We start from the raw sequence: 574,993 nt of genomic DNA on the forward strand, positions 1-574,993 counted from the left end.
CCTGCTCCGTGAGACGCCGGCGGCCGCGCCCAGCGGCCCCCCCGGCCAGAGCGACCCCCCCCCGGCGGCCCCCCCGGCCAGAGCGACCCCCCCCGGCGGCCCCCCCCCGGCGACCCCCCCGGCCAGAGCGACCCCCCCCGGCGGCCCCCCCGGCCAGAGCGACCCCCCCCCGGCGGCCCGCGCCCGCTTCGCCCCCCCCGGCCCGCTTCGCCCGGCGCCCCAGAGGAGTCCGCGCCCGCGGCCCCGCCCCGCGCAGGCTCTGGCTGGCCCGCCCGGCAGCGGCGCCGCCCTTGGGCTCCGGGGGGGCGGCCCCCCCCTCACGCCGCGTCCCCGTAACCATGGGGCCCAAGCACCCGGCCGCGGAGACGGGGCCGCGAGCGCGCATGCGCCACGTGGGGGAGGGCGGTGCCCTGTGCCGGGCGCTAGGGCGCACGCGCGGTGGGCGAGGCCCTGCTCTGCCCAGCTGCGCTCCCGGCTGCCCGGCCCCGGACCGCTTGGCCCCAGCCCCGGACCGCTTGGCCCCAGCCCGGCTTCGCCATGTCCTACGGCCCGTTGGACGCGCGCCGGCCCGGCGGCCCCCAGGGGCAGCCTCCGCCCCGGGACTTCAGCGGCATCATCCAGACCTGCAGCGCCAACGTGCAGCGCATCGCTCAGTGCAGTGAGTGCGGCCCGGCCCCCCCCCCCCGCCGCCGGCCTGAGCCCCTGGGGCCCGGCCCCCCCCCCACTGCCGCCCCCCCCCGACTGAGCCCCTCGGGCCCGGCCCCCCCTCGCCGTCGGCCACCCCCCCCTCGGGCCCGGCCCCCCCCCCGGACTGAGCCCCTGGGGCCTGGCCTCCCCCCACTGCCACCCCCCCCCCCGGACTGAGCCCCTCGGGCCCGGCCCCCCCCCCGGACTGAGCCCCCCCTCGGGCCCGGCCCCCCCCCCCTCCCCCCCGGACTGAGCCCCCCCTCGGGCCCGGCCCCCCCTCCCCCCCGGACTGAGCCCCCCCTCGGGCCCGGCCCCCCCTCCCCCCCGGATTGAGCCCCCCGACTGAGCCCCTCGGGCCCGGTCCCCCGCCGGCCCCTCTCCTGCCGCCCCAGGGCCCCGGGCTTTGGCCAGCCTTGGTTCTCTCCATCCCAGCCGTGGGAAGTGCTGCTGCTGACGCCCCTTCCCCGCCTCCCCCATGGCCCTGCATCCCCTTCCCGCCCTGCTCCCCTTGTCAGTAACTCTTCCTGCAGCTTCCCCCCTTGCTGCTGCTTCATACTGCACCCAGACGTTGCCCTCGCTGTTTCCCTTGATTTTCTTCTCCATCCTTGTCTTTAGTCTCTCTTTGCATTGCAGTGTCTCTTCACCTCTTTCCCAGTGTAGGAAAATACTGAATGTTGGCATTAAAATTCAAATGTAGATAACTAATTGGAATCATGTATTTCTTACTAGGCAGTTGGTTGTCTGCAGGAGAGTTTCTACTGCTCTCTTGGAAGCAGTTATATGGAATTTCTAAAATCTAAAAATGGCAGCAGGTATCTAAGTGACCTGAAGTAACTGAACACAGCCCAGGAAGGAGGTCAATCAACCACAGCAGCTCCCTTGTAATTTGGCCATGTTCATCAGTGTGCTTTGTCAGACTAACCCATCCATGTTGCTGCAACAGCTGGTCATCCCTTGACACTATGGTGACCCTCTGGCTTAACACCAGCTAGGCCATTCCTGACTTTCCAAGGGACTTGTTTTCCTGGAAGTTCTCTTCATCAGCCCCTGACTTCCCTCCATTACGATGTCTGCTTCTCTTCTTCCCATGAGACAGTGAAGGCTTCCCCTGACCAGCAGCACTTGCTAGTTAGCACAGAATTTATGTACTTCTTATCTAAAGTGAAACAAACATGCTTACAACTCTTTTCATCAAGTACCAGTAGAAATTGCAGAACCCTCAGCTCAATATTTTAGTAATCAGTTTCATTTATAAACGTGAAACAAAACCGCTTCCACTGCAGGCCAGCAAGGGGAGAACCTGATGCCTCAAATCTTACCCTCCTTCTGTAGCCCTTTCACTCCTTATGAAAAATCAAGGGTCCCTTGTCAACTTGCTGTTTATCCCGCTAGCTAACTCCATGAGAGCAGAACATCAGACAAACTAGGTGGCCAACTTGTGGCCTGATCTTGCACTTAAGGGATTGCAGGATTATTATCCTCTTGCCCAGATACCCAGATCAGGATTCATCCCTGAAGTGCTATAAATTTTTTGTTTGTACAACACAATTTCTGCACAGAAGCACTCTTAAGCTCAAGTTTATCTTGAGTAAGGGTTTGGAGGACTGGGCCCTTAGCAATCATAGAACTGGAAGGGACCTTAAGAGGTCATCTAGTCCAGTCCCCTGCATTCAAGGCAGGACTAAGTATTATCTAGACCATCCCTGACAGGTGCTTGTCCAACCTGCTCTTAAAAATCCCCAATGACGGAGATTCCACCACCTCCCTAGGCAATTTATTCCAGTGCTTAACCGCTCTGAGAGTTAGGAAGTTTTTCCTAATATCCAACCTAAACCGCCCTTGCTGCAATTTAAGCCCATTGCTTCTTGTCCTATCCTCCGAGGTTAAGAAGAATAATTTTTGTCCCTCCTCCTTGTAACAACCTTTTATGTACTTGAAAACTGTTATCATGTCCCCTTTCAGTCTTCTCTTCTCCAGATTAAACAAACCCAATCTTTTCAATCTTCCTTCATAGATCACCTTCTCTAGACCTTTAAACATTTTTGTTGTACAATCAGTACAATAAACAATATGTACTGATGGCACAATTCAGGTGGCATGCTGCCTAACTTCGCTTCATATCTATAAGACAAAAATAGTGTGTTTTTTCTTGTTTTCTTGCCCACCCATTCACCTGTCTGTCTCTTCTCTTGTGTTGCCTTGCTTTAATTCTTTTCATGACCAGCTGGATGAAACAGAATAGAATCCTCCTCCTGCTATGCCCCTTATTAGATCATTACTCCTGACTAGTGCCAACACAGAGCAGCACATGGGGTGTGGGACTAGCACAAGAGTTTCTCAAAATAGTCAAGGCATACATGTTTTATCAAAGGCCTTAAATAAAATAAAGGGGCACCATCAACTTAGAAGTCACACTTGAGTTTACCTGTTGATACAAATGCCTAATATTATTGTAACAGACAGAGAAGTTACTTTTCCATTTTGTTTACTTTAGACCAAAAGTGCTTTCAGTAGTAAATTTCATTGTAGTCAATTTCCCCCATTGGCCATTATCTTTGAAAATTCGTGGCGATCAGGGGAGGTCCCGGACGATGGAAAAAGGCAAATATAGTGCCCATATTTAAAAAAGGGAAGAAAGAGAATCTGGGGAACTACAGACCAGTCAGCCTCACTTCAGTCCCCGGCAAAATCATGGATCAGGTTCTCAAGGAATCCATTTTGAAGCACTTGGAGGAGAGGAAGGGGATCAGGAACAGTCAACGTGTTAATGTGCCAGCAAGTTAAAGAAGTATGGGCTGGATGAATGGACTATAAGGTGAATAGAAAGTTGGCTAGATCGTTGGGCTCAACGGGCAGTGATCAATGGCTCCATGTCTAGTTGGCAGCCGGTATCAAGTGGAGTGCCCCAAGGGTCGGTCCTGGGGCCGGTTTTGTTCAATATCTTCATAAATGATCTGGAGGATGGTGTGGGTTGCACCCTCAGCAAGTTTGCAGATGACACTAAACTGGGAGGAGAGGTAGATACGCTGCAGGGTAGGGATAGGATACAGAGGGCCCTAGACAAATTAGAGGATTGGGCCAAAAGAAATCTGATGAGGTTCAACAAGGACAAGTGCAGAGTCCCGCACTTAGGAAGGAAGAATCCTATGCACCGCTACAGGCTAGGGACCAACTGGCTAAGCAGCAGTTCTGCAAAAAAGGACCTGGGGATTACAGTGGACGAGAAGCTGGATATGAGTCAGCAGGGTGCCCTTGTTGCCAAGAAGGTCAATGGCGTATTGGGCTGTATTAGTAGGAGCATTGCCAGCAGATTGTGGGAAGTGATTATTCCCCTCTATTCGGCACTGGTGAGGCCACACCTGGAGTATTGCGTTTAGTTTTGGTCCCCCCCACTACAGAAGGGATGTCGACAAATTGGAGAGAGTCCAGCAGAGGGCAACAAAAACGATGAGGGGGCTGGGGCACATGACTTATGAGGAGAGGCTGAGGGAACTGGGGTTATTTAGTCTGCAGAAGAGAAGAGTGAGGGGGGATTTAATAGCAGCCTTCAGTTACCTGAAAGGGGGTTCCAAAGGGGATGGAGCTCGGCTGTTCTCAGTGGTGGCAGATGTCAGAACAAGAAGCAATGGTCTCAAGTTGCAGTAGGGGAGGTCTAGGTTCGATATTAGGAAACACTATTTCACTAGGAGGGTGGTGAAGCACTGGAATGGATTATCTGGGGAGGTGGTGGAAGGCCCGGCTTGACAAAGCCCTGGCTGGGATGGTTTAATTGGTGTTGGTCCTGCTTTGAGCAGGGGGTTGGACTAGATGACCTCCTGAGGTCTCTTCCAACCCTATTATTCTATGATTCTACGAAATTGCGGCAAGTGCGGTTTAGGTTGGACATTAGGAAAAACTTCCTAACTCTGAGAGGTTAAGCACTGGAATAAACTACCTAGGGAGACTGTGGAATCTCAATCATTGAGGAATTTTAAGAGCAGGTTGAACAAACACCTGTCAGGGATGGTCTAGATGATACTTAGTCCTGCCTTGAGTGCAGGGGACTGGACTAGATGATCTCTTGAGGTCCCTTTAAGTTCTATGATTCTCTAGAAGATGTTGGACTTGTGACCGATCACAAGAGTTGTTCTGGCATGAAATCTGTGATGCTTGGCTCCTTCGGGTAGGTATTCAGCCTAGTGCATGGGGAGTTCACTACACAACTGTGTACTGTGAGAATTAATCGAACTCCAGGAAATCAGCATGCTACCCAGGCAAGGCTCTGAGTTCCAGTATTTAATTATTCCATAAAGCCACACTGTACTATATGTGCCGCTAGGCATTACATTAAAAGACATTGTTAAATGCAAATCAGTGTAGTTTAAATACACTCCAGTATGGCTCATGACCAAACCCAACATAAGTGACTTGATCCAAGACACAATCCAAATGAAGAAGTCACACCAATTAAACTAAATTGATTTACAAACAGTTTTAGTTAAATAGTGCAACTTCTTTGTGTAGACTAGGCCTAACATTCTTCTGGTATGATGGAATTGATTCACTTGTCACTCTCCATTCTGACTCTCAGTTGTTCTCAAAAGATAATAGTGGCAGGGTTCATATACATTCTGATCCCATTGTAACAAGATTGTAACTGAAATAGTCAACAAGAAGAAGTAGACTGGAAGAATCGTGTTCAGCCCACTTAAATGCAAGTTGTTTTCATACATCTTCTAAAATTCTTCCTCCTTCCCAATGCGACACTCATTTTCAAAGATGACCTGCAACTACACAGTATTCTAATAGCTCAAGTAGAACAGCCCTCTAGAGTACCAGAAATGCTCATACTCCTCCAAAGTCGGTGGCTGCTGTCTCCTGCTTCCACTGATGACAAGCATGTTTTGTTGGTAACATCACAGGCGAAAAACCGTGCTGGGGAACTCTGCATGGAAGAGATCATTTTACTGGCTGAATGTCCAATTCAAACTCTTCATTAGGCCAGTGCTATGAAGGCAATATCTGTCCTGTAAGTTTATTCAGATTTTTACACTGCTTGCTAAGAAGTCGTGAACGACTCCTGTTGTTCATATCCAAAACTGTCATACTGGGGGCTGGAGCTGGGTGTAATAGGTAAGGGTAGCTACTTGAGGTTTTCCACAGTGCTTAGAGGTATACCATGAACTTAAACTACTCCATTTAAAAAAAAAAGGGTCTAAAGTAGTCTTGTGCACCTGCCTCTGAGTCCCTTATAACTTCAGCAACTTCACAACCATGTTTTTGTGTTTGTAACTGTTTCTCTCCCCTCTTGCTGTCTTTCACGAACACACACAGGAAAAATTAATTGTAATGAAACTGACTATTGAAAGCACTTTTTGTCTAAAGCTGTGGTTCTCAAACTGTGGGGCAGAATTCCCAAGGATGCGTGGGAATGTGTCAAGGGAGGCGCAGGCTGTATGCTTTTTGTTTGTTTTTGTTTTTTTTATAGTTCTGGCTGTCAGCCCTGGGTGGCTGGGCCTTGTGCAGAAGAGTTGTGCATACCCGGGAGGCAGGGATCCCTGCCACCTGGGCTCAGGCTCTCCTTCCCTCCCCACAATCCCTCACCTGGACGTGGTGGGCTGTCGGCAGAAGCGCAGAAGTAAGGGTAGCAATGGGCACCAAGTCTGGTGTGAAAAGTGATATTGACAAATACCACTTTGCCAGCCTAACTTCTGTGCTTCTGCTGGTGCAGTACTGTGTTCCGAGCTGGGTGCCTGGCCAGCAGCTGCTGCTCTCCGCTCTGCCTTTAGAGCCGGGTGGCAGTATGTGTCCTTGGTGGGGAGGGGCACATAAACTGCAACACAAAGAAGGAGGGCCGGTCAAATACCTTTGAAAACCACTGGTCTAAAGTAAACAAAATGGAGAAATAACTTTCCTCTCTCTTATAGCAATACTAGATGTACACAGGTAAACTCAGAAATGTGACTTTCTAAATTTATTTTATTAAACCCTTTGGTAAAGCTCTAGTCACTTGTAAGCATTCTACAAATCAATGACTAGACTACTTCAAACACCCCCACTTGGTCTAACAAAAAGCATTTAGGGTAAGGTCTGTTGTGACAATTGGTCTATAACTTTTGCCTGCTTAGAAATTTAGCATGGAAAGTAGGTCAAGTTATTTTCAATAAAGAATGTAATAAATGTGCAAGAGAACCAGAGAGACTAAATCAACCCAAACAAAAAAGGCCACATTGATATAATTCAAGGAGTGTGTTGATACCATGCTTGGTAAAAACAGGAGATGTAGAACCGGAAATTTATTAGCCAAAATTGGTGTGTCACTAGTAGGCCTAATCGGTGTACAAAATAAGGGGATTGGCTATTTTACCCATCACTTCCCTTTTGAGTCCTTAAATAAAGAGATTTTGAGGAAAACAACAGACGGGGGTTACCGAAGCAAGCTTCCCCTCCTGGCTGCATTTGGTGGGACACGTGGCCCTTGTTGTTCTGATCCAGAGAGATACCCAGACCAGGCCCGAGAGAGCGACCCTGATGACATCCCCACCCCTACCAGCTCCTGCTGAATCCCAGCACCACCTGAGATTAAATGGGATTGAACTTTAACAGCAGCAATAACAACTCCAGCCCCTCTCAACTACCTTCTCTCTTCCCCAAAAGGACAGTTATTGCCATCTGACACCTCACAGAGACTGTCAAACTGGGGGCGGGGCTGGGTTTCCTTCTACAACCCTCTCCAGTTAAAGGGAAAGGGAACATGGGATGTTAAAATGGAAGACTTATTTAATATTTTACTTTTCTAATGCGTTCACTCTTTTTCCTTCTTTTCTTTATCTTTAATAAAAGGTTACAATGTTTTTAACCACCGGACTCCTTAATGTTTTTAATGCTATTTGCCATGGTACTAAGCAGACCTTGTTTAATACTATTTAATGTTGGACAATGACTGGGTTATGTTAACATCTTTGGCCCATTTATTCCATCTAGATTGAGACAACAGGTACAGGTCCATTTTAAAGAGGTGGGCAAGCCTTACTTCAACAAAACTTTGATAGCAACATTTCTATGGGAGAGATGGTAATGCAGCTAGAAGGGGAACTTCAAGAAAAATAACCAGAAGGAGTCTAATGTGTTGTTTTAAAATGGTCTTGCCTTGCCTTACAAATCACCAAGCCATTGTAAACTCTTTTCCTCAGCTTCTCAGATAAAGAATTTGATGAGCCAGCTTGGAACCAAACAGGACTCCAGCAAATTGCAGGAAAACCTGTAAGTATTAGCTGAACAAACATGTAAGTGTGCATGTGGATGATGGAAATGGACTGGGTCTGTTTTGGTTAGTGAGCAGTATCCTGAGCAAAACTCTGCATGGTGGGAGGGTGGCAGTAGAGGCGGGGTGTGGTGTGGCAGGGCGTAAACTGACTCTAGTTCTCCCAAAAAGGCTAACTTGGTGGATGAAGGGAATTTGGTAGTTGTACTGGGGTCAAAAGCCATTCATATCTGCTTGCTATGGACCAAAAACTGGTTGAAGGGTCATAAACAAGGGGAATTAACAGCCATGTATCAAGCTGTGTTCAGGCTTCTGCAGATTAGAGCAGGATCTGTGATGGAGCTGAAACTATTTTAAGCTTCATTTATGATTTAGAAGAGAGAGTAAATATCACGCTAACAAAATTCTTGGATCCTAAATTAGGAGAAGTAATGAGAATATAATATTCTGAAGGGGGAGAGACACCTGTAATATCAAAAGACTAGGCAAGAGAATGATCAGCAGCAATAAGATATGGCAATCAAAATGCCTAATATAACTTTAAACACTGTAGAGAAGAATACGCCACTGGATGACAAACCACAGGGAGTTCAGATAGAACAACCAACGTTCTCAGAGGGGATGGAGGGTCTGACCTAAGGCAATTACACATAGATTGTCTGAGGCCTTGTCTACACCACACAAAACAGTGGAGGTGTAGGCATTGCAAAGCTAGTTTTGTCAGCAAAACTCTCCTATTTTGCAACAAAATAAAACCACCTCAACGAGAGGCATAAAGCTTTTTTCAGCAATTTTAAAATGACAAAGCACCAGTGTAGACGCAGCTGTTCGTTCTGTTGCCATAACTGGCTTCCCCCAGTATCCCACAATACCCACTGTGACCGCTCTGCTCATTGTTATGAACTTGGCTGCCCTGGATTCCAGCTACAAAGGCATACACCCCTCCCCTTTCAGAGCTCCAGGAAGTTCTGACAGCTGAGTGTGCTGCTCCATTCTGGCAGCAAAGAGCAAATCGTTAATGTGGAATCCTGCTCTCCCCTGCACTGGGAACACCGCAGCAAGCAGGCTGCTGCTGTAGGAGGCGGGAGGGAGACTGCTGTGCTGAGCTGGGGATGGAGGTGGGGGCTGATGTTGGTGGCATCTCCCTCTCCCTGCCTCAGGACTGACTGCTTCTGGTTGCTGTCTGAATTTAGAGACAGCATGCTGACAGACTCACTCTTCCCCCAGCACGCACACTTCCCCAACACACACTGTCTCTTTCACATACACACTCCTCCCCCACTTTCTCTTACACTCTCCCAATATACAGTTTGTCTCTGTCTCTACACACACACACGCCCAACCTCTCCCCCACACACACTTCAGATGAAAAGCAGTTGGCAATCTAGTAGGATGCCCATGGAATGATGGGATTAAGAAACCTGCATCATGTGACTCTGTGCCTGCCCCATGAGGCATTGCAAAACCTTCCCAAAGCACCAATTGCACTGTGGGATTGCACGATGGGATAGCCAATTGCACAGTGGGATAGCTACCCACAGTGCACTGCTCTGTGTCGATGCAAGAGCTGCTAGTGTGCATGTGCTCTGCCGACACAAGGAGCACAGTGTGGACATGCAACAATGGTTTAATTAAAGCAGCATAACTTTAGTTGACAAAACTCTGTAGTGTAGACATGTCCTAAGCAATGACTACAGGTGTACAGAAGCATACAAATAATTGAAGGGTGTAAGCAGCAGAGTGGTAGAAAAATAACTTAGGAGTAATAAGAGGAAATTATTAAAAGGAAAAATCAAATGAAAACCTGGAAAACCTTCTCAACTGTGAGGTCGCCTGATAATGGAATGATCTCCCAAAAGAAATGGAAGAAGCTCAGTTGCTCTGGACATTAAAGTTAGAATTGATCAAATACTAGAAAATGTGCAGTGAAGAATCCTGCATTGACACCCAGAGGTGAACTAAATGGCCATAGAATGTCATATTAGAGATTCTATGAAAGAAATAACCAATTTTATTTGCATTGGGTTTACTCCAGTGCGAAGAAATCTCTTGGATAAGGCTTGTTGGCATCCTTTCATCTATGAGAGACTGTCGGAATTGCAGGCTATGATGTAGATGGTTTACAATGTCTCATGTGACTGAATAGGCCAATCCAAGATTTGCATGATCTTTGGCAATTATTGCAAATGTATGTATCTTGGTTGGGAGCTGCTTGCTTCCTCTGGGTTCTTTATTCTTCAAGCTGTAGGAGCCAGCTTCTATTCCCTGATGGACACAATGACACTTGTTACAATCACTTGCCAAGATTTCACAATGGTCAGGATCAATTCCAAATTCCTTCATATCTTGCTTGCATGTGTCTTTATAGCAGAGCTTGGGACATCCTATTGTTCTTGTTCCCTCTGATAGCTCCCTGTATAGCATGTCCTTGGGTATGCATCCGTCTTTCAACCTACTCAGAGGGTCCAGCCAGTGCAGTCATCTTTGCTTGAGCAGGGCTGTCACACTTGGTCAATTTGTCCTTTGAAGAATTTCTGCATTGGTGACTTTATCCTGCCATTTGGTGTTGAGTATACGGTGTAAACAACGTAGATGGAAACTGTTTAACCTTTTCTCCTGATGAGCATAAGTTGTCCATGTTTCCCCATTATACATGAGAGCGCTGAGGACACAAGCTTGGTACACTAGAATTTTGGTCTTGATGGCAAGCTCTGAGTTGTTCCATGCTATTTTAGTTAGTCTGCTAAAGGTGTTGGCAGCCTTTGCAATGCGAGCATTTAGTTCTTCCTCAAGTGAGAGGTTGGTGGTCACTGTAGAACCTAAACAGCTGAACTTTTGGACGACTACTAGCTGGTTTGCGTTTAAGGTAATCGAAGGATCTTGTGGAACCCCCTTTCCTAATACAACCATTTTCTTGATGCTGATGGTGAGAGCAAATGCCTGACAGGCACTTGAAAGGTGGTCCATGAGTTCTTGTAGTAGATCCTCATTGTGGGCTATGAGGGCAGCATCATCAGCAAATACAAGTTCTCTGATTAGCACCTTTTTGACTTAGGAAACTCTTCAAACTATTCCAGCCAATCTGATCTTTTATACGCTCCATCTTTCATGTCCTTAAACATGTCCACACACAGTTGAAGAGTACCAAAAAGATTCAAAAGAGCGTAGGGGCAAGAACACATTCTTGCTTTATTCCACTTTTCATCTCAAAGCTGTCTGAAGTGGACCGTCAAACTGGATGGGTGCTCTCATGTTGTTGTGGAATGAATGTATAAGACTTAACAAGGTTGGTGGGCATCTTATCTTTTCTAGTATTGCAAATAGACCTGCTCTGCTTACTGTGTGGTTAGGTCCACAAAGGCAATGTACAATGGTCGGTTTTGCTCTCTGCACTTTTCCTGGAGTTGATGCAGAGAAAATATCATCATGTCTATAGTTGATCTTCCAACCCTGAATCTGCACTGTGATTAAGGGTAGACACGATTCGCCAGCTGTTGTAAGCGCACTAAGATGACTTTTGCAACAGCTTTTCCTGCTGCGCTTAGTAGCAAGATACCCATGTAGTTGTTGCAATCACCTTTTCGCCTTTATTTTTATACAACGTGATGATGTTTGCGTTATGCATCTCTTGTGGTACCTCACCTTTTTTCCAGCATTTAAGTAGCAGCTGAAGAAGATATGGTAATAGGCTGTCTTTCCCGCACTTGAGGATTTCTGCTGGGATGCCATCTTGTCCAGGAGACTTGCCACTTGCCCACTTCTAGCTCTGGCATGACCTGTAGAGTTGGCATTTGGTCTAGTGATTTGCTGGTGGTGTTCCTTTCTTGTGCGTATAGCTCTAAATAGTGTTCAACCCAACGGGACAACTGCTTGCTTTAATCTATAATGATTTCACTGCTGTGCAATTTGAGAGTGGCAACCTTGTTGACAGTGTGGGATCTAGAGCTTTCTCCAGGCCATCATACATGACTTTGAGGTTTCCTGTGTCTGAGGCTGTCTGTATCTCTTCACAGACCTTGATCAGTAATGATTTGCAAAACATCTGCTTGCTTGCTGTACCTCAATTTTTGCATGTTGAAGTCTCACTTTGGTACTTTGTTGGTTTCTTGTGTTCCAGATAGGCTGTGTTCCCAATGTAGCTAAAGCTGTTCCATAGACTCATAGAACTTGAAGGGACCTCGAGAGGTCATCTAGTCCAATCCCCTGCACTCAAGGCAGGACTAAGTATTCTCTAGACCATCCCTGACTGGTGTGTGTCCAACCTGTTCATAAAAATTTCCCAATGATGGAGATTTTACAACATCCCCAGGCAAGTTAGTCCAGTGTTTAACCACTTGACAGTTAGGAAGTTTTTTCTAATGTCCAACCTAAACCAGCCTTTAAGCCCATTGCTTCTTGTCCTATCCTCAGGGGTTAAGAAGAACAATTTTTCTCCCTTCTCCTTGTAACCACCCTTTATGTACTTCATGGATTGTTCTTAAATCTTCCCCAGATTCCTCTACCTCCTCGGGTAATGATTTCGCATGCATGCTAAGTTCAAAAGTCTTCACAGACTTCTGACATTTTCTCTGGTTTGCAGTGTTAACAGCATTGATTTGGGGCTTGGGCCTAGGTTTTGCTCTGTCTAGCTTCTTGGCTGTAATCTTCACCTTGCTAATACTCAAGGAGTGGTCAATGTCACAGTCAATACTGTGGAATGCATGAGTGTTCTGCACGAAGGGTAGATCTTTCCTCCTGATGATAACGAGGGCTAACTGGTGCCAGTGGCTTGATCGTGGATGTCGCCATGACACTTTGTGCACTCTTTTCCTGTAAAATACGAATTGGTAATGCACATTTGGTTTGGGGGCAGCATTCAAGACGTCTTTGCCCATTCTCATTCATTTTGCCAATGCCAAAATGTCTAGGCAATCTGGCCATGAGTTGTTGTCTGTACCGACTCTTACATTAAAGTCACCAAGGAGGAAAAATTGCTCATTTGATGGTATTCTTTTGATGACTTGATGCAAAGAGTCATATAATATATCCTCCTCAGGTTAGATTTGAGTGTTGGTGCATAGGCATTAATAATGTTCACAGAGCTGATGGTCGTCTGAAGTTTAAGTGAGATGATACGCTCCGACTTCCCAATGGGTGTTTCTAGGAGCTTTACCCACTTGTTTCTCACAGCGAAACCGACACCGTGCAAACAATTTTCTTCACTGGTTTTACCTTGCCAAAAGAAGGTGTAATTGGTCTGTTGGACAGAACCAGCATCTGCAAGTCTGGTTTCCTGAAGTGCTGCAATGTCAACACTGAGTTTGTACAGATTATGGTCTATCAAAGCTGACTTCTGTATGCTGCTTGTGTATTGTAGGTCATCATTTGTAAATCCCGGACACATGGTCCGAACATTCCAGCTTCCAAGCTGGAAAATTCTTGTATTTGGCAAAAATAAGAAACCAAGGTTTCAGTCTGCCTTTCAACTTTTGGTCTAGCCCTATGCACCCCATGAGGCAGACAGACCATGGCGGGTCAGCACCTGACTGTCCAGGGGCTGCCTGGCTTTGTGGCGGGCGGTGGTTGACCAATGGAACACAGTGATTCCTCCCACCATCGAAGGTGACCTGTGGCACCCTCCTCTACGCCAATCAAGTGAGAGCATATAACCCCACCTTCCATGTTGTGACCATGTTGCCAGCAAGGATGGAGTGTCCTTTCCATGTGATGTGGCTGCAATGGTCTAGGCAGTTGATGTGGAGGCCCTGCTTTGCCCATGTGTCAGCATCCCCCCTCTTGACTTCACTGGTTTGGACCAAAGGAAGGACGGGAGTTGATACGTTTGGAACCAGCTGTGCTGCAGGAGTTGCCAGTGCAGAGGAGATCTTCCATCTGCCTGCCCTTCAGGGCGCCACTCCTAGATAGGGAGGTGGTAGAATCTTACCTAGGGAGGTGGTGGAATCTCCTTCCTTAGAAGTTTTTAAGGTCAGGCTTGACAAAGCCCTGGCTGGGATGATTTAATTGGGGATTGGTCCTACTTTGAGCAGGGGGTTGGACTAAATGACCTCCTGAGGTCCCTTCCAACCCTGATATTCTATGATTCTATAGGTTATCCGCTACAGCTGAAGGGCCCAATCTGTCCTGTGAGGATGTCATTGGCAAAAACATTGAGTTAATTTGCTCATCTGCCTTTTGATGGCATTTTCTCCATCAAGGGTTCCACTACCCTCCCCAGGCGCTCATCTGCCCGAAGCTGTTGGCGCTTCCTGAGGTTTCTGGGGTAATTAACCAGTGCCCAGCACTCAGCGTTGACCAGTACAGGTTGTACCACTTATAGTCATAGAAGTAGCAGGTTTTCAATTCTGACCTGGGTAAGGAATGTCAGAAGTAATCCCCTCACGGGCATGTTTATCTTGGGCTAATAATTTCAAAACTGCCTAGTAACTAGAGTTGATCAGGAGTCTTACATTAGAACGATTTTCCAATGGAATATGTTCCCTCTTTTTCTCCCAAATTACCCAGGGGGAAACTTCAGTTTTCTTGGGTAATTTCAGCTCTGCATCAGGAAAATCTAAATGAAGGCTCCCTGGCTGGCTGACTGCCTGCCTGCCTGGAAGGCTTTAGTCAGTTTCAGTTTCTGCCTGTAGGCAAAGAGCCTTCCAGGTGGCCAGACAGAAAGGCAAAAGCTTCTGGTTTGGCTGTTCCCAAACAGAGTTTTCTGGAAATCCCTTCCCATGAAAAATCTGATAGTTTTGACTTTTCTCTTTTGGGGATGAAAAATTTGTCAGATGAAATCTGTCACAGGATGGGATTTCCATTTTCCAGCCAACTCTGCTAGTAACAAGGTTACTATTTATAAAAGGGAGTCCCCTCTCTTCCTGCCCTCTCTGCGTTGTCATTCCGAGCTGCGCAGTACAAATCTGAAGGCTGCCATGTATAAGAGAGGCCTGGTTAGATATGGAACATGTTTGTAATATTCCATATGAAGTGCAGAACATTCTAAACTTTTTCAGAATATAAACAGGACACAGCTGCTAATGCTTGAGTGCTTCAACTAGATCATAGTTGATTTGATCTGGATTTAATGGCTGGATTAAAGAACTAATCATTGGTGGCAGTCTAATTAATCTAGTTTCCAGTTAATGTTGTTCTGTTATAGAAAAACCCTCAGCTTTCACTTGAAGGGATTATTGGTGCTTAACAAATAGTGCTTCCTAGGGTGACACTTCAAGTGTATTGGTACAAAAATGCAGGGAAATCATAGTCAACGCAACCATCAAGTTAACTTCTCAAGCACCACTATAGTTTACCTACTGTGGGCTAGAATATGCAATGAGGCAACACAAACTCTGCTAAACCTGACTGCTTTGTCATGTACATCAATTGGACTATATGGTTGATAGCTTTCCTCTTGGTGTCTTATAGGCATGCAATGAACTTATTGCCTTGTGCTTTTTTTTGTATCCCTTTCCTTCCTTTTCCCATCTTATGCTCTGACCCACCACTATGTTCTATGTATATGTGGCTGGTGGTTAATGAATGAATTCCTTCCAGATCCTCCTTCCTAGGACAGAAGACACAACAAATTACAGCAATGTGTCTGGAAACTTTGTAACATGAGTTTAATGTAGATCTTACGGTAGGCATACTAATGATGTGTAGCGTTTCCAGTGGTGAACTGTCTGTGTATGCTAAAGCAGAACAGTGTTTGTGCAACTGAGGACTTTCCATAGGTTATGGTTGGCTGTCTATTATAGAGGATCATGACTTCTTATAGCAAAGCATTCTGGGACCATCCTAACTTACTGGGACAATAGTATTCATAGGTTCCAGAAACCTGTCTTGTAAATCTATGGTACACCCAATGTAACCACTAACTGAAGAGCCAATTTTCTTTTCTCCCCCACCCTGCAACTGCCAGGGCTTGTGTGTCACGTTACCATGGGCAGAGTAATCATTGTTCATGGTCACCAAAATGAAAGCGAAACCAAAGCAAATGGGACCCAGTCAGCATTTAAAGAATTACACTTCTGTCTAAAAATGTTTTCCCTGGCTGGTTAGTGGAAAGATTTGAATAAGCAGCTGTTCTATGCACTTGATATTCTCATTCTTGCTGTTTCATGATGTATGCCATTTTCCCAGGTTTTTTGTGCCCCTTACAGCAGGGTTCATAGAATCATAGAATATCAGGATTGGAAGGGACCTCAGGAGGTCATCCAGTCCAACCCCCTGCTCAAAGCAGGACCAATCCCCAATTTTTGCCCCAGATCCGTAAATGGCCCCCTCAAGGATTGAACTCTCAACCCTGGGTTGAGCAGGCCAATGCTCAAACCACTGAGCTATCCCTCCCCCCGAAAAGCTTTTTCTTTCTGAGGGCCTCCCCCCAACATGCTATAAAAACTCCACGGCCCACTTGTGCCTCAATAATGGGGTTTCTGCATATAAAACCCAGGGCCAGCATTATGGGGTAGCAAGCAGGCCACTTGCCTGGGGGTCCTCATGTCACAGGAGCCCCCACAAAGCTACATTGCTCAGGCTTCGGCTTCAGCCTCAGGTGGAAGGGCACAGGGCCCGGGCTTCAACCCCATGCAGCAGGGCTCTTTGGCTTTCTGTCCTGGGCCCCAGTGAGGCTAATGCTGGCCCTGCTTGGCGGCCCCCCTGAAATCTGCTCGCAGCTCCCAGGGGGTCTCAGACCCCTGGTTGAGAACCACTGCCTTACAGCAATAAGGAGGAAAGAAACATCTTAAAGTGACTGCTGAACCACAAGGTTTGGTAGGGGTCTAGAGCAGATGGAGACCTGAAATGACCTTAAATACTATTTTTAATATAGCTAGACTGTGTCCCCTTTAAGTAACATGTCAACAAAATATGTGCAAACTGAAGCTACAAATGCACCCTAATACAAAAGCTAGAAGTCCATTCCTCCTGTCCCCTTGAACACAGGAAGGTGCTGTCTGCTATGCAGTGTTTATAATGCCTGCAACTCCTTACCCAGGCAATGGTCCTTGGGACTTGTCAGGTAAAGACTATTCTAGTTATTTGATTCTGATACTAATAAGCTTCTGCAGACTCTTAAGAATTCTCTTCCCTCTTGGCATGGAACTCCTAATATTATTTAGGGTCATAAGTGCAGGTGGAACTTCATGGGATAACCCGACAGTTGTAAACATAGAGCTGCGATCATTTGAATTGTCGTAGTGTGCCGCTTACATGTGCAGGGTTTTGGAACCCTTATGTGGTACGGTGACAACTGTTAATTGTTTGGTGACTATACTAGCAACTTAATTCAGAGGAAACTACATAAGCTTGTATTTTTATTTTAGACAACAGTTACAGCATTCTGCAAACCGGCTCGCCAAGGAGACAAATGAGTACCTAAAGGAGCTGGGATCTCTGCCACTTCCCTTATCTGCTTCTGAACAGGTTTGTGGGGGTGAAGCTTTAGTGGAAAGGAAGAAAAAAAAATCCTAATACTTTCTTAAGAAAGAAACACACTAACTTGTGTCATTACAGGATAAGTATGAACTAGCAAATCTAGGTTACCTGATAGGGTGGCTTCTGTCTAAAGAGAGCAGAACTTGTAGGGATGCTTTAAAACGGGGCACTGAGCACTCCCTGTCTCCACTCACCATCTACAGACACAAACGAGAACACAAAGTTTGACTTTCAACATGCATGGATTTCTGTGCTGAGACTTTATCCCAAAAGAGATTGGAACACAGCCTGGATCTGTGACCATTCTGTCACAGTGATGGTGACAGGCTTCTTGGTGTAGTGTAAACTAAGAAGTCTTTGTGTAAAGAAGAGGGTTTTTAATCCATTGGCATCCTGATCAGCAGCTGTCTCATGTGTTTACCATGGGTGAATGATCCTGGAACCTCTGAGTTCTAATTCTGGCTCTGCCATTGAATTAGACCTTGCCCACAATGGACGTTAATGCACAGCAAGCCAGGGTGTGACTCTACAGTGCACCAGCTTGCTGCACACTTATATCCTGTGTGGACACTGCTGCAGGGCAGTAGGAGTTCCACAGTGCAGAACTCATAGTGAACCACCACTTGAAAGAGCAGTATGTCAGAGGGCATCCATAGCTGCGGGCTGTAACACTCTGTGTGTAATGATTCCGAAGTGTAAATGACCCAGTTAGAGAAATGAGCAGGCAGCCCTTGGCTATGTGTTTAAAATACAAAAATGAATTTCCAGATTGTGCCTCTCCCTAGGGAATGTCTGCTGACCCCACATTTCTCCCTCTCCCATACAGGAGGTATTATTAGAACTGGGATTTTTCAAAGTCTGTCATGTGGAACATATCTTAAGAGACTCCCTTCCCTTGCATACCACAGTACAGACCACTTCTCCCTCCCATTGAGCAAGCTAACATCCCAGTGGTAAATACAGCAATTGTGTACATGGTTTTCCTCACACTTTCCATGTAATGCATCTTTTGCTGTCCCGCTGTAGTTTAGTAGATGGAAAAATGGAAGAGAAACCAGTACTGTGTGACCAGCCAACTCTCTGCAGGCCATCAGGAAGTGCTCTGCAGACTGCTGGTTTGGTAAACCCTGCATGGAAACTTTCCCTAGCTATCTGGATCCTGCAAGCCGTAGAAAGCCATGGGTGCTGGTTTTGTAGCAGGCTGACATACCCAGAGGAAACAGAAGGCCTGTTCCAGCTCCAGATTTCTCCAGCTTCTTACCAGAAACTTGCAAATTAAATGCCAAATTAAATGTAAAAATGTAATAAGAAAAGCCAAAAAGGAGTTTGAAGAACAGCTAGTGAAAAACTCAAAAGGTAATAACAAAATGTTTAAGTACATCAGAAGCAGGAAGCCTGCTAAACAACCAGGGAGGCCCCTGTACGATCAAGATACAAAAGGAGCACTTAAAGACGATAAAGTCATCACAGAGAAACTAAATGAATTCTTTGCTTCAGTCTTCAGGGCTGAGGATGTTAGGGAGATTCCCAAACCTGAGCCGGCTTTTGTAGGTAACAAATCTGAGGAATTGTCACAGATTGAAGTGTCACTAGAGGAGGTTTTGGAATTAATTAAGAAACTTAACAGTAACAAGTCACTGGGACCAGATGGCATTCACCCAAGAGTTCTGAAAGAACTCAAATGTGAAATTGTGGAACTATTATCTATGGTTTGTAACCTGTCCTTTAAATCAGCTAATGTACCCAGTGACTGGAAGATAGCTAATGTAACGCCAATATTTAAGAAGGACTTTAGAGGTGATCCTGGCAATTACAGACCGGTGAGTCTAACGTCAGTACCAGGCAAATTACTTGGAACAATAGTAAAGAATAAAATTGTCAGACACATAGAAGAACATAAATTGTTGCCCAAAAGTCAGCATGGTTTCTGTAAAGGGAGATCATGTCTTACTAATGTATTAGAGTTCTTTGATAGGGGTCAACAAACATGTGCACAAGGGGGATCCAGTGGACATAGTGTACTTAGATTTCCAGAAAGCCTTTGACAAGGTCCCTCACCAAAGGCTCTTATGTAAATTAAGTTGTCATGGGATAAGAGGGAAGAGCCTTTCATGGATTGAGAACTAGTTAAGACAGGGAACAAAGGTAGGAATAAATGGTAAATTTTCAGAATGGAGAGGGGTAACTAATGGTGTTCCCCAAGGATCAGTCCTAGGACCAATCCTATTCAACTTATTCATAAATGATCTGGAGAAAGGGGTAAACAGTGAGGTGGCAAAGTTTGCAGATGATACTAAACTGCTCAAGATAGTTAAGACCAAAGCAGACTGTGAAGAACTTCAAAAAGATCACACAAAACTAAGTGATTGGGCAACAAAATGGCAAATGAAATTTAATGTGGATAAATGTAAAGTAATGCACATTGGAAAAAATAACCCCAACTATACATACAATATGATGGGGGCTCATTTAGCTACAATTGATCAGGAGAAAAATCTTGAAGTCATCCTGGATAGTTCTCTGAATACGTCCATGCAGTGTGCAGCGGCAGTTTAAAAAGCAAATAGGATATTAGGAATCATTAAAAAAGGGATAGAGAATAAGATGGAGAAGATCTTATTGCCCTTATATAAATCCATAGTACACCCACATCTTGAATACTGCGTACAGATGTGGTCCCCTCATCTTAAAAAAGATATACTGGCATTAGAAAACATTCAGAAAGGGTCAACTAAAATGGTTAGGGGTTTGGAACAGGACCCATATGAGGAGAGATTAAAGAGGCTAGGACTTTTCAGCTTGGAAAAGAGGAGACTAAGGGGGAATATGATAGAGGTATATAAAATTATGAGTGGTGTGGAGAAAGTGAATAAGGGAAAGTTATTTACTTGTTCCCATAATATAAGAACTAGGGGCCACCAAATGAAATTAATGGGCAGCAGGTTTAAAACAAAGAAAAGGAAGTGTTTCTTCACACAACACACAGCCAACCTGTGGAACTCCTTGCCTGAGGAGGTTGTGAAGGCTAGGACTATAACAGGGTTTAAAAAAAGAACTGGATAAATTCATGAAGGTTAAGTCCATTAATGGCCATTAGCCAGGATGCGTAAGGAATGGTGTCCCTAGGCTCTGTTTGTCAGAGGGTGGAGATGGATGGCAGGAGAGAGATCACTTGATCATTACCTGTTAGGTTCACTTCCTTTGGGGCACCTGGCATTGGCCACTGTCGGTAGACAGGATACTGGGCTGGATGGACCTTTGGTCTGACCCAATATAGCCATTCTTACACTCATGTTGCAGAGCTGCTTGGAGAAGGGGCTCAGTATTGCTATATGGTGGCTCTGCCCTTCGCCCACTCTCCCCTGGCCTTATGGCAGTGCTATAGCATCAAAATACAATTGGGCTGTGTATTCAGAACTGTTACTTAGCTTCTAAATGGCTTTTCAGATACTGTTTGCTGTAAGGGATAGCTGACTGTGGTGAAGAAGCTAAATTATAGGCAATGCAAAATTGTACCAAAATGCTGCATAGTAGACCATTTGTTGGCCAACATCAAGTCTCTTTATAATTCTAATGTGCATTTGAATCCCCTTGCCTTTCCGGGGAAAGGTAGTGGGAAGCTGTCATCTTATGAGATTCCCTGCCCAAAGGTTTCGCGTCTCTAACACACAACAAAAGGTGACACATCTCCTTAGAAACTAAGAAGACAGGCCTGGAATAAACAAAATATAAACCTTAAATAGGTAAGCCCCAAGCTCTCTCCTGCTAAATTCAGTGATAAAGGATGCTGTTTTGAGCCTTGACTGCAGGGGTGATGCTCATGTGCTGAGGCATATCCATGGGAAGAGTGCTCAGTGAAGGAAAATCTTGTCTTCAAAATGCCGTTACAGGATAATCTGCTGTGGATATGGGGCAGCAGATGTTGCCTCAACCTGATCCTTTATTTAAAGGCTTAAATACCATTGTAAGTAAGACTGAAAATCCATGCTTTGTATAGTCATTCAACATGTGCAATTCAGTTTCCGTCTAGTGGACAAGAAGTCCTTGACAAGTTATGCTGCCATATGAATAGGGCCCTACCAAATTCACGGCCATGAAAAACGCGTAACTGCCTGTGAAATCTGGTCTCTTGTGTGCTTTTACCCTATACTATACGGACTTCACGGAGGATACCAGCGTTTCTCAAATTGGGGGTCCAAATCTAAAAGGGATTTGCGAGGGGATTGCGAGTTATTTTAGAGGGATTCAGCATTGCCTCCCTTATTTCTGCGCCTTGGGAGCTGGGTGGCTGGAGAGCGGCAGATGCTGGCCGGGCACCCAGCTCTGAAGGCAGCACCCTGCCAGCAACGGCACAGAAGTAAGGGTAGCAGTACTGCAACCCCCGCCCCCCATAACCTTGTGACCCCCTCCCCACAACTTTTTATGGGTCAGGATCCTTAAAATTACAACACTGTGAAATTTCAGATTTAAATAGCTGAAATCATGAAATTTACGATTCTTAAAATCCTGTGGCCATGAAATTGACCAAAATGGACTGTGAATTTGGTAGGGCCCTACATATGGAGTAATAGTTGCAATGTATGAATGTCTCTTGCTGGAAGTGCCAATAATTACTTTGCAGCAACCCAGCCAAGAGTTCATGAAAGCCTGAATGAGTATGGCAAGATTCTTCCCAGAAGAAAGGGCTGCAATTTTTAACTGTCTGAACAGGCATTATTGGATTATGCTACTGAATCAAATGCCTTCTCATGAACCTGTTTGAAAAATTATTCGTATTTGCTTAATGGGAATGTTGAAATGTGGATAAGAGCTGACTGAAGGATCATAAATTGGGTGATAAACAGTACTGTTTCAAGTTATAGGAAACCTGTTCAGTGGGTACCACACACATCTGCCCTGATCTTAGTTAACATCCTTAATGAGCTGGAAGAGGGGCATGCGTGGCACGTTCAATGAAACTAGTGCATGATACCAAAAAGGGAAGAGCTCAACCCTAATGAGGACAGAAATCAACCAAACTAAACAAATACGAGAAATATGGAAAAAGTAAAATGAGACTGGCCTTGGAGGGAAATGTAGCTAATAAATCTGGAGAAAAACAAGCTGAAACACAGACAAGGAAAGCAGTGATCCCACGAGATGAAGGGATAACAGGCTGCAAACTAGATGCAATCTTGTATTGTGGATGATGCAGCACGCTAGGGGCTTGTCGACATTATGGATGCAACAGCAGCACAGCTACGGTGCTGAAGTGTGGACGCTTCCTACAGCGACGGAGGGGGTTTTCCATCACTGTATTAAATCCACCTCCCCGAACAGTGATAGCTAAATCAACGGAAGCATTCTTCCATCAGCCTAGCCACGTCTACAGCAAGGGTTAAGTCGGTGTAGCTATGGCTCTTAATGATGTGACATTTTCACACTTCTGAGTGATGTATGAAGTAGCTATGTTGACCTAAATTTTAAGTAAACCAGGCCCAGGGCTGCATAGAGGCAGTTTATGGAACAGGAAGGTCAGTCCCCATGTACAGCTCTGTTGTAACCACATAGGGAACACACTATTCCATATTAAAAGAAATATTGACAAAGTAGAGGGAACGTGAAGAAAGTTGCTGATCATCCCCCAGCTTTTGTAGGATTCCCTTACCAGGAAAAGATGGGGTTAAATTCTTCTAATTTGACTAAATGAGTTACTGAGGGATCTGCAGGGGACTTAAGCCTTCAGGTGTCTGAAGCTTGTTAACCTAAGGAGACTGGCTGATTTAGTGAAGTATATGTGGTATGACTAGGAATAATGGGTTGCAATGTACTAGATTCTGGAATTGTCTGCAGAAAAGTCTCCTCGCTCTCTAAATTTAAAACTAGACTAGAGCAAACTAGAGAACTCCACGGTAGGGAATGATCTGTCATTGGCAAGGGCTGGACTGGGTAATCTGTCTGAACACTGGAGATAGGGGCCTCCTGAAGTTCCGTGCTTTGTGGATTGTCTCGTCAGTAGATATTTGAATAACTAGTTATCTTATTTCAATTCTTTAGCGCCAACAGAAATTGCAGAAGGAGCGTTTAATGAATGACTTCTCTGCAGCCTTAAATAACTTCCAGGCAGTGCAGAGAAGAGTGTCTGAGAAGGAGAAGGAGACTGTAGCCAGGGCACGGGCTGGCTCTCGTCTCTCGGTAAGTATTTTAAGAGGAGTTGTATAGTGAGCTCAGCGAGCTCTGAAGTCTTTATTACAAAGGCACCTTTCACTCAAATTTTTGGACTTCTGTGACAAACGAAAATGTGTATGTTTGTATTTTGAGGGAGGTGGGCACCAAACTACTGAGATCTATCAGCTTGTATGTATGCGTGGCTGCAGACTTCATAACTGTCAGTCTGCACTGTCACTGAGCAGTGTCTGTGTACTAGCTCTTTGTATTCTGTAGCACAGAAGGCCAAAAGTCTCTCAGTGCCTTGCCTGCTCACAATAGTGGAGGAGGAGGAAAGTCAGGTATGTGCAGATATGTGGAGAGGGGAACCAAAGCACAGCTGGTAGGCCTGCAATAAGACTGTCAGCACTGGCCTATAGCTCTCCAAAAAGACCTCTTAAATTTTGTCCGTCCTTGAGCTGCCTCTTGGCAGACACACTCTCCATATCTCTTTTCCCCTTCCCTTGAGCCCCCTTTGTCCAACTGCTTCCTCAGTGCAGTTTCCAATTTTCTTCCTCTCCATGGTTGGTTAAATCCTGTTCTGGTGATATTGTCTCTGTCTCTTGTAAGTCCCTGTGATTACTAAAAAGCATTCCTAATAAAATGGACAACCAAATCATTTTTTTCAATCCCTCTTGCCCACTTCCTCCCCTGCTTTGTCTAATCCTCTTGGAATATTGATTCGTAATTCTGGCCCCTTGCTGAAGTTTGTCATAATCCCTTATTTATGGGCTGATGGCTCTAGAAGTAAATGCACCAATACGCTTCTTGTATGTGGATAAAGGAATTGACAAACAATTACAAAGGACTTAAGCAGACTTTTTAGGGGGGCTCTTTCAGTTGCATCTGACTTGCAGTGCCCCTGTAGCTTATGTCTAAAAACCAAAGTAATGCAAGTATCTTAAAGGTACTCACACTAGTATGTTACAACTCTTCAGCTCCACATAGTAAGAGTCCTACCTTGCTGTGGTTGCCTGTGTCCATGATGCCTGCAGTTTGTGACAGTAATGAGCCATTCCTCTCTTCCAGACTGATGAGAGATTCAAAGAGGAGCAGCTGGTCTCATTTGATAGGTAACAACTACCCTTTGCACGCCTGGGGTGCATTTTATCACTTCTGTCTATGTGTAATTAACAATACAAGAAACTGCATTAATGCAGCATTATCACTGAACTCAGTGCATAGAGTCCAGGAAACCCAATTCCTACACCATATAAAACATTTCCGTATGTAGTTTTATTGTGGTGGTACACAGCTTCCAAACATTTAACTATTTCAAAACTAGGCTACTTCACATGTTGGCTGTTGGCCCTCCCATAGATAATTAGCATCTCTTAATGTATTTTGGCACTCTGAAGTCTTGAAACTTATTAGCTAGTGAAAACTGCCGGAGGGTTGTGCACTAACTCGGACATGGAATCTTGGTACAGCTTTCCAAAGTATTTACCCTTGAGTGGAGAAGCAGGAGGACACCTTCTCATCCTAAATGTGTGAAAATAGGGTGTTGTGTTGTTGCACTTGCTGGTTTGTCCATAGTAGTGCCTAGCCTGCACAATGATATTACTAATGCTGTCTCTCCAGGATGCAGGTAATTTTGGGGGTGGGGACAACTGACTTGCTTTAATATCTCTGTTGGTGTTTGTTTTTTGTTTGCAGTTGTTCTTGATAGGGTAGTGGACTAAAATACCAAGGGCTTTATTTTAACCTCCAATGCCATGCATCCAGTAGGTATCCTTCAGCTCAGACCCAGGCACAGCATTCTCTGCCTAGTACTCAAAACAACATGCTTGCAGGTTGCCTTCCATAAAGACTTCCATCTGTGCCTTTTGTTCTTTGGGTGCCTTATAAACAATACACAGCCCCAAGCACAATAGGAAATTCAAAGTTTCCCAGTATATAGCTGTAAGGAATACTTACATTTTAGAACAAAGCTTCCTACACAGACCAACTTTTAGTTTCTTTACTGAGATTTTGAAGTATCCTCATGCAAAACCCAATCTTCATCCTTTCCGTAACCTGTCATCACTAGTCCAGTTTGTCTCTAAGTACAACTATAATACCAGAATCTATCTACCTGTACTAAAGGTTTAAATCCACTCCTGATTTGGTTTTTGTCCCTGGAGGAAGCTTTCTATAACTCATTGGCATTGTGACCTGAATGGGGAGTGGAAGTATCTGCTGCTCGGGAGGAACAGGCTCTTAGTCTGTGTTGTTTCTGCAGTAATGAAGACTGGAATCAAATGCAGTCTCAAGAAGAAGATGTAGCAATAACTGAACAGGACCTTGAACTCATTAAAGAGAGGGAAACGGCAATCAGGCAGTTGGAGGTGAGCTCTAGAGCCTATCATTTGCAGCCCTGTTAGCAAAGGAACCTAAATAAAAGGGCCAGGTAATGTGCTCTAGGCTCATCTGTTTGTGGGGAGGGATCAAGAGAGCTGGGAGTTCAGTGGGCTCAGAGCTCCTTCTAGAGATGCTGATGCTTAGGTGAGTGACCTGGGCGGGGGGATAGCTCAGTGGTTTGAGTATTGGCCTGCTAAACCGAGGATTGTGAGTTCAATCCTTGAGGGGGCTATTTAGGGATCTGGACCAAAAATTGGGGATTGGTCCTGCTTTGAGCAGGGGGTTGGACTAGGTGACCTCCTGAGGTCCCTTCCCACCCTGATATTCTATGACCCTCCTTCTAGCTGAAGAGGGCTGTATGGAGGTCCCTCCAGCACCCATCATGCTCCAAAGATGAGAATTTTTTTATAGAGGGTGTTTAGTCTGTTAAGCCTTGGGCAGTATTCCTGAGATGGACCTTTAAGCAAAGAAGAAACTAGCTTTGGAAAAATATAATCTATACCTGTTGTAACTTGTCAAACTGTTATTGACTGAACTGTTGTCTTCAGGCAGACATTTTGGATGTCAATCAGATATTTAAGGATTTAGCTATGATGATTCACGATCAAGGAGACATGATTGGTAAGTACACTTGGCCAACAGATGCCCTGAAATAGAACTCCTCTCTTTTATCTGGCTTTATTCTACACTTATTCCACATTTTAAATTCAATGTATATGGAAAAACTGAGAGTGGCTGATTTAAACCATTGCAGCTATTCTATATAAATGCCATATGGTAGCATAATCTGTTAATCTTTAATTCTGCAGTTCTGAATTGTTTTTTAATATAACTTGAGTTCTCTCCCTTTACACTTGTGTAGATAGCATAGAAGCAAATGTGGAAAGTTCAGAAGTGCACGTGGAAAGAGCCAGTGAACAGTTACAGAGAGCTGCTTATTATCAGGTAAACTCTTGTGTGCTTGGCACTAGCATACATATTGACCGGTGCTATCACCATATTGCACGGAACAAGGCAAACATACCCACTCCTGCAACCAGTAAGGCAAGTTCTCACACAGCTAGCAGGGGCTGAGGTGGGACTGACTCTTCTAATGAACTCCATCTCCAGGAACAGATGCAGCCACATGTACTATTTGGCTTGTTTAATAAGATACTAGAAATTAACTGTTGGGTTCTCTTTGGGACCCTTCTACTCAGCCTGCTCCATCATGCAGGGGATGTAAGGTGGGGTGCATAGACCTGGAGAATAGCTGAAGGTAGCTGCTGGGTTTTGTCTTCAATACTGCATTTTTAAACAAAAACACATATTAAAAGATAATGGAGACCATTCCTTAGCAAAGGCAGGTTATTGTGTTACAGTGGAAACATCACAAGTCTGATCTTCAGACTGATACAGTAAATCTGAGAGTTTACCAGCCTGGGCAAAAATTTACTACCCAATACTTAACATATATATGAACACACACAACCCCATTCACAAAAAACTTAACAGATGATCTCTCTCCCACCTACCCCTTGACATAGTGTCCCGCCACATGCCTTGACTTGCATCATCTTGCCATTTTCTCCTCAGTTCCCCCCCAGCCTACTTGGTCACCACCCACTCGTCCATTCTTCCTCTTGCACCCGAATAGTCATCAGTTCTTTTTCCTGACCCACCAGATCTCTCTCAGCAGCTTTTTGGCCACTTTGATTAGATCTCTAGGGTTGGCTTGATGCCATGCACCTCTCCTCCAGCCTGCCGCGCTTGCAGTTCAAGAGCCTGTGGCAGGACTCCGGTTTTGCTTCAGCTGCTCCCTTGTGTAGAGAAGACTATGGCTAAGGAACTGGGCATGCTTGGGCCAGGGGAGGAGACGTATGGAGATGGGTAAGAGGAGGCTACGGTGCAGTGGAGCAGCAATGGTCTGGTCCTGGCTTCAGCTGTGAGGAAGGAAAAGGGCCAGTACTAGTGGTGGTAGCTGTTCCTCTGTTCGTTCTCGGCCTGAACTAAGGCATTGGAGCTTCCACTCCAACAGAACAGCAGCTGCTCTCACCATCCAGCAGCTTGCGATATCATTGTGCCTTGGGACTTCTTCACAATTTCACCAACACCAGGGCTGGACTCTCCAACGTAAGAGTTTAGAGTCTGCATGCGTTGTAGGCGTTGGTCATGCTTACCTAGACACAGTAGGGAGTTTCCCAAGGCAAATGAGACTCTACAACGCTGCTGTGGGTAAACTGTAAAACAGCTGCATGTCTGTGGTCATGACTGGGTATATTACAAGCCTCCTGGTCAGGATGGGGATAGAGTATAACGCAGAGAGCAGAGGCCATTACTTCAAAGAGCAGAAATTGTGGGTGATGAATTCACCCACAATTCATTTGCATAGTTCCAAGAAGCTTCTTGTAACAGCCATTTCAGGCACACAAGGGGAGGCGCAATACACAGGTAAATTGGTTAGTCTTTGATCATGCCTTATTGATGCCCTCAAAGAATCCTAACAGCTGGGAAGGGTATGACTTCTGTAGAAATCGTGCTGGTGTGTTCTATCATTTTAAAACACAAGCTCGCTCACTCTCCGCTATTGTTTCAGCCAGCTTCAAGTACGGCTCACTCTTGTTTGCCAGCAGCAGGAGTTGAGTCCAACCATGCTCTGACTGCATTACCTCCTAGTTCTTTATGCTGTTAGTACTGAGCATTTTTGGTTTGAGCACATTATCCTACTCTGATTTAAACAAAGTGTAATCTGTTCTCTGGGAATTTTTTTCCCTTCTCCTCCTGAGTCAGGTTACACGTGCTGTGCTTCAACTTTCCGTGCTGTCTCCTGTCCAGAACTCTGTAATTAGCCAAACTCATTGAGTCTTCTGTCATCTGCTGTTTTAGTGTCAATATTTTTTGTTCTATTTCTTTCATTAGAAGAAATCTCGTAAGAAGATCTGCATCCTGATTCTTGGCCTTGCTGTGGCTTCTGTAATCTTAGGACTCATTACCTGGCAGGCAACAAAATGAAGTCCTCATAAGGAGTCTAATTTCATTGCAGAGTTTTCCCCTGGGAAAACAGGCTGACTAGTCTTGGAAATGAATTGACCACCTTGAGAGAGCACAAACCAGAATGTCCTCTAGTAATAGATTTAGAAACTAACATGCAGATAACTAGTACTTGGAATTAGTGCACAATGGAGACAGTATTTATCAGTTTATGTACAAATCTATTGCTTTATGTAACTAAACTATTTTGTATTTTTTTGCTTTCTGTATTGTGATTACTCCGTCCCAACTGTACCTCGAAGAATGTGATCAGTAATTGGAGATGTCTTGTTTTGGACAAGTGGCACTACAATTCTTCTAACATGTTTATCTGTATAGTTAGACTTCATAGGAGTGATGCAAATAGGAATTACTTCCAAAGAGTGCACAATGCTGATTCTCACTTTACCTTGACTCACCAATTCCTAAAATCTCTAATATTTGCCCCATGGTTTGATTAGTCTCCAGGTGGCCATAGCTCTTAATTCTTCTAAAGAAACTTTACCATTACATCTTTGAATGGTAAGGATTAAAATGCATGAGTGCTGAAGTTGGAACCGCTAGTGGGCTCAGTGACCGATCAGTTTAGTCTATAGAGAATTGTAACTGTTTTTATTAATGTTTGGTGGTGGGTTTTTTCACATCCGTGTTTGTGGTGACAATGCAGCATTTAACATAACATTCTCTAACAATATATTCTTCCCCAGTGAGACTATAGCTGGTGGCTCACTGTTTTCAAACACTTAAATCTTCCCACTCGGCACCCCCACCACTCGTGTAGAATTAAAAAATTGCTATTGAAATGCCCTGTGGCATAGGCAACCCTAAAATCTGTAACTACCCATTTAGTTTTTAACTAGTCAGTGTGACAACTTCACATTTTTAATGGTGGTGGAGAGAGCCGTTCAAGGTTGGAAACTGAGCCCAAGGGTTTATTGAACTTTCTTTCTAGTTTGCATTAGGCCGAACTGAATTGTTTAGAAATGACCCTTGAAAAGCTGTTGCTAGTTAGCAGTGTGGAACTGGTACTAGAGCAGGTGGTATGCGTTTTGTGAACAACTCCCAGTCCTGTACATCTAACACTCGACCTTCTGTTCATAAGGGATAAAAAATTTGGTTTAGTAGCTCAGCAGTAGTTTTAGGTTGGCAAAGGGTATTGCTTGACTAAGTCTTTCTGTGGAAGAGATCTCTGGTTCTACTTAGTGTTCTGTAACAGGGCTGGATAGCGCTTACCTGCTACCCCCATTCCTCAGTGTGGCTCTGAACTGAAATGCACTGATGGAAAAATAAGATTGTAGCTAAAGCTCATCATTGTGTGGTTAACTGCAACATACTGGCCCATTTTGTATTTAATCTTTATTCCATGTCTGTCTTAGTTAAAATACTAAACTAAATGTGAAAACTGCAGAGGGAATGTGTTGTCATAATTGCACAATTTTTTGCACTATTGCACCATCCTTCCATCCAATAACTGTCAATAAACATTTTAAAAAGTCTTTGATCAATCGTCTTTCTCATACAGTTTGAAGTAGACAAACTCCTTATGCTGGAGAAAATGATACTTATTCACTAAAGCTTCAAAACATGTTTCTTGAAGCTGACCTTTCTAGGTAGGGTAGAAGGTTGTCTTCATTCCAACCACTGGTTTCAGAGTAACAGCCGTGTTAGTCTGTCTTCGCAAAAAGAAAAGGAGGACTTGTGGCACCTTAGAGACTAACCCATTTATTTGAGCATGAGCTTTTGTGAGCTACAGGTCACTTCATCGGATGCATCCGATGTGCATCCGATGAAGTGAGCTGTAGCTCACAAAAGCTCATGCTCAAATAAATGGGTTAGTCTCTAAGGTGCCACAAGTCCTCCTTTTCTTATTCCAACCACTCTTACTCATGGCACTTCCACTGTTCATTTCTGTAGTGCTAGATCTTTAATGTAGTTAAAGGTAATCTAAAGTGAGCAATAACTCACATTTACGTGGTGTACAAGATTTCCATGCTGAAACTGTTAGTTACACTTCAGTTAAAAGTAAACTGAACTTGGCCTGTCACTGAACAGTTTAGATAATAGTCCTGCCATGAGTGCAGGGGTCTGGACTAGATGACCTCTCGAGGTCCCTTCCAGTTCTGTGATTGTATCATGTACATTGAAAGATCCGCAGAGCATCACTGTCTTCTAAATACTCTTGGGAGAGCTCATCCCACCCTTTCTGACTTAAGAGGCAAGAGACATCAGTGCATGCTGCTCCTTACATCATCAGGTATTGCTACTAAACAATCCAAGACTTTGCCTCCTCCATGGACAGTGTGTTATCTATGCAGTATTGATGATTGGGAAGTGACTCTTCAGTGTGGTGGGCCCATGTATGAAAACAAACTGCTGCTTTTCAAAGTGGCCTCTGTATGTTTCCACACTGGGGGATATGCCATGGTTGCTGCAGTTTCAGAACAGTCTAGAAAGCTGTAGCCTTTGCTACTACTTAAGTGTTTAGTATCCAAGCTTCCTTTTTCTGTGGTTGGTTGCAGATGATGTAACCAGAGTCTGGTGCTTGGCAGCCTTCTGCCTATTGGTACTAACTCACTGTTTTTGTTCTTTGGGAGAGCAATTATCAACCCATCTTCCCGGAGACTGCTGCTTGCTAAGCTCTCTCCCGTGGGACTGTGGCAGAGGGTTACTTCCCATGCACCTTTGACTCCAGACTGGCTTTTTAACCAAGGGGGCAGTTGGAATACAGGCCTCTCTTTCTGAAGTGAAGGGATAGCACTCAAAGCAGGAGCTCAGCTGCCCCCCCCCCCCAATAACTGTTTCCTAGAACAGGCGCTCTCACCCTTCTCTGTACCATTCCACCCTATTCACTTTCCTGTATGACCTCTTCCTTCCACTAGTAGGGGGGAGGTTCTGAAGTTCAGCTCCCACCAGAGCAAATAGGCAACTCCTGCTCATGCTGCAGGTGAGCGTAGCAGTCCCAGCGGCCGTGCTGTGCCTCTTCCTGTCCCTGGCGTGGTTTCCATTCTGAGCTGGGCCCAGGGATGGCTCCAGGTTCCTTTTTAAAAACTGCTTTCTAACAGGGCAGAGCCACCAGCTTCTACCCCGGCGGTGGGGTGTAGCCCAACCTCTACCCCCTCTGGCTGTCCTTCGCGGGAGTGGAAAACCCTCCTGCCCCGGCCGGAGCTACTAGCCTCCCCGTACATGCTACAGCCCAGGTACATTCAACGGGGAGGATAAAAACCTGAGAATCCCTTCTCCACTCCTCCCCCTTTCTAACCCTCCGGAGCGTTACCGCGACCTGCAGCCCCGCTGCCTTCTCAAGGCTCGCCCGAACCGCCGCCCCCGGCTTCCTGCAGCGCGCTTGTCACGGACGTTGTGTTCAAATAACCTTAGTTAAAACACAGCGGGCCCCACCCCGAAGGAAAAGGAAACAAGTGCGCCAGCCATTTATTTTTGTCTCGAAGTTATTTCCATTTTGGCTTTAATGAGGTGGGTGGTTCAGTTACGGCCCAACCCCCTCCCCCAGCCCCCGCCCCCGACACTCCGCCCCCCCCAGCCCCCCCCCCGACACTCCGCCCCCCCCAGCCCCCTCCCCCGACACTCCGCCCCCTCCCAGCCTCCGCCCAGCCCGGGCCCGGACACTCTGCCCCCCAGCCCTCGCCCCCGCCACTCCGCCCCCCCCAGCCCCCGCCCCCGACACTCCGCCCCCCCCAGCCCCCTCCCCCGACACTCCGCCCCCTCCCAGCCTCCGCCCAGCCCGGGCCCGGACACTCTGCCCCCCCAGCCCCCTCCCCCGACACTCCGCCCCCTCCCAGCCTCCGCCGCCCCCTCCCCCGACACTCCGCCCCCCCCAGCCCCCTCCCCCGACACTCCGCCCCCTCCCAGCCTCCGCCGCCCCCTCCCCCGACACTCCGCCCCCCCAGCCCCCTCCCCCGACACTCCGCCCCCTCCCAGCCACCTCCCCCGACACTCCGCCCCCCCCAGCCTCCGCCCCCCCCCCGACACTCCGCCCCCTCCCGCCCCTAGTCCGGGCCCAGACACTCCGCCCCCCTCCCGCCCCGGACACTCCGCCCCCCCCCGGGACACTCACTCTCACTGTGACGGGAGCGGCGCGCGGTGTATGCCGGGATAGCCTCCAGGCCGGTCCTCCTGATTCCCAGCCTGCCCCGGGCCCGCTTGAATGGGGTATATCCAAGATGGCGGCGAACGCGAACTCTTGCGGCGGTCTTTCGCTGTTCGACTGCCCGAGCTGGTGAGCGCGGCGGGGCCCGGGGCGGGACGCGGGCGGCGGAGCGGGCCCGGCCCGGCCCGGCCGCCGTGCTCCGGGGCTGGGGGCTTGGCCGCGGCGTGGCGGAGCCTCCCGTTCAGCAGGTTGCCGGCCAAGGCGCCAGCCTTGGTGTGCGGGGTCTGTGCTCGGTGCGTGCCGCCGTCCGGTCGCTCCGAGCTGCGGCAGGGCTGCCGGGCTCTGCCCGGGCTCTGCCCCCGCCTCCCGCTGCGGCTTGGGACAAAGCGCTTTCCTTCGCCCTGCCTCAGTTTCCTCACCCGCAACATGAATAAACGCCCCCCTCCCCCCACGGGCGCGCAGGGCGCTGCGGGAGCGGCCCCCGCTGCTCACCTGCCCGCACGTGCGCAGAGCGCGGGCGGCCCCTGCCCCTCACCGCGACTTCAGACGCGAGTTCTGCTTCCCGCCGGACGTAGCGGCTGAAATCACCGGCGTGTTTCCGAAGCGGCGTTGGGTGCGTGCTCGATACGCGCTTCCCCACGATCTTAGAAAAATAGGGAGTTGGGACAGAGTAAGCAAAGGCCTTGGCATGCGCAGTGTGAGAAGCCTGTTAACTTGAAAGTGGCCGTGGTTTTTTTCATTATGCTGAGGGGGAGACTGTCGGGGGAATCACAGGTAGGATGTGAACGCGTTATGGACTTGGTTGGTCTTGTTCTTTTTGAAGCTAAAGATAGCAAAGGCCTGTTTGGTCATCCACACCACCATCCTTGCACAGTGCAGGATTGTTCTCTTCAATACATTCGAGTTCTGTGCTTAGTAAAACTTTAAATTGCCTAGGAGAAAACTATGGTAAAAACATTGAAGTGGCAAAGTCAAGCACTCAAAAATCAGGAAATGCCAGTTGTAGCCTAATGCCGACCCTTGTTCGTATGCATGTGATCAAGTTTTTGCTGGCAGGACCACCTATTATTTCTTCCACAAGACGCCAGCAGTATTCAGTGGATAGTGCTCACCGAATGTGTCTCTGTTCAATATTGCTTTTTATCCTTCTCATCGCTTTGTATCGTCCCATGCTTTATTTACTGCACACCACATAAACCTTGCACTTAATACAAAACTACTAATTTACTTATGGGCTCTTCTAGCGTTCTCATTGTCATAGTATCTGAGAGATTCATAATCATTAAGGAGCACTCCTGTGAGGCAAGATGGTGTTAGTTTTCCACCTATAAAATAGGGGTGTAGTACAGGGAGATTAAGGCCAAAATTGTTAACTATCAGCTAATCATGGATGCCTAAATTCAGATGGTTTGGGCCTGATGTTTCAGTGTACTTAGCATATTTATAGCACATCATACGCTCAAAGCAGAGAGCGATCATTGACTTCACTTGCAGCTGTGAACGCTCAGCGCTTCTGCAGATCTGGGCCCAAATGTCTCAAGTCAGCACCCAGAAAATGAAAAACCCAATTAGTGATCACTTGTGAAAAGTTTTGTTTAAGTGACTTGCTAAGCGCCACATAGGGACTCTGTGGCACAGGCAAGTGTAGAATCCAGTTCTCCAGGGTGTCATTCAACTGTCTTAACCAGGAGACCATCCTTTCTCTTCTTTCAATCCCGTGCCTCTTTTGCGACACACCTTCCCATTTGCAATAAACAAGGTAGGGGTCCTACAGGCCACGCACATTCACTGCAGAACCCTGACTCATTTCCTGAGCACCATCTATCATGTGTAGGGCCCTACCAAATTCATGGTCATGAAAAACGCATTACGGACTGAAATCTGGTCTTAGAAGCCTGCAGTGGGTGGGAGAAGCAATTGTAGGAAACGCCTTCCTTAGTTCTGGTATTGAGCATGCTCAGTCCAGTTACCACACCACACAGAAACTGTGTGGGGATGGAGCATACTTGGTGCAGACAGAATCTTTAGAGAAGAATGCTGCTGGCTTTTAACAAACCTCTCCAGAAGCATGTGCGAACTGCAATTTTTCAGAGGCTTTTAACTCATCCAAATTTGCTAGATTTACACTAGAACAGCAAAAGCTGCATCTCTGACACACGAGCAATGTCCCTGCCACATTTCAGGTTCCTCCTCCAAAGCATGCAGGTAATAAAACTTCAGTTAAATCACTGAAAGAATATTTTAGCACCAGGAAAATGTTGGTTTGCCTAACTTTTCTCTTGAAAACAGCTTTTTACTAACACTTTCAAAAAAAAATTCAGCATGTGGCAGGCACCCAGAATGTAAAATTTCAGCCCCCATGTTTAAAGTTCGGCCATGTTCTAAGTAACTCAGAATGGGGTCTTTGTAATACAGAGTGTCAGGCACACGCCACCATTGGTGTTTGTGCTTTAACCCGTTGTGGGGAGGAGCCCTGTTTGCAGGTGGACTTTTTTATTTCTTCTGATCTTGAAGTACCAGTCTGCAGTAAAGATGGAGAATTTCATGCTTTGTTTAAAAGCTTTGTTATAAACTATGCTGGCACCTGTTTGTTTATAAATTCTTGGTCATAAACTTAGTTTTAATTTCTTCTGGACTGAAACATGGACCACAAGGTCTTGACATAAGCACAGTGGTGGGTTTATAAAAGCTGGGTATGTAAATCATATGTATACAGAGGAAACATGGCAAACTGTCCTCCAATTATGCCTCCCTTGGCTTGAGAGGATTTGCAGGAACAGCCTTCAGCTGTACAGTGTTCCTGAACTCCTGGTTATTTGAATCCTTCACTATCCAAAAGTTTCAGGTGACCCCTGAGTTGTGTTTATCCTGCAGGGTGAACCTCAGTTATCTGTGTATGAAATATAATGTGTGTGTGTGTGAGATACAAAACTTGAAACTTCGGTTCATCAGAAGGCAGTTGGCAAGGGAATAGTTGGTTTCAGCAAGCAAGTCTGGAGAAGCAAGTAGTTGGGGCCTCAAGGCACTGCTAGGAAATTTGGTGTAAACTGGAACATTTAAAGATACAAATTGCACTTCACAAGTATCTTTGAGCCAAGGTCAAGCTTTCACTGGTGGAGATGTCACAGTGTTATCTGGAGAGGATGAATGCCTTCAGAGTTCAGGAAATTCCACCATGCCCTACAAGCCAGGCACTGGGATCTATATAGTAATGTAGGCCAAAATTTTATGAAAGGGGTGGCTAAATTTAGACTCCTAAATCTACATTTAGAGACCCAAATAAGTGGCCTGATTTGAAGTTAACACATTAAAGATGTGGGCTGGACAAGTTTTATTTTAACAGCTAACACATTTTAAAAATGCCTTTTTTAAATATGACAGGTTTCAGAGTAACAGCCGTGTTAGTCTGTATTCGCAAAAAGAAAAGGAGTACTTGTGGCACCTTAGAGACTAACCAATTTATTTGAGCATAAGCTTTCGTGAGCTACAGCTCACTTCATCAGATGCATACTGTGGAAAGTACAGAAGATCTTTTTATACACCCAAACCATGAAAAAATGGGTGTTTACCACTACAAAAGGTTTTCTCTCCCCCCACCCCACTCTCCTGCTGGTAATAGCTTATCTAAAGTGACCACTCTCCTTACAATGTGTATGATAATCAAGGTGGGCCATTTCCAGCACAAATCCAGGGTTTAACAAGAACGTCTGGGGGGAGGGGGGTGTAGGAAAAAACAAGGGGAAATAGGTTACCTTGCATAGTGACTTAGCCACTCCCAGTCTCTATTCAAGCCTAAGTTAATTGTATCCAATTTGCAAATGAATTCTAATTCAACAGTTTCTCTCTGGAGTCTGGATTTGAAGTTTTTTTGTTTTAAGATAGCGACCTTCATGTCTGTAATTGCGTGACCAGAGAGATTGAAGTGTTCTCCGACTGGTTTATGAATGTTATAATTCTTGACATCTGATTTGTGTCCATTTATTCTTTTACATAGAGACTGTCCAGTTTGACCAATGTACACGGCAGAGGGGCATTGCTGGCACATGATGGCATATATCACATTGGTGGATGTGCAGGTGAACGAGCCTCTGATAGTGTAGCTGATGTTATTAGGCCTTGTGATGGTGTCCCCTGAATAGATATGTGGGCACAGTTGGCAACGGGCTTTGTTGCAAGGATAGGTTCCTGGGTTAGTGGTTCTGTTGTGTGGTATGTGGTTGCTGGTGAGTATTTGCTTCAGGTTGGGGGGCTGTCTGTAGGCAAGGACTGGCCTGTCTCCCAAGATCTGTGAGAGTGTTGGGTCATCCTTCAGGATAGGTTGTAGATCCTTAATAATGCGTTGGAGAGGTTTTAGTTGGGGGCTGAAGGTGATGGCTAATGGCGTTCTGTTATTTTCTTTGTTAGGCCTGTCCTGTAGTAGGTGACTTCTGGGAACTCTTCTGGCTCTATCAATCTGTTTCTTCACTTCTGCAGGTGGGTATTGTAGTTGTTAGAATGCTTGATAGAGATCTTGTAGGTGTTTGTCTCTGTCTGAGGGGTTGGAGCAAATGCAGTTGTATCGCAGAGCATGGCTGTAGACAATGGATCATGTGGTGTGGTCTGGGTGAAAGCTGGAGGCATGTAGGTAGGAATAGCGGTCAGTAGGTTTCCGGTATAAGGTGGTGGTTATGTGACCGTCGTTTATTAGCATTGTAGTGTCCAGGAAGTGGATCTCTTGTGTGGACTGGACCAGGCTGAGGTTGATGGTGGGATGGAAATTGTTGAAATCATGGTGGTACTCATCAAGGGCTTCTTTTCCATGGGTCCAGATGATGAAGATGTCATCAATATAGCGCAAGTAGAGTAGGGGCGTTAGGGGACGAGAGCTGAGGAAGCGTTGTTCTAAGTCAGCCATAAAAATGTTGGCATACTGTGGGGCCATGCGGGTACCCATAGCAGTGCTGCTGATTTGAAGGTATACATTGTCCCCAAATGTAAAATAGTTATGGGTAAGGACAAAGTCACAAAGTTCAGCCACCAGGTTAGCCGTGACATTATCGGGGATAGTGTTCTTGATGGCTTGTAGTCCATCTTTGTGTGGAATGTGGGTGTAGAGGGCTTCTACATCCATAGTAGCCAGGATGGTGTTATCAGGAAGATCACCGATGGATTGTAGTTTCCTCAGGAAGTCAGTGGTGTCTCGAAGGTAGCTGGGAATGCTGGTAGCGTAGGGCCTGAGGAGGGAGAATACATAGCCAGACAGTCCTGCTCTCAGGGTGCCAATGCCTGAGATGATGGGGTGCCCAGGATTTCCAGGTTTATGGATCTTGGGTAGTAGATAGAATATCCCAGGTCGGGGTTCCAGGGGTGTGTCTGTGCGGATTTGATCTTGTGCTTTTTCAGGGAGTTTCTTGAGCAAATGCTGCAGTTTCTTTTGGTAAATCTCAGTGGAACAGAGGGTAATGGCTTGTAGAAAGTGGTGTTGGAGAGCTGCCTAGCAGCCTCTTGTTCATATTCCGACCTATTCATGATGACAAGAGCACCTCCTTTTTCAGCCTTTTTGTTTATGATGTCAGAGTTGTTTCTGAGGCTGTGGATGGCATTGTGTTCTGCACGGCTGAGGTTGTGGGGCAAGTGATGGTGCTTTTCCACAATTTCAGCCCGTGAACGTCGGCGGAAGCACTCTATGTAGAAGTCCAGTTTGCTGTCTCGACCTTCAGGAGGAGTCCACCTAGAATCCTTCTTTTTGTAGTGTTGGTAGGGAGGTCTCTGTGGATTAGTATGTTGTTCAGAGGTGTGTTGGAAATATTCCTTGAGTCGGAGACGTTGAAAATAGGATTCTAGGTCACCACAGAACTGTATCATGTACCTGGATTTGTGCTGGAAATGGCCCACCTTGATTATCATACACATTGATAGCTTCAGATAAGCTATTACCAGCAGGAGAGTGGGGTGGGGGGAGAGAAAACCTTTTGTAGTGGTAAACACCCATTTTTTCATGGTTTGTGTGTATAAAAAGATCTTCTGTACTTTCCACAGTATGCATCCGATGAAGTGAGCTGTAGCTCACGAAAGCTTATGCTCAAATAAATTGGTTAGTCTCTAAGGTGCCACAAGTACTCCTTTTCTTTTTTTAAATATCTAATCTAGACAAGACCTTATTGTTGCAAGGAGTTCTTCGAAGGTGAACTGCAGGTTACTGATGTACTGTTGTTAACCTCAAATAATAGCACTGAGAAGTGTGAACTGTCCCATTTATCTTAATGTTGTGTTAACACTCAACCTAAAGATGAGTCTGAATATTGTGAAAGGGATACTGTCAACTTGAATTTTTTAACTGATTTTTAAAAAAATTAAGCTATATAATAAAGCATGCTATAATTAGCATCCCTTCAATTTTTGAGAATTTCTGTGTTCTGTTTATAAACATCTCTTGATTGGGCCTGAAAGCACCAACCTTAAACATGTAAGGGCTCAGACCTTTTTCCCTCACCTTTCTCTGTGCGCACACTCCTGTCTACTGCTGTTTCAGTTTCAGCTTTGCTGCTTCTATTGCTGATCAACACCTTGTTGCTGAACCTGAGAGAGAATCCACATGAGCTCTCCATGTTTTCTGAGTAATGCAGCAAACGGTGAAACAGACAAATCAGTAATCTTTGTTAGTGATACTGGGGATTGCTTCTAACGATTCTAGATACAAAATTTTCAGATAGAAGTCTGATTTTAAAATTGATGGTGTCCTTTTAACCATTCCATTGCTGATCTCTTTCCAGCCAGTGTATTTAGCCAACAATCCCAAACCGCCTCCCTAGATGCTGAAAACTTGCACTGTGCCTTGCCCTGTTGCCAGGCCTGGCACCTTTCCCCCAGCTGCTACAGTGCAGTAATGTATTTTCAGTACAGAAACCTGAAGCGTATTGAAAATGCAGTGGTAGCATAAAATAAATGCAACCAATCAAGTTAACAAGGAATATTGTACTGACTGAATTATAGGAAAATAATACAATACAAACTTCAATTTCATTTTTGATGCTGTTGTAAAATCTTCACTCTGTTGGCCTGGAATATCACAGAATATCATAGAAGCCTCATGATTTAAATTAAGTTTACTGTGGAGCACACTGGGCTTTGGCAATAGGAGTTTTCTTCATGGAGAATGCCAAAATGCTTTACAGGTTGAACCAACCAAGCCAGGCTACACACAGGTATCTCTTCACCCACCAGGAGTGTAAAATGAGGCAACTACTTAACAGAGCAAATGAGTCATAATGGGAGACAAACCCTATCCAATTGAAATTGGTACCTCGTCCTTCTTCAGGAATCCTCTTCTAGAACAGTTCTAAAGGACAACATCATTTTCCGTCTTCAACTGGGAGCTGTACATTAGTAAATCTAGTCTGGCATGCATAACGCAGGCCATGAAATTTCATCCAGTGTTTCCTACAGAAAGAATTTTATTCCTATGACTTTTATTCCTATGACTTTCGTTCTCAAAAACGAAGGAAATCTGTCCCTTTCCAGATCTCAGCGTTCTGAACAAATGCATCTGAAAATTCGATTTCATCTGGTGACCCTGAGCCGCCAGTATTCCTCCAGACTCTGTAGGATTGATTCAGGGTTCTCAGCAAGACTCTTACTTCCAGATGCCCATTCAGCCTCCCCTCAGGAAGAATCTAAGAGTGTGTAAGCTACAGTCATTACTAGAATAGCATCATTCTCTGCAGTCTTGCTGCAGCTCCGAGAGAGTTTCCAAAAGCCCCTGCTGCAGCGTTTGTTCATCTGAGGGCAGGGCGACACTTGCAGGTGTAGAGCGCTGTGAGGTAAACCCGCCGTCAGAGAGCGCAGTAGGGCAAGCGCTGCAGTCTGTCCACACTGACTGCTGCAAGCGCACCGGCATGGCCACATTTGCAGCACTTGCAGCGGCATTGGGAGTGGTGCATTATGGGCAGCTATCCCAGCATGCCAGTGGCTGCAACATGCTTTTTCAAATGGGGGAGTGGAGTGTGTTGTGTGTATGTGGGGGGAGAGAGCATCCGATGAAGTGAGCTGTAGCTCACGAAAGCTTATGCTCAAATAAATTGGTTAGTCTCTAAGGTGCCACAAGTCCTCCTTTTCTTTTTGCGAATACAGACTAACATGGCTGTTACTCTGAAACATTTCAGCATGCTGTCTTGTAAGTTCAGAGAGCAGCAGACCCCCTTGCCCCCCCACACACACACACACAGAGGCTGTCAGAAACGGAACTTTGAAAGGGCATTTCCTCATTCCTACAGCTGATTCCAAACAACGATATGGGGAATTATGGGATGTTTCCGGAGGCTGATCAGAGCACAGTAAAGCAACACCTCGTTCACACTGGTGCTACAGCTCTCCCACCTTAGTTAATTGGTCTCATTACAGTTGGTATGGCAACACCTTTTTTATTGTTCTCTATGTATATGTATATATCTACCTACTATATTTTCCACTGCATGCATCCGATGAAGTGGGTTTTAGCCCACGAAAGCTTATGCCCAAATAAATTTGTTAGTCTCTAAGGTGCCAAAACTACTTCTGTTTTTTTGCTAGTTTGAAGAGAAATTCATTTGACCCTCAAGTCACTTCGTCCCTATGTTCAGAACAGTAATAATCCTGGTGGAGAACACCACACTGATGTAGTATATCAGTCATCAAGGGAAGCTTTCCCATGCCTCTTTTGCAAAGAGAGAGTTCTGCTTTGAGAATGGTGTATTTGTATCAGGAAGGCTTGCTGGCCATCTTCCTGGAAAACACACTGTTCTAGCAAACAGTCTTAGTAGTTTTCAGAGTAGCAGCCGTGTTAGTCTGTATTCGCAAAAAGAAAAGGAGGACTTGTGGCACCTTAGAGACTAACCAATTTATTTGAGCATAAGCTTTCGTGAGCCACAGCTCACTTCATAAATGGTCTCTGAAAGATCTTGATCATTCAAAGAGGTGGCATGCTCCAGCTAGACTTCTTCGCTAAAGGCAAAAATGAGAAATGGCCTGACAGGCTTGGCCTACGCTACAGAGTTACATCGATGTAAGCTGCTTTATGTCAATCTAACTCTAAGTGTCTACACTACAACGTTGCTCCTGCTGATGTAAGTCACCCGCTACACCGACTCAATGACCCCACCTGCACGAGAGGTGTAGTGCTTAGGTCGATGTAGTGTGTAGACCCGGCGTTGCTTACATCAGACTGTTCTGGCTGTGAGCCCCAGGTGGTTGACGGCGAGAGCCCCACCACCCTGGGGCTTGGGCTGGCAGTTTCCCACACTCACAGTTAAATCAGTGCAAGCACTCCTGATGGTGACACACCCCGCCAACAGAAGGAGCTTTGTGCGGACATGCAAACCGGTTTAATCACTGCAGTGGGTGTACATTAACTAACTTAAGTCGACTTAATTTTGTAACGTAGACTTGCCCACAGATGCACCTTAGTAGATTGCAGCCAGGAATTTCCTTGTTTTTTCTTTTTTGTACCTCTAATCTCAAGTGTCGTCAGGAAGGTGTAACAGCAAAGAGCACATGGTCTTGGTAGTTTTAACTAGGGCACATGCGTTGCGGGTACTCAGATTCTGAGCTTAACTGAAGTCTCTGGTTCTATTCCACCTCTTCCAGATCTTGTGTCTTACCAGAAACAGGCTGAATTCCCTATCGAGATTGACAGAACCTGAATGTGCAGTGTTAATTGGACCAGCTTCTGTTTGTGAGACAGACAAGCTTTTGAGCCACACTGAGCTCTTCTTTAAGACTGGGAAAGGTACAGCTAAATGCAAGGTGGAACAGATTGTGCTACTTATACTAAACATATTGCAAGGGACCATTCAAGATAGAGTGGCCCATTAACACCTCTGCAATCTTTAAAACAAAAAGGGGGTGGTGGGTTAGATTGTTGAAAGAAACCATAAATCCAGTGTCTCTGTTCAGACCATGATTTTTAGTGTCTACCAGTTATTAATTTAGTTTAATTTCATAACCCACTAACCCCCTCTTTCCACCTGTTCCACCTAGCATTTAGCTGTGACACTGGGGCTTTCCCAGACCTCAAGAAGAGCTTTTGGAGCCGCTTGTCTCTCTCACCAGCAGAAGTTGGTCCAATAAAAGATATTACATCACCCACCTTGTCTCCTTAGGAACCTGAACTTGGCAGCCTCGATTGAGATTCTGAGTTCTGATCTAGTCTTTTCCAGTGAGTGTCAGATTCTACTAGAATTGTAAGGTTTCCACATGTTCTTGTTAACGATAAATGCCTTTATTCTGGTGGTGCCAGAAGGCCCCAGCCAGGACTAGGGTCTCATTGTGCTGGGCGTTATACAAATATCGGTAGGAAAAGGTTCCTATACGGAAGGGCTTAGAATCTAAGGCTAAGTCTACACTGCACACCTTACAACGGCATGGCTGTGCCATTGTAAGGTAAGCCGTGTAGCCGCTCTTTGTTGCCGGGAGAGAGCTCTCCTGGTGACCAAATGAAACCACCCCCACAAGGGGCAGTAACTTCGTCGACGGGAGAGCAGTTCCTGCCAACAAAGTGCTGTCCACGCCAGTGCTTTTTGTCATTAAAACTTCCGTGTTTTTTTTTTTTTTCACATCCCTGAGCGATGTCACTTTTAATGAAGAAAGTGGAGTGTGGACAAAGCCTCAGGTACAAAGGGCAGAGGAACGTGCAATGAATTGGCACCATTCTGTTAGCTGTGTGTTTTCGTGTGTAAGTGGGGGGTTGTGTTTTTTTTTTGTTTGTTTTTTTCCCCCTTACGGGTAGAAAGAGGATGGGGAATGGCAGGAAGCGTAACATTAGTAAGAGCAAAGAGTAGGAGAAGGAAGGAATAGAAAAAGACAATCAAAGCTTCTCATTTGCCTAGCTATGAGCAGCAGCCAGTGTTTTGTAGGCATAACAGCAGAAGTGAGTCTTTAGGAGGCTATGGTAGTGGCTGATCAGACTGTATACAAAGAGAGGTCTTTGATACAAAGATTTTCTGCTAAATTTTGGAGGAAAGGAAATGAGGGTTAAGGGCTGTGATTTCTTGTGTACTTCTTTCAAATGTTTTGGATCTGGAAAGGCACATACACAGCCCCCAACACACTGTTTTCCAGAGGGTTCTGAAGCACATCCCCAAAACATTGACCTCTGCAGGTAATCCATGAGGAGAACTCCTCCAATTACAAATTTCTTTCCCAAGTCTGCAGGCAATGCTCCAGCATCACTGCTCTTGTACAGAGCTTCCCCACAGTAGCAGAGACACTGGTCTCTTACACTCCAGCTATTCAGAAATTGGTGGGCAGCATGTAGCTGAGAATCATGGAGGTATGTAGAACGTCTGAACAGCACCAGAGGCAAGCAATGGAGATATTCCTAGTGGAGGAGGAGTAGAGTACCCGAGATGTGCCCTCACTGTTTCCCCAACAATCAGGAGGTTTTAAAATGCAGGGATGGGGAAACCACTGTCTTGCTTCTAGCAGCTGAAGGGATAGGCAGGGGGCTTCAGATTTCAGATATCTACTACCTAGAAGTTAATACAAAAGATGGAAGTCTCCAAGCAGGGTGCAGGGACAGCCTTTGTTAGGAACCGCAGCCCCTCTCCAGTTCCAGAAGCTGGGAGCTGGCTGCGTTTCTCACCTGGCATTATCCAAGGAAGACGTTAATGGCAACACTACCCCGCTCGTCCTTGTATCTATCTGGTTGGTTGGTTTCCTTTGATGGCTAGCAGGTTTCTGGTGAGTGTTTCAAGCCCATCGAACCTTAGTGTGCTGTGGCAACTGAATAACTCGGTAAGTAGGGAGACCTATTTTTATCTGTAAGCAAAACAAATCTAGGACCTCACATACAGGACACTTGTGGGACTATTATTTTTCACAGTAAACCTGCTTCAGTTTGGATTTGTTTGGGATTTATAGAACGATGGTACAATGTTAACAATACTGCACATCAATATTTATTTCTCTCCTTATTTTCCAGGGCAGGAAAACCTCCCCCTGGCTTGCATCTGGATGTAGTCAAAGGAGACAAACTAATTGAGGTATGAAAATAGATGTAGTAAGCGTTTTAGATGCATGCAGAAGGAGATTGGATTTAACCCATCTGTTGATGGGGAATTGAATTCCATTGCTTCGTTTCCCAGTCTTCCCCCTCCATTTGTACCTCGAAGTGACCCTTCCCTCTCTTTGGGCGCCCCAAAGTGACCCTTTCTTCCCCGACACGCACTTTTCTTTTTTTATTAACAGTGATCCAGCCCCCAGCCTTTAACCACAACCCTTAATGTTTGTGACTGATTTTGATGAAATGCGAAGTCCCCTTTGTATACATGCACTGGATCCCAGTCAGGAAGCTGTGCTGTGCATCTGTCAGCAACATGGTGGCATGGTGATTGGGTTTAGGAACATAGGACTGGAAGGGACCTTCCAGGTCAGCAAGTCTAGTCTCTTGCTCTCAGAGGTAGCCATTTATATAGTCCATGTAAATAAACGTTGCCCGCTCCATCTTAAAACTGGTTAGGTGTTTTGCCCCCACTACTCCTATTGAAAGGCTGTTCCAGAACCTGACTCCTTTGATGATTAGAAACCGTCTTCTAATTTCCAGCCTAAATTTATTCATGGCCAGTTTATCCCCATTTGTGCCAGAATTGTCCTTTAGCTTTGAGAGCTCTTCTCCATCCCTTGTGTTTACCCCTTCCCTCCAATGTATTTAGAGGCAACCTTATTCCCTCTAAGCCTTCATTTTGCTAGACTTAAAGGAACTTGGCTTGTTTGTCTCCCCTCATAAGAGAGGTTCTCCCTTCCTCTCATCCTAACAGCACTTCTCTGCATCTGGTGAGTCTGAATTCATCTTTCTAGAATGTGGGTAAATCCCAGACAAAACACTATGTTCATCTACAATTTAAAAAAATAAATGCAAATATTTCCAAAACTGTTACTTTGTGCAAAGCCTTATTTTACTAAACTTAAATGTTGTCTGCTTATCCCCTAAAAGTACATATGCTATTGAAGGTTTTAGTATAGCTGGTCTCAGATTCTGACCAGCAGTCCTTGTCAGAAGTGCTCCAGGAGCCTGGTTTTGTAAGCAGAAGCTCATTTAACTAATGCCTGGGGAGCCCAAATGTTTAATGCAAAGTAAGTAGTATTAGACTGATTCTGAGCTGCTTATTGCAGGGGTTTGTTACTATAGTTTACGTTGTAATATTTTTACAATAAAAGTAATGCTTCTCTCTTGTCTAGAGTTCAGCAGTGGGAACAAAACCATTCAGGGAGCCAAAGGTTACAAAGTAGGGGGAGCCAAAATAATGCTGCTAAGCAAGAAATTGGAGCATTAAGAATCTGAGGTCTGGTGAAGAGAACCAGAGGAACTGGGGGTCATTGTTCACTGGTTTACAGTATACGATGTTGCAGGATCTTTGGCCAGCAAGGGAAAATTGCCCCTGACTCACAGGAGATTGTATTTGATCTGCTGGTCCATATTTTTGTTATCAAAAATACCCTCTCTTCCCTTTTAACAATGCATGTTCTGGAACTTATTTAATTGTATTCTTCCCAAGCCACAGTCCAGTTATGGGTTCACAATTTTTTTCTACTGTACAACATAACCAACCCAATTTGGGGGTGGCATGGTGAAAGAACCTAGTAAGTCTTCAGACTTATTTTAAGCTCTTTGTTGATGTATCTCTCATCACCTAGTATTGTCTGCAGTATATTGTTTGTCTGTATAGAATGTAAGATCCTTGGGACAGGGATTATGTCTTGTATGTGTTGTATAGTGCAGAGCGCGACCATAGTCAAATAGCAGATTTTTAACACCTTAAGTGATTCCTTCATTGGGATTCTTCTGAAGTGCTACTCGGATGCCTTGGCATCCCTGCTCCGATTCTTTCTGGTCTTGTAATCGCTTATCCTGCCCTTCTGCCATAAGCCATATATTACAGCCAGCAACTTCAAGGTGAAAAATCTTCATCTTTCAATCGTTCTGCAGGGCCTATATTCCAACACTCACGGGTATGTAAAACATCTGGCTGTACCATGAGTAAAGGCTGGATGTGTTGTGACATCAAGAACCTGAAAATGCAATTGACTTCACTGATTTTCATTGGTCAACTTCATAGGGCTGTAAAAAGAGCAAAGATAGTGACAGGCAAAGTGGATTTCAAAAATGTTCACTTTTTCTAATCTAGTATTGTTGGTAAAGGTGAAGAAATGTTTGTTCCCAACACATGACCTTAAGTTAACTGTCCTTTTTAAGGTTCAGTTGTTTAGACTAGTCGGAAAGCTCTGCATGTTTTTCTGTAGTTAGTGGCTAGGTTATAGAACACTTCAATCTTTACAGATTTACTGAGCACTTGATACTAACCGAGCTATCTGGATCCCAGCTCTCCTGTAGAGATCTGAGATACAGCTTGTGATTGCTGGGTCTGAGAAGTGCAATATTAAAACAAGCCATGAAGTATTAAGCTCAGCGGGTAGAGGATCACGCTGGGTTATAGCTCAGAGGCACAGATGAGTTTTAAGCTTGTCCACACTTAAAATACCACAGTGGCACCACTGTAGTGCTTCAGTGAAGATTCTGCCTACGCCAGCAGGAGGGCGTGACCATCTATGCTGTTATGGTCACCACTCTTACAAGATTATGATCTGCTTTGTACAAAATTTGCCTTGAGGTATCATTTGAAAACTCTTAATCCGCTGAACATTATTATCCCATTGAAATATGAGTAGAAAACTCTGAAGTTGATATTCTACTGTATGGTTGTTAGAGAAATGTTTTAAGTCTGGGTAATACTTACAAACCATTTTTCAGAGATAAAGACAAACTGGCACCCCCAGACAGCACCCTTGACTTTACTGATACTTATCACTTGCTTAAGCAACCATTCTCCTGCAGGGGGAAGGTGTGAATATGAAACTTACATTGCATCTCAGGAACATTTCAGCCCTCACATAGTCCCTTGTAGATGTGTCACTACACCCCAATGGGGGGAGGGGGATCCTCACAGAGGGGAGGCAGGTATGAGAGAGAGAGAAACCTCCAACTCACCTCTCCTCCTATCTTTCTGCTCATCACGTCAACGGACACCTGACTCTGAACTGACAGAGTGGTCCCTGGCTGAAAGAGAATCCAGACTGTGAACTATGACAACTTGTGGTGAAAGAGTCTCTTGCTTTAGACGCCATTCGATAGTTAAAGGTTAGGAAGTAGCTTCTGTGTTTATTTTCTTTTGTAACCAGTACTGACCTTTTTATGCATTATCACTTAAAATCTTTCTATAGTTTGTTTGTTTCATTTTAACCAGTGTGTGTGTGTTAAAGTGTGTGGAGAAACTCCATTTGGGATAACATGTTTGGTGCATTATCATTTTCCTTTGCTGAAATGACGAACTTTCTATGAGCTTGCATTGTTCAGCAGTGTACTGGACAGTACAAGACACATTTCTCGGGGAACAAGATTGAGACTAAGAAGTGGCGGGTGTTGCCCTATATGTAATTTGAGTGACTGGTCAGAGTGCTTGTGTATTTAGCTGGGAGTGAATTTACATACTGAAGGCTTCACAAGGAGACCAGGCGTAGCTGCTCTGGCAGTGAAGCAGTGTAAAAGGCACTCCAGGCTAGAGAGTTCAGGGGACACTGCTGTTCAACAGTCCAGATTGTACCCTGGGGAATGTCACAGTGGTGCAGCGAGGAGCAGGGTATATGCACAGCTTGTCGTTCTGAGTGAAGTTTGCACTTTAAGCACTGGTGTAGCAATTTTAAGTGAAATTCAAGTGTGGTGGCTGAAAACAATCGAAGGGTTACAGCTTTGTTTTCTGTTTGCTTATTTCGGGAAAGGGAAATAGGAACAGAAACGCATAAAAAATGAGCAAAGGTACAGCAGCTACAAAGATGGATATGACCAAATTGAAGTTGAAGGAGAGCAAATGAACGCAAGCATTGGTTAAAAGAAGCAGAGATTAAACTGAAAATGAAGGCATTAGAGCTGAGAGAGAAGCAGCAGTAGCTGCTGCTGCTTTAGGAGAAGCCCATAAAGGAGCCCTGAGGCAACTGGAAGCTGAGGCTCACAGGCGAGCCATGGAGCTGAAAGCCAAAGAGGCTGAGGAGGAGGAGAAGGAAAAGGAGCAGAGTTACAACCTGGAGATGAGAGCAGAGCACTATAAAAGGCACCCTAGGCTATAGAGTTAAGGGGACACCACTGTTCAACAGTCCAGAGTATACGCTGGGGTCTGTCACAAGGGGTTTTCCTGTCGGTGTAGGTAATCCACTTCCCCAAGAGGCAGTAGCTAGGTTGACTGGTGAATTGTCCCCTTGACCTAGTGCAGTCTACACCAGGGGGTAGGGGACTTAAGTTAGTTTAACTGCATTGCTCAGGGGGGTGGATTTTCTTACCCATGAGCAACGTAGTTATACCGACCTAACTTCCTAGTGTAGACCAAGCCTTCATCGTGGTCAGATAAAGGCTGTAAAATTAGTGTTCGTTGTTATTGATTTGCCACTGCCTTGTGAAGTCATTACACCTATGCAAAGTGAGTGTCAAACACTGCCAAGTCTGAATGGCAACGTTTTACACTTAGTACTGGTGTACATGAGAAATTGCATCGACACTTCTCCACCCCCTTGGGACTAGAAGTAAGAATAAGAACTGACCTAGGAATTTTTCCACAGTACTTGAAGCCACAGGATACGGTGCTAATAGGGCTTTAAATACCCATGTCTGGTTCTGCTCTCCCAGTAAGAGGGAGTTTGTTGAGAATGTGAGAATAAAAGGGAAACTTAGTACAAGGAAGCACCAGCTCCTTGACTCTCCATATTAAGAAATGGGATCACAGAATGCAGCTCCACAAAGGTATTGAATTCAGGAAAACCACCTGGGGAACTGAATCTAGTGAGTAAGACACTTTTGGAAGAAGCAATAAATCCATTGGGGTGGAAAAATTTGGGGAATCCTAAAACCTGCCATGATTAAAGTGCAGCTGACCTCAGAATTAAAAGAACAAGAAGCAGACAATATGGCTTTGCAAAGAAATGCTCAAATAAAATGAGGTCTTGAGAAAAACCTCTATGAAACACTGATGTAACCAAACAAACCAGAATCCATTAAGACTTGCAGGAAAAAGAGAAGGGCAGCAAAAAGATACTATCCAGAGAGGCTAATATGAATGGGAAGAGCTCTTCTTAGAAGTGTATGTGGTGGAGGAAAAAAGCACCAAATAATGCTTCAGAGGTGGCTAAGAGAGCCATTTTCTTCTAAAACTGTCTTGTCCAAACTTTTATGTTTTGGTTAACTTGGAAATAAGGGAAGACCTTGTAAAAATTGCTGTTTACAAAGAGCAGGTAAGGGAATATATGAACAATGTGAACATATACCAATCAACAGGTCCAGATGGCACAATTGGTGGGTGAATAGAATGCAGAAGTTGTGATATGTTCTGGGTTTTGGCAAAGCATTTGATGATGTCTCGTGAAATTATGCTCAGAAATTTGTTCAAATTGACTCTGATATGAACACTATTGTGTAGATTGAAAACTGGCTGCAGGCCTGATGGTAAGGGATGATGATAAATGGTAACATGTAGAGTTGACAGAGGACATATCATAGAATATTAGGGTTGGAAGAGACCTCAGAAGGTCATCTAGTCCAATCCCTTGCTCAAAGCAGGACCAGCACCAACTAAATCATCCCAACCGAGGCTTTGTCAAGCTGGACCTTAAAAACCTCTAAAGATGGAGATTCCACTACCTCCTTAGGCATCCCATTCCAGTGCTTCACCACCCTCCTAGTGAAATAGTGTTTCCTAATATCCAACCTAGACCTCCCCCTCTGCAACTTGAGACCATTGCTTCTTGTTCTGTCATCTGCCACCACTGAGAACAGCCGAGCTCCATCCTCTTTGGAACCCACTTTCAGGTAGTTGAAGGTTGCTATTGTGCCTTGTCTTTGGGTAATGATCTAGAAAAGAGAATAAACACATGAAATTTGCTAAACATTCATTAGTGAATACTAAATTGTGAGAAGCCGCAAATGCCATGCGAGCAGAGAAATATGTAATACAAATGGGATAGAGCGCTTAAAAACAAAAGCAGAAAACAAAACGAGGTTCAGTTTGGAAAAGGTGAGTTAATCCATAAGGGGGAAATTTAATCTGAAACAGAATAAAAACCGGAATATCAGTAATGCTGAAAGAGACTAAAGGTGATAATGGACAGCTAATTAGGCAGGTTTGCAAAGAAAATGAGCCCAGTGCAATTTTGTATCTGATGAGGCACAGGAATAGATGTCAAGATGCCTGTTCCTGGCTCTGTCCCTCACCATGTGTCTTGGTGCTTAGTCACAGACGTTGTCTGCCTTCCCCAGGCCCTCCAACTATAGGCCTGAGAAGATTGCCTATGGAATATTGAGATCTGTTCTAGGCATCCACATTACAAGAAAGATTAACAAACAAAAGAGCAGGAAGAGCAACTTAAATGATGAGGAGCTGGAGGAATTAAGTTGAGTGATTTGAAGAGCTGCATTCATTTACAAGAAACTTTGAGGATTCTGCTGCTGCACAGGGCCTTTAGGTCTCTGTGCTCTTCAGCCACATGGGACTTCAGAACCCCAGCCGTAAGCACTTGGAAACGAGGAACTGCTCAGTGACGGTCTCCCAAGTTGAGCTGCTGCTTCACACACAATACAACCTTAATGCAGCCCCTCTTTGGGACATTACTCCTTGTAACATTCTTTGGGAGGTGGGGAATATTTGGCTAAATTGCAGAACAACAATCAAAATGTATTAAGATCTTTAATGTATTGTTAGCATCTCTAATTGTGGTTGTGCAGGTGGCAGTAAGGAGAAAAGGCAAGTCAGTGTGAGCACCACCAATCAGCAGCACATCTCCCCACATCAGTGCTGCTCAGGGTAGGTTAAGTCAAAGCGACTTTAAATCAACAAGCCAGAAACCTTGACTTGAATCGTGTTTTACCTTTATACTTTTTAATTTTTGCTAATGAAGGGATGATTCTCATTGGTTGGTAACCACTAAAATGTGTTGATTTGCTACTAAATATAGCCTTTACATTAAATTTGGTGGTTCTTTTTGCTGACCAGGAGAATAAATTATATCTGTGCATGCTCATTTAAGAAATTATGTAACTTAATTTAAATTTATTCAGATTCTTAATTTTCACATTTTATATTAGAAAATGGTGAATGATACTTTTTTAACAGATTAATTATTAACTTGCAATTTGCATTAAGCTGTATTTGGATGAAAATTCAATTAAAATACACACAAACAGCATTTTAAAGTATTTTTATTAGTTCAGTAAAACTACCTTAAATGTGCTGGTTACATAAATTTTTTTCTTATCAGAACATTTATCAAAACATGCTTTGCAAATAAAACTGATTTATTAAACAAAGGAAGTATTATCTGTAGTTATTGAATGGAACTAATTGTTTCTGGTCACCATAGAATCCTAGAAGTGGAAGGGACTGCGAGATGTCATCTAGTCCTGTCCCCTGCACTCAAGGCAGGACTAAATATTATTTAGACCATCCCTGACAGGTTTTTCTCCAAGCTGTCCTTAAAAATTCCCAATGATGGAGTTCCACAAAGTCCGTAGGCAATTTATTCCAGTGCTTAACCACCCTGACAGTTAGGATGTTTTTCCTAATGTCCAACCTAAACCGCCCTTGCTGCAATTTAAGCCCATTGCTTCTTGTCCTATCTTCAGAGGTTAAGAACAATTTTTCTCCCTCCTTGTAACAAACTTTTATGTACTTGAAAACTGTTGTGTCCCCTCTCAGTCTTCTCTTCTCCGGACTAAAACCAATTTTTTCTATCTTCCCTTATAGGTCATGTTTTCTAGACCTTTAATCATTTTTGTTGCTCTTCTCTGGACTTTCTCCAATTTGTCCACATCTTTCCTGAAATATGGCACTCGGAACTGGACACAATACTCCAGTTGAGGCTAATCAGTGCAGAGCAGAGCAGAAGAATTACTTCTCTTGTCTTGCTTACAATACTCCATGTCCTTCATTACTTTAGAATTAGTAGATCTCATCCTCTTAAACCTAGTTTTTAGTCATAGATTGGAAGGGGAAACCAAGCTTTCCTGCTTTTTCAACTCCCAATTGGTTTCTTAACTTTGAATGAACTTATCATTGAACTGAACTAATTGAATAAACTCAACTGAAGAAAATATCTTTGAACCTACAGAAGAGACTACTGCCATCAAAAACTTGTTCAACACTTCAGCAAATTCTGGTTCCAGGTGCTTGGACAGTGACTTCCACCAATTTAGTTTGACCAGGTTATTTTAGACTTTGCAACAAAAGTACTGCTTAATTTTATTTAATTTAACTTAAAAACATTTTTTAAAATAATTATGAATTCGTATTAACTGTGATGTTGCCATGCAGCCCACTGCCCATTACATCAGACTGTATGAATAGGAACCCTAGCTTGGTGCTATGGGCACACGGAAAATGTCAGCTTTTGTTGGCCAGGGTGCTGTGATGTTCCTATATGCGTCCACACAGAGGCGGAGTTGTGTGGTGTGCAGCAGCACCTTAAGTGAGCATTTCCTGATCTTCCAGTGTTTGAGTTGGAGGTTTCTAAGTTCCATGACTTAAAAGGGCATGGGGACTTTTTGAGTCACTGTAGTTTAAATCTTAATCCATCCAGACCCTTAATCATCTAAATTACTTCCCCCATAAGGCACAGCACACACCTAACCTATGCATGCGTCAACCCTGAATATCAGCTGATGTTGCTGCAGTTCTAATTAAGTTCTAATTTGTTATGCCATGAGGAAGGTTAATGTGGTGGCGGCTAGTGTTTCCTTACTATCTGCAGGCCGAAGGAAGTTCCTTTCGGGGATATGTCACTTGTCAATGGAAATACACTCTGTTGCAGGCGCAGGCAAACGTTTAGGCCTGAGGGCTACATCAGGTTTTGGAAATTGTATAGAGGACTGGTTAGGGGAGGCTGTGCCAGGCTGCCCCTGCCCCCTATCCACCCCCCACCCTCCTGGGACCCCTGCCCCCTCCCCTCCCCCTGTTCCCTGATGGAGGGGGGGGAGGGGAGGGGGCAGGACCCCGGAATCTCTGCCCCTGACTGCCCCCAACCACCGCCCCAAACTCCCCCGCCCCCTTACCGTGCAGCACAGAGCACCGGTGGCTGGCAGCGCTACAGCCGCACCACCCAGAGCGTTGTGCCGGTGTCGTGTAGTAAATTGCTCTCCGTAACTGCTACCGTAGCACATTCCTACGCAGAGCAGTTTAATACACTACACCAGCAGCATGGCACGCTGAGGCTGTGGGGGAGGGGGAGCAGCGGGGCAGGGGCTGGGGGCGAGCCTCCCAGGCCAGGAGCTCAGGGGCTGGGCAGGAGGGTCCCGCGGGCTGTAGTTTGCCCACCTCTGCTCTATTGGCATTAGACCATAGTGTCTCATAACTTGGTACCTTGCTTTTTTAGGGTTTACATAGAGGGGATGCCATGCATGCCCAACCTTAATCCAGTTTAAACAAAATACTTTGTTTATACAATAAGTATGGAGAACCGGAGTAAGAAGGAAAAGCTAAGATGTCTAACAGAAGAAATGGGCTGATAGGTGGATTTGGTTGTGGATGAAAACACACTGGAGAAACCAACTAGGCCAAACAAAGCTCTGGAGAACACAATGTAGGTACAATCCTGCATAGGAACAGAGGACCTGCCATTCTGCACTGGTCCCTAGGTCCGTCTCTGACAGTGCCCAGTACCATGTACGTCACAGGAAGGTGTGAGAAACCCTACAGGAGGCACATGTGGCATAATCTCTTCCCCCGGCCTCATCCTAGTACCTAGTAGTTAGATTGGTTTAAGCCCTGAGCTATAAAAAGTGTTTTATCCCTTCCAAAACTGTGTTTTGCACTGGCCTCGGAGGTGGACTGGATAGGACCCAGTTGGTCTCTTCCATCTCCAGTTGCTCTGTTTCTATAAGGCAGAGCTTCCTTTGAATTTCCTTTGAGTGGGTCAAGACAACATTGAAATGTTATCCAACAAGTTTTAATATGCTGAGACCGTGTGTCGCTTCCTATGTCGTGCATAGTCTTTCCTTTCTCTACTAGTTTGCTAAAGATTTGTGTGATTGTGTTGGGTTTTGATCTGTTTGCTTCATGTTCTAGAGCAGAGGTGGGCAAACTTTTTGGCCTGAGGGCCACATTGGCATTGCAAAACTGTATGGAGAGCTGGGTAGGGAAGGCTGTGCCTCCCCAAACAGCCTGGCCCCCGCCACCTCTCACTTCCTGCCCCCCTCAGAACTCCTGACCCATCCAACTCCCCCTGCTCCTTGTCCCCTGACTGCCCCCTCCCGGGACTCCGTCCCCTATCCAACCCCCCCCCCCCCGTCCCCTGAATGCCCTGACCCCTATCCAACTCCTCCCCCCCGCCCCCGCTCTCTGTTCCCTGACTGCTCCCACTCCCTGACAGCCCCCATGGGACTCCCACGCCTATCCAACCATCCCCTGACTGCTCCTGGGACCCCCTGCCCCTTATCCAACCCTCCCTGCCCCCTTACCATGCTGCTCAGAGCAGCAAGAGCTCGCCACCTGGCTGGAGCCAGCCACACCGTCCACGCTGCCTGGCAGGAGCATCGGGCCAGAGCGCTGGCAGCGTGGCACACTGCAGGGGAGGGGGACAGCAGAGGAGGGGCTGGGGGTGAGCCTCCCTGGCCGGGAGCTCAGGGGCTGGGCAGGACGGTCCCGCAGGCTGTAGTTTGCCCACTTCTGTTGTAGAGTCCATGTTTTTTAGGAAGATCTGGGAGTTTGTATAAATCTGATAAGGTAACGCTGCTATTTATTTCATATTCTACCTCAGAAACTGATCATTGATGAGAAGAAATATTATCTTTTTGGGAGAAACCCTGATCTGTGTGATTTTACCATTGATCACCAGTCCTGCTCTCGGGTCCATGCTGCCTTGGTGTATCACAAACATCTTAAGAGGGTTTTTCTCATAGACCTTAACAGCAGTAAGTAACTTGGCATTTAACCAGGGAGCGGGTGTAGGCTGATTTGATAGTTTGACTGGTTGGATTTTGAAGATGTTTGATGCATGAGGATTGAGTTTGTGTTAGCTTCTTATTGACTGAGACCTTGTAACACTTCCAGTGCACTACATCCCAATGCTCAAACCCTCTTGAACATCCCCAGAGCTATATTCCTTTCCAGTCACATTTTGCCATGTGGGGAAACGATGGCCATCTGGGATATGAATTAACGCTCATTCTGAAGTTGACACAAGCTGGGGCTAGAGGGATTCCTTGTGTCACTCAGTGCCCCTTCCTCATTCAGCGATTGGTGACGGCATTTCCAGGCTCTGGAGCGGATCAGATTGGTGGCATGGCAGTGAGGTTCCAGAGGGACTTCAAAACTATAATCTTTTTTTTAACTACTTCTGGTTAGAAAGCTACATCTCCACTGTGTAGGGCACTTTCTCTGGATCTGGAACTCAAGGGAGCTCCAGCCTGTTCCATGCAGATGGATACAAGCAGGGGGTGACTAGAAATATTAGAGGAAGCCTGAAACCAAAGTGTGCTTGTCATTTCTGTTAGTTATATGGGGAGTGCTGACCCCTGCATGGGATGTTAGGGTGATAGCATTACTGCAGTGACATGTATCTATCCAGCTATCCACGCGTGGGTTTTGACCTTTTGGCAGTGTTCCAGTTCCCTAGTGACCGTCTGGTTTTTTTTTCATTCTGATATTCTCCTCAGCACATGGCACGTTCTTGGGTCATATTCGTTTGGAACCTCACAAACCCCAACAGATTCCCATTGACTCCACGGTTTCATTTGGTGCCTCTACGCGGGCATACACTCTGCGAGAGAAGCCGCAGACGCTGCCGTCCGCAGTTAAAGGAGATGAGAAAATGGGTGGTGATGATGAGGAGCTCAAGGGCTTGCTGGGCCTGCCAGAGGAGGAGACCGAGCTTGATGTGAGCACCATGAAGCATTGTGCCTCTTACTGGATAGCACTCCCCACCGTCGGCTTGGGGTGCTCATTTCCCTGGTGCTGTAGATGGTTTTAGGGGTGTCTGCTGCTGGCAGGCACTCACAGGCCATCTCATGCCATTAGGATAGGATGCTTTCATGCTTCTTTCCAGCACCTCTTGTATAACAGCCCATGTTCTACCACCCCAGCCAAACCCACACCAGGTCGCTGGCAGTTCCCCAGCCCTGCTGCTCATTCACAAGCCATGCCTGCTGTAGCCCCATCACCTGCTAGTGGAGGGCAGGCCAGGAGGGACACAGACCAGTGCAGCTGGCACTTCTGCCCCATTCTTTCCTTGAGGTTTAAGGCTGGGGCTAAGCCATGTGCTGTGCTCTGCTGTTAACTCTCAGCCCTCAGATGGCAGCTTTGTGCGTTATAGCTGCACTGACCATTTCCTCCCTGATTGTGTCCTTAGAACCTGACAGAGTTTAACACAGCCCACAACAAGAGAATCTCCACGCTCACCATAGAGGAAGGGAACTTGGATATTCAGAGACCAAAGAGAAAACGGAAGAACTCCAGAGTGACGTTCAGCGACGATGACGAGATCATTAATCCAGGTGATCATGTGTATCTTGCCCCTCCATCTCCTCGCCCCCACACCCCTCTGAGAGCCTGCGTGCTAATATCCTATATTTGGAGATCCCGCCCATGGCCAGCCGGCCAGTCAGTTGAAAAACACAGAAATCTGAGTTGGAGACTCCAAGGGGACTGGCCCTTCAGAGAAGCGCCCACATTTCTCCACATCGGTGTTGTGCCCTCCGAGGCACCTTCCAGCTAAACAGTACTGTTGCTGTCTTCCGGGAGGCACATGAGGTCCCTCAACCCCTACAGCTCCTGTGCCGCTTGCTGCGCACCCAGGCAAAGCCCCTGAGGCGGTAGCGGCCAGACTTCCAAGGGCTCCAAACTCACAGTTGCACCAGTTTTTCAACAGCTCAACACCATACGTGCTGAGCTCTCCTACTTCGGTGTCTAAGTGGGAGCTGAGTGTTTCTGAAAATCTAGCCCTAGATGCTTTGAGCACTGCATGGGTGGCTGGGGGGGGGGGGGGGGGGATTAACGGTAAGCCTAATGCTTAAACCATTTAACCTTTTACATCCCACTTCACTCATCAGCTAACATGAGTTGTTCAGGTTCCTTATTTCCAATTTGAATTTGTTTGTCTGGAAGTTTGACAAAGTCGTCTGGAAGGAAGGTGGGTAAGGTAAATTAACCATTGGAACAACTGTAACCTACAGAATATCAACACCCCCATCCCCAAGCGTCAACAGTTCTTCCAGCTCTTCCCAGCCTAAATAGATTGGGAGCCCACTGCCACTAGATGGCCCCAGCAGTTTGAAGGATCTTAATTTCTCTCCCGTGTGCACACAGCTTCTGAACTGCAGCTTTCTGAAGGGAAGGTGGATACGACACTTCCATACAGAGATGCGCTTGCATGCCGTGGGCACACTGCAGTGTACACCCTCTCTTGTAGCCATTGTACTAAAAGCATAATTCTTCTCACGCTTACAGAGGACGTGGACCCTTCGGTTGGGCGTTTCAGAAACATGGTACAGACAGCAGTGGTCCCAGTTAAGGTACAAACTAACTTCCAAATCTAACCAAAACTCTTCATCTGTAATTTGTAATCTATAGCGTGAATTATTGTCTTAAATACTATGCATTAGGGTGCGGGAATTGTCAGTGTTTTCTTTTTGTGTTCAGATGGATTAAAGGGAAACTGGCAGGTCTGTTCAGGTTCATAATTTAGGCAGCATTTTCAAAATTGAAGATCAATAGAAATGTCCCCAAATGCTTTTCTAAAAATCAATTGGCTGTTTTTTGGTGTTAAGAAGTTATGGGGTGAGAGACAAAGTACTGTATGGATTAGAGCAGTGGTGGGCAACCTGTGGCCCATCAGGGTAACTAGCTGGCAAGCTGCAAGACAGTGTTTACACTGACCATTCGCAGGCACGGCCGCCCATAGCTCCCAGTGGCCACAGTTCTCCATTCCCAACCAATGGGAGCTGCGGGAAGTGGCACAGACCACAGGGACGTGTTGGCCGCTGCTTCCCATAGCTCCCATTGGTTGGAAACAGGAAGCTGCACGCGGCTGTGCCTGCGGATGGTCAATGTAAACACTGTCTCGCGGCCTGCCAGCGGATTAGAAGCTGGCTAAGGGGCAGAAAATACCAAGTAGGAATCAATGGTCTGTTTTCTACACGAGAAAAGGTTAACGTGGGTATCAGAGAAGGTCCCATATTAGGACTGGTGAGGTTTGGTACGTTCACTTTTTCTGTGGGAAGGCAGGGAACAAAGAAGTGGGCAAGTCTGCAGATGGCATCATTGTGTAGGATACTCAGGACTAAAGAAAACTGAGGAATTTCAGAATAGCCTAACAATGTGATTGCAGATGAAATCTCCTATTGACAAGTACAAAGTAATGCGCATGGGAATACTTTGAGTTACTCTAAGATCACTTACGTTCTAAATTAATTATAACTGTTCTGGAAAAAGATCTGGGTGATCGAAAGCAAGACATAAAATCTGCCAGTCATAATCCAGAGATGGCCCTGTTTGTCGTTTTGAAACCACACCCACTCAGCCATGCCTTTTGGACGCAGGCAGGTTGGGCAAGCAAGCTCAGGAGGCAAAGATGGGAAGTTTAGTCTATTCCATAAACTAAACCCTACCTGATGCTTTCAACACCCAGGACTGGTCAATGCTACAGAGTTAGGTTGACGTAAGGCAGTTTATGTCAACCTAACTATGTCAGCGTGGACACTACAGCCTTGCTCCCGGTGATGTAGGTGCCTTACTACACCAACATATTAACTCCACCTCCACAAGAGGCATCAGTGTAGTGAGGGCAATAGTGTCCACGTAGACCGGGGTGGGCAAACTTTTTGGCCCAAGGGCCACGTCGGGGTTATGAAACGGTATAGAGGGCCAGGTAAGGAAGGCTGTGCCTCCCCAAACAGCCTGGCCTTTGCCCCCATCCACCCCTTCCTGCCCCGACTGACCCGCTCAGAACCCCCGACCTATCCAACCCCCGACCTATCCAACCCCCCTGCTCCTTGTCCCCTGCTTGCCCCCTCCTGGGACCCCCATCCCTAACTGCTCCCCCTATCCAACGCCCTGGCCCCCACCGCTCCCTGTCTCCTGACTGCCCCCTCCCTGAGCCTCCGCCTCCTGACTACCCCATGGGACCTCCTGCCCTTTATCCAATCTTCCCCCCGCCCCCTTACCAGGCCGCTCAGAGCGGCAGGACAGGCTTATTGGAAAGCCTGGGAGGTGGGCGGGCACAAGCCATGCTGCCTGTGCGGTGGCGGGGGAAGAGTGGGGGAGGGGCCGGGGTCTAGCCTCCCTGGCCGGGAGCTCAGGGGCCAGGCAGGAGGGTCCCATGAGCCAGAAGTGGCCCTTGGACCAGAGTTTGCCCACCTCTGATGTAGACACAGCATTACTTACATCCGCTGTTGGCTGTCATTCTTGTCGATTTCTTGCTGATGCTGGAGCTGTGAAATTGACAGAGAGGCTGGAAGGTTCCCTGCTGCGAACCCCACACCAGGGCAGGTGAAGCCCTCTGCTCTGAGGCCAGGCTGCCCTCTAGGCTCCCAGGGGGGAGCTTCACCAAGAACTGAGCCTGTGCTCTCAGCCCCCCCCGCTGCCCCTGTTTAGTCAGTGCCAGCACTCCTGGGGAGGACGTGCTCCAGCGACAGGAGGAGGGTAGTGGTGGACATGGAAAACCACAGTAATTAGTGCAGTGACTGTCTCCACTTAACTTAAGTCGACCTGAGTTTGTCATGTAGACATGCCCTCAGTCTGTCCTGCACTCTGCATCAGTGAGAGCATTGGGAGTGACTTCAATGGCAGCCCCAAAGGAAAGCCAGCTGGGGTGATGGGAAAGAGGATCACCTGTCCGTGTCTGTGTAACTCCTTCATATAGGACCGTGGTATGCATGGTGACTGTTTGTGGTGTGTGAGAAGGTGAAAGAATTAGATGGGATCCAGTTAAAGTGGCTTCTTGTTCTGGCCCTCCATGCTGTGAACCGTTCACTAAACAGTTCCGTCTTCCCTCCAATTGCAGAAGAAACGGATGGAAAACCCAGGCTCGCTGAGCATGGACGAGTCTGTAACCCGGCGCATGCAGAACTTCCCCTACGGCGGAGGATTGTATGGTGGCCTGCCTCCCACTCACAGTGAGGCAGGTTCCCAATCGCATGGTGTTCATGGGACAGCACTCATTGGAGGCCTGCCAATGCCCTACCCCAATCTTGCCCCAGAGGTGGACTTGACTCCCATTGTGCCATCGACAGTTAGCATGAACCCTGCTCCCAACCCAGCCGTCTTTAATCCTGAAGCTGTGAATGAACCGAAGAAGAAGAAATATGCAAAGGAGGCCTGGCCAGGCAAGAAGCCCACCCCTTCTCTACTGATCTGAGATGGGCTTTGTTTGGGGGTGGGAGCGATGAACTTGAGAAACTGTTCCCGTGCAGTATCGTCTTTTAAAGTTTGTGTCCTAACCACATGTAATATCAAGATTGGAAGAGTGAAATGTCCCTCAAAGATCTGTCTTCAAAACATTTTTATATGTCTGTAAAAAACACATCTCCCACCTCCTTTTGAATCCAAAGGCCAGCATCCTTTTCCCTTAGCCATTACTCTCCATAAGTTAAAGGGACACTGTCAAGTAATTCAACCCCCAAATTTATGGCCTGATCCTGCAAACACATCAACTAGGTGTAGTGCTTACTACTATGAGTAACCTTGCTCCAGCTAGACTGCTCAGGGCAGTATGCCCTACCTTAAGAGTAAGTGTGCCGGAGCAGGCCTAAATTCAGTACTAAATCAGGCTTTTGTGTGTAACTTTAAAACATTACAAAATGTAATATACATGGAATGGCTTTTATTGTTTTACTGTTACAAAATCACATAAAGGCTTTTAGTTTGGCTGTAAACATTCCCTTGTACTTGCAACCTAAAACACTGCAGCATCTGGGTAGCTCTTGAGAAGCTGGAGGTGAAATGGACAAGAAATAAAAGTGAAACTGACTAGTCGATTTCTACTCATCACCCTCTGTTAAACACAAAAGGCAAACAGCAAAGAAATGGTTAGTGTGAACTCTTCTCTTCTTAAAAAACCCTCTGCTCTGATATTTGAGGTGTTACAAAGGACACAGATAAGGATACTTGGGTTTTTTTAAAATATGGTTTTTAATCTTTCAGCTGAAATGAAATATCTTTTATTGAAGAAAAAACAAACACACACACAGCGCCTTAAGATTTGTGATCATACAAGGTGTCAGGTCTGTGATTAGGAGCAGCTAGCCAGCCAGCAGCCATGGGTTGGTCACATGCAAACTACATGGGTTTTAATGATTAAAGAATAAAACCGTGTGCAGTCTTCTGTATGTTGTCCTTTTCCCCTGCTAACAGCTGAGGGCAGGGGTTAAAGACAAGCAGCAGATTCCTGAAATGATGGTAGTTTCTCAGTGGAATGTAAAATCCTGCCTCATCTAAACAGAAGCACTTTTCCAAGCTTGGGTACACAGCATTCTGGTTTGACCTCTGTTTTCTTTCAGTTGAACAAAATGAGAAATTTGACGAGGATTTGCAGGCGTATTCCCAATCTGTAGTTTCTAAAACAGAAATTTTAAGTTCATTCAATATTTTGCTTCAGAGAAAGCAGCGATACTTTGCCCTAGGCTTATTCAGGAGCCTTTAAATTGTGTGATAAAACAGTTCATCTAATTAGTCACCGTATTATTTTTGGGAATTCCTCCAGAATACGTGCACTGACATTTGACGTAACATCCCTGGCAGGTCATTAGTAGTGCATTGTGAGGAATTACCTGGCAAACTAGTGTGGCCATTAGACATATGGTGCCCTTTAATGTATCCGATCTGGCCATACACCCTTGAACTGCTCTGGACAGATGTTCCAAAATCAGTGTAATTTTTGCTTCTGTAGAATGACACATTCTATCATGTTTGTGGCATAAAAATGAGATAGTAACTACCCTAACCAGGATTGGTTGAAGTCCCTTATGGCCTGGCTGGTTCCCTCCCCCTCTCCACCATATCTGGCTCTAACTACTAGATGCTGGAGCTTTTTCTGGTGTCATTTCTCCATGGTATGATGGTGTGTTACATTGTTTTAGGTTGTCATGCTAAATGGCTTGTGTTCCTTCTTAGTTCCTATTCCAAATCCTCCAAAGTCCACTTACAGACTTCCTCCCTAGATTTTTAGTTCTACTTCTTCCTAGGCTGTAGGATTTTTCTCTTTCCTGCCAGTCTGTGTTATGAAGGCAACTCTTTAGGATGTGACCAGTTGGGGCAAGTAAAAGTTGAACAGACTTTATTTTACAAGTGACTCTTTGCAAGATCTCCCTGGGGAAAGGGAACTTTCCTGCTTGTTGTCTTGAAGCTCTTCTCCTCGTTGGGTTTGTACAAGCTCTCGTTATTTCAGAGCTCTGTGGCTATTACAGGCCAGGAAGGAGGGGATGGCATGAAACCCATGGGCTTTGTACAGAAGTTTGTACATTTGTGTAATAGGCCTTTTCACACTTTCTGTTTAGCTTTTTACCTGTAACCTTTACTACATTGTAAATTAAATGCAAATTTTGCCATTTTGGAGTTTAGTGTGTTCGTTCCCAACCTAGAGCCCTGCTGCAGTTGGGCATTTGCATTGAAGGTCTTTGTCACTGCAAAATGCCCTTGTCGTTGGAGGCCCTAAGCTTAGCAGGGCTGGCTAGTGCTCCACCCTGAGAGAAGAGTAAGTCTGATTGCTGTTCCCATCCTGCCTCCTATGCCTTGGGCTCATGGCCTGTACCCAGTTGCACAGAATGGTGTCAATCATGGAGTGTTCTCAAACAGTAATTGCCCTTCTCCATTTTCTGACCCTCTGTCCAAATGAATCTTTGTTTTCCTGAAAGGGGCTCAGCTCCCAAAAGCCTGGGCAATGCTGCCTTTGAGAGGCAGTCTTTGGGCCAGCCTGTGAGTGTTCATTGCCATAGGAGCAATAGTTTATGGACTACGTATCCAAAGCAGGGGACAGCACTCACAACTGAGGCCAGACTGCTCTGCTCCCATTGTGCGACTGGGCCTCTGAATGTCAACGTGCGCCCAGTGCACTGAGCCCTTTGGTGACTGCTGCTCTAAGTGGCTCTGCCAAGTATTAATCTGATACGTGCTTTTTAGACCCTGTCTTTCCAGGAACTGCTCCAAAGAATCTTCCTCCTTGGGCAGGAATGTGGAAGCTCTGTCTAGTGGCAGCAATGCAGGCAGGAATAGCTCTACACCTAAAGCAACAGATGTGCTCAGTACCACCAAGGTGCAGGCCACGATTGCAAGGGCTGAGCACCCAGAAACCTGTCCTGAAATCCTTTGGAAATGTGGCCCTTTGCTATTGCATCTCTGGCTAGAAATCCAAAGGCTGAGCAACTCGCACTCCTGCAGCGGCAGGGCAGGGAAGGAGAAAGCACTCCAGGGCTGAGGCACTGGGGTGGCTGGAGGAAGCCTGTGTGAGGCTTTGCAGGTCAGCCAGATCAAAGGGGGACACAGTGGGGAAGTGAGGATTCAGGCTGGAGTGGGGAAGTTGGAGATGGTTGTATGAGGGGTGCCTGCCAAAGGAAGGGGAGCTTGGGGTGTCAGGCAGGCGCTGTAAGAGACAAGCTCATATTTCAAAAGCATTCAGAGGGAGCCAGGGACTTCCTTGCCAGGAGGGTTCCCAAGGCAGCCTGCACAGACCCACGTGTTCAGCAGGGGGCAGTGTTGAGCCAAGGCCTTTGGCTGCGTGCTCTCTGCTCACTGAGCTGGCAGGTTGCGGTGTCGGGAGCGAAGCAGCTGGTGTTACTTTTATCTGTCTGCCCTTGGCAAGCGTGGGGCCGATTGGGAGGGAGAGGGGCAGGATCCTAGCCAGCTCATAGAGTGGAGACAGCCCTGTGCTTAGGGCCACCCTGAAGCCAGCCTCTCCCTTGCTCCTGGAAGCCCTGGAGAAGCCCTCAGGTATACGCTGTTGGCTGGCTGATGGGCTGAGCATGTGTGCACCTCAAGCCCAGCACTGTCCATGATGCTGCCCTGTCCCCCTCAGCAGGCTGAAAACCAGCAACCTCCCAAGGTTTCAGGCTCCAGCATCTCGCTCTGCTTTCTGCAAACCTCCTTCAGAGTTGCTTGCCATGCTGGGCAGCTACAAGATGGGCAGGCGGGCACCTGCCCTCTCCCTTCAGGCTCCTGCCCCACCCTGACTTCCCCATGTCCCCATCTGTCACCCACGTGACATGCGGGGGTGTCCCTGCCACGCCAGCCCCCTCTACGGCAGAGTTGGACTGTCTAGTCTGGCAGCTCTGTCGCGGGGGGGCAGGGGGAGGAGACCTGTCCTTTCTCCCTCCCCCAGCCCGGGAAGGTGTGCGCTGGGTCTACTCTGACTCCTCCCGTAGCCCTGCCCAGTCTAGGCAGCCCCGCAGGGGACACTGACTTGAGGAACAGGCAAATGTGGCAGTTCTGGTTGTTGGTGGCCACAGATGGCTCTTCGCTTTCTGCTCTGCATCACGAGGGGCCAGTTCCTTTTCCAGGCCCTGCTGGGAATCCTTCCCTTGCCCCTGTTCCTCCCTCAAGCAGACTCCGGGTACACCCTAGAGCCTCTTTCTCCTGTCTCATTAAGTGAGGGTGGAGGGGAAGGAGACAATGGTGGAAATAGTGGGGGGTGTCCCTTCCCATGCCACCCCGACTGGAGCGAGGGGGCTCCCCATGCTCCTTGGCACCCCAGGCTGCTTGGCACCATCTTGGCCACCCTGCAGCCTTGTTCTGGTTGCCAGCTCAGCTAAGCCTGGCGTCGTCCTTTCCCCCGGTCCCAGCTAGATGGTCGCTCTCTCAGCAGTAGCTACAATATTTGAAGTTCGCCTGTGAGCAGAAAAGAACCAGCGCACCCCACAGCAGCACTTCCTGTATGGCGCCAGGCTGCCAGCGTCTGGTGACAGGTCTCCCCCGCCCGGTGCTGGCTGCAGAAAGCTCTTCCCTGCAGAGCAGGCAGGCCGTTACCAGGCCATCTTGGCCATCTGCGTGGACGCTGGCATGAAGCTGGCAAATCCATGGGCACAGCTGAAGGGCCAGGCACGAGCAGTAACCAACAGGCAAAGCTCTGAAGTCCTGAGGGCTGGAGCTGCGTTTTGCAACCAGGAAAAGGGAAAGCTGCTGTCCTTCCAGGGGGAGGGGAGGACAAAGCACCAAACTACCAACCTGACCCTGCCCTCCACGGGGCAAAAAGAGCTGAGTGCATGGCTGCCGCTGACTCCGTAGGACACTCCTGCAGGTTCCACACATGAGCCCACCCTGGTATGTGGCAGTTAGGAGGAACAGCAGGGCATGGGGCTGCCCTCATGGGGAGCAGGGGATGTGCAGCACTCCCAGAGTAATGGAAAACACTCAGCTGCAAGGGCAAGGGAACCCATTTAGCAGGGTCCCGGACAAACCATCTCTCAACCAGCGCTCCATGGGCCGCACAGCCTGAGGAATTTGCAACGAGATCTCCGGGCCACAGGAAGAGCCCAGGGTCTAAACCCACTCCCGATAAAGCCAAGGGGAGTCCTCCCATCAGTTCAAATGAGCGCTGGCTCGGCCCAAGGTCAGCAATGGAGAAAGTTCATTTAATAGGTTCCTGGGCATATTTATCTTTATTTCAGTCATGACCTACTTGCTCTAATCAAAGGAGCTAGACCTCCGGGGCAGAGTGACCACTGGGACATTTTAAAATTTACCTCTCCACCACCAAGAAGTTTAACAAGTAAAAATGCTGTTTTTAATCAACCCTAAAATTCCCTTGCTGGCGCATTGCACCGTGGCCTGCCAGAGTGTTGGGTGAATGCTGCAAAACTGGGCTTGTGAGCATTCATTCGATTTCACGCTGGGCAGGTTGGTGCCAGTCCATCGTCATGAATGTTTGCGTTAAACACGCGTTTGCATGAATGTGTGGGAATGGGTATCCTTCCTCCAAGGTCCTCTAGCTACATGCAAAGTTGTTTATTTTTTGCTGTTCTCTTGATTACAAAGTTTGCCGGCCAGTCAAGGTGCATAAAAACATTTGACTTGGGTGATGGGTTTGCAGCCCTCTGGCCACAGGATTTCCTCACCAGTTACAAAGAAATAACAAACACGCTGTAAAAATCACAGTCTGGATGTGGATAATTTGCAAATAAAGGATTACATTTGTCAGGCTGGTTATTCATAAAGTAATTCCCACAGCTCCAGGCTGGAGATTCAAACTGCCCAAACCCTTTGTGGCAAACAGCTAATTTAGCCCTGGTTCCAGATGGTGTGTCCATGAATGAAATTCTTCATTATTCCAAATCTTTGAATGAGTTTTGTGACCAGCTTTATGCCTCTGGATTATTCCTTGGCTGTTTGTATGAGTCAAAACTATGGTCAGCTATGTTGCATGGTTCCCCAGTTGGATAAGCTCATCTTTATAAAACAGCTCACGCTGCCAACAAAAACAAAATTCTTTGTGCCGCAAAATGAATTTAGTGTCTTGATCAAACAAACCTCAGCCATGGGCCTGAAATCTCCTTTCCGCCAATATTCAGGTGAACAAACGCTCTGCTGTCAGGACTGTTCCCCTGAACAGTAACTCAGTGCCTCGTTCATTAATCAGTCACCGCGGCTGGAAGCCACACTTCCTGCCCTGACTGGCCAGCTCCAAACCCAGCCAGGAAAAGAGGGTGTTTCAAGTTCCTTAGTATGTCTACACTACAAAATGAGGTCGAATTTATAGAAGTCGATCTTTTAGAAAGCGATTTTATACAGTCAATTGTGTGTGTTCCCACTAAGCACATTAAGTCGGCAGAGTGCGTCCACAGTACCGAGGCTAGCGTCAACTTTCGGAGCCTTGCACTGTGGGTAGCCATCCCACAATTCTCGCAGTCTCCGCTGCCCATTGGAATTCTGGGTTGAGCTCCCAATGCCTGATGGGGCAAAAACTTTGTCACGAGTGGTTTTGGGTCCATGTCGTCAGTCGCCCCTCCCTTCGGGAAAGTAACAGCAGACAATCGTTTCGCGCCTTCTTTCCGTGCAGGCACCATACTGCTGTCAGCAGACAGTGCAGTTGGGCTGCAAACCCTCATCTCAAACAACCGCTTCCGCGGCCATTCTGCTCTCCTGCTCTCCTGGTGCTATGAATCCACCTCACAGGTCCTCTATATGACCATCGTCATTGGCCACTTCCGCGGCCACTCTGCTCGGCTGCTCGTGTCTCACCACACCACGGCAAGCGTGCAGCTCGCTCAGCCGTTGTGTCCTGGCAGCAGATGCTGCAGTAGGCCTGCAAAACTGGTCATCCAACCACCACTTCCCCTGCAACTCTGCTCTCCTTCCTTTGAAGTTTTTAAGGTCGGGCTTGACAAAGCCCTGGCTAGGATGATTTAGTTGGGGATTGGTCCTGCTTTGAGCAGGGGGTTGGACTAGATGACCTCCTGAGGTCCCTTCCAACCCTGATATTCTATGATTCTCTGCTCTCCTGCAGACACCATACCACAGCAAGCATGGAGCCCGCTCAGATCACCGCAGCAGCTATGAGCATTGTAAACACCTTGCGCATTATCCTGCAGTATGTGTAGAACCAGAACCTGCAAAAGCAGGCAAGGAAGTGATGGCAGTGCAGTGACAAGAGTGATGAGGACATGGACACAGACTTCTCTCAAAGCACGGGCCCCGGCAATTTGGCCATCCTGGTGGCAATGGGGCAGGCTCATGCCGTGGAATGCCAATTCTGGGCCCAGGAAACAAGCACAGACTGGTGGGACTGCATAGTGTTGCGGGTCTGGGATGATTCCCAGTGGCTGCAAAACTTTTGCATGCATAAGGGCACTTTCATGGAACTTTGTGACTTGCTTTCCCCTGCCCTGAAGCGCATGAATACCAAGATGAGAGCAGCCCTCACAGTTCACAAGCGAGTGGCGATAGCCCTGTGGAAGCTTGCAACGCCAGACAGCTACCAGTAAGTTGGGAATCAATTTGGAGTGGGCAAATCTACTGTGGGGGCTGCTGTGATCCAAGTAGCTAATGCAATCACTGAGCTGCTGCTATTGAGGGTAGTGACTCTGGGAAATGTGCAGGTCATAGTGGATGGCTTTGCTGCAATGGGATTCCCTAACTGTGGTGGGGCAATAGACGGAACGCATATCCCCATCTTGGGACCGGACCACCAGGGCAGCCAGTACATAAACCGCAAGGGGTACTTTTCAATGGTGCTGCAAGCACTGGTGGATCACAAGGGACGTTTCACCAACATCAATGTGGGATGGCTGGGAAAGGTACATGACGCTCACATCTTTAGGAACTCTGGTCTATATGAACAGCTGCAGCAAGGGACTTACTTTCCAGACCATAAAATAACCATTGGGGATGTTGAAATGCCTATAGTTATCCTTGGGACCCAGCCTACCCCTTAATGCCCTGGCTCATGAAGCCATACACAGGCAGCCTGGACAGTAGTCAGGAGCTGTTCAACTATAGGCTGAGCAAGTGCAGAATGGTGGTAGAAGGTGCATTTGGACGTTTAAAAGCGCGCTGGTGCAGTTTACTGACTAGGTTAGACTGCGGGGAAACCAAAACTTCCATTGTTATTACTGCTTGCTGTGCGCTCCACAATATCTGTGAGAGTAAGGGGGAGACGTTTATGGCAGGGTGGGAAGTTGAGGCAAATCACCTGGCTGCTGATTACGCACAGCCAAACACCAGGGTGGTTAGAAGAGCACAGCAGGGCACGCTGCACATCAGAGAAGCTTTGAAAAGCAGTTTCATGGCTGACCAGGCTATGGTGTAACAGTTCTGTTTGTTTCTACTTGATGAAAACCCGCCCCCTTGGTTCACTCTACTTCCCTGTAAGCTAACCGCCCTCCCCTCCCCCCTTCGATCACCACTTGCAGAGGCAATAAAGTCATTGTTGTTTCAAATTCATGCATTCTTTATTAATTCGTCACACAAATAGAGGGATAACTGCCAAGGTAGCCCAGGAGGGGTGGGGGAGGAGGGAAGGATAAGGCCACACTGCATTTCAAAACTTATTGAATGCCAGCCTTCTGCTGCTTGTGCAGTCCTCTGGATTGGAGTGGTTGGGTGCCCGGAGCCCGCCCCCACGTTCTTGGGCATCTGGTTGAGGAGGCTACGGGGCTTGGGGAGGAGGGCAGTTGGTTACACAGGGGCTGCAGTGGTGGCTGTGCCTTTCCTGCACCTCAGCCATATGCCGGAGCATCTCAGTTTGATCCTCCAGTAGCCTCAGCATTGCATCCTGCCTCCTCCCGTCATGCTGCTGCCACCTTTCCCCTTGAGCCCGCCACCTCTCCTGTTGCTCCCGCCACCTGTCCTCTCACGCGTCCCTCCTGTCCTCGTGTTCATTTTGTGCCTTTCTGGACTCTGCCATTGTCTGCCTCCACGCATTCTGCTGGGCTCTGTCAGTTTGGATGGACTGCATGAGCTCAGAGAACATTTCATTGCGAGTGCATTTTTTTCGACTTTGTATCTGCACTACCCTCTGGGACAGAGATGCTAGTGGCAGCGTTGAAACTTTTGCAGCTGTGGGAGGGAAAAAGGGAGAGTAAAACTGAAAGAGACACACTGGCCATTTAAAAGGAGGGGCTGATGTTTTCAGGTTAACGTGCAGCACAGACCCAACTAACCCCCCCCACACACACACCCAATTCTCTGGGATGATCGCTTCACCCCTCCCCTCACCGCGTGGCTAACAGCGGGGATGATTTCTTTCAGACACAGGCAAACATCTCAGCAGAAACTGCCACCTCTGAATGTCTCCTTAATAAAATTCCCCTATTTCAACCAGATGACCATGAATGATGTCACTCTCCTGAGGATAACACAAGAGATAAAGCACGGATGTTGCCTGAATGCCAGCAAACACTGGGACCACACACTGCCATGCTTTCTTATGCAATGATTCCAGACTACGTGCTACTGGCCTGGCATTGTAAAGTGTCCTACCATGGCGGATGCAATAAGGCTGTGCTCCCCAGAAATCTTTTGCAAAGGCTTTGGGAGTACCTCCAGGAGAGCTTCACTGAGATGTCCCTGGAGGATTTCCGCTCCATCCCCAGACACGTTTTTCCAGTAGCTGTACTGGCCGCGAATGCATCCTAAGTCTTCAGGGCAAATTAATCATTAAACACGCTTGCTTTTAAACCATGTATTATATTTACAAAGGTACACTCACCAGAGGTGCCTTCTCTGCCTTCAAGGTCCAGGAGCCCGGGTTGGGAGGGTATTGGCTCCAGGGTGATAAATAGTTCCTGGCTGTTGGGGAGAACGGTTTCTCCACTTGCCTGGTGTGTGCTATCTTCAACCTCCCCCTCCTCATCATCTTCCTCGTCCCCAAAATCCTTATCGCTGTTGCATGAGACTCCCTTGCAGGAGTCCACGTACAGGTGTCGGGTAGTTGTAGGGGCACCCCCTAGAATTACATGCAGCTCATCATAGAAACAGCATGTCTGGGGCTCTGACCCCGAGCGGGCATTTGCCTCTGTGGTTTGTTGGTAGGCTTGCCTGAGCTCCTTAAGTTTCACGTGGCATTGCTGTGGGTCCCTGTGATAGCCTCTGTCCTTCATGCCCTTGGAGATTTTTTCAAATATTTTGGCATTTTGTCTTTTGGAACGGAGTTTTGATAGCACGGATTCATCTCCCCATACAGTGATCAGATCCAGTACCTCCCGTTCAGTCCATGCTGGAGCTCTTTTGCGATTCTGGGACTCCATGGTCACCTCTGCTGATCAGCTTGCCACATTGGCCAAACAGGAAACGAAATTCAACAGTTTGCGGGGCTTTTCCTGTCTACCTGGCCAGTGCATCCAAGTTGAGAGTGCTGTCCAGAGCGGTCACAATGGAGCACTCTGGGATAGCTCCCGGAGGCCAATACCATCGAATTGCATCCACACTACTCCAAATTCACACTGCCTCCCTGGAGGGTCTGGGCCACTGAGCCCCAGGGCATGACAGGTTTTCAGCTGCCCCTCTTGCTCGTGGGCTTGAGCTGGTAGGTGTAGTCGGGGCCACTGACAGGCCTGGGTCCTGTTCCAAGTGTGGCCTCTTCCAAGTGTGGCTGCTGCTGCCCACCTTCCAGGTTTAGTCCCGTGACTTGGGCACTCGCCCGGCATGGGGGCCTGCATCCAATCCACCCTCTGCCAGAGGGGGAGAAACGCTTTGAAGAGGCATCTCACACCTCATAGGAACCTGGCTATGGGATGTCCTACCTCTCTGCCCTGTTCCCTGCTGGCTACACACTGAGCAAGAGCTGGGAGCAAGAGGATGGATCTGGGCCCCCTTCTCCCAGGTGCGTGCCCTACCACCCAGCTCCAGAGCTGTTCCCTCACTCGCTCTCCTGCTCTGGCCCAGTGACTCTTCCATTCAGGATCCACAGTGGAACTGCGTCACCAGCATGGGCTGAGGGTGGCCCACCCCAGCCGAGCCCTGCACTCTAGTTGGTGGGGGAGACCCCTGTTCAACCCTTTCTGTCTCACAAGTGGAGGGAGGAATTGCCCTGGGTCACCCATAGTCCAGGTGAGGGAACTAGCCATGGCCTATGGGTATCAGGCTGTGGCCACCCTGTGTGGTTTTCTGTGGTGTGGGGCAGGCTCCTCCATCGTCCTCACAAGAAATGGCTAAGCAGCCAAGTCCAGGAGCAGGGCCCATTGGTGGATGGCCAGCGGGGCCAGGCACCTTGGAGGCTGAGCTCCCTGTGCAGAGTGGGGTTAGGTCCCAGTCCTCTGCTTGGCTTTGGCCCCCTACCTGGAACATGGGCTTTGTGCATCGCAGACCAAGGCGACGCTCTGCCTCTCGCCAGACAGGAGCCTGGTGCCAAATGCAGTCTGGGGAGCACAGTGATTCCTGGGGCTCGCCAGACCCTGTGCCCTCATAGAAGCATAGAAGATTAGGGTTGGAAGAGACCTCAGGAGGTCATCAAGTCCAACCCCCTGCTCAAAGCAGGACCAACACCAACTAAATCATCCCAGTCAGGGCTGTGTCAAGCCGTGCCTTAGAAACCTCTAAGGATGGAGATTCCACCACCTCCCTAGGTAACACATTCCAGTGCTTCACCACCCTCCTAGTGAAATAGTGTTTCCTAATATCCAACCTAGACCTCCCCCACTGCAACTTGAGACCATTGCTCCTTGTTCTGTCATCTGCCACCACTGAGAACAGCCTAGCTTCATTCTCTTTGGAACCCCCCTTCAGGTAGTTGAAGGCTGCTATCAAATCCCCCCTCATTCTTCTTTTCTGCAGACTAAATAAGCCCAGTTCCCTCAGCTTCTCCTCGTAAGTCATGTGCCCCAGCCCCCTCATCATTTTCGTTGCCCTCTGCTGGACTCTCTCCAATTTGTCGACATCTTTTCTGCAGTGCAGTGACCAAAACTGGACACAATACTCCAGATGTGGCCTCACCAGTGCCCAATAGAGGGGAATAATCACGTCCCTCGATCTGCTGGCAATGCTCCTACTAATACAGCCCAATATGCAGTTGGCCTTCTTGGCTACAAGGGCACACTGCTGATTCATATCCAGCTTCTCGTCCACTGTAATCCCCAGGTCCTTTTCTGCAGAACTGCTGCTTAGCCAGTCAGTCCCCAGCCTGTAGCGGTGCATGGGATTCTTCCGTTCTAAGTGCGGGACTCTGCACTTGTCCTTGTTGAACCTCATCAATTTGTCTAGGTCACTCTGGACCCTATCCCTACCCTCCATTGTATCTACCTCTCCCCACAGTTTAGTGTCATCTGCGAACTTGTTGAGGGTGCAATTAATCCCATCATCCAGATCATTAATAAAGATGTTGAACAAAACCAGCCCCAGAACCCAGCCCCACTCCCACAGGGAAAAATTAGTGGGTGCTCTGCACCCACTGGCAGCCAAGCTCCCCCAACCTGAGTGCGCTGCGTCCCTGCTCCTCCGCCTACCTCCCAGCGCTTCCTGCCTGGTCGCCGCCAAACAGCTGTTTGGCAGCATGCTGGGTGGGAGGGGGAGGAGCAGGAATGTGGCGCACTCAGGGGAGGAGGAAGAGCCAGGGCCAGGTCAGGGATTTGTGGAAGGAGTTGGAATAGGGGCAGGGAGGGGGCGGAGTTGGGGCAGGGCAGAGGTGGGAAGGGGCGGGGCCTCATGGAAGGGGTGGAGTGGGGGCGGGGCTGGGGGCAGAGGGGGGTCGAGCACCCATTGGCAGGAGCTGAAGTCGGCGCCTATGCCAGGATTGACCCCGGGGGCACTCCGCTTGGTACCAGCTGCCAACTAGACATCGAGGTGTTGATCACTACCCGTTGAGCCGACAATCTAGCCAGCTTTCTATCCACCTTATAGTCCATTCATCCAGCCCATACTCCTTTAACTTGCTGGCAAGAATACTGTGGGAGACCGTATCAAAAGCTTTGCTAAAGTCAAGATATATCACATCTACCGCTTCCCCCATATCCACAGAGCCAGTTATCTCGTCATAGAAAGCAATCAGGTTGCTCAGGTCTGACTTGCCCTTGGTGAATCCATGTTGACTGTTCCTGATCCCCTTCCTCTCCTCCAAGTGCTTCAAAATGGATTCCTTGAGTCCCTGCTCCATGATTTTGCCGGGGACTGAAGTGAGGCTGACCGGTCTGTAGTTCCCCAGGTTCTCTTTCTTCCCTTTTTAAATGTGGGCACTATATTTGCCTTTTTCCAATCGTCCGGGACCTCCCCCGATCGCCACCAGTTTTCAAAGACAATGGCCAATGGCTCTGCAATCACATCAGCCAACTCCCTCAGCACCCTTGGATGCATTAGATCCGGACCCATGGACTTGTGCATGTCCAGCTTTTCTAAATAGTCATCAACCTGTTCTTTCACCACTGAGGGCTGCTCACCTCCTCCCCATGCTGTGCTCCCAGTGCAGTAGTCTGGGGGCTGACCATGTTCGTGAAGACAGAGGCAAAAAAAGCATTGAGTACATTAGCTTCCTCTGTCACTAGGTTGCCTCCCTCATTCAGTAAGGGGCCCACACTTTCCTTGACTTTCTTCCTGTTGCTAACATACCTGATGAAACCCTTCTTGTTACTCTTCACATCTCTTGCTAGCTGCAACTCCAAGTGTGATTTGGCCTTCCTGATTTCACTCCTGCATGCCTGAGCAATATTTTTATACTCCTCCCTAGTCATCTGTCCAAATTTCCACTTCTTGTTAGCTTCCTTTTTGAGTTGAAGCTCACTGAAGATTTCACTGTTAAGCCAAGCTGGTCACCTGCCATATTTGCTATGCTTTCTGCACATTGGGATGGTTTGTTCCTGTGCCCTCGATAAGGCTTCTTTAAAATACAGACAGCTTTCCTGGACTCCTTTCCCCTTCATTTTAGCCTCCCAGGGGATCCTGCCCATCAGTTCCCTGAGAGAGTCAAAGTCTGCTTTTCTGAAGTCCAGGGTCCATATTTTGCTACTCTCCTTTCTTCCTTTTGTTAAGATCCTAAACTCAACCATCTCATGGTCACTGCTGCCCAGTTTGCCACCCACTTCATAGAATATCAGGGTTGGAAGGGACCTCAGGAGATCATCTAGTCCAACCCCCTGCTCAAAGCAGGACCAATCCCCAATTTTTGCCCCAGATCCCTAAATGGCCCCCTCAAGCATTGAGCTCACAACCCTGGGTTCAGCAGGCCAATGCTCAAATCACTGAGCTCTCCCTCCCCCAGCACTTCTACTTCCCCTATCAATTCTTCCCTGTTTGTAAAGAGCAGGTCAAGGGGCGCACGGCCCCTGGGTGGTTCCTCCAGCACTTGCACCAGGAAATTGTCCCCTGCACTCTCCAAAAACTTCCTGGATTGTCTGTGCACCGCTGCATTGCTCTCCCAGCAGATGTCAGGGGGATTGAAGTCCCCAGTTAGAACCAGGGCCTGCGATCTGGAAACTTCAGCAGCCCAACACCTCAGGCTGGGCTGTTTATCCCCCCACCCACTGCCCCTCCCCAAACCTCCCTGTCTGGCTACCAGCAGTGTCCCCCCCCCCCAGCAGCTCTGCCACCAAGGGGCACCATCCTGAGATCTTTCCTGGGGCAAGGCTGGGAGTGCCCAGTTCTCGGGGGCAGGGGATGGGAGGGCTCAGTTCCCTGCCGGTAGGGCTGCCAACTTTCTACTCAACAAAACCGAACACCCCTGCCCTGCCCCTTCTCTGAGGCCCCGCCCCCGCTCACTCCATCCCTCCCCTCTGTCACTTGCTCTCCCCACCCTCACTCATTTGCTCATTTTCACCGGGCTGGCTCAGGGGTTGGGATGTGGGAGGGGGTGAGGGCTCTGGCTTGGTGTGCAGGCTCTGGGGTGGGGCCAGGGATGAGGGGTTTGGGGTGCAGGAGGAGGCTCTGGGCTGGGGGCTGGGAGTTGAAGGGGTTCAGAGTATGGGAGGGGGCTCCGGTCTGAGGCAGGGGTGTAGGAGTGGGTATGGGCTCTGGGCTGGGGGGGGTGGGTTCCAGAGTGGGGCCAAAAATGAGGGGTTCAGGGTGTGGGAGGGGCTCTGGGCTGGGGAAGGGAGTTGACGTGTGGGGAGGTTGAGGGCTCCGGCGCGGGGTGCGGACTCTGGGGTGGGGCTGGGGATGAGGAGTTTGGGGTGCCGGAGGGTGCTCTGAGCTGGGACCGGCTCCTATGCAAAGGCTCTGCCAGGCAGTTCTGTGCACTGCCCCATCCACAGGCACCGCCCCCACAGATTTCATTGGCCAGGAGCTGGTGCTTGGGGCGGGGGCGGCATGTGGAGGCATGAAAAGGTAGAAGCCAGCGGGGGGACATGCTGCTGCTTCCAGGAGCCACGCAGAAACTGGACACCTGGCAACCCTACCTGCAGGATGGGTGGGGGTGGTGGAGGGGGGGTGGCAGGGAGTGCTCAGTCCCCAGGGTGGGTGGGTCGGGGGCTGGGAGTGCTCAGTTCCCAGAGGCAGGGGAAGAAGGCTGGAGCGGGGAGGGGGGCTGGCCGTGTTCAGTTCTCTGGGTGCAGGTGAGGGAGCTGGCCTGGTTGAAGGGGAGGGAGCCAGCCATGGCCGTGTGACCACAGGCTGCCCTGGGCCTCAGTATGCTCCTAAAGGTGAGGGGGCAGGGGACACGGGTCCCTGCTGCCTTCGCCAAGGAGCTGTGTGGGCAAGGGGGGATTGGGCCAGTTCTGCTTCTTCCTGCAGGACAGGGCAGAGGCCGGAGAGGGGCTGGGTTCTGCTGTGCTTTACCCTAGATGTTAGTGCTGTCGAGGCTGGAAGGCTCTATGGGGCCAGCCCAAGCCAAGAGGGCAGATCAAAGGGAGAAGGGGCTTTGCCTCAGGCTGGTTGAACCCATTGGGTTGGTTTTTATTAACACCTGTCGCTCCAGCAGCTAATTCACATCCTGGCTCAAGGACCCATCCCCTGCTTCTCCAATAAGGGGTGTTGTGACAGCCACCATCGGGGCCAGCCCCCAGGACCTCCATGGGGCACCTCCAGGCCTGGCAGCAGATGCTGCTACAACCTGAGCTGACGGACCAGTAGCTGGAGGCTGAGCAACGCCTGCCCGCTGTGCCTCAGCCGTGCGGCTTAGGGCTCCTCGCAAACCCAGGGTCCTCCAGCAACCAGTGGCAGGTGCTGAGCCGCGGGGATTTAGGTGCCAAACTTTCACTGGTTTCCTTTGGGGAGCTGGGCCCACGGTACTGATACTGCCAAGGTAAAACATGCCCAAAAAATCGTTTTACCCCTGCCAGGCCCAAATCTGTTGACGAGAAGTGAAACAGCCCCGCGCGCTGGGGGTTGATCTCTCCTGCCGGCGGCTCAGCAGCGGCCGCGTGCGCTGGACGCTGCTGGCTGCAGGGGCTGCTGGGAAAGTTAAGCCAGGGCGCTTGTGGTGGCCTGTGCACTCAGCCTGCTCCCCCGTGTACCCGCCCCCCCCACTACGCAACATCCCTGAAGGACGTCCTCACCCTCACTTCCTTCCTCATCTGCTATGAGTCACTGCAGCCCAGCTGAGCAGCCAGAGAAAGGCCGGGCTGTGAAACCCCAGGACAGAGGGTTTCACACTTGGCCTTGGACTCTACAGTATTTCATTAGGTCGTGCACTGCCATACACCCTGGCAGCCCTTGACAACAGCCCCTGCCCCACTGGCGGCGCCCCGGGGCACCCGGCGAGGTGGACCCTGTGGCAGAAGGGTGCCTGGACACACACGGTGCGCACCAGCACTGGACCTTATGCAGCCGGCAACTGAGCCACGACCCTTTGGGAATGGCTTCCCCGGCGCCCTGCAGCCAGCTCCCCAGAGCAGTGTGTCTCGCACTTTGGGCTGGATACGTATTATTTATTGGTAGCATTACCATAGCACCTAAGAGCCCCAGGCGTCGGCCAGGGCCCCACTGTGCTCGGCGCTGTACAGAGAACAAAGGGAAGGTGGGAAGGCAAAGCCGATGGGTGGGGCAGGGTCGTGCAGCACCCTCTCGGCGTGTCCCTCGTGCAGTGACACTCATTGGCCAGGAGAGACAAGATGATTGGACAAACGCTCTGGCTCCTGCCATGAGCGGAGAGGCTGGGAGTGGGAGGGTTTGCTGCTGGGCCCCACCAGGTTTGGAGTCAGCTGCTGATATCACCTGTGTGTTCCCAACAGCCCCAGCAAGCAGCTGTCCCCAGGGCACTCGCAGGACCAGCCTGTCCCAGGCAGCCCCCTCGGCCAGAATTTAACAACCAAAATCGCTGCATAAACCTTCCCAGCCCCAGGGGCCGAATGCGAGTTAGCGCCACCCAGCCCCTTGGGCAAGCAGCTTTCAGCAGGGCCGGATTAACCTTCTGTGGGCCCCCACGTGGTGGCGCTGGGCCCCTTCCGAGTAACAGTGTCATTGATGCCATAGGAAAGGTGGTGTGGCCAGGGTGGGATGAAAACATTTAGTCACAAACGAAATAAGATCTTTGAAGCCACACTTGCTGGAGACCCCACTCAGCCCACAGCGAGCAAACTGGGCTAACATCCGTGTACCCAGAATACCGCTGCCTTTGGTTTGTGGGGAAGGGGGGTGGTTGTTAGTTTTATCTTTGCTGTTTAAACACTCAGGGCTGCGTGGGGCCGCGAGGTCGCACACTGATGAGCCATAGTAAGGCCGGCTGTGGCAGTCAGCGGAGTCGCACCTGCATCTCCCCACCACCCAAAGTTATGTTTCGTAAACACATTTTTTTGAAAGCTGCATTTTCTACTTTGGTACCATAATGCCCCCAGAACACTGGCGAGGAAGATGGCTGGTGCCCGTCCTTTGCAGAGCGAAAGGGCCGCTGAGACACACGCACAGACTTTACCACAAAGGCTATTACACTCCAGCCTCAAGCTCCAACCCCAGCCTTCACACTTGGGCTCTCTGCCCCCGCCCCAGCCCCATCCCTCCTACTGTCCCCACCCCACACAATTATCCCCCAAAGAAAGGCTCTCAATCTCCCTGCTACTGCCCACCCCACGCCCCAACTTTCACCCCAGTGCTGTCACCTCCCTCCCTTCTACTACCCCCCACACACTGAGCCAACCCCCACCTTCAACCCAAACTCTCCCCTCCTTCCCTCTGCCCCCTGCCACACCACCCCTCACCTTAACACCCTGCTTCTCCTGCACCCCCCACAGGGCATCACCGCCGGCTCCCACCTCGCACCCGGACTTGCCCCACAACTGCCCCTTTCCCCCCAAACCACGCCATGTCCCCTCCCCTCCCCGGATTGCAGGGGGGCAGTTTCTGGGCAGTTTCACTGGCAGGGGACACAGCAGCCAGCACTGACAAGCCCCTCTGTCACCGCCCCCCTGCTCCCATGGACCACAGACAACCACTCCCCACCCTGAAGTTGCAGGATCGAGACAGTGCCCAGGAGCCTCCAGGCAGCACTGTCACTGAGGGGGCATCAGTAGAAAGGGGTGCTTCGCCATGGTGTTGCAGGTGCTTATGGATCACTGTGGGCATTTCACTGACATCAATGGGGGTGGTCTGGGAAGGTGCACGACACACGCATCTTCAGGCCTCTACAGAAAGCTGCAAGAGGGGACTTCATTTCCTAACCAGATGATTACAGTGGGGGATTTCGAAATGCTCACGGTGATCCTGAGGAACCCTGTGTACCCCTTACAGCCGTGCTCATGAAATCTTATATGGGACACCTGGGCAGCAGTAGGGAGTGGTTCAACAACAGGCTTAGTAGTTGCCGGATGACGGTTGAATGTGACTTTGTCAGATTAAAGACAAGCTGGCAATGCAGGTGGGACCTCACTGAGGATAATATTCCTAGGGTCCTAGCTACATGCTGTATGTTGCATAATCTCTGTGAAGCTAAGGGCGAACGGTTTGCTCAGGGGTGGAGTGCTGAGGCAGACGGCTTGGCCCCTGATTTTGAGCAGCCAGATCCCAGGGCTGCCAGAGGAGCCCAGAGGGGAGCTATTATCTCTGCTTGAGTTGCTTCAATGTTACATGACATGCCGTTTTCCTAGGGGCCAATGGTGACATTTGGGGCCTATATTCCAGTGATAAAGTGATTACAATGCCCAGGCACGTATTGGCAGTGCCCGCAAGCTCACCTTGTAGAAAAAAAATGAAGAAGATTTACCCTTATAAAACTTCCTTTTTATTGCGGAAGAAACAGCGCGCACAAGCACACAGACGCTCTCTGGGAGAGGAGGCACCCGGGAAGGGCAGATTCCAGCACCGCGTGCAGGCCCGGCTCTCATTGTGAAAGTTGTCCGAGGGGGTGGAGTGAAGGGGAAGCCAGGCGTGCCGGAAAGGACGGGGTGAGCGGAGTTGGGGGGCCCGGGACCGAGCGCAGAATGAGCTGCGGGGGAGGGCACGCATGGATCTGCTCAGTCTGCAGCACCATTAATGACTTCGGCATCTGCGTTTGCCCCTCCAGGACCATCATCATCTGCTCAGTTGCGTCCTTAACAAACGCGTGATTCTCTTTTCTATCCTGCCGTTCGGCTTCCCAGCACTCCTTGCATTCCCTTTTTTCTGCATTGGAGCACTGCAGGACCTCCCGGAACATGTCTTCTTTGCTGCATCTTGGGCGCTTTCTTATCTGGTGGAGACGCTCGGCCGGGGCGCGTGGGGTGTCCCTCAAGGCTGCATTGGGTGAAGCACAGGGGACGATGCACAGAAGCAGGATTAAGTTCACACAGAGCATGAAACATTTCAGTTAAATACACCTTTTGCAACATTGACATCACTTTCTCCCTGACCCTAGCCAGGCACACATCTCTGCGAACAGCCAAAGCATGGGGAGTGTTGGCATGGGGAGCGGGGGGGTGCTCCACATGGGGAAAAGAGCACACACTCTTTGCAAAAGGTCATGGTGCAGCATTCTAGGGAACAAATTCTAAAATTATCCCACATTTTTCCACAGGCGGGGTAATGCTAGCAGACATCTCACTGCAAAGGGTAAGCAGGGAAACGAGGGTACATCTACTCCATGCTTGTGGCTTCCACCCTGCTCCCTATGCTGCTCGCCTATGTGCTGCTTTGGTCCCTGCACAAGTGAATGGCGTGGGAAAGTTTCCTACAATAGGGGAAGGAACAAAGCTGCTTTGCCATGGAACCTTTAGCAGAGGATGGTCGAGTACCTCCGGAAACCTTTCCTGGAGATCTCTCTGGAGGATTCCCACGAGGGCTCAGTGTGGATTAACACCCTGTTCTGCCGTACTGCTTAGCTACACAGGGAAATGTCCACCTCACTGGAGCACAGCCAGCCTCCCACATTTCTATGCCCTGAACCCACCTCTGGACTACACAAGCCACAGCCACTTACCAGGTGTCTCATCTCCTTCTTCTTGTTCACTGAAGAACGACTGCTGAGACTGGCTAGACACCTCTAGAGTGGAGAACAGTTCCTGGCTGCCTGCCCCACCGGGAGCTGCACATCCTCATCTAACTCCACCTCTTCACCAATAACTTCATCCTCCGGGTTATGTCCTCGTTCCGCCGCCTCCGTGCCCTCTGAAGTATCCACGGGGCTCTTGGCGATGGAGATGGGGTCACCATTCAGGATAGCGTCCAGCTCCTTATAGAATTGGCAGGACTTAGGTGAAGCACTTGAGCGACGGTTTGCCTCCCTTGCCTTATGGCACGTCTGCCTTGGCTCCTTTATCTTTGCTCTGCACTGCAGTGTGTCACGATCATAGCCCTTTTCGCACAAGCCTCGAGAAACGTGTCCATAGATGTCCCGATTCCTATGGCTCAAGTACAGCTGGGAAGTAGAGCCTCCTCTCCCCATACACTGAGCAGATCCAGCAGCTCTGCAGTAGCCCAAGCGGGAGCGCATTTGCTGCAATAACCCGCCATGGTCACCTAGGAAGATGCAATGAGAGCTCTCCACGCCGAGCCAGGGGAAATGGAATTTCAAAAATTCTTGTGGCTTCTAAGAGGGAGGGGTAGACAGTTGTTTCCCTGGCTGCAGGGCAGGGGAGTTCAAACTGCTGACCAGAGCAGTCAGGATGGGCACTGTGGGACACCTCCTGGAGGCTAATTAAAGTGATGAAATCAAGCGTTGTGTCTACACTTGCACTTTGTTGACAAAAATGTAGAGGAAAAAGACGTAAATCTCTTGTGAGGGTGGATGTATTTTGCCGCCAAAACGGGGCATTTTTTCCGACAAAAGTCGCCTCGCAGTGTGTACGCACTCACTGTCTGGGTCGACAAACAGCAGTTTTGGCAACAAAACCTGATAGTGTGGACAAGGCCTCAGTGCTGGTGCTACGTCCACAGCTCTCAGCTCTGCCCCGAGAAGTCCACAGGAGCCGCCCTGCATGCGCGGTGCCGGCCGGACCCTCAGGGCATGGTGCCGGCCGGAGTGCAGCGAGGGACGGTTGGAGCATGGCCACAGGAGCCCAGCGCTGGAGTTGTGAGTGGAGATTAAAAGCGACTGCACTCTCCGTGCCTTCCAGGACGGAGGGAGCTGGGGGGGATCGCTCCCGCCCCAGCCTTGGAGAGGAGGGGAGCTGGGGCTAAGCTCGCTGCGGCAGGAACCATGTCTTTGGATATGTTTCTGCAGTGCTCAGTGCAGAGGGGCCCTGGCCACTCCCAGCGTATAAATACTGACAGGAATGGAGGCGAATTTCCTGCATCCTCTGCTCTGGCTTCCTCCTCCCCACAGGTGAGATGCCTAGCCAGGGACTTTTCCCCAACCATTCTGCTGTCCCTGCCACACCTCAGCTCCCGCAGACGTGGCCAGGGGACAGGGCAGGCTCCCCAGTGGAGGGCTTGGCAGAGATGCATTTCCTAGGCTCTGGGCTGGCTATGGCTGTCTTTGAAACCTTCCACTGTCACCTGGAGGCTACAACCACAGCAGAGAAGGAAATTGAGGTGAGCAGGCTGAGAGCTGTGGGGAAACCTCCCGCTACAGACAGCTCTAGTCACGCAGTGCCTAGTCATGCCGAGCACCAAGTATGGCGAGGCTGCTGGGTGATCTGCGGGGCAGGCTCGGCAGTGAGTTCAGGGGCTTGAATGTTCTGCAAAATTAGGACAAAAGTGTCTGAGCTGGGCTCATAGAGATCCCCAGAGCAATGACTGCTGCAGAGGGGATTCCAGGCAGTCCAGACAGCTTTCCCTTCCCTGCTCTGGGCTGCTCCTGGCAGCAGGTGAGCATGGGGAACTCAGTGAGGAATCTCTGTGACATGACACAGCATCACACCACGAACCTGGCTGGAGGTGATGAGCATTTACAGCACAATACGTGTCTGAGCACTGGCTCACGCTCGGCTCTAAGGACCTTCCCATGGGAAGAATGCTGCTACTCGCTGTGCCAGGCTCCCATGCAGCCCTGTTGCCAGCACATCCAGCAAGGAGGTGGGGGATGTTATGCTCTGAGTGCGGCTGGAGGGGAATGGTACGGGAGGCCTGTCCCCCTCCCTCACCAGAGGCACCCCAGTTCCCGGGCCCCTACAGCCTCGTCAGCCCTTCTGGGGTGAGGGGACCCCACACAACGGCCTCTGCTGCTCCCAAACGGAGGGTGTGACGGGCTGGGTCACAGGAAACCCCTTGGAAGCTGCCTACTGATGTGCTGAGACTACCTCTGAGCCCGTTTTCCCTGCCAGCCTCGGACTTCACGGCCTTGCCTGGTTTGAGCCAGACACGCCAGCCTGCTACAAACACAGACCCAGGTCTGAACCACATCCCCCAAAAGCTGCAGGCTAAACTGAAAACAGCTTAAGAAGTGTTCCTGTCTCCAACACCCAGATGCCCAGTTCCCAGTGGGGTCCAAACCCCAAATAAATCCGTTTTACCCTGTATATAGCTTTAGATACTCATAAATTGTTCGCCCTCTATAACACTGATAGAGAGATATGCACAGAGAGAAAGAGCTGTTTGCCTCCCCTCCCCCCAGGTATTAATACATACTCTGGGTTAATTAATAAATAAAATGTGATTTTATTAAATACAAAAAGTAGGATTTAAGTGGTTCCAAGTAATAACAGACAGAACAAAGTGAATTACCAAGCAAAATAAAATAAAACACAGAAGTCTAAGCTTAGTACAGTAAGAAAACTGAATACAGATAAAATCTCACCCTCAGAGATGTTGCAATAAGCTTCTATCACAGACTGGTTGCCTTCCTAGTCTGGGCACAATCCTTTCCCCTGGTACAGCCCTTGTTCCAGCTCAGGTGGTAGCTAGGGGATTTCTCATGACTGCAGCCCCCTTTGTTCTGTTACACTCCCTTATATATCTTTTGCAGAAGGCAGGAATCCTTTGTCCCTCTCTGGGTTCCCACCCCTCCTTCTAAATGGAAAAGCACCAGGTTGAAGATGGATTCCAGGTCAGCTGACATGATCACATGTCACTGTAAGACGTCATTACCCACTTGCCAGCACACACGTATACAGGAAGACTTACAAGTAAACAGAGCCATCTACAGTCAATTGTCCTAGTTGATGGGAGCCATCAAGATTCCAAACCACCATTAATGGCCCACACTTTGCATAATTACAATAGGCCCTCAGAGTTATATTTCATATTTCTAGTTTCAGATACAAGAGTGATACATACATACAAATAGGATGACCACACTCCGTAGATTATAAGCTTTGTAATGATACCTTACAAGAGACCTTTTGCATGAAGCATATTCCAGTTACATTATACTCACACTCATTAGCATATTGTCATAAAATCATACAGAGTGCAATGTCACAGCAGGGCCCAGGGCAGGAAAAGTGGGCCCCACACCACAGCGCCTGACTCTCTGGACAGCCTGGGGACGTGACTCACGCGAGCTCCTATAGGAAGGCTGGGGCAGAGTGAGGGGCACAGGCTGGACGTGCTGACTTGCATCCCCCTGCTCTAAGCCCTACCCCACATGCCCCCTTCCATGCCATGCACAGCGCAGACCCAGTGGGCCCCCCAGCTGGGAGGAGAGCCTTGGGTATCCTTCCAGGGGAAGATGGGGGGGCTGGCAAGTGGAGCTAGGGGGCCCAGAGGCAGATGGAGGGCTGGGGTGTGTGCAGTGGGTTGCAGGTTGTATTAGGCAACACCAAACACACATCCCTCCCCTGCTTCCAATCCCTCCCTTTGCAAGGGCCCCAGGCTTTTCTCCAGAGTGGTCGCAGCTGGCCCTGGCAGGGGCAGGTTGGCATCTATTCCAGGGCACTCTGAGCTCGGCCTTGGCTAGACAGCCAGGCGCAGCGCGAGCCAGGGAGACACACTGCGGAGACTGTCTGGTCTGGACAGGCCGAGATACCAGGACCTCTGCTAAGCCAATGCACCCAGTTCCTCATCTCAGGGCTCACAGACCAAAACCCCTCCAAGCAGAGCAGCAGCGTCAGCACAGAAAGGCCCAAGCACCCAGAGCGCTGGAATGGTTTTTATAGCAGGAGAGGCAAAAGCCATTGAACAAGCCTGTAAATGCTGGCTAGGATGGACGCTGTGCATTCAGGGGCTCGGTCTAGCGGCCCTGCTGGGGGCTATGAATTTTGGCATGTGAGGCCGTGGCAGGGGGTGAAAATACTGTTTGGTGGGGATGATGCACGGGAGCCTAAAGGGAGGGGGTAGAAGTCCCGGTACTGAGGCAGCCAGGGCTTTGTAAGAGGCTTGGAGCACTGCCAGCAGTATCCGCCTCTGCTTGGGGAAGGAAATTATTTCAGTCAAAAACAGAAGTGAAAGACACAGCGAAGCCTAGAGTGCCCGGTCTCCCCTTACACTCGGATCCCAGCAGAGCCACAGCGAGGGTGCGGAGCCATGGAGCCCCTCTCTTTCCAGCAGTACATCTTGTCCCTGGACATTGCATCCCTGCCCAGGGTGCTGAAGGTTTGTTCCGGGGTGTACTTCCAAGGTGAGTACCTGCCTTCTCCCCGGCCACAGCCAGGATGTCTCTGCTGCTGGTGCCAGTGGAGTGGGGCCTGGAGACCCAGATTTGCAAAGCCTTGAACTCCTTCAGGAGCCGGGGAAGCAGGGTGCGGCCTGTAGTCACTGCAGAACAGGGCTCGTCCAGCCCAGCCCAGCCTCACCTCGTTCTGTGCTCGCAGCGTGGAGTGCTTTGATAGCGACCGCTCTGCGTCACCTCCCGCACCAGCAGGAGGTACTGTGGTGACAACACCCAGCAATGGGGAAGGGTCCTTCTGCCAATGCATCGGCAGGGAGCCCTCACTTGTACCCAAGCAGCTTGTGGAGTGGGCTGTGATCTGACCATTGCAATGCACTGAAACCCCATGCACCCCCCCCCAAAAGCCTGGCTCTGCTGAAGTTATACTGGCCCTCTTCTGCCCATGTAACCCCCCATCCAGCCAACAGAGGGAAATTAATACAATCTGAACAGTGACAAACACAACCCCTCCCCAAGCAGTTTTGACCCCGTAACGGAAGAAGGACAGAGACTGCATGAAGGAACTGAGCTGTTGCTATTGATTTGATGGGGAAGGTTTTCAGCTACTGCACAATGGGCAGCAGCATGAGACAATTCATTGGCCTCTGGCTCCAGAGTCCCTATAAACCAGCGGCACTGTGCCAGAAGGGCACAGACCTGCCTGCTGAGCTGGGGCTGCCAATTCCCAGGTGGAACACTTCCCGGGGGCAGAGGTCGAGTTGGAGAGAGAGACCAGCTAGTGCTGAGGCAAGCAATGTTAAGAAGGAGTTAAGAATACGTAACAGCATGAAAATATGCAGTGAGCTCTGCCCTGTAGTGACAGCATATGGGTTTTATGGTGTTGGTTAAGCTTAAGAGGTATTATATTTAAGTCACTGTAGGGTTGTGGCCCTATATTAGATCAAACTGATCTTTAAAGGCATATCTAATTTTTTCTGTCTGTGTGTGCATCCATGAGTGTTTGTGTGTGCCTGTGTGTATGTGCACGCGTGCGTGCCAACCCGCACATCTCCCTACAGGGCAGAATTAAGGTTGTTTGCATACCCTAGCTGTGTATTTCCATATTTCAGCATGTTTAGATTTTGTTTCAGTTTAACACTAACTTTGAATTGTCTGGGTTTATAATGGTTGGTTGGGATAATTACACCCTCCCTGGAATGTGTTTTACCCTAAATTACTGACATGTCCTCTCAGCCTTAACTTCATTGGAAGAATTTCCTTGTTTTTTAAATTAAAAATGTCATCCGTGGCCACTGCAGCATTGTTGTAGCGGTGCTGGTCCCAGGCTATCAGAGAGACAAGGTGCGGGAGGTCATATCTTTTACTGGACCAGCTTCATTCGGAATTAGAGGTTGGTTCAAAAGAAGATATTATCTCACCTTCCTTGTCCATCCATGACCATTAACAACAAACCCAGCGAGGATGTTCATGGGCGATGATTTGAAGAGCTGTAGAGTCAACACAGAAATGGCTGGTCTAGTTCAGTCTCCTGTCCCCAGCAGTGGCCAGCACCTTCAGAAGAATCATAGAATATCAGGGTTGGAAGGGACCTCAGGAGGCCATCTAGTCAAACCCCCTGCTCAAAGCAGAACCAACGTCAACTAAATCATCCCAGCCAGGGCTTTGTCAAGCCGGGTCTTAAAAACCTCTAAGGAAGGAGATTCCACCACCTCCCTAGGTAACCCATTCCAGTGTTTCATCACCCTCCTAGTGAAAAAGTTTTTCCTAATATCCAACCTAAACCTCCCACACTGCACCTTGAGACCATTACTCCTCGTTTTGTCATCAGCTACCACTGAGAACAGCTGAGCTCCATCCTCTTTGGAACCCCCCTTCAGGTAGCTGAAAGCAGCTATCAAATCCACCCTCACTCTTCTCTTCTGCAGACTAAACAAGCCCAGTTCCCTCAGCCTCTCCTCGTAAGCCATATGCCCCAGCCCCCTAACCATTTTCGTTGCCCTCCATTGGACTCTCTCCCATTTATCCACATCTCTTCTGTAGTGGGGGGCCCAAAACTGGATGTAGTACTCCAGAGGTGGCCTCACCAGTGCCAAATAGAGGGGAATAATCATGTCCCTCAATCTGCTGGCAATGCTCTACTAATGCAGGCCAATATGCCGTTAGCCTTCTTGGCAACAAAGGCACACTGCTGACTTAGAATCATAGAATATCAGGGTTGGAAGGGACCTCAGGAGGTCATCTAGTCCAACCCCCTGCCCAGAGCAGGACCAATCCCAACTAAATCATCCCAGCCAGGGCTTTGTCAAGCCTGACTTATATCCAGCTTCTCATCCACTGTAATCCCTGATGTCAGACATCACTGGTGTGGTGCTCTGCTCTGGTCAATGTTGATAACAGTCGGCTGTGTGCGTGCGTTCCCCCTGTGTGCTGCCCCGGCTCTGCGCAGATAGCTGACACAGCAGACCCCAAGGGAACCCACAATGACCACAGTCTCTGATAAGGTACGAAGGCACCCAGCCAGGTTTATTGTCAAACGAAGCACAGTAATAGTTCCTTGCCGACGCTACAAGACATACTACGAATGTGTGCCCCCTGACAACGGACCGGCTCAGTCAGTGGTGAGACTCTCCACTGCCCCCTAGGCCAGACAAAGGCATCCCCTCAGGGGTGCATTCTTATACACAGGTACAAACAAGTTACACATCACTCCTGAGGCATCGAGGTACAACCCCTCTGCGTGTTGGGGTGCTGCTTCTCTCCTGGTACATGTTGGTTCGAACAAATGAGTCTATCCATCATATTATCCTTTTGACCCTGTCTTTTAGGATGGGTCGGCCTGTTCCTCATTATCTCTGTGGAATGTGTTCGTACTGGACTGTTCTAGTGCCATCCTGGCACCTGTTTATCCTATTAGTGCTTGATCCTCTTTAGATATGTGTATACGTCCAATTAGCAGCCTTCTTCTTGCCAACTTCTGTGAGCAGGGCCTGCCTCTGGCTCGCAGTTTAACTTTGTTTTATGTTAGCAAAGTCTTGACCATTCCTTTAACTCAGGCCTCAGGTCTCATACCGGGCCTCTGATACAAGGGTTTATATTTCAGGGCCTCATTTTTCTACAATCCGCAGGTCCTTTTCTGCAGAACTGCTGCCTAGCCACTCGGTCCCTAATCTGTAGCAGTGCATGGGATTCTTCCGTCCTAAATGCAGGACTCTGCACTTGTCTTTGCTGAACCTCATCAGATTTCTTTTGGCCCAATCCTCCAATTTGTCTAGGTCACTCTGGACCCTATCCATACCCTCCAGCATATCTACCTCTCCCTCCAGCTTAGTGTCACCCGCAAACTTGAAGGTGTGAGAAACACCACAGGAGGCAGATGTGGGATAATCTGCCCCATTAAGGCTTCATCCTAATCCCTGCTAGTCAGAGATTGATGGGTAGAGATTTCCCTTCTATGCTATATAGGTATTTATACCACACTCACCACCATAGTATCTGAGCACTTTCCAGGAGTAGATTAAGCTACATGACTGAACATGGGTCACGTGTTCTTGTTCTCTCAGCCGTTCCCGACAGGGTGACCTATGCAGAAAAGTGTCTTGGTTTGGTAGGGTGTGTTTTTGTTTAAATAAATATATACCTGTTACGAGATGTTTATATTAGAGATGGCAAGGTCAGAGAAATGCCCCTTGCACTTGGGGCAGACAATTGTGAGCTTTGTGATGTTCCCTTCTGAAGAGGGTTGTTAGCATTAACTCTTAAAATTAAAGGAACCTCCACACTTGTTTTTCTGATTAGCTTTTCAGGCCAGATTCCCAGGGCATTTTGGCTGCTTTACCCCACTCTGGAGCAGCACAAAGTCTCCAGGATGGACTGGCCAGGTCCAGGGCTTCCAACCCTGGCATTGCCAGAACAAAAAACTGGAATGTACACACCAGCTTCCCTCTCCTTCCTGCACCCCTCCCCACCCCATTCCCCTGCTCTCTCTCTCGCACACACACACACACACAGAACCCCCTTCCTGTCCCCCACATTTCCCTGCTCCATCCTCCTCGCTTCCCCCTGGCCAGTGCTGAGTAGATCTGGCACAATGGGTACTTTTTGAAAGCAGTATTTAGGCTGAATGGCCATTTTCACTGTTATTTTTAATAACTGAAGCTGTCTCCTTCAGCGGAAGCTTATGAATAAAATCTCCTTCACAGTGACTCCCAAGGAATTGCCATCTTTGCAAGTGTCTGCCAGACCCCATTTCTCCCAATGGGAGAGGAGCCAAACTGCCCTCAGAGGCAGGTACTCTGGAGGGGCAGGGAAGGAACACTGTGAGGAGCCAGTGAAAAAGTCAATGACCATCTTTGCTAAAGGCAGCCTGTGACCTCAGTCCCACTGAGACAACAGGAGATGGAAGCTGTTCTGAAAGAGGGCAGTTCTTTGGGGAAGCTGCTGTAGAACAGTGGTTCTTCACCAGGGGTCCGGAGGTCCAGGGGGAGCGTGAGCAGCTTACATGGGGTCCACCAAAATAAACTGGAGAGCAGGGCCAGCGTTAGACTTGCTGGGGCCTGGGTCTGAAGCTGAAGCCTGAGCCCTGCCACCCGGGGCTGAAACCAAAGCTTGAGCAATTTAGCAATGGGGCCCTGGGCACTTGCCCTGCTTGCTACCCCCTAACGCCGGCCCTGACTTTCAATCTACTGAAGATGCAGAAACCCAGTTGTTGTGGCACGGGTGGGCCATGGAGTTGTTATAGCATGGGAGGAGACTCAGAAAGGAAAAGGTTGAAAACCCCTGGGGTAGAACATTATTCATCTGCCCTGCTAAAGACAAAGTTTCAATTATGAAGAATCACAAGATGGAAATATCGATTCATATAGTTAATGCATGAGATTTGAGAAGTTTTTAACTGTCAGGGAAGTTTGAAGGTTCCATGTTATTCTGTTTTTAAGATCATTAGGGGAAAGGAAAAGATCTGACACCAGATGCCAATTTCTTAAAGGGCCCGTTTCTAAATTCATTTTGACTCCTAAACTAATGAACAGGTTCACTTGTAAAGTTTCAGCAGATCCATTCCGTACTCTTATAATTTGTAAGCTCCTGGGGGCAGACACTGTGAGCTCAACTGAGTCTGTGCAGGGGCCAGCAACCTGGGCCCAACCAGCTTATCATAGAATCATAGAAGGTTAGGGTTGGAAGGGACCTCAGGAGGTCATCTAGTCCAACCCCCTGCTTGAAGCAGGACCAATCCCCAATTTTTGCCCCAGATCCCTAAATGGCCCCCTCAAGGATTGAACTCACAACCCTGGGTTTAGCAGGCCAATGCTCAAACCACTGAGCTATCCCTCCCCCCCTCATCGCTTCCCCGTTAGTGTGACCACAATAGAAAACGCTACATGATAGTAAAAGAATAGAGTTATGGCATCTTCAGCTCTCCATTGGCCTTGTAGTTTATAAACTCTGCATGCTTGCTGTGCTCTTCACACTTACTGCTCGCTCACAATGTTTGTGAAAGATTATAATTTCCAGAACCTTCCTCACAAGGGACAGTATTCTGAATATAGGAATTCTGAGCCAAGCCCTGGAAGCGGAGGGTGGAGAACTAAGGGGAGTTACGCATAGTAGTTTACCACTGATGCACTCTAGTTTTTTCATAAAAGTTTATTCTTTTCTCGTTCACTGAGTTGAGGAACCCCAATATTAGGACAGGGTGACAGGAAAGCTGGATGAGAGGGTGATTGCAGTACATTTTGATGTTAACTCCTCTGCTTGAAACTGAAGACAGAGGAAAGGGGAGAATGTGGAGGAGCAAATAAAGAACAAGGCTTGTGTACATAGTTTATTAGCCCAATAGTGGTCTGCTAGGCTTAAGAAGAGAAGAAAGCCAAACATGGATGTGTTACAACCTCCATCCAGTCTGCAACTGCCAGGAAATGTTGCAGAGAAAAAATCTGGACAGAGTTTTGAGACTAATATTTAGCAGCTATAGGGGCAGAGGAGAAAAATAATAAACAGAAGCCATCAATCTTTTTGCATATTGTTGGGGAGGAAGCATTGGATATTTATAGCAACTTTAAGTTTGAAGAAAATGAAATCATGAAGTTTAGTAAACTACAGACCAAATGTAAGGAATGCCACATTTTTGCATGCCAAAAAGGAATGAGACCCCATGAGAGACTCAAATTTTTAACATGCATGAAAAAAGTGATGACACTTTATGATGACAATATATCTCAGAATTAAGAAGACTCATTAAAACCTGTGACTTTGGTGAGCTGACAGAGTCTCTCGTCAGAGATAAGAATCATTTGTGACATTAAAGACAATGTGTTAAGAGAGAGACTGTTCTGTGAAAAGAAAAGGAGGACTTGTGGCACCTTAGAGACTAACCAATTTATTTGAGCATAAGTTTTCGTGAGCTACAGCTCACTTCATCGGCTGCAACCTCTCTAGGGTACAGATGTGGGGACCTGCATGAAAGACCCCCTAAGCTTATTCTTACCAGCTTAGGTTAAAAACTTTCCCAAGGCACAAACTTTGCCTTGGCCTTGAACCCTATGCTGCCACCACCACGCGTATTAAACAAAGAACAGGGAAAGAGACCACTTGGAGATATCTTCCCACAAAATATCCCCCCAAGCCCTACACCCCCTTTCCTGGGGAAGGCTTGATAATAATCCTCACCAATTGGTACAGGTGAACACAGACCCAAACCCTTGGATCTTAAGAACAATGAAAAAACAATCAGGTTCTTAAAAGAAGAATTTTAATTAAAGAAATGGTAAAAGAATCACCTCTGTAAAATCAGGATGTAATACCTTACAGGGTAATCAGATTCAAAACATAGAGAATCCCTCTAGGCAAAATCTTAAGTCACAAAAAGACACAAAAAAAGGAATATACATTCCCTCCAGCACAGCTTATTTTACCAGGCATTAAACCAAAGAAAATCTAATGCATTTTCTAGCTAGATTACTTACGAACTTAACAGGAGTTAGAAGGCTGCATTTCTGATCTGTTCCCAGCAAAACCATCACACAGACAGACAGAACCCTTTCCCGCCCTCTTCCAGCTTTGAAAGAAACTTCTCTCCTCATTGGTCATTTTGGTCAGGTGCCAGCAAGGTTACCTTAGCTTCTTAACCCTTTACAGGTGAAAGGGTTTTGCCTCTGGCCAGGAGGGATTTTATAGCACTGTACACAGAAAAGTGGTTACCCTTCCCTTTATTTTTATGACAGGGTCCATGGAGTGAGGGGACAGAAGCAGGTACCCAGGGTCCATGGAAGTATCCCAAGGGAAGTAGGTTGGGGGCATTTCACAAGGTCTGTGAAGGAAGAGAGCTGCGGGGTGCGGTGTCACAAAGACCTTGGAGGAAGCAAGTTGAGGGGGTTACAGAGTCCGTGGAGGAAGGGAGTTGAGGGGAGTCACAGGGTCCATGGAGGAAGGAAACAAATAGCACTTAAATAAGGAACTATGTTCTGATTGACAGTAAATTACAAAATAGTTCTCAGGTCAACTCAAGTCACATGTGACCATTATCCTGTCATGGAGAGATAAGGATCTGTTACTCCCACAGCTGGAGTTTAATAGTGAGCAAAACTCCACCAAATATCATACCCCCATTTCTATTTTGCATTTTCATTCTAAGTAATCATACACTAAACAAATAACTCAAACCCAGTATTCCAACAATTTGTCCCAAACTGTTGCACAGAAATTATACAGACAGTTACAAATTAACACATCAATAGGAACCCTGTTTTCTTCTTAGACAAATTCAGAACGGGGGGGGGGGGGGGAATGACCCTGTTTTTGATTCTGTAACAACTTTTAAAATACGCATCCTGCTGAGTGTTGTGTCTGTGACCCTGGCCTCACAAAGAGTGGCCGGCCCCGCGCACTGCACCTGCATCCCGCCAACAGCCTTGCACACCCACCCCATTTTCAGCCACTGGCCCCCCCGCCCACTCACCACTGGTGGGCAGGAGACTGGTGAGCAGGGATCCAGCCAGAAGCAGGACCTGCCAATACTGATTGGGAGGAGACGGAAAATATGGGACAATTTGTCCGTTTTTAAGAAAAAGTCGGGACTGCTGCAGGAGGGCTTAAATACGGGACAGTCCCTTTAAAACCAGGATGTCTGGTCACCCTACCTTGAATTATTTTTGTGATTCTTGTCTGCACCCTCTCAAATTTTTCTGCATCCTTTTAGAAATGTGGACCCCAGAACTGTGGGCACCATTCCAGTATTGGGCTCACAAATGCAGTGTACAGAGGTAAAATCACTCTGCTCCTACTCATGTCTCCAAGGATCACATTAGTGCTTTTTGTCACAGCATCACACTGGGAGATGAATGTCTCCGTTTTCAGGGGTTAGATATCTGGACAAGAAGTTGATTTTTTTTCCAGAAAACAGACACTTCTTGCGAAAAAAATCTGGTTAGTGGCAAACCCAATTATATGATGAAAAGGAGTTTTAACGGGGAACTTTTGCCCAGCTCTATTTGTCCACTGTAACACATGTGAGGTTCTCCTCCCGTCTCAAGCCCACTCTTGCCCCACGCTGCAAACACTCAGCAGCAGACTCCACAGTCGGGGTGCGCTCAGAACACGCAGATGGGGCAAAGGACATGTCATTTTGAGGTGGCCCAAGAAGTACTTTGTCACTTATGGGAGTTGAGCCCCCAGGTCCTTGTTAAAGGATAATTTGCGAACTATAACTGTGTGCGTATGTCGGCCTGGGCAGTGGGTCAACGCGCCCTTGGGGGAGGCTAGCTCCCAGCCCCTCCCCCTCTGCCCGAGGCCCAGTCTCCTCTGCCCATCCTCCCCGACTGGAGCCCGGAGCGCCCGGCCGCCCCCACCCCATGTGTCCCCAGCCCCAGTGCCGGGAGGATGGGCTGCATGGTATGGCCTCAGCCCTGGGGTCTTGTGCACACTGAGGCCCCAGCCTGCCTGCTCCAGCCTCTCAGCCACAGAAGAGAAGAGCAGGCAGGAGGGGAGCTGGGGGTGCAGCGTGGGCAGGGCCAGGCCAGGCTGTTTGGGGACGCACAGCCTTCCCCGGCCCACGATACCCACCGCCCATGCAGGTAGGTATGTTTTCGGAGGTGAGGCGCTTGTGACACAGGCCAAAGAAAATGCTTTGGGACAATGAATGGCATGTCCAGCTCCTTCTGATGGTCACAGGGCCATGGCACCTGGGGTGACCCAGAGTTATTTGGTCACTCAGCCAATCAAGGGCCAATTCCTTATTTGGACAGTAAGTAATTAATAACGCATTAATTACTAACGTAGCCAGTTATACAATCCAATCACACGTTTGGTGACATTTATGTAATCTTACACTGATGAACTTTTACAACATTTTGGCCTCTGAATAAGGCACTAGGAATGAGGAACCAGTTCCAGCCTCAGATGGAAGCAGCCCCACAAGCTGCTCAGGACCAGGAGGCACTGATCTCCTGTCCCCGTGCCATTGGGACGAACTCGGGGCCTGGCTCGAGCCAACGCAGGGAGAATGATCCAGAGAACATCATCCCAGGGGTGCCCTGACAGTCTGTTACCAGCTGTGATGCTGAGAGCCTTTCTGCTGGATCACTCCCACGCAGGGCGCAGAAAAAGCAGAACTCTTGGCTCTGCGTGGGGGTGGCTAGTCTCAGTGGCACTGAATGAGAACTGGAAATGATTCAGTGTGAGAAAAATTAGTCAGCAGCTTCCCATAAGTATTAAAATAGCCATTAGGCCGTGTGCTTCACTGCACATATGAGGGAACGCCTGGCCGGCAGCCTGCAGCTCTGGGGGAGGGCAGGGTGTGACAATTCTTGAGGTACCCAGGACTGTGAGTCACCTTTTTACCCCCGGTCTCTAGCAACAGGGAGCCTTGTCATGGTGGCTGGGTGCTAGCCCCTTCACACCACCAGCCTGCTGGCCGCTCCAGCACTCTCCTCCAGGCTGCGACAGCCCTGCCTTCACCTTGCGGGGTAACAAGAGGTGCCCCCCAGGAGCCTCCACAATTCAGCTACTTTCGCCACTTCCTCTCCCCCACTTCCAGCAGGTACAATGGCTCCCCCCCACCCCCACCTCGAGCCGGCTCGACTGGCCCCACCACCCCCGCCTCCAGCCAGCTCGACTGGCCCCCCCACCCCCGCCTCCAGCCGGCTCGACTGGCCCCCCACCCCCGCCTCCAGCCGGCTCGACTGGCTCCCCACCCCCACCTCCAGCCGGCTCGACTGGCCCCCCCCACCCCCGCCTCCAGCTGGCTCGACTGGCCCCCCACCCCCGCCTCCAGCCGGCTCAACTGGCCCCCCACCCCTGCCTCCAGCCGGCTCGACTGGCTCCCCACCCCCGCCTCCAGCCAGCTCGACTGACCCCCCCCACCCCCGCCTCCAGCCAGCTCGACTGACCCCCCCCACCCCCGCCTCCAGCCGGCTCGACTGGCCCCCCACCCCCGCCTCCAGCCGGCTCGACTGGCTCCCCACCCCGGCCTCCAGCCGGCTCGACTGGCCCCCCACCCCCGCCTCCAGCTGGCTCGTCTGTCCCCCCCCACCCCCACCTTGAGCCAGCATGACTCGCTCCCCACCCCCACCTCCAGCCGGTGCGACTGGCCCCCCACCCCCGCCTCCAGCCGGCTCAACTGGCCCCCCACCCCCGCCTCCAGCCGGCTCGACTGGCTCCCCACCCCCGCCTCCAGCCAGCTCAACTGGCCCCCCCCACCCCCACCTCCAGCCGGCTCGACTGGCTCCCCACCCCCACCTCCAGCCAGCTCGACTGGCCCCCCACCCCGGCCTCCAGCCGGCTCGACTGGCCCCCCACCCCCGCCTCCAGCTGGCTCGTCTGTCCCCCCCCACCCCCACCTTGAGCCAGCATGACTCGCTCCCCACCCCCACCTCCAGCCGGTGCGACTGGCCCCCCACCCCCGCCTCCAGCTGGCTCGTCTGTCCCCCCCCCCCACCTTGAGCCAGCATGACTCGCTCCCCACCCCCACCTCCAGCCGGCTCGACTGGCCCCCCACCCCCGCCTCCAGCCGGCTCGACTGGCCCCCCACCCCCGCCTCCAGCCGGTGCGACCGGTCCCCCACAGGTGGCTCCATCCTGGAAGCCTGGGGGTTCTCTGTCAGCTGTCTCCCGGCTCAGGTCGAGACTTTTGTTACAGTTGCTGGTGTCCAGGCCAGGTCGGGCTGGTACCCAGGTCCTGGGAGCCGGCATCATTTGCAGTGGGGCCCCTCAACCCCTGAGCCGCAGAAGGCCTGGGCCTAGTGCTCCCATGGCCTTGCTGTCTGCAGTGACCGCACCCTTGGGTGGGGCAGTCTCTGCAGGGTGCTCTCCCAGCTCGCCGTTTCTCCGGCTCAGGAAGTGCCGCCTCTCCCCCCAGCTGCCGTGTTGCAGCCACGGCCCCAGTGTTGCCCGTTAATGTGAACGTCCCTCTTTCCGGAGGGGAAAGGCTCACGGGATCACAGTCACTGCCCACAGGGAGACCTTCTTGCCCTTGCTCCACACCCACCCCCTTCTCAGCCCTCCTCAGTCCTACTGCTGGCTGGAGGGGTCCCCTGCCCCACCCAGGAGCATGCTCCCTGGCCTGGATTGCAGGCCTGTGCAGCCGCCCCCCTCCTGCCGGGCCTGGTGGCCGTCCTCCGCCGGCTATCGCTGGTTAGCCAACAGGTTCTGGCTGCCGAGGGTGGGAACTGATGCGGGCCCAGCACTGGCATATCTGGGAACCTCACAGTCTTTCTTGTGTTTGCCCCCGTGTGGTGCAACAAAGCTCTAGCCCCACTCTACTGATGGGGAGCTGAGGCCCAGAGAGACTAAGGTCCAGAACCCCAGAGGTAACTAGGCACCCGATTCCCACTGAAATCAATGGGAGTTAGGCACCTGAGCAGTTCGGAGGCGCTGGGTCTCGCAGGATGTCTGTGGCAGAGCAGGGCTGGGCTGTCCTTCCTCTCCGGCGGGGCCTTCTCCAGGGTGTGGTACCTCCTGGGGGGCGAGGGCCTTGCTGGGTGACAGTGCGGGTCCAGTGCAGTCTGACCGCAACCACAGACACACCTGTGAACGCCTCCCCGTTCCCCTGCAGGGTCTGTGTACGAGATGGGCGGCAGAGAGTGCTGCTTATCAACCGGGGACCTGATAAAGATTACTGGCCTTCGCCTGCAGAAGATCACCTGTGAGGATCCAGAGACTGGGCAAGCAACGGAGCTGCCTCTGAACTTCACAGGTAAACTGGGACACCCCATGCCCACTTAGCCTACTGCAGGTAGGCACCCAGCCACCCACCCAGCCACACCCCATCCTCCCCCTCACACACACACACCACTGCCTCCCGGCCATCCGCACCCCAATCATACACACACACCCCACTGCCTCCCGGCCATCCACACCCCAATCATACACACACCCCACTGCCTCCCGGCCATCCGCACCCCAATCATACACACACCCCACTGCCTCCCGGCCATCCACACCCCAATCATACACACACCCCACTGCCTCCCGGCCATCCGCACCCCAATCATACACACACCCAATTACACACACACACCCCACTGCCTCCCGGCCATCCACACCCCATCCTCCCCCTCACACACACACACCACTGCCTCCCGGCCATCCGCACCCCAATCATACACACACCCAATCACACACACACACCCCACTGCCTCCCAGCCATCCGCACCCCAATCATACACACACACCCCACTGCCTCCCGGCCATCCGCACCCCAATCATACACACACCCAATCATACACACACACCCCACTGCCTCCCGGCCATCCACACCCCAATCATACACACACCCAATCACACACACACACCCCACTGCCTCCCGGCCATCCGCACCCCAATCATACACACACACCACTGCCTCCCGGCCATCCGCACCCCAATCATACACACACCCAATCACACACACACACCCCACTGCCTCCCGGCCATCCACACCCCATCCTCCCCCTCACACACACACACCACTGCCTCCCGGCCATCCGCACCCCAATCATACACACACACCCCACTGCCTCCCGGCCATCCGCACCCCAATCATATACACACACACCACCGCCTCCCGGCCATCCGCACCCCAATCATACACACACCCAATCACACACACACACCCCACTGCCTCCCAGCCATCCGCACCCCAATCATACACACACACCCCACTGCCTCCCGGCCATCCGCACCCCAATCACACACACACACCCCACTGCCTCCCGGCCATCCGCACCCCAATCATACACACACACCCCACTGCCTCCCGGCCATCCACACCCCAATCACACACACACACCCCACTGCCTCCCGGCCATCCGCACCCCAATCATACACACACACCCCACTGCCTCCCGGCCATCCGCACCCCAATCATACACACACACCCCACTGCCTCCCGGCCATCCACACCCCAATCACACACACACACCCCACTGCCTCCCGGCCATCCACACCCCAATCATACACACACCCAATCACACACACACACACCACTGCCTCCTGGCCATCCGCACCCCAATCATATACACACACCCCACTGCCTCCCGGCCATCCACACCCCAATCATACACACACCCAATCACACACACACACACCACTGCCTCCCGGCCATCCGCACCCCAATCATACACACACCCAATCACACACACACACCCCACTGCCTCCCGGCCATCCACACCCCAATCATACACACACACCCCACTGCCTCCCGGCCATCCGCACCCCAATCACACACACACACACCCCACTGCCTCCCGGCCATCCGCACCCCAATCATACACACACACCCCACTGCCTCCCGGCCATCCGCACCCCAGCCATATGTAAGCGGGAGATTGGTCCCACTATTGTGGGGAACTTTCGTGGCTTTTGCGCTCTCCCAGTGAAGTGGGCTAGCAAAAGGATCCTCGCTCCCACTTCCTTTACCCAGAGGCCTCCCTGCCCTTGAGGACTCCCCTTCCACTCTCCTGCCTGGCAGAGTCCTCGCAACCCCAACAAGGATGGGCCCAGGATTCCTGGGGGGCTCGACCCCCAACTCTGCTGTGGTCACCTAGGACAGGGGCTAGGGTGTCCCCACCCCGGGGTACTCTCTCTGCACTGGGCACTTCCCTGCCTCACTGATCATTACATCAATTTAAAACAAACACAAGTTGTTTAATCAACAATTAATTTTAAAAAGAATAAGGAAAAATGGGAACGGTTAAAGGAAACACATCACCTGTTATACCAATAAAATAAAAACCAGCAGGATCTTATTAAAGGGAAAAAGGCAAAATACCACATTTATTGTGAATACAGAAAGAATCATAGTAAGCAGTTAGTTATAGCTATAACATTCCATTCAATCTCATATTTATTCACACATTCATTCATACAAACACACCCACACACACATACACACCCACACACACAGGTTCTGCAAGGTTGTTATCATAGTTACCAGCCTTAGAGTTGCTCATGCCAAGCCACTGGCCAGGTGGCCTGGACATGAGGAGGGAGCAGGGCCTTGTCAGATGCTCATCTGATGCTCCTGGAAGTTGGTTTGCAGAATCAGACCCCAAAGTTCTCACTTTTTAGAGTCTATTTTTATAGGAATTTCTTCCTATGCCAGTCTATGGGAATTGCTTCATCATGCTGTTGCTGAATCAATCAGCAGATAGCACATTCCTGACGGCTCCAAGATGTTATCTTGTTCTTTGGTTCTCCCATTCTTGAGGCTGTTGGGTGGATTCCAGTCTGCCCTCCGGGTGGGGTCCTCTGGTTATTTCCACTTGACGCCTTCTTCAGCCGATGGACACTGGATTCTTAGGCTGGCACCTCCCTGATCATTCAGTTATTATCCACACCAAGCATCCACCACATACATCCTCTATCTCTATTTTAATCACAATGGTTAATACAACAAAAGGGCGGGGAGTCTCTGGGTGCTGTTTCTGTTGTTAGAGTATTGCTTTGAGTCTCTCTCTCTGTGAATTGCTTTGAGAACAGACTCTGTCTTAGAATGTACTAACGCAATTAGCAGCTTGCAAGTTTCACGCATGGAGGGAGAGAAACAGCACCAAAAACCAAGAGACCTCTTAATTAGTAATACCCTGGAATTGAAACTCTGGGGAATCAAACTCATTTGTGAGTTTAATACAGAACTTCTTTAATATGATCCAACATAATCCCCCTTTTGACACTAAGATTTATAATCGTCAGTGTCACTTTCTATGTAGCCTATTAAAGAGAAAGTACTGCGAGGCAATTTGAGTTTGTGATTCCAATTCATGCCACATACATGATCCTAGTGATGTATCTTTACTACAAGGTTCTGGGGCAACAGGCAAGGTGAGGCACACCCACTTTTGAGGAGTCCATTCAATACAACATCTAGTGTCCAATAGCTTCCCTCCCTCCCCAGCCCACTGGCTCAAGGTCCAGGGTAGCCAGAAGGATCCCATGTGTAATATGGGGAGTGGGTTAACCTTCAATACCTTTGCCTCCAGGGACTGTTGGTGTGCAATTTTGACAACAATTTCTCCCATTAACACAAGTCTGGTTTACAATACTGGAAACATATTGCATCCATTCATATTGATAAGTGTCAAACAATGATCTCTTTCTTTGTTTTAACAAATGCACCAAACCCTTAATATTTCCCAATAGGACCCAGAACATTTTGTGTTCCAAAGTAGCTAGTGCAAGTATCTGCATTTCAGTGCATCCCATAGCTATGGCTGTGTAGTTTCCTATTTCTAATATATTTTTTTTCTTATGGATAAGCCATGTGGTAGTATTAAGCCATTACTAAAGATTCCATCGGCCTTCTAGGTTACCCAGACCAATTTGGACCAAGTCTACATTGGCATGTACTTGTTTTTGTATCAGGCTGTCCTGTAGCTGGGACAGAAAGCTTAATTTATTTTTAAGTTCCTGCAGGTCTTCAGTATTTTTTTTTTTAAACACACAACAGTGCTAGCAACAACACAAAACACAAGACAAAACATAGAACACAGAACACAATTTCTATTGTGACAGTAGATTCATGGTATTGGGTTGCTTTTCAGCTGGCAGCTTTTCCTGATTTTCTGACAGACAAAAAGAACATGTTTCTACCCCTTTTGGGGTGGCAGATTATTGCTTAAAATATTTCTTTTACAAATACCCTTGCTGATTGCAGGCAAAACAGAGAAATTGCCCCCATATTTTCCTGTTTTTGTTCTATAGGCAGGCCAGGTTTCAAAGGCTTTTATCTTTTAAGGGTTATGGGGAAATTATCCCACTGTTTAGTCATTAAATCCCTGAGTTTTCCTTCTTATACAGCAGACCAAGTTTATAATGTTTTTCCTGCTGTGTTAAGCTTTAAGTTGTATTTACAGGTAATAACTGAGAAGCATCATTACCATACGACCTTAAAGGATTTTTCCAAAAATCATACACACTATACATTGTTACAGGGATACTTATTATCATTAAATTTATTAAAATTATCTTGTTATCCCATGCCTTTTATTTAGACAATTTGTTTGCTGACCAGGTATGTCCTTTATCTGCAGCTCCTTTGTGCTGCTAGTTCTTTCCTTCCTTTATCATTTAGGTAATTTGCATTTTCACAGAAACTTCCTGCTTTTGGATTTAAAGCCATCAGCAGCTCAGAGACTCTATCTTAAAAGGGACACAATCAACTTTCACCAGAGTTTTGATTACTTTTAACTTCTGCTTCCAAAACACACAGCAATCTGAAAAAGAAAACCCAACCTATTGTGGCTCCCTTTGGAGCCCTAATAGCATTTCAATTAAGTAGCATGGTATGTTTGCATTTCTTTTGCCCCTTCTACAATATACCCTGCACATGTTCTGGGGCAAATGCACATTCCTTCCATAGTTTAACTTCTATAACATTATCCAGATCCATTTTTACATAAGGTGTCACTATTTCTTTTTTTGCTTACAGAGTTTTCATGTACCTTTATCAAAGTGACAGTCTGATTACTCAGAGCCATTTTAAGACTCAGTGTTTCTAACATTGCTTCTTTTTGTTTTGTGCACCTCACCCCTGCTGTTGCTTCAGAGAGGCACTGTCTTTTTTTAATTTTTTTTTTACTACAACTCTCATCTGCTATTTTGTTACAAAAACAAACAAACAAAAAGAATCCAAATTTTTTTTTTTATATTCTCCTGATTTTGACTGCCCTGCTGCAGCCACAACTTAAAAACATTTTAAATTTTGTAAAGCATTTGAGTTACCTTTTAAGGGTTAAATGCCAAATCCCAAAGCCAAACAACACTAATTACCTGTGTCTAGCAAAAAGGTCTGTCAGTTTTGCAACTTTGAATTAAAGAGTCAAATGGATTTTTAGTGGCATTATTTAAAACAAAAACAAAACTAACTGGTCCTTAGAACTTTACATATTTACACACACTCAGACAGATACATACACATTTTCTTTTCCTTAACATCCCTTCCACACTGCTCTGTTTTTTACATCTTACATTCCCTTTATACATTTGAGGCAGTTAAGTTCCAATAGAACCCTCTTATGTTCTTTTAGCAAATTTGACTAAATTGTCCAGTCAAATGATTTTAATCAGATAGTTTATTTTTGCCTGGCTAATTTACAGACATTCCTTTGGAAAAGGGCCCATTTTTCTTTCAGAATGGCTGCAAAGAAACCAAGAATGCTCTAACACTTTTCCTTTTTAACATTTTTGGTTAAAAGTTGTTTGGGTGAAATACAAAGTTTAACTGCTTAATTCCCTCCAGCCTCTGCAGAGTTAACTTTTTTTTTTTTTTACTCTCTTTTCTCTTTGTAATTATGCCTGGGGGTGCCGTACATAGGACCTTCTCCCCCTTTACCTGCCTCCCTCCAGCCTCTGCAGAGTTAACTTTTTCACTCTTTTTGTATTCCTGAAGTGCCTCTTTCACTATTTTCAGCTGGCTTTGGATATTTGTAGCCAGCACCTTCCAATTGTCTGCTCCCTTTTCCATTTGTGCCTTTTCCTCTTTACATGAAGACAAGCGGAGGGAAGAATCCTTACATGCCTCCCACAACAACCAAATTGCTGCTGCATCTCTTTTGGCAGCACTAGAAGGTTTGTATATGAGGATATACTGAGCCAATCTATCCTCTAGGTCCGAAATAGTGCAGACATCAGCTAGGGCTTGTTTAGTCCAAGGACTGTGCCCAAATTTTTGAAGGATTTGTTTAAAAGGTGTAATTTCTTTAACAAAAGGTGAGGTTGGAGTTCCTTCTGACTCCATTCCTCCCTCTAGTACTGGCTTACCCTGTTTTCTTTTAAACATCTTAACATGGATATTTCAATCTCTTTCTCACTGCTGGTATTACTTAGCAAGTGACACAGCCTAGATTCTGAAATCATAGCTTAATCTATGCGTTTTTCCCCTGCTACCTTCCCGGAGGCCAGCAGGTCCCCTGCTACCTTCCCAGAGGCCAGCAGGTCCAGTTAACCTATTTCTCCCTGCTACCTTCTCGGAGGCCAGCAGGTCTGGTTAACCTGTTTCTCCCTGCTACCTTCTCGGAGGCCAGCAGGTCCAGTTAACCTGTTCTTCCCTGCTACCTTCTCGGAGGCCAGCAGGTCCCCTGCTACCTTCCCAGAGGCCAGCAGGTCTAGTTTAATCTGTTTTTCCTGCTACCTTCTCGGAGGCCAGCAGGTCCCCTGCTACCTTCTCAGAGGCCAGCAGGTCCGGTTAACCTGTTCTTCCCTGCTACCTTCTCGGAGGCCAGCAGGTCCCCTGCTACCTTCCCAGAGGCCAGCAGGTCTAGTTTAATCTGTTTTTCCTGCTACCTTCTCGGAGGCCAGCAGGTCCCCTGCTACCTTCTCAGAGGCCAGCAGGTCTGGTTTAATCTGTTTTTCCTGCTACCTTCTCGGAGGCCAGCAGGTCCCCTGCTACCTTCTCGGAGGCCAGCAGGTCTGGTTAACCTAATAGAAATGCCTAGCTCACTAGAGCTGGCGGTGTGCACACCAATATTTACAATAACTGAGGTTTTTTACCAATATTCCCCCTTTCGCAATTCTCCACCAAAATGTTGTACCAATAAAATAAAAACCAGCAGGATCTTATTAAAGGGAAAAAGGCAAAACACCACATTTATTGTGAATACAGAAAGAATCATAGTAAGCAGTTAGTTATAGCTATAACATTCCATTCAATCTCATATTTATTCTCACATTCATTCATACAAACACACACACACACACACCCACACACACAGGTTCTGCAAGGTTGTTATCATAGTTACCAGCCTTAGAGTTGCTCATGCCAAGTCACTGGCCAGGTGGCCTGGACATGAGGAGGGAGCAGGGCCTTGTCAGATGCTCATCTGATGCTCCTGGAAGTTGGTTTGCAGAATCAGACCCCAAAGTTCTCACTTTTTAGAGTCTATTTTTATAGGAATTTCTTCCTATGCCAGTCTATGGGAATTGCTTCATCATGCTGTTGCTGAATCAATCAGCAGATAGCACATTCCTGACGGCTCCAAGATGTTATCTTGTTCTTTGGTTCTCCCATCCTTGAGGCTGTTGGGTGGATTCCAGTCTGCCCTCCGGGGGGGGTCCTCTGGTTATTTCCACTTGACGCCTTCTTCAGCCGATGGACACTGGATTCTTAGGCTGGCACCTCCCTGATCATTCAGTTATTATCCACACCAAGCATCCACCACATACATCCTCTATCTCTATTTTAATCACAATTGTTAATACAACAAAAGGGCGGGGAGTCTCTGGGTGCTGTTTCTGTTGTTGGAGTATTGCTTTGAGTCTCTCTCTCTGTGAATTGCTTTGAGAACAGACTCAGTCTTAGAATGCACTAACACAATTAGCAGCTTGCAAGTTTCACACATAGAGGGAGAGAAACAGTACCAAAAACCAAGAGACCTCTTAATTAGTAATACCCTGGAATTGAAACTCTGGGGAATCAAACTCATTTGTGATTTTAATACAGAACTTCTTTAATATGATCCAACACACCCCGCTCTGTGGCAGGGAACATCACAAACAGTGTCTCTGGAATGTCAGGGCAGTTCAGAGTCTGTTCCTTGTAAGTCCCAGGCCCCGGCCGTGCTGCAGGGATGCTGCGGGTTGGACGCTTGCAATGGTGTTGGCCACACACCTCCAGGCTTTGGGTGGTGGGACCCTTCTTCCCAGGGTCAGCCCCCCGTCGGGTTCAGATACCCCTCCCAGTCTGGCCTGCAAGGACCCTTGGCTGGGGGTGTCTCTCTGCGCTGGGCCCTTTGCCCAAGGCCCCCCTTGCTTGGCCCCAGTTGCTCACCACACCCTGCTCTGTGGCTGCAGCTCTGCTCCCAGCACAGGATCTGCTCCCTGGGCTGCTTCTCCGGCTCTCTGGCTGGCCCGGCTCTGCTCCCCTGCTCAGCTCGGGCCGCTGCTCTCCCCTTAGCTCGGCCCCACTCTGTTCCAGGCAATTCCAGCTCACAGGAGACTGGGACCCCCCGGCCTCCTGACTCCCTTATGTGCCTGCCCACCCTGTTAATCAGGCTGACCTGGAGCACTGGCCTCTCCTCATTGTTCCTGGGGACTGTCAGTCTCAGGGTCCTGATTTCCCATCCGCCCTTCCCCTTTCTTTTAGTGCTGGGAGCGATCAACCAAAACCCCCCAGTGAGTGTTAGTGAGGTGCCAACAGTCCCCTTACACACACACACACACACACACACCACTACCTACAGGCCATTCGCACCCCAGCATACACACACACACCAGCCTCGTCACATACCCCCACCCCTGCCATTATCTACTGGCCATCCTCACCCCAGCCATAAGCACACACACACTCTTCCCACCCCACCCCACCCGGATATATAGACCACACACGCATCCTGCCATGACGTATAGGCGTCACTCCCCCACACACACCAGCCACATGTAACCGAACAGTGCCTCCCCACCACAAACAGGCCCTGCAAGGGTTGCCAGCTTTCTGATTGCAGAAAACCGAACACGCTTGTCTAGGATTGCCAGGTGTCCAGTCGAAAGGGACCCTGGCAGCTCCGGTCAGCACTGCTGACTGGCCCTTTGAAAGTCCAGTCGGTGGCTCAGTGGAGCCAAGGCAAGCTCCCTGCCTGCCCTGGCTCCGCGCAGCTCCCGGAAGCAGCAGAATTCCCCCCTTTGCCCACACCCCAACCCCTGCCCCAGCCCAGAACCCACACCAGGCCAAGGGGTTTGGAGTGTGGAAGGGGGTGCAGGCTCTGGAAGGGAGTTTGGGTTCAGGAGAGGGCTCAGGGCTGGGGGAGGGAGTGTGGAGTGGATCCGGGAGGGAGCTGGGGTGTGGGATGGGGCTCAGCGCTGGGGGAGGGGGTTCAGGGTACAGTGTGGGCTCCAGGCACTGTTTCCCTGAGGCGGCTCCTGGAAGCGGCAACATGTCCTCTGGCTCCTACGCGCCGGGGTAGCCAGGGAGGCTCTGCGCACTGTCCTCGCCCGCAGGCACAGACCCGCAGCTCTGACTGGCCACGGTCCCGGCCAATGGGAGCTGCGGAGCCGGTGCTCAGGGTGGGGGCAGTGCGCGGAGCCTCCATGCAGCTAAGGGCCACAGGGACATGCCAGCTGCTTCCTGGAGCCACACGGAGCCAGGTAGGGAGCCTGCCTTAGCTCTGCTGCGCCGCCGAGCGGACTTTCAATGGCCCAGTCAGCAGCCACCAGGTTCCCTTTTTGACCGGATGTTCCTGTCGAAAAACGGAAGCTTGGCAACCCTAGGTCCCACACACATGCCCCAGCCACACACACATCCTGGCCACCACACGCAGGCCACACCCCCCACCTCACCCAGGGGCGCCCACCCACGCCCCTGCACCGGCCCCCCACCCACATGCCCATCGCCTCCAGGCCACACCCCACTCTGGCCGCACTTGCGGAGGCGGGTGTGGCTAATCCCCAGCCCCGCTGCCCTGGTGGGGTGGGTGGTGGGGTGGGGCAGGCCTTCACGCAGGCGCTGCTGGGATCTGAGCCTGGCTCAGGCTTGCGTACAGACGAGGCTCCATTGAGGCTCCTCATTCCCAGGGTCCCTGGCATAGGTGCCACCTCCGTGGGTGCTCTGAGGCTGGAGCACCACGGGGAAAATTTGGTGGGTGCAGAGCCCTCACCGGCAGCTCCCCCCCCCCGTCCGTCCGCCCCAGCTCACCTCTGCCTCCGCTCCGCCTCCGCCCCTGAGCGCGCCCTGGGTCCTGCTTCTCCCACCTCCCTCCCAGCTGTGTCGCGCGGCAAGCCTGGGGAGGAAGGGGAACGTGGCGAGCTTGGGGGCGGAGGCGGGGCTGGGGTGGGGATTTTGGGAGGGATCTAATGGGGTGGGGGTGCGGGGAGGGCGCAAACATCCTCTGGCGCCGACAAAAGTTGGCACCTGTGGTCCCTGGTTCAGGGTTGCCTGGCCAGGGTTTCCCAGCACCATCCCTTTGTTGAGGCAGCCGTCCTGGGGAGCCTGCCTGGGTTCCAGTGCTCACAGCCAACTGTCCAGTGTTATGGGCTCAGGATCATCCCAGACGCGGCAACCCTACCTCCCCACTAACAGTGAGCTCCCTCTGGCCCTCCTGCAGGGCATTTCCAGCCCAGCCGAGACAAGCTGTCATACATGAGCTTGAAGAAGCTCGCCAGGAGCAGGCCAGCAGGGCTCCAGGACATGCCCTTCACCTTCGCCTCAGCAGTTGACTTGACCGTGGATGGGCAGTTCATTCCCAAGGGCCAGCCCATTTCCTTGCTTTCAGTGGCCAGGCATGAGGGCCAGGAGTTTGCCAACTGCACAACCACGGGGCAGAACGGACAGCGTTCGTTCTGCCTCCCCTTCTCCTTCCAGGGCCAGTTCTGTGAGTGCAGCGGGCAGCCGAGCTACACGCTGAGCCAGGTACTGGAGTCGGGAGCCCTGAGGGGCCAGCGCCTGAAATGCTCTGCCCTCGGCAGGCACTCACTGCTCCTCTGCCCCGTGTACGAGGTGCAGGCGATAATGCACAGTGAGTACAGATGCAGCCGGGGGGCGGGTATGTGAGAGAGAGAGAGCTGGATGGAGTGATGTGTGTATGGCTCCGTGCCTCTGGGTCAGTTTGTGGGGGAGGTGTGTCCTGGAGTCTCAATGTGTGCTAGGGTGACCAGCCATCCTTTATTTTAAGGGGCAGCCCCTTATTTCATTGATTTGTCCTTTAAGGCAATCACCCAGCCCTTATTGTAAGATGTACTGAAATGCACTAAAACGGATCATTAGTACGTTTTAAACTTTAAGTTGAAGCTTATGATAATTGTATTGTACACTTGAGAGAACAATCCATGCTGTGCAAAGGGAAATGGGGTTTCCCTAAAATGTCCCTTAGTGTCCCCTAAAGTTGTCGTTTTTCCTTATTTCCATTCAGCAAAGGTGGTCCCCCTTGTGTGTGCCCATCTCAATGTGTGTGTTGCTGTCTCTGGGTGACTTTGTTGGGGGAAGAACTTTCCTTTCAGTGAACTGAGGCATTTATTTAAATCATTAACTGAAGCTATTAAGAACCCAAATAGTCCATATCAGCCAATCTAAGCCAGTGGGCCAGACTGGATAGCCAGATGGAAGTACTTTCCCAAGCCCCATCTGTGTGTGTAACCAATATGTGATGCTGCTGCCCACAGTAAATTGCGCAGGTCTTCAAAATATGACGGTGTTGCCCCTGGGTTCCTCTGGGCTCCTTGGCCCTGGCTCACCTTGATGGGGCTCCTTGGGCTCAGCTTCTTCTTGATTGGGGGGTGGGATAAGTCATGGCATCTCCCAAGCACCACCCATGTAAGGCATCAAACTGAGCAGTCACAGTAAATTGTACCCCGCACTCTCCTTTTTCACATGAGCAATGGAATGGTAATGATGCTGATATTTACATGGGAACCTAGGAACTGCCAGCCTGGATTCATAGATTCCCACATTCCAAGACCAGGAGGGACTATGTAATCGTCTAGTCCATTAAAATCAGGTCACAACCCACAGTTTGAGAACCGCTGACCTAACACATTTATCTCTGTCCATATTGGCTAGGTAGTTAGACACACACGCACTCTGTCCCCAGGGGGGCAAGCAACTAGACACTGTGTTTCTGTACCCACTGATCAATGTGTTACAGGACCTCTCTGTGCCGATCCAGAGAGGACAGGCTTCTGATCTAGCCCAGGTAGAAACTTTAGCTCATGCTACAGCAGCTCATGCTTTCAGCTCTGGATGTCCCCTATTCATTCCCCAGGGTATCAAGATGGCAGCTGCCATGCTGAGTTTAAACCAGTATTGGAGCCAGGGTCAGTGCATCCTGCCAGCATCTCAGCCTGGACAAGAGCAGCAGTGGAGACCCAGGGTCTCCCTGGCAGGGAGATAACCCCTGGTTATTGTAGGCTGCAAAAGCGTCTGGGGCCTGATTCCCAGGTCCATCACCAGGGTCAATGGGGTGACACTGGCTGGGGTTGGGACTGCTGGCTCTCACTGATGCGCGTCTCCCCCCTGCAGTGCGGAAGGAGGTGGTGAAAATCCCTTCCACCCTGGAAGTGGATGTGGAGGATGTCACTGAGGAGTCTCAACACATCCACTTCATCAAGCCGCTGATGCTGAGTGAGGTCCTGGGGCTGGAGGGGGCCTTCCCCATGCAGGCTGAGATCCTGGAGGGTCCTGAGAACCTGCCTATCTTCGAGAATGACTGGATTCCCCGCCTGCAGAAGGGGCAGAAGATCCAAATCCATGGCAAGTGCTGTGCCTGGAGGATTCTCGCCTCGTCCAGCAAGGGCAGGAGGGGCTCCCGGCACTTCCTGCTCTCCAGCACCTACCAGGGCAAATTTCGAAGACGCCCCCGGGAGTTCCCCACAGTCTTTGACCTGACAACGAGTCTGGGGATGGGTAAGTGCCTGCGGGTGGTGGTGACTAAAGACTGTGAGAGCACCGAGGAGGATCTGCCATCTCTCAGCATGGGGGACCGGCTGGAGGTGCTGCACCTGGCCAAGACCCAGGTCCGCAGGCAGGCAGAACACAAGTCCATCAACGTCCTCCTGTGCAGCAGGAACAGCGGCGAGGACGAGGAGAGCGAGGAGCTCATGCTGCCACTGCACCTGGAAGGCGGCTTTGTGGAAGAGGTCAGCGACAGCAGGAGATACAGCCTCCCTGAGATAGTGGAGCAGCTTCAGCTGCCCTGCGAGGTCAAGGTGACAACCAAGGATTCTTCCCTTGCCAATGATGTTCTGGGCTCTTTCTCCGCTCTGCGGCTGGAAGCGCGAATCACTGAGCCCTTCTTAGTGACCAGCTTGTGCGAGGCGCCGTCAGTGAGCTTCCAGATCCCCCCTCAGTGGCTGGACATGGCCCTGTTCTTCACAGAGGAGCCTGCCCCACCACAGACACCCCTGACAGACAGGTCAAAAGTCGAAGAGCTGACAGAATCCTTTTATTATCATTTGCTAAAGCTGATGCCTAGCAATGAGGCTCCCCCACCACGGCCCCCCAAAAGAAAGGAGTTCAGGGACAAAGCAGGGACCCAGCTACCTGGAGCCAAAGAGGTCACTGAGAAACCAAAGGTACCGATCTGATTCTTCTTATACAAGGGAGGGGGTGGGCGGTGTGTGTGTGTGTGTGATATATGCTTTTGTTGCCTATCCTCCTTTTGGGCAGAGCAGCTCTTTTACTCCACCACAGTGGTACTCAGCCAGGCAGCAGAGCACAGGAAGAGCTGGGAAAGAAGGGGACCCATGTCTAGTTGGCAGCCGGTACCAAGTGGAGTGCCCCAAAGGTCGGTCCTGGGGCCGGTTTTGTTCAATATCTTCATAAATGATCTGGAGGATGGTGTGGATTGCACTCTCAGCAAATTTGCGGATGATACTAAACTGGGAGGAGTGGTAGATACGCTGGAGGGGAGGGATAGGATACAGAAGGACCTAGACAAATTGGAGGATTGGGCCAAAAGAAATCTGATGAGGTTCAATAAGGATAAGTGCAGGGTCCTGCACTTAGGACGGAAGAACCCAATGCACAGCTACAGACTAGGGACCGAATGGCTAGGCAGCAGTTCTGCGGAAAAGGACCTAGGGGTGACAGTGGACGAGAAGCTGGATATGAGTCAGCAGTGTGCCCTTGTTGCCAAGAAGGCCAATGGCATTTTGGGATGTATAAGTAGGGGCATAGCGAGCAGATCAAGGGACGTGATCGTTCCCCTCTATTCGACATTGGTGAGGCCTCATCTGGAGTACTGTGTCCAGTTTTGGGCCCCACACTACAAGAAGGATGTGGATAAATTGGAGAGAGTCCAGCAAAGGGCAACAAAAATGATTAGGGGACTGGAACACATGAGTTATGAGGAGAGGCTGAGGGAGCTGGGATTGTTTAGCCTGCAGAAGAGAAGAATGAGGGGGGATTTGATAGCTGCTTTCAACTACCTGAAAGGGGGTTCCAAAGAGGATGGCTCTAGACTGTTCTCAATGGTAGCAGATGACAGAACGAGGAGTAATGGTCTCAAGTTGCAGCGGGGGAGGTTTAGGTTGGATATTAGGAAAAACTTTTTCACTAAGAGGGTGGTGAAACACTGGAATGCGTTACCTAGGGAGGTGGTAGAATCTCCTTCCTTAGAGGTTTTTAAGGTCAGGCTTGACAAAGCCGTGGCTGGGATGATTTAACTGGGAATTGGTCCTGCTTCGAGCAGGGGGTTGGACTAGATGACCTTCTGGGGTCCCTTCCAACCCTGAGATTCTATGATTCTATGATTCTATGACCCCTGCAGAGGTTGGAGTCCTTGCTGATCACCCCACTTCCCTGCAGAAATTCTAGCAGAAATCCTGCACCCCGGCTCTCTGGTGTCCATTTGGGACTGGATTTTCTTGGCAACTATCCCATTGCTTGCAGTCCACACACCCCGCTACCAGCATCTTCAACAGACGGGACTACAGCCTTTCATTTTTAAAATCCATCTTATTCCTCTTCCCATTAGCCACTGCCCCCTTTGTCCAAGTCAAAGTGCATACCCGAGGAGTCTGTGCCGCCATCCTCCAAGCCTAGGAATGCGAGGAGTCGGCCGATTGTCCGGAGCTCCCCGAATGAGTACTCGCTACATCACACTGGCTCGCAGATGGCCCCTAAGCCTACTAAACCCTTCAAAGAGGCCAGAGGTAAGACTGTCCAATAGACATGCTGCTGTAGCACAAAGGATGAAAAGGAAGTGCACAGAGTGATGCACTGTGGCAAAATTATTAGGACTAATCTGATTAAGCTAAGGGAAAACTTAGGCTGGAAACTTTTCTGATGGTGCGAGCTACTGGGCTGTGACATGATGCCCCCATTGCTTGGGACACAATGTTGGATACAATTCTAAAAAGGCGAGTGGGAAACAATTACTTGCTTCCTGCAGTGGGAACCAGAAGCCAGGAGCTGGAGAGGGGGTCTGGGAGTGTTTGACCATTGCAGGGGCCCGGAAGTTCGTTATTAGGGGGTTTCCCCTGCCTCTGCAGCATCAACATTCCAGCCCCTATCAGCCTGCATAGAGATTAGATTTGACCAAGAAATGGAAAAACCACTTTGCAACACATTGGGCCGTTTGGAATTTCTTCCTGTTTCAAAGGGTTGAAATGGACCCATTTTGCACTTTTTGTAAAAACTTTATTTAAATTGTTTTACTAAAAAATTTGAATATTCAAAATTTAGTTCTCCCCCTTTTTGCCAGAGTGCAATAAAATGAATGTGGTCCAGGGTTTTCCTCACACAGTCCTTTTTTTCTTTCTTTTTCCAGTCTGTCGTGTTTCAAATCATAGAATCATAGAATCATAGAATATCAGGGTTGGAAGGGACCCCAGAAGGTCATCTAGTCCAACCCCCTGCTCAAAGCAGGACCAATTCCCAGTTAAATCATCCCAGCCAGGGCTTTGTCAAGCCTGACCTTAAAAACCTCTAAGGAAGGAGATTCTACCACCTCCCTAGGTAACGCATTCCAGTGTTTCACCACCCTCTTAGTGAAAAAGTTTTTCCTAATATCCAATCTAAACCTCCCCCACTGCAACTTGAGACCATTACTCCTCGTTCTGTCATCTGCTACCATTGAGAACAGCCTAGAGCCATCCTCTTTGGAACCCCCTTTCAGGTAGTTGAAAGCGGCTATCAAATCCCCCCTCATTCTTCTCTTCTGCAGGCTAAACAATCCCAGCTCCCTCAGCCTCTCCTCATAACTCATGTGTTCCAGTCCCCTAATCATTTTTGTTGCCCTTTGCTGGACTCTCTCCAATTTATCCACATCCTTCTTGAAGTGTGGGGCCCAAAACTGGACACAGTACTCCAGATGAGGCCTCACCAATGTCGAATAGAGGGGAACGATCACGTCCCTCGATCTGCTCGCTATGCCCCTACTTATACATCCCAAAATGCCATTGGCCTTCTTGGCAACAAGGGCACACTGCTGACTCATATCCAGCTTCTCGTCCACTGTCACCCCTAGGTCCTTTTCCGCAGAACTGCTGCCTAGCCATTCGGTCCCTAGTCTGTAGCTGTGCATTGGGTTCTTCCGTCCTAAGTGCAGGACCCTGCACTTATCCTTATTGAACCTCATCAGATTCCTTTTGGCCCAATCTTCCAATTGGTCTAGGTCCTTCTGTATCCTATCCCTCCCCTCCAGCGTATCTACCACTCCTCCCAGTTTAGTATCATCCGCAAATTTGCTGAGAGTGCAATCCACACCATCCTCCAGATCATTTATGAAGATATTGAATAAAACCGGCCCCAGGACCGACCCTTGGGGCACTCTTCAACTTTGAAAAAGCTGCCAAGTAATAGAATGACAGTTTCATTTCTCCTTTTGTCCCTTGGTAACTTTTCTAAAGTTGGCAAATATTTGACAACTTACAGAGGAGAAAAGGGAGGGAAAAAAATTCTAGACCTTATTCATTCTACTGCATTCAGTAACAAACAAACAAAAGAGTGAGAAAGGGGGAAAAAACCTGAAGGCTCAAAAAAAATTATTTCAAAAATTAAAATTAAAATTTAATTTGAAAAGAAATTAGATTACAATTTTTGTTTAGAAAATTTTTGCTGACAAAAATTAAATTTTTCATGGGAATATATAGTCATTTTTCAGAAAACACCATTTTCAGCAGGAAATTTTTGATCTGATCTAGGGTCAGTGGGATCTGTGCTTGAACATATACGGTACTATAAAATGCATATCAGTACTCTAGGAAAGCAGGGTCTAGGCATCTCAAATTGGGCACCCAAAATTAGTGGACCAGATAACAATTTTGGCCTTAACCTCTCTGTGTCTCTGGTCCCTATGTGTAAAACAGGAACAACACCCACCCACCCCTCACCTCACTGAGGCTGTCCAGGCACACAACCTTAATTTTGATGCTTCCTAACTTTTGAGTGCTCAATTTTGCAACTTTCATATTCTTTAAAGTTTTGTTAATATAATGTAGGAAGAAATCAGGCTGTCTTGTTCACTCAGGGAGCGCACGCAGCAAGGGGTAACCCTCATGCCAGTGCAGATACAGAGAAGTAGGCTACGGTCATAAAAACAAATCTCATGCTTGAGGGTGTGAACCGATCTCCGCAGGGGCTGGAAAGTATGTGCCCTCCCACTAACCCTAAAACTGGCTCTAGGTTCATGGAATGGTTTTGTTTGTCATCCCCCGCAAAGCATTAGATACTGGCCACTGACAGAAGCCAGACACCAGTCTGGATAGGTTATTGGTCTAATTGAGCACAACACATGCTGCGTTCTTAGCAACATGCAAACTCACTATATTGCTCATGGCTTTTTATGCTCTTGCTCCTGGGATATTTGCTGTTAGTCACCTTTGCTAGTGTTGTACTCAGATAAAAGTATTACTCTTGCATCGCAAGGCCTCTCAACACTGGCAGGGAAGAAGGAGAGATCAAGAATCTGCCTCTCTAAAGGGTTTCTATAGTCCGTACCTCCCTAGTATCTTAGCACATGGAGTCATCCAGGACATCCCAAACGCTGTCACAGCACCTGCATGGTATTCTCTTTCCTCTTCCTTTTAGATGCAAATGTCAGCGAGGATTCTGACCATGACTATGAAGTAATTGATGAAGACCTTATAAAAACAATTGATAAAATGCAGAAGGCTGTTCTTCACTACTAGGACTCCAGCCCACAGGACATGAAAAGATGCTGGCCTACGCCAAAGCCACTTCCAGCTCTTCAACTCAGAGATGAGCACTCACAAAAGCTAAATGCAGCACTGAGTCCTATGAAGTGGCTTCCAACTGCCCTTTCCGGTGCAGCCTGAAGAGACAGCTGGGTTCCAGCAGTCACTGCTCCATTGTGCTGCAAGCAAGCGAGCCTGCACATTCAGAGACCTGCCCTGTCCTCTATGTACTAAAGCAGAGGGCTGGTGTTGTTGGTCCTATGGTAAGGGGAGTGCTGTCCTTAGCTGTGTAGTTTGGAACCAGGGTTGCTGGAACAATTTGTATAGTGGGGGTGCTGAGAGCCATTGAATCAAACTGTAAATCCTGTTTATGATGGAAAACACTTGTTCTTACCCCTGTATACCCCACTGTAAACTTCTGGGATGGGGTGCTGGTGCTAGAGCTCTCTTTCTGCATTTATACTTGATCTGAATCACCTTGATTCAGATCTGTAAGGGGCTGGAAACGCGTCACCCCTGGAGCCTCACCTGAGTGCACTCACACCCTGAGCAGGCCCATAGGCAGCCATCTACCAGGAGGTGGGGTAGCGCTTGAGTGATCTTTCACCCTCACTGCATGGATAACAAAGACGACTTTTCTGCAGCTGCTGCATGCTGTTCTGGGTGGGGTTTAATATTGTAGGTCATCAAGGCCGGCCAAAACTTTCAACCCTGTGTGCCTAAAGTTAGACTCAATAGAAGCAGCTTCATTATGGAAGGTGCTGAGCAGCTCTCACTGCTGTCAGTGGGATATGTGGGGATATGACCCTGCTGAAAATTGGGCTACTTTGTTTCGGTGCCTCACTATTGATTTAGAAACCTAACTTTAGGCATCCAGGTTTGGCAATGTAAGCCTCAGAATATCTCCTGGATGAGAATCAGTGCAGCTGCCAGCATGCAGTGAACTGGGTTAGTTAGGGTTTGTTTAGCATATTTTGTACAGTGCAGTGCTGGCTACAGCTGGGACCCACACAAATTACTCACACATTTACGTAATTGGAGAGGTTGCCCTGGCTCTCTGAGGACACAACTCAAACACCAAGGCACTATGGAGAAACACTTCCAGGGGCTGGAATTAACAGACACTCTACAGCTCCCGCTGAACTCATTTCTCCTTTTGCGAACACTGTAAAAAGCTGCAGTTGTGAACCCCCTCCCCCATTATTTTCAGTGATTTGGTTTGTCTCAGCCATTTTTAGACAGCCAGAGGCTACATCTTTGATCACAGCTGGAGACAACTGGTGCTAATGTTCCACCTGTCCTTCAGCTCACAGGGTACCGTGTGCTTGTGAGCAAGCCTGTTGCCCTGTCTTCCTTTGGCATGCCCAGTGTGATGCTTGTGAATGACCCTGCTGCGCCCTTGGTCTTTGGCTCTCATTTATAAGGTGGCAAAAAACACAATAAAAAGTGTCACAATACAAGCCCAGCAGTTTTATTTAAAGTTTGGTAAAATATCTTGAAGCCTCAGGATCAATATTCTCTATGCAACAAAATGCATCTGTCACAAGGCAGAGGGAAGAGAAATAATTGGATGGCTTGTTTGATTTTAATGGTGTAAAACTTTAGGTTATTCAACGGTAGCATCATGCAGTGCAAGAGAACACTTCCCCACCTTCCACATCCCCCTGGTATCTGGGCACAATGCAGGCATGACAGGCTTAGTGGAAGAAAGGCTGGAAGACACCTGCTGACTGCTTTGAGGAACAGGTAGAAATAGAAATCTAAAGAGATCTGAAACCTAACCCCTCCACCTGACTGAAAGCAAGGCCCTTTTGCTATTCATCCAGCCAAAGGGAGGATTATACTCTGTAGTGTGACTTTAACAATGTCATCATCATCGTAGAGCTCCACATTTATTCTTGTCTACTCTCCAGCAAGTCTATGAACGCATACTGGGATCTGGGGCTAGGTGATGGGGCAGAGGATCTTGGAGCCCAGGCTCCAGCCGAAGCTCAAATTTTTAGCTCAACAGTCCAAGCTGTGAGCCCGAGTTGGCTGAGTCAGGCTGAGACTCAGCACTGTGGGTTTTTTATTGCAGTACAGACATACGAAAGTCAAGTTAGTGCTTCTGGTTTGTGCATCACTAGATTCCATACCCCAAAAGCTGCCAGTTACACCTGTACATCACTTGTCCTCAAAATTATACCCTTGGCTACACCTCTGCTGCTACAATAACCTGAACAGAATATTGCATTCAGTGGGCTTGCACAGGTGTAACTGAGAGCAGTATCTGAAGACACTAGAGGGCAAAGCCAGTTCTGTTGACGTGTGAACAAGGAAGAATCCAGCTCCCGAAGCTGGACAGCTTCTGAGGTGCCAAAAGAACAGTAAAATCTTGCTCTCGTTTACATACAAAAGGCCTACATCGAAAACATTAACATTGCAAACTGAAGCAACTGAAATGTAGAACTGCCAGATTTAAGGTTGCCAATTACAACCCAGGTTCAATCATGATAGTCTGTAATACATGAACACATGCCCCCACCCCTTTTTTTTTTTTTTTTTTGGTCACAGGACCCTTGCCTCATTCAGTGCACAGGACAGATGTTGCTCAGAGACTCAATCAGGGTTGTGTAGTGAAGGACGCTATTATCTATAGCATCCCAGCCTTGTTTGTTGCAGAAGTTGGAAGGTGGGTAGTAGCAAATGAGGCAGGGGACTCATAGTTACAGCAGCTGAATGCTACCCTGGAAAATGATTCCATTCTAGCCTCCACCAGATAGCTCTTCCTGATGCTGGGCAAGTCATTTAAACCAAACTTCTCCCAGAGGGTCACTATGTGTTCCTCACGTTCTGGGTGCCCAACATGAGATACATGGGCCCTGACAAGCACTCATTTTTGCTACTGAAGTCAGGGGGAAGCTGTGAATACACAAAGTGCTGAAAAACAAGAAAAATCAGGCCCTGTGGAAAAAAAAAAAAATGAAATGGTCACAGAAATAGTTCTGATGATGCATAAGCACCAGGGGGCTCAAGCAGAGTTTATATAGGCAACCTTAATTCTGGCATTTCCTAAATATTAGTGCTTTATTTTTGTTTTTAAAGTAGGAATTTTTTTTTTTTAAGAGAGAAAAAAGTTCAACATGATGAACTGTGTAGTGAGCACCACATGGGTCATCAGCAGAATTGGAACTTTTTAAGTTGTCTTTGTTTTTAATAAAGACAAAAATCCTGGAGTGTTACATTTAGTTTCTGAACTTTCTACTGTGTTCACAGTTTTTGTGAAAGTTTAACCCTTTAAAAAAAGTTTACTCCAAAGGCCTCATGCATTTTCCATTGCAGTGGGAGAAAGTACAGAACCTGTTTATTCAGTTCAGGGAATATGCCAGGGGTAAGTTCCATCAAGGTGGAAGCTTTTCTACCTTTGAGAATGCCCCCCCACAAGCAGCGGCGTATTAACGCCTAGGCCGGCAAATTTATAATAGCAGCCAGACGCTGCTCCCCCCAGCACCTGTTTGCACCCTCCACCCCCAGCCCTGCCCCAACTCCACCCCTTCCCTGCCCCCTCCCTGCCCCTATTGGTCCCCTTCCCCAAACCCCCACCCCGGCCCCACCTCCCCTCCTTCGCATGCCACGTTCCCCCCGCTTCTCCCCTCCTTCGCGAAGCTGTTTCGTGCACAAGCACAGGCAGGGAGGAGCAGGACCCAGCAGCGTGCTCAGGGGACAAGGCGGACTGGAGGTGAGCTGTGGCGGGGGGGGCCGGGAGCTGCAGGGGGTGGGGGGAAGGGGGCAATTATTTCAGGGCCTGGGGCAGCAAAATCATTAATCCGCCACTGCCCACAAGCACATCCATCACAAACTAAAAAGCTTTATTGGAATATCAAAAGTTTCATTAACAGGATCATCCTGTAATACAAATATAGATGTAAGAAGTGCAGAAAGTAGACTATTCGGGCAGGCTAAGAATATCCCACCTTTATCAACTAAACAGGCTGAAGGCTGGCCAAGCTGAGAAGCCATTTCAGAACAATCTGCCAGTGACAAGGCTGCGCAGACCCACTCTCTCCCCTTCTTACCAGTGGTGCTGTATGAGACGGATACTAGATGAACAAAGGCTCTGAAGCTTCCAGTTCTTCACACGGAGGTCATTTCTCCCCCGAACACCTGGTTAAGCTTTAGTCACTCTGTCTCATTATATTATTTGAGTCTGGTTAGGGGAATACTGTACATTTACTTTGCTGCTCTTGTTTTGAGAATTCTGGCTGCTCACAGAGTAACTGCAACTTTCAAGAGATGTAAGTAGCAGAGATCACCTTCTGCAGAGAAAAGCTTGGTAGAGCTACTTTAAGATATGTACACATAGTACTGTAATTACAGCATAGATTGGTGCTTGCATGGAACCAAACCCAGCAAGATAGGGCAACTCTCAGAAGCACCTTTATTCGGCATCTGTAGATTTATAGTGATCGTCATCCACAGTGGAATAGATGTGTCCCTCACTGCTAAGAAATTCAACCGCTTGCCTGAGGAAGAAAAAACAACCATTTCATTATCAACAGCTTCTTTTTGGGGTGCATGTCCTCAGATCATTGCCACTGCTCTCCTCCAGCATCCCATGCAAATGCCTCAGCAGCCCTTCCTCCACAGCAAGCCCAGTTGCTCCGTGTGTCAAAGGGAAACAAAGTTGTTCAGGATGAGCACACACCTTCCCAAGGGCAAGCCTACGTGGCCCACCCAATAGCTTCCAGCCCCTGCCATCTATGGGAGGAAAACACCACCACTTTTAACATTGTTCAGCTAGAGGAAGTAGCTATGGCTACCTGTTGCAAACTGAGATGGGATATGGAAAATGGCAAGATTTAAAATGACATGCTGAGCCCCACCACCTTCCCAACACTCAGGGAGGCTGGGTCAGGCGAGGAGAGGGTAAGAGACAGTAAGGAAGAAAGAAGCCACTAAATTCTCACTAAATTCTGCCTGATATCCAGGATATGCAAGATGGGCTTCAAATTCAAATACGTAACAGAAACAGACATACTGTCCATACTACTTTCAGTCACAAGTAACTTACACAAATGTAAAAACAGTATTACAAGGTGATACAGCTCATCGGTGTCCCACTCAACCCCAGCTACTCAGCTCATCTTGCTGAAGTTTTAAGAAATGTTTAGATCTGGGCTGACACCAAGCATGAGAAACTGGTCAGTGTGAAAGGAAAGTGTGGGAAGATAATGGATCTTGCTCTATGTTAACGTGGAGGGAGGGAAGGGCAGGGGGTACAATATTGCTGTGGCAGAGAAGCCAGGGAGTGCATAGTAAACAAACATTTCAGGATATCAAACTGTTTAAAGACAGTGCTGTTCTGTCTGGGATAGACTCATCCCTTTCCGAGAATCTTCTCAGATAAGTTGAGTTTTTAGCAAGATCTCTGGAATTCACCTTTAAGCCTATTAAGTCCTCAGATGAAGTCATTCTGTGACAGCTACCTGCTAAAAGGGCACCTTTGTTTTAGAGAAGTCTTTTCAAATTAACCTCTATTGTAAATAATGGATGAGAGTGAGTATCCCACCAATACAGAATCCCAGCCCATTCAGCAGCCCTTCCTCCACAGCAAGCCCAGTTGCAAGGGAAACAAAGTTGTTCAGGATGAGCACACACCTTCCCATGGATTCACCAAGGGAAGGTCATGCCTGACTAATCTAATTGCCTTTTATGATGAGATTACTGGTTCTGTGGATGAAGGGAAAGCAGTGGATGTATTGTTTCTTGACTTTAGCAAAGCTTTTGACATGGTCTCCCACAGTATTCTTGTCAGCAAGTTAAGGAAGTATGGGCTGGATGAATGCACTATAAGGTGGGTAGAAAGCTGGCTAGATTGTCGGGCTCAACGGGGAGTGATCAATGGCTCCATGTCTAGTTGGCAGCCAGTATCAAGTGGAGTGCCCCAAGGGTCGGTCCTGGGGCCGGTTTTGTTCAATATCTTCATAAATGATCTGGAGGATGGTGTGGATTGCACTCTCAGCAAATTTGCAGATGATACTAAACTGGGAGGAGTGGTAGATACGCTGGAGGGGAGGGATAGGATACAGAAGGACCTAGACAAATTGGAGGATTGGGCCAAAAGAAATCTGATGAGGTTCAATAAGGATAAGTGCAGGGTCCTGCACTTAGGACGGAAGAACCCAATGCACAGCTACAGACTAGGGACCGAATGGCTAGGCAGCAGTTCTGCGGAAAAGGACCTAGGGGTGACAGTGGACGAGAAGCTGGATATGAGTCAGCAGTGTGCCCTTGTTGCCAAGAAGGCCAATGGCATTTTGGGATGTATAAGTAGGGGCATAGCGAGCAGATCGAGGGACGTGATCGTTCCCCTCTATTCGACATTGGTGAGGCCTCATCTGGAGTACTGTGTCCAATTTTGGGCCCCACACTACAAGAAGGATGTGGATAAATTGGAGAGAGTCCAGCGAAGGGCAACCAAAAATGATTAGGGGTCTAGAACACATGACTTATGAGGAGAGGCTGAGGGAGCTGGGATTGTTTAGCCTGCAGAAGAGAAGAATGAGGGGGGATTTGATAGCTGCTTTCAACTACCTGAAAGGGGGTTCCAAAGAGGATGGCTCTAGACTGTTCTCAATGGTAGCAGATGACAGAACGAGGAGTAATGGTCTCAAGTTGCAGTGGGGGAGGTTTAGATTGGATATTAGGAAAAACTTTTTCACTAAGAGGGTGGTGAAACACTGGAATGCGTTACCTAGGGAGGTGGTGGAATCTCCTTCCTTAGAGGTTTTTAAGGTCAGGCTTGACAAAGCCGTGGCTGGGATGATTTAACTGGGAATTGGTCCTGCTTCGAGCAGGGGGTTGGACTAGATGACCTTCAGGGGTCCCTTCCAACCCTGATATTCTATGATTCTATGATTTAATACCTTGGTGATAGCAATGCACCATTAATTCTACACAGATATGCTGAGGAAAAAGATTCTTGACCTGAAAGAATTAATGGGATGTATGCCCCAACACTCACTGCTGTTCCATCCATCAAGTTAAGTGAGGCTACATCTGGAGTCCCAGCACTAGTGCATGTTACAGTGAGCCAGTGCATTTCTTTATCACACTCTCTGTTTGTCAGGTACTACTAAGTAGGTTCAGCGAAGACAGCTTTGGTTTCCAGAACATCCTTTGTCTCTATATACTTACTTGATTGTTATTATATTGATGTTATGTAGTTGGGATTTCAGCTCCTTCAGGCTCAAGCCTTCTGGATCAGAGCAGCTTTTAATCAAATTTAACACCTGACAAAGTAAGAAGTTATAGACATGGTTAGCAGTAGACTCAAGAGCACATCAGACTCTTCCATTTCATGTTCCCACAGACTTAGGTAAAAAACTCTAGACAGCATTGCCTCCACTCCATGCATGTTGCTATTACTGAGCACAAATTTATTGCCTCCATTTGCAGAATGCTTGCAACTTTTCCTATTACTGGACAGTCTGAAGAGACATTCCTTCCACAGGGAGAGGCGAATTCCATTTCTAGTTGCAGCTCATGAGTCTGCCATAAGTTTAGCACAACTTACTACCTTCAGGCTATGGCTGAACTCCCACCAGTCAATGGAAGGGTTACAAAAAAGATGAAGGCTAGAATATGACCTTTATGTAATAACCAATCTTTGATTTGTCCTATATCACATTGCATTCATCATCACTCAGCGATTGCTGTATTGCTGTAATGGCAAATTACTGTTCACACATACCTGACTCTGATGTGCTGTAAGTCCATTCACTGGCACACTACTACCACATCCATAGCTTGCCATATCACCCATTCCAAAGGAGCCCAGAGACTGAGGCATTTTTGATGTTGTCTAAAATTACAGAATAAAACAGTTGTGGTCACAAGCTACTTCAAGGCCACAGTAATAAGACAGAGTGATCCCAAATAGAGACTAGTGGAGGTTGGCTATACCACAGTGGCAAAAATCTCTCTGGGAAAGCCAGGGTGACTGCATCATGATCACAGCAACCTCCTACTTCCTGAAGTTATCTATGCTGCCACATTAAACCCCACTTCCTCCAAGAACCTCTTATGGAGGCAGCCTGGAACATTTTTCTGCATAAGGGCTGGAGCAGAGAAGAGACACAAGGACATACCATGATGCTTTTTCTGAGGACCATATGTGCGTTGACGATTTCCAATAAGTGTGTGGTGAACTCATTCATATCTTCAAGAGGCATGATCTTAAATGCTACCAGGCTCTTCTTATTCTTTTGGAGAGGAAAAAAAGCAATTGGGGAGATTACAACACTAGGAACGTGTTTAATGTATCTGCAAAAACACATTGCAACCACAGCCCTAAAGAGCAGAGGGACAGTGATGAGAATGGTGTTTGTTTCCATAAAATCAGTGACAAAGTTATGGAAGTTAGCCCTAATCTGAAACTTCCCCAGGAACAGATTCACATTATATGAATGTGACAGACCTTCATGGGAGTAATTTATCTCAAAGATATACCACCACCCCATCCCAATAGCACTGTATAGTCAAGGTGGCAGCGGCTGTCCACAGCAGAGAAAGAATCCTGGAAAGTCCAGTATACCAGTGCCCATTTAAAAGCAGTGTTAATACTATATAGAGAATTAGAACTCATCCCCTTTTTAAAGTTGTATTAACAGAGGGGCAAAATAATGCCTTTTCTTTTAAGTCAGAAGTTTGAGGGGGAAAAAAACCGCAGAGGCTTGCTTTCAAGCAAACTAGTATCTGTACTGTGTTTTACATGTACAGTGCCATATAAAGAAAAGGAGTACTTGTGGCACCTTAGAGACTAACCAATTTATTTGAGCATGAGCTTTCGTGAGCTACAGCTCACTTCATCAGATGTTTACCGTGGAAACTGCAGCAGACTTTATATACACACAGAAATCATGAAACAATACCTCCTCCCACCCCACTGTCCTGCTGGTAATAGCTTATCTAAAGTGATCAACAGGTGGGCCATTTCCAGCACAAATCCAGGTTTTCTCACCCTCCACCCCCCCACACAAATTCACTCTCCTGCTGGTGCTAGCCCATCCAAAGTGACAACTCTTTACATAATCAAGTCGGGCTATTTCCTGCATAGATCAAGGTTTTCTCACATCCCCCCCACCCCCATACACACACAAACTCACTCTCCTGCTGGTAATAGCTCATCTAAACTGACCATTCTCCAGGTTTAAATCCAAGTTAAACCAGAACATCTGGGGGGGGGGGGGGGTGTAGGAAAAAACAAGAGGAAACAGGCTACCTTGCATAATGACTTAGCCACTCCCAGTCTCTATTTAAGCCTAAATTAATTTAGGCTTAAATAAATTAAAGGCTTAAATAATAAATAGTAAATAATAGTAAATAATAATAAATAATAGTAAAAAAATAATAGTAAATAATAGTAAATAAATATTTTATTAAATAATAAAATAAAGGCTTAAATAAATTAGACAGTGGGGTGGGAGGAGGTATTGTTTCATGATTTCTGTGTGTATATAAAGTCTGCTGCAGTTTCCACGGTAAACATCTGATGAAGTGAGCTGTAGCTCACGAAAGCTCATGCTCAAATAAATTGGTTAGTCTCTAAGGTGCCACAAGTACTCCTTTTCTTTTTGCGAATACAGACTAACACGGCTGTTCCTCTGAAAAGTGCCATATAAGTGCTTATTATGTTACTGAAATGACGACTGCTCAGCTCCTTTCTTCGGCTGCAGTCTTGCTGAGGCAGGAACCATACATTTGTGTGGTGCCTACAACAATGGGTTCCCCAGTAACCTGAGTGGAGCCTCTGGAAACTACTACCATACAAACAAAGGCATCATATGAGCGACATTATGAGAGGTCAAAGTGATGCTGAGAGATTAGATATTGGCGCCAATTACTTTAGTCAGTAGCAAACAACTTGTTGAGCCATGCAGCATGACTTGAAGGTTCTCCTCTCTCTTGCATTTGAAAAGGGGACAGTTTGAGGGGAGAGATTTTCCCCTTACGTTTACTATTGCAGATACAGTGGCAGGGGTGGGTGTAACTAGTTACTAATCTATGATAAAAATGAATCGTGTGCATGTCATGTTGGATGGCAATATGTTTGTTGATATGAATTGTTATCAGGGTGTCTGGAATGGGCACCTATTAATGCAACATTTGTAAGAAGGCAGAATAGTTAGTAGCCAAGCTGGGAACAGATTCCTGAAGGCAGGCATTGGCTGTGCTGGTAGGTGACAAGGTTTGTCTAAAATTAAATGTTGCCTCTGAACTGTGTTTCACCAGGGACCTGATCAAGCCTCACTGAAGCCAATGGAGCTGCTAGAGACTTGGGTGGAACACAATCAGGCTCCCAGACAGGATGCAATAGAATCCCTAAGCAGGCCCTGTTAGAAGCAGCAGATAGGGAGCACCAAGCCTTCAGCAATCACTTCAGCCTCACTATTTAGAAGAAGTCATACAAGTAAAGAACAGGATTCTACCTGGAATGATCGAAGATGACCAGCCACTTTCACGTAAGTTCCTGGGGGCACCACAACATTCTCACTCCCTGCCTCCTTACAAAGGGGGGGGGGGGGAGAGAAAAGGAGAAAAGATTTGCTTGGTCCTTGCAGTTCCTTTCTCAGTTCTTAGCATTAAGTTACATAAAGAGAGACACCCATCTTTTTTAAAAAAGCTACACATTCCTGTTTGGAAGTTTTCTTACCTACTCATAGAATCATAGAATATCAAGGATGGAAGGGACCTCAGGAGGTCATCTAGTCCAACCCCCTGCTCAAAGCAGGACCAATCCCCAACTAAATCAACTACTGTTGTTACAAATAACCCTAATGATCACTGTAGCTGAAACAGTAGGAGAAAACATGTCTCTATTTGTTTACATTGTGCATTTCACAGCACTTTGTTTAGTCAGTTACACTATGTCCTTCATACAGTCAGTTTGCCCCATTTCGACGGTCTTTCATATAGCAACAGGAGAGAAAAAATGTTTTGTACAAGAAGATTCAATTGTACAGCCATATACATTGACTGCAGGTCTTGGGGAAGACATAAAACCGCCTTTCATTCTGCTGACTGCACTTCAAGTTTACAGCGTCTAATTGTCTCAAACTTGCTCACCTTGGCTAGGTATTGCCTGTAGTTATATGTTGTAACGTCTCTTTTAAGCGTCAGTCAATGCCAGCCTACATTACTATATTGGTATGGGAGAGTCTAAGGAAACTAGAGACATGCCTTAGTTTAAGATAAAGTGGTTTCAGGATAGAGAGGGATTCCATCTCTTCAAATGATAAGCATAGTACAGTGACTCTCAACCTTTCCAGACTACTGTACCCCTTTCAGGAGTCTGATTTGTCTTGCATACCCCAAGTTTCACCTGACTTAAAAACTACTTGCTTACAAAATCAGACATAAAAATATAAGCGTCACAGCACACTATTACTGAAAAATTGCTTCCTTTATCATTTTTACCATATAATTATAATTCAATTGGAATAAAAATATTGTACTTACATTTCAGCTCTCTCATGAAAAGCCAAAGAGACAACACCCTCCCAGTTATACCCAATCAGGCAAAGTGTGGATTCAAATTTGTATCTCCCACATCCCGTATAAGTGTCCTAACTACTGGGTATTCTGGGACAGATGGACATCCCCCCCCCCAAGCCTGGAACATTCAGTGTATAGCATACTGAGCAGTATAAACAAATCATTATCTGTATCAAATTTTAGTTTGTACTGACTTCACTAGTGTTTTTTATGTAGCCTGTTGTAAAACTAGGCAAATATTTAGATGAGCTGATATACCGCCTGGTACTGCTAAGGATACCCCTGGTTGAGAACCAACCGGCTTAGTGTATGTGAGAATAAGACAAGCAACTCATCAGTGTACATGTTTTAGGCTTGCCTAAGCACAGCCATGTATGACACCAGTAGGTAATCAAACTAAGTCCCCAGAGGCACCAGGAGTGTTTTTATTTTTTAAAAAAGGGAAGGGGAAGAGGAAGACGTGCTCATGTTCTTCTTCAGTTTGGTTAAGGAACAACATTCTTTAAGAACCTTGCCCCATCATCAACATCCTGAAGCATATATACTACAATGTTGGGTGTGCAAGAGAATAATTCCCCAGGAACACTAAATGTCCCTGTGAGAGGGATGCTCTTTTAGGTTTACATAGGTCAGATAAAGCACTGATAACAAGTCTCTTTTGATACAGCCAAATTATCCACTGGGGGATCTCTTCTGTTCTCAGAACACAAAAACTCCCATGCAATAAGTACATGTAGAATAGGTAAAGGAGAATTTTCCAGTGCTCAATAATAGACCTATTCAAAGGAAGTATTACTAAGAAGTACCTCAACATATCTGGGATCAGATCAGGCATTCGTGGCTAGATTCACAAAGGAATTGCCCAGGCATTGCAATGATGGACTCCTAGATCCCTGCTACTTAGTGATATTCTCAGCCCTGAGTTAGACACCCAGGCTTCTCACATCTTATATGGAGAGTTACACATCTAAGACAGGGATTCTCAGAAGCCAGTAAGCTGAGCAGGGAGATGTCTAAGCCAGCCAAGAGTGAAATACAAAGGAAAGAGGCAGGGCTTATGGCCCAGAGGGAAGCACCTGTCTCCGCTCAGGATCTTCAGCCATGAGCCCTCTCCTGGAGTTAGGCCCCCCAAGTCAGATAAGCCCTTTCACGAAAAGCCAGAGATATAACTGGGAGGGTGTTGTAACCAATAGTGGGCAAGTCAGGGTCAATTTCCTGCTTCACACCAGGCAAAGTGGGGATTCAAACTTGTATCTCCCACATCCTAACCTAACTACTGGGTATTCTGGGACAGACAGACACACACACCTGAGCCTGGAACATTCTTCACTTGCTTCCTTCCCCACCCCCAGTCTTTTGTGAGGGTTAGACATACTCTGAGCACACCTGCCAGACTGGGCTCGTCTGGCAAGATAGGTGGGGGAAAGCCTAATTTGAGAATTGCTCTGCAGTTTTGGCTTGAACGAGGGCTCCAAGCTGCTCATTAGCCATGGGGTAGTGTCAGGACTGGGTGGCTTTGTACATGCTCACCATAGAATCATAGAATATCAGGGTTGGAAGGGACCCCAGAAGGTCATCTAGTCCAACCCCCTGCTCAAAGCAGGACCAATTCCCAGTTAAATCATCCCAGCCAGGGCTTTGTCAAGCCTGACCTTAAAAACCTCTAAGGAAGGAGATTCTACCACCTCCCTAGGTAACGCATTCCAGTGTTTCACCACCCTCTTAGTGAAAAAGTTTTTCCTAATATCCAATCTAAACCTCCCCCACTGCAACTTGAGACCATTACTCCTCGTTCTGTCATCTGCTACCATTGAGAACAGTCTAGAGCCATCCTCTTTGGAACCCCCTTTCAGGTAGTTGAAAGCAGCTATCAAATCCCCCCTCATTCTTCTCTTCTGCAGGCTAAACAATCCCAGCTCCCTCAGCCTCTCCTCATAACTCATGTGTTCCAGTCCCCTAATCATTTTTGTTGCCCTTCGCTGGACTCTCTCCAATTTATCCACATCCTTCTTGAAGTGTGGGGCCCAAAACTGGACACAGTACTCCAGATGAGGCCTCACCAATGTCGAATAGAGGGGAACGATCACGTCCCTCGATCTGCTCGCTATGCCCCTACTTATACATCCCAAAATGCCATTGGCCTTCTTGGCAACAAGGGCACACTGCTGACTCATATCCAGCTTCTCGTCCACTGTCACCCCTAGGTCCTTTTCCGCAGAACTGCTGCCTAGCCATTCGGTCCCTAGTCTGTAGCTGTGCATTGGGTTCTTCCGTCCTAAGTGCAGGACCCTGCACTTATCCTTATTGAACCTCATCAGATTCCTTTTGGCCCAATCTTCCAATTTGTCTAGGTCCTTCTGTATCCTATCCCTCCCCTCCAGCGTATCTACCACTCCTCCCAGTTTAGTGTCATCCGCAAATTTGCTGACAGTGCAATCCACACCATCCTCCAGATCATTTATGAAGATATTGAATAAAACCGGCCCCAGGACCGACCCCTGGGGCACTCCACTTGATACCGGCTGCCAACTAGACATGGAGCCATTGATCACTACCCGTTGAGCCCGACAATCTAGCCAGCTTTCTACCCACCTTATAGTGCATTCATCCAGCCCATACTTCCTTAACTTGGTGACAAGAATACTATGGGAGACCGTGTCAAAAGCTTTGCTAAAGTCAAGAAACAATACATCCACTGCTTTCCCTTCATCCACAGAACCAGTAATCTCATCATAAAAGGTGATTAGATTAGTCAGGCATGACCTTCCCTTGGTGAATCCATGCTGGCTGTTCCTGATCACTTTCCTCTCATGCAAGTGCTTCAGGATTGATTCTTTGAGGACCTGCTCCATGATTTTTCCAGGAACTGAGGTGAGGCTGACTGGCCTGTAGTTCCCAGGATCTTCCTTCTTCCCTTTTTTAAAGATTGGCACTACATTAGCCTTTTTCCAGTCATCCGGGACTTCCCCGGTTCGCCACGAGTTTTCAAAGATAATGGCCAGTGGCTCTGCAATCACAGCCGCCAATTCCTTCAGCACTCTCGGATGCAACTCGTCCGGCCCCATGGACTTGTGCATGTCCAGCTTTTCTAAATAGTCCCTAACCGCCTCTATCTCCACAGAGGGCTGGCCATCTCTTCCGCATTTTGTGATGCCCAGCGCAGCAGTCTGAGAGCTGACCTTGTTAGTGAAAACAGAGGCAAAAAAAGCATTGAGTACATTAGCTTTTTCCACATCCTCTGTCACTAGGTTGCCTCCCTCATTCAGTAAGGGGCCCACACATTCCTTGGCTTTCTTCTTGTTGCCAACATACCTGAAGAAACCCTTCTTGTTACTCTTGACATCTCTGGCTAGCTGCAGCTCCAGGTGCTATTTGGCCCTCCTGATTTCATTCCTACATGCCCGAGCAATATTTTTATACTCTTCCCTGGTCATATGTCCAACCTTCCACTTCTTGTAAGCTTTTTTATGTTTAAGATCCGCTAGGATTTCACCCTTAAGCCAAGTTGGTCGCCTGCCATATTTACTATTCTTTCGACTCATCGGGATGGTTTGTCCCTGTAACCTCAACAGGGATTCCTTGAAATACAGCCAGCTCTCCTGGACTCCTTTCCCCTTCAAGTTAGTCCCCCAGGGGATCCTGGCCATCCGTTCCCTGAGGGAGTCGAAGTCTGCTTTCCTGAAGTCCAGGGTCCGTATCCTGCTGCTTACCTTTGTTCCCTGCGTCAGGATCCTGAACTCAACCAACTCATGGTCACTGCCTCCCAGATTCCCATCCACTTTTGCTTCCCCCACTAATTCTACCCGGTTTGTGAGCAGCAGGTCAAGAAAAGCACCCCCCCTAGTTGGCTCCTCTAGCACTTGCGCCAGGAAATTGTCCCCTACGCTTTCCAAAAACTTCCTGGATTGTCTATGCACCGCTGTATTGCTCTCCCAGCAGATATCAGGAAAATTAAAGTCACCCATGAGAATCAGGGCATGCGATCTAGTAGCTTCCGTGAGCTGCCGGAAGAAAGCCTCATCCACCTCATCCCCCTGGTCCGGTGGTCTATAGCAGACTCCCACCACTACATCACTCTTGTTGCACACACTTCTAAACTTAATCCAGAGACACTCAGGTTTTTCTGCAGTTTCGTACCGGAGCTCTGAGCAGTCATACTGCTCCCTTACATACAGTGCTACTCCCCCACCTTTTCTGCCCTGCCTGTCCTTCCTGAACAGTTTATAACCATCCATGACAGTACTCCAGTCATACGAGTTATCCCACCAAGTCTCTGTTATTCCGATCACGTCATAGTTCCTTGACATCACCAGGACCTCCAGTTCTCCCTGCTTGTTTCCAAGGCTTTGTGCATTTGTATATAAGCACTTGAGATAACCTGTTGATCGCCCCTCATTGCCAGTATGAGGCAGGAGCCCTCCCCTCACAGACATTCCTGCCTGTGCTTCCTCCCGGTATCCCGCTTTCCCACTTACCTCAGGGCTTTGGTCTCCTTCCCCCGGTGAACCTAGTTTAAAGCCCTCCTCACTAGGTTAGCCAGCCTGCTGGCAAAGATGCTCTTCCCTCTCTTCGTAAGATGGAGCCCGTCTCTACCCAGCACTCCTCCTTCATGGAACACCATCCCATGGTCAAAGAAACCAAAGCCTTCTCTCCGACACCATCTGCGTAGCCATTCGTTGACTTCCACGATTCGACGCTCCCTACCTAGGCCTTTTCCTTCCACGGGGAGGATGGACGAGAACACCACTTGCGCCTCCAACTCCTTTATTCTTCTTCCTAGAGCCACATAGTCCGCAGTGATCCGCTCAAGGGTCAGTGGAAACATAAGCACCTACAGGGTTAGGCAGCAGCTGGACAATAGTTTTAAGAATGTCAGTGGCACCTAAATGGATGGTTATAAACTGTTCAGGAAGGACAGGCAGGGCAGAAAAGGTGGGGGAGTAGCACTGTATGTAAGGGAGCAGTATGACTGCTCAGAGCTCCGGTACGAAACTGCAGAAAAACCTGAGTGTCTCTGGATTAAGTTTAGAAGTGTGAGCAACAAGAGTGATGTAGTGTGGTAGTCTGCTATAGACCACCGGACCAGGGGGATGAGGCTTTCTTCCGGCAACCCGCAGAAGCTACTAGATCGCATGCCCTGGTTCTCATGGGTGACTTTAATTTTCCTGATATCTGCTGGGAGAGCAATACAGCGGTGCATAGACAATCCAGGAAGTTTTTGGAAAGCATAGGGGACAATTTCCTGGTGCAAGTGCTAGAGGAGCCAACTAGGGGGGGAGCTTTTCTTGACCTGCTGCTCACAAACCGGGAAGAATTAGTGGGGGAAGCAAAAGTGGACGGGAATCTGGGAGGCAGTGACCATGAGTTGGTTGAGTTCAGGATCCTGACACAGGGAAGAAAGGTAAGCAGCAGGATACAGACCCTGGACTTCAGGAAAGAAGACTTCGACTCCCTCAGGGAACGGATGGGTAGGATCCCCTGGGGGACTAACATGAAGGGGAAAGGAGTCCAGGAGAGCTGGCTGTATTTCAAGGAATCCCTGTTGAGGTTACAGGGACAAACCATCCTGATGAGTCGAAAGAATAGTAAATATGGCAGGCGACCAGCTTGGCTTAACGGTGAAATCCTAGGGGATCTTAAACATAAAAAAGAAGCTCACAAGAAGTGGAAGGTTGGACATATGACCAGGGAAGAGTATAAAAATATTGCTCGGGCATGTAGGAATGAAATCAGGAGGGCCAAATCACACCTGGAGCTGCAGCTAGCAAGAGATGTCAAGAGTAACAAGAAGGGTTTCTTCAGGTATGTTGGCAACAAGAAGAAAGCCAAGGAAAGTGTGGGCCCCTTACTGAACGAGGGAGGCAATCTAGTGACAGAGGATGTGGAAAAAGCTAATGTGCTCAATGCTTTTTTTTGCCTCTGTCTTCACTAACAAGGACAGCTCCCAGACTGCTGCGCTGGGCATCACAACATAGGGAGTAGATGGCCAGCCCTCTGTGGAGAAAGAGGTGGTTAGGGACTATTTAGAAAAGCTGGACATGCACAAGTCCATGGGGCCGGACGCGTTGCATCCGAGAGTGCTAAAGGAATTGGCGGCTGTGATTGCAGAGCCATTGGCCATTATCTTTGAAAACTCGTGACGAACGGGGGGAAGTCCCAGATGACTGGAAAAGGGCTAATGTAGTGCCAATCTTTAAAAAAGGGAAGAAGGAGGATCCTGGGAACTACAGGCCAGTCAGCCTCACCTCAGTCCCTGGAAAAATCATAGAGCAGGTCCTCAAGGAATCAATCCTGGAGCACTTACATGAGAGGAAAGTGATCAGGAACAGTCAGCATGGATTCACCAAGGGAAGGTCATGCCTGACTAATCTAATTGCCTTCTATGATGAGATTACTGGTTCTGTGGATGAAGGGAAAGCAGTGGATGTATTGTTTCTTGACTTTAGCAAAGCTTTTGACACGGTCTCCCACAGTATTCTTGTCAGCAAGTTAAAGAAGTACGGGCTGGATGAATGCACTATAAGGTGGGTAGAAAGTTGGCTAGATTGTCGGGCTCAACGGGTAGTGATCAATGGCTCCACGTCTAGTTGGCAGCCGGTATCAAGTGGAGTGCCCCAGGGGTTGGTCCTGGGGCTGATTTTGTTCAATATCTTCATAAATGATCTGGAGGATGGTGTGGATTGCACTCTCAGCAAATTTGCGGATGATACTAAACTGGGAGGAGTGGTAGATATGCTGGAGGGCAGGGATAGGATACAGAGGGACCTAGACAAATTGGAGGATTGGGCCAAAAGAAATCTGATGAGGTTCAATAAGGATAAGTGCAGGGTCCTGCACTTAGGATGGAAGAACCCAATGCACAGCTACAGACTAGGGACCGAATGGCTAGGCAGCAGTTCTGGGAAAAGGACCTAGGGGTGACAGTGGACGAGAAGCTGGATATGAGTCAGCAGTGTGCCCTTGTTACCAAGAAGGCCAATGGCATTTTGGGATGTATAAGTTGGGGCATAGCGAGCAGATCGAGGGACGTGATCGTTCCCCTCTATTCGACATTGGTGAGGCCTCATCTGGAGTACTGTGTCCAGTTTTGGGCCCCACACTACAAGAAGGATGTGGATAAATTGGAGAGAGAGTCCAGCGAAGGGCAACAAAAATGATTAGGGGTCTGGAACACATGAGTTATGAGGAGAGGCTGAGGGAACTGGGATTGTTTAGTCTGCAGAAGAGAAGAATGAGGGGGGATTTGATAGCTGCTTTCAACTACCTGAGAGGTGGTTCCAGAGAGGGTGGTTCTAGACTATTCTCAGTGGTAGAAGAGGACAGGACAAGGAGTAATGGTCTCAAGTTGCAGTGGGGGAGGTTTAGGTTGGATATTAGGAAAAACTTCTTCACTAGGAGGGTGGTGAAACACTGGAATGCGTTACCTAGGGAGGTGGTAGAATCTCCTTCCTTAGAGGTTTTTAAGGTAAGCCTTGACAAAGCCCTGGCTGGGGATTGGTCCTGCTTTGAGCAGGGGGTTGGACTAGATGACCTCCTGAGGTCCCTTCCAACCCTGATATTCTAAGACATGAGTTCCTAAGTATCTATGTGAATCTGGGCCTTTGTGTCTTTTCAGTTTAAAAAAAGCAGTCAGTGAGATATTTAATTGAGTTTAAACTTGTGACATCAGTCTGTAGTCCTGCTGATCAGCTATACTATGGGCTTAGTTTACATTTACAAGGTAAATACTATTTCCTCCATCATTCCTGGAAAGAAAGTATCAGAATTCACACTTAGTGTCTCAACGCTAAACCTCAGTTGGTGCTTACATCAGTATCAACCCACTGTCTGACATCCATTGGGGCTGCAGTCATATCATCTATTTTGTAGAGGATGTTGGTTGGTGCTTTCTCTGCCTGTCTGATTATCCCCATGATAACAACCTGCATTGAAAAACAAACTGAGATCAGTTTACTTGGGAAAAACTTAGGACCAAAGAAGTTTAAGATTTAACACTTACACACCACCACCTTCTCTCCCACCCATTTGCACAACAAAAACCTACTCAGCAGCATTTTTCACTTACCTGCGAGATCTCTACTTCTCGGATCTTGAATGTCTCATCAATCTGCTCAGCAGCAAGTAACTGAGACACTGTACATGGCACAATATTCTGGGATCGGGATCTCTGCAAAAGAGAATTTAAAGAAGACTGAAAATTTCACCTTTTGATCTTTGAAAAGAAAAAACAAAACTAGAAATTTTATTTTTCCACAAATTGTAAATACTGAAATACACTTTTTAAAGTCTTAAGTTAGGTACTAAAAGCACTTTTACCCAAAGAGTAAGACTGTGTCTCCATAACTTCTGTATGTTTCTTATGAAGTCAGCATAAACCAGTAACACTGTTGTGGTTAATTCTCAGCAAAGCACTTTAGATCATAAGAATATAAGACTAGCCCCACTGGGTCAGACCAAAGGTCCTGCTAGAATCATAGTGTTAGAAGGGACCACAAAGGTCATCTAGTGAGTCTAACTCCCTGCAGGATTTGTTGTCTAAACCATCCAAGACAGATGGCTATCCAGCCTCCTTTTGAAAACCTCCAGTGAAGGAGCTTCTACAACCTCCCTAGGCATCTATTCCATTGTCCTCCTGTTCTTACAGTTCAGAAATTTTTCCTGAGATTTAATCTAAATCTGCTATGCTGTAGATTGAACCCATTGCTTCTTGTCCTGCTCTCTGTGGCAAGAGAGAACAACTGTTCTTCATCGTTTTTATGGCAGTCTTTCAAGAATTTGAAGACTGCTATCATGTTCCCCCTCAATTTACTCTTTCCCTAACTAAACATACCCACTTTCTTCAGCCTTTGCTTATACGGCTTGCACTCCACCCCTCTGATCATCTTTGCTGCTCGCCTCTGGATCCTTTCCAGTTTCTCTACATGCTTTCTATACACTGGTGACCAAAACTGGACACAGCACTCCAGCTGAGGCCTAACTAGCCCTGAGTAGAGCAGTACCATCACCTCCTGTGATCTGCATGCTATGCCTCAGTTAATGCAGCCTAAAATTGCATTTGCTTTTTTTGCAACAGCATTGCATTGCTGACTCATGTTGAGACTGAGATGTTCAAAGTGATTTACAAATATTGAGGCCATGTCAGCATAATGATTTTTTAACTGAGTCTGTGACCAGTTAGTGCCACAGACAGCTCTAACCATGGTTTGAGTTCACTCACAAATTGATACCTTTAGGAATCACAACAGTTAAGTATGGGCTGCCCTTCCTAGTGGCCTAGGCTGGCACACGGTCGTCTTCCTCCTCCAAGTAATAACACTGGGTTTGTTTTTTACTACGTAGAAGGGACAGCCTAACTAAGTTTGCGTAACAGGGTTGTAACAGGCTGTCCTCCTCCTTCCTTACAGCTTTTCCTATGCACTCTTGGTATTGGTCCAGGTGCATGTCCTTCGTGCTCCATTATCCTCTGCTGAGAACATATGGGATAGCTCTCCTAGTTTTCCCTGATACAAACACAGTAGGCAACATGGTAGGTGTTAAGACAAAGGAGTATTTTATACATTCTTTTGTTGGGGGAGGAGGATGCAGAGTGGACACAGCTCAGCCAGGTTTAGTGTAACCAGGTCAGTAGTCATAAAATGATGGTTGCAGCTATAGCACAACTGTGAAGTTTAATTAAGCCACAATACCCTGTGAGTGAGGTAAATAGCTATTCTGCATGGGGAAATCAAAGTAGAGTATAAATTACTTGCCCAAACTCACAAAACAAATCAGTGGTAGCTCCTAGGCTGCTGTACTCCTCCCATCACTGCTTCCCAATTAAATGTTATATTGGGAAGTTTGTTCCTAACGCTGCACAATTTGTTCTGTGCTAGGGGAGGTGTAGATAACCCTTCTCATTCTCATGACAGGAATGTAGAGACTAAAACTCCCAAGGGGACCTCCCCAGTATGACCAGGCACCTGTGGGCTAAACCCTACTCTCCCATTCTCAAATCCTTATCTGGATTAGGAAGCACCACATACCTGTTTCTTTTCTCCCTGGGTGGCTGTGGGAGATCCAAACCCCCCTGGGGACTGTGTGTATCCCCCACTAATTGCAGACCCTCCATAGCCACTCTCAAAGCCACCTGGGGAAGAGGGGAAAGAATCAGGGTTAATAACACAGTGCTGCCAACCCCAAATGTTCAAAAGCCATAAATTACACCCAAAAAAGTCAAGCAATTGGCTTAAAATTAGACAAAATATAGTAAGTTTGGGGGGGTTTATTTACATTATAATTTTTGAGCTTTTGGAGTCATAATTTCAGGTTTTTTCCAGCAACCATGTCCACTAGAGAGAAAGCTGAGATTCTCACATGTTCACATAACTCCAGGAACCGGAGCTTTAAAAAAGCTCCAAATGTTTTTCGACTTGTGATAAAACAGTGAGTGCTGGCACCACCGACAAATAATATGAGGCTCCACACTGGAGTTGAGGTGGTTCCATCAGGAGAGACAGGAGGATAACACTCCCCCCACCCCAAGCCTTGCTCCCCAGCCTCCTGTATTTTTAACCTGCACCCAAGTCCAAACCCCATCAAAGCTCAGAGGAGGGACCAGAAAGCTGAGCTCATGGGGATGCCGGGCAGCAGGCCATGGAGAGGAGCAGCAGCCTGGGCTCAGCCATCTACAGGAACCTCACAAGGGAGAGACACATGCCTGCCAGCCCCACAACCAGGAGAGAGAGGAACCCACTACCTGCGCCACACATCACCCCTCCTGCAGCCCACCACCCAACCTCATCACCCCCTGCCAGCTACTCCCCCACTTCATCACCCCATTCCCTCCCCATCTCACCTGCCAGCTCCTCGCACACTTCATCGCCCCCTCCCCTCCCCCACGACACCCCCCCACCGCCCTGATACCCCCACCGCCCCCTCCCCTCCCCCACGACACCCCCTCACCGCCCTGATACCCCCCACCGCCCCCTCCCCTCCCCCACGACACCCCCTCACCGCCCTGATACCCCCCACCGCCCCCTCCCCTCCCCCACGACACCCCCCCACCGCCCTGATACCCCCCACCGCCCCCTCCCCTCCCCCACCGCCCTGATACCCCCCACCGCCCCCTCCCCTCCCCCACGACACCCCCTCACCGCCCTGATACCCCCCACCGCCCCCTCCCCTCCCCCACGACACCCCCTCACCGCCCTGATACCCCCCACCGCCCCCTCCCCTCCCCCACGACACCACCTCACTGCCCTTATACCCCCCACCACCCCCTCCCCCATGACACCCCCCCACCGCCTCATCACCCCAGCCCCCGCCCCTCCCCTACGACACCACCGATACCTCCCGCCTCATCACCCCAGCCCCCGCCCCTCCCCCACACCACCTCACCGCCCCCTCCCCTCCCCCACAACACCCCCTCACCGCCCTGATACCCCCCACCGCCCCCTCCCCTCCCCCACAACACCACCTCACTGCCCTTATACCCCCCACCACCCCCTCCCCTCCCCCACGACACCACCTCACTGCCCTTATACCCCCCACCACCCCCTCCCCCACGACACCCCCCCACCGCCTCATCACCCCAGCCCCCGCCCCTCCCCTCCCCTCCCCCACGACACCACCGATACCTCCCGCCTCATCACCCCAGCCCCCGCCCCTCCCCCCCACCGCCTCACCGCCCCCTCCCCTCCCCCACACCACCTCACCGCCCCCTCCCCTCCCCCACAACACCCCCCACCGCCTCCCCTCCCCCACAACACCCCCCACCGCCTCATCACCCCAGCCCCCGCCCCTCCCCCACGACACCACCGATACCTCCCGCCTCATCACCCCAGCCCCCGCCCCTCCCCCCCACCACCTCACCGCCCTGATACCCCCCACCGCCCCCTCCCCTCCCCTCCCCCACGACACCACCTCACCACCTTGATACCCCCTACCACCTCATCGCCCCATTCCCGCCCCTCCCCCACGACACCACCTCACCGCGCTGCCAGCCCCTCCCCCGCCGCCTCCTCTCATCCCCCTGCCCGCCCGCCCCGCCTCACCGTGGCTGCTCCACATGGCGGGTGCCGCGGACTCCCCGCCAGACACGCTCGGCTCCTGCCCCACACCGCGGCTCCGCGCGCCACAAGCAGCCACCCAGGCCGCGCGCCCGACACGCAGCGCGCGCAGCGCTCCGGCCAATCGGCTCCCACCGTGGCGGGGGTGGCGCAGGCGCAGTCCGCTCCTTCCGGTCGCTGCGGCCCCGGCGAGCGGCTGAGCCGCCGCCGCCATCTTTGCTGCGGGCGCTGCCCGCTCCGGCCCGCCAGACAAGCTCCGCCCCCGCCCTGGCCACGTGCCGGGCGCGCCCGCGGGGTCCCCGGCGGCCGAGACGTCGCCTTGCCCTGCTGTCGTTAGGCTTCGGGGTTAACGTCGTCTCTCGCCCTACCCGCCACACGGCTCGGGCGCGAAACGGGGCCGGGCGCCGAGTCCCCGCCCACGCCCTGCGGACCAGAGAGCCTGGACTCCCCCCCCCGGGAGCCCCACCCTCTGAGCTGTGTCCTGGGGGCGCCCCTCTGAGCACCCCCCATTCCCTGAGGGCCCCCACCCCCCTGCTGTGTCCTGGGGGTGCCCCTCTGAGCACCCCCCATTCCCTGAGGGCCCCCACCCCCCTGCTGTGTCCTGGGGGCGCCCCTCTGAGCACCCCCCATTCCCTGAGGGCCCCCACCCCCCCGCTGTGTCCTGGGGGTGCCCCTCTGAGCACCCCCCATTCCCTGAGGGCCCCCACCCCCCCGCTGTGTCCTGGGGGTGCCCCTCTGAGCACCCCCCATTCCCTGAGGGCCCCCACACCCCTGCTGTGTCCTGGGGGTGCCCCTCTGAGCACCCCCCATTCCCCAGGAGCCCCCATCCCCCCGCCGCGTCCTGGGGATGCCCCTCTGAGCACCCCCCCCATTCCCCGGGAGCCAACACCTCTTGCCGCTTCCTGGGGGCTCCCCTCTGAGTGCACCCCATTCCCCAGGAGCCCCCACCCACCCACCTGCTTTATCCTGGGGGCGCCCCTCTGAGCACCCCCCATTCCTCGAGAGCCAACAACCCCCCGCCGGCACCCCTCTGAGCACCCCCCAATTCCCCGGGGGCCCCACCCCCCGCCGCGTCCTGGGGGCGCCCCTCTGAGCACCCCCCCATTCCCCAGGGGCCCCACCCCCCGCCGCGTCCTGGGGACGCCCTTCTGAGCACCCCCCCCATTCCCCGGGAGCCAACACCTCTTGCCGCTTCCTGGGGGCTCCCCTCTGAGTGCACCCCATTCCCCAGGAGCCCCCACCCATCCACCCGCTTCATCCTGGGGGCGCCCCTCTGAGCACCCCCATTCCTGGGAGCTCCCACCCACCTGCTGCATCCCCTGGGAGCACCCACTTTTCCCTGGGAAGCAGCAGCACTGCACTGCATCCTGGGGGCTCACCTGGGAGCAATGCCCTGCCTAACTGTTGAGAGTTTGGAACCACAGCTCAGCAATATGGGGGCAGTTACTCTGCTCCCTGGGGCTTCCCTCCATGCCATCCCCTTGTGAATTTGGAGGGCCTCAGGCCCAACAATTCCTTCTGGGATCCAGCCCCAGAAGCCATTTGGATCAGGGTACAGAGGAAGGGGACATCCCCCAGACCCCACCATGGTGCCCAGTCAGTTCCTGCCGTTCCCCCACTCCTAGTGGGCTGTTGGGGGCAATTCTGGCAATGAGCGGGTGCTGGAGCTGTATGGAGAGCTCAATGTAGCTATTTGGGAGCAGGGTTCAGGGCAGGGGGCGCGTAGCCTGGCTGTGTAACCAGTAACGGGCCTTCTCTCTACAGTGTTCTCGGGAGATGGGGGATGGTGCTCGGGCAGCAGGTGGACTGACCCTCCAGTGCGACTGTCGAGGCTGATTCCCCACTCTGGCACTTCGAGTGCAGAAGAGGGCAGCAGGAGAGTGAGTTTGTGTGTGTATGGGGGTGGAAAACCTGGATTTGTGCAGGAAATGGCCCAACTTTATTATCATGCACGTTGTGTAAAGAGTTGTCACTTTGGATGGGCTATCACCAGCAGGAGAGTGAATTTGTGTGGGGGGGGTGGAGGGTGAGAAAACCTGGATTTGTGCTGGAAATGGCCCACCTGATGATCACTTTAGATAAGCTATTACCAGCAGGACAGTGGGGTGGGAGGAGGTATTGTTTCATATTCTCTGTGTATATATAAAGTCTGCTGCAGTTTCCACGGTATGCATCTGAGGAAGTGAGCTGTAGCTCACGAAAGCTTATGCTCAAATAAATTGGTTAGTCTCTAAGGTGCCACAAGTACTCCTTTTCTTTTTTTAAAAATTAATACTGGCCACTCCAGGCTTGTACTAAACCCCCAAGGTCACAGCTTTTCTCTGACCTTGGATTGGTAGATGCTGCCACCGCCCAAGTGCAGAAACCCCCTTTTGAGAACCCAGAAAGGCGCACTTGGGAATTCCTCCCCGTGGGGTACCCTCAAGCCCTTTCACACAGCCCCCACTGGGGAAGAGCTGAGAAAGAAATCAGCTGTTGCCACGAGCTAATTAAACAACGTGCACAAACCTCTTAAGACACAAAAATCCAATTGTGTTCTTAAAAAAGGTAAATTTTATTAATTAAGAAAAGAGAAAAAATACATCTGGGAACTCGCTCTTGCTAGATTTTAAAAGAGCAACTACAAGGATTAAGCACCAAGAATAGCTTTCTTGAGGCCCAGCTTAAAGGTTACAAGCAAAACAAAAGTACCTGGGGTTAGCACAGAGGAATCCACAAGCCAAAACAAAATAAAAGGAATAAACATAATCGTGTCTTCCTAGACATTTCCTGATCTACTCACATATCTGGGGTTTTAAATGAGTAGTTTCTAGGCATGATACTGATGATTTTTCATACCTGACCACACCTGATGATCACTTTAGATAAGCTATTACCAGCAGGACAGTGGGGTGGGAGGAGGTATTGTTTCATATTCTCTGTGTATATATAAAGCCTGCTGCGGTTTCCACGGTATGCATCTGAGGAAGTGAGCTGTAGCTCACGAAAGCTTATGCTCAAATAAATTGGTTAGTCTCTAAGGTGCCACAAGTATTCCTTTTCTTCTTACAGCATAGCTACCCTGTCTGCCTCTCCCCAGGAGAACAACCCCAGACAGACAAAAGGGGAGTCTTGTTTCAATTTTAAAAAGTTCTGGCCTTCCCATTGGCTCTTTTGGCCAGGTGCCCACTCCCTTCCTTTTTCCTATGCATTGCAGTGAGACTTTTTAACCCTTTACAGGTGAGCAATGAGAGAACAGCTACTAAGAGGGACTTTCAGAGTAGCAGCCCGAGTTAGTCTGTATCTGCAGACATATTGAATCTATTTCCCTGTGCTCAGTATCCTCACACCTTGTCAACTGTCTAAATGGGCCATCCTGATTATCACTATGAAAGTTTTTTTCTCGTGCTGATAATAGCTCATCTTAATTAATTAGTCTCTTACAGTTTGTATGACAACTTCCACCTTCTCTGTATGTGTGTGTGTGTATATATATATATAATCTTACTATATGTTCCATTCTATGTATCCAATGAAGTCGATTTTAGCCCACAAAAGCTTATGTCTAATAAATGTGTTCGTCGCTAAGGTGCCACAAGTACTCCTGTTCTTTTTAAGAGGGACTTTATAGCTATTGGCTGGCTGGCTGTCCATAAAAGTGAAACCCCCCCCACCATTTATCAGAACAGTCTATGAGGTGGTGGGTTTGGTAGGGCTGCTGGCTGATTTATTTCTCTCCACTTGGAATAATACAGCTCATACGTATGGGGAAAAATATTTCAGGCAAATGATGGGAGAAAACTGGGAAGCAGGACCAGCTGCGAGAGCCCTGGACTAGGAGTGCACGGTGAACTAGGCAAGACTTTGCAATGTGGTGTGGTAGCTCCTGTGATTTTGGGTGTCACCTGCACAGAAGGGTCATGTAATGGAGCAAGGAGGTGATATGTCCTTTCTGTGAAGGACTGGAGCAACAACATCCTGAACTCTGCATGCCGTTCCAGGCACCTGCCCCCAGAAGGGTTCCAAGAAAGTAGAACAAATTCTGAGAAAAGCAACAAAAGTGATGAGGTGGGAAGGGAGTGGTGTGTGAGGGAAGAGAAGAGCTAAGCGTCCTGAGCCTGGCTACCAGGTGAGCAAACAGGCCACCTGAAATCTGCACTGCAGGTAGGTCTTTGAGATAGCTAAATATTCAGACCCCAAGAGGGGAATTCACCCCTGCACTGTGCCTCCTTTTTGCTGACTTAAGCAGCCAAAAGAGGCCAGGAGGCCTCCCTGGAGAATGCCACCAGCTCAGAGGTTCACCTGTAGAATCATAGAATATCAGGGTTGGAAGGGACCTCGGGAGGTCATCTAGTCCAACCCCCTGCTCAAAGCAGGACCAATCCCCAGCCAGGGCTTTGTCAAGCCTGACCTTAAAAACTTCTAAGGAAGGAGATTCCACCACCTCCCTAGGTAACGCATTCCAGTGTTTCACCACCCTTGTCGTGAAAAAGTTTTTCCTAATATCCAACCTAAATCTCCCCCACTGCAACTTGAGACCATTACTCCTTGTTCTATCATCTGCTACCACTGAGAACAGTCTAGAGCCATCCTCTTTGGAACCCCCTTTCAGGTAGTTGAAAGCAGCTATCAAATCCCCCCTCATTCTTCTCTTCTGAAGACTAAACATCCCCAGTTCCCTCAGCCTCTCCTCATAAGTCATGTGTTCCAGACCCCTAATCATTTTTGTTGCCCTCCGCTGGACTCTTTCCAATTTTTCCACATCCTTCTTGCAGTGTGGGGCCCAAAACTGGACACAGTACTCCAGATGAGGCCTCACCAATGTCAAATAGAGGGGAACGATCACATCCCTTGATCTGCTGGCAATGCCCCTACTTATACATCCCAAAATGCCATTGGCCTTCTTGTCAACAAGGGCATGCTGTTGACTCATATCCAGCTTCTCGTCCACTGTCACCCCTAGGTCCTTTTCTGCAGAACTGCTGCCGAGCCATTCAGTCCGTAGTCTGTAGCGGTGCATTGGATTCTTCCGTCCTAAGTGCAGGACTCTGCACTTGTCCTTGTTGAACCTCATCAGATTTCTTTTGGCCCAATCCTCCAATTTGTCTAGGTCCCTCTGTATCCTATCCCTGCCCTCCAGCGTATCTACCTCTCCTCCCAGTTTAGTGTCATCTGCAAACTTGCTGAGGGTGCAATCCACACCACCCTCCAGATCATTTATGAAGATATTGAACAAAACTGGCCCCAGGACCGACCCCTGGGGCACTCCACTTGATACCGGAAGCCAACTAGACATGGAGCCATTGATCACTACCCATTGAGCTTGACAATCTAGCCAGCTTTCTATCCACCTTATAGTCCATTCATCCAGCCCATACTTCTTCAACTTGCTGGGAAGAGTACTGTGGGAGAATACTGTAGTTCACCCTTGCCTATGCCAGGGATTGAATTGGCCCCCTATAAGCTGCTGAGTGGGGCAATGCAAGCCACCACTCCTCTGTCCCTGTGTGGGTGCTACAGCCTCTCTGGTGAATGTCCGCAAGGGGGTAGCTAACATACTAGGAGGAAATAGAGCAAAGTGAGCGTTCAGTTAAACATGATCAAACAGCTCCCCTCTCCCTGCATGGACTCCCAGCAGCAGCAGTGCCCAGACTTGATTGCAAGTGACCCGCCATTGGCTGAGAACGTCTTTCTTGAGGCAAGCTGAAGTTGCTCCCACTTCACACATTGCCACAGAGTCAGGTGAGGTAACAACGTCCTGGGATTGGTTCTCTTCTCTGCAGCGAAGTGGGTAATTAGTCAGAAGCAGAAGCAGCTGGCAGAGCTCTTTGTCCCAGATGGATTCCTGGAGATTCTTGCTGCTTCTAATGTGCTGTAGGATTGTGACTGCTGCCACCGTCCAAGGTAACAGCCTCCTTGAGCTTCCTGTGGCCGCCTGGTTGCTCTAGACTGGGGGAAAGCCTGCTTCTTCCAAGGGGAGCTTTGCCATAACATGATTTCTAAACTAAACTTGGCTTGCTCACATCTCTTTAAATAGGCTGCAAGATATGAACATACCCACGGCTTCTGGGGCAGTGCATGGCTGGCTCTCTTTGCATTCATGAGGTTTATTTCCATCTGGCCACTGACATAAGATTGTGTTGAGACGTCCCCTGCTTCGAGGCACAGGCAGAAAGCATTGGGCTAGGCAGGATGGCAGAGAGCTGGGCCCTGCCCCTGTTACTGGAAAAACATGTCAAACTTAAGAAAAGGCACACTTCTGTACTTGTTCCCTGTGTATCTACTATCCGAGCAACCCCCAAGTTACCCCCAAAGTGACAGAGATTAGGGGGCAAAGGCCTTCTCTGTCCAGTTTGTTCATGTGGTCTATTTGGTAGCATAGTGGGGCTGGTGGCTAAGGCAGCTGGTTTTGTGTGTGTGTATGTGTGTGTGTGTTTTTCACTGGGCAATAAGGGAGAGAATATTTAAAAAAACAGGAAAATGAGATTGAAAAAAGATTGTTTTAAAAACAAACAAGCTATTGGCAGGGTCCTTGGGGCTGGGGGAGAGGCCTGGAACAACCTAACTCAGTAATTAGACTGCAAGCTAACAGTGTTCCTTTAATTGGGTTGGGTTTAGGCACCATATGTCGACTCCAGCCGATAACAGACACGCACTCTGCCCTGAGGAATGTGAAATCCAAGTGTCGTCGTAACTCAAGAGACGGGGTTAGGGTGGGGGAAGGGATGGCGAGGTGTATAGCTGTGTGTGGTTATGGGACTGCTCTGAATTGCTATGGCCAGTGATGAGCTGCCAAAATCTTAACAACCGGCTCCCTTCTCACCCCACGAGGGGGTCGTGGCCCGCCCCCGCCCCCCGGGACTCCTGCCCCATCTAACCCCCTACATTCCTTGACGGCTCCCCCCTCCCAGAACCCCTGCCCCATCCACCCCTGTCCCCTGACTGCCCCCAGAACCGGGCAGGAGGGTCTTGTGGGCCACCGTAGTGGGTGCCCACCCCGCCCTGCCCCTAAGAGCCCGAGGGACCTGCCGGGGGGCGAGGTGGGGAGTCCCGGCGGTGCTTACCTGGGGCGGCTCCCAGGAAGCGTCCGGCAGGTTCCTCTGGTTCCTAGAGGTGGGATAGCGTAGCTGGGGGGGAGCAGGGGGAGCGGCCGCTCCCCCCACTGATCACATCAAAAGTGGCGCCTTAGGCGCCAGCTCTCTGGGACCTCCAGGGCTGGAGCACCCACGGGGAAAATTTGGTGGGTGCAGAGCCCCCACCGGCAGCTCCCCGCGCCCAGCCCCAGCTCACCTCCGCTCCGCCTCCTGCCCTGAACCCACCGCCCTGCTCTGCTTCTCCGCCTTCCCGCGAATCAGCTGTTCGGCAGGAAGCCTGGGAGGGCTGAGAAGCAGGCGGCGGCTTCGCGCTCAGGCCCAGGGTGGCGGAGGTGAGCTGGGGCGGGGAGCGGTTCCCCTGCACCCCCCGCCCAAGGTTAGCTGCTGCGGCGCAGGTGACCCTCCTCGCCCCCTTCTCCCCAGCTCCCCTCCGCCTCCCTGGGCCTGAGCGCGAAGCCGCCCCCTGCTTCTCAGCCCCCCGGCTTCCCGCGCCAACAGCTGATTCGCGGGAAGCGGTGGGGGGGGGGGCGGAGAAGCAGAGCGGGGTGGAGCGTAACTCAGGGGTGCAAGCGGAGCAGAGGTGAGCTGGGGCCGGGGGTGGGGCGGGGACCTGCCGGTGGGTGCTCTGCACCCACCAAATTCTCCCCATGGGTGCTCCAGCCCCGGAGCACCCACGGGGTCGGCGCCCAAGGCGCCACTTTTGGCTGGTTGTTACATTTAGAAGCCCTTTTAGAACTGGTTGTCCCCCGCGGTTCTAAAAGGGCTTCTAAATTTAACAACTGGTTCCAGCGCACCGGCTCCAGCTCACCACTGGCTATGGCCTCCCTGAGAGTGCTTGTTTGTAATCTATAGCTGTATTAAATGCACCTCACAGTTGGAGCTTTAAAGGAGGCAATGCTCCTTGTGCTAAAATTCTGCCCTTCCAAGTGTGAGGCCCCCTGCGTGGTTGCAGTGAAGTCAAGGATCCCTGACCCATTCCAGCTGCACATTCAGCACTGCAGCTCCAGTGGGGAGCAGAGAGCACTTCCCCACAACTTGCATCATGCACAGATCCCGGACACAAGTCCATGGCGCATGGCCAGGTTTCTCAGCCAGGGCCGGCTCCTAGTGCTTGAGAAACACTCTGCTTGTATCCTGCCCTGTTGCTGAACAAGTTCACTGAATTGGGGGTCATCTCCCCCCCCCCCAGCAAATCTGAGTGAGACAGGCCAGAAATTTGCCCTGAGCAGCCTCTTTCTAGATGATGTCCTGCTGTTCTCTCACACTGAGGATACCCCTCTGGGGGAGGGGACCCCACTTATTAGGAAGAGACAAGTAATAGTAGTGGGGAATCCAGTTATTAGAAATACAGATAGTTGTGTTTGGATGACCAGGAGAACCGCATGGTGAATTCCCTGCTAGATGCAAAGCTTGAAGATTCTTGAGACATCTAGATAGACTTATGTGCAGTGCTGGGGAGGAGCCAGTGGTCATGACATGTAGGTACCATAGGAGAAAGGTCCTGGAGGCCAAATTTAGGCTGCTAGGAAGGAGATTGAAGTCCAGGACTTCCCTAGTGGTATTCTCTGAAATGACAGGTTTCAGAGTAACAGCCGTGTTAGTCTGTATTCGCAAAAAGAAAAGGAGTACTTGTGGCACCTTAGAGACTAACCAATTTATTTGAGCATGAGCTTTCGTGAGTTACAACTCACTTGGTTAGTCTCTAAGGTGCCACAAGTACTCCTTTTCTTTTCTCTGAAATGCTTCCACTTCCACTCATAGGGCCGGTTAGACAGGCAGCACTGCAAGTTCTCAATGTGTGGGTGAGATGATGGTGTTTAGAGGAGGGGTTTATGTTTATTTGGAACTGGGGAACCTTTAGGGAAAGGAGGAGCACCGAACTACAGGCCTTAACCTGCTGGGTGATGGATGTGCTACCAACAGAGAAACATGTCACAGTCAGCCCTGCTCCAGCCTGTCAGCCACCCTGGAAATACTGTACACCAGAACTCTGGGGACTCTGCTGCTGCTGGGACATTGGAATCTCATAAGAACGGCCATACTGGGTCCAACCACTGGTCCACATAGCTCAGTAGCCTATCTTCCGACGGTGGCCAGAGCCATGCTTCAGGGAGAGTGAACAGAACAGGGCAATTTATCGAGTGATCCGTCCCGTGGTGTCCACTCCCAGCATCTGGCAGTCAGAGGCTTAGGGACACCCACAGCATGGGGCTATGTCCCTGACCATCTTGGATAATAGATATCGATGGACTTATCCTTCATGAACTTCTCTCATTCTTTTTAGAAGCCGGTTATACTTTTGGCCTTCACAACATCCCCTTGGCAACAAGTTTCCCAGGTTGACAGTGCACTCTGTGAAGTACTTGCTTTTGTTTGTTTTAAACCTGCTGCCTGTTAATTTCACTGGGTGATCACTGGGTCATATCCTATGTTATTTAATGTGAAGGGATAAATAACGCTTCCTTATTCACTTTCTCCGCCCCAGTCATGATTGTATAGACCCCTGTCTTTTCTCCCCTCTGTCGTCTCTTTCCCAAGCTGGACAGTCCCCGTCTTTTTAATCTCTTTTCATGTGGAAGCTGTTACACAGCCCTTATGATGTTTTGTTGCCTTTCTCTGTATCTTTTCCAGTTCTAATCTATCCTTTTTTTTTTTTTTTTTTTTTTTTTGAGATGGGGCTGACCAGAACTGCATGCAGTATTCAAGATGTGGGCATACCACTGATTTATATATTGGCATTATGATATTTTCTGTCTTATTTTCTATCCCTTTCCTAATGGTTCCTCACTTTCTGTTAGCTTTTTTTGACTGCCACAGCCTATTGAGCAGATGTTTTCAGAGAACTATTCATGATGACGTTAAGATCTCTTTCTTGAGTGGTAACAGCTAATTTAGACCCCATTGTTTTGTATGTATAGCTGGGATTACATTTTCCATTGTGCATTCTTACTTTTCATTTATCAACACTGAATTAAATCTGCCATTTCCTTCCCTGGTTACCCACTTTTGTGAGATTTCTTCGTAAATCTTCACAGTCTACTTTGGATTTAACAATTTTGAGTAATTTGGTATCAGCTGCAACCTTGCCACCTCACTGTTTACCCCTTTTCCAGATCATTTATGAACATGTTGAACAGCACAGGTCCCAGGACAGATCACTGGGGGACCCTGGTATTTACCTCTCTCTGCTATGAAAACTGACCATTTATTCCCACTGTTTGGTTCAGCTTTGTTTGTAACCAGTTATGATCCATGAGATTGCCTTCCCTCTTGTCCCCTGCCAAAGGCTCTTGGGCAAAGTAAGGAGTCATGGGATATCATCAAAGGCTTTTTGAAAGTCCAAATACACAGTATCCACTGGATCACCCTTATCCCTGTTTTCTGGTCAGTTCAAAGAATTCAAATAGACTGAGGCATGATTTCCATTTACAAAAGTCATGTTGACTCTTTACCAACAAATCGTGTTCATCTATATGTCTGATCATTCTGTTCTTTACAATAATTTCAACCAATCTACCTGGTACTGAAGCTAGGCTTCCTGGCCTGTAATTGCCAGGTTGCCTCTGGAGCCCTTTTAAAAATCAGCCTTAATTAGCTATTCTCCAGTCTCCAGAGGCCAATTTAAGTGTCGGTTACATACCACAGTTAGCAGTTCTCAGGACCGGCTCTAGGCACCAGCAAAGCAAGCACGTGCTTGGGGAGGCACAATTCCAGGGGCGGCGTCCGGCCACCCTTGGGCAGTTGTGCTCTCGGAGCTTGGGGCGGCAAAAAACCTAGAGCTGGCCCTGATAGCTCTGCAATTTCATATCTGAGTTCCTTCAGAACCCTTGGGTGAATACATCTGGTCCTGGTGACTTATTACTGTTTATCAATTTGTACCCAAACCTCCTCTATTGACACCGCAATCAAGGACAGTTCCTCAGATTTGTCACCTAAAAAGAACGGCTCAGGTGTGAGACTCTCTGCAGTGAAGATCGATGCAAAGAATTCATTTAGCTTCATCCGCAATGGCCTAGTCTTCCCTGAGTGCTTCTTTGTCTAGTGGCCCCACTGATACATCTAAGATTTTGACTATATTGACTGTACGCTTTCTTTCACATATAGTGCCACTCCCTCACCAGCATGACTTACTCTGTCATTCCGATATGTTTTGTACCCTGGTGTTACTGTGTCCCATTGATTATCAGCATTCCACCAAAGTTTCTGTAATACCTATTATATCCATATCCTCATTTAATGCCAGGCACTCAAGTGCACTCATCATAGTATTTAAACTTCTTGTATCTGTAGACAAGCACTTACAAGATTTGTCAGTCTTACGTTGTCTGCCTTTATGTGATGTAGCGATGGGACTTTTTTCAGTTCCTACCTGTACTTTATCAACTTCTATCCTCTCTTTGCGAGGATGTAGAGAATCCCCTTTAATAAAACCTCCCCTAAGGGATGTCTCTGTCTGAACCATGTGCTTCTCCACACTCGCTAGCTTTCCCCCAGCCCTTAGTTTAAACACACGTCTATGACCTTTTCCATTTTATATGCCACCAGTCTGGTCCTGTTTTGGTTTAGATGGAGCCCATCCTTTCTGAATAGAGGCAGGGTCAGTCAAAAGCTCACCTGTAGCTGATGGAGCCCAGAACTCACTTGCCATCTGCAGTATGACTTAAACCAGAGCTCAGTCCTTTCCAGATACTAGTCTGGGAATGGGGTTCTTGTGCGTGCGTAGAGTAAACAAGTGCTCAGCTGCTGCAAGAGCTCAGGGAGTCAGGGAAATGGCTCCCCTCAGAGAGAAGATCAAGTCAGAACTAAACTCTTCCCCTGAAATGCTACTCAGCAGACAGCCAGGCCAGGCTAATGTTTTGTAAATGGAGGGCAGGGGCTCCGCTTCACTGCTACAACCAAGAGGAGCAAAAACCAGAAGGGGGCCCATAGAAAGGGGATTGCTGGCTCTATGGCCTGCTCCTCCATTCTCCCACTCCACTAAACTGCAGCTGCTCCTTTGTGGATTCCACTGGGGGATGGGGTCCTGGCAGCAGAAGGTGGATGCGGCCACGGGGTCAAAAAGCATTGTGGAGCAAAGAGCTTCAGCTTGGAAAGTGCTGGCTTCCCCAGAACCCCTATGTGCAGAGAACACAATAAAGAATCGCAGGAGGAGTCACTTTCCTCCAGCACTAAACAAGGAACTTGATTAGCGTAAGGACAACCATCATCTCCCTGCAGTTGCCTGGCATCTGTCTGTTCCTGCTTCAGCAGGCAGCTCCTGCCTGAAAACTTCCTTGCCCTTGTCTTGCTGCAGATTTTAAAGAAACCGTTCACTCACCCTTGCAGAACCCAGGGCAGCCCTTCCAGGGGAAGGGCCCAGCCGAAACGCTGCCAGCTTGACAGCGTCTGTGACAGCACCTTTAGAGATCTCCCGCTGCTGCGCTGCCAGGATGGCTGTGCCATCTGCCCAGAGCAGTGGTGACTAACAGCCCCCGAGCTCCGTCTGCAGGAGGCTCCCCCGCAGCGCCGGTGCAGAGGGTTTGCCAGGTCTGCACTGCCCCCGAAGAAGGGGCGAAGGCACTGCACAGGAGGCTGCAGTTAAGAAAACCCCAAATCCTCTCTGGGTCTCCCACTGACCGAGGGCTTGTTCCACCAACACAGCACCACTCAGCAAAGCCTCTCCTGCAGACACCAAGCAACAACAGGGAGATGTCCACAGGGCAGCTTTTCTGTCCTGGGGAGCAACCCCCATCTCTCCCTCTTCCAGATTGCTCAGTTCAGGCAGGCTCCTTGCTTTGATTCTGACCCTAGCCGTGCTTTAACCCCAGCTGAGATTTAGCTGCCCAAAATCCAAGTTCTGCACTCTGGCTTGGCCAGGGGTTCTACTAGGGTAGTGTGGCCACATGCTGGGGTCTGCTTTTGGAAACCATCACACTGATAATAATTCTATTAATCATTTGCTTGACTGTAGTATGGGGTCTTATGGTGGAAGTAGAAGCCCCCAACCCTCTCATGATGCAGCACTGCTGAGTTTATTGAAGACACAAGGCATGTTTAACTTTCAGGTAGGGATTACCTAGGTCAGGGATTGTCCACCCACTGCAGGTACATTGTCTTGTTAGCTCTAACAGACCCTCAGTCTCTGCAGCTGTGTGCACTGAGTGGTTAGTTTGAATTGCACTGCCCAGCAGTGTGTGTTTGGACCGTGCTGTATAGTATTATCTTGTCTGTCTATGGTACTTACTGCACTGATGGGGGCCAGGTATCTGAATACCTAACACTCTGTACTGTATTTACCCCCGGGACACAGGTCACTGCTATTATCCCCTTGTTACAGATGGGAACTGAGGCTTGGAGAGACTACGTGACTTACCCCAGGTCGCACAGGAAGTCTGTGGCAGAGGAGGGAATTGCAGACAGGTCTCCCAACTCCCAGGCCAGAGCCCTCCCCACTGAGCCTCTACTGCGGGCTTGGAAGTTATGTCAGTAAACTTCCCACATGGACGCTGGTTTGGGAATACCAGTATCTGCAAAGGGAATGATTCCAATCGAAATCTAGCTGTATAACGCTCTCTGACCTCATGGCTTCCCAGCTGGCACAGCTACTTCCGGTGTTTGATTGCACTGCATGGTGGTGTTTGTTCTGTCTTTGGCAGGTCACTTTTGGCATATCACAGACCTCCATTTGGACCCAGAATACAGCGTGGCAACAGACCCTCTCCAGGTGTGTCCGTCTGCTGGCTCCCAGCCAGTGTCCGATGCAGGCACATGGGGAAATTACATGTGTGATTCTCCTTGGATTCTCATAAACTCCTCCATTTATGCCATGAAGGAGATCCTGCCTGATCCAGACTTCATCCTTTGGACTGGGTAAGGAGTCCATCCATGCATAGCAGTGAAAGATAGGACTTATCATGTGATCATGCCCTATGAATGTTGTGATTAGGTGTCATGTGCAGAAACACGTTGAATTCTACTCACAGTGCACATGAGCACCTTCGGGTAATAGCTGCTACTCTGCAATTAGCAAATGTGTGGCTGCAGAGAGAGCCCCCACTCAGTTACAGAGGAATCTGATCCACTATTGCCAGTCTCAAGTGCTCCCAAATTATAGGAACACAGGCCAGGAAGGGACCTCCAGCTCATCAGATCTAGTCTCCTTCTATCATCATATCATCCCGTTCATAAACTTATCAAGCTCCCTCTTCAAACTAGTAAGGTTTCTCGCTCTCTCTGCTCCTATTGGGAGGCTGTTCCAGACCCTCATTCCTGTAATGTTTAGAAACCGTCTTCCAATTTCCAGCCTAAATTTATTCATGACCAATTTATACCCATTTGTTGTTCCAACATTGTCTTCTAGCTCAAATAGCTCTTGGACCAGATCCTCAAAGGCATTTAAACACCTAACTTGCAGTGGGTGTTAGCCACCTAAATACCTTTTGGGCCCTTCTCCCTCCCTGGCATTTACCCCCTAATGTATTTCTAGAGAGCAGTACGGATCCCTTTCAGCCTTCATTTTGCTAGGTTAAACAAGCCAAGCTCTTCTAGTCTCTTGTTGTAACACAGGCTCTCCATTTGCCTGATCATCCTAGTAGCCCTTCTCTGCTCCTGTTCCGGGTTCTTAAACCCATATTTCTTTCTTGAGTGTGGCTGACCAGAGCTGCACACAGAATCCCAGATGTCTTGCACAGTGGCATAATGAGTCAACCCCATTTAAATCATGAAACTGGCTTTAAAATAATGAGATTTAAAAGATGATAAAGTTGGGGGGAGAGGGAGAGTTAGATGCAATCGGTCGTTGAGGGGTCCATAGCCATGAGAACTAGAAACTTCTGTGTTAAAGAACTGAAAATGGAGATTCCCACATAATCACAAGACTCCAGAAGCTGGGGCTTTAAGAAAAAGACACTGCTTATCCATTTATTTCTCCTAATTATTTGTAGAATGGCCATTCCTGCAGCATGCCTCAGGAGTCCAGAGCTCCCAGCAGTGTTGGTAGAAGGTACAGGCTGGGCTGGGACAATGGTTAGGGAAGAGTGAACCTCAAAACTGTATTTGGAGGCTATTCTGGGGTCCTGCTACAGTATCCACTTGGGATTTGGACATGCTTGCAATGTGAGACCTGGGCTGAGCTGGGGAGCAAGGGCAGCAGCATCCCAAGACAGAGGAGATATGTGGCCTTGCTCCCAAGCTGCTGCAGCAGCTGCATGCGCAATATAGGGGAGACAAGGATAAAGAAGCAGAAGTTGCTGTCCTCACTAATGAAGAAGCTGCTAAATATGGCCAGCCTTTCCCAAGTTCTCCCTTGTGTATCATTGGGGACATTTCAACTACCTAGGAGTAAGGCATGTGTTGCTGTCAGACACTTCTTCTCAGGCAGGAAGGAGTGCTCCTTTGCAGGTTCCTCTGGTTCGAGATAACTAATTCTGGAGCCTTCGGTGGGTATTTAAACAATAGCCTTTATTCTAGAAGTGAACCCATCCACACTGGAGCTGTGTGGGTCAGGCAGAGTCACAGTGGGGCAGCCTGGCTAGCAGATATCTCCTGGCCAGATAGCACCAGAGAACTGGTAACATATACAGTGTACGTATTAACAATTGACCAATCGTTACAGAGCACGAAGGAGTTAATCTAGTTACCTAACAACTCAGGAACCTGCTGCTGGCGGAGTCCGACTAGTACCCCGCCACAAATCATAACCAGACCCCTGCACCTCAGGCCAGGAGTCCCTTCTGCACACAGGCAGTCCCACAGCGGTCACGCAGTGGGCACCATGACTGACAGCCCCTAGGCTGCACTCGCTCTCCTGGCCCGATGCCGTTAGCAGAGTCATTGGACGCAGAGCTGTGCACTGTTCAAGGCACCAGAAGAAGGGTTTGCAAACAGCTTTGTGCCCCTTGGTATGACACTAAAGAAGAGTCTGGGAGACTTGGTTTGAAAAGGGGCTGTTTGACATGGATTCACCAAGGGAAGGTCATGCCTGACTAATCTAATCGCCTTCTATGATGAGATTACTGGTTCTGTGGATGAAGGGAAAGCAGTGGATGTATTGTTTCTTGACTTTAGCAAAGCTTTTGACACGGTTTCCCACAGTATTCTTGTCAGCAAGTTAAAGAAGTATGGGCTGGATGAATGCACCATAAGGTGGGTAGAAAGTTGGCTAGATTGTCGGGCTCAACGGGTAGTGATCAATGGCTCCATGTCTAGTTGGCAGCCGGTATCAAGTGGACTACCCCAGGGGTCAGTCCTGGGGCCGGTTTTGTTCAATATCTTCATAAATGATCTGGAGGATGGTGTGGATTGCACTCTCAGCAAATTTGCGGATGATACTAAACTGGGAGGAGTGGTAGATATGCTGGAGGGCAGGGATAGGATACAGAGGGACCTAGACAAATTGGAGGATTGGGCCAAAAGAAATCTGATGAGGTTCAATAAGGATAAGTGCAGGGTCCTGCACTTAGGACGGAAGAACCCAATGCACCGCTACAGACTAGGGACCGAATGGCTAGGCAGCAGTTCTGTGGAAAAGGACCTAGGGGTGACAGTGGACGAGAAGCTGGATATGAGCCAGCAGTGTGCCCTTGTTGCCAAGAAGGCCAATGGCATTTTGGGATGTATAAGTAGGGGCATAGCGAGCCTATCGAGGGACGTGATCGTCCCCCTCTATTCGACATTGGAGAGGCCTCATCTGGAGTACTGTGTCCAGTTTTGGGCTCCACACTACAAGAAGGATGTGGAAAAATTGGAGAGAGTCCAGCGAAGGGCAACAAAAATGATTAGGGGTCTGGAACACATGAGTTATGAGGAGAGGCTGAGGGAACTGGGATTGTTTAGTCTGCAGAAGAGAAGAATGAGGGGGGATTTGATAGCTGCTTTCAACTACCTGAGAGGTGGTTCCAGAGAGGATAGTTCTAGACTATTCTCAGTGGTGGAAGAGGACAGGACAAGGAGTAATGGTCTCAAGTTGCAGTGGGGGAGGTTCAGGTTGGATATTAGGAAAAACTTTTTCACTAGGAGGGTGGTGAAACACTTGCCTAGGGAGGTGGTGGAATCTCCTTCCTTAGACGTTTTTAAGGTCAGGCTTGACAAAGCCCTGGCTGGGAGATTTAATTGGGTATGGGTCCTGCTTTTGAGCAGGGGGTTGGACTAGATGACCTCCTGAGGTCCCTTCCAACCCTGATATTCTATGATTCTATGACATATGGGGAATGTCATGTCTGCTCTCCGGTTCTGCTGGAGGTCCTTCTTGGAGCACCCAGAGAGCAGAGTTGGGAGCCCTTGATTAAAGAGGTGGGAGTTTGCATCTCTAACAAATGGGCTTTTCTCCAGCTGTGCAGGCAGGCAGGTGCGTTACAAACAAAGAGCTTTATTTCCCCTCAGTTAATCAGGATTTATTCTCTTGGTATGTGTAACTCATAACCTCATGGCATCTTCCAGAAACAACAGAGTATAGCCAGACCCAGATTTCTAATGTAAAAAGAAAAAGCTGAACAAAATGGAACAGACTCTTGCCCTGAACAGTTCCCCAAATGTTCACGTGAAATCACATCCCCATGCTAGGCGTAAGTTACCTACAGGCTGCCTTTACTATTGTGTGTGCAGGTGCTTCCCTGAGACAAGGTGAGTGAGGAAGTAGCTTTTACACCTATTCACCTTGACTCTCTAGTATCCTGGGACTGACATGGTTATCACAACTCTGCATACAGACTCTTCCCTTTCAGACTGCTAGCTGCATGTGATGTTTGTGCTGTTTTCCAGTGACGATACCCCTCATGTCCCCAATGAGAAACTTGGAGAAGAAGCAGTGCTGGAAATAATTGCCAATTTGACTGCTCTGATAAAACGGGCGTTTCCAGGTACGATTCACCTGAGCTGACAAACCAAGAAGGTGGCAGTGCAGAGAATATCTGACCCAGCATCCCACTGGCAGGAAAGACCAGCTCAGCCAGATAGAGATGGCAGATCTAGAGAAGGGGCAGCCATCTAAGGGGTCAAGAAATCTAGCACACTTGGGATATGAGGGAATATTTGTCCCCCTTCCTATGATTTATAAACTCTACGCCTGGGAGGGGTGGAGGGGGTCCAGAACACCCTTATGGTCTCTGATTAGCTTCACTCTTGAAGGGGCAACACACTGCAAGGGGGAAGTTTGGAATAGCAGCAGCCTTTGAATAATTCATGGTGAAAAAAACCATTGGAAACCTCCTCTCCTGCTTGAACATCTCAGCAATGGGGAGAAGAAATTATCCCAACACTGGGGCTGGACCCACCAGATCAGTGGAGAGATGCTGGCCTAGCACTGGAATGCCCCAGCAAAGTACATCAAGCCCATAATTGAACTGTGTCTCTGGAAAACCAAACGTGGATCATTCCTCGGAGGGGCCACGGCTGCCCACTTGAGAAACCTAGTGCAAAAGGAAAGGAGGACTTGTGGCACCTTAGAGACTAACAAATTTATTTGAGCATAAGCTTTTGTGGGCTACAGCTCACTTCATCAGATGCATGCAGTGGAAAATACAGTGGGGAGATTTTATATAAACGGAGAACATGAAACAATGGGTGTTGCCATACACACTGTAACAAGAGTGATCAGGTAAGGTGAGCTATTACCAGCAGGAGAGGAAAAAAACAAAAGCCTTTTGTAGTGATCAAGATGGGCCATTTCCAGCAGTTGACAAGAACGTGTGAGGAACGGGGGGGGGGGGGAGAGGGGGGTGGGAAGAATAAACATGGAGAAATAGTTTTACTTCCAGTCTTTATTCAAGCCTAAGTTAATGGTGTCCAGTTTGCAAATTAATTCCAATTCAGCAGTCTCTCGTTGGAGTCTGTTTTTTGAAGTTTTTTTTGTTGAAGAATTGCCACTTTTAGGTCTGTAATCGAGAGACCACAGAGATTGAAGTGTTCTCCGACTGGTTTTTGAATGTTATAATTCTTGACGTCTGCTTTGTGTCCATTTATTCTTTTACGGAGAGACTGTCCAGTTTGGCCAATGTCCATGGCAGAGGGGCATTGCTGGCACATGATGGCATCTATCACATTGGTGGATGTGCAGGTGAACGAGCCTCTGATAGTGTGGCTGATGTGATTAGGCCCTATGATGGTGTCCCCTGAATAGATATGTGGACACAGTTGGCAACGGGCTTTGTTGCAAGGATACGGTCCTGGGTTAGTGGTTCTGTTGTGTGGTGTGTGGTTGCTGGTGAGTATTTGCTTCAGGTTGGTTGCTGTCTAATCACATCAGCCACACTATTAGAGGCTCATTCACCTGCACATTTACCAATGTGATATATGCCATCATGTGCCAGCAATGCCCCTCTGCCATGTACATTGGCCAAACTGGACAGTCTCTACGTAAAAGAATAAATGGACACAAATCAGACGTCAAGAATTATAACATTCATTTCCCCATGTTTATTTCTCCCCCCCTCCCCCTCCCCCATCCACTGTTCCTCAGACATTCTTGTCAACTGCTGGAAATGGCCCACCTTGATTATCACTCTAAAAGTCTCCCCCCTCCCCCGCACCGGCTCTCCCTGCTGGTCATAGCTCACCTTACCTGATCACTCTCCTTACAGTGTGTATGGTAACACCCATTGTTTCATGTTCTCTGTGTATATAAATCTCCCCACTGTATTTTGCACTGAATGCATCCGATGAAGTGAGCTGTAGCTCACAAAAGCTCATGCTCAAATAAATTTGTTCGTCTCTAAGGTGCCACAAGTACTCCTTTTCTTTTTGGGGATACAGACTGACATGGCTGTTACTCTGAAAGCGGTCTAGTGCAAAAGGCCCCCTCCTGAGTGAGTGTCTCTCCAGTGCTCCTGCAGGGGTGAAATGTGCACAGCATGGAGTCAGTCAGCATTTCCCACAGCTGACTGCACTGCTGGCAAAAGGTGCCAGGCTGCGGCTCTGGAAACTGGCAGCTTCCATGTCCCTGCAAATGCCCACCCTGAACAGCTCCTCACCGGGGGCTCACCCGACAGTCTCCCCCCCCGCCCCCCGAGTGCTCGCCCTGAACAGCTCCTCGCCGGGGGCTCACCCAACAGTCCTATCCTCTTCCCCCCCTCCCCCCCGAGTGCTCACCCTAAGCACTCCCTATCCCCTTTGTGCTCACTCTAAGTCACTCACTATAAATGGCTCCCCAGGTGCTGACTTTAAGCAGTTCCTCAAGTGCTCCCCTAAACAGCTCCTCCCCAAGGACTGACCTGCACAATTCCTCCCTAGACTCTACTTAAAGCCCTCAAAATAGCCCCTCACTGGGACGTGTTGGCCCTCTGTCCGGGGGTGAGGGGCAGGGTTTCTCTCCCTAGGTTTGCTACAGGTATTTTGGTGGAGCTGCAGCAGTTCAGAACACCACAGGTGTCCCCAGTGCAGATGTCTCCATGCACGAGAGGGGAATTCACTCCAAACCCTGTCCAGGCCTCAGGCTGCTCACAAGGGGCCTATTAGCGTTTTTGTTCCCCAGCCCCTCGGCTGAGACCACCATGTTGGATGGGAATGTCATTCAGCCATTCCTGCCCTGCGAAGGGGTGACCTAGCATTGACTGGCCCCATATCCTCTTGCCCTACCCTGAGCCATTCTGTCCTCTCCCTTAACTCTCTTGCACTCCAGCACCAAAACAGGCCACAAGTTCCTTCATGTTTTCTCTTGATTTTCTCCAGGCACTAAAGTCTATCCTGCGATGGGCAATCATGACTTCCATCCCAAGAACCAGTTCCCAGCTGAGACGCACAGGATCTACAACGCCACAGCAGAACTGTGGCGCTCATGGCTCGGCAGCGCCTCCATCCCGGCATTCAAAGCAGGCATGCCCGTCATCCGGCACGGCTAGCTCCCGCTGTCTGCACTGCTGGGGGAAGAAGGCGGAGGAATCCCCAGTGACATGCTGCCCATGCAATGCTGCCCTCTACAGATAGGGCAGTTTTGGGCATATCTGCAGCTAGAGGAAGGGCCCTAGCAATAGGCTGCCAACCTGGTGCCACTCACCAGCTCTGAATTCACTTACACATGAGAAAAGGAAAGATGGTTCCTTGTACCTCAATCTCTCCTGCTTTCTCACAGTTGCACGAGAAGGGTGGCCTAGGAGTGTCCCTTATAGTACAGAAGATGTAGGACTGGGCTGTAATGAATATGAGGGTCTGAGGCTGTGGGACTCAGACAGAGCCCGTGGTTCTTGCTGTCTCTCCAGCTCCTGGACTGACTTGCGCAGGTCACCACTCAGAGCCTCCCTTAATCCTGGTCTGACATAGGCAGCCATGGGTGGAAGTGCTGGTTACACTAGAGCCATAGACTGCCCTGAAATAATTTTACTCCAGATGAACGTGTCCTCCTTGAACAGGAACAAAGGATGCATTTACAAACTCCCAGACATGCAGGAGAGTGGTGTGCTGGGCCACTTTGAGCTTCTTCATAAAACCTTTCCCATCATTGCATGACCAGCACTTCAGCTGCATGGCTGGAAGCAGCTCTGGGAGCACTGATGCAGGCAGGGCTCTAGGAAGCTTCTGGTCTGCTAACCATCATCCACTAACCCTGCTCAGATCAGATCCACAGCACATGGTGTTCAATGTGCTGGCAGCCGTGCCCAGACTAGGGCTCCCATCATAGCTATCACCATGGAGCTGAACCTGAGGTAGAAACAGGAGGGGAATTTGGGGCACAAAAGCCAGCAAATGTTGTACCATCAGGTCCGTCTCCTGCTGGTTGTGTTTTGCAGGTGCTTTCTACAGCAAGAAGCTGCTTGGTCCCAATACCAAAGGACGAATGATTGTCCTCAACACCAATCTGTACTATGATAGCAATAATCAGACAGCTGGCTTGGAGGACCCTAGTGGGCAGTTCCAGTGGCTGGAAGATGTGCTGACCAATGCGTCAAAAGCAGAAGAAATGGTAAAACTGTTTTCTTCTTGACTTCTCCCACCCTGGAATGTCCCTCCTGGAAGCCCCTTCTGCTGCTGAGCTCCTCCTTAGTCTAGAAACCCTGGAGAGCCTCTACTCTGCTTGGGCGCACGCACTCAGTCTGTACTCAGCCCGGCTCTTTCCTGTTGTAGGTCTATATTGCAGGGCACATCCCGCCTGGCTTCTTTGAGAAGAAGCAGAGCAAATCCTGGTTCCGGAAGCACTTTAACAAACGCTATACAGAGATCGTGCAGCAGCACCATGCAGTGATAGCGGCCCAGTTCTTTGGGCACCATCACACTGACAGCTTTCGGATGTTTTACAGCAATGGAGGTACCGTTCCTTGGCTTGGTCTGAGCCATTCACCCACAGCCCCGTCCACTCTAGGAGAACATCCCATTACTGACCATGGTTCTCTGTAACCGTTCCCCAAATGCTAGGAAAGACTTGTTCTGCATCACACTCTCTGAAATTGAATGGACGGTGGTTTGGTCCAGTCTATTCTAGCACATAGACTTGTCAGTACCAAATCAGGGGACCCTTTGCTGAAAACCGCTGTCACCATGGTGTGGCAAGACCTGTAAGCCTGCCGGTGTTACTGTTCGGCGAGTCTTCCTGCCTCCCAGCACTGTGCAGGGCCAGAGTGCACTGCCCCACCTGAGCCTGGTGACTGTCCTCCAGGCACTCCGTCCCCACCTGCTGAGGCCCTATGGGGTAGTGGCACAGATCTTTCCAGCCCGCGTAACTCACTGGTCAGTGTCTGCCATGGAGCTCTCTGAGTGGGAGCCACAGACAGAGCCAGATTAACTCCCCTGTGGGCCTGGGGCTAATAGATTTTGTGGGACCCTTGTATACAAGTTTTTTTCCTAATTTAAAACAAAATGATCACAATTATGGCATTGAGGCTATTAACACTATACTAAACTTGTCTTTTAATTAACATAATGTCATTCAGTGGTTAGATTGCAGTCTTAAAACATGTAGAATATAGTTAAGTTAATTCAAAATAGGCGGCTACTTATCTTAGAACAGCTGTTATATTAGTTCCTTTCTGGGAGGGAGTTGGGTGCAGGAGGGGGCTCCGGGCTGAGGGGCGCAGGCTCTGGGAGGGAGCTGGGTGCAGGAGGGGGCTCCGGGCTGAGGGGTGCAGGCTCTGGGAGGGAGTTCGGTGCAGGAGGGGGCCCCGGGCTGAGGGGCGCGGGCTCTGGGAGGGAGCTGGGTGCAGGAGGGGGCTCCGGGCTGAGGGGTGCGGGCTCTGGGAGGGAGCTGGGTGCAGGAGGGGGCTCCGGGCTGAGGGGCGCGGGCTCTGGGAGGGAGTTGGGTGCAGGAGGGGGCTCCGGGCTGAGGGGTGCGGGCTCTGGGAGGAAGCTGGGTGCAGGAGGGGGCTCCGGGCTGAGGGGCGCGGGCTCTGGGAGGAAGCTGGGTGCAGGAGGGGGCTCCGGGCTGAGGGGCGCGGGCTCTGGGAGGGAGTTGGGTGCAGGAGGGGGCTCCGGGCTGAGGGGTGCGGGCTCTGGGAGGAAGCTGGGTGCAGGAGGGGGCTCCGGGCTGAGGGGCGCGGGCTCTGGGAGGGAGTTGGGTGCAGGAGGGGGCTCCGGGCTGACGGCTGCGGGCTCTGGGAGGGAGCTGGGTGCAGGAGGGGGCTCCGGGCTGAGGGGTGCGGGCTCTGGGAGGGAGCTGGGTGCAGGAGGGGGCTCCGGGCTGAGGGGTGCGGGCTCTGGGAGGGAGCTGGGTGCAGGAGGGGGCTCCGGGCTGAGGGGTGCGGGCTCTGGGAGGGAGCTGGGTGCAGGAGGGGGCTCCGGGCTGAGGGGCGCGGGCTCTGGGAGGGAGTTGGGTGTAGGAGGGGGCTCCGGGCTGAGGGGTGCGGGCTCTGGGAGGGAGCTGGGTGCAGGAGGGGGCTCCGGGCTGAGGGGTGCGGGCTCTGGGAGGGAGCTGGGTGCAGGAGGGGGCTCCGGGCTGAGGGGTGCGGGCTCTGGGAGGGAGCTGGGTGCAGGAGGGGGCTCCGGGCTGAGGGCTCTAGGAGGGAGTTGGGTGCAGGAGGGGGCTCCGGGCTGAGGGGTGCGGGCTCTGGGAGGGAGCTGGGTGCAGGAGGGGGCTCCGGGCTGAGGGGCGCGGGCTCTGGGAGGGAGTTGGGTGCAGGAGGGAGCTCCGGGCTGAGGGGTGCGGGCTCTAGGAGGGAGCTGGGTGCAGGAGGGGGCTCCGGGCTGAGGGGTGCGGGCTCTGGGAGGGAGCTGGGTGCAGGAGGGGGCTCCAGGCTGAGGGGTGCGGGCTCTGGGAGGGAGCTGGGTGCAGGAGGGGGCTCCGGGCTGAGGGCTCTAGGAGGGAGTTGGGTGCAGGAGGGGGCTCCGGGCTGAGGGGTGCGGGCTCTGGGAGGGAGCTGGGTGCAGGAGGGGGCTCCGGGCTGAGGGGCGCGGGCTCTGGGAGGGAGTTAGGTGCAGGAGGAGGCTCCGGGCTGAGGGGTGCGGGCTCTAGGAGGGAGCTGGGTACAGGAGGGGGCTCCGGGCTGAGGGGTGCGGGCTCTGGGAGGGAGCTGGGTGCAGGAGAGGGCTCCAGGCTGAGGGGTGCGGGCTCTGGGAGGGAGCTGGGTGCAGGAGGGGGCTCCGGGCTGAGGGCTCTGGGATGGAGCTGGGTGCAGGAGGGGGCTCCGGGCTGAGGGCTCTAGGAGGGAGTTGGGTGCAGGAGGGGGCTCCGGGCTGAGGGGTGCGGGCTCTGGGAGGGAGCTGGGTGCAGGAGGGGGCTCCGGGCTGAGGGGTGCGGGCTCTGGGAGGGAGCTGGGTGCAGGAGGGGGCTCCGGGGTCAGGGGCGCGGGCTCTGGGAGGGAGTTGCATGCAGGAGAGGGTGAGGGGTGCGGGCTCTGGGAGGAAGCTGGGTGCAGGAGGGGGCTCTGGGCTGAGGGGTGCGGGCTCTGGGAGGGAGCTGGGTGCAGGAGGGGGCTCCAGGCTCAGGGGTGCGGGCTCTGGGAGGGAGCTGGGTGCAGGAGGGGGCTCCGGGCTGAGGGGTGCGGGCTCTGGGAGGGAGCTGGGTGCAGGAGGGGGCTCCAGGCTCAGGGGTGCGGGCTCTGGGAGGGAGCTGGGTGCAGGAGGGGGCTCCGGGCTGAGGGGTGCGGGCTCTGGGAGGGAGCTGGGTGCAGGAGGGGGCTCCAGGCTGAGGGCTCTGGGAGGGAGCTGGGTGCAGGAGGGGGCTCTGGGCTGAGGGGTGCGGGCTCTGGGAGGGAGCTGGGTGCAGGAGGGGGCTCCGGGCTGAGGGCTTTGGGAGGGAGCTGGGTGCAGGAGGGGGCTCCGGGCTGAGGGGTGCGGGCTCTGGGAGGGAGTTGGGTGCAGGAGGGGGCTCCGGGCTGAGGGCTCTGGGAGGGAGTTGGGTGCAGGAGGGGGCTCCGGGCTGAGGGGCGCGGGCTCTGGGAGGGAGCTGGGTGCAGGAGGGGGCTCCGGGCTGAGGGGTGCGGGCTCTGGGAGGGAGCTGGGTGCAGGAGGGGGCTCCGGGCTGAGGGGTGCGGGCTCTAGGAGGGAGTTGGGTGCAGGAGGGGGCTCCGGGCTGAGGGGCGCGGGCTCTGGGAGGGAGTTGGGTGCAGGAGGGAGCTCCGGGCTGAGGGGTGCGGGCTCTAGGAGGGAGCTGGGTGCAGGAGGGGGCTCCGGGCTGAGGGGTGCGGGCTCTGGGAGGGAGTTGGGTGCAGGAGGGGGCTCCGGGCTGAGGGGTGCGGGCTCTGGGAGGGAGCTGGGTGCAGGAGGGGGCTCCGGGCTGAGGGGTGCGGGCTCTGGGAGGGAGCTGGGTGCAGGAGGGGGCTCCGGGCTGAGGGCTCTAGGAGGGAGTTGGGTGCAGGAGGGGGCTCCGGGCTGAGGGGTGCGGGCTCTGGGAGGGAGCTGGGTGCAGGAGGGGGCTCCGGGCTGAGGGGCGCGGGCTCTGGGAGGGAGTTAGGTGCAGGAGGAGGCTCCGGGCTGAGGGGTGCGGGCTCTAGGAGGGAGCTGGGTGCAGGAGGGGGCTCCGGGCTGAGGGGTGCGGGCTCTGGGAGGGAGCTGGGTGCAGGAGAGGGCTCCAGGCTGAGGGGTGCGGGCTCTGGGAGGGAGCTGGGTGCAGGAGGGGGCTCCGGGCTGAGGGCTCTGGGAGGGAGCTGGGTGCAGGAGGGGGCTCCGGGCTGAGGGCTCTAGGAGGGAGTTGGGTGCAGGAGGGGGCTCCGGGCTGAGGGGTGCGGGCTCTGGGAGGGAGCTGGGTGCAGGAGGGGGCTCCGGGCTGAGGGGTGCGGGCTCTGGGAGGGAGCTGGGTGCAGGAGGGGGCTCCGGGGTCAGGGGCGCGGGCTCTGGGAGGGAGTTGCATGCAGGAGAGGGTGAGGGGTGCGGGCTCTGGGAGGAAGCTGGGTGCAGGAGGGGGCTCTGGGCTGAGGGGTGCGGGCTCTGGGAGGGAGCTGGGTGCAGGAGGGGGCTCCAGGCTCAGGGGTGCGGGCTCTGGGAGGGAGCTGGGTGCAGGAGGGGGCTCCGGGCTGAGGGGTGCGGGCTCTGGGAGGGAGCTGGGTGCAGGAGGGGGCTCCAGGCTGAGGGGTGCGGGCTCTGGGAGGGAGCTGGGTGCAGGAGGGGGCTCCGGGCTGAGGGGTGCGGGCTCTGGGAGGGAGCTGGGTGCAGGAGGGGGCTCCGGGCTGAGGGGTGCGGGCTCTGGGAGGGAGCTGGGTGCAGGAGGGGGCTCCAGGCTGAGGGCTCTGGGAGGGAGCTGGGTGCAGGAGGGGGCTCTGGGCTGAGGGGTGCGGGCTCTGGGAGGGAGCTGCGTGCAGGAGGGGGCTCCGGGCTGAGGGCTTTGGGAGGGAGCTGGGTGCAGGAGGGGGCTCCGGGCTGAGGGGTGCGGGCTCTGGGAGGGAGTTGGGTGCAGGAGGGGGCTCCGGGCTGAGGGCTCTGGGAGGGAGTTGGGTGCAGGAGGGGGCTCCGGGCTGAGGGGTGCGGGCTCTGGGAGGGAGCTGGGTGCAGGAGGGGGCTCCGGGCTGAGGGGTGCGGGCTCTGGGAGGGAGCTGGGTGCAGGAGGGGGCTCCGGGCTGAGGGGTGCGGGCTCTAGGAGGGAGTTGGGTGCAGGAGGGGGCTCCGGGCTGAGGGGTGCGGGCTCTAGGAGGGAGTTGGGTGCAGGAGGGGGCTCCGGGCTGAGGGGTGCGGGCTCTGGGAGGGAGTTGGGTGCAGGAGAGGGTGAAGGGTGCGGGCTCTGGGAGGAAGCTGGGTGCAGGAGGGGGCTCTGGGCTGAGGGGTGCGGGCTCTGGGAGGGAGCTGGGTGCAGGAGGGGGCTCCGGGCTGAGGGCTCTGGGAGGGAGTTGGGTGCAGGAGGGGGCTCCGGGCTGAGGGGTGCGAGCTCTGGGAGGGAGTTGGGTGCAGGAGAGGGTGAGGGGTGCGGGCTCTGGGAGGGAGTTGGGTGCAGGAGGGGGCTCCGGGCTGAGGGGTGCGGGCTCTGGGAGGGAGCTGGGTGCAGGAGGGGGCTCCGGGCTGAGGGCTCTGGGAGGGAGTTGGGTGCAGGAGGGGGCTCCGGGCTGAGGGGTGCGGGCTCTGGGAGGGAGTTGGGTGCAGGAGAGGGTGAGGGGTGCGGGCTCTGGGAGGAAGCTGGGTGCAGGAGGGGGCTCTGGGCTGAGGGGTGCGGGCTCTGGGAGGGAGTTGGGTGCAGGAGAGGGTGAGGGGTGCGGGCTGTGGGAGGGAGCTGGGTGCAGGAGGGGGCTCCAGGCTGAGGGTTGCGGGCTCTGGGAGGGAGCTGGGTGCAGGAGGGGGCTCCGGGCTGAGGGGTGCGGGCTCTGGGAGGGAGCTGGGTGCAGGAGGGGGCTCCGGGCTGAGGGGTGCGGGCTCTAGGAGGGAGTTGGGTGCAGGAGGGGGCTCCGGGCTGAGGAGTACGGGCTCTGGGAGGGAGCTGGGTGCAGGAGGGGGCTCCGGGCTGAGGGGCGCGGGCTCTAGGAGGAAGTTGGGTGCAGGATGGGGCTCCAGGCTGAGGGGTGCGGGCTCTGGGAGGGAGTTGGGTGCAGGAGGGGGCTCCGGGCTGAGGGGTGTGGGCTCTGGGAGGGAGTTGGGTGCAGGAGGGGGCTCCGGGCTGAGGGCTCTGGGAGGGAGTTGGGTGCAGGAGGGGGCTCCGGGCTGAGGGGTGCGGGCTCTGGGAGGGAGCTGGGTGCAGGAGGGGGCTCCAGGCTGAGGGGTGCGGGCTCTGGGAGGGAGCTGTGTGCAGGAGGGGGCTCCGGGCTGAGGGATGCGGGCTCTGGGAGGGAGCTGGGTGCAGGAGGGGGCTCCGGGCTGAGGGGTGCGGGCTCTGGGAGGGAGTTGGGTGCAGGAGGGGGCTCCGGGCTGAGGAGTACGGGCTCTGGGAGGGAGCTGGGTGCAGGAGGGGGCTCCGGGCTGAGGGGCGCGGGCTCTAGGAGGGAGTTGGGTGCAGGAGGGGGCTCCGGGCTGAGGGGCGCGGGCTCTAGGAGGGAGTTGGGTGCAGGAGGGGGCTCCGGGCTGAGGAGTACGGGCTCTGGGAGGGAGCTGGGTGCAGGAGGGGGCTCCGGGCTGAGGGGCGCGGGCTCTAGGAGGGAGTTGGGTGCAGAGGGGGCTCCGGGCTGAGGGCTCTGGGAGGGAGTTGGGTGCAGGAGGGGGCTCCGGGCTGAGGGCTCTGGGAGGGAGTTGGGTGCAGGAGGGGGCTTCGGGCTGAGGGGTGCGGGCTCTGGGAGGGAGCTGGGTGCAGGAGGGGGCTCCGGGCTGAGGGGTGCGGGGTCTAGGAAGGAGTTGGGTGCAGGAGGGGGCTCCGGGCTGAGGGGTGCGGGCTCTAGGAGGGAGTTGGGTGCAGGGGGGGGCTCCGGGCTGAGGGGCGCGGGCTCTGGGAGGGAGTTGGGTGCAGGAGGGGACTCCGGGCTGAGGGGCGCGGGCTCTGGGAGGGAGTTGGGTGCAGGAGGGGGCTCCGGGCTGAGGGGCGCGGGCTCTGGGAGGGAGCTGGGTGCAGGAGGGGGCTCCGGGCTGAGGGGCGCGGGCTCTGGGAGGGAGCTGGGTGCAGGAGGGGGCTCCGGGCTGAGGGGCGCGGGCTCTGGGAGGGAGCTGGGTGCAGGAGGGGGCTCCGGGCTGAGGGGTGCGGGCTCTGGGAGGGAGTTGGGTGCAGGAGGCGGCTCCGGGCTGAGGGGTGCGGGCTCTGGGAGGGAGTTGGTTGCAGGAGGGGGCTCCGGGCTGAGGGGTGCGGGCTCTGGGAGGGAGCTGGGTGCAGGAGGGGGCTGAGGGGTGCGGGCTCTAGGAGGGAGTTGGGTGCAGGAGGGGGCTCCGGGCTGAGGGGTGCGGGCTCTGGGAGGGAGTTGGGTGCAGGAGGGGGCTCCGGGCTGAGGGGCACGGGCTCTGGGAGGGAGCTGGGTGCAGGAGGGGGCTCCGGGCTGAGGGGCGCGGGCTCTGCGAGGGAGCTGGGTGCAGGAGGGGGCTCCAGGCTGAGGGCTCTCGGAGGGAGTTGGGTGCAGGAGGGGGCTCCGGGCTGAGGGGCGCGGGCTCTGGGAGGGAGCTGGGTGCAGGAGGGGGCTCCGGGCTGAGGGGCGCGGGCTCTGGGAGGGAGTTGGGTGGAGGAGGGGGCTGAGGGCTCTGGGAGGGAGCTGGGTGCAGGAGGGGGCTCCGGGCTGAGGGGTGTGGGCTCTGGGAGGGAGCTGGGTGCAGGAGGGGGCTCCGGGCTGAGGGCTCTGGGAGGGAGCTGGGTGCAGGAGGGGGCTCCGGGCTGAGGGGCGCGGGCTCTGGGAGGGAGCTGGGTGCAGGAGGGGGCTCCGGGCTGAGGGGCGCGGGCTCTGGGAGGGAGCTGGGTGCAGGAGGGGGCTCCGGGCTGAGGGGCGCGGGCTCTGGGAGGGAGTTGGGTGCAGGAGGGGGCTCCGGGCTGAGGGGTGTGGGCTCTGGGAGGGAGTTGGGTGCAGGAGGGGGCTCCGGGCTGAGGGCTCTGGGAGGGAGTTGGGTGCAGGAGGGGGCTCCGGGCTGAGGGGTGCGGGCTCTGGGAGGGAGCTGGGTAAAGGAGGGGGCTCCGGGCTGAGGGGTGCGGGCTCTGGGAGGGAGCTGGGTGCAGGAGGGGGCTCCGGGCTGAGGGGTGCGGGCTCTGGGAGGGAGTTGGGTGCAGGAGAGGGCTCCGGGCTGAGGAGTACGGGCTCTGAGAGGGAGCTGGGTGCAGGAGGGGGCTTCGGGCTGAGGGGCGCGGGCTCTAGGAGGGAGTTGGGTGCAGGAGGGGGCTCCGGGCTGAGGGCTCTGGGAGGGAGTTGGGTGCAGGAGGGGGCTCCGGGCTGAGGGCTCTGGGAGGGAGTTGGGTGCAGGAGGGGGCTCCGGGCTGAGGGGTGCGGGCTCTGGGAGGGAGCTGGGTGCAGGAGGGGGCTCCGGGCTGAGGGGTGCGGGGTCTAGGAAGGAGTTGGGTGCAGGAGGGGGCTCCGGGCTGAGGGGTGCGGGCTCTAGGAGGGAGTTGGGTGCAGGGAGGGGCTCCGGGCTGAGGGGCGCGGGCTCTGGGAGGGAGTTGGGTGCAGGAGGGGACTCCGGGCTGAGGGGCGCGGGCTCTGGGAGGGAGTTGGGTGCAGGAGGGGGCTCCGGGCTGAGGGGCGCGGGCTCTGGGAGGGAGCTGGGTGCAGGAGGGGGCTCCAGGCTGAGGGCTCTGGGAGGGAGTTGGGTGCAGGAGGGGGCTCCGGGCTGAGGGGTGCGGGCTCTGGGAGGGAGCTGGGTGCAGGAGGGGGCTCCGGGCTGAGGGGTGCGGGCTCTAGGAGGGAGTTGGGTGCAGGGGGGGGCTCCGGGCTGAGGGGCGCGGGCTCTGGGAGGGAGTTGGGTGCAGGAGGGGACTCCGGGCTGAGGGGCGCGGGCTCTGGGAGGGAGTTGGGTGCAGGAGGGGGCTCCGGGCTGAGGGGCGCGGGCTCTGGGAGGGAGCTGGGTGCAGGAGGGGGCTCCGGGCTGAGGGGCGCGGGCTCTGGGAGGGAGCTGGGTGCAGGAGGGGGCTCCGGGCTGAGGGGCGCGGGCTCTGGGAGGGAGCTGGGTGCAGGAGGGGGCTCCGGGCTGAGGGGTGCGGGCTCTGGGAGGGAGTTGGGTGCAGGAGGCGGCTCCGAGCTGAGGGGTGCGGGCTCTGGGAGGGAGTTGGGTGCAGGAGGGGGCTCCGGGCTGAGGGGCGCGGGCTCTGGGAGGGAGTTGGGTGCAGGAGGGGGCTCCGGGCTGAGGGGCGCGGGCTCTGGGAGGGAGTTGGGTGCAGGAGGGGGCTCCGGGCTGAGGGGCGCGGGCTCTGGGAGGGAGCTGGGTGCAGGAGGGGGCTCCAGGCTGAGGGCTCTGGGAGGGAGTTGGGTGTAGGAGGGGGCTCCGGGCTGAGGGGTGCGGGCTCTGGGAGGGAGCTGGGTGCAGGAGGGGGCTCCGGGCTGAGGGGTGCGGGCTCTAGGAGGGAGTTGGGTGCAGGGGGGGCTCCGGGCTGAGGGGCGCGGGCTCTGGGAGGGAGTTGGGTGCAGGAGGGGACTCCGGGCTGAGGGGCGCGGGCTCTGGGAGGGAGTTGGGTGCAGGAGGGGGCTCCGGGCTGAGGGGCGCGGGCTCTGGGAGGGAGCTGGGTGCAGGAGGGGGCTCCGGGCTGAGGGGCGCGGGCTCTGGGAGGGAGCTGGGTGCAGGAGGGGGCTCCGGGCTGAGGGGCGCGGGCTCTGGGAGGGAGCTGGGTGCAGGAGGGGGCTCCGGGCTGAGGGGTGCGGGCTCTGGGAGGGAGTTGGGTGCAGGAGGCGGCTCCGGGCTGAGGGGTGCGGGCTCTGGGAGGGAGTTGGGTGCAGGAGGGGGCTCCGGGCTGAGGGGTGCGGGCTCTGGGAGGGAGCTGGGTGCAGGAGGGGGCTGAGGGGTGCGGGCTCTAGGAGGGAGTTGGGTGCAGGAGGGGGCTCCGGGCTGAGGGGTGCCGGCTCTGGGAGGGAGTTGGGTGCAGGAGGGGGCTCCGGGCTGAGGGGCGCGGGCTCTGCGAGGGAGCTGGGTGCAGGAGGGGGCTCCAGGCTGAGGGCTCTCGGAGGGAGTTGGGTGCAGGAGGGGGCTCCGGGCTGAGGGGTGCGGGCTCTGGGAGGGAGCTGGGTGCAGGAGGGGGCTCCGGGCTGAGGGGTGCGGGCTCTGGGAGGGAGCTGGGTGCAGGAGGGGGCTCTGGGCTGAGGGCTCTGGGAGGGAGCTGGGTGCAGGAGGGGGCTCCGGGCTGTGGGGTACGGGCTCTGGGAGGGAGCTGGGTGCAGGAGTGGGCTCCGGTCTGAGGCAGAGTGTTGGGGTGCAGGAGAGGGTGAGGGGTGCGGGCTCTGGGAGGGAGTTGGGTGCAGGAGGGGACTCCGGGCTGAGGGGCGCGGGCTCTGGGAGGGAGCTGGGTGCAGGAGGGGGCTCCGGGCTGAGGGGCGCGGGCTCTGGGAGGGAGCTGGGTGCAGGAGGGGGCTCCGGGCTGAGGGGCGCGGGCTCTGGGAGGGAGCTGGGTGCAGGAGGGGGCTCCGGGCTGAGGGGTGCGGGCTCTGGGAGGGAGTTGGGTGCAGGAGGGGGCTCCGGGCTGAGGGGTGTGGGCACTGGGAGGGAGTTGGGTGCAGGAGGGGGCTCCGGGCTGAGGGCTCTGGGAGGGAGTTGGGTGCAGGAGGGGGCTCCGGGCTGAGGGGTGCGGGCTCTGGGAGGGAGCTGGGTGCAGGAGGGGGCTCCGGGCTGAGGGGTGCGGGCTCTGGGAGGGAGTTGGGTGCAGGAGGGGGCTCCGGGCTGAGGAGTACGGGCTCTGGGAGGGAGCTGGGTGCAGGAGGGTGCTCCGGGCTGAGGGGCGCGGGCTCTAGGAGGGAGTTGGGTGCAGGAGGGGGCTCCGGGCTGAGGGCTCTGGGAGGGAGTTGGGTGCAGGAGGGGGCTCCGGGCTGAGGGCTCTGGGAGGGAGTTGGGTGCAGGAGGGGGCTCCGGGCTGAGGGGTGCGGGCTCTGGGAGGGAGCTGGGTGCAGGAGGGGGCTCCGGGCTGAGGGGTGCGGGGTCTAGGAAGGAGTTGGGTGCAGGAGGGGGCTCCGGGCTGAGGGGTGCGGGCTCTAGGAGGGAGTTGGGTGCAGGGAGGGGCTCCGGGCTGAGGGGCGCGGGCTCTGGGAGGGAGTTGGGTGCAGGAGGGGACTCCGGGCTGAGGGGCGCGGGCTCTGGGAGGGAGTTGGGTGCAGGAGGGGGCTCCGGGCTGAGGGGCGCGGGCTCTGGGAGGGAGCTGGGTGCAGGAGGGGGCTCCGGGCTGAGGGGCGCGGGCTCTGGGAGGGAGCTGGGTGCAGGAGGGGGCTCCGGGCTGAGGGGCGCGGGCTCTGGGAGGGAGCTGGTTGCAGGAGGGGGCTCCGGGCTGAGGGGTGCGGGCTCTGGGAGGGAGTTGGGTGCAGGAGGCGGCTCCGGGCTGAGGGGTGCGGGCTCTGGGAGGGAGTTGGGTGCAGGAGGGGGCTCCGGGCTGAGGGTGCGGGCTCTGGGAGGGAGCTGGGTGCAGGAGGGGGCTGAGGGGTGCGGGCTCTAGGAGGGAGTTGGGTGCAGGAGGGGGCTCCGGGCTGAGGGGTGCGGGCTCTGGGAGGGAGTTGGGTGCAGGAGGGGGCTCTGGGCTGAGGGCTCTGGGAGGGAGTTGGGTGCAGGAGGGGGCTCCGGGCTGAGGGGCGCGGGCTCTGGGAGGGAGCTGGGTGCAGGAGGGGGCTCCGGGCTGAGGGGCGCGGGCTCTGGGAGGGAGCTGGGTGCAGGAGGGGGCTCCGGGCTGAGGGGTGCGGGCTCTGGGAGGGAGTTGGGTGCAGGAGGCGGCTCCGGGCTGAGGGGTGCGGGCTCTGGGAGGGAGTTGGGTGCAGGAGGGGGCTCCGGGCTGAGGGGTGCGGGCTCTGGGAGGGAGCTGGGTGCAGGAGGGGGCTGAGGGGTGCGGGCTCTAGGAGGGAGTTGGGTGCAGGAGGGGGCTCCGGGCTGAGGGGTGCGGGCTCTGGGAGGGAGTTGGGTGCAGGAGGGGGCTCTGGGCTGAGGGCTCTGGGAGGGAGTTGGGTGCAGGAGGGGGCTCCGGGCTGAGGGCTCTGGGAGGGAGTTGGGTGCAGGAGGGGGCTCCGGGCTGAGGGGTGCGGGCTCTGGGAGGGAGCTGGGTGCAGGAGGGGGCTCCGGGCTGAGGGGTGCGGGGTCTAGGAAGGAGTTGGGTGCAGGAGGGGGCTCCGGGCTGAGGGGTGCGGGCTCTAGGAGGGAGTTGGGTGCAGGGGGGGGCTCCGGGCTGAGGGGCGCGGGCTCTGGGAGGGAGTTGGGTGCAGGAGGGGACTCCGGGCTGAGGGGCGCGGGCTCTGGGAGGGAGTTGGGTGCAGGAGGGGGCTCCGGGCTGAGGGGCGCGGGCTCTGGGAGGGAGCTGGGTGCAGGAGGGGGCTCCGGGCTGAGGGGCGCGGGCTCTGGGAGGGAGCTGGGTGCAGGAGGGGGCTCCGGGCTGAGGGGTGCGGGTTCTGGGAGGGAGTTGGGTGCAGGAGGCGGCTCCGGGCTGAGGGGTGCGGGCTCTGGGAGGGAGTTGGGTGCAGGAGGGGGCTCCGGGCTGAGGGGTGCGGGCTCTGGGAGGGAGCTGGGTGCAGGAGGGGGCTGAGGGGTGCGGGCTCTAGGAGGGAGTTGGTTGCAGGAGGGGGCTCCGGGCTGAGGGGTGCGGGCTCTGGGAGGGAGTTGGGTGCAGGAGGGGGCTCCGGGCTGAGGGGCGCGGGCTCTGGGACGGAGCTGGGTGTAGGAGGGGGCTCCAGGCTGAGGGCTCTCGGAGGGAGTTGGGTGCAGGAGGGGGCTCCGGGCTGAGGGGCGCGGGCTCTGGGAGGGAGTTGGGTGGAGGAGGGGGCTGAGGGCTCTGGGAGGGAGCTGGGTGCAGGAGGGGGCTCCGGGCTGAGGGGTGCGGGCTCTGGGAGGGAGCTGGGTGCAGGAGGGGGCTCCGGGCTGAGGGCTCTGGGAGGGAGCTGGGTGCAGGAGGGGGCTCCGGGCTGAGGGGCGCGGGCTCTGGGAGGGAGCTGGGTGCAGGAGGGGGCTCCGGGCTGAGGGGTGCGGGCTCTGGGAGGGAGCTGGGTGCAGGAGGGGAGTCTGACCGGGATTAGGGGGTTGGGGTGTGGGGTGCAGGCGCTTACCACAGGCAGCTCCCAGCCAGCGGTGCAGCAGGGCTCAGGCAGGCAGCCTGCCATAGCCCCACGCCACTCCCAGAAGTGGCGGGCTGCTGGCACGTCTCTGCACATCCCTGGGGGGAGGGGGACAGCATGTCTCCATGCGCGGCCCGCGCCTGCAAGTTCAGCCCCCGCAGCTCCCATTGGCCGGGAACTGGCCAATGGGAGCTGCGGGGACGGTGCTGCGGGTGGAGGCAGTGCGCGGAGCCTCCTCCCGCCCCCGTGCCAGGGGCCACAGGGATGTGCCAGCAGCCGGCTCCTTCCGGGAGCAGCGTGGGGCTATGGCAGGCTGCCTTCCTGAGCCCTGCTGTGCTGCTGGACTTTTAGTGGCCTGGAGATTGCAATTGACTGGCAGAAGCTCCAGGATGGACCAGTCGATCACGATCGACGGGTTGGTGACCACTGCATTGTGTATAGTTATGGATTTTTGTGGGGGGCCCTTAGCCCGAGGCCCTGGGCTACAGCCCCTAAAGCCCCTGCGTTAGTCTGGCCCTGGCCACGGAGGATGTGAAGCTGTTGCAACCCGTAGCTGCAGAGCCTGATTCTTTAGCTCAGGCTGTAGAGAGTTGTGCTTTTAACTGGGGAGGGCCCCAGTTCAACCCTGGTGTCAGCCCAGATGTTGGCGGCCGCTCATGCGCCGTGATGCCATTAGGAGCGGATTCACGAGCCCCACTGACACATGGTCGAGGGAAGTGGGGCAGGCAGCAGCATCACAGATAGTTACCGATGCCACGCACCGGGGTTGTAGCTGGACTGGGCCTGACGCAGGCAGGGCGTTCACTCACACATGCTTTGTTTTGCCTTTCCATTCAGGTTCCCCAATCGCCACCATGTTCTTAGCCCCAGGAGTGACTCCCTGGAAAACAACGCTACCCGGAGTGCACAACGGTGCCAACAACCCTGGGATCCGAGTCTTTGACTATGACCGAGGCACCCTGCAAGTGAAGGTGGGAGGTGCCCCCACACTGCATGGTCTGTCCCCTTGGGGTGTGACTGCAACAGCCCAGGGGCTACTCACCCAATACCTCCACTTTGCTCTAATAAATCAGACCCAGAGGTAATCTAAGGCCAAAGGGAGAGAGGCAGGGGCAAAATATTCCAGTGTCACAATGCACGTGAAGGTTTGATTCAGTAGGACAATGGCAGTAAGTTCCAGGGAGCTTGGGAGGGTGATGTGGGTGTAGCGAGCTGCTGGGATCAGAGCCCTCCAGGGCAGTGCAGGATTGCTCCTCCCAGTTTATTCTGCAGGCCTTTACCCAGTCTGGTTTTAAATATCCCTAGCAATGGGGCTTCCAGCACTTCCATTTGGGGAATAAAATCACAGCTGACTGGAGCTCACATGCAAGACTCTAGCTCCCATACAGAATATGGTTTAGGTCTGGTCTACACTGTGAATGGGACCCGTACTGTAACCGGATCAGGGAATAGCTGTGTTGTAGGGGGGGCCCCTGACTCAGTTATCTGTGCTACCTAGAAAGGTGAAAATGTGCTTGTGCCCTTCTTTGCTTCTTTACAGTGAATAAGGAAGGCCCGACAGTATCAAACTCTTCTGTTTGGTCCATTAGAAATGCAACGTTTATTTGTCCTGGAAGATTCTCTGGAAGCCTGGAGAACTAGTCAAGGAGAGATCTCGGGAGCCCAGAGAGTGAATGCTGGGAGACAGAGCAGCAGGGGTTTTAACCAGACTATTTAAAGCTCTGCTTTTGCCTTGATTTTGTTAACACCCGGTAACTTTGCTGAGCAAGGAACAGTTTGGCGAAAGGCAGCCTTTAGTAAAGATTCAGTCCCCCATCTCCTCCAGGAAGGGCTCATGCTTACAGTAACCCTGCACCCTCCCCCACGCCCCCCTGCAAAGCGCCACAAGCCTGATATTTCTGTGGTAAAAACAAACACCCCAAGCGCCCTGCCAGCCCTTCTCCATCCAGCATAAAGACGCAAAGTGGGGCACAAATCCAGTTGGTCAAACTCTTTTAAAGCTGACCCTTGCAGGATACTCAGGTTTGAGATACCTTTAACCTGGGCCCCATTAACAGCCCTTTGCACATGGCCTGTTACTTGATGGGATAAAGCCCCCAGCATGATGGCCGGGCCCCCAAGCAGAGCTAACATCCAGCCAGAACTGTCCTGCTGGAATTGGCCAGAGCTTGCCAGACGCCTGCTCACCGCTCCCCAGGCGGCTGGTGTCTCTTCCACGCTGGGTTTGGCGTGGGCGGAAGCGCCCCACACCAGCAGCAGTGACGGGGAGGCTGCTGAAGCCCAGCCCCATCGCAGCCCTGGCCGAATTGGTCGCTCCCAGTGTTGTTTCTGTGCTCGGTTGCCCCAACACTCCTCTTGGTCTCCTCTTTCTCGCTGCAGGAGGTAGTGACTTATTATTTAAACCTAACTCATGCTAACCTGGTGGCCCCAAGATGGGAGAGAGAGTACCGGCTGACTGAAGCCTTCCAGGTCCCTGACGGGTCAGCACGTTCCATGCACATGGTCCTGGAGAAGATATCGAAGGACAAGAACTACTTACAACAGTACTACCAGTTTAACTCAGTCAAGTATGACCTCACAGAGTGTGACGAAAGCTGCCAGACTGATCATGTCTGTGCTATCAGGGAAGTTGATTTTCTAAAATACGATGAATGCATTAAAGCCAGGAGCTTCACAGCTGTATCCTCTCTGCCAGCAAAACCCCTTTTATTCCTCTGCTCACTGCTGGGCCTCCTCCGCTTCCAGGGGCACCTCTGGTGACTCTGCCTAGGTGGAGCCCCAGCTCTGTGCAAACAGAGAATGCAGCACATACATCAACATCAGCAAATGCCTCAGGGGTTGGAATTTACTCCAGAAGAGGATGAAATCTGTTTTTATTCCAGGGGTTTTATGACATGACTTTGACCCCTTCTAATAAAGATTGTTGGGTTTGGAAGGGATGGTGTCCTGCCTGGTGCTTTCTAAGCAGGAATGTGGGCGAGGAAATTGCTGTTCACCCCACGAGTCCCATAATCTTTAACTCGACCTGCTAACAGGTGTGGAACTACACCCTGCCTCGTCACTAGGATTGTAGCCCAAGTGCAGAAATTTGAATTAGGAACATAATTCAACTTTTTCCACTAAGAGGGTGGTGAAACACTGGAATGCGTTACCTAGGGAGGTGGTAGAATCTCCTTCCTTAGAGGTTTTTAAGGTCAGGCTTGACAAAGCCCTGGCTGGGATGATTTAACTGGGAATTGGTCCTGCTTCAAGCAGGGGGTTGGACTAGATGACCTCCTGGGGTCCCTTCCAACCCTGATATTCTATGATTCTAGGGGAGGAGCCGTGACTATGGTGTGGTGGGTTACCCCCCCTTCAGGGTGTAACCTGATGTACTGGGGTACCACTGAGCCCCCCCGCTCCACCAGCCTGGGCTCCCTCATTCTGTCCTGATGAGCCAGGCCCTCAAGCCTCCTCCAGCGCACACACACAGGTAGGGACACACCCAGCGGCAGGAAGACACAGACACTGAGATCAGCTCTGATGGGAAGACTCAGCTCAGGAATTGCCCAGCAATCAAGTGCACACCCCCCTCCGGAGTCTAAACCCAAAACTGTATTGTCTTGTGCTGCACAGAGAACTGTACAGCGTAAGATCATGAAATCTGCTCCCTCTGGCAATGTGGCGGAAGATATGCACAGCTTTTTGCCCCCCAGTTATGAATTCCACAAATTCAGTGACTTTCTTACGGAGTTCTGGGCTAGAAGCCCCGGACTCCCCTCTTCCAGTCCCCCCCAAGCAGATGGTCACGCTTCCAAAGCCCCATCCTCGGATACCCCCATTGCCCCTCCTCCTTGTCTTTGTCTCGCTTCCCAGGCAAAGAGTCATCTGGTCATCACCTGGTTGCAGCCCCCTCCTGGGTCTCAGGTTACAAAGGGCAGGGGGGGGGGGGGGGACTCCAGAGGGTCTCAGCCGAAGTCACACACCTCTGTTCCCACCACCGAGGCCCGATGCGTCACACAGGAAAACTGGGGCATGCACAGTACTCATCCAAACCAGTAAGACTCACATAGACGCAGGTACACCAGAACAAGGGAAATTCCCAACTTCCTCACACCTTATTTCCAGTCTCTCTAGCTTCAACGTCCAGCCCTTGGACTGGGTTAAGCTTCCTCTGCTAGACCGAAGAGCCTCGGGAGACAGTCCGGTGGGGTTCAGGGGAGCACCCAGCCCGGGGAGGGGTTGTCACCACTTGGGCTCGAGGACCCAGCCGGGGCCACTCGCCCCGGCCGACGAGCGGGGCCGACTGCCTGTGCGGTTCGGCCGCGCTGCTCCGGCGGCTCTGAGCCCAGCTGTGCGGCTAGGGCCCCGCGCCGGCCTCCGTCAGCCTGGGTTACGCTCAGCACGGCGACCCCAACGCCCCCCAGGCCCCACCTTCCCCCAGAGCCGCGGCCCGCACGGGCCAGGCCTCAGCGGGACCCTGGAGCCAAATAATGTGGGGGGCGGGGCCTGTCGGGGGGCGGAGCCCTGGGGGCGGGGCTCGGGGGCCTGGGGGGGTGTTGGAGGTCCGGGGGGCGGGGCCTGTCGGGGGGCTGGGCTGGGGGGGGGTCCCGGGGGGGCCCCGGGGCCAGGCTGCGGGGTGGGGGGGGCAGAGCCTTCCCGACCCGGCCTCCGGCCTCCGGCCTCCCAGCGAGGCCGCTTCCCGCGCGCTGGGGGCCGCGGGCCGAGCCGCCGCCTCTGCCCCGCCCCCGGCCGGGAGCGTCTCTCGGGCGGCGCCGCGGGGCCGGGAGCGGTCGGAGCGAGGGGGCAGCCGGAGCCGGGGGAGCCGGGGGAGGGGTCCTCAGGGGCCGGGGGGGAGCCTGGCGTGGGGGAAGGTTTCAAGGGGCGGGGGTGAGCCCGGGGGGGGAGAGTTTCAAGGGGCAGTCCCGGGGGGGAGGAGGGGTCCCCAGGGGCCGGGGGGGAGCCCGGGGGGGGAGGGTTTCAAGGGGCAGGGGGGAGCCCGGGGGGAGGAGGGGGTCCCCAGGGGCCGGGGGGCAGCCCGGGGGGAGGAGGGGTCCCCAGGGGCCGGGGGGCAGCCCGGGGGGAGGAGGGGTCCCCAGGGGCCGGGGGGGAGGGGTCCCCAGGGGCCGGGGGGGAGCCCGGGGGGAGGAGGGGTCCCCAGGGGCCGGGGAGGAGGGGTCCCCAGGGGCCGGGGGGGAGCCCGGGGGGAGGAGGGGTCCCCAGGGGCAGGGGGGAGCCCGGGGGGGGAGGGGTCCCCAGGGGCAGGGGGGAGCCCGGGGGGGGAGGGGTCCTCAGGGGCAGGGGGGAGCCCGGGGGGGGAGGGGTCCCCAGGGGCAGGGGGGAGCCCGGGGGGGGAGGGGTCCTCAGGGGCAGGGGGGGAGCCCGGGGGGGGAGGGGTCCCCAGGGGCAGGGGGGAGCCCGGGGGGGGGGATTAGCCAGGGCAGGGAGGGTCCCGGGAGGGTTTGGTGGGAGCCGGCCCCTCCGGCACGGGGCACAGCGGGCAGAGAGCAGGGCTGTGCAGGGCGAGCAGGGCGGCGACATCTGTGGCCCCTTTGTGCCATGGCAGGGTCAGGCCATGGCTCTGGTGGCCCCCCGCCCCATCCCCTCGGTACCGGTACCTGGACCTGCTCTTCGCCCTGCTGGGCACTGCTGCCTTCTTGGTAGACCTGGTCGCTGATCTGTGGGTGGCCGCCAGCTACATGCAGGCTGGGCACTGTCTCTGGGGGGGGGCTGGTGCTGGCGCTGCTGGGCCTCTCCTCCCTGGCCATGCAGTGCTTCAGCTGGGCCTGGTACCGGACGGACAACGTCGAACTGGAACTTCCCAGTGGCCGCTGCCTGGCTGCGCTGCACCTCCTCCAGCTGGGCTATCTCTACAGGTAAGGAGGCTGCCCAGTAACTCCCCCTCTGCTGAGATCTTGCAGCCCAGGGCCACCTGTCCTCACCCTGACCTCAGCTGGAGAGGGGTCCAGGAGGTCCCTGCAGGCCCTGCGGCCTGAGCGTTATAATTTACAAATAAAAACTACACTACACTGCAGTCAGTAACCGAAGGGTTAAAATATCACAGAGTGGCTGTAATTATCCCCCTACCAGCTGTTACAAACCCAGGAAATTCAGGGTTAAGGTTCAACTGGAATCCAAAGAGCAGGGGTCTGGAAGTGCGCAGTCAAGGCCCCTGTATTCGTGCCGGGAACAGTGAGGCCCCTCAGTCATTCTTAGTGCACGGTCGGGTTGTGCTCCCGGGTCCCAGATGAAGCTGATTTTGAAAGACAATGTAATTTTTTTCATTTCCCCTCCTTGGTGCCCCTCCATTATACAAACAGTAACTTGCTGGCCAGGGACTCATTTGGTGGGCGGCAGGGCTTGGCTGGGGTGGGGCAGCTGCAGTAGGTGACCGCATGAGGAAACGTCAGAACTGTGCAACTCCCTGGTGCTAACGCATACGAAACAGTGCGTGGTTTTGTCTTTGTTCCAGCGTGCACAAGGAGGCCAGGTCTGCAGTAAGGCTTGGTCTACGCTGCCAACTTATACTGGTATAACGACGTCCCTCAGGGTATGGCTCTCCCGCGCCCGAGAGCGACCTCGCCCTCAGTGTGGCTAGTGCTTTCGAGGGAAGAGCCTCTCCTCTTGCCATAGTCACCGGCTCTGGGACAGGGGGCATTCCTGTGCCAGTGGGGAAAGCTCGCCTCGGTGTCTTCACCCTGCGCTGTTGCAGCACTTAGGTGTAGACAGGCCCATATGCTTCTGCTGGCGTAGCAGCGTCCGTCAGAGGTGGATTTGTTTGCAGCGTTGCTGTCCCGGCAAATCCCCGAGTAGAGACATGGCTGGAAGCGCGTCAGCCAGCATGGGTGACTTCGCTTGTGCAACGGGTCTCAGCAGAAGCTCTACCTCCAGGAGGGGGGTTTGCCCGTCCAGCAGCACCGGTGCAGTTGTATTAGCAAACCTTTTCTGCTGTTACGAGTGTGAGACACGCTCAGCTGCCTCAGGCCTCGCCCGCGCGGCCTCCGGTCTGGGGGCTGGCTGCACGGCACAGTCCAGCGGCAAGCACGGAGAGCCATGGGTCAGCTAACCTGGTTGTTGACGCTCTGCTGTTTTCTGGTGCAGAGGAGACCTAAGCTACTGCAGCTGCCTTGTCAGTTCCAGCCATTTCCCCTAAAACGTCCCACCTTTTCCACCTGGGTTTTCCCTGCTGGGAGTAGTAGCACCAGGAAGGCTAGTGTAGACAGGACTCAGAGGCCACCATCCCGTTGCCTAGACCTGCTTAGGTGTTCTGCTGGCAGCCCCCACGCACGCGTTGAGAAAAGGCTGATGCAGACAGCCTCAGTGCTGCGCCGGGCTCACGGGGGCCTGTCCCTCTCCAGCACCGCCTCTGGAAGTGCCCCATGTTCTTCTCGGGGTGGAGGGTTTCATTCATCTCTGCCCAGGGCACAGAAACAAACTGCTGAAGCTCCCAGGGTTTCCTGCACACTGGGGCTGTGTTTCAGGCTGCCACTGGAAGGTTCAGTATCTTGTGTGTAAAAAGCAATGTCATTTCCTGCATTTGAACCTATGGTTGTTAAAACTGGGCAGACTGTTTGCTGTTCACCACTTGAGCTGATTGCCCGGGGTTGTGCTTTGTTCAGCTCGGACAAGGAAAGTAAGTCACTTTCTCTCTTTGGTTCTGGTCTGCTTCTAGTGGATTTCAGGTCAGTCTGTGGAGTGCTCCGTGCTGCAGTGTTTGGGTTGCAAATACTGCAGGGGAATGTTAAACTCAAACCAAAAGTCATTTTTACTGGAACTGGGGAAAAATGACCCCCTGGATTTCTTTTTTTTTGATGGTGGATTATTAATACAGCCTAAACTTTGGGCGTAAAGTGACTTGACAGGTGAGTGGGAGATCTCAGCCTGTCAAACACAGCCCAAAGCGCCCAAATGAGTGACACTCTGAAGTTATTCATGCAGGAAATGTAACCTGATTTGGGACCCTGGTGTCAGCATACGCTCTGCATCATCCATATGATGAATGCTGACTGGTGACATAGATAGGTGTCCGTGAGAGAAGTCAGGGCAAGGCAGGTACTAGGGATTCACATGAGATCTCCCTTGATGTGAAGGGCATGAATGAGTGTCCCATTCACTTTGACCCGCACGGATTTAGAGCTGTCTTGAGGGCAGGCTGGCTCTGGAATCCCACGGACAGCCAGAGCTGTATTTGTGGCATAGAGGTGCTGCCCTGGTGTAGAGCAGCCTCTCATGGCAGGGCCGTGATGTCTGCGCAGATGTCTCCGTGTGCTGAGAGCGGGCTGGCGAGCATGCAGGGTGGAGACTGCACAGGAGCGAGACTACGCTGTCTTCCTGTCCCACGACATCAGCATGCTGCGCCTCTTTGAGACCTTCCTGGAGGGCACCCCCCAGCTCACGCTTGTGCTCTCCATCGTTCTGCATACAAACAAGTTGGAGCCTTTCCAGGGTGAGTGGCACAGCTCCTGGGCGTGGTGGGGGCAGGGCACGGCACGGCACGGGGTATTCCTTATCACAGAGCCACCTGGTGAGGAGTGGGTGAGTGAGATAAGGGAACGATCCCCTGAGCTGCTTCAGCTCCAGCCTCTAAGGGATATGAGAGCTGGGCCTCGTTCTGGAGCCCGTCGGTCAGACTGGGGAGGTGCTGGTTCTCCCTGGTTGACCCCTCCTGCCCACAGTGTCTTGTGGTCCCAGCCCTGGGGGATTTCTCGCTAGCACATTAGCTCAGAGCTGGGGTTGGGCGTTGTGCAGTGCAGGGCTCCAGTTAGAGCTGCCCAGTGTAGCGGGGAGATGAATCCCTAGAGGCTCGGTGCCGTCTGAGTGCACTGGCTCTGCGCCCAGGACACCCTCTGGCCAGACTCTGCAGGGTTGGGATGCGGTATGCTGCAAGGAAGGGGGTTCCGGCTGCTGGGAGACCGGACCGTTGCCTAGTCGCAAGTGTTTCCCCTTTGTGCTGATGTGCCCATCTCAGACGCTGCAAAGCAGCTTGCTGAGAAGAGGGGAGGGGTTGGGATTTTGGTGCCCATGGGGAGGGATCCTCTCTGGGAGGTGGCAGAACACTCTGAACAAGGGGGGGCAAAAGCAAGGCCCTGCATTGAGCCCAGAGCTTGCTTCAGCCGGGAAAGGGATGTGTTGGGACCACAGAGCTGTGTGCTTAGCCAGGTGCAGGCATGGCACTCCCTGCATCTGGGCACGGGTGGGCACCGGGGCAGTGCCCTCGGAGATCGATTGGCTCTCAGAGCTTCCCAGTGGGACACAAAACTGGGCCAACCCTGAGCCCCCCGCTCAGCTGAGGGCCAGATGCTATTCCATTGACTCCAGCGGGTCAGGATTACACACCCCCCCCCTTTAGTGCTTAGCTGCAGGGGGCGGCACAGACCAGGTTAATGGGAGGAGCTTGGTCCAGTCCCCCCCTCCAGGCTGGGCTGCCTCAGTCAGGAAGTAGCAGGGTGCCTCCGGCCTTAACCTCAGGCCCGGTCCTGTGGCTACACCCCACTCAGTCCTAAATGGCAATGGCTGAGTCACCTCCCAGCCCCACGGTGTCCCGCCTCCCCTGGCTGTTGGCATCCAGGCCAAGGAGGGCTTCCCCTGAGCCCTGCAGTTCTCCTCTGGTGCTGCCCCGTGGGGGTGGGGCACTCCCGTTCCAGGCATCTCACAGGGAGCAGGGCATGGAATAAGGGCTGGCCTGTGGCCAGGCACTTCCTAAGCATTTCTGGGGCTCCCTGAAGCAGGAAGTGGCATGTTTCAGCGCAGGCCTATGGGGTGAGTGAGCGAGGGAGGTGTGCAAGGGAACGTGAGAGCAGCTGTGACACAGAGCCCTCTGGCTGGGGGGCCCTTGAGAGCCGTGGGCTTTGTTCGTTGATCCAGGGTCTGGTTGCAGTGATGCCTCGTTGGGGTGAAGCCGGCACCTCTTCATGCCGGTCACTGGTGCCCAGGGCCTGAGCTGTTGCCTGATGCACCATGCAGCTGCCCCCACTGCCTGTGGTCCCCGGTGATCCTTTCTCCCGCTGTTGTCATAGGGCTCGGGATTTTCACTGCCTCCCTATGCGTGGCGTGGTCGCTGCTGGATTATCACCAGTCCCTCCGCTGCTTCCTCTTGGACAAGCATGAGCTGGGCCCGCTCTCCTCCACCATCTACTTCCTGTGGAACTTCCTCCTCATCTGCCCCCGCGTCCTGGCAGTCGCGCTCTTCGCCACGCTCTTCCCGTGCTACGTCGGCCTGCACTTCCTGGGCATCTGGGCTGCAATGCTCCTCTGGGTCTGGCTGCAGGGCACTGACTTCATGGAGTGCCCCAGGTGGGAGTGGTTCTACAGGGCCACGGTGGCCGTGATTCTATATTTCTGCTGGTTCAACGTGTCCAAGGGGCAGACGCGGCAGCGCAGCACGATCTATCATGGCTTCATCCTGGTGGACAGCGTGCTCCTCGCTGGCTCCTGGCTCTGGCACAATGCCCCTCTGCATGAGCGCTCTTTTCTGCTCCCTGTGCTTCTCGCTGCCCTGGTCTGCTTCGTGCTCGGGCTGCTGCTGAGAATCGCCTACTACAAATGGTTCCACCCCACGCTGCAGGTCCAGTGCCAGGCAAGCTATGATGAAGTAGACACTGCAGAAGGACTAGCCGGTTTCCGAGCTGGCCCAGTGCCGGCCCCTGTGAACAGACGGATGTACCAGCTGTCCCAGAACCACTTCTTGGTCTCTTTGCAGGCCGGGTGAAACTGGGGGAATGGGGACCTGGACAACGTGCCTCTCTGAGCGCAGCTGTCCCTGCTCCAGGCAGAGGGATTTACACCTCAGGGATCTGTGCTGCGGGATCCCAGGCCGGACCTGGCTCCAGCCATCTCGGTGCCTGCAGTGTGTTCCCAGGGACTGGGCACCACACCTCTGGAATGGGCAGCTGTCGCAGGGAGAGGAGATTGGAGCGAGCTAGGCGGGCTGAGGGCACTGGCATGTAGGGCCCAACAGCTGGCATCCAGCACGGGCAGCTGTGAAGCCTGTTCTGGTCTGGCACTCTTCTAATGGGATAGGCACTGCAGCGAGTGTCATGGGAGAACCCACTGTAAGAGTGCTGGACGCATTAACCCTTTATCGTTGGGCCCCTGGCCCAGGATCCGCTCTATTACAGGAACTTCCCACTTGTTCCTGCTGGTTGCTGTGGCCTCCCGGCTTCTGCTCTGCACATTGCCCTGTTCAGCCCCATCCCCATTTCCCTGCCAGGCTCTCCACTGCTCTGTTTCAACAGAGTTCAATGGGAAACCGTGTGCTCTGTTCTTGGCAGGACCTGCCAGGTTTTCCATTTGTCTGGAATTTCTCTGCACCTGTGTTTTGTTGCTAATTTCAAAGCTTCCCTGTAGTAGTGGGTGACCGACGGCACCACACTGGGCGAGGCTTGGAGCCTCTAGGGATGACTTGGCCACTGCAGGGGGTGTTAGTTTGTTGACGTTTATAAAGGGAAGGGTATAAATATATGGTGTTATAATAATGTGCCTTCGACAGAGACCTAGTCTCTAGCTCCGCACTTTCAGGAGGGAACAGCAGCATGTTCCTGTTGGAGAGATGGGGGTAAGCATGTGAAGAATTCAGGGCGGTGGAGGGGAGGTGAATGGTGTGGAGGATTCAGGAGGGTGGGGGGGCAATGGTGTGGAGCGTTCGGGGGTGGGAGGGAACGGCGTGGAGCAGTGGTTTTCAAACGGCAGGTCGCGGCATGGAAGGCGCTGGGTCGCAGCGGCTCCAGTCAGCACCGCAGCCTGGGCCGTTAGAAGTCTGGTTGGCGGCGCTGCCCGGCTAAGGCAGGCTAGTCCCTGTCTGCTCTGACCCCGCGCTGCGCCCTGGAAGGGGCCAGCAGCAGGTCCTGCTCCGGGTGGGGTCGTCGGGCTCCGCACGCTGCCCCTGCCCTGAGCACCAGCTCCGCACTCCCACTGCCCCAGCCCAGAGCCCCCTCCTACACCCCGAGCCCCGCAGCCCTCTGCCCCGGCCCAGAGCCCCCTCCTACACCCCGAGCCCCGCAGCCCTCTGCCCTGGCCCAGAGCCCCCTCGCACACCCCGAGCCCCGCAGCCCTCTGCCCCGGCCCAGAGCCCCCTCCTACACCCCGAGCCCCACAGCCCTCTGCCCCAGCCCAGAGCCCCCTCCTACACCCCGCAGCCCTCTGCCCCGGCCCAGAGCCCCCTCGCACACCCCGAGCCCCGCAGCCCTCTGCCCCGGCCCGGAGCCCCCTCGCACACCCTGAGCCCCGCAGCCCTCTGCCCTGGCCCGGAGCCCCCTCGCACACCCCGAGCCCCGCAGCCCTCTGCCCCGGCCCGGAGCCCCCTCGCACACCCCGAGCCCCGCAGCCCTCTGCCCCGGCCCGGAGCCCCCTCGCACACCCCGAGCCCCGCAGCCCTCTGCCCCGGCCCGGAGCCCCCTCGCACACCCCGAGCCCCGCAGCCCTCTGCCCCGGCCCGGAGCCCCCTCGCACACCCCGAGCCCCGCAGCCCTCTGCCCCGGCCCGGAGCCCCCTCGCACACCCCGAGCTCCGCAGCCCTCTGCCCCGGCCCGGAGCCCCCTCGCACACCCCGAGCTCCGCAGCCCTCTGCCCCGGCCCGGAGCCCCCTCGCACACCCCGAGCCCCGCAGCCCTCTGCCCCGGCCCGGAGCCCCCTCGCACACCCCGAGCCCCGCAGCCCTCTGCCCCGGCCCGGAGCCCCCTCGCACACCCCGAGCCCCGCAGCCCTCTGCCCCGGCCCGGAGCCCCCTCGCACACCCCGAGCCCCGCAGCCCTCTGCCCCGGCCCGGAGCCCCCTCGCACACCCCGAGCCCCGCAGCCCTCTGCCCCGGCCCGGAGCCCCCTCGCACACCCCGAGCCCCGCAGCCCTCTGCCCCGGCCCGGAGCCCCCTCGCACACCCCGAGCCCCGCAGCCCTCTGCCCCGGCCCGGAGCCCCCTCGCACACCCCGAGCCCCGCAGCCCTCTGCCCCGGCCCGGAGCCCCCTCGCACACCCCGAGCCCCGCAGCCCTCTGCCCCGGCCCGGAGCCCCCTCGCACACCCCGAGCCCCGCAGCCCTCTGCCCCGGCCCGGAGCCCCCTCGCACACCCCGAGCCCCGCAGCCCTCTGCCCCGGCCCGGAGCCCCCTCGCACACCCCGAGCCCCGCAGCCCTCTGCCCCGGCCCGGAGCCCCCTCGCACACCCCGAGCTCCGCAGTCCTCTGCCCCGGCCCGGAGCCCCCTCGCACACCCCGAGCCCCGCAGTCCTCTGCCCCGGCCCGGAGCCCCCTCGCACACCCCGAGCCCCGCAGCCCTCTGCCCCGGCCCGGAGCCCCCTCGCACACCCCGAGCTCCGCAGTCCTCTGCCCCGGCCCGGAGCCCCCTCGCACACCCCGAGCTCCGCAGTCCTCTGCCCCGGCCCGGAGCCCCCTCCTACACCCTGAGCCCCGCAGCCCTCTCAGAGCCCTCTCCCACACCCTGAACTCCGCAGCCCTCTGCCGCAGCCCTCTGCCCCAGCTCTGCTGGGTCATGGGCAACAACAATTTCCTTCAGCTGGGTCTCCAGAAAAAAAGTTTGAGAACCACTGGTGTGGAGAATGGTGGGGTGGGGGGAGGGGAATGGCTTGGAGAATTCGGGGGATGGGGGGTGAATGCTCTGAGCTGAGTAAACCTTTTGCTCTTTTTCAAAACAAAGTTAAAATGTTGAAGTTTTTCCAGTGTTGGTTCTTTGTTGCAAAGATAATTGGTGTGTTCCTGCATGAATCCCAGCCCCGATCGTGGCCCCTTTCCCCCCCCAGCCCTCTGCCCTGGCCCTTTGCTCACCCTCTGCTCATCTTGGTGGGGTAGTGAGGAGTTGCTTTCCCAGCATTAGGAAATAGCTGCTGGAAGTCAAGAGCTTGGTGTGGGAGTTGTCACGCTTGTTTCCTGCAGGGACCCACACACTGGCTGTGGTTGGCCCTGGTGGGAGCGGGGCTGCTGATTGATTGCAGTTTCCAGTGTGGTGTAGCTAAGTTGCTTAGTTTCCAGTTTGTGGGAAGCATCTGAGCCTGGCCTCCTGCCATTTCTTGGCCTGGCTCTTGGGGCTTTAGGCACTTTCCAAGGTGCCCAGCTGGAGAGGTGTGTTTCCGTGTAACAGTCCTAAAGCTGCCCCAGCTGGGCAGGAGAGGGGCTGAGGTTTGTGGCGGGCGAGTATCAGCCCTGGCACTGGGTTTGGCTGGATGGCCAGCTCTGCAGGACCCTGGGCCTCAGTCCACCCCCTCCCTTCCCTCCAGCACCAGGGCAGGAGTCTGGGAGCATGCAGGCCTTGCCTAAGGTCAGGAGCTGCACTGGTTGATTCAGCTTCCAAGATGCTCCAAAATCCCATCACAACTGGCTGCTCTTGGCTTAGCATCAGTCACTCCCTTCCCACTGATGCTGGACTGCTGAGAGCCAGTTAGGTATTGCAGGGGTTAAAGGTGGCAGCTTCAGGAGGCCCAGGCCTGCCTGTGAGAGACAAGAACCCTCCAGCTGCACAGGAAGGGTGTATCCAAGCCTGGCAGGGCCAAGGGGCCCAGCTCTCGCTGACGGGCCCTTCCCATCTCTGTTTCCATGAGCGCCCAGTGTCCTTTAAGAGGGGATTGGGGATGGGCCATGTTCCAGTATTGGCCAGGGTTAGCAAGGCCCTGCAGACACCTCCTCCTGACCTCTCTGAATTTATTGTTAGAAGTTCTCAGCAGAAAGTGTCGGCACTGGGTGGAGTACCCAGCAGCTTGGTAAAGCCCAACTGCACAGGCCCTTGTGTAATTTTCAGAACAAAATAATGACCCCCCCCTCCCCCCCAGGCACCAATAAATCTGCTGCACGGCACCTTCCCATCGGGGCCACGCTGCTGTGTGACTGGAGCTGCTCTTAGTGTGCTCAGAGCCGAGCTGACAGCCGCCCTACGTGCTCTTCAAGCACAGTCTGTTAGACGAATGGCCACTAGGCCAGGCCTAGCGCAGGCCAACACAGGACTGGGCTGGGCCAGGCCACCACTGGGCTTCTTCTGTTTGTACAGCACCAATCGTGATAAAAAGGATTGGGCCCATAATGCTTTGTGCTCCCCAAGCACCCTGGAACACCAGCCAGAATCCAGTAGTGCAGACCCAGGGCTGGCCTGTAAATGCAGACTGGGATCAGGCCCTATGGAAACCTGGCTTCCACAGTGAGGCCATTCACAAGGGAAACGAGTTGCAGTTTCAGGGTGAGGGGACAGTTGTCCTTATCACATCTCACGGGCTGCCGGCTTTGTGTCAGGGCTGTTCTGCACTGAACTTCAGCTTGAAACATCCTTCCCATTGCGGATTTAACAGGCTGCGTAGAGCAGCTCCCAGCAGGATTTGATGCCTTAGAGACTTGGGCTCCTGAACAAGACAGGTGAGCAGGTCCCTGGGGCATGCATCAGCAAGCTGGGAGGGACCCCACATGTGGAGATGGCAGGGTCCCCCAGGGCCATTCCCACACAGCCCGCAGGGAAGGAGAATGCAGTCCCAGCAATTTAGGTGATGGGCCAGGAGCATCAGCGTGTGGGGCTCTGCCTGGCCTCAGCCCATTGGGGAGAGCCGACTGCTGGTGAGTCGGGAAGAGGAATGACAGCTCTGGACTCTGGGGAGGATGTAGGAGGTGGCTGAGTGAGGGAGGGAGTGGTAGGGGAGACCAGGACCTGTCCAGATGTAGTTTAAGGTAACTCCAGCAGAAGGCAGCAGGTGATTTCTCTGCGCCAGCTCTAAGAAAGATACAGCCAACAAACCACTGTTTAGTACCATCTCCCTTGGGCACCAGCCATTCAGTGGCCAGGGCCTCTGCCCTAAACAAGATGCTCCAGTCCTAGCCAGAGCCAAACTCTTTCTGCCCTCTAGCCCTTTCCTCCCAGCCAGGCCTGTGCTGGGGCCAGGGTGGCTCTAGTTCCTGACCCCCCCAGGAGCAGAGAGGATACGTTCTAGGATCTGACTGGGGCCCTGGCTCCTACACCCCTCATGCTCTGCCTAATGTCTCTGCTGTGGTCCCTGCATGTTCATCAAGGCCTTCCACATCCCTGGGATGGAACCTGGGGCAAGGCCCAGAGCTCAGGAACAGCAGCAGAGATGGGACCCTCTCGCTGCTGGAGGGCTTTCCAGCCAGCTGCGAAAGGTCAGCACCAGCTGAAACAATGGGGTGGGAGGGAGCTGGGGGCCAGGATGGTCGACTTATCAGTGCCACCTGCCCCTTATGCCCAAGCACTACAGGATAACCCTGAGCGCCCACCCCTAGTAGCCACCCATCTGGTGACACGGGGGACTGTTGGAAATCAGATCAAAAGCTTTCCCAACAGCCTCAACCCTATCCCCACCCCTGCCAATCTCACACCACCCCAAGAGGTGGGGCATAGAGCTGCGGGCCTACACATGAGATGTGCCTTGTGAGGCAAAGGGAGGGAACCCTTTCCCCCACATGGCCCATACGGGTGAAACATCCCCTCCACCTGGGGGGACTTTCCCCACCCACCCTGCATGGCCCATGGTATTTCCACACCATCCTTCAGGCCCACGTGTGGGAGAGGAGTGGAGGCGTTGCCCTGTTATTCACAGGAGAGATGGGGTGCTGCCTTTGGCTGTGGAGTAATTTGTTTCCTCACCTCCTGTGAGAATGGCTGAGAGTTGCTAAAGCCCTAGAAGGTGGGCAAGAGTCAGGCAGACACACAGAAGGGGTTTTTCCCCAGGCAGCGCTCAAGAGGGCTGGAGCATCTTGTGTCACTGCCAGGTAGCTGCAGCCCAAAGCACATGACTGGGAAAACATCATGAACTGACAGACTAGGCCCCCCCAGCTGGGGATGTGGCACCCTTTTCAGGGGGGTAACTGCACACTAGACTGGGACGAGTACTGCTCCCAGCTGGCCTGTGCAAAGCAGGGTGGATTGATTTAAGTTATTGATTTTAGTCAACTTCTCCATTTGTACTTCTGCACCTTCCTTTAGAAAATGACTGTCTCATTAAGTGAGATGAACATGTTGATTTACAACCACATAGAGCCTTGACACAAGATTTTGAACACTTTTGCTACCTCGGAGAGTTCACTACAACAATATACATTTATGTAAGCAATATACAGCTTAATATTTTCAGATTCTTAACTGTACATTTTTAGTAGATTAGAAAATGGTGAATGATATATTGCTATTTACTAGATAACTTTTTGCTCATTAGGATGGTAACTGGAATTTAAACAAACAAAACAATAAAATTTATTTTTATTAAACAAAGCTACCTTAAAAGTTATGTTTTGATAAGACATGTATGTAAAACACGTTTCACATTTATAACAATGATTTATCAGAGAGAGGGGATTAACTGTGGTCAGTGAATTAAACTGATTATTTCAGATGTTCTGATAATTAGTCTAAAACTTTGCCGCCTTTGGAATTTACATGGAAAGCAGGTCAAGTTATTTTCAATAAAGAAAGCATGTTATAAACAGGTGCAAGAGAACCAGACAGAGTAAAGCAAAAAGGCCATTCTGATATAATCCAGAACCTGTTGAAATTATGCTAGTTAAAAACAGATTATGGGGCCAGAAGTTAATGTACCAAAATTGGTGTGCCTTGCATCTTTTCGGTGCATTGTTTACATTCAGCACTTGTTCCTTTTTTATCCAGAGGTACAGGAATCTCTCAAAAATATTCCAATAGGGTCTTTTTTATGACCTGCAGCCATGGTGGATATTTCCCTGCCGTTTCCAGGTGTTGAAATTAGCACTAAGGCTGCACTCTGAAGAACGCTGTCCCTTCTTCCCAGTGCCGTTTTGATACTGGTGTTGCTCCTTTCCGGTTGCACAATCTGCTCCTTCTCCCCCTTACATAACTTCCCTGCCTCCCCCCCCCCCCAGAAAAAGAAGAACTAACAGCAATCCAAGACTTCTGCTTGTGTAACTCACAGGCCTGTTGCACTGCAGTATTGTACTTGTTTAGAGACAGAGAGGGAGGCAGTTCAAAAGTTAGTGGATGTCTGTGCACACATGCAAGGGGACAGAGCAAGGCCATTTACTGGAACTGCCCAGCCCCAGCCAGAAGCAAGGGCTGGGAGTTACTGGGCAGATCACTTTTTTCATGAGCTCGAGAATAAGTTTCCATGGCAGGTGGAGTCATAAATATTCATAATTTGAGAACTGAGGCCATCAGGGCTCATGTAGGGACAAGCTATAAAATAGGAGTATGAGACCCCCACCCCGAGGTGGGCTCAATGGATGATCCTGACGAGATACATGATGGTGTCTCCTAGCGTCAGAGGCCGGGTCCCAGTGCCTGTGATGACAGTCTTTTGCACCCAATAGCACATCCCCAGGTCCCCCACAGGATGAAACCATTAACGTGGCTCCCGATCGTGCCATTTTTATAAAGCTTAGCCTCAGAAGTTAGAAAGAATCAGAGGGAAACATCTTTCTATAGAAAAACAGCTTTTAACCCAAAGGTTTTGCTAGAGGCTCATGGATTCAGCAGTTATTTTTTATTTAAATGTTTAAGAGATTATAATAAGTTTTGGCCATAACAGATCTTGTATTAAATTCAGATTTAGTTTTAAACAGGTTTATTTTTAAAAATAAAAACTTATAATTTAAACAACACAATCAAAAAACTTCCATGCAAGTCACAGAACTGATCAATGTTTCTCCCCACGGTGCAGCATGAGCTTGTGGTTCTCCGTCCAGCCCACGCAGCAAGCACAAACTACCCCATGTTGGCAGCCACAGCACAGAGGCAAAAGTCTGGCATGAGCCATGAAGAGCATGCTCCTCATTCGCCCTGAGAGATGGCCCTTCCAGGAGAGGGTTCAGAATTTTCCCCTGCCCATAATCAGCTGCAGGGCTGTCGCACTGAATTTTAAAGCCAGCAAGTGGCTTTAGTGCCATTTACACTAAACGTAAGAACGGCCAGGCTGGGTCAGACCAAAGGTCCATCTACCCAGTGTCCTGTCGTCCGACAGTGGCCAATGCCAGGTGCCCCAGAGGGAATGAACAGAACAGATAATGATCAAGTGATCCATTCCCAGCTTCTGGCAAATAGAGGCTAGGGACACCATCCGTGCCAGGGCACAATTGCTGCTGGGCGGAGATGTGACAGGTTTTCAGAGAACAGACCATAGCAATTATTACAGAAAATAGACTTTATTTTTCCAGTTTATAGGACAGTTCCCATCACACAGAACATGACTGGTCACGGAATCCACAGCCATTAATGCCCTCAGTCATATACATACACTGCAACCAACACCTAGTTCTGTGTAAGGCATCTGGCGGGTCCAGGGGGAACCACCTGCTTGCTAATATACTCGAGTACAAAGGGGTAATGCAGCCCTGCCAGGGCACTGGGAACCAGTAAGCGTCAACAGGCTGGTTTTTAAAGTAACAGGGCTACAGCAAAGCTGAGGACACAGACTTTACCGACTCCGCCAGGAGGGCATAGGAATGCTCAGAGGGAGCATTTTAGGGCTGTGCAGCTTTTCCAGCTTTAGAATTTGACAAGTTGCTGGTTAAATTACAATCAAATTGAAAATAATCAAAAAGCAACAAAGCAGCAGGCAGCAGAAATGGTTTTCAAACAATCCTCTTCTGAAGAGAATCCCACGCCTGCCAACTCATTAGAGAAGGGACAAGTCTCACAAATGCAGCCAGCCGAGGAAAGAATAAAACAGCCAGGTTAACCTTTATTAATGTAACACAGAAATGTACCGACAACCTCCTGGTAGAAAAGTATTTTACATACGTTGGAGGGGACATCGTATAAATATCGCTAGGAAAGGTCAATGGCTGCAATAGTTTCACACTCAGCCTAAATTTTGCTGAGGTCTTAAAGGTTCCTTAAAATAATCTGAAGTAAACAAACACAAAGCAAAGCCTGCCAGCTATCTGACTGCTCAGCACCTTGGCTTTTACACTCACTGCAAGCACCGGAGCGTCCCCCCAAGGCAGAGCTCCCCTGCAGTTCTACATTGTACAGTGACTGAAGGGGGGGAGGGGGGGTCCCGAGGTTAAGGCACAGATTTCAATACCCAAATTAAGCTCACTGAAGCATGAGAGACGTGTTCCAAACAGGCTCAGTTTCACAGGACAAAGTGCCTCAAGCATGTTTACAAAAGAGCTTCTGGCTAGTGACCCTCACCAGCAAGAGATGCTTCTGGAAACCAGAACGGATTCTCCTTTGATCATCCAAAGTAGACTTTCTCATCTTCAGACGCACGCAGCATCTGTGTCTTTGGAAACTGCATTTTCACGTGGTTAATTTCCTGCTGGCTGCTCCCCACTCTCAGTGGTTAATGTAGTAGCTAACCCTTCTATGGGCTTTATTTTACAAATAGGTGCTTTAAGGAGCTGAGAACAAGGCAACTCCAGTACTTCCTGTCACATATAGGACATCCCTCGCTGCACTCCTCTAGCGTCTCCAAACACACGGGCACCTCCATATACAGTGCATGCCTTCCCTGCCCCACGTCCTCCTCCCCCAGCACACAACATGTTAGGGAGAGCAGAGACAATGGGGTCTCCTCCCAATGCCAGTGTGTAAACCTCACTGGGGTAATGGCAGCAACATGAGCGAGACACACTGCTGTGTCTGAACACTACATGACCAGGCAGCCTCCCTCCAGCCACCAATGCAGGGAACAGAGCAGCAGTTACAAATACAGATGTAGTTCCAGACATTAGGACAATTCCCATATAATGAGCCATTAAGTAACTACTCACTGTTGAAACTGGCATCACAGATTCTCTACCAGGGAAGTTGCTTCCCAGACTGAATGGTTTCTATGTACATGCCACTAAACACATGGAAGAAGTTTCTTGGGGAGTCAGCTACAAATGCACCCAGCTCTGGAGTATATCAGTTTAAGGTCAGAGTGCAAAACTAGTGCCTAGTGAGTGGATAGAACAAGAAAGGCAGGCTCCTAGTGCCAGGGCTCCCTTTGGCCGTCGGGAGGAGACGACATTCCTTATTTGTTGTTTTATCAAGGAGGTCAAAGATATAAATACACCTGAAATCCAGAGACCCCTATGATTCCCCAGTTCTCACCACTCCGGCTCTGCCTAGATTAGCAAACCCATCCAGCTGTCCCAAGGTTCAGAGCTGACAGTGCTTAGAACAGTGGCAGCAGCCAGCAGGCTCCAGCACTGCCTACACCCATGCAGCTGAGCTGGTGCTAGCCATAACGCCAAATTCTCAGACTGTCTCTGGCACAGACAGGGCTCACTGCCAGTGGATTTCCTTAGAAATGCATGAGCTTGCTGCGATGGGGGAGTAGGTCAGGCACTTTGGTAGCTGTGGCCAAAATATGCAGCAGCTCAATGTCCCTCTCAGTGTGTAGCTCTTTGGAGTGAAGTGCTGAGCTTCCCAGACCATCCCCTCTACAGGTTCCAGATCACAGATCAAGGGCTGTCTCGGGAGCTCAGGATGTCTAAAGATGGGATCCTTCGGGTACATCAAACCTTTCGTAACCCAGCTGAGCACGAACAGCAGAGAGGACGTGCTGCTGCTGGACATGAGAGGCTCCTACACTGTACACAGGAACCTCCCAGTCGACATGTTCAGGTGCTACCATGGCACATGCTTAGGAAAGAGGCAGAAGCGTTTCACATGGGATGGGGAGAGCTATGCACAACAAAGCCCTGCAGCTAACACTGGAACTGCCCTCTGGCAATCTCCAAGGTCTAACACATGGCCAGTACCGAGCAGGGTGGTGCTAAGATACAGGTCTTCTCACTGGGAGCTGCTGTCACTTACGCCCTAGCAGAAAGGCCAATGTAGCTACAATCCATGTCTGGGTGCAGTGGGGGAGGGGGTTGGTGTCTCCACTCATTGCTAGTGGCTCTGGGTCTCAGTTGTCCTAGAAAACAGAATTCCACTGACAAAGGGATTTTTGTTGGGTGTAACGGGGTCTGTAGTGTAGTGGGAAGAGGAATCCAAGCAACTGAACCTGATTCTGCCAACAGGAACTTACTGGACCCAGACAGAACTGGGAGAAACAGCCCAGAAAGCTCATTGACATTTCCTTTCCTAATATAATTTATGAGGATAATTGTGCCTCAAATCACTGGTGGCCAAGTGAAGAACCTCCCATCACATCAGCAGTGCTGAATGAAATACAGCACATGTTCCTATAGTGCCCATCACTCTGTAGTCCAGATCACTGGCCATTGGCGAGGCTAGAATTTGGTAATTCTTAGCTGGGAGATAGGGCCCAGAGGAAGGGGTCTGTGGTGACTGAATAGAGATGCAAGCGTTCACTAGGAAAGCAGACCTTTTCCTATAGGGGGAACTACAAGTCCTGGATACATGCCCTTCTTCCTCGTTACTATGCAGTGAAGCTGTCTTGGAACAAAATCTAAAGAAATGGCACTAAATTAACTTCTCTGAACAGATGGGGCGGGGCTCATTTTCACAGTGACAGAGGTATTTTTAAAAAGAAAAGGAGTACTTGTGGCACCTTTTTGACATTTTCATTAATATTTCAAAATTAACAGACTTTTTGGCCTTGCAAGACGGGGAAAATTCAACCCTGCCCCAGATGCTGGACTCTTTTCTATAAAAATAATGTCTATACATTCACTGTGGGTTCTATAACTAAGTTGGTTAGAATAGGAGAGGGATCTTACAAAATCTGTTGCTATTATATTACCACAAGGATAAGCACAGTGAATCTCTGGCGATTACCAGCTAGAGCTCCTTAGCCCCAGTCATTCCCTTCTTTAGAAAACAGAGAACAATTAAAGACTGCAGCTATACTGTGTCTGCTGCTTTGGGTAAACCCCTTTGTACCTGGCAGTACCCGTGCTCCTGAGGAAGTGACCGGATGTCACCTCCTACTGTACAGTTTGCATTAGCTACATTTCTTCATCAAGGTGAAAAGAAAGCTCCCAGACAGACAAGATTTCTGCCCCTCCTGGAGAGGGGCTTGAAAGGAGCTACATTTGCTCCTCTCAGCTTCTTACAGGAAGTCTAACTCGAGGGCCTGGTGAAGGGACACAAGGTCTGCATGGTTCGTGATCCTCCAGAAGGGCATGTTGTGCTGCAACAGAGAGTTACAAAAACACGGTTACAGAACGGCTATCCATCTCCACATAGTCACATCAAAGTGCATAGGTCGAGTTTGACAATGCAGTCCCAAAGCTGACAGGCCCTAGCATACACTGGGCCACCAGGATTCCGCTGGCCTGTTCATGCCTGTGCTACCCACACCTCTATGTTCAGGATGAACAAGGCTGCAGTCAGCTGAATTACAGAAGGTGCTGACCTCAGGCTGCTGCTCTCAGAGGACAGTTCGCTGCCTAGTTTACAGGAGGAGCATGCTTAGATGAGAAAGCAGCCGCATGGCACATGCATGAGAGTCAAGTCTGCATAAAGACTGTACAGACAGTGACTTAGTGCACTTGGCAGTTAGCAGGATTGGATTGAACCACCCTGAACAGCTTGCTTAACCAAACTGTCAATACCCACTGTTAGTCTAATTTATAAAACTGAGAGGGGATAACCAGGAGCAATCTAGTGATCTAACGACTGTTAGGAATGGAGTCCTCACTCATTTCAGAGACCTTGCACCTCACCAATCAATGTAATACGGTAACATTCTCTGCGATTATCTAATGAGGATGGTATTGTACTAACAGGCTATGAATGCAAGTTAAATGCAACCAAAAAAGGAAGCACCCAAGGGAGACATTAAGGCTGAGAAATCAAGCCCTCAAGAGTCAAGTAATTCTCCAAATTAAAGGATCTCCCACCATGTTAACTCTGTCAGGCTCCACATCATCCTGTACGTACACCCACTGTTAAACAGCATGCCTTGGGGGAGAGGAAAGTAGGGTTACAGTCCCCCCAGCAACTGTGGTTCTTTGAGATGATGTGGTCAGCGTGGATCCCACGGTAGGTTTGCATGCACCGCTGGTGTCAGATTGGGGTCTTTTGAGAAGCATCCATCGAGGCTGTGCATGTGCCCCATGCCTCCTCATGCTCCCATACGAGGGCATAAAAGGAAGGACAGCCATGACCCTCCTTCAGTTCCCTCGTAATTCTCCCTGGATAGCGGGATGAGGAGTCTTGGCTGTATCAGTCAAACAGGAATTGAATTGAAGCACTGCTGTCCCGAACCTGTGAAATGTTTCACAGAGGTCAGTGGGTTGCTCCACGTGGCTGCCCTACAACGGTCAGTGCAGTTCTGCAGCAGGCCAGAGATGTTGCCAGTTCCTGCTGGAGCGAGCCTTGATGTTTGGAGGGGCAGACGCAGCAGCCAACCGATAGCAAGTGGAAACGCACTGTGTGCTCTCCGTCGAGATTTGCAGGAAGGAGATGGCTTGGCCTTTCAACACATCACATGTGGCCACGAAGAGGCAGGGAGGAGGTCTGAGAGGCTTAGCCTTGTTGATGTAACAAAGCAGGCTCTTGGAACAGTCAGAGTATGAAGCTTCGGGAAGAGGACTGGTAATGATAGAGACTGGTTCAGGTGGAGTTCTGAACTCAGGGTGATTTCATCACCACTGCTCCCTGTCGAAGAAGGTACATGGCAGTCCAGCCATGAGAGCTTGTGCTTCAGCGACTCTGTGCTGATGTGATGGCCATGAGAAAGGCAGTCTCAATGGTGAGATGGCACAGTGAGCATTCTGCTAATTATTCTCAGGGGGGCTCCATGAAATATAGGAGAACCACATGAACCTTCCATGTGAGAGTAGAGTCTCTTACTGGAGGCAGGTCTGGAGAAGGCCCTTGAGAAATCTTGACTCTGTCTGGTGTGAAAAAACAGAGTGTAACTGCGTTGGAGTGTGGCACACTGATACTACTGCCAGATGGCCTTTAAGGGAGCTAAGGCCTAGTCCTTCCTGCTTCAAGGACCAGTATGTAGTCCAGAATTTTTGGTATCAGGGCCTTAGCTGGGTTTACATCATTTTGAGTTGTCTACATGGAAAATCTTTTCCACTTCGAGGAGCAAGTCTTCCCACAGGAGGGTTTCTGACTCTGCAGAAGGGTCTCCTGGACCTGCAGGGAGCAGTCTCCATCAGTCCTGTTGAACCTTCCAACATCCAGGCCATCAGATGCAGCAACTACAGGTCCAGGTGCAATACCAGCCCCTGGTTCTGCAACTGCATGTCCAGGTAGGTGGAAAGGTGTATTAATGGAGATGTCTGCAGGAGACCTGACAGCCAAACTTGCCTCAGCCAGGAAGAGGCTATCATTATGACCATAGCTTGGTCCCATCTGATCTTGGATATGATCCTGGGGATCGACAGAAAGGGAAGTAGTCCTTGAGACCACTGAAGAAGAAAGGTGTCTGTAAGCGAGCGGGACTAAAACCTCCCATGGAGCAGAAGTCCTTGCATGTGGCATTGTTCACCATGCAAACCGGCCTATGGTGGGAATAGCCCACCAGCAAAACACTGGATCTAGGGATGGATTTCCACAGTGACCACTTGTGGTTGGTTGCCACGTTCCTGCTCAGGAAGGTGCTAGGTTGTTGCTAACGCCTGTTCAGTGCAGAGCTAGTGGAGTCACTGTGCGTCAGTGGCACCATTTCCAGAACACAATCGCCTCCAGGCAGGAAGGAGATGATTGAGTACCTCCCTGCCTGTTCATGTAGTGCATCACCAGAGTGTTGTCCATAAGGATCTGCACTGTGGCATTCCAGAGGGCAGATAAGAATGCTATGGAAGCCAGCCTGATGGCTCTTAGTTCCAAGACATTCACATGGAGTTTTAGATCATCCTGAAGCCAGAAAGCTTGCATCTGCAGGTGGTTCAGGTGGACACTCCAGCCTGTGACCAGCATCATCATCAGGGAGGGGATTAAAAAAGGTACCCCTTTTCTTATGTACAGTGGGTCTAGCCACCATTCGAGGTACCACAGGACATGGGGTAGGTCTGAGACTTATTTGGTCATAAGGTGCCTAGATGGGGAATAGACTGTCCTCAGCCAGTGCTGCAGGAGGCTCAGGTGAAGTCTGGTAAGTGGTGTCACATATGTGAGCCCAGACTTAAGGCCAAGGGTCTCAGACATGGACACACTGTGGTTGTTGGCCTTGTCTGTGGGTCACACACTACAACTGCAGGGACTGGAACTTGTCCTCAGTTTGGCAAAAGCTTTCCTCAAAGGAGTTGAGCAGAGCTCCTTTGAACTCTAACATCTGTGCTGGTACAAAAGACAACATCTCATGGTTTACCAGGAGTCCCAAGTGGGAGAACGGAGCGAGGATATGAGCGGCTTTGATCTCCCCTTCGGATCTGCCTCTGACCTGCCAGTTGTCTAGATACGGGGCGACATAGATTCCTTGTTTCCTTAGATGCTCGGCCACCATGGACAGACACTTGGTGAACACTCTTCGCTCCGTAGAGTGTCCAGAGAACAGAACCCTGTACAGATGACAGTCGGGCCCCACTGCAAATGCTTAATACTTCCTGTGGGCCAAGTGGATGGCGATTTGGAAGTATGTATCCTGAAAATCAAGAGCCACAAACCAGTGGAGCTTGGAGTTCATGGAGGCAAATATTACCATCCTGAATCTGAGATGGCATATGTATTTGCTGAGTCTCTTCAGGTCTAGGATAGGTGAAGACCTCTTTTCTTCTTTGGGACAGGGAAATATCAGGTTTAGAAGCCTCTTCTCCTGCACTCCTGAGGTACCTCTTCTATGGTTCCTAGGCAAAGCAATGGGGTCCACTTCTGTTCGTTATAGGCTCTTGTTAAAAAGGTCCCTGAAAAGGGATGGGGTGGGGGTGGGTGGATATCAGGTAGGGAATGGAACTGGATAGAGTCTGCTTTTCTGAAGTCCAGGGTCCGTATTCTGCTGCTCTCCTTTATTCCTTGTCTCAGGATCCTGAATTTGACCATCTCATGGTCACTGCCTCCCACGTTCCCATCCACTTTTGCTTCCCCTACTAATTCTTCCTGCTTTGTGAGCAGCAGGTCAAGAAGAGCTCTGCCCCTAGTTGGTTCCTCCAGCACATATCCATCCATGACAGTACTCCAGTCATGTGAGTTATCCCACCAAGCCTCTGTTATTCCAATCACATCATAATTCCTTGACTGTGCCAGGACTTCCAGTTCTCCCTGCTTGTTTCCCAGCCTTCTTGCATTTGTAGAAGGCATAGAAGGCAGCATGTTTGGAGTCCGCCATTCTAAGTTCCTGTACAGGTGGGCTGTCTCTATGGGCAGGTTGTACAGGGGATCTGCAAGCAGCTGTTGGTTTGACAAGTGCTAAGAACAGAATAGGCCAATAAAAATAAAGAATGAAGGTGGTTCTGAAGAATCTCAGAAGGAGTTTTTTGATAAGTTTAGCTGGAGTGAAAGACTAGATGGTCAGACACCATCTAGGCTCAGTCTCGCTGCCATGGCTGGTAAGAGGGAACTGAGGGAGGGTTGTTGCTGCCTGTCCTTTCTGCCCTGGCAGGGGCCAAAAGGAGACACAGGGCACATGCTCGGTCCTGCCAGGTACTGCAATTCAAAATAATCCAATCTCATGCATGTGAGACACATGCATACCTACAGTGGATCCTCACTGACGTACACAAGGGAGAACACTAGAGGAGCACAATGTGACAGAGTTTATGCTGGCAACGGCACCAGGAGATGAAGAGGCCAAGATGAACAGCTACACAGAGGCAAGAGGGGAAGAGCTGGGATGGAGTGCACGTCACAGGAGGATCGGGGAGGAGCTCCACACCACTGGGGAGCAGCCAGGGAAGAAGAGCCAAGCCCCAGGAGCAGAGTCTGTGGAAAAGAAGAGCAGTGCAAGCTCAGCCCCCCAGTTCGCACCAGCCCCACAACCTGAGCTGCAGTCCCAGACACTCACCTGTTTAGCTGCTATCTCTTCATCGCGCCCATCTCCGATCACCACATAAGTTACTTTCTTTCCAAATCGTGACACAATCCTCTCAAAACAGCTCTCTTTACCTGCCAAAACACACCCCAATGGTGAATGCTTGTGGGAGCAGCACTACTCACCCCAGCACAGGCCCACCCTGCCAGGCCAAGGACAGACTCTCGTTTGGTTCCTTTCACAAGGCTACCATCTCCTCGGCAAGGACAGAACACCTGCTTTGGACTCTACTGGTACAAGCTGTTCCCTTTCACACGAGCAGCTGGAGAGAGCCAGGCAGCAGAGATTTCTCATTTACACAGTGCTCTTATTTCCATCCCAGGATAGAGAGAGGGTCATTTTCAAAGCACACAATACAAATGCTGGCTCCTTCTCTGATGCGGGAGCCCAAGTCCATGTCTTTTTCAAATCCAGTACTGAGCTGTCTAGAAGGATGAGCTCACAGCCACTGCATACTACGGGAGTTGGGCACCAGGGAGAGATTTGTCTGTGCCTGCCACTCCCTTCCCAAGGACTGGCTGGAAACGCTTTGCAACTACAGATCTAGCTCCAGTGACTAGATGGGCCAATGTGCCATATCCAGGCCATTTGAGGGGTGCAAGCCAAGGAGTTCCCCAGCAGGACTGTTAGTCAATTCAGACATCACACAGCAGCTACACCATTCCCGAGAGGGTGCAGTACAGCCCTGCCCCCCTCCACCCAACTGGCTCTGCTGTCCGGTGCTGAGGAGGGTAAAGTCATGGCCCTGCCCTCTCGCTCTGTCAGGCATCTAGCTCCCAGAGGCTTGCCAGCAGGGCCTGTGCTCTCCCTGGAATTCTGGCCAGCACCAGGGCCCTCCCTTCTCCTGCACATCCCAACACAGGGCCTGACCAAAACTGGGCCTTGAGAGGGACAGTGAGACTCTGCCAATTGAGCAACGCCTCTGTCAAGTCCCTTTAGCAATGGCTGTGTCTGCTGCAGGAGGCTGGGTCCCTGCACTGTATGCCAGGTGGCTGCGGACTCTCTATTTCCTGAAGAGATTTTACTGAAGAGGCTTAAATCTCAAATATCTACTGATAAGAATGTGTTAAAACAATTTGAATACTTCAGGAGCTGTACTGAAGCCATATTCAGTATACTCTCTGTGAAGTGCCCGATGACAAGGATGAGGGCAGAAGCCCACAATTGGCAGTCTTGGGCAGTGCTGTTCAAACTTAGCTGTGTTACTGGGGCCTCGTCTACATTAGGGTTTTTTGCACCAGGACAGCTACCCGAGTGCCAAACTGGCATGAATGTTCTGCACCTGTGTTAAGTGGGGTTTATCCCAGGATAAACTGTGAAGGTACAAACCATGCATTATGCCAGTGCAGTCCATCCACACTGGTGATGTAGCAACAGTGCTAAAATCCCTGACATAGTTGAGCTCTGGCTCTCCCTCTAGAGGTCCCAGCCAGTACTCCGAAACAGGCACCCCTGGCAACAACAAAGAGCTATTTGGAGCAATAACCGTACCTATTTTTGTAGCACTATAAATATTTTCAATGGGGAACACTTCTCCCAAGCCGTACAAGAGAACTTTGGCAAGAGCTGGCACCAGCTGCGTCGTCGTGATCAGGACATTCACACAATTTTTTCTAAAGGGTAAAAGAATTAACAATGAAAAACACAGCCATGGCAGAGGGTGCAGGGGCTGGCTCTGGACAGCTGGCTTAGGCAACCATAGCAGGGGCCACATGCTTTGCTGGACACTGCTGTACTTTTCAAAGCAGATTGTAATTTAGCCTCTCTCTTTTTGCCTACTGAAAAAGTCTCCTCCTTGCTCTCCCCCTCATCCTTCTCTTACATTTAGTGCTTTTTGTACATCCCTCCTCTTCTTTAAACTGCATTCAGTGCCTTTAACAGTAGCTGGGCTCTGTCCATCTCTATTGCTTTCTGTTCCAAGTCACTGACATGAGCACGCAAGTCAGTTTGAGTCGGAGCTAAGAACACAGCAATGTGCTGTCATGCAGAAGTCTGTCCCTCACTCCCCTGGGGTGAGGGAAGCAGCACCTTTGGCCACTGGGAAAGGAGCACTCAGTTTCAGTTCTGAGCACTTCCTTTGACTGATGCTTATGTAGACAGTAACAAACACCTGCCGAAGCCAGGCCCAGCCTACTTTAGCCAAACAGAGGGCTGCTGTATCTCAGGTCTCTGGGGGGGAAGAAACACAAAGTGGGAGGGAACAGAGAGAGCCCAAGGGATCCCCTCCAAAAATTATATCAAATGTTCTAAGGAATAGGCAGCTAGAGAAAGTTGTGCACGGGTACTACAAGCATTAGCTGCTTCGAGGGGCTGCTGATCACACAGCCTTTTGCTCTGCTTTTCGGCACAGGTGTGTCATTGTAACGCTGGGCAAGCAGCAGGGTGAGAGGGTCACTCTGCCCCTCCACAAGTTCTGCTGAGTTACTTCCTGTTCTGACAGAGGAATGGGCGCTGCAGCGGGGCCTGGGCAGCTGGTCACGGACAGTTACTGTTGGAGTGACATGTACTTGGCCCCAGTTCCATACCTGGATTGTATGAGAAGTAGGGATTTTAATGCAGTTCCCAGCCAGGAATCCGTTAACACTTCTATATCAGCCCGTAGTCTCTGCAAAGCTTCTCTCTTCTGTGGGCTGAGGAGGCCTACAGGAGGTGCAGACAAACAAAAAGCTCCTTAGAAAACCATATTTCCCCAAGTAGAGGTATTGTCCAGTGCAGAGAACTGCCCCATTCGGGCCTCAAGGTAGCAGCAGTGCTTTCTGGTCTGACTGGCTGGAAAAGGCATGTGAGGAGGGTTGTTTTCAAACCTGGCTATGAGATTAGGAAAACAACAGCTGGTAAATCAGTTTCCAGGCACACAGGTGACATGGTTGGGAAGTCAGGATTGTAACTGGTGTTTGAATTCTAAGGAGTGTGGGGAGAGGGAACAGGGCAGGGCATTTCACGATACTTTGACATGATTGCGTAAGACTAGCCCTTAGAGTACTGACAGTATCATCTGTTCCGTTTTGTTCCATTCCAAAGTGCACTGAGTGAAGGGCAAGGAGCTAGGTAGGAACTCCTGGGTTCTATTCCCAGTCTTGACACAGACTTACTGTGTGGCCTTGGGCAAGTCTATAACCTCTCTGTATCTGAACTTCTCCACCTGTAAGAAAGGAAAAATGCTGACCAAACACCCTTGACACTGGGGTGGAGCACACTGAAGCAGTAAAGCACTATATTTATAGATTCATAGGGCCTGAAGGGACAATTCTGATCATCCCGTCTGACCTCCTCCATAGCACAGGCCAGAGAATTCCACCCAGTAAATCCTGAACCAAGCCCAGAATGTAGGTTTGAGAGCTAGAGTACAGATCTTTTAGAAAGAGACTTCCAATTTTAGTTAAAAGACTTAAATACAAGGGGTAGCAGGGCTGTCACCAGTACATTTGCACATCCCACTACTGCTCCTGGGTTAGTGTGGGCAATGCAGAGTTTTGGGGTTGTTAGGAGAACACTTTGTGGGAGGAGGGGAAGAGAAGAAACTGGATAAGGAATTCAAAGAACTTTGCCGACAGATTTTAAAAAAGGCGCATCAGACTGTGGGCCCAGCAGTCTGAAGAGTGCACACAGTGCACATTTCAGGAAAACTCACGGCGGTTAAGGATGAATCCAGTGAACCTAGGGAGATGTAGGTAGCGTGAAAACGTGCAACATTTCACACCCCTCAGCAGCTAACATTGTGCCAATTCACCTCAGTCCTGACCTCCAGCAACTCTAGTCCAGCCCCACACCAACACAAGCTAAACCTGGCCAATGCAAACAAGGCCTAACGCGCTACACTTCCAGTTGTGGGATTCTCCATCTCACATCACAAACCAGTCTCATTCTGCACTCTGTACTGCTGAACAACCTTTTGAATGTCTCTCTTTTTCACACGGGAAACAAATCAAGGTTTGTGAAAATAAATGTTGTGAAGTGCAGAATGGTTTATTTCAAGCGATTTAAGGTGAGCAATATGCAGCTATTTGTACAAAAGCAGCAGCAATGGGACATTTTACATTTAATGGAAAGATTATAACCTGCTAAAGGCACTGGAAACTGATCAATGCAACCTACATAGCTAGCAAATTGCATCAGATTGCCTTTCAGTTCTGGCTAATGCATTTTCAACACATGAAAATGATGCAACATGTCACGGGGGAGTGGCCATGCCCCTGAAGCTAGGAAATGGAAAGAATGGATGGTCTGGGTTCTCCCAAAGGGTGGATCCCATATGCTGCCTTAGGGGGTGGCGGCTTTGCTAATGCCCAAGCACCAGGATGAGTAAAAATTACTGTATGTGGAACAGCTTCCAGCAAGAACCCCGCTTTGTGCATGGTGCTCAAACTTCACCTGTGGTCAAGGTTCCAGCACCTGTGCACACGTGCGTGGCCTGCACTCACCTCCAACATTGCTTTTGTGCTTGTCATAGATCTCTCGCACTTTGCGGTAGCGGAAAGCCAGTTTTCTCATCCAGTCCACTCCTCCCTGTGTCCCCACTGCGGAGCTGTGATTGGCATTGTTTCCTGAGCCACTGAAGCCATCCGTGGAGAAACTGTAGTTACTAGAGCAGAAAAACAAACCTGTTACACAAGCTGCAGCAGCAGGCTGGCTGACATCCTCCTAACTGGTGGTTTTCTAGTTTCACACTCTGCCCATGGCTGATCAAGCCTCTGGGACCACCAGTCCTTCCCCCCATTGCAGACCGGTCCTCTCTACATAATGGGCCTGTTCCTCAGCACCAGTGAAGATGGGAACTGTGTGTGCTCACTGGGCAATTTACCTCAATGCTCAACAGGTCTCACCACTGCACCTGAACCACTGCATTCAAAGTGTGAGACTATTCCTCTTGCACTCCCTCAACTACAGAAACCATCTTCTTCTCCCTTGGCTAACACCTCCCAGTTATATAGCATTATATATAACAGAGCAGAGGGATAGCTCAGTGGTTTGAGCACTGGCCTGCTAAACCCAGGGTTGTGAGTTCAATCCTTGAGGGGGCCATTTCGGGATCTGGGGCAAAAATTGGGGATTGGTCCTGCTTTGAGCAGGGGGTTGGGCTAGATGATCTTCCAACCCTGATATTCTATGATTCCCCTTTAATCACCAGGCCTCAGTAATCAAATGTAATCACTCTCTTTTCATAGGTCTCACCCTTCTCAACCCTCCACTGGGGAGACAGGCAGCACTCCACGCAGCGTCCCCAGTACAGTCTCAACCGGTCAAGAGGGGGCAGTACTATTACCCTCTTTGCTTTACTGGAAATGCCTCTCCACACACACACACTGGCACTTGTGTTTGCACCAAGGCTTTCTAAATAAGTCACTTTCCCTTTTTTCACTGCTGAGCTTGCCACATTTCTTTGAGACATTGGGGTTGTTGTTTTTTAAAGTGAAAAGTTCTAATAAAGTTGTTTAAATTCACAGACATGTATCTAGAACCTAAACTACATAAAAGCTATGTCTGAGAATCCCTCCTGGGTTTAGGGCATCTCACTAACCTCACTTTGCACTTCAGATCATATTGTATTGAGATGCACAAGCCAGAGACTGCCTATAGTAGCCCATTAGCTACCTCCCTCATTTGGTGACTCCCCATTAAGACCTTGCTACCTCTCAGCCAATGTGTTCCAGTTTTCTTTGCAGCTGCTTTCTGACTTCCTTGCTTTCATTGGCTTCAATACAAAAAGGTTTCACTGAAATCTAGTTAAGTTTCATTTACTGTGTTACCGGTCTCCCTCCGGCCAGCAGATTTGTCAACTGCAGTCTAGGTTTACTGAGTCCATGCTGCTTACTACACATAATTCTTTCTTCTAGGTATTTAGACAATTTTTTTCATTATTCAGTCCAAGATTGTCTGGTACTGTTTTACACCCAGACTAACGTGTCAGTAGGGTTCCAAGTCTCCCATTAAATAGACTGTCATTTCTACTGTCAGGTGATAGGGTACAATTTCCAAGGTAAGGACATGCCATTATAAATACCGTCAGTGGTATTCTCTAGCCTGTTTCATGACACTTCACACCTTGTTTGTTTTTTTTGCACCGAGTCGATGCACTCACAGACATGACCACAACCATAGCCTGGTCTCTTTTTCTGAAGGCTTAATTTGGAAGCCAAAGTAGTTCAAATTATTCCTTTCAATGTGCTTTTCCCTGAACTTGTCAATACCGAAGTTCATCTGCCAGCATGTTCCTCAGTCACCTAGTTGTGTTAGGTTGCTCTGAAGTTCCTTGCAGTCTTCTGTGACTGTTTTAACTTAATTATATTGGTGTCACTTATTTAATGGTCCAACTGTAGTTACAGCTCAGACCGACTCCTGTGTGTTACATGAGCCCAGATCACAAAAAGCCTCTCCTCTTGTGTGCTCTACAGCTAGCTACACCCAGAAGCCTTTGTGTAAGGAGTCAAGAGGCTGCTTTGCTAAACTCTATCCCAGCTGACCAGTTTCCATGTGAGTAGCTGAAATTTTAGCAATTTGTCTTTGGTTTCTCTCAGCATTGTGCACTTGCTCTCATTACCCTAAATTTGGGTAAACTGGGAGAGAGGGGGAAAACACTTTCTGAACCCTCTATGGCTGCTTCATCTCTTTGTGGACAGTTTCTTTGGCGTAAATTCAATCAAGACAATTTGCAAAGACCATCATGTATGGAGGGGCAGCAGCCAGCCCAAAACCGGACTGCAGAGTGGCCTGGCGAGAGGAGAGCTGCCTGTATGGGGGGAGATTCAGGCCTAGCAAGTGTGAAGGACACTCCCGCCAGGTAGAAGAAATGAGATGCCAGGCCCCCCCGCCTCCATCCCCCAAGGAGAAGCACAGATATCACCCAGACTGCTGCACCCATCTTGTCTCCTCAATACTGTCCTAATATTGCTTTACTGTGAATCAAGGTGTAGAGTTGGCCCAGGGAAAGCAGGAAGCTTAGATTAGGAGATGGCCCCTCTATGATAAAATGTAAGAACCACCAACAACGGAGTAAGCCTGTGCTGGCCAAAATGATCTAGAAGGTCTTTCTAGCTTGTATCAACCATTCACCCTAGGTCACAGCTGCACGGCATCATGTCAAAGACTCTGGCAGGACTTTCAGAGGGCAAGATCTCAGACTTGGAGCCTGCTCCTCAAGTTTACCCAGTTTCAACCACCAGATAGTACAACAGAGTACACAAGTGGTTATGTTGGATTGTTTGGCTAAGTAGCTTCCCCTTCCCTCACAGCTTTTCTTGTAGTAAATCTCTCATACAGAGAAGCACTAAACCAGTTGCTCACTCCACACACTTCTTGAATATACCACCTTAAGTCTTGTCCATTGTCATCTGATGCAACATCTTCTACATGCACCTGGTCACACTCCTGTTCAAGACAAAAGACCCACAGATTGCTGAAGCTGAGGAATGCACTGATAGAACAGAAATTGGCTGGTTGTATGTGTACAAATCTTAGATTACCCAACAGGATTAGCAAACTGGTTTAGATGAAAGATGAAATCTTCCATCCTGTCTCCCAAAACAAACCTTTTTGAGGTTCAAAGAACTTCAGTTATCTTTGCCTCTCACATTTAAGATTTCATTCCTCAGCATCTCTGCACTTGCAAGTTCTGCCCAAGACTGGAACTTGAAGTACCAGAAATGTCTGGGCAGAGTTTGCTTCCATGACATTTCAGCTCAGGTTTGCGACTCAAAGGTTCAGAACATTTGAACAAATAACTGGAAATTGTTGGAGTTTACCCTAACTGAACTTCTGATGCTCATTTAGAGTGACAAAGTGGGTGAGGTGGAACAAATGTGAGTCCCACGCAGCATGTCCACGCTGCTGTTAGAAACCCACGACTGGCCCATGCCAGCTGACTCAGGCTCATGGGATTCAGGCTGTGGTGCTGTTTAACTGCAGTGTAGACTTCTGGGCTTGGGCCAGAGCACAGGCTCTAGGATCCTGTGAGGTAGGAGGGTCCCAGAGCTTGGGCTGCAGCCTGAGCCTGGAAGTCTACACTGCAATTAAACTCCCCCACAGCACCAGCCCAAGCCAGCTGGCACAGGCCAGCTGCAGGTGTCTGGCTGCAGTGTGGACATACCCACAGAGCTCTTCTTCAGGGTCTGGGAGAGGTACTCCAGCATCATAGCTAAATGCAAGGTGGAACAGATTGTACATATTGTAAGGGATAATTCAAGGTAGAGTGGCCCGTCACACCTCTGCAGTCACAGGACACAAAGAGGGGGTTAGTGGGTTACAGATTGTTATAAACAGCCATAAATCCAGCATCTTTGTTCCGTCCATGATTTTTACTGCCTAGCAGAGTTATGAATTTAAGCTCCAGAGGTGTTAATGTGCCACTCTTCCTTGAATGGTCCCTTAGAGTATGTACTACCTACTTATGCTAAAAAATCTGTTCAACCTTGAATTTAGCTGTGACAGTGGGAGTATCTTTCCCAGACCTGAAGAAGAGCTCTGTGTAAGCTTGAAAGCATGTCTCTCTCACCAACAGAAGTTGGTCCAATAAAAGACATTACCTCTCCCACCTTGTCTCTCTGATATCCTGGGCTGTATCAACATCTGCAGCTATACTGCATGAAGCTCATCTGTGACTTTCACCTTGGCTACCAAATCCACACTGTATTTTACAGTATCTTTGTGCAATGTTGAAACATCATCTGATCAATGATTATCCAAATCCAAATTAATTCCATCCCAATAAACCAGCCATGGAGACATGCCATCAACCTGTAATGTAGTGGCGATATTGCAAACAGCGCAGTGCTCAGTAGAGCAAAGAGCCCGTGCAGAATCATATCCCTAAATGCCCTTTTTCTTGAAAATTTTTCCCTTGCTGCTACCACTGGAGGTGATGGTAAGACCACGAGTATCAAAAAGTTCACTGGCCACTGTTGGCATTTTAACTACCTTGTGTAGACCTGAGCAGGCGAGGTCATGGGGCAGTTAAAACTACAGCTCAGTGCAATTTTTGGGGCAAATAGTAAATTGGCCAATAAATGCATTTTTCGGGGCACCAAACCCATTCGCAAATTTGGGTTGAATTTGGCAAAACAGTTTCAGCCAAAAAAAAAGCAACCCCAAACCTGAAAACAAATTTTGAAAATGTCAAAATACATTGATTTGACAAAAAGAAAAGGAGTACTTGTGGCACCTTAGAGACTAACCAATTTATTTGAGCATGAGCTTTCGTGAGCTACAGCTCACTTCATTTGACATTATTTCAAATGAAATGTTGGTTCGAATTGACGTTCAAAACCTTTGATTGAGCCAAATGAAATTTTTTCATTTTTTTTGTTTCGTCAAGTAAAACAGAGAAAATTCAGTTTTGGTTTGAAACTAACCTTTTTATTTTGTGTTTATAATGTTTCTCTTTGGACACCAAAAAAACTAGTCAGTCATTGGCTCGGTCTAATTAAAACACTGGTGGCTGCTTGCAGCCCAGTCTAAACTACTGATCCCAACATCGCTCCCCCATTTGAGCTGAACCAGTCGTAGCAAACATGAGGAATTGGAGGAAAGAGCCTAGTAGAGTCACCACCAGGAACCAGGGGAAATGCTGAATGTAGTGCAGGATACAAACCTAAGTGCAGAGTTCTCGTTGTTGTTGATGGGAATTGGGACCCACGGACCCCTTGGTGCCAACTGGCAGAGCGCACAGGGAGTGCAGGGTTTTACAGGGATCCCCTGGATCAGAGATCTGTACAATAGTTCACCAGAGGGTGGGATGTGAGATCTCTGCCAAGAGCCAGTAGTCCACTATGATTCCTAATAATCATAGTGAAATGTGTGTACAGATAATATTTAAGGCATTATGTATCTATGCTAAAAATTATGTTCTCAAAGTCTTGAAGTTAAGGAAGGTCACCAGGATGTGAGAGAGCTGGGACATGCTACTTTCAGGCAGGAGGTAACAGATATCTATCTCCCTGTCTGGCCATTTGAGTATTGTAGGTGAGTTGCTGATTGTTTTTAAGATATGTTTTTTCTGTAATACTTTTGTTCTGAATAAATAATACTTTATTTATTGCTGCTGCTGGGACAACCACAGTGAACTACAGGAGAAATTGCAGCTGAAATCCCCAGTCTAGAGGGAAAGACTCACAGGACTCTGCCCTGAGAAATGTCTCAGACCTTTAGCCATCAGCTAAGTGGGATGCCAGCAAAGAGGCTACAAAAGGGTCAGAAGTGCAGTAACGTCAGAAACTGTGACAGGTGGCAATAGGGAGATTATAGTCAATTCAAAATCCTCACTTCAATGTCTTTAATTAGCCCAAAGTGCATTTCCTACAGTAGTAACATCACAGAACATGTTTACACTTGTATCAAATTCATGTTAATGCAGCCAAGGTTACGCAATCTCTTATAAATGTCAAGGCAAAATCATTTATGTAGCTCTTTCTACCTTGGAACACTGAGTTGTTCCAAGAGAGGCTGTATTTTGGGCTTTACCATCTCAGACCATCCAGACTGAACTGTGCGGAGACCTGACAAGCATTATGAGCTGGAATGGTGACATAACTTGATTGCTTTCTTTGTAAAGCTCAAAGCCAAACAGGGCCAGTAGGAAATTAACAAAAAAATTACATTTTTGAAAACACTAATGAAAATTTTTGGCAGTTTTTCTAATATTTGCATTTTTTAAAGCAATTGTGGAGTACACCGAGATGCTCACACATGTAATAGCTCCTGGTTCCTGATCTAAACCCAGCAGCTATAGTGTTACCTTTTAAAAACAGAACTGTGTACTCAGGGGCAATGTAGACTAGTGTTTACAGTAAGAGACTAAATGTCAGTAAGATCAGATTTCTATTCCCAACCATTTATTTGCATAATCTGAAGTACTTCCATACCTCCTTGGGTAAGCCATATTTATTATATATAATATTCTAATTTATAATGAATTATTATGATTGGCTGGGCGAAGCGAGGCCTTACACACCTCAACAGCATTTCTGTATTTGTCAATTAGAGCAGGCTGATTGACTGAGTGCATTCCATTTTGTATGATCTTGGCTCACACACCAGCTTTGTTCCTGTACAACTTTAGTTCTGGTAGATGCTATTAGATTTTCATATTAAGTTCTGCTTCACACTTGTGTTTGTCATTAGAAATAGTACTCTCATCCAGAAGTTTCTGATGTTTAGGTTCCTGAACAAACAACTGGCACATACCTCTAAGTCATTGAAAAATAAGTGTGTGTCGGCCACTTCGAAAATCATCTCCTCCATTGTCAGACCTGAGCCAATCACTAGAGTTGGGTCCTGGAAAACAGGACAGAGAAAGAAAATTTTGCCCTGGTTCTGTACTAAGTAGAAATAAACCTCTTGCCAAAGAAGTTTCACAGGATTCCCACTGGATCCTAAGGCTAGAATGTGCTAGCATGGGTTTTTTTTCATACCATTCAATTGTATGGATTGTAATATCCAAATATTGTGGGCACTTGAAGAAAAGCCAGATTCTAGTAAAGTATCAAAGCAAAACAAATCAAACTCCAGTGCTGTGCAGTTTGGACAGATACACTTCCAGCAGCACAACAGAAAAATTATTTGTGATTGTTTAGTATGTTTCAGAGAGGCTCTATTTACCTTCACTCTATATTGGAAACACACTGATTCATACTAATGACAGGGACATGTTTTGTTAGTTACAATGAAGTGACCACACAATAAAAAAAGCAAGCTTAATGTGCTTTATATTTTGAAAATTATATAGCAGCTGTAATACTGACGTATTTTTAAAATGTAAAACAAAACAGTTATTTTTAGTTTACATTTAAGCACTTAAAATATTCGACAAATGAAACCTCCAAATGATGAAAGTTATTAAATGATCTCAGTGGAAAGGGGCTGAAATTACAGAGTGCATGATCCTTAACTTCTGCCAACATCTGCACTTCAAAAATACATCAATTCATAGCCTTGTACTTAATTAAAATGAATGTGTTTGCAGTCTTTACCTCCTAGCTCTGTAGGTACTTGATCCAGTATTCTCTTCTTTGAAGTGGTTACCCCTTTGTTCAAATAAAAGGGGAGGTCACTTACCTGTAACTGGAGGTTCTTCAAGATGCGAGGTCCCTATTGTGTATTCCCCTGAGGGTTACGTGCATGTGCCCAGAGCCAGAGCTTTTCAAAATAGTGTTCGTCAGTCTGTGCTCGTGCCTTTGCATTGCCTCGTGGTTTTGCCTGAGGCGACAAAGGGTAGGGTGGACCAACTGCATCTCAAGTTCCTTCTCTACCGCAGAGGGGAAAGAGGGTGGGATTGGAATACAGACAGGAACCATGCATCTCAAAGAACATCCACTTACAGGTACGTAACCTCCACTACTATTACTTCTTCTTGTGACGGTCGTTACTGCATTCCACTGAGGGTGATGAACAAGCAGTTCCTATATAGGAGGAGGGTGCGAGGAAGATGACAGAGAACCGGGGAATGGAGGACTACTGCATTGAATGAGGTGTCCATTGCAGAATCGTGCAGTAAAGCATAATGAGAAGAAAAGGTGTGTTCCAAACTCCATGTGGCCGCCTTACGTATGTCTGCAAGGGGCACATTGTGGAGTATGGAGGTAGTTGATGCTTGCACACTATGGTATGGGCCCATATCCCAGCTGGTGGGGACCGTTCCGATAACTGATAGCAGAGCGTAACACATCCTGAGACCCACTTTGAGATTCTCTGGGTGGAGATGGTCTGGCCTTTAATTGTCTCCACTATGGCAACTAATAGTCTAGGAGACTTCCAGAAGGGCTTCGTTCTCTGTAGGTAAGAGGCCAGGGTCCTATGGACATTGAGGGAGTGAAGCTGCCATTCCTCATTTGAAGTGTGTGGTTTGGGAAGGAAGGTTGGCAAATGTATAGGTTGACTGAAGTGGACGCAGGAAACCACTTTTGGTAGAAATTTAGGATGCAAGCGCAGCAAAACTATATCCTTATGAAAAGTGGTGAAAGAGGGGTTACCATCATGGCTCCCAGTTTGCCAACTCTTCTTGCAGAGGTGATCGCCACCAGGCAAGTGACCTTCATAGAAAGAAGAGAAAGTGGCGGACCATAGGTAGCATACGAATCCTCAGACTCAGAGGAACGGGGATGGGAGGGGGGGATGGAATGGGGAATGTTGTAGGAACATGACCAGAAGGAGGCAGATCTGATGTAGGAGAGGGGGTCCTCTTAGCAGGCGAATGGACCCAGGGGTGAAAGTAAGTTAGAGGACTTACCGGTACGCCAGAGTCCTAAGCAGGGGGCGTGGCCTCAACTGGAAGAGGTGTGGACTTAAATCCCCGGGCCCTTTAAATCTTGATTTAAAGGGCCAGGGCTCCAGCTGCAGTAGTGGCGGCTGGGAGCCCGTGGCCCTTTAAATCACCCCCGAGCTACCAGCTGCAGAGGCAGCTGGGAGCCCCGGGGCTCAGGGGTGATTTAAAGGGCCCAGAGCTCCAGCTGCTGCTACCGCAGCGGAGCCCTGGGCCCTTTAAATCACTGAGGAGCCCTAGGGACTCCCGGCTGCCACTGCTACCCCAGGGCTCTGGGCTCTGGCAGAGCTTTAAAGGGCCTGGGGTTCCGCTGTGGTAGCAGCTGCCGGAGCCCCGAGTCCTTTAAATCCCCGCCTGAGCCCTGCTGCCCGAGCCCCGGGGTAGGGGTGGGGGGGCTCTGGCAGGGATTTAAAGGGCCCCAGGGCTCCAGCCGCCACTACCGCCCTGGCCCTTTAAATCCCCTCTGGAGCCCCACCACCACTACCCCAGGGCTTCGGCAGCAGGGCTCCAGCGGGGATTTAAAGGGCCGGGGCAGTAGCGGTGGCTGGAGCTCCGGGGCTCTTTAAATCCCTGCCAGAGCCCCCCCACCCCTACCTCAGGACTCGGGCAGCAGGGCTCAGGCGGGGATTTAAAGGACTTTGGGTCTCCAGCCGGCGCTACCGCCCCGGCCCTTTAAATCCCCTCCGGAGCCCCACCGCCGCTACCCCAGGGCTCTGGCAGCAGGGCTCAGGCAGGGATTTAAAGGGCCCCGGGAGGGTATCGGTGGCTGGAGCTCCAGGGCCCTTTAAATCCCCGCCTGAGCCCTGCTGCCCGAGCCCCGGGGTAGCGGCGGCGGGGCTCTGGTGGGGATTTAAAGGGCCCTGGGGGGGCAGGGGGTAGCAGCGGCTCGAGCTCCAGGGCCCTTTAAATCCCCGCCACAGCCCTACCGCTGCTACCCCAGGGCTTTAAATTGCCCTCTCAGAAAGTCGGTCCTGGTACGGCGCACTGGCTCTTACCGGTACACCGTACCGGGGCGTACCGGCTTACTTTCACCGCTGAATGGACCAGAACATGCAGAGACCTTATCCATTCTAGGGCACACAGTTTGCGAGGCCCAAGAGCACATCCATTTCTCCCTGGCTTCAACGGCACCTGGTCCATGGACGGAAGCAGGGCCATAAGGTGAAAGGGGGGTTACCATCATGGCTCCCAGTTTGCCAGCTCTTCTTGCAGAGGTGATTGCCACCAGGCAAGTGACCTTCATAGAAAGAAGAGAAAGTGGCGGACCATAGGTAGCATATGAATCCTCAGACTCAGAGGAACATGGGGGTGGTTGGGGGGGAGGTGGTGGTGGTGGATGGAATGGGGAATGTTGTAGGAACATGACCAGAAGGAGGCAGATCTGATGTAGTAGAGGGGGTCCTCTTAGCAGGCGAATGGACCAGAACATGCGGAAACCTTATCCATTCTAGGGCACACAGTTTGTGAAGCCCAAGAGCACATCCAATTCTCCCTGGCTTCAACGGCACCTGGTCCACGGACGGAAGCAGGGCCGTAAGGGGGCCTGCCTCAGTATGGACAATTCACGCTGTACCAGCAAAGCCATTGCAGGAGGAAATGCCTGGTTCAGGAACCGGGACTGGTGGATCTGGCGAACGATGCAACTTCTTGTCACTCTTGTGGGCTCCACCATGGCTGGAACTCATGGCAGTGTAGTCTTTTTCTTGGATCTGGAGGAAGACTTACTGCCATGCTTGTGTGTTTCATGGCCAGGCCCCAGCATGGGGTTCATAGTGCTGGTACAGGTGAAACCGGACTGGGACTCTGCAGCAGGGGGTGCACTCCTGGATTGCTCAGGCCGATGTACGGGGGCAAGGGAGGGTCCGACTGCGGTCCCATGGCAACCTCCATGAGGTGCTTCTTAGGGCACAGAGAAGTCTGGCCTTCCTGGGTGCGGGCAGGGAAGGAGAAGCATGCACATAACCCTCAGTGGAATAACAACAGGACCATCACTCCGAGAAGAAGCAGTATGCATTTTCTATTTCTTTCACCTACAATTAATGTATACTTATTGATAACATTTATGATCTTACCTCTGAGAAAGAGGTAAGACAATATTACCTTTCCATATTTCTGGGCGTACGACCCTGTGAGAAGGGAATGGAAAATGATGATGGTCTCATCCAAGTCCCATAGAAAGACTCGCTGGGAAAGGAATTACAAAAGGAGGTTAATCTTGGAATATTCCAAGTGCCATGCTGCAGCAAACAGCAAAATCATAGAAATGTAGGGCTGGAAAGGACCTCAAGAAGTCATCAAGTCCAACCCCCTGCACTGAGGCAGGACCAAGTAAACCAAGACCATCCCTGACAGGTGTTTGTCTGATTTGTTCTTAAAAACCTCCAATGACAGGGATTCCACAACCTCCCTTGGAAGCCTATTCCAGAGCTTAACTACCCTTATAGTTAAAAAGTTTTCCCTAATATCTAACCTAAATCCCCCTTGCTGCAGATTAAGCCCATTACTTCTTGTTCTACCTCCACTGGACATAGAGAATAATTGGTCCTCATCCTTATTACACCAGCTCTTAACATATTTGAAGACTTATCAGTTCTCCCTCAGTCTTCTTCTCTCAAGACTAAACATGTCCAGATTTTCCTCACGGTCAGCTTTTTCATAATTTTTATTGCTCTCCTCTTGGACTCTCTTCAATTTATCCACATCTTCCTTAAAGTGTGGCACCCAGAACTGGACACAGCACTCCAGCTGAGGCCTCACCTGTACCAAGTAGAGCGGGACAATTACTTCCTGTGTCCGATGATATGTCTACACGTAAAAAGCCACATGGCGCAGCTGAGCTGCTGTAGCGCTTCTGTGCGGACACACACTACAGCGAAGTAGTTAATCTACCTCCCTGACAGGCAGTAGCAAGGTTGATGAAAGAATTCTTCTGTTGACCTAGCAGTGTTTACGCCAGGGATTAGGTTGACATAGCTTCATCTCTCAGGGGTGTGGATTTTTCACACCCTTGAAAGTAGCAGCTATGCAGAGGTATGTTTGTAGCGTAGACCAGCCCTGACATATAACACTTTTTTTTAACAGTCCCTAGCATAATACCAACTGCCCCACATTGTTGACTCATATTCAATTTATGATCCACTAAAACTCCTAGATCCTTTTTAGCAGTTATTCCCCATTTTGAGCTGTGCATTTGATTTTTGCTTTCTTACTTTGCACTAGTCTTTACTGAATTTCACCTTGTTGATTTCAGACCAGTTCTGAAATATTGTATTGAATTCTAACCCTGTCCTTTAAAGTGCTTGGAACCCCTCCCAACTTGGCATTGTCAGCAAATTTTATACGCATACTCTCCATTATCCAAGTCATTAATGAAATATTGAACAGTACCACACCCAGGACTGATCCCCGCGGGACCTCACTTGAAACACCCTACCAGTTTTACAGTGAACCACTGATACATACTCTGACTAGTCTTTCAATCATTTGGGCACCCACCTTATAGGAATTTCATCGTGACTACATTTTCTGAGTTTGCTTATGAGAATGTCATGTGGGACTGTGTCAAAAGCTTTACTAAAGATCAAGATATATCTATTGCTTCCTCCTTAATCACGAGACCAGTAACCCTAACAAAGAGAGAAATTAGGTTGGACTGGCATAATTGTTCTTGAAAAATCCATGCTGGCCATTCCTCATAACCTTATTATCCTCTAGGTGCTTACAAAAGGATTGCTTAATAATTTGTTCCAATATTTTCCCGGGTACCAAAGTTAGTCTGACTGGTCTATAATTCACCACATCCTCTTTGCTTCCCTTTTTAAAGTTAGGTACTAAGGTTTGCCCTTCTCCAGTCCTCTGGGACCTCACCTGTCCTCCAGGAGTTCTCAAAGATAATTGAAACAGTTCCAAGATTCACAAAAAGAAAAGGAGTACTTGTGGCACCTTACAGACTAACCAATTTATTCCAAGATTGCTTCAGCTAGTTCCTTAGGTACCTTAGGATGAAGTTCATCAGGCCATGCCTGCTGTGTCACCCACTTTGTGGTTAGGTGGAGTGTCCCCTATAGGAATGGCCCACTGCTCTTTTATCAAGCTCCATCAACAGTGTGTCTTAGTTTTGTGCCTCTGGTTAGAGAGACGCATTTCTGGACTTCCAGTGTTCCTCCCGTTTTTTACCCAATTATCCCAGCCCCTTTCCCCCGCCAGAAAGGGGAAGCGAGACACGCTGGCCTGACTGCTCTTCCAAAGTGACTATTCAGGAAACCAGACTGTTCACTTACTTCCAGTTCACTGTCCTGAGGGGAGGAGGTATCTGCTTTCCTCTTGCCCCTGTTTTTCCCAGCCATGTTTTTCCTAGTCTGCTCATCTAACTCTTTACTGGCTGTTGCTCTTGGCAAAGATGGACTTGTGGATGGATCTCCTAGAAGAAACACACAACACTGTTCCCATCTCATGATCATACAAAACGAGCACCCAGTCCCAACACATCTCTCCTCCTGACAGCTCTTGGCCATATACTAGAGTCAGAAAACAGGAGATGTTATTGCACCTCATTGAGGCACCAGGAGTTGAACACTACATAGAGCAAATGCAAAGTTTCTCTGTCCAGTCATGTCAATACACACCCATCTCCCCAGTCAATTCAGTAGTAAGCCATGATGGGGGTGAAGTCAGACGGTACGTCTACACTGCGGGCCCAGGTCAGGTGTCTCAGGCTTGTGGGGCTTGAGCTATGGGGCTAAAAACTGAATGTAGACACTTGGGCTGGAGCCCAGGCTCTGAGACCTCACAAGGAGAGGGCCTCAGAGCCTGGGCTCCAGTCTGAAAGTCAACACTGCAATTTTTACCCCCACAGCCCAAGCCCTGCAAGCCTGAGCCAATTGCCCTGGACTCTGAGACTCTGTGCTGTAAGTTTTTTATCACAGTGTAGACATACCCAGGAATGAATGCTGCAGGGTGGGTACCAGGTACAAGATCAATGACAGAGTTCCTCCAGCCACTTAAGAATTGTACAAAGAACACAACCCCTCCTCTGCCTTGCTGCTATTAGAGCTACTTCAATTTAAGTTTCATTTTAAAAATTGTAACTCAATATTTTTAGAAGGTTCCTGCAAGAAAGAGTTCTCTCGGAAAGATTCGGACCCATTTTAGAGTACACTTATTATTAAGTTAGTTCATTTAACATCTCGTTTCCCCCAGGTTCCCGGGCTAGTTGGGTGCCTTTCCTAACTGCCCGTCCCCCAGAACCCAGCTGCCACTCAGCAGCGGTTAGTACTTTGTACTACTTTCGATGCAGTGTGAAATAGGAGAGACTCAACAGGGAGTATTAAACCACCACTGTTTAATTAACTGTTGCTGGAGGGCCAACAGACCTTGCTGAAAAGGCAGCAGGTCTAACAGGTGAGGAGCAATGGCAAGCATTAATTTCCCTCTTTAAGGTATTTTAAGCTACTGAACTCGGAGCCCTAAATCTAAAATCAGATTTTTTTAAGCAGCAGCTAGTTAAACTCAGCCCCACAATTGCTCAGCCTTTGCCAAGCAGCCTAGCCAGGCTCTGGCCTAACGCTCCTCCCACAGTGGCACTTCCAAAGGGAAGCCACCACTGCCCTCTCAATCCTTCTGTGAGCGGCTCAGGAAGCAACAGAACCATCTCTACCCCTGTAGGAGAGGGACGTGGGCTTTTTGGTGATGAGGTCCCAGTCATGCACTATTGTGAGTTGAATCATGACATGACATCAGCAGAAAAGGTCATCCAGCCAACAGGAAAACAGCTTTGGACCAACAGTTAAACCCTTCTTGGTTACATTTTCTGCTTCTTTTAACTGACAAAAGCCTGCGGATAATTAACAGGACGCACAAAGACATTTATATATGAAATGCTTTCTGGAAATTCCCTTTTCCTGGTTTCTACCTTAGATCAGTGAGGAAATTTCACCCAATAATTCCAGCATGAAGGCCAATGAGTTGTAGTTAAATTAAGGCATTTCTTTTAGAAGGACATCTGATCTTGATTTAAAGATTCCAAATGATGGAGAATTTACTACATTGCTTGGCAATCTGTTTCAATGGTTAATTACACTCACTGTTAAAAAGAAATGTACATCTTAGTTCCAGTTTGAACTTTGCTGACCAACCCCCCTGCCACTGGATCTTGTTATGCCTTTCAATGTTAGATTAAAGAGCCTGCTACAATCAGAAATCTTGTCCCTGTAAATATTTATAGACAAGTGACAAGATGAACAGGTTGAGCTCCTTCACTCACTAACTGCAAGGCAGGTTTTCTAGGCCTTGAATCATTCTTACAGCTTTTCTCTGTTTTTAAAACATCCTTCCCCTCTTGGTGCCTCATTTTCCCAGCTCTACAATGTGAGTTTTGAAAAGTGCTTTCACATCCTCTGACAAGGCTGCCAATTTCGGTTGGACATATTCCTGAAGGTTTCATCAAATGACAATCTTTAATTAAAGATTGATCTTTAATTCCTGGAGATTCCAGGACAATCTTATCCCTCTGATGAGAGGATTTCTACATATGAAATCTCTGTGTGTGACTATGACACATACTAGGGGATAGGACACTTCATAGCTCATGAAGGCTGAGTCCATTACACCCACCAGGGGCTCACTGTATCCCTCCATCAGCTCCCTGTGGGCCACCCTCCCACCCCCCTCTACTTTAAGGACTCCCAGCAACTCTCCCACACACCCCTCATGCCAGGGGCTCTGTGTGCCCCCATTTCCTCCTCCCTCTATACCAGGGTCCCCCATTAACCCCCAAGTCAGGGGCTGTGTGCACACCCTCCCCCTTCTACCCCACGTCAGGGGCTGTGTGCGCCACCATTTCTTCCTCCCTCCATTCCAGGATCCCCCATTCTGTCTCTTATGTCAGTAGTTTTGCCCTGTGTGTACCCCCATTTTCCTTCATACCAAGGTCCCCCTCCCAGCTGGGGTCCCCCAATCCCAAGGTGTTCACACCCCCCTTACTCCCATACCAATGTCCCCTATTCTTTTCCCCACTGGGATTTTCTGCTATCCCCTTCTTCCCCTCATATCAGGGGCGCTGTGTGTGCCCCCATTCTTCTCATCCCCAACCATGGCTCTGTATAACCCCCCACCTTTCCTCATCATTATTGTTTCTCTTCTTTATGTCTGGGAGCAAAGTCATTCAGGGTGTTAACACATTACACTCTATTGGGAGGGTGGGCAGAGATTAGATGTGGGGTACTGTTATGCTGGAAGATGCTCATCGGTATAATCTGCCAGTTCTTTGATCTACAGACAACTGCACAGGTGCATGAAGCTGTGGCTGTGCTAAACACACGGTAGGGGCTCCATGTATCCCCCATTTTCCCCTTCCCCCCAGCACAACAGGGCACACACTAATACCTAGAACATTTGCTGAAATTTGGAATTAATTGGACAGGGCATTCAGAAGTTATCCCGTGACAGACAGACAGACAAATGCCATCAAATTGAGCATAAGGCCTCAAGCTCAGCCAATAAAAATAAGTGCAAAGTGAGTGTTTCTTTTTTCCTCAGGATCCCTCCTCACAACCTTCCCAGACCCTAGCTTTCACCAGCTCATCCTACCATAGCCAAGGGAAGTGGTCATCATGGGGAAGCTGGGTCTATCAGAGTTAGAGAGAGGCAAAACATCTGCTAATTTAGAAATGAAAATGTCAGCTCCCCTTCCCCTGCAGAGCCTGGTTTAACTTTCATTTCCCTTCACTGAAGGGCCTTAGAAACAACTGATGGGAACACTCTGGGTATCGCTAAGAGCTAGAGGAACTGTCTGACACTTGGTCCACTGGGAAAGGAGTCTCTACTTAGCGCATGTTGGTTTCCCCTCACTAGAAGAAGAAAGTTGCTTCAGAAGCACTGGGAAACAAACGGACGTCACCATGGGGGGAAAAAGGCAACAAGCAGAGCTGCCTTCATCAGTGCCAGTTAATATGACAAAGGGGATTGGAGGAAGGAAAGGGAAGAATTTCATGTGGAATGCTGGGAAATAACTTGTTCTCATGCAGGTGACTTTCAGAGCTAAGGAATCCCAAAGTGCTTTGCACAACAGTGAGTTAGATGCCCGCAGTGCAGTGACACAGCTGCACTAGCCCATACATGAGAGCGGGAATGTTGGCCATCACCCCAAAGTTATCTTTAACTTTTATTTGAAGTGTTCCAAGGGATCTTTAATACCCACCTGACAGCAGCCACCAGAGACAGGCAGAAAGTTCTTTAGTTTAACGCAGATGGCACCTATAACCATATGACCTCCACAGTCTTCCGCATCATACTGAAGGGTGTGTAGTGGGAGAATAGGTTGCAGAATGGGTCAGAAAACCAGATATTTTAGGCCCAAAGGAGAAACAAAATGGCAAACATCCTTCTTTGAAAATGGATGGAGTGTGCTCTGCACACATCAACACACGATGCCCCTCGTTATACTTCTGAATTTCACTCCCCCAGGCCTGCCAGCATGCTGTATAACCGAGGGGGTCTGAAATCCACCCTACTAAAGCTGCAGCACTTACCAGAGAAAAGTCTCTGCTCCGTCCGCGTAGGCACCATGGCATTTGCTTTTTCAATTGGATATGTGGTGGTTGCTAACGTGGGACTCTCCATGCTGCTGTCTGCTGGTGCTATAACCCCGAAGCCAGAACTCGGATAGCATGGCTGGTACTGGCTTTGGCCGAGAATTGTGTAGGTAGGGTATTCCTATTCAAAGAAAGGATCAAATAAGGTAGGAAAAGGCTGTTCCTCAGAAAACACTGAAAACCAAATGGGCTGCTGGCCTAGAATGCCTTTGGGACGGAGACGCGCAAGCAAAAGCTCAGGCTCTCCCCCTTTTTGGCCCCCAGCACCATGAGAGCTCTATGGCAGAAAGAACTGGTCCCCAAAGGGGAAGGAGCAAGTAGGCAGACAGGATCACCCACTCCAGACTTATGGAGGGAGAAGAAACGGTGCTGCCTGCTAATGAATGGCTTTTAAATTCCAGCTATATCAGAAGGGTTCTCTCTCTCTGCTCACCATCTTGTCAGACTCTTTGGATGCATCACCTTCCCCTTTCCTTGCTGAGGGAGACTGAGAAGGGTTTAAAAAGCTGTGTGACTATATTCTTCACTGTAGAAGCTACACTTGAAAATTAGGTTGTCAATTAACTACATTGATCAGGGCTATAAAAAATCCACACCCCTGAGCAAAGTCGTTCAGCTGACCTAAGTCACTGTGTAGACAGAAGAATTCTTCCATCGACCTAGCTACTCCCACTTGGGGAGGTGGATTCCCTACATTACCAGAAGACCTCCTCTCAGTGGTGCAGGTAGCATCTACGCTGAAGCGCTCAAGTGGCATAGCTGTGCTGTTGTAGCGTTATAAGTGTAGACAAGCCATAAGCTAATCATAGTTATGCTACTTACACTTCTGTAATGCCTGCCACACAGGGATTTCAAATTAGAGGATTGGGCCAAAAGAAATCTGATGAGGTTCAACAAGGACAAGTGCAGAGTCCTGAACTTAGAATGGAAGAATCCCATGCACTGCTACAGACCAGGGACCGAATGGCTAGGCAGCAGTTCTGCAGAAAAGGACCTAGGGGTTAGAGTGGACAAGAAGCTGAATATGAGTCATCAATGTGCCCTTGTTGCCAAGAAGGCTAAAGGCATTTTGGGCAGTATAAGTAGGAGCATTGCCAGCAGATCGAGGGACGTGATCATTCCCCTCTACTCGGCACTGGTGAGGCCTCATCTGGAGTACTGCGTCCAATTTTGGGCCCCACACTACAAGAAGGATGTGGAAAAATTGGAAAGAGTCCAGCAGAGGGCAAGAAAAATGATTAGGGGGCTGGAACACATGACTTATGAGGAGAGGCTGAGGGAACTGGGATTGTTTAATCTGCGGAAGAGAAGAATGAGGGGGGATCTGATAGCTGCTTTCAACTACCTGAAAGGGGGTTCCAAAGAGGATGGCTCTAGACTGTTCTCAGTGGTAACAGATGACAGAACAGGGAATAATGGTCACAAGTTGCAGTGGGGGAGGCTTAAGTTGGATAGTAGGAAAAACGTTTTCACAAGGAGGGTGGTGAAGCTCTGGAATGGGTTATCTAGGGAGGTGGTGGAATCTCCTTCCTTTGAGGTTTTTAAGGTCAGGTTTCACAAAGCCCTGGCTGGGATGATTTAGTTGGGGATGATTTAGCTTTGAGCAGGGGGTTGGACTAGAGGACCTCCTGAGGTTCCTCCCAACCCTGATATTCTATGATTTGATCTCCAAGTGCTTTATGGTTACTGACCCTCACTTCTCTTTAAATTGACAGGGTGGGAAACTGAGGTACAGAGAAGTGAAGTGACTTGCTCAAGGTCCCAAAGGAAATCTGTGGTGGTCAGGAGAAGAATAGCTCTACTGACTCCCAGTCCTGTACTTTAACCACAAAACTAATTCTCCACACACAGTGAACTTGCTCTCTGTAAATCCAGTGCCCAAACAACAGAATTTTGAATTTACTTCATGCCCCAACTAGTCCCCATTGGCAAGAAAATGCTGTAGTGAACAAGGTCTGGGGACCATTTAAGGTGGGTTACAAATATTTAGCCTTAAAATACTCAGGAACTCTCAAGAAAATGAATAAATAGTTACACTCCAACTACTATGATGTCAGAATATTTGAAAACAAAAGCTACACCAGATGTGCCCAAGAGAAGAAAAGCTAGCAAGATGTTTTACCTGGTGTGAGATGCTGGCTACAGCTGGTGTTGAAATATTGACAACAGTCGAGGACGTGGAGACTGGGCTAGCACTGGTAGTTGATGCTGTAAAAAGGTAAATAAATCGTATTGTTAATACATTTTAATAATGTAAAAGGGAGAAGACCTATTGTAACCGTGAAGCTGTCACATTTCTAGCCCCAACTACACTCTAACTAACAGCTTCAACAGGGTTTGCCAGGACAATAGGGACGGAGCGTAATGTTTTAAAACTATGTTTTTATAATTCGCTATAGAACACTTTTCAAAAGGCCTTGCCTCCTCCATTCCTGTCACATAAAATAGTTCAAATTAGGTTAACTTGACATGTTTTTCTATTAATTTTTATTTCAAATTTTGGGACAACAAAGACCAGAACACAAGATGTATTTGTCTGTATTTGTTACAACAGATAAAAACAAATATATCTATACTAACAGTAAGAGATCTGAATAGCATTTAAATTAGCTCTGCTAACATTTTTATCCAACATTGTGGATGAGACCTTAAAATATTTGATCCTACTGAATTCAACAACTTCAGGAAATATTAAAACCCATTTAAGTCATTACATATAAAGCTACTTCATACTGAGAAACTGTTGGTATTTAACGTTTGAAATCCGTGTTAAATTATAAGTATTTTCTGGAAGAGGTCCCTTGAGATCACTGTTGACTGCAGCTCTGTGAGACAGACCATGCACTCACAGACACAGATTTACTAGTACGAATATTTTGAGGTGCTTAAGATTCTTAAGTTTTTCCCACAGCAACCAGTGTCCATAGAAGGGTTGCATTTTCAGACAATTTTAGTTCACCTGAATCCCTGGAGTCCCTCTGTGCCTCCCTTTGGGGACAGATGTAAATTAGCAGCACTTATGGTTTTCAAGTAGTAGAATAGTCAGATTAGACTGCGGCCTGCTTTGGGTCTCAGGAGGCCGAAACACAAAATGACAAGCCCAGTGAAATCCAAGTGTACACATTAGGTGCAATCAGAGAATGCTATTATGCCTCCGTCATGCTTGCCCAAACTCCATAAAAAACAAAGGTTCATGGCAGCACAGATTGTAAAGAGATCTTTGTGGAAACTGCACAGTATCACCCATCTTATCTCCTGCCATAAAAAAAATAAGAATTTTCTACAGATACCACCTGTGATGGAATCTCAGCACGAGACCAAAAAACAACCCAGGCTCTTCAATGGTTTGGTGTTTTCCCATCCTTGAGGGAGGCAGCAGAAGGGAAGAGCTCACACCAGGCCCTTCCTGGTCATCGCTTGCTGCCTGGTGAGTCTAGATGCTGCCCTTTGAGGATTCCAGTCAGTTCCTTCAATTTAGTAGGAGGTGAATCTCCCAGAAAGAAAAACTGATCCAAGATGTGCCTCAGAGAAAAAGGAAAACCCCGGTGCAAGAAAAAAATACCCAAGAAAGGAGACTTTCCCTCAGAGAGGTGAGTGAGAACCCTCCAAGATGACATCTCAAGAAACACAGAATGACAGTGAGGTAATTCTCTCTTCTCTAAAGACACCATTGGTGCAGGAATGCCACTCTGAAGAGGAAGCCCCAAGGAAAGAGGTGTTTAGCACATTTAGAAGACACCCTTTCTCAGAACAACGCACACAGCGCAGCTGTCTGGAAATGCTCCTCACCAACCCAGAAGCAGAACTCTGCAATGGATCCTGTGGATGCCTCAGAGGAATTTCATCACCTTGGGATTCCTGTGCCCAGACAGAAACCTTAGCAAGGAAAGGGGAAGATGGGGAACAACTGCACAAGGCGATGTGTTCTTGGAGAAAGAGAACCAACTATTTATAGTGAGCTCCACTCAGGTGGAATCTCTCAATGGAAAACACCTAGTGCCCTACCCTACCTCTGCTACACCCACACTGGCAGAGCCATTGGCCCCTTGCAGAATCCATTAAGACCTACAGAAACTCCTTCAAAAAGTCGGTGGGGAGGAAAATCTGATTCCTGCTCCCAGTATGGAACTAGAAGAAGCCTGAGAGCCTGCGAAGTGGGGGCAGATGGTTGGGGAAGCTGGTCAGGAAACCAGGCAACCAGGACATCTGTAGGATCCTCTGGGGAAACCTGCAAAGCTTAAGAGCTCTGGAGGGCTACAGGAGTCACTAGGGCCAAGGTAAGGCGGAGTCCTTGGGCTGCTGCTGCGCCCCTGCTGTTCACGGGTCCCCATGGGGCACACTGCAAATCCCTCACCTTGGTGAACAGTACAGAACAGGTCTGTAACACTAGGCATACCAGGATGTTCTATCTTTATCTCGAGTCCCAGGACTTGCCCTTGCCTACCTCATGGGATCAAAGAAGCATCTCGGATTTGAGCAAGAAATTGTCTAATGGCCACAGGCCACACACACACTTTCCGAAGTTGAAATAAAGATTTTTGAGGAGTTACAGGGGAGGCCAAGATCAGGCTTACAACGGAAAGCAAGTCTCAGCCTTAACCAGGGACAGGAGGCTGCTGCTCCATTAAAATGGATCAAAGAAACTATAGAAAGGAAAAAAACATATTTGGATTCTGGTAGCAACACAGACAATCTCCCCTTCATGCGTTCTCTTGTTACCCAACACCCTGAGGATATCGCCTGGTCACGGCCCACCTGTTTACACGTTGTAATGTACCAGGTCTCTAAACAGGGTTATACTCAATTGCATCAGCAATACTCTTTCAGCAACCGCCGGACACAGGTTACCCTGAGGGTCAACAACTCTTCTGTGTGTGCCACAAATACAGCAACATCGTTCTGCCATGCTGACGTGCCAAAAGGAACTATCCCCAGGTCCCATGTTTAAATGGAGTCACAGAGGTTTGTGTCTTCCTTTTGTTACCCTTCCCCTCCACCCCCGGTTTTCTTTACTTCTCCCTCCTGTTTCCAGATTGCTTCTCCAGACCCTGAATCTTCACCGTCCCCCTCACTGCTCCATTCACCCCAGAATGCTCTGCTTCAACCATCCTAAAATGCCCTATCCTGCTCTGCTTCACATGCTAGTAACAGAGAGCAGAGCAGGGAAGTGGAATTGACAAATTTTGTAAGTTTGACTTGGCTGCTTTGCTCCTACATGGAGTGAAGCAGTGGGGGAGGCAAGGAGCAGTAATTCCTTCTACATCTGACCACAGTGGTTCGTGCCCACTCTGGCATGCAGGGTAGGAGTTGTGGGTTCCCGGGTTAGATCTAAAGGATACACATTAGCAAAATTAGCTCAAAGAAAATCATCTGCTTTTCAGCTCCAGGGGGAGCTTTTATGTTCACCTGAGTACACTACCCAAGTCTGCGAAGTCAGTAAGTGCACCCGGGCATTCACCAGAGTCCTGAGCCATGGCATTACTTAGGCAGAAGTCTGAAGACCAAAACATACAGAATTTGGACTACAATACATATCAACTGGGCCAATAATACAGCATAACCACATACCACTGAATACATATTCTCCTGTGAGTTCAGTCAGGTTTTTAGGGTTTGTTTTAAAGAACATTTATTCTAAATAAATTATGCTTAAGTAACATTAAGACTCTAGCTGCCACCTTATCTTCCTCAGACCCTTTGACTCTGAAGTCATCAAACAGTCTGTTCTACTAATGTGTTTTCCCATTCCTCCAGCTCTGCCCTTGATCCTTTCCAGTTTGGATTCTGCTCTTTCCACTATATTAACGGCCTCCCCAGGATCACCACTACTGGCTTTCTAATAGCTACATCTACAGGGATCTGCCCTCATCTTTCTTGCTTTCTCTTACTTTTGACACAGCTGATCATGTTCTCTTCCAATCTCATCTATTGTGTCTGTCTGAGATCTCTGGCATCTCCTCTTCCCTGGCTGACTGCATCTTATTCTGCAGCATGTCCTTTAATAGGGTAGGAGCAGCTGTCTCTTAGTGTCCCAAATAGACCTGTTCTCAGCATCTGCCTCTTCTCCTCTCCCAGTGACCGTAACTTCTTGATACTTTCGACAATCATCTCTATGGTGAGGTTACCAAATCTACCGCATTCACTCCAAAAACTGACCTGATCTTTCCTCCTAACCCCACCATTCAGTCTCCCTTCCTTTTCTGTCTACACTGACAACTTCTCCCTCCCTCTCTTCCAGGCTCATATCTCAGTGCTCCCTCCAACTCCCAGCATCCAGTGCCTTGTTAAATTCTAAAGTTTTTCTTCCTAATATCTCCCAAATTCACCCTTCCATCACTGTCCCCAAGGCAAAGACTTTTCTCATCTTTCACTTTAACCATCTCCCGACTAGCCAAATGCTGCTGCTAAAATTGTACCTCCCCTGCTAAGACCACACCAGCCTTTTCATCTCATTCAGACTTCCTGTCCTCATCAACAAGCCCTATCTAAGCTTGCCCTTGGCTAAATCCAGTGTGGCCACTCACACAGTCACAGAACACCAGACATTCCAGTACTTCCGGGAATGATGTGGGCCCACCCGCACTTGTGTGATTCCGCCCCTGCCAGCATGATCTCACAAGCACCATGCCACATGATGGACACCATTTTGAAAAGCATGTTGCCACACCCCCACACAGCATGACCTCACATGCACTATTGTGCAAGATCATGCCAGCGGGCAGGGGACTCTTCAAAATGTCATTCCCCATCCAATATCTGGTGAAACCACATCCAGTTTGGTCTCAGTTCCCGATGGGGGACAAACCTTAGAAAAGCAAGGCTGTCTGGCTTAAAACTAGATGGAGAGCCCGCCTAGCTACATCCCAACTCACTCCTCTCTCCCTTCCCTGTCCTCTTGCCAGCCTATCTCCTTTTGCCCCCTCTAGCTTTGCCCTGTTTATCATGCTGCCCTAAATCCAGAACATTCTCCCTCTCCTCAAGTGCCTTCTCTCTCTTTCAGCCTCTCCTCTTAACCTCCTCCTCCCGCAACTCCAGTCACCATGGATGAACTTACCATCCTTCGTGTCACTCAAGCCCATCCCTGGGGGTTATCTTCAACCCAGCCTTCTTCCTAGATACTCACAACGAGGCAGTGCCTAAACCCTGCCAATTTTTCCTGAGTACATCCTTTCCTCTCCATCCACAACTCCCATCTAGATTCCCATCACCTCATGTCTTGACTGCTGCACCCTCCTCCTTTCCAGCCTTGACAAATCCCATCCTGCCCCATTTGTATCCATTCCAAGTGCTGCTGCAGAGATCGTTTTCCTAGCTCATGGCTTCGAGTACGTCACTCCTCTCTGCATCCCTCCACTGGGTCCCCTTCTCCACTGCACCAAACACAAACTACTGTCTTCACTTCCAAGGCCCTCCAAGCCCTACCCCCACCCATCTATTCTCTGTCACGCGATGGCGGTGCTGCTCTGCCCACGATACTGCCCTTCAGTGCCCACTGGGTAACCTTTCAAACACACTTTTGGGCTGTCCCCCCGGCTGCCCCTTACACTTGGGAGGAGCTGCCAGAACCATCCGCAAAGCACCTCAGTATCTTCCTTTCGATCCCTCCTGAAAACTCCCCTTTGCCCTGGTGCTTACAACGGTTAGGCAGGTGGTGACCACTGCCCATCATGGTGAGCTGTGCTGTACGATTGTTTCTTGCTTCTCTCCCATCTGCCTGTTCTATCCACCTGTTCTCTCATCTGAGACTTCAATTAGAAGATCTTTGGGACAGAGACTGTCTTTTTGTTATACATGTACCGTGCCTACCACAATGGGGTCACAATCACTGGCTGAGGCTCCTAGGTGCTACTGCAATACAAATAAATAAATAATCCCTCCTTCCTTCTCCTCACTACTAATCTCCACTTCTCCTTCTCCTGAATTGCCGTCTCATGTCTCATCTTTCTGTCTCATTCTGATGGTGGTGATGTGGGGTGTGACAGAAGAAAGGAATAGCTCTTATTGGAGGTTGCGAAACTCTCTAGAAAACGTCACTATCTCTATATGACGAAATGATCACAGTGACCATGAAAAAAGCTGGACAATTCAAAGGGAAGGCTGACACGTTTTAGAAAGCACAACTATGCTCCGAACGGCGGTTCCATTCACACGATAGCATGGGGCTCCAGATTTATACTCTCTCTGCGTATCAAACGCGTGCAGTTTGTAAGTGAAGAGCCTCCAACTCCAAGGATCTGATGGTCAAGCTGGGTCTCTTCTACCTCTCACATCACCCCGGTGCATCTGTATTCTGCACTTGGAACTTAGCTGGCAATTCAAGTGATGGTGCACGATGCAGGACAGCATCCAGCAACCTCTTCCCTATCTTCTTATTTTTGTGGCAATTTCCAAAGAAGTGAAAATTTATTTTTTTGTCAGCAAAGGTACACACAGAGCAGCTTCACTGAAAGGTGCCATTTCTAGACAGACAGTCACTTTTCCAATTTTAATTCACAACAAATCCTGCATCTTGGCAGGGGGTTAGACTAGATGTTTCCTGCAGTCCCTTCTAACCCTATGATAGGAAATGAGTTCAGGATAAATGTATCCTTGGGCCTTTCCTGCTCACAATGCAGTGAGCTGAGAAAGCATCAGTCGTAATGATGCACTTCATCAGCTGTACAATTTAAGTCATGTTAAAACCCACACAAATGAGAAACTAGCACGTCTTGAAATTCCTTTCTGAAAAGACAGTTCTGGGAGGTTCTCAAAACTCTGAAAAAAGAAAAGGAGTACTTGTGGCACCTTAGAGACTAACCAATTTATTTGAGCATAAGCTTTCGTGAGCTACAGCTCACTTCATCAGATGCATATCGTGGAAACTGCAGCAGACTTTATATATACACAGAGAATATGAAACAATACCTCCTCCCACCCCACTGTCCTGCTGGTAATAGCTTATCTAAAGTGATCATCAGGTGGGCCATTTCTCAGAATCAGGGCCCACCTGATGATCACTTTAGATAAGCTATTACCAGCAGGACAGTGGGGTGGGAGGAGGTATTGTTTCATATTCTCTGTGTGTATATAAAGTCTGCTGCAGTTTCCACGATATGCATCTGATGAAGTGAGCTGTAGCTCACGAAAGCTTATGCTCAAATAAATTGGTTAGTCTCTAAGGTGCCACAAGTACTCCTTTTCTTTTTGCAAATACAGACTAACACGGCTGTTACTCTGAAACCTGTCAAAACTCTGAGAAATTTGTCAAAGGATGAATTTTCATCAGAAAACATTTTCACTAATAAAATGGCAAAAATCCAACCTGAAACAAGTAACTTTGTAGCACTTTTACTTCCCAATATTAAAATGTGAGTCGCTGGAGGGGGTGGGTGGATATTTGTATCCAGCTCCAGTGTCTACAGCTTCACTTTCTAGCTCACCTTGTATAGTGAAGCAAGCACACACACTGGTACCCAGTGCAGACCATCTCTGCCACCCTAGCTGGCACACAGAAAAGAACACCCTTTGCCTCAAGAAGCAACACTTGAATCTTAGTGCAACTCACGCCCAGGACTGCTAAGAAACAGCTTGAGCTACAAGAGCATTCTGAGGAGCGGCATGCAAGTGAATAACATTCAGTCTCCCCTTTCCCACCGTGCCTTTGCTCTTCACCATGTTAGGATTCATCAGCATGGCATAAGCCAGCTGGGTGCAGGCAGAGCTCTATATAGAGTACAAACCACACACACACACAACACATAGGGTCTGGAGCATACAAGAAGAGAAAAATATGGCTTGCAAGGCACAGAGAAGCATGCACAAACCAAGAGCAAACATGCTGGCCTCTTCATTTGTGGTATCTGGACACGAATAGGTGGAGAGAGATGTATATAAAAACCATGCCAAGTTACCTTGAATAGGATAAGAATAATGTGCTGGGCAGGGCTGGCTTGTGGTTAACCCTGTAGTGCAGGTAAGAACATTGTGCTGACTTGGAGATGGAGTCTGAATTAAACCACTTTCAGGTTTCATACCTGGCCACAGTGCACCTGAATCGGATAAATTGGACCAGTTACAAACAAATACGCTGGGACCAAACAGCATGTTTACTACCCGAGAACAGTTTGTCTGTTTGTCTGTGAGAAAGTCACATATAAAAAACAATATTGCTTTTATTTTGCAATAGCAAATTCCTGATTCTCGGGTTGGATTTGAGCTGCTGAGATAAAGCTAGCTGTAAAAAAACAGCTTAGAGACCAGCAAGGCTAGTTTCTAAACCTTTCAATGGAAAATTCTTTGATCCAACAATAGGAGCTATTGCAATGCTGACACCAAGGAGCCACTCATCACTCTCTGGGACTTGGACTGCTACAAAGTGTTCTCAGTAGCCCAGACTGCTACTCAGTAAGATAATGATCCAGCACTCATTTAGTCAATGGCAGTCCTTCCATTGGCTTCAGTGGACACTTGGTGGCTCCTACAGCATTAAAGGGACATTCAACTTCCTATCTAGTACTTAATTTTTATATTTTTTTTTAAGTAGCATCAGATTCTGCATCTGCCCCTGAATCTCCTGCTGATTCATGTGGTTTTACAATTACACTTGACTATTTGTTTTTAAAAAAATCTTTCCCTTGCTTCTGTGCAAAAACTGACACAAATGGGAAAATGACTGACTGCCTTCAGGGGAAAACAGTGAATTGACTGTATAGGCAGGGCTCACAAATGCCCAAAGTAAACAAACTGCAAACAGAGGAGAATAAGCTTTTCCTCAAATCTCTTACAATTCCAGTGATCTTAAGCAATATCCGTAACAACAGTGGCACACATATAGTATGACTTCTCAATCCATGTGCCCCTTTAAGGCTCTGCCTACTGCACTCAGGCTGGAACTGAATCAGCAAGAGCAACATCTCAACAAGGCAGCCTAGTCTGGAGCAGGGTTCTGCAGACTCGTCAAGCTCCTGATTTCAGCTGCTTTCTGAACTAATTCCAACATCAGCAAAAACAAAAAAATGTGGAAATGGCAGAAGTGCTAAATGACTTTTTTGTTTCACTTTTCACCAAAAAGGTTAGTAGCGACTGGATATCTAACGTAGTGAATGCCAGTGAAAATGAGGTAAGATCAGAAGCTAAAATAGGGAAAGAACAAGTGTAACAATGCTGCCTCTGGCAGGACACTACTGAGAGTATCAATTCAGGACAAATTGCTTAGAGCAGGGCAGTTACAGCCCAAGGCTGGGTTTCCTTTACCATTAAGGCACACCAAACCAGCCAAACAGAGAGGACTTCAGTCTCACCCCCTGGCTAATCATAAGTCATATAAACAATTCCCTTAGACACCCCAGTTTCCCAGTACCACCACCAGTGCCACTCATTATGGGGACAAATGGTTATGAAAACCAATACCCCAGTAAAAGAAAAAAGGTTCTCTCAATCCCAAAGGACCAAGCCCCAGACCCAGGTCAATATACAAGTCAGATCTTACCCACAAATCATGCTGTTGCCAATCCTTTAGAATCTAAAATCTAAAGGTTTATTCATAAAAAGAAAAATATAGATGAGAGCTAAAATTGGTTAAATGGAATCAATTACATACAGGTAATGGCAAAGTTCTTGGTTCAGGCTTCAAGCAGTGATGGAATAAACTTCAGGCTCAAATCAAGTCTCTGGAGTACCTCCACAGCTTGGATGGGTCATTCAGTCCTTTGTTCATAGCTTCAGTTTGTAGCAAGGTTCCTCCAGAGGTAAGAAGCAGGATTGAAGACTAGATGGAGGGGCTCCCAGGGCCTTCTATATTCTCTGCCATATGGAAGGACACCCCTTTGTTCTTACTGTGGAAAATCACAGCAGCAAGCTGGAGTCTGGAATCACATGGGCAAGTCACATGTCCATGCATGACTCAGTTTTCTTACGGGGGGGAACAGCCATTGCTCACATGCTACCTTGAACGTTCCCAGTAAGACTTCTCATGTGGTTTGGAGTCTCCCAAGGTCCATTGTCAGTTAAGTGTTTCTTGATTGGGCACTTAATCTGCAAATTCTGTTCTCAAGAAGCTGACCAAATGCTTCACTAATGCTACTCAAACACATTGAGATACAAATACATAGCCAATATTCATAACTTCAACTACAAAATGATACACATATACAGATAGCATAATCATAACCTTTTTATAGACATCTCACACGACAACCTTTGTACAGTATTTGCTGCAAATATATAACAGTGGTTGCAACAATGATCTATACGGTCACAGTTTATGTCAATAACATCACAAGTAGTTAAAAATTACTTAGACAAGTTAGATGTATTCAGGTCACCAGGGCCTGATGAAATACATCCTAGAATACTCAAGATACCGACTGAGGAGATATCTAAGCCACTAGCAATTATTTTTGAAAAGTTATGGAAAACGGAAGAGATTCCAGAAGACTGGAAAAGGGCAAGCATAATGCCCATCTATAAAAAAGGGAATAAAAACAATCCAGGAAATTACAGACCAGTCAGTTTAACTTCTGTACCCAGAAAGATAATGGAGTAAATAATTAAGCAATCAATTTGCAAACATCTAGAAGATAATAAGGTGATAAGTAACAGGATGGATTTGCACAAGGGCCAAGTGGCTGAGATAGAACTGCTAAAGAGACTCTTCATTTTCTGAAAAAAGAAAAGGAGGACTTGTGGCACCTTAGAGACTAACCAATTTATTAGAGCATAAGCTTTCGTGAGCTACAGCTCACTTCCTCAGAGGAAGTGAGCTGTAGCTCACGAAAGCTTATGCTCTAATAAATTGGTTAGTCTCTAAGGTGCCACAAGTCCTCCTTTTCTTTTTGCGAATACAGACTAACACGGCTGCTACTCTGAAACCTTTCATTTTCTGAGAGCCTCTTCCACATTTTAACTGAGAAATTTTACAAGTAGGATTACTTTTATTTCTTTGTATTTAATTTCCAAGTTCTACTTGAAGGAAGAGGACAGAGGAAAGCAAAATAGTCTCATTTGTCTGGCTCAAGTGCAGATGTCAGCTTCTAGAAGTTTCCTTTACTTTTTTTTTTTTATTAAATAGCCTTCTTGTGCCAATGTTGGTGCATAGGGCAGAAGCCAGCTTTTTCCATTCCTCTATCATTTGCTGCTGCTTCCATTTGTTCTGTGGTGTTCAGATCAACTCTTTGGCCCTCCCTGCTAAGGGTTCTTCTTAAGGTTTCTTTTAGGCACCCTCATTTTCTCACAGCAGTTGGTTTCCACTTGACAGCTTCATGTGGGAGTCTGTGTGTTGGAGTACTGCAGAAAGGGATCGGGAGGTCTTAGTGGATCACAAGCTAAATACGAGTGAACAGTGAAACACTGGTGTAAAAAAAGCTAACGTCATTCTGGGATGTATTAGCAGGAGTGTTATAAGCAAGAAACAAGAAGCAATTCTTCCACTCTACTCCATGCTGATTGGGTGTCAACTGGAGTATTGTGTCCAGTTCTAGGCACCACATTTCAGGAAAGATGTGGACAAATCGGAAAAAGTCCAGAGAAGAGCAACAAAAATGATTAAAGGTCTAAAAATATGACCTATGAGGGAAGACTGAAACAAATGAAAAGGAGTACTTGTATTCAAGAATATAAAAGGATGTTACAAAAAGGAAGGAGAAAAATTGTTCTCTTTAACCTCTAAGGATAGGACAAGAAGTAATAGGTTTAAATTGCAGCAAAGGCGGTTTAGGTTGGACATTAGGAAAAACTTCCTGTCAGGGTGGTTAAGCACTGGAATAAATTGCCTAGGGAGGATGTGAAATCTCCGTCATTGGAGATCTTTAAGAACAGATTAGACAAACACCTGTCCTACAATTCTAGGATTATACATGCCCCAGATATGTCCAGCATTTCCTTCTGATTCTGATGGAAACAAGCTGCTGGCTGATTATTTCTCAGATCTTTTAACTGCTGAAGAAGTCTTTCCAATCAATGTCCAGAATCTTTCATAGGCACTTATTTTTTAAGGTGTCTAATTTTCTGTCTAATGTTTTAATAGACCTCCAGCTTTCGCAGCTGTATGTTCACACCAAAATTATGTTTGAACTGAAAATTCAGAGTTTTGTTCTGGTGACATATATATTTGATTTCCATACATTGTTGAGTTTAGTAAATGTTGTGGATGCCTTTCCTACCCTTGATGTCATTTCCTTCTTGAGGTCTCCATTGGCTAACATGGTGCTGCCCAGGTAGATGAACCGTTCTACTTTCTTGATATTTCTGCCTTTTAATGTGATGTTAATGATTGACGTTTGGGTTTCAAGGATGTTTGTTTTAGCATAACTAACTTTAAGCCCAGCATGGTCTGCTTTTTTTGCCAGGTTGTCTGTCTTTGTAACTTTTCAGGGATGTTGTTCAGTAGCACAATATTATTAAACTTCAGTACTTCTAGGCATTTGCCACCTATTCATGCTGTGCTGGTATTTGTGTTGCTAATACACTTCATTATCCAGTATATGGTAATGCCAATCAAGAGTGCAGATAAAATGCAGCCCTGTTTCATGCCACTGTCCACACCGAACCACTCTGTTGCTCGGTTGTTCATCCTTACAGACCACTTCACATCTTTGTATGTGGCCTTGATGAATTTACGTAATACTGATGGAAACTGCACAGTAATGTGTGCATCCGTGAGAAGTCCATGACAGAACCTTCACAGCTCAGCTGGGTTTGAGTCATCACAGTGAAAGAAACTAGTTTTTAAAAGTAGGAAGTAGTGTATTGTGCCAATTTGATATAATTCAAAGATGGCTGAACAGAACTGGCTCAAATTTGCCAAAGAAAACCCTTCATTTTTGGGCTGAGACCATACATGAAAAGAGGGGTTCAGAAGGAAACTCCTTTTTCAACCCTAACTACAGTACTCACTAAGCACAACTGCTATAAAAATACCTACATATGTTAATGTGATGTAACATATCATCTTACAAAGCCATTCTCATTATTGTTATAGACAGCAGGATAATGCCAAACTCAAAATCATAGACTCATAAAATATCAGTGTTGGAAGGGACCTCAGAAGGTCATCTAGTCCAACCCCCTGCTCAAAGCAGGACCAATCCCCAACTAAATTATCCCAGCCAGGGCTTTGTCAAGCCTGACCTTAAAAACCTCAAAGGAAGGAGATTCCACCACCGCCCCAGGTAAAGCATTCCAGTGCTTCACCACCCTCCTAGTGAAATAGTTTTTCCTAATATCCAACCTAAACCTCCCCCACTGCAATTGGAGACCATTAGTCCTTGTTCTGTCATCTGCCACCACTGAGAACAGTCTAGATCCATCCTCTTTGGAACCCCTGTCATAAATATAAAGAGAAGGATAAACACTTTTAAAATCCCTCCTGGCCAGAGGAAAAATCCTCTCACCTGTAAAGGGTTAAGAAGCTAGGATAACCTCGCTGGCACCTGACCACAATGACCAATGAGACAAGATACTTTAAAAAGCTGGGAGGAGGGAGAAAAACAAAGGGTCTGTGTCTGTCTGTGTGATGCTTTTGCGGGGACAGAACAGGAATGGAGTCTTAGAACTTAGTAAGTAATCTAGCTAGATATGCGTTAGATTATGATTTCTTTAAATGGCTGAGAAATTACGCTGTGCTGAATAGAATGGATATTCCTGTCTGTGTGTCTTTTTGTAACTTAAGGTTTTGCCGAGAGGGATTCTCTATGTTTTGAATCTAATTACCCTGTAAGGTATTTACCATCCTGATTTTACAGAGGTGATTTTTTTTTTTTTACTTTTTACTTCTATTAAAATCCTTCTTTTCAGAAACTGAATGCTTTTTCATTGTTCTTAAGATCCAAGGGTTTGGGTCTGTGGTCACCTATGCAAATTGGTGAGGATTTTTACCAAACCTTCCCCAGGAAGTGGGGTGCAAGGGTTGGGAGGATTTTTGGGGGGAAAGATGTTTCCAAACGCTTTCCTAATAAATAAACCCAGATAAACGTTTGGTGGTGGCAGTGGAAGTCCAAGGGCAAAGGGTAAAATAGTTTGTACCTTGGGGAAGTTTTAACCTAAGCTGGTAAAAGTAAGCTTAGGAGGTTTTCATGCAGGTCCCCACATCTGTACCCTAGAGTTCAGAGTGGGGAAGGAACCTTGACATGGTGGCAGAGCGGTGGAATTAACTTGAAATCATTTTGAGATCAATCTGAGATTTTTTGAACCAGAAAAACAGATTTTAAAAGGAAATTTTTAAAATCCTTTGGGCTGCTAGAAAGCAGGTCTCCAACTGGAAATAGTTGCAAGTTTTTTTTGCTTTGCTTTGGGGCCAGAGCAGAGACAAAAGGGAATTATCTTTTGTGAATTGCAATTTTCTCTACCTAAAGGCAGAGTAGTTAACCTCCTGCAGGGAAATTCACAAGTCTTCACAGACCTGAAGGTTTTTGTTTTTTTTTTACACCTAAAAGTAACTAGAGGGGTTTTCTGCCTATTTGCCTGGAGACAAAGGTGTTAGGGTTTTGGGGGTTTTTTTTTAATTTTTTTTATTGTTGTTTGTTGTTGGGTTTTTTTCTTTTTTTGGATTTTTCTGTTGGCTGACAATCACTATCAGAGAATATAGGTATCCTATTACAGCACAACAAAATTTTACAAGCCAAGTTTTGTTTGTTTTATGTCTAACCCTCGGGTGTAAAGTTAGTTAAAAACAGAGAGGTAAAGATGACAGACACCAAGGCACTACACAAATTGGAGTTAGCCAAACTGGAGGCAGTGAAAGAAGCCGAAAAAGCCCTAGAAGCTGCTCACAGGAGAGCAATGGAGGCAAAGGACAAAGAAAGGGAGGCAGTGAAAGAGGCAGAACACCACCAAGTGGCTGCTCACAGAACAGCTATGGAGGCAAAGGCCAAAGAACTGGAGGAGAAGGAAAAAGAGAGAAAGCATGTGGAGGAAGAGAAGGAAAAAGAGAGGAAGCATGAACTGGAGATGGAGAAGGCAAGGGCTCAGCAGAATATACCAACAAACCCTAGCAATCCTTCTCCAGGTACCACTTCCCATCCCAGAAAGTTCCCCACCTACAAGGCAGGCGATGATACCGAGGCCTTCTTAGAAAACTTCGAAAGGGCCTGCCTTGGGTACAGCATCTCTACAGACCAATACATGGTAGAGCGGAGGCCGCAGCTCAGTGGACCCTTAGCTGAGGTGGCGGCTGAAATGCCTAAGGCACAAATGAACCAGTAAGAACTGTTTAAAACCAAGGCGAGAATCAGAATAGGGCTAACACCCGAGCATTCCCATCAGCGATTCAGAGCCCTAAGGTGGAAACCAGACATCTCATTTACCCGACATGCCTACCACACTGTGAAACATTGGGATGCCTGGATATCAGGAGCAAGTGTTGAATCTCCAGTAGATTTGCCCTTCCTAATGCAAGTGGAACAGTTCTTAGAGGGTGTTCCTGAGGAAATAGAAAGATACATCCTAGATGGGAAACCCAAAACTGTAATCGAGGCGGGGGAGATTGGAGCCAAATGGGTGGAGGTGGCAGAGAAGAAAAGAACTGGTCGCAGTTGGAGCAGATACCAGAAGAGACAACCTCAGACCACACCCTATTACCGGGGGCTGCCCAAGGCTCCACCTACCCCCCAAGGAACCCTCCAGCCACCTTATCGTCCCACCACACCGTTCTCCAGCAACCCACCTCGCCCCAGTGACCCGTCAGCTGGACGATGTTTTAAATGTAACGAGCCGGGGCATGTAAAGGCCAACTACCCCAAGAACCCCCCGCGCCCCTTTCAGGTAGTTGAAAGCAGCTATCAAATCCCCCTTCACTCTTCTCTTCCGCAGACTAAACAATCCCAGTTCCCTCAGCCTCTCTTCAAAAGTCATGTGTTACAGTCCCCTAATCATTTTTGTTGCCCTCCCCTGGACGCTTTCCAATTTTTTCACATCCTTCTTGTAGTGTGGGGCCCAAAACTGGACAACATACTCCAGATGAGGCCTCACCAATGTCGAATAGAAGGGAACGATCACGTCCCTCGATCTGCTGGCAATGCCCCTACTTATACAGCCCAAAATGCCATTGGCCTTCTTGGCAACAAGGGCATACTGTTGACTCATATCCAGCTTCTCGTCCACTGTAACCCCTAGGTCCTTTTCCGCAGAACTGCTGCCTAGCCATTCGGTCCCTAGTCTGTAGTGGTGCATGGGATTCTTCCGTCCTAAGTGCAGGACTCTGCACTTGTCCTTGTTGAACCTCATCAGATTTCTTTTGGCTCAATCCTCCAATTTGTCTAGGTCCCTCTGGATCCTATCCCTACCCTCCAGCGTATCTATCTCTCCTCCCAGTTTAGTGTCATCTGCAAACTTGCTGAGGGTGCAATCCACACCATCCTCCAGATCATTAATGAAGATATTGAACAAAACCGGCACCAGGACCGACCCTTGGGGCACTCCGCTTGATACCGGCTGCCAACTAGACATTAAGCCATTGATCACTACCCGTCGAGCCCGACAATCTAGCCAGTTTTCTATCCACCTTATAGTCCATTCATCCAGCCCATACTTCTTTAACTTGCTGACAAGAATACTGTGGGAGACCACACCAAAAGCTTTGCTAAAGTCAAGGAATAACATGTCCACCGCTTTCCCCTCATCCACAGAGCCAGTTATCTCATCATAGAAGGCAATTAGTTTAGTCAGGCATGACTTGCCCTTGGTGAATCCATGCTGACTGTTCCTGATCACGTTCCTCTCCTCTAAGTGCTTCAGAATTGATTCCTTGAGGACCTGCTCCATGATTTTTCCAGGGACTGAGGTGAGGCTGACTGGCCAGTAATTCCCCGGATCCCCCTCCTTCCCTTTTTTAAAGATGGGCACTACATTTGCCTTTTTCCAGTCATCTGGGACTTCCCCCGATTGCCATGAGTTTTCAAAGATAATGGCCAATAGCTCTGCAATCACATCCGCCAACTGCTTTAGCACTCTCGGATGCAACGCATCCGACCCCATGGACTTGTGCTCATCCAGCTTTTCTAAATAGTCCTGAACCACTTCTTTCTCCACAGAGGGCTGGTCACCTCCTCCCCAAGCTGTGCTGCCCAGTGCAGTAGTCTGGGAGCTGACCATGTTCGTGAAGACAGAGGCAAAAAAAGCATTGAGTACATTAGCTTTTTCCACATCCTCTGTCACTAGGTTGCCTCCCTCATTCAGTAAGGGGCCCACACTTTCCTTGACTTTCTTCTTGTTGCTAACATAGCTGAAGAAACCCTTCCTGTTATTATTAACATCTCTTGCTAGCTGCAACTCCAAGTGTGATTTGGCCTTCCTGATTTCACTCCTGCATGACTGAGCAATATCTTTATACTGCTCCCTGGACATTTGTCCAAGCTTCCACTTCTTGTAAGATTCTTTTTTTGTATTTAAGATGAGCAAGGATTTCACTGTTAAGCTAAGCAGGTCGCCTGCCATATTTACTATTCTACCTACACATCGGGATGGTTTGTCCTTGTAATCTCAATAAGGATTCTTTAAAATACAGCCAGCTGTCCTGGACTCCTTTTCCCCTCATGTTATTCTCCCAGGGGATCCTGCCCATCAGATCCCTGAGGGAGTCAAAGTCTGCTTTTCTGAAGTCCAGGGTCCGTATTCTGCTGCTCTCCTTTCTTCCTTGTCTCAGGATCCTGAACTCGACCATCTCATGGTCACTGCCTCCCAGGTTCCCATCCACTTTAGTTTCCCCTACTAATTCTTCCCGCTTTGTGAGCAGCAGGTCAAGAAGAGCTCTGCCCCTAGTTGGTTCCTCCATCATTTGCACCAGGAAATTGTCCCCTACACTTTCCAAAAACTTCCTGGATTGTCTATGCACCGCTGTATTGCTCTCCCAGCAGATATCAGGGTGATTGAAGTCTCCCATGAGAACCAGGGCCTGCGATCTAGTAACTTCCGTGAGTTGCCGGAAGAAAGCCTCGTCCACCTCATCCCCCTGGTCCGGTGGTCTATAGCAGACTCCCACCACGACATCACCCTTGTTGCTCACACTTCTAAGCTTAATCCAGAGACTCTCAGGTTTTTCTGCAGTTTCACACCAGAGCTCTGAGCAGTCATACTGCTCCCTTATATACAGTGCAACTCCCCCACCTTTTCTGCCCTGCCTGTCCTTCCTGAACAGTTTATATCCATCCATGACAGTACTCCAGTCATGTGAGTTATCCCACCAAGTCTCTGATATTCCAATCACATCATAATTCCTTCACTGTACCAGGACTTCCAGTTCTCCCTGCTTGTTTCCCAGGCTTCTTGCATTTGTGTCTAGACATTCAAGATAACTCACTGATTGTCCTGCTTTCTCAGGATGAGGCAGGAGCCCTCCCCTCTTGCGCGCTCCTGCTCGTGCTTCCTCCCGGTATCCCACTTCCCCACTTACCTGAGGGCTTTGGTCTCCTTCCCCCGGTGAACCTAGTTTAAAGCCCTCCTCACTAGGTTAGCCAGTCTGCATGCGAAGATGCTATTCCCTCTCTTCGTTAGGTGGAGCCCATCTCTGCCTAGCACTCCTCCTTCTTGGAACACCATCCCATGGTCAACGAATCCAAAGCCTTCTCTCTGACACCACCTGCGTAGCCATTCATTGACTTCCACGATTCAACGGTCTCTACCCAGGCCTTTTCCTTCCACGGGGAGGATGGACGAGAAGACCACTTGCGCCTCAAACTCCTTTATCCTTCTTCCCAGAGCCACGTAGTCTACAGTGATCCACACAAGGTCATTCTTGGCAGTATCATTGGTGCCCACGTGGAGAAGTAGGAAGGGGTAGCGATCCGAGGGCTTGATGAGTCTCGGCAGTCTCTCCGTCACATCGTGAATTCTAGCTCCTGGCAAGCAGCAGACTTCTCGGTTTTCCCAGTCGGGGCGGCAGACAGATGGCTCAGTCCCCCTGAGGATGGAGTCCCCAACCACCATCACCCTCCTCCTTCTCTTGGGAGCAGTGGTCGTGGAACTCCCTTCCCTACGACAGTGCATCTCATGCTTTCCAATCGGCGGAGTCTCCTTCTGCTCCCTTCCCTCAGATGTATCATCTAGTCCACTCTCTGCATTCGTACCTGTGGAGAGAACATAAAAACGGTTGCTTACCTGAATCTGCATTGCTCGTACATGGACGTTCTCCTTTCTTCTTCTGGAGGTCACGTGCTGCCAAATTTCTTCACCGTCCTTCTGTCCCCGCTGCGCAGCATGCTCTGAATCTTCAGAATGTTGTGCCAGTAGAAGCAAATCCTGATGTCTGGCCAGGAAATCTTCAGTTTCTCTTATGCAATGCAGGGTCGATACTTGTTTCTCCAGATCTTGAACCTTCTCTTCCAATATGGAAACCAGCTTTCACTTAAACCTCTTGGGCTGAAATTTTCCATGTTGGGTATCTACCTCAGATGGAATTTATTTATTTATGAAAGTTTCAGCAAAAGTGGTTTAGCTGTCCATTATGGGGAAGTACATAGACTCACAGGACTGGAAGGGATCTCGAGATGTCATCTCGTCCAGTCTCCTGCACTCACGGCAGGACTAAATATTATCTAGACCATTCCTGACAGGTATTTGTCTAAACCTGCTCTTAAAAATCTCCAATGATGGAGATTCCACAACCTCCCTAGGCAATTGATTCCAGTGCTTAACCACCCTGACATTTAGGAAGTTTTTCCTAATGTCCAAACTAAACTGCCCTTGCTCCAATTTAAGTCCATTGCTTCTTGTCCTGTCCTTTGGGGTTAAGGAGAACAATTTTTCTCCCTCCTCCTTGTAACAACCTTTTATATACTTGAAACTGTTATCATGTCCCCTCTCAGACTTCTCTTTTCCAGACTAAACAAACCAATTTTTTCAATCTTCCCTCATAGGTCATGTTTTCTAGACCTCTAATCATTTTTGTTGCTCTTCTCTGGACTTTCTCCAATTTGTCCACATCTTTCCTGAAATGTGGTGCCCAGAACTGGACACAATACTCCAGGTGAGGCCTAATCAGCGCAGAGTAGAGTGGAAGAATTACTTCTCACGTCTTGCTTACAACACTCCTGCTAATACAGCCCAGAATGATGTTTGCTTTTTTTGCAACAGTGTTACACTGTTGACTCATATTTACCTTGTGGTCCACTATGATACCCTTCCTAGGCAGTCATTTCCCATTTTGTGTGTGTGCAACTGATTGTTCCTTCCTAAGTGGAGTACTTTGCATTTGTCCTTGTTGAATTTCATCCTATTTACTTCAGACCATTTCTCCAGTTTGTCCAGATCATTTTGAATTATAATCCTATCCCCCAAAGCACTTGCAACCCCTCCCAGCTTGGTATTGTCCACAAACTTTATCAGTATACTCTCTATGCCATTATCTAAATCACCGATGAAGATATTGAGCAGAACTGGACCCCGAACTGATCCCTGTTGGACCCCACTCATTATGCCCTTCCAGCATGACTCTGAACCACTGATAACTACTCTCTGGGAATGGTATTCCCATCAGTTATGCACTCACCTCTTAGTAGCTCCATCTAGGTGGCATTTCCCTAGTTTGTTTATGAGGTTATGCGAGACAATATCAAAAAGCTTTACTAAAGTCAAGATATACCACATCTACTACTTCCCCCCCATCCACAAGGCTTGTTACCCTGTCAAAGAAAGCGATCAGGCTGGTTTGACACAATTTGTTCTTGACAAATCCATGCTGTTACTTATCACCTTATTATCGTCTAGATGTTTGAAAATTCATTGCTTAATTATTTGCTCCATTATCTTTCTGGGTACAGAAGTTAAGCTGACTGGTCTGTAATTCCCTGTTTTGTCCTTATTTCCCTTTTCATAGATTGGCACTATATTTGCCCTTTTCCGGTCTTCTAGAATCTCTCCCGTCTTCCATGACTTTTCAAAGATAATCGCTAATGGTTGAGATATCTCCTCAGTCAGCTCCTTGAGTATTCTAGGATGCATTTCATCAGACACTGGTGACTTGAAGACATCTAACTTGTCTAAGTAATTTTTAACTTGTTCTTTCCCTATTTTAGCCTCTGATCTTACCTCATTTTCACTGGCACTCAGTATGTTAGACGTTCAACCAGCATCAACCTTTTTGGTGAAAACCAAAACAAAGAAGTCATTAAGCACCTCTGCCATTTCCACATTTTCTGTTATTGTTTCCCCTCCTCCTACAATGCTCTCCTTAAAAAAATGTAATAACCACTTTACTGAGAAGCTCTAGTGCCATCACGCATTTGGGTCAGAAATGTATTTTTTCCCATCTGTCTGAAAATCTGCTCAAATTTAGCCAAGTTTACACATGCTTAGTAGAGTTCTGTTAGAGTCTACCAGAGTTATCCTCCATCCATCCACATGGAGTATGCTCAGTCCCCTAGCTCCTACCTGTTGACCAGACTCAGCATGTGCCATCCCCACAGAGTGAGATCATCCTGGGGCTGTTACTAAATTTGTTAAGACAATACATCTTTCAGTGCCGACCTCACATTTGGTTAAGGACAAAATTTTAAAAAATAGGAACCTACCATTAGGCTCCTAAATCCATACTCAGACAACTGGTCAGGTTTTAAATGGTGCTGAGAATACAAAGCTCCTACTAAAGGCTACTCCTGGGGGAATTCTGCACCAAAAAATTAAAAATTCTCTGCATTATATTTTAAAATTCTGCATATTTTGTCAAAATAACAATATAATTAAGCCAGTTTCAATTATTTTGATAATTTATTTCAAAATACCTGTCAGCAAACATGTCTGTAACAATACAGACAAAAAAAAGATTCGGGTATTGTTTTTTTTTTACAAATACATTCCTTACTAGGCACATTAATATAGAACTTTGAATAATTCATTCAAACTGCAAAACAGAAACTTATTTCCTCCACCCATAAGAAGCAATGCAAACGTTTGAGGGAGTTAGTGTTAACAGAGAAACTGAGGGAGAGGAAAGGAGCCTGGAGTGAACCTGGTGGGTTATTGGGTGTGGGTGGGAGAGGTATGGAACAAATTTTTTCGGGGAGGAAGGGAGGGATTGCTAGGGAGTTGGGGAGCCTCCTCCATGCAGACCCTGGTTGACCCCAAGCCTCTCCCATTCAGTCAGGCACATCTGCCCCTATCCCCACATCCCCATGTGGCTCTGCAGCCCTCCTCTCCCATCCCCTTGTGGCCTTGCACCCCCACTCTCATGCAGTCTCTGGCTCAATGCTGTCATCCCACTAGCTCCTGAGCCCATACCCCAGTCTATCCAGCTCACTAGCCATTCTGAACCCCAGGCTGTGGAGACACACACACACACACACACACCCCGCAACCCTGTGCGCCCCACTTTGTCTGTTCTAACCTGGCTCCACGGGCAGGGTGCTGGGATGAACTTCTACTCCTGGGGGAATTCTGTGCCACTGTGCACAATTTTTTTCCCCGCACAGAAAATACATTCTGCCCCAGAAGAGCTGCAGTTCTGTCTTTTGCCCACCCGAGGCTGCTCTGGTGCCAGAACAGCCCGTAACTGGCTGCATGCATGCTGCTGGCGGTTCTGACACCATAGCAGCCTCTGGTGGATGAAAGTCAGAACTGCAGCACTTCTCAGGCAGAATGTATTTTCTGTGGAAAAAAATTCTGTGGCCAGACATGAATTCTGCACATGCCCAGTAGCGCAGAATTCTCCAGAAGCATTAATGGCAATGGGAGCTGCAGGGCTCTTAGTGCTTTGGGAAATCAGACCAATTCTTTAGATGCCTAAATATGGACTTAGATTGAGTGTCTAAGTGCCATTGTTTAAAATCTTGGCCTAAACACTTTCACAAAAACAAACAAAAAAAACCCAACCAAATCCACACACTGTTAGGATAATCAATGAAACACATGTAGGAAGACAAGAGAACACACAGAGCAATGCATATTCTTCATGTTTCCAGTAAATGAACTATCAGTTCACAGGTCATCTATGGTAGCAACTGAATGAACCTCTAAACAAATGCTCAGATTAACACAAAACTATATGTGACTCAAACAACATCCTGAAATCACAGACCAGATACACAGCGAGGCAGACACACATGAACTCAAGACTATAGAGATTGACATTCTTGTTTCATTTTGCTCAGTACAGCGTGATTGTTCTATGTATTCCTACAGCGAACAGAGTGTTCACGAACAGTACATGTGAGTGAAGACCTAGATATCAAGAGAGCTGCAGCACTGTAAGTTTCTCTGTGCTGACCCCCCGCTTCACATGAAAGGAATCACCCCTTTGGGTGAAATGGGAATGCAGTCTCCACCATCCACACAGATCTCAGGATCTAACAAGATGGACACCGGGGGCCAAATGCAATGTAGGTACCCACTAGGGACTCTGCTGACACCACCAATTCAGTTGACCTCTTTCCATGAACATACCCAAAATGGTAATAAATCTTGGTCATTACTGACACAGACTTGGCTGAAAGTGCTGAAGCACAAAGTCCTCAAAGTCACCCAATTCCCCGCCTCCAAAGAGCCAGAATTTCTAACAGACACCCCCACACACATACATCACCGAAGACTCCTAGTTCTATAGCTTTCATCCAGCTAGTGTCATGAATCTGTCACTGCAGGTTTTTAAGAACAGGTTAGACACACACTTGTCAGGGATGAACTAGATAATACTTAGTCCTGCCTGAGCGCAAGGGGCTGGACTGGATGACCTCTCGAGGTCCCTTCTAGTACTACTATTCTATGATTCTATCAAAGGGCAAATATCTGAACACTAGTGCAGAAAAGAAGATGGTACGGAGGAGTCAGACCCTCAATATATAAGTAATTAGAAGAGGAATCATTCCCACTATCTTTTTTTTTTTTTAAACATGCCTATTTTGACCCCAAGAAACACCATCGTTCTCCGATTTCACAAATGAGATAACAAAGCTTGCACCATTTCAGCAGCCAGAGCTGGGGATAGAACCCAGGTCTCTAATAAAATTGAGCCAAATCTCTTCCACTTTGTGAAATTTTCAGAAGCAATATGGCAAATTGGACAGTGTTGCCAACTCTCTCAGGTTTACAGTGAGAGGCGCAATTTTGACCCCTACTGTAGGAGCTCTGGTGAAAGGAAGAGCATGTTACTCTCTGTCGACTAGCCCATACAAGGAGACGTGACATACACACATTTCAGTGGGTTACACAAGTATTGTAAGACAAGAGTGAGATGCTGGGCACCAGAATTGGTTAAACAGCATAGCGTCTCTTGGGGTCATCTGTGGGGACTGATCCCTGGACTGTGGATATAAAATCATGAGCCACTACCACTTAAGATGAAGAACTAGATCTCTTCAAATGGACGCAGCTGCAGAGTATTATGTGGTCCAGCTGCTAACGGGTGATAAAGCCATACTGTTTTCATGTAAGTTACGGAAGCAAACTGCCACCCACACACTAGAGAGGAGGCAGGGGGAGTTCAGAAATTGGAACACAGTCCAAAAGACAGGATTGATTTCTGTTTCTCTCATTACTTTTGCGGCAATCTTACGATTTCTTGGCGTCTGACTCATAATTTTTTTAATTTGGGGGTTCACAATATTAGAAAATGAGAAAATCCAAAGGAAAATTCAGTGGTACAATCACTCATGACACCCTGAAATGGCTAATGCAGAACTTAAATGTTACTGTAATGTAACCATCTGTTTCAGTGGCTTAATACATAACAGGAACTACGGAGCTAAATACTATTATTAGCTAAGTAATCTCAAAGACAGTGTAACAGGCAATCTACATGCAGTGAAATGTGAGGTGAGGCAACAGGTCTTTTAATACAAGCCAATAGGCCAGTACTAATGTACCAGCAAAAAGGAAAGAAAGAGGATACCTAGTGCAGAGATGTTACACTGGGCAACACTGGAGAGGTGCTTTGTCCCATTTCACCTGCTACATAAATCAGCACTGAAGCAGTCAAGTAATAATTTGGGAAAACTGTAATCCCCAAGCATCAAACATCCCTGCAGTCAGCTTGCCAGTCCACCAGAATTAACTGAGAGTACATCAGATTTTTTACAAGATCTATTTAACACGACATTCCCACCACAGAGACAATGCACTTTAAACCTGAACAGCTGTCAACTAAACACATTATTCCCTCATTTCCAACTGTTCTATTATTGAAAGCCAAGCCTGTGGTCTTCTGTAAGTTCTTCCCTCTAAAATGCCTGGGAAGTTTGCTGGAAAAGCAATGGGCATGGGAAGTACAATTATATACATTGTTTGAAGAGAATTTAAAACCTTTAAAACAACTTTTCTGTTGACGTTTTACCAAAAGGAGGTAGTCCATAGGTCTGGGTTGTCTGTGGGTAGATGGCATAAGGTTGAGTCTGCTGTAGAGCTTGATACTGAGTCTGACCAGGATAAGGGGTCATCGTTTCGGATATAGGTACAGAAAGGATATGTGCATATGGCCTATAAAAAAAAGAATTAAAATGTTCATATTATGCAGCTCTCATCATGCACAAGAACATCCTGAAAGGGTGCTTTAGAAACATGTGCTAATTATAAATACAGAGATATTTGCTTTTTAAGGAACTCAGGAGGAGAATATACCAGCTGATAGACGCTCTTAGGCCTCATTTTCCGTGATGCCAAGCACCCACATCTCCAAATGAAGTCTTAAAGAGCTGTGGGTACCCAGCATTTCAGGGAAGTCAGGGTGCTTTCCCACAGTTTTAGTAGTTTCAGAAGAGTCTAAACGAGTTAGTGACAAGCTCCACCAGTTTCAGTAGGATTTGAGCACAGAGTTCCCTTAGAAATCCCAGCCAGTATCATTAATATCAATTAATCAAAGGGATATACAGTTACAAATGTTTAACTGTTAAAAAAGTAAAAAACGTTGCAAGCCAATTAAAGCCATCCCATCTGTTTGGCAACAAAGCAATGCCTTAGGACTTGTCCATACTACAATTTGTAAGTGCTTTAACACATTAACACACAACTGCAGCATGAGGCTCTGAGACTGCATGAAGGCAAATATGGGGAATTAAGATATCTAGAAATTATTGTGCAATGGGAGAAAATACTAAAATCTACAAGTATAGAAGAAGGCTGGGGCATCCTAAGACGAAAATCAAGGTGATGATGGCGATTTGTCTTAAAACAAGATAAAGAACAAGCAGATGACAATGTGGCTTGAAGCTCTGAGCTGAGGTTTAAAAAACTATACTGAAGTGACAGAGCAGGGAGCAACTGAACAAGACTAATCAATCAATAAAGGCATTCCAGTACCACAGTGAAAGGCACAGAATCTGGAAAGAATACCTGATAGGGAAAGAAAATAGCAGAATGAGCTAATAATAGCCAATAAGGTTAACAATATGAGAAGGGTTTTATAATAAAAACAACAAGGAGTCCTTGTGGCACCTTAGAGACTACCCAATTTATTTAGGCATAAGCTTTCGTGGGCTAGAACCCACTTCATCAGATGCATGGAGTGGAAAATACAGGAGCAGGTATCCAGGAAAAATAAACTAACATGAAAGTAAAGCCATTCATAAATGAGGAGGGTGAAATAGCAGTAACATCTCTTAAATGGCTTAATAAATGTTTTTTTAAAATCTAACTTCATCAAGAGAAATAAAGGAGATGTTTGGACAATTAGGAAGTAATGAAGACCTAATATTAATAAGAAGCAGGCAAGGGAACATTTAGGATTTCTGTGAGATCCATTTTTCTACAGTCCGGATGACACACATCCTAAGTTTGTAAGCTTACCAAACCATTATTTATGAAAAGTCATGGAGTACTGGGGAGGTACCAGAGGATGGCTGGCAGGGGAGAGAAGGCGGTATCAATCCTCAAAAAAGGAAAGACAAGTGATCCTAGAAATGACCAACAGGAAACTACATTCAACCGCTAATAAAACGGAACAAAATATGTAAAGTAAATGGTAAACATCTAGGCTGGGGTTTTCAAAGGAGGCTAAAAGGACCTCGAGTCCCAGTGACTAGGATTGGAATACCTAGCTCCCTTTTGAGAAAATGTTAAACAATGTATGAAGAGAACACTGGAGATGTAACATCTGATTATTCCCATTTCCTTTACATTTGATGCTGACAGCTCCTTTTCCCAGGTATGCAAGTGCTTAGATGTCATCAGTGCCTAAATAAAGAGGGACAGTTGACGCTAAATATTGGTGAGATGGAAGGCATGTTGATGGGAAGAGGGAAATATCTGTAGGAAGTAGCAAACACCATAACATCTTCCATCAAGGGCATCTATTCTCAAATCATCGAGATGATATGCAGCATAGTGCCCAGAGCCCCTGACTGAGATCAGGGCCCATTGTGCTAGGTGCTGTACATGTATACAGTAAAAAACAGTTGCTGCCTTGAAGAGCTTCCAATCTTAGACCCAGTCTTACAAACTCATGCAAATGGTTAATTTTACATAAGCGAAACCACAGATTTCAGCAAAATTTCTCACACGGCTAAAGTCAAGCATGTACATGTTTACAGAACAGGGGCTAAACCAACAAGACATACACCAGGTAGAAGAAAGGGAGTATTATCCCCATTTCACAGATGGAGAACTGAGGCAAAGATAAATTGAGTGACTTGCCGAGGGTCACACAGGAAATCTGTGGCAGAGTGAGGAACTGAACCCAGATCTTCTGAGTCCCACAGGGGCCTTCCTAGATACCTCACTGCTACCAGATATCCAGGTAACCACAGCTGGTAAAGATATCTTTTTTCATCTGTGGCAAATCAGATAGAGGAGGACCTGGCATTGAGATCTGTACACTCACCACCTTCAAGCTAGATACTACAATGCACTGCCACCTGGGAATGAAGGCTCAAGACTGAAAAGGCTCATTATGGTTCAGAAGGCAGCAGTTTGCCTGCCCATCAACATAAACTGCCAGGTGTTCTACTTTTGACCCTCACAACTGTCCTTACTTTTTCCTGTTGTCTCCCGTAATTATTTGAGTCCCAGGCTCAGTGGATCCTCGCCATAGGCTGGGGGAGAGCCCTTTAGCCATAGGCGGGCTTGCACCTGCCCACCTCCTAGAAACCAATAGGAGGACACTCTTGCTGGCATGGAGCTGCTACTACTGGGCCCAGAGCACCCGCTTCAGCTTCGTCTGGGCCGGATTCCCGCCCCCCCCAACCTCACCAGCTGGTGCTCTCCCTGGGCTACTGTTGCTCCTTGGGAGACCCTGCTGGCCTGCTCCCCAGAGGGGGAGTGAGGACCTCGCCACTGTTTTGCTACCACCTGTGGGGTCCCTCCTGCCTGTCTGCTGGTTGCTGCTGTCTGAAAGCCTGCTGCTGCCTTGGGGAAGAAGAGGAGGACCTTTGCTGCTGGGAGAGCTCGCAGGACCACTGCAGGACACTGTGGAGGGGGCTTACTGCAGGACTGAGCGACTTTTTCCATCTTTGCTCTTGTGGTGGTGGTAGTTACTGTTGCTGTGGGTGCAGGGGGAGCAGCGCAGAGCCCTCCCCCGGTCCATCTTTCTCCCCTCAATCACCACCACCACTCCTGCCCCCTCTATCACCCCCCCACCTACCACCTGGACCTGTTCCTCACCCACCACCTGGACCTGTTCCTCACCCCTCCGCTCAGCCGCTTGCCTTGCCCCTTTTTTCCACCATTTGGGACTGCAGCAGCACCAAGCAAGGCCAGTGCTATGCAAGTACACGTGGGCACAAATGTCTTTCCCCTCCCTTTGGACTTGCCCTCCCCTCCTCTGCTACTTTCAGCTGGTGCATCTCCCAACCCTCTGCTTTGCCCACCGGCCTTCCCACAGCAGTTTGCCCTCTTTCCCCTTGCTGCCCATATTTGCCCCCACTCCCGCTCAGATCTCACAGCAGTGGTTCTGCTTGTTTGCCTGCCCCGCTCCAGTCCCTGGGAGTTTGCCTGCCCCGCCCTGGCCCCTGCAGTTTTCCTGCCCTGGCCTGCTTCCAGCCCGTTCCTTTCTCCATTGCCCTCCCCTCCCATCCCCTCCCCCATCGTCCAGTCCCCTCGTTAAGTGTGCCCAGGTCCCACCCCTACGGGCTTGTGCCCCTTCCCCTTTTATGTTGAGCTCCTTTGTTCACTGCACCCCCCAATGATATTATAGTCCTTCCCCTTCCCAGTGCAGCAGGAGGCACCGGTATTTCCAACATGTGTTGGTAATTGCGCCCCTTCCCCTCCCCTGCCTTGACTGGTGTCCCTGAGATCCCCCCACCCATCCCCCTTGGCGCCCTCCTCCCCTACTTGCAGCCAATTGTGGAGGAGTAGTTGGCCTTTTCTCCTCCCCTTTTCTCTCCTTTCCCCCCCTCTTTCTGGTGTGCGTCCCTGTCCCTTCTGAGAATGGCATGGGAAATAGCGGATGAGGACCCCGGGTTGACCCTGCTGCCCCCTATCAACCTCTTCCCCCATCCATCCCAAAAATAACAAACTACCAGGAACATATCAACGCAGTGTTCCAGACACAGCACTGTTTCCCCAAACACCCGGTCAAACTCAGAGCCCCAGTCCTGATGTTCACCTCCCTTACTCCAGAGCCCTACACCATGACAATTTCACTCCTCAGGGACAAGGGAACTGTCAAGAATAATTCAGGGTGCTAAAAGGAGCAGAACTAGAAGCAATAGAATAAAATTAAGGGAAGGAACAATAAAGCTGAATATGAGAGGACACATCCAGTTACTGTTAGACTGTGAAACAGACTCCAAAGAGAAGTGGGGGAAGCTCATTCACTTGGAATATTTATGACTAGAGAAAACAAAGCACTGGAGACAACAGGGAACCCTTCCACACTCATCTACGTGAATTAGATCATGGGTACAATTTTCAAAAGGACCTAAGTGACACAGGAGCCTAAATCCCACTGAAAGTCAGTGGGGTTTGGGCTCCTAGATCAGTTAGATTCATTTGGAAATTTTAGCCCTTTCCTTTTTCTCTCTCTCCAGTGTGTCTGGATTTTATACATAAGGAAACGATTTCATTTTCACTCATGTCCAGTTTGTTTATTCACTGACTACCTTGGGCTTGAGTCTATAATACATTATGTTCTCAGTCATTGCTAAGGTATCATGTCACTTAGTAATCACTAAAGGCCCAATCCAACCCCCACTGAAACCAATGGCAGTCTTTCCATTGGCTTCACCGTGTGCTGGTCTGGGTCACATATGCAGCAATGCTAATTTGTTGTCTCTAAATATACCATTCTGCAATGTGAAATGTTCTACTAAATGCAGGTTGAGATGGTAGGAGGGGAAGGTTAATATAAGAATGGACATAGTGGATCAGACCAATGTTCCGTCTAGCCCAGTATCCTGTCTTTCAGCAGTGGCCGACGCCAGATACTTCAGAGGGAATGAACAGAACAGGGCAATTATCGAGTGATTCAACCCTTGTTGTCCACTCCCAGGTTCTGCAATCAGAGACTAAGGACACCCAGAACATGGGATTGCATCCCTGACCATCTTGGCTAATTAATTGCCATTGATGGACCTACACTCCATGAACGTATCTAGTTCCTTTTTGAAACCAGTTATAGTTCTGGCCTTCACAACATTCCCTGGTAGAGAGTACCACAGTTTGACTGTGCATTGTGTGAAGAAATACTTCCCTTTCTTTGTTTTAAACCTTCTGCCTATTAATTTCATTGGGTGACACCTGTTTCTTGTGTTATGAGGAGTAAATAACACTTCCTTATTCACTTTCTCCACACCACTCACAATTTTATAGACCTCTATCATATCCTCCCTTAGTCATTTCTTCTCCAAGCTGAAAAGTCCCCATCTTTTTAATCTCTCCTCATATGGAAGCTGTCCCATACCCTTACCATTTTTGTTGCCCTTTTCTGAACCTTTTCCAATTTCTATATATCTTTTTTGAGATGGGGCGACCACATCTGCACACAGTCTTCAAGATGTGGGCGTACCATGGATTTATATAAAGGCATTATTGTAGTTACTGCCTTGTTATCTATCTCTTTCCTAATGGTTCCTAATATTCTGTTAGCTTTTTTGATTGCTACTGCACATTGAGCAAATGTTTCATAGAACTGTCCACAATGACTCCAAGATCTCTTTCTTGAGTGGTAACAGCTAATTTAAACCCCTTCGTTTTGTATGTATAGTTGGGACTGTTTTCCAATGTGCATTACTTTGCAATTATCGACATTGCATTTTATCTGCCATTTTGTTGCCCAGTCACTCAGTTTCGTGAGATCCTTTTGGAACTCCTCACAGTTTGCTTTGGACTTCACTATCCTGAGTATCATCTGAAAACTTTGCCAACTCGCTGTTTACCGCTTTTTCCAGAACATTTATTAATATGTTGGTCCCAGTACAGATCCCTGGGTGACTCTGCTATTTACCTCTCTGCATTCTGAAAACTGATAATTTATTCCTACCCTTTGTTTCCTATCTTTTAACCAGTTACTCATCCATGAGAGGACCTTCCCTCTTATCCCATGACTGCTTACTTTGCTTAAGAGCCTTTGGTGAGGGACCTTGTCAAAGGCTTTCTGTAAGTCCATGCATACTATATCCACTGAATCACTCTTGTTGACATGTTTGTTGACTCCCCTCAAAGAATTTTAATAGATTGGTGAGACATGATTTTCCTTTACAAAACCATGTTGACTCTTCCCCAATAAATCATGTTCATCTATGTGTCTGATCATTCTATTTTTTACTGTAGTTTCAATTTCCCTGGTACTGAAGTCAGTACCAGCTTGTAATTGCTGGGATCGCCTCTGGAGCCTTTTTTTAAAAACTGGTGTCACATTAGCCATCCTCCAGTCATCTGGTGCAGAAGCTGATTAAACTGATAGGTTATGTACCACAGTTAATAGTTCTGCAATTTCATATTTGAATTCTTTCAGAACTAAATCAAAAGTTTTAAGAGTTTAGAGAAAAATGCAGTTATAAAATTTAGAACCAATTGTTCAACTTACTTTGCAGAATATAGCTGTGAGGTATAGTCATTTGGTGACCTTGGGATGTAATCAGTGCATGTCAGAACTGAAAAAGAAACATTTTATACAACAGAATTGTAAAGAAAGGATTTTTTTTAAATTACACAATTTACAAAAAAGTAACAAAACTTAACGAATCACAGTGAAACATTAGCACATCTCACAATGTGTTCTAATCTGACAAACAATGTAAGTTTTTGGAGTGCTTTAGATATGTGGCTTAAAAAATATTTACAAACGTGCTGTTTAAACAGGGTGAAAAATGTAACTTCCTGCCCCTGTAAATAAGTGCAACATTCAAAGCAGCAAGTTGTCCCTTCAGAGATGATAACACCAGAATCTGTGGCTTTCACTGTACACCTTGATTTTGGGAGTGTGACAAATCCCCTGAACATTCTAAAGTTCTGCACATGCACCGATGCCTCACTTCAGCACGCGCTGCACTGAAAACCCCATGGAACCCAGCTGTTACCAGAGCAGCTATGGTGGCTAAGGGATAGAGAGACTGCGAGGTCAAGTTGAGCCAGGCTCTGCCCCCGGACCCCTCTCCTCTGCCCCCAAAATACATGGGCCCAGCAGCCCATCTTCTCCTTCTGGTGGCACTACATTAGGCAGGATCCCCCCAACCCATCTCTTGGGGACAGGACAAGAACTCATGGAGCAGAGAAACAGCCTGGCTGCTGCCAGAACAGCTGTAGCAGCAAGGGAGAGAGTACCAAGCGTTACCACCTGCTCTGGATCCTGCACATGGCCCTGGCAGCCCACTTCACCCTTGGGGATACCACATGAGACAAGAGTTCACCTATCTTCCATGGGCAGCATAACAGGGCCAGTCTGAAAACACGTCCACTTAGCCTCAGCGCCTGTTCAGAAGAGCCTGCCATATCTTGTCCTTGGCTATACTGTCTGTAAAAGGGGGCTACTTAGTCAAGTCATTGCTTCTGTGGTTATCCATCCTCCTCTAGTGGCTTGTTCATATACAGTAACAGCCTTCTGCTTCCAGCTAATGTACTTAGCCCTGTAGCTCAAGTAGTACATCTGAGGTGCAGTTCAAACACTAATAATGTGAAGTTCATTACAGTTGTTCAAGCCAATGTTTTTACTTTTTTCTGTTTAAAAACGCAAATGGAAATTTAAAAAGTTATCCGGGTTGCAAAGGTAAGCACTCAAAAGTGCACGAATGTCATATTTAATGTTGTGCGTGTGCCTTATGATACACTCTATAATTACATGGTCACACACTGTTTTTTCCACAAGACCTCTGCCTCATTCAGTGCACAGGGCAGTCGGTGTTCAGGGAATGAATCAGGGCTGTGCAGTAAATAAGGTCACTCTAGTCTGTGGGCTCTCTGCCTCGTTTGCTCTAGAAGTTGGACGGCACACAGAGAATGAGGAAGGGAACTGCTGGAAGAAAAAGGGTGGTCCTGGGGTAAAGGCATTTAAATGCCACTTAGAACTGGCTTCTAGCCTGGCTCTCCCACACACTTCCCATGCTTCCTCAACCAGTGCTGTGGGCAACTGGCCACTGGCTGCATGTCCCTCACTTGCTGGTTGCCCAATGTGACAACCCAGGGGCTGGATACACAGAAGTGCTGAGTGCTCAGAACAGTGAGGCAAGTCAATGGGAGCTCAGTGGGAGCTCACTCACCACCTCTGGCAGCAAGGCAGTGAGATGTGGAGTTGTAGGCACAGGAGTTGGCAGTCAGGAGGATCTGAGTTCAGATCCTGGCCCTCGCACTGATTCAGCCTGCATCCATAAAGCTCTTTCTTTGTCTCAGTTTTCACGGTTTTGAAATTGGGATGATAAATACTCTCCTACCTCACAGGAAAGTTGTGAATATAAACTCATTAGTGTCTGTGAGGCTTTCATACTATATCAATGAGAGCCACAGAAGAGCCAATGAGCATATTACTAATTCTGTATTCAGCGCAGGGCTTGGATGGGGCACGATAAATAAGGCAAAGGCCACACACTGAATGATGAGCATAAGAGCTGCCTCATTCCCTGAGTGCTGTCTGCCCTGTGCATTGAATGAGGCTGAGGTTCTATGGAAATAATAGGGTGTGATTATGTAATTAAAGAATTGTATGCACTGGGGGGCTAAATTACAGTTGCACAGGCAACCTTCAATTGACATTTTGACTTTGCAACCAAAATAACTTTCTTTTAATTTAGTGTTTTGGGATGTAGTTTAATTATACAATGTAATCCAGTATGATATTAGAATCCTGAAAACATACAGTCTGAACCTTACAGAAGCTGCTTAGTATTAACCATTGCATGTTGTGGGTTATGAGTAGAGATGACAAAGAAAGTCTCAGGGCTTGTCTATACAAAGGGCTAGTGCATGGCAAGATGGGATGTAAATCTACGGCGCACTAGCTTGCCGCATACTAACTAGCCATGTGGGCCCTGCAATTTTAAACTAAATGTTCCCTAATGTGCTTTGCCCTTCTACTGAACAGCAGCAGGTCAAAGTGCACAAGGGGAGAGGAGGTTATTTTCCTGTAATTGGGCATTCTTTGAAATGTGGCCCCTTTCTGTATTACACTGCGGGTTACGCATGCACACCATGCGACTGGAGTCAGAATTTGAAAGTAGAGTCCATTGGTCCTGACTCGCCTTGTGCTGCCGTCCAAGGAGATAAAGGGCAGGGCAGACAGACTGCGTCTCCGGTTCCTTCTCCACTGTGAATCAGACAAATACAAAACACAGGGGAAGGGTGGGTAGTGGAATATAGATAGCGATCACACATCTCGAAGAACCTGCAGTTAAAGGGAAGTAATCTCCTCCTCTTCTTTGAGTGATGGTTCCTATTGTATTCCACTGTGGACGATTGGCAAGCAGTACCTTAGTTGGAGGAGGATGCAAGGATGAGGGTGGAAGGCTCATGCAAAGAACCACCATGCCGAAGGATGCATCTGCCACCGAGTCCTGCACAAAGGTATAGTGTGTTGCAAAGGTGTGGACAGAACCCCATGTGGCTACTTTACAGATCTATGAGAGGCACAACCTGAAATAATGCTGTGGTCATAGCTTGGAGTGAGCCCATACCTCTATTGGGGGAGGTTTGACAGCTGGTAGCAGAGTATAATGCAGCTAGAAATCCATTTGAAAGATTCTCTGGGTGGAGATGGCCTATCCCAAGTCTCTCTGCTACCTCAGTAAATAGACTTTCTGATTGGTTTCATTCTCTGCAGGCAGAAGGCCAGAGCTCATTGAACGTTGAGGGAATGGAGAAGATGTTCTTCTGCAGATGCATGTAGTTTCGGGAAGAAAACAGGTAAGTGAATGGACTGGTTAATGTGAACCCTTAGATAAGAATTTCGGGTATAGGCGTAAGGAAACCTTACTTTTGTGGAAGACTGTAAATGGCGCATCTGCCATTATAGCTCTGAGTTCCTGTATCCTCGCCGAAGTGATAGCAACAAGAAAGGCGACCTTCATGGAGAGGAGGGACATAGAGCAAGATGATATTGTCTCAAAGTGGGGCTTCACTAATACAGAGAGTACCAGATTCAGGTCCCATTGAGATGCAATTGTTTGGAGAGATAGGAAGGTTCTGAGGAGGCCTTTCAAAAATCTATCAGTTAGTGGGTGTGTAAAAATAGAGTAACCTTCCACAGGAGGATGGAATGTGCTGATCACCGGTAGGTGGACTCTCAAAGTGCCAAGAGCAAGGTCCAATGCGTACAAGGACAGAATGTGGTCCAGGATTAGGAAATATCAGTTGCTTCTGGTAAAACTCCTTTATGTTGTGCCCAAGACGAAAACCATCTCTACTTAGCTCAGTAATATTGTCTACTGGAATTTTTCCTGCTGTTTAGAGAGAATGTCTTGTACCACTGAGGAACATGCCTGTTCTATAGTTGATGCCCATCCAAGTATCATGCACTGAGGTGGAGTGGACATGGATTGGGGTGCTTGATCTCACCATTGCACTGTGTCAAAAGGTTGGGAAGTACGAGATGGGGATCGGTGGGTGGGACGACATGAGCAGAAGATTGGGGAAGCAGAACTGTCTGGGTCAGAAGGGGGCAATCAGAATGACTGTTGCCTTGTCTTGATGGATTTTGTGGAGCACTTGAGGTAGGAGCGGTACAGGAAGGAAGGTATAGGTTAGCTGGTGTGACCAGAAGAGAAGAGGGCCAAAAGAGGGCCTCGTCCTGAGAGCAGTAACCGAAGGCTCTCCTGGAGCAGTACGTGATGTTTGTCTAAGAAGCAAATAGGTCCTTGGTTGTGGTCCCCCATTGCGCGAAGATGTCACATAGCACTGCATTGTGAAGTTCCCACTCGTGATTGATCGCAAAATGTCTGCTGAGTGACGTTGTGAGCACATTCCGCATCCCCGGAAGATAGGCTGCGGATAGGCTGATCTGATTGCTGATGAACCAGTTCCAGAATTTGACCACTTTTGTGCATAGAGAGGCGGATCTCACTCCTCCTTGTTTGTTGTGGTAAAAAAAGAGACTGTGGTGGTGTTGTCCAACATGATCAGAACATGATGACAGCAAATGAGTGAAAGAAAGGATTCACATGCTTTTCTTACCGCTCAAAAGTTCTAGGACATTGATGTGCATTCTGAATTCTTGAAGTGTCCATGTCCCTTGTGTGGTATGGTCATCCATATGTGCTCCCTAGCCTAATAGTGACATGTCAGTGATGATAGTTCTGTCCAGGGAAGAGGGAAAAAATGGGGACTCCCATACATATGCAATGTGGGCCTGTCCACCATAGGAGGGATGATAGTATCTTGGGTGGGACTGTCAGCATGAGGTTCATAGACTGAAGGTTCAGTGAGTACACAGACTGAGGCCATATCTGCAGGCAGACAAGGTGAAGTCTAACAAAGGGGGCACGTAGGCACATGAAACCCATAGCCACGTAGAGAGAGGCACATCTTGGCTGGTACAAAAAGGTTGTTCGTGATGCGAGCTATGACAACATTCATTGCTTGAACACTGTCTGTAGGCAGGTATTCCTGTGCCATGATAGAGTTTATGCTAGCTCCAATGAAGTCCAATGACTATGTGGGGTTAAGGATTGACTTCTTGATGTTGATGCTGACTTCTAGTGAAGCAAGGAGGCTGAGTAACATGAAGGTAGATGAGTGGGCTTCTTGGCAGGACCTGGCGGCTAGGAGCCAGTCGTCGAGGTATAGAAAACCAAGGAGACCATAAAGCCTGAGAACTGCTACTACAGAAAATATTTTGGTGAAGACTCAGAACAGTAGCTATCCCAAAAGGCAGTACTCTGTATTGGAAATGGTTGGAGCGCACCATAAATCTGAGAAAATGTCTATGGGCAGGGTGGTTGTTGATGTGGAAGAAGCATCCTTCATAATGGAGAGCTGGGAACCAGATGCCTTTTTCTAAGGATGGAATTATTGTTGCCAACGCCACTACGCGAAACTTCAGTTTGTGGATGAAGCAATTGAGGTGGCAGAGATTGAGGTTTGGTCTCCAGCCACCCCTCTTCTTGGGTATGAGGAAGTAGGTCGAATAGAACCCGTTCCTTGATATGCTAGAGAAACGTGTTTTATTCCTTCTCGTTGTAATAAAGAGTTCACCTTTTGGGTAAGAATACTGTTGTAAGAGTGGTCCCCGAAGGGGGGGTCTTTGAGCATTACAAACTCGATTGTATAGCCACAGCTGATGACATTCAGCACCCACGTGTCCATTGTTATCACACTCAAAGCATGGGAAAAGAGTGCTAAAGGACCCCCAAATGGAGCAGAAGGGTCATGAGTCTCTCAGTGATTATCGGCTCTCAAGCTTGTGTCAAAAATACCTCTTGGCTTGAGGATGGGGGTTGAGACATTGAAGCCTGTGGGGGGGCCTGGATAATTTGGACCTCTGGACCTTTTGTTGCTTTCATGGAAGTTCATATGGTCTCTGTGGGTGATAATGAAGAGACCTGTACCTTTGGGTAGACAACAGGTGGTGGGATTTTCATTTTGAGGCAGGAGTATAGATGCCTAACGGGCGAAGAGTAGCCCTGGAGTCTTTTAGTGTATACAAAGACTCATCTTTCTTCCGATTGAAGAGATTTATCTATGGTATTCTGGACTTCCCTAGGAAAACAAGAAGCATGAAGCCTAGACTTTCTGTGCATCAAAATAGCTGTAGCCATGGCCCCGGAAGAGGTATCAGCCATATCCACTGCAGACTGGAGGGTAGTTTTGGCTATGAGTTTGCCTTCTTCAGTGAGGGCCTGAAAGCAGACATGAACTTGTTGTGGGAGACTATTTGTGAATTCCTTGAATTTAGCGTAATTCAGGAAGTCCTATTTAGCCAACAATGCTTGATAACTGGCTATCCTGAACTGTAAACTAGAGGAAGAGGAAGAGAAGACTTTCCTCTGTAGAAGATCTAGACACTTCCCTTCCTTGTCCACTAATGTGGATTGAGGGTGTTGTTGTTTAGCTCTCTCAGCAGCAGCCTGAACTACCAGTGAGTTTGGAGCTGGGTGGGAAAAGAAGAATTCTGAGCCTTTGACCAGGACACTGTACCATCACTCCTCTCCTTTAGGAGTGGCGGTGCATGTGGCAGCATATGCCACACGGTCTTGGCTGGCTCCAGTATGGTTTCATTGATTCTCAGAGCTATTCTCTCTGGTCCTAAAGACTGAAGAATGTCCAGAATCTTTTCCAGTGGGATTTGGAGTTCCCCTGCAACTCTCTGTAGATCTTGAAATTGTCTGAAGTCATCAAGTGGGGAAGGGGATGATGCAGTCACAGCTTTGTCCAGCGACGAGGATGGGGGTCTAGCCGGTTCTGGAGGGACCATCAGAACCAGGGTATAAAATTCTTCCTCCTCCGCTACTGGATTTGTGGGCCTGCTTGAGGGATCCCTAGTGGGTGAAACAGGTGGCAACACTCTCACAGACCAGGCAAGCTCCGAATGAGGATGCTGCAATATCCTAATGGTCCCCAATATGGCCAGTAAGACAAATGCATAGGAGGTTGTTCCCATTGGTGTGTCAGTCTCCATGATGGTGTATAGGAGCAGTACCATACAGGTGGTTCTGCCCCTGGTTACAATTCACTGGAAGAGAAAAAGGCAGATTCCAGTTCCAATAGTGGTACTGTCAGAACTGATGGAATGGTGTACAAACATATGCAAAGAAGGCGAGAGACCCTGTACCATAAGCATATCCATAGCAGGGACTTACGTTCTCCGGAAGTGGAGGGGCCTAATAGAAATGACAATTCTGCATCCAGCAAGGTGAAGACTTCTTTGGGTGCAGCCATGGCTCCAGATTTACCTGGTGTAAGAAGCACTCTCTCTTTCCTGGTCGCCAGTACCGATGCTGATGTCTGTCCCAGTGCAGGAGGTTCTCTCTTCTTGTGAGGGGCTGGAGATGGCGGTACCGACAGTTCGCCACCTGGAACCATTGGATCCCATTGTTTATGGGTCTTCTTCTCAGGCCAGTGGGACTTAAAATGTGCTGTGGCCCCTGGGGCTGAGCTGTCCAGTTTCCTGAACTTGGAGGAAGACTTAGTCCCAGGCTTATTGGAGTGCTTTCTAATCTCCCAACTAGACCCCATCATGGGGTCTGTGGAGGTGCTTCTGCTGGCATCAGAGTTTGACGTAGCACCAGGAGGTGCACTCCTCACAGAATCAGGCCGATGTACAGTGGGGAGGGAGGGGTGTTCCCTGGCATGTATCTGACTGCAGTCTCATGACCATCTCCATGAGATACTTGTGGAGATGAAGTGCACAGCCCTCTCAGGTACAGTTGGGGAAGGACTACACAAAGCTGTGATGTGAGCTTCTCCCAAGCAGTAGAGGCAGCACTGAATTGGTTGTCACTTACTGAGAGGGATAGTGGTCAAGAGATTCAGAGTTTGAAACCCAAAGTCCTCATCATAGTCTGATATCCGAAGAGGGGTATGAATGGGGGCAGGAAATCCCTGAAGTCTTCACTAAACTGTTAAAACTATTAATTATTAAAACTAGAAATAAAACTAGGTAAACTGCCTTAAAAACCGATAAAGCTATTTACAACTGCAATTAGAACAGCATGAGAGAGGAGGACACAAAGTTCTGACCCAGACCATGTGGTGGTGAGAAGGAACTGGAGATGCAGTCGGTCCACCCCACCCTTTATATCACCTTGGACAGAAGCACGAGGAGAGTCAGGGCACATGCACGGACCAATGGACACTACTTTCAAATTCTCTGAGCGCATGATGTGCATGCATAACCATAGTGGAATACAATAGGGACCATCACTTGAAGAACTTGTAGTGTGGTAGCAAGGTCCACACAGCCAGTTAGTGCACAGCAAGCGGAGTGCACTATAGATTTATACCTCAGCTTGCTATGCACTAATTCTTCATGTACACAAGCCCTCAGTGGATTGTAGACAGTATGCACCATGGAAGTCCTCAAACGGGGACCCTCACAGAGTTCTATTCTGTCACCTCTTGTTCATCTGTATTAAAAGGCACTCGGGGACATTTTTAGGCATTCTGAAAATCCAGGGCTATCAGTATGCTGATGACACTAAGCTCCACATCAAGTACAGAGGATGTACTCCCCTTCCCACCTCTGCCACTGTCTCACTGTGTGACCTTCTGCGAGTTGTTTATTCTGCATCTCAGTTTCCCATCTGCAAAATGAAACTACTTACCCTCACAGTGGTTTTGAGAAACTTTTTCTGTAAAGCTCGGAGAGCTTCAGATTAACTGTGCTTTAGCAGTGCAAATGATTGTAACAGACTCCACTCAGTGTTCGTGTTGAGGTAGTGACAATTTATGAGAGATGGTTCCCACTCATTTGTCATTACCAAACAACAATCCCTGCCCAAAGGAAATCACAATCTAGGATTTAGACAATGCACAAAGAGGAATGAACAGGCAAATAGGGGAATGGGGAAGACACAGTAATGACAGAGGCAGGAATGTTGCATTAGTAGTCACAACCAAGGCCAGGCAGTAGCGATATGTAGGCATCGCAGCAAAGGTGGGTTTTAAAGAGGGATTTAAGAGGTTGCGATAATGGCTTTGTGAATTTTGACGAGGAATTCTTCTCGAGAACAGGGATATGCGTGGGAGAGGTCAGGAAGGTGTCTATGAGAGAAAGTGACAGGAGGGAGATGGAGATTGGCATCATTAGTAGAACAAAAGCAGGGGATGGCCTCTGATAAGTAATTAGATTTGAAAGATAAGGTGAGGTAAACGGTGAAGGACCAAGAAGTTTTTGCTTGGTGAAGAGGACCCTGAGGAACCAATGGACACAAAGAAGGGAGTGAGGGGGTCAGAACGAGCCTTACTTTCACTTGACATGGGAAGGTTTGGGCCAAGGTTTGAAGATTCAGATTTCTGATCACTGACTTCTGTGGTGCTCACTTGACTGAAAGGATAAAAGCACACATTAGCCACCAACATCACCAATCTGTGCACTAACAGCACTGGAAATTTTAAGCAATTGCTTTTGACCTTCCTAGCTAACATTGGCCACAGGCTGCTAGGGAAACATTCTGCATTCTGCACTATTTCACATATACCAACACACAGTAGAATCTGGAAGATATCCTTGCATTTCTTTGTACAAACCTCAAATCCTCACGTCCTTCAGAGTATTAACTCACTAATTTTCTCAAAATAATAAACTTTTAATAGAACACAGAAATCTAATACAACCTTTGTTGCAACGTGTAAATGTTCCCAAAGGGACAAAAACAATCCATGTCACAGCTGGGTCGTGGGTGGCCAAATTTAGTAGTCAGAGCCAGAGTCCACAGTCACAAGATAGGGTTTAGGAGTCAGCTGGGTCAGGATACCAGGAGCTAGGGGTTAAAGTAACGCTAAGGACTTACCGGTACGGAGGGCCGGGGTCCTGAGCAAGGTGGGGTGAGGCCTCGGAAGAAAGGGCCGAGGCCTTTAAATCCCCAGACCCTTTAAATCGCTGCCGGAGCTGGAGGGCTCCCAGCCGCTGCCGCTACCCCAGGGCTCCAGCAGCAGGGCTCTGGCGGCGATTTAAAGGGCCTGGGGCTCCGGCTGCTGCCAGGAGCCCAGGGCCCTTTTAAACTGTCGGCCTAGGGAAGCTGCTCCCTGTCGGTACAGTCGGCTGTTTACCGGCTCTTGCCAGTATACCATACTGGACCATACCGGCTTACTTTCACCTCTGCCAGGAGACAAACTGGGGCTCAGAACAACAAATCAGGAACCAGAGTCAGGCCGGATCAGGACACTGAGAGGTCAGAACCACAAATCAGATGCCACGAAATCAAGCAGCAGGAGCAGGAAGCACAAGGCACGCAGTCCAGAATGGGATGGAGCCCAGTTGTTTGGACAGCTTCCTGTTCCTACTGCTGGCTTAAGTAGGACCAACCAGCAAAGCCTCAAACTGGAGCTGGTCTTCTCTGGTCCCAGGCAGGCAAGCATCAGCAGACTGCCAAATGGAGGGCTGGAGTATGGCTGCTCCTGGAAATCGTGCAGACCCAGGTTTGAGACTCATGGGTCACGACAATCCAATTAAAGACAGAAAAACAATCAGAAAAGACAATGCTGTCCCACTCATTTTCTCATACAATTTGATATGCATAGCACGCTTCTCTCTAAATGTAGTAATAGTGATTAATATTATCAAAGTAAAAGATGTACTTAAAAAGAGCTACTAAGTAAAAATTATGTACCATTGAATTAATTCCAAAATAAAAGATCCTATCAATCAGAGAATTCCTTACACAGTGAATGGTTGTCTCACCTGACTGCTCCAGGGAATGTATTAAATAGAGCACTACAACGCAACATTAAAAGCAAGATGTAAGTTGATGCTATTTGAATTCTATGCAGTCATTCACAGAAAATGCTTTTGGCAAGATTTAGCATTCTTATAAAAGCTCATAGTGTCTCAAAGAATATAAATGAAGATGAATGATAAAAGCCCATGTCTTGTGAAAAATGCACAAAGCAACCTGCTTTCTCAACTGAAGCATACAATGAAAACAAGAACCTGACAATTGGTGAAAACTAACATCAAAATCAGTACTACACACCTTAAATTTTGTTCTCCAGATTCCTGCATCTTGGCCTTTTTCACCTGCAAAGATGAAAATGTTCAAAGACACCATGAGTGAGATCTGTCCTTGACAATCTCTGTACACAAGTGACAGGCTGCAGTTAGAAGCTAATCATTGTTTGCAACACAGTTACTATTAGTAGTTGTTTGAATTCAAGTAGCCTTGTGGTTGAGTCCTGGAGTTAAATAGTGAAACCTGTAGGTTCTCTCATTTAAACAGCTACTGCTACCCCAGAATTTGTTTGCAAGGTTGCTTTTTCCCTGTCTCCCTCCTGCCCCAGCCACTCCCCGCCCACTTTTTTGCACTGGGATACTGAACTCCCAAGGTTTGATAGGGACCTTTCTTTGTAACCCAAGGAACTTCATTAATTCTAAAACAATCCTATTCTGAACAGATCTAGCACTCAGACTGCACCCAGTGCTCAGCTGCCATGAACTAGGATCCCTTACCCTCTCCCTAGCTAAATAATGCTTGAGGCAAGAAGTTTAAATCATTTCTTTGTTCACAACAGTAGCAAATCGGAAGTCCCAACTTGCATTTTTGAGAAAGAGAAATTAAACTAGTATTTAATACTGCATTTGTGGATGGCTCAGTAGTCTAATGGTAGCATGATGTACTATTCTAGGGGGATCAATTTAAACAAAGATTTGGTCAGTCACTTCTGGTCCAAAATGGATTGGGATTCTATCATAGAATATCAGGGTTGGAAGGGACCTCAGGAGATCATCTAGTCCAACCCTCTGCTCAAAGCAGGACCAATCCCCAGTTTTTGCCCCAGATTCCTAAATGGCCCCCTCAAGGATTGAACGCAACTCTTGGGTTTAGCAGGCCAATGCTCAAACCACTGAGATAACCCTCCCCCCAATTGTTTTCAATTTTGAATTTTTATAACTCAGCTTCCAGTCCCCAGATCTTGCAGTACTTCTCAAACAAGCCATTTAAATTCTCTTAATCTTTCTCAGGTGAGAAAACCTGGATTTGTGCTGGAAATGGCCCACCTTGATTTTCATAGACATTGTAAGGAGAGTGGTCACTTTGGATAAGCTATTACCAGCAAGAGAGTGAGTTTGTGTGTGTGGTTTTTGGGGAAAAAAAGGGGGGGGGTGAGAAAACCTGGATTTGTGCTGGAAATGGCCCACCTTGATTTTCATACACATTGTAAGGAGAGTGGTCACTTTGGATAAGCTACTACCAGCAGGAGAGTGAGTTTGTGTGTGTGGTTTTTGGAGAAAAAAAAAGGGGGGGTGTGTGAGAAAACCTGGATTTGTGCTGGAAATGGCCCAAGTTGATTATCATACACATTGTAAGGAGAGTGATCACTTTAGATAAGCTATTACCAGCAGGAGAGTGGGGTGGGAGGAGGTATTGTTTCATGGTCTCTGTGTATATAAGGACTTCTGCAGTTTCCACAGTATGCATCCGATGAAGTGAGCTGTAGCTCACGAAAGCTTATGCTCAGATAAATTGGTTAGTCTCTAAGGTGCCACAAGTCCTCCTTTTCTTTTTGCGAATACAGACTAACACGGCTGTTACTCTGAAACCTGTCATTTATAAAAAGCAATTCATGTAAAGTTCAAGCAGACATTACAGTTATTCCGTATTTGAATAATACTTACTGAAATAAGAAATAATAAATTGTCTGGAATTACTCCTTTTTCCCCATTCTTCCAAATATTTTGGAAACACATATCACATAAGTAGTCAATAATATGTAACAGATTATCTTTTGTACTAGTAATCAGTAGTTTTGTAATAGATTAGATTTTCAAAGTAACTGTTGCCGTAATTAATCAAAGGGGGGAAAAACTGGGAATCCAGATACATAAAATATCAATCAAGTGCTGATGAGCTAGTAGCATTTTGCAAGGATTAATTCATTCCTTTCCTTATTTTTAAATGTAAACAATAGGTTTCAACAATGCTCTCTCTGTGAAAAATAATGTTAGCTACATTCATTAGTTCCCTTCTTTACTATGTACAGGTGACAAACAAATATTTACAGGCAATACAAATCAGTATTGACCATCAGTGCAGTGGTCAATCTATTCCACTGTTCCATCTCTGACAGTGGTAGGAGACTAAGAGGAAATTGCAAGGAAATTCATAGTGGGTAGTTTTGGAATAACCTGTCCATAGAGTAAGTTTCCTCCTAACTCCTGTCAGAGGCTGGCTTATAACTGAAGCATGAGTAATCACAGACCTATGTTTTCCTTACCTATGGATGCTATTATGGATGTTTTCATGACCTATATAAATGTCTGATCTTCTTTGAATCATACAGAGCTCTGAATCTTAATGGAATCTTCTTGCAGCAGTTTTCATAGAACATCAGGGTTGGAAGGGACCACAGGAGGTCATCTAGTACAACCCCTTGCTCAAAGCAGGACCAATCCCCAATTTTTGCCCCAGATCTCTAAATAGCTCCCTCAAGGATTGAACTCACAACCCTGGTTTAGCAGGCCAATGCTCAAATCACTGAGCTATCCCTCCCCCCACTCATATGTGTTTAGTATAGGAGAGTGGCAAAGAGTCCTGTGGCACCTTATAGACTAACAGATTTATTGGAGCATAAGCTTTCGTGGGTGAATACCCACTTTGTCGGATGCATGTAGTGGAAATTTCCAGAGGCAGGTAGGTATAAATATGCAAGCAAGAATCAGGCTAGGGATAACGAGGTTAGTTCAATCAGGGAGGATGAGGCCCTCTTCTAGCAGTTGAGGTGTGAACACCAAGGAAGGAGAAACTGCTTTGGAGTTGGCGAGCCAGTCACAGTCTGTTTAATCCTGAGCGGATGGTGTCAAATTTGCAAATGAACTGAAGCTCAGCAGTTTCTCTTTGAAGTCTGGTCCTGAAGTTTTTTTGCTGCAGGATGGCTACCTTTAAATCTGCTAGTGTGTGTCCAGGGAGATTGAAATGTTCTCCTACAGGTTTTTGTGTATTGCCATTCCTAATATCTGATGTGTGTCCATATATCTGTTTATGTAGGGACTGTCCAGTTTGGCCGATGTATATAGCAGAGGGGCATTGCTGGCACATGATGGTATAGTATAGGAGAGTATTTCTTTGATTAGTTTTAAATTTCCTGCCTTTCACTGAATGTCCCCATGTCAGTTTATCTATTCTTGTGATACATAAAGAGTTACAAAATATTAACTAAAAAGAAAAGGAGTACTTGTGGCACCTTAGAGACTAACCAATTTATTTGAGCATGAGCTTTCGTGAGCTATAGCTCACTTCATCAGATGCATGCCGTGGAAACTGCAGCAGACTTTATATATACACAGAGAATATGAAAAATTACCTCCTCCCACCCCATTGTCCAGCTGGTAATAGCTTATCTAAAGTGATCATCAGGTGGGCCATTTCCAGCACAAATCCAGATTTTCTCACCCTCCACCCCCCCACACAAATTCACTCTCCTGATGGTGATAGCCCATCCAAAGTGACAACTCTTTACACAATGTGCATGATAATAAAGTTGGGCCATTTCCTGCACAAATCCAGGTTCTCTCACCCCCTCACCCCCCTCCCAAAAACCACACACACAAACTCACTATCCTGCTGGTAATAGCTCATCCAAAGTGACCATTCTCCCTACAATGTGCATAATTAAGGTGGGCCATTTCCAGCACAAATCCAGGTTTTCTCACATCCCCCCCAACCCCATACACACACAAACTCACTCTCCTGCTGGTAATAGCTCATCCAAACTGACCACTCTCCAAGTTTAAATCCAAGTTAAACCAGAACATCTGGGGGGGGGGGTATCATGTGCCAGCAATGCCCCTCTGCCATGTACATTGGTCAAACTGGACAGTCTCTACGTAAAAGAATAAATGGACACAAATCAGATGTCAAGAATTATAACATTCATAAACCAGTCGGAGAACACTTCAATCTCTCTGGTCACGCAATCACAGACATGAAGGTCGCTATCTTAAAACAAAAAAACTTCAAATCCAGACTCCAGCGAGAAACTGCTGAATTGGAATTCATTTGCAAATTGGATACTATTAATTTAGGCTTAAATAGAGACTGGGAGTGGCTAAGTCATTATGCAAGGTAGCCTATTTCCTCTTGTTTTTTCCTACACCCCCCCCCCCCAGATGTTCTGGTTTAACTTGGATTTAAACTTGGAGAGTGGTCAGTTTGGATGAGCTATTACCAGCAGGAGAGTGAGTTTGTGTGTGTATGTGGGTGGGGGGGATGTGAGAAAACCTGGATTTGTGCTGGAAATGGCCCACCTTAATTATGCACATTGTAGGGAGAATGGTCACTTTAGATGAGCTATTACCAGCAAGTTAGTGAGTTTGTGTGTGTGGTTTTTGGGAGGGGGGTGAGGGGGTGAGAGAACCTGGATTTGTGCAGGAAATGGCCCAACTTTATTATCATGCACATTGTGTAAAGAGTTGTCACTTTGGATGGGCTATCACCAGCAGGAGAGTGAATTTGTGTGAGGGGGGTGGAGGGTGAGAAAACCTGGATTTGTGCTGGAAATGGCCCACCTGATGATCACTTTAGATAAGCTATTACCAGCTGGACAATGGGGTGGGAGGAGGTAATTTTTCATATTCTCTGTGTATATATAAAGTCTGCTGCAGTTTCCACGGCATGCATCTGATGAAGTGAGCTGTAGCTCACGAAAGCTCATGCTCAAATAAATTGGTTAGTCTCTAAGATGCCACAAGTACTCCTTTTCTTTTTGCGAATACAGACTAACACGGCTGTTACTCTGAAAAATATTAACTAGATTTTTCAGACTAGTTAACTGGAAGAGATGCAGTTCTTCAGTCTGAACATCCCCAAAATATTTCCTATGCCAAGATTATTAAATCTACATTCCTCCCCAAAATATCCCCATGTTTTCTAGTACATTTGATAACTTCAGTATAAAAAGTAGCCACAGCCTACCATAAAAATGAAGTAATGTTTTCTCATTTTGTTTGCATCAAGCTTGACTGAATTCTAAATATAACATTGTCACTCATTTTTTGTCTGTAAAGTAATGTGTTTAATTATTACACTGTTGCATTTACTTTAAAGTTAGATGTAGGACTTTATATCAAATATGCTGACTATTATCCTGCATTCACATTTTCTCTTCCAGAACTGACAACAACATTCCATCTAAGTAATTTAAAAAACAAATATGCACTAACATTTCAAATATCTTTAAGAACTTTGTTGACAAATTTTCTATCAAGAAGAGCATGATCAGTGATAAGACGCACCTCAGTAATTTTGAAACTGTAAATATAAATAGTAAAAATTAAAATTTCTTGTTTTTGTTACAGTATTTAAAAATTAGTTATTCACCCTAAAATCTTTATTAGCAGAACTTTGGATTTAGGATGCAGCAAACAGGATTTAAAAACATATATCACTCCAACCATACGTCTTACCTACAGACACAGTTAAATTAAATTAAATTAAACTAAATTAAAGGGGACAATACTGCTCTCCTGCAACAGCTGCTCACAATGTACTAAGGAATAGGGAACTTCTCTAAGCTCTCCAGGGTACCAGAAGAAATTAAAGAGCGTAGAGTTTACAGTAACTATTTTACAAGTGCTATCTTAAGTAGTAATTTTTCAATTTCTATATATGGTTTGAAACCATATATTTCATTGTACAGGTTCTGAACAAAGCAAATATTTATTATCCATGATTTTAATCTAAGATATTAAAAACTTCAAATGTACCTATTTACTTGTTTTATTACTGTAGTTTGTATAACCCCAGTGAGGCTAATGGACAATATATTTTACCAACAGCAAGAATGATCCCCACTTCTAGAAACAATAAATGTAAGACATATTTCCTGTTATCCTTTAGAATAATCACAATTGACTTTTTTTAGACTACTGATTTATTTTCCAATAATTTATAATATTTTACAAATATACTTACTGGTTGTTCTGGTAAGTCTTGTGCCTCTTCCATGAGTATTAATTTTTAAATATTCTTAAATGATTAGAATGGGTGTCTTCATCTGCAGTCTTCAAAGCCTGTTAAAAAAGGTGTTCATAGCTTTATATACTTTGTGAAGTGCTTATCATTTAGGCTATCAGAGAATATTCATTTCTATATTTTCTGCTCTCAAGCTTTCTAAAGTCATGTTGCCATCTCTAAAATAAGAGACCAAACTCACATATGGAGGTTTTCTATAACAAAGATTTATCAGTAAGCCCCAAAGACATAAACAATGGTGGTGGTGGGGGGGGGGGGGGTTAAACGCACGTGGCACATTTCTACTGCATTTCCCTTGTAACATACTCACTATAGAAGCCAATATATTAAACATTTCAATCATACACGTGTGCTGTGATTGTAAAAAACACTTTAGGATTACCAGAGTTAATTTAAGTGATCAACTGCAGGCTACAATGTCAGTAAACAGAATGATAAAATCTAACCTGTTTTAATTTAGGACATTTACATAACTGTCACACAAAAAATCAGGACAAGACTCACAACTAAATGTTTCTACAAGCAAGACTGATTATTAGCAATTACTGTTTAAATTACACACTTAAGAAAGAGTAGTCTGACCTTTTATTTTGAAAGAAAAAGTTAATTTCAAAGAAAGTAAAGCTTTTAGTACTAAATGCTATCTGTATTAAGGGCCGACGGCAACAAGCAAGAGTCAAGACCCACTGGAATTACCACAGAAAAGTGAGCATTCTGAAGGAGACTACTTTCAGAATTGTTTTACTGATTTCCTATTGTCTGCTACTCAAAAAAATTAAATAAAAACATTACTTCCCCAGTGTTTTTTTCATTTGCTGGCTTTTTGGCATTTAAAAAAATAAAATCCACTAGACTTATGTCAATAAACAGTACCAACAGGACGCAAAATGTAAGTGGTTAAATAGTGACAGCCAACTTTGAATATGAACTATTACAGTTTAAAGTTTAATTTCTCTTCGATCACCTCTTTATCTCCAAACCACTGACGTAAAACCCATCAGCCAAACTCTGCTCACAACGCTGAAATCAATGAGTGTTTCAAGAACTGATTTACCTTCAATATGCATTCAATGGAGTAAGACACTTCTCCCACGATGTACACTAAGTTATAAACAATTTCATACCCTCCCTAGAAATCAGTCTTCCCCACAAAAAGACACATATAGCACACAAAAGAGGTACAAAACCATTTTACAGCTAGGTAAAAGCAACCACAAAAAGCACTGAAAGAATACATAATAAGTTAGGAATACATGAACAACAGCAATGTGCATAATTTACTGACTGTGTTAGACTCTGATCCTGTCACATTGCCATGGGCTTCAATGGAAACAGGATTGGCCCTATATTCATATCATATAGCAGCTGTTCTCTCACCATTTAGGTTCTTATATTTTGCCCATCACTGTGGTATCTGAGTACCTTCCATATAATGAAATCATCCCAATTAAAAATAAATAGGTTGAGAGGTATGACCGTATACAATATATTCAAACTGAGCCCAAAAATCCAGTTCAGTTCAAACCAAAACTAATTTTTTAAAAATTTTCTCAAAAAAAAAAAAATCACTTTGGGTCAAACAAAACCTGTTTGTCCTGAAATTTCTCAGTTCTCCATTTTGGGGTTGTGGGTGGGAGGATTATTGTGTACACACACACACACACATATACACACACACACACACACACCTTTTTAATTAGCTAAACTTCAAAGCAAAACACTTTCAAAACAAAAAGACAAAAGGTTTAATTTTGAAATGGCCAAAACAAACCACTTGACTTTTTTGTTTTTTTCCCCATTTTTGTTTCAGTAACCTGAAAAATGCATTTATCTGTGAATTTACTATTCGCTGAAAATTTTTTGCTCAGATCTACTTATAACCACTCTGGTCCTTAACTCATGCTGGTTATTGAAAAGCATCACAGTCTCTGAGCACTGGCAGGAGATCTTGTGTGGCACGTACAATTTCATATTGACACAGGAGCAAAACGCACAAAAGGTTTCTGTTCCCAAATCAGTGGGAAGCACTGCAGGGTCTGTAACAAGGGTGATCTTATACACTGTGGCCAAAATTTTCAAAAGGGCTTAAAAGTCCCATTTTCAAAAGTTACTTTAGGCACTTAGGCTCTTAAGCATCGTCTTTCACTGAGATTAAGACTCTTAAGTGACAGACACTTCTAAAAAATTTACTCTGTATATACTGCACAGCAGATGAAGGAGTGGGCAGTAGTCTGAATTTGTGGTTTGTCTGTTTAAATTCATAGCCTCATTTTACATATAAAAAGTTAATTTCCTTTTTAATTAAATTTTTGTAATTTACTCCTTTTAATAAATAAAGACTAAAAAGAAAAATTGTGGAATTTAAAGATTCTTGAAATAGTTTCAGAACTACAGAGTAAATTCTGTGAAAGTTTAAAGCTGAAACAAAAAAGAAGATGATTACTTTATAAATAAAATTTTGATTCAAATCCTATCTGACATTTTGACCTAATGCTTCCACAACGTTTTTTTATTCAGTTTGGTTTTGCATAGAAAGCAAGAGTGAAAACTACCTTAGTTTTCTGATCTGGATTTATAATTTTTTTTTCAAATGAATCAAAAGGGCAAATTTGTTCTCACAAACACTGGAATTAGCTTTGAACAACTTAAGCCAAACTCACATCTAGTTTATAAACAGAGTTACAATTACAATCAGAAGATCCTCCTTCTCAAACAAATAGGACATCTTGCTACCACGAATGCAGAAAGCCAGGACCAGTGCAATCACTAGGCGAACTCGGCGATCGCCTAGGGCGCCAAGTGGTTGGGGGCGGTGGTGGAGCGGAGGTGAGCTGGGGCAGGGGGGCAAAGGGAGGGCCACCTGCAGCAAGCAACGGGGGCGGGGGGGGCAGCACACAGGGGAACCGCTCCCTGCCCCAGCTCACCTCGGCTCCGCCTCCTCCCCTGAGCCCCGCCCCACTCTGCTTCTCTCCCTCCCAGGCTTGCGCGCCGAACAGCTGATTGGCGCCGCAAGCCTGGGAGGTGGTGGAAGCGGCGGCGTGCTCCGGGAGCAGGCGGAGCAGAGGTGAGCTGGGGCGGGGAGCTGGGGCGGGGGGCTCCCCAGGCCTAGGGGAGGGGGCGGCGGGGAGCTGCCGCAGGGAGGGCGGGGGGGGCAGCGCAAGGTGGAAGTTTCGTCTAGGGCGTGAAACCTCCTTGCACCGGCCCTGCAGAAAGCTTCTCCAAATCAAACCATTTATTACACCTGTCATAAATATAAAGGGAAGGGTAAACCCCTTTGAAATCCCTCCTGGCCAGGGGAAAGCTCCTCTCACCTGTAAAGGGTTAAGAAGCTAAAGGTAACCTCGCTGGCACCTGACCAAAATGACCAATGAGGAGACGAGATACTTTCAAAAGCTGGGAGGAGGGAGAGAAACAAAGGGTCTGTGTCTGTCTGTATGCTGTTTTCTGCCAGGGATAGACCAGGAATGGAGTCTTAGAACTTTTATAATGACAGGTTTCAGAGTAACAGCCGTGTTAGTCTGTATTCGCAAAAAGAAAAGGAGGACTTGTGGCACCTTAGAGACTAACCAATTTATTTGAGCATAAGCTTTCGTGAGCTACAGCTCACTTCATCGGATGCATACCGTGGAAACTGCAGCAGACTTTATATATACACAGAGAATATGAAACAATACCTCCTCCCACCCCACTGTCCTGCTGGTAATAGCTTGTGCTGGAAATGGCCCACCTGATGATCACTTTAGATAAGCTATTACCAGCAGGACAGTGGGGTGGGAGGAGGTATTGTTTCATATTCTCTGTGTATATATAAAGTCTGCTGCAGTTTCCACGGTATGCATCCGATGAAGTGAGCTGTAGCTCACGAAAGCTCATGCTCAAATAAATTGGTTAGTCTCTAAGGTGCCACAAGTACTCCTTTTCTTTTTAGAACTTTTAGTAAGTAATCTAGCTAGGTATGTGTTAGATTATGATTTCTTAAAATGGCTGAGAAAAGAATTGTGCTGAATAGAATAACTATTTCTGTCTGTGTATCTTTTTTGTAACTTAAGGTTTTGCCTAGAGGGGTTCTCTATGTTTTTGAATCTAATTACCCTGTAAAATATCTACCATCCTGATTTTACAGGGGGGATTTCTTCATTTCTATTTACTTCTATTTTTATTAAAAGTCTTCTTGTAAGAAACTGAATGCTTTTTTCATTGTTCTCAGATCCAAGGGTTTGGGTCTGTGGTCACCTATGCAAATCGGTGAGGCTTTTTATCCAACATTTCCCAGGAAAAGGGGAGTGCAAGTGTTGGGAGGATTGTTCATTGTTCTTAAGATCCAAGGGTCTGGGTCTGTAGTCACCTAGGCAAATTGGTGAGGCTTTTTACCAAACCTTGTCCAGGAAGTGGGGTGCAAGGTTTTGGGAAGTATTTTGGGGGGAAGGATGCGTCCAAACAGCTCTTCCCCAGTAACCAGTATTAGTTTGGTGGTGGTAGCGGCCAGTCCAAGGACAACGGGTGGAATATTTTGTACCTTGGGGAAGTTTTGACCTAAGCTGGTAAAGATAAGCTTAGGAGGTTTTTCATGCAGGTCCCCACATCTGTACCCTAGAGTTCAGAGTGGGGGAGGAACCTTCACAACACCAAAATCAAAATGGAGAAACTTCTCGTCCAGGTGACAACTGAACTTGAGCCAAGACTGTTTCCCAGAGGAAAGGAGAGTGTGAAACATTTGCTACAATGAATAGCCATTTATACGGAGGACATCCTATAGAGAGCAATCCAAGTTGCAGCTAGAGTTACAGAGAAGCAGACAGAACACAACCAGCAGAAGAGAAAGCATGCCTTACAGATATTGGGATAACTATAGTGCAGTTGGATAGAGGACTAGGAGTTCTCTAAGCAACATAGCTTTTTAGTTTAGAGTGTCTGTTTAATGTTTTATTCACCTTTTGTAAGGACACAAGGTGGGTGGCATATGCCATATTATTTAGCAAACACACGCCTTGGCTGGCAGAAAGTTGTTAAAAAGTTAGAGAAAATGAATTCTAATTTTTATTACAAACTAATTTAAAAAGCAGATTTTTTAACTCATGAAAAATTAAGGTAACCATGCTTTGATTAGTGTATCTACACACTTTCCGCTAGATAATCTTTAAAACCAGTACAATCATATTTTACCAAACACACGCCCAAGCATCCTTAGGTCCCCTACATAGTCTGAACTGTTGTACTCTTTCCTTTAGTCCACATACTTGGGTCTTCAAAACTTCCAAATGATGGCCAACCTTGTAAAAAACATGAAGTCACAGCAAGAGGAAAGTAACTGGTACCCAGGAATATAAACCTGTATACAAAACATGAATAATTCAAAAACCTACAGCAAGCCACTGAATGACAGGAGGCAGTCTGGAGTTTCAAGATTCTGAATAAGACTTGTGAAACAGTACATTTCTTTTTTAATTGTGAAAAATAACTTGCGTCCTTTAATAAAACAGTTCAGTGTTTAACTGCTGAACTGTCTTCAAGAAACAAGATTCTACTAAAAATAAATAGCAATTTTCATCAGCTACAAAATAGAATGACAGAGACCCACTGAAATCTGAATCAAATTAATAAAGTTTTAGTGCTGATATTTTATTTAAACCTGATTTGTAATTTTATTAATTAATTTAAGCTATTTTATTATCATTGCGGGCAAGTAGTTGTTTGCTAGAGTCAGTATTATTAAAAAATAATAAAAAAAAATATTCCAAAAAGACAGATGCTTTACACATCATTTCTTTAGTTTGTTCAATTTACTGAAAAATCATTCTCCTAAACTTCAAAATAAAAGACACAAAAAGCAAGAAGCATGGACTATAACATTTCATATATCAATTTCTCTGGCTTCTGTTCCTATAGCAAAATTCTGACACTGTATCTCCATGCCAAACCTGTGTTAAAAGTATTGACAAGTAAAAAGGAGTCATGTTGCATTAAATCCTATTTTAAAAATCTTAAACAGGCAAGTTTGGAATGTTAAACCTCAGTGAGGATGTAGATAATTCCCTCAGAAACCCAGATTGATATTAGTAGCAAATACTCCTTTTCCGGAACCATCTGCTTTGGCTTTGAGTCTTTAAAATTTCAGCTGGAACTAAGTACGTCTCTCAAATTGCAAATGATTAAAGTTAAAGATACTGTGATATGAATACCAACAAATAATTAAAATATCAGTGAAAAGATACTTTTTTCCCTCAAACTGTATTTGCTTGAATGTATACTTTTCAGATTCTATACAATTTTAAATAATGAAATTAAAGATACTGAATAGAAAACTATAATGAAATATTTCACGATGATACACCTTGAGGTTTTAAAATGTACAATATTTAACACATTTATTTCAATCCCTTATCCACCCAAGGGCCACTAATATATTGTTTCTGCATGTGGTAGCAGTTAATTCTGGAATGAAGGGGTTAAAATAATGCTAAGGTTCTAAGCTACGATGGAAAAAGAGACATTTCATGATGATCTGCCCCATTTCTCTACCCTATAGGCGTATGAAATTAGACATTAGACAGCAGACAGCTCTGTTAGGTCACCTAGTGCATCATCCAACCAATGCAAGATTATGCCTTAAAATATACTTCAACACTTCAAAATGTACGGTATTGCAGATTGCTCGGTGTTCAGAGACTCTGCAGTATCTAGGTACAATGAGATGTGGAAGATCCCCAAGATCACTTTTCTGTATTTAGATTCTGTATTTGATTTCCCTTCGGGTTTCACTGAATTAAAAAATACAGCAGAGGGAGATGAGGACAAGAACACTAAATTAGTATTACGTACTGTATTGTTACCAGGTTGTCTTACACTGACATTGTGGAAGATCCAAAAAGCGAGTGCTAGTTTTACTACTGTAACAATGATTCTGTGCCATACTGTCACTGTGCATAGACACACTAATGCAGTAGTCATAACACGGAGTTAAAGACTCCATATGGGGACCACAAAACAAAAAAGAAACTGTAGTTATTTAAAATTAAGTCCAATTGCGATCCATAGGTTTGTATACAAAGTTTTAAGACATTGTAAAAAAGAAAAGAATTGGAAAGTGACTTATTTATTTATAGTTGATATCAAAAGCTGCTTCTGTGAAATAGCTACTGCCCCCTAATTTTTAGTTTACAGAAAACCACACATTTTAGGGATACTATACAAACTCCACTGATTTCTTTATGATGCATTGGATCTGTTTTATTACTGTCACTTTTGCTCTAGGTGTTTAATTTCCTTCTCTCCATACGATGACTATTGTACAATACATACAGCGCCTACTAGATTAGCATGTCTTTGAGCAGTGATAATATAGCACAGAATCTAGCAAATTATTCAAGCATTTGTGGCCTTCTGGACCATCTACAATGTCAATAAGAAAAATTCTGTTCACATTCACTTTGTACTATACTCAAAAGATCTACTAGAAACACTATTAATATAAAAATTCAATATTCCCACAAGTGCCTTTTTAATACCATAAACCAACAAAGGGGAAAAAAAGACAGAAACTTAATGCAGTAAAGGAACCTTAAAGGGTCTGCCTTTAAAACAAACAATCTAAAGCAAATAAATGTAGAGTGAAGGCTGCTGCTTCCTACAACCCAGGCAATACTGGTGTGCAGTGGGCTGTAGATACTAGGCACAAACAGAATCTGAAGCTGTTAAAATGAAAATTTTCCACATTAATACAGAGGGACAAAATTTCCTATTAAAACACAGGGGGATAAAAAATCCTATTTGCCAAATGGAAAAGGGCTCCCTAGGGGGAAAATGCTGTCAAGATGATAGACTACAAATAAAGTAACCAGGAAAACTTAAAATAAACTGTAAAACACTGAAGCCTTTTAAGCCATTTCTTAGCAAACTCTACCTCTAAAGTCCGTTTACAGTATTTGTACACATTACTCTATCACATCTCCTTTTTGCAGAATGAATATGCCCAGTTTTACAGTGACAATGCTGACTACAGAAAAAACTGTCTAGTGCTATCTATGTTATAGTTAACAGAAAAAAAGTAAATATAATTGAGCTAGTCTAGCCTAATTGGCATTTTGAGATAAGAGGCCAAGGACACTCAACTTCCTCTCTTATCCTAAAAAGAGCTGGACCCTTCAGGACAGGGTTGAGGCAGCTTACTTAGCGAGATTGCACTGTTACAGCCTCACTATGTCTACACAGTATTGGAGGCCCTCACCCTCCAGGACTGTCAATCCAATACCTTTTGTCAGCAGCAAATTCAGTCAAAAATTGTACTGTCATGATGAGAAAAAGCTAATGGAAACTATTCAAACAAGGTCTATGCAAACTGCTTTCAATTTAGTTTGACACTAAAGGATGCAGTGGAGTAGGCTAGACCCAAAAATTCACCTCTGGATTGGTGTATTTTTCAATTCACCACTCTCACACCGTAAAGCAAAGGAACAAGTTTGAATAAGGGTATGTCTACACAGCCGATGTTGAAGCGCTGCTGCGGCAGAGCTTTAAACATGGCTGTGTTTTCGTGGCTCCAGAGCTGGGAGAGAGGTCGCCCAGCGCTGTAAAAAAACCCACCTCCGTGAAGGGAATAGTTACCAGCATTGTAGCACTGTCTACACTGCCAATTTACAGCGCTGAAACTTGCATCGCTCAGGGGTGTTTTTTCACATCCCTGAGCAAGGGAAGTTTCAGCACTGTAAGTGGTAGTGTAGACAAGGAGGTAGTTAAATCATTGTTAAATCATTAAATTGTTAGATCCCAGAAGGTTGATGATTGCACTGAATCTATTGTACAAATACCACAAGGAGGTTTACATGTTTCCGCCCCAACATATATTGTCCTGTAACTTTTTTGTGGAATCAGGAAGTAGAACCACTTAAATAGGTAAAAAGAAAAGGAGGACTTGTGGCACCTTAGAGACTAACCAATTTATTAGAGCATAAGCTTTCGTGAGCTACAGCTCACTTCTTCAGATGCATATCGTGGAAACTGCAGCAGGCTTTATATATACACAGAGAATATGAAACAATACCTATTCCCACCCCACTGTCCTGCTGGTAATAGCTTATCTAAAGTGATTTCCAGCACAAATCCAGGTTTTCTCACCCTCCACCCCCCCACACAAATTCACTCTCCTGCTGGTGATAGCCCATCCAAAGTGATAACTCTTTACACAATGTGCATGACAATTAAGCTGGGCTATTTCCTGCATAAATCCAGGTTCTCACATCCCCCCCACCCCCATACACACACAAACTCACTCTCCTGCTGGTAATAGCTCATCCAAACTGACCACTCTTCAAGTTAAAATCCAAGTTAAACCAGAACATCGGGGGGGGGGGGGGGGGTAGGAAAAAACAAGAGGAAACAGGCTACCTTGCATAATGACTTAGCCACTCCAAGTCTCTATTTAAGCCTAAATTAATAGTATCCAATTTGCAAATGAATTCCAATTCAGCAGTTTCTCGCTGGAGTCTGGATTTGAAGTTTTTTTGTTTTAAGATAGCGACCTTCATGTCTGTGATCGCGTGACCAGAGAGATTGAAGTGTTCTCCGACTGGTTTATGAATGTTATAATTCTTGACATCTGATTTGTGTCCATTTATTCTTTTACGTAGAGACTGTCCAGTTTGACCAATGTACATGGCAGAGGGGCATTGCTGGCACATGATGGCATATATCACATTGGTGGATGTGCAGATGAACGAGCCTCTGATAGTGTGGCTGATGTTATTAGGCCCTGTGATGGTGTCCCCTGAATAGATATGTGGGCACAGTTGGCAACGGGCTTTGTTGCAAGGATAAGTTCCTGGGTTAGTGGTTCTGTTGTGTGGTATGTGGTTGTTGGTGAGTATTTGCTTCAGGTTGCGGGGCTGTCTGTAGGCAAGGACTGGCCTGTCTCCCAAGATTTGTGAGAGTGTTGGGTCATCCTTTAGGATAGGTTGTAGATCCTTAATAATGCGTTGGAGGGGTTTTAGTTGGGGGCTGAAGGTGACGGCTAGTGGCGTTCTGTTATTTTCTTTGTTAGGCCTGTCCTGTAGTAGGTAACTTCTGGGAACTCTTCTGGCTCTATCAATCTGTTTCTTTACTTCTGCAGGTGGGTATTGTAGTTGTAAGAAAGCTTGATGATGGGGCGCCCAGGATTTCCAGGTTTATGGATCTTGGGTAGTAGATAGAATATCCCAGGTCGGGGTTCAAATCCGCACAGACACACCCCTGGAACCCCGACCTGGGATATTCTATCTACTATCCAAGATCCATAAACCTGGAAATCCTGGGCGCCCCATCATCTCAGGCATTGGCACCCTGACAGCAGGATTGTCTGGCTATGTAGACTCCCTCCTCAGGCCCTACGCTACCAGCACTCCCAGCTACCTTCGAGACACCACTGACTTCCTGAGGAAACTACAATCCATCAGTGATCTTTCTGATAACACCATCTTGGCCGCTATGGATGTAGAAGCCCTCTACACCAACATTCCACACAAAGATGGACTACAAGCCGTCAAGAACACTATCCCCGATAATGTCACGGCTAACCTGGTGGCTGAACTTTGTGACTTTGTCCTTACCCATAACTACTTCACATTTGGGGACAATGTATACCTTCAGATCAGCGGCACTGCTATGGGTACCCGCATGGCCCCACAGTATGCCAACATTTTTATGGCTGATTTAGAACAACGCTTCCTCAGCTCTCGTCCCCTAAAGCCCCTACTCTACTTGCGCTATATTGATGACATCTTCATCATCTGGACCCATGGAAAAGAAGCCCTTGAGGAATTCCACCATGATTTCAACAATTTCCATCCCACCACCAACCTCAGCCTGGTCCAGTCCACACAAGAGATCCACTTCCTGGACACTACAGTGCTAATAAACAATGGTCACATAAACACCACCCTATACCGGAAACCTACTGACCGCTATTCCTACCTGCATGCCTCCAGCTTTCACCCTGACCACACCACACGATCCATCGTCTACAGCCAAGCTCTGCGATACAACCGCATTTGCTCCAACCCCTCAGACAGAGACAAACACCTACAAGATCTCTGTCAAGCTTTCTTACAACTACAATACCCACCTGCAGAAGTAAAGAAACAGATTGATAGAGCCAGAAGAGTTCCCAGAAGTTACCTACTACAGGACAGGCCTAACAAAGAAAATAACAGAACGCCACTAGCCGTCACCTTCAGCCCCCAACTAAAACCCCTCCAACGCATTATTAAGGATCTACAACCTATCCTAAAGGATGACCCAACACTCTCACAAATCTTGGGAGACAGGCCAGTCCTTGCCTACAGACAGCCCCGCAACCTGAAGCAAATACTCACCAACAACCACATACCACACAACAGAACCACTAACCCAGGAACTTATCCTTGCAACAAAGCCCGTTGCCAACTGTGCCCACATATCTATTCAGGGGACACCATCAAAGGGCCTAATAACATCAGCCACACTATCAGAGGCTCGTTCACCTGCACATCCACCAATGTGATATATGCCATCATGTGCCAGCAATGCCCCTCTGCCATGTACATTGGTCAAACTGGACAGTCTCTACGTAAAAGAATAAATGAACACAAATCAGATGTCAAGAATTATAACATTCATAAACCAGTCGGAGAACACTTCAGTCTCTCTGGTCACGCAATCACAGACATGAAGGTCGCTATCTTAAAACAAAAAAACTTCAAATCCAGACTCCAGCGAGAAACTGCTGAATTGGAATTCATTTGCAAATTGGATACTATTAATTTAGGCTTAAATAGAGACTGGGAGTGGCTAAGTCATTATGCAAGGTAGCCTATTTCCCCTTGTTTTTTTCGACCTCCCCCCCTGACGTTCTGGTTAAACTTGGATTTATGCTGGAAATGGCCCACCTTGATTATCATGCACATTGTAAGGAGAGTGGTCGCTTTGGATGAGCTATCACCAGCAGGAGAGTGAGTTTGTGGGGGGGGGGGGGGGGGGAGCGTGAGAAAACCTGGATTTGTGCTGGAAATGGCCCAACTTGATGATCACTTTAGATAAGCTATTACCAGCAGGAGAGTGGGGTGGAAGGAGGTATTGTTTCATGGTCTCTGTGTATATATAATGTCTTCTGCAGTTTCCACAGTATGCATCCGATGAAGTGACCTGTAGCTCACGAAAGCTCATGCTCAAATAAATTGGTTAGTCTCTAAGGTGCCACAAGTACTCCTTTTCTTTTTGCGAATACAGACTAACACGGCTGTTGCTCTGAAACTCTAGAAAAGGTAGTGTTTTTTAATAGAACCATAATTGCAGAGGACTCCTTAAGAGTTCTAGAAAAGTCTTTTAATTAAAATTAGTCCTTTTATATTAAAAGAAGCCATCTCTGCCCTCTAAATTAGCATTTTTAGATTTTATCAGAAGATTAACTTTTCTTCACAATAGCTTTTTTGGGGAATTGTGTCGATCTTTATCTGTTATTAAAACTTCAAAGTTATGGAATCTATGTTTTACTATTTCACATGAAATTTTAGTTCTGTTCTAGTATGAAAATCATTTTATTCTGAAGGCAGAAAAACACAAAGTAAAATGCATCTCTTGGTAAGTCTGGAATATTTCTGATTCCTTAGGAACATCTATAAAGATTTGTCAATATTCATAAGATCTCGTACACTGCCCGGTAAATAACCAAAGAAATGCTTATGGCTTTTCAGTATTTTGGAGCAATATAGCCAATATAATATGATTTAGTTGGTGTTGGTCCTGCTGTGAGCAGGGGGTTGGACAAGATGACTTCCTGAGGTCTCTTCCAGCCCTAATCTTCTATGATTCTATGATCCAGGTCAGCTGAAGTGTAGCTTCGCTGAATCACTGGTTTTTATTAAGAAACCCCTGAAAGTAAATAATCTAAATTCTCAAAGCATTTAAAATGAAATAGACTGTAGTTCCCCTTAAGCATTAAATATAAAAATAACCCCTAACCTGAATGAAGCATTATTTTAAAATGGTTTATGAAAATAAGTTACAAGCTAGGAGGAGACATGAATGAGTGAGCAGACATTAGTAGCACTACTGGTAAGGGCAATCTTGTTTTCTTATGTTTACACATTATGTTAAGAAGGAAAACAGTATCTACCTGCAACATTATGGCACAAACAAAAATGATTAAGTCATATTAGGATATAGGGTTAACCTAAAAGAGTAATATGTAAACAGCAGTTATCACAGCAGCTTTAAGTCTTTACATCCTAAACTTTATTCTAATACGAAAAGCTTCCTACTGTCTGAAAAAAATCTGAGACACTACAAACCTAACAGCCTGCAGCTTTCCTATGAGAAGTGAATTATTCGCCATTCTTCATAACATGAGGGGGAAAGGAGTCCAGGAGAGCTGGCTGTATTTCAAAGAATCCCTATTGAGGTTACAGGGACAAACCATCCCGACGTGTCGAAAGAATAGTAAATATGGCAGGCGACCAGCTTGGCATTGGAAGAATCCAATGCACCGCTACAGACTAGGGACCGAATGGCTAGACAGCAGTTCTGCGGAAAAGGACCTAGGGGTAACAGTGGACGAGAAGCTGGATATGAGTCAACAGTGTGCTCTTGTTGCCAAGAAGGCCAGTGGCATTTTGGGATGTATAAGTAGGGGCATAGCCAGCAGATCGAGGGACGTGATCGTTCCCCTCTATTCAACATTGGTGAGGCCTCATCTCGAGTACCGTGTCCAGTTTTGGGCCCCACACTACAAGAAGGATGTGGAAAAATTGGAGAGAGTCCAGCGAAGGGCAACAAAAATGATTAGGGGTCTGGAATACATGACTTATGAGGAGAGGCTGAGGGAACTGGGATTGTTTAGTCTGCAGAAGAGAAGAATGAGGGGGGATTTGATTGCTGCTTTCAACTACCTGAAAGGGGGTTCCAAAGAGGATGGTTCTAGACTATTCTCAGTGGTAGAAGATGACAGGACAAGGAGTAATGGTCTCAAGTTGCTGTGGGGGAGGTTTAGGTTGGATATTAGGAAAAACTTTTTCACTAGGAGGGTAGTGAAACACTGGAATGTGTTACCTAGGGAGGTGGTAGAATCTCCTTCCTTAGAAGTTTTTAAGGTCAGGCTTGACAAAGCCCTGGCTGGGATGATTTAATTGGGGATTGGTCCTGCTTTGAGCAGGGGGTTGGACTAGATGACCTCCTGAGGTCCCTTCCAACCCTGATATTCTATGATTCTTACTCCAACTCGTTTCTTAAATTTAAGTACATGAGAAATTCCATAAACATGTAGCCCAGCAATGCAGATTGAGTCAAAGATCATGAAAAATGCTATTTGGCAGCCCCAGACAATTATGAAGGACATGAAACAACCAGACCATAAAGCAGCTCAATGGGCTAACAAAATTTGAGGGCATTAAATTACGTGTTATTTAATGTGCCTTCCTACACTTACATAGATGTGTCCGGGAAGAATGTCTCTGATGAGAAAAAAAAAAACATTGGACGCCCAGCTGGGAGGTAAATTTAACTCTTGTTTATGATTTAGTACGAACTGGAGAACCACAATACGTTATGTATTAATTTGACTAATATTATTTTTAAAAGACAAAAAAGAACAAAGATACCAGGGCAATAGCAGAGCTTTCTTGAGGGCTGTTTCAAGACTGGAATGAATTCTCTGAGGAACTAAGGACCATCATAAATCTTATCACCTTCCACTCCAAGAACAAATGTGACACATGTTAATACAACTAAGCAATGTGACTATTTAGAATGTGTATTACCATAACACCTAGCACTAGTGGAAGGCACTCAGATACTGTGGTGATGAGCACGGTATACTAATCTATACAGAACAGACACCAGGCAGGAAATAAACCAAGCTACAAACAAACCAAAAGGCTGCGTATGCCAAGATCTTTTTTTTTTTTTTTAAGTAGTACAATTGACTAAGTCAGCTCAGGGGAAAACACACACTAATCTTTCACTTCTTCATGCACAGAAGTGCTCTGTAACAATGTTCCTGAGCCCCATTCATGAATAAATCCACTCAATTTGCTTTATTAAAAATATAATTTAAAAATTTCCACACACAGAGTCCCTCCACCCACCTTTAATTCCCTGAGCACTTAGGACTGGGGTCGGCAACCTGTGGCTCCAGAGCCACTTGCGGGCAGCTGTTTTTTGAGGGGGTACGAAGTGCAGGCTTTGGCCAGGAGGCGATTACCACAGGCGGCTTCCAGCCGGCAGTGCAGCAGGGCTCTGGCCCCACATCACTCCCGGAAGCGGTGGCTGCTGGCACATCTCCGCGCACTGCCCCCATCCTCACAGCTCCCATTGGCTGGTAACCGGCCAATGGGAGCTGCAGTGGCGGTGCTTGCGGGGGCGGGCAGCGCACAGAGACCCGCTGTTCCTCCCTCCCCACAAGGGGCGTTCAAAGACTTGCCAGTAGGCAGCCGCTTCTGGGAGCAGCATGGGGCCACAGGATGCAGCTCGCCTGAGCCCTGCTGGCTGGGAGCCGCCTGTGATAAGCGCCTCCCGGCCAGAGACTGCACTTCACATCCCCTCCTGCACCCCAACCCCCTGCCCCAGGTCAGAACCCGTCCTGCACCCGCACCCCCTCCTGCACCCCAATCCCCTGCCCCCTCCTGTTTATATTCAAATTCAAATGGCAGAAGTCGCATTAAAAGTATTGATGAGTAGTAATAACTTTAATATGTTCAATTATTATTAGTTGATAAATTCTAATTCAACAAGTAGCTTTGCATGTAGCTTTGCTCCCAAAATATTTTGGTCAAAGATAAAAAACAAAAAAATGGCTCTTCTTCTTTGAAAGTCTGCACACCTCCAGCTGAGGAGAGCGAGCTCTCCACAGCCAGTTAAATACCCCTCGTAGGTTGCACAAAGGTTGTTTGAATAAAACATACAGCTAATGAAGCTAAGGGCTACACTGACTTGCCTGATAGCATTCCCAGACAAGGAATAAAGAATCAAGTTTGAGACGCAAACTCTGATCTCCTTAATTGCTCCTTAAAATAGCAGTCATGTTATATGCACCATCTATTTTATTTCGGAAAGGAAAATTACCCAGGCTGAAAACCCTACAGGGCTATAATGGAATTATGGATTACAAATATTAAAGCATTTAGTTCGCACACTTGTGTAAAAATGTAAAGAAAGAATGAAATCCTTTGTAGAATTTTTTACTAGAAGAAAGCTATTTAAATAATAGAATCATAGAACTGGAAGGGACCTTGAGACGTCATCTAGTCCAGTCCCCTGCACAAAAGTCAGGGTTCAAAACTTTACTGCTAGTTAACATATCCATCACGTCCCAAGAATTAACTTCAGATGAAATATACTGTAGCAGAGGTCTGATTGCAGGTCAAGAATTCCTGATTATTAACCCCATCTGACACTACCAACCTCTGTTAGCAAGTCATTTAACCTCTCTAACTCAACTCAGTCTGTTACACAGGTACAATAGATAGCTACCTCACAAGGATGTTGTGAAAAGCAAAGTAATTTGAAGATGAAGTTCATTATACCTATAATAAACTAGTCACATTGTTAAAAGATGGAACATAGGCTAGATATTTTTGGCAGATAGTTTAGTGCAAAGAGAAATGAAGATTATGGAAGATATGTAAATGTAAGCAAAAATCAATCACTTTATTTGGAAACCTTAAAGAGCAGTTTGACATGTGGACACATTACCGGATAGCATCACATCAACAAATGGTTTCATTAGGTGGACAAATTGAATCACAAGATCAGTATTTTAAAGTGATCATTTTAAAATTTCAATTCACTTATCACAACAAATACTTTCCAGTGTACACTTAGCTGGAACAAAGAATATGTTGGTCAGTTTTGTTGTTTTTAGTTCTCTTCCACTCATACAGTGCTCTAATGTTTGGATTGCAAACACAGCTGGGAAATTTTAAATAGAAAATCTTGTTTTCACTGGAATTTCAAAAACATAATAAGTGAAAGCAAATCCATTTTCATCTTAAGTTATGTAAAATATTTTTTCTTTAAACAAAACATTACATTTTGAGCCTAACACATCCCAAATATCCCTTCAAACTAATCTAGAGAGAACAGAAGTAGATCACAAACATAAAATGATCTACTCTTACAACATTTTCATTTTAGCTACCTGATAGAATGCTCTTGATCACAGAAACATAACATAGTAAGTGACAGCGAGATTTCCTGTTTTGGTAACAACTGAATTTACACCTTGATCAAAAACATACTTTCTAAATTCACAATCCAGTTACAACTATGCTGAATAAATCGGATGACCAGCGTATAATTGTTTTCAGTCAACATGCAATGATGGGGTCCTTAAACACTGCCTTGCGAAACTAAATTATGCACATGTGCTATACACATATCTACTCATGCAAGCAAGCCATGTCTCTGTGGTTTGCATGTACTTTTATACATACACAGAAAATCTATACAATTGCTAGAATTGCACCTTCTGAGGAAAAATCTACCCTAAATAAAGTTTACAATACTCTTCTAAATGCATTTTTAAAAACCACCACCACCACCCTCTACAGGCCACTGCTAAACTTTTCTTGTAGCTAACCTTCTTCACAGACTATTAAAACACAATAGGTAAACAGCTTTCCAGAAAAAAAGCCTCACACAGCCACAGCATATTAATCACCAAGAGTGACCTGTATTTATTTACCTTAGGCTGCCCTCAATTTTATTTTCAACAAGAATCAATAAATATTTTGCAAATGCATGTCTTGACTTCATATGTTGACTATTAAAGGGCTGCCAGGATCCAGCACATTTGAAGATTAATCTCTAAATAGATCTTTCATCATTTCCCCAAATCTGTTTAAGTGCTCAGCCATAAGCCACACCCATATTTAAAACACTGTAACTATGGCAAACAATGATTTCTCATTATTATTTTGCTTTAGGAGTGGCCATGATACTTATCATGGTGCAAGCAGTTCTAGGACATCTGTAGCAATTTGCATCTTAGCAACCATAGATTGCCAAAGTAACCCACTCAAAAATTTAAAGAAGGAATGAATTCTTGGGTAGTTTAGTATTTTTACTAAAAGAAAATTGTTTCAACATCAAATTTCAAAGCTTTGCTGCCAGTTAACACATCCATCATGTTCCCAAAATTTACTTCAGAAGAAAGATACTATGGAAGTAGTGGTCTGACCACAGGACTAGAGGGCAAGGCCTCATTAGTACTAGTGCCATCCGACACTATCTCCCTCTGTTAGTATGTCGCTTAACCTCTCTAACTCACTCAATCTGTTAAACAGGTGTAATATTTAGCCACCTCACAAGGATGTTGCAGAAAGCATAGTCATTTGAAAATTAAGCACAAGTTATGTGTAAGTATAATTACACAAAAAAGTACTTTAAAAGAACATTAGTGAGGTTGCAAAGCTAAGCACTCCATAGTTAGGAATTCCAGAATTAAGGTTGTCTATGCATATACATAATGATACAGTCTTTAATTATGTGATCACATACTGTTTTTTCCATAGTTGCCCTTCCGTCCTTCAGTGCACAAGATTGATGGTGCTCAGAGAATGAATCAGTGTTGTGTTGGGAAGGAGACTGTTGGACCTGGCCTCATTTGTTGCAGAAGCTGGAAGGAGTGTGTGATGGTCTATACTGTTATGTTCACCACTTTTACAAGACGATGATAAATTTGGTACAAAGCGTGCCTTGTGAGGTATCACTTGAAATGTCAATCTGCTGAATATAATTATCCTGTTGGAATATGTATAGCAACACTATATGTGTAGTTATAATACTCTATTGTATGATTGTTACAAAAATATGCTGTAATTCTGGGTAACACACACAGACCAGTTTTTCAGTGACAAGGATACACTGGTCCCAGCGAGGTGTTAAAGAGCTTAAGGTGCCATTCTGCAGGGGAAAGGTATAAACAAGAAATTTTCATTTCATCATGGAGACAGTCCAGACCTTATGTCAACAAGAGACTGCTTGTCACCTGCACCCCAGCTGTGGGTAATCCTCAAAGAGGGGAGAGTGGTATAAGAATGAGAGACTGTGGCCTCCAATTTACCTCTCTCCTCCTTTATCTCTGCTCATGACATCGACTCCCAAAAAACTGAACCCAGGCTGAAAGGAAACTGAGCCTGTGAAATTTTCTGCAGAATATGGTAAGACAAAACCTTTTGTTTTTCATAGAATATCAGGGTTGGAAGGGACCTCAGGAGGTCATCTAGTCCAACCCTCTGCTCAAAGTAGGACCAATCCCCAATTTTTGCCCCAGACCCCTATATGGCCCCCTTAAGGATTGAACTCACAACTCTGGGTTTAGCAGGCCAATGCTCAAACTACTGAGCTATCCTTACCCCAAAGTTTTTAAGTTCACTTAGCTTGTTACATTAGGTATTAGCTTGCGTTTTACCCTTTTATTTTCTTTTGTAACCAGACTTGACTTTTATGTATCAGTTGCAATCATTTAAAACTATCTTTCTGTAGTTAATAAATTTATCTTAGTGTTTTAACTTAAACACTATGTTTGGATTAGTGTGTGTGGGAAACTCCAGTTGGGATAACAAGGCTGGTGCGTTATTATTTCCCTTTGATGAAATGAGACTGTCTATGAGCCTGTACTGTTCAGAAGGGTACTGAGCAGTACAAGATGCACATTACTGGGTAATATCAGAGTGCAGTGAATGAGGAGGCGGGGTGAAAGTAACTTAAAGGACTTACTGGTACACAGGGCCAGGGTCCTGAGCAGGGGGATGGGGCCCCACCAGAAGGGGGCGGGTCCTCAACTGTAAGAGGCGGGGCCTTTAAATCACGCTTTAAAGGGCCCGGGGCTCCAGCAGCAGCGGCTGGGAGCCCCGGGCCCTTTAAATCGCCACCAGAATCCCAGGGCTCCAGCAGTGGGGCTCTGGTGGGGATTTAAAGGGCCCAGGGCTCCCGGCAAGCAGCCAAAACCCCAGCCCTTTTAAATTGCTGGCCTGGGGAAGCTGCCCCCTGCTGGTATGGTTGGCTGTGTACCGGCTTACTTTCACCACTGCGAGGTCTAATAATTAAGGCACTTGAAAGCTGTCCTAGAGAATTGGATTCTGTACATTGTCTCTGCCCCATCGTTCCCGTATGATGCTGGGCAAGCCATTTAAAACAAACTTTTCACAGCTGGCCATTAATTTTATGTTCCTCATTTTCTCGTTGCCTGACTTGAGATAGTTGGTCTGCTTTGCAGACATGCTGAACACTCACAGCTGCAACTGAATTCAGCGGGAGCTGTGATCTGAACATACAGAGTGCTATATAATCAAGGTTACAAGAAAACCATGCGCTCCAATTTTATTGCAGAAACCACACTTCTAACACATACCACAACATTCTGTGACTACTGCAAATTTGAATGGCATTGTGACCCTATGTGCCAGTTTGCCACACCACTCCCTCACAATGTCACAACACCGTTCACTCAAATTTGAACCAGCTTCCCCTTCCACCATGATAGAAGGGCAGCCAGGCCAAATTTCAGTGACTGGTATTGTGACCTGGTGCCCTCAAATTTGTCCTCACACCAAAACCACAACTTTAACCAACTACGGTCACAACTTTTGAAACAAACAAATCACAACTTTCTTATAGCCTTAAATAACATGTTAAATATTCTGAAAAATCAGGCCCTAGGTTTCTCAAATTGTGTTCCAAATATTATTGGATACTTTCAACCATAACATCAGGTGCCCATCTATAAAATAGGAATTATAGCACCCGGGGATGGGGGACACTCAACTCTCGTGAGCACCTCCTGTTGGCCAGGTGTGAACCTGCACTCACTCTCTCTTTTCGCAGTACCCCGTTGGCCATTGCCTCATCAGGCAGGTCTTCACTGGCTCAGCCCTCCAACTAAGTCACACAGTTAATATTCATGAATGAACAAACCCCTTCCAGGGTAACAAAGTCCAACAAATGGCTGGTCCTCTGCAGGGTCTTCAGCCCCATCTCTGGGCCTGTTTAAATTCTAGCCCCATTCTCAGGCTCCAAAATGAAATGTATCCCCTTCTCGAGGCTTTGGCCACTCTGCTAGCGGGGGGGACCCAGGCCTGCCCACTACTCTATGTCCCAACACAGGGACACCCAACATGCTGCTTTCTTTACTAGTTGCTATTGCTGCATTCCCTCAGCTGCTTCCCACTCTGTCCCATCACTTTCTTGGGCTCTCCATCTGTTGTTCCCTGTTTAAGAGGGGTCTCTCTACCAGGCCTCCAAATTGTTTCTTAATCTCTGTCTGATTTCTCAGACTCTTCTCTCATACCTCTTTGCCTGGAGAGCTTGTAACCGTCTCTGCCACCATTTAGTTAGGATTTTCTCTCCCAGGCCTCTGCACCTGGAGAGCTTCACAGTCCTATCCCAACTTGAGCAGGGTTTATCCCCAGTCTCTTTATCTGTGGAGTCTCTCAGCCTTCCACTCCTTCCTCACCCTTCCGGTCCCAGCTAGCAACTGACCCTGCTCAGGCCCTGCAGCTCCTTTTAACTGAGCCGGCTGGGAAATGATTGGCTGCTTCCCGTAACCTTTCTAGGTAGGCCTGGAGGAACCCACCTTCACTGCTCCTTTCTGGGTTGGGTCAGGGTGTGGTAGGATCAGGGGGCCTCAAAGAGCCCAGAACAGCCCATCACACACCCATTTACCTCAGGGGCATTCTGAAAATAAACTCATTAATATTTGTGAAGCATTCAGATATTGTAGTGATGAGCATCAGTGAAAACCCTGTGAGGAAATTAATAATTCTGCCTTCAGAGCAGGGTTTGAATAGTGTGGAGTAAATAATGCCTGGGGCCGCACATTAAACAATAAGAAGAAAACAAAATTTTGAATAGCTGCTCATTCAGTGAACCCTGTCCATTCTGTGCTCTGAAAGAGGTAGGGATCCTGAGGGAAAAATGGTATGTGACTGTGTAATTGAAGACTGTACCATATGCATATGCACAAGCGAGCTGAATTAAGGTTGCACAAGTAACTTTAATTCTAGCAATTCCTAACTTTGGAATGCTTGACTTTGCAATCTTAACAGTGTTCTTTTAATGTAATTGTGTGTGGGAGCTCTTCTAGGTTTTTAAAAAAGCAAACTGAAAAAAAAAATTGAAATTCCATCACGCAGCATTATACTGACCCCCACATGATTCATCAAAAGGGTTGGAACCACACAGACTTCTGTCACTTGAGCTAACGGAGTAAATGATAGCAAGAGTAAGTTGCTACCCTCTGTGTACACCAGCACTAGTAAGGCCTGGGACACTTTGCCAATGGGTTTCACAGATATTTGCTGACAGCAGAGGAATAGTGAGACTCAGGGATCTTGGGTTCCATCCCAGGCTTTGGAGGGGACTGTGTTTAGTGGGCACAGACCCTTCTGCCCATTTCTCCCAAGCTTGACCTCGCCCCATTCCCTGCAACCTGTCCCCTTTCTTCCCCACCACTAGTTCCTCATCCCAGTCTCCACTCCTCAGGCTTCTGACCCCAGTCTGCCTTCTGCAGAAGCCTTCCTCTCACCCCTTTAGTCTCCCCATCCCAGTCCTCCTGCCCAACCCTTCCCAGTCCCCACTTCAAACTCCCCAGCCTCCTTGCACTTCCCTTCCCTGATCCGTTTCCCCACCCCCATCTCCTCATCCAATCTCAGTGCCCTCTCCTTACCTGGCTCCTTGTCTCTGTGCAGCCAGTGCCAGTTCTTCCTCCACACCCTGCCTTCCTGTCAGTTCTGTCTCCCCCCACCCACATTGGTTCCTAGTTCCAGTATCCCTCTCGGCTCCTCATTCAATCTCAGTTCCTCCCCCACCTACTGGTTCCCTGTGCCCCTTCCTGGCTCCCAGACATCGCCTCCTTGCCCAGCCAGTGCCAGCCTCCACCCCCCAGGCTCTCCATCCCAATCTACCCCCTGATCCTCCCCAGGAATGCTCCAGGTCCAGCTCTTGTCCTTTCTGCATTTAAATCAGACAGCTTCTTCCTTCCTCCTATACACAGCCTGGGTGGAAGCAGGAGCATCATTGAGAGCACAAGAGAGCCAGGCTCCCTGCTCTCAGTTCCCGTGCCCAACCCCACCTCAACCCCTATCAGCCATTACCTGCACAATCCAGCTTCACCCTTGTAGCCTGGGGCTAGAGGGAATATGCTCAGTCACTCTGCAGGGATAGCGCATGCAGAGTCTGATCAGCACTAGATGCAAAGCGAGGCTTGACTTGAGCATGCTCAGTGAGGACAACAGAAAAGTTACCTACCTTTACAGTAACTGGAGTTCTTTGAGATGTGTTTTCCATAAAAATTGTATGGAAAAAAAAATGTCATACAACTCTTGACATGCATGCACCCCTTGCACTCGAGATCAGAATATTTTAGCCAGCAGTGTCCACTAGGACGGTATGATCTCATACCAAGAGCACAAAGGGTGCTGCATGACCAACCACTGCTCAGTTTCTCGTTCATAACCCTTCCCCGCAGAATCCAATCCAACAGAACTCCAAAACTAAGGGGAGACAGGAGGTTGGTACCACTGAGGCAGTGGGCCTGCATGCTGGTGGAATGTGGAGCTCTACCAATAGCAAAGGAGATTCAGATTCTTCCATAATCTACAGGTTTCAGAGTAGCAGCCGTGTTAGTCTGTATTCGCAGAAAGAAAAGGAGTACTTGTGGCACCTTAGAGACTAACCAATTTATTTGAGCATAAGCTTTTGTGAGCTACAGCTCACTTCACTGGATGCATGTAGTGGAAAATACAGTGGGGAGATTTATATACATAGAGAACATGAAACAATGGGTGTTACCATACACACTGTAACGAGAGTGATCACTTAAGGTGAGCTCTTACCAGTAGGAGAGCTGGGGGCGGGGGGGTGTAGTAAGGACCCTTTTGTAGTGATAATCAAGGTGGGCCATTTCCAGCACTTGACAAGAACGTCTGAGGAACAGTGGGGGGTGGGAAGAATAAACATGGGGAAATAGTTTTACTTTGTGTAATGACCCATCCACTCCCAGTCTTTATTCAACCCTAAGTTAATGGTGTCCAGTTTGCAAATTAATCCCAATTCAGCAGTCTCTCGTTGGAGTCTGTTTTTGAAGTTTTTTTTGTTGAAGAATTGCAACTTTTAGGTCTGTAATCGAGTGTACAAAGAGATTGAAGCGTTCTCCAACTGGTTTATGAATGTTATAATTCTTGACATCTGATTTGTGTCCATTTATTCTTTTACGTAGAGACTGTCCAGTTTGACCAATGTACATGGCAGAGGGGCATTGCTGGCACATGACGGCATATATCACATTGGTAGGTGTGCAGGTAAACGAGCCTCTGATAGGGTGGCTGACATGATTAGGCCCTATGATGGTGTCCCTTGAATAGATATGTGGACACAGCTGTCAACGGGCTTTGTTGCAAGGATAGGTTCCTGGGTTAGTGGTTCTGTTGTGTGGTGTGTGGTTGCTGGTGAGTATTTGCTTCAGGTTGGGGGGCTGTCCGTAAGCAAGGACTGGCCTGTCTCCCAAGATCTGTGAGACTGATGGGTCGTCCCTCAGGATAGGTTGTAGATCCTTGATGATGTGTTGGAGAGGTTTTAGTTGGGGGCTGAAGGTGATGGCTAGTGGCGTTCTGTTATTTTCTTTGTTGGGCCTGTCCTGTAGTAGGTGACTTCTGGGTACTCTTCTGGCTCTGTCAATCGGTTTCTTCAGTTCAGCAGGTGGGTATTGTAGTTGTAAGAATGCTTGATAGAGATCTTAGAATCATAGAATATCAGGGTTGGAAGGGACCTCAGGAGGTCATTTAGTCCAACCCCCTGCTCAAAGCAGGACCAATCCCCAACTAAATCATCCCAGCCAGGGATGTCAAGCCTGACCTTAAAAACCTCTAAGGAAGGAGATTCCACCACCTCCCTAGGTAACGCATTCCAGTGTTTCACCACCCTCATTGTGAAAAAGTTTTTCCTAATATTCAACCTAAACCTCCCCCACTGCAACTTGAGACCATTACTCCTTGTTCTGTCATCAGCTACCACTGAGAACAGTCTAGATCCATCTTCTTTGGAAGCCCCTTTCAGGTAGTTGAAAGCAGCTATCAAATCCCCCCTCATTCTTCTCTTCCGCAGACTAAACAATCCCAGTTCCCTCAGCCTCTCCTCATAAGTCATGTGTTCCAGTCCCCTATTCATTTTTGTTGCCCTCCGCTGGATTCTTTCCAATTTTTCCACATCCTTCTTGTAGTATGGGGCCCAAAACTGGATGCAGTACTCCAGATGAGGCCTCACCAATGTTGAATAGAGGGGAACGATCACGTCCCTCGATCTGCTGGCAATGCCCCTTCTTACACATCCCAAAATGCCACTGGCCTTCTTGGCAACAAGGGCACACTGTTGACTCACATCCAGCTTCTCGTCCACTGTAACCCCTAGGTCCTTTTCTGCAGAACTGCTGCTGAGCCATTCGGTCCCTAGTCTGTAGCGGTGCATGGGATTCTTCCTTCCTAAGTGCAGGACTCTGCACTTGTCCTCGTTGAACCTCATCAGATTTCTTTTGGCCCAATCCTCCAATTTGTCTAGGGCCCTCTGTATCCTATCTCTACCCTCCAGCGTATCTACCTCTCCTCCCAGTTTAGTGTCATCTGCAAACTTGCTGAGGGTGCAATCCACACCATCCTCCAGATCATTTATGAAGATATTGAACAAAACCGGCCACAGGACTGACCCTTGGGGCACTCCACTTGATACCGGTTGCCAACTAGACATGGAGCCATTGATCACTACCCATTGAGCCCGACAATCTAGCCAACTTTCTATCCACCTTATAGTCCATTCATCCAGCCCATACTTCTTTAACTTGCTGGCAAGAGCAACAGGGGACTGATCACTTGATGATTACCTGTTCTGTTCATTCCCTCTGAGGCACATGGCACTGGTCACTGTCAGAAGGCAGGATACTGGGCTAGATGGACCTTTGGTCTGACCCAGTAGGGCCATTCATAGAATCACAGAATTCTATGGGAGGTCATCTAGTCCAACTCCCTGCTCAAAGCAGGAAAACATTCTTATGTTCTTATTCTTATGTTCTTACTTTAGCTGGCTGGAAACCCTGAAGAACAATTTGAGATGTGGACATGTTACCCGATGTCCTCCTAATGAAGCCCTCTGTTGATGTGAAGCTAAATTGAATCACAAGATCAGTTTTACCTCAGCTCCTCCATTACCTCCTCTTCACAGGACCTCGGCACTTGCACCTTAGTTGTGATATAAAACTCTGTTCTCAAAGTATTTACCAGCAGTAATTAGGAACCTAAATCAACACTAAACAAGTGAAAGAAATAAGTTTTTCTTTCTTTCCCACAATAACTTTTGCAGGTCTACAGGCTGTTGAAATGAAAAGTCACAGAAAAGGATATGCAGTATGTGTCCAACAAAACCCAACAGGACAGAAACACTTCAGACACTTCTGCATAGGTCAAACATGTGAAAAATAAACAGAAAAATATTCCAAACCCAAGTCTCTGAGACTTAGATCTCCACTATAATAAAAGGACAAAAGCAATCAAAGAGGAAAACAATTCTATAGACAGACCAGTCAATTTTTACCTGGACCAATTTTAGAAAGGAAATTGTAAAACCTTCCAGGAATGATGGACGCTTGAATTTTAAAAAATGTTCCATGCACAAATGAAAGAATTAATTTTGCGCTCTGACTTTTCATCAGCAGTTTCCTGTTAAACTCTGATCAGGAAAAACGAAATGTACTTATGTGATGGCTATGGTGCTGCTCGGGTGTGCACCTGGATTCCCAGAAATCTAAAGAGCAAGTTTTCAGATAGTGGTGAAATTGTCTCTGAGCTAGAACTTTCCAATATCTTGTTACCTAATTTGTAGGCAGGGTGACTTTAGGTTCCCCACCCCCTTATTAAATAGTGTTATGTCATAAGAGAAATACATTATTATATATTAAATATATTAGTAATTTTATGTTAGGTGATTCACCTCAGAGCATTAGAATTATTACCACACTATTATGATAAAAGGTCTAGAAAACTTCACCTGTGAGGAAAGGTTAAAAAACTGGGCATGTTTAGTCTTGAGAAAAGACGACTGAGGGGGAACCTGATAACAGTCTTCAAATATGTTAATGGCTGTTATAAAAAGGATGGTGCTTAATTGTTTTCCATGTCCACTGAAGGAAGGACAAGTAGTAATCTGCACCAACAGAGATTTAGGTAGATATTAGGAAAAACTTTAACTATAAAAGGACAAAAAGAAAAGGAGTACTTGTGGCACCTTAGAGACTAACAGTTTTTCCACTGAATGCATCCGATGAAGTGAGCTGTAACTCACGAAAGCTTATGATCAAATAAATTTGTTAGTCTCTAAGGTGCCACAAGTCCTCCTTTTCTTTTTGTGAATACAGACTAACACGGCTGCTACTCTGAAACCTATAAAAGGACAGTTATGCACTGGAACAGGTTACCAAGGGATGTGGTGAAATCCCCATCACTGGAGGCTTTTTCAGAACAGGGTAGACAAACATCTGTGAGGGTTGGTCTAGGTATACTTGGTCCTGCCTCAGCATGGAGGCAATGGACCAGCTAACCTCTCAAGGTTCTTTCCAAACATACATTTCTATGATTTTTGTCTGAATGTTGGCCTTTTGTCCCTAGAGATTTAACTTAAATTATATAACCAGTATTACAAATATTTTCTTGGAGAAGTCGGATTTTCTCTCTTTGCAGTGATACTGAAGCCTAAAGTAGTACTTTATTATAGACGGGAAAACGTTCTATTGATCATTGTTATATTTAATGATACATGGATTTTTTTTATATATTTTAGCCTTTGAAATTAGAAATAAGAAGAAAATTACAGTAAGAAGAAAAGGCAACCCAAGGTTTTAACTTCAAAACAAGTAATCTCAAAACAACTGGGATTCTAACACTAACAATTACTGAATCTCCTCCTCATTCAAAATGCCTCACAAGAAATTTATGAAGGCTTCTTTGCAAAGTCCCATATTATTAACATTATCATGCACACTATATATAAACGTTGATAGGTGCAAAGCAATGTACACTGTAAAAAATAATCCCAATTATTCATATAAAATGATGGGTTCTAAATTAGTTGTTATCAATCAAGAAAGATCATGAAGTTATCGTGGATAGTGCTCTGAAAATATCTGCTCAATGTGCAACAGCAGTCAAAAAAGCTAACAATGTTAGGAACCACTAGGAAAGGGATAGATGATAAAACAGAAAATATCATAACGCCACAATATAAATCTATTGGACACCCACACCTTGAATATTCTGAGCAGTTCTGATCACTCCATCTCAGAAAAGACACATTAGAATTGGAAAAGGTACAGAGACAAAAATGATTATGATGGTTATGGAATAGCTTCCAAAGAAAATAGACTGGGACTATTCAGCTCAGAAACGAAATAACTAAAGAGGGATACGATAGAGGCCTATAAAATCATGAATGGCAGGGAGAAAGAGAATAGGGAAGTGTTATTTACGCCTTCACATAATGCAAGAACCAGCACGTCACCATATGAAACTAATAGGCAGCAGGCTTAAAACAAACAAAAGGAAGTACTTCTTCACACAATGCACAGTCAACCATCAACCTGTGCAACTTATTGCCAGGGGATGTTGTAAAGGCCAAAAGCGTAAGTGGCTTCAAAAAGGAATTAGATAAGTTCATGGAGGATAGGTCCGTCAATGGTTATTATTAACCAAGATGGTCAAGGATGCAACCCTATGCTCTGGGATGCCTTAAACCTCTGACTGCCAGAAGCCTGGACAAGATGACAGGGGATGGATCACTCAATAAGTTGTCCTGTTACGTTCATTGGTCAGTTTTGTTGTTTTTAGTTCTTTTCCACTCATACAGTGCTCTAATAGTTGGATTGCAAACACTGGAGAATTTTAAATAGAAAATCTTGTTTTCACCGGAATTTCAAAAACATAACATGTGAAAGCAAAAATTCTATTTTTATCTTAAGTTACGTAAAATAATTTTTTCTTTAACCAAAACCTTGGGATGTTTTAGGCTCAAAATGTAAGTGTCCCTTCAAACCAATCTAGAGTGAACAAAATTAGATCATAAACATAAAATGATCTACCTTTATAACATTTTCATTTTTAGCTTCCTGATAGAAGACTTGATCACTGAAACATAACATCATAAACAACAGCGAGATTAATTATTTCCTGTTTTGGTGGTAACTGAATTTACACCTTGATCAAAAACATACTTTCTAAATTCACAATCCAGTTACACTTGTGCTGAATAAATTGGATGTCCAGAGTATAATTGTTGTTTTCAATCAACATGCAATGATGGGGTCCTTAAACACTGCCCTGTGAAACTAAATTATGCACATGTGCTATACACATATCTATGCATGCAAGCAAGCTATGTCTCTGTGGTTTGCTTGTACTTTTATATATCACATTATGACAATTGCTAGAACTGCACCTTCTTAGGGAAAATCTATCCTAAATAAAGTTTACAATACTCTTTTAAGTACATTTTAAAAAACACCACCACCCTCTACAGGCCACTGCTAAACTTTTCCTGTAGCTAACCTACACAGACTGCAGTGCATGTTAAAACACAATAGGTAAGTAACCTTCCAGAACACTGGGTAGACTCAAGCCTCTTCAGCACTCAAGCAGGTCAGCTTACACAGCCACAGCACATCAGTCACTAAGAGCGACCTGTATTTATTTACCTCAGGCTGCCCTCAATTTTATTTTCAACATGAAGTGATAAATATGTTGCAAATGCATGTCTTGACTTCATATATTGACTATTAAAGGCTGCCAGGATCCAGCATATTTGAAGATTAATCTCTAAATAGATCTTTCATCATTTCCCCAAATCTGTTTCCATGCTCAGCAGTAAGCCACGACTGTAGATAAAATGTTGTATCTGTGACCAATTTAGTGATATATTATTTCTCTTTAGAATCAGCCATGATATTATCATGGTGCAAGCAGTTTTAGGCATCTGTTGCAATTTGTGTCTTAGCAACAACAGGCTGCCACAGTAACCGGTTCCAAAATCTTTTTTTTAATGAAGGTTCCTCTGAACTAGGTGAGCCTTTACCCCACCCCACCCCTCAATGCTCCATGAGCAGTAATGCTCATTTTCATTTCACTTTTTATGATAAAAACTAAACGGGTACATTAAATAGCTCCTAATTTACATGTGTGGACTTGAAATAAAAACGGTGAGCGTAAGTGGTCCCAGAACCACAAACTTCTAAACACAATTTGGGAAGCTTCCCTTGACAAATGGGGGCGGAGCTACTCGAATATGTTCTGCAGAACATAAGATTCCACTTTTTTCTTTAAATTAAGTTGTTGCCCTTATGGCTGCAAAAAAACAAATTTTTTTTATGTCCAACAAGTAACTAAAAGTTTTGTCTCCATGAGTCTGCAGACAGACAGCTCCAACATGCCTGCTGAGGCTCACTGAGGCTGTTTGAAAAAGCAGAACAAAATTAACATAACTCTTATCAGTTTTATTGATGCTGTTCAGGAGCTGGTGAGTAGGATTTAAACCCAAGTATCATGTTAGTTTATTACCTCTTCTACTTCGCAAGGCTATGAACTGCATTGGAAAAAGGACCTAAAGCTATTCACAAGGTAAGACCATCTCTCCCTCTCTATCTCACACACACCCCCCACCGACCCCCAAGAGGGATCTCTCTCCCCCTATTCAGGATCCACAACACTGGGAAAAGCATATAGTAGGAATCCCTGCCTCCCCTGCAGCCAGGAAACTCTAGGATGGAGAAGAATCAGAAAACTCCTCCCTACCAGCACATGGGGAAGGGGAGTAGCTGTAGATTTATTAGACACCATTGAGACAGACTAATGCAAAAAGGTAGAGACTCCAATCAGGGTCTAGCGACAGCACCCTAAGACAATCCTGAGCTCCCTCATCCTTCTCAGCCACTATTGGCAGGTAAACCCAAGCTTCTCACCCGGACCTTACAGACTGAGGCCCCCATCCCCATATCTTTTGTATCTTCCCCTCAGACAAGCAGCTGTCTGAGAAATTTTTTAAGCCCTGCCTAAAGGGGCTTCCGGGTTCACTGGGGAAGAAGAATAAACTTAAAACTCCTATTTTTCTCCATCCCTCTCTCCACAGCTAGCCCAACTGCCTTTCTGGCAGAGAGCTGGGATCTTTTCAAGTATTAATCATAGTTAGGCTTGGAAGGCTTAGATTTTTTTCAACAAATGTCAATGAACGTTGATTTCACCAGACACACAAACCGGTGAAAACTGATATTTCCATTGATAATAATGGAAATTTACAGAGAGGCAAAGAAAGAAAAGTACTGCTTGAGAATTTATTAGAGTAATTTAAGACTATTTACTTCATATATTTTGACATGTGATGTTGAAAAATTAGGCTTTAATTGTTTTAAAGATTTAACTTTTTTAATTTCAACATCTACTGTCATTAAAAAATTATTCTCTGATCCCCCTCCATGATTTCCCACAATTTTGAAAATTTAAATAAAAAATAAAAATACAATGCTTAAAATTGAACATATTTATTGTCCATTGCAATTATAAAAAAGTAAAAATTGAATTCTGGCAAGCCTAACCATAGTTAGCATAAAGTTGTTACTGCTGACAGTCTCAGACGTAACCCGGAGACTTTTCTGAATATAAAGTCCAGAGCAGGTTAGTACCACTTCAACCCAACAGAAATAGAGGGATATGGTTCTTTATTGAGAGTGCATCAAGTTCACTTACTGTCCTGGCTAAGATAATCAGTATCAAAAAGGTTACCTTGACGCATAAAATAATGGCAAGGCATCTACAAGGATTCAAGAGGTTTAGTGAGGTCTTGCAGCTATGGTAACCAGATTTTCACAGTGAACAACAGACACCTATTTCTCCTCTCTCTCTTTCCCCTTGTCCTTCAGTCTACTCCCCCCATTTCTTTTTCCTTGTCCTTCAATTCTATTATTTATTTTAATTATTTAAGTGCCATCTGGCTACTTTATAAAACAAACAGTTTTTCAAAAAGAACCATTTCTAAAAGCTTACATCACACGCAGTCTATTCAATTGCTGCATGAACAAGAGATTAACCCCTTAGATAATAAGAAAAGGAGTACTTGTGGCACCTTAGAGACTAACCAATTTATTTGAGCATGAGCTTTCGTGAGCTACAGCTCACTTCATCGGATGCATACCATGGAAACTGCAGCAGACTTTATATACACACAGAGAATATGAAACAATACCTCCTCCCACCCCACTGTCCTGCTGGTAATAGCTTATCTAAAGTGATCATCAGGTTGGGCCATTTCCAGCACAAATCCAGGTTTTCTCACCCTCCACCCCCCACACAAATTCACTCTCCTGCTGGTGATAGCCCATCCAAAGTGACAACTCTTTACACAATGTGCATGATAATCAAGTTGGGCCATTTCCTGCACAAATCCAGGTTCTCTCACCCCCGGTGAGAGAAATGGCCCAACTTGATTATCATGCACATTGTGTAAAGTGTTGTCACTTTGGATGGGCTATCACCAGCAGGAGAGTGAATTTGTGTGGGGGGTGGAGGGTGAGAAAACCTGGATTTGTGCTGGAAATGGCCCAACCTGATGATCACTTTAGATAAGCTATTACCAGCAGGACAGTGGGGTGGGAGGAGGTATTGTTTCATATTCTCTGTGTGTATATAAAGTCTGCTGCAGTTTCCACGGTATGCATCCGATGAAGTGAGCTGTAGCTCACGAAAGCTCATGCTCAAATAAATTGGTTAGTCTCTAAGGTGCCACAAGTACTCCTTTTCTTTTTGCGAATACAGACTAACACGGCTGTTACTCTGAACCCTTAGATAATAAACACCTTCCACAACTCATTTTGTTCACATAAAGAACAGGAGGACTTGTGGCACCTTAGAGACTAACCAATTTATTTGAGCTTAAGCTTTCTTGAGCTACAGCTCACTTCATCGGATGCATTCAGTGGAAAATACAGTGGGGAGATTTATATACACAGAGAACATGAAACAATGGGTGTTACCATACACACTGTAACAGAGAGTGATCAGGTAAGGTGAGCTATTATCAGCAGGAGGGGGCGGGGGGAGAAAACCTTTTGTAGTGATAATCAAGGTGGGCCATTTCCAGCAGTTAACAAGAACGTCTGACAAACAGTGGGGGGGGGGGGGATAAACAAGGGGAAATAGTCTTACTTTGTGTAATGACTCAACCACTCCCAGTCTCTATTCAAGCCTAAGTTAATTGTATCCAATTTGCAAATTAATTTCAATTCAGCAGTCTCTCATTGGAGTCTGTTTTTGAAGGTTTTTTTGGTTGAAGAATAGCCACTTTTAGGTCAGAAATCGAGTGACCAGAGAGATTGAAGTGTTCTCCGACTGGTTTATGAATGTTAAAATTCTTGACATCTGATTTGTGTCCATTTATTCTTTTACGTAGAGACTGTCCAGTTTGACCAATGTACATGGCAGAGGAGCATTGCTGGCACATGACGGCATATATCACATTGGTAGATGTGCCGGTGAACGAGCCTCTGATAGTGTGGCAAATGTGATTAGGCCCTATGATGGTGTCCCCTGAACAGATATGTGGACACAGTTGGCAACGGGCTTTGTTGCAAGGATAGGTTCCTGGGTTAGTGGTTCTATTGTGTGGAGTGTGGCTGCTGGAGAGTATTTGCTTCAGGTTGGCGGGCTGTCTGTAGGCAAGGACTGGCCTGTCTCCCAAGATTTGTGAGAGCCGTCAGGAACACTATCCCCGATAATGTCATGGCAAACCTGGTGGCTAAACTTTGGGACTTTGTCCTCACCCATAACTATTTCACATTTGGGGACAATGTATACCTTCAAGTCAGCGGCACTGCTATGGGTACCCGCATGGCCCCACAGTATGCCAACATTTTTATGGCTGACTTAGAACAACGCTTCCTCAACTCTCGTTCCCTAATGCCGCTACTCTACTTGCACTATATTGATGACATCTTCATCATCTGCACCCATGGAAAAGAAGACCTTGAGGAATTCCACCATGATTTCAACAATTTCCATCCCACCATCAACCTCAGCCTGGTCCAGTCTACACAAGAGATCCACTTCCTGGACACGACGGTGCTAATAAGCGATGGTCACATAAACACCACCCTATACCGGAAACCTACTGACCGCTATTCCTACCTACATGCCTCCAGCTTTCATCCAGACCACACCACATGATCCATTGTCTACAGCCAAGCTCTACGATACAACCGCATTTGCTCCAACCCCTCAGACAGAGACAAACACCTACAAGATCTCTATCAAGCATTCTTACAACTACAATACCCACCTGCTGAAGTGAAGAAACAGATTGACAAAGCCAGAAGAGTACCCAGAAGTCACCCACTACAGGACAGGCCCAACAAAGAAAATAACAGAACGCCACTAGCCGTCACCTTCAACCCCCAACTAAAACCTCTCCAACACATCATCAAGGATCTACAACCTATGCTGAAGGACGAGCCATCGCTCTCACAAATCTTGGGAGACAGGCCAGTCCTTGCATACAGACAGCCCCCCAACCTGAAGCAAATACTCACCAGCAACCACACACCACACAACAGAACCACTAACCCAGGAACCTATCCTTGCAACAAAGCCCGTTGCCAACTGTGTCCACATATCTATTCAGGGGACACCATCATAGGGCCTAATCACATCAGCCACACTATCAGAGGCTCGTTCACCGGCACATCTACCAATGTGATATATGCCGTCATGTGCCAGCAATGCCCCTCTGCCATTTACATTGGGCAAACTGGACAGTCTCTACGTAAAAGAATAAATGGACACAAATCAGATGTCAAGAATTTTAACATTCATAAACCAGTCGGAGAACACTTCAATCTCTCTGGTCACTCGATTTCTGACCTAAAAGTGGCTATTCTTCAACCAAAAAAACCTTCAAAAACAGACTCCAACGAGAGACTGCTGAATTGAAATTAATTTGCAAATTGGATACAATTAACTTAGGCTTGAATAGAGACTGGGAGTGGTTGAGTCATTACACAAAGTAAAACTATTTCCCCTTGTTTAGTTCTCCCCTCCCCCCCCCACTGTTCGTCAGACGTTCTTGTTAACTGCTGGAAATGGCCCACCTTGATTATCACTACAAAAGGTTTCCCTCCCCCGCCCCCACTCTCCTGCTGGTAATAGCTCATCTTAAGTGATGGTTAGTCTCTAAGGTGCCACAAGTCCTCCTTTTCTTTTTACTCTCCTTACAGTGTGCATGATAAACACCCATTTTTTCTTGTTCTGTGTGTATATAAATCTCCTCACTGTATTTTCCACTGAATGCGTTCGATGAAATGAGCTGCAGCTCACGAAAGCTTATGCTCAAATAAATTGGTTAGTCTCTAAGGTGCCACAAGTACTCCTTTTCTTTTTGCAAAGACAGACTAACACGGCTGTTACTCTGAAATTTGTTCACATAAATGCCTCTTCTCCAAATGCCAGAGGAGACAAAAATGGACTTTACAGAACTTCTTTTGGCCACACATCTGCTCTTAGTCCTTTGCTCTCCCTTCTCCTGCATTCCACAGACAGATACCCTTTTGTCTCCCCAGACCTGACACCCACAATCCCTTCCCCCACCAAGAGCAGAGCCACAGGACACCCCCCACCCCAAACACAAGCCCCTCCCCCACCCTCGCCACAGAGCCCAGCTGTGTAGCACCCCCCAGAAACCAGCCAACACTCCCGACAGAGTCCAGCTGCAGGGCAGCCCCTCAGACACCAATCCCTACTCCCTACAAAGCCCAGTGGCAGGGAAGCCCCACAGACACCAGCCCCCACCAGACCCATGCGGTGGGGCAGCCCCCAGCGCCCCGCCTCCCCACAGAGCCCAGCCGTTGGGCAGCTCTCTGACACCAGCCCACCCTCCACAAAGACCCCAGCCAAGCGGCAGACACCAGACACCCCATGCCCTGAGAACCCAGCCCCAGGGCAGCCCCCAGACATCAGCCCACCCAACTCCCCACAGAGCCCAGTTGTGGGGCAACCCCCTGACACAAGCTCCCCTTCCCCAAAGCCCAGCAGGAGGTCAGTCCCTTGACTCCAGCCCCACCTCCCCGCAGAGCCCAGCCCCGGGGCAGCCCCTGGCCCAAACACCTGCACCCCTAGATCCCAGCCGCGGGGCAGCCCCTGGCCCAAACACCTGCACCCCCAGAGCCCAGCCGCCCTCCCTCCCCCGCCTGCAGAGGCCAGTCATGGGGCCGCCCCCAGACTCCAGTGCCCCCTCCCCCCAAAGCCCAGCAGCAGGGCAGCCCCCAGACACACACACCCCCATGGAGCACAGCCACAGGGCATCCCCCTCACACCAGACCCCCTTCCCCACAGAGCCCAGCCCCCTGAAAAGCCCAGCAGTGGGGCAGCCCCCAGACACCAGCCCCACCTCCCCACAGAGCCCAGCCACAGGACAGCCCCTTGACACCAGCCCCTGCCAGGCCCAGCCATGGGGCACCTCATGACAGCAGCCCCCGCTCCCCGCAGAGCCCAGCCGCGGGACAGCCCCCTTACACCAGGCCCCCCTTTCCCCACAGAGCCCAGCTACAGGGCAGCTCCCTGACACCAGCCCCTGCATAGCCCAGCCATGGGGTAGCCCCTGGCCCAGACGCCACCACCCCCAGAGCCCAGCCGCGGGGCAGCCCCCTGACACCAGCTCCCCCTACCCCCAGAGCCCAGCCGCGGGGCAGCCCCCTGACACCAGCTCCCCCTACCCCCAGAGCCCAGCCGCGGGGCAGCCCCCTACCCCCAGAGCCCAGCCGCGGGGCAGCCCCCTACCCCCAGAGCCCAGCCGCGGGGCAGCCCCCTACCCCCAGAGCCCAGCCGCGGGGCAGCCCCCTACCCCCAGAGCCCAGCCGCGGGGCAGCCCCCTACCCCCAGAGCCCAGCCGCGGGGCAGCCCCCTACCCCCAGAGCCCAGCCGCGGGGCAGCCCCCTACCCCCAGAGCCCAGCCGCGGGGCAGCCCCCTACCCCCAGAGCCCAGCCGCGGGGCAGCCCCCTACCCCCAGAGCCCAGCCGCGGGGCAGCCCCCTACCCACAGAGCCCAGCCGCGGGGCAGCCCCCTACCCACAGAGCCCAGCCGCGGGGCAGCCCCCTACCCACAGAGCCCAGCCGCGGGGCAGCCCCCTACCCACAGAGCCCAGCCGCGGGGCAGCCCCCTGACACCAGCTCCCCCTACTCACAGAGCCCAGCCGCGGGGCAGCCCCCTGACACCAGCTCCCCTACCCACAGAGCCCAGCCGCGGGGCAGCCCCCTGACACCAGCTCCCCCTACTCACAGAGCCCAGCCGCGGGGCAGCCCCCTGACACCAGCTCCCCCTACTCACAGAGCCCAGCCGCGGGGCAGCCCCCTGACACCAGCTTCCCCTACTCACAGAGCCCAGCCACAGAGCAGTCCCTTGCCCAGATGCCAGCCCCCACTGCCCACAAAGCCCAACTGCGGGGCAGACAGGGCCCTGCACCCCCAACTTCCTGCGATTCACCGTGACTCTCAGCCAGCCAGTAAAACAGAAGGTTTATTAGACGACAGGAACACAGTCCAAAACAGAGCTTGTAGTTATAGAAAACAGGACCCCTCAGTCAGGTCCATCTTGGGCACCAGGGAGGCCAGACCCCGGTTCTGGGCCTTCCACTCTGAAACCCCCTCCAGCAATCTCACCCAGCCACACACCCTGGCTCCTCCTCCAGCCTTTGTCCAGTTTCCCGGGCAGAAGGTGTCACCTGGCCCCAACCCCCTCCCGGGCTCAGGTTATGTGCTCAGGTATCATCGCTCAAGAGAAGTCACACCCTGATATCCCACCACCATCCAGCACCAATGCAGACAGTACCAGTAAAACGCCCATGCAATATTCCCAGGTCAAAACTCCCCATTGCCTACACTCCATCACACTCCCTCCCCACAGAGCTGAGCTGTGGGGCAGCCTCAGACACCAGTCCCCAATCCCCACAGAGCCCAGCCGGGGGGCAGCCTCTGGCCAGACACCAACACCCCCAGAGCATTTACTACCCCCACCCCAACTTCTTCACTGTCCCGCCGGGAGAATGAGGATCAAAGAACATGCAACCTCCAGCCACGCCAGGCTGGGCGCTCTGCTCATTGTGAACTGGGCTCTGCAGTGCCCAGCGGCCCCTAGTGCAGCCAGAAATTCTGCAGGGGAAACAGGGAATTCTGCAAAATTCTGCATTCCGCAGTATTGCAGAATTCCCCCAGTAGTAACTTCAGAAGTGCAGCCAGTAGCCTGGGTTGGGTCAGCTGCTGCCTTCAGATGGCAGCAGTGGAGTTGATCGGCCTCAAGGCTCACCACTAACCCCAGTCAGTGAGTCTCCAAATCCAAGTTAATCTGAGTCTATGCACAGGGAAGAGAGACAGCTGAAGGATTTATGCAAGAGCGTGTGGGGGCTTTCTGAGAGGACAGCAGTAAAGAAAGTAGAGTGGAGAGGATTTCAGTTGTAGTCACATGACAGGTAGGGCATGGGCTAGTCCCTGACTATGCTTCAGCCGGACTGCCAATTTTACTGGCATAGCTAGCCAGTGTGCAGGGTTTACAAAGTGGGACAAAATACTGTTTTTGTAAAGCTGATGGGGGCAATATGACAAGCCCTGACAGCCACACTTGCAGAACTAATGCTCTAATAAATTGGTTAGTCTCTAAGGTGCCACAAGTCCTCCTTTTCTTTTTACGGATACAGACTAACACAGCTGCTACTCTGAGAACTAAGTTTGTGTCCCAGTGGGTTTTTTTGACCTAACATTTTCCCCAAGCTACAACTTTTAAAGAAGTGAGAAACACGTGAGCGGAAAAGACTGGAGTTTGGCCAGGTGTACCGGAAAAGCCCCAGGAACTTTTGACCCAATAGCCAGAGTCAATACAGTGGTCCTTGAGTTCAGGGCACCTTAGATCAGTGACCAGAGTGAATACAGTAGCCCGAATTCAGGGCAGCGTGGCCTAGTGGCCAGTGTCAATACTGCCGCCCTTGAGTGCCGGGTAGCGTTGCCTAATGGCTAGAGTCAATATGGCAGTCCTCAGATATGAGGCAGGGTAGCATAGCAGCCCTCAGGTACAGGGCAGTGATGCCTAATGGCCAAGACCTGAGAGCCCACCTCCAGGGGGGCAGCCCGGGTAGGGGGTCCTGGGCCCACCTGACTCTACTGGGCCCCAACAGTGGTGGAGTGGTCTGCCACTGGGTCAGCGGAGAATCCCACCAAAACACACTGACCTCACACACGTGGGAGATAACACTTGCTCACCCTCTCTAGGTCACTTCCTATCACACTTTGTGAAGCTGCAGTCCATGGGGAATCAGGGTCTCTGGGCTCCTCAGCACAGGTAATTCCCTGGGGCTCCGTTGGCCACAGATCTCCAATCCAGATCTCGGCATCTCCGGCTCCCGGAAGCAAGGGCTGTGACAGCTCCTCAGCTGGAGCCTCCACCAAAGGTCCTTTCTCTCCGAAAGTCAGCCCAGACTGAGCTGGGCTGCTCCCTTTTATATTAGCATAGCACCTGGTGCATGCCCAGTAGAGCGTGGGGTATGCACACCCCATCACACAGACCTAATTCTCAATTGCTCAGTAACAGGTCTCTGTGACTGTGCCAATTAGCTCGAAGGTTCATTTTGCCCTGTATGTAGGTAGCTTTCATCAACAGGCCTTGACCAGCAGGGATAAGATCCTGATGGCTACTTCAGTTCAGGACCTGCTCTTATTCCTCCATGCCAGTCTATGTAAGCCCTTTTTGTTTGTCACTGTCATGAATCTGTATGTGGTAGTGTGCTCCCCTGTAATGACAGCTACCAGCACAGTATCTGTGATTTAGTATTTTCCATAGTCTGGAAGCTACCAGATATACTCCACTTCAGATCTCATGAAAGGTTACTGGCAAAAACGATTGATGCCAGAATCCAGGAAGACAACTCCACCTAACTCACCGTGGTCTGTGACTGGAGAAAAGGGGTTTCCCAACAAATAATACCATAAGGAGTAAACAGCCCATTTTACTGCGAGTGCTTTCTTCTCTATGATGGACTATATCTTTTCTCGAGGGAAAAGCTTCTGGCTTATATAAAGTAATGGGTGTTCTTCTCCCTCAATCTCCTTCAAAAGGACTGCCCTTAGGACACGTCTGAAGCATCAGTTTGCAGGATAAATCCTTTTGAAAAGCCTGGATTAAAAAGGACCAGCTCCTGCAATGTCTTGAAAGCCTTATTATCAGACCACTCGAACCTTCCTTTCTTTATGAGGTCTGGGAGGGAGGCTGCAATTGTGGGAAATCCTGGCATAAAGTGCAAATAGTATCCGCCAGACCCACTAAGCACTGGATTTGTTTTTTTGTGTGGGCACTGGACAGCTGTCAACACTTGGATGTTACTAACTAATGGCTGCAGACAGCCCCCTCCCATGGTGTACCCCAAAGAGGTGACTTTGTGGTTCCCTATTTTACGTTTTTCTTGGGTAGTTTTTAGGCCACCATGTGCGAGGGCCTGAAGCACTGCTCTGAACTGCTTTATGTGGCTGTCCCACTCTGGACTATAAAGGATGATGTCATCCAGGTGAGTGGCTGCATACTGCCCATTCCAGCTGTAGTACTGAGTCCATTAGCCACTGGTGTGTCTCCTGTGTGATATACAAGTAGCTGAGGACGGTGGCCTTAATTCTGGGGTAATCCTGAGTAGTCACCAGGTTGATCTCCTAGTAGGCCATCTGGGAACATTTGGTCAGATGAGGGGGGCCAACAAGATGACCCACTACTCTGGGGCCACTATGTTGCTACCACCACGCACTCTAATGTCATAAGGAATGCCTCAGGGTCATCACCAGGGCCCATTTTCATACACTTCACCAGGATCGATGCAGTCGATGTGGTTGGGTTTCAGGTCCCTGCTGTTGGATTCCCTGTTGCCCCCGCAGACTGGAAAAAGAACAGCATTTATTGCACTAGGCATTGCTGCGGATGCTGTTGCTGGGCCACTAGATCACTAATCAATTGTTGCTGCTATTGTGCCATCTGCTGTTGCTGCTGAGTGGCCAACTGTTGCAGCAACTGCTGCTGTTCCCGCTGGGCAAGCTGAGGGTTCTCCACAACCCATGTTAATAATCTGTCCATTATTTTTTAAGCAACATCGTTTTCCCTTATCCCAAGGGCTATCAACATGCCCATATTCTCCACCAACTGTCACGAATGTGAACATGATAGAGGTTCCCCTTTAGGAAATACATGCGGTACGCACACATGTGAGAGTCTAATTACTCCCATCCCAGCGGGTGCCGCAGAGTGGGTCTCTCTAGACAGCCAGTGCTCAAACCTTCAGCCGAAGCCTCTTGGCTGTTTCAGCCCCTCTCTCAGGGTCTCAGGTGAAACAACAAACAATCTACAGTCAATAAACAAAGTTAAACCAAAGAATGAAAAAGAAACACCTGTAGACAGCTCCTTTCAGGGATACGGGCCCCTCTTCTTTCAAAGGGCCCTGGGAATTTCACAGCATACTCCAAAGTTCACTGGGGCTCTAGTTTACATCTCTCTTTTTTCCTCCTTTTTGTTAGGGGAATCTGCTCCCATGTTCTGTGAGAGCAGGGGCTCTGCAGGCTGCCAGCCCTCTCTTCAGGGTTGAAGAACTTTACAGCCTGTTCTCTTCCCAGGGTTGTCCTCATCTGAGCAGAGTTTCCTCCTATTAACTCCTTTAGACCTGGCCTGATCCATAGATGCACAGGGGCAGGGCCACTCCAGCTCAAAACAGCTCCTTAACCTCATCCATGCTAGCGCGGAGTGTGTATGCCCCATCACAGACACGTTTGATATGCCAGGCTGAGACACTGTGGAATTCCGTGAAGTAAGGACTCTACACTATTTACGACCATCATTAGTTCCAACAAACTGATATTGTGATGAGTTTCCCCAACAGGATCATTTTTCTTGATTTTGACTCTACTCCAAACAGAAGAGTCGGCCAGGAATTTTCCCTGAGCTGGTTCACTTTTTATTTCCACCATTGCTGGGAGAAACAGTATGAGACATATTGGTCCTGAAAGTTCCAATGTTTAAAAAGGCACATTTGCAGGGATCCCCAAAAGGTGTGAGACCTATATTATGGCATTCACACAAAATCCCCTCATGCTGGTCGGGGCAGACACAGCAGGGCCAATACAATTAGAGATTGGATCAATGGGTTGAGCATATTAAGGATCTTGATTAACTTCTCTTGAGAAAACAGGAGTCTTCTATGTCTTAGAGAACTATCAGATTAATAACATTTTTCAAAAAGGAACAAGGGAACTCTTTTGCAGGTCGATAATGAAATCATGACATAATCACTAAGGACTCATCCTGACTGTGTGGAATACTGCACAACAGTACCTTTATCTTTACCTTTGCTGGCTCAAACAGATCATTGGAATGACCACTAGATTTGATCACAGCAGAGACGACAGACAAAACAGTACTGCTAATCTTGTAACCACGTGAAACACAGGCCGAATCAATTGTGCTGATCCTTTTACTTCAAAATGGAGGAAGTGTTGGTGTCATTGTCATAAGAGCACATGGAAACAGGCTTCCTTCAGGTCAGCTGTGGTTCAGGGCAATTACTTTCTGGACCAGAACCAGTTTTTCCCATATCCAACTAGGCCTTCATCACCAATAGGGTTAGTGTGGATAGGTCAAGCATTAAGGAGAAACCTCAATGTCTTTTGGATACTATAGAAAACTGGAGTAAAACCTTTAGAATCTCTTTTTTGGACCTACCAGAATTAAAGGCCCCCCCCACAAGTGCAGAAGTACTGCATCCACTATTACCTTTATATCTTTTACATTATCTAGGAAGGCTTGGCTTATTCCCCGCCCAGATCGTGTGGGGAGCAGAAGTTTGAGAAGCTAGGAAAATCAAGGTAAGGGGCTCCTGAAATTTTAAGAACTCCTATAATTTCAAGAGCTCACATATTAGATGTTGTGCCAGAAATTAAAAAAAAAAAAAAATCTCAGCCTTCTCCTTAAATCCTTGAAGTTCCTGGGGTAACAACAATTCTTTGTTTGGGAGTGTTCTCCCAAGAGCTACTCAGGGAGAGCTGTGCTGACTTGAACTAGGGAAGTAATTTTTGGTAAATTTTAGTGAAAGAACTGGTGATTAAGTCTAGGTCAAAAGCTTATGCTGCTTTGGAGCAGTGGTTCCCAAACTTGTTCCATTGCTTGCACAGAGAAAGCCCCTGGCAGGCTGGGCCGGTTTGTTTACCTGCCGCGTCTGCAGGTTCGGCCGATCGCAACTCCCAGTGGCCGCGGTTCCCTACTCCAGGCCAATGGGAGCTGCTGGAAGCGGCGCGGGCCGAGGGACGTACTGGGGAAGGGAAGGTCATGCCTGACTAATCTAATCGAGATTCACCAAGGGAAGGTCATGCCTGACTAATCTAATCGCCTTCTATGATGAGATTACTGGTTCTGTGGATGAAGGGAAAGCAGTGGATGTATTGTTTCTTGACTTTAGCAAAGCTTTTGACACGGTCTCCCACAGTATTCTTGTCAGCAAGTTAAGGACGTATGGGCTGGATGAATGCACTATAAGGTGGGGAGAAAGCTGGCTAGATTGTCGGGCTCAACGGGTAGTGATCAATGGCTCCATGTCTAGTTGGCAGCCGGTGTCAAGTGGAGTGCCCCAGGGGTCGGTCCTGGGGCCGGTTTTGTTCAATATCTTCATAAATGATCTGGAGGATGGTGTAGATTGCACTCTCAGCAAATTTGCGGATGATACTAAACTGGGAGGAGTGGTAGATACGCTGGAGGGGAGGGATAAGATACAGAAGGACCTAGACAAATTGGAGGATTGGGCCAAAAGAAATCTGATGAGGTTCAATAAGGATAAGTGCAGGGTCCTGCACTTAGGACGGAAGAACCCAATGCACAGCTACAGACTAGGGGCCGAATGGCTAGGCAGCAGTTCTGCGGACAAGGACCTAGGGGTGACAGTGGATGAGAAGCTGGATATGAGTCAGCATCGTGCCCTTGTTGCCAAGAAGGCCAATGGCATTTTGGGATGTATAAGTAGGGGCATAGCGAGCAGATCGAGGGACGTGATCGTTCCCCTCTATTCGACATTGGTGAGGCCTCATCTGGAGTACTGTGTCCAGTTTTGGGCCCCACACTACAAGAAGGATGTGGATAAATTGGAGAGAGTCCAGCGAAGGGCAACAAAAATGATTAGGGGTCTAGAACACATGACTTATGAGGAGAGGCTGAGGGAACTGGGATTGTTTAGTCTGCAGAAGAGAAGAATGAGGGGGGATTTGATAGCTGCTTTCAACTACCTGAAAGGGGGTTCCAAAGAGGATGGATCTAGACTGTTCTCAATGGTAGCAGATGACAGAACGAGGAGTAATGGTCTCAAGTTGCAGTGGGGGAGGTTTAGATTGGATATTAGGAAAACCTTTTTCACTAAGAGGGTGGTGAAACACTGGAATGCGTTACCTAGGGAGGTGGTAGAATCTCCTTCCTTAGAGGTTTTTAAGGTCAGGCTTGACAAAGCCCTGGCTGGGATGATTTAACTGGGAATTGGTCCTGCTTCGAGCAGGGGGTTGGACTACATGACCTTCTGGGGTCCCTTCCAACCCTGATATTCTATGATTCTATGATCCCACTTGGTTAAGGAGGAGAGTGTCTCAATCTCTCTCAAGCAGATTAAGTCAGCAGTGAAAAGACCAGTATAATCCAACTCAGATGATTATACTGGAGAATTTTCAGAGAGGAATTCCTTGTGATGATATGGCATCTAGACTGATAAGAATGATCTTCTAAGGACAAAGCGGTACTGAGTTTTGACCTGATTTTGTGTTTCAGATTATGGTTCTTGAAGGAGAAAGATCTGTGATAGCCTCAGGTATGAGGAACACTGATTCAAGACTTGGCAAGGGGCGGCTTTTGGAAAGTAAATATAGCCGCCTAGCCAAAGAGCAATTTGAGAGCTGTAGTTTACAGCTCCAAGGGTATGGAGAGGCCATCTTCTGTACCCATGTGTTATATCTAGTTTGGGACATCCCCAAGAAAGGATGTAGGCCTGTGCACAATCATTCAAGTCTTCTTTTGAGTTAAAGTTTAAACTATTGAGGTAAAAGATGATGGCTGATCTGAGAAATGGAAAGCCATAATACCGGGTAACCTTTTGGATGTACAGCCTGTAGCTTAGTTACATGGCCGAGCCAGAGAGGCTGATGAGTGAAGACCTTGAGGAGAAGACAAGAGAGCTGGGGAATGAGAACAGGAGTGGAGCACAGCAACTAGACCTCACCCATATTAGCAGTTTGTTACGGCATTGGTGGACATTTTCTTCCCACAGCAGTAACCTTGGCATCAGTCTTGAGTGACAAACTAGTAGGTCTGTGAGTAAGCAATCTGCCGAGTTTGTACAAGTAGCACTGCTTCATGAAGACCTTTCAGCACCTACATTTGGAACAAGGAGATAGATCAGCCACTCAAGGTACCAGAATGGTAAAATGGCATCCCTCTGAAATACTACTGAGATGTACTTCAAAGAAAGGAGCTGCTGGAAGAAGCAAAGACTCCCCTGGCTGCCTCCTAATAAATTAGACCATAACTCCTCCAATAAATTACAAAAAGGGAGAGAGAATTCACAGCAAGACGGAAAGAAAGTGAAAAAAAGGCTCTCCTTAACCTCCTAGTCATAGGGCCCACCAGCAAATGCTATAGATAATGCTCTGGTAAGAAGACCAGTCCTCACTTGCAGCTGCTCAGATTCTTGTCAGAGTGCTGTTCCTGAACATTGCTGGGAAGGTCACTTTTATATATAGGTCTCTAGCTAGTTGGCTTCTGATAATGTCGCTTTTCAAACTTGAATAACACAGGTAATGCATCCGATGAAGTGAGCTGTAGCTCACAAAAGCTTATGCTCAAATAAATTTGTTAGTCTCTTAGGTGCCACAAGTCCTCCTTTTCTTTTTGCGAATACAGACTAACACGACTGCTACTCTGAAACAGGTTTTTAGAAGACCTAATCACTGGATGGGTGTAGCACATGGTATGTACCAGCCTGCCAAGTCTCAGTTTTAACTAAAATTCAGTTTGTTTTTTAGTTGAAAGTAGCAAAGAGGATCACTGAGCTTTAAAAAAAATATTGTTTCTGTCAACTAAAAAAAGACATTTAAGGTGACTTAGGCCTGGTCTACACTAAAAAGTTTTACTGGTAAAACATGCTTTTATTTGGCACATCCTTGTGAGCATCCACACTCAATTTTGAGTCCTACCGGTAAAACCATGACTTTCTGATCAAAGTAAGCCACCTCCCCAAATGACAAAAGCCACCTACCTACCAGCGCTGTTCCACCAATAAAATGCCTGTGTCGACACCGCACTCGTAAAAACAGACTTCCAGCCCTGTCCCACAGTGCCCCTGCCCCACAACAGTGACTGTTCTGGACACAGTTCTGTTCTTTGCTGCTCACTGACTGGAAGCCTTTGCAAATCCCAGTGTTTTTTTAAAATCTTTCTCTTCCTGATAGCCCACCTGGCTCCAACTGAAGATGCAGGAAAGCCGTGTGCTGCTGCCTAATCCAGGAAAGAAATCTTGGTTTCTGTCTGCCTGTGGGGAGAAGAGGCAGTACAAGCCCAGCTGAGGAATACCCTAAGAAATAATCTGGACATTGCAGAGATGATGTCGCAGTTGGGATACAAGAGGGAAAAGCAGTGTGACAGACTGAAAATTTCCTGCAATATCCTGAATGAACTTTATTGAATTAAATTAATCCTTACTGAATTTGTTTTAAACATCTTGGAAGTTCACTGTATTCAAATACAGTTCTGTATGCATTATTGTATGTACTTCCATGTGACAAGTAAATAGGAGAACAACAGGGGCATTTCATTTCAGAAAGGGGAACTACACAAAAATGAGGAAGCTAGTTAAACAGAAATTAAAAGGTACAGTCCCAAAAATGAAATGTATGCAAGCTGCATGGAAACTTTTTAAAAACACCATAACAGAAGCTCAAATTAAATGTATACCCCTTAAAAACATAGTAAGAGGACTAAAAAAGTGCCACCATGGTTAAACCACAAAGTAAAGGAAGCAGTTAGAGGTAAAAGGGCTTCTTTCCTACTGAGGAAAATAGAAAGGAGTATAAACTCTGGCAAGTCAAGTGTAAAGAACAATTAGGTAGGCCACATACAGCAACTAGCCAAAGACTCAAAAAATAACAACAAATTTTTTTTTTTAAATACATCAGAAGCAGGAAGCTTGCTAAACAATCTGTGGGGCCACTGGATGATTGAGGTGCTTAAGGAGCACTCAAGGAAGATAAAGCCACTATGGAGAAATTAAATGAATTATTTGCATCAGTATTCACTGCAGAAGATGGGAGGGAGATTCCTACACCTGAGCCACTCTTTTTAGGTGACAAATCTGAGGAACTGTCCCAGATTGAGTTGTCATTAGGAGGCAGTGTTGGAACAAATTGATAAACAAAACAGTAATAAATCACCAGGACCAGAAGGTATTCATCCAAGAGTTATGAAGGAACTCAAATATGAAATTGTACAACTACTCAATGTGGTATGTAATCTATCATTTAAATCAGCTTCTGTACCAGATGACTGGAGGATAGAATGTGACACCAATTTTTAAAATAACTCTAAAGGCAATCCTGGGAATTACAGGTTGGTAAACCTAATTTCAGTATCAGGCAAATTGGTTGCAACTATAGTAAAGAACAGAATTATCAGAGACACAGATGAACACAATTTGTCAGAGAAGAGTCAACATAGCTATTGTAAAGGGAAATCATGCCTGAGGGTGTCTTTGAGGGTGTCAGTAAACATGTGGACAAGGGTGCTCCAGTGGATATAGCGTACTTGGACTTTCAGAAAGCCTTTGACAGGGTCCCTCACCAAAGGCTCTTAAGCAAAATAAGCAGTCATGGGATAAGAGGGAAGGTCCTCTCCTGGATCAGTAACTGGTTAAAAGATAGAAAACAAAGGGTAGGAATAAATAGCCTGTTTCCAGAAAGGAGAGAGGTAAACAGTGGTGTCCCCCAGGGGTCTGTACTGGTACCAGTGCTGTTCAACATATTCAAAAACAAACAAGATAAATTAATGGAGGACAGGTCCTTCAATGGCTATTAGCCAGGATGGACAGGGATGGTGTCCCTAGTCTCTGTTTGCCAGAAGCTGGGAATGGGCAACAGGGGATGGATCACTTGGTGATTACCAGTTCTGTTCATTCCCTCTGGGGCACCTGGCTTTGGCCACTGTCGGAAGACAGGATACTGAGCTAGATGGACCTTTGGTCTGACCCAGTATGGCCATTCTTATATTCTTATAAACAGTGAGGAAGCAAAGGTTGCAGATGACACAAAATTACTCACGATAGTTAAATCCAAAGCAGAATGCGAAGAGTTACAACGGAATCTCACAAAATTGGATGACTGGGCAACACAATGGCAGATATAATTTAATGCTGATAAATGCAAAACAATGCACATTGAAAAACATAATCCCAAATAGACATACAAAATGATAGAGTCTAAATTAGCTATTACTACTCAAGAAAGAGATCTTGGAATCACTGTGAATAGTTCTCTGAAAACATCTGCTCAATGAGCAGCAGCAGCTAAAAAAGCTAACAGAATGTAAGAAACCATTAGGAAAGGGATAGATAATAACAGGGTGGATAAAAATCAATTATCTTAAAAAAAAATTAAAAATCGGATTTTTTTTAATTTAAATTGGATTTTTTTGATAAAATGCTTGTAGAGGAAAGAACCTATCTAAAAGATAGTTTTAATTAAGATACATTATAGCTCAAAGATCTCATCATGGAATAGGGATGATAAATTCTAATTCTATAGTATGAGACAATATATTCATGTAATGTTTGAGAAAAGTTTTGTAGATGAATTCCAATAGTTCATGGATTAAGGATCGAATCTTATGGGGTTCCAGGGGCTTCTGTATAGATTATTTAGGTTAATCTTTCTATCTACCCAATGGGACTCAGTGCTAAGTTTGGAACAGGGGTGGGCAAACCTTTTGGCCAGAGGGCCACATCTGAGTGGGGAAATTGCATGCAGGGCTGGAGCAGGGGGCTGGGGTGCGGGAGGGAGTGCAGAGGGTGGGAGGGGGTGTGGTGTGCAGGAAGGGGCTCAGGGCAGGGGGTTGAGGTGCAGGAAGGGTGCGGAGTGCGGGAGGGGGCTCAGGGCAGAGGCGCGGGGAGGAGTACCGGTTTGGCCAATGTACATGGCAGAGGGGCATTGGTGGCATATATAACATTAGTAGACATACAGGTGAATGAGCCTCTGATGGTGTGGCTTGTGTGGCTGGTTCTCTGGTAGTGTCACTAGAGTACATATGGGGACAGAGTAGGCAACAACGTTTGCTACAGGGATTGGTTCCTGGGTTAGTGTTTCTGTGGTGTGGTGTGTACTTGCTGGTGAGTATTTGCTTCAGGTTGGGGGGCTGTCTGTCTACTAATGTGATATATGCCATCATGTGCCAGCAATGCCCCACTGCCATGTACATTGGCCAAACTGGACAGTCCCTACCTCAAAGAATAAATGGACACAAATCGGACATCAGGAATGGTAACATACAAAAGCCAGTGGGAGAAAAACTTCAATCTTCCTGGACATTCTATAACAGATTTGAAAGTAGCTATCCTTGAACAAAAAAACTTCAGAAACAGACTTCAAAGAGAAACCGCAAAACTAAAATTCATTTGCAAATTTAACACCATTAATTTGGGCTTGAATAGGGACTGGGAGTGGTTGGCTCATTACAGAAGCAGCTTTGCCTCTCCTGGAATTGACACCGCCTCATCTACATCCACCCTGATCAAATTGGCCCTGTCAACACTGGTTCTCCACTTGTGAAGTAACTCCCTTCTCTTCATGTGTCAGTATATTTACGTCTTGCATCTGTAACTTTCACTCCATGCATGTGAAGAAGTGAGGGTTTTACCCTCAAAAACTTATGCTCAAATAAATCTGTTAGTCTTTAAGGTGCCACCGGACTCCTTGTTGTTTTTGTGGATACAGACTAATATGGCTACCCCCTGATACTTGACAATATGCTGTAAGTTTCTGTATTAAAAATGGATTGCTGCATTGTAGGTGGTGTCACGAGGTGGATGGAAAAGAAGTTTACGTAAGGATAATGCAGTAGTCAAACTGGCCATCACCTCCTTGTGCAGTCTCCTTGCCTCTAGACTCTCCAAACCATCAAAATGCTACTGTTAAAAAAAGAGAGAGGAAAAAAAAGGTACCTTGCCTGATGCTCTGACCAGATCTCGTATATCTAGCTCTGGCTTCCCCATGCCTTTATATCTTTTAAATTTGAGCTCCTGACCTGACCTTTATCTTCAAAGCCCCTCACAATTCAGCACTTCCCACTCAACTGATTTTACCCCTCAAAGCACACAATGAGCCACCTTCCCAGTGTCATCTCCTGGCCTTTTTCCTTGCTGCTGTTCACACCCAGATCACCATGCCTCATCTTCTTTCTCAAGACTCTCCTGCTTAAAACAAACCCCTTCAGTGAGGTCTATAAAACCTTACTCTTGCTCTTATAGTAGAAGTATCCAAGTTACAAACCCCACGAGGAACATGTATGTCTTACTAGCAAAAGTAGATCTTGCTGTAATATTTGTCCTCTTTTTTTCCCCCATCTCCTTATTTATCACCATAATGCATCATCACATTATGTAGTAACCTGGATCGTGATACTACAAGCTGATCTCTAGTGATAGATCTTTATGCTCATTTAGAGCCCCACTGACCTCATCCATCCACATGGACACATGAGTCTGTATGGATTAGCTAGTGGGATCAGGGCTTCAGACTGTTAGTTCCTTGGGCAGGAACATTGTCATTTGTCCAGACGTGCACTAACCACAGTGGTACTAAATAAAAATTAGCAGTCTCTGCCACTAACCCTAGAGTTTATGGGCTTAGGAGAAGAGAGTTCCCTTAAGCAGTCTCTCCCCACCATAAAGATCTGTTATAGCAAAGCTTGACACTATCTCAAACCATCTCATGTATCTCTGACTTCCTAATATTGTAACCTTACACCCTGATTTGGGATATTAAAGAGGCAGTCATCTTAAGTATCATTTTTACAAGTTTGCAAAGATTAAAACTGAAAATGTTAAAAATCTAATTAGCTTTACACCTTTAATGTCATTTACTTTTTCCATTTCTCTCAGGTGGGAGACTGAAAGTAGTTTTTAGTCAAGTTCACATTCAAATTCTCCTGCACTAGCCTAGCACTGCAAAGCATGGGGAAAAAAATCTATTGGTATCAGGTTGAATTTTTCCAAATATTAATTCAGGGGCAATTTTGACTTGCCAATATCTATGTACTGTATACATTTCTAGCACACCTCAATACCCAAGGAGAACAACATTTTGGGACCACTTTATTTTAATGATTAGATTTGTCTACCAAATGAAAACCTTCCAATCTGCTTTACCCAGCCTTCTTGTCTGTCTTTGGATCCTGACCCAGATCAAGCTCACCATAAATCCAGGACAGTCATCAGCTGTTTGTGGGGCCCGCTATTTACACCAACAAGCTCAGTCTGTGGCACATGAAAGCTAATAAACAGTATGTTAGCTTATCATGGAGATCCTTCCACAAATCCTATTAACACACATTCTGTAAAATACGGATACTTTTTTATATACAGCCCAATTCAAAGTTATCCTATAATTAGACACTTAAAGGTTTAAAATGCTTACAAATGGTAAATGAATGAGGACTGAGAATTATGGTCAGCCAATATCTAGGACTTGCTACAGTCAGTACCACAAAGTGCAAAACAGACAATTCTAGGCTGATGGGCCAGTGACCACTTCGAAGTCCAATTTCACATAAAGTTTAAACCATCTAAGCCACAAATGAGTGCTCACTCCTAAGATTTTAAGTGATAAGAAGCATTAAAGTTTAATTAAAAATTTGTGAAAATATACTAAGCAATCAGACTCACATCACAAGTAGCACAACGGGTATTCACAATTACATGATTTTAAGGAAAGGAAAGGCCACAGCTACATGATGTCAGCAGAACAGCAAACTTTTCTCCCCTAGCCAAAATTAGGATTCCTGTGCAGCTACAGAAAGAAGTCACCACCCTAAACCTGGAAATCCTGGGCGGCCCATCATTTCAGGCGTTGGCACCCTGACATCAGGATTCTCTGGCTATGTAGACTCCCTCCTCAGGCCCTACGCTACCAGCACTCCCAGCTATCTTCGAGACACAACTGACTTCCTGAGGAAACTACAATCCATCAGTGATCTTCCTGATAACACCATCCTGGCCACTATGGATGTAGAAGCCCTCTACACCAACATTCCACACAAAGATGGACTACAAGCCATCAAGAACACTATCCCCGATAATATCCCCGATAATCAGTAGGTTATCTCAAGTGCTTATATACAAATGCACAAAGCCTTGGAAACAAGCAGGGAGAACTGGAGGTCCCGGTGATGTCAAGGAATTATGACGTGATTGGAATAACAGAGACTTGGTGGGATAACTCACATGACTGGAGTACAGTCATGGATGGTTATAAACTGTTCAGGAAGGACAGGTAGGGCAGAAAAGGTGGGGGAGTAGCACTGTATGTAAGGGAGCAGTATGACTGCTCAGAGCTCTGGTAAGAAACTGCAGAAAAACCTGAGTGTCTCTGGATTAAGTTTAGAAGTGTGAGCAACAGGAGTGATGTAGTGGTGGGAGTCTGCTATAGACCACTGGACCAGGGGGATGAGTGGATGAGGCTTTCTTCCGGCAACTCGCAGAAGCTACTAAATCGCACGCCCTGGTTCTCATGGGTGACTTTAATTTTCCTGATATCTGCTGGGAGAGCAATACAGCGGTGCATAGACAATCAAGGAAGTTTTTGGAAAACGTAGGGGACAATTTCCTGGTGCAAGTGCTAGAGGAGCCAACTAGGGGGGGAACTTTTCTTGACCTGCTGCTCACAAACCGGGAAGAATTAGTGGGGGAAGCAAACGTGGATGGGAATTTGGGAGGCAGTGACCATGAGTTGGCTGAGTTCAGGATCCTGACACAGGGAAGAAAGGTAAGCAGCAGGACACGGACCATGGACTTCAGGAAAGCAGACTTCGACTCCCTCAGGGAACAGATGGGTAGGATCCCCTGGGGGACTAACATGAAGGGGAAAGGAGTCCGGGAGAGCTGGCTGTATTTCAAGGAATCCCTGTTGAGGTTACAGGGACAAACCATCCCGATGTGTCGAAAGAATAGTAAATATGGCAGGCGACCAGCTTGGCTTAACGGTGAAATCCTAGCGGATCTTAAACATAAAAAAGAAGCTTACAAGAAGTGGAAGGTTGGACATATGACCAGGGAAGAGTATAAAAATATTGCTCAGGCATGTAGGAATGAAATCAGGAGGGCCAAATCGCACCTGGAGCTGCAGCTAGCAAGAGATGTCAAGAGTAACAAGAAGGGTTTCTTCAGGTATGTTGGCAACAAGAAGAAAGTCAAGGAAAGTGTGGGCCCCTTACTGAATGAGGGAGGCAACCTCGTGACAGAGGATGTGGAAAAAGCTAATGTACTCAATGCTTTTTTTGCCTCTGTCTTCACTAACAAGGTCAGCTCCCAGACTGCTGCGCTGGGCATCACAGCATGGGGAGTAGATGGCCAGCCCTCTGTGGAGAAAGAGGTGGTTAGGGACTATTTAGAAAAGCTGGACGTGCACAAGTCCATGGGGCCGGACAAGTTGCATCCGAGAGTGCTAAAGGAATTGGCGGTTGTGACTGCAGAGCCATTGGCCATTATCTTTGAAAACTCGTGGCGAATGGGGGAAGTCCCAGATGACTGGAAAAAGGCTAATGTAGTGCCAATCTTTAAAAAAGGGAAGGAGGAGGATCCTGGGAACTACAGGCCAGTCAGCCTCACTTCAGTCCCCGGAAACATCATGGAGCAGGTCCTCAAAGAATCAATCCTGAAGCACTTACATGAGAGGAAAGTGATCAGGAACAGTCAGCATGGATTCACCAAGGGAAGGTCATGCCTGACTAATCTAATCGCCTTCTATGATGAGATTACTGGTTCTGTGGATGAAGGGAAAGCAGTGGATGTATTGTTTCTTGACTTTAGCAAAGCTTTTGACACGGTCTCCCACAGTATTCTTGTCAGCAAGTTAAAGAAGTATGGGCTGGATGAATGCACTATAAGGTGGGGAGAAAGTTGGCTAGATTGTCGGGCTCAACGGGTAGTGATCAATGGCTCCACGTCTAGTTGGCAGCCGGTGTCAAGTGGAGTGCCCCAGGGGTCGGTCCTGGGGCCGGTTTTGTTCAATATCTTCATAAATGATCTGGAGGATGGTGTGGATTGCACTCTCAGCAAATTTGCGGATGATACTAAACTAGGAGGAGTGGTAGATACGCTGGAGGGGAGGGATAAGATACAGAAGGACCTAGACAAATTGGAGGATTGGGCCAAAAGAAATCTGATGAGGTTCAATAAGGATAAGTGCAGAGTCCTGCACTTAAGATGGAAGAACCCAATGCACCGCTACAGACTAGGGACCGAATGGCTAGGCAGCAGTTCTGCAGAAAAGGACCTAGGGGTTACAGTGGACAAGAAGCTGGATATGAGTCAACAGCGTGCCCTTGTTGACAAGAAGGCCAATGGCATTTTGGAATGTATAAGTAGGGGCATAGCTAGCAGATCAAGGGACGTGATCGTCCCCCTCTATTCGACATTGGTGAGGCCTCATCTACAGTACTGTGTCCAGTTTTGGGCCCCACATTATAAGAAGGATGTGGATAAATTGGAGAGAGTCCAGCAAAGGGCAACAAAAATGATTAGGGGTCTGGAACACATGACTTATGAGGAGAGGCTGAGGGAACTGGGATTGTTTAGTCTGCAGAAGAGAAGAATGAGGGGGGATTTGATAGCTGCTTTCAACTACCTGAGAGGTGGTTCCAGAGAGGATGGTTCTAGACTATTCTCAGTGGTAGAAGAGGACAGGACAAGGAGTAATGGTCTCAAGTTGCAGTGGGGGAGGTTTAGGTTGGATATTAGGAAAAACTTTTTCACTAGGAGGGTGGTAAAACACTGGAATGTGTTACCTAGGTAGGTGGTAGAATCTCCTTCCTTAGAAGTTTTTAAGGTCAGGCTTGACAAAGCCCTGGCTGGGATGATTTAATTGGGGATTGGTCCTGCTTTGAGCAGGGGGGTTGGACTAAATGACCTCCTGAGGTCCCTTCCAACCCTGATATTCTATGATTCTATGAATGTCACGGCTAACCTGGTGCCTGAACTTTGTCCTTACCCATAACTATTTTACATTTGGGGACAATGTATAGCTTCAAATCAGCGGCACTGCTATGGGTACCCACATGGCCCCACAGTATGCCAACATTTTTATGGCTGACTTAGAACAACGCTTCCTCAGCTCTCGTCCCCTAACGCCCCTACTCTACTTGCACTATATTGATGACATCTTCATCATCTGCACCCATGGAAAAGAAGACGTCGAGGAATTCCACCATGATTTCAGCAATTTCCATCCCACCATCAACCTCAGCCTGGTCCAGTCCACACAAGAGATCCACTTCCTGGACATTACAGTGCTAATAAACGATGGTCACATAAACACCACCCTATACCGGAAACATACTGACCGCTATTCCTACCTACATGCCTCCAGCTTTCACCCTGACCACACCACACGATCCATCGTCTACAGCCAACCTCTGCGATACAACCGCATTTGCTCCAACCCCTCAGACAGAGACACCTACAAGATCTCTATCAAGCACTCTTACAACTACAATACCCACCTGTGGAAGTGAAGAAACAGATTGATAGAGCCAGAAGAGTTTCCAGAAGCCACTTACTACAGGACAGGCCCAACAAAGAAAATAACAGAACGCCACTAGCCGTCACCTTAGCCCCCAACTAAAACCCCTCCAACGCATTATTAAGGATCTACAACTTATCTTGAAGGATGACACAACACTCTCTCAAATCTTGGGAGACAGGCCAGTCTTTGCCTACAGACAGCCCCCCAACCTGAAGCAAATGCTTCCCAGCAAGCACACACCACACAACAGAACCACTAACCCAGGAACTTATCCTTGCAACAAAGACCGTTGCCAACTGTGCCCACATATCTATTCAGGGGACACCATCACAAGGCCTAATAACATCAGCCACACTATCAGAGGCTCGTTCACCTGCACATCCACCAATGTGATATATGCCATCATGTGCCAGCAATGCCCCTCTGCCATGTACATTGGTCAAACTGGACAGTCTCTACGTAAAAGAATAAATGGACATAAATCAGCTGTCAAGAATTATAACATTCATAAACCAGTCGAAGAACACTTCAGTCTCTCTGGTCACGCGATTACAGACATGAAAGTTGCGATATTACAACAGAAAAACCTCAAATCCAGACTCCAGCGAGAGACTGTTGAATTGGAATTCATTTGCAAATTGGATACTATTAACTTAGGCTTGAATAGAGACTGGGAGTTTCTAACTCATTATGAATGGCAACCTATTTCCCCTTGTTTTTTCCTACCCGCCCCCCCCCCCGCCCCAGACGTTCTTCTTAAACCCTGGATTTGTGCTGGAAATGGCCCGCCTTGATTATCATACACATTGTAAGGAGAGTGATCACTTTAAATAAGCTATTACCAACAGGAGAGTGGGTTTGTGGGGGGAGAGAAAACCTTTTGTAGTGGTAAACACCCATTTTTTCATGGTTTGTGTGTATAAAAAGATCTTCAGTACTTTCCACAGGATGCATCCAATGAAGTGAGCTGTAGCTCACGAAAGCTCATGCTCAAATAAATTGGTTAGTCTCTAAGGTGCCACAAGTACTCCTTTTCTTTTTGCAAAGACAGACTAACACAGCTGTTACTCTGAAACCTGTCATAATGGGAGGTGGTGGAATCTCCTTCCTTAGAAGTTTTTAAGATCAGGCTTGACAAAGCCCTGGCTGGGATGATTTAATTGGGGATGGGTCCTGCTTTTGAGCAGGGGGTTGGACTAGATGACCTCCTGAGGTCCCTTCCAACCCTGATATTCTATGATTCAGAAGAGAAGAGTGAATTAAAACCCCTCTAATTTTACAACATTCTTTTTGAGGCGGCCTGGCCAGCACAGCACAGCGAAGGTGCAGCTCTCATTTGTATCATAGCATTGCGCTTTGTCTTGAGGACTCCCTCCCATTCTTATGTGCCCGAACATCTCGCTGTTCCTTTCTCCGCTCGCTGCACACAGAGAAGAGGGGCTCGCTGAGCGGCCCCCCAGGACGCGCTGTCTTGCTCGGAACCACCGGGAACGGGCTCTGCGCGGAGCCCCGACCACGCGTCGCCCCACGGCTCACGCTCGGCAGCCTTCCACGCGGCAGGAGCCGCGCTCGCCGCTCGGGCGCAAGCGAGGTCGCGGTTTCCAGAGGCGACTGGGGCTGGGCGGAAGGACTCAGCAGGGAGACGGCTCGGCCGCCCGGCGCGCTCGGGGGCTGCGCCCTCCCCAGCCAGCCCTGAGGCAGCCCAGGGGCCGCAAGCCCGCAGCCGCCACGCCCGCCCCGGCGCGGCCCCAGGAGCCCCACCCCCGGGCCCCGCAGCCGAGGCCGGGCGGGGCCCCGCGGGGGGGCCGGGCGCGCGTGGGCCTCTCCCGGCGGGGCCCTGGGTCTCGCGGGAAGGCGCTTGCAGGGGCCAGCGGAGCAGCCTCTCACCGTGGGGCGGCAGCTCGGGAGCCGGCAGCGGCAGCGCGTCCCGCGGGGGGCATGGCAGCGGGTCGAGACAAGCCGCCCTCAGCTCGAAGCCCAGTCAGGGCGGCGTGACCCGGAAGCAGAACCCCGATCGGCCGGAAGTGACGCTGGGGCGGCCGGCTCGGCTGTCCCGCTGGTTCGCTCCTCGTCCTGGGCTCGGGCGCGGGCCGGGCCCGGCCCCTGCGTTCCCCTCGGCGGCGCCGGGCGCTGGGGAGCGCGGGCAGCCGGGTCGGTTGAGCCCCGCCCGCCGCAGGTGCCGCCCGGCCACGAGGGGTCACCCGGGAGCTGCTCGGCCCCGGCTCTCGCTGCCAGGGCCCGGCCGGGGGCCCCGCCTGGGACAGACCGTGCCGCGGGGGGTCGCTCTGGGCTGGGGCCTGGGCCGCGGCTCCGGGGTGCAGGCCCCAGGCGGCGCTTACCTCAGGTGGCTGCCGGGAGCCGCGGCATGTCCCTTACAGCGAGCCGGAGAAGGGGCCCCAGGCACTGCCCCTGGAGCTCCCATTGGCTGCGGGTGCCGGCCAATGGGGCGCCGCTTGTGGTGGGGGCAGTGTGCAGCGCGGAGCCCCCTGGTTGTCCCTCCACGTAGGAGCCGGACGGGGACCACGTTGCTGCTCCCAGGAGCGCTTGGAGCGGCCCCGGCCCTGTTCCCCAGGCGCAATGCCAGAGCCGGGCAAGGCCCAGACCCTGCTCCGCAGCAGGAGACTGAGGCAGGGGTGAAATAGCTGGCGGGCCGAATGCGGCCCGCGGGCTGTAGTCTGCCCACCCCTGCTCTGGCGTGTCCTGAAGTGCAGTGAAACAGCCAGGACGCGTGGAGGAGGCTTGCGATTGCCAAGGTGGCGAGCACCGCGGCTGCCTGACGCGAAGGTTCGCTTACTCTACTGGTAGCTGAGCACCCAAGCTAGGCATGACACAGGAACAAGTGAAGGTGTGACCCATGCCTGCGGGAGTTTACAGGGTGAGATCCTGATCGTGCAATGGGATCGCCAAGGGCTGGTGTTCGACTTTCTGGGGTCAGCAGCCGAAGCCCAAGACCAAGCCTCACCGTCTGGAGCTGAAGACTGTGCCCCATTGTATGAGGCCAAAGCTGAGGCCTGAGTCTCACCAGACGGGTCCGAAACCTAAGGACTTCATCCCTTAGTGGCAGGGCTCAGGTCACAGGCCCCCTGCCGGGGGCTGAAAGCCCTTTGGCTTTGGTTCCCCCGCCCAGAGCAGTGGAGCTTGGGCTTTGCTGCCGCCGCCACCCCCACCAGCACCACCCCCGTTTTGTCAGAAAGGGGTCAGGTGAAGGGGTAGAGTTTGAGAATCCCTGAACTAGAGTAATAAAAAGGAGTTTGCAGTGCTGTTGTTGCTATGTTGGTCCCAGGGTAAGAGAAACAAGGTGAGAGAGGAAATATATTTTATTGGACCAGCTTCTGTTGGTGGAAGGGACAGGCCTTCAAACAACACAGAGCTGCACTGACCTGAGGAAGAGCTGTGTGTAGCTTGAAAGCTTCTTCCCACCAACAGAAGTTGGTCCAATAAAAGATCACCCACCTTGTCTCTAATTAAAAAGGGGGTGGCAGAGGGAGAGAAGGGAAAATAGGTAGGACAATGGTTGCAGTAATAAGATCATACAGGTACTCTGCTATTTTACCTTTTTTTTTTCTTTTTTTTTTAAACTTGTACTCTCAAGCCAAAGTGAATGTTAGGAGGGATGTGAAGGAAGGGGAGAGAGATGGCATGGCAGTTAGGTTTGGAAACTAATTACAGGTGTAATGAGCAGCATATAAGAAAGTCCAGAGGAGGGGAAGGAGGAAATTAAATGAAGATGAGAAATTCTCCATTTATTTTTCATATTGCTCCTGAATGCATTGCTATATTTTCAGCTTTTGATTATCATCCAAAAAAGTTCTGCATATAATTAAACTTTCTAAATAATTTTCTCTGCTTCAAAAAAGCAAAACATATCTCAGAAGTGTTGTGAGGCCTGTTTATAAAACACTTTGAGAACCATGGATGGAAGGCACCATAGAAGAGTAGAGTATTTTATTTTCATGATGTGTGGCATTCAAGTGGACTTTGTTAGAAATTAGAGAACATACTTGATAGCCTTAATACTTGTCAGGCTTTTTTTAAATTTCACATTACAATATTCACTGTGTTTATATTGCATTTAGGAACCCTTCAAATTTTTTAATACCTGTACATTCCCTTTGACTTGACTATATAACCAAGTTGCAAGTCTCTAAAGCATACTAGATTTTGCAGACTGTTCAACTTTTTAAGACTATTCAGGTTGCCTGTTCTACTGAGTGAAAGTATCCACAGATCTTAAGGGAAGGTGCACTGAGTTGGGAACTTTACAGACTGCTGTTTGTATTTCTGTGCACTTCATAGCCCAGATGACAGACCAAGACTTCAATCCTAGAAGGTAGTCAAGTGGTAGCCACCCCATTTTACAAATCGCCAGAGAGGTTGCAGTTGGGAATAGAACTCTAGGAATAGGTTTCTAACATGATAGACCCTATCTTTATCTGCTGATCTACACTGCCTGTCAGACTAAATGTGCCAAACCTATGTGTTTTCTTTATCCTATTGCTAGCGACTAGATCACACTTCCTTCCCAGAGCCAGGGATAGAACTGCAGTTCTAACTGCCAATATTCTGCCTAGCAAATAGGTCTGTGAATTACTCTCTGTATGTGTCAAGACTCCCTCTACGGCAGGGGTTCCCAAATGGTGGTACGTGTACTCCTGGGAGTATGTGAGACATATCTGGGGGCTATGTGGGAGAAATTGTGTAATGGTGGATTTTATTTATTAATTTTATTTATTGTATTTTCATAATAAACTACACAGATGAAACTTTAAAACTCCATGGGAATTTGTTATATAAATATGGTAGCTAATTTACTTCAAGCTTTACCAATGAGATTATAGAGATGCTGAGGTACAGAGCCATTGCCTCCAGTCACTGTACAGCACGGATTCAATTGTCCAGCAACTGTCCAGTCTAACTGAGCTCAGAAACAGGGTTTTTTTTTCTCAGTTGTGTACATTGCACTATAACTATATCTGTACGTAACAGTGAAATATGGACAGATGGCTAAAGACAGGTAGTGTTAAGAAGAACACACAAAGTCTCAGTGATGAGGCAGGCAGCTGAATGTGGAAGGGGGTACATGGGGAGCTGGTAGATCTCAAAGGGAGTACGCAATAAGAAAAGTTTGGGAACCTCTCCTCTAGAGTCCGGTCCACAGAAAAGGTAGTAATGTTCCTATGGCTCAAATACTTCAGATCTGTGCTAGGAATCTGAAGTTGCTGGGTGGAGGGGTCTTTATGAAAAGGGAAATAAGGACAACCCGGGGAATTACAGACAGTCAGTTTAACTTCTGTACCCAGAAAGATAATGGAGCAAATAAATAAGCAATCTATTTGCAGACACCTAGAAGATAATAAGGTGATAAGTAACAGTCAGCATGGATTTGTCAAGAACAAATTGTGTCAAACCAACCGGATAGCTTTCTTTGACAGGGGGTAACAAGCCTTGTGGATGGGGGGAAGTGGAAAATGTAGTATATCTTGACTTTACTAAGGCTTTTGATACTGTTTCACATGACCTTCTTATAAACAAACTAGGGAAATACAACCTAGATGGAGCTGCTATAAGGTGGATGCATAACTGGTTGCAAAATCATTCCCAGAGAGTAGTTATCAGTGGTTCACAGTCATACGGGAAGGGAATAACGAGTGGGGTCCTGCAGGGATCGGTTCGGGGTCCAGTTCTGTTCAATATCTTCATAAATGATTTAGATAAATGGCAAACTTATAAAGTTTGTGGACATTACCAAGCTGGGAGGGGTTGCAAGTGCTTTGGAGGATAGGATTAAAATTAAAAATGATCTGGACAAACTGGAGAAATGGGCTGAAGTAAATAGGATGAAGTTCAGTAAGGACAAATACAAAGTACTCCACTTAGGAGGGAACAATCACTTGCATACATACAAAATGGGAAATGTCTACCTAGGAAGGAGTACTGCGGAAAGGGATCTGGGGGTCATAGTGGATCACAATCTAAATATGAGTCAACAGTGTAATGCTGTTGCAAAAAAAGCAAACATCATTCTGGGATGTATTAGCAGGAGTATTGTAAGCAAGACACGAGACGTAATTCTTCCGCTCTACTCCGCACTGATTGGATCTCACCTGGAGTATTGTGTCCAGTTCTGGGCACCACATTTCAGGAAAGATGTGGACAAATTGGAGAAAGTCCAGAGAAGAGCAACAAAAATGATTAAAGGTCTGGAAAACATGACCTATGAGGGAAGATTGAAAAATTGGGTTTGTTTAGTCTGGAGAAGAGATGACTGAGAGGGGACATGATAACAGTTTTCAAGTACATAAAAGGTTGTTACAAGGAGGAGGGAGAAAAATTGTTCTTCTTAACCTCTGCGGATAGGACAAGAAGCAATGGGCTTAAATTGCAGTAAGGGCGGTTTAGTTTGGACTTTAGGAAAAACATTCTAACTGTCAGGGTGTTTAAGCACTGGAATAAATTGCCTAGGGAGGTTGTGGAATCTTCATCATTGGGGATTTTTAAGAGCAGGTTGGACAAACTCCTGTCAGGATGGTCTAGATAATACTTAGTCCTGCCTTGAGTGCAGGGGACTGGACTAGATGACCCTTCGAGGTCCCTTCCAGTTCTATGATTCTATGATTGCCTAGGAGATTATTTGGAATTTTTTTGTTTTTTGTTTTTTTAATGATATTCACACAATGAGAACACAGCCTTTAAAATGGTTAAACATAGTCTGTCAGTTATGGTTTTAGAGAGACACCGTGGATGAGATAATATCTTTTATTGAACCAACTTCTACAGTAGAAGCTCAGAGTTACAAACAACTTGTGAATGGGATGAACGGACATTTTTGTAACTCTGAACAAAACTTTCAAAAGTTTAACGTGCAGCAGCAGAAAACAAACTAACACCCCCACCCTCCATTTCTCTGAGATGATCGCTTTACCCCTCCCCCCACCGCGTGGCTGGTATCAGGGAAGATCCCTGCTAGCCAAACGCAAACAGCTCAGCGCCGATGCTCCCACCCCGCCACTGCGTGGCTAACTGCGGGGAGGATTTCTTTTCAGCCACAGGCAAACAGCCCAGTAGGAATGGCCACCTCTGAATGTCCCCTTAATTAAATTCCCCTATTTCAACCAGGTTGCCATGAACCATATCACTCTCCTGAGGATAACACAGAGAGATAAAGAACGGATGTTGCTTGAATGCCAGCAAACACCGAGACCATACGCTGTCAGGCTTTGTCATGCAATGATAGCAGATTACTTGCTACTAGCATGGTGTGGTAAAGTGTCCTACCATGGAGGACGGAATAAGGTTGCTCTCCCCAGAAACCTTCTGCAAAGGCTTTTAGAGTACCTCCAGGAGAGCTTCATGGAGATGTCCCTGGAGGATTTCAGCTCCATCCCCAGATATGTTAACCGAATTTTCCAGTAGCTGTACTGGCCACGAATGCATCACAAGTCCTCGGGGCTACTTAATCATTAAAAAACGCTTGCTTTTATAACATATATTTTAAAAGGTACACTCACCAGAGGTCCCTTCTCCGGCTTCATTGGGTTGGGAGGGTATTTCAGTCAGGGTGATAAAAAGATCCTGGCTGTCAGGGAGAATGGTGTGTTGTGTGCTCTCCTCAAGCTCGTCATGCTCCTCCTCCTCATCTTCCCCATCCGCAAAATCCTCAGGCATGGCGGAGAGTATCCCATCCTCGGAGTCCATGGACAGGAGTGGGGTAGTGGTGGCGGCCCCCCCTAGAATTGCATGCAGCTCAGCGTAGAAGCAGCATGTCTGGGGCTCTGTCCCGGAGCGTCCGTTTGAGTCTTTGGTTTTCTGGTACTCTTTTCTGAGCTTAAATTTCACACAGCACTGTGTTGTGTCCCTGCTATAGCCTCTGTCCCTCATGGCCTTGGAGATTTTTTGAAATGTTTTGGCATTTCGTCTTTTGGAACGTAGTTCTGATAGTATGGATTCCTCTCCCCATACAGTGATCAGATCCAGTACCGCCCATTCGGTCCATGCTGGAGCTGTTTTTTGATTCTGGGACTGCATGGTCACCTGTGCTGATGAGCTCGCCTGTCCAAACAGGAAATGAGATTCAAAAGTTCCCGGGGCTTTTCCTGTACACGTGGCCAGTGAATCTGAGTTCAGAGTGCTGTCCAGAGTGGTAACAATGGTGCACTGTGGGATAGCTCCCAGAGGCCAATACCTTTGAATTGTGTCTACACTAACCCTAATTCAAAATCGCGATGTCAATTTCAGGGCTAATCCCCTCATTGGGGAGGAGTACAGAAATCTGTTTTAAGAGCCCTTTATATCGAAAAAAATGGCTTCGTTTTGTGGACGGGTGCAGGGTTAATTCGATTTAACTACGAATCGTATTAATCGTAATAATTAACTACGAATTATTACCTGCTGCTAAATCCAACATAAACTCGTAGTGTAGACCAGGCCTTGGAGTTATTTGGAGAAGGATTGGATAATACCGGTACATTCCTTGGTAAATTGTGATATGGGGTCTTCTTTGAATTCTTTATAGTAGGTGGTGTCAGAGAGTTGTCAGTTGGCTTTGTTAACGTAGTCGTCACGGTTGAGGACTACAATGGCACCCCCTTTGTCTACTGATTTAATCACTATTTGGTGTTTGCACTTCAGGGACTGTATTGCTGTCCTTTCAGCGGTGAAGAGATTGTGCTGATGTGATGTGATAAGGATTTCGCAGTAATAGAATCATAGAATATCAGGGTTGGAAGGGACCTCAGGAGGTCATCTAGTCCAACCCCCTGCTCGAAGCAGGACCAATCCCCAATTAAATCATCCCAGCCAGGGCTTTGTCAAGCCTGACCTTAAAAACTTCTAAGAAAGGAGATTCTACCACCTCTCTAGGTAACGCATTCCAGTGTTTCACCACCCTCCTAGTGAAAAAGTTTTTCCTAATATCCAACCTAAACCTCCCCCACTGCAACTTGAGACCATTACTCCTTGTCCTGTCATCTTCTACCACTGAGAATAGTCTAGAACCATCCTCTTTGGAACCATCTCTCAGGTAGTTGAAAGCAGCTATCAAATCCCCCCTCATTCTCCTCTTCTGCAGACTAAACAATCCCAGTTCCCTCAGCCTCTCCTCATAAATCATGTGTTCCAGACCCCTAATCATTTTTGTTGCCCTTCGCTGGACTCTCTCCAATTTTTCCACATCCTTCTTGTAGAGTGGGGGCCAAAGCTGGACACAGTACTCCAGATGAGGCCTCACCAATGTCGAATAGAGGGGAATGATCACGTCCCTCGATCTGCTGGCTATGCCCCTACTTATACATCCCAAAATGCCATTGGCCTTCTTGTCAACAAGGGCATACTGTTGACTCATATCCAGCTTCTCGTCCTCTGTAACCCCTAGGTCCTTTTCCGCAGAACTGCTGCCTAGCCATTCGGTCCCTAGTCTGTAGCGGTGCATTGGATTCTTCCATCCTAAGTGCAGGACTCTGCACTTGTCCTTGTTGAACCTCATCAGATTTCTTTTGGCCCAATCGTCCAATTTGTCTAGGTCCCTCCGTATCCTATCCCTACCTGCCACCGTATCTACCACTCCTCCTAGTTTAGTATCATCCACAAATTTGTGGAGAGTGCAATCCACACCATCCTCCAGATCATTTATGAAGATATTGACCAAAACCGGCCCCAGGACTGACCTTGGGGCACTCCACTTGGGACCAGCTGCCATCTAGACATGGAGCCATTGATCACTACCCATTGAGCCCGACAATCTAGCCAACTTTCTCCCCACCTTATAGTGCATTCATCCAGCCCATACTTCTTTAACTTGCTGACAAGAATACTGTGGGAGACCGTGTCGAAAGCTTTGCTAGAGTCAAGAATCAACACGTCCACTGCTTTCCCTTCATCCACAGAACCAGTAATCTCATCACAGAAGGCGATTAGATTAGTCTGGCATGACCTTCCCTTGGTGAATCCATGCTGACTGTTCTTGATCGCTTTCCTCAATTTTTTCCTGAGACAATCAATGTAATTATTAAGATTGTGGTTTCAACCATTGTGGCTGTCCAGTCAGATGATTATTTTTTCTTATGACCGTATATGAGGACGTGGTAACTGTGGGTGGTGTTATCATTCTTGTGCAAGAATTCTTTGAGGCGGAGTTTGTGGAAGAATTCTTCTAATTCTCCACATTAGTGTGGTATCAGGTATGATGCTGTATGGAATATGCGGGTCACTTTACAAGAGTGTTGATACCAATATTGGTAAAATAGCATATCTGGTCAGATTCCTTGCAATGTAAGGTATAGGTATCTGAAAATGTTATGATTTGAAGAGTATGATAATCTTGTTTATATGTTTGTATCACGTTTATATTACAGATATATTGCTGAACTTGTGCTGTGTTTCTGGCTGACACCTCCTGACAAAATGGCATCAGCACTAAGCCTGCCTGATGGCCCATTAAGGGACATCAACTGTACAATGAACTGATTGAAAGGGCCAGCGACTACATCTTATGACTTAGCAAGGCATCCCTAAGGCCTTTCAATGCCATGTCCTATGAGTTTGTGTTTGGAACAAAGGAAGTACCAGCCACATGTCAAAAGGACTATGAAGTGCAGCTGCATCATCTCCATTTTCTCTTTATTCCTGCTTCTTACCCATGAAGGAACTTTGCTACAAGCTGAAGCTCTGAACAAAGGACTGAATGACCCATCCAAGCTGTGGATATATTTCAGAGGGACTTTCAAGCCAGCAAACTGACCATTACCGCTAAAAACCTGATACTTGGACTTTGAATCTTTGTATGTATGTGACCACTTTACCATTTAACAACGGTCTTCTTGTTCTTTCTTTTTGCTTTATAATAAACCTTTCATTTTAGATGCTAAAGGATTCGCTGGCAATGTGGTATTTTGGGTAAGATCCAACCTAATACTGACCTGGCAATGTGGGGCTTTGGGGTCAGAAGAACATTTTGTATAGCGAGCAGAGTTTTAAAATAACTTCTCACTGTACTGGACCTAGATGCTGACTGGGAGCCAGAGAACTGGAATGCACTAAGGGGGCTGTGTGATTCCTTTTCTGTTGCTTCTTGATAACCAGTGTAGGGATCAGAAGCACAGTTTGTGACTGGTTGGGGAGTTTAACTTCAGTGTTACTCACAAGACTGGTGGGTATCTGCTCTTCCTTTTGCAGCCTGCCCTGACTTTGGCATTTCTAGTAAGGGTTGCCCCAGGCACACTGGGTCACATCGGGTTTTGTGGTGTAGCAGAAGTTCAGTCCTTTGGGGAGTACAAATAATTCAGCTCCAATTACCAGTAGTTATGACATTCCCCAGGGTATAAGCTGGACTGTTGGACAGCTGTGTCTCCTCAACTCTCCAACTGGGGTGCCTTTTACAGTGCTTCGCTGTGAGAACCACTCCTAGTCTGTATACACACAGCCTCTAGTATGCAAAATCACTCCCAGCTGAATTATGAGTGCTTTTAGCCATCCACTCCTGAATTATATTGCAGTGACACCAGCAAATTTCCAGTTCCAGATATGCCCTGCCCAGCTCTTGCCTTCTGTGCAGTGCAAGCTCATAGAAAGTCTGTCACTTCGTTATAAAAAATCATATGCACAAACCCTGTGATCTTAAACAGAGGTTCCAGACGCTTCAATCCAAACACACCCTGGTTTAGATTAAAAAAAATAAAAGGAGTTTACTAATTACAGAAAGATCGCTTTTAAGTGATTAGAAGTAATGAGGCATAAAAGTCAGAATTGGTTACAAAGAAATAAAAGGTAAAAAATATCTAAACTAACAAGCTGAGTGAACTTAAAGCAAAAAGGTTTTTCTCACCACATCACCACAGCAGCCTGGCTGGATTTTGTCCATGTGGTGGGTCCTGGTACTACACGTAACAACACAGGTGTTCCACATTTTGGTCTTTAGTCACACCTTATCTTCCACTGCATGCATCCCATGCAGTGAGCTGCAGCTCAGGAAAGCTTCTGCTCAAATAAATGGGTTAGTCTCTAAGGTGCCACAAGTCCTCCTTTTCTTTTTGCGGATACAGACTAACACGGCTGCTACTCTGAAACCTGACCTTTTGAATGATTGTGTCACCCTGGCAGGTTTGAAGGTTGAGAGGTATACTTAGTAAACCAGTGTTTGCTTTATTTTTAAAACCCAGTTTTGTACTACTAATAGTAATTTTTACTAACATTTACGGCCATCAGTGTAATTATCGATTGCTTACCAAAAGACTCTGTTGAAAGAAAGTGAAGCAAAATCAAGCACTCAGAAATTAGGAAATGCCAGAATTACTGTTGCCCTGGCAACCCTAATTCACCTGCCCAATGCATATCCATGTGATAGTCTTTAAATACATAATCACATTTTATTTTTCTCCAGGACCCCTGCCTCATTCTGTGCCGAGACTGGATGATGCTCAGGGAATGGTTACTTAGGTCTTTTTCCTTAACTTAATTCAGTGTGTGGTCTCTGGCCTTATTCACTGCACTCCACCCAAACCTTGCACTGAATACAGAATGGGCTTTTTTATAGATGATATCTCATGGTAGTGAGTTCCACAAGCTAATTGTGCAGTGTGAACAAATATTTCCTTTGATCAGTTTTAAATGTGCCCTTGTTCTTGATATCAGGGAGGAAACAATCTAGTTACTCATTGCTGATTTGGGGTTTTTCCCCTAAGCAGCTTGCAGTATCCTAACACTAAAAGAAGTGTGGTCCATTCCTACAATTAACTTCCTGTGAGTAAATCCCACTGTAAAACAAGGATAATAATACTTCCTAACACAGAGGAGTGCTGTGAGACTTAACGCATTGTTTGGAAAGTGCTTTGGGATTCCCACATGGAATGACTGGTAGTTTGAGTATCACAGTTACTGACTTTGCTGAGGTCATACAGTCACCTTTAACAGAAATGGGCCCAAACTTGAAAACCAGAGTTTTGGTTCAGGTTAATCTTTAAAACTCTTTGCCAGTAAAGAGGAGGGGAACTTGAATTGTCCCTGATGTTAAGTCTCAACCTGTTGCCTGGGAATGGCTAGCGATACAGGAATTTGGGCACAATGTAATGGATCATGTGATGAAGATGTGTGGATGAACATACTCTTTAATTCCATCCTCCATATCCTTGCAAGCAGCCCAAAGAATAAATGCAAGATAAACTTTGCCAATCTGGCACATCTTTTTGACTACATGTAGAATTCCTTGGCATTGGGAAACCAGCACCTCCCTAGCTAAATGCAACTGGAGAAAGGACAAGCACATCCAAACCAAAATTCCTCTAGTAAAAAACTGTCACTCAGCTGAGAAATGAAAACCAGGTTGAATGAGTGTGAAAGTGGTTTATTGAGAATGCTACTTGTTTAATAATTATAACATGTTCAGTGCAATACGAGACAACTAAAAAGAGAGTCCTGGCCCCTAGTATTTTATAATCTGGCCCTCAAGCTGATACTCTTAACACTGATTTGTACATTATCTCTCATATAATCCCATTGGTTTCAGTAGGACTACTCAATGTGAATGGGGTATGGCAGTCGGCCCTGAGAGAGAATATTTATGCTCATGGAATACAGCTACCATCAATCCTCTCAGCAGGCAAGATGGTGATTCGGTCTTGACTTCACCTACCAGAAATCACAATGTAAAATTTAATCTGAAAAAAAAAAAAAATTGAAATGCTCTTCACCATACTGATTCTTCGTATGACTGTTAGTCACTTTATGGGTCTCCACAACCATTTGTCCTCTGTACTGTCCACTACCTTCACTTCATTATTGTAATGGATGGAACCACCTTTTCTTCTCTCTGTTTTGTTCTGTTACAGAAAGTTTCTGAAAATAATTGGTTTTTGGCCATTTAAATCATTTCAGTCTGACTGTTCAAGCCCATCATATTTCATGCCCACCTTTCTAAGCAAAGTCCAAAGCTCTTCCCTTTCCCAGTCTTTTGGAAAGTGCTCCTTGTTATTGGCCTATTACTGGCTACTGGCTCAAGCCAATGTTTCAGAAGTTCGTTTCCGACTGAAACCTCATTTCTTTCCCTTTTTTCTTAACTGGGTTAGATTGTGTTTTATTCTTCTCTTTCATCGTCCCGGCTGGCCTACTTGCTGTGGTTTAAAAAAAGAAAAATCGCTGCCAGTGAACACATGGCAACCTGGCTTTGGAGGGCTGTAGACCTTAGTTGTACTTTCCTCTGCACCAGAGGAAATAAATGAAGGTTAAATTCAATATCAGTTGCCTTTGAATTCTACCCCAACTTCTATTCATTATTATAGAAATATTCCTCTGGAGTTTTCTCACCTTCTGTTGCAACGTGGGCATTGGTTTAAATTAGAATAAATGGTGGATTTTCTGTCTTTAAATCATTGTTTGAGGACTTCAGTAACTCAGCCAGAGGTTATGGATCTATTGCAAGAGTGAGTAGGTGAGGTTCTGTGGCCTGCAATTGTGCAGGAGATCAGACTGGATGATCATGATTGTCCATTCTGGTCTTTATGTCTGAGTCCTCATCCCCTGATTCTGTTCATCATTACAGATGTTATGCTTAAAAATATGTAACTTGATTCACCACAAGCATCCAGCTTGGCTTGATTTATGAATTTCTACCCTTTGGGCTGAGTGAGAACGTCACTTTTTTCTCCCCCATTTCTCTTCACTTCCCCTTTCAGCCCCCCATTTATTGGTGAATGTAGAAAAAAATATCAGAGGATTGAGCACAAGGGGGAAAAGTTTTAAATTTATTTAAGACTCTTCTGGAGGATCCATTTTGCTAAGTCAGGTCAGGTCATCCTTGTCCTGCATGCAGTTTAACAATTTCCCATTAGTATAATCCTGTTCCTCCTCTAAAATTTAAACGATCATCCCAGAAGCAGAAGTGAAAAATCTCAGCAATATTTTTAAACAGATATATTTTAAGTGATTTGGTTAAGTTTAAAAAAAAAAAATCCAGTTGGAGTGCATTGTCTGTCCTGTGCAAATATCTTTGTCTTTGCCCTTTGATAATAAATGCAAACATCTAACATCAACATGGTTTGCTCTAATAACCAAGTGGATGCCATATCTGCACTAGAAGAAGCCCCTGCGTAGTCTTTGTGGGCAGCCCTCAGCAGAGACCATTGCAGTAGTCTAGCCTACAGGAGGCAAAGGCACATGCAGTTCTGATTGGGTTCTTATCCATGTCCTGCACTGTAGCATCTGAATGCATAGGTGACCATTGTGAGGTCCACAGTAGAAAGGAAAAGTGAACTTTTTGCCCACTCACAGATATCAAAGTTTCAGTGGTCCACCAGTGATGTCTGGGGATTGAAGAGTTGGGAATCCTCTCAGTGAAATATGGGCATAATATAATACCATTGTTGGTCGGATGATTGGAGAGGTTTGAAGTTTGCCACACAAACAATCCTAGCAGTTCTCTGGCTGGAATCACCAGGCTGCTGCTAACTGGTATAAATAACCTTTTCCAATGTTGACAAATAAACATTTGTTTATTTGTCAACATTTGCTCAAATAAATTGGTTAGTCTCTAAGGTGCCACAAGTACTCCTTTTCTTTTTGCGAATACAGACTAACACGGCTGTTCCTCTGAAACCTGAATGTTGACATGGTAGATGAGTTTTTCCAATCACTAGCTGGGAAATTTTTCTAGAAGAGTTTAGGAACCAAAAACTCATGTAAGTAAGTTCCCCACCCTGTTCCACTTCCTGTGCTTGAAGGAAGTTTAATATTGAGCAACTCAGGGTTAGACAAGGAGCCTTAAGTGTCTTCTGATCCGTAATCAAGCCTAGCACCCTCAGGATAACCAGCTTTCTGTGGGCCCATATTGTCTGCAGCCAGCACTGTTTAGAGCAGGGTCCCTTTCACCCTGGACTGAATGCCTGAGCTTAAAACCCTTGATATTTTTGCACTGGACTTAACATGACAGTAGCAGTTGAGTGGCTTGGAGGTTGCCCTGGGGTGTGGCCACAACCTGTTAGTTTTTTAATGATAAAATATTAGAAAACAGTCTTCAAATAAGCAACCAGCTACATTTCTTTGTTTCCAGCAGTACAAGTACAAGCAGGGATAATAGCCACTCCCTCTTAAAAATCCCCATCTATAATAAATAAAAGCAATGAGAATGAAGCATTAAAAACCCATTCATTTGCTATCTTAACTCCTATGCTGGCAATCACCTTCTGTCACTTGGAGCTTTCAGTTTATATTTGGTCTCTTTCTGAAAGATATGTGCTAGCTCAACCAGAAGTTATTGGCCTGGGTCCAGGAATAGGTGACATTCTCTAGCTGGTGATGTGCAGGAGGTCAGGCTAGATAATGGTCCCTGGTGACCTTAAAAATCTATACATACAGATCCCAGAGATTGGGAGATCTATGGCAGAGATTTCCAGCACATCACCAATACCCATCAACTTTCACAGACCACCCCCTTATCCCCAGGCTGGTTACTTGGATCAGATCCCATAGAATCTCTGTCATTCATAAGGGTGAGCTCTCTGCATGGCAATCCCTTGCCCTCCCATGTTAAAGTGCTGACAGATCACATAAGGAGATAGGAGGAGTGGGAAGGGCACAAGGTCAACAGAAAAGAAAACCAACTGAGCTGTGATTAGTGTCCCATGAAGCATCAGTATGTGGCAGAAGTTGCTCCTTTGCAGCCCCTGCAGGGTCCCTATTCCTCTGGTTGCATTTGTGGGTATGGGGATTGAATGCTCATATTTCCTCTTCCTGATGGAAATGCAGAGATCTGGCCCACTGATGTGTCCCTCTCGGGCCTGGCTTAGTGAGAGGAAGCTGATGACACAAGTGGCCCAGCCCTGCTCAGTAGGAGACAGGGCTGTATTCGTTTCTCATGGGGTTGGTGGGGAGGTCATTGATGGGCACCATGCCCTCAGTCACTGTTTCAGTGGTTGGCCTGGAACACTTGCGACTCCCTTTCATGTTTTTAAGATTCTCTGAAAGGTGCTTCCTGAACTTCTTGGTTAGGAAGCAGTAGATGACAGGGTCCAGCATGCAGTTGGTGCTCAAGAGGCATAGAGTAACCTGATGGGCATCGTTGATCTGCCGGCGCAACAGACAGTTTTCTTTCTGCCACCACTCTAGGACTGTTAGGGTCCAGGGGAGGTCAATGAAATGGTGAGGTACAAAGCATATGATGAATACAGCCAGGACAGTACACACCATCCTGAGTGCCCTCTGCTTGACATGGGTGCTCTTCTGCAGCTGTACTGGCTTGGTCAGCAGTGTCCTGATAATGAACAAGTTACACACCAGTATAAACAGGAAAATTAAGACAAAAATGACAAATATGACAACATGGGTGGCGAGGATGTGCACAGTGTTGCCAGAGGTGTCATAGCGCTCAAAACACCGCATGACGGTGCCTTGGTTAATCTTCTCCTCATTAGTGCCATCGCCAATGAGGTAGTACAAAGCACTGCTCACTATCACCACCCAAATAGCTGCGGAGAGGAAGATACCCCTTCTCCGGGTGGGGAACTGAGCGGCTGTGATGGGCTTGGTCACTGCCTGGAATCGGTTGTATGTAATGACTGTCAAGAAGGCTATGGAGCAGTAGGTGTTAACGAAGAACAAGTAGCCGGCGACGTTACACAGGAATGTAGGCATAATCCAGTCTCCTTGGTGGTGATAGTAAACAATCCACAGGGGCAGCGTGATCAGGAACAGCAGGTCAGCCACTATCAGGTTCACCATGAATATCTTGATTTCGTTTAGTTTCCTCCAAGCATAAACCTGGCAGAAAATCCACAGCACATAGCAATTGGCAATGAAGCCCAGAATGAAGATGAAGCTGTACAAGATGGTGAAAAGGGGGTATCTGAACTCAGAGTCCACCCTGCATGAGGTGTTAGTGGGCAGGGTGGAGACACTCAGAGGTGAAAGAGTGCTATCTCCCCACTTCGTGGACATTGTGTCACTGACCCGACTCTTCCAAGGCAGAAAATTTTCTGTCCACTTCTTTTCTTCTTATTCTAAGAACACAAAACATATGAACTAGGATTACAGGGTGTAGGGTCACTGCCAAGCCCCAAAGCCACCTGTCTGTTCTCAAAAAAGGAAAGGAGGACTTGTGGCACCTTAGAGACTAAAAAAATTTATTTGAGCATAAGCTTTCGTGAGCAACAGCTCACTTCATCAAATGCATCCGATGAAGTGAGCTGTAGCTCACGAAAGCTCATGCTCAGATAAATTTGTTAGTCTCTAAGGTACCACAAGTCCTCCTTTTCTTTTTGTGGATACAGACTAACAGGGCCGCTACTCTGAAACTTATCTGTTCTCAGTTCATATCCCCTCTGACTGCATAGCCCGCATTCCTCTGTGCCCACTCACCCCTCTGAGCGCTCCTCTCACTCTCCAACCTCCGACACCCACCCTGCTGTCTGCCCCCCACCCACTCTGCTCCTTCCTCTTCTCAGTATTACTCCAGTTTCATACCCACCTACATCCTATGCCCGCTTGCTCTGTGGTCCAGCCTCCCTTACTTCTCTAGTTCCACAGCCAGCTACTCCCCACCCATTCTACCACTTTCCCTACCCTGCCTCTCCAGGGATTTGAAGGAGCCAACTGTAAAGTATGGGACAGAGCTCATCCTGAAATTGTTTTACTCGCGATACAAAGTCTGTGTTGGTATCACAGGGCCTGAGCATTTCCATGGTTATAACTGGAAAGCTGATGTGCTTCCTAATGTCTACTTCTTGGACACTGGTCATATCACAGGGCATTAGGCACCACATAAGCCATGTTCTTTAAAATACAGAATGGCCAGTCACCCTACAAGCTCATATCTGCCTACGCCGCCTGCCCCTCCAATCTCAGCCTCTTTCCCGGAGTTGTGTGGTGGGGAAGTTGCTCTTTAATTGCTGCTGGCCCGTCTGACTTGCACTGAACATAAGAACGGCCCTATCAGGTCAGGCCGAAGGTCCAGCTAGCCCCGTGTCCTGCCTCCCAACAGTGGCCAGAGCCAGGTGCCGCAGAGGGAATGAACAGAGCAGGGAATCAAGTGATCCATCCCCTGTTGCTCATTCCCAGCTTCTGGCAAACAGAGGCTAGGGACACCATTCCTGCCCATCCTGGCTAATAGCCATTGATGGACCTATCCTCCATGAATTTATCTAGTTCTTTCTTTGAACCCTGTTATGGTCTTGGCCTTCACAACATCCCCTGACAAAGAGTTCCAAAGGTTAATTGTGCCTCACTGTCCCTTCTCACATAGGTTACTGCCTCTCTTTTCTCCTTTACTGTTGACCAAGCAACAACCTATTGCCACATAAACACAGAGAAACCAGAATCATTAGTTAACCCCATAGAGTATATGGGGCAGCAGGCCCAGTGAGCTCTGTTAGCTCCACCTCTAAGAGCTCACCCATTTCTTTGAGGGCGGGATGTGTTTGTATAGGGATAGATGCTGAGTTTCTTGTAACATGACTTTACTGTATAAATATATCCCCCATGCTGTGAGCTACAATGCCTGCTGAAGCAACCAATGCATAATCAAAGCCCCTGGTGGTGGTGCCCAGCCCTTCCCCTCCCTTTGGTCCCCCCAGGGTGCAGTGTGGTGTGCATGCATGCCCCATGAAATAGATCCATTCCATTGGAGGTTTACAAACAAGCAGCCCTTGGCAGTGGGTGTGTTCAGAGACTTTCTACAGCAGCACTTGGAGTTTGGGCACAGTCACACTCTGGAAAGGCCCCATGGAGTCTCTGCTGACTTATCAGTGGAAGAGAACATACAGGAAACTAATCCGCCCCTAACACCCTGCCAGGAGTTGAGTAGAAAACACAAACACATGCCCCTGTTTTCCTCACTAGGTCACCTTGCGCATAGAGCACCTCTTGAGAGCAACTTGCCTGTCTTCGAGAGAAGAGCCCTGGCCAGGGAGCAGGAGTGCCCCAAAAGGGAAAGAGGTAATTCTTAGTCGTGCAAGTTGAGGAAGAGAGTCTGTAGGCTGGGAGACTGGGACCTGCTGAGGGAACGGCAGAGAGAAGCTCTTGCTCAGTCAGGCTGCTCACTCAGCAGCATCACTGAAGCAGCCCGTATATTGACTGCTGTGAGAAGATACTGCCCTGGCTGCATCACCCCCAGCAGCACAGAGGGGAGTGTTGCTAAGAGAGAGCTAGAGGTTTGCTCCAAATTCACCGGTTGCTACCTGTGGGGTCCATCAGCTTTGACAGCCAGCACAGTGTTCCTGCCCTGGCATGTGCAGAGGGCTCTGGATTGAGGTGATGCTGTTCAATGGTGGTTAACCTCTGAGCCTGGTCCTCCCCACCCTGTTCAGTAAAGAAGTCTTTTTGTGGCTTTGTTCCAATCCAACCTGTCTGCTGTACCTGGAGATTCACTCATGTGGCTGCTACACTATATTTAGTAGCCTGGAGATGTCCAGACAGAGCCTCCATGTGCTAATTTAGATCAGATCCAGGAATCATTCCAAGCAAGGCCACCTCCTGGCCGGCCTTCCTTCCTCAGTGCAGTGGGGTAGGAGTCACTATTCAAGCAAGGGGCAAGAGTCGTCGTCTGGAATTTGCACTTTGGGGAAATACAATCAAATTTCTGCACCAACCAGGGGCTTTGAAGGTGCTTCTCTCTGTCCGTCCATCCATCCATCCAACCTGGGATTGGATTGTGGAGACTGAATTGTACTCTCTCCTGGAATGGTGACAGGTTTCAGAATGGTAGCTGTGTTAGGCTGTATCAGCAAAAGGAACAAGGAGTTATGCCCAAATAAAATTTGTTAGTCTCTAAAGTGCCACAAGTACTCTTCATTCTCTTTCGTGGAAGTTGTTAGGAGATAGATATTCAGGCCTGTCTGTAAAGGCCTATACTCTAAGAATTTAGGTGTATTCTTATCACTTGGCTAGTTCTAGAGGTATAAAAGAAAGAATCAAAATCACTGTCTGCCACTGTAAGGGCCTTCTCTCACTGTGACAGTCTGAGGCCCTGTGCTTAGGTTAAGGCCTTTGGCTAAGCAGCAGAGGCAGCCATAAGCTGGGAAGCGACCGGTCACATCCTCACATTCCAAACTAGTCACATTGAAATAAGGTGCTATGGGGCTGTTAGGAATACAATCCTGTCCAGATAATGCCTATCGCCTCCAGAGAAAGGGAAGTGCCTCGAAGATGTAAAAGGAAACTTAGTTTAGTAGCATCCTGTCTGGCAAGTTTCAGGGTAACAGCCGTGTTAGTCTGTATTCGCAAAAAGAAAAGGAGTACTTGTGGCACCTTAGAGACTAACCAATTTATTTGAGCATGAGCTTTCGTGAGCTACAGCTCACTTCATCGGATGCATACCGTGGAAACTGCAGCAAGGACTCACTTATCAATAGCTGGGATGTGAAATCCTCACTTCTGTGTTGTTTTGTCATTATAGTTCCCACTTTGCTATTGTTTGTCTGTATAATCTTGGTCTGGTTCCGTGATTGTTCCTGTCTGCTGTATAATTAATTTTGCTGGGTGTAAACTAATTAAGGTGGTGGGATATAATTGATTACATAATCATGTTACAATATGTTAGGAATGGTTAGTTAAATTTCAGGAAAATGATTGGTTAAGGTACAGCTAAGCAGAACTCAAGTTTTACTATATAGTCTGCAGTCAATCAGAAAGTGGGTGGGTATGTGGGGGGATAGGAACAGGGAATGGGGGTGGGGAAATTGGAATCCTGTTTGGCTAAGGGCAGGAATAGGAACAGGGACACAGGTAAGGCTCTGTGGTGTCAGAGCTGGGAAGGGGGACACTAAGGAAGGAAACTGGAATCATGCTTGCTGGAAGTTCACCCCAATAAACTATCAAATTGTTTGCACCTTTGGACTTTGGGTATTGTTGCTCTCTGTTCATGTGAGAAGGACCAGGGAAGTAAGTGGGTGAAGGAATAAGCCCCCTAACAGAAGTGACCCCTCTAGGTCAGTGTGTGCATGAAGCTACCCATGCTGTGCCTGAGAGAGGGGACTTTAGGCTCCTGGCTGTCAAACCAGCAACATCTTCCCAATTAACAGTGAATGGAGGCTGATGCTGAATGTACAACAAACCCTTTGTATTAATTATACACAGTGCCAGGGAAGCCAGCTTTATGCACTGAAGTACAGAATATATAGCAGAGGACAGCCAACAAAGGAATTCAGTTACCAAGTTGCTAGAGGCTTCCTGCTCCTAGTGCGTCACACTTGCCCTAACAGAAAGGATTTCTCTGCCTATTTAATGCAATAACCATGTTGCCGGCACCCAGTGCCGAGAGGCTGAACAACAGCTTGAGTTGGTTCGTTACCCGGTGTGCTACACCCAATAATCACAAAGGGGTAGAGAAGCAGAAAAGTTTATTTGCCGCTGCAAAAAGGTACAGGGAGAATAAAATCTCAAATCCTGCACCCAGAGCAGGAAGTTATACAGGCTTTTATACATCCTTTTTCCCAGCATACTTATCCAATAGCAAGCTGCCCCAAGTATCCATATAGCCAGCCAATCCAGTTCCCAGCTAGTTCCCTGATTCTCTGTATCATTTGTTAAACTATACATAAAGCTGCTTTATTCAGCATTGTTCTTCCATATCTCCCCTGTTTGGCCTTGCTTAGTTTCAGGCAGTCTGACTCTGCAACAATATGTTGCAGATTCTCAGCATAACTGCTGGGTGTGCCTCCAGGTGGGCCCCCCCCCCCCCCAAGGACACTTGGCCCCAGTACGCAGAGCTGCTGCGAGTGCCTCCAGGCGGGAGGGAGGGCCAAAGACACCTGGACCTAGTGCGAGGGGGCTTCATCGACACTCGTGGTCTTCCAGCCCCTTGGGTTACCTAGTGGCCATGCCCCAGTGTCCCCAACAACCATGTTCCCGTCTCCCCCCACATCCTGTAGGTCTAGCCCAGGGAGTGAGCATTGCAGCCCAGTGAGTGCCGCACATTCAGGATATCCTGGCACACCAAGTGTGCATCCCAGCACAAATGGAAAGATCCTCGGTTGCAACCAAGGCATTTAGTTCACCTTAGGAAGTCAGGTTAAGAAAGTAGCTTTAAATTATCTTTGTGTTCCCCTTATCCAGGAGCCATCCTGGTCCCAGTCCCAACTTGAGCCTGAAGGCTGCTCTAAGTTAGAACAGCTGCCACTATCTCCAATATTGCCCAGCAGTCAGGGATCCAGTTGGGCAAGAGGGAACCCTGGGGATACACCCTTTGCCAGGAGGGGTTTGTGCCATTGTAACCTTTGCACCAGCATGACACAGAGCTGTCATAGGGCACTGGACGGTCTGGCCACATCAGGCTGGGTCCCAGATTGACCAGGTGTATCCAGCTCATCACATGCCTGTCTCCACTCAGTAGGATCTAGACTTGGATTGGGCACCAGGGTGGGAGTGGAAACTGGGGTTCCATTCCCAGCTCTGCCCTGACTCACTGTGTGATGCAGGAAAAGTCACTGCATCTCTGTCTGTTAGTTTCCCCATCCATAAAGCATGGAGAGTGCTACACATACTTGTGTCCTGGGGAAATAAGCCTCACGTATTCCAGCCCCAGGAGTACCTGCCTGATGGAACTTGTCCAGCACTCCCATCCCAACGATAGCTGGGCCAGGGGATCTCAGCCTGGGTGTGTGTCCTGGCTCAGTGAAGAGGTGTCCCAGCACAATGTGTCCAGTGCATCCCAGCTGCATACTCATTGCTCAGCACAACGTGTTCTGCAGGTCCTGGTACAATGTGCTGAAAGTGACCCAGCTGAGGTACACATCGTCCACTCAGTCCCTCTGGCCTGCTGAGCAGAGCTGGGAAGGGGTGACAGTACCCAGAGGTCAGACTTGTCTGTCTGCACCCATGGCAGAGGATGGTGTTAGGAGCACTCTTCTGCTGAGGGCCTGATGTTAGAATGAGATGTAACATGAAGCACTAATTGCTTCTGATCATTAAAGATCCCATGGTACTTTTCAATCGGGGTCTGAATTCCAGTGTTGTGGTGAAGCTGAGAAATTGCCAGCCAGAACAGCAGGGGTTAAGGAGAGCCCTTGGGCCCAGCTAGCCCTGCCCTGCTATTCCTGCAGACAGTGCCAGGCCTGGAGAGGGGAGGAAAGGACAGAGCCTGGCCCAGTTCAGGGCTGACTGGCGGAAAGGCAGGAGCTAGCTGCCTTCCTACCCATAGGCACCGACTCCGTAGGCGTTCAGCCCTGGAGCTCGCACGGGGAAAAATCATCAGCTGCTTATCACTGGCTGACAGCCTGCTCCCCCTTCCCTCCCAGTGCCTTGCAGCCAGGTGCTCAGTTGTTCCATGGCATACAGGAGGCACGGTGGGAGGGGGACAAGTGGGGGGAGGGTGTGCTTGGGGCACCTCTGTCCCTAGGAGGAGGGGAAGAAGTGCTAGCCTACTAGCCAAGGCTGCCACCTGGGGACATGGTCTTCCCAGCCAAGGGGACCTACGTACCCAGCACCCCAAGAAACTGAGGGAACGGCCCCACAGATGTTGTGGGGCTTGCCCTAACCACCTTGTGGCTGGCCCCCCAAGGAGTTGCCCAGGACCCAAGAGAGGTCAGCAAGCTGCCAAGCAAACTGGACTAGGGGGCCACACCCCAGTCTGGTAGGACATGCCAAGGTCAGTATGTTTTGATGCCCTGCTTGGGGCCACCCTTCCCTCCCTCTGTCCGTCCATCTCCCCATCCCTCAGTTCAGAGCTTGACTTGCACAGGGCTCTGGGCTGGGCCCTGGTGGAGAGGGAGGGCTTGGGTCCCCCTTACCCCACTGGCTTTAAAGACTCAGGCTCCTAAACCAAGTAGGAGGCTGAGAGCTCTGACCACTAGGCTACCCAACTCTCCAAGCCACCTGTTACAGATGTCTTGGCTAGATTCCAACCTGGGTACTCTGTTCTGTTTACCAAGAACTCCCCCAGCAGCTTTAGTGGGGTACATTGTTCTCTCTGCTTCTTCTTGTAAACTCTTAAGTAATGCTGATGCTAAGGGCTCAGGTCAGAGGTGACTGCATTTCAGCAATAGATTAAGTGATTCCTGTGGATGTGGTTTATAAAATGCTCTGGGATCCAGTGGGATGAAAGGTGCTCTGGCAGGCTCCCCCTGCCCATCGGCTACAGATTGATAGAGCCAGAAGAGTTCCCAGAAGTCACCTATTACAGGAAAGGCCTAACAAAAAAAAAAAAAAAAAAAAACACAGAACACCACTAGCCATCACCTTCAGCCCCCAACTAAAACCTCTCCAATGCATCATCAAGAATCTACAACCTATCCTGAAGGACGACCCATCACTCACAAATCTTGGGAGACAGGCCAGTACTTGTATACAGACAGCCCCCCCAAGCTGAAGCGAATACTCGCCAGCAACCACATACCACACAACAGAACCACTAACCCAGGAACCTATCCTTGCAACAAAGCCTGTTGTGAACTGTGCCCACATATCTATTCAGGGGACACCATCACAGGGCCTAATAACATCAGTCACACTATCAAAGGCTCGTTCACCTGCACATCCACCAATGTGGTATATACCATCATTTGCCAGCAATGCCCCTCTGCCATGTACATTGGGCAAACTGGACAGTCTCTACGTAAAAGACTAAACGGACACAAATCAGATGTCAAGAATGATAACGTTCTCCGACTGGTTTTTGAATACTTCAATCTCTCTGGTCACTCTATTTCTGATCTCAAAGTGACTATCCTTCAACAAAAAAAACTTCGAAAACAGACTCCAACGAGAGACTGCTGAATTGGAATTAATTTGCAAATTGGATACAATTAGCTTAGGCTTGAATAGAGACTGGGAATGGTTGCGTCTTTATAAAAAGAAATCTATTTTCCCCTTGTTTATTCCTCTCCCCCCCCCCCGCCCACTGTTCCTCAGACATTCTTGTTAAACCCTGGATTTGTGCTGGAAGTGGCCCACCTTGGTTATCATACACATTGTAAGGAGAGTGATCACTTTAGATAAGCTATTACCAGCAGGAGAGTAGGGTGGGGGAAGAGAAAACCTTCTGTAGTGATAACACCCATTTTTTCATGGTTTGTGTATAAAAACCATCTTCTGTATTTTCCACAGTATGCATCCGATGAAGTGAGCTGTAGCTCACGAAAGCTTATGCTCAAATAAATTGGTTAGTCTCCAAGGTGCCACAAGTACTCCTTTTCAATATGGGAAGGGTCACCACTTCATCAGTATGTTATACTCTGAAATCAGAAAGTCCATGGCCAAAGCCAGGAATGAAGGCAATACACACTGTCTCCAAGATAAAGATACTTCATGTTCATCCAGCGAGCTCCAATCACTTGAAAAACAAGGGTGAGCATCATTAGTTCCATTTTATACTAGGGGAACTTAGAGACAGCAGGGAAGTCGCTTGCCCAATATCAGCCAGTGAGGCTGTGGCAAAGCTAGGAACAGAGCCCCGGTCCCTTGATTCCCAGTCCACTGGGCCATGTTGTCCCAATACATGACAGACAACAGCATCGCAGCTTGGCACAGCAATCCAACGCAGATAAACCATTCTAAGACATTCAGGATAGAATGTGAATTCCATATGACTAGCACTAGTGGAAGCTAGTCCCTGCTTACCAGAGTCACATGGATGCAGAGTGATCTCTCCAATGCCAGCCTTCGAAGAGCAGCGGCGTATTCAGCTTGCTGGGTCTGCTTCCAGGTCCTGTCCCTCCCAGCTTGTGGCTACAGCCTTCCCTCCACCCACAGTTCTATTGATCAGAATTGCAGAACTGAAAGGATTGCAAAAGCTTCCTGCCAAGTCATTAGAGAAGAGGAAATGTCATGTGATAGCAGGGTGAAGGAAAAGAGAAATAAACTAAGACATGGGGGGAAAACCAAATTGACAGCAAAGACTGGGTGTCCCTGAAAAGCCATTAGCAGTAGCATTTCAAAGGAACTCTACTTCTAATGGCTGTGTTCCTGAAAGAGATAGAGACAGGGACATCACAATTAGCCTTTGGAGGCCAAGGAGGAATCCGGTCCCTTGCCTGTGGTGAGGTCAGGAAGGAAACTGCACTTGAATGGCATCTTTCCCAGCAGCAGGGCTGGCCTGTGCACAGAGTACTTTTTCCTTTACAAATCCAAGAAAATTAATTGCTTGAGATCAGGCCACTCCACAGAGGCTGGGATTTTTGATGCACAAAAGCCACAGGAGCAGATTCTCCAGTAAATAGTCAGCTCTGCATCTTTACGCCAGAACTAAACAGACTTAAACCCAGGGAATCCAGCCACACTAGGACTCCTGTTTTGCAAGGGGATCCTCAGGGATTGCTGAGCCACCTAGTAGTTCCTACCCTCCCCTCTACCAGGCACTGGTGCAGGGGTTAAGACTGGAAGAAAGAAGACATGGCCTGGGGTATCCTTGTGCCTGAATCCCTAGCTCCCAGAACAGCCCAGGGGGCATTGGCTGCTGGTGCAACTTAAAGCAGCATTGGGCCACTGTGTTGCTCCTGAGAACTGGCTTAGTGCTTGACAGCCCCAAGATCAGGGCACCAAAGATGATTTACGGAACAGCCCAGGATCTGGGCCAGCAAATGCAAAGTTCTGGTTCCCACAGCCATTGTAACTGGGCAGCAATCATAGGGTTAGAAGGCACCACAAAGGTCATGTAGTGAGTCTAAGCTCCCTGACAAGATGCAGGATTTGTTGTGTCTAAACCATCCAAGACAGATGGCTCCAGCCTCTGTTTGAAAACCTCCAGTGAAGGAGGTTCTACAGCCTCCCGAGGCGTCTGTTCCATTGTCCTACTGTTCTTGCAGTTAGGAAGTTTATCCTGAGATTTAATCTGCTATGCTGTAGTTTGAACCGACTGCCTCTTGTCCTGCACTCTGTGGACAGAGAACACATGACTTATGAGGAGAGGTTGAGGGAACTGGGATTGTTTAGTCTGTGGAAGAGAAGAATGAGGGGGGATTTGATAGCTGCTTTCAACTACCTGAGAGGGGGTTCCAAAGAGGATGGTTCTAGACTGTTCTCAGTGGTAGAAGAGGACAGGACAAGGAGTAATGGTCTCAAGTTGCAGTGGGGGAGGTTTAGGTTGGATATTAGGAAAAACTTTTTTACTAGGAGGGTGGTGAAACACTGGAATGCGTTACCTAGCGAGGTGGTAGAATCTCCTTCCTTAGAAGTTTTTAAGGTCAGGCTTGACAAAGCCCTGGCTGGGATGATTTAATTGGGGATTGGTCCTGCTTTGAGCAGGGGGTTGGACTAGATGACCTCCTGGGAAGGGACCTCAAGAGGTCATCTAGTCCAACCCCCTGCTCAAAGCAGGACCAGTCCCCAATTTTTGCCCCAGATCCCTAAATGGCCCCCTCAAGGATTGAACTCACAACCCTGGTTTAGCAGGCTAATGTCCAAACCACTGAGCTATCCCTCCCCAAGTCAACTGAGCAAATGCTGAAGGAACTGGTATGTTTAGTTTGCTATCATGTGCCTCTTCAGTCTTTCAAGTATTTGAAAGACTGCCATGAAAAAGATGGAGAATGGTTGTTAGAATCATAGAATATCAGGGTTGGAAGGGACCTGAGATGTTGGTCATCTAGTCCAACCCCCTGATCAATGCAGGACCAATTTTCCAGGGACTGAGGTGAAGCTGACTGGCCTGTAGTTCCCAGGATCCTCCTTCTTCCCTTTTCGAAAGATTGGCACTACATTAGCCTTTTTCCAGTCATCCAGGACTTCCCCTGTTCGCCACGAATTTTCAAAGATCCTTCTCAGCAGTGCTGCTGCTGCCGCCAAGCCAGTTTCCCCCCATTCTGTATTTGTGCATTTGGTTTCTCTTCCCTAAGGGTAGCAGCTTCCATTTGTCTTTGCTGAATTTCATTGTGTCATCTACAGTCCAGTTCTCCAGTTTATCAAGAGCCCTTTGAATTTTAGCTCTATCCTCCAAAGTGTTGGCAACCTCCTGCCCAGTGTCATCTGCAAAGGTGATCAGTGTTCTCTCTACTCCCACATCCAGGTCATTAACAGATATTTTTAACAATACTGGACCCAGAACAGATCCCTGGGGAACCCCCCTGAGTCCTCCCTCCAATCTGACATTGTTCCATTAATAGTTACTCTTTGTTTGTGGTTGTTTAACCAATTGTGTCCACTTAATTGTGGTTCTGTCTGTAGTAGAAAGAGCCGGAGACAGAAGGCCTTGTATCAGAGACCCGGCCTGTGGCCTGAACTAAAGTAGTGGTCAAGCCTTGCTAATAAGAAGGAAAGTTAGCAAGAGACAGGCTGTGAGCAGAGTCAGGCTCTGCCTGCATGCAGGCTCACAGAACCTGGCAAGAACAGGGCTGGTATTGCAAACACACACACGCTCCTGAGAAGTGCTGGGCACAGGACACTCACGCAGACACATGCCAGAAGGATGGTACCGGAACACCCTAATATCAAGTGTGGTACAAACACATGCCCTATGGATGATACAAAAATACACTGACCCCCTTTCTGAGGGGGGTCAGGCTGACAGTGGGATGGATAGGTACTTTTTGATTGAACTAACATGTACAAGGTAATGGGTGGTAACTAACCTCAAAAGAGGGTGGAAATGGACCATGTCAGAGGGGTAATACAGAACTTGTTTGTATCAGTGTATAAAATGGAGTCTCAGACGAGGAGTGTCTTTGGCTGGCCAGGGGGCAGTGGAAAGTCCTGCTACTGATTGGGCTGGTCCATTGTGATGGGCATACTGGTGTCCATGATCCTGTGGACTGTGGATACTAGGACCATGCTTTGTTAACAATAAATCTGGCCGGATGCCTTTGCTGCTAAACAGGTCTGTAGTTATTGGGCAGTTTGATAGGAACCTGCTGTATAGGCTATCTGGCCAGAGCCAGTGCAGCACGCAGAGACACACACAGCCAACATCTGTTGACACTGTTTAAGCCCACATTTCTCCAGCTTACTTATCAGCCTGTCAAGTGAGACAGTTTCAAAAGCTTTCCTGAAATCCAGTATATTATGTCCACGGTGTTTCCCCTTAGCCTCCAAACCAATTACCCTGTGAAAGAAGGTAATCAAGGGATGCGATTGTTCCCCTCTATTTGGCATTGGTGAGGCCTCATCTGGAGTACTGTGTCCAGTTTTGGGCCCCACACTACAAGAAGGATGTCCAGCGGAGGGCAGCAAAAATGATTAGGGGACTGGAACACATGATTTATGAGGAGAGACTGAGGGGACTGGGATTATTTAGTCGGCAGAAGAGAAGAATGAGGGGGGATTTGATAGCTGCTTTCAACTACCTGAAAGGGGGTTCCAAAGAGGATGGCTCTAGACTGTTCTCAATGGTAGCAGATGACAGAACGAGGAGTAATGGTCTCAAGTTGCAGTGGGGGAGGTTTAGGCTGGATATTAGGAAAAACTTTCACTAGGAGGGTGGTGAAGCACTGGAATGGGTTACATAGGGAGGTGGTGGAATCTCCTTCCTTAGAGGTTTTTTAGGTCAGGATTGACCAAGCCCTGGCTGGGATGATTTAGTTGGGGATTGGTCCTGCTTTGAGCAGGGGGTTGGACTAGATGACCTCCTGAGGTCCCTTCCAACCTTGAGATTCTATGATTGTTCTTGGTAAATCCAGGCTGGCTGCTAGTGATCACCCCTTCATCCTCCTGGCACTTGCCAGTTCCCAAGCAAACTCTGTGTTTGCTTCTCCTCTGTTCACTGCTGTAATGCATACACACAATGTGGTGTTAAAGTCTCCTCTAGAGGACAGTGGGCCAACTCATTGCCCAAGAGCTCACTGTGACTAAAGGTCACTATGGGTATGTTTACACAGCATTTTGGAGCAAGCCTCCCACCTTGAGTCAGACTTGAGCTTGCAAGGCTCATGCTAGTACTCTAAAAATAGTAGATAGACAGCACCCCCCATCCCCCACACACGCTCCCTTGGCTTTAGGGTCTGAGCACCAGCCCGAGGCCCAACTTCAAAGAGCTGCCTAGACAGGTATTTTTAGAGTGTTATTGCGAGCCCTGCGAGTGCAAATCTGCATGTACCTGCTGGCTTTTCCCCCAGGAGAATCACAGAGACAGCAGCCTGCCAACAGGGGGGCACAGTGAGAACAGCCAGCTTCAGCAGATTATACTGAGCGTGCTCAGTAACAGACAAGCAGCAAATCTGGGGGAGGGCATATTACCCTGTGTGCCCTCCCACTAGGGTTGCCAGGTGTTCAGTTTTCAACTGAGATGTGCACAGGGACCCTGGTGGCTCCAGTCAGCATCCCTGACCAGGCCTTTAAGAGTTCAGTTGTGGCACAGCGGGGCTGGCAGGCTCCCTGCCAGGCTCCATGCAGCTCCCTGTCTCTGCAGCTCCTAGGCAGAGGGACAGCCAGGGTGGCAGGGGCAGTGCGTGGAGCTTCAAGTACTGGCTCCGCAGCTCCCATTAGCCAGGAACTGCGGCCAGTGGGAGTTGCAGGGGTGGCAGTGCATGGAGCCTCCTTAATCGTCCCTCTGCCTAGGAGCCACGTGGAGGGACATGCCGGCTGCCTCCCAAGAGCTGCCGGAGGTAAGCGCTCACCCTGAACCTCCTCCCACACCTGCACCAGCCCCTTCCCACATCCTGAACCCCTCATTTCTGTCCCCACCTTGGTGCCTGCACCCCCAGCCCAGAGCCCATACCTCATTCCCCTGCCTTAGCCCAGAGCCCCCTCCCACACTCTGAACCCCTTGGTCCCACCCCCCTGCTTGGAGCCCTCTCCTGTACCCAAAACCCCTCATTCCTGGCCCCAGTCCAGAGCCCGCCCCCACAGCTGAAGTCCTCACCCCCTCCTGCACCCCAACCCCCTGCCCCAGCCCAGTGAAAGTGAGCAAGCGAGCAAGGGTGGGGGATAGCGAGTGACAGAGGGAGAGGGGATGGAGTGAGTGGGGGCAGGGCCCCAAAGAAGCAGGGTTGGGGGAGGCCTCGGGGAAGGGGCGGGACAGGGTGTTCGGTTGTCCGCAATTAGAAAGTTGGCAACCCTAACGTCCCCTCTGGTCAGAATCAGCCTGCAGGGGGCGCTTGGGGCTGCTGCGGGGAGAGGCTGTACTGGAAAGAACGAAAAGCCTGCAGGGGGCAGGGCTGTGGGGAAGGGGACCTCTGCAGGTTCGAGAGCGTTCTCTGATCATCAGTGTCCAAATGTCTGTCTGGCCGGCCGCTTAGCGGAGCTGGGAGCAGTGGCGTAGCTGGGGGGAGCGGGGCAGCAGCTGCTCCCCCACTGAGCGCAAGTGGCTCCTTGTCACTGTTCCCCCGTTGAGGGAAGAGGGGGAGCGATCCCAAAGACAGGCACCACCCAGGGTGGCACTCCTACACCCCCAGGGCGCTCCGGGTCTTTGGCGGCGGGGCCTTCACCCGCTCCGGGTCTTCGGCAGCGGGGCCTTGGCAGCGGGGCCTTCAGTGCCACCGAAGACCAGAGCGGGTGAAGGTCCTGCCGCCGAAGACCCGGAGCGGGTGAAGGCCGGATGCTGGAGCGCTGCCAGGTGAGTAAAAGTGCTGCAGCGGGTGGCACCTTCCTTTGGGCTCGCGCCCCCTGTTCCCTCCACCTGGCTACGCGGCTGGCTGGGAGTCCCTGAGCCTCTTCTCCACTATCAAGGAGAGAGGCTCAGCTGCCTGCTCCGGCCATGGCTGCACAAACAAAAGCAGCAATCTTGGGGAACCTGAGTGCTGGGCCCTATTGGTGGGCTCAGGAAAAGGCCAGAAAATGCCAAGACCATCTGCCCCACAACCATGGAATATCAGGGTTGGAAGGGACCTCAGGAGGTCATCTAGTCCAACCCCCTGCTCAAAGCAGGACCAATCCCCAACTAATTCATCCCAGCCAGGGCTTTGTCAAGCTGGGCCTTAAAAACCTCAAAGGAAGGAGATTCCACCACCTCCCTAGGTAACGCATTCAGTGCTTCACCACCCTCCTAGTGGAAAAGTTTTTCCTAATATCCAAACTAAACCTCCCCCACTGCCACTTGAGACCATTACTCCTTGTTCTGTCATCTGCCACCACTGAGAACAGTCTAGAGCCATCCTCTTTGGAACCCCCTTTCAGGTAGTTGAAAGCAGCTATCAAATCCCCCCTCATTCTTCTCTTCTGCAGGCTAAACAATCCCAGCTCCCTCAGCCTCTCCTCATAAGTCATGTGTTCCAGACCCCTAATCATTTTTGTTGCCCTCCGCTGGACTCTCCAATTTTTCCACATCCTTCTTGTAGTGTGGAGCCCAAAACTGGACACTGTACTCCAGATGAGGCCTCACCAATGTTGAATAGAGGGGAACGATCACGTCCCTTGATCTGCTGGCAATGCTCCTACTTATACAGCCCAAAATGCCATTGGCCTTCTTGGCAAGAAGGGCACACTGTTGACTCATATCCAGCTTCTCGTCCACTGTCACCCCCTAGGTCCTTTTCTGCAGAACTGCTGCCGAGCCATTCGGTCCCTAGTCTGTAGCAGGGCATGGGATTCTTCTGTCCTAAGTGGCCCAACTTGATGATCACTTTAGATAAGCTATTACCAGCAGGACAGTGGGGTGGGAGGAGGTATTGTTTCATGGTCTCTGTGCGTATATAATGTCTTCTGCAGTTTCCAGGGTATGCATCCGATGAAGTGAGCTGTAGCTCACGAAAGCTCATGCTCAAATAAATTGGTTAGTCTCTAAGGTGCCACAAGTACTCCTTTTCTTTTTGCAAAGACAGACTAACACGGCTGTTACTCTGAAACCTGCCATTTTAGGAAGCATTAGGCAAGGGATTTTCAGTAGAGACAGCAAAGATACCATTACAGAAGGCACTGGTGAGACCTCATCTGGAATACTGTGTGCAGTTCTAGTCTCCCATGTTCAAGAAAGATGAATTCAGACAGGAACAGGTGCAGAGAAGGGCTATGAGGATGATCAGAAGAATGGAAAACCTACCTTTCAAGAGGAGACTTAAGGAGCTTGCCTGCTTTAGCCTAATCAAACAAAGGCTGAGGGGAGATATGATTGCTCTCTATAAATAGACCAGAGGGATAAATACCAGCATAGGCCCCGACTCTGTGGGTGCTCCACAGCTGGACCACCCATGGGAAAAAGTTAGTGGGTGCTCTGCACCCACTGGCAGCCAAGCTCCCTTCTCCTCACCTCCTTCTTCCCAGCCCCAAGCGTACCATGTCCCCGCTCCTCCCCCTCCCAGCGCTTCCCATCCCCCCAGTTATCTAACAGCTGTTTGGCAGCGCTTAGGACTTTCTGGGAGGGAGGGGGAGGAGCAGGGACATGGAGCGCTCAGGCGAGGAGGCAGAGACGAGGCGGAGCAGGGGCAGGGACTTGGGGGAAAGGGTGCAATGGGGGTGGGGCCAGGGTGGGAAGAGGCAGGGCCAGGGGGATCAAGCACCCACCAGGCAGAGGGGAAGTTGGCGCCTATGAATACTGGGGAAGGGAAGTTGAATTTCCATACCAGTAGTGCACAAGAACAAATGGATAGAAACTGGCCATCAATAAATTTTGGCTTGAAGTTAGACAAAGGAGTCTAACCATCAGAGGAGTGAAGTTCTGAAGCAGCCTTCCAAGGGGAGCAGTGGGACCACAAAAAAAAAAAAACTAACTGGCTTCAAGACTGAGCTTGATAAGTCTATGGAGGGGATGTTACGCTGAGACAGTAGCATGTGGCCTATCTGCCACTGCTGGTAGCAAGTGTCTCCAGCCGTCAGTGGAAGAGCTGGGGTAGGAGTGGTCTTTGGGCTTGCAGGTCATTATCCCTTCCCCTTGGTGCCAGGGCACTGTTTCTCATTTGGCTTCCCAGTCTCGTGTGCAGTATTGTGAGCATGCCTGCAGCAAGGGCCAAAAATCATGTTATGATAAATTTGCAAGAGTGAGTAAACTGTTGTTCCTCTAGGCCAGCAGTTCTCAAACTGTGGGTTGGGACCCTAAAGTGGGTCATGACCCTATTTTAATGTCATTGCCAGGGCTGGCATTAGACTTGCTGGGGCCTGGGGTGGAAGCTGAAGTCAGAGATCTTCAGTCCTTGGTGGCTGGGCTCAGGTTACAGGCCCCCTGCCCAGGGCTGAAGCCCGTGGGCTTCACCTTTGGCCGGCTTGCCCACCTGGGCTGGTTGGGCTTGGGCCCACATGCTTGGGTGGACTCAAGCTTCAGTAACTCCTCCTTGGGTCACAGTTATTTTTGTTACCTGAAGAGGGTTGCGGTGCAATGAAGTTTGAGAACTGCTGCTCTAGGCCATGCTGCCTTAGCATATGATCCAAGGGCCACAGATTAGTTGGGCAGTCACATCCAGAGATAGAAGAGACAAGACAACACATCACATGCACTGACCAACAGAGCACATAGGATTCCAAAGCCACCCCCTTGGAGCTGGGGCTGGGAATGCCTGTGTGTCCCTGACTCCCTTGCGTCACTGCCTCAGTGGTCAGTTTCTGTTAGAGAGACAGACACAGAGCACCAAATGTTCATGTTATTTTGTGGGGAGGAGGATTATTTGCTGGCAATGAAGGGACAATTTCTCATTTTTGCTGAATAGTGATTTATACTGAGACAATTCAAGACATAGAAACAGTCCAAAGTGTTTAATTCTTTAAAAGAACCAAATCATTTCCAGAGCCCAGCCAGACATTCCATGCACAGGAAATGAGGTCAGTTCTCACTATAAGCAGAAAGCAAGTGATTTCACAAAACCACTGCTTCATTAGTTTCACCTTCATTAATTAACAGAGAATTGGAGGAGCTGCCAGAAGTGGCTCAGACTAGGGGCCCTCTAGCTCAGAATCCTGTCTCGGATAATGGCCATCGCCAGCTGCTCTGGAGGAAGGAGCCAGGGGCCTGCAGTAGCAGTTACATAGAATATCAGGGTTGGAAGGGACCCCAGAAAGTCATCTAGTCCAACCCCCTGCTCGAAGCAGGGCCAATTCCCAGTTAAATCATCCCAGCCAGGGCTTTGTCAAGCCCGACCTTAAAAACCTCTAAGGAAGGAGATTCTACCACCTCCCTAGGTAACGCATTCCAGTGTTTCACCACCCTCTTAGTGAAAAAGTTTTTCCTAATATCCAATCTAAACCTCCCCCACTGCAACTTGAGACGATTACTCCTCGTTCTGTCATCTGCTACCATTGAGCACAGTCTAGAGCCATCCTCTTTGGAACCCCCTTTCAGGTAGTTGAAAGCAGCTATCAAATCCCCCCTCATTCTTCTCTTCTGCAGGCTAAACAATCCCAGCTCCCTCAGCCTCTCCTCATAACTCATGTGTTCCAGTCCCCTAATCATTTTTGTTGCCCTTCGCTGGACTCTCCCCAATTTATCCACATCCTTCTTGAAGTGGGACCCAAAACTGGACACAGTACTCCAGATGAGGCCTCACCAATGTCGAATAGAGGGGAACGATCACGTCCCTCGATCTGCTCGCTATGCCCCTACTTATACATCCCAAAATGCCATTGGCCTTCTTGGCAAGAAGGGCACACTGCTGACTCATATCCAGCTTCTCGTCCACTGTCACCCCAGGTCCTTTTCCGCAGAACTGCTGCCTAGCCATTCGGTCCCTAGTCTGTAGCTGTGCATTGGGTTCTTCCGTCCTAAGTGCAGGACCCTGCACTTATCCTTATTGAACCTCATCAGATTTCTTTTGGCCCAATCCTCCAATTTGTCTAGGTCCTTCTGTATCCTATCCCTCCCCTCCAGCGTATCTACCACTCCTCCCAGTTTAGTATCATCCGCAAATTTGCTGAGAGTGCAATCCACACCATCCTCCAGATCATTTATGAAGATATTGAACAAAACCGGCCCCAGGACCGACCCTTGGGGCACTCCACTTGATACCAGCTGCCAACTAGACATGGAGCCATTGATCACTACCCGTTGAGCCCGACAATCTAGCCAGCTTTCTACCCACCTTCTAGTGCATTCATCCAGCCCATACTTCCTTAACTTGCTGACAAGAATACTGTGGGAGACTGTGTCAAAAGCTTTGCTAAAGTCAAGAAACAATACATCCACTGCTTTCCCTTCATCCACAGAACCAGTAATCTCATCATAAAAGGCGATTAGATTAGTCAGGCATGACCTTCCCTTGGTGAATCCATGCTGGCTGTTCCTGATCACTTTCCTCTCATGCAAGTGCTTCAGGATTGATTCTTTGAGGACCTGCTCCATGATTTTTCCAGGGACTGAGGGGAGGTTGACTGGCCTGTAGTTCCCAGGATCCTCCTTCTTCCCTTTTTTAAAAATTGGCACTACATTAGCCTTGGCTCATGGCTCATTACAGGCTCATGCGGTTTCTTTTACTTAGAGGTTGGCCCAGAACAATCTCAAACCAAGATCTATTGACACAGTGCAGCGAAGAGGATCTGAGCACAATCATTGCCAGGAGGCGTTGGAGATGGATCGGTCATGTGATTCCATCACCAGAGTAGCAATAAGATGGACACCTGAAGGCAAGTGAAAATGAGGCCGAAAACATGGTGAAGAGCTGTGGAAGCCAAGCTGAGAAACCTGGGGCACAGCTGGGGAACCCGAAACACTCGCCAGAAACAGACAGGAGTGGAGGAGCTTTGTCACTGCCCTAAACCCCAGAGGCGTAATAGGAACATGATGAGGACAATAAATGGTGATTGCCAGATGCTAGCTTTGCAGATGCTATTTTCTTGTATGAATCAGGCAGCAAAAAACAATATTCTAAAAGAAAGTCCAGAGAGCTGTCAATGAGCACAAATAATTTTAATGCATTTATTTGAGAATAATGCAATGCTTCCTCAGCTCTCGTCCCCTAATGCCCTTACTCTACTTGTACTATATTGATGACATCATCTGGACCCATGGGAAAGAAGCCCTTGAGGAATTCCACCAGGATTTCAGCAATTTCTACCCCACCCTCAACCTCAGCCTAGACCAGTCCACCCAAGAGATCTACTTCCTGGGCACTATAGTTCAAATAAGTGATGGTCACATAAACACCACCCTATACCGGAAACCTACTGACCACTATACTTACCTGCATGCCTCCAGCTTTCATCCAGACCACACCACACGATCCACTGTCTACAGCCAAGCTCTAAGATACAACCAAATTTGCTCCAATCCCTCAGACAGAGACAAACACCTACAAGATCTCTATTAAGCATTCTTAAAACTATAATACCCACCTGCTGAAGTGAAGAAACAGATTGACAGAGCCAGAAAAGTACCCAGAAGTCACCTACTACAGGACAGGCCCAACAAAGAAAACAACAGAACACCACTAGCCATCACCTTCAGTCCCCAACTAAAACCTCTCCAACACATCATCAAGGATCTACATCCTATCCTGAAGGACAACCCATCAATCTCACAGATCTTGGGAGACAGGCCAGTCCTTGCCTACAGACAGCCCCCCAACCTGAAGCAAATGCTTACCAGCAAGCACACACCACACAACAGAACCACTAACCCAGGAACTTATCCTTGCAACAAAGCCTGTTGCCAACTGTGGCCACATATCTATTCAGGGGACACCATCATAGGGCCTAATCACATCAGCCAGCCTATCAGAGGCTCATTCACCTGCACATCTACCAATGTGATAATGCCATCATGTGCCAGCAATGCCCCTCTGCTAGGTACATTGGCCAAACTGGACAGTCTCTACATAAAAGACTAAATGGACACAAATCAGACATCAAGAACTATATCATTCAAAAACCAGTCAGAACACTTCAATCTCTTTGGTCACTCGATTACAGACCTAAAAGTTGCAATTCTTCAACAACAACAAAAAACTTTAAAAACAGACTCCAGTGAGACTGCTGAATTGGAATTAATTTGCAAACTGGATACAATTAACTTAGACTTGAATAGAGACTAGGAGTGGATGGGTCACTACAAAAACTAATTTCCCCATACTAATTTCCCCCTACTGTTTCTCACACCTTCTTGTCAACTGTTTGAAATGGGCCACCCTGATTACCACTACAAAAATGATTTTTCCCTCCTGTTGATAATAGCGCACTTTAATTGAATTGTCTCATTAGACCTGACCCTCCATGTGATAAGGCAACTCCAATCTTTTCATGTACATATACATCTTCCTACTGTATTTTCCATTCCATGCATGTGATAAAGTGGGTTTTAGCCCACAAAAGCTTATGCCCAAATAAATTTCTCAGTCTCTAGAATGCCACAAGGACTCCTCTGTTTTTGCTGACACAGACTAACATGGCTGCTACTCTGAAATAAAGAATGAGGCAGGCAGATTCTGTACTCCTGCCTGTAGTCAGACATGTGGTTATTAATTAGGAGTGTCTGACATGCATTGCCATCATGCCCAGAGGGACCAGTCAGGATCAGGATGTTGCTGTACTGGGCACTGCATAAACACACAGGTAGTGCTGGTCACTGTCCCAGCAAGGTATAATGACAAGTCTGTTACAGTTTTACTGACTAGCAGCTGTGGCAGAGCTCTAACCTTGTCCCCATAGGTCCTGTGCTTCCAGGCAGTTTATGCTAGCCTCAGAGGCTCACTGCGACCCTCCACATAGCCCTTCTCTCTCTAGGGCCAGGGAAGGGTCTCCTGAGCCCTTTTTATCATAAGCCAGCAAGGAGTTTGGTTAGAGAACTCCCACAGTCTCTGTTGTCCCTACAGGCTTATTCAAGAACAGTTTAGCCTCCTGTCCTGACAGGGGCCTGTCTTCCCCTCCCAGGAGGTGTTTCTGTAGTGTTGGGGGAACCCAGGTCCACCCTCTACTCTTGGTTCCAGCCCAGGGACCCTAATAGCAGCAGCTGACCTTTCATTGCCAGAGTTGCTACATTTCCCTGGGCCACTTCCCCACAGCTCCCCCGCTTCTCTCTCTTAATGCCTTCTTCACCCTTACCTTAGGACTCCCTTTCCAGTGGTTTGAAGGCATCTTCAGTACCCAGACCATCAGCCACACTTCCTCAGCCTGATGGGAGTGAGCCCTTTTATAGTATCAGAGGGGCCTTAATTAGAGTCAGGTGTTCTCATTAGCCTGACAGCTTCAACTGACTCTTTGCAGGCTAATTGGAGTCAGGTGTCCACCCTAGCCTGGCGCAGCCCCTGCTGTGGTCACTCAGGGAACAGAAAACTGCTTATCCAGTGGCCAGTATATCTGCCTTCGACTACTCTGCTGTACCCTGGATTCCCAATAGGACTACTCTGCTGTACCCAACTGGCCTGGATCTAGCACACAGCTAATGAGTCAATGCGAAATGCTGTGGTCTGTGTATTTCCATTAAGCAGCTGCTGAATGTTAAGGGCACTCATTTCTGAAACCCGAGGAATTCAGCATTCTCACAGGAAAGGCAGAAATTAAGGGCCTGGCTCTGCCTGGTGCTTTCACTTAGGGCTGTGCAGAGTGGTTGTAATGCACTATCCTGCTGTTTGGTAGCAGATGAGACCCCGTTGCACAGGTGCAAATAGCAACATCAGATACAAGACATTAGGAATCAGGACCTCATTCTGGACCACATATAACTCGGGGACATGTAGTTATGTAGCTGTTATGGTTTTGTGTACCGTACCTTTATGTGTCTAGGCGTCTTCAGGCTGCAGAGACAGCTGCCATTTCATGCCGCAGAGTAGCTGCAGCATGTTACAGAGGAGGCACACGCTGTCATCTTGAAAGTCATTGTCACTAAAAGTATCCTGCTGCTTTTTCTGTTGGGAAAGAGACATGAAGACAGCCCCTGACTGTGCTATCGTTCTGCTCTGGCCACAGCAGTACTGGAAAGTCTCTCAGAGACCTCCCTGTCATTCCAATAACAGCAGGATCTGGGGTCAGGACAGACCTGTACTTCCACCACTCAGTAGCGACTGAGCCGGGGGACGTGTGACTCAGCCACATAAGATGCTCATTCTAAATCGACTGCACTTGGCAATAACAGAGAGCGATTCTCTGAACTCTTGGCCTTACAATTCCAGGGGTGCCCCAGACACACAGCTCATGTGCAGCCCGGCCACATTTCGTCTATTTTGTTATTTTAATTCATGGTCACACAGATACTGGCACTGTCCAACCTGATTGCTTCAGCAGTGCAGCGTGGGGTCTCCTGCAGCAGAGCACGAGGGACAGCTCAAAGCACTGCTCTGTGAGCTGCTGCATAATCTGGTTTCTTGGGGCTCAGGTGGGAGGCAACACAGCTCAGTGTTTCTGCCTTTGCTAGAAGCGTCAGTGCTGAGTTAGATTCTCAAAGCATACCACAGTGGGGAGCAGTCCTGAGATGGGCCTTGATGTGAACTCATTTGCCTGGTTAATTTCGCCAATGGCTTGAGTATGTCAACTCCCATCTCAGCCACATTCCAGGGAGCAGGAGTCAGCAAAGTGGCTCAAGCTTCCATGGCCCTAAGCAGTATTTTCTTTTACTCATTCCAGTAAAAAAATATTAAATCAGCACCTGTAGCTTTCCACCTTGTTAGCACTCCATAGACTAGCAGGAAACAGGCTTGCCTTGCTGGCCATTTCCAAACCAGAGGGTTTCAAATACACAGCAGGAAGTTATGCAACACGAAATGAAATGTGTACCGTGTAAAGCTCTGTGAAGCAGAGTAATAGCCGCTCAAATGAAATGTTACCTGTGACCCCAAATTTAACTACATAGTGAGAGGGCCAAAAAAGCGTCCCCGTGGCTAAACAACAGAGTAAAAAGAGTCAGAGGCAAAAAGGCAGCCTTTACAAATTGGAAGTCAAATCCTGCTGAGGAAAAGAGAAAGGTGCATGAGCTCAGAGCCAGTGGAATGTGCTCCCAGGCTGATATAGCAGCATTTCACATCCATTTTCTCTCATCTGGGTTCTTGCACTGGGCCCATCACTGCAGTATCTGAGCATCTCCCAGCAGAAAATAATGGCATCCAGGGCCTCTCTGTCTTTCTTCCCTGCTTGCCGTAGGCAGGCTCCAGCTGCTCCTGAATGCAGAAGAGCAGGAGTGTGGTGCTGGCCATAGTGATGGGGTTTGCATTAGCTTTAAAGGCAGCCAGGCTGCCCATCCTGGTTTCCTCTGCCAGCGAGCTGCGTCGTCTGGGTCTGGTTCCCATGAGGACTCTGTCAAACCCGATTGTTGGTCTCCCCCTCAGTTAGCAGCTGTTGTGGGAAGTCATGGCGGAGGGGGAAGAAAGCCGGTATCTCAGGCAGGTGGAGCCAGTGTCAGGCAAAGCTTTGAAACCGAGGGCAAGGAGCCTAAACGCGGTGTTCAGTGGGGAGCCAGAGCAAAGAGCAAAGACCCGGGCAACGTGTCCCTGGGAGCCCGTAGGGCTGGGCAGACGCTGCCGCACTGTGAACCACGTGGCGCATTCTCAGAGCTTGAGCCTCCATTTCCTGAAGACAGGAAACTGCAGCAGCCTTATCAGGGCCTTTACCTAACTCGTGGCCAGCTCAGCAGGTGATAAGATCAGCTGTGACCTGCTGGCCGGATGCAGACAGATGGGAGGGTGTTCTGCTGGGGGAGTGTGCAGGAGCAGGGCAGAATCAGTCTGGCCTGCGCAGAGGCAGACGGTTCAGCTAAACGGGATGCCTAGTGGTGATGCAGGTATTTTGCTGCAGGTCTGTGTGGATGGTCTGACTCTGGAACAAACCTGGCTCAGGGTGGAGTCAGTGATGGCTGGTAACAAACCCAATTTAGCTAACTCTGTTCTAGCCACGTTGCTTCCCAGAGAGGAGTGTCCACACAGCCTGGCACAGGAATACCCGCTCCAGGTAAGCCAGCATAGGAGGTGCCCAAGGCCAGGGGCCCCTCGAGCTGTCTAGGGCCAAGGGAAGGGGTTGCTCTGGCAGAGTTCTCCAGAGTACTCCCCTCTCACTGCCAGAATCAGCTCCGCCTCGTGTGGGGTGGCTACTGCCGCTCCTCTCACCCCACTGCTGATGTTGGCCAGGTAGCGAGAGGCCTAGGAGACAGGGCAGGTAACATTGGCCATGAAGCCAGAGCAAAGCTAGGTGTGGTCTGTGCCCTGCTGGTTCCTCAGCCTGGGTATCTTGGCAGCTCACCTGTTGGTTTTCTGCAGCTGATGAATAGGGAGGGCGGGGGATGAGCCCCAGGAGATGGGAGTCCTGGAGGTTGAGGAGTCGTTGCCCAGAATGACCTTGGGCTTCAGTCAGAGATGAAAGGCCGGAGCCATTTCAGGGCCTTGCTTGTCCTCCTTTGCAGGCAAGTAGCACAGCACAGTGGCAAACGCTGCAGAGACCTGCCACAGGAGCAGAGCGGCCGCACCCCTAGCCTGTGGGCAGGAGCCCATCGCTCAGAGCCCAAGTGCTGGAGCCTGGTAGGGACAGGGCAGGAGCTGCTTGCAAAGTGGGGAAGCATTCAGTTTGCACAGGTGGAAGGAGCAGACCTGCTCTCAGGTGCAGGGCTGGGTCCATGTCTTAAGTCACCAGGATTCACAGTAACTTTTCACTCCAGAGACTCTAGCCAGCTGGAGGGGGCTGAGCAACATCTCCCAAGGCTGGCTTGCTAGGCCTGGAGTATGTTCACAGCCTTCAACCTGGGCTGGGCTGGGGTGGCTGTGAGGCAAGTGCCTAGTCCCTTGTCCTGTGGTGTGGCACCTCTGGGCGCTGGCTGCACAGGGGAAGCCATATTATCTGGAAGGAGGAGGACGTTCCAAACTGTGCATGTGGCTTTTGTATGAAAAGCTCCCACAGCGGTTGTCTCTGGTGCTTTCCCCACAAGAGCCAATGGAGGACCATCCCTGGGATGCAGCAGGACACTGTGTTTGAGTGCTGGCTGGCTGGTCACTGGTCCAGCCTGAAGAGGCAGCGAAGTCCAGTGGGCAGAGCACTAGCCTGGGCTCTGTGCCTCCTAGGGGTAGAAGGGCACTGTGGAGGGGCTACGTATTGCAATGGGCATGAAGGCTTCGAATAGACTTCTGGGCTCAGTGCCTCTGCAGCATTATTCAACTGAACCCAGAAAACAGGAAGGAGCCATTTGTGCACAAGGCAAATCCTCTGGGAGTCCCCTTCACCCCCTGCTGCTGCATCCCCAGAGATTTGGGGCTAGCTCCTCCCAGCTCCATGCTGTATTCTTCCCTCCCTCCGCCAAACTCAGGCCTGCCTGCCTGTCAGCAACACCCCCAAAATGATGTCCTTGGACCTAACACCTGGAAGCAGTGGGTCCCTGCACCCTCCTGCTGGCTGGGGTGATTATCAGCACAAGGGGAGTTCCCTGTCCCCCAGAGCTGAGGTTGGAGAAAGCAGCTGCTCCTCTTTCCTTCCCAGAAGCCATGCTGTCCCCTCCTCCCTAACCCTTCAGGTAGCACATCTCCATCAGGCAGAGACTTTTTGTCTTACGGCCCAGCTGGCATTCCCTCAGCTGGTGACCACTGACTCCTGATGCTAAACCCGCATTGCTGCCCATCCCTGTGGTGTCGGTTGCTCACCTGCCCGTTGTGTCAGTCCTAGACTGTGGGTGCTCTGCAGCAGGGACACACACTCTTTGCAGTGTTTGCAGAACGCCCCGTATAATTGGGTGCTGCTCCCTATCTGGGGTCCTATGGCACGACTGCCGCAGCAAAAATAAATAACCCAGGCAGTGGCCTGCTTCCCTGCCATTTCCTGGAGTCTTGATTCTCTCCAGCCTATTCCCAGCCGCACACTTAGCACCCCTGCTCTGCCCTGCTCACAGTTCAGACACCGCAGCCTTGGGGAGGCTCTGCTGGGCGGCTCCAGCGTGTGACGAAACCAAGAGCCTTGGCGTGCTCAGGCTGTGTGCACAGCCAGTTCCTCCTGTCTCTGTGGACAGACTCAGGGTGCGGGGAGAACGGGCTCATTTCCTAGGGAGCTTCTAAGCAAAATCAGAACTACTGACTGCAAGAGACTGGGGATGGGCCAGTGATACCTCTCAACCCTAGGTCATGGGTTCCAGTCCCACCACGAGGAGCTGTGGATAAGACAGTCCCACCTGGTGGCTGGGCAGGGAAGGGCACATCAAATAAAAATGTGAGGCTGCACATTTAAAACTGAGCAAAGCAAATACATTCTGGACAATGCACATTAACCTATGGAACTCACTGCCACAAAGTATCACGGAGGCCAAGAGCTTAACTGAATTAAAAACTAGATTGGCCGTTTGTATGGAGAACAAGAATGTGCAGAGATATGATAGTAGAGATTATTATTAAACCTAAGCAAGAGTTTTTGAAGGGACACAAATCTTCCTGTTTCAGAGGAGGAGCCAACCCTTATCTAAAGGGGTCAAAGGGGTCAGGAGGTGCCTTCCCCCAGGGCAGGTTATCCTGTAACTGCTGCTGCAGGGCTCCTTCCACCTTCCTCTGCAGCAGCTGGTGCTGGCATTGTCAGAGACAGGATCCTGGGCACTCCGCTCTGATCTACTCTGGCAGCTTCTCTGTTAATTAATGAAGGCGAAACTAACAAAGTGATGGTGCTGTGAAATCATTAGCTTTCTAATTGTAGCAAGAATTGTGAAATCATTTCCTGCACAGGGAACGTTCAGCTGGGGTGTGGAACTGATTCAGACTGGATGCCGTGTCCCAAAGAGCAGGCAGTGGGTCCACGGGCATCTCTGCTCCTTGTCCGTCCTGCTGCCTCTGACTGGTGCAGACACCTCCAGCAGGTAGGCGCAGGAGTGGCGAGAGTAGTGGTGGGCGTGGGGAATTCAGGGGCTGTGAGCTGAGTACCACACTCTGGCCCCCGCAGTTCAATCCTTGGCCACCCAAGAATGGGATTTTCCTGGCTCTCTGTGTCCATCCCCCCCCTCCCCGCACCGTGTGCAGGTCTCTCCCTGGGAAATTCCTGGCGCTGCTGGAGCGAGCACCAGTGGCTTCTGGTGAGAATGTAGCACTATGGACCTGCTGCAGGAGAGAGCAGCACAGAACATCCTGTTTGGAGAACAGTGGCCTGGCCTGCTCGCTCCTCAGATCTCTGCTTACTCCCAGCTTGATATTCCCTGGCCAAGTGAAATGGTGCCAAACCTCTCCTGGCCTGTGACTGGCTAGAGCAGCCCCCAAAGCGCCAGCACCTCTGGGCACCTTTGCCCCATGTCTCAAACAAAGCAGCAGCTGGCAGAAAACAGCTGACCAGAAATGACCAGCCACCTGTGACATGGCAGCCCCGGGCCGGTGCTCCCCAAAGGCCTGGGAATGGAGATGGGCCCTGCCAGGCACCCTGGGGGTTCCCATACTGGGACTCCTGGGGGACCCAGGGGCAGTAAATCCCATGGCCCTTTTATCCCAGGTGGCTCCAGAGCCAGTGCCTCTTCTCACCGCAGCCATGGCAGTGTGACCTGGGGAGAGACAGCCCCCAGACAGGCTGCGCCCAGTCCAGATAGGACTCTACAGCTCAAAGCCAGGCCCCCTCAATTCAACCCAGAACCCCAGAGGCCACCAGGGGGTCCTCAGCACAGTGCACTGCTCCTGACACAGGCTGAACCCTGCTGCCCATTGCAGGGTGCCTTCAGGTGCCAAAGCACACACACTGCACTAGTCTGGAAGGGACAAAGGCCCAGATAAGGGGTGCTGAAAGGACCAGTGGTTAGGTTGCTAGCCTGGGTCCTGGGGTCAATTCCCTGCTCTGCCATGGACTCCCTGTGACACCTTGGACCAGTCACCTCCACTCTCTGCCTCAGTTTCCCTGCAAAATGGGAGACTAGCTCCGCTGTGGGGTGGGAGGGTGGGTGGCTAAACCTAGTACAGAGTTAGGCTGAGAAGGGGTCCCGGGTGGTGAATCTGGCCACCGACCCCGCTCCTCAAATGCCGCACGCTTCAAGAGCCCTCCCCCTGGACACCAGCTGCTTGTACCTCTCTCTGCCAGAGCCAGGCAGTTCCTGAGTGCTCCTCCCACTTCAGCAGCCCCTGCTTTTCCCACCATCCTCGAGCGGATCAGAGGCCGATTGCGGACGGTTACTCAGGTAACTGGACTTTTGGTGTCCAGTCAGTAGTGCTGACTAGACACTGCCAGGTCCCCTTTCTGACAGGACTTCCCAGTCGAAAACTGGACACCCGGCAACCCTATAGAATGCAGGTGCAGATACGACTGCAGCTGGATCCCACCGAGACACCAGACACCCTTAGCGGCAGGAGGAAATGTTGCTTTTTTCTGCACTGAGCTTTAGCAGGAACTCTCTTCCTGCCACCCTGATGAGGCTGGGTGTGATGAGCTAAAGATAGCTCATCACCAGCATGAGGAAGGTAGCCCCCATGTAGCCCCCATCTTCCCACTGGCCCCCTGTCCCGGAACCACAATGGAGCACAGGCAGAAGCCTTCTGAGCCCCGTGAGTGATTGGGTGGGGGGGGGGACTGCAGACATCCATTCATTCTCACGTGCCCTTGGATGCTCTCCTGGAGGCTCAGACAGGGAGCCATAGGGAGCGCTGATTGCACCAAAAACAAGTGCTGGGCACAGCCCAGGGACGGGCAGAGGCCCCAGCTCAGATAGGGATGCACAGGACGGTTTCTGGCCCAGGCAGGTGGAGGAAGCAGAGGGGTTTTGGAGGCAGCCAAGGGATCAGCCCAGTGATGGGGGAGAGAGATTCCCCCAGGAGAACGACAGGAAAGGACCTTCTTACCTTCGGGACATGAAGCAGCAGAGCACTGGGAACTGGAGCCACCAGGAGCCTTTGCAAAGGCCAAGCTCTGAGGGATCCCTGAGAATGGAGCCTGTTTCCTGTATGCTCAGAAGACTCTGCCCCAGAGTAATGAGCAAGAAGGGGAGGTGTGGAAGGGGAGGGGTGCATGGGTTCGCAGGTGAGTCATCTTCCTCTTGGCAGCTGCAGTACTCCCCAGACTTGCTGCTCCTCTCAGGGTGTGGCCTGGACCAGGCACTGGGAATCCCACCCACTGACTCACACAGCGTTTAGCAGCTTTTCTGGCAACTGGGCTGCTGCTGAGAAGTTGAACGGCAGGTCCCCTCCCAGGGAGGAGGCTGTGGGAGGCACGAGGCCGTGCATAGCCCCTTGTAAATCAGGACTGTTGGTGGTGTTATTCAGCAGTTCTCAAACTGTGGGTCAGGACTCCAAAGTGGGTTGCCACGGCTAGTGTTGGATTTGCTGGGGCCAAAGCCAAAGCTCAAGGGCTTCAGCCCTGGATGGCGGGGCTCAGGATACAGGCCCCCCACCTTGAGCTTCACCTTTGGCCCCCCCCACCCTGAGCACCGGCTCCGTACTCCAGTTGGCCAGGCACTGTGGCCAATGGGAGCTGGGGGAAGGGGTGGTGGTGCCTGCAGGCAAGAGCAGCGCATGGAGCCTCCTGGTCCCCCCGCCTAGGAGCTGGACCAACAGGCCACTTCTGGGGCACAGTATGGAGCCAGGACAGGCAGGGAACCTGCCTTAGCCCTGCTGCGCCACTGACCGGGAGCTGCCCGAGGTAAGCCCACACACCAACCCTGAGCCTCAACCCCCTGCCCCTAGCCCTGAGCTCCCCCAAACCCAGAGCCCCCTCCTGCACCCTGAACCCTTCATTTCTGGCCCCACCCCAGAGCCCGCACCCCCAGCCAGAGCCCTCACCCCCTCCCACACCCCAGCTCCCTGCCCCAGCCCAGTGAAAGTGAATGAGGATGGTGGGGGGCAGTGAGCCACCGAGGGAGGGTGAATGTAGTAAGCAGGGAAGGGACAGGGCTAGGGTGTTCATTTTTGTGCGATTAGAAAGTTGGCAACCCTACCCAGCATGGGACCATGGGCAAGTCACTCCTTTGGGCCCGCTTTCCCCCTCAGAACTTCCCTCCCACACAGGGTAGGGCTGTCAGGCATCTGGTTTTTGAGTGGGACACCCAGTTGAAAAGGGACCTTGGCAACTCCAGTCGGCATCACTGACTGGGCTGTTAAAAGTCTGGTCGACGGCACAGCGGGGGCCTGGGGCTAAGGCAAGCTCCCTGCCTGCCCTAGTTCTCTGCGGCTCCCGGAAGCAGCCACCAGGTCCTTGCAGCCCAATGACACATGGGCAGCCAGGGAGGCTCTGTGCACTGCCCACGCCCCGAGGGCTGGCTCCACAGATCCCATTGGCTGGGAACCACGACCATTGGGAGCTCTGGGGGTGGCACCTGTGGGCACGAGGGCAGCGCACAGAGCCTCCCTGGCCGCCCATGCAACTAAGGCAGGGGTTCTCAAACTGGGGGTCAGGACCCCTCAAGGGGTTGCTAGGTTATTACCTGGGGGGCCACGAGCTGTCAGCCTCCACCCCAAACCCCATTTTGCCTCCAGCATTTATAATGGTGTTAAATAGATAAAAACGTATTTTTAATTTATTAGGGGGGGATTGCACTCAGCGGTGTGCTATGTGAAAGGGGTCACCAGTGCACAAGTTTGAGAACCACTGATCTAAGGGCTGTAGGGACCTGGCGGCCACTTCCCATAAGTGCCGCCGAGACCTAGGGTGACCAGACCGCAAGTGTGAAAAATCAGGACGGGGTGGTGGGGGAATAGGTGCCTCTATCAGACAAAGCCCCAAATATCGGGACTGTCCCTATAAAATTGGGACATCTGGTCACCCTACCGAGACCCCACACCCCAACCCCCTGCCCCAACCCAGAGTCCCTTCCTGCACCCAAACTCTCTTCTGGAGCCCACACCCCCCAGCCTCCTGCCACAGCCCTGAGACCCCTCCTGCACCCCAAACACCTTATCCCAAGCCCCACCCCAGAGCCTGCACCCCCAGGTGGACTCCTCACCCCCGCTCCGCACTCCAACCCCCTGCTCCAGCCTGGTGAAAGTGAGTGAGGGTGGGGGAGATCAAGCAACAGAGGGAGGGGGATGGAGTGAGCGGGGGCGGGGCCTTGGAGAAGGGGTAGGACAGGGTGGGGCCTCAGGGAAGGGATGGAGCCAGGACAGGCAACACACTGGTGCCTCAGGCAACACACTAGTGTTAATAGAACAAGAGGACTTGTGGCACCTTAGAGACTAACCCATTTATTTGAGCATGAGCTTTCGTGAGCTACAGCCCACTTCATCAGATGCATGCAGTGGAAAATACAGTGGGGAGATTTTATATACGTGTTCTCTGTGTATATAAAATCTCCCCACTGTACTTTCCACTACATGCAACCTATGAAGTGAGCTGTAGCTCACGAAAGCTCATGCTCAAATAAATGGGTTAGTCTCTAAGGTGCCACAAGTCCTCCTTTTCTTTCTGCGAATACAGACTAACACGGCTGCTACTCTGAAAACTGGTGTTAATGGAGCTTTGGAGCCGGCCTCCTGCGACACGAGCAGCCTAGGTGACTGGCCCAATCCTGGTTACTTTTCTTGGGTTGTTGTCCCCAGTACAAGTGAAGGCATAAGCCCTGCCCACCCTCACTGTGCTGCTCATGCCTTAGCAACTAAACAAGGGATCTGCTCACCAGCACCATGGCAGGTCTGCCTTTCTTAGGCACTGGCATACGCTGCTCTGGGAGCACTGCACTCAGATGTGACAGGCTGTTTCCTCATATGCTTATAAAGATTGCAGATTGTGGCACTGCTGAATCATGGGAAGACTGTCCAGCTCTGAGACTCTGATGTAACAACAGCTCACATGTGCACTCACTCACAGGACTTGCCCAATGTAGGTGGGAAGAGAGCATTGCAGGGGAATTTTTTGTGTGCTATTTTGCAATTACACTGGTTTCGAAAGGAGAGAAAAATTCCAGTTTGTGAGAACAAAGTCACAGGCCCCAGCTAAGGGCCACACGTTCACAAGTGTTAGATGCACAAATGTGTGCCCCACACGTGTCTATTGGTGCATGCAATCCCTGCAGTTGGGGGAGGAAACTGACCATTTGCATACTTCACCATCCTATTAGAGTGCACTAGCGAGGTGTGATGCTCTGTGCCTCGGGGGAACACCCTACACGCCCGTGTTCATCCTTGTAAAATGACTGTGGGGTAACCAATGCAAAGTTTGTCATGTTGGGTGTCTTTGGAAGGCTCATGATGCACTGAGCATGGTTGTTACAGTAATGTTACAGGTTGTAATTTCATGTATGTAGTTATGAGGCTGAAAATGTATCCTCATGGCTTAAAATAAGCCCAGGCAAAAACTCTCCAAGAGCAGAGAGGCAGTTCACACCTCATTAGGGCAGGTATGAGACAAACCCAGCCCAGCCTCACCGGAACAAAGGATGCTGGCCTAGGCAGCAACAAAAGAATCTGTTAGACTCTGGAGGGAATCACCTCCCTCTTTGGTCAGTATGGAACTGCAATGAGGTAATGCTCACCTGACTCTGAAGCTGGGGGGCAAAGCCAGGAGGGAAGAAAGGACATGATAAAAGGGAGAGACATTTGCCATGCTCTTCCTCTCTCTTCCACCTACATCTACAGACACCACACGAAGTGACTGAAGTGCTGATCAAAGGGGAGAGCCTGGCTGAAGAGCAACCAGCTGGCCTGTGGTGAGAATTATCTAGGTTTATAACAGCATTGAAAGTGTTAAGATCAGCTTAGAATGCATTTTGCTTTTATTTCATTTGATCAAATCTGACTTGTTATGCTTTGACTTATAATCACTTAAAATCTATCTTTGTAGTTAATAAACCTGTTTGTTTATTCTACCTGAAGCAGTGTGTTTGGTTTGAAGCATAACAGAGACTCCCCTTGGGATAACATATCAATTTCTTTGTTAAATTGGCAAACTCATATAAGCTAGCAGCATCCAGCAGGTATAACTGGACGCTGCAAGACGGAGGTTCCTAGGGTTATGTCTGGGGCCAGAGATATTGGCTAGTGTCATTCAGTTGCACAATCCAAGGAGCAGCTTACATGCCAGAGGCTGTGCGGGAACAGCCCAGGAGTGGGGGTTCTCACAACAGAGCAGGCTAAGGCTGGCTCCCTGAGTCAAAGATTGGAGTGACCTAGCAGATCACCGGTCTGGATAACACCAGAGGGGAACGTCACACAAGATTACTGAATATGCAGCTTAGACACACAATTTAATTCCTAATATTTATGGAAATAGTCCCCTAAATCTCCCCAGAGAACAGCACTACAGATTTATGATGGCCCTACATACAAAGCTGCTACAGGTGCAATTTTAAACCATGTTAGTTAAACCACAGCGAGAGAGAGAGAGAGAGAGAGAGAGGGAGAGTGTACACACTTGTCCAGCAGTTTAAACCTGCCTTCTGGTAGGGCAGCTTCCCCTGTCATTTACAGATGCTAACTAAACCAGGCTGAGGCCAGCGGCATAGCTAGGTGGAGGGAAGCAGCCATCCAAGTAGTCAAGTGAACTCTAAGCCCCCAAGGAGGAGGAACGCAGGCATGTTTAAAGAAAAGGAGTACTTGTGGCACCTTAGAGACTAACCAATTTATTTGAGCATAAGCTTTCGTGAGCTACAGCTCACTTCATCAGATGCATACCGTGGAAACTGCAGCAGACATTATATATACACAGAGAATATGAAAAAATACCTCCTCCCACCCCATTGTCCAGCTGGTAATAGCTTATCTAAAGTGATCATCAGGTGGGCCATTTCCAGCACAAATCCAGGTTTTCTCACCCTCCACCCCCCCCCCCACAAATTCACTCTCCTGCTGGTGATAGCCCATCCAAAGTGACAACTCTTTACACAATGTGCATGATAATCAAGTTGGGCCATTTCCTGCACAAATCCAGGTTCTCTCACCCCCTCACCCCCCTCCCAAAAACCACACACACAAACTCACTATCCTGCTGGTAATAGCTCATCCAAAGTGACCATTCTCCCTACAATGTGCATAATTAAGGTGGGCCATTTCCAGCACAAATCCAGGTTTTCTCACATCCCATCTCAAAAATGGATACTCTCATAAAAAAACAACCTTCCACACAAACTTCCTCGTGGCTGGATTTTACTAAAACTAGACAAGCCATTTACAACGCACACTTTGCTTCTCTACAAAAGAAAAAGGACACTAAACTTTCTAAACTACTACATGCTACAAGGGGCCACAGCAATGGTTCCCTCAACCCACCTAGCAATATTGTTAACCTATCCAACTATACTCTCAGCCCAGCAGAAGCAGCTGTTCTATCTCGGGGCCTTTCCTTCTGCCCCTCCACCCCCACGAACATGATACAGTTCTGTGGTGACCTAGAATCCTATTTTCGACGTCTCCGACTCAAGGAATATTTCCAAAATACCTCTGAACAACATACTAATCCACAGAGACCTCCCTACCAACACTACAGAAAGAGGGATTCTAGGTGGACTCCTCCTGAAGGTTGAAACAGCAGACTGGACTTCTACATAGAGTGCTTCCGCCGACGTGCACGGGCTGAAATTGTGGAAAAGCAGCATCACTTGCCCCATAACCTCAGCCGTGCAGAACACAATGCCATCCACAGCCTCAGAAACAACTCTGACATCATAATCAAAAAGGCTGACAAAGCAGGTGCTGTTGTCATCATGAATAGGTCGGAATATGAACAAGAGGCTGCTCGGCAGCTCTCCAACACGAGTTTCTACAAGCCATTACTCTATGATCCCACTGAGAGTTACCAAAAGCAACTACAGCATTTGCTCAAGAAACTTCCTGAAAAAGCACAAGATCAAATCCGCACAGACACACCCCTGGAACCCCGACCTGGGATATTCTATCTACTACCCAAGATCCATAAACCTGGAAATCCTGGGTGCCCCATCATCTCAGGCATTGGCACCCTGACAGCAGGATTGTCTGGCTATGTAGACTCCCTCCTCAGGCCCTACGCTACCAGCACTCCCAGCTACCTTCGAGACACCACTGACTTCCTGAGGAAACTACAATCCATCGGTGATCTTCCTGATAACACCATCCTGGCCACTATGGATGTAGAAGCCCTCTACACCAACATTCCACACAAAGATGGACTACAAGCCGTCAGGAACACTATCCCCGATAATGTCACGGCTAACCTGGTGGCTGAACTTTGTGACTTTGTCCTTACCCATAACTACTTCACATTTGGGGACAATGTATACCTTCAGATCAGCGGCACTGCTATGGGTACCCGCATGGCCCCACAGTATGCCAACATTTTTATGGCTGATTTAGAACAACGCTTCCTCAGCTCTCGTCCCCTAAAGCCCCTACTTTACTTGCGCTATACTGATGACATCTTCATCATCTGGACCCATGGAAAAGAAGCCCTTGAGGAATTCCACCAGGATTTCAACAATTTCCATCCCACCACCAACCTCAGCCTGGTCCAGTCCACACAAGAGATCCACTTCCTGGACACTACAGTGCTAATAAACAATGGTCACATAAACACCACCCTATACCGGAAACCTACTGACCGCTATTCCTACCTGCATGCCTCCAGCTTTCACCCTGACCACACCACACGATCCATCGTCTATAGCCAAGCTCTACGATACAACCGCATTTGCTCCAACCCCTCAGACAGAGACAAACACCTACAAGATCTCTGTCAAGCTTTCTTACAACTACAATACCCACCTGCAGAAGTAAAGAAACAGATTGATAGAGCCAGAAGAGTTCCCAGAAGTTACCTACTACAGGACAGGCCTAACAAAGAAAATAACAGAACGCCACTAGCCGTCACCTTCAGCCCCCAACTAAAACCCCTCCAACGCATTATTAAGGATCTACAACCTATCCTAAAGGATGACCCAACACTCTCACAAATCTTGGGAGACAGGCCAGTCCTTGCCTACAGACAGCCCCGCAACCTGAAGCAAATACTCACCAACAACCACATACCACACAACAGAACCACTAACCCAGGAACCTATCCTTGCAACAAAGCCCGTTGCCAATTGTGCCCACATATCTATTCAGGGGACACCATCACAGGGCCTAATAACATCAGCCACACTATCAGAGGCTCGTATACCTGCACATCCACCAATGTGATATATGCCATCATGTGCCAGCAATGCCCCTCTGCCATGTACATTGGTCAAACTGGACAGTCTCTACGTAAAAGAATAAATGGACACAAATCAGATGTCAAGAATTATAACATTCATAAACCAGTCGGAGAACACTTCAATCTCTCTGGTCACGCAATCACAGACATGAAGGTCGCTATCTTAAAACAAAAAAACTTCAAATCCAGACTCCAGCGAGAAACTGCTGAATTGGAATTCATTTGCAAATTGGATACTATTAATTTAGACTTAAATAGAGACTGGGAGTGGCTAAGTCATTATGCAAGGTAGCCTATTTCCTCTTGTTTTTTCCTCCCCCCCCCCCCCCTCCAGATGTTCTGGTTTAACTTGGATTTAAACTTGGAGAGTGGTCAGTTTGGATGAGCTATTACCAGCAGGAGAGTGAGTTTGTGTGTGTATGGGGGTGGGGGGGATGTGAGAAAACCTGGATTTGTGCTGGAAATGGCCCACCTTAATTATGCACATTGTAGGGAGAAGTTTCAGAGGAACAGCCGTGTTAGTCTGTATTCGCAAAAAGAAAAGGAGTACTTGTGGCACCTAAGGTGCCACAAGTACTCCTTTTCTTTTTGTAGGGAGAATGGTCACTTTGGATGAGCTATTACCAGCAGGATAGTGAGTTTGTGTGTGTGGTTTTTGGGAGGGGGGTGAGGGGGTGAGAGAACCTGGATTTGTGCAGGAAATGGCCCAACTTGATTATCATGCACATTGTGTAAAGAGTTGTCACTTTGGATGGGCTATCACCAGCAGGAGAGTGAATTTGTGGGGGGGGGTGGAGGGTGAGAAAACCTGGATTTGTGCTGGAAATGGCCCACCTGATGATCACTTTAGATAAGCTATTACCAGCTGGACAATGGGGTGGGAGGAGGTATTTTTTCATATTCTCTGTGTGTATATAAAGTCTGCTGCAGTTTCCACGGTATGCATCCGATGAAGTGAGCTGTAGCTCACGAAAGCTCATGCTCAAATAAATTGGTTAGTCTCTAAGGTGCCACAAGTACTCCTTTTCTTTTTGCGAATACAGACTAACACGGCTGTTACTCTGAAACCAGGCATGTTTAACACTTTCAATAGAGTCTGATCTACTCGGAGAGATGTTGTGATGTGATTGCCTGCACTCTACTGCTCTCCCCAGGAGAGACAGCACTGGGGAGCTCCTGGGTTCTAATTCAATGAGAAGGTGAATGCTCTCTTAGCATCCAAGCTTCCCTGAGCAAGAGTGCGGCCTAGGGGAAAACATTGGCAAGTTTATGGACTAGTTAAGATAGAATTCTGTAACCACCTTGTGGAGAAAATTTGGATCTGGCTTCATCTTTGTAAGAGACTGTAGAAGGGGGGTGAGTCATGAGAGCATGCAGCTCACTCACCCTTTATAGCTATAGTAAAGGCTGTCTGAACTGATAGGTGAAACAGAGACCATTCTCCCATAGGCTGAATGCAGGGTTCATGAGCTGATTACTCAGCTTCACACTGAGGTCCCACACCAGTGGAGGGTTGCTAACTAGAGGGCAGATGTTCATTAACCCCTTCAGGTCTGTTTACTATTGCCTGGCTAAACAGCCTCTTGCTAGACTAAGCTGCAATGAGCTGACCTAGCTGTGAGATGTACGTTTACAGAGGAGCTGGAGTGTCCCAAGTGTTTTAAATGAAGCTGGCACTGCGGGATGGGTGGAACAGCAACTGCAGCAGCGATTGTGTTACTGATGCTTGCGCACAAAGAGAATCATTTCCACTTATGATCATAACAGTGGTGAACTGATTGCTCCCCGGAGTTTAGCAGAATCTCCTGTGCCTTTTCCAAAGGACAGTTCCAGATCTCTGAAAGTCCTACAGTTGATGTTGCCAAGCGGAGAGAGTCTGGCGCCAGATGGCAAATCCAACCTTTCTGCTGGCTCACTAGGTTTGGAATTGCAGGGGGGGAAAACAGATAAATCAGTTGTGATAGCTGCAGTAGATCATAGAAGAAACGGTTCACACCCTCTCCGTAGCAGTCGTTCTGCATGATGTGTTGCACACGTCCATTCCACTGTAGGCGTATGCGTGCTCCAGTGCACAGCTGCCAGAGACTTTCCCTTAGTGGTACCTGTTGGGGCGGCGTGAGCATGCCCGGCTGCCTCACACAGGCATATAGAGAGGAGCAGTCCCCAGCACACCTCTACAGTGGAACAGATATGTGCAATCACTCAAAGAACCACCCCTGTTGTCTTGCTCAGGCCAGGCCAATAGGGATAGCCATTGCTCCATCGTGTTTGATTTTCCCGAGAACTCCCTGAATTGGAGGAATTGAGAAAACACAAAGAGGAGACCTACTCCCCAGTCTAGAAAAAATTCATCCAGATGGACAGGTTGTCTGCTCCTGTTCTGGAGCACATTTGGAGTTGTACCTTATTGCAAACAGGTCTCTCTCTAGATAATCCCAGAGAGAGAAGACATTGCTTGCTTCCGAGCCCTTGAGTGACTGCTCAGGCTCATCACAGGTCTCTGCTCAGCAGATTGGCCTGTATGCTCTCCTTGCCTGCAAAGCAGAGAACTATAGAATAAATTCAGTGTATGATTCATAGATTCCAAGGCCACACAGGACCATTGTGATCAACTTCCCATATAACACAGCCCAGAGAACCTCCCCAAAACAATTCCTATGGCAGATCCTTTTAGAAAAGCATCCCATCTTGATTTAAGTGATGGAGAATCCACCGCGACCCTTGGTAAGTTGGTTCCAATGGTTAATTACCCTTACTGTCAAAAAGTACACTTTATTTCCAGTCTGAATTTGTTTAGTTTCAACTTCCAGCCATTGGATTGTGTTAGACCTTTCTCTGTTAGACTGAAGAGCCTATTATCAAATATTTGTTCCCCATGTAGGTATATACAGACTATAACTAAGTCACCCTTAACCTTCTCTTTGATAGACTAAATAGAGTGAGCTCCTTCAGTCAGTCACTATAAGGCAGGTTTTCTAATCCTTTAATCATTCTCATGGCTCTTCTCTGAACCTGCTCCATAGAATCATAGAATATCAGAGTTGGAAGGGACCTCAGGAGATCATCTAGTCCAACCCCCTACTCAAAGCAGGACCAATCTCCAATTTGTTTTTTGCCCCAGATCCCTAACTGGCCCCCTCAAGGATTGAACTCACAACCCTGGGTTTAGCAGGCCAATGCTCAAACCACTGAACTATCCCTCCCCCCCCACAATTTTTCAACATCCTTCTTGAATTGTGGGCACCAGAACTGGGCACAGGATTCGAGCAGCAGTCACACCACTGCCAAATATAGAAGTAAAATAACCTCTGTACTCCTAGTCAAGATTCCCTTTTATGCATCCCAGGATCATATTAGCTCTTTTGGCCACAGCATCACACTGGGAGCCTATGTTCAGCTGACTGTCCCCCACAATCTTCCCCTCCCCCCCCCGCCCCAAATAAATCTTTTTCAGAGTCACTGCTTCCCAGGATAGATTTCTCCATCCTGCAGTTATGGCTAAAATAGTTGCTTCTAGATGTATACATTTACCTCAGATACACAAATTTATATTTATGCACCACTCCCACAGAGCTCTGGCCTCTTCGTACAGCTGGCTGGAATTGCGCACCCGCTTGCTCATATAGAACGGTGCTGTTGGCTGGGGAGGAAAGGACGTGAGAACCTTATAAATTGCTCTTAATTCTAGAATGTTGCTGTTAGGTTTTTCTTGCAGAAATTCCAGTGATGGTGCCTTGGCAGCGTCTTGTAATGAGCTTCCTAGCCCTGCCTGGAAATACTGGAAGTGATTGTGGCCGAGAGAGCTGAAGGGTTGAAGACAACTCTGTTGAGATTTTGCAAAGTTGAGTCCATCATGAAGGACAGGAACACATCTCTGGGCAGTGCCAATCTTATAAACATGCTGTCTGAATTTGGTATACAGTATTTTGCTAGCCAATGTAGAGGCTTCATCTTTGGATGAGCGTACAGAGCTGTGCATGCCCCTGAAGGCCTCTCAGCTTGAGGAAGGACATCACTGTTTGACACAAGTTCCAAAAAGGGAAAACAGTGAGAAGGTTGAAGGGGTCTCGTGCTTCCTGCTGAAGCTGAAAGGCTGGGGCAGCGGAAGATGATATGGCAGATCTCCTCTCTTGGGGGTTTTAGGACTTATACTTCTGTCACTGCTGAGCAGGGAACTGTTGTCAGCATTGCTTCCTTTGAACAGAAAGGGAAGTATAAGTTGGGTTTAATGTCTCTGATAACAAAACAACAGCACCCTGAATCTCTTTAGAGGGGGGTTGAGATGTCCCCAGAGCCCTTGCAATAGGATTGGTCTCTTTCAGTTTCTCTAGAACCTCTTCTGTTCTGCAGCAACAGCCCTCCACCATCCAATGGGAAGTCTCCTCCCCAGTCTAAGTAAACAGCCACGAATGGTGGCTTGGGGCAACTGCATATGGTACAGCTCTAGATCTCATATCAGAAGCGATGGTGGATGCCCTCAGGCCATGCTTAACTATCAGCTGAGTGTCAGGGATTAGGGCTTTGGCCAGTTTTCTCTGTTCTTCCAGCAGTGACTGAGCAAACAGTGCTATTTTCTCCCAGAAGGGATACTGGTATTGGGACATCAGCGCTTGAGAGTTCACTACTCTAATGCCTAGTGTGGCAGAGGAGCATCTAGCTTCTTACCTTCACTGTCTGAAGGGCTAGAATGGACTCAATCTCCTACAGCCCTTTGACTGGCAACCACCACTACCAACAAATCTGGGGCTGGGAAAGCAAGAAGCCCTCATGAGGCAGATAGTACAACTTGTCTGCAGATTTAGAAAGTGCCTGCCCAGCAGCTGGGTTTATTCAGGTGTTCTTTGTTGGCTACAGTAGGTCACCTAGGCCTGGCAAGGTAATCTGACTCCTAGATGGTGAACCCAGGATATTGAAAGCTAGGTATGTCATTTCCTCCTAGGTCACTGAAGGGACGTGTAAGGTAGTAGCCTCCTTCTCTGTGCTCATGAAGTTATAGCATATCCTCTGGGGGAGAGGATGCAACTATGGTCATCTAGCAGAGTCTGAAGGTCCAGATCTGTACATCTGTCTTGTGAGTTCAATAGGACTTTCCATCTCATCCCCAGCCACTACATGCAGGATTAGTGAAGTAGACTGTTCCTTTGGTAGCAGCAAGAGTAACAAACGCAAGCAGGACAAAGCCAGTGTAGGGCCCTCTCTTTGAGCCCTTACGTGAAAAGGCTCCTTTTGCAGCTGCCCTTGCTCAGTCCTTTTGATTTTGGGGAAGTACCAGAGGGAAGGGTTTTATGGCCACATTTCCCATTGTGGTACCTTCCAGCCCTGCCACTACCCAGCAGGGAATTAATTCCTAATTTCGAGGGATGTGATCGTTCCCCTCTAGTCGACACTGGTGAGGCCTCATCTGGAGTACTGTGTCCAGTTTTGGGCCCCACACTACAAGAAGGATGTGGAAAAATTGGAAAGAGTCCAGCGGAGAGCAACAAAAATGATTAGGGGACTGGAACACATGACTTACGAGGAGAGGCTGAGGGAACTGGGGATGTTTAGTCTACGGAAGAGAAGAATGAGGGGGGATTTGATAGCTGCTTTCAACTACCTGAAAGGGGGTTCCAAAGAGGATGGCTCTAGACTGTTCTCAATGGTAGCAGATGACAGGACAAGGAGTAATAGTCTCAAGTTGCAGTGGGGGAGGTTTAGGTTGGATATTAGGAAAAACTTTTTCACTAGGAGGGTGGTGAAACACTGGAATGCGTTACCTAGGGAGGTGGTAGAATCTCCTTCCTTAGAAGTTTTTAAGGTCAGGCTTGACAAAGCCCTGGCTGGGATGATTTAATTGGGGATCGGTTCTGCTTTGAGCAGGGGGTTGGACTAGATGACCTCCTGAGGTCCCTTCCAACCCTAATATTCTATGATTCTATGAACATATACCTGGATGAAAAAGGGTGATCTCATGGTATGAAGGGCTGGAGCCAAGAGCCTTGGTAATGCTCTCTAGGTTTCCTAGGAGGGGAAGGATAAGGAAGGTGTCATGTCAGTCAGTCTCTTTCCAGAGTAGAGCGTAGATTCAGAGGTTTCCAAAGATGATAATTGTTTTAATAAATGCGAAGCTGGGAAGAGTCAGATATTGCCCTGGAAAACCAGCAAGAGTCCTAAGGGGCGGTTACTGTTTCTGGGAGGTTTGCATAACTGGGGAAACTAGCTTAGCTCTGTACAATTTTCTCCCTTTCCCCCAGAGGAGGAACCATCCCTACTACCTTACATTCCCCCCCCCCCCCAAACTGTCTTTTTGCACTGCGAATAAAGTATCCAGTGCCACTGAGGGGCGCCTGATCTAAGGGTGGATCCTCACAAGGGAATCTCAGGGGCTTGATGAGATGAACCTATGTCACTACGGTAACTATGGATCCTGTAGGAACTGATGGCTCTGAAAGGGCGTCAGGCACCTTATCAGGCTTATCATGAGCATAAGACTGGCACTGTAGCCCTAGGTCCAGCACAGAGAATGAATCCATATTAGAGCCTTGGCCCTCAGTTGCATCCGATGAAGTGAGCTGTAGCTCACGAAAGCTCATGCTCAAATAAATTGGTTAGTCGCTAAGGTGCCACAAGTACTCCTTTTCTTTTTGCGAATACAGACTAACACGGCTGTTACTCTGAAACCAGACTTTATTTTGACTCTGGCTTTGGTGGCTGGAGCCTTGAGGGGACACTTTTACACATCAGTGCACAGTACCAGAAGAGCAGGATCCTGAGGGGAAAACCCTTGAGGGCAGGCTGTCAGCAGACGCAGACACCTCTAAGGCCGAGCATTTTTTAGGACTGGCTCCAGTCTAGGAGCTTGACAAGACTTTGCCAGGCTTTTTAGGCACCTCACAGGACTGCTGCATCTTGCAGCCAGAAGGAGGAGCTACTAATTCCTCCTGCAATGGCACAGCCCAGAGATGCTGCTTTCTAGCCCTGGGGGTGGAGCAGCGAGGGGAATTACCACCCACCCACCCCGGGCAAGCCAAATGGACTTGTGCCTGAAGCAGGAAAAACAGCAGGGCAAGTGACCCAACTCTTGAACCCTGGTTTCTCAATCTTTGGTTCTAACATCTGGCAACTGGGGGAGGGGGGCTCTACAGCAGGGTGCCGAGGGTGGGGATGGGATGCTCTGCATTAGTGTCAGTGCTGGGGTGGGGAGGGCTCTGCAGCCGGTGCGGAGATCCTGGGAGAAAAGAAAGGCAACGCAAGACATTTTTAAATGATAAAAATTGGCCAGCTAAGGTAGCGGAAGTGGTAATGATCTATTCCCATGAGTCTGGGTCAGACTGACCCTGTATGGCTCCTGGTCCATCTACTACAGAGTCTGGAAGGAACTGAAGTTGCTGGTGTGCCATGCCCCCGAGAGCCCCACCTTTGACTGTTCAGTGCTGTGGGGAGGGGCCCGGGGTGCACAAGCCCTCCAAGAGGGACAGCCACTAGCTGCACCCATGGTACATCCTCAGCAGCAGGAATGGGCAGAGACCATTCAAAGAAGAGACCACTGATTTAGCTTAAGAAAGAAGGAAAAAGGGGTAACGAGTATAGTCGATAGGTGGCACATGGGCAACCGCTATTTAATAATGGGCTCTTCAGTCTAACAGAAAGATATAACATGATCCAATGGCTGGAAGTTAAAACTGAAATAAAGCATAAGTTTTTACCAGTGCAAGTAATTAACCATTGGAACAATTTACCAAGGGTTGTGGTAGATTCTCCATCCCTGACAATTTTTAAATCGAGATAGGATGTTTTTTAAAAGCTCTGCTCTAGGAATTGTTTTGGGGATGTTCTCTGTGCTGCTTTACACAGGAGGTCAGACTACGTAATCACAGTGGTCACTTCTGTCCTTGGAATCTATAAAAGCCACCTTGTTTTACAAACTGAACATGGGACCCAAATCAACCCAGCAGCATCTTTTCAAGGGGCTGGAGAAGTCTTTATCTAGCAATGGCACGGTGCTTGGGCCTCTACATGCCACAGACAGACAGCTCCAGTGCCCAAGGGCATCCAGCCTCCTGGCCAGAGTAGACAGGACACAGGCAGGAGTCTGGAGGAGGAAATTACCACAATTATGAAGCCTGCACAGACAGCAAGAGCCATTGCTAGATTTTTTGAGCTATCATGGCAAAGCCAAGCAGACCTTTTCTCACAGCCAATCAACAGGCAGCTGCTCCAATACAGCTCCAATTTGCTAAAAAACTAGTTCTGCTGTGGTATGAGCCTGCAAAAGCAATCCTGCAAGCAAGAAGAGCTTTGTGGGAAACGTGGCCTCATGGAAAGGAGATTCGACCTTGAAAATGGAGTCATTGCTGTGACTAATTCACAGTGAATAGAGTGCCCATGAGGCAGGCTGACAAATTATCTCCCCGTCAGGAAGTAGGGGCAATTTCTACCAACACTGGACTCAACAGCTTTTACCAGCCATGAGGGAATGAACCCACTTGGCAGGTCACATGTCAAAGCTCCACCAGCATCTCCAGAACCAGACTGAGCAGGATGGATGGAAACTTCTCTGGCAAACATCCTAGTCATGCTCCAGACAGCCAGTTCGCCACAACCAACTGATCCCACCTCCAGAGAGAATCCAGCAACACTTGTTAATTCCTCTCAGGAACAAGAGCATGGAAACAGTCACCTCCCTGCAGGAACCAGCAGCACTCCACCTGAGCTCACACCCAGTCCACGCCCTCAGACGGACGGCAGAGAATGGCAGGAGGCTTTCCAGCATGTACAGGAAGTGCAGCCCCTGCAACTGGAGACGATAGAGTGAAGTGGATTCATGGAACAGCAGCAAACTGCGTTCGCTCAGCTCTTCACCAGTCTGACTCTGTACTCGGCACATTAACGCCCATTGCATCTGCTTATGGAATGAAGTGCCAAAGTAGTGACTTGGAGAAGGGATCTCCACGCTCTAGAGTCAAGTCATAGCAATTTCTATAGTGACCATCTAATGAGTTTGCAAGCAGGTGCTGGAGCAGGAGCTGGCCTGAGGAAGCATTCACACCAAGCAAAGAAGTGCCAAGTACCAGAAGCTCATGTTCTCCCTCAACAGCTCAAATTTGCATCTTTGGAATAATTCTGAGCAAGAATCAAATAACCTGGGTAAAAATTTATTTTACATACAGAACAGAGAGTTTTTTCTTTACAGAAGGTGACTAGCAAGTCTGAGATTCCCAGAGCTCTGAACTGGAGAGCCAGGAGATTGCAGTTTAGGAATCACACACAGGGGGTGGCTTTCAGCACCACGCACTTTGGTGGGGAACTGCAGAAGACTTAACTGCACAACTCCAAGTCAGGCTCAAGCTCCCCACCCGTGTCGGGCTGGCAAATGACCCCTGGCTGGTAGAGATCTTTCCGAAGTTTGACTTGCTGAGAAGGACGAGGCCCGGGAAGGTGCCGGGCACCATTTCAAGCATCTTGTTTAATTCGACTCTCACAAAACTATACATGAAGGTGGTGGAACAACACAATCTCTGAAGTACAAAACATTAAATTACAGGGCTGCAAACAAACAGGACAGTAACAACAGCGGGACCCTCCTAAGCCAGTTATTTTACGAGCAGCTGGTTCATGACTGATTTTATACCACGATCCTAATTCAAATGTACAGAGTACAAAAAATACTTTGACCAATATTCAGTTGTACTGGAACCAAGCAATCTACTAAAAAGCAAGTATTATTCTAGAGGCCAATAAGTCCTTAAAAGCAGGGAGGGGCTGAGGAGACTTGCTCGTGCATAGCTGCTGCTGGACTCATTCGCGCTGCTCCATTTTTACTTTGGGGGGTCTCAGGAAGGTCCTGTTTTTCTTTTCTTTCTTCCCTTTTGTATTTGCCTGGAAGTTTCTCCAGCTGTCCACACGGCCATCCCGACTCTCCTGAACAGGACAAAGGAGGAGGAAGGGTTAACAAGAGACAAGAATGGGTCACGTCCTACCAACTCTAGCAGATTGCTGGCATTTTCCTCTTCACCCAGCAGAGGGGACTCCCCACAGAGATCCCCTAGTACAGTGGTCCCCAAACTGTGGGGTGCATCCCCCTCCCAAAGGCGGCACGGAGGAATGTTCAAAGGGCACCGGGGGGGTCCTCGGCCAGCCCCCACAGGGAGTGGGGAGGGAGCACCACCTGGCCCTGCTCTCAGCCCCAGCTCCTGACCACAGCTTTTAAGTGGGGTGCAGACCAGGTGGGGGGTGGGGGGGAGCCAAAACTGAAAAAGTTTGGGGACTACTGCCCTATCAAGAGTGCAGATGACTGCCAGCTGCTTGAAGGCCATTGGACAGCAGACAGGGACTGAGAAGAGCAGATGAACAAGAATATGAACAAGAGTAGCTGCTGGCAGGTTTCCAACCTCCCAGTGCAAGAGAAGTATGTTGGTGTCTTGCTCTAGCAAAGACCAGCCAGGGGTTTGCAGCAGTAATTGGGGCCATCAAATCCTCATTAGCACAAAGCGAACAAGAAACCTCACTTCCCATCTCTGCCTTAAATCACTGATTAATCATCCAAGAACCAAGCCCCTGTTGAGTCCTTGGTCACAGCTCTCAGCCTTTCCCCACCCTCCACCCCACATCCCAGTAGAGCCTCAGCATTAACCTCCACCCCAGACACCACTTTTTCAGTCTCTCCCTTCCTCCTTTCTTCACACCACCCCCTTCCCAAGCCATCCCCATTACAGAGGTGTGGTGGAGGAAGGGCTCTTGGCAGTATGTTTTACTCTCCTCCTCTGCTAGCTCTAGGACATGACTGGAAGGTGGGTAAGCAAGACCAGCCTCAAGCGGGGCCAAGAGCACACCCCACAGACCTTGCTCCTATTAGCCAACAGGCTGAAGGCCCAGACAGTGGGACAGAACAAGGAGTGTCCTGGTGGGTGGGTGTTTCCTTCACATCATCTGAGCAGCATGCAGCAAGCAGAGCAAGCACTGAGTCTGCCTCAGTGTACTGATTATGGCCTCTGGGCCCTCCTGAACTTAGGCAGGTCTAGACAGATTTTGTACCAATTTAAATATTTCAATTCAGGGATGACTTTTTAACCACAACAGTTAAATCAGAGCAACCCCCTAGGGTGCCAGTTATGCACCCCCTAGGGTTTCCTGGTATGAAAAGACTTAAGCCAGTATTACTCATTTCCACCCATTAGGGGAAATGAGCTATACCAGAGTGGGGCACCTCCATACCTGAATAACTGCAGCCACCCTAGGAGGTTGGCCTGATTTAACTAGAATAGTTTCTACACAGATGGTTAAACTAGTACCGAAAGCGGGCATGGACGAATGCGGACGCGTTGGGCCTCAGGCTGAAAACCCTGCGCATCCTCGCAGAGCAGCAGCCCCAGCTCCCTGCCTGGAGAAAGCTGCACAACTGCTTCCAATCTAGGCCCCTGATTCACATACTCCCAACTGCGGGAAACTTTCCAGGCTTGGAATCGGTGTGAATGAGAATTTTCAGAGTCTGCATGAGCATGGTGGGATGTTCTGACCTGCTTGTTCTTCATAATGATCACTGTAAACGGCTAAACTCTCAAGCCAGGCCTAAATAGCCCCCACTGAGCCACACGCTCCAACTTTAACTAGAATTGTTGTAAAATAAAGCTGTGAGCATTTGGAAATGCAGGAGGGGGCATATCGTAGAAAGCCCCTTGGGGTGGAAATAGACAATACAGCTGATCCAGACCAACTCAGAAGACAAGGAGGAGCACAGAAAGGGACAAAAGTACCAGAAAATAGACATTAGGGAAAGGGCCACAAGTACCAAGCTGGCAATTCCACAGCCGCACCCCCCAGTCTCGGTTAGGGATGGTGACCTGCACAGAATGGGCGACCGCGCCTGTTGTTGCTAATATCCAAAAAGGATTCGGAGCTTTTTAAAAGCATTTTTTTCCTCTTGCTTTTAATCCTACCAATATCCAGAATCTCTAGACTTGCTTCCCAGTTTGGGCTGGGGACTCTGCTGGCCCATAATTGAATAGGTAAAGAGCTGAATCTTGAGCAAAGAGCTTTTCTCACAAGTGTCTGCAGGCTGTCTGAATTAAATGGTTTAAACAAAACCAGAGTTTTCAACTGTCTGAATAAAAATCCCTTCTTTCAATTATTCAGTTGCATTTCTGTTATATTGATGATGTCAGAGCCCTCTCAGTTCTTCAGGTGCCCATAGAACAAAATTCACATGACAGAATCTGAATTTTTTACATAAAAACACAGCAGGAAAAGTTGAGAGAACTTTCAGGCCAGCCAAAGAGACAACTCTCCAGGGCTCCTCCTTTGCAGGTCACCTCAAAATGTCTTGGCCAAACCCTGCCAAATGCCCTGTAGGATGTAGTAAGATGAGGTCCTGAAACATAAGCCTTGTATCAGAGGCCCAGCATTAGCCTGAGGCCTGAACCAAAGGAATGGTCAAGACTTTGCTAACATAAAGCAAAGTTAAGCTGCGAGCCAGAGGCAGGCCCTGCTCACAAAAGTTGGCAAGAAGAAGGCTGCTAATTGGACGTATACACATATCTAAAGAGGATCAAGCACTAATAGGATAAACAGGTGCCAGGATGGCACCAGAACAGTCTGGTACAAACACATTCCACAGAAATAACGAGGACCAGGCTGACCCATCCTAAAAGACAGGGTCAAAAGGATAATATGATGGATAGACTCATTTGTTCAAATCAACATGTACCAGGAGAGAGGCAGCACCCCAACACGCAGAGGGGTTGTACCTCGATGCCTCAGGAGTGATGTGTAACTTGTTTGTACCTGTGTACAAGAATGCACCCCTGAGGGGATGTCTTTGTCTGGCCTAGGGGGCAGTGGAGAGTCTCACCGCTGACTGAGCCGGTCCGTTGTCAGGGGGCACACATTCGTAGTATGTTCTGTAGAGTCTGCGGGAAACTATTACTGTGCTTCGTTTGACAATAAACCTGGCCGGGTGCCACTCGTCTGTGGTCATTGGGGGTTCTCTCGGGGTCTACTGTGTCAGCTATCTGCGCAGAGCCGGGGCAGCACACAGAGGGAACGCACGCACGCAGCCGACTGTTATCAACATTGAACAGAGCAGAGCACCACATTGGTGGCATCTGACAACATAGGAAACCATCTCTCACTGTCCAGGGACAGACAAGGCACTAACCGATCCTTTCCTTTCCTGACTCCTGGAATTCCAGGAAGCAGACTCAGACAGAACCATGAGGCAGCAGAGAGGAAAGCAAGACATACATGAACAAACACTAACGAGTCAAATGGAGATGCAGCAGGAGTGAATCCATTCTAAAATACAAACCTGGGTCAAGTTTACATATAAAGTGCAGTTATTGTCTGGAATGCAATTGAATAAACGCAGTTCTTCCTGTTCTGTAGACCTGCTCCCTATGTGAAGCTGTCAGAGATACTGGCTTCAGTAACACAAAATGAGGTTAAATTGCCCTGCAGAGCCTCACAGCTCTGGGAGGGAAGCTGGATTCCCCTCTGGCTCTCAGGCCAGAATGGTTCACTACATTCTGATTGCCAGACCTTTGTTGCTGGTGTTAATGCACATGCCAGAAAGAGCCTCAAGTGACCAGCAGGAGCATATACCACTGGCTGCCAGGAAGAGCTTTTTATTTGTGAACTCAGTGGGTTTGAAATGGATTCAGAGAAACATGGAATTTTAGGGTGCCATTTTCAGGGTCACTTTCCGGGTCCCAATCTCATTTAAAGCAAAAACATTTGTCTTGCAGCACTGAGAACTCAAAGGAGAATCTCTCCTAGAAACAAGAAACCTGAAACAACCTCAGCAAGGGTCTCCACTCCAATCACACACACATGCTCTGACCAAGAATTCACATGCTCTTCTGTCTCTAAACCTTCTCTCCCAGCTAGAGGGAGGTGTGGGGGTGTGTCAATCACTCCAGTTCCCAACATTAGCATACCCAGAGGGGAGCTCCACCTCTGCCCCCATTTGGTCTTTGATACTATGCGTCTCTGTCAATCTCAGCAAATTGAGATGGCAATTTTTGTGATGTGAACACCTAACCACCTGAAACTAGCCTGGGACCCACCGACTAATTCCAATTCCACACTGGTTGTTGAACAGCCATCAGAGGTTAACTCTTATTGGTCACCAATGACCTGGGCTCAGAGGCAACCCAATCTCCTGACTTGGGGTAGGTATCAGTCGGTGACCTGGAGGTGAAAGACACTGGACTGCAATTCACCAGACATCTACTCTCAGAAGGAGCAGGGATCACATCCTTTCCCTTGGCTGTGAGACACCCTTCAGTACTCATGAGACACGCAAGGGGGTAGTTCCTGCCCATCAATAAGGCAGTAAACAGGTTCCTGTAGGATCCTTCACTAAAACGTGCCTACTTGGAGTGCCTCGTGTCTTCAACAAAATGGGATGACCTTCCTTGTTCTTCATGTACATGCTCTGCAGCCTACCCAAGAGCAGATATGACTCCCTAAATGCAGGTGGCAACTGGTTATGCTGCAGATTACCTCAAAGTTCTTCTGCCATTCTCGCTCTCGCTTGGCTTTCTCTTGAGCCTCAATTTCCTCCTCTCTCTGTCGCTTCCTGTACAAGAGGTCATAAAGCAATAGTTATGGACCAACCAGCATCTACATTAAAAAGACACACAAAACCCCTCACCACAGAGACATCTGAGACATCTGTTCTGACTGCAAAGGGGAGACTAACTTTTTATCAGAACAGATGGAAGAAATACTCACTTCTAAGCATCTAGTAGAAGAAAAGTGCAACTGAAGGTAGCATTATTGACACAAGACCTACTTGCAAACCATACAGATGAAAACGGCAGAACATATATATACTAGACCATATAAAACACTGACTGGTGAGCCACCAGGACATGGATGTCACCAAATGACACCACACAACACCCAAAAGATTTCAGGCACATAATTAACATTAGGAATTTAGCCCTTTGCACACTACTTGCATACAAACATATGCGCCAATTTATTTAATTGTTCCTCTGGGAAATGCCAGCATCCTCAGTTTAAAATAACATTGTCTTTACGAACCAAGTCTCCACACCATAAATTTACAGACAGAATTCTGCAGTCATGACACATTGTTTCTTCTCAGTAAACTTGAAAAAAGATCCTCATTCACACAGATGGAACTCCAATGTTGTCATACCTTTCATGCATCTCTTTAGCTTCTCTCTCTTTCCTTTTAATTTCCAGTTCAGCAAAGAGCTTCATTGTCTGTTTGTACACAGCCTGTTTGAACTGTAAGCAACAGAACTTTATTTCAACAACATAATGCATCGTAATGTGGTTACGTAAGCCTCTGTTTTACACTAGCCCTTCAGTTCTACAGTCTAGCATCCATGGGTTATTAGGGACAAGAAGCTCCATATGAGACCCATAGTTAAGAGGCGTTAATCAATGTGGTGTGGCACAAAAGCTCAACTCTTGGCATCCAAGTTAATACATTTCCATTGACTTCCACAGGAGCTGACAGGTCAGCAGGCCACTCCAGCCTTCCCTTGCTAGGGGGACAATTACCCTTTACATCAGGATCCCTGTTGCCAGCAGCTGCAGAGCCAGGGGAATGGGATAATGCTGCACAGAAACACTCTGGTAACACAGCCTATTGGGTAAGGTTGGCTGGAGTGAAGAAGTGCACCCCACTTCAGTTCCATCGTTGGTGGGAAAGAGAGGGGAAAGCATGCAGGGGCTGGGTATTGCCCCACAAAGCCACTCTGCCCAACATCCCTACCCAGCACCTCCTCCCACAGCAAGAGAGCCAAGTATCACCCAAGGTCAGAATCATGTACCTTCTGGAGGCCCACAGGATAGAATTTTAATGCTCAAAAAATTGTAACGCTCTCTTATTTTCAAGGCAGCCCACCTTAATAGCAACCCAACCTAATGGGGACAGGGAGGAGTCATCTCACATTATGGCCTGCATCAGAAAAGAGCTCTTTGTTAGCCTGACATGGTCTTTTTTCCCCCCACTTGCTATTACTAAAGCAGAGTCAGAATCAAAGCTCTCACTCACAAGCCCTGCTACCCTTCTGTTGAGTCCTGCAATGTAGTCTTGACTGCTGCTATGGAAAGAACATGAGGTCACTACCCCGGTATTATGGACTTCACTGCAAAATCATTCTACACTAAAAAAAACAAAACATGCTGAAAAATGGGAAACCTGGATTTAAATAAAAGAACCTTTAATAACAAGCATACATAGCAAGGAACTTCTAGAAACAAATGGAAAGTAAACAGTGGCACTTCACTAAGGGCTCTTTATTAGCTGTCAACAGAAAGTCCCTTTGTAAGAACAAAAAACTGAAACTGTAGAATATCCTTTAGTTTCCAAATACCTATTGAAACAGACTTCTTTGTGAGCTCACTGACTGAGCATCCCCCAAAGCCCTGTTAGAGCCATGAACACCTCTGGCTTTCACTTTGTAAAAATCTAGTGATGAAGAAGGAACTTACATCGAGTATTTTTTGCTATCATGTAATGCCATTGTTTACAGCAGTGATACTCAGACTGGCTCTCGAGCTGCACGTGGCTCTTTAACCTGTCTCCTGTGGCTCTTTGCAGCACATATTAAAACATTGTGTGATTCAATTATTAACCAATCTGAGTTATTAACCAATTAAGGTATCAACTTGCACTAAGCTATTAACTTATTTGCTGTGCGAATACTATGTGTGTATATAAACTAAACATTTCCCCCGTCATTCACACTAGCGTGACTCTGTTGGGTAATGCTGATCTCACTGATTTGGCTCCTGAACCCCCGAGGTCTGAGTATTACTGAAATAGCAGCTGAGGACACATTTGGTTTGGAAGAGGCTATCCAAGCCAAAAATTTATTGTAGCCCATAGTGTTAGCAAGGGCTCCGAGTCCCCCCAAAGCTTTACATATTTCTGCTGACATCAAGGATGTCACTATTCTAGTGCACAAAGTACAGTGACACAGAGCTATTCAGTACTAGAAACACAGTGAAATGAGATATTGGCCAAACAATAAAGGCCTAAATGAGTGAAGCATTCAGACCTCTAACAGGGTATTAATGCTGGAGATAAAGATACTAAACCTACACAATTAATTGCATTCCTTTTAGAGAGGAGCTTACATGCCCAGCAAGAGCCATCATGGTTATATAGCATACTCTCTAATCAGTCTCTCTGTAATGCTGTACACTCTTCAAAGTCACAGACAAATGTTTCTGTATCATTGTAGAAATAAAATAATAGTCTCAGATTTCAAAGTCAGAAGGAACCACTGCGATCACCTAGTTGACCTCTAGCCTGGAGTCATTGTGGATAGTTCTCTGAAAACATCCACTTAATGTGCAGCGGCAGTCAAAAAAGCTAACAATGTTAGGAACCATTAGGACAGAGATAGATAATAATAAGACAGAAAACATCATAACACCAATATATAAATCCATGGTATGCCCACACCTTGAATACTGAATGGCGTTCTTGTCGCCCCATCTCAAAGAAGAGATATTAGAATTGGAAAAGGTATAGAGACAAAAATGATTAGAAGAACAGCTTCCATACAAAGAGAGATTAAAGAGCCTGGGGCTGTTCAGTTTAGAAAAGAAACAACTAAGGGCTGATATGACAGAGTCTTCAAAATCATGAATGGTAAGGAGAAAGTGAATGGGGATGGGTTACTTATCCCTTCACATAACACAAGAACTAGGGTCACCTGATAAAACAACCAACAGGTTTAAAACTAACAAAATGAAGTACTTCTTCACACAATGCACAGTTGCCATGGGATTTTGTGAAGGCCAAAGTGTAACTGGGTTAAAAAAAGAATTAGATAAGTTCGTGGAGGATAGGTCCATCTATGGCTATTAGCCAAGATGGTCACAGATGCAACCCCTGCTCCAGGTGTCCCTAAACCTCCAACTACCAGAAACTGGCATGGGACGACTGGGAAAGGATCACTCAAAACTACATTGGGCCAAGAACAGATTCCTCTTTGACTTTCAGCCCCTTTAAACAGTCCCAAAAAATATCTGCTTTCATGCAACTTACTAATTCTGGATCATCCTCCTCTACGTTGGTTGGCTTTCCTTCCTTCTTTAACGACTTCTTTTTCTCTTTCACCTAAAGAGCAACAAACATCAGAACAGAAAGCATTTTATTGGTGTTCGGTTAGTGGTGTCCAGCTAATTCTGCAACCCCGACACACCCATGGAACTAGGTGTTTTGCAGAGAACTTAACCTGGATTTGTGTTTTACATTATACCCAAGTGCGTGGCTCTAGATAGATATAGATACACACACACTTTGTTCCAGTCTACTGAGAAGTTTGCCACAATCGCTAGCAGAACAGATGAGAGTTTCTTGGTTTAGAGAGCCCCTGAGTTTCCCCTTATCAGCCTGTTTCTCAAGTTTAGTGTGTGTATAACTAAGCCTACCTTTCAGCTCCCTCCCTCACTTTACAGGGCTTCTTCCCAAAACCCACCTGCCCCACTACCCAGTTCTAACCACCTTCTGCCTCCCTGTGTTTGTTCAGTATCATTCATTCTTAGAGTTTAAGGCCAAATGGGAACATCAGACCATCTAGTCTGACCTAGAGTATATCGCAGGCCATTACATTTCACCTAGTTACCCCTGTATTGAGCCCAATTACTTGTGTTTAACTAAAGTTCGTTCTTGTTCATGCACCTGGACAGTAGCTCCTTGGGGCACAGATCTGTTCTGGGTTTTGGACAGCTCACCTGTTCTGCCTTTAGCATACATTGTGCTGTACAACTAAATGACAACAATTCTCTAAGCACCAAGGGCTGTCACACATGGAGTACTTACAGTATGTTCCACATATTCTTTCCCTGCCTGTATCACATCCAAGGCCCTCTTCTTTTGCTCCTGGTCCAGCAGCAACTTGTATGCTTTGTCCACAGCTAACAAGAACATAAGAACATAAGAGTGGCCAGACCGAAGGTCCATCTAGCTGAGTATCCTGTCTTCCAACAGTGACCAATGCCAGGTGCCCCAGAGGGAATGACCAGAATAGGCAATCATCAAGTGATCCATCCCGTCACCCATTCCCATCTTCTGGCAAACAGGCTAGGGACACCATCCCTGCCCATCCTGGCTAATAGCCATTGATGGATCTATCCTCCATGAACTTATCTAGTTGTTTTTTGTTGTTGTTGTTGTTTTAACTCTGTTATAGTCTTGGTCTTCACAACGTCCTCTGGCAAAGAGTTCCACACGTTGACTGTGTGCTGTATGAAAAAAATCTTCCTTTTGTTTTAAACCTGCTGCCTATTAATTTCATTTGGTGACCCCTAGTTCTGAGAAGGAATGTTATGAGAAGGAATATATAACACTTCCATATTTACTTCCTCCACACCAGTCATGATTTTATAGATCTCAATCATATCCTCCTTTAGTCATCTCTTTTCCAAGCTGAAAAGTCCCAGTCTTATTAATCTCTTCTCATTATTAATCTATGGCAGCCATTCCATACCCCTTATCATTTTATTGCCCTTTTCTGAACCTTTTCCAATTCCAATATATCTTTTTTGAGATGGGGCGACCACATCAGCACGCAGTATTCAAGATGTGGGCGTACCATTGATTTATATAGAGGCAATATGATATTTTCTGTCTTATCTGTCCCTTTCTTAATGTTTCCCAACATTCTGTTCACTTTTTTGACTGCTGCTGCACATTGAGTGGATATTTTCAGAGAACTATCAACAATGACTCCAAGATCACTTTCTTGAGTGGCAACATCATTTTATATGTATAGTTGGGATTATGTTTTCCTATGTGCAATACTTTGCATTTATCAACATTGAATGTCATCTGCCATTTTGTTGCCCAGTCACCCAGTTTTGAGTGATCCTTTTGTAGCTCTTCGCAGTCTGCCTGGGACTTAACTATCTTGAGTAGTTTTGTATTATCTGCAAATTTTGCCACCTCACTGTTTACCCCTTTTGCCAGATCATTTATGAATATGTTGACTAGGACTGGGCCCAGTACAGACTCCTGGGGGACACCACTATTTACCTCTCTCCATTCTGAAAACCGACCATTTATTCCTACCCTTTGTTTCCTATCTTTTAACCAGTTACCAATCCAGGAGAGGACCTTCCCTCTTATCCCATGACTGCTTACTTTGCTTAAGAGCCTTTGGTGAGGGACCCTGTCAAAAGCTTTCTGAAAATCTAAGTACACTATATCCACTGGATCCCCCTTGTCCACATGCTCGTTGAACCCCTCAAAGAATTCTAGTAGATTGGTGAGGCATGATTTCCCTTTACAAAAAACACGTTGACTCTTCCCCAACAAATTATGTTCATCTACGTGTCTGACAATTTTGTTCTTTATTATAGTTTCAACCAGTTTCCTGATACTGAAGTCAGGCCTACCAGCGTTTAATTGCCGGGATCATCTCTGGAGCCCTTTTTAAAAATAGGCATCGCATTGGCTATCCTCCACTCATTTGGTACAGGAGCTGATTTAAATGATAGGTTACAGACTACAGTTAGTAATTCTGCAACTTCACATTTGAGTTCCTTCAGAACTCCTGGGTGAATACCATCTGGTCCTGGTGACTTATTACTGTTTAGTTTATCAATTTGTTCCAAAACCTCCTCTAATGACACCTCAGTCTGGGACAGTTCCTCAGCTTTGTCACCTAAAAAGAGTGGCTCAGGTTTGGGAATCTCCCTCACATCCTCAACCATGAAGACAGATGAAAGAATTCATTTAGTTTCTCCACAATGGACTTATCATCCTTGAGTGCTTCTTTAGCCTCTTGATCGTCCAGTGGCCTCACTGGTTGTTTAGAAGGCTTCCTGCTTCTGATGTACTTAAAAAAAAAATTGTTATTACTTTTTAGGTCTTTGGCTAGCCGTTCTTCACATTCCTTTTTGGCCTTCCTAATTATATTTTACACTTCATTTGCCAGAGTTTATGCTCCTTTCTATCTTCCTCACTAGGATTTAAATTCCACTTTTTAAAGGATGTCTTTTTGCCTCTAACTGCTTCTTTTACTTTGTTGTTTAGCCACAGTGACACTTTTTTGGTTCTCTTCCCATGTTTTTTAATTTGCGGTATACATTTAAGTTGACCCTCTATCATGGTGTCTTTAAAAAGTTTCCATGCAGCTTGCAGGGATTTCACTTTTTACACTGTACCTTTTAATTTCTGTTTCACTAACTTCCTTATTTTTGTGCAGTCTCCCTACAGTGTTGGGATGCTGTGGCGTTTTCCGTGACACAGGGATGTTAAGTTTAATTATATTATGGTCATGATTACCAAGCGGTCCAGCTATATTCACCTCTTGGACCAGATCCTGTGCTCCACTTAGGACTATATCAAGAATTGCCTCTCCCCTTGTGGGTTCCAGGACTAACTGCTCCAAGAAAAAGTCATTTAAGGTGTCAAAAAACTATCTCTGCGTCCCGTCCTGAGGTGACATGTACCCAGTCAATGTGGGGATAGCTGAAATCCCCATTATTATTGAGTTTTTTATTTTAATAGCCTCTCTAATCTCCCTGAGCATTTCAAAGTCACTATCACCATCCTGGTCAGTAATATATCCCTATTTCTCTATTCTTATTATTAGAGCACGGAATTACTATCCATTGAGATTCTATGGTACAGTTTGGTTCATTTAAGATTTTTACTTCATTTGATTCTGTGCTCTCACATACAGTGCCACTCCCACACCAGCATGACCTGTTCTGTCCTTCCGATATATTCGGTACCCTGGTATTACTGTGTCCCGTTGATTACCCTCATTCCACCAAGTTTCTGTGATGCCTATTATATCAATATCCTCCTTTAATATGAGAGACTCTTGTTCACCCATCTTATTATTTAGACTTCTAGCATTTGTATACAAGCACTTTAAAAACTTGTCACTTTTTAGTTGTCTGCCATTACATGATGTAATTGAATGGGACTTTTTTTTCCATTTGATAAAAAACATTCACAAAACACTACTAGTCTAAGCTACTACGTGACTTTTGTAGACTGTTTCCAGGGATCTCCTAAGTCAGTCACAACTTGACTAGCTAGAAGAAATATCAATACAGATTCCAATGGCAAAGACCTTCCTTGGGCCACAATTAGGATTCATTAAGCTTGAAATTGTCAGTCCCAGTAAGTAGTGGGGTTTTAGAGCATTAGGCAGTTAGTTTTATGCTGCATGACTCCTCCTGGCTTTAGTGCAAAGTGTGTGACTAAAACCCACACAACACTGCCCTACACACAGTCCACATATTTTTCTACTCCAGTTAGAGAAGTCCCACTAGATCTATAAGCCACTTGAGTTTCAATTTGTCTATTATCACAGTGGTTTTCAAACTGCGGGTCACGACCCAGTACTGGGTTGCAGAGACTCTGGTCAGCACCACCGACTGGGCCATTAAAAGTCCCAACAGCAGTGCTGCCCAGCTATGGTAAGCTAGTTCCTACCTGTTCTGACACCGTACTGCACCCTGGAAGTGGCCAGCAGCAGGTCGGACTCCTAGGCTGGGGGGGCGGGGGGGTCAGCGCCACGGGGCTCCATGCACTGTCCCCGCCCAGAGCAAAGGCTCCGAACTCCCATTGGCTGGGAACCAGCCAATAGGAGCTGTGGGGGTTGGTATCTGCAGGAGAGAGCCACATGGAGCTGTTTGCGCGCTTCCGCCTAGGAGCCAGACCTGCTGCTGGCTGCTTCCGGGGGGCAGTGTGGGCCGCGGTGCCAGGACAGGTAGGAAGCCTGCCTTAGCACCCTCGCTGTGCCACTTACTGGGAGCCTCCCAAGGAAAGCCAGCACCCCAACCCCCTGCCCCAGTCCTGAGCCCCCTCCAACCCCAAGCCCCCTGCTGCATCCCAAACGCCTCATCCCCAGCCCTACCCCCCAGCCCAGAGCCCTGATCCCCTCCAGCACCCAACCCCCTGCCCCCGCCCTGAGGCCCCTCCCACACCCCAAATCCCTCTGCCCCAGCTCCATTGGGTCGCAGGCATTACCAATTTTCTTCAACTGGGTTGCCAGAAAAAAAAAAAAGTTTGAAAACCACCGTATTATCAGACTGTAACAAAGCAACTGCTGCCACCTAGAGGAATTCTGCAGCTATAAGCGAAAGTAACCATACTGAATAGAAAAGGAGGACTTGTGGCACCTTAGAGACTAACCAATTTATTTGAGCATAAGCTTTCGTGAGCTACAGCTCACTTCATCGGATGCATACTGAATAGGTTTCAGACTAGCAGCCGTGTTAATCTGTATTCGCAAAAAGAAAAGGAGTACTTGTGGCACCTTAGAGACTAACAAATTTATTTGAGCATAAGCTTTCGTGAGCTACAGCTCACTTCGCTATATTTCTCTCTCTCTCTCTCCAAATACATCTGCACTCAAGGCCCAGTTTGCAGCCCCTCACCACCCAGGGAAGAGAACAAGCTCTCTCCTGATCTAATAAACTAAAGCATCAAAACCAGCTAAGGAGAAACACCAGTACAATAGCACCATATGTGACATTGTCAGGGGTATTACCTTCAAAGGCCTTCTGGGCTCTTTCAGCATCATCTTGATTTTTGTCAGGATGCACCAATATGGATAACTACAAAGAATGAAGAAGTATTGCAAGATTATAATCATTTTTACAGATAATGGATATTTCATAGATGCCTCCATGGAAACAAAGGACCCTTTCTGAGGTAAACGACATCCGACAGGAGAAAAGCATCAGCTAAAAAGGCATCACACTGCTTATATAGCACAGGATTCTCTCCTAGTGAAGAGAAAATTGACTCACTGGAGCTTCCACCACTCAGTGTAGTATCAGTAAAGATCTGAAGGGGACATTCTAACCAGTGGCAGCTTTAGGGCTAAATTTGAGGTGGGCATCATGATTCTGCAGATCCACAAGAGCTCAATAAAAGGAATTCTAACAGAATGCTCAGTCCTTAGCTTGTGCTGATCAGATTGTAGAACAAACACCCTTCCTTAAGTCCCGCTGCTCCAGAGGCCTCTGTTCACTGGGCTTAGCTCAAAACTCTGCTGCACACAGATATGCCCTGCTCCTCAGTGAGGTTATTTCTAGGGCATGGGATATTTCAGCTGAGAGGCCTGAACACCCTCTCTATGCAAGGGATGCAAAGTGCAGAGAATTAAGGCCAGCAAGTCACAGACATTGAGAAATAACTCAGGGCTTCCTGACTCCCAGCCCCACGCTCATTTCCTCAGGCCACAGGGGTACTTGGGGGAGATGCAATGCAACAGTTGGAGTAGAATCCCCTTCACCACATCCTGTTCTCCCACAATACTGGGAAGTCAAGTGCTCACTGGAGTCCTTAGCTACACATACAATCCATCATGCGGGGCAGGGTCATGGACTTTGCAAACATAAATACGCACTGGGCACTTCAACGCTCTCTTGGTCAAACCAAGACCAGTTTCTTCGCAGACCTGGCCACACACTGCTCTGCAGCAAAGTATTTCCCCGGCAACTTGCAGCCTTCACACCCCGGCCACTATAAATAGCAAGAGCTGCTAATGGGCATTCTCCTTATGGTCACACACAGCTGACCCAGCTTTGCTCAAGTTCTCAAGGTCCCTCCAGAGGCATTCGGCACTACCATAGCTAGACCAACAAAATGGTCACATACCTGCCGGAACCTCTTCTTTATTTCTTCATCTGTGACATCAGGATCCATCTGTAGTACCTAGAAGTACCCACAGCAGAGAGAGTTTCATGACAGGCACCAATTGTCAGGTTCCCTGCGGCCCAGCCCTGTAACACCTGTTTCACTGGCATACAGGGACAAAAAGTCAGTCAGAGGGGGCGTGGCTGGACATGTTGCTGTTCCAGTCTCCACCTGGCCCCAGTATCTCAGTGATGCAAAGGTGCCAGGAAGCCACCTTTAGCTGCTAACTCCAGTTTCAGCCCTGCAGTACAGCTCAACTTGTCTGGAATAGAAAATCAGAGCTGGTAGTATTCAGTGAGATACTGGCAGGTTAAGTCATTTTTAACAATCTGTTTCCTGCCCAAAATTACTAACATCACTTTTGATCTGATCAAACATCTATGTCAGGCTTTACCATTTACACGGTTTGTTTAACTTATGCATTTTTCTCATCTTGAAATGAAAACAGACTGGTGAGTTTCACTGCCTGGTTCTTGAGTGACAGCCTAGCAGTCCAGAGGTTGGAAGTTTGTCCAAGGAAGTGCCCATTAGGCTGCATTTGAATTTAGGAAATCTCTCTTATGAACTGTCTTCTGAATGAAAGATCTGGGAAATGAACTTCTGTGCGAGCTCAACTCTTGAGTCTATAGGCACTGCAGAGGATTATGTTAATTAAATAAATTGGAAATTAACTTTAATTCCATGGAGAAAACCCCTGTACAGCTGTTGGATTTCACAGGGTTTTCAGAAAAAATGTGTCCACTTTCTAACCAAGTGTCAGGATTCTGTGTAGAACTATTCTGCAGATTCACCCTGGCAGACTGAGCAACTGGGCTTCTTTTTAGCTCAAACTCAGGAACATAAAAGGCTGAGAGTTTCTCAGGCTAGAGACAGGAACAGGAGATCTTGCACAAAGGCACGCTCAGAAGAGCCAGCTCAGGCTAATGCTTGTTATATGTACAGTACAGCTTCAAGGCTTTGTTACAGCATGAATGCATGATGCACTGAGAGCTAGGGGGCACACCCCAATTTCTCACACCTTGATGATCCTCTAAAGTGCCATAGGTAACTGACTTGAATTTACTTACTGCCCTGCAAATTGCTCCAGGGAACAAAGTTTTATGTAATCTGTTCTAAAGCTTTGCTTCAGATGTCCAAACTAATATGCACAAACAGTAAATACCAATGGAGTCGAGAGTCTGATAAGACCAGAAGTTGGTGAGACAGTCGTGTTACACCCTCACCCAAAAGATGCCAGCCATAAACCTGCCAAGTCTGTCAGTGACACAGTATACCAGTGAAACCTGCCAACAGGAGGTGCATGTATAGCTTGTGCCTCCTCTTGGCTGAGCAGGGAGCGTGAGGACACAGTCCATCTGGTGAACCCTTGCTATATGGGACTATGCCTAGATGTATTTTTCTATGGTAATTAAATATCCAGTAGGTACACAAGGATCTAAGTAGGAGTCAATGAGAAGGAGAGGGCTCAGACTTACTTCAAACGGATTCAGGTTGAAATAGGAAGATCCAGGTCGAGTCAGTCTCTCAATCTGGTTTTTTGGCGTTAAAACAGAGTCACGCTTTTCGATCTGCTTCACCTGGAGAGGACACTTGATTAACTGAATGATCACCACATAATTAGCTGCATTCTCATATGGCCACCATGACAGAGGGTTTCATTCAAAGGCAACTTACGCAACATCCCACCCAGACTCAGGTCTGCAGCCATCAGTTCAGTGGAGACCTTTCCTTGCTCAGGTATTTGCTCAGCTCACTTTATTCTTTTACTGCATAATGCTATAGAACTATGCTCTCTCTTTACCTTCTCTATCCCCTCGCAGCCACAACAGTCCAGATACTGCTTTTGCTTCTTCCTGCACTAACCTGTTCAGCAGCTGTGCCCTAAACCCTGTATCACCTGATTCCTGACACCCTAACAATGCTGCTCAGCTTCAGCCTTCACCATTCTCTAAGCTACATAAACTGCCCCTTAAGGTCTTATCTACACACAAACCTTCACAGGTTTAACTAGAGGTGTGGTTTTAAACTGATTTAATTAAGCTGGCACAAATGCATGTGCAAATTTATTTAAGAGTGGACTAATTTTGGTCCATCTTACTATTTTTTTCTTCTCCACAGGATTAAACTAAACCGAAATAAGAGCGTCCACATGCCTACAAAAAGAGAAGGAGGACTTGTGGCACCTTAGAGACTAACAAATTTATTTGAGCATAAGTTTTCGTGAGCTACAGCTCACTTCTGCTACTCTGAAACCTGTCACATATATACATTGGTTCAAATGAACCAGTTTAAAAATCAATTTAAGTTAAACCAGCACAACGTAAGAACGGCCATACTGGGTCAGACCAAAGGTCCATCTAGCCCAGTATCCTCTCTTCTGACCATGGTCGATGCCAGGTGCTTCAGAGGGAATGAACAGAACAGGTAATCAAGTGATCCATCCCCTGTCGCCCATTACCAGCTTCTGGCAAACAGTGGCTCATGTTAAACTGGTACAAGTTTATGTGAAGATAAAGCTTAACGGGGGAGGGAGAAGGAAATCATCTTCACCTGAGTGGGATGGCAAATGGTCTAAGAGGCCAAGTGGTGACGTGGAGCAGGCTCAGCAATGGTGCAGTGCTTGGCGTGCACACACAGAGCCACTTTCAGCGCAGGTATAGTGAAAAGGGGGAGCTGTCTGAAGTGTACAATTCCCACGGAGTGTGATCCTCAAAATACAGTGTACTGCATGTACAACGAAAATATTGCACATTAGGGTCCCCGTCCTTTGCAACAAGGGTAGTGAGATGAGCCCCCTCTTGACAAGGAAGGGAAAGACCCCTCTCACCAGCAGCTTGGTTAAGTCTGAAAACTTTTAGGCCACCTTGAGCGCTCGGGACAGAGACTCAGCACCCTGCATCTGTCCTCATGATTTACACTCTTCACTCTGCTGCCCTGTAACACGCATTCTTCCGGTGTATCTCCTACTTTGTGACAGTGGCCAGCACACCCTGGAATCTAATAAATGCCGAATACAGTATCGTGTGACTCTGACACAGGGAACTGGTTAGTTACCATCTGGTGGGCTGGGCTGGGGTGGGGGCCCGCGGGGTGGAGCACAAGGATGCAGTCCACTTTAAAAAGAAACGTTTCCCGGGCCAGGAAAAAGCAAGCGGCGCATCCGGGCTGCAGCGTGGCCTCTCTCGCTGAGTCACCGGAGATCCCGGGGTCCGCGGACACCCGCCGCCGCTCGCCCCGTGCTCCTCGCGCCCGGGCCTGGCTGCGTGGCCGAGGCCGGGAGGCGGCGGCGGGAGGCCCCCGCCGGGGCGCCGCCTCACCCGCCGCAGGGCCCGCGCTGGCCCGGAACCGGACACGCAGCTTTTCGGGACGCAGGAGCCGCAGCCAGAGGCCCAGGCCCGGCCCCGGGCCGGCAGCGGGGGCGGGGCCGGCGGGAACCAGGAGCCCCGCGCGGCGCCGGGAGGGCGCGGCCGAGCCCCTCGCGGGCCAGCTGCCAACGGCCCCGGCGGCCTGGCGGGGCCCGGCTCCGGGCGAGGGGCCGCCCCGGGCCCCAGCGCGGCCGCCCCCGAGCCCGCGACGGCCCGCGCGCAGCTACCTCGCTGTAGAAGGTGAGAAACGCCTCCTCGGCGGCGCCCCCCGCCCCGCGCTCCCCGGGAGCCGCCATCGCCCGCGCCACGTGACCCGCTGACCCACGTGACCCGGACACCGTGCCCGACAGCGGCCGGCACCCGCCACGTGATCCGAGTCCCTTCTACGCGCCCGGGCCCCGCCCCGGCCGGGCCCCGCCTCCTGCTCGCTGCGGGGGGAGGGCGGAAGGCCCCGCCCCCGCTGGCCCCGCCCCGCCTCCTCCCTCGAGCCTGGCCGACAGCGCCCCGCCCGTGCGTAGGGCCATTGGCGGCCACGCGCAGGCAGAGCCCTGCGCGGCCCCGGGCTCGCCCCCGCGCCCATCCGCGCGGCCCCGGGCTCCGCCCACAGGACGCGGCGCTGAGCCGCGCGCGGCCCCTGGCTCGGGGAAACGCCGCTACCCGCGCCGCCGCACGCGCGCCCCCGAGCGGCCCCAAGGCGCGGCTCGTCCCCGCGGCCCCCAGCCGGCCCGGCCGCCCCGTTCCCGTCACCGGCCCCCGCCACCGCCCGACGGCCCCGGCCCCGGCCCCCGCCACCGCCCGACGGCCCCGGCCCCGGCCCCGGCCACCGCCCGACGGCCGCGTTCCCGTCACCGGCCCCCGCCACCGCCCGACGGCCCCGTTCCCGTCACCGGCCCCCGCCACCGCCCGATGGCCCCGTTCCCGGCCCCGGCCCCGGCCCCCGCCACCGCCCGATGGCCCCGGCCCCGGCCCCGGCCCCGGCCCCGGCCACCGCCCGACGGCCCCGTTCCCGTCACCGGCCCCCGCCACCGCCCGACGGCCCCGGCCCCCGCCACCGCCCGACGGCTCCGTTCCCGTCACCGGCCCCCGCCACCGCCCGACGGCCCCGTTCCCGGCCCCCGCCACCGCCCGATGGCCCCGTTCCCGGCCCCCGCCACCGCCCGACGGCCCCGGCCCCCGCCACCGGCCCCGGCCCCCGCCACCGCCCGACGGCCCCGTTCCCGGCCCCCGCCACCGCCCGACGGCCCCGTTCCTGGCCCCCGGCCCCCGCCCGACGGCCCCGGCCCCCGGCCACCGCCCGACGGCCCCGTTCCCGTCACCGGCCCCCGGCCACCGCCCGACGGCCCCGTTCCCGTCACCGGCCCCCGGCCACCGCCCGACGGCCCCGTTCCCGTCACCGGCCCCGGCCCCCGCCCGACGGCCCCGTTCCCGTCACCGGCCCCGGCCACCGCCCGACGGCCCCGGCCCCGGCCCCCGCCACCGCCCGACGGCCCCGTTCCCGGCCCCGTTCCCGGCCCCCGCCCGACGGCCCCGTTCCCGGCCCCCGCCCGACGGCCCCGGCCCCCGCCACCGCCCGGCGGCCCCGTTCCCGGCCCCCGCCCGACGGCCCCGTTCCCGGCCCCCGCCCGACGGCCCCGTTCCCGGCCCCCGCCCGACGGCCCCGTTCCCGGCTCCCGCCCGACGGCCCCGTCCCCCGCCACCGCCCGACGGCCCCGTCCCCCGCCACCGCCCGACGGCCCCGGCCCCCGCCACCGCCCGACGGCCCCGGCCCCCGCCCGACGGCCCCGGCCCCCGCCACCGCCCGACGGCCCCGGCCCCCGCCACCGCCCGACGGCCCCGGCCCCCGCCACCGCCCGACAGCCCCGTTCCCGTCACCGGCCCCCGCCACCGCCCGACGGCCCCGTTCCCGGCCCCGGCCCCCGCCACCGCCCGACGGCCCCGTTCCCGGCCCCGGCCCCCGCCACCGCCCGACGGCCCCGTTCCCGGCCCCGGCCCCCGCCACCGCCCGACGGCCCCGTTCCCGGCCCCATCCCCCGCCACCGCCCGACGGCCCCGTTCCCGTCACCGGCCCCCGCCACCGCCCGACGGCCCCGTTCCCGTCACCGGCCCCCGCCACCGCCCGACGGCCCCGTTCCCGTCACCGGCCCCCGCCACCGCCCGGCGGCCCCGTTCCTGGCCCCCGGCCCCCGCCCGACGGCCCCGTTCCTGGCCCCCGGCCCCCGCCCGACGGCCCCGGCCCCCGCCACCGCCCGACGGCCCCGTTCCCGGCCCCCGCCCGACGGCCCCGGCCCCCGCCACCGCCCGGCGGCCCCGTTCCTGGCCCCGGCCCCGGCCCCCGCCCGACGGCCCCGGCCCCGGCCCCCGCCCGACGGCCCCGGCCCCCGCCACCCGCCCGACGGCCCCGTTCCCGGCCCCGGCCCCCGCCCGACGGCCCCGTCCCCTGCCACCGCCCGATGGCCCCGGCCCCCGCCACCGCCCGGCGGCCCCGTTCCCGTCACCGGCCCCCGCCACCGCCCGGCGGCCCCGTTCCTGGCCCCGGCCCCCGCCACCGCCCGGCGGCCCCGTTCCTGGCCCCGGCCCCCGCCACCGCCCGACGGCCCCGTTCCTGGCCCCCGCCGTCACCACCCAATGGCCCTGTACCCGGCCCCGACCCCGTCCCGCGCCCGACGGCCCCAGCCCCTGCCTGATGGCCCCGGTCCTCCGCCACCGCCCGACGGCCCCGTTCCTGGCCCCGGCCCCCGCCACCCCCCGCCACCGCCCGACGGCCCCGTTCCCGGCCCCCGCCACCGCCCGACGGCCCCGTTCCCGGCCCCCGCCACCGCCCGACGGCCCCGTTCCTGGCCCCGGCCCCCGCCCGACGGCCCCCGCTCCCGCCACCGCCCGACAGCCCCGTCCCCCGCCACCACCCAACAGCCCCGTTCCCCGGCCCCCGCCACCGCTCGACGGCCCCGGCCCTGTCCCCCGCCACCGCCCAACGGTCAACGGCCCCCGTCACCACCCAACGGCCCCGTTCCCGGCCCCCGCCGTCACCACCCAATGGCCCTGTACCCGGCCCCGACCCCGTCCCGCGCCCGACGGCCCCAGCCCCTGCCTGATGGCCCCGGTCCTCTGCCACCGCCCAACAGCCCCGTTCCTGGCCCCCGCCACCGCTCGACGGCCCCGGCCCTGTCCCCCGCCACCGCCCAACGGTCAACGGCCCCCGCCACCGCCCAACGGCCCCGTTCCCGGCCCCCGCCGTCACCACCCAATGGCCCTGTACCCGGCCCCGACCCCGTCCCGCGCCCGACGGCCCCAGCCCCTGCCTGATGGCCCCGGTCCTCCGCCACCGCCCAACGGCCCCGTTCCCGGCCCCCGCCGTCACCACCCAATGGCCCTGTACCGGGCCCCGACCCCGTCCCGCGCCCGACGGCCCCAGCCCCTGCCTGATGGCCCCGGTCCTCCGCCACCGCCCAACGGCCCCGTTCCCGGCCCCCGCCGTCACCGCCCGACGGCCCCGTCCCCCGCCGCCGCCCGACGGCCCCATCCCCCGCCCGACAGTCCCGTACCCGTCCCCCGCCGCCGCCCGACGGCCCCGTCCCCCGCCGCCGCCCGACGGCCCCGTCCCCCGCCGCCGCCCGACGGCCCCGTCCCCCGCCGCCGCCCGACGGCCCCGTCCCCCGCCGCCGCCCGACGGCCCCCGCCGCCGCCCGACGGCCCCGGCCCCCGCCGCCGCCCGACGGCCCCGGCCCCCGCCGCCGCCCGACGGCCCCGGCCCCTGCCACCACCCGACGGCCCCGGCCACTGCCACCGACGGCCCCAGCCCCGTCCCCGTTCCCCGCCACCGCCCGACGGCCCCGTCCCCCACCGCCCAACGTCCCCGTCCCCCGCCGCCGTCCGACGGCCCCGTCCCCCGCCACCGGCCAACGGCCCCCGCCAACGGCCACAGCCCCTGCTACCGCCCGACGGCCCCATCCCCCGACGGCTCCGTACCCATCCCCTGCCGCTGCCCGACGGCGCCGTCCCCGGTATCCGGCCCCTGCCGCTGCCCGACAGCCCCGTCCCCGGTATCCGGCCTCTGCCGTTGCCCGACAGCCCCATCCCCAGTATCCGGCCCCCGCTGCTGGCTGACTGCCCCATCCCCGGTATATCGCCACCGGTGCCTCCTGCCCGTGGCCTTTGGGAGGAGGCGGCAGAATCCAGCACCGTTTCTGTGACTGTGTCGCGACCTGGAGACTCCGTGCCTGGCGCCTGCAGGGCCCCGTCTCAAGGCTGCAGCAGTACCTCGCCTCTCTGTGCCCCAGCCAGGGGTAATGGATGCCCCCGTAGCCTGCCCAGAGCTGCTGCTGCTGCTCCTGCTTTTCTCCTTCCTTTTTTTTAAAGGTATTTCCAGATAACCGGTCAAAAAACTTGGAGTGTATCCGAAGGCACGGGAGCATGCCAACACCACTCCGGCCCCAGTGGGGAAGTATTGCAGCTGTTATTATTTATGCATGTGTAGTACACTAGCACCTATGGGTTCCCACTGAGATCAGGGCCCTATTGTTAGGGTGACAAGACAGCAAGTGTGACAAATCAGTACGGGGTGGGCGGTAATGGGCGCCTATATAAGAAAAAAACCCAAAAATCGGGACTGTCCCTATAAAATCAGAACATCTCATCACCCTACCTATTGTGCAGGGTGCTGTACACTCTCATGGAGATAGTTCCTCGCCCTACAGAGACTACAATCTAAACAGACAAGATAAACAAAGGAAGGATTGCTATCAGCATTCTACAGATAAGAATTTGAGGCCCAGAGAGAGTAAGTGATTTACCCAAGGTGGCATTCTGTCTCCTCCAAACCAGAACCAGCCCATAAGCAGCCAGAGAATTACGCTACCATGGGCACTGCATTGTGCCATCATAGGCAGACCTACACTGTCCCCACTGCATACTCCAGCTGTGGGAGGCAGGAAGTCTAGGGCAGAGAATTGAACACAAAGCTCCTACTGCTGTACCCCCAGGACCATCCTTCATCTCCGTGTAAAAACTCTTACCAGAAATAAGTATGAACTTCTAAGACATGACAATAAGTAAACTGAAAGACAGTAAAGCTGTTTGACCCATTCTTAAAGCCTACAGCTAAAAGAACCCCAACACACTACATTTGTGGCATACAATTTTGCACACATAATCATTTGCATATGCAAAAATCTGAAAAGGAAGCCAAACTGAGGTTCCTTTAAAAATATGGCCCTCTATGTTTAAATTTAGTGAACACATAATATTATGTTGCCGAAAAGTTAGAGCAGCATACTGGTTTCTATATTTGTCTGTGCCACTGATTCATTGGGTTTTCCTTAGGCAAGTCATTTAATCTTCCTGAGCTAAATTCATTGTGACATTGTGTTCCAGCTAATCCCCATACCTCTGCCAATTTCCCACCCAAACATGAAGGAAAATCCTAACTAAAAGTCTGGCTGAAACAAACAGAGTACTAAGATATGAGAGAGAGAGGGTCCCAACATTAACCAGTGACCTAAATTATGATTAAATTTACCTACTGTGCACTCATGGGCTTTATCAACCCACAGCTGTGGATGTATAAAAATTCTCACAATAATCCCCCAAGGCTTGTATGTCCATCTTTGACATGTTACTCATGCACCAGTTGAAGCTCTTTTTGGAGCATTACATTCTTATTAATAGATTCCAAGGCCAGAAGAGACCATTGTGATCATCTAGTGAGTCTGACCTCCTGCATAACACAGGCCACGGAACTTCCCCAAAATAATTCCCACTGCAGATCTTGTAGATCTTGATTTAAAAATGGTCAGTGATGGAGCACCCACCAGGATTATTATTAGTGAACATAAATAAATCCTCTGGTGAGACTCCATCCCTGTTCCATTTACAACAGTCCCAACAGCAACACATCCCCACCCACAACTACCAGCCTCATTCTCTGATCATCCCGTCACCCCCAAACCATCTCCAAATACCAGAGATAATCCCCTAATGAGATCAACCACATGACCCCAAAGAACAGCCACAATCCCCAAATTAAAATAGCTTCAAACACCCCTCCCCTACCAGCCCAGTGCTGTCACCGAAATACCATCCCCTCCCCCTTCCCAGAGGCACCCTTCCCTTCTCCTCCCTGGAGGACCCCAGACAAAGCCATTCCCTGAGTCTGATCTTGAGTCTGCCCCCCAGCAGTCCTGTGCCCAGCTCTGCCCCTCCCCGCTCGGCTCCTTCCCCACAGCTGTCCCTGCCTACCTCTGACCCCGCCCCCAGCTCTTTTCCTTTCCCGGCCTGGCTCCCCCCAGCCATCCCCAGCCCAGTTCCTCCACACCCCCGCTCCCCAAAGTCTCTACCCCCTCAAGCTCGTCTCTACCCCGAGCTCAGCTCCCCTACTCTGTTTCCCCTCACCTCCCCCCCCCCCCCCCCCCCGCTCCATGGATGCAGAAAGTTTCACTCCTGGATACAAAGTTGCAGTGATTGTTGATGCAGCTGGGCTGGCTCCTCCCCTCTGGCTGCTGCCCCGACTCACCCTCCGGCTGCCCAGGGCCCCATCTGCCCTGGCACTGTCCGGCGAGGTGCACGGAGCCTTGTGGACTGGACCGGCAGAGCCACTCGGCAGCCTGCAGTGAGCACTGGGACTCGGCAGCACGCACCTAGGAGCCCTGTGGCCCCCGCAGACAATTTAAAAAGGTCCGGAGCTCCTGGCTGCTGCTACCACAGCAGCGGCCAGGGGGCCCCAGGCCCTTTAAAATCACCCGGGCACCTAAGCAATTGCCCCCTTTGCCGCCCCCATCAGCGGGCCTGGCAGGTACACAAAAGGGCTGGGCCAGTACAAGTAGTGTAGACATAGCTTGAGTAACTGATAGCAATAGAAGGTTCTTGTTTAATAAAAGGGGCGGACAAAGGAGGTGCTGTAGTCATAATGAACAGGTCGGATTATGAACAGGAGGCTGCCAGGCAACTCTCCAACACCACATTCTACAGGCCACTATCCTCTGATCCCACTGAGGAGTACCAAAAGAAACTACACCATCTGCTCAAGAAACTCCCTGCTACAGCAGCACGGGAACAAATCTACACAGACACACCCTTAGAGCTCCGACCAGGGGTATTCTATCTGCTACCCAAGATCCATAAATCTGGTAACCCTGGAAGCCCCATCATCTCAGGCATCGGCACTCTTACAGCAGGATTATCTGGCTATTTGGACTCTCTCCTCAGACCCTACGCTACCAGCACTCCTAGCTATCTTCGAGACACCACCGACTTCCTGAGGAAACTACAATGCATTGGTGTTCTTCCTGAAAACACCATCCTGGCCACCATGGATGTAGAAGCTCTTTACACATGAGGATGGACTACAAGCTGTTAAGAATAGTATCCCTGATGAGGCCACGGCACACCTGGTGGCTGAGCTTTGTGACTTTGTCCTCGCCCACAACCATTTCAGATTTGAGGATGATTTATACCTTCAAGTCAGTGGCACTGCTATGGGTACCCGCATGGTCCCACATTTTTATGGCTGACTTAGAACAACACTTCTTTAGCCCTCGTCCCCTAGCGCCCCTCCTCTACTTGCACTACATTGATGACATCTTCATCCTATAGACCCACGGGAAGGAAGCCCTTGAAGAATTCCACCTGGATTTCAACAATTTCCACCCCACCATCAACCTCAGCCTGAACCAGTCCACACAAGAGATCCACTTCCTGAACACTACAGTGCAAATAAGTGATGGTCACATAAACACCACCCTATACCGGAAACCTAGTGACTGCTATACTTACCTACATGCCTCCATCCAGGACACATCACATAATCCATTGTCTACAGCCAAGCCCTAAGATACAACCGCATTTGCTCCAATCCCTCAGACAGAGACAAACACCTACAAGATCTTTATCAGGCATTCTTAAAACTACAATACACACCTGGGGAAGTGAGGAAACAGATTGACAGAGCGAGACAGGTACCCAGAAATCACCTACTACAGGACAAGCACAACAAGGAAAATAACATAAATATTTCCATTTCGGCTGACATATTTTTTAGCAATAAAGTGCCTCACTTTATCAAAGAGCCAAGACTCTGTGTTTTGTTTGGCTAATACAGAAGTCCAGGGAAGGCTACCCTCCTAACCCTAGACGGGAGGGGAACCCTTTTTCCCTAACAAGGAAACAGATTGACAGAGCGAGACGGGTACCCAGAAATCACCTACTACAGGACAAGCCCAACAAGGAAAATAACAGAACACCACTGGCCATCAAGTACAGCCCCAAACTAAAACCTCTCCAGCACATTATCGACGATCTACAACCTATCCTGGAAAATGATCCCTCATTTTCACAGACCTTGGGAGACAGGCCAGTCCTCGCGTACAGATAGCCCCCAACCTGAGGCAAATACTTACCAGCAACTACACACCACACCAAGAAACACTAACCCAGGAACCAATCCCTGTAGCAAACCTCATCGCCCACTCTGTCCCCATATCTACTCTAGCGACACCATTAGAGGACCCAACCACCTCAGCCACCCTATCAGAGGCTCGTTCACCTGCACCTCTACCTATGTGATATGTGCCAGCAATGCCCCTCTGCCATGTACACAGGCCAAACTGGACAGTCCCTACGTAAAAGAATAAATGGACACAGTCAACAGTGTGCCCTTGTTGCCAAGAAGGCCAATAGTATTTTGGGGTGTATAAGTAGGGGCATTGCCAGCAGATCGAGGGACGTGATCGTTCCCCTCTATTCGACATTGGTGTGGCCTCATCTGGAGTACTGTGTCCAGTTTTGGGCCCCACACTACAAGAAGAATGTGGAGAAATTGGAGAGAGTCCAGCGAAGGGCAACAAAAATGATTAGGGGACTGGAACACATGACTTATGAGGAGAGGCTGAGGGAACTGGGATTGTTTAGTCTACGGAAGAGAAGAATGAGGGGGGATTTGATAGCTGCTTTTAACTACCTGAAAGGTGGATCCAAAGAGGATGGTTCTAGACTATTCTCAGTGGTGGAAGAGGACAGGACAAGGAGTAATGGTCTCAAGTTGCAGTGGGGGAGGTTTAGGTTGGATATTAGGAAAAACTTTTTCACTAGGAGGGTGGTGAAACACTGGAATGCATTACCTAGGGAGGTGGTGGAATCTCCTTCCTTAGAAGTTTTTAAGGTCAGGCTTGACAAAGCCCTGGCTGGGATGATTTAGTTGGGATTGGTCCTGCTCTGGACAGGGGGTTGGACTAGATGACCTCCAGAGGTCCCTTCCAGCCCTGATATTCTGTGATTCTATGACACAGATCGGACATCAGGAATGGTAACATACAAAAGCCAGTAGGAGAACACTTCAGTCTCCCTGGACATTCTGCAACAGATTTGGAAGTAGCTGTCCTTGAACAAAAAAACTTCAGAAACAGACTTCAAAGAGAAACAGCAGAACTAAAATTCATTTGCAAATTTAACACCATTAATTTTGGCTTGAATAAGGACTGGAAGTGGCTGGCTCATTACAAAAGCAGCTTTGTCTCTCCTGGAATTGACACCTCCTCATCTGAAACCTGTCATCTATTATTGGGAGTGGACTACATCCACCCTGATCGAATTGGCCCTGTCAGCCCTGCAGAACTGGAATTAATTTGCAAACTGGACACCATCAGATTTGGCCTGAATAAATACTGCAGTGGATGGTTCACTACAAAAAGTAATTTTCCCTCTGCTGATACTTACACCTTCTTGTCAACTGTTAGGAATGGACAACGTCCACCTTAATTGCATTGGCCTCTTTAGCACTACAAAAGTAATTTTCCCTCTGATATTCACCCCTTCTTGTCAACTGTTGAGAATAGGCCACTTCCACCTTAATTGAATTGGCCTCATTAGTGATGACCCCCTCCACTTGGTAAGGCAACTCCCATCTTTTCATGTGCTGTAAAATATATATACTGCTTGCTGTATTTTTCACTCCATGAATCTGATGAAGTGGGTTTTAGCCCATGAAAGCTTATGCCCAAATAAATTTCTTAGTCTCTAAGGTGCCACAAGAACTCCTCCATCTTTATTTGTCTCCTTCATGTGATTGTTGCTGCTGGTAGTAATACACAGTGGCAGGATGATCATTTGCTGACTACAAATCTTCGTCAGCAATCATCACAATTTTCATGCAAGGCGGCAAGTTAACGAAGCATGGCAGAATGCTGTATAGAAAGACACATTACTGGGGCTCGTTATTAAAATGTTGCTTCAAAGCCTCCCTGATTCAAAAGACAGGGAGGGGTTAAGGGGGTTCCCTAGCTCGTGGTTTTCTGTCATGTTAGATTGTGATTCCTACGGCGGACAGCTTGCTTACTCACCAGATCAGTGGTTGGGGTCACCAGTGTGGTCAGACACCACTGGTGTGGTGCTCTGCTCTGTTCAGTGATGATAACAGTCGACCGCATGTGTGTGTTCCCTCTGCATGCTGCCCTGGCTCTGCGCAGGTAGCTGACACGGCAGACCCCGAGAGAACCCCCAATGACCACAGACTCTGATAAGGTACGAAGGCACCCAACCAGGTTTATTGCCAAACAAAACACAGTCCCTAGCTCCCTGAATCAGATGTCTACAGTTCTGCTAGTACATATGTACTCCCTAACAATGGACCGGCTCTGTCAGTGGCGGGATTCTCCACTGCCCTCCAGGCTGGACAAAGACATCCACTCAGGGGTGCATTCTTGTACACAGGTACAAACAAGTTACACATCACTCCTGACATATCGAGGTACAACCCCTCTGCATGTTGGGGTGCTGCCTCTTTCCTGGTACATGTTGGTTCGAACAAACAAGTCTGTCCATCATATTATCCTTTTGACCCTGTCTTTTAGAATGGGTCAGCCTGTTCCTCAGTATCTCTGTGGAATGTGTTTGTATCAGACTATTCTGGTGCCATCCTGACACCTATTTTACCTATTAGTGCTTCATACCCTTTAGATATGTGTATACATCAATTAGCAGCCTCCTTCTTGCCAACTTCTGTGAGCAGGGCCTGCTTCTTGCTCACAGCTTAACTTTGCTTTATGTTAGCAAAGTCTTGACCATTCCTTAGGTTCAGGTCTCAGGCCTCATACCAGGCCTCTGATACAAGGCTTATGTGTCAGGGCTTCATCTTACTGTTGGAATCGTGTTGATGCAAGTGTGTAGGGCCATTAATCGCATCTTGCTCAGAAGAACCGTGACTCTGGGTAACGTGTGTGACATTGTGGATGGCTTTGCACAAATGGGTTTCCCTAACTGTGGAGGAGCAATAGATGGCACGCATATTCCAATTCTAGCACCAGACCACCTATCTTCCGAGTACATAAATTGCAAGGGGTATTTCTTGATGGTTCTCCAGGCACTTGTGGATCACCGTGGGCGTTTCCAGGCTGGTCTGGAAAGGTGCATGACACACACATCTTTCAGAACACTGGCCGGTTCAGGAAGCTGCAAGCCCAGACCAGAAGATCTCCGACAGGGAAGTCAGAATACCCATTGTGATCTTTGGACACCCCGCCTAACCTTTAATGCCATGGCTCATGAAACCATAGCCAGAGAGCCTTGACAGCAGCAAGGAGCAGTTCAACAACAGGCTGAGTTGGTGCAGAATGGCTGTTGAGCATGCTTTTGGCCGTTTAAAGGCCCACTGGTGCTGTCTGTAGGGGAAACTGGATCTGGCCACTGACAACATCTCTACAGTTATAGCTGCGTGCTATACCCTCCATAACATTTGTGAAGGGAAGGGTGAAAGCTTCACTCAGGCATGGACCGCTGAGATTCAACGCCTGGAGGCTGAATTTGAACAGCCAGAGACTAGGGCTATAGAGGGGCCCAGTGCAGGGCTATAATGATTAGGGATGCCTTGAGGCAGCAATTTGATGCTGAAAGCCACTGGTAATGTTTGGTGCCCTGCAGGGGAGTGAAATGCAGTGGTTCCAATGCTAGTAGGCATCTGTGTTTGCTACGTACGATGCACTGATTTGCAGTGCCTGTTGCTTTCCTGGGCTATGCTATCTTTTACTTAATGCAATAAAGAATTTTTCCAAAACCAAAATAATTGTTTATTGAAAAGAAACACAACTGCTGGAGAAACACACATGGCATGACACATCTGTGCTGTGTAGGAGGAGGGAAGGGTGGGGAACGGAAAAATCACAGATTTGTGTATGTCCTGTTATCATATTTAGCCTTCCTGTCTGGAGTGCCATACAATGAGTGCTGTACTTGAGGCTGGCTAAAGTGCATGGTGATGGGGGTGGAGTGCAGTGGGTAAGGGTTGTAGTTTGCAGGGTTGGGCGGTGAAGGTAAAGGTGCTGGAGGCAGCTGGTGGTGATAAGAAACTGGCTGTTGGGGGGGAAGTGGGTTCGCAGTGACATGGGGCACAAGGGAAAGAGTTTTGGGAGAAGGGCTGCAGGTGGGTGCGGGTGCAGATCTGCTCCATATGCAGTGCTATGAGCGCCTGCATTGAGTTCACTTGGCACTCTATTATGCTTAGGAGCCATTCTGTGGTTTGTTGCCGGCAATCCACATTCTCCTGGCAGACCTGCCTTTTGGTCTCCCACCACTCCTGTACTTTTTGATTTTTCAGTAAGGGACTGCTGCATGACTTCATGCAGAGGGTCCTCCTTGCTTCTTCACGGCCACTTCCTGAGGCTGTGCAGCCTTTCGGCTGTTGATAACAAGGATGGCTGGGATCTCAAGACTGCATCTGTAAAGCCAAAATGCAACGTTTTACAGAGGCAGCATTGTTAACACTAGACAAAGCAATGATTTGGCCGAACTGAAAGACAAGCACAGTGCACACAATAGCACAAACTGTGTGTCCCAAGGCAAGCGCACATAACCCACAAGAGCTCTGAAATGGTGAGTAACCACAGGGGCAGGGGGGATTGATTGTTCCAGAGCCATACTGTCCTCTGGGGTCCTGTGTCTTGGGGACCCAAAGCTGCACGGGGCCCCTGTACTCAACACTGTCCCCGCATTTTTAACAGGATGGGTTCGTCCTGGAAGATCTCACTGCTGAGGGTGACCTGGGAAGCAAGGGAGGGTCTTCTGCAACAATGTGGCTTCTGCCCTGGCCCTTATGCAGCTTGCCTGTGTGCAGCAATGGTCCCCCTGCCCCTCGCGGCACAGTGGCATGGATGTGTTAGCCTTACTGGGACAAGGAGCACAGTAGCTCTGCCAAGGAACCCACGTAAGCAAATTGCCCAGCTTCTGTATGAGACCTTTGATGAGATCACTGAGGCCGATTACCACGATGTGAGAGAGTACATGAATGCCCTATTCCGGAACTAGGCATGCACGCAGCCCTAACCTTTTTTTCTGCAACCCACCTCACCCCAGCAGCCCACACCCAACGCTCCCTTCTCAAAATAAAAGCTGCTTACCAAGCACCTCCTCTGCTATTTGTTCTTCCCCAAGCACAGTCCGCTGCGACTGGCTACCTTCCTCCTGGCTTGAAAACAGCTCCTGGCTGCGTGCACCTATGGATGCTGGGCTGTCCTCTGGGTCTGGGCCGCACTCCTCCTCAGCACCCTTGCTCCCGCTTTCCTCCTCCTGCCTCGTTGCACTCTGGGCTGCCACAGCCTCTGAAGTGTCCATGGTGCTCTTCGGAGCGGAGGTGGGGTCGCCCCCAAGTATCTCGTCCAGCTCTTTGTAGAACCGGCAGGTCGTGGGGGAAGCACCGGAGCGGCAGTTTGCCTCCCGTGCTTTGTGGTAGGCATTCTGCAGCTCCTTCACTTTAACCCTGCACTGGCCTTGATATCTGCCCGTAAGTACTGTAATTCCTAGGGCTGGAGCGCAGCTGGGCCTGGACAGCTTCCTTCCCTGAAACACTGATGAGGTCCAGCACCTCGCCATTGGTCCATACTGGGGATCGCCTGGCGCGTGGAGGCATGGTCACCTGGAAAGATTCGCTGAGAGCACTCCACGCTTTGCTGAGCAGACAGGAAGGGGGCTTTCAAAATTCCCAGAGAATTTAAGGGGCAGGTCTGGCGGTTGGTCAGAGCAGGGCAGCAGAGTTCAAAGTGATGACCAGAGTGGCTAGAACAGGCATTGTGGGACACTTCCTGGAGGCCAATCAGAGCGCATTAAGAGACCAGGGCGTCCACACTGGCACTGCGGTGCTCCAGCCGGGGCGCAGAAAGCTCTGTGCTTTTCGTGGAGGGGGATTTCCAGGGGCGCTCCAGCTGCAGAGTTCAGGCACTCTACGTGCCTTGCCAGTGTGGACACCTTCGGAGTTAGGGCGCCCAGGGCTGATTTAATCTGCTGCAACTCGCAAGTGTAGCCAAGGCCTCAGTCAATATTCCTAACTTCAGGTACAGAAATTATACATGCATACAAATAGGATAATCACATTCAGTAAGTCATAACCTCTCCAATGAGATCTCACATGACCCATCTTGCATAAAACATATCTTAGTTATGCCATATTCATATCATAACAATATCTCTATGAAGAATATGGGGCATAGTGTCACAGTAGGCTCCAGACCCATGGCAGGGCTGCATAAACAAACAGTCCATAGCCCCTGAGCCTCTGGGCTGGGATTGACAACCACAACTGGAGTTCTTGTTCTCTGGGCAGAGCAAAATAGCAATTAGTCTGTAGCCCCTGGGCAGGGCAGAATAAACAAACAGTCATTGGCCTCTAAGCCTCTGGGCTAGGACATAGAGCTGACAGCAGCCTCGCCTGGTGGGGTGTGGTAGGGGAACCTGGCCTGGCCTCTCCACCGGGTTCCAGCCCAGGGCCCTATGAAGCCAGGGAACTCCCCAATAGGGGTTCAGGCATCGGCTTCTACTGCCTTCCCTGGGTCACTTCCTACCACAAGTTTTATCCTGGGCATCTCCTCAGCTGGCGGCGGCTTGGCTTCCCCAGCAGTCTCCGCAGTCAGCAAGTCATCCGCAGTGTAGTCCGGGTCTGTGGGTTCTACCACCTGGAGCATCACAGGCATCCTTACAGGAACCTGCAGTACATGTCCTTCCTCTACCACAGCCAGCCCCAACTGAGCTGGGTGGCCTCCTTTTATCTGCCTTTTCCACCTGGAGCATGCGCAGCAGGGGAAAGGGGGCGTGGCCTCCTGGGCCCACAGGGATTGGTCCATCCCCGTTGGCCCAGTGCTGGGTTGGTACACCCTGTCACACACCCGTCCCCTCAAGTCAGGACCGGATGGGGGTCCTCCATCATCCTTTCCCCTCCTACCCAGGTTGGGCACTAACTCAGCCCCAAACTGCTCCAGGAGGAACTGCCCCATCTCAGTAGGGGGCATTCCAGAAGGCTCTAAGCCCAGTTGCTTGGCACTGCCCATCACCTCAACAGGCTTGGCAGCTGCAACTTGGGTGCCATCCACAGCGGGCAGGTGGAAAAGGCAGGGATGCACCAGAAATGAGAGCAGGGACAGTATCCTGGGCAGTGGGTGGGGGAAGGAGGAGGAGGAGATGCTGCAATGGGCATGGTGCCCATGGGGACTGAGGCCCACTGGCAAAGGGTTGCCCTCCCTCTGTGTTACAGGGGTCAGACTCAGGGCCTTAATCTCCTCCACAATCACTTGGAGTCCCCTGCCCACCAAAATGGGGTGCTCCCCATCAGCAACCAAGGTAAGTTCCACCTTGGTGCTGATGGGGGAACAAATGGTAGAAGGGGAAGGCTCCTTCTGAGGTCTCCTCCATGATGGACTCTGGAAGATGGGCAGCATTGCCCCACCACCACCACCAGGACCTCCTTGGCCAGCTCCATCCCCTGAATTTTCTCAGGAGGTGCGTAAGCAGGCCTACCAGCAGCCTCCCTAGATATCAGGCAGGAGGCTTCCTTCCCTTCCTTGAGAGGCAGGTGCTGGGCCCACAACTTGGTTTGCCATGCTTTGCCACCATTACTAGTAACCAGCCCCCTGTGGTGGTGTCTTTGGAGAGCTGGCCAGTGGGGGTGGGACCAGGGGGTACGGGCAATGGGATTGGGGCTTGGGGGGGATGGAGAGGGGTCAACGGGGGAGGGGTGGTCTCCATCTGAGATAGGCCCTTTCCCAGGCTGCCAGATGTACAGGGACCGAGGGGTTTGTGCTGTTCAGGAAAGACAGAAGTCAAGGTAAAGGTGGTGCAATATCTTTGTGTGTTAATAATGAGGAAACTAGAAGTGATGGAATGGATAAAACAGAGTGTGTTTGGGTCAAAATCATGTTGGGGAAGAAAGCTACCAGAGGTTCCCCTAGGATAGCGCTTGGGGCGTGCTACAGACCCCTGGATCCGATTTGGATATGGATAGAGACCTCTTTAATGGCTTTTAATTAAATAGTTCTACTGGGAATTGTGTGGTGATGGGAGACTTTAACTTCCTAGATTCAGATTGGAGGATAAATGCTACTAATAATGGTAGGGCCCAGATTTTCCTGGACGTGATAGCTGACAGATTTCTTCACCAAACAGTCGCTGAACCAACAAGAGAGGATGCCATTTTAGATTTGGTATTGGTGAGTAGCGAGGAGCTCATAGAAGAACTGGTTGTAGGGGATAACCTTGGTTCGAGTGATCATGAGCTAATTCAGTTTAAACTAAATGGAAGGACAAACAAAAATAGATCTGCAACTAGGGTCCTTGATTTAAAAAGGGCAAACTTTAAAAAATATAAGGGAAATATTTAGGGCAGTTACTGGACTGAAGAACTCAAGGATCTGAATGTGGAGGTGGCTTGGAATTACTTTAAGTCAAAGTTGCAGAAACTATCTGAAGCCTGCATCCCAACCAAGGGAGAAAAATTCATTGGGAAGAGTTTCAGACCAAGCTGGATGAGTAAGCATCTCAAACAGGCTATTAAGGAAAGATGGGCTTGATCAGCAAGGAACGCTACCTCTTGGAAGTCAAAAAGTGTAGGGAAAAAGTGAGAACTGTCAAAAACCAAGCAGAGTTGGACCTTGCAAAGGAAATTAAAACCAATAGTAAAAGGTTCTATAGCCATATAAATAAAAACAAGGAAAGAAGTAGAATTACTAATCACTGAAGATGGGGTGGAGATTAAAAATAACTAGGCATGGCCCACACCTAAACAAATATTTTCTTTGGTTGGGGAGGGCTCTGAGTTACTACAGATAATTCCTTCTTAGGTGTCTGACTGCAGGGTCTTGCTGAAATGCTCAGGGTCTAACTGATCACCCTATCTGTGGTTAGGAAGGAATTTTCCCCCACATCAGATTGAAAGACACTGGGGGGGGGGGGCATTCATCTTCCTCTGCAGCAGGGGGCACAGGTCACTTGCAGGTTTAAACTAGTTTAAAGAGTGGATTCTCTGTAACTTGAAGTCTCTAAATGATGATTTGAGGATTTAATTAACTCAGCCAGAGGTTAGGGGTCAGTGAGGTTTTGTGGCCTGCAATATGCAGATCAGACTAGATGATCATAATAGTCCCATCTGGCCTTAAAGTCTATGACTAAGCAGAGGTGGGGCAATGACAGTAACTGGGGGTTGCCCTCCGTCAGTCTCCAGCCCCCTTCCCCTCACGGGTGAAGCTGCCAGAGTGGAAGCCTCGCATGGCCAAGCTGGGGTCTGCCATCGAGTGCAGGTGATGGGAACGGCCACCAGAGGGAAGAGTAGGGGTAGGGAAAAGGAAGCGAACCACTCCGCCCCACTAGGCTGCCTGCGAGGGAGGAGGTGCAAACATAAACTGGAGGGGTTAACAACAAAATCAAGGAGGGTATGGGGCAGAACAGGCTGTAAAAGTGAGGGGGTGCGGTGAGTGGGGGAATCCAATGAAATGGGGGGATCACAAGTGCAGGAAGTATGCAAGTGCATGGGCTGGGAGGGGCAGAAGGGGCCTGGCTAGGGGACAAACAGCAAAGGGCAGGCTAAGGAAAACAGGTAAGCAAACACCCAGGGGGGCTGGGTGGGGCAGGTAGGAGGGGGAAGAGGAAAACTGCCAGGATGGAGCTGGTGGGCAGGCCGGGTGAGGAGGAGGTGGCCCACCAGCCCAATGCTAACTGGGGTGAAGAGAGGGGAGGGGTAAGTCCAAGGGGGTGACGTACACCCATGTGTGCTGTGAAGGAGTCTCTGCAGCAGCAGTAGTCCCAGGGTAGGAGGGAGGCTAGAAGCAGGCAGGTAGTGCAGCAAAAAGACCAGCAGATGGTCTTCAGCAGCAGGAGGAGCAGCTGCAGAGAAGTAGATGGACTGGGGGGAGGGCTCCAGGCTGCTTCCCCCACCCCAGCAGCAGCTACAGCAAAACAAAAGCAGCTGTCACAGGAGCAGTTGCAGTAGCCTTAGCAGCCTCCTCTTCCAGTGACAGCCACTGCAGCAGTGACAAGGCCTCATCCGCAGTCACAGGTGTGCAGGGAGTGAGGTGGGGGATTGCAGGAACAGAAAGGAGTCTCCTGGTTAAAGCAGATGAATGCCGTCCTGGAGAATTAGATTCCATCCCTGCTTCTGTCACAGAGTTCCTATGTGATGCTGGCAAATCGCTTAAAACAAGCTGTCATAAATAGAAAGGGAAGGGTAATCACCTTTCTGCCTACAGAACTATAAAATCCCTCCTGGCCAGAGGCAAAACCCTTTCACCTGTAAAGGGTTAAGAAGCTAGGATAACCTCGCTGGCACCTGACCAAAATGACCAATGAGGAGACAAGATACTTTCAAAGCTGGAAGGGGGTGGGAAAAAAGGGTCTGCCTGTCTGTGTGATGCTTTTGCCGGGACCAGGTCAGGAATGCTTTTCAGAACTTCTGTTAAGTTAGTAAGTAATCTACCTAGAAATGCATTAGATTTCCTTTTGTTTAAATGGCTGGTAAATAAGCTGTGCTGGAGGGAATATATATTCTTGTTTTTGTGTCTTTTTGTAACTTAAGGTTTTGCCTAGAGGGATTCTCTGTGTTTTGAATCTGATTACCCTGTAAGGTATTTACCATCCTGATTTTACAGAGGTGATTCTTTTACTTTTTCTTTAATTAAAATTCTTCTTTTAAGATCCTGATTGCTTTTTCATGGTTCTTAAGATCCAAGGGTTTGGGTCTGTGTTCACCTATGCAAATTGGTGAGGATTTTTATCAAGCCTTCCCCAGGAAAGGGAGTGTAGGGCTTGGGGGGATATTTTGGGGGAAGACATCTCCAAGTGGGCTCTTTCCCTGTTCTTTGTTTAACACGCTTGGTGGTGGCAGCATAGGGTTCAAGGACAAAGCAAAGTTTGTACCTTGAGGAAGTTTTTAACCTAAGCTGGTAAGAATAAGCTTAGGGGGTCTTTCATGCAGGTCCCCACATCTGTACCCTAGAGTTCAGAGTGGGGAAGGAACCTTGACACAAGCTTTCACAGGGGGTCACTAAGGCCTGGTCTACACTACAAAGTTAGGTCAATGTAAGCTGCCTTGCTTGACCTATTTATGTGTGTGTCTACACTCAACTTTGTCTCCCTCCGATATAATCACCTTGTTACTGCAACACAGTAACGCCTCCTCCCTGAACAGCATTGAGCCAGGGTCAATGTACTGTGGTTGATGCAGTGCAAGTGCGGACACTGTGTGGCCTGTGTTGACCCTAACAGTCCTCCAGCAGCTTTCCCACAATGTCTGACGGTGGCCACTCTGCTTACATTGTAAATGCCACTGCCCAGTGGTCACAGAGACCAGAAAACAACCCCACCACCACCACCTCTTTAGAAACCCAGCATAGTTTTGAAATGCTTTTTCCTAATTGCCCAGCCTGGGAGCTCACCTGGCAGCTCTCCACTGTTGTGTGCAACTGTCCAACCTACTCTGCTATCTACATGCTCTAGACATGCTCCTGCCTGGAGCAGACAGGAAGAATTGGATCTCCTGGCCTATGGGGAGAAGAGGCACAGCTAATGAGCAAATATAGAAACGTCAACATCTACATGCAGATTGCACAGGGGATGAAGGAGAAGGACTACAATAGGGGCAAGAGCAGTGCCCTGTGAAAGTGAAGGAACCATGGTAGGCATAGCAGAAGGCCAGGGGTGCCATCAGTTGATCCAGTGCTAAGCCACCCACCTGCCACTTTTACAAGGAGTTGCATGCCATACTTGGTGGAGATCCCACCTGCACCCCACAGAGCACAATGGATACTCCTGAGAAGCCTGAGACACAGACCCATACCATGAACAGTGAGGAGGAGGATGGGGGTCTTGTGACCTAGGGATCCAGCTATGCCATGAGCCAGGACTGTTTAAAACTCTACCACAGTCTAGGCAGTCCCATTGGGCTCACCCTAGCATGGGTGAGCCTGATGCAGGTCAAGGAACCTCAGGTTAAGTGTGTGAATTCATTTTCCATTACAATGTTTAACAGTACAGATGGTGTCACACCCCAATATAGAAGGACACTGGTATCACATTTTCATTAATTTATTCATCTAAGTAGAGGCAGTGGTTCGGCAAACATCAGTAGAGTTATCTGCATTTCATTTCCCCTATAGGGCTAGATAGGGGTGGGCGGCCAAAGAATCACAGAAGTGTCGGACTGAAAGGGACATCAGAAGATCATCTGGTCCAGTCCCCTTCACTCAAGGCATGCAGAGCAATTTATGTACGCAGGGATGTCCTTTGACTCCTCCTGAGAGGTCTCGATGAAACTTTGCAGAGTACTTCCATGAATCCTCTCCCAAAGGTTTCTAGTGATTGCAGGCTTATTTTTTCGTCCAGGGTAGGACACTTTCCCACCCCAGTGCACAATGACTTTGGCGGGCACCATTGCAATATACAGACAAGCAGCATAAGGGCCCAGGTGGCTTTGGGACGCCAGCAATTATGCTCAGGAGTGAGTGTCATGGATCCAGAGGATTGGTGCTGTGGCTCCAGCTTTGGAATGGTCTCTAGGAGGAAAAGCTTTAGTGTGCCAGACCCCCTAAGGGTCTCGCTCTTCTTCCATAGTAAGCTATGCAGCTTTCGCTGCCTCCTTAGACTGGGCCTCTGGGCCTGCAGCCCTCCAGCTTCACACCATGAGCTCCTTTCAGCAACTTCAACTGAGAAAGACCCCAATGGAGACCTGTACACCCTTCAGGGATTAATGCACCTCACCAAGCATTTGCAATGACGCTCACACAGCGTTGTCAAAACAGTTGGGTTTATTCATTAACTGGACACAGCATAGGAAGTCCTAGAATAGTCTAGAGAAATAACGGTTAAATCATAGTCCATTCTGGTTAGCCCAGACAAGCTGTAGTGAACCCCTTGGTTCAAGCTCTGTCTGTCTCTCCATCTGACCTCTTTCAGCAGACTCCAGGTGAGAGCCCTTACTCCTTCCAGCAGCCAACTCTTATCCCTCACCTCACACTGTCCCAGTCCTTTGTTCTGCAGCTGGGGAAATGCCGCTCAGCTTCCTGCAGAGAGGTGGGCAATCTATGGCCATTGGTTGGTAGATTTCAGTGTCCTGATGATGGACACTGTCTTCATAGATTCTCCACTGATATGGGGTCAGCCTCAGTCAGTCCTTTTTCAATGACCCAATTAGTCCCAGACGGAGGCACCATTCACACCTGTGTCTTACCATGCCCCAAGAACAAACAGTCCTTTTCCAACCATACAGCATAGAGAGGAAACTGAGGCACACACAGGTGTCATAAAAATATTACAAAAAATCCCACTTCATCACAGTGAGATATCGGCTAAAATCACCACTGCCTATGGACTATAGCACCAGTATTCAGTACCACTGCCCATTGCCAACATTTTACTGTTTCATGCAACTGAACAATTACGTCCTCATTTCATCTCTCCACCCACTATTCACCGTGACTGGGACTGGAGAGCAGCCCTGTGCACTTCGAAGATGAAATGTCAGTCAGCATGTCTTGTTTAAAACTGTAGAGGAAAAAAAGAAGGGAGTTCTGAAACTTAACTTTTGCTTTCTATTGTGACTGTTTGTTTTATCTGTAGCTGCTGCCCCTGCAGCCTTGAGGGGTCCCTTCCTCCACACCTGCAGAACATTTGACCATAAGGAGGAGAAAGAGGACTTGGGAGGACATGTTAGCTGAGATCCTGCAAGCCAGTGCTGCATCAGATCATGAACAGAAGACCTAGGGGGTGAATATTTCAGACAGGTGGAGAAGGAAAGAGCAGAAAGGAGAAGGACCCAGGAGTCCCAGCAGGAAAAGAAGGGAGATGCACCAGGACATAATGGGGCTTCTCCGGCAGCGAACACAGATGCTGCAAACTCTAGTTGACCTACAGGTTCAATAAGCATGGGCTCACCTTTGCAGTCAATGTAGAACTCCATTTTAGCACCTCCCTACATCCCCCTCCAACATTCAGCATGGCTTCAGGAATCACATCCATACCCCAACAGCGGGAGGAAATAAAGACAATCACAACTGCAAATACATTGACTTGCAAGAGCTACGGTTGGTATATGTGTATCCTAAATGGACTGATGTGGACATGAATGTTCTTTCCCCTTGTTAAATTCTGTTCTGTTCATTTATTTCAGAAGTTTTTATTGTATTTGTTTTTAATTTGCACATAGGATTTTTTGCACTGGTTTGGGTACACAGTAAAATTTTTATTTTTTTGGAAAATAATTCCTCTTTATTTCTTCACACCATATGCTGCCAAATACCTAGCACTACTGAAAACACCCATTACATGTTATTATTCATGGTGACAAAACTCATAGGATCAATGACAAACACAATGTACGGTTTCAGAGTAACAGCCGTGTTAGTCTGTATTCGCAAAAAGAAAAGGAGTACTTGTGGCACCTGCACAAATCCAGGTTCTCTCACCCCCTCACCCCCCTCCCAAAAACCACACACACAAACTCACTATCCTGCAGGAAATGGCCCAACTTGATTATCATGCACATTGTGTAAAGAGTTGTCACTTTGGATGGGCTATCACCAGCAGGAGAGTGAATTTGTGTGGGGGGGTGGAGGGTGAGAAAACCTGGATTTGTGCTGGAAATGGCTCAACCTGATGATCACTTTAGATAAGCTATTACCAGCAGGACAGTGGGGTGGGAGGAGGTATTGTTTCATATTCTCTGTGTGTATATAAAGTCTGCTGCAGTTTCCATGGTATGCATCCGATGAAGTGAGCTGTAGCTCACGAAAGCTCATGCTCAAATAAATTGGTTAGTCTCTAAGGTGCCACAAGTACTCCTTATCTTTTATCTGTGTGGCTCAAAAGCATGTCTTTCTCACCAACAGAAACTGGTCCAATAACAGATAATCCTTCCCCCACCTTGTCTCTCTAATACCCTGGGACCAACAAGGCTACAGCTACCTGAATGCAGCTTTCTGAACAGTCGTGTTCTCAAAGATGAACTTATAATGTGCACTATCCCTGAGCTGCCAACATTGATGTCGGTGAAGTATTCTTGGTGCAGGCGTGCCATTTAGGGGGGTAGGGGACGGCTCTAGCCCCCGAGTTTCTAGGGAAGGTCTACTTACGCTAGCCCCAGACAGTGCTCTTAACTGCAACAGCTTGAGTGTGAGACGTGATGAGTTCAAAAGCTGGGAGCAGCACAACCTTTGCAGCAGGGAGTTTGTTTATAAACAGGGTGATAAAGATAACAAAAGGCTTCTCATTACAGTAAATTAAGGATCCTTAGATGATTCTGAAAGTACTGCCACACATATCAGTTACAAGATAGGAAACAAAGGGCAGGAATAAAAGGTGAGCCTGGAGAGAGATAAATTGTGGTGTCCCTCAAGGGTCTGTACGGGGGCCCACTCCTATTCAACATATTCATAAATGATCTGGAAAAAGGGGTAAACAGTGAGGTGGTAAAATTAGCAGATAGTACAAAATTACTCAAGATAGTTAAGTCCAAAGCAGACTGCAAAGAGTTACAAAGGGATCTCACAAAACTGGGTGACTGGACAACACAATGGCAGGAGAAATTCAATGTTGATAAATGCAAAGTAATGCACTTGGCAAACTATAATCCCAACTATACATATAAAATGATGGGGTCTAAATTAGCTGAACCCTATAAAGAGATCTTGGCGTCATTGTGGAGAGTTCTCTATCAACATCTGCACAATGTGCATTGGCAATTAAAAAAGCTAACAGAAGATTGGGTAATCATTAGGAAAGGGATAGATAATAAGAGAAAATTATCATATTGCCTCTATATAAATCCATGGTATGCCCACATCTTGAATAGTTCATGCAGATTTGGTCACCCCATCTCAAGAAAGACATATTGGATTTGGAAAAGGTGCAGAGAAGGGCACAGAAACGATGAGGGGTATAGAACGGCTGCTGTATGAGGACAGATTAAAAAGACTGGGACTTTTCAGCTTGGAAAAGCGATGACTAAGGGGGGATCTGATAGAGGTCTATAAATTCATGACTGGGGTGGAAAACATGGGCCCCGCACCCTGCTGAGCTCCGCAGCGGCCCCGGCCCGTGCCCGCCGCCCGGCCCGCCACTGGGCCCCGCCCCGCCCGGCCCGGCCCGCCACTGGGCCCCGCCCCGCCCCGCCCGGCCCGCCACTGGGCCCCGCCCCCTGCTGAGCGCCGCGCTGGGACCCGGCCCGCCACTGGGCCCCGCCCCGCCCCGCCCGGCCCGCCACTGGGCCCCGCCCCCTGCTGAGCGCCGCAGCGGCCCCGCACGCTCGGCTGCAGCCCGCACTGGGGACCCCCGCGAATGGCTTCCCACCGACCAGCAGCAAAGCCGCCCCGCGAGCCCCCGGACTGAGCCGGCCCCTCCCCGCTGACGGCCCCGCAGCGACAGGCCCAGGCGGCGCCCGGCGCACAGACCCGGCCCCTACCCGCCCCCGCCGCGCGAGCTCCCAGCCTGCGCGCGCAGCCCGCGCTCTCCCAGGGGCCGGGCTTCTCGGCCCCGCCCACGCTCCCGGCACGGATTGGCGCGGAGCCGGCCCCGCCCCCCCGCCGCGGCTCGTGGGCGGTGCTGGCTGCGCGCGCCGTCGTCAGGCGGGGCCGCGGCGCCTCAGAGTGCGACCGCGCCAAGGGCAGGCGGGCGATGGCGGCGGCGATGGCGGCGGGGCTGCGCGGGGGCCTGCGCGGGGCCTTGGCGCTGCAGCAGCGGGGATGGAGCTCGGGCTCCGGCTCCGACCAGGTACCGCGGCCCGGCCGCCCGGCGTGACTCTGTCCCGGCCGCGGAGGGGCGCCGGGAGGGGCGAGGCGCCGCGCCGCGGGGGCAGGCGGGGCCTGGGGCTTCCCTGACGTGTGTCTCTCCCCGCAGCTGGGCGAGCTGGGGAGCGGGGCTGGGAAGGGCGGCGGCGGCGGCGGCTCGATCCGTGAGGCCGGAGGGGCCTTCGGGAAGAGGCAGGCGGCCCACGAGGAGCGGTACTTCAGGTGAGTCTCGTGCGCCGCCCGGACTCCTGGGTTCCGAGCTGCGCGGCCCCCGCCCGCGTGGGAGAGCGGGGAGCCTGGCTGCCCCTGCCCGGGTCCGGCCCGCCGCCGGCTGCAGCCCGCGTAACCTCCTGGGGGCCCTGGCAGCGCGTCTGACCCTCGGGGGCTGCCCGGGAGCAGGGGGTCGCCCGCTCGCTGCCGTAGGCTGCGCCCCGTGCCCGGCGCCTGGTGCCCTCGGGCCGGTGCTCGGCTGCTCGGGCCGCTTGCGGGCTCGCTCCTCCTGTAGCGACTGCCCTGTGAGGCTGGCTCGCCGTGAGAAGCCCCACGCCTCTCGCCGGCGGCTGCACGGGCCCTGGCGCGCCCAGTCCGCTCGAGACTGAGAGCGGAGTCTCGCTGCCGGCATGAGGCGAGGGGCGGGTGAAAGACCCTGAATGTCCCAGCTGAGACCTCAGATCCTCCTAGATGTTAAGGCAATATCAATAGCTGCGGTTGCTCTCTCTCTGTTAGAAGAGCTGTCTGCTATCATGCCCATCTCTGTAGTATCCCAGCACCCTATGTAGTGACCTGTGTGCAAAAAGAAAAGGAGGACTTGTGGCACGTTAGAGACTAACCAATTTATTTGAGCATGAGCTTTCGTGAGCTACAGCTCACTTCATCGGATGGGAAACTGCAGTAGACATTGTATACATACAGAGACCATGAAACAATACCCCCTCCCACCCCACTGTCCAGATAAGCTATTACCAGCAGGACAGTGGGGTGGGAGGGGGTATTGTTTCATGGTCTCTGTGTGTATACAATGTCTACTGCAGTTTCCCATCCGATGAAGTGAGCTGTAGCTCACGAAAGCTCATGCTCAAATAAATTGGTTAGTCTCTAAGGTGCCACAAGTACTCCTTTTCTTTTTGCAAAGACAGACTAACACGGCTGTTACTCTGTGACCTGTGTGTGTTGCACCCTACCCTTTTCATCCATTTACAACCTGATTTCTCTTCATAAAATTGGGGTACGACCTGGTAAACTCTAGCCTTTTCGTTTTGGGGCACTGCTGCTAGATAGGGTCAGGTTTGGTAAATGTTAACAGCAGCGCAGTCCTGATTGCCGCCCTCCCAGGAGAACATACCTGCTTGATGGGGATTGTCGGTGTAGCTCAGCAACCTAGGCTTTGTGTCCAGTGGTGCCAATCAGTCTATAGAATCCTGTGTTCCTGTCTAGTTGGAAACATTGTCTGCTGTTGTCCTGAAATGAAGGTGATCCAATTAGCTATGTAAGCTTTGAAACCCTTCTGTGTCTCGGGACACTTGTGGGTGGGTGGGAGTTTGATTTAGACAGTCTACTTAAACCAAGTCAATCTCAAACTCCCAAATAACTTGGTTTGTCTGAACTGGTGATGTGCACTGTGCAGGGAGAAGGAGGCGGAACAGCTGGCTTCTTTGAGGAAACATCATGAAGAAGAAATCGATCATCACAAGAAAGAAATAGAGCGGCTGCAGAAAGAAATCGAACGCCATAAGTACAAGATCAAGAAACTTAAAAATGATGATTAAGCTGCTGTTGGTTTTTTCTTGTACGGCCGGTGCTTCTCAGTGTAATCGTTGCATTGGAGACTGTATGCTTTAGCCAACATAATCTAAATTTTCTCTGTTAAAGGATGTACTACAAAAGTCAAATAAAATTCTATCTCCTGCTCTGTTTAGTGATGGTCTTATTTAAAATAACATTTTTCTTTTTCAGCTAAACCCTTGTTGGAGTTTCATATAGAGTTGAAATGCTTTTTATACCTTTTTGTAGACCACATCTAAATAAATCAAATTTAAGGTATTTAGAAGATCATCAGCTGAACTCCCACATGAGGTTATGGGCTAGAGAGTTATCCGCTAAAAACTAGCACCAATATTACTCAATGTTACACTTCCTTTGTTGAACAATTTAAACTTGTTTTCATTGCCTCAAACAAACCTTCACCCTAGTTAAAGGGGGGTTGGAACAGATAGGTGAAATAAATATGGGGTTGTAAGGGGTTTTTAATCAATGTGCAATTTATTATACACCTTGTTAAAGAAGAACCCACCCCACATACAGTGGAGTATTAGTGGATATGGAAAGTCAACCTGTTTGATTTCCTTGTTAAAATGATCCCTTATTCAAAAGATTTAACCTATCAAGTGCTGGCTTTCAGTCTTTCTGGGTGAGTGTGTAAGTCCCCTTTCATAGGGTGGGTTTTGTTAGACTTGACATTTTACTGTTAGTGGTTTTATTTTGATGGTCAACAGATTTTCTCCACATCTCAACTACCAGCAAACAACCTACTCAGCTTGTATGTAGCTTTCTGCAAGTAGGGAGCTAAAAGAAGATGAGGAGAAGGAGGCAGACGGACAGCAAGAGTTACCACTCCTGCTCTACTCTCTCCATCTGCCAACCTATGAGTTAGGGGCAAATTCCCTAACAAACTATTTCTAAGTAGTCCCACCTTGTGCAGACTAGTGTACTTAGCTATCACACAACTAAGTAGTGCAGTGCAGTTGGTTGGATCTCAGGATTATGTGGCTGGAAGAGATGCTTCTGACCAACTGGTGGGCAGCTCACAGAGGCTTTGATACAGAAAATGTTTTGACTAGAGTACAGTTTCCACAGACTGAATGAGAATAGAGTAATTGTTTTTCTTTAAGAGTGCATAAATCAAATAGCAAGTAGAAATAATCGATTTCTGCATCAGTATTTTTTTCTCCTTTCACCTGAGAAATTGTGCAACTGCCATGTGTTGGGTTTTGTTAGTGCTGGTAAATATTTTCATTATGAGCAGGGGCATAGTGCCATATGGTGCTGGATGCTCTGCAGACAGAAAAGAATCCCTGTCCTGACAAGCTTATTTTTACTACATCTGCATTAAACCTGATAAATCAACTGTGGAGGAAAGAAACTGCCTTGCAGAATATTTCATGCCCACCCTACTTGTGGGGGTGGTTGCAGGGTGTTCCCAGAATGCCTGTCCTATGTCTGAATTCATTCTCTGAATTTTAAGCATTTTATTATTTTAAAGGAAAGTCTTCTCTTCACACACAAGTTACGGTAATTTAAATTGGTTTGAAAGCTAGTTAAACCAGAACAAACTCCTATGTAGACATTAGTTTAAGAGGATTATTTTGCTTTCGTTTAAACTGAATCCTGACTTAAGATAAACAAATGAGTGTCTACTTGGCCTTTTATACGTGTTAGTATCTGCAAAGCCCAGCCTAGTATGGTATGAGAGGTGTGAACTACCCCACAGTCATCTCAGTGGGTATTAAATATGCTCATTTAAATGTCAGTGTTAACTATTTCTCTTCTGCCAAAGTATGTATTTAAAAAAAAAAAAAAGGGAGGATCATATATGAATTGTGCTTCATTTTGGTACCATAAGTATATGATATTGGAAGGCACCACCATTTCTTCTATCTCAGGTTCACCAGTAGAGTAAAAAAGGCCTGAGAGGAGGGATGGAGTGAAAGATGCACCTGTGTCCCCAAAGAGCCTGTCCCTCTAAGACCAGTGGGTCATCTAAGGCTTGCAGCCAGTCAGTCCCACTCTCCTCTCAGACTAGCAGAGGCAAGGGCTGCTCTGATGGATGTGGCTTAGGCAGCTTTTTCCTGGAGTCAAATGACTGATGCTCCACCAAGGGGAGGAGCCCAGCGGTGTCTATCTGATCATATTTTAACGTGGCACAATCTGCTATGGGAGGCATTTTCAGTAGGTAGAGCTTGGCTTGAGGGCAGACCTTTGGGTGAGTACTTTTCATTCTTTTTTTTTTTTAAAACAGCCCTGCAATAGCATGTTTTCTTCACCCACACCTGCCAGCTGTGAGAGAGTCTAAGTAGGGGCTGAGTCCTTGCTCCCAGGGAGCAGAAATGGGGGAAAAAAGGCAGGCAAAAGACATAACATTTGCCATAAAAGAGCTAACGGCATCAACAGCAGCACAATGTGATGTTCACAGCCCTGAGAATGAAGCAACATTACTAATCCATGCTCTGATGGAGTTGATGTCATTGGGGGTACGGATTTCAAGGCATCTAAGGTACTTTGATTGCAGGATACATATACATACATCATCTGTATACAGCTGAGGTAGCTTTGCAGGCAGTATATGGTAAGGCAGCTTGAACCTCCAATAGAGAAAATGTATTTGTTTTGAAATGGATGTCCATACAATATGATATACCTCAGAAAGTGCTGCTGGACAAAGCTTCGGTCGTTCACCTGGGAAATTCCTCTTCTGATAAACAAGTAAGCAATGGTGCTGGGGTGGAGGGAGAGGAATAGTTCACGTTCCTCATTGGATGAACGTTAAACTATTCCAATAACGTGGGTGGGTGGAGAACATTTCTCCTTAATGCTGGGAACAGAAGTGAAGAGGTAGGGGATACAAAATACAGGTACTATCAGCATTAACAATTGCTTTTCTCCACTGAAATTGATTTAATTAGATTTTTTAAAAATAATATTTAGAAATAATTTATTTTAAAATGTTACTTTAAATACATTAATTTCAATGTTCAGTGAGTGCACCTATGCCTTGGTCTTACACAACCACTCAACCTGGCAAATTTGCTGTCAGTTACACTGGCATCATTTTGGAGTGTAATTCTACTGACCCCAGTGGACTTACAGTTTAGCTCAGATCGAGCCAGGATTCTCTAGTTTCCATGGCTGCTTACCCACTGCCCTGGGAGGTGGGTATAATAGGCCAGGGAGGCCTCACCTCTTCCCCAAGGCCCTACCAATTGTTGCATCCCTCCTCTCCCCCTCCCCTGTTAGACCCCCCTGCCTGCTGCTCGGCATGTCCCTTTTTGCCCCCCAGCCCTTATGGGGGTGGGGGATGTAGGAGAGGGGGGACATGGAGAGTGTGAGTGGTGGGGGCCTTGGAGGGAGGGGATGGAGGAGAGGAGGGACACAGCAGGCATGGGGGGGCTATACAGGGGAGGAGGGTGGAGGAGAGGAGGGATGTGGTGGGCAGAGGAGGGCCTAGGGCAGAGCCAGGGTGCAGTGTGGGTGGAAGAGGCAGGGCAAGGAGCTAGCCTCCCCAAGGAGAAGTTTCACCTGCCGCCCGTGCACCCTCCAGGCTGTACATGGAATTAGGTAGGGTCATGTGGAAATAATAGTTTGTGATTGTGTAATTAAGGACTGTAGCAGAATAGACAAGCACAAATGTTGAGGTTTCTCTTTGAGAATAACACCCACCAACTCTTGTCTCCTTCATTTTTCTGTTTCTCCCATTATGTTTGCCACAGCCCAATGGCATCATAACTTCCTGGCAGAAGATTCCTCTTCCCAGGCCCCTTGATTGAGACTGGGAAGGGGGCAAAGGTTCCAGACACCCTTCACTCATCAGCATTTCCCCATAGAGGTTACACGTCCTCTTTTCCATGGAGATGTCTGCATGAAATTACTCAGACAACAGTAACCTCGAAAAAGGAGAAGAAACAAAGGAAGATGTATTGAGAAGAGAAAATGGAATTTAAACAAAAGAAATAAATTGTTAGTTTATCAGACATGTCAATCTAGATATACTGTGCTAGATATGGCCTTGTCAGCTTAGCTATAGTGACAAAAGGAATGTGAAGCTCAATCCCCTTGAATCAAATCCAATCTCTCTCTGTGATCATGTTGGTCTGCTAACAGTCTTGTACCCCACGTTCACCCATTTTACAAGACTATGATAAATTTTGTACAAAGTATGCTTTGTGAGGTATCATTTGAAAATTCATAATTTGCTGATTGATATTGTCCTGGTAAAATATGTGTGGCAACATTGTATGTAAAGTTATAAAATAAACTAAGAGATGGGGGAAAGCCAATTGCTGCAGAGGAGCACGTGGATCGGACAGAGACTTCTCTTAAAGGAGAGTCTGTTGATAGAGATTATCTAGGTTTTAGTCAGGAGGAGAGGATAGAAGAGGATAAAGGAGGATATTGATATAATAGGCATCACAAAAATCTGGTGGAGTGAGGACAATCAATGGGACACAATCATTCCGGGGTACAAAATATATCGTAAGGACAGAACAGGTTTTGCAGGGGTGTGTTGGGGAAGTGGCACTATATGTGAATCAAACGAAGTAAAAATCTTAAATGAATTCACATGTTCCATAGAATCTCTATGGATAGTAATTCCATGCTCTAATAAGAATATAACAGTAGGGATCTATTATTGATCACCTGACCAGGACCGTGACAGTGACTATGAAATGTTAAGGGAGATTAGAGAGGCTATCAAAATAAAGAACTCAATAATAGTAGGGGATTTCAATTATCCCTGTATTTGACTGGGTACATGTCATTTCAGGATGAAATGCAGAGACAAAATTACTCAATACTTTAAATGACTGCTTCTTGGAGCAGCTGGACAGGAACCCACAAGGGGAGAGGCAATTCTTGATCTAGTCCTGAGTGGAGCGCAGGATCTGGTCCAAGAGGTAACTATAAGAGGACCACTTGGAAATAGTGACCATAATATAATAACATTTAACATTCTTACGGTGGGAAGAACACCTCAGCAGCCCAGCACTGTGGCATTTAATTTCAGAAAGGGGAACTATGCAAAAATGAGGAGGTACTTTTAATTTCTGTTTAACTTTCAGAGGGGTAGCCATGTTAGTCTGGATCTGTAAAAGCGGCAAAGAGTCCTGTGGCACCTTATAGACTAACAGACGTACTGGAGCATAAGCTTTTGTGGGTGAATACCCACTTCGTCGGATGCATGCAGTGGAAATTTCCAGAGGCAGGTATAAATATGCAAGCAAGAATCAGGCTCGGGAATAGCGAGGTTAGTTCAATCAGGGAGGATGAGGCCCTCTTCTAGCAGTTGAGGTGTGAGCACCAAGGGAGAGAAACTGCTTTTGTAGTTGGCGAGCCAGTCACAGTCTGTTTAATCCTGAGCTGCTGGTGTCAAATTTGCAAACTGAAGCTCAGCAGTTTCTCTTTGAAGTCTGGTCCTGAAGTTTTTTTGCTGCAGGATGGCTACCTTTAAATCTGCTATTGTGTGTCCAGGGAGGCTAAAGTGTTCTCCTACAGGTTTTTGTATATTGCCATTCCTAATATCTGATTTGTGTCCATTTATCCACAAATCAGATATTAGGAATGGCAATATACATTAGTTTAGTCTTTTCTCAAGACTAAACATGCCTAATTTTTTAACCTCTCCTCACAGGGCAGGTTTTCTAAACCTTTTATCATTTTTGTTGCTGTCCTATGGACTCTCTCCAATTTGTCCACATCTCTCCTAAATTATGGTGCCCAGAGTTGGACACAGCGCTCCAGCTGGGGCCTTGCCAGTGCTGAGTAGAGCGGGAAAATTACCTCCTGTGTCTTAGATAAGGCCGAGGTGAAAGTGAGCCGGTACGGGCCGGTACTGCGTACCGGTAAGAACTCGCACCGGCTCATACCCAGCCCACAGTAAAGTGCTGCCATGGCATCTGGAGCCCTGGGCCCTTTAAATCAACATGGGAGCCCTGAACAGCGTGGGCCAGCCAGACTGGAAAGGCTGGCTGGGGGATGCTGACCCCCCAGCCCCGCCCCTTCCACCTGAGGCTCCGCCCCTTCCCGGGGCTGGAGCTGCCCCGCCCTTCCTGGTAAGTGGCCTCAGTTACTTTCACCCCTGCATATGACACTCCTGTTCATTCACCCCAGAATCATATTAGCCTTTTTTGCAGCTGCATCACATTGATGACTCACTCACTTTGTGGTCCACTATAACCCTCAGATTCTTTTCAGCAATACTACTGCCTAAAATTGAATTCGCTTTTTTTGCAACAGCATCGTATTGCATTAGTTTTTTCTTCCCCATGGGCGGCACATGAACTGCCCATTTGGGGAGGCTAGCCCTGGGCTCTGCCCCTTCTGCCCGAGGCTCTGCCCTTCCCGTCCTCAGCCGACCGGGCCCCAAGCCCTCCCCCCTCCCCCCAGTGCCCCCTGCCTGGAGTGCCAGGTGGGTGCCCTCAGCCCTGGGCTGCAGGCTGGCCTGCCTTAGCCCAAGCCGGGAAAGAGGAGTAGCCTGGGCTAGGGCCATGGGGGAAGAGTGGGAAGCAGGAGGCGGGGCTCAGGGTGGAGCATGGGTGAAGCCACGCCTGGCTGTTTGGGAATGCTCAGCCTCTCCTGGCCTCCGATGCTCACCGCCCATGTTCTTCCCAAAGTGTAGCATCTTACATTTGTCTTTGTTAAAATTCATTTTGTTGTCTGTAGCCCACTTCTCCAATTTCTCAAGATGTCTCTGAATTTTAGCTCAGCCCTCCAAAGTATTGGCAACCCTCTTAGTTTTGTGTCATCTGCAAATTTGATCAGCATGCTCTCTCTTCTTACATCCAGGTCATTGATAAAGATGTTAAACAACACCGGACCCAGAATAACAGATCCCTGTGGAACCCCACTTGAGACCGCCCTCCAATCTGGCATCATTCCATTAATAGTTACTCTTTGTTTCCACGTACTGTAGTTCTACCAAGCCCACATTTCTCCATCTTATTTATGAGAATGTCATGTGGGATTGTGTTAAAAGCCTTGCTGAAGTCCAGGTATATTATGTCCACTGCATTCCCCCATCCACCAAACCAGTTACCCTGTCAAAGAAGGAAATCAAGCTGGTTTGGTATAATTTGTTCTGAGTAAATCCAGGCTGGCTGCTAGTGATCACCCCTTCATCCTCCAGGTATTTGCAAATTGAATGTTATATACATTGCTCTAGTAGGGTTCCATGTATTGAAGTCAGGCTGACTGGTCTATACTTCCACAGTTCCTCCTTTCCCCCCTTTTTAAAGATGGGCACTACACTAGCCCTACTCCAGTCTTCTATTATCCATTAATTTGTAAATGTTATTGCCAGCGGCTCTGAGTTTTCTTCAGCTAATTCCTTCAGCACACTGGGATGAATAGCATCAGGCCCCACTGACTTGAATTCATTCAAAGATCTCTGATGTGTTCTTTTCTTCTCCCAATCTGCATCCCTTCCCTTTTATTGTCTGTGGTAACTTTGCTGGTAGTCCGGTCACATGTTACTTTTTGTGAGAAGGCTGAAGCAAAGTCGGCAGTGAGCAGCTCACCTTCTCCATTGAGCAGCAGACCCACACCATCCCTGATCTTTCTTTTTTTTTTCGCTGACATATTTGTAGAACCCCTTCCTGTTGTCTCAAAAATTTCTTGCCAGTTGTGACTCATTCTTAGCCGTGGCTTTCCTGGTTTTTGTCCCTACATGCTTGTCCTATTCCCATGTATACTTCCTTGGTGACATGCCCCTCCTTCCATTCCCTGTATGTAACCCTTTTGGTTTTTAGATATCAGTACAGAGTTCTGCAACTCAGAATTTCAACTGCACCAAGAGAATTCACCACATGCTTGGCAGTCATGGCAGTTCACCTGAAGAATCTGTGAAACACAGGCTCCCATTCTAAGCAACAATCAGCCCAAAACAGCTGTCCTCCAATGGGGCCCCTTTTAGGGACAGCACTGCAAACCCAGCCATTGAGGCCAATTCTCAAGGTGCTGCATTTCAGTACCGAGGGGATATTGGTCGCTAAAAGGGATATCCTCCTTCTCTTAACTACAAACCTTGAAGCACACATAATCTTGCTTTCGGAGATGCACTCAATCACCAATATGCAACTTCCTGTTCCATGCAGTGCTGTCACAAACTATATGGGATGGCATCTTATGTTAGAGAAGGGCTGTCTGCTGCCTCAATATTGGCATCTGGTCCAAATGACATCATAGAATGGCAGGCGATAAGGGTGAATGGGCTTACTCTGATCAATGTCTACAAGCCTCCATCAGTTAACTGGCCATCTCCCACTGTGTCCAGCTTTTCAGGTCCTTCTACCTACTGTGGAGACTTCAATTCTCGCATGTCAATTGGGGATATTCTGACAGCAGCACAAATGGAGAAAGTCTAATGGAATGGGCAACAGGTGCTGACCTACAACTCCTCTACAACCCAAAGCAAATGCTAAGCTTTCACAGTAGCAGATGGACAACAGGCTCTTCACCCAACATTGCATTTTCATCTTCTAGGCAACTGCCACCCAGTGGTCATAGAGTGAAAGCTGCTTGAAACTTTCCTAAAGTCTCATCATTAGCCATCTTTGAACACCATGGGCCTGCAGATATCAACAACTTTCAGAAGTCCCTGTGGAATTTTTGGAAAGCTTAGTGGGAGGTCTTTCAAGCAGAACTAGAGAAATATGTCAGCGAACTGGCTGAATTGGACTTGATATGTCCAGCCAACATAAATGACTCCGACCGAATTTTCTGTGAATTAGTTCAGGCAACTGCTAAGAAATTGATCCTTAGAGGCTATTTTGGACCATATATCCCTGGGTGGTTGTCAGAGGCAATTAAGTTCTATCAGAAATTCAAATATGCTGGTAGTGAACAGGAGGTCTGTAATAAAGGCCTTGGTGAGTTAGGTGGCCTATTGGTTAGCGCACCTAATAACTCCTTCTCAGTGGGTTGGTTTTACAGTCCTGGCCTCCTTTAATCAGAGGTGTGGTGAGGTGGACAGATGGTTTGATTCCCTCCTTTTGTGGGGGCAGTGGTAGGGCAGCCTAGGCCCATGCACTCCACTGGGCTCAACCCATGGCCCTAGAAGGATCAACAGTGTCTGGCCTCCAAAGGCGCCCTCTGAGTTACCCTCCCTGGGTCACTTTTCTCTCCCCACTTTGCTGCTTTTCTCTCCCCACTTTGGGTCCTGGATAAGATGAAAAGAAGAAGAAAAGGAAACCACGCTGTCAGCCCCACCGGGCTCAGCATACTGTCTTACTCCCTCAGGGAGGCTTCTCTGATGCCCTTGTCAGGAATCTGCAGAGTAGGTCTATCCTCCTTCCCAGCCTCCCCCTTCTGAGCTGGGTTGATCCATTTTCAACCCGTTTTTCAGTTGGAGCATGCTCTGCAGGGCTGCCAGGGTCCAGTTCTGTCCTTTAAGCCCTTCCGGCTGTTAGCCGACGGCCAAGGATGTTTGGTGAGGTGCCAGCTATGCCCGTTTATACCATCCGTGACTTTAACCGCTAGGACGCACTGTCACTTCGCGGCGGGCAGCCCGGGCTAGGCTGACAGATGCCCCAAGGTCCTAACCACCCGTGACTTTAACTGCTAGAGCTCAGAGCTCCTTCGCAGCGGGCAGTCAATACTGACTGACAGGTGCCCCAATGGCAGCACTAAGAGCCTCTCCACACCCGTGACTTTAACTGCTAGAGTTCAGAGCTCCTTCGCAGCGGGCAGCCAGGATTGACTGACAGGTGCCCCAAGAGTTTGCCCCGTGGAGGCGGCACAACTCAACGCTAGGCTCTTAGTACTCTCACCTAATGGCCAGGCTTTAGAGCCAAAACGGCTGAGGTTCTTTAATTGTGTCGGCTGCTTTACAGTAAACCAGAGAAAACAAGTCAGGCTTATGCATAAATGGTTACCAAAATTTATTAAGCTAGATTCTAATCAAATGGTTACAAAATTGCTAGTGCCTACTTATTTAAATGTAGAGATGTTACACACACAAACAAGTTACAAAACTGAAGCCACAATCCCAAAGAAAGAAAACAAAGTATAGAGCTCTATTTCAAAATATGTGTACACTAAAGATAGGAGATCAGGTGTGGGTGCTTCTTACCCTCCTTGCATCTCTCGATTCCAGCGGTGCCAAGCCAGGATCGGTCACTCAATTCCGCGGAAAGACGAATGAGGGACAAGGCGTAGGGACCCTCTTAGCTGCAGAAGCCTTGGGAGGCTGTCACTTATCTGATCAGCAGATAGATAGTGAAAAGCACTCAAAAATCATGGTGCTGTAGGTCCCCTACTTATACCTCTGTACTCCTTTATTCTCTTTCTCCTTTCTTATGCCAAATTGAGGCTGGTCTGTCGGGGTGACGCCAGCTTTCACAAGAGTAGTTTACACTTGCAAGGGAGAGAAACAATAAGTTTCGACTACTGGACATTTCTTTTATCAGGGTAAATATTTTCCCACCTAGGATGTTGGTGTGTGTGCATCACGCTATTTAGTAGGGGCTAAGAGCCATGTCTGTCACAGGGCCTCTGCCTGCTGTGAGCTTAATCGTTGTATCTGTTCCCAGAGGCACATTGTAGCAGCACACCTGTGCTTTCACAGCTTCAAAGGCTGTGCTGGAATATATGTTAAGTGCCCTGTTCCGGCTTCCTCCTGTGTTTCCAGCAATGCTGGTCTGAGGGGGGGGCAGGCTGGCTGTCTGGCTACACCGGCCCAGTATGGGGTTTCTATACCCCATCATTAATAAGAGCAAGGAACTCATTCAACTCCTGGATCAAACCAGGTTCGATTGATGCAGAGAGACAGTAACAAACATGGACTTTACTTATGCTAGCTAGAAAGACTGGCATATCATCAGAAGACTTTCTGGAGTGTCCAGCCTCAGCAAAAAGGAGTTTCCAGTCTCCGCAAATGCTATTACATTCCAGTTAATGGCTCATGGTTGTACACAGAACTTGGCTTAGTCTTTCAGCCATGAGATCAAAACTGAGGTTACAGAGAAGTGGCAGGTAGAACCCTGTGTGGGACTATTTTAAAATCCCACTCCCACCCACTTCCAGTCCTGCAAGATCCGTGGAAGCCCAGCTCCGCTGCAGGGCTCTACACTAGTCCTGCACAGGGTTCTACTGGCAGGCTCCTAGTGTGGATTCAAACCTGATGGCTCCTTTTTTCAAAGAGCTGGACCAGGCCATAAGTTTATGACAACAGGAAAGGTTCTAGGCCTCGATTACATCCACATGGAGTTCCTTCTTCACTTAAACCCAAAAGCTTGGCCGCTTTGGGTTCTCAAACAATGTTTCCAGGACAACTGCATCCCAAAAATCTGGTGCAGGGCAAAGGTCATCGCTATTCTGAAACCAAGAAAACTGCTGGAAGATCCCAAGAGTATGGACCCATCTCTCGCCTTTGTGCCACATACAAAGCTTATGGAGAGACTGGTTCTGATGCGCATCAACGAGGTTATTGAACCACAACTGCTGTCTGTTGTGGCTGGCTGCAGATGAGGCCAGTGTACCCAAGAGAAGTCACTTGCCTAACACAAGACATCGAAGATGCCTTTGAGAAGGACAAGAAAATTGGAGCCATTCTGGTGGATCTGTCAGCTGCATAAGACCCTGTTGCAGACTATTCTCTGTAAGCCTCTGATGCAGTCCATCACAGAAATAACAAATCAGAGCTTCATCTTACAAGCTGGAGACAAAGTCATCTAGCTTAGGTGTCACAGTAACAGAGTCCCCTAAAGATCTGTTCTAGCTCCTCTTCCTTTCAGTGTATAGACTTGTGACCTACCAACAACTAAGGCTGCTAAGTATGTATATGAAGATGACTTCTGTCTCGCTAATGTGGGTAGCGATCGATACAATATCGCAGGGTCACTCAGCCAGGACACAAATGCTCTCTCCGCTTATCTTTCAGTGGAGACTTACATTAAATGAATTTAAGATGGCGGCCACAATCTTCCATCTGAACAATGACCTGACCTTTCAGTCTTCGTTGAGGACAATCTATTCCATTTCCAGCCAGTTGTCACTTACTTAGGAGTCAACCTGGACTGTTGTCTAACATACCAGTCCCCTCTAGAACGCTTAAAGAAAAAGATGACCCCCCCCCACTGTGATGCAGAGGCAAATGTTTTAAAGACCTCAGTACTAGTGGTGGTATTCCTTCCCATGGACTATTTTGCAGCAGTTTGGGGCAGGAGTTTGCTCATGTTACCTGAAATTGGGCCAGCTCGTTAGCTTAGGGAGGACTAATGACCCACTAGAGTTTGGCAGAAAGCAGCACTTTTATTATACTGATAGCTAAGCTCAAAAGAAAGGAGGGGGCCACACTCACACTTGCATACTCATGCTCACAGGAGACAGGCATGGCACTGGAGATGTCAGGATCCTTCAAGGTAAGTGTCCCACAGTGCAGCGATGGGTGGGGCGATGAAGGTCATTCTTCCCAAGGCACGATGGAATGCAATGTGGCGAAGCACTGGCCAGGCGGTCTGGGCGAAGGGCGTTCACGGGAGGTACAATCTTGTGAGTGCACTGCCGAGCACATGGCCTCTTCCCCTTTTAAGGACCCGCTCCTCATGGCCTGCGACTAGAGATGACTTGGCCACGTCTGGTTGGTCACACTCCACCCAGGCAGTGTCCATGCATTGAGTGTATGATCGCTGCTTAATCAGAGTCCCAGACACCTTGTCTACCTGGGAGCTCTTCTGATCTTCCAGCTGCTCAAGCAACCCATTCATTCAACAAGCATTCCAGGAGGGAGGGGGAGGGGGAAAGCCACTTCACAATATTCAAAGAGGGAGAGGAGACAAAGGGCGGGGAAGGTGTTACAGCCTTTTGAATATAAAGGTTATACAGAGCATACAGATCACTGCTGCTCCTACAACAACTCATGCATCTTGTTGATTCAGAGCTGAATACAGCTACCTGTATCATTAGTGATCGACTTAGCCACACATTAACGTCTAACTGATATGTGCTGGCTCATATAGCTTCCCCAAACTTCAATGAGATGCCATCACCTTTAAAAATGCACAGAGGGCTGCACACAAAGCTGACAATGGTTTCAATAGGTGTAAATAAGCAACATACCTCGCCACAACCAACTTTGTAACATCCTTTTGTGGTGGCCATTCCTACATTGATGTTCAGTGCTGCATATCAGAGCTGACAGCTATATCCTTGCAGAGTAGCAGCAACTAAGGGATAGAGAGACAGGCATACTGATGAACTTCTGAAGTCCTAACTTACACCCACCTGTTTGCAATCTGGGATGCAGATCCTGGTTTAACAGGCTGCTGACTGGAACAGCGAGTGTGGCTGCCACAATGCAAAAATTTTGGCTTAGCCCAATCTTCACAGTGTGACTGAGGGGCAGCAAAGCAGACAGTCAAACACGTGGTGGAAGAGCGAACAATGAAAAGATTAGAGGGTGAACTGCAATACCTCCTAGAGGATGCAGCACTTAGATGGCTCAACGATTTAGATATTGATTTGTGCTAAATATGAAAGAAGACTTGAAGAGACAAGGGATCCAGGCGTATCCATACCTGGACAATTTGGCTCATTTGAGGAACATCAGATGAATGACTCCATTCACCTGATCCTACATCTTTCAACACGCTGGGCCTCAGGATCAACAAAGAAAAGTTGTTACTGCTTAAGGACAGTGCTAGATTCCACAGCAGCAAGGGCCTGTCTGCCATGAAACAGGTTCAACACCACAGTAGATCTCATCAACCAGCTACAAGCTCACTTTCAAACATGAGTTTACCTCAGACTTCTGGGTTGTATGGCCTCTTTTACGTATGTCGCACAGCATGACAGACTTCATCTGTGCTCCATGCAAGGATTGCTGAAATCTGTGTATCTCCCAAACAGACATCTCACAAAAATAAAGGTCCCCTGAGAAGTCCTTGCATCCCGAGAATGGTGGAAGACACCCTCTACAGGTAAGCAAAGGGTTATCATTTTCTCCTTACCTAATTAGTGGAGCTGCATGGGTGTGGCTCCACTAATTAGGTGCCTGGACCCTAGAGAGGAGGACCCACATGTAAGCTGGTGGTGTGGGGGGAATTGACAGTAGTGGGGGGGGGGCAGTGGGGTGAGGAGATTGGTGCGTGAAGGGCTTTAGCGGCTGGGGAGCTCGGCTGACCCCCTCCCCTGGCCAGGTCGCCGCAGCCAGGGAGAGATGCGCCTCTTCTCTCCCAGCCCCGGCTGGGCTGCGGTGGTTGGGAAGAGGTGCCTCTGGGAGACAATGGAGAACAAAGTAGTGAGCTCACAGTGGCTGGCAGTTGTATTCTGCATAAGCTGGTGTCTCTGTTGCTCGAATGTTTAGCCCCAAGTACAGTGACAGTAATCAAGTCTGAAGGTGACAAGCACATGGATTATTGGGGCTAGATCTCCAAGAAAGTAGGAGTAGAGGATTTTAGCAGCTGAAGGTGGAAGAAGGTGGTGTTGTATTCGTATGGTTCTGGTTTTTTGTTTTTGTTTTTTTGCCACAGACCATTTTATGGTTATAGGGGACCCCCCCCGGCCACTGACACTGCCTGGTTATTTAGGGGATGGTGGGTGTCTCCCAGACAAACTAACTCTCCCAGTGCTAATGGGAGTACTTGATCTTCACTGGTGTTCACCAGTGACCAGGGGCACACCACAGCTTTCAAATGTTTCCAAGGGCTTCCAGCACTTTACTGTGCAGGAGTTAGGGCCAACTCTTGTTCAGCCCTCTCCCCAAACAAATTTTAAAACTTAATGGAAATCACTTGTCTAGATTGCAGACAAGTGATCTCCATTAAGGTTTAGAATTTGTTTGGGGAAAGGTATTAGAAACCATTAAGGCCAGATCTTTGCTATCTGCTATAGTTCTCAGAGTGGCAGCTGTGTTAGTCTGTATCAGCAAAAACAACGAGGAGTCCTTGTGGCACCTTAGAGACTAACAAATTTATTTGGGCATAAGCTTCTGATGAAGTGGGTTCTAGTCCACAAAAGCTTACGCTCAAATAATTTTGTTTGTCTCTAAGCTGCCACAAGGACTCCTCCTTGTTTATGTTATAGTTCTGGCTTTTCAGAGTACTCCCATTGACTCATAAGTAGCAAGCACTAGGTTTGGTGCTAGGTGTTTTGTAGGATAAAGACTTTATTTGCAAGCTCTTTGAAGCAGAGATCTGTCTGCAAACTCCGCAGCCATTTGTCAATGTGCTCTGTTTACTTAAGGGGCTTGTAAAAACTTAATGAGCCTACTCTGAGTTTTTAAATTGGTGACACAAACAATGTGAAACCAGAAGTTTAACTTTGTCTGTTTCTACAGGGTTCTGTTGTACTTGTACAGTGTGGGTCCTAAACACTCATTTAAAATACACAGAACCAACCACTTGATGTTTTACTTCCCTTCATATTTTCAGTGTTGCCACTTGTTTGTTTGTGGCTTTGTTTTCTGTCTGTGTTGCTTTATTACTTATTTTTACTGTTCTATGTGTGTGAAGTATTAATCAAATTAAGAATTGACATCCCATAGAAATTGCGTAAGCCTGAGTGAATGCCTTTTACTCTCCTTTCCAGTATCAGAAAATATTGTATTAATATTTGCGATGAGAGCATGACAATTTCCATAGAATCATAGAATGAGGGGGGATTTGATAGCTGCTTTCAACTACCTGAAAGGGGGTTCCAAAGAGGATGGCTCTAGACTGTTCTCAATGGTAGCAGATGACAGAACGAGGAGTAATGGTCTCAAGTTGCAGTGGGGGAGGTTTAGATTGGATATTAGGAAAAACTTTTTCACTAAGAGGGTGGTGAAACACTGGAATGCGTTACCTAGGGAGGTGGTAGAATCTCCTTCCTTAGAGGTTTTTAAGGTCAGGCTTGACAAAGCCCTGGCTGGGATGATTTAACTGGGAATTGGTCCTGCTTCGAGCAGGGGGTTGGACTAGATGACCTTCTGGGGTCCCTTCCAACCCTGATATTCTATGATTCTATTTTGGAAGGGACCTCAGGAGGTCATCTAGTCCAAGCCCCTGCTCAAAGCAGGACCAATCCCCAACTAAATCATCTGAGCCAGGGCTTTGTCAAGCCTGACCTTAAAAACTTCTAAGGAAGGAGATTCCACCACCTCTCTAGGAAATGCATTCCAGTGCTTCACCACCCTCCTGATGAAAAAGTTTTTCCTAATATCCAACCTAAACCTTCCCCACTACAACTTGGGACCATTACTCCTTGTTCTGTCATCAGCTAACACTGAGAACAGTCTAGATCCATCCTCTTTGGAACCCCCTTTCAGGTAGTTGAAAGCAGCTATCAAATCCCGCTCATTCTTCTCTTCTGCAGACTAAACAATCCCAGTTCCCTCATCCTCTCCTCATAAGTCATGTGTTCCAGTCCCCTAATCTTTTTGTTGTCCTCCACTGGACGCTTTCCAATTTTTCCACATCCTTCTTGTAGTGTGGGTGTGGGGCCCAAAACTGGACACAGTACTCCAGATGAGGCCTCACCAATGTTGAATAGAGGGGAACGATCACTTTCCTCGATCTGTTGGCAATGCCCCTACTTATACAGCCCAAAATGCCATTGGCCTTCTTGGCAAAAAGGGCACGCTGTTGACTCATATCCAGCTTCTCGTCCACTGTAACCCCTAGGTCCTTTTCTGCCGAACTTCTTCCTAGCCATTCGGTCCCTAGTCTGTAGCGGTGCATGGGATTCTTCCGTCCTAAGTGCAGAACTCTGCACTTGTCCTTGTTGAACCTCATCAGATTTCTTTTGGTCCAATCCTCTAATTTGACCTCTAATTTGTCAAGGTCCCTCTGGATCCTATATCTACCCTCCAGCATATCTACCTCTCCTCCCAGTTTAGTGTCATCTGCAAACTTGCTGAGGGTGCAATCCACGCCATCCTCCAGATCATCAATGAAGATATTGAACAAAACTGTCCCCAGGACTGACCCTTGGGGCACTCCACTTGATACTGGCTGCCAACTAGACATGGAGCCATTGATCACTACCCGTTGAGCTCAACAATCTAGCCAGCTTTCTATCCACCTTATAGTCCATTCATCCAGCCCATACTTCTTTAATCTGCTGGCAAGAATACTGTGGGAGACCGTGTCAAAAGCTTTGCTAAAGTCAGGAATAACATGTCTACTGCTTTCCCCTCATCCACAGAGCCAGTTATCTCATCATAGAAGGCAATTAGATTAGTCAGGCATGACTTGCCCTTGGTGAATCCATGCTGACTGTTCCCGATCACTTTCCTCTCCTCTAAGTGCTTCAGAATTGATTCCTTGAGGACCTGCTCCATAATTTTTCCAGGGACTGAGGTGGGGCTGACTGGCCTGTAGTTCCCCGGGTCCTCCTTCTTCCCTTTTTTAAAGATGGGCACTACATTAGCCTTTTTCCAATCATCCGGGACTTCCCCAGATCGCCATGAGTTTTCAAAGATAAGGGCCAATGGCTCTGCAATCACAACCGCCAACTCCTTTAGCACTCTCGGATGCAGCGCATCTGGCCCTATGGACTTGTGCTCGTCCAGCTTTTCTGAATAGTCCTGAACCACTTCTTTCTCCACAGAGGACTGGTCACCTCCTCCCCATGCTGTGCTGCTCCCCATGTTTAGCATATTAAAGCCGAGCTGTGTATGCAGGTAATATTCATGCAAGAGGGATAGTTCTGTGAACTGCAAAAGTCTGTAGCATGCTGGTGTTTTGGCAGATGCTTCATTTTTTGAGAGCAGCTTTCCCTGAAAAGTTATGGTCTACGGTAGGAGTAGGTTATTAAATTGGGCCTCTGGTGCATATTTTTAATGCTTTCACTTAATGGCCATGTCTTTGTTTTATTTATATAGCAGTTTTCAGTATGCTACATTTTGGTGTGTTTACTAGCTTGAGTTGTTAGAAAGGATGATAAAATACATGTACTTCAAGGGCAGTGTTAATTTTCTTTTTATCTGATTTCATATTAAATAAACATCTTAAGCAATGCACCTTATTAATTATCCTTTGTTTTAATATTCCTTTCTTCTTCTTCCATACCTATGAACTTTAAAAAATTTTTTTTTTTAATCTAGGGGTCTTTTTTGTACTGGTGGTGCACGTCTACCCATTACCTTGACATTGGTGCTGCACATAACAAAATTCATTCCGCACATGGATGAAAAAATTAGAGGGAACATTGGCTGGCCAGGGGCCAGTGGGGCTTGAGCCAGCTCTGCATGGTGGGATCCGTGGAGGGAGTGTTACCTCCAACCCCGACTCACCCCAGCAGGCGACCCAGCCTGTGTGGGTTGCAGGTGGGAGGGGAACAAAAATTATAACTCAAAGGTAGGGGGCTCAGCTCAAAAAGTTTGAAAGCAGCTCAGGGTGCAGGGAGGGGATACCTAAGGGCTGTGTGCAGGCAGGGGGCTAGCTCAGGGTGCAGGGAGGGGGTAGCGAGAGGCTGTGTGAGGGCAGAGGGGTAGCTTAGGGTGCAGGGAGGGGGGTAGCTAGGGGCTGTGTGTGGGGATGGGGGTAGCTAGGGGCTGTGTGCCGGGAGGGCTCCCCTGTGGTCCCTGTTCCCTGAGGGCTCAGCCAGCCATGGAGCCAGGTTCCCAACCCGTGGCTCTTACTGGCTGCCTGAACAAAGGGGACGGGGTGCTGAGGAGTAGCTTCAACCCCCTGCACCAGCAGGAGACAAGGGAACGCCACGGCACCAGCCAGAGCAGCAACTGTCCTGCACTGCCCGGCTCTGGCTTCCCACCTCCGACCTGACCAGGGGGCGGGGAGAGAAGGAAGTGGAGTGGGGTGCGTGGAGCTGCCCCGGGACTGCTCTGCTCTTGCAGTGTAGTTTCCAGGGTGGGGGCAACACCCCTGTGTCTCCCAACTCTGCCCATGGGCTCAGGGCTTCTACCTCTTTGGGGGTGGAGAGACCATCTCTTGAGCCAGCTGAAGACAAAATGGAGAGGCTTCCAGGGCCTTTTATATTCTCTCTCTTGTGGGCAGAAACCCCTTTGTTCTCCTGTGCAGAATCACAGCAACAAGATGAGGCTGTAGCCACCTGGGCAAGTCCCACATCTATGAATGATTCAGCTTTTTGCAGGCTGACGCCATTGTTTACATGTTAGTTTGAACATTCCCAGGAAAGCTCAGATGCAGATTGGCATCTCTCAAAGTCCATTGCTAGTTAAGTACTCCCAATTACTTGAATAACCCCTTTCACACTATGTTGACTAAATCTGCCTTATGTGCTTCCTACAGCAAACACTTTAAATACAAGAATAGAGCCAATGCTCATAACTTCAGATATAAAAGTGATACATGCATACAAATAAGAAGAATATATTCAGTAGATCATAACTTTTGCAAAGATATGTTACATAGCATAGCTAGCATACAATATATTCCAGTTATGTCATATTTACACTCATAAGCATATTTCTGTAAAGCATTATGGGGTGCAGTGTCACACTATACACTTCAAAACAGTTCTGTAAGGCCCCACACTTTCCCTAGAAGGGAAGCAAGCATTTTACAGACAGCGGTTGCACAAGGTAATATCTGCCCTAGCTGAGAAGAGAATGCAGGTATCTAATATGACAAACCAAAGTCTCAGCCATTTACTTACACTGTTTCTCAAAAAGAAACTGGAAAAACTATGCACGCTATATATGCTGCCTGTAAAATAGGTCTCCTCTTGCTTACATAACCCAATGTTTCAGTGTTTGTGTAACCCACACACCTGGTTACTTTGCATTTTGCATCCCCTCTAATGGCTGGTTAAAGAGAACAGCCGCCACTGCTTCTGCAAGCTAATGTAATGAGTCCTTTAGCTCAAGCAGTAGAGGCTTATGCTATAGTGGTAAAGGCGTAATCCTACCGTTGACCTATATGTGAGAAGTTGTTACAGTTGCACATGATAAAATGGGTTTTTCTTTAAAAATGAAGAAAAACCTAGAAAGTTACATATAAATTCCACTTGCATCCGACGAAGTGGGTATTCACCCACGAAAGCTTATACTCCAATACGTCTGTTAGTCTATAATGTGCCACAGGGCCCTTTGCCAATTATATTGAGAACTTTTAAAAATTGCAAAAGTCAAATACTCAGTAGTTAAAAATACTAGAATTAAGGTTTCCCATCCAATCCTAAATTTACACCCTTTGTATCTGTTATATAATCTTTAATTATTTGATAGTCCCCCACTGTGATGTCTATAAGGAGATAGCTTTCAGGTCTGAGTCACAGCCATGAACGATATAGAGAAACTAGTCACCTATGGTTATGGCAATACAAATTATCAACATGGGTTGAGACTGTTAATTGTTATAAAAACGTATTCATTGACTATTTGAAAAAAACACATTGATTAAGTTCTGCTTTTAAGAACCGGATTGGTTTTTAGTGTCCTAAAAACCCAAGAGGCTGGTCGGTGCTCACCTTGATTACTCTCAAGCCTCCCCAGGAAAGGGGGTGAAGGGACTTGGGGGGATATTTTGGGGAAACAGGAACTCCAAGTGGTCCTTTTCCTAAATCTTTGTCTAACTTACTTGGTGGGGGCAGCGATACCGTTCCAAGGACAAGGAAGAATTTGTGCTTTGGGGAAGTTTTTAAACTAAGCTGATGGAGATAAGCTTAGGGGGTCTTTCATGTGGGTCCCCACATCTGTACCCTAGAGCTCAGAGTGGGGAGGGAACCCTGACAGAGGTGGGTTAACTTCTGCAGAGGTGACCTCTTCACTAACTGCTGCAGCATTGCCCTGTAAGTGTAGCCAAGCCCTTAAAGTTCTTCCACAGACTTCAAAGCAGTTCTTAAATACTTGCTGCCCCTTTGCAGCCCAGCCAGATCAGCACCCAGTACAAGATGAACCTGACTTCTTCACAACTGCAGGCCAAAGGGCACTGCTAGTGACAAGCAAATATCTGAATGCGTCCCATGAAGTGAGCCATAGCTCACGAAACCTTAGGCTCAAATAAAAGGAGTACTTGTGGCACCTTAGAGACTAACCAATTTATTTGAGCATGAGCTTTCGTGAGCTACAGCTCACTTCATCGGATGCATACCGTGGAAACTGCAGCAGACTTTATATACACACAGAGATCATGAAACAATACCTCCTCCCACCCCACTGTCCTGCTGGTAATAGCTTATCTAAAGTGATCATCAAGTTGGGCCATTTCCAGCACAAATCCAGGTTTTCTCACCCTCCACCCCCCCACACAAATTCACTCTCCTGCTGGTGATAGCCCATCCAAAGTGACAACTCTCTACACAATGTGCATGATAATCAAGTTGGGCCATTTCCTGCACAAATCCAGGTTCTCTCACCCCCCTCCCAAAAACCACACACACAAACTCACTATCCTGCTGGTAATAGCTCATCCAAAGCGACCACTCTCCCTACAATGTGCATGATAATCAAGGTGGGCCATTTCCAGCACAAATCCAGGTTTTCTCAATTTTCCCACCTTGATTATCATGCACATTGTAGGGAGAGTGGTCGCTTTGGATGAGCTATTACCAGCAGGATAGTGAGTTTGTGTGTGTGGTTTTTGGGAGGGGGGTGAGAGAACCTGGATTTGTGCAGGAAATGGCCCAACTTGATTATCATGCACATTGTGTAGAGAGTTGTCACTTTGGATGGGCTATCACCAGCAGGAGAGTGAATTTGTGTGGGGGGGTGGAGGGTGAGAAAACCTGGATTTGTGCTGGAAATGGCCCAACTTGATGATCACTTTAGATAAGCTATTACCAGCAGGACAGTGGGGTGGGAGGAGGTATTGTTTCATGATCTCTGTGTGTATATAAAGTCTGCTGCAGTTTCCACGGTATGCATCCGATGAAGTGAGCTGTAGCTCACGAAAGCTCATGCTCAAATAAATTGGTTAGTCTCTAAGGTGCCACAAGTACTCCTTTTCTTTTTGTGAATACAGACTAACACGGCTGTTACTCTGAAACCTGTCACTAGGCTCAAATGAATGGGTTGGTCTCTAAGGCGCCACAAGTCCTCCTGTTCTTTCTGCGAATACAGACTAACACGGCGGCTCCTCTGAAGCAAATATCTGTTCGATATCCTCATCAATGATTGAGATAATGGCATAGAGAGTGCACACACAAAGTTTGTGGATGAGACCAAGCTGGGAGGATTGCAAGTGTTTTGGAGGATAGGATTAAAATACAAAATGATCTGGACAAACGGGAGAAATGGTTTGAAGTACACAGGACGCCATTCAATCCAGACAAATGCGACGTACTCCACTTCGGAAGCTGCTCGCAGACAGACTGGGCGTGCCTGCCTGGGACAGGGGGCTGTGGGAAGGGACCTGGGGGGTCATAGTGGCTCTCCAGCTAAACAGGAGTCAATCGGGCCCGGCTGTTGCCAAGGAGGCGCCCGTGACCCCGGGCCGCGTTAGCCGGCGTTTTGTTAGCAAGCCCGAGGCGCAAGTCTCCCGCGCGGACTAGGCCCCAGCGGCGCCCGGCTCCCCGCTGCAGGAAGGAGGTGGCGGAACTGGAGAAACCCAGCGAGGGGCAACGCAGGAGCGGGCAGCCCTGGAGACCCGACCGGCGGGCGAGGCTGGGGCCCGGGTGCGCTCAGCCGGGGGAACCGCCTGAGCAGGGCCAGGCCGCCCGGCCGCGAGGAGCGGGGCGCTAGCGCCTCCTCGGTGAGCCCGGAGCGCCGGGCGGGGAAAGGCCCCTCGGGGCGGCCTCGCCGGACCCCGGGCGGCCCCGCCCAGCTCTGGAGGCCGCCCGGCTCGCGGGGGCGGGGCGGGGCCCGGCTCGCCTCCCTTTGTTTGGCCCGGCAGCGGGGGGCCGCAGCTGCCGCGTTAAATCCCGCAGCTCTGCGCGGCAGGTCTGGCCGTTTCCTCCAATTGGCCGGAGGGAATACCGGTGTCCCGCCTCCCACCTCTCATAGGTTTCGAACGGTGCTCGTCTGACGCCCAATATGCTGATTGGCGAATGCCGGGATCCCTGGAAGCAGTTCCGGGAAACCCCGCGTGTTGCCGGGGTCGCGCCGCCGTCCATGAGGAGAGAGGAAGTGCGCGGGCGCCATTTGCAGTCGCTGCTCAGGCCTCAGCCGCGCCGCGCAGGCCGCGCTCCGGTGAGTGCCGGGGGGAGGCCGCCGCCGCGCGGGGGGAGAGCCGGGCTGCCGCGCTCTGAGGCGGCGAGTCCGCGGACGGGCCTGCGTCCCGCATGGGGAGCCCGGCGCGGTAGCGAGGCCCGGCGCGAGAGGAGGCGGGCCCAGGGCGACCGGGGCCTTGTGGAAGGCGGGGGCCGCAGGCCGCGCTCGCAGAGGCGCCTCCGGGCGCCTGGCCGGGAAGGGGGCGGCTGGGGAGGCCAGCCGCGCACGCGGCGTCGGCTTCGCTGGCGGGGCGCGGGGCCCGCCGTGGCGGGAGGGCGGCCGCTTCCCGGCGGCGTGGGGGGGCGGGGGGCGCTTTGCGTGGGGTCGGGCCTGGCGGCGCGGGTGGCGGGAGACTGGCCCGCTCCGCTCCACCACGTGGACTGGCTGCCGCCTGCGGGCGCCGAGAGGCGGGCGCTGGCTCCTGCTCCGTGCGAGGCTTCGCGCCGGCCGCGTTGCGTTCCAGCCGCTGTGGGCGAGGCGCAGCTGGCTCCCGGCGCAGCCCGGGCCGCTCGGGGAAGCTGCCTGCAGGCAGAGCCCCGTGGCTGCTGGCCCCGGGAGACCCCTGCCCTGCCCCGTGTGCGTGGGTTGGCTAGGAAACCTCTTGCCTAAATGCGGATTGATCTGTATTGCCATGAGGGTGGCGACGAGGACACATCTGTTCTCTGTAAAACCACCCGTAGGAAGTATTCTGCTAGTGTGGGTTTTAGTAAGCTAAATTTCACATTAAACCTATTTAAAATAATTCAAGTTACCACTTACCTATTTCCTTCTAGATGGTAAATCTTAGTGTGAGAGAGAGCTAAAATTCTCTAGGACCTGATCACTATGAAACTGCATTTTCTTTTGTAAACTTTACCAAACTTCTGTTCAGTACAATTTTGAATAAAAATACAGGGTTTTAAAGTGGATTTAGTTACTGTATGTTAGTGGCCTGGTTATCCATTACTCTGTGAATGTAGCCAGTTACCCTACTTGGCGTATGGTTCAACATAGGTTTATTTAGAGGAAGTTGCTTAGACTTTTCTTTGTATCTTTTTTTGTCTTCTCTCCCACTACTGAGCAAGAAGATTCCAGCAGCTTTGATACTTTTGTGCTGTGGAGAGCATTGTGAGGGCCACATAAACATTTTGGAGTCCTATTTGTGATGTATTACAGAACAATTACTGGTGTCATACACAGTATATTTTGTAGGAGTAAAAACGCTTCTGTAATTTTGAACTACAGTGCTTTTTTAATCCTTTCTGTGAAGTGACTGGCTTTTCTGTGTAAATTATAGGGTTTGCAGACTAGCAAAAATTCTACTTAACCTTTTTATTCTAAAAGCTGTGTTTCCTAAGAGTATTTAACATCCCTACTCAAGTGTCTGTCTAGGTAGTTATGATGTGAATCACAGTAATACTGGATTTATTCTGGCAGTATCACTGTGTGGTAGGTAAATGATTATTACCTCTGTTTTACAGATCGAGAACTGAAGTGTCCTTTTGGAAGATAAATTCATGGATGTTAGGGCATGTCTTCACTGCAGAGTTAATTTGAGTGATAACTCAAGTATTGTCCCTAACTTTAGTCCCATCCACACCCAAACCCTTAACTTGGTGTGCTCCTGTTTGTAACTTGAGTTGGCTGACCCTTTTGTGGGATGGAGTTGGGGGTTAGCACAATTTGTCAGCTGCTAGTACAATCACCGAAGCCTGATATATACTAGGAAATTAGGTCGGTATAACTGTCGCTCAGAGGTGTAAAAAAGTCCATACCCCTGAGCAATGTGATTAAACTGACCTAACCCCCAGTGCAAGGTCACTGGTAGAAACCCTCCAATTGACATAAGTAGTGTCTTGCAACTGGAGAGGTGTTAGGCTAATTTGACAGGGAGTTGACTCAAATGTAGATAATGTAATATGAGTTAATTCTGCAGTGAAGTTACAGCCTTCGGCATTCATACCATGATGACAGGTATTCATCTATATAGATACTCTTGAGCATAGCCTCTCAACCTGGGGTTGTAATGACCTCCCTCTAGATGTGGGGGAGGTGTCCCTATGCTTTCCCATATCATGAGGTCATTTTATGGGAAAGGTTAAGAATAGCTGGTCTGGAGGGGTGGATGTGTTAAATACTCACTGTAACAATTGTGTTTACTGTACTAGAAGTTAGACTTTAGGACCTTGGTAATCTGCAAAGCTCTTAATTTGCATGAAGGCAGTAACTTCAGAGCAAAAATGTAGTCCTGTAGCTTGTTCACTACTTTTACGCTAATTAATGTTTTGTAGTATATCTTATATAATTGAAACTGTCATAAATAACTACTCATTTGTATCACAAGTATTGCTTAAGGCAGTGGTTTTCAACCTTATTTTCATTTTGTGGACCCCCTACATTTCAGTTGAAGGTGTTGACCCATTTGGAAATCTTAGACATAATCTGCGGGCCCCTTGGGTCCTGGACCAAGGTTGAAAACCACTGACTTAAGGTAAACTGATGCATTATAGTTAGGTTTTTTTTGGTGTGTGTGGAACTTGCAAAACTTTCTTCTGGATTGCCAGTCGGAAGTGTGGGCTAGTGAGGTTCTTCAGTAATTCAAGTCACTGTTCAACTTCCATTATAAACCCTTGCATTCCCTCACATCTTTCTTAAATTCTTCTTTTGGATTTGAACTGTCCATGAGCTTAGAAAGAACAGGAGTACTTGTGGCACCTTAGAGACTAACAAATTTATTAGAGCATAAGCTTTTGTGGGCTACAGCCCACTTCATCAGATGCATAGAATGGAACATATAGTAAGAAAATATATATAATACACATACATACAGAGAAGGTGGAAGTTGCCATACAAACTGTAAGAGGTTAATTAATTAAGATGAGCTATTTTCAGCAGGAGGAAAAAATCTTTTGTAGTGAGAATCAGGATGGCCCATTTAGACAGTTGACAAGAAGGTGTGAGGATACTTAACATGGGGTAATAGATTCAATATGTGTAATGACCCAGCCACTGAGTGGCTGGGTCATTACACATATTGAATCTATTCACATATTGAATCTATTTCTCCTGCTGATAATAGCTCATCTTAATTAATTAGCCTCTTACCTTCTCTGTATGTGAATATATTATATATATCTTCTTACTACATGTTCCATTCTATGCATCCGATGAAGTGGGCTGTAGCCCACAAAAGCTTATGTTCTAATAAATTTGTTAGTCTGTATCCGCAAAAAGAACAGGAGTGTTTGTGGCACCTTAGAGATTAACACGGCTGCTACTCTGAAACATGATCTTAGACTGAAGGTAACTTTTTTTTGGGTGAAGGGAGGGATAAATCTGTTCTGCTGTGCTTCAGTAAAGCTACTGGGGTAGCACATAATTTTTCAGTTTCAGAAAAACCCTTTTTTGATACATTGAACATTTTGAAGTTCAGCCATTTTGATTTATCAATGTAATGTTTTTAAACCTCCAGTGAGGCACTAGTTGTCTAGTAGGTGGTGATGGCGGGGGGTGGGGAGATTAAAGTAAGTAATTTAGGGCAGGTCTACATTATGGGGCTAAATCAACCTAAATTATGCAACTCCAGCTTTGTGAATAACATAGCTGGAATCGACGTATCTTAGATCGACTTACTGTGGTGTCTACACCATGCTGGGTCGATGGGAGTTTCTCCCGTCGACTTACCTTATGCTTCTCATCCTGGTGGAGAACCAGAATCGACAGGACAGTGATCGGCAGTTGATTTAGTGGGTCTTCCCTAGACTCAATAAATCGATCCCTGGATTGAGCGCCACAGCATCGGTCCACCAGTAAGTGGAGACAAGCCCTTTGAAATGGCTTTGGTGCAGGCTCAGTGTAGAATATCCATAAGGTTTTTAGTTATGCCTGCTGTACTTTAAAGTTGATTATGTACAGCTTTGCTGCTTCATGGTAGCATAACTGTTGTAGCAAGCTGAATAGCAGTCCGGAACAAGTCCATGTTCTCAGCAGCTGTATCATCTTGTAGTGGGATTTATACTAAAAGAGAACTATTTTGGTGGGGAAAGTGCAGGTTTGACTACTTGAATTACTTGCGCATAACTCCTCCCCCACATCAGGTAACTAAATAACACCCAGAGTTCCAACTTTGCATGTGGCTAGACCTCAATGAGGATTAATTACTTTGACTTTGAGATATGGGTGGGCAAGTAACTCAACAAAAATTATACAGTGCTGTCGTTAGTTGCACAGTTGGCAGTGCCAATATGGAGTCTTTTACGTAAAACACCATTCTGCAACTTCAAAATGGTGCAGTTAGGTAATGGCCTGGACACCAATATGGATTCTACACAAAACATCCACACTTACAATCTGCAGTTGCTCCCAAACTTTATATACTGCTGCTTGCTTAATAGGCACATCTTTATACGTATGCACATCCTGAAGTCCACCTGTCTTTGCACATTCTACATATTTCACGCATAGCAAAGTAAATGATCCTTCTGGAAGTGTATCTATAATCTTTGCATACATCTGGGTTAAAGAATCTCCCTGTCCTCCCGAAACTTGGGTTGTACAATTTCTGTATGTGTACCTAATCAGGTTTATATGTGCATTTTGTGCTTTCACGTATGGCTCAAACTACCAACCAGCCATGTCATGGGCATGATCCATGTGCAAACTCCAACATCTCTACTCCTTTTTCAAACTTGCTTCACTTCAAAGTTCTTTTCTAGTCTGAATAATGAAAGTAAACATGTTACCTTCTTAATCAACTGATCTTATAGCATATTCAAGTAACTTTCTTTGGTGACAAAAATTGAACTGGTGTTTACTTCTGGTGTCTTTGCATAGCTGACACAGCTAAGAGGAAGAGAGCTGGATTACCTTCCTCTTTGTGCATCAGTATGACTCTTGAATTCCAGTTATACCTGTGCAGCCCCATTGAAGGCAATGGGGTCATAAGGGGTGTTGCAGGGGATATGATTTGGCTTGTGTGTTGGTGAAGCAAGGAGGAAAAATCACCATTTAACACTCAGATTCTGATCTGAGTTTGCAAAACTAGCTGATGGGGGGGAAAAAAAATCTCTGCTTGTGATTGGAATGGTGTGCATGTTCATCTGGAAATCACTGAGACACATTACTCCTACCGTAATACCTTCATGTTTCAGAGTAGAACCACACTTAAAGAAGAGTTTGCAGTTAGACACATGACAGGAAATGCATAGTTAAGGATGAATAATCTTAACTTAGCTGGTTTGTGCACATGCATTACAGTAGCCCTAAATTATGTGATCTCATACTAATTCTCAAGTTCTTTTTACAAAGATAAACATGTATAGCATGAAGAATACACTTGACTTACATGAAGTGAAGTAAAATAGGCTTAAAATTCATACTAAAAGTGCATTCTGCATTGGAGTAATACTGTAGCAAAAACTTACTGGATTGTACACTCCTATATAAATACTAAGCTGACAGTGACACTAAATATTTTGTACCATTAGGTTACAAAAGTAATACTTCATAGCTTATGAGAAGCTTTAGCTGTGGAACTGCAAATTCATTAAGTTTGCAGCTAAAAGTGTACAACCAATAATTCTCAGCACAAGTTTTAGGTAAGCTTGAGAACATGACTAAAGTCTTAACATCTTCCATCAGGAGAGAGTTGAATACTGTGTGAAAATGACATTTGAAGTGTTAATCCAGCTTTAAAAAAAGCCTCTTAAAGGGACATCAATTTAAACTACTCACTTAGGAACATTTTTACTGTTAGAGGTAAAACAATTACTGTAGTTGAGGCTATTTGTCTATTTCACTTTTTTACTTTGTGTAATCAGTTTCACACTTTCCCTGTATTTTCTTGTGCAAAACCCTACAAGTGAGAGAAAGTAAAGTAAAATGATTGTCAAGCTACAAAAACTGGCAAAGGAGTTGGGGTGATGGGGGAGAAGAGACAAGACTCAAAGGCTGATATGGTACCTGAAACAATTTTTTAAAACTATTTCAAGGTATGGGGGGGGGGTGGCTTCTAAAGATACCTAAGGAGCAAATTTCTAGCCTTAATTTAGCATTTATTGACTTTTATGTAATTCACTGCACAAACTTAACATTGCAGTAATGTTTTGGGATTTAATATAATGTGAGTTTGGTGAATATTGTGTGTAGAGGTGAATAAGCATGGTTCTGTTGACATGTTTTGTACAGTAATACTGTCACTTTAAATCAGAGTGGATAAACAACTGTTTTAAAAAACCAGAAATCTGATTTTTTTAATTTAAATCAGATTTTTTTATGAAATGCTTTTAGAGGGAAAAAAACCTATCTAAAGAGAGTTTTAATTAAGACACATTATAGCTCATCATGGAATAGGGATTATAAATTCTAATTCTATAGTATGAGACAATATATTCATGAAATTTTTAAGAAACATTTTGTAAATGAGCTCCAGTAGTTCATGGATTTAGGGACCCAATCTTATAGGTTTCCAGGGGCTTCTGTATAGATTATTTAGGTTAATCTTTCTATCTACCCAATGGGACTCGGTCTAGAAGATAAAATCAGAGATGCTTAGTTGTGCAGTTCTCAAACTGTGGATTTGTGTCTCCAGAGATAACATGCTTGTTAATAGCAAAAATAATAATGGCATAATAGCAAAGTTAATAGCAACTTCTAAGTGCATACATGTATATCATGCAGCTGCAGAAGTTGGCTTCGTTATATAGCTTGCATGAGGGACTGTCACTTGAGTCTTGTCCCCTCCCAGTCACCACAGTTCTCTCAATCCATTGCAGAATCTCTTGTCTGTCTAATAAGAATGATTTGGCTCAAGCCAGCAAATTTGCCCTGGTGCATTTTCAGAGCAGTGCATAGGCTTTAGTTTAGAAGCTTTGGATATGTTGCTTGTCTGTCTTGGGTGAAGTTATTTAAGAGATTTGTTCTGTGGTAGCTGACTAGATATCTTGAGGCTTAAACATTAGAAAAGGTTTATTCTTGAACCATCTTCAAATCATGTATTCCAGTACATATTGCATTGCTCCTGTCATGTTGCATATGTCTGTGTAGTTACCGTTCCATCACTGATACATGCATCATCAACTTTTCTTTCATGTCTTATAAGGCCCAGCACTATTTGCATCTCTGCTGATCTTATACAGTTGACAATCCTAATTAAGTAGTTGGTTGCAATCTCAGCCATGAAAGCTGAGGTGAAAACATCTATTGGCCGGCTAATAGAGAAATTGAGACAAATTGTACAGTGAATTAGGCAAAGCCCATTAGAGTGGTCTAAGACAGTAGCTGTGCCTCTTTGAATGTACATCCTTGCGATCTCTATTGATTGTTGCATCAAGTCTTTTACTTACGAGAAATTCAGGATGCTGCAGTCATGGCTGCGTTTGAAACTAGTAAAATTCAAAATACCTTGTGCTACAATTTGCAGAATCTAAAACATTCTACCTGAAGTGGTTTTTCACTTTCAGATTTGTACCACTATGGATTGAAATTGGTAATATGTCGTAGTATGGCACTTTCCATGTTTGAGTTCTGAAGCATGCTGAGCAAAAGAGTATGGCCTCTCATGTAACATTAAGTTGGGTTTGAAAGAAGGCATGACAGCAAGCCAGGAAACTATGTGAAAGTTGGCAAACGTATTGACATTGATATGTTAAGATACCCTGCATAAGAAATAATCATTTTAAGATTAGAGGAATGGGAGATGAAAATAGCAGTAGTTTTGATGTGGCTTATGGTTCACCAATTGAAGGGTGTTATGTAATACACCAGTACACTCCAGCTGCTATGGTAACCAGATACCTTACTGACAATCAAAGTTGAGTTTAGATCTGATGTACATGAAGTACTTTAAAAATGTAAATTCTTCCATGTACATGTTCCACAATGTTACAGAACTGTACTTATTGAAACTTAAATCAGCTGCATCCCAAAAGCATTAAATACGATTTTGATACAGGTCGTTTGCAGCATGTATACCAATTAGTTTAGATAAATCATGCATTGTCCTACAAACTAGTTATTTCTGGCTTAATGTAATATAGCTCCTGAATTTTTTCCAGCAGCATAATAAAATGGCTAATCAGGTGAATGGTAATGCGGTACAGTTAAAAGAAGAGGAAGAACCAATGGATACTTCCAGTGTAACTCACACAGAACACTACAAGACACTGATAGAGGCAGGCCTCCCACAGAAGGTGGCAGAGAGACTTGATGAAATATTTCAGACAGGTATAATATACATTTCTTGTTTCTGATTGGTTATGAAAGTGAGGGCATACCATTTTCAAATTTTATAGATTAAGGTTTAAAAATTCTCACTGTGTTTGATCTGTGTAGCTCTGAATGTATTGCTACTTCCACTTCCCTGAAGGCAAATTGGGTTTGACACTGACTCTTTTTAATTATTGGAATCATCCTTAGTGTTGAATGACATCCTAGTTCCTTCAGGAGACAGTGCATCAGTTTGTCTTAGACTTTCACAAGTAAAGATGTATGTTCCAGCATACTAAACTGCACATTTTTCTTAATCCAAATAGTCATCACTTCGCTTTTACTTTTCTACTGTCAACTCCTCACAGTGACTCTTAGAACACTTAAGGGCTGAGTAGATGGCTCAGTAGGGAAAGCAACTAGCTTGTCTTGACTGGGACAACATTTGAACTCCAGTCTGCCTATGGATTTTATGTTCTGTCTAGTTCCAGCTGAACAGTTGAATCCATGTCAGTCATTACACTGAAGTTTTCACTCTAACTGCATTTTAACACAGTCCAGGAGTAAGCTATTCAGCAAATTGAATAATATAGTCTCTGGAAATCCTAGCAAGAACGGGTCCCTTTGCAGGAAGAGGGGTTTTTTTTTTTTTTTTTTTTGGGAGGATAATTTCCCTCCATTATTTTGGTCTTATAAATGGAAACTTCCTCTTCCTCTTTAGAGTGTTCTTTGAACAGATTTAGAGACATAAATGGAACTGCTTCATGCACTTACCTGAATATCTCAGTGACAGGATGCCAGTTTCTCCTTTTAAACAGTCTAAAAATTCCACAAACCAAGTGAAGGCAGTTCAAAATAATACCTTATCCATCTTCAGTATGTTGATATTCTGGCTTGTGTGGGCGATCTCTTTTGGAAGTCAGTCCAGTGAGTTTCTACCAGCTTTTATTTGCTTAGAGATGCCTTTCTCTAAGTGTGGGTTATGATAATATCCACATCATGGCTTGAGGATAGATGTAAATGGCTGGGCAAGGGACTTGTAGGACTCGAGTCTAGAAGGTGTTGCAATTGTGTTGTGAGGAGTTCTCAAGTAAGAGTATTTTAACCCAGAAATTGACTAGCTAGTATGACTTCATTGCATGGGTAACTTTTGAAAACACATTTGTTCAAATTTCCTTAATGCCAACTGAAGATGTTCTACACTATGCAGGGTTTTATCAGCTCTATTAGTTTCTTTTGATGCCACAGCCAAATTTGGGGATGTACTTTGGGATTTTTTTAATCTGCTCAGTCTTTTCACTTGTGAATGATACAGGTGCCTTCCAATATGCAGGATCATTTCTGAAATGCAGTCTTTGTGCTCTGTACTATTGTGTTTTTGAACTCCAGTGGAGATTAAGGAGTGTGCAGTAATTTAAATTCCAGAATGTTCAGTGTTGTGAGGAGTTCTCTATGTGGATTCACACTGAAGTCTGTTAAATATCAGCAGGTTTCTTGGAAAATGTAATCTTTGTCTGTAACTGGCAGCACTCCACAGCTTCCATAAAACCACTGATATTCCAAAGAGAGGAAAAACTTCCAAATAATTTGAAAATAACATGCGATTCAGAACTGGTCCACTGTCTTTGGGTCTGTACCTGTACAGCTGCTAATAGTGTACTTGGGGTACATAGCAGGGCTCGAAATGTCTTTCTGGATACTAAAAACTGTGGGTGGGTCAAAATGTTTTTTGTACTTTCCCAAGTGGAAAATCCACTGTAATCTCCACTCTTCCCACCTACTTCAAGAAGTCAACAAATTGTTCTATCTCTAATGCTTTTTGAGGTGAGGCGGGAGGTGGCTATAAGTGGCTCAGGTCCTCAGTCAGTTGGCTCCCTTTTCATTATGGATAGGGTACAGGCAAGTGAGTAAGATATAGGCAATGCTTCCCTGTCAGTGTATTTTAGAATGGCTCCATTCAAAGAAAGGAAACTTAAAGCTTTGGGTTCACAGATCTGTTGGAAATATGAGCCAGAGTTTTAATTATTTCAAACCCTGGTATGTAGCATTGTTTTTTTGCAGCAGATTGGATTTCCAAAGCTTCTGAAACTATTACTCTTGGTTTAATATTGCACTTAGTTTACTGTAGTGCCTAGGTATATACATTTTAATTTCTTAACTTTTTCATTCGTATACCCATATCCTTTCATATACTTGTGTAGGAGTATGTAGTTAATATTAAATAATGCATAATTCTATTTACTAATATGCAGTATAACTGTTGCTTGTTTTAAAAGCAAATAGCTTAGTTGTTAGCCATCTTGCTTTTGTATAATTAAACAGAAATCTGTAACTTTTCTATCTTTAACTTTTTAGGGTTGGTAGCTTATGTCGATCTTGATGAGAGAGCAATTGATGCTCTTAGGGAATTTAATGAAGAAGGCGCCCTCTCTGTATTACAGCAGTTTAAAGAAAGTGACCTGTCGCATGTACAGGTAAGGTGAGAGCTCCAGAAGTGTGAGCAGATAAGTGTAATGGTGTTTTGGCACTTCTGAGTTCCCGTAAAGCAAATACTTGATGTTGCAGTGTTCTAATGTTTCAAACCCAAATTGGAAGTTTGGCATATATCTTTGATATTTGTATTTTGAGTGCAAGGCAAAAGCCTCTAATGCTGGAATGAGCACTATATATTGAGTGAATGTGTGACCTGTTAGTGCTAGCTGGAGCCTTATTGTCTTTAGCAATCATCAGTTTGTTCTGATAATTTACATCAGCTGGGATGTTCTTAAGGATTCCTTTGGCATTTTGGTTATTACATTAACATGACACATTGGCTTTTGTGATGTGTAAGATCCAGTGGCTTTAGATGGCTTTTTATAATACGCTTCAATTGAATTACTTTATAAATTGTGTCTACAGAACAAAAGTGCATTTTTATGTGGAGTTATGAAGACCTACAGGCAGAGAGAGAAACAAGGAAGCAAAGTACAAGAGTCAACAAAGGGACCAGATGAAGCAAAGATTAAGGTAATGTATTTAGATACAAAAATTAAGCTGTAATGGAGGAGCAGGTATATTTGTCTCTAGAAAGAGACTGGGTAAATATGAGTGTGCTCATAAATCCTCCTCAATACACCGAAGTAGCATACAACACTGTTTGGAAGCTTTCCACTCTGATACGGTCAGGAAATGCACATTAGACAAATACTTAAGAGGCATGCTTCCACTAGTAAGCTAGCAGGTGTTTTAAATTAAATACTTGATTTGAAACTTTGGTTGCTGTACGTATGTAAATTTGAATGACTAGACTGAGGCCTGTCTGAAGAGAGCATGCCTGAGTGACTTTTTTCCATCAGATTTTGTGGTAATATAGATATTTTTTTTGGAAACTTGGAAATAAACATAGCACACATCTTAAGCAACTATTATGAATAGGGGTCTACTTAAATTGTGGAAAAATCACACTTTTTGCAGGTTGAGCAGGACGTAAAGCGCAAATTTTGTGGATATGTTCATACAGTTGTAAGTTCTATGCCATCTTTACTTCTGCGCTGCTGCTGATGGCGGCACCACCTTCAGAGCTGGGCAGTGGGAGAGTGGCAGCTGCTGGCAGAAGTAAGGGTGGCATGCAATATGCAACTATATTTGTTGTGCAAAAGTCAGCATGGTTTCTGTAAAGAGAGATCATGTCTTACTAATCTATTAGAGTTCTTCGAGGGGGTCAACAAACATGTGGACAAGAGGGATCCAGTGGACATAGTGTACTTAGATTTCCAGGAAGCCTTTGACAAGGTCCCTCACCAAAGGCTCTTACGTAAATTAAGTTGTCATGGGATAAGAGGGAAGATCCTTTCATGGATTGACAACTGGTTAAAAGACAGGGAACAAAGGGTAGGAATAAATTGTAAATTTTCAAAATGGAGAGGGGTAACTATTGGTGTTCCCCAAGGTTCAATCCTAGGATCAATCCTATTCAACTTTTTCATAAATGATCTGGAGAAAGGGGTAAACAGTGAGGTGCCAAAGTTTGCAGACGATACTAAACTGCTCAAGATAGTTAAGACCAAAGCAGACTGTGAAGAGCTTCAAAAAGATCTCACAAAACTAAGTGATTGGGCAACAAAATGGCAAATAAAATTTAATGTGGACAAATGTAAAGTAATGCACATTGGAAAAAATAACCCCGACTATACATACAATATGATGAGGCTAATTTAGCTACAACTAATCAGGAAAGAGAGCTTAGCGTCATCGTGGATAGTTCTCTGAAGACATCCACGCAGTGTGCAGCGGCAGTCAGAAAAGCAAACTGGATGTTAGGAATCATTAAAAAGGGGATGGAGAATAACTTATTGCCCTTATATAAATCCATGGTACACCCAAATCTTGAATACTGCATGCAGATGTGGTCTCATCTCAAAAAAGATATGCCCGCATTAGAAAAGATTCAGAGAAGGGGAACTAAAACGGTTAGGGGTTTGGAATGAGTCCTATATGAGGAAAGATTAAAGAGGCTAGGACTTTTCAGCTTGGAAAAGAGGAGACTAAAGGGGGATATGATGGAGGTCTATAAAATCATGAGTGGTGTGGAGAAAGTGAATAAGGAAAAGTTACTTACTTGTTCCTATAATATAAGAACTAGGGGCCACCAAATGAAATTAATGGGCAGCAGGTTTAAAACAAATAAAAGGAAGTTCTTCACTCAGTGCACAGTCAACCTGTAGAACTCCTTGCCTGAGGAGGTTGTGAAGGCTAGGACTATAACAGGGTTTAAAAAAGAACTGGATAAGTTCATGGAGGTTAAGTCCATGAATGGCTATTAGCCAGGATGGGTAAGGAATGGTGTCCCTAGTCTCTGTTTGTCAGAGGGTGGAGATGGATGGCAGGAGAGAGATCTCTTAATCATTACCTGTTAGATTCACTCCCTCTGGGGCACCTGGCATTGGCCACTGTCGGTAGACAGGATACTGGGCTGGATGGACCTTTGGACCCAGTATTGCCGTTCTTATGAACACAACTGTGAAATTTGCTCTTTATGCCCTGACCAACTTGTGAAAAAGTGTGGATCCACCCACACTCCCCCCCCCCCCCCATTTTAAGTAGACTTGTACGCATAACTGTTGCTTAAGATGTGCTCAGTGTTTTATCCCAGGTTTCCAGAAGTATCTATATTACCACAGAATTTTGATGGAAAAGAGTCATGCCAGGCATGGCCCTATAGTATAGGGTAAAAGTAAACAAAAGACAAGATTTCACGGTCCATGATGTGTTTTTTTCACAGCCATGAATTTGATAGACGACATCCCCCTCCCCCCCCCCGGGGGGGCAAACTAGGCACCCAAAATTAAAAAAAAAAAAAAATGCAATCAACTTTTGGGAGGAATATGTAGTATGCTGTTCAATATGTCATACAGAATGCACTAAATACTGGAAATATGTTGCATGTTGCTTCTGGGACACCATGTCAGTGTGTTTGCTTAAAACAGAAGTGTGTTCAGGCTTCCTTTTCTGAAAAGCAAGCTGAACAGTTTTTTGCTGTAAACTTTTCTATATAACGTAACACTTCTGTGCCCACTGACAGTGGTCTGCACAGCCTCTTAAGGAGGCCTATAGCTTGCTGTATGGTACTGGCAAAGTGCAAATTAGGAAATGTCAATCCCAATTAACTGTCATATCATTATAACTATCTAATGTAACAACTTTTTACAATTTTCAGGCTTTGCTAGAGAGGACTGGTTATACTCTGGATGTGACCACTGGACAGAGGAAATATGGGGGCCCTCCTCCAGACACTGTCTATTCAGGCATTCAGCCTGGTATTGGAACAGAGGTTAGTATGTGCAGATTATTCTACTAGGCCTTTTTGTTATGCTTTTACTAAGAAATTCAGGAAATTAGAAGTAAACAATACAACAAGTAAAAGCTTAGAGTCTTGCAGATAAGGACACACTTCAGTATCCTATTGGCTTTCCGCAGTTACGTTCTGCTTCTGCAGAAGATAACCACAGATGGCAGAAGAAGCAGAGATGGTGTAGAGAATAAAACTAGTTGAACAAGCTTTTAAAATAGGATAAGATGACCAAACTGTCAGATGACTTACAAGTCTAGCCAAACAGATCTGATTGAAAAGAAACCATTTGACCTTTTTCTTGTACAATGTGACTGTAACTTGAGGGACACTAATTGGTTTTGTTAGAGACTACATGCAAAAAATGGGTTTTAGAGTAACAGCCGTGTTAGTCTGTATTCGCAAAAAGAAAAGGAGTATTTGTGGCCCAAAAAATGGGAAGATGCTTGCAAATGTAAGTAAAGTGTTCAGGTAGAGAGCTCTGAAGTGTATACTAAATGAGTATTTGTGGATGGGTTGCCTACATTTTGTGGATCGTTCACATACATTTTGTTTCAGTTACACAAGGATCCTGGAAACTTTCAGAGGACTACTATCAAAACTTCAGTTCTGTCAGTGAAATCTATTAACAAAATTATTGAAAAGGCAAATTTAATTAATTGAAGTACTTTTCGTTCAAATAGTCTTGAATCTACTGTAAACATATTGGCATCAGTAGCTGCCCCACAGCATCTTAATAGAATCTTCCTGTAAATTGCTGTAGGGAACCCATTGGTGTTATCTCTCTTCCAACGAGCTAAAACATTAGTTTTAAGGTGGTTGTCATTTCCTTTTAATATTAACCAAAATGACTGAAATATGTAAATAAACGTTGATTAGTTGAGTCCACTATCACTTGTCCACATCCAGCTGTTCTGCAATAAATTTGATATTTTGCTGCAAGTGAAAATAAGTCACTCTCAATTAAATGTGTATATATATAAAAAATAAATAAGAGGCAAGAGGACACAACACTTAGTAAAGGAAACTTTTATATATCTGTGTGAAAGGACCTCTTAATTATCCTGCATTGTGTGGCTCAGTCTGGTGTAGGTCCCCAGCTTTTAAGAGCCCTAAATTCACCCTGCAGTTGCAGTTCAACAAAGGAAAACTGAATGAAGTTGGATATTTTAGGGTTGGAGTGGCTTTGGTTTTTGTTCTGTCGATGCATTTATGATTGCTGTTACCAAATTCCCCCATCCTCCTCACAAACGTAAAATTTAACTGAATTTTACATCCACATCACACTCTGGTTAACAGTTTGTATGCCAAATTTTAGCCTAGATTGACATTGTTTGCCTAAATTGAAGACCCTGTGCAATGTGGATGTACAGCTGAAACTGCTAAACTGCTCCTATAGCTATTTACAGAAATAGAGTTTATGTATCCATTTTATGACACTTAATTTCAAATTGTATATGTTGGTATGTAAATCAGGAGCCTATTATTATCCTTTACATTGAGAAGCTATTGATGTTATATAAGTGGTGGTCTGGCTGCTCACCTCCTTTTCTTAGCTCCTCCATAGTAGCCATATACAATGGCTGGTATTGCAGACTTCCTTTCTACCTAGTGTAGCAGAATGGTTGGGAGTAGTACAGTGATTGGTAACCCCTGTGAATCTACATTGTATAGTTGAGAGGGTTTAAGAACAGGCAACCTGATGGGCACTAATTTCCATCTTTTATATACATGGAGAGGAACTCTTTTATCTCCTTCTCCGGGGATGGAGTTTGAATTAGGCATTAACACAACTGACTTGTATACTAAATGCATGAAATGGCACTGTGAAACAAAAGTCAAGAAACACTAAAGTTAAGATTGAACTCACAATCTTATGCATATGCAAAAGGATACAACTTGGGTCTTGAATTCCATATAATCAGGCCTCAATGATTTGTGTATAGAAATAGTAATATTCATAATGGTAAATTGCCTAGAAATGGAAAGGAGATGGTTATTTTTAAGGCTGGATCGTCCATCTTTTCAGTATTTATAGGTATTATAGTGATGCTAAAACTTATACTGAGATTGGGGCCCTGTTGTGTTAGGCATTGTACACTCACTTAAACAGGCAAGGCAAAGCATGGGAGGGGAAATGGAAGCACAGAGGTGAATGAGTTCATTGTGTGGTGCTGCTGATGTGATTACATGACATAGTATGAATGACAAATATCCATTTATTCCTTAGGACAGCATAGAGTAGTGTTAAATAGCAGTATTGTGACTCCTACCTGAAGGCACTCAGTTGGAGTCCCCCAAGACTCAATCACCCTTGTTCATGAATCCACTAGGGACACAATGTCATGTTGGTGTAATCAGCTCTGTCTTTCTGTTGCTGTTTACCTCTTCTGATACCTTCTGTATATTGGGGCCTGGATGAAAACCAACTTGTTGAGGCTCCTTTAAAATAAGGAGATAATGCTGATTTGAAGACTTTGCAAAATCTACAGTCAGTTAGTCTGGAGGTCTTGTTAAATTTGTTTTTAGACCCCCAGATTGCTTTTTTTGGCCAGAAATACCCTTTTTGTCAATGGATGCTGACAGTTACATCCCCTTGCCTCCTGCAATCCCCTTTTCTCCGTTTACAGTTTTCTATAGTTTTGTTACCTTTTAGTCTTGACTGTTGGGATGGACTATACATCAGGCCTAATGAGAGTTCATCAGAAGCTCCACCTTCTGAATAGGGTAGGCTGGCAAGAACATATTGAGCTTGATTGCTTCTAGAGATACAAGACAAATATCTAGTGTAAGCTTTACACTGCATGAAATGCTAAATTCTTAGCCGACAGCCAAACTTCTGGCTGTAGGGCAGAGGTGGGCAAACTACAGCCCCTGGGCCACATCTGGCCCATGAGATTGTCCTGCCCAGTCCCTGAGCTCCAGCTGGGAAGGCTTGCCCCCGGCCCCTCTCCCGCAGCCTGAGCGCACTGTGCCACCAGCGCTCTGGCCCGCTGCTCTTGCCAGATAGCGTGGTGGCGTGGCTGGCTCCAGCATAAGGGGGTGGGGAGCAGGGGGTCCTGGGTCAGCAGTCAGGGGACAGGGAGCAGGAGGTGGTTGGATGGGTTCGGGGGGAGGGGAGGGCAGCAGGGGGCAGTTGGATGGGTCAGGGGTTCTGGCCGGGGTGGGGGGGGGGGAGACAGGGAGCAGGGAGTGTTTGGATGGGTCAGGGGTTCGGGGAGGGGGGTCAGGGGATGCAGATCAGGGGGGTTGGATAGGGCGTGGGAGTCCCAGGGGGCCTGTCAGGTGTGTGGATAGGGGTTGGGGCAGTCAGGGGACAGGGAGAAGGGGGGGGTTGGATGGGGGTGGGGTCCCAGGAGGGGGCGGTCAGGGGACAGGGAGAAGGGGGGGTTGGATGGGTCAGGGATTCTGAGGGGGCAGTCGGGGTGGGAAGTGGGAGGGAGCAGTTGGCGGTGGGGGCCAGGCTGTTTGGGGAGGCACAGCCTTCCCTACCCGACCCTCCATATAGTTTTGCAACCCCGATATGGCCCTCGGGCCAAAAAGTTTGCCCACCCCTGCAGTAGGGGGAGTGTGGTATATCTACTCCTATTGGGAAATTGATCTTACAGTAGCCTATGACACAATTTCACAGACTGGTGTGCACTACACAAAGTCAAGAATTCTTCATAGATTGTACTGGTAGCTAGCTGGGGCTGTGAGGTAGATGTTTAAGTGGCTCTGTAACTGGTGATTCTAGAAAAACAGACTTCTGCAAGGCACAGTGCTGATACCAATTTTATTTAATGTAGTCACCAGTGACCTACTGAATACTTCAAGGCAGTTCATGTACACCAGTATTTGTTTGTCCACAAGGGACTGACTTCAAAAGACTGAAGAGAACCTGAACAGTGAGATGGCTGCAATAGGTGACTATTGACTGAAATCAAGAATATTACTTAATTTGCCAATAAGTTCTCACTTTATATTAATGCTCTTATGGGCTTTCCTCTACATCTTAAAATATGAACACATAGAAAACTTGTAATTGCTAGTTCTAAAACATTGGATGCTTGGCATCTAAGCCTATGATTGCAAAGTCTATGATGTTGTTTGCACAAGGGGCAGCTAAAGATGTACATCAACCTTTAACTCTTGCATTTCCTAACTTCTTAGTGCTTATTGTGAAGCCTTTTGGATTTTTTTTGGTTTAATTTCCTAGGTATATCTAAAGGAAAAGTGCCCAGTTCTATGTCAGTCACAAATTCACTTGTGTAAAATAGTTTTAGGCTAAGTGTGCAGCTAATATCTCACTGTATTATTTGGATTGAGGATATAACATCTGCCATTGCCCTGTTGTGCTGATTGTGCAAAACTCTTGCACTGTGTGCAGCTAGCACCACAACCATGTGCACCTAACAAGCTGACAAGTTCTGTTGACAAAGCTTTCTTCATAGCCAATCAACTTGTCCTGCTTCTGAAGCTCATTAGGAAGATGGAGCTTAGTTAACTACTGCGCACACATGTATACCGTATACATAAGTGTTTAACTAGTGGCTTAATGGAATTGTCTACTGAACGTGTTTAGTTCTACACTTTCAAACTCTGCATGAAATTTAAGCCGAACTTCATTAAACTTGGCAAAGCACTTACTGCTCCTCAAATCCTGTTTATAAGTCCAGTTTGACATTACATAATGAAGATGTTTGTGTTATCCCTGAGTGGGAAAAGTGGCAGCTGCTTTATGATGAGGAAAATGCTTTTTATGCTCTCAATTCTAAAAGAAAGGGGTTCTGCTGAAACTTTTAAAAAATCATCTTTTGGCAGAGGCCAAACATAGAGCAGTGCTTGAGAATAGAGCTTGTAGTGGAAACTTGTTAAATATACTAATCTGCTATTAAGTGACTGCTATATCTCTCTTCCAAATGGGAAGAACTCTTAAAACTTAAGTCTGGATTTTTAAAGATACATGTGAAAACTACTGTTTTACCTATTAAGTAACTCAGATAAAGTGTGAAGAACATTTGGTATGTTTAACTTGGTTTTCTTCCGAGTTACCAAACCCCATGTTTTGTTTGTGTGCCATTAAGTGCATGATACTCTTAAACTGTGTTGGAACCCAACTTCAGGTGTTGCTTGTGGGTCCTGTGGCTCAGAATTAGGGTACTTGGTATCATGTCCAGCTCTGTTTGGATGGAAATTTAAATTCAATTAAAAATGCACAAACATTTTATTTTTTTATTAAATAAAACTACCTTAAGTGCACTGGATAACTTTTTTTTTTAATGTGTCAAAACATGTTTGCATTTAAACCTGATTTTAAGAACGTTTATCTGTAATTTATGTATTGAACTGTTTCTGGCCACCACGTCCTTCAATATTTTACAACTAGTAGGTCTTATAATTTAACACCTAATTTCCATTCATACATTGGATGCAAAAAAACAAACATTCCTGCTTTTTCAGATCCAGGGTTTCTTAACTTTGAATGAACTAATTAAATAAACTGAAATGGAAAAAATATTCTCCCTGCATCTTCAGAATAGGCCACTGCTGTCAAAGCTCTTTTAGCACTTCAGTAAACCCTGGTTGAAGGCGCTTAGCCAGTGACTTCCACCAGTTCGTTGGGTTGACTGTCTTTTTTTTTTTTTTTTTAAAGTTGGCTGCAAACTTAATACTTTTTGTATTTCATTTAAATTATTTTAATATATTAGTGAGTTTAGGCTGTAGACCCCTGCAGGTCCCCAGCTGCCCTGCAGCTCCCGGTGGCTGCAGAGGGACCCTGAAGCTGCTCAGTGGCTGTGGGGGGAGGAGAGTGCCGGACCCTCCTCCCTCCCCATTTTGTCAGGGATGGTTTTTAGTAAAAGTCATAGACTTCTGTGACTTCTTTTTTTATTGCCCATGATCTGTTCCTAACTTTTACTAAAAATATCCATGAGTCCTGTATTTTCAGGAACATGGGCCAGTACAGAAAGCTGCAAGTGGGGACTTTCTTTCCAGACCAGAAGATTAAAGTGGGGGATGTTGAAATGCCCTTAATGATCCTGGGAGTCGCGGCATGCTACTTAATGCCATGGCTCAGTAAGTGCTTCAAAAATCCCTAAGCCGGACCCCACCAACAGTAGGGTCGGCCCTCCCTTGCTGCGTACGCACCGTCCTCTCCAGCGCTCTAAATATTAGTGGGTTTAGTACCCTGAGCATGCGTGTTGGGGAAAATGCTTTCTCAAATTAACTTAAATAACCTCTGTGCTCTTTTAACACATTCTCCTAGGTACTGATGAACTGGCTAGTGCCACAGCTGATCAGGGCTTTGCATAAGAAGCAGTATTCAAATCACACTATCTCTAATACATCGTGGTAAAAAATTTTGTTACTCTCTCTATGGCAGAGGAGTATTTTAATCATCCTGGGGCTCCTTCTTGTTTGAGAGTATTAAGCAAATAATTGTTGTCTTGGTTTTGTTAAAGGGAAGTGGTCTGCTTGAAAATCGCCTATTGAATCTTCTACCTTCTGTTGAAAGAATCCCCCCTGAACCCGAAAGCTGAGGGAGATTAGAGGAAACCGTTCTCTTCTTTCACAGTCTAGTAGATTTCACAGTCTTGTTAGTCATTCACTTTTTATCCTAGCATATGTCTAGCCAACAGCTAGGAGGTGTGATTGCTAGTGCAGGTAGATGTGCACGTACTAGCTCTGCTTAATCCAGAGCAGGGATTCTCACGGCAAATTTTTTGGTGGTTTCAGATCTTGCTGGTGGCCTTGCTGACAATTTTTCCTAAAATACTTAACTTTCGGAAAAACAAATATGCACATATACATGTCCAAATCATTGTAATTTATGTAGGATTTTTTCACTCAGTAACAAATAATTGTCTGTCCTTTACTGTACCGAAGCAGAATAGAAACACACACAAATAAGGTGCTTTGCATGTTCTTGTCTTCGTTGTATCTTTGCTTTTTTGGTTTCACTTTTTTTCTCCCTAAGACTTGCTAGCTGATAAGTCTTCTGCTGTGAAAAGAGATACTTGTATGATTACGGGGGCGGGGGGGGGGGGGGGGCGGGCGGCTGCCAGCCCACCCTAGTTCCAAGCCCCCACCAGCTAGCTCTGTCCACTGACAAAGCAGGTGGCTGCCAAATAACATTCTAAGGGAGTATTGTGTAACTTTAAATGAGCATGTTCCCTAATTGATCAGCAATGTAACAACGAAACAATGTTAACCAGGACGACTGTAGTGGTATGGTCACTGCAGCAATGCTGCTATAGTCAAGATGGTAACTCTGGCAGAGCTAGTGTGCATATGTCTACCTGGGCTGGGAATCACCTCCCTGCTGTGGTGTAGACGTACCCTGGGATAAAACATATAACGTTAGCTAGCTCATTCTGACTAACAAAGTTTAATGTAGACAAGGTGCGCGCTGCCTCTAATGTGCTGAGATGATAGAGTTTAAGCCTTGCCTTTAATTACATGGACTTAGTATGTGTTTAATTGTACACTGCCTTGGCTAACAGCAGGTTGTCCACCCTAGACTTAACGTGATGCAGGATATCTTTTTTTAATCTTGGTCTAGATAAAGGCCATGAGAATATGTATACCTGTGATGAGAGTATTTGGTGTTCTTGAGTCTGCTCATAAACCCTTGTACTTCTTTTAAAACTGCTTTAAAAAAATTCAAGACATGAGACTTTGCTTTCTTAGAAAACTGCATTATTTAAAAAAAAAAAATAAATTGTTTGAAAAAGAAATTGGGTGGACACGTGTCTGTAAATTGGTGGTAAAATCTCGATACCTCTCCGCTTAGGCATACATTGTGTGCATCTTCAAAACTGTTCTTATAATACTTGTGTTCGGATGCTCAGAGCTCTCAATAACATTCAACTGTGAGTACTGAATTTCTGTTTGATATGCGTCCAAAAGTGACTCTGAGAAATTCGACCAATTTTTGAAAACTGACTTAATTTTTCTTCTTCCTAAACTAAGTTTTAAAATTAAGGGTGTCTACCATTCACTACATTTAGCAAAAATTTGCCAAGTTAGTTTCCATCCTGCACCATTTAAACGTACTATTTAGAAAACATCATGAGTATATCTTTACAACTTGACTTAACAACAACAAAAAATCCACCAACCAACAAGTACAGCAAGGGTGAGAACTTGTTTCTTTTTGACAGAAGTTACTACAGTTTAGACTCGGGGAAATGGAGAAGTTCAGACGTGAATAGCTATATCACCTCAGTTGTGTTTAATATATTAAACCTCTAGTGTTTTCTGCTCTTCCTTATTAATTACGTATTTAAATCTGTCTGTTTTTGTGTGATACATTTTTAGGTTTGGAATGGGCATGTTACTTATGAATGGCAAAGCCAGACAGACCAAAAATAGAATATCTTGAATGAATGGCTGGGAAAACTTAAGGATAGGTCCACTCTAAAAAGTTAAGGTGACCCAGCTATGTCTTTCATTGGTGTGAAAAATCCATACCCCTGGTTGCCATAGTTAAGTTGACCTGTCCCCCAGTGTAGACGGTGCTAGGTCGACGGAAGAATTTCTTCCATCAACCTAGCTACCCTCTCTAGGAGAGGTGGATTAACTGCATTACTACAGGGATGGGAGAACTGCTTCAGTTTAGCCACTCACTACAGCTGCAGCTGTGCCGCTGCAGTGGTTTAAGTGTAGACATATCCTAATTGTGAAATGAGTCTATAATGGATAGATAGTATTACAGCCGTAACTAGGGGTTTCTTCTATAGTTGTTCATAAATTTATTGTTCATGCAGTTTTTGTTCCCAGAGAACTTCATTTAAAGTGCCAATTCCAGGTCAGAATCTGCAAAGGCTTTTAAAGAGGTTTTGTTTTCTCTCCAGGTTTTTGTTGGCAAGATTCCCAGAGACTTGTATGAGGATGAATTGGTGCCACTCTTTGAGAAGGCTGGTCCAATTTGGGATCTGCGCCTCATGATGGATCCTCTGTCTGGTCAGAACAGAGGTTATGCTTTTATTACCTTCTGTGGCAAAGACTCAGCACAAGAAGCAGTCAAACTGGTGAGTTAATTCATTCTAGACACAGCAGGTTAATAGTATTACTCCACCAAGTTTAACATACCTTCTTCAAAATCCCTCCTCAAAGCTCAGCTCTGCTATAGTTCATGCAGTGAATTGCCATGTGACTGTGGCTGTGTGGTTGATCTGTGATTATTGCTGCTGATTGGTTTCAAATTGTGTGCACCTCCAGTCTGTGGTAAAACATACTGTGTTACTCCTTCTGCAGCCCCAACACCTTATGTACAGATGCAAACATGCTTTTTCTTCCACCTGTTATATCTTTGGTTTGGGGCTCTGCACCTAGGGACAGTCCTGGTACAGTGAGGCTTCAGCCTGCTTGGGCCTCTAAATTGAATCACAATATAAGAGTTGTAGGAAAAATAAAGTATGACGTACTAGGTTTCACCTGTGAGCAGTGACTTTCACTACCTGTTATGTCAGCACAGTTCCCCACAGTACAAAGAATCCAAACTCTTACTGTGGTTTTTTTAAGGAAGTATTAGCTCAGATTTTCTCCCTGGACTTGGCCGTTTCTAGGGTTCTACTGTTAAGGCTGCTAAGCCCCAATCTAGACCGGTAGTGTTAAGAAAACTTCAGTTTGATTCTGTATTAAAAAATGAACTTAGTTCTGGGGTGCAGGCAACAGCCAGAACAGAGTAAGAGAACTGAGACCTCAGGAGAAATGGCAGACTCAGTGCCCCAATCTCCCTTTCTTCTGGAAGCTGGAGAAGGTGTCATCTAATCCTCCTCAGTCTATGGCCATCTGAAGAGACAACCTCATAAGATCACAGGGCAACTTCATGTGACATCGCTGCTGTTTTGCAATCAAGTTTCACTATGACATTGAAATATTTGAATCTGCCTTCTCACTACAGAGGGGCGGATGGGAACACTGTGTCTCCTACTGCTTCCTTTGCAGTCCCAGGAGAGCTCTACTCAGCTGCTTTACCTTTTCCTGCTGAGGTACAGCAGCTCTTCCTCTAGATTCCTGACATCAGGGAGAGCAGGATAGATACTTGATAGGCTCAGGCTGAGTCAAGAGGAACTCCTAGTAAGGGATTACTCCCTTCCCTCACAAAAACATGAGGGATAGCCCAAGAGAGGGAAAGGGTGAAGACTGCTAGTTGACAGCTGTCCCCAAAAGACCATATGCCAGCTGTGGAGAACTAGAATGGAAGCTGTACACTTACGTATGACCTGTCCCTCCACAGCCCAATAATATCCTCTGTGCTGGGGCTGCAGGATGAGAATCACAGGAACTGAATACTTTGGTTCTATTCGCTCTTGGGTAAATCCTTAACAGGTGACTTGCAGGTGCCTTCTGTTCTCCTTGTATTGCCTAAGTAGTCCAAATGGAGCAGAGCGGGCCAGAGAATTCATCCCACTTGGCGGGGCGGGGTGGGGAGTGATTGGCTCTCAGGCTGAAAAGGTGGAATACTACTGCTGCTATGTAGCCTCTCTCCAGGTTCATCGAAACCCACTTAACCCTTTCCTGGTAGGATCAACACCTGTTAACAGGGTGAGGTTTCAAGCAAACACTTGCCGCCTATTAGCCTCACTGGAAAGAACTCAGCAGTCATCATCTAAGAACTTTGAACAAACATATGATTGTATAAGATTATCTTGGGCTCTTCCAGGACTCAAATTCCTAGCAGGACATGCATAATTCATCTTTTCCAATAATATGGAGCTGAAATTCATAGCCCTAAGAGGTCATGAAAAGTCAAGCTTTGAAGTTAACACTTCCAAAAACCATTGTAAGATACTGGAAAAAATCAGTCTTAGAGCTTGGTGTTCATTATTTTTAGCAAAGATTTGAGTTTCCATTCAGTTTGAATTAAGATCATTGCACTTCAAGTAGTATGGGACAATGTTGAATTGTGTAGGCTTCACTCATAGGGTATGATTCTGCTTTTGTTAACATCAGTGACAAAATCTTTAATGACTTAAATGGGAGTGGGATCAGGTTTGATTAAAAAAAAACAAACAAAAAAACCACAAAAAACCATAATCAACACTTTGTTGAAAAGCAGATTCTGAGTTCACTTACAATAGTTAATAGAAAATTAGAAGTTTATTATGAATCACTCTATTTGTATTGAAAGCAAATTTTCAAATGAATTTGGATCAGATATTAATCTGTCCCTTCAATAAACTGCTCTTTGAGTGCTTGCTCATTGTGATTCCATTCTAGGTGTGCGCGTGCCCATGTGCGCGGTCGTCAGAGATTTTTGCCTTAGTGGCATCTGGAAGGCTGTCTGTGGCACCCCCTTGAGTTCCGCATCCATGCGTGGATATATCGGGCGCCGCCGGCCTTGTGCCCTCTTGGTTCCTTCTTACTGCCCGTGGTGGTCAATCAGAGCGCCTTTCCTTGCTTGACAAGGACGAGCGGTTTTTCTCCCTTTGACTTTGTGCCTTAAGGCCTTGTATGTAGTTAAGTACCCATTAATACCTTAATTGTTAAGGTTCCAGCAGGTTCCCCTGGTGGGGCATGCCCCGGTCTCTGGGTTTCAAGCCCTGAACAGACTGTAACAGGCCTATACCTGTTAGTGACCCTCACGGCAGTTGTCCCAAGTACTGTATCTGTAAGAACTTTTGGCCCCCCACACAAAAAGAGTGGGACATTCAGCTCCAGGCTCTCCTGATGGAGTCCATCTGCAATCCAGGTCTCCTCGGCATGAGTCACCAAGCACCTCAGCATCGATAAAAAGTACACCGGCACTGGGCTCCTCCCGGCACCGCTCTCTGTTACCAGTACAGAAAAAGAAGGCGTGGAAGCACAGCTCCTCAGCATCAGTGAAGAAAAGCAAGGGGACAGCAGTGAAAGGACCATGCACTCACCCTAGAGCCCCGCCGTCAGCTTTCTCCAGCTGTTAGCCCAGCAAAAGGTCCTCCCCTGACTACTGCGAGCAGTACTAGACTATCTTCCTTGCCGGCACCAATGCCAACACATGCTCCCACGCATTGAAAGAGCACAGGTTTCTGCCCGCACAGCTAGCGCAGCAGGTGCTGCAAGCTTTGGCGAAGGCTCCCCAAGAGGGCAAGTGAGTGTTGGAGCGCCACAGATCCCCCGAGATGATGGTGTGCTCTCCACCACTGTGCCAATGCACGTCAGAGCCTCTGTCCAGGCTGCCAGATGCTTGCCGTTGGTCGCTGGCACTGTGGCCTCTGTCACCTTCACCCAAACAGTTTCCCAAGAGGAACTTGCTGGTCCCCCTACTACTGGCACCAATTGCCATCATGCAGGTTGTTGTCTTGTTGCCGATCACTGATGCCGTGGCAACGTTCTCCTTCCTGTCTCTGGTCCCCCTGGCACCGACACGGGTCTCCATGGTGTGGGTACTGGCCCCCCTATGCAGGGCACTGGTCACCATTATCAGTGAGCTCAAGGCAGACTCTGGCATCTACAGCCCCTCTGTAGTCTCTGGAAGGAGGTTCCTCTGGAACCGAGGGTCGCTTCAACTTGTCACATGGACTCCCAGAGGCGGGACTGTGTTACTGAGCCGGCATAGACAGTATAGGGGCAATGGCGGCAGGGACAGTGGCCGGTGCAGTGGCCTTGTTGAAACGCATGGGTTGTTCCAGTCATGGCTATGACCCTTCATTGGTAGCTCCCTCGGAGTGATAACCACCAGCACCAATGGCACTGAGCCTGGAACCAGAGACACCCAGAAGCTGAGACTTGGTAGGTGGTCCCCACCACTAAACCACCCTCCCCGATGGAGGAGGACGACAACCAGGGTCCCCCTCTGGTGGGACAGTTGACATTTGCATCCCTGGATGAGGCAGTTGCAGGACCCTTCACAGCCAGCATGCCCAATGATTTTTTTTATTATAGCCCACCAGGCCTTGGGTGGCCAAGAACTTGGGCCTCAAGGTGAAGGAGATGGCTGAACAGACGGACACTTTATTCAGTGTCCTGTCGGCCTCCACCCTGATTTTTGTGGTGCATGCAGAGGTCTTCAAAATTGCCAGGGCCATCTGGCAAACACTCTTCTCCATCCCCCCTTACCTCAAAACAGGCCGAAAATAAGTACTTAGTCCTGCCCAAAAGTGTTTGAGTATCTTTATACCCACCTTCCCCTTGGCTCGCTAGTGCTCTCCTTGACCAATGAAAAGGAAAAGCAGGGGCTGTTACCTTTCTTTAACCGCCTCCTCCCCTACGTGCGGCCTAGCTGTGGGTCACATTGGACTGCTGGGTTCTTGACGTAATATCTTGGGGCTATCCCCTGCAGTTTTTGGCTACCTCTCTTTCCCCTCCCCAACAAGGTTTCTCCTCCCTGTACTTCCTAATGCCGGAGGCAAAAGGGGGCCTCAGACCCATCCTGGACCTGTGTCACTTCTTCAAGTCTCTCAAGAAGCTGAAGTTTCACATGGTTTCCCTGACCTCCATCATACCTCCCTGGATCCAGGAGACTGGTAGGCTGCTCTCAACTTAAAGGACACTTACTTCCACATTTCTGCATTCCTGGGCCACAGGTGTTTCTTCCAGTTTATGGCAGGAGGGTGCCATTTCCAGTTCACTGCACTACCCTTTGGCCCTGAGGGTGTTCACAAAACGTGTGGCGCCAGAAGCAGCTTACCTCAGACGTTGAGGAATCTATCTGTTTCAATACTCAATGACTGGCTTATCAAGGGCAGGTCTCCAGAATAGGTACGGAGAAGCCTCGACCTAGTGCGTTCTACCTCCTGCAACCTGGGCCTGTTGATAAACACGGAAAAGTCCACTTTTAATGCCTGTCAAACGCATTAAGTTCATCAGAGTAGTTCTTGACTCCAGGCGAGCCAGGGCCTTCCTTCTGGAAGAATGCTTTCAGGCCTTGTCAGAATTGATCTGTCTGAGGGACCACCCACTCACTACAGCCCACATCTGCCTATGCCTGATGGGTCACATGGCCGCTTGCACATATGCAGTTCCCCACACTTGGCTAGACCTATAGCCTCTCCAAGCGTGGCTGGCCTTGGTCTTTACCCCAAGCAAACACGCTCTGGACCGGGTGGTCATGGTACCGAACCAAGTCCTACTATCTCTGCGCTGGTGGTTGGATCCCCGGTCGATGCTCCAAGGGGTCCCCTTCGCAACTCTGTCCCTATCTCTAACCCTGATCTCTGATGTGTTGGATCTGGGCTCAGGCGCTCACCTGGGCAAGCTTTGGACATAGGGCTGTGGGCTGAAGGACAACTTAGCCCACCATATTAATGCAAGGGAGCTCAGGGCAGTCCTCCACCTGGCCTGCCAGGCATTCTTTCCCCACCTGAGAGGCAAGATGGTGCAGGTCCTGACTGACAATACAACTGTGATGTAATATAGCAACAGGCAGGGAGGTGCCAGGTCCTTGACCCTTTGTCAGGAGGTGCTCAGCCTTTGGGACTTCTGCGCATGGCATGCTGTCCGTCTGTTCGTGGCCCACCTACCTGGCTCCAGCAACGTCCTGGCAGATCATAGAATATCAAGGTTGGAAGGGACCTCAGGAGGTCATCTAGTCCAACCCCCTGCTCAAAGCAGGACCAATCCCCAATTTTTGCCCCAGATCCCTAAATGGCCCCCTCAAGGATTGAACTCTCAACCCTGGGTTTAGCAAGCCAATGCTCAAACTACTGAGCTATCCCTCCCCCTGTAGGAATTTCTCAATTGTGACAGCTCACTCAACTAGGGCAAAGGCGCTGTCAGCAGCCTTCTTGACACAGTGCTATTCCAGGAAATCTGTCAGGCTACGACCTGGTTGTCCGTCCACAGGTTCACATCGCATAATGTGCTGACCCAGGAAGCTCAAGATAATGTTGGCTTTGGCAGAGCAGTGCTTCAGACTGCAAGATGGTAAACTCCAAGCCTACCTCTGAGGATTTTGCTTGAGTCACCTAGAATGGAATAGACATGAGCAAGCACTCGAAGAAAAAATGGTTACCCACCTTTTGTAACTGTTTTTCGAGGTGTTGCTTCTGTCCATTCTATTACCTGCCCTCCTCCTACTCTGTCGGAGTTGTTGGCAAGAAGCAACTGAAAGGGTGTGAGGGCGGCGGCACTTGATATTCCAACACATGGGCGCGGCACTCAAGGGGGTGCCACAGCTAGCCCTATGGATACAGCTAAGGCAAAAATCTCTGACTGTGCATGTGGGCAAATGCACACCTAGAATGGAATGGACATGAGCAACACATCTCGAAGAACACCAATTACAAAAAGGTGGGTAACTGGTTTTTTTTCCATTTGAAGAATTACACTACTGGTGAATAAAGAGAGAAACCTTTCTTTTGAACTTCTCTGAGTAACCTACTTCTTATTATGAGGGCATTTTATCAAACATCTGTTTTCCTGAGCTGCTGTTAGTATCTTAAAGTAGGTAAACTGCTTTGAAAATTCCAATTTAAGGAAGTTGGATGGGATTTCTGCCTGAAGATGTTTTTGAAAGTCCTACCTGCTAAGTTTTTATTTTTTGTTTAGGATCCTCTGAAAATCCTAGACTAAAGTCATAAAGGAATTCTGGATAAACTGAGGAGAATTGCAAAAAGAGGAAGAAGGCTCTTTCCTATAAATGTTTCATCATCTTGCCACCATCACCCGTAGAGTAATCTGGCTTTGACTAAAACTGGGACTAATGTGGGTTAGCTGATAGGAACTAAAAAACCAAACAAAACATTTCCTAGAAAGCTTTAAAATGTTAAGTGAGTTTTTAACTAGAAAAGCTTTGTCTGGCACTTCACAAAAGGAAAAAATATTCTCATCACTCTGGGCCACTATAATGAGCATGAAACTTAAATGAATTGTGAAATTAAGGAAAGTGCTCTTTAGGGAAATGAGGAAATACAAATGAGGATTCATAGATACCATGTTTTGTTAAACTGCTGAGAAAAACCACCAACCTTATGTTGTGATTGCATGTTCAAGAACGTGAGAAATACAAATCAAACTGTTTCATACTTTTAATTGATTTGATTCTGTTTCATATCAGGCTAATAATATCACTGTTTGTATTCTGGTAGCAGCCACAATATTCAGGATACTCTTCAGATGCAGGAAGAATTTTCTTTTGGCCTAAGAAGAAAAGCAGCATATGAAGGGTGGCAAGAGAGAGAAGCTATCAAAATGTGTTTTTTGTTGTCTATATTATGTGGCTTTTGAGAAAGCTAAAAATCAACAATCTCTAATTCTGGCCAGTATAGCATGATTTCTATTACAGTATATAATCTTTACTATATATATCTAAATTCACATCTCTATTAGGAATTTTAATTTTTTTACTATCCTTTTGATCCATATTGAATTAAGGAGTTAAAACTGAAATATACTAGTGGCATCTCTTAATATTCCCTAGTGTGACAACTATGAAATCCGTCCTGGGAAACACCTTGGAGTGTGCATCTCTGTGGCGAACAACAGACTGTTTGTTGGATCAATTCCAAAGAACAAGACCAAGGAAAACATATTGGAAGAGTTCAGTAAAGTCACAGGTAAAGAGCTTCCGCTTAACAAAGAGTTTGTATGGTAAAAGATTAGTGCCAGGAATTAACTCATAGCAAGGTAGCAACTGATAGTAAATTTTAAATGCCAGTTGTAATGAAAGATTATTTCCAAATGGGAGTTCCAGGTTCATTGCTGGTGGGAAGTACCATAAGCTGTATGAATTTCCAGATTGATAGCCCGTATAAAAGATTCATGTTTCTTTTGCATTCACACACGTGAATTATATATGTGACTGCTAACAAAACTTTTTATATGGGGGAAACTGAGCATCAGAAACTAACTTTTAAAAGGCTGATCTCACTTTCTTGAACTTTTTTGTTTTAAAAAGAAGAAAAAAGTGGGTGGGGAGGAGCAAGGTTGGTTAGAGTTGATCTACCATTAAATGAAACTTATTTTTATTCTGGGTGGCTTTGAGTGGTTAAACTCGGATCTTCTAATAGAGGGAGAGGCTCTGGAGCAGCCTCTAAATATAGACCATCTGGTGAAGAATGTCATGGAAGCAGCACCTAGAGCCAATTGAGAGGTTGGAGGGAATGATCAACTTTTGGCCCAAAAAATATGGAGTTGATGATGAAGGGTGGGAGGAGCCAGATCAGGTACCAGTGCAGACCCTGTTTTGTTTTCTTCCCCCTCCTCCCCCCATCATAAGCAGTGGGTGTGAGGAAAAGATTCAGGGAGAGTTGGTGCAGAATTATTGATCTCTTATGCAATTCTCCTACAGGAAGGGAATGTCCCATTGCTTCCTTAATAGGGTAGCAAGTTATAAGAACTGCATGGAGCAGAGAGGAAAAGAGTTGGTCTGCCCCGTCCATCCTCTGTCCTTTTCAGAGGGATATGGTGAAAGGATCCCTTGAATTCTGTTCTAGGATAGACGGGATTGAAGTGTTAAATATTCTTCAGAAATGAAGAAAGTATAAAACAAAAGGTATAAACTAAAATTGATATTGTATTAGGAGTGTTTCATGTGTGTTTGGTGCACCTTGGATTGATACACAGAATACGTAGGCTTCAGAAGTAGCATGATTAAGTATTTTGAGAGAGGCTTCTGCACAATACTATTTAGTGTAGGGGAAGCCTCCTTGACCTGGAAACCATGAACCTCTATCAGCTGCTGTTTTGTATTTCTATGCATGTCCCCACCCTTGTTACTGACCTGAATTGAGACCCAAACCGTATCAGCCAGTCAAATATGTACCCTATCACGCTCTAATGCAGTGGTGGGCAAGCTGCGGCGCATCAAGGTATTCCACTGGCAGGCTGTGAGACAGTTCCTTTATGTTGACCGTTTGCAGGCACGGCTGCCTGCAGCTCCCAGTGGCCGCGGTTTGCTGTTCCCAGCTGATGGAAGCTGCAGGCGGCCGTGCCTGCGGATGGTCAATGTAAACAAACTGTCTCTGGCCTGCCAGCGGATTACGCTGACGGACTGCAGGTTGCCCACCCCTGCTCTAATGCAAAACCTTAATGGTGACCGTAGTAGTAATAAGGCAATTAACAGACTGCATAGATGTGGTGTCGTACTCGTGCATCAACATAATTCTGTGTTAGAATACAGGTTAGAAGCTGGGATATACGTTGTTTTTCAGTATCTGCTGGGGAATGGAAATGAAAGTCCTGTGGACTCCTGGATTGTCTGACCAACTGTGCTGTAACACAGCATGGAAGTGTCAAGGAATTCAGTAGACTCTTCCTTTAAGGCTGAGTGGGTTAGATGTGTCATGTTGCAACCTTAACTGTCACTAAATGTTTTGGTTAATAATTTCTAAGTCAGTGCTGAAATGGAATAGGCTGTACATCACATGCCCCATCCTCCTATGCACTTATGACAATTAATAGGTCTGGTGTGCAGAATTCAGGAAGGTGGATCTGGGGTAGGGGAATGGTGGGGTTTTTTTTGTTGGAGAGTTCCAATTCCTGAGAACCTGGCTCTTTTTGGGGGCGGGGGGTCCTCTGGGGGGGGTAAATTGTGTGCGTGTGTCTGACGGAGGTACTTGGATGCACTTAGTTCAGTGTTCAGCTTCTGAGTCTGCAGAGACTGGATGGAAGCATGTTGAGAGGTGGCTTGTTCACTTTACGGGTACTTAATCACGGAAAAGATATGTGATACTGTAGAGCTTTTTAATGTTGTGGATGGAGGCATACTATGATCACATGCCTGGAATATGAACATGCACAAATTCAACCCTGAAATGCTGTGTTTCCTAGTAGTTTCCTAGTAGTCCAGGTGACCAAATAGTGGATCAGTTTACCCAATAAGGTGGTGGACCCTTAATGTGTGCAGGTTTTGAGATTAGACAAGATTAGAGAATTTCTTGAAATACATGTTCTAATCCAGTTTATGGGAGAGGTTTTGTGGCCTGTGTGCTGGAGTTGGGCTGGATAGGCATGGTGGTTTTACCTGACTGTGGAATCTCTGAATCTATTAATTGCTCTCTTCATCCCCTCTCCTTGTGGGTTTTGGTAGAGAATGAGACTGGCTGCATTTCCCTCAAAATCCTCATAACTGTTGTAGCTCTGTATTCTGGTGTCTGTATAAGCTGATCTCATGTCTCAGCTGGCTGCCTGCAGAGGTCAGGAAGGATTTTTTTTTATCCCCCAATACACAGTTGTAATACGGATTTTTCTCTCCTTCTGAAGCATCAGATCTGCCATGGGTAGAGATGGGCGGGGTGGGCCTGTGCTCTTGAGATATAGAAAATCCTGTCTTAGATGCTTGTTTGGTGTCTTGCTTCCATGGTCAGGATCTAATTGATTGCCAGTTTTTTGGTTGGGAAGGAATATTGGTGGGTTTTTTTGTCTTCCCCTGAAGCATGGATCTTCTGCTAGGATTACTTTCGCATACCTCACCTAATAAACTCCCTGTCATTGCAGGAGGCTCAAGCATTGGTCGCCCCTCAGTTTCTCCTGTTTTATACCTGTGGCACATGCCAATTTAGTATCCCAAGGAATAAAATGCTTTGGTTTTAACTGAAGTTGCTGGGCTTAGTGTAGGTGTATTTGGGTGGAATTTGTCTGAAATATACAAGAGGTCAGACCTAGATGTTCCTTCTGGCCTTAAATTTTATGAAACTATGTCCAGCTGTTGGTTTTACAGAGGGTTTGGTGGATGTAATCCTTTATCATCAACCTGATGATAAGAAAAAGAACCGGGGATTCTGCTTCCTGGAATATGAAGATCACAAGTCTGCAGCACAAGCTCGACGTCGGTTGATGAGTGGGAAAGTAAAAGTCTGGGGAAATGTTGTGACTGTGGAATGGGCTGACCCTGTAGAGGAACCTGATCCAGAAGTCATGGCAAAGGTAGGGATGGCAGAACTACTCTGCATTCTGTGGTGATTTTATTTACACCTTGGTGGCAGCAGGTTTGGTGCTGCCTCTAAATGATGTCACTCTTCAGTTGGTTGGGGAGTTAGATGGACTAATGTCTCTGAGTTCAGTGCACTTTCTCCCAATACTCCCGCCCCTAGAGTGGAAATAACTAGCACTAGAAATCAAACTTGCCTGTCCAGTATGGCAGTACAGGGCACTTCTACTAGAGAGGCCATTCCCATTAGTTTAGAGTTAGATAGGATTGTCATGCTGCATTGGACTAATGGTCTATCTCTTTTAGCATTCTGCCTCTGGCAGTGCCAGATACTGGATGCTTTAGAGGAAGATGAATCCACCCATAACTCATTGACCCCAGGGCATGTGGCTTATGTCAGCACTATAAACTCTGTAGTGTTCTATTGCTTAATAAAAAAAAAACCTTCCACAGATATTGAGGGCTGGATTTTCTGCTTTATGCAGTTTCCTCTGGGCACATTGAATATGAGGGAGATGTGATTTGGACCACAGTTTTGAGAATCTCACTCCAGCCGTCCCCCCTCCCCGTACTGGAGGGAGCAAGCATAAGAGCCAGCTCTGTTCCATTGGCAATCTCTAGCAAGGGATTTGAGACAAGTTTTCCTTCGAGTGCTTGCTCATGTCCATTCCATTGAAGGTGTATGTGCTTGCCACATGCACCGGTGCCAGAAGTTTTTCCCTCAGTGGTATCCATAGTGAAAGAGCTCTGGCGCCCTCTGAAGGGGTGTGCATATGCCCCAGTATAAGGGGTGCTGCCGGCTCCCCCCCACCCTCAGTTCCCTCTTACCATCGGTGATGGTGCTGGAACATCTCCTTGCCTCAGAAAGCTTACTCTTCACAACTAGGCACATTTGAGAACTTCCTGTATATAGTTGTTAGAAATTTGTTAGTTTTATAGTTCCCTTAGTGTAGACTAGGTGTTAATTTGTTAGTCCCGAATAGGATGTAGCCCAGGTCCCTGGGCGTCAAATCTTGACTGTTGCAAGAAACCCATGCCAGTCCGAGATCCCCAGAGAAGCTGTTTGAAGTGCTTAAGGGAAACCCATGTTAGCCACAAGTGTCACATTTGCAAGAGCTTCAGACTGTGGACCAAAAAGGAGCGGGACAGTCGTCTCAGAGCACTCCTTATGGCGTTGTCCCTTATACTTTCCTCAGAGCCGACCAGATCGGACTCTGCTCCCAGCCAGTGCTGCTTCAGTGCAGAGTGAGCTGCCATCACCGGTACCGATCCCCATCCCTGGTACCAGCTAAAAAGCAAAGAGAGGCTGGGAGGGGATGTTCTCCTACATCCCGTAAAGGGGAGGAGAGGGCCAGAGGAGAGCAAAGATCTGTGAGGCACAGCTCTTCCCCCTCCGGATGGAGGTCAGGCTCTGACCCCCACTGAGCACTCGAGCCCACTCCAAAACCCACCTGCCACCCTGGGGAATGGCAGAGGCATTCAGCACCTGGTGGTGCTGTCGACACTGGAGGCTTTTCAGGCCACAAGGAACATTCTGTCCCTGTTGGTGCTGCCCACGCTGGTCACGGAGGTGCCCCGTTTGAGGAGTAAACTTGCCTTGGGATCCTTTCAGTGGTCCCCATCAGTGCCACACTGCTTCTCACTTCAGGGGGTGCCCCGTCAGCGCTCACTTGAGCTGTGCCACCAGCCACCGGAAGTGGGTCGGCTTGCCTGCCAGAGTTCCCGGCATCTGTCCCCAGACTCCAGGCCGCACTCCTCAGGCTCAAGGTGGTGATCACTAGAAGGCTAGCACAGACCTGTAGAGGCGCGGCACCTGTCCCCAGAGCCCTGGTGCTGGGAGCTATGGAGAGTCAAGACGTTAGTCCCTGGAACCCCGTCACCGATCACTGGACTGCTGGTGTGGTTCACTGCAAGCGCATTGACGGTCTCCAACACGCTGGTCTACTCATTCACATTTCCCCTTGACGGAGTGGCATTGCTTGCTAACCATAAGGCGTCGATCGCTGGGTACCATTGCCGATCCGTCGAATGTCGTCGCTGGGATCATGGCACCAAGAGCCATCGCCCTCGTAAGGTCCTCAGCGGAGGGCCAGAGCCAACGGGATCGGTGTAGACAGGCAGTCACAGCACAGTCGTGCCCCCCCAGACATGTCCCTTTTCTTGGGCTCTGACAGCGAGAAGGAGATCCTGCCTGCAGGCCAGGGTCACCCATTGAGGGCACTGGCATTCCCTGCTTGGCCACCAGTGGCAGCATGGCCCCAGGGCCAGTGGCCTGCCCCCTGGCAACTCTGAAACTTTTGGGGATTTCCCCAACCATCACAGGGACATAGGTCGGCCTTGGGGGCAACCGACAAATGGTCAGAAACAGTCTCCTGCCCATCCCCTGATTCAGATGCAGAGTCAGAGTAGGCTCTCCAGGATCAGCCAGCCTTGGCTGAGGCTCCCATGGCAGAAGCAACAGAATTGGCAGACTTGCCTGTACCTGCCTCTTCGTCGTCTTTGCCTTATGAGGTGATAGTGGGGGCCCTCTCACCCAGTTTCCCAGAACAGTGCCAAGGCTCACCAGGAGCTCCTGAAGAGGGTTGCCTCAAACCTGGGGCTAGAAGTCAAGGAGCTGGCAGAGCCCTCAGACTCCCTGTTTGATGTACTGAGTGTGGGAGCCCCCACCAAGGTGGCATTGCCGGTGCACAAGGGAGTGGTGAAAAATCACTAGACCCTGTGGTAGACGCCCTCCTCCTGCACCCACATCTCCAAGTGGGCAGAGAGAAAATACTACGTCCCCACTAAGGGGTATGAGTCTCTTTATACCCACCTTGGCCCAAGCTCACTGGTTGTGTCAGCGGCCAATGAGCATGACAGACAAGGCCAACCGGGGAAAAATGCCTAAGAACAAGGATGCAAGGAAGTTAGATCTTTTTGGTAGAAAAATTTATTCTACATCCAATATCCTGCTGAGAGTGGCCAACCATCAGGCCTTGCTTTGCTGTTATGACTTTAATATTTGGCAGTCAATTCTGAGATTTGCTGCCAGAGGAACCCAGGAAGGAATTCCTGGCTATCCTCGATGAGGGCTGGGTTGTGTCCAGGGCAGCCCTCCAAGCGGCCTCAGATACAGCAGACTGTGTGGCCCGAACCATGGCCTCAGCCATTTCAATGAGGTAGGTGTCCTGGTTGCAGTCATCAGGCCTTTCGATGGAGGTTCAACAGTCTATCCAGGACCTCACGTTCGATGGCCTGGCACTGTTTTACAAGCAAATAAACAATAAATTGCACGCCTGAAAGACTCGAGGGCTACCTTGTGCACTTTGGGCCTGTACATGTCGGGGCCGGCAAGGAAGCTGTTTAAGCCGCCACAGACCCATTGGTTCAGGAGCCAACCCTGATCAGAGCCCTTTTGTAAAAAGGGAAAGGGCTATGAGTGCTGGCAAGGCCACCAGCGGGCATCCTCTGCTCACTTGAGCTCCACCTCTAACCAACCGGGTAGGAAGCAGGCATTTTGCAGGTACACTCGAGGGTGACCTTCCAGTCTGTGTCCTGGATCCTGCTTTCCTGTTTTCCAACAGTCTGTCCCCCTTCCTCCCTGCCTGGGCCTCTATAACATCTGACCGATAGGTCCTCAGCACAGTAGCAGGGCAGTATACCCTCCAGTTTATTTCTATATTCTCTTCCCCCCCTCACCCCCGGTCCTCCTTCAGGGACTCTTCTCACAAGCATCTGCTCACTCAGGAGGTGCAGAGCCTTCTGTGGGTGGGAGCCATGGAGAAAGTCCCGCTGCATTTAAGGGGCAAGGGGTTTTACTCCCTTTTTTTTTTAGGCCAAAGGGGGCCTATGCGACCTGCAGAGCCTCAAGAAATTGAAGTTTCATGTGGTCTCCTTGGCCTTCATCATTCCTTCCCTGGATTTGGGAGACTGGTACGCTGCCCTCCATTTGAAAGACACTTACTTTCACATATCAATATTCCATGATCAGATGGTTCCTAAGTTTTGTTTTTGGGACTGCCCACTACCAATTTGCAGTGCTCCGTTTTGGCCTGGCAACAGCGCCAAGAGTGTTTATGAAATGCATGCTGGTGGTGGCGGCCTACCTTGGGCGTCGGGGTATCGAGATTTGTCCGTACCTTGACAACTGGCTCATCAAGGGCTGGTCCAGGTCCAGCGCAGCATTGAGATGGTGCAAGCTGCTTGTTGAGCTCTGGGCCTGCTGATAAACGAACAAAAATCAACATTAATCCCAATCCAATGGATAGAGTTTATTGGAGTGGCACTCGACTCTACCCGAGCCAGAGCATTTCTGCCAGAGGCCAGGTTCAGGGCAATGTCAGATCTGATTGCTAGCAGTCACTGCATATCCGCGCGCCATGGCCTGGGTCTGTCTGACTACGTGAGACTCGGGCTGTGTCCCTTTCAGATGTGGATGCTGTCAGTCTGCTCCCTGGCCAGACATCACCTAAACAAAGTCATCACAATCCCTCCTAGGGTACTTGCCTCTCTGTAGTGGTGGTCCGACCCAAGGTTGGTGTCGGAAGGAGTGCTGTTCGCAAGCTTGCAACCCATGGTCTAGATGTGTCTGACCTTGGCTTGGTGAGCACATCGGTTGGTCTGCTGCAGACTCAAAGATTATGGTCTCGAGAGGAGCTTGCGTTACATATAAATGTCGGGGAGCTCAGGCCAATTCTTCTAGCCTGCGGTGTCTTCTTTCCCTAGCTGTACGGTTGAGTAGTGCAGGTGTTTTGACAGACATGACCTCCATGTTCTATGTCAACAGGCGGGGGGTGTGTGTGTGTTCATCGGCTCTGTGGGACTTCTGTATACACGGTATTCTACAAAGACAAGATCCAGCTGCAGCCCCATCTGGCTTTCCTGCCTAAGATGGTGTCGCATTTCCATGTCAACCAAGATATCTTCCTCACGGTGCTCTGTCTGAATCCTTTCTCTACCAATGAGGAGAGGCGGCTGCATGCTCTGGATGTCCGACACGCCCTGCGTTCTATCTGGAGCACACGAAGCCCTTCTGCAGATCAACCCAGCTCTTTATCGTGACATCTGACAGAATGAAGGGCCTTCCGGTGTCCTCTCAGAGGATTTCAAATTGGATCACCACCTGCGTCCGTACTTGTAATGATTGGCACAGGCTGTGTCTCCACTGATAGTGAAGGCTTACTCGACTAGGGCTCAGGCGTCTTCGGCTGCCTTCCTGGCGCATGTCCCTATCCAGGACATCTGCAGGGCCATAACGTGGTCTTCAGTACACACATTCACGGCACATTACGCCATCACTCAGCAGGCCAGAGATGAAATCGACACATCCATAAACTCCTACACGTCTCCATGGTACTGCTTGGGAGTCACCTACAAGTGCTTGCTCATGTCCATTCCGTTGAAGGAAAAAAAGACTCTTATCGTTTGTAACTGTTCTTCGAGATGTATTGCTCATGTCTGTTCCGTGACCCGCCTTCCTTCCCACTGTCTGAGTTTCTAGCAAGAAGGAACTGGGGGTGAGGGGAGCCGGTGGCGCCCCTTATACTGGTGCATATGTACACCACTCCAGGGGGTGCCGGAGCTGGTTCCCTACGGATACCACTGAGAGGGAAAACTTCTGGCATTGGTGCATGTGACGAGCGCACACACCTACAACACAATGGACATGAGCAACATCTTGGAAAAAGAACAGTTATGAAAAAGTAACTGTCTTTTCTCTTGTGCCACCTTAATGTCATCAAAAAAACAATGGAGTGAAGAATGTGCACCCAGACTCTAGAGTTCCCAGTCAGAAACCCTGATGTTGCATGTGACACTGGTTGCCAGCAATGTTCCCTCTAATTTTTTCTATCCGTGTGGAATGAATTTTGTTATGTGCGCCAATATGCACACCAAAATGTGAGATGTGCGCCACCACTGGAAACAAAAAACCTACATATAATATATATTTTTAAAAAGTTACCATAGGGATAATTACTCCAGCCACCAGTACAGGTTGCATCTGATGAAGTGAGCTGTAGCTCCCGAAAGCTCATGCTCAAATAAATAGGTTAGTCTCTAAGGTGCCACAAGTCCTCCTTTTCTTTTTGCCAGTACAGGTTAGGCATTTTAGAAGTCGTTACTCAAGGAATTAAATTTTAAGCATAAGAGAGCAATAAAATTATGAAATGCGTAGACCAGTCAAAAAACTAAAATAACAGCACTTTGAAAGAATAAAGTTACAGAGAATATACATGCATTGCAGGAAGTACTAAAGTAACAACACAAGTATTTGTTGGGAGGTGAGTGTGACGAGACTGTGGGGGGAGGGTGTGCATGCACGCGCACACTGACTGCTGGGGAAGTATGAGACACTGCGCTGTCTCTTTAAGCAGAGAGGCACTCTCAAGCAGTTCTGTCCCACTCCTGAACTGCCCTATTCCCCTTCTCCCTCTCTGTAAAGATGGGGTACATGGGTGGGGGCCACCCCAGCTCTGCATAGCAAGCAGGAGGGGCCTGGGAGCAGCTGGCCACAAGCTCCAAGGCAGAGGGCAGGAGCAATGCAGCTGCAGAGCAGCAGGGGAGAGGATTGCCCTAACACAAGTCACTGGATGTGTGTGGCTCTACTAATCAAGTGCCCAGTACTTGGTTAACTCTTGGGCAGCCGTGCAACTTAGAAGGAAAACTGCCAGCAAGCAAAACAACTAAACTAAACTGAAAACCCCAAAGGATATGACCTGCTTTCTTTGAAAATAGTGACTGATTTTTCAAGACTCAACTGAAATATGTCATTAGGAAGTAGAGCATAATAGAGGAATGGGGTTTGTTTGCAGGAAGTCAGCTAATACTTTTGTTCCCTCTGATGTCTGATTAGTTCTGGAATTACTTACATCTTTGTCTGATACTTTTTTTCACTAGGTGAAAGTTTTGTTTGTGAGGAACTTAGCCACTACAGTGACAGAAGAAATCCTAGAAAAATCCTTTTCAGAGTTTGGAAAGCTGGAAAGAGTGAAGAAATTGAAGGATTATGCTTTTGTTCACTTTGAGGATAGAGGTGCGGCAGTAAAGGTAGGATTGTGGTTTTTATTTTTGTATGGCTAAACACTAACTGTAGCCTTTGGTGAAAAATATATAGAAAGTGTATGTTGGTAAGAGATTATTTTTCTCAACTTCATGGTACATTACGGTGTACATTTAATTCTATATAGTGTAGGGTCTGTTTGATATTGCTTCTGCTTCAGGAAAACTCCAGTGATTTATTCTAATCACTTTCTGTTGCAGAAATTCCTTTTTAAAAAGCATTTTTTACTCCTGGGGGAATTTTGCACCAAAAAATTAAAAAATCTGCACACAATATGTAAAAATTCTGCATATTTTGTTTGTCAAAATAACAATAGAATCACTCCAGTTTACATTATTTTGGTCATTTATTTCAAAACATCTGTCAACAAATATGTCCATGATACAAATGGGGGGTTGGGGGAGAAAATATTCCCCCAGAAGTAGAAAGGGAGAGAGACCTTTATGATGACCGAGTTCCAGTTGTGGGGCACCCCCTAAGCCCAGGCACTTGCACCCCATCCCTCCCAGAACCTTTACCTCCCCTCAGGTTTTTCACTGTCCCACCGGGAGATGTGGTGCAGTGCAGCCCTGCCCTTCCTCACTCTTTGCCAGAGCTGGGCCTCCCAGTCTGTCTTCCATCCCTGAGTGGATGAGGATCAAGCCAGAGCATGCAGAGCCTCTATCCCCACAGGGCTGGGTGTTCCGTGAGCTAGAGAGCTGGGCTCTGCAGAGTACAATGGTCCCTAATGGCTGCCAGCAGCTTTGCTACCCCAATTCTGCAAGGGAAACAGGAAATTTTGCACAGAACATTAATTCTGTGAAAATTTTGTATTGCGCAGGGGCGCAGAATTCCCCCAGAAGTAATTTTCTGGCTCTTGTTTGCTGCATGCTGTCCCATTGATGGGAGGTCGGAAGAAGCTTGCTGACTTATCCACTTGAGCCCTTGCTCTGCTTCCAATGTCTGGAGCAATGTGCATGGTGGCTGCAGATTCATTTCCTCATAAGTAGCTTTTGGCAATAGCCTGCTGAACAGGCACTCAGCTTTTTACTATTGAGCCAATGCCTGGGGATGAGGATACAGTGGAGTCGCATCTTACGCAGGGGTTAGGTTCTAAAAGTGAAAATGACGTATAGTCAAAATTACCCTTGAAAATCCCTTAAATCACCCATAAAGTACAGTATACTGTACATGGTTTTGTGTATACAACCCTGTACAATAATATGTATAAATGTATGTGTACAGTATGTAATAAAGCGTATATATGCCAAATATAATTTTACAGTACTGTATTTTTTTAATTACGGGGGTAATTACAGGGGGTTGTCAGGGCTTGATGTCGATCCAGGAGACAGAGGTGATGGAGAGCTTGGGTGACGGAGAGAGTTGTAGATGAAGTGGTTGGCTCTGGTTCAGCTCGAAGTTGATTGCGTAGGCTCATCTGCTGCTGGTTGTTTTTCCTTGAAAAACATGGTGATCGGCAACTGTCGCTATTGTCTCTTGAGCTGCTCAAACATTTCTTGATACGGTCTCAAATAGTCCGTAATACTACATGTGATTTTGAGGCTTCGTTCCATAGAGGGATCATATTCAGAAATTAAATCATTCAAGTGTTTCGCTGCTTGGAACGCTTGAGTAAATTTATGAAGATTCCAACTTGCTGGCTCTTCTTGTTCGTTGTTGTCATCTTCTGTAGACAATTTCATCGTTCCTCTAACTCTTCATTAGTCAGTTTTTCTCTATGGCTCTCAATTCTTCAGTTTTTCCTCAAGGATGTCGACGAAGCCATCACCACCCACTTGCCTGGCCACCTGAACAATGCGTTTCGCTTCTTTGTCAATGGTCGGGAAACCCTTAAAATCATCCACACGTTCTTTCCATAGGTTTCGCCAACATGCATTGACTGTTTCAGGCTTGATTGCGATCCATTGCCTGTTTAATATAAGTGAGGCAATTGGCAATGTTGAAGGACTTCCAGCACTCCATCACATTAAGGTTGGGATCAGCATCCATAGCACTACATATCCGTGAGAACGTAAACCTCATGTACGTGGCCTTGAAACAGCGAATCACACTTTGGTCGAGAGGATGGAGGTGGTATTGGTAGGGAGAAAGATGACTTCAACATCGTTATGCGCAAACCGGAGTGCTGCAGGGTGGCCAGGAACATTGTCTACGATCAGCAACACTTTAAAGTCTAGTCCTTTCTCTTCGAGGTACTGCTTGACCTCCAGAATGAAACACTCTGGAACCAATCCAGAAATAATGCTTCCGTCACCTAAGCCTTTTTATTTGATTGCAAGAATGCAGGCAGGAGATTTTTGTTCTTGCCTTCTATTGCACAGGGAATTGCAGTCCTGTAGAGCAAGTCCAGCTTTATTAAATGCCCAGCCACGTTGCTACAAAACAACACAGTCACATGGTGTTTAGCTGCTTTGAAGCCAGGGACTTGTCTTTCTGATTTCAAAATGTAAGTGCAATTGGGCATTTTTTTCCAGAAGAGCCCAGTCTCATCAGCATTAAAAACTTGTTCCGGAAGATAGCCCTCTTCTTCTATGATTTTTTTTAATTGTTCAGGGTAGGCTTTTGCTGCCTCTTCATTGGCAGATACAGCTTCACCAGTAGTCTGCATGTTTTTGAGGTTGAAGCGGTTCCTAAAACTGTTAAGCCAACCTTGGCTGGCTTTGAATTCCTTCTCATCAGAAGCCTGTCCCTCTTCGGCAGGAGGTTTGAACAGCGCATAGAAGCTAAGATCCTTTTCTCGCAACGTGTTGCCATCAATAGGCACACGTTTACGGTTCATGTCTTCCAGCCATAAGTTTAATGCCTTTTCAGTCTTCACTAAAGTCTTATCATGCACCTGGCTCGTCACCTTAGTAGTTATTGGAGCACTTGATGCCATGGCTTGACGAATTTCTCTTCGAATCTTGATGGCACGGATGCTAGATTCGTTGCAGCCATATTTACGTGCCATGTTGGAGACTGACATATGGTCTCTCAGTAAGTCCAACACAGTCAGTTTTTCCTCCAGCGTTGGAACAGATCGCTGTTTCTTCAGTTGAGCACCAGATGAAGTAGTTGGCTTGCATTTAGGGGCCATGTTGTATGAAAAATATGTATCTTTAAACACTAGAATCACACTCAGCGCGGCGGGATGCTCACACTATGAGAAGCATGTGGAAACTGAGACCGACTGAGGGAACAGCAGATTCACGTCTCCCCATCTCACGCTCACTCCAGGGCATACGCTCATTGAGTGGAATGGTGGGCGGAATCGCCCGCACTATTTACAGGTATCTTTTTTTTTTTTCTTTTGCAGAGCGTGTATAGTTGAATTCGCGTAAGTTAAATGCGCGTATGATGCGGCTCACCTGTACAGCTCCTTTCCATCAAAGCTCAGCATTTCTTAAATGTGGCCACTGTGGCTGCATGCCACCACCAGGGGTTTTTCCTTGAGGCCACAACAGCCTCCTGGGCATGAATGGGGGAGGGGGCAAAGCAGTGGCTCCTTGCCACAGCGCCCAGGGTCTCTGGAGAGGGCTTCAGCTCCCCTCCCCCGATTTCAGCTAGAGGCGGGCTTCTGGGCCCCCACCGCCCGGCTTCAGCTGTGGGACTCTGGGGAGGGGGCTTCAGTAGGGCCAGCCTTACCGGGTTCCCTGGCCAAGTGGCAAGGAGTGGGCTGAACGTGGGGTGCGAGGCTGTGGAAGGGAGCTCAGGACAATGGGGGAGGGAGGAGAGGAGCGGGGCCTGATGGGATGGTTTTATTATTGATTCTGGGAAAAAAAAAATCCCCATCACAAATAAATTACAATTAGGACATGTATATGTGCATATTTATTTGCTTTCTCTAAAGTTAATTAAGTATTTTAGGAAAATTTGTCAGAGCAGTCACCAGTGAGAGTTGGTGGCTGCACTCTGAGTCCACCAAAAATTTTGTTGTGAGAACACCTGTTTACCTCTATCCTGTAGTTGCTTATACATTAAGAGAGTCTGTTTTAATTAAGCAAAAGGGAGCTGTGTTTTATAGAAATTACTGCCCAGGAGAACTAGTCAAATGACATTAAATCAAGAATACAGTTTGAGCAAATGAGAACAGAAGAAATATTTAGTCAGATTTCAGTTGTTTTTTTATATGTCTACTTCAATTACTGAGATTTTCTTTCTCCAAAATGTTGGATTCCTCTTTCAAGTAAGGTTTAAGAGATCACAATAAACACTGTCCAAGATCCCCTTAAGTCCTCCCTTTCACAGGGATCCTTTTCCCACCCTCCAGCCACAACCCTGTGTGACTTCTGGAGGTTACAACTGGCTCACTTTTCTTTTTGGCTGTGGAGCATCCCTGACGGATTCCATGGGCAGCATTTGCCTGGGGATCTCTTAGCACAGGGGTGGCCAACCTGAGCCTGAGAAGGAGCCAGAATTTACCAGTGTACATTGCCAAAGAGCAACAGTAATATGTCAGCAGCCCACCATCAGCTCCCCCATTCCCAGCACCTCCCACCCACCGGCAGTCCCACCAATCAGCACCTCCCAGTCAGCTGTTTTGTGGTGTGCAGGAGGCTCTGGGGGGGATGGGGGAGGAGCAAGGGCATGGCAATCTTGGGGGAGGAGGTGGGAAGGGGTGGAGTGGGGGAAGGGCCTCTGGCAGAGCCAGGGGTTGAGCAGTGAGTATCCCCCGGCACATTAGAAAGTTGGCACCTGTAGCTCCATCCCCAGAGTCGATGCCCATACAAGGAGCTGCACGTTAACTTCTGAAGAGCCGCATGTGGCTCCAGACCCACGGGTTGGCCATTCCTGTCTTAGCAGAATGGCCTTCTGCTCGTCTTTTACCCTATACTTTTCAGAGAGAGGACCGATCTTTTAAGTGTAGTCAGTGTGCACATGTCTGGTAAAGCTGAAGACTACCTTTCTGTGTACAGATGCCTGATGTGGATGCAAATCAGGTTTTCATAGGTGTTTGTGGTTTTTTTGGTGGGCATGCTGTTCATATCTGTAGTCGAGAACTTGCTTCTGTGCATCTATCTGAAATATGAACAGGAGGACTTGTGGCACCTTAGAGACTAGCAAATTTATTTGAGCACAAGCTTTCGTGGGCTAAAACCCACTTCATCGAATGCATGCAGTGGAAAATACAGTAGGAAGAGACACACACAGAACATGAAACAGTGCGTGTTGTCATACACACTATAACGAGAGTGATCAGTTAAGGTGAGCTATTACCAGCAGGAGAGAGAAAAAACATTTTGCAGTGATGAACAAGATGGGCCATTTCTAGCAGTTGACAAGAACGTGTGAGGAACAGTAGGGGGGAAAAACAAGCGTGGGGAAATAGTTTTACTTTGTGTAATGACACATCCACTCCCAGTCTTTATTCAAGCCTAATTTAATGGTGTCCAGTTTGCAAATTAATTCCAATTCAACAGTCTCTTGCTGGAGTCTGTTTTTGAAGTTTTTTTGTTGTAATATTGCGACTTTTAGGTCTGTAATCAAGTGACCAGAGAGATTGCAGTGTTCTCCGACTGGGATTTGAATGTTATAATTCTTGACGTCTGATTTGTGTCCATTTATTCTTTTACGTAGAGACTGTCCGGTTTGGCCAATGTACATGGCAGAGGGGCATTGCTGGCACATGATGGCATATATCACATTGGTAAATGTGCAGGTGAATGAGCCTCTAATAGTGTGGCTGATGTGATTAGCCCCTATGATGGTGTCCCCTGAATAGATATGTGGACACAGTTGGCAACGGGCTTTGTTGCAAGGATAGATTCATGGGTTAGTGTTTTTGTGGCGTGTGGTTACTGGTGAGTATTTGCTTCAGGTTGGGGGGGCTGTCTGTAAGCAAGGACTGGCCTGTCTCCCAAGATCTGTGAGAGTGATGGGTCATCCTTCAGGATAGGTTGTAAATCCTTGATGATGCACTGGAGAGGTTTTAGTTCGGGGCTGAAGGTGATGACTAGTGGCGTTTTGTTACTTTTTGTTGGGCTTGTCCTGTAGTAGGTGACTTCCGGGTACTCTTCTAGCTCTGTCAGTCTGTTTCTTCACTTCAGCAGGTGGGTATTGTAGTTGCAAGAATGCTTGATAGAGATCTTGTAGATGTTTGTCTCTGTCGGAGGGTTGGAGCAAATGCACAATATTACAACTAAAAGTCACAATATTACAACAAAAGAACTTCAAAAACAGACTCCAGCAAGAGACTGTTGAATTGGAATTAATTTGCAAACTGGACACCATTAAATTAGGCTTGAATAAAGACTGGGAGTAGGTGTGTCGTTACAGGAAGTAAAACTATTTCCCCGTGTTTATTCCTCCCCCCCCCCCCCCCCCCCCCGGTTCATCACACGTTTCTGCTCAGCTGCTGGAAATGGCCCATCTTTTTTATCACTACAAAAGGTTTTTTTTCCTCTTCTGCTGGTAATAGCTCACCTTAACTGATCACTCTTGTTACAGTGTACACTCATTGTTTCATGGGGGGGTGGGTATATCTTCCTACTGTATTTTCCACTGCATGCATCCGATGAAATGGGTTTTAGCCCACGAAACCTTAGGCTCAAATAAATTTGTTAGTCTCTGGGGTACCACAAGTACTCCTGTTCTTTTTGTGGATACAGACTAACACGGCTGCTACTCTGACACCAATCTGAAATGTTTTTTTAAGGAAAATAGGAGTATTGTGTCTATGCAACGTACAGTTCAGTTGCTTCTCACTTTTTAGTAAGTTCTAGACTGCGCAAAGATCAGGTTTCTTATTGAGGGGCTCTTAAATTTCATTTTGTTTTTCACTTTATCATACAAAGACAAGGAGAGCAAAACAAATGTTTCAGTGTTAATGATAGAAAAATTTAGAATGGTATTGACATGTCATCCTTATAACTAGTGTAAGAGTGGAGTGTTGAAGGAAGTTTTTAACTTCTGGTGGCTCAAATAACCTAACAATTCATAATAGATGTAGAAGTTAACATTTGGGGTGACAGTTCTGTTAATTTGTTCAACGTATCCTGCAATGTGAAATCTCTGAAAGGATTTATTATATTTCCTCTTCAATTTCAATTGCATCTTTTTTGGAACACTAGTGAACATTTTTAGAAAGACTTAAATTTTTTCTGATGACTGGAAGTAAACTCAAATGTGTTTTTCTGACTTTCATACAGGCCATGAATGAAATGAATGGAAAAGAGATAGAGGGGGAAGAAATTGAAATAGTGTTAGCTAAACCACCAGATAAGAAAAGGAAAGAACGCCAGGCTGCCAGACAAGCCTCCAGAAGCACTGCGTAAGTCTTCACTTCTGCAGTATTGTAATGTACAAATAGCAGAACTTCATGCTGCTACAGAACATAAGCTAACAGAGGCAGTCCTTCCCCAGCCCATATATTGTCAAACTTAAGCAGAAAGTAACGGTGGTTTAGGAGACTTACAAGACAAATTTAATGCATGTTTCTTTTTTTATTAGGTATGAAGACTATTATTACTACCCTCCACCTCGTATGCCACCTCCTATTAGAGGCAGAGGTCGTGGAGGGAGAGGTGGATATGGCTATCCCCCAGATTACTATGGCTATGAAGATTATTATGATGATTATTATGGTTACGACTATCATGACTACCGTGGTGGCTATGAAGATCCCTATTATGGCTATGATGATGGCTATGCTATAAGAGGAAGAGGAGGAGGAAGGGGTGGGAGAGGTGCTCCACCACCACCTAGGGGGCGGGGAGCACCACCACCAAGAGGTAGAGCTGGCTATTCACAGAGGGGGGCACCCATGGGACCACCAAGAGGAGCCAGGGGTGGGAGAGGGGGTCCTGCACAGCAGCAGAGAGGACGTGGTGCTCGTGGAGCCAGGGGCAACCGTGGGGGCAACGTAGGAGGCAAGAGAAAGGCAGATGGGTACAACCAACCTGATTCCAAGCGCCGCCAGACCAACAACCAGCAGAACTGGGGCTCCCAACCCATCGCTCAGCAGCCGCTCCAGCAAGGTGGTGACTATGCCGGTAACTATGGTTACAATAATGACAACCAGGAATTTTATCAGGATACTTATGGGCAACAGTGGAAGTAGACAAGTGAGGAGGGCTTGAGAATGATATTGGCAACATAGAATTGGCTATAGCTCTACATCCTTTAAAAAAAAAATTGGCTTAATGTTTCATCTTTCAGTAGCAATTGGCTGCCATTTGTATTGGGCTGAAGAATCACTCTATTGTGTATATATTCGAGTCTTTTATTTTCCTTTTTCATAAACGCACTTGGACATTATTGGGCTTGCAGAATTCCCAAACTCCATTTGGGGTTTCAGTGCTTTTATTGTTTTAGGCTTCATTTTAGCAGTTTAAAAGCAGGATGGGCACACTGTTCAATCATGATTTTGCAGAACCTCTGGTTTTGGACAGTTTCCTTTTTCGGATTTTGGGTAGACTACAATAGGAGTATGCTGTACATAAAAGTAAAAGCTAGTGCTTTGTCTTAGTAGTTTTAAGAAATTAAAACAAAAAAAATTAAGATTTCTTGTATTGAAAATAACATGATTGTATGTTTTGCATTCCTAGAAGTAGGTTAACTGTGTTTTTAAATTGTTATAACTTCACACCTTTTTGAAAATCTGCCCTACAAAATTTGTTTGGCTTAAACGTCAAAGCCGTGGCAATTTGTTCCTTGATGTGATTGTATTTCCAATTTCTTGTTCATGTAAGATTTCAATAAAACTCAAAAATCTATTCAAAACATTACCTATTTCAAATTCAATTGTGTCCTAAAACATTATTTCATTGGTAATTCTTGGAAGAAACATTGTTTTCAAAGTATAACTGCCTATGTGAGTGATCAAATTCATTCAAATTTCTTGTGCTTTCCAACATATAGCATTGTGGACATCAGACTGAAAGCTAGGCGAAATTACAAATAGTCCAAAGGGGGGCACTGTTATTTAATTGGTGTTCTATAACCTAATCACATCTAGTTCTGATACTTACTACTTTGCTTTTTGAAAGGGTTCAAATGCATCTGAATGTTCTTGCAGAGCTTAACAGTTATTAATTTTAATTATCTCATATGGAGAAGGAATTTGGAGACTGCAATTTTTTTAGCCCCTGTTCCTTTTTGTTACTATTATGTATTGTGGGGGCCTCTAGCAGCCCCGAAATAGGTATCTGTCCTTTTTGTACTATATGGTATACAAACATGTAGGAAGACAGTCTGTCCCAATAGTCTTAGTTTAGGTGAAATGGTTAAATTTGTTTGTGCTAATGTTTATGACAAGGTCGAGACTTGTAAGTTAAAGTGCTGTGGCAATATAGACTGAGTTTGCTACAGACAACACAAACATGTTCTCTACATTCTGCTTAATTCCGTCGCTGGCATTTCAGTGATCTGCCATTGTGAACAGTTTGCATTAGAATTTTCATACCTTTTAATAAAGGGTTAAATTTAAAAAAATGCTAGTCACCATCTTTCTGGGTGATTACTAGCTATGTTTTTTTGGAGTATTCTGTATCTGTTGGGCTGTGCTGTTACCCCAGTGAGCACTTCTTTTTCAAGAAAGAAAAACAAAAGGATTAAAACTTCTGTTACCAAAAAAAAAAAAATCATTCCCGGACCTTCGGAATGTCCAAATTAACACTCTCCCTCAGATATGTTGATCAAACTATATTACACAAATTGTTGGGGACATTAAACTTCAGTGGGCACACGTTCCCTTTGCCTCTCGGTGCTGTTTGGTGTCTTTCATAACAATTGTATTAGATCAGAATATAGAGACTATTTCTTCCCTCACATACCGTTTTTGTTTTTTGTGAGTCTCGTAGACATTTGCATGGGTTTTATGGCTTCTGACCTGACTGAACTGGAGTGAGAAAATGTATACCTGCTTCTCAAAATGAGTTTGCCCTTTGTGTCAATGTACTAACTTAAAGGGTACAGATCCAATGAAAACATCAGCCATGCAACAGTCCATAAAGCATTTTTTAACTTTCATTCTAGTCATGGTATGCCAGTTTAAAAAAACCCAAAACCATACAAACCTGCCTTAAATCATTGGGCCATATCCTGTAGTCCTTATTCAAGCAGTGAAGTCAGTGGGAGTATGGCCTATGTAAGGGTTGCAGGTTTTTGCTTGTGGTGACTATCTGTCTTTGTAATTCTATTAATACATGAGCATACATCGTAACCTCTTCTATCAGAGTCTGGCTTCATAGTAGTTAAAGGTTTCAGAGTAGCAGCCGTGTTAATCTGTATTCGCAAAAGGAAAAGGAGTACTTGTGGCACCTTAAACTAAAAAAGTAGTTAAAGTAATTGTCATGAAAAGATGTATCTCTTTGTGGTAACCAAACAAAATCCCACATCCCCAAATAGTATTTTCATTTTAGTAAATTATAAAGATGGGGGGGGGGGGGGGAGGAAATCTGGTATAGATTAAACTAAACTGGAATCAAATTAAAGTACTGCCTTCCCTCCCTGGAAGGAACAGAACTTTTACTTAATGGTCAGTTCAGACTGCTTAGAGACCCTTGACAGAGGGAAAGTGTCAAAATGTTTGTTTTTGGGGACAAAGGCTAAAGTTACTCTAATATAATCTGTTACAAAAAATAGCAAGGAACAGAAATAACATTAAAACTGTTTGCCTGAACTACAAAGCTGCATCTTTGGATACCTTTACACCAAAATACAAGTTATTCTAATGCTTTGATAGACATTGGAAGTGAAGTAATCTGTTTTACACAAATTGAAAATGAAATTGTTAATTTTGATACTTGCAAGATTTACAAGCTGCATTGATTTCTTTATGCAACTTGTAGATGCCCAAATGCACCAGTTAAACCTTGCAAAAACTCTCTAAATAAAACCCGTATTTTTTAGAAGACTCTTCCCCATAGTTTAGCGCATCAGTGGTATTATACATTGAAGTTAGAGAACTGCACCAAAAGATACTGCCATAAATATACCATAATAAAATGGAAGAACATAACATGTTCAGTGACAGACACAAAGGAAGAATTTTATACCACCTTTCCAGTACCATTTTGACAGAACCAAATAGTAAATAAAATAAAATTAAAAAAAAAAATTACTCTTGCACATCTGTGTCTTGACCTTTCCTTCTGCATAATTTGTTAGAAAATAATGTATGGCAGGATTTTTCATCTTGAAAATGGGTTTCACCTCACACACCCATGTTTAAATTCAATCGTGCAAGTGTCCTTCTGGGGTTGGTGGGGGAGCCATGAAATGGGATTCTTATAATTATTTGATCACTCATTTATAGCAGTTGCTTAAATGTCTGCATTGATATGAAGGTGTTTGACTTTAAAAAAAAAAAAAAATTAGGTTGCCAGATTTCTAGTAATTCCAAAACTTTTTGAGCAAAAATGTTAACGCAGTTATGTTCTGGTAGACTTAATTTCGCATCGAAAAGGTTAAATTCTTAATTTTTTTTTTAACAATTCATTAAGGTTAGTCTTCATTTACAAAGAGCTAAATGTCTTTTCTAGTACTGTAATTTATTCTAGCAGGACTCAATTTCATTATTATATATTGATACAAGATGACAATCTTTCAGCAAGCATACTGTTTAAGCATTTTTTCAAAATTCTTAATCCAAAAGATCTAGGAGATAGCCACAATAATGCGATTTTGTATTTATAAACACCTGGTTATATTTTTGCCCCCTCTGCATTTGGACCCCATTATCTAAGCCCATTTGTTGTATTTGAATAATAAAAAATACAGTAAACACTCTTGCTATAAGGCTAGTAATAAAACAAATGCAAAGTATCGTGAGGGAACGTTACACCTTAGTATAGAAGTAGTACTACACTAAGCACCCAATCCTGGAGTCCTAATGCAAACTAAACCTCCTATCATTTCAACAGGAGTTGTTGCTTGGTGAAGTACTACAAGGTTGGGTTCTTACTGTTTCCTATATATAGGTCAAATCCTGAAAATTTCCTATCTGTAATCTCGGCTCACCCATTGATTTAAATAGAACAATTTTGTGTGAGTAAGGCTACTTACATGACTACAGCTTACAAAATTGGGCTCTCAATCACTCGAGTGAACTATTTGTGAGAGTGGCCAAGAGCCTTATAGAAAGAGTGCACTGGGTGATGCGTGTTTTCCTGTTTCTCTTTATATAAAAAAAAAAAAAAAGGGAGCTTCTGTTAACTTAAGACTTGTGTGAAGCTGCTTTGTGTGTAACAAATTGGCTTACTTAATCTGTCTGGACAAAGTCCACAGTGACAAACTGGTATATTTTAATTTAGCATCTAAAATCTATTGGGTAGAAAAGAGTATCTTAATCTTTAAAATGAAAATCTTGATCGTAGTATTTTTTTTTTTAATTTTTTTTTTCAAAGCAAAAGATTACATGGGCAAGGTGTATCTGTCAAATAACTGAGTATCGGTCAGGAACCTGTGAAATTTTAAAGTAGTTGAGCCCCTCTGGAGAAATATTTTAACATCTTGTTTGGAGGTTACCAGAAGCTCTGAGTGACAAGTCAGAATATATTGCATCATATTTTCTGATGTTATCCAGAAACCTGTAAGTGTCACTTTCCTGTTTTAACTCCTTCCTTTTATTACCTGACTATCAGGGAAGCGTGGTTGAGGCTGCCCTGACCTGACATGTCATGATGTCGACTTGCTAGGTGGGGTTCGCAGGGGACATTAACCATTGGAGTTGTCGGTAAGAGAACTTTCTTTCTAATTTTCTTCAGTAAGATGAAAGGGCTTTTGGGGGTGGAGGGAGGAGCCAGGCTCTTCTGCCTTATTATAAGCATTTGTCGAGAGCCAGCATTTCAACGGAGAGTTTCCAAATGTAAAGGTAATGCTTAAAGTTAAATCCATCATGTCTATATCCAAGAGGTGAGCGTGACTTCTTAGCTAAATGATCTTTTTTCTCTTCCAAATTATTTGGTATTGTGTAATATTTGAAAACAAACTATTCTATAGATGTTAGAGACATAGGAGGCTCTAGGTACTTCAAAAGTGTATCCAGAATTAAAACAAGCTTATTTTGGGTACATCAGGAACAAGCTAAGGAAGCATATGAAATGGTTCTTCACCAGTCTCAGAAAGCTGATTAATAATTTTTCCCACTAGGCCTTTTAAACTCAAAACCATAGTTTTGAGAGACCTTACTAAAATAGAGGTGGCATGAGCATAGTGCACGTCCCTGTTGAACCTAGACACCTGAAAATGAGTTGAAGTCTCAACTAGGGACTGTCCTGGTAACATTTAACCACTTAGCGAAACCAGCGTGCAGTCTAGAACAGATGGGCATTGTTCGTGGAAAGCCTGCGACTATACAGTGTTGTGACACAGTTGAGGTATGTTGGCAAAACTTTGAGGAAACGAGTTATAGAAGGTGCTGCATGTCAAGATAGAAGTTCATTGACAAGATTGAGGTGGGAATCCTGTACAGTACCTGTTAGTACTGTGCTTGGCTTGTGCAATACCTGTTTCCCTGCATAACATAAGAATGGGCATACTAGGTCAGACCAATGGTCCATCTAGCCCAGTATCCTGTCTTCTGACAATGGCTAATATCAGATGCCTCAGAGGGAATGTACAGAACAGGGCAATTGAGTGATCCACTCCCAGCATCTAGCAGTCAGAGGCCATGGGACACCCATGTATCTCTGACCATCTTGGTTAATGGCCGTTGGTGGATCTATCCTCCATGAACTTATCTAATTCTTTTTTGAATACAGTTATAGTTTTGGCCTTCAACATCCTCTGGCAACAAGTTTCACAAGTTGACTGTACATTTTGTGACGTGCTTCCTTTTGTTTGTTTTAAACCTCCTGATCCCAAGATTGCTTAGTTTGCTTAAGAGCTTTTGGTGTGGGACCATGTCAAAGGCTTTCTGAAAGTCCATGTATGAGAGATTCACTGGATCAGCTTTGTGTACATTTGTTGCCACCCTCAAAGGATTCTAATAGATGGGTGAGGCATGATTTCCCTTTACAAAAGCCGTGTGGACTCTTCCCCAATGAACTGTATTCATCTTTGTGTCTGATCATTCTATTCTTTACTATAGGTTCAACCAATTTACCTGGTACTGAAGTTAGGCTTACTGGCCTGTAATTGCCGGGATTGCCTCTGGAGCCTTTTTTGAAAATCTGCTTTAATTAGCTATCTTCTAGTCATCTAGTACAGAAACTGATTTAAGTGTAAGTTACAGTTCTGTAGTTTTATGTGTGAGTTCCTGCAGAATGCTTGGATGAATACCATCTGATCCTGGTGACATAATACTGTTTAATTTATCAGTTTGTTCCAAAACCACCTCTATTGACACTTCAGTCAGGCACTTTTAAGAACATAAGAATGGCCATATTGGGTCAGACCGAAGGTCCATCTAGTCCAGTATCCTGTCGTCTGACAGTGGCCAATGCCAGGTGCTCCAGAGAGAATGAAGAGAACAGGTAATCATCAAGTGATCCATCCCCTGTCACCCATTCCCAGCTTCTGGCAAACAGAGGTTAGGGACACCATCCCTGTCCATTCTGTCTATAGCCATTGATGGACCTATCCTCCATGAATTTATCTAGTTCTTTTTTGAACCCTGTTATAGTCTTGGCCTTCACAACATCCTCTGTCAAGAGTTCCACAGGTTGACTGTGTTGTGTGAAGAAATACTTCCTTTTCTTTTAAACCTGCTGGCTATTAATTTCATTTGGTGACCCCTAGTTCTTGTTATGAGAGGGAGTAAATAACACTTATTTACTTTCCCACACCAGTCATGATTTTATAGTTCTCTGTAGACTGTTCCTCAGATTTGTCATGTAAAAATGTCTCAGGTGTGGGAATCTCCCTTGCATCCTCTGCAGTGAAGACCAATGCAAATAATCCATTTAGCTTTTCTGCAATGACCTTGTCTTGAGTGCTCCTTTAGCAGTGTGATCATCCAGTGGCCCCACTGAGTGTTTGCCAGGCTTCTGGCTTCTAACGTCCTTTAAAAAATTTTTGCTGTTAGTTTTTTGAGACCTTTGCTACCACACTTGACTTGCCAGAGTTTATTCTCCTATCTATTTTCCTCAGTAGGGTTTGACTTCCAATTTTTAAACAATGCCTTTTTGCCTCTAACCATTTCTTTTACTTTGATTAGCCTTGGTGGCAGACTCTCAGACTTTAAGGCCAGAAGGAACCCACTGTGGTGATCTACTGTGACCTCCTGCACTTAGCAGGCCACAAAGCCTCGCCCACCCATTCCTGTAATAGACCCATTACCTTTGGCTGAATTACTGAAGTTCTCAAATCAAGATTTAAAGACTTCAAGTTACAGAGAATCCATCATTTACTCTAGTTTAAACCTGCAGGTGACCACCTCCACGTTGCAGAGGAAGGTGAAAAATCTCCAGGTGCTCTGCCAATCTCACCTGGGGGAAAATTCCTTCTTGACACCAAATATGGTAATCCGTTGGACCCTGAGCATCTTGGCAAGACCCACCAGACAGACACCTGGAAAAGAGTTCTGTAGTAGACTCATAGAATATCAGGGTTGGAAGGGACCCCAGAAGGTCATCTAGTCCAACCCCCTGCTCGAAACAGGACCAATTCCCAGTTAAATCATCCCAGCCACGGCTTTGTCAAGCCTGACCTTAAAAACCTCTAAGGAAGGAGATTCTACCACCTCCCTAGGTAACGCATTCCAGTGTTTCACCACCCTCCTAGTGAAAAAGTTTTTCCTAATATCCAATCTAAACCTCCCCCACTGCAACTTGAGACCATTACTCCTCGTTCTGTCATCTGCTACCATTGAGAACAGTCTAGAGCCATCCTCTTTGGAACCCCCTTTCAGGTAGTTGAAAGCAGCTATCAAATCCCCCCTCATTTTTCTCTTCTGCAGACTAAACAATCCCAGCTCCCTCAGCCTCTCCTCATAAGTCATGTGTTCTAGACCCCTAATCATTTTTGTTGCCCTTCGCTGGACTCTCTCCAATTTATCCACATCCTTCTTGTAGTGTGGGGCCCAAAACTGGACACAGTGCTCCAGATGAGGCCTCACCAATGTCGAATAGAGGGGAACGATCACGTCCCTCGATCTGCTCGCTATGCCCCTACTTATACATCCCAAAATGCCATTGACCTTCTTGTCAACAAGGGCACACTGCTGACTTATATCCAGCTTCTCATCCACTGTCACCCCTAGGTCCTTTTCCGCAGAACTGCTGCCTAGCCATTCGGCCCCTAGTCTGTAGCGGTGCATTGGATTCTTCCATCCTAAGTGCAGGACCCTGCACTTATCCTTATTGAACCTCATCAGATTTCTTTTGGCCCAATCCTCCAATTTGTCTAGGTCCTTCTGTATCCTATCCCTCCCCTCCAGCGTATCTACCACTCCTCCCAGTTTAGTATCATCCGCAAATTTGCTGAGAGTGCAATCCACACTATCCTCCAGATCATTTATGAAGATATTGAACAAAACCGGCCCCAGGACCTACCCCTGGGGCACTCCACTTGACACCGGCTGCCAACTAGACATGGAGCCATTGATCACTACCCGTTGAGCCCGACAATCTAGCCAGCTTTCTCCCCACCTTATAGTGCATTCATCCAGCTCATACTTCCTTAAATTGCTGACAAGAATACTGTGGGAGGCTGTGTCAAAAGCTTTGCTAAAGTCAAGAAACAATACATCCACTGCTTTCCCTTCATCCACAGAACCAGTTATCTCATCATAGAAGGCGATTAGATTAGTCAGGCATGACTTGCCTTTGGAGAATCCATGCTGACTGTTCCTGACCACTTTCCTCTCCTCTAAGTGCTTCAGAATTGATTCCTTGAGGACCTGCTCCATGATTTTTCCAGGGACTGAGGTGAGGCTGACTGGCCTATAGTTCCCAGGATCATCCTCCTTCCCTTTTTTAAAGATTGGCACTACATTAGCCTTTTTCCAGTCATCTGGGACTTCCCCGGTTCGCCACGAGTTTTCAAAGATAATGGCCAATGGCTCTGCAATCACAGCCGCCAATTCCTTCAGCACTCTCGGATGCAACTCGTCCGGCCCCATGGACTTGTGCACGTCCAGCTTTTCTAAATAGTCCCTAACCACCTCTATCTGCACAGAGGGCTGGCCATCTCTTCCCCATTTTGTGATGCCCAGCGCATCAATCGTCTGTGACAGATCCCAGGGGACAATCTGGAATTGTGGGACCGCTGTAGTCTCTTGACTTTCCAGCCTGGGCGCTCTCTCATGATGGTTTTGCTAGGGTCAAGCAGTAAACCCTTCAAGGTGCTGTGATCACGTAGTCAACAACATGCTGCTGGGACACGCCCAGCTAAATTGCATGAATGCTCTCTAATCCACTCATGAACCCCACACAGAAAAATACAAGCAAATACCCCCAGCGTTGCACCCTAGAAATGTACCATCTTACACTGCCGAAAACCTTCTACTGAACAATTATAAAGTCATTAATTCATTCACTGCTTCATCAAAAGATAGTGGACAAGCACCAGCCTTTGTCATCCGAACAGATTCCTCAAGCACTTTAGACAAAGTCACTGGTAAAGATAGGCCATTAAAGTAAGTTTTATTAACCACAGAAAGATAGATTTTAAGTGTTATGCATAGAGGTCATAGTTTGTTACATAAGAAATAATAGGTAAAATCCCAGTCTATATTCTGAATGGTATCAGACCAACCAAGATTGAATCAAGCAGTTTTTCTCACCCTACTGGATGTTGCAGGAAGAATTCTATTCACAGTTCATACTAACTAGAAAGCATTCTAGCTAGGACCATCCCTCCTCAGTTCGCTGAGGCTTCTCTTTGTTTTCCAAAAGATCTTGGTTTCCAGTTGTTGAGATGGAGGCGGAGAGTGGTGGACTCATGATGCCACTGTCCCTTATTTTATTTTATACTCTTCATGTGCCTGGAAAAATAACAAGCTCAAACATGGAGTCAAGCATCAGGTGTCTGGATGGGCCTTGCTGAGTCAGAGAGTTAAGCTATCCCTATTGTGTGGAGCTTGAGTAATTCTGTTGAATTGTAAATCTGTTTACTATGCCCTGCTGGTCAATGGCTGGTGAGGGTCTCTTAACATCTAAGTATGTGCCACCTCCCTTGTTGCAACTGGGGAGCTAGCTGTGGGCATCTCTGAGACTCAGCATATTTCAATAACCACCATATAGCAAAATCTCATAATTCCATATGCAATGTTGATATATGCATTTTGACAGAACAATGAGTTTCAGCAATCATGACTTTTCATATGGTGCCTTGCAAAGCATTCTTTGTACAAAATATCATAAACATTTAAGTGATGAAGATGTGGGTATAGGGTGCTATTGAGGTACAGTATGTCACACCTTCCCTGTCTAATGCCCAATCTCTGGCTGTTAAGGATATTTTGCTTCTAGCAGGTGTAGATAGACTACATATTTTAGGCAGTCTCATCGTATCATCCTCTCCATAAATTTATCCGGCTGGATCTTGAAGTCAGTTAGGTTTTTTGCCCCTGCTGCTCTCCATGGAAGGCTGTTCCAGAACTTCACTCCTCTGATGGTTTGAAACCTTGATCTAACTGAAAGCCTAAACTTGTCGATGGCCGGTTTGTATTTGTTTGTTCTTGTGGCAACTTGGGTGCTTAACTAAAATAACTCCTCTCCCTCCCTGGTATTTATCCCTCTGATATATTTAGAGAAAGCAATCATGTCTCCCATCAGCTTTTGTTTGGTTAAGCTAAGTTTGCAAAGCTCTGAGTCTCCCCCCATAAGGTAGGTTTTCAGTTCCTCTGATGATCATCCTAACACTTCTCTGAACCTGTTCCAGTTTGAATTTATCTTTCTTAAACGTGGGAGACGAGAAATGCACACAGATGAGGTCTCACCATGTCATATTATGGTACTAAGGCTTTCCTAATCCCATTAGCCTTTTTCACAGCCACATCAAGTTGGCAGCTCATAGTCATCCTGTGATCAACCAGTGCACCCAGGTCTTTTTCCTCCCATGTCTCTTCCAACTAATAAGTACTCTTATTTGGTCCTCTTACTATTCTTTTTAATTTGGGGTATACAATTAATTTGCACCTCTATGGTGGTTTCAAAATTTCCATACAGCTTGCTGGCATTTCACTCTTTTGACTGTTCCTTCTAAGTTCTATTTAACTAGCTTCATTTTTGTGTAGTTCCCCTTCCTGAAGTTAAATACTACTGTGGTGGGCTTCTTCAGTATTTTTCCCCCCAACAAGGATGTTCAACTACTGAGTGGTTCAGCTATATTCACCTCTTGGACCAGACCCCGTGCTCCATCTAGAACTGAATCAAAAATTGCCCCTCTTTGGGTTCTAGGACAAGCTGATCCAAGAAGCAGTCATTTATGGTGTCAAGAAACTTTATCTTTGCATCCCGTCCTGTAGTGACATGTATGCAGTAAATATGGGGATATTTGAAATCTTGCATTATTATTGAGTGTTCTGTTTTTATAGCCTTTCTCATTTACCTGAGCATTTCACCATCCTGGTCAGGTGGTCAGTGTTCATACTGCTATACTCTTCTTATTCAAGCATGGAATTTATTATATAGAGAGATTCTATGTCATAGTTCGATTTTTACTATATTTGACTTTCTTTCACATACGCTAGTAGGTGGTTGGCACACCATCATTCCTGTATAATTTGTACCTGGTATTAGTGTCCCATTGATTGTCATCATTCCACCAAGTTTCTGTGTTACTATCTCCATATCCTCATTTAATATCTGGCACACGAGTTCACCCATCTTAGTATTTAGACTTCTAGCATTTGTATACATGCAGTTACAAAATTGGTCAATATTTGTGTCCCTTAATGTGATGTAATTGAATGAGACTCTTTTTTTCATTTGACTGTTTCTGTTCAGTTTGTACCTCTACTTTATCAACTTCTGTCCTCTCCTCTTTACTAGGGTATAGAGAATCCCTGTTAATATATCCTCCTCTATTGGATGTCTGTCTAAACCATGTGCTTCTCTGCACCTTTCCCCTAGCCCTTTTAAAAAACAAAACAAAACAAACAAACAAAAAAACCACTCCTCCTACCACTGTTTTTATTTTGAATGCCAGTAATCTAGTTCCGTTTTGGTTTAGGTGGAACCCATCCTTCCTATATAGGTTTCTCCTTTCCCCAAAGGTTTCCCAGTTCCTAATAGTATTGGGAGAAGGGATACAAGTTTGTTATCTCAGACGTGCATTGGGCCCCTGCAGTTCTGCCTGTCTTTCTCACTATGCCGGTGGAACTGGAAGCATTTCAGAGAATGCCACCGTGGAGGTCCTGGACTTTTAATCTCTTATTTTGCAGCCTAAAATTGGCCTCCAGGACCCCTCTCTCCTACCTTTTCCTATGTCAGTGGTACCTATGTTTACCATGGCCACTAGCTCATCCCCAGCACTGCACATACATCTGTCTAGATGTTTTGAGAGTTCCACAACCAGTGCCCGGCAGGCAATGCACCATGCAGTTCTCCCAATCAACACAAATCCAACTACCTGTATTTCTAATGATCAAATCCCCTGTTACTATTGCCTGTCTCTTCCTGATAAATGGGATTCCATTCGCAAGATGGGTATCCTCAATGTGAGAGGATACCAAAACATCATCTGGAAGGAGTATCCCAACAATGGGATCATTTCCCTCCACTCCAGTTTGAGGATCTTCTACCTCAAGACTTTCATCCTCAGCAGCACAGAGGCTGTCAGACTGGGGGTGGAACTCCTCCACTGTGTCCCTGAAAGTTTCCTCTCTACCTCTCTAACTCCTTTTGTTCAGTTTAGTCACTTTTAGTCTCTAGAGCCTGTACTCTGTCTCAGAGGGTCATGAGCTTCTTGCACTGAATGCATATATAAGGCATGTAATCATACTTGCCACATTCAGTGCAATAAACTGGATAGCCTCCACTCTGGACTTCTGCCTGCATTCTTTTCACTCCTGCAGTTTTTTTTGTTTTTCTTGGTTGGTGTTTATTGGCCTAAGTGTGGAGAATGTTAGGTGTCCCTTATTGTCTTACTCCCTCTCTGAACTCCCTTGCACAAATCCCCTGTTTGGTAGCTCCTCTGATCACTTAGGAGCTGGCTTTTTAAACCCCTGTTTTCTTACTGAGTAGCCCTGCCCCTGATTAACAGTTAATGCATACTAAATGGATTAGGGATCAAAGCCTCATTAAGAAGCTCTCAGCTTTGTCTAGCAGGCCGGTAGGCTCAGCACACAGCCTCTCCAAACAGACCACAATATATACTACACTCAAGTAGCAAGCACACAACATGCAGATAATAAACTCCCCTTGTCTTAAAGTTGTATGCATTTAGAGATTAATAGTTCTAATAGCCTACAGCAGAAATGTAGTATGATCAAATTCTACATCGTTGAAGTCTGTGCCAATTTTTACAGCTATCGTAGTAAAACAATGTCAAAAACCACAAGTGGTGGCTGGTTGTATTCCTTGGAGCTACAGATTTGAAGCAATACTCCAACTCCAAATGCAAACATAGACTGGAGATGTCACTTTACAAGCAGTTACTAGTGTATTTATACTTCAGCGTGGTTTTTTGCAGCATGAGTGGTGCTGTTTTCATGATGATGATGATCACAGTGGTCTCTTTTGGCCTTGGAATCCAAATCATTTTACTAAAATACTTTTCCTTTATCAAGTTAACACAACTGCAAGTTTTTGTTTTTGTTTTCAAACATGGCACCCCAAATAGGCTGTGTAGAGCTGGGAATAAAAGGTTATGGGACCTGTTAAGTGTAGTCTTGTAGGACAATCTTTTGGAGACAAAGCAAGTCAAAGGATCATGTGTAATCACGGGAACGGTCAAAATGGTGGGTTAGTAGCTCCCATACCTGACACGTGGAGGACATAGTTACAGCAAGCCACAATGGAAATAACTACAGGAGCCACACATGGTTTCTGAGAAATAATACCAGCAGTCTCTGTCAGTGAGCGCATTCTGAGTTAATACTCAAAAAGAAAAGGAGTACTTGTGGCACCTTAGAGACTAACCAATTTATTAGAGCATAAGCTTTCGTGAGCTACAGCTCACTTCATCAGATGCATATCGTGGAAACTGCAGCAGACTTTATATATACAGAGAGAATATGAACCAATACCTCCTCCCACCCCACTGTCCTGCTGGTAATAGCTTATCTAAAGTGATCATCAGGTGGGCCATTTCCAGCACAAATCCAGGTTTTCTCACCCTCCACCCCCCCCCCCCACAAATTCACTCTCCTGCTGGTGATAGCCCATCCAAAGTGAGAACTCTTTACACAATGTGCATGACAATCAAGTTGGGCTATTTCCTGCACAAATCCAGGTTTTCTCACCCCCCCCCCCCACCCCCATACACACACAAACTCACTCTCCTGCTAGTAATAGCTCATCCAAACTGAAGACTCCTGCTAGTTTCCGTGAATGCGTAGTTACTCAGTACTTTTCATGCTCCTCTTTCCATGTGCGGCTCTAGGCCTTATTTTCTGCACACCACCCAAACCCCCTGCACTAAAATACAAAGTCTGTAACTTTTTCATGAATGTTTCTATGCTGCTAACTCTAGTATAAGTTTCAGAGTTGTAGCGGTGTTGGTCTGTATCAGCAAAAACAACGAGGAGTCCTTGTGGCACCTTAGAGACTAACAAATTTATTTGGGCATAAGCTTTCGTGGGCTAAAACCCACTTCATCAGATTCATGGAGTGAAAGCTTATGCCCAAATAAATTTGTTAATCTCTAAAGTGCCCCTAGTATAAGCGTTGCACATGTTTTAGTGAATTTATCTTCACAACAGCCTTCTGAAACTGGTGGTCATATTCCCATTTTACAGATGGGGAACTGACGCATAGAGATTAAAGTCAGCACTGTCAAGTGTCCACTGATTTTTAATGTCCAACTTAAGGCATCTAAGGCCTGATTATTTTCAGAATAGTTGGCATTTTTCTAGCACTTCATATGCTCAAAGCACAGATCCCATTGCGGTAGTTTGTAGTTGGGAATGGTTGGCACTTCTGCAAATGTGGGCCTAGGCATTTCTCATTGGGAACATGCACTTAGCAACCGTTTGTGAAAAGTTTGGTTTGAGTGACATGCTGGAGATTTATTCAGAACTCTCTGGCAGGGACAGGGTAAAATCCAGTTCCCCAAGGCAGCATTCAACAGCCATAGCTATTCCATCCTTTTATTCCCACTATCTATTGCTTCATCTGCTGTGCACCTTCCAGTTTCTGAGACAAGTGAGGCAGGAGTCCTGGAGTCCTAATGCATTTCCATAGCAGAAGTCATGCCATAGACTGGATAAGGCTGGAGGCCTGTGGCAAAAAGTGTTGTATCATATAATTCAAGATGTACCATAATGCATATGCACAACGGGGCTGAATTAAAGTTGCACAGGCAATCTTAATTTGGGCATTCTAACTTTTGAGTGCTTGACTTTGCAACCATAACATTCTTTTAATGTAGTTTTTTGGATGGAATTTCCTTACTTTTACAGAAGCAGACTGAAAAAAACCATATTCCATCACATGGAGCCATATTGATTCCCAACTTGGGTCAACAGCACAAACATAGAATCATAGAATATCAGGGTTGGAAGGGACCTCAGGAGGTCATCTAGTCCAACCCCCTGCTCAAAGCAGGACCAATCCCCAACTAAATCATCCCAGCCAGGGCTTTGTCAAGCCTGACCTTAAAAACTTATAAGAAAGGAGATTCTACCACCTCCCTAGGTAACGCATTCCGGTGTTTCACCACCCTCCTAGTGAAAATTTTTTTCCTAATATCCAACCTAATCCTCCCCCACTGCAACTTGAGACCATTACTCCTTGTCCTGTCCTCTTTTACCACTGAGAATAGTCTAGAACCATCCTCTCTGGAACCACCTCTCAGGTAGTTGAAAGCAGCTATCAAATCCCCCCTCATTCTTCTCTTCTGCAGACTAAACAATCCCAGTTCCCTCAGCCTCTCCTCGTAAGTCATGTGTTCCAGACCCCTAATCATTTTTGTTGCCCTTCGCAAAAAAAAAACTTCTGTTGCTTGAGCTAATGCTGTAATTAGTAGCATTAGTAGTCCATTATCGTCTGTGAATCTGAATAGGATGAGACCCCGCATTTCTGCCGATAGAGACTTGGGACTTGTCAGTTCAGTTCCAGGTTCTGGAGGAGGGTGTGTTCTAGTGCTTATTCTGTCCTTGTACCCCTTCACTAGCTTTTGTCCCTTTTCCCATTTCTCATCCCTCTTCGTTCTCGTTAGGGTGTTTCCTCCTTACATAAGAATGGCCATGCTGGGTTAGACCAAAGGTCCAACTAGCCCAGTATCCTGTCTTCCGACAGTGGCCAATGCTAGGTGCCCCAGAGGGAATGAACAGAACAGGTAATCAAGTGATCCATTCCTTGTCACCCACTCCCAGTTTTTGTCAAACAGAGGCTAGGTACACCATCCATGCCCATCCTGGCTAATAGCCATTGGGGGGAAAGAATTTTTTTTACCTCCCATTCTGGGTGGAGGGTTTTTTGTGTGTGTGTAAAGAGGTACCTTAACTTGTTCTCCACCCCTCTCTGCGGGACTCTGCATACACCTTTGTTCATACTACCGGGATGCCAGTGGTGGGGGGGAGCGTTGAGACCACAGCTGAGTCGTCTTGCTCTTAGTTCTGTGCCCAGCATCACCGCAGCCAGAAAGCACAGTTGCAGGGAAAATTCTGCTCAGCCCTGCAGCTCCCATGTTGGAGTGTTCTCAGTGCAGGTTTCAGAGTAGCAGCCGTGTTAAACTATATCCGCAAAAAGAAAAGGAGGACTTGTGGCACCTTAGAGACTAACAAATTTATTTGAGCATAAGCTTTCCTGAGCTACAGCTCACTTCATCGGATGCATGCAGTGGAAAATAAAGTAAAGTAAAATAAAGTCTCTACGTAAAAGAATAAATGGACACAAATCAGATGTCAAGAATTAGAACATTCAAAAACCAGTTGGAGAACACTTCAGTCTCTTTGGTCATTCGATTACAGACCTAAAAGTGGCAACTCTTCAACACAAAAACTTCAAAAACAGACTCCAACGAGAGACTGCTGAATTGAAATTAATTTGCAAACTGGATATAGTTAAGTTAGGCTTGAATAAAGAACTGGGAGTGGACGTGTCATGGATTGCCATGGAGGCTATCTTTCTCTCCCACTCAAAGGGTTGGGAGGCACTAGCTTACTTGCAAACTTGCATCAGTGTAAATTAGAGAGTTATATTTAAAATTTTAGTTAAACCACTGCAAGCACTAGTGTGGATGTTCTTAAATGGGTTTTAAATACCTTATATCAGCTGAGTGTAATGTGGTAATAGGCAGCACTCCCATTTAAGCAAGCTTTAAATCCATTTAAGACCTCCTACATAGGGGTTTTAGGAACCAGTCTAAGTTGTTTTTAAACATATTTTAATTAAGCACTAAGTTGCTCCTATTTAGAAAAGGCCTTAATGTCTCCAGGAGAGTCAGACTCCCAAGTGAGCATCAGACCACACAAGGATTGTCCCTTAAGACTGATTTCTTAGTAACAACTGAATCATAGACTATCACGGTTGGAAGGGACCTCAGGAGGTCATGAACTCCAACACCCTGCTCAAATCAGGAACAATCGCAACTAAATCATCCCAGCCAGGGCTTTGTCAAGCCTGGCCTTAAAAACCTCTAAGGATGGAGATTCCACCACCTCCCTAGGTAACCCATTCCAGTGCTTCACCACCCTCGTAGTGAAATAGTTTTTCCTATTATCCAACCTAAACCTCCCCCACTGCAACATGAGACCATTACTCCTTGTTCTGTCATCTGGTACCACTGAGAACAGTCTAGATCCATCCTCTTTGGAACCCCCTTTCAGGTAGTTGCAAGCAGCTATCAAATTTTCCCCTCATTTTTTCTCTTCTGCAGGCTAAATAAACTGCACTTTGGGAGGGCATAAGACATGCTCTTTTATGACTCATTTGAAAATAAAACTGGAACTTTAAAAGGAGCTCATGGCAACAGCCAAGGCTAACAATAATACTCCTGGAATATATTTCCTCTGGCAGGTCTTAAATCCTTGATAATGGTGGGTATATATTTTCTCCGTTCTAGAAATGGGGAAATAGACAACATTTTTTAGTGTGTTGCCCAGTATGCTGTGGACCATTGTCAACTTGATATAGAATCTGGGTTTCATAATTCCCAATACTCTGCTCTGACTCACTTATTTACTGCCTTTTATACTGGATAATTCAATGTAGAAGACATCACACTGGGAAACAGGGAATACAGATAATATGTAGGGTTTTAATTAGGGCTGTCAAGCAATTTAAAAAAATTAATCGTGAGATTAAAAAAATTAATTGCAGTTTTAATCACACTATTAAACAATAATAGAATACCATTTATTTAAATATTTATTTAAATACTTGGGGTGTGGGGCTCCAGCCTGGCGCTTCAGCCCATCTGCTGCTTCCAGAGCTGTGGGCTGGGGCTTCAGCCCCTCTGCTGCTGATGCCTCCCTCTCCCTGCTCAGAGGTCTGAGATTCATGTGTTTAAAAAAATTAAATACAGTGGTATTGTAGCTGGGAAGAAACTCTCAATAAGCTGTAAAGGGGACACCTGTTACTTTGGGACAGTTTAGAACAGCCGCTTGAAATAGTTCTTGTCCATCATAGCCGTCTTTCTACCTCTCTTGTGATGGTCACTCCATCTCCAAAGTCTGGATCCAAATCAGGTTCTTTTGTTAATCAGTCACCAGAGGACCCTCTCCCATCCATCAGCATCACATTGAGAATATAGAATCTCCTCATAGATAGGAGAAACTTGGGCCACATTCCCCTTGGACAAGTAGGTACTAGCACTCATGAGGAGGTACAGAATATAGAGTTCTTAATTATCACAAAATTAATATGCTTTTCTCTAGTGTCAAAGGATCCCCAACGAGAATGTTCTAACCAGAATAACTCTCCGTTCTCCAGAAAAACTTGGGTGGTATTGTTTGTTACCAAGATCCTCTCAACACGAAGTGGAGATGTTGTTGTAATAGGCAGCACTCCCATGTGGAGCTAGTGACGTGGGCATGTGCTGGTGTCAGTGACCCCAAGAGACTCTGAATTTGAGGACATTCCGGTTTACCCAGGCACATCATCCATAAGTTAATACAAGGGCCCAGGCTTTTCTGTTCATGCTATTAGAATACTGCTAATTGGCTTAAAGATAGAACAGCTGCAAGCTCTACAAACCGAGGGAGCACATTTAGTGTCTGGGAGCAGTTCTTCTACCTATCCAACCCGTGGCTGAGTGACTGGAGCGACTTACTGTACTTGTGGATGAGGAAGCAGAGGGCAGTCAGCCTACTTGAGCCACTCTGGGAGATCCTTCAGACATAAGTCTGTCTCACTTGTGGAGCAAGTAGTTGATGGAAAATGCAGCAGCTCTGAACACAGATACAGCTGTCCTCGCCAAGAATGGAGCATAAGGCAAGGATGATGATAGTAAAACCTCAGTTTGTGTCTTTTGATATGCTCTTGCTTAAAGTGTTCCCTGAGTCTTCCTGCATGCAAAATATGTGACCTGTGAACCCCTTCCTGAAAATCCCATTTCCTGATTTTCCACAAGGGAAGTCATTATTCAGGCCATCTTATGCTTATTTCTTTTCTCTTCAGTCTCTACTGACTTCCTGTCCTGAGCCCAGATATGAAGAGAATAGTCTGGGCTGCTCATGGGAGCACCAGGAACTCACTGGTCTAATACAGCTTTAAAAACCTAGATCAGAAATTTCATCACCGAGGCCTACCTAGAGTGACTTAGAGGACTAAGAAGTCATTTTGTGGTGCTCAGTTCTACAGTGATATACACTATAGAAATGCTTGTATATAATACAGATATTTCTACTCCCATCATGCTGCCCATCCGTACTAGTGGTATTCCAGAGTTGTCTTTTCTCCATGTTCTTACCATTACAAATTAGACACTGAATCCTCACCGGATGTGACTTTAGAGTGCAGTTAGGAGTGTATGTTCCCTCAAATCTTTTGCTTTCCCTCTTTTCCCATTTGCTTTAGGATTTTATTTAAGGATTGCTACAAAGATCCACTTGGTTCTGAGGTAATCCCCTGAAGATACAGAAACAGAAGCATCTACCTACCTTTATGATTGGATTTCTGTTTCTCTTTTCCCTAATTCAAGAGATTTTTCCTTAAATTCAGATGGCTGTAATTTCCTAGGACACTTAAGCTTTTTAGACTTCCAGGAAAGAATTTAACGTAAGCTTTTCTGTGGAATTACCATTAGAGAACATAGCATTTCCTTATCTGAGAGCTTAGTTAAAGTTAAAGATGCAATCATAACTGCCCCCTTGTGGCTATGCGTGTAATTATGAGGCCAATTAATATTTTTTTTCCCCTCAGTACGGATTCAGACTGAAACTGCCACATCTAGGGTGCTTGCACAAGGAAGAGGTTGAAATGCTGGTGTGATGTTCATTGCTCCTACTCCTGCTGGTTTGTCCTGAAGTGATAACTTGAGGCCACTGGGAAATAAAGATATTTGTTCCTGCATTGTGGCTTTGGTTGTTAGGTGCTGCAGGTTCCTCTTTTCGCCTCTCCTTTTTAGCTGGACACTGCCACCCACTATTACCTATCTTAGTCCAGTTCTGGACACAATTAGCTGTGATGGCTGATATTTTAAAGGAATTCGGGGTGCCTGGGGAAGGATGGTAGAAGCTTGCACGCTAAACCTTGATGTTTGCAGGTGAGAGGGGGAACCACAAATGAATGGCTAGTCAGTGAGCTTCAGATTTGCTAAAACTGACCCTACTGTTTCTCAAACGATAGTGTATCTTACAATGTTTTTCTACAATCTTAAGAACATAATGTTGTATCTTACAATACTTCTTAATTTTTGCTTAAATTAATTTTCTTCTTATAAAGGTCCAGTTTCTTTGTTACCGTGCACTTTTTATAGGATAAGCAAGAAGGTTGATATTTGAATAATTTGGTTATCGCTGTACTAGCCATTTCTTTTCAAACAGCAGTGTGCAGGCTTTTTTTAGGTGCAGTTAACTTTGAAGCTAAACTGGCCTGTTTATGATAGTAAGTGTTCACTGTTCTGTGTACTGAATGTGCACTCTATGCTAGTACAATGTAAAATGTTTTTCATATTAGCAACTCTCATAAACATAAAGTAGTTCACAAGACTGTAGGATACTGCATGCATGTATCTAAACAACAGTCCTCTCTAACTCCTATGCATCTTACAAGGCCCTGAGGAACTGAACATTTGGCTCAGCCTACTCTGATTTTCTGTCCCATTTTCACTATGTTGGCCTCTTTGAAACGCAGCCTTCCTTAGCTGTACACTTTATGAACTTGATCAAAGATCTCTGCAAAGGGTGCACCGTGTATGACATTCAAAGGGTCATAAATTAGGCAAATCAAAACTAATTTCACTGTTCCAGTCCAGGGTGCTTGCAGTGAAGACTCTCTGCCAAATTTCAGCTTAAGAAATGTTCCGGGGAAGAAAAGGGTTGCAAGACTCTTTGATAATGTAACGTGGTTTTTTTCATTTTCTTTCACCAAACCTGAAAATATTCCAAAAGATGAAAGTTTCCAAAAGTTATGAGTAACAGATCGCGAGGGGTTAAAACTGAAACTCTTAAGGAATTTCAGCACTCCAGCTATAGCATTGGCTGCTGCTGCTTTTTTCTTTTTTTTCTTTTTTGCACCTTCTGTTTGAGGATCTCAGGTAATTTTATAACATGTTCATTGAGCCCAGCTCACAGGATGTTGTATTATCCATTTTCTACAGACAAGGAAACTAAATCAGGTATTTTGTCCCGTTATGAATCGGGGACAGTGCTGGAATACAAATTAGGACTTCAGCTTGCATTTCCCTGCTCTTACTACTTGACTAAATTTCCTCTCTTTTTGAAGACAGCTCGACTAGAAAGTCAGTTGCAGAATTCATTATGAAACCATTTAATTAGTTATGTTAATTGAGATGTATTATAGAATCACTTGCAACTGGTGAAGGAAACCCCCAGAGGACACCGGAGACTTTAATTCCTCCAATTGGTTGAGTTTGCTGCCTGTCAAGAGCAAGATCAACCCGTCAGGAATGTGTGTGCTGGGACCCAGTTAACAGGTAAACGTTCCCATCTTGGAGTTTTGTTTCCATAAGCAGGATGTGGCAATAGAGGAGAGGTGCAGAGTGTCAGACCAACTTTAAACAACATAGTTCTTGCTATTCCTGTTTAAATCCTATAACTTGGACTGCCATAAAATTGACATGCCTGATTAGTAGCTACTTGACATGGTTCTGCTGGAAAAGCAGAATTTAGAATGCTGTCCTCGAGGAGGGGGAATTATCACTACCCTGGAGTTTCCCATTCTCTAGCCATCTAGTTAATGTGAGTGGAGTACCGTGAGTGCTCTGGGGACATGATATAATGAGTTGCCCTCTCTAAATATACTCTACTTCATATGCTCCTAGTGACCTGATCTGTGAACGACTGATCTGCTTCCAGTAGGTTTGGCTGGAGGTGGATGGCAAGAATAACTGAAACTGTATATCCATAAAAAAATACTTTCAGCACTGTCCACTTTGTATAGAGTAATTCAGTCTTCACTTCTGGACTTCCTTATTATGTTTGTAAATGAAGGGAGGGTCGGGGCTCAAGTGAGTTAAGAAATGAAACTGGGTTTCTATTAAATATTTTAATAGAAAAGTGTGTTTTTAAAAAAAAAGAGGGGGGACAAGGAGTGATCTTAATATATACTAGTTAGTTGACAGCAAAACAGATTCGCTGTTTTTTAGTGACAGACTTATTTGTGAATTGACTGCATCTTCACTGTCCCAATCTCTAACAGTGAGCCAGCAGGTGTTCTGACTGAGAGGAATCATGATTGTTCCACCCCAGAGTTGGCTAAAACAAATCTCTTCTATTCCTCAGTTCATAGTGAATGTAGATAGTATCAGTGAGTGGAATTGTACTTGAATAAAACTACCTTTAGTTTGCATAGCTTCTTAAACTTCCATATAGAGATGCGCTTCTTGCTATACAAGAACTGGCCGTTATACTTGAAAATAAGATTTTAATTGAATAGGCGTTTCTGGACTTCCTTTTGGCAGCCCTACTACTTGCACGTTGATCTCATTTGGGAATCTGCTTTCATAATGATTCAGTATAAAATCAGTAGGGCTGTCAAGTGATTAAAAATATGAATAGCGATTAATCACGCTGTTAATAATATAATACCATTTATTTTAATATTTTTGGATGTTTACATTTTAAAATATATTGATTTCAATTTCAACACAGAACACAAAGTGTACAGTGCTCACTTTATTTTTATTACAGATGCTTATAAAAACACAAGAAATTATTTTTCAGTTCACCTATTACAAGTATCGTAGTGCAATCTCTTTATCATGGAAGTTGAACTTACAAATCTAGAATTATGTACAAAAAAAACTGCATTCAAAAATAAAACTATGTAGGACTTCAAAGCCTACAAGTCCATTCAGTACTACTACTTCAGCCAATTGCTCAGACAAATTTGTTTACATTTGCAGGAGATAATGCTGCCTGCTTCTGGTTTACAGTGTCACCTGAAACTGAGAACATTGCACTGTTGTGGCCGGCGTCGCAAGATATTTACATGCCAGATGTGTTAAAGATTCATATGTCCCTTCATGCTTCAGCCACCATTCAAGGGGACATGTGTCCATGTTGATGACGGGTTCTGCTCAATAACGTTCCAAAGCAGTGTGGACTGACGCATGTTCATTTTCATCATCTTGAGTCAGATGCCATCAGCAGAAGGTTGATTTTTCTGTTTTGGTGGTTTGGATTCTGTAGTTTCCGCATCGGAGTGTTGCTCTTTTTAAGGTTTCTGAAACCATGCTCCACACCTTATCCCTCTGATTTTGGAAGGCACTTCAGATTCATAAACCTTGGGTTGAGTGCTATAGCTATCTTTAGAAATTTCACATTGGTATCTTTTTTGCATTTTGTCAAATCTGCAGTGAAAGTGTTCTGTAGTGAGGTGGTGTGGCCTCCCTCTGAGCCAGAAAGGGAGGAACTACCCTCTGTACCCAAGTGGGTGGAGCAAGGTCTGCCTCTCCCTCCCACTGGAATTGGATAACAGGGAAAGGAAGTATAAAGGGTGGGGCCTCCAGCTCAGTTGGAGCTGAGACACGGAAGGAAGCAACGAATCCTGCTAGCTCCTGGCTGCTGACTCTGCTGCTGAACCCAGTGGTGCCCTGCCTGCCAGAGAACTTGCATCTGCCATGGACCAGCCGGGACTGCCATTGGCCACCTCCCCAGAAGAGACTGAGGATGCCCCGCTGATCCAGGTATACCCCGAGGGGAGGAAGAGGCCCAGGGACAGCCAACCTCAGTCAGGCTGTAGCTCTGCCTGAGGCACGGTCACCATGTTGCAGCTGGAATCTCCGTTGACCCAATGGCGGACCACTCAACCACTGTTAGGTCCTGGGGTCAAGGTCTGGTGAAGTAGGGTGGGTGGGCCCTGACCCCACCTGTCACCTCACCCCTGGGGTGGCAGCCTCTCCTCGCCAGATCCAGACGCCTTTGTTTGTCGGTTGTCTGCCGGAGCTAGGACGTTTGACCCCTGAGGCTTTTACTCTGGCTCTGCATCAAAAGCCCAGAGCTAATTGACTACTGGGTTTGCTCTGTGCCTGACTAAGAACCCAGAGCTTTATTGACTCCTGGATGTTCGCTCTGCCTCTGCATCCAGAGCTCAGAGCTAATTGACTGCTGGGTTTGCTGTGCTCCTGCTTAAAGCGCCCAGAACCCATATACTACTGGGTTTGCTTGGCCCCTGTTTCAAGGGCCCAGGGGCTAAAGACTGTTGGCTGCTCTGCCCTGGGCTAAGGGCCAGAGCATATGGACTCCTGGGAGGCCCTGTCTGTACCTAAGGGCTGGAGCCCGTTGACTATTGGGGATTTAGCCCCGTCTGGGATGCTAACACCTATTTGTCAGCTCCCAGACTGCTGCGCTGGGCATCACAAAATGCGGAAGAGATGGCCAGCCCTCTGTGGAGATAGAGGCGGTTAGGGACTATTTAGAAAAGCTGGACGTGCACAAGTCCATGGGGCCGGACGAGTTGCATCCGAGAGTGCTGAAGGAATTGGCGGCTGTGATTGCAGAGCCATTGGCCATTATCTTTGAAAACTCGTGGCGAACCGGGGAAGTCCCGGATGACTGGAAAAAGGCTAATGTAGTGCCAATCTTTAAAAAAGGGAAGAAGGAAGATCCTGGGAACTACAGGCCAGTCAGCCTCACCTCAGTCCCTGGAAAAATCATGGAGCAGGTCCTCAAAGAATCAATCCTGAAGCACTTGCATGAGAGGAAAGTGATCAGGAACAGCCAGCATGGATTCACCAAGGGAAGGTCATGCCTGACTAATCTAATCGCCTTTTATGATGAGATTACTGGTTCTGTGGATGAAGGGAAAGCAGTGGATGTATTGTTTCTTGACTTTAGCAAAGCTTTTGACACGGTCTCCCATAGTATTCTTGTCAGCAAGTTAAGGAAGTATGGGCTGGATGAATGCACTATAAGGTGGGTAGAAAGCTGGCTAAATTGTCGGGCTCAACGGGTAGTGATCAATGGCTCCATGTCTAGTTGGCAGCCGGTATCAAGTGGAGTGCCCCAAGGGTCGGTCCTGGGGCCGGTTTTATTCAATATCTTCATAAATGATCTGGAGGATGGTGTGGATTGCACTCTCAGCAAATTTGCGGATGATACTAAACTGGGAGGAGTGGTAGATACGCTGGAGGGGAGGGATAGGATACAGAAGGACCTAGACCAATTGGAAGATTGGGCCAAAAGGAATCTGATGAGGTTCAATAAGGATAAGTGCAGGGTCCTGCACTTAGGACGGAAGAACCCAATGCACAGCTACAGACTAGGGACCGAATGGCTAGGCAGCAGTTCTGCAGAAAAGGACCTAGGGGTGACAGTGGACGAGAAGCTGGATATGAGTCAGCAGTGTGCCCTTGTTGCCAAGAAGGCCAATGGCATTTTGGGATGTATAAGTAGGGGCATAGCGAGCAGATCGAGGGACGTGATCGTTCCCCTCTATTCGACATTGGTGAGGCCTCATCTGGAGTACTGTGTCCAGTTTTGGGCCCCACACTTCAAGAAGGATGTGGATAAATTGGAGAGAGTCCAGCGAAGGGCAACAAAAATGATTAGGGGACTGGAACACATGAGTTATGAGGAGAGGCTGAGGGAGCTGGGATTGTTTAGCCTGCAGAAGAGAAGAATGAGGGGGGATTTGATAGCTGCTTTCAACTACCTGAAAGGGGGTTCCAAAGAGGATGGCTCTAGACTGTTCTCAATGGTAGCAGATGACAGAACGAGGAGTAATGGTCTCAAGTTGCAGTGGGGGAGGTTTAGATTGGATATTAGGAAAAACTTTTTCACTAAGAGGGTGGTGAAACACTGGAATGCGTTACCTAGGGAGGTGGTAGAATCTCCTTCCTTAGAGGTTTTTAAGGTCAGGCTTGACAAAGCCCTGGCTGGGATGATTTAACTGGGAATTGGTCCTGCTTTGAGCAGGGGGTTGGACTAGATGACCTTCTGGGGTCCCTTCCAACCCTGATATTCTATGATTCTATGATTTGCTAGTTTTCCCCCAGATACCAGGTGGTGATCCCAATGGCATAGTGAGGCAGCATGGCCTTCCTTTGACCCAGAGGGGGAGGGACGACCACTACAGTTCTTAAAACGAACAATGTGCTGGGTCATCATCTGAGATTGCTATAACATGAAATAAATGCAGGTAAAACACAGAACAGGAGACATACAATTCTCCTCCAATGAGTTCAATCACAATTTTCATTAATGTATTGTTTTTTAAACGAGCATCATGAGCATGGAAGCATGTCCTCTGGAATGGTGGCCAAAGCATAAAGGAGCATACGAATGTTTAGCACATCTGGCACGTAAATACTTTGTGACACTGGCTACAAAAGTGCCATGTGAACACCTGGTCTCACTTTCAGGTGACATTATAAATAAGAAGCTGGCAACATTGTTTACATTTACAGGAGATAAACTTGTTGGTCTTAGCAATTGGCTGAACTAGAAGTAGGACTGAGTGGACTTGGTAGGCTCTAAATGTTTACATTTTGTTTTTGAGTGTAGTTATGAAATGAAATTAAATTTGTAAGATGCACTTTCATGATAGAGATCGCACTACTGTATTTGTGTGAGGTGAATTGAAAAATGATATTTTTGTTTATCATTTTTATAGTGCAAATATTTGTAATCAGAAATAATATAAAGTGAACACTATACACTTTGTATTCTGTGTTGTAACTGAAATCCGTATATTTGAAAATGTAGCAAAACATCCAAAATATTTAATACATTTCAATTGGTATTCTATTTGTTTGACAATGCAATTAAAACTGCAGTTAATTCTGATTAATTTTTTTTGAGTTAAATTGTGTGAGTAACTGTAATCAACAGCCCTAAAAATCAGCTTATTTACAAAAGTATTTTTTTTAAACCTTAAACCAGCAAGTCACTTTCCATCTCTGCCCTAGTTTCCCACATGTGAAATAGAGGTAATGATACTTATGCTCATTTCTAAAGTGCCTTGAGCTCCACTGATGAAAACACTATATAAAAGCAGGAGTGTTGATGTTGATATTACAGCAGCATGGAATTTTTGACACTGGATCCCATTTGATAACATACATCCTCCCGCAATAGATGATGGCTGCCAGCAGCAATACCCCTGAGGTTTGTTCCAAAGGGACTCCAGTTCTGGTGCATTTTTTCTTAGTGCTATGCTCTTGATCATGTGCAGCCCATACGTGCCATGTTGGGTGTTCGTTATACAGGTGCTGATTTAGCAAATCACAGGCTTGACTTCAGGCATGTGGTTAACCTCATCCATGTTCAGCAAAACACTTAAGCATGTGTCAAGTGAGTCCAGCGCAATGTTGAATCTGATTGCATTGCATTTTGCTTAGCAACTTCTTTAATACTGTTGTCAGAGCCACTAGAGTGCAACAGAAAACTAATGGAGTATGCTAGAGGTGATATATAAAGCATCCCTTATTTTCAAAGTAAAGCCACTACTAGAAGCTTGTTAGGATCATTTTAAAAGGGTCTAAGTAAAATTGCATTTCCTATCTACAGCACAGTGTCCCCTAACAATCTGTTCATCCACCTATCTCCTGGCAAGGAATCCCTCAAGTAAGCAGAGGTTGCTTGCTAACCCCATGTACAGAGGTCATTTCCCACCCTCATAGGCCCAATGTTTTCTGGGTCTTAATGTGTCTAGACTTCGAGGGGTATATATTTAATATCAAACTACTCACATCAGCAGCTTAACTCTACAGAACAGAGCCAGCACAGCTCCCAGAGGTCCTTTATCAGTGATCCCTGTTTAAAATAGTTACCAGATAGAATGAATTGAATAACAACCAATGAGTATTAGAAAACAGGCAAAATGGGGGGATGGTGTGGTAGAAAGGGGGATGTGTAGTCTGCAGCCAAGTCATGCAGTTCCTAAAGTGGTAAGATTAAAGACTTCTGTGAACTCCATTCCCATATACTTGGACTTCTTCTGGTACGTACCTTTTGAGTGCAGTCCTGAAGGAGGAAATGTAGCAACAAATTGGAGGATTCTAGGGTATAGTCCCAACTGAATCACTGTTTCATGATGTATGTGACCATGGCCAGATGATCGCTTTCTCGTAACTCAACATGTCCAGGTGGACATTAGGGAAACACAGCATATTGTTTCACAGAGGATCCTGCTTATCTGACCTGAGCTTCCCTGGAATGGCCTCCAGGAAGACAGTGAAAGTATGCAACTCTGGATTTCCTGATGCTGTGTTAAAGCAGAATGCGTTGATACCCCACCCCAAGAGTTTAGGTACAATAAACCACAGTAACAGGCCTGACTAGAAAGTTTGATACTTTCACTTTATAAATGTCTAAATCAGGCTAATAAAATCTTCTAAAATGACTTGTTTGAATAAAAACGAAAGTTTGAAATGGAATAGCTGGTCCCCAAGTATCACTGGTATCCGTAGTAGGTTCCAGGAGTTTTTTGGGAGGAAAGAAAGAGAGCATGGTGGTATCAGAGTGAAGTATCGCTGGTGTAAATTAAAATCTTTGTTTCCTCTCCTCTTGTGAAAGTTTGCCTCTGATAGCTGCTGAGACCCATGCCCGTCTTCCCTGCGCCTCAACCTCCTTGAATGCAGGTGTGGAGGGACGTTTGGAGGACGAGGTGACAGTAGTGATCTATTGGTGGGGGGACGCAAGGCATGGCTGGGATCCCACATTAGATTTTAAGAAATTAACTGAGTTGGGTTGTTCACATAAACTATTAAAGTGCGGATAGTCTCATATCAACCCTGCCCTCTTACATTGGTCCTATACCTACATGTCTTATTTGCATTAGTTTGTCCCATTGGAATGAATGGAACTACTTGTAAATAAAGATCACAGGTCAGGTTGCTAAGGGGGTCTACAAATATGGCAAAAATCTGTTGGCTAATAAAAATATCCTGTTTTCTGGCTGAAATCTGACCTTTCAAAAGTATGACACAAACTGCTTGTCTGCATGGCAACCAACAGAGTGGTAGTATATAAATGATGTATCTGTATACTTACTGCTTTAGTTTAATCTGATGTCTTAATTCCTTCTTCACCTGCCAACCATGAGGCATTTTACCGGCTTGAAGTGTGTGTACTGTCATCTTTTTGCCATCTCGGATCTCTAACCAAGCATCTGACAATGAATAAATTTAAGTATTGAGAGAGCAAAAAGTCATTTTGTATGACTTCATATTAAAATTGTGTGATATCCTACAATAAACTAGACACAGAAAACTGAATAAGGCAATAGATCCATCCCTGAGTTCTGATGATGGGAGCTTTGCTCTTTCTGACAGAGTGGTTGTCAGAATTACCAGTGGGGGTTGTGTCTGTGTAGTAATTCTGAATTAGGAATCATTGCAGATGGCATTACTCAAAAGGACACTTCAAGTCAATGATGCTTGGTAACTTACTGAAGGCTTCAGGGCACTATATCAAGAGTCCAGAGGCAAGCAACCCTATAAAATTTACATAATTTCTGCATAAGCACATCAGGAGAGTCATGCCTCATTCAAAATGTAGATGTTAATTCACAATAAACATATAGCCAGTAACAATTACAAATGGTCTTGATTAACAAGTCTCTACTAGAGTTGTGTTAAAACCAGGAGAGTATAACAAAAGTTAGAGATATTAACAAACAAACCAAAAAAAAAAAAACCTACTAGATCATCCGGTTCCTCTCCCTCGGGCTAGCGAAGGGTTGCTCTGTAGGACATACTGTATATCAGAGAAAACTGTGAGGCTACTAATATTAAAGATTTAACCCCTATTCCCTTCAGAGTAAATTGCATTAATGGTTTAGTGGGTGGCCTTTCCTTCAGAGGAAGGAGACCAGACAGTCTGAATATAGTCGATCCACTGGGAATGTGGAACAACCATACAGCATTTCTAATGTCCCACTTCTGCTTCAATATCCTAAACCAGTTCTGTCTTTCACACCCAGAGGTGTGTTGGTACAATCACAGCAGCCAGTGGGGAATGAATAGGGTAGGGTAAGGAATAAGAATACACGGTCCATAATAGCAAAGAAAAAAATGCCTTTTTCCTTCTGGATAAATCAGCTGAAGCCAGGTAATACTGACTGGTAGCAATGAGGGATAAAGGGGAGAGCTCTCAATGCTCTCAAATGGAGATGCAGTCTATTAGGGGATAGGGTCAAACTTCAGATTGGTTTTACTTGTGACTATTACAGTTTCTAAGGGGCACATCTTAGTAGAATCTCCTTCCTTAGAGGTTTTTAAGGTCAGGCTTGACAAAGCCCTGGCTGGGATGATTTAACTGGGAATTGGTCCTGCTTCGAGCAGGGGGTTGGACTAGATGACCTTCAGGGGTCCCTTCCAACCCTGATATTCTATGATTCTATGATCTTTTCTACAGCATGGAGTATCCTGCTGGCAGTGGATTCAGTGTTCCATTGTTGCGGTGGTTTGAAATGGATTCCTAGTGTCTTTGCATGGGATGATATGTACCATGGAGTACTGCTCTATGCAGGATTCTGAGACACCAAAGGAGACTCAGGCCAGGGATGGGGTCTGGATCTGCAGTTACATGGATCTACTGGCCATTTCCTCATCGAACAGGGTATGCATGTATTCCAGCTATAGATGTGCTGACTGATGGGGAAGCGACTGTATTCCATCCCCCTTGCAGGGACCTTCTTGCACCAAGTCTGTTTGCTGTGGCTTAGTGCAGGCAGGACACTTTGCCTTGAAAGCATAGAGCCTTTGATAGTATTGGTCACGCAGAGAGCTCTTTGGAAAAAAGGACTGAGATTTTTAGCTCCAAATTATAATAAGGGACTGAACTGTAGTGCCAAAGGCATCTGGATACTTTGGACTACATTTCAGTTGTGATGTACTGGACAATGACATCTTCATAAATATCTGCAAAGTGGTGTGATACCAGTGTATGGTCCTTCTACTTCCCTGTGATATTAAATTATGTCCTAATCACTGCTCAGTCAATGAGCTGAATGCTGTTTTGCTCCTTTCTGGAAGAATGCAGAGGCTGGTGTAAGGAAAGGAGAAGTGAAAACCTTTTTGTTGTCTATGTCCTAATATAAAATAACTTTCCATGACGAGAGGGGGTGGCCATGTTAATGACCTATTAAATGAGCAGATGATTTGGAAATGGTTAACTATCTCCCGATTCGTTGAGGAACACCAGTCAGAAATCTTCAAACTGCGTCCAGATTTTTAATTTATTCATGACATTTTAGTAGTGTCTGTTTTTAAATGGTCTTCTCTCCCATGTTTACTAATACATTTTAGCCTCCCTCCCCTTAGGATATTCATCAGATGCTACAAATCTAGATGTATGGTAAGTAATGTTAGTTTTTCATTCTCATGTTTCCGAAGAGCAAACTGGACTCAAATTACAATGTAGTTTTATGTTTTGTTTGTATTTTCTCCCCATTACTGTTTTTAGGCATTCTTGAACCATCTCATCCAAATAATTGTTCTGTTCATCTCCATGTCAATACATTCACCATTTGAAATCAGGCTAGATCAGTTAAATTGCATCTTGGATAAGCTTTGAATTTATATTGAAAAACTTCTAAAATATTTTACAATTAGAATTTGCATGTTTCATTTGAATAATGTAACATCATTCTGGGAGGAACATTGAGATGCAGAGGTGGAAATGTGATTGGTAATATCACAAACAATTTAAGCAGGCTTCCAAAATGGGTATAGTTTTCGTCTGCTTTATGCTGCACTAAATTGCTTCCCAAAATATGTGGCATGACATTTATAAGCTACTCTCTTGGGTGTGGGGTGTGTGTGTGTGTTTAGTAAAGCACAAATGTTTAAATTTTATTTAGTGTTGTGTTCTGCAGTACATTCAACGAGAACAATTCAATAACAGGGAAGCAGCCGCAGTGAATCTCTGCTTACACCAGTCTTAACTTTGGTCCAGTAGCTCTTTATTTAAAATAGCCTGAGGTGGAAGGTTTAACTTGTGATAATGAATTTGATATATTTTGTCTTAATTTCTCTAGTTTTGTGTAACAATTGAGCTTTGTTACACATTAATTTAGGAAAGCATGATGTTCCAATGCTATGTTGTAGTAGCAAATTGACAGAATGTGCTGTTTGGCTGAATGCCTTCTGCCACCCAACAAGTCCACCAAATAGCAGACTGTTTTTCACTCTTGAGTGGCTAATTGCTATTAGAACATGACTCACAATATTTGTTTAAACAGTTTTACTTTTTGGTGGGTGAGAAGGTTTATGCAATATATCCTTCCACTTTGAAAACTAATTCCTAGTGGAAGGATAAATGCAAGGTAGAGGAAGTTGTATGTATCTTCCATTTAGTATTTTGAATGTTACATTCATTTAAAAATCTTTCTCCTTTTTAACTTTCTAGGTTGCCTGAATTCTATTATCTAGGAGCCTAACCATAGATTGTGGCCCACAGTCCTTGCTTTGTCAGAAAAATTTAAGCTCCCCCATTTACTAATATTAAAACTAATTCTGTTTGCAAATGTAGAAAATTAATTTTCTTGCACACAGAAGCATCTTCAGCATCTAGCTAATCTTTTTTTTTAAAGAGTTCACACTGTTAGTTCTTTAGTTGTGTAGGGTTCAGCCTTAAACAACTTTCTGTGGCAGGAAACTGGGGAACTATTTCTGCTATTGTAGATTATTTTTGCTTAATTCCCTTCATTGGAATGGTAATGACTGGGAACTTCAGCGTGCACTTATAATGTATCACTGGGGAGCTCACTCTCTAGCAATAATACTGCAGTACTAGTGCAAGTGACTTATGCCATGCGGGAGGGGATAGAAGGAAGGAGAAGGCAAAGTAGAGTGAAAACCCCACCACCCTCCTCAGCGAAGTACAGGGTTCAGCGACTGAGGAAGGCTCAGCTTCCTTACTGTGTGTCTGATTAGGATTGTGAGAGGGAAAGCAGTGCCAGAGTCATTCCTGATGTCTCTTTGTTCATGACCACTTCCCTGAGACTTCCATGCTTGAAGTAAAGCATCCTGCCTGTGCAACACTCTGGCTTTGAACTTCCCGAATAGTGAAGATACTATTGCATGGGCGCTGACCCTTGGAAGGAGAGAGTAGGTGAGATCTTAGTGCTACTTTCCTCTTTGGCATGAACATCCATTAAAAGGGCAGGTGTTTTGCCTCTTTGGGCTCTGTTGGCTTGATGTTAAAGCAGCTTTCCAGGTGGAGGTCTAATAAACTGTTCGACAGATCAAGTGTACTGACCCGTATCAACCAAACCTTACCTACACGGTGAAGGGAGTGGGTAGAGTTCTACTGGAACTTCAGAACAAAGTGTTTCCTATGATTCCCTTTGTTTTTCTCTCCAGATCTAACGTGGTTCTGACAGTATGCGTATTTGGATCTTCCTGTGTGTGTTGATCTTTAGCCCCTCTCTCTTTTTTGCATTTTTGAGGCCCATATTTTCTGGTTTAAACCTCTGCTCATGTTCTGTTTTTCAGTTTGACCTAAGTTTTTTCTATACAAAGTGGCTACAAATATGTTCTGCTTCCAAAACCATTACTAAATGACCCCCATTTGTTTGTAACCTGCTCTCTTATGCTTTGTAAAGCAAACTAAAGGCCTGCGGTTCTGAGGAACTTACTTTCTGATAGTGATAGGAACTTCCTTTGCAACGGGCACTGAGCAAAAATACTGAAATAAGCATAGAAATGGAGGAGGATAAAAACCATCAAGGTGCACAGGTGACCCACCCTTTCATTTTAGGGAATACATCTACCTGTTTCTGAGGCATGATCCATGCTCCAAGAGAAGATAAACCTCTCCCCTCAGGCCCCTGCCACTCTATCTTGCAGGAAGCATCTTCCTCATTCCAGAATTGTAAGATTTTCATGGTGGTACTTACTCATGACTACATAGTTAGGCATCTGGTTCCATTTATATCCAGAGATACTATTGGCTTCCAAGGAATTCTTTTTCCTAGAACCATGATAAGGTGGATTTTGTCAGAAAAATTCCAAATTGAATCTTGTTTTTAATTTCTAGGGGATCCACATGTTTTGCTGCTTGCATTTAATTCACATTTAATTAATTTGAACCTCTATCAGGGATATAGGTAGTACTTCTACTAAGCAAGAAAAATCCCCCTGTCCTCCTCTGTAGCTTCCTGTCACCAAAATAAGGTCATTTAGAAGACCTTCTCCAAATATGTATACATCTCTGTGGAGACCACACAGCACTTAGATACTAAATAAATAACTTTCTTTGTTTATAATACTCCCTCTGTTCCTCTTTTTTTCTCCAGTTAATCAATGAACCATCACACACTCCGCTGACATTAGTAAAGTGAACTCAAAATCCTTATCCCTGTCAGTATATTTCATAAACAGGTTGCTTCACAACTGTTAGATCCACAGTATTGGATTGCTCCCCTACATTGCTCAGGTGTTACACAGCTTTGTGTGGGGGCAGGGCTGTTTGCAAATTCTGGAACCCTTGTTCAGTCTGGATTACATCTTTGCTCTGCATTGTGTAGCGATGGGAGGACTGAGGCAGCACTGGTGGGTCTGTGACTCTGCAAATCCATCAGCCATTGCTTTTTCCCAGAGGGAGGAGCACAGCAGATGCAGAGTGTCTTAGTGGGAGGGGATTGTGTGACTTGGCAAGCTCATACTTCCCCAAAATTCCACACACTGAAGTTTTCTCTGGTTGTCTTCATCTTGCAGAGAAACGGCCCCATGTTGTGAATCACAGCTGCCAAGTAGTTCTTGAGGAATCATAAAATTAATAATTTCTGCAGAATTGGTGATCGTTCGGCCTATTCACCCCTTGTGATTATCCTGACTAGCTACAAGATGTTCTGTCAGTAAAGGCAGTAAATTATGTTGTCTGCTATCTTTAATTTTAGTGTCATGGATTGTGCTTGTCACTGAAAATCCATTCCACGGTATTGAGTAATTCTCTTCAGCTCAGGTGCCCCCTCAGCCTCCTGTGGTTCCACCGGGCTCAATTGGAACTTTAAGGCCTTATGGACAATAGGGGATTTAGCTAAAATTTTTTACTGTTCAGTGTTTATTAGTCCAACTGTAGTAGAGTCCGATGCCACCAAACCCCAGTCTACAGTAGGGCTCCCATCAGTGCAGCTTGATAAAATTCCTTGTGCATACAAGGCCTGTGAGAAGTGTTGTGGAATACCATTCATTCTGTCTTCAGAAGTGTTAGGAAAGACGCTACTTACTGAGTCCAAGATTGTTAGATTGCCTTTTATTGGTATTGCCATAGTGCTTAGTGGTCCTACTCATGGCCCCGGACCCCACTTGGCTGGGTGCTGTACAAACACAGAACAAAAAATGATCCCTGCCACAAAGAGCTTGCTGTCGAAGTAGAAGACAGCAAATGGGTACGGACAGATTGATGGGGGTACAAGGACACAGTGAGACAGTAAGTGACAGTAACCAAAGTAACAAATCTGTTCTATAACTGATCTTTTAGTGGTCTCACATGAGATTTCCAGTGTACAGCAGGAAGAACACAAGCAGTAAATAGTCTTTACACCATTCCCAGACCTCTCCCTTTCTGATTTCTACTTGAAAAGTGGGTTGGTTGGTTGGTTTTTTTAAGCACACATGCCTTAGTGTCTAGCTCAGAATAAAGTGTTCGGTGTTTTTCCTAGTTCTTCATACTACACCATTTCAAGATAATGCCTAATTAATCAGATAAAAAACAAACATTTTATCTGTTCAGCTACAATTTTGGCTTATTTGTACAATGCAAAGACCCCACATACATAAGGTCTGCCAGTTTGTTGTACAGTAGAACCTCAGTTACAAATACCTTGGAAATTGAGGTTGTTTGTAACTCTTAAATATTCGTAACTCTGAACAAAACATTGTGGTTTTGTCAAATGTTTAGGGCTGAACAGTGACTTAATCCAGCTTTGATACAGAAGAAAATGCAGAAGAAAAATGTTGCTTTCCCTTTGTTTTAGTCGTTTATGTTTAACATAGTACTGTATCACCCCCCACCCCCGGCTGCTGCTTGATTGTGTACTTCCGGTTCCAAGTGAAGTGTGTGGTTGACTGGCTGGTTCATAACTCTGGTGTTTGTAACTCTCTGAGGTTCTACTGTACATTTACGTTGCTTTTTACCTGACAGTTGTTTGCCAGATATTTCCTTTGGGAGATCAGTATTTTCATTACTAATACCTAATAAAATCTGCTGTGGAAGGGAGGCATTGGCTACAGAATGTCGTATTCACATCTTTAGAGGAACAAAGTGGTTTCCTGGCCAAACTTGGCTGTGAGGCTTAATCCATCCATGTTATTTACTGACAGTTGTATATCAGACTGTATCTACTCATTCAGCACCAGCCTCCTTTGCCTTGATGCAGCATGGGCCTTCACAGATTTTTCGGTCTGGGATGGTCTTCCTTTATCACTCTCCTTTAGAGCTGCCTTATCTGTTATGAATAGAATCTAAAACATCTCTTCTTCCTTGTGTGTCCTTTTTATAATTGCTGTATCCTTCTGCTATTTAGTTTTAGAATTTAATTATTTCCAATTCATTGTTTTGATAGCTTGGTTTAGCAACACTACAAATAATTGGAATCTACACTAAAAGTGGAAGCCAATATTGTGAATGTTAATGGTAATTAATCAAATTTAAAACCTCTGTAATGTACTAACATGAGAAGACTTGGATGCGAAGTGCATCTTTTGCTTGGCTAATATCTTTTCTCTATTGTTTGGTTGTTTTGCTATATATTTTCAAAATCTTAATAGAAATGTGTTTTTTAAGAAGTAATGAAACAACATTGTTGAGGTGCAAGCTGATAACAGAGAATGGTAAGTAAGCAGTAAAAAGCCTTTCCCTAACATTGTCTCATCTTAAATTCCCAGAACAGTGTGTGAAGTGTATGGGAAGCAGCTGAAATCAGGATAAGATATAAAGAACAACGCAAGGAGAGCTAGGAACACATTTTTAGCTGTCTAGAGGGTGTATGGTCTGGACCAATGAACACTGTTTGGAATTAAGGACTTGGTCTACCACTGACCTGCTCTGTGGCCTTTGACAAGTCACTTCACTTCTGTGCCTCAGTTTCACCATCTGTAGAATGTGAATAGTGCATATCCACTTATCTCACATGGAAAGCACTGTATAGGTACCAATTTTTTTTCCAGGCAGTTTGCGCACATGTTCAAATTAGGTATCACTGCCTGCCTTGTGGTGAGAGAATGCAGCTTTCTACCACTGATAGGTGGTTAAGGACAGGTAATTAAGTTCATTGAAGTTTTAAGATAGTGTTTGCTGTGATTGCTGTGAAGGCTAATGAAAAGTGACTCTGGCAAATATGTCAAGATTCTCTAATGTTTATACAAGATTTGCATAGACTGCTCATTTGTAGGGGACTTCCGTTTAAATTTCTGAATTGCTGCCCTCATACCTATGAAAGTGATAGGTCTTGTTGATACCCTGACTATATAAACGCTTGTTTAGAAGCTGAAATGTTTCATGAGGAATAATGAGCCATAAGAATTTGAGAGCAGGAAAATAAGATATCATTGGTACAATCCCATATTTCTTTTTTCTAGATCTTGTATTTTTATTTGCTGTTCTAAATCAGTCATGAGAATTCAGACTACAAAGGAAGAGATTCAGGAGAATATTGTGGATACCTTGATGCAGGTTAAGCAGAGTTGCTACAAGAATTCTCAAGTTAAGAATTAACTGCTAGAACAATGTATTCAATCTATATTTTGGAAGAAAAAGGCCTTTTTGTCTTGGAATACGTTGGTACTATTAAAAAGGGACAAATGACAGCTAGTAAAATGATGCAAAAATAGCATTGTTTAGACTGCTGTCCTCTTCGAGGAACTCCTGTACCTGCTGATCAGACAGTATGTGATCCAAGAAATGAACTACATGTGTATCAAAATATCAGGTGGGTGTTGTAAGTGTATTTTACAGTCTTCTCTTTTGTAGTTTGTAGTGTATTGAAAGCTATGCATGTGTATTGTATGTTTTTATTGGTCCTTCTTGTAATTGCCAGTTTCCTCTAATAAACATCTCTCTGAAGTCAGTATTTTGTGGCTGTTTTCCAAAGGTCTGGGTGTTTTTCATGTCACCTGTTCTCAATGCAGCACCCTTTCCCTGCTAAACCAAGAGAAGAGGACTCCTCTGTCATAACCATTCATTTTGGGTTGGAACTCTGTATACAAGCGCTCAGCTTTCAACTAAAATACTTTCCACCCTAATTTTCAAAAATCATGTAGCTGGTTTAGATGTTCTGAAGATGTATTGGCTCAATTCAATTGTGACAATATCAGTAAAATTGAAGTTTATCAAGTGATTCCTGTGGAGCATGGTTCAGTAACTTTGGCTATTTTGGGGATGGGAGGGGGAGAATCCCAAAAACAAATCAAAACAATTAAATTCAGATCATCTTGGTTGAGATCTTGTCTCTTTGCCCCAATTAAGGGCCATGTCCTGATTGGAATTACCATAGTGGAAAAAAAGTCAGTTACTTTGAACTTACACTAGTGACTGAAAGAGGAATTTAGTATCCACTTGGTTTTACTGTCAGCTGCAGTGGTGCACTAATAATAATAATAATAAAAAGTTAATCAAAATACCTGCCGGAATGCAGATATCCACAACTGCAACACTCGCTGCTTGTGCCAAAAGCATGTGCTGAACTGACTTCAGGCATTGAGTGTTAGGTACCAAAAATGTGGAGGAAGGGAATTGACATGCAAAATGTAGGCACAGATGCAGTTTATAGTCCCTCTCACCTGTGGGAGCTGTTCTGGTCAGTCATGACAAGCAGCTGGGCTTTGTTTTTAATTCTGAATACACACCTTACCAGAGACAGAAGCGGATTCCTTTTCCTTTACTGTCTTCTCATTGCAGTTTACCAACATGCCAATATAGCAGTATCCACAGAGATACAGGTTTCAGAGTAACAGCCGTGTTAGTCTGTATTCGCAAAAAGAAAAGGAGTACTTGTGGCACCTTAGAGACTAACCAATTTATTAGAGCATAAGCTTTCGTGAGCTACAGCTCACTTCCTCAGATGCATATCGTGGAAACTGCAGCAGGCTTTATATATACACAGAGAATATGAACCAATACCTCCTCCCACCCCACTGTCCTGCTGGTAATAGCTTATCTAAAGTGATCGTCAGGTGGGCCTTTTCCAGCACAAATCCAGGTTTTCTCACCCTCCACCCCCCCACACAAATTCACTCTCCTGCTGGTGATAGCCCATCCAAAGTGACAACTCTTTACACAATGTGCATGACAATCAAGTTGGGCTATTTCCTGCACAAATCCAGGTTTTCTGGGCTATTTCCTGCACAAATCAGGATACAAAAATCAGTCAACCCTACTGTGACCTTCCCCTCTGGTGTTATCTGGACCAGTTATCTGTTTGGTCACTCCAGTCCTTGACCCGAGCCTTACCCTGCTCGGCTGTGAGAACCCCCACTCCTGGGTTGTTCACACACAGCCTCTGGCATGTAAGCTGCTTGGATTGTGCAATCGAATGACACTAGCCAATATCTCCGGCCCCAGACACAACACTAGGAACCTCTGTCTTGCAGTGTCCAGTTATGCCCACTGGATGTTGCAAGCTTGTATGAGTTTGTCAATTTAACAAAGAAATTGATATATACCAGACTTGTTATCCCAAGGGGAGTCTCTGACACGCTTCAAACCAAATGCACTGTTTCAGGTAGAATAAACAAATTTATTAACTACAAAGATAAATTTTAAGTGATAAGTCAAAGCACAAGTCAAATTTGGTCAAATGAAATAAAAGCAAAACATATTCTAAGCTGATCAATGCCCATACAAACTTAGATGCGTCTCACCAGAGGCTGGCTGGTTGCCCTTCAGCCAGGCTCTCCCCTTTGATTAGTGCTTCAGTCGCTTGGTGGTGATGTCTGCAGATGGAAGTGGAAGAGAGAGGAAGAGCATGGCAAATGTCTTTCCCTTTTATCATGTTTCTTCCCTCTTGGCTTGGTCAGGTGAACATTACTTCATCGTAGTCCCAAACTGACCAAAGGAAGGGGGGTGACTCGAGTCCAACAGATCCTTTGTTGCTGACTAGGCCAGTGTCCTTTGTTCCTGTGAGGCTGGACTGGGTTTGTCCCATACATGCCCTGATGAGGTGTGAACTGCCTGTCTGCTCTTGGAGAGTGTTTTGACTGGGCTTGTTTTAAACCAGGAGGACACATTTTCAGCCTCATAACTATATACATGAAATTACAAGCTATAACATTACTATAACAGTGGTCAGTGCCTCATGAGCCTTCTGAAGGCACCGCACATGACAAACTTTGCATTGGATACCACACAATTGTATAAGGATGAACATGGGGTGTCGGGTGTTCTGTCGAGGTATCAACAGAAATGAAAGTTCAAGATCTGTGACAAGATGTTGAGGATGGCATGTTTACTGGTAGCTCTGTGGGAAAATGATGAATTAAAGGAACAGAGTATCTGACCCTGCAGGGCCCTTCTCATTAGCACTGGGCTGCTTGATCTGGGAAATTCTTGACTTATAACCCTCTTAAAACTGACTAGGTAGTGATTGGCACTGAGATCTGCTGTAGATGGGCTTTATTCTGGGTCACATGTACAAATCTTACTGAAGAATGCTTATGTGCAGGCCTTTTAACATTGAGCAAATGACAGTACTCCTGGGTTTCCTAGGTATGTAAACGGTGCTGTCGTCTTAGTCACCCCTTCCTCCCATTCAAGGACAGTATTGTGAAATCTGTCAAGTTTTCTTAAAGCTCCAACTGTTCATCACTTGATGCTTGTTTCACCATTGGGTTTGCTTAGTAGCATGAGAGCTGTGCAGTGTGTGTTCTATGGAAATTATTTTAGTGACTAATGATGGGTTAAGCACGGCAATTTAGGATGAGAACAATGTGGGTGAGCATCACAAAGCAAGCTTTTCTCCACAGCCCAATTACTCTGCCTCCCTGTGTCTGCTGAAGATCCTGTTGGGAGCAGAACTGACTTAACTATTGTTTGGGAAGATTATCTACCACTGACTTGGGTACATCCTTAACTGTAGGCCTAGATGTGAAAGGCTGTGTCATCTTGTACTAAATATCTACCAATCCTGTCTCTGCATTTGGATTCCACTGGAACCTAAAGAAACACATCTTTAGTATTTGGGCTTGATTGTGTGAATTGCTGAAGTCAGTGGAAACTGAGTGTGTGCTGCAGATAAAGAGTGGGTCCTATGTCTCAGGGTTTTTTTTCTTGGTGAGGCAGGAACAGTTTAGAAGTGAGGCTCTATAGTTAGCTGTACCTAAAATCCTGCAGCAACGTTCTTGGAGTCTGCAATACTGGATGCAGCAGACTGAAAATTGTGTGGCAGCTTCATTTAAATAAACACTGATGCTTGACATCAATTAAATTTGAAAATTAGTACCAGTTGGTTTTGTGATCCCAATAGGGAAGCAACATCAACATATTAGGTATCAGCTATATTTTGAGTTATACTTACGCTGTATAGTTGTCAGCTAAACTTTAATCAGCACTGAAATAGTTAAGTGACACTTAAAATATTCTTCAGTTTCAGAGATGTCAGGCAGTTCTCAGAGCTGCCTATAGGCTGGCTGGCTGGCTGGCTTTGTCTACAGAGGAATGGAGGACTAGTGGCACCTTAGAGACTAACAGATTTATTTGAGCATAAGCTTTCGTGAGCTACAGCTATGCTCAAATAAATTGGTTAGTCTCTAAGGTGCCACTAGTACTCCTTTTTACGAATACAGACTAACACGGCTGCTACTCTGAAACCTTTCATTACACAGAGGAATGTTACACCAGTATAATCTAAGGGGTCAATTTAAACAAATACAGTTAAATTGGTTTGAGTGGCTTTTTAAAGTTTAGCTTAAGGTACAGGCTTCATGAAGAACTTTGAGTTATACTTATGCAAGTATAATCCCTCCATGTGAACACTCTCCTTTTGGTAGTTTTTTTTCCCCTTCAGTTTAGCTTAGACCCCTTTCCAAGAAATATAAACTAACCTCCAAAAGCACTCTTATCAAAATAAGTGTCCACACAGTGTTGTACCAGTATAATTATATTGGGTTAAATTCACATCTTAGGTTATAGTGGAAAAATTTGCCCATGTAGGTCAAGCCTAAGGCAGTTGGCAACAGGCCTAAATTAAACTGAAATAAAATGAAGCAAGATCATCACACAGGTTTGTTTAAGGGCAACTTTCCCTATGTTGATAAGGCTGCAAGGAAGAAAACCTTTCATGTAGGAAGAGAATGTAAACCAAAGCGGCCTCCTGTCTTTGCAAGAGAGGCTAAAAGTACTTATTAAAAATGAAAACTAAGGCTCAGCAGGCTGCTGTACAGGGGCCTCTGCTTACTGCAAATTTTACAGGATTTTCTTTTGTCTCCTGTGACTGAAGTTAAAACCTGCCTTCATATTTATTTTAACCAAAGCAGCGGGTCCCTTAACAATTTTTTTTAAAAGAATTAAACTTGTATGCGAGTTTAACATTAATATAAACATTCGAGGGCTTGCCCACACTGCCATGTGCAGCTGGAATTGAAAATAGAAAAAGTTCAAATTTCTTTTTAGCCTTCAGACACTCTCATATCCCAAGTACGTACAATAGAGAAGACAGATGGGTATGAAAGCAGCTGTGCTCTATTTTATTTATGCTCTTATGGATATATTAACTAATAAGAACACACACATTCTGCCTTTGAGGAGCTTCCAAAAGTTTTAAAAAATCTCCAGACACAAGGCCACCATATTCAATATATTTTAATAGAATTAAGTGTTCTGGAGACTTGTGCAAATAATAGACCTTAAACAGTCTTGAATCAGCATTCCCTCTCTTCCGCTGCGCCCCCCGGCCTCCGACTGTTATCTGTGGGATGTGAACAAAAAAAGTGAGGAAAACAGTGGGGACCTACAGGGCACAACTCCTATATACACAAGGTATTGTAGATTTAAGAAATGCGGTCTTCCTTGACATTCTACTCTACCAGTGATGCTCTGAACAGTCTTCTCGTGGCATGTTCCAGCAGCCTGCTGTCCCACAAGAAGTGCATGAACCTCTCAAAGAATGAAAAAACTCAATAATGGGGATTTCAGCTGTCCCCCTATTGATTGGGTACATGTCACCTCAGGACGGGATGCAGAGAGAGAGTTTTTTGACACCTTTAAATGACTGCTTCTTGGAACAGCTAGTTCCAAATGACTGCTTCTTGGAACCCACAAGAGGAGAGGCAATTCTTGATTCAGTCCTAAGTGGAGCACAGGAGGTACGTTTGGTAATAGTGACCATAATATAATTAAATTTAACATCCCTATGGTAGGGAAAACACCACAGCAGCCCAACACCGTAGAATTTAATTTCATAAAGGGGAAACTGCACAGAAGTGAGGCAGTTAGTGAAACCAATTAAAAGGTACAGTGCCAAAAGTGAAATCCCTGCAAGCTGCATGGAAACTTTTTAAAGACCTCATAATAGAGGCTCAACTTAAATGTGTACCCCAAATTAAAAAAAAATAGTAAACAAAAAAAAGTGACACCATTGCTAAACAAAGTAAATGAAGCAGTTAGAGGCAAAAATATGTCCTGTAAAAAGTGGAAGTTAAATCCTAGTGTGGAAAATAGAAAGGAGCATAAACTCTGGCAAATGAAGTGTAAAAATATAATTAGGAAGGCCAAAAAGAATTTAAAGACCAGTTAGCTAAAGACTCAAAAAGTAATAGTAATTTTTTTTTTTAAAGTACATCAGAAGCAGGAAGCCTGCTAAACAGCCAGTGGGGCCACTGGACAATCGAGATGATAAAGGAGTGCTCAAGGACGATAAGGCTGTTGCAGAGAACCTAAATTCTTCACTGCTGAGGATGTGAGGGACATTCCCAAAGCTGAACCATACTATTTAGGTTTCAGAGGAACACTATTTAGTTGACAAATCTGAGGAACTGTCTCAGATTGAGGTGGCATTAGAGGAGGTTTTGGAACAAATTGATAAGTCACTAGGACCAGATGGTTTTCAACCAAGAGTACTGAAGGAACAAAAATGAGAAATTGCAGAACTACTAATTCTAGTCTGTACCTATCATTTAAATCAGCTTCTGTACAAAATTGCTGGAGCATAACTAATTTGACACCAATTTTTAAAAAGGGCTCCAGAAGTGATCCTGGCAATTACAGGACTGTAAGCCTGACTTCAGTACCGGGCAAACTGGTTGAAACTATAGTAAAGAACAAAATTGTCAAACACACAGATGAACATAATTTGTTGGGAAAGAGTCAACATGGTTTTTGTAAAGAGAAATCATGCCTCACCAATCTACTAGAGTTCTTTGAGGGGTCACCGAGCATGTAGACAAGGGGGATCCAGTGGATATAGTGTACTTAGATTTTTCAGAAAATCTTTGATTACCTGTTCTGTTCATTCCCTCTGGGGCACCTGGCATTGGTTGCTGTTGGAAGACAGGATACTTAGCTAATTGGACCTTTGGTCTGATCCAGTATGGCCGCTCTTATGAAAACCTACCTGTGAAGAGTTTCACAGTTGTGTGTTGAAGACCCCCTACTACCTCCTCCCTTCTTGGTAAATACCAAGGCTGAAATGTCCTTGGTGGTTTGGATCAGGTTATTTATCGTAAACTATGAGAATGGGGTAAGGGAATGGTGTGGAGTAAAGCAGCATCTCAAGGAAGGTAAGGGCTGTGTCATCGCTGTAGAGTCGGGCAGATCAGTCCCATCTCTTAACAGCTGGGAGGAGTCATCAGTGGATTTATTAGACAATGGATCTGCAAGTAGCACCACCAAACCATTAACTGAGCCCAGGCATGAAACTTACCACGAAGGGTTGATTTTAGAAGCATTGGCTGAAAATGAAGTTAAACTGCCGTGTTAAAACACATGCCCGCATTCCTGGATCTAGTTCAATGGTTTGTGATAGACTCTAGTTCAATCTTAGAAACACCCAGTGGCTTCCAAGATTCTGAGATTAGAGAACTTGGCCCATCCCTTCTAGTGGTTTATTACACTTAAAAAAAAAAAAAATCTTGAACATTGCTGACTTGAACTCTGTTGTTGCATCTTGTTATTCCTTTGTCTACTAGATTAAAATAAAGTTCCGGGATTGGTTATTTTCTCCCTGTGAAGGTGCTTAGAGACTGTGATTAAGTTGCCTCTTAACCTTCTCTGTAGTAGCCTAAATTGACTGAGCTCCTTCAGTCTCAACCCAGTTATTCATAGCTAGGAAAGGTAATTTTTAATGGATGTCTACAGCTGCTCTCCTGCTATCTGAGAGTTTTATACACATTTGGATATTGAATTGCAGCTGCCACAAGGCTATGGGGTAGCAACGAAGCACTGCGTCTTTGTGAATGCCAGAAGTTGTTCTGTTTCCCATTAGCTGCTCCGCTTCCCCTCCTCCTCCTCCCCCCAATCCACCACAGCATGTTCCTTCTCCCAGTTGCCCTCCAGCAGTGAAAGTGGCCATAGTTTTGAGACTGGGACAGTGTGTGTAGGTGCAGCTAATCCTCCCCCTTGCAGAGGACTCTGTTAGATCTGAACATCATCCCCCCGCAACAGGGTCCCATGTGCCTTTCTATACACAAAACACACAGTTGGCAGGCACTGGGGAATGCTGGGGGTCAGCTGGGCCTGGTACCCAGTTTTTCTGTGCTGGAGAGGGAAGAGCTGAGTTGGGCCTGCCAAGATTTGATGCTGTGTATGGCAGGTGTGACCAGTTCCCCCCCTAGGGTGTAACCTGGAACTGGGGTACCACTGAGCCCTCTGACTCACTAGCCTGGGTTGCCTCTCACCCTGTGCTGCTGTGACAAGCTACAGACCGTTTGCTCCTGGTCCTACACTCCCACCAGCATTCACACAGGCAGGGATACACCCAACTGCAGTTACATGCAGGCTCTGGCCAGCCACTGCATGAACCAACAATAGAGTCTACAGCCAAATTATCCTCAGTTCCCCAGCCTAGGACCCAGAGCTGTACTGCCCTGTCCTGGTCAAAAACCCAACCAGTATGAATTTATTACTCCTCCCTCCATGTGGAGAGGAATATGCACAACGCCTTTGTTAAGTGGGCAGAGATTTTCCCAAATACTCAAAAACACCTTGGTTAAGATAAAACATAAAACAAGTTTATTAACTACAGAAAGATAGATTTTAAGTGATTGAAGCAGATTACCTAGCAAATAAACAAAACTGCAGTCTAAGCCTAATATATTAGATAGGACTTGAATCAGCAATATCTCACCCTGACTGATGATACAAGCAGTCCACCAAGCTTCCACACGCAGGCTAGAAATCCCTTTAGTCTGGGACCCAGTTCAGTCTTTGTTCCTCAGGTGTTCTCTTGTATGGGGAGTGAGGCCCCAAAATAATGTCACTGCCCATCTTTTATAGTCTCTCCATATAGCGGGAACCCCTTTTGTTCTAAGTCAAGTTCCCAGCCCTTTTGTGGAAAAATACAGGTACCAAGATGGGAGTTCTGTGTCATGTGGTCTGGTCACATGCCCTTGCATGGCTTGCTGAGTCATAGCAGCCATTATCCATAGGCTGTCTGAAGCGTCCGCAGGTGAGGATACACTTTTTCATGGTTCTTTCTTTGTTCATGGGCCATTAGCACTGTCTAGCTTCTTCATTGTTGTGTCTGAAAGGCTAGGTGTGGGTGTTTCCAACTTCACAACATCTTTCAGTAACACATGCATAGCAAAACTTTACAATGTCACATACAATGACAGCACATGCAATCCCACAAGATATTAATTTTCAGCAGATCAAGATGTTTAGAACGATTACTCACAAGGCACACTTTGTACAAAACGTAATTCTATGACAGTCTTGAATATGAGGGTACCAGGGTGTCACAGCAGGAGTCGGGGAGTGTCAAACCTATTGCCAGCCTGAGCCTAGTCCCTGTAGCTGAGCGCCACCGCCTCTCTGGAGAAATGGAAAGGAAAGTCCACTTAGCAGTGACAAATCTCAGAACAAAATGAGGTGGCTGCTTCCTAGCAGCTGTATCACTAGCTACAGCAGAGCCAATTGAATGCCCCTTAGCAACAGGCAAAGCTAGAGATTCCTTGAATTAAAGTGGTCCTTAATGGTGACCTACAATGGGAAATACATTGAGTGCTTGTCTGCTTTAGCTTAAACTGTTCTTCTGGAATAAGTGTTCCCATGGAGCTAGGCAGGAAGAGCTCCAGGGATAGACAAGCTCTTATTTAAATAAGTTTTAAAAACCAAAGAGTCTGAATAAAAAAGTTAATCAGGTTTCATTTTCTTGGTTGAGGGATGTCCTAGTCCTACTTGTGCTCCAGTCAGCCACACCACGCTAAACAAGTAATCTGTAGCCACCAGTCTAGGAAAGAACGTAAGCACCTGCATAACTTTATTTATATTATCATAGCACCCAGAAGATCACATCATGGACAAGGATCCCATGGTACTAAGCACTACACAAACCCTTATGACGAATCCCACTGACTTCAACTGACAAAACAAAAAGTCAGTGGCAGAAGGTTCCATATTGGCACTGCTAAGGGGGTGGGGGAAGGAGTAAAATGGTGAAATCTACGGAGAACACAAAATAACTTAGGTCAGTCATGACCAAAGAGGACTATGAGGAACCAGAGAAAGACCTAATTCAGCCAGTTGAATGGGCAGTTTGATGGTAGAAGAAATTAAATGCTGATAAATGCAAAGGCTATGAATAACGGAGTGAAGAGTATACTTATAAAATTTGCTGGTGACATCAAGCTAGGAGGGGTTGCAGGCACTTTGCAGGACAGGATTAGAATTCAAAATGATCTTCATAAATGGGAGAATAAGATAAAATAAGATGAAATTCAATAAAGATGTGCAAAATATTACATTAGGAAGGAAAAATGAAATGCACAACTATAAAATGGGGAAAAACTCGAGGCAGGCAGCAATGCTGATGAAAAGGATCTGGGTGTTAAAATGAATATGAGTCAATGAGTAGTGAAAAGGGCTAATATTCTGAGGGTGCATCAGCAGGAGTGTCATATGTAAACAGGAGCTAATTGTTACATTCTAGTAAGTATGGATGAGGTCTCAGCTGTGGTATAGCGTCCAGATTTGGGTGCCACTCTTTAAGAACGATGTGGACAAATTGGAGAGAATCCAGAGGAGAGCAACAGTAATGATAAAAGGTTTAGAAAACCTGACCTATGGTGAAAGATTTTTTTTTAAAATGGTTATGTTTTGTCTTGAGAAAAGAAGATGGGGGGGGGAGGGGGAGATAAGGGGAGAACCTGATAGCCTCCAAATGTGTTAAGAGCTGTTACAAAGAGGGTGGTGATCAATTGTTCTTTTTCGAGTAGTGTCTCTATGGGTGTTCCACTGTAAGTGTATCTGTGCCCTTCCGCCTCTAATGGGAGATTTTTAGGAGCAGTGTCCATTGAACCTGCACATGCGCCCTCCCTCCCTCGAGGGCAGCCTCGAGGCTATCTAGCACTGTGCAGACAAACCCCCCTATGACATTCTGCACCTCAAAGCACCCAATGTTTACCATGGTGATATGATCATGATATGTTCTGTACAAAATATGCCTTGTGAGGTATCATTCTAAAAGTCTTGATCTGCTAAACATTAAAATCTTGTGGGATTGCATGTGCTGTCATTGTATGTGAAGTTATGAAGCTTTGTTATGTATGTGTTACTGAAAGATGTTGTGAAGTTGGAAACACTCACAACTAGCCTTTCAGACATAACAATGAAAAAGCTAAACAGTGCTAATGGCCCAACAAGAAATACAATGGATCATGGAAAAGGCTTGTCCTTACCTGGGAACTCTTCAGCCAGCCTATGAATAATAGCTGCTCAGGAAGGCTTGCAAGAGCATGTGACCAGCCCACATGATACTGAACTCCATTTTGGTACCTGTACCTTTCCACAAACTGGGCTGGGAACTTGGCTTGGAACAAAGGGGTTCCTGCCATATAGGAAAACTTTATAAGAAAGAAGTGACATCAAGACTAGGACTCACTCCCCTACAAGACAACACCTGGAATCACCAGAGGAGCAAAGACTGAACTGGGGAAGGGGATCCCAGGAGAGAAAGAAGAAAGCCCTGCCTGTTTAAGGAAGCTAAAACCTTGTATCATCAGTCAGGGTGAGATATTTCAACTACCTGAAAGGGGGTTCCAAAGAGGATGGATCTAGACTGTTCTCAGTGGTAGCTGATGACAGAACAAGGAGTAATGGTCTCAAGTTGCAATGGGGGAGGTTTAGGTTGGATATTAGGAAAAAAGTTTTTCACTAGGAGGGTGGTGAAGCACTGGAATGGGTTACCTAGGGAGGTGGTGGAATCTCCTTTTTGGGGTATGGGGGGAGGGATAGCTCAGTTGTTTGAGCATTGGCCTGCTAAACCCAGAGTTGTGGGCCTCTTTCTTGAGGAGGCCATTTAGGGATCTGGGGCAAAAATTGGGGATTGGTCCTGCTTTGAGCAGGGGGTTGGACTAGATGACCTCTTGAGGTCCCTTCCAATCCTGATATTCTATGATTCTATATATGATTCTCCCCGTGGAAGGAAAAGGCCTGGGTAGAGACCGTCGAATTGTGGAAGTCAACGAATGGCTACGCAGGTGGTGTCGGAGAGAAGGCTTTGGATTCTTTGACCACGGGATGGTGTTCCAAGAAGGAGGAGTGCTAGGCAGAGACGGTCTCCACCTAATGAAGAGAGGGAAGAGCATCTTCGGAAGCAGGCTGGCTAACCTAGTGAGGAGGGCTTTAAACTAGATTCACTGGGGGAAGGAGACCAAAGCCCCGAGGGAGGTGGGGAAGTGGGATACCGGGAGGAAGCACAAGCAGGAACGCACAAGAGGGGAGGGCTCCTGCCTCATCCTGAGAAAGTGGGACAATCAGTGAGTTATCTTGAATGTCTAGACACAAATGCAAGAAGCCTGGGAAACAAGCAGGGAGAACTGGAAGTCCTGGCATAGTCAAGGAATTATGATGTGATTGGAATAACAGAGACTTGGTGGGATAACTCACATGACTGGAGTACTGTCATGGATGGATATAAACTGTTCAGGAAGGACAGGCAGGGCAGAAAAGGTGGGGGAGTTGCATTGTATGTAAGGGAGCAGTATGACTGCTCAGAGCTCCGGTATGAAACTGCAGGAAAAACTTGAGTGTCTCTGGATTAAGTTTAGAAGTGTGAGCAACAAGGGTGATGTGGTGGGAGTCTGCTATAGACCACCGGACCAAGGGAATCAGGTGGATGAGGCTTTCTTCCGGCAACTCATGGAAGTTACTAGATCGCGGGCCCTGGTTCTCATGGGAGACTTCAGTCACCCTGATATCTCCTGGAAGAGCAATACAGCAGTGCACAGACAATCCAGGAGGTTTTTGGAAAGTGTACAGGACAATTTCCTGGTGCAAGTGCAATCAACTAGGGGCAGAGCTCTTCTTCACCTGCCGCTCACAAAGCGGGAAGAATTAGTAGGGGAAGCTAAAGTGGATGGGAACCTGGGAGGCAGTGACCATGAGATGGTCAAGTTCAGGATCCTGACACAGGGAAGAAAGAAGAGCAGTAGAATATGGACCCTGGACTTCAGAAAAGCAAACTTTGACTCCCTCAGGGAACTGATGGGCAGGATCCCCTGGGAGAATAACATGAGGGGGAAAGAAGTCCAGGAAAGCTGGCTGTATTTTAAGGAATCCTTATTGAGGTTACAGGAACAAACCATCCCGATGTGTAGAAGGAATAGTAAATATGGCAGGCGACCAGCTTGGCTTCACGAGTGAAATCCTTGCTGATCTTAAACACAAAAAAGAAGCTTACAAGAAGTGGAAGATTGGACAAATGACCAGGGAAGAGTATAAAAATATTGCTTGGGGATGCAGGAGTGAAATCAGGAAGGCCAAATCACACCTGGAGTTGCAGCTAGCAAGAGATGTTAAGAGTAACAAGAAGGGTTTCTTCAGGTATGTTGGCAACAAGAAGAAAGTCAAGGAAAGCCTGGGCCCCTTACTGAATGAGGGAGGCAACCTCGTGACAGAGGATGTGGAAAAAGCTAATGTACTCAATGCTTTTTTTGCCTCTGTCTTCACGAACAAGGTCAGCTGCCAGACTTCTGCACTGGGCAGCACAGCATGGGGAGGAGGTGACCAGCCCTCTGTGGAGAAAGAAGTCGTTCAGGACTATTTAGAAAAGCTGGACGAGCACAAGTCCATGGGGCTGGATGCGCTGCATCCAAGAGTGCTAAAGGAGTTGGCAGATGTGATTGCAGAGCCATTGGCCATTATCTTTGAAAACTCATGGCGATCAGGGGAAGTCCCAGACAACTGGAAAAAGGCTAATGTAGTGCCCATCTTTAAAAAAGGGAAGGTGGAGAATCCTGGGAACTACAGGCCAGTCAGCCTCACCTCAGTCCCTGGAAAAATCATGGAGCAGGTCCTCAAGGAATCAATTCTGAAGCACTTACAGGAGAGGAAAGTGGTCAGGAACAGTCAGCATGGATTCTCCAAGGGCAAGTCATGCCTGACTAATCTAATTGCCTTCTATGATGAGATAACTGGTTCTGTGGATGAAGGGAAAGCAGTGGACGTGTTGTTCCTTGACTTTAGCAAAGCTTTTGACACTGTCTCCCACAGTATTCTTGCCAGGAAGTTAAAGAAGTATGGGCTGGATGAATGGACTATAAGGTGGATAGAAAGCTGGCTAGATTGTCCGGCACAACAGGTAGTGATCAATGGCTCCATGTCTAGTTGGCAGCCGGTATCAAGTGGAGTGCCCCAAGGGTCGGTCCTGGGGCCGGTTTTGTTCAATATCTTCATTAAAGATCTGGAGGATGGCATGCATAGCACCCTCAGCAAGTCTGCAGATGACACTAAACTGTGTGGAGAGGTAGATACGCTGGAGGGTAGGGATTGGATACAGAGGGACCTAGACAAATTGGAGGATTGGGCCAAAAGAAATCTGATGAGGTTCAACAAGGACAAGTGCAGAGTCCTGCACTTAGGATGGAAGAATCCCATGCACCGCTACAGACTAGGGACCGAATGGCTCGGCAGCAGTTCTGCAGAAAAGGACCTAGGGGTTACAGTGGACGAGAAGCTGGATATGAGTCAACAGTGTGCCCTTGTTGCCATGAAGGCCAATGGCATTTTGGGCTGTATAAGTAGGGGCATTGCCAGCAGATCGAGGGACGTGATCATTCCCCTCTATTCGACATTGGTGAGGCCTCATCTGGAGTACTGTGTCCAGTTTTGGGCCCCACACTACAAGAAGGATGTCGAAAAATTGGAAAGAGTCCAGCGGAGGGCAACAAAAATGATTAGGGGAGTGGAACACATGATTTATGAGGAGAGGCTGAGGGAACTGGGGATGTTTAGTCTACGGAAGAGAAGAATGAGGGGGGATTTGATAGCTGCTTTTAACTACCTGAAAGGTGGATCCAAAGAGGTTGGATCTAGACTATTCTCGGTGATAGCAGATGACAGAACAAGGAGTAATGGTCTCAAGTTGCAATGGGGGAAATTTAGGTTGGATATTAGGAAAAACTTTTTCACTAGGAGGGTGGTGAAACACTGGAATGCGTTACCTAGGGAGGTGGTGGAATCTCCTTCGTTAGAAGTTTTTAAGGTCAGGCTTGACAAAGCCCTGGCTGGGATGATTTAATTGGGGATCGGTCCTGCTTTGAGCAGGGGGTTGGACTAGATGACCTCCTGAGGTCCCTTCCAACCCTGATATTCTATGATTCTGTATTGCTGATCCAAATCCTATCTAGTTGATATGAGACTTAGATTGCGGTTTTGTTTGATTTCCTAGGTAACCTGCATTGATCTATTTGTTATCACTTATAATCTCTTAAAATCTTCCTGTAGTTAATAAATCTGTTTTATGTTTTATCTTAACCAGTGTGTTTTGAGTGAAGCATTTGGAAATCTTAGCTCTGGTCACAAGGGCTGTTGCATATCTTTCCCACATCGAGGGGAGAGTAGACTAATTTAATGAGCTTGCACCATACAGACCCCTGTGCAGTGCAAGACCGTATAATTCTAGGTTTATACTCCTGTAGGGGTTCCAGACTGGGGAGCTGGGAAATTGGCTGGTGCCTTTATTGTTGGTCCATAAGTGATTTAGGTAAAGCACTCAGGTGACTCAGTTGGGTGTGTGTTGCCATCTGCTGTCATGTTGGGTGATAACAGGGGCTGGCTGGGTATCACCAACAGAGCAGTGTGGGAGGTCAACCTAGCTGAATAGTTGGGGGCACAATGGTTCCAATAGCTTCCAGGTTGCACCCTGGGGGTACATCTCGTTATACACCCCTTGGTCCCTCTCAACTGCCTTTGGCCGCAAACAGAGGAAGCAGTTGTCCCTTCCTTATCTGTGTCAGTAGCATAAGTAGTAGTTTTTGTTTCTTTTGATCTCCTTAATAGTGTTTCCTTTTTACTCCATTAGGATTAAAGAAAAAAAAAGAACTTTAGTTTACATTTTCTGGCCTGTCTGTGGGGATTCCCCGCCCCCTTTCCCCCCCTCCCCCGGATGTTTAGAAGACCCTAAACTTTTTCAAATTAAAAAAAAAAGGAAAAGAAGAAGAGGAGAAAAGAAGATGTTTCTTCTGCATTCCTCACTGATGCAGGGTGATAGCCCCCCTCCCCCAGGGGCATGCCCAGCTTGACCGGCTCCAAGAGGTGCCTCTCCTGCAAGGAGTTGATTCCTGCAATGGCCACACACTCTGACTGTGTCTGGTGTCTGGGAGACTCCCATATCCCTCAGATGTGCTTCCTCTGCCACCAGCTAAAGCTGCAGTCTTGCAGGAACTGGGAGCTGAAGTTAAAACACTTCCTCCTCCAGTCTTCAGGGGACTCCAGTGCTGACCCCAGATCATCCCCAGAGCCTTTAACTTCAAAGGGGGTACAGTCATGAAAAAAAACAGCAGAATCCCCTTGAAAAGCATGGGCTCCAAGTAGTTGGCCAGCCAGGGGTTCCCCCGTGCTGCCACCTCAGTACCGACAACACCAGCAGGTCTGAAGCACAGTACCCAGAATGGGGCCTCTGCTATGAGTTCTGCTGCACTGCCTGGATAAGCCAGGGGCTCAGGCTCTGAGGCAGTGGTACCAACCCATAAGGAGAAAGACAATTACTGTACCATCTCTGAAAGAGCGGCACAGAGAAAATTTTCAGTACCGGGTGTGACAAAACTCCCATCTAGGGAGTGCTCTGCACCTTCTCAATGACAATGTACCACGGACACTCCTCTGCAGTGCCGAGTGAGCCCACAGTAGCACATAAACTGCAGTACCCTGGAAATCTGATTGTTGGGGAAGAACCGCAGTCCCCAGTACTTGGTACCGGGGCCCCAGTATTGAGCACATCCTGGCACCCAGAATCACTCTCAGCACCGGGCTGTGTACCACCAGTACCCTAGTCAATGCCACCCTTACCCAGTGACGAGTTTAACAGTGGCCAAGAGGAGGTCATTTCCCTGGCCTCACATCGTGGCCCACCATCACAATGCAAGGGTCCTCCTCAATTCCATCGAGCTGACCCATGATCATGGTATGGGCCCCCTGGAGTAACCCCACCGCCCATACCATCCTCCCCCCATGGCTGTACTGTGATCCTTGGGTGACCACATCCCACATGTTGTGGCTGTCCAGTGTCTCTTGGAGAGTCCACCAGATGGTCTCCTACAGCCTAGCTGTCCAGAGCTCCTGAGCCAGGAGAGGAGAAAGCTTTTTCAGAACAGGAAGAAGGGCTCAAAGGGGAAGCTACCCCACCAGCAAACTTTGTCTCATCTCCACCAGATGAGGCTGTAAAGCCTCCCCCACATCACTAGGTGATGATTTTAAAAACTTTCTGGATCTTCCCAAGAGGGTGGCAGATGAGCTCAGATTCCCGTACAGGAATTGGCAGATACACATCATAAGTTGGTGGAAACTACATCTCTCCCAAAGAAGCAGACTTCCTGTTTCAACATTTGCAACCCAACTCCATCATAGTGGCTGTGGTTAATGCATGACGCAAGCAACATCATGCCAAGTCGACCCCATATGATCAGGCTTGGGAGGACTACCTATTCGTCAGCAACATTACAGTATAGAGTCGCGACTTACCAAGTTGTCATGGCCAAATATGATTTTATTAATTATGGGAAACTCAATGTGTTTCTGGAACATTTACTAGAGACAAAAAAGGAACAGTTTCAGTCCACTCTCAGAGAGGGTCAGTTAATAGCCAGACTGGTGGTAGCAACAGCACTGGATGTAGCCAGTACAGCGGCCTACCTGGTGTCCATGACAGTGGTCATGAGGCGGGCTTCTTGGTTACACCTTTCTGCCCAAAGAGCTGCAGAAGACCTCCAGTATGAAGGGCCCAACCTGTTCTCAGAGAGGACAGATTCTTCTCTCCACATCCTGAAGGATTTCCAGGCTACATTACGCTCCCTAGGAATCTACACTGCGGGACAGAAGAGAAGATATAGCTCTCAGCCAAGCACAGGTCACAACCTCCTCAATACCCACCATCTCAGTACTGTTATGAGCCACAGCGTAAGAGGACTAGAGCTCAAAAGTGGAAGCAGCCCGCATCCCAGTCTGCGACCTCTCAGACTGCCTCTTCTAAGCACTTCTGATGGGTTGCTCAAGGGCCCGAACAGTTATATCTTGCAGCATCAGCTGTCATCTACACACCTGTCATGCCCCTTCAGAAGTTGCCCGGCCCTCTTTCACAGCAGCTGGGAGACTATCACCTTTGACAGAAGGGTCCTGGAGATTATTTCAGAGGCTTACACCATTCAATTCATGTCCCTCCCTCATCCTAGTTCTCCTTCCCTATCCCTCTTCGGGGACCCTTCTCATGAGAACCTACTTCATTAGGAAATACGTCATTTGAATATGAATCATAGAATCATAGAATATCAGGGTTGGAAGGGACCTCAGGAGGTCATCTAGTCCAACCCTCTGCTCAAGCAGAACCAATCCCCAATTAAATCATCCCAGCCAGGGCTTTGTCAAGCCTGACCTTAAAAACTTCTAAGGAAGGAGATTCTACCACCTCCCTAGGTAACGCATTCCAGTGTTTCACCACCCTCCAAGTGAAAAAGTTTTTCCTAATATCCAACCTAAACCTCCCCCACTGCAACTTGAGACCATTGCTCCTTGTTCTGTCATCTGCCACCACTGAGAACAGTCTAGATCCATTCTCTTTGGAACCCCCTTTCAGGTAGTTGAAAGCAGCTATCAAATCCCCCCTCATTCTTCTCTTCTGCAGACTAAACAATCCCAGTTCCCTCAACCTCTCCTCATAAGTCATGTGTTCCAGACCCCTAATAATTTTTGTTGCCCTTCGCTGGACTCTCTCCAATTTATCCACATCCTTCTTGTAGTGTGGGGCCCAAAACTGGACACAGTACTCCAGATGAGGCCTCACCAATGTCGAATAGAGGGGGACGATCACGTGTCTCGATCTGCTGGCTATGCCCCTACTTATACATCCCAAAATGCCATTGGCCTTCTTGGCAACAATGGCACACTGCTGACTCATATCCAGCTTCTCGTTCACTGTCACCCCTAGGTCCTTTTCCGCAGAACTGCTGCCTAGCCATTCGGTCGCTAGTCTGTAGCTGTGCAATCCCAGTGCAACTCAGGAGCAAGGGGTTTACTCCCATGATTTCCTGATGCCTAAGACAAAAGGAGGTTGGAGGCCCATTCTAGATCTAAGGGCATTAAACAAATACGGGAAGGTACAGACGTTCAAGATGGTCATGCTAGCAGACATTAGTCCAGCTCCAGAGCAAGGAGATTGATTTGCAGCCTGCGACCTACAAGATGTCTACTTCAATATCTCAATACAACCAACCGTACCATCCTTTTGGGCAGGACCAATATCAGTACAGACTGCTCCATCCAGGGATTCTCCAAGGCTCTCTATATTGTAGCAGCACACTAAGCCCGGTGTGGAAGTATAACATTGTATAAGTATAACGTTGTATAAGGGGACATGCTGGATACATTGTATATAAGAGGGCATGCCAAAACATGTTACAAAGTATCTGAGGGAGCACACGTAGGGACAGTTAGCTTTTGAATGGAGAAGCAATTAAGATAGAGCCAGCACGTCTAAGAAGCAGGCATCAGAATGGAAGGTGAGAAGGGCAATTAGTTAAGTTAACTGGAAGCTGTTAAAGGAGATTGTTAAGGGTGGCAGGTAATTGAAGATACGTGACTGGTCTCAGGGATCTCGAAGGGTGGTGACTAAAATCTTTCTTCTTTTGTCTGTAACTTCTCTGTAACTTGTTCTCCAAAAAACTGTATAAATTAAAAGACACAAGCCCCACTCAGGGGGCTCACTTCTAAATGTATTAGCAGAGCAGCTTTGCTAATAAAACAGAGTGGTCTGATAAATTGTGAGTCTGAGTCAAACTTTGACAATTTGGAGGTCCCACCGAGATGGCAAGCGGCTTCACTGAGGCTGTGTGATCCCTGACTGCCTTGCAGGACAATCGTGGCAGCCGGCACCTGGACGCTTAGTCCAAGCGATCCTCCACAAGACAGAAAGGTACACAGCAGCAGCGCAGTCTACGCCATTGAACTTGTTGGTTCCCACTCTGTTCGGGTAGGGGTCTTTGGATCCAGCTTCTGGAATCAGACGTCTCAGGTAATTATTATTTTTGTGTTTTAACCGGTTTGAGGACTGTCTTGTCTTTGTGTCTATCCGTCTTCCCCGTGGTGTGTGTGTGAATCTGGGAGCCATCTCTGTTCGGAGACTGGCTGACCAAGGGGTCCCCGTCCCCACGGTCTGAATAAGTGGAATCTGCACAGCTGCAGCCACACCACGCCTTGGGTACAACCCCTGGTGTGAAAGCAAGGGCAGTTGAGGCAGTAGCCTGTGGGCTCCTTTCTGTGTGTTGCACCAGGTACCGCTCTGCTGAGCCCGAATTTCCTTCTTGTGTGAGTGCTGTGTGAAGTCCTCCTGGATGTGTAATCAGAAGTCTAAGGTAGAACAGTTCCCTAAGAGAACTCCAGCTTATTTTATGTATTTTAGGAGGGGTCCGGACTCTTGTAGGTTTCTTGAAAAATGGTTCAAATTAGCTCTAGAGAACCCCAAATTACAGTGGCCACTGTTAGGTTCTTGGGACAAGGATCGAGTGGACGCTTTAAAAAGCAAACTCGTCCTCCCAAAAACCAAATTGGAGAGAGGAGAAGTAGACTGCTTCATGCAGTGGTGGGAAGAGGCAAATCGTAGATGGACTGAGTCAAAACTCACCTTTCTTAAAAATTCTATCAAAAAACTAACAGTTCAATTGGATGCAGTCTCTCCCACCCCTAGTCCGAGCGCTCCCCTTTGCCCAGTCCTGTGCAATGATCTGGATCAAATCCGACCCCCACCATACTCCTGTGCAAATAAGAAATCAGAAAAGGAAAAATCTTCAGTGACTACAGATAATGAAAGTGAAGAAGATACCCTCATTGGCCTCACAGCTCTGCAAAATATTATGAAGAAGAAATCCAAAGCAGACTGCAAAGATTCTCTTGACATCTCTTCTTGAAAAAGAGAACCTGATGGGAGGTTAATGAGAGACTCTGATCAAACTGTTGTGGCACCCTTACGAGCCCTTAAGATGGGAGAAAGTGAGTCCATATGGGATTATAAGCCCTGGACTCATACGGAACTTTTATCTATAGTTAAGTTTTCCCAAACCACAGGAAAACTCTGTCAAATTTGCTGAGGAGTTTCTGTTAATCTGTGAAACCTATGAACTCTCTGAGACAGATCTCCTCCAACTGTGTAAATTGTTAGCTCCTGCCAGTTATTATGAAAAATGGTTGGCTGCCGCAGACTGGCCAGCTGAGGCACGCCACTCAACCATAAAAAGTACTGGCCCAGATTTGGCATACAGAGACCGGTGTATGGCTCTTTGGAAGTGCCTGCATCAAGCCATTCCCAAAGTGTGGTCTCCTAAAACAAACTGGACAGCAATACATTGCTGTAAGCAAGGGCAAGGAGAAAGCCCAGGCGACTATAGGTCCCGGCTAACTGATATTTTCCTACAACATTCAGGAATACAAGAGCCCGATGTAAATGGGCAGGGGGCCTTGGCACATGCATTTGTTGATGGTCTTCTCCCTGCCACAGGCAGCATGTTAAAACGAATAAGTATGGGATGGGAGACTGAAACCATGGACAAATTGCTGGCAGTAGCAGAGCATTGCCACCGCACTTTAAAAGGAAAGGAGGAACAGTCCTCCCAAAAGTTAATGGCTCTGCAGATACAGCATTATTCAGGACTAAGCAGACCACACAGGGGACAGGGACGGGGTTGCGGAAGGGGGCGGGGGGCTGGATTAACTGGGGTTTGTAACTACTGTAAACAGCCTGGACACTGGAAAAAAGAGTGTCCAAGATGACCTAATAATTGTATGGGAAATCAAGTGAACCCCCCGCTGGTTCCTCCAGCTGATCCCCAACCCTATTTTTCACCCCAACAATGACGGGATGCTGGGGAACCTCACAAAGTTTTAGCTCCCTTATTACCTCTGTCCCCTACTGGAGAATGTGTCCTGACTGTAAATGATCTCTCTCTCCCTTTCCTTGTTGATACTGGAGCTTCTCTTTCTTACAATCCGCACCACTGACTTGCCTGAGGTTCCACGATCTGGAAAATCTGTGTCTGCTGTTGGCATTACAGGGATCCCTACCTCTTTTCCCCTCTCAAAACCTTTGTCTGTTCAGGTCGGTCCCCTCTCTGAGGAGCATGCATTCCTCCTCTCTGATTCCACCCCTGCAAACCTTCTGGGACGGGACTTGCTATGCAAACTTGGCTGTTCTATTTACTGCTCCCCAGATGGTGTCTATCTGCAAATCCCTCAGTCTTCCTTATGTGATTCTGTAGCCTCCCTGCTGTCTGAAACTTCCCTCTCCACTCCGGTCCCTTGCTGTCCCTTAACTCCGTCCCTAGAGCACCTAATCTCTCAGGTTCCTTCCTCCCTATGGCCATCTCACCCATCTGAAGTGGGCCGATTAAATACTGACCCAGTTCGGATTACTGTAGACAATTCCAAACCTCTGCCTCGCCTGTCTCAGTATCCTTTGAATCCTGAGGCAGAGGCTGGGATTGCTCCAGTTATATCTGCATTAAAAGAACAAGGAATTATTGTCCCTTGTTCCAGCCCCTGTAACACCCCTATCCTCCCAGTTCAAAAGGCTGATGGCAAATCGTGGCGATTTGTTCAAGACCTTTGAGCTATTAACCGTATTGTCATACCTTCTTTTCCAGTGGTTCCTAACCCTGCTACAATACTAGCGTCTATTCCTCCAAATGCAACCCACTTTACTGTTGTAGATTTGTGCTCCGCTTTCTTCTCTGTCCCAGTTCACTCTGAATCCCAGTATCTCTTTGCCTTCTCCTACAAGGGTCAGCAATATACATGGACTACCCTTCCCCAGGGGTATACAGAGAGTCCATCCTATTTTTCTCAAGCCCTAGCCCGGGATCTTGCTGATCTGGTTTTCCCATCAGGATCCACACTGATCCAATATGTGGACGACTTACTCCTGTGCTCCCCCTCTCTGTCTGCCTCAGAAACTGATTCACTAACACTTCTCACAGCTTTAGCAAACAAGGGTCATAAGGCTTCTCGCACAAAATTGCAGCTCTGCCAAACCTCTGTCACATACCTAGGCTTCCTTCTCTCCCAGGGCTCCCGTACACTTTATCCAGCCATCCTTAGCTTTCCGCAGCCTTGCTCTCCACGCCAGGTCAGAAAATTCTTAGGCATGACAGGGTTCTGTAGGCAATGGATTCCCCAATATGCTTCTCTGGCTAAACCACTCCAAGAACTCACTCGATCCTCTGTACCTAACCCCATGCCATGGCCACTTGAAGCAAATGCTGCTTTCATCTCCCTTAAGCAGAATTTAGCCTCTGCCCCTGCCTTAGGGTTACCTAACTATGACAAGCCTTTTACCCTTTTCTGTCACGAACAATCTGCTTGTGCCCTCGGGGTTCTTACTCAGGAGCATGGTGACAGAAATCGCCCGGTGGCTTATTTTTCTGCAACCTTGGACCCTGTAGCCCAGGGTTTACCCCCTTGCCTACGCGCTGTAGCTGCTGCAGCATGCCTGGTCGAGATGTCTGAGTCCCTTGTCCTCCGCTCTCCTCTCACTCTCATGGTTCCCCATTCTGTGGAAACTCTCCTTCTGCAACGCAACACTGCTCACCTCTCCTCTGCTCGCCTCACTAGGTATGAACTTTTGCTGCTTTCAGCCTCACATATCACTATTAAGCGCTGCTCCCAGTTAAACCCTGCTACCCTCCTTCCTTTACCTAGTGATGGTGAACCCCATGACTGCCTTGCAACTGTCTCCGCTATCACTGTCCCACACCCTGACCTTTCAGATGTACCTCTCCCTAACTCTGACCTGGTATTATTCACTGATGGGTCCTGTTATAGAAATGACCAAGGCCACCTTCTTGCAGGGTACGCTGTGGTCTCTCTCTCTGAGACCATAGAAGCTGCGCCCTTACCCTCTGTGACCTCTGCCCAGGTGGCTGAACTGATTGCTCTAACCCATGCCTGCTTTCTAGCCGAGGGGCTCTCTGCCACTATTTTTACTGATTCTCTGTATGCCTTTGGGGTTGTGCATGACTTTGGCACCCTCTGGCAGGCTCGAGGTTTTCTTACCTCTACTGGTACCCCTATCAAGAATGGCCCCTACATTGCTGCCCTCCTGTATGCAGTTTTACTACCGTCTGCCTTGGCAATTGTTAAGTGTACTGGCCACTCAGCAGCAGACACCGAGGTGGCAAAAGGTAATGCACTTGCTGATGCTGATGCAAAACATGCCACCACTATAAAACCTTCACCAGAAGCGTTTCTTGGTCCCCTCTCTGTCTCTGTAACGCCACCATCCCTGTCTCATCTCGCTCAGCTCCAGGATTCTGCCCCAGAAACAGAGAGAGACTCCTGGAGTGCTTTGGGTTGCTCTTTGCATTCTGATTCCCTTTGGCGATCGCCCACCGG

General features: G+C 47.8%; 11 protein-coding genes and 1 non-coding gene across 29 annotated transcripts; 8 read left to right on the top strand and 4 right to left on the bottom strand.

Annotated features, from left to right (window-relative positions):
• The first annotated feature begins 504 nt into the window (after nt 1–504).
• STX12 (syntaxin 12) lies at nt 505–30,375 on the top strand. Of its 2 annotated transcripts, none has more exons than XM_073317928.1 (9): nt 505–658; nt 7,860–7,929; nt 17,233–17,332; nt 23,381–23,518; nt 24,560–24,603; nt 25,752–25,857; nt 26,419–26,491; nt 26,733–26,815; nt 29,143–30,375. In XM_073317928.1, the coding sequence occupies exons 1-9, from the start codon at nt 538–540 to the stop codon at nt 29,338–29,340; spliced, it is 933 nt and encodes a 310-aa protein (XP_073174029.1). In that variant the 5' UTR covers nt 505–537; the 3' UTR covers nt 29,341–30,375. The 2 variants fall into 2 exon arrangements, with proteins under 2 accessions (XP_073174029.1, XP_073174030.1); XM_073317929.1 differs by having other exon boundaries at nt 28,769–29,236.
• Nucleotides 30,376–32,948: 2,573 nt separating this feature from the next.
• Nucleotides 32,949–61,463, top strand: PPP1R8 (protein phosphatase 1 regulatory subunit 8). Its single transcript, XM_073317930.1, has 5 exons — nt 32,949–33,113; nt 44,920–44,980; nt 57,372–57,516; nt 58,469–58,533; nt 61,023–61,463. Exons 1-5 carry the CDS (start codon nt 33,058–33,060, stop codon nt 61,374–61,376), a joined length of 681 nt encoding a protein of 226 aa, XP_073174031.1. The 5' UTR covers nt 32,949–33,057; the 3' UTR covers nt 61,377–61,463.
• Nucleotides 47,282–47,446, top strand: LOC140900609 (small Cajal body-specific RNA 1). The gene has a single exon (XR_012155678.1).
• A 24,628-nt stretch (nt 61,464–86,091) lies between the features above and the next one.
• THEMIS2 (thymocyte selection associated family member 2) lies at nt 86,092–117,690 on the top strand. 3 transcript variants are annotated; one of them, XM_073317621.1, is made up of 6 exons: nt 86,092–86,207; nt 98,244–98,384; nt 108,703–109,113; nt 110,613–111,664; nt 113,068–113,245; nt 116,124–117,690. In XM_073317621.1, exons 1-6 carry the CDS (start codon nt 86,114–86,116, stop codon nt 116,222–116,224), a joined length of 1,977 nt encoding a protein of 658 aa, XP_073173722.1. In that variant the 5' UTR covers nt 86,092–86,113; the 3' UTR covers nt 116,225–117,690. The 3 variants fall into 3 exon arrangements, with proteins under 3 accessions (XP_073173722.1, XP_073173724.1, XP_073173723.1); XM_073317622.1 differs by lacking the exon at nt 86,092–86,207 and adding an exon at nt 96,058–96,231; XM_073317623.1 differs by lacking the exon at nt 113,068–113,245.
• A 2,367-nt stretch (nt 117,691–120,057) lies between these two features.
• On the bottom strand, nt 120,058–140,041 carry RPA2 (replication protein A2). Of its 2 annotated transcripts, XM_073317496.1 has the most exons (9): nt 139,798–140,041; nt 137,788–137,891; nt 135,831–135,932; nt 135,574–135,687; nt 126,700–126,774; nt 124,360–124,473; nt 123,963–124,073; nt 123,407–123,501; nt 120,058–120,732 (listed from the first exon to the last, which is right to left on the bottom strand). In XM_073317496.1, exons 1-9 carry the CDS (start codon nt 140,024–140,026, stop codon nt 120,648–120,650), a joined length of 1,029 nt encoding a protein of 342 aa, XP_073173597.1. In that variant the 5' UTR covers nt 140,027–140,041; the 3' UTR covers nt 120,058–120,647. The 2 variants fall into 2 exon arrangements, with proteins under 2 accessions (XP_073173597.1, XP_073173596.1); XM_073317495.1 differs by lacking the exon at nt 126,700–126,774 and having other exon boundaries at nt 139,798–139,943.
• Nucleotides 140,042–140,070: 29 nt separating this feature from the next.
• Nucleotides 140,071–177,692, top strand: SMPDL3B (sphingomyelin phosphodiesterase acid like 3B). Of its 2 annotated transcripts, none has more exons than XM_073317493.1 (8): nt 140,071–141,692; nt 153,521–153,734; nt 157,623–157,720; nt 160,527–160,670; nt 161,582–161,754; nt 161,916–162,096; nt 175,595–175,728; nt 177,137–177,692. In XM_073317493.1, exons 2-8 carry the CDS (start codon nt 153,646–153,648, stop codon nt 177,515–177,517), a joined length of 1,200 nt encoding a protein of 399 aa, XP_073173594.1. In that variant the 5' UTR covers nt 140,071–141,692; nt 153,521–153,645; the 3' UTR covers nt 177,518–177,692. The 2 variants fall into 2 exon arrangements, with proteins under 2 accessions (XP_073173594.1, XP_073173593.1); XM_073317492.1 differs by lacking the exon at nt 140,071–141,692 and adding an exon at nt 145,536–145,695.
• Nucleotides 177,693–180,295: 2,603 nt separating this feature from the next.
• Nucleotides 180,296–190,833, top strand: XKR8 (XK related 8). Its single transcript, XM_073317494.1, is given in 5 exon segments — nt 180,296–180,332; nt 180,335–180,459; nt 180,461–180,612; nt 182,992–183,182; nt 184,753–190,833. Coding segments are annotated over 5 exon segments (1,236 nt in total). The 3' UTR covers nt 185,484–190,833.
• A 2,313-nt stretch (nt 190,834–193,146) lies between these two features.
• EYA3 (EYA transcriptional coactivator and phosphatase 3) lies at nt 193,147–333,255 on the bottom strand. 6 transcript variants are annotated; one of them, XM_073317485.1, is made up of 18 exons: nt 333,016–333,255; nt 275,183–275,280; nt 269,249–269,292; nt 267,521–267,600; nt 258,220–258,286; nt 251,596–251,738; nt 234,257–234,394; nt 226,489–226,574; nt 224,304–224,487; nt 220,056–220,195; nt 217,876–217,959; nt 213,702–213,791; nt 209,833–209,891; nt 206,948–207,108; nt 205,052–205,166; nt 204,018–204,139; nt 202,500–202,600; nt 193,147–197,732 (listed from the first exon to the last, which is right to left on the bottom strand). In XM_073317485.1, the coding sequence occupies exons 2-18, from the start codon at nt 275,213–275,215 to the stop codon at nt 197,652–197,654; spliced, it is 1,728 nt and encodes a 575-aa protein (XP_073173586.1). In that variant the 5' UTR covers nt 275,216–275,280; nt 333,016–333,255; the 3' UTR covers nt 193,147–197,651. The 6 variants fall into 6 exon arrangements, with proteins under 6 accessions (XP_073173586.1, XP_073173587.1, XP_073173589.1 ...); XM_073317486.1 differs by lacking the exon at nt 333,016–333,255 and adding an exon at nt 293,741–294,248; XM_073317488.1 differs by lacking the exon at nt 333,016–333,255 and adding an exon at nt 280,406–280,543.
• An 11,199-nt stretch (nt 333,256–344,454) lies between these two features.
• Nucleotides 344,455–378,583, bottom strand: PTAFR (platelet activating factor receptor). Of its 2 annotated transcripts, none has more exons than XM_073317787.1 (2): nt 378,510–378,583; nt 344,455–349,106 (listed from the first exon to the last, which is right to left on the bottom strand). In XM_073317787.1, exon 2 carries the CDS (start codon nt 349,042–349,044, stop codon nt 347,935–347,937), a length of 1,110 nt encoding a protein of 369 aa, XP_073173888.1. In that variant the 5' UTR covers nt 349,045–349,106; nt 378,510–378,583; the 3' UTR covers nt 344,455–347,934. The 2 variants fall into 2 exon arrangements, with proteins under 2 accessions (XP_073173888.1, XP_073173887.1); XM_073317786.1 differs by lacking the exon at nt 378,510–378,583 and adding an exon at nt 357,658–357,750.
• Nucleotides 378,584–394,882: 16,299 nt separating this feature from the next.
• On the bottom strand, nt 394,883–414,106 carry DNAJC8 (DnaJ heat shock protein family (Hsp40) member C8). 2 transcript variants are annotated; one of them, XM_073318099.1, is made up of 9 exons: nt 413,994–414,106; nt 411,877–411,978; nt 410,363–410,419; nt 409,248–409,314; nt 404,558–404,652; nt 403,781–403,852; nt 400,907–400,998; nt 400,243–400,318; nt 394,883–395,664 (listed from the first exon to the last, which is right to left on the bottom strand). In XM_073318099.1, exons 1-9 carry the CDS (start codon nt 414,060–414,062, stop codon nt 395,542–395,544), a joined length of 753 nt encoding a protein of 250 aa, XP_073174200.1. In that variant the 5' UTR covers nt 414,063–414,106; the 3' UTR covers nt 394,883–395,541. The 2 variants fall into 2 exon arrangements, with proteins under 2 accessions (XP_073174200.1, XP_073174201.1); XM_073318100.1 differs by lacking the exon at nt 410,363–410,419.
• A 24,522-nt stretch (nt 414,107–438,628) lies between these two features.
• ATP5IF1 (ATP synthase inhibitory factor subunit 1) lies at nt 438,629–440,683 on the top strand. Its single transcript, XM_073317730.1, has 3 exons — nt 438,629–438,759; nt 438,886–438,998; nt 440,401–440,683. Exons 1-3 carry the CDS (start codon nt 438,664–438,666, stop codon nt 440,540–440,542), a joined length of 351 nt encoding a protein of 116 aa, XP_073173831.1. The 5' UTR covers nt 438,629–438,663; the 3' UTR covers nt 440,543–440,683.
• A 22,711-nt stretch (nt 440,684–463,394) lies between these two features.
• HNRNPR (heterogeneous nuclear ribonucleoprotein R) lies at nt 463,395–515,983 on the top strand. Of its 6 annotated transcripts, none has more exons than XM_073317794.1 (11): nt 463,397–463,572; nt 471,627–471,795; nt 474,133–474,251; nt 474,676–474,783; nt 477,473–477,586; nt 486,442–486,618; nt 493,932–494,067; nt 497,157–497,377; nt 504,258–504,407; nt 511,551–511,672; nt 511,852–515,983. In XM_073317794.1, the coding sequence occupies exons 1-11, from the start codon at nt 463,417–463,419 to the stop codon at nt 512,459–512,461; spliced, it is 2,082 nt and encodes a 693-aa protein (XP_073173895.1). In that variant the 5' UTR covers nt 463,397–463,416; the 3' UTR covers nt 512,462–515,983. The 6 variants fall into 6 exon arrangements, with proteins under 6 accessions (XP_073173900.1, XP_073173895.1, XP_073173896.1 ...); XM_073317795.1 differs by having other exon boundaries at nt 463,398–463,572; nt 471,630–471,795; XM_073317796.1 differs by having other exon boundaries at nt 463,400–463,572; nt 497,172–497,377.
• The last annotated feature ends 59,010 nt before the right edge of the window (nt 515,984–574,993 follow it).

This window comes from Lepidochelys kempii, chromosome 19 (genome assembly GCF_965140265.1).
Source record: "Lepidochelys kempii isolate rLepKem1 chromosome 19, rLepKem1.hap2, whole genome shotgun sequence".
NCBI classification, from domain to species: Eukaryota; Metazoa; Chordata; order Testudines; family Cheloniidae; genus Lepidochelys; species Lepidochelys kempii.

Coding starts and splice junctions, on each gene's coding strand:
- STX12 (XM_073317928.1), top strand. CDS start 538: ATGTCCTACGGCCCGTTGGACGCGCGCCGGCCCGGCGGCCCCCAGGGG. Junction 17,333..23,380: donor CCTTATCTGCTTCTGAACAG/GTTTGTGGGGGT, acceptor TCAATTCTTTAG/CGCCAACAGAAATTGCAGAA. Junction 24,604..25,751: donor CAGCTGGTCTCATTTGATAG/GTAACAACTACC, acceptor TTGTTTCTGCAG/TAATGAAGACTGGAATCAAA.
- PPP1R8 (XM_073317930.1), top strand. CDS start 33,058: ATGGCGGCGAACGCGAACTCTTGCGGCGGTCTTTCGCTGTTCGACTGC. Junction 44,981..57,371: donor AAGGAGACAAACTAATTGAG/GTATGAAAATAG, acceptor TTGTGTCCTTAG/AACCTGACAGAGTTTAACAC. Junction 57,517..58,468: donor TGACGAGATCATTAATCCAG/GTGATCATGTGT, acceptor TCACGCTTACAG/AGGACGTGGACCCTTCGGTT.
- THEMIS2 (XM_073317621.1), top strand. CDS start 86,114: ATGGAGCCCCTCTCTTTCCAGCAGTACATCTTGTCCCTGGACATTGCA. Junction 86,208..98,243: donor TTCCGGGGTGTACTTCCAAG/GTGAGTACCTGC, acceptor GTTCCCCTGCAG/GGTCTGTGTACGAGATGGGC. Junction 109,114..110,612: donor GGTGCAGGCGATAATGCACA/GTGAGTACAGAT, acceptor TCCCCCCTGCAG/TGCGGAAGGAGGTGGTGAAA.
- RPA2 (XM_073317496.1), bottom strand. CDS start 140,026: ATGGCGGCGGCGGCTCAGCCGCTCGCCGGGGCCGCAGCGACCGGAAGG. Junction 135,688..135,830: donor GAGAAGTAGAGATCTCGCAG/GTAAGTGAAAAA, acceptor TTTTCAATGCAG/GTTGTTATCATGGGGATAAT. Junction 124,474..126,699: donor GTCATCTTCGATCATTCCAG/GTAGAATCCTGT, acceptor CCTCTCCAAAAG/AATAAGAAGAGCCTGGTAGC.
- SMPDL3B (XM_073317492.1), top strand. CDS start 145,629: ATGGATTCCTGGAGATTCTTGCTGCTTCTAATGTGCTGTAGGATTGTG. Junction 145,696..153,520: donor GACTGCTGCCACCGTCCAAG/GTAACAGCCTCC, acceptor TGTCTTTGGCAG/GTCACTTTTGGCATATCACA. Junction 162,097..175,594: donor GATGTTTTACAGCAATGGAG/GTACCGTTCCTT, acceptor CTTTCCATTCAG/GTTCCCCAATCGCCACCATG.
- EYA3 (XM_073317485.1), bottom strand. CDS start 275,215: ATGGAAGAGGCACAAGACTTACCAGAACAACCA. Junction 220,196..224,303: donor GGAGCAGAGACTTTTCTCTG/GTAAGTGCTGCA, acceptor TGTTTCTTCTAG/GAGATCCATCCACAAGTCCA. Junction 209,892..213,701: donor TATTTTTCAATGACTTAGAG/GTATGTGCCAGT, acceptor TGTCTTGAACAG/GAGTGTGACCAGGTGCATGT.
- PTAFR (XM_073317787.1), bottom strand. CDS start 349,044: ATGTCCACGAAGTGGGGAGATAGCACTCTTTCACCTCTGAGTGTCTCC.
- DNAJC8 (XM_073318099.1), bottom strand. CDS start 414,062: ATGGCGGCTCCCGGGGAGCGCGGGGCGGGGGGCGCCGCCGAGGAGGCG. Junction 409,315..410,362: donor TAAAGAAGAGGTTCCGGCAG/GTATGTGACCAT, acceptor CATTCTTTGTAG/TTATCCATATTGGTGCATCC. Junction 404,653..409,247: donor AGCCCAGAAGGCCTTTGAAG/GTAATACCCCTG, acceptor TGTTCTTGTTAG/CTGTGGACAAAGCATACAAG.
- ATP5IF1 (XM_073317730.1), top strand. CDS start 438,664: ATGGCGGCGGCGATGGCGGCGGGGCTGCGCGGGGGCCTGCGCGGGGCC. Junction 438,760..438,885: donor CGGGCTCCGGCTCCGACCAG/GTACCGCGGCCC, acceptor CTCTCCCCGCAG/CTGGGCGAGCTGGGGAGCGG. Junction 438,999..440,400: donor CACGAGGAGCGGTACTTCAG/GTGAGTCTCGTG, acceptor TGCACTGTGCAG/GGAGAAGGAGGCGGAACAGC.
- HNRNPR (XM_073317794.1), top strand. CDS start 463,417: ATGCTGATTGGCGAATGCCGGGATCCCTGGAAGCAGTTCCGGGAAACC. Junction 486,619..493,931: donor CACAAGAAGCAGTCAAACTG/GTGAGTTAATTC, acceptor AATATTCCCTAG/TGTGACAACTATGAAATCCG. Junction 511,673..511,851: donor CAAGCCTCCAGAAGCACTGC/GTAAGTCTTCAC, acceptor TTTTTTTATTAG/GTATGAAGACTATTATTACT.